Source organism: Dipodomys spectabilis, unplaced genomic scaffold, assembly GCF_019054845.1.
Source record: "Dipodomys spectabilis isolate Male_0828 unplaced genomic scaffold, ASM1905484v1 ptg000085l, whole genome shotgun sequence".
NCBI lineage: Eukaryota > Metazoa > Chordata > Mammalia > Rodentia > Heteromyidae > Dipodomys > Dipodomys spectabilis.
The window spans coordinates 4916418-5454172 of NW_024870762.1; the positions used below are offsets into that span (position 1 = coordinate 4916418).

Genomic DNA, 537755 nt, shown 5'->3' on the forward strand with positions numbered 1-537755 from the left:
CTGTATATATGAATTCGTATATGCTTATGAATTTTTTTTGGGTCCGGTCGTGGGGCCTGGGCGCTGTCCCTCAGCTCTTCAGCTCAAGGCTAGTGCTCTACCACTTGAGCCACAGCGCCAATTCTGAGTTTTATCTTTTTGCTTATGTGGTGCTGAGGAATCGAACCCAGGGCCTCAGGCATGCAAGGCAAGCATTCTACCACTGAGCCACCTTCCCAGCCCATGCTTATGAATTTTTATACTTATAGATGTTTAGATACTTTCAATAGATGTCTTCCTCATACTAGACCCAAGCACATCATTGCTTTTCTCTTCAGGGAAAAAAAAAAAGCCAAAACACAACCAGCACATTTGTAGTGCATTTAACTTTTGCCTATCTGTGTGGCTGTTTCTAAATTTAAAATGGCTGCACAATCAATCCATAATCCTGTGGGTTCAGTCCCCCAAAATCCCCCAACACATTCAAAGGGCTGAGGTCAAGGATATGGTGGTGGAAGGAGCTGGCACAGCCGGCTGCCTTGGGGGGCAACACAGGATATACTGGCTGTGTTAGGAGCCATGCTCAGGCCCATCTTCATTCCAGCCATGGAGAGCTTCACTGACCCTGCGCACCACCTCTTCAACGGACCAGGCTTTCCAGAAGGAGCCGCCATGATGGTTTATCAGGGCATTCCCACGGTTATGACATTATACAGATAGGAGCTTTCCAAGCAGAGCAGGCAGCTGGGGAAAGAGTCCAGATCAGAAGCAAACACCGCAGGATTTTAGTAAGAATAATGGAGAACAGAGGAAAGAGCTGTATTAGTCATCTTACTGCAGCTGTGGTTAAAAAAAAAAAAAAATACCTGAGAAAACTAATTTATCAAGAGGAGAGGTAAGCTGGGGGCCAGTGGCTCACGCCTGTAATCCTAGCTACTCAGGAGGCTGAGATCTGAGGATCACAGTTCAAAGCCAGCCTGGGCAAAGAAAGTCTATGAGATTCTTATCTCCAATAAACCACTCAGAAACTGGAAGTGGTGCTGTGGCTCAAGTAGTAGAGCGCTAGCCTTGAGCTGAAGAGCTGAGGGACAGCGCCCAGGCCCAGAGTTCAAGCCCTACAACCAACAACAAAAAATAAAAAAAGGAGAGGTAGCCAGCCACTGGTGGCTCATGCCTGTAATCCCAGCTACTTAGGAGGTTGAGATCTGAGGATTCAATTCAAAGCCAGCCTGGGCCGAAAAATTCCCAATGTATCTCCATGCAAACATTCCAGTCTGTGAAAAGGACATATGGGCATTTTAAAGAAAGTTGAGAAACTGAAATGTAGTTCATTGCTAGACATGTGCTTAGCAAGTATAAAGCCCTGAGCTCATATAATGAGAAAATGATGATGATGATGATGATGATGGTGATGATGATGACGATGACAATGATGATGAAGATAATGGGAAAAAAATAGGAGTTGATGCCACAGGATAGTTACTGTAACTCAATCTGGACAATGGAAAGAAAATAGACTGAAACAGATTAACACATCCAGAGATTCACAAAACTCTAACAAAAAGAGCTAATAGTCATGGTATAGGAATCTCATAAGGGCAAGAAAAAGAGAGAACAGAAAAAGTATTCAATGGTTTGTCTAAAATGTTCCAAAATTAGGCAAAAGATAAAAACCTATATATCAAGAAGCTAAATGAGCACCAAACATATTTTGTGTTTATTGTCTATTTGTGCATTTTTATTGAAATGTCTATTTAAATCTTTTCTCCATTTTTGAATTGCCATACTTGGGTTGTAAAAGTTGTTTCTAAATGGGTGCAAGTAGCTCATGCCTGTAATCTCAACTACTCAGGAGGCTGAGATCTGAGGACTGAAATTTGAAACCAGTCTAGGAAGGAAATTCTGTGAGACTCTTCTCTCCAGTTAACTAGAAGTGGAGCTGTGGCTCACATGGTAGAAGCAGAAAGATCATGTATTCAAGGCCAGCCTATGCTATATAGTAAAACCCTCTCCAAAAAAAAAAGAAAGAAAAAGAGAGAGGAAGAAAGGAAGGGAGGGAGGGAGGGAAGGAGGGAGGGAGGGAAGGAGGGAGGGAAGGAAGGAAAGAAATGTGGGTTTCACTCCTTTTTTCTATTTTCTTTTTTTTTTTTTTTTTTGGTCGGTCATGGGGCTTGGACTCTGGGCCTGGGCGCTGTCCCTCAGCTCTTCAGCTCAAAGCGAGCGCTCTACCACTTGAGCTACAGCGCCACTTCCGGTTTTCTGGTGGTTTATTGGAGATAGGAGTCTCACAGTCTCTCCTGCCCGGGCTGGCTTTGAACCGCGATCCTCAGATCTCAGCCTCCTGAGTAGCTAGGATTACAGGCATGAGCCACCAGCGCCCGGCTCTTTTTTCTACTATTTTCTTATTTCCTAGTTTATTCACTTCTTTGCTTCCTTCTATTTCTTTGAATTTACACTATTTCTTTTTTGGTTTGTAAGTGGAAGCTTACAGTATGGTGGCATTATCTGCATCCCGAAAATTCTGGTAGCCTGGCACTGGTGGCTCACATCTGCCATTCTAGCTATTCAGGAAGTTGAAATCTGAGGGATCGTGGTTCAGTGCCAGCCTGGGCTGACCAAATGAACACCAAACAGTACATTTTGTATGAGACTTTTATCTCCAATTAACTACCAAAAAACCAGAAGTAGCACAATGGCTCAAAGTAATAGACCACTAGCCTTGCAAAAAGAGCCCAGGCCCTAAGTTCAAGCCCTATGACTGACAAAAAAAAAGTTCTGGTAAGTTGCCAGGTGCTGATGGCTTATACCTGTAATCCTAGCTACTCCGGAGTCTGAGATCTGATGATCTCAATTAGAAGCCAGACCAGGCAGGAATAGCCCATGAGACTCTTCTCTCCAATTAACCACTAAAAAAGTTGGAAGTAGAGCTCAAGAGGTAGAATGCTAGCCTTGAGTGAAAAAAAACTCAGGAACAGCATCCAAGCCCTAAATGTAAGCCCCAGAACTGGCAAATATACACATGTGTGTATGTATGCATGCATGCACGCCTACCCATGCACACACACACACACACACACACACACACGCATGTGCACACACACATACACATACACACCACAGAGTTCAATCTAATGGCTAATGTCTGCAATCCTAGCTACTCAGGAGACTGAGATCTGAGGATTACAATTCAAAGCCAGGCCAGACAGGAAAGTCCATGAGACTCTTATCTCCAATTAACCACCAAAAAAGTTGGAAGTAGAGCTGTGGCTCAAGTGGCTCATGCACTAGCCTTAAGCTGAAGAGCTGAGAGACAGCGCCCAGGCGCAGAGTTCAAGCCCCACGACCGACAAAAAAATAAAAAAATAAAGTCATTGAGACCTGTTTAATAGCCTAGCATAGGTCCAGCCTAGAGAATGTTCCATTTGCATTTTGGAAAAATGTTTTATTCTATGTTTGATAAAGTATTTTATAGATGTTTTGTTCATGTGTATGCTGGTAAATAATTAATAATAAAAATAATAGTAATAATTGTAAAGCAAATGTGGTCAGATGATATCCATTGGTCAACAATCAAAGTATCCTGGAATTGTTTTCAGTGGTCTTACCTCTTTCCTGTAAGTTTTAAATCATTTCAAAATAAAAGGGGTTTTGAAAAGAGGGAATAGGCTGGTATTGGTAAAGTCCACTCCTTGGCAGGGAAGGTCCCAGGTGCTCGAGGCTGTACCTGGGGCACCAGATATGGTGATACTGTGTTGTGTTCTTGGTGATACAGGGTATAGCTGACCTCGGAGCTCTCCTGTGTTGACTCAAGAAGGAAGCATGAGGCTGGGAAGGTGGCTTAGTGGTAGAGTGCTTGCCTTGCATGCATGAGGCCCTGGGTTCGATTCCTCAGCACCACATAAGCAGAAAAAGCCGGAAGTCGCACTGTGGCTCAAGTGATAGAGTGCTATCCTTGAGCTGAAGAGTTCAGGGACAGTGCCCAGGCCCAGAGTTCAGGCTTCAGGCCCTACAACCAACAACAAAAAGAAAGAAAGAAAGGAAGGAAGAAAAGAAGGAAGGAAGAAAGAAAGGAAGGAAAAAGAAAAGAAGGAAGCATGAGCATTCAAGACAATGAATTCCCTTTTGTGATGTTCTTTCCTCCAATGTTATGTCCTTCTTGGCATCCCAGAGTCCTCTTGCAGTGAAGGGAAACAGAGATAGTTGGAATCAAAGCTACCCAAAGTCAATGCTTGCTCCAGATAATCGGCAAAATGTAAAATTTTAGAATTGGAGTAAATTTGGGAATAGAACATAGAATAGAATATAGTCATTTACCATGGATAGTAGCAGTTTTATACATTCCTCTCTAAAGAAGGGCCAAGATTCCCCCTAAAAAAAAAATAAATTAGCCCAGCATCTTATGCATTCCCCGGAGGGAGAAAAAGAAGTCCCGGCCAGGGCTGAGGTAAGGCCTGCAAGTCCCCTGGGTTCCCTCCGCCATGGTAAGTCATTGCAGATAACAAGTTGAAGATCATCTGAAGAGCATCTGAACTGGCCTGGAGTGAAGCAGCCGTTCCTGGGAAGAGGAAGAGGAAGATCCTGTTCCCATGTCCTGCCTCCTGGGGCACAGGGGCAGCCACCTTGCAATGCCCATCTCTAGAAAGGAGAAATTCTATCCTCCAACAGGATGGCTCAGAACCACCTCCAGACCCCAGGAACCAAGCCAGGTCTCCCCTGTATCACTTGCCCTCCAGCCACACTGCACAACTTCCCCCACTTCCCCAGGGGTAGTCAGGGACAGAAGGCCCCTCCCTCGTCCCCCTCAATGTTCCTCTGCCCTCCCTCCCATCACTAGGGTGTCCAGGACATTGTGTGACTCAGGAAACAGCTCAGACCGAGGCTCAAAGCAGGCCGAGGAGGAGGAAGGGGCGTTGGGAGCAGGGGAGGTAGCAGTACCTCTATGAGGCTTGTGAGGGTCGCTGTCTGAAAAGGGAGAGGGGATCTGGGCTTGGGGCAGGGGCTCTGGAATGCAGCCCCCTTCCCTGCTGCTGCCGCTGCTCCTGCTGCTGCTGTGTTCCCCAGTTGTCCCGGCCAGAGGTGAGGCATGAGGTGGGAAGGATGGGGGGAAACCATCTCCCTTAGGGGGATGTCTGGTGGGGTTGGGGGCAGCTGAGCCTCAGGCTTCGAAAGAATAGTGGATGAAGGAGATCCATTTTCCCAACTAGGCACAGCTTGCAGGGAGAGCTGACTGCCACAGGAGCGACTCAGACCCAAGTTTTAGGCCTGGTGCCAGGGGTGGTGACTGCTGGGGGGGGGGGGGGATGGGTAAGAGGGGGTGTCCACCAGGGAAAACCCAGCTGGCCCTGGAGCTGAGACAGAGAGTTCTCCAAGTCACACAGGGAAGGGAGCAACAGACCAATTAGACCAATTACCTGAGAGAAGGCATGAGAAGAACAGAGATGGAGACGTGGAAGGTCTCACTAAGTCCCTTTCCTGTCCAGCTGTTCCCACCCCCCAGTGGCTCAATACGAGGCCCTTCCTGGAGGAAATCCCTTCTACATCTCAGCCATTCACCTCCCTGGGGCCCCTCCTGATCCCTGTTGTCCTACTTCCGAGGGATGGAGCCAGGCTGCTCTTGGGAGGCCAGAAAATAAACAGGAAAGGGGGCTGGGAATAGTCACCAAGAGAGGCCTCACATCCACAGAGTTGGGGATCACGTGGGGGACTGGGATCAGGCGGTAAAGAGAGGTTAGTTTGGGGGCCATGTGGACACGGGGGGCACTGAGGCAGATCTCCTGGGAGCACCTGAAGGAGGCACAGGCCCCCAGTGCCAGCTCCTCCTCCCGCTCCATCACCAGGCCTGCTGTGTGGAAGTTTACCAGAACCTTGCGCCAATGGAGGCACCTGCCTGACCCGGTCTTGGGGACAAGGGATCTGCCAGTGAGTGAGGCTCCTGGGGAAGAGGAGACCGGCAGGAGAAGGGAAGCGGGAAGGAAGTGGTGGGGAGTGGGGAAGAGAAAAAAGGGAGGAAGTGAAGATGAAGGAAACAAATGAAGGAGAAAGAGAGAAAAGAGAAGAGAAGCCCAGTTGTGTATTTTTCCTTTTCTTTCCCTGCTTCCAGGTGTGCCCTTGGCTTCCTGGGTGAGATGTGCCAGTTTGCTGACCCCTGCCAGGATGCCCAGCTCTGCCAGAATGGGGGCAGCTGCCAAACCCTGCTTCCCACATCCCCTCGCTCCTCTAGACTCCCCTCTCCATTGGCCCCCAGCTTCTTCTGCATCTGTCCCACTGGCTTCACTGGCAAGAGGTGCCAAGTCCAGCTGGAAAACCTCTGCCCTTCCTCCTTCTGTTCTGAAAGGGGCCGCTGCTACATTCAGGCCTCAGGCCGCCCCCAGTGCTCCTGCGAGCTTGGTTGGACAGGTAAGCTCTGGTGGGAATGCCAAGAAGGGACAGGCAGGTGACTGGGCAAGGCAGTGGGGGGGGTGGGGGAATAGAACTGGAGCCTGAGAGAAGATAGAAGCCAGAAGAGTCAAGAAGAAATTTCTTGGTAAGGAAGCCATTCTCGCAAGACTGACATTCATCAGCATGTGACTGCTAACGTACTGAAGTATTTCCAAACTAGTTGGAATATTTCCAAGCTAAGGGTGCCATGAGCCTCCTGAGTGTGCCATCCTCCTGCCTCTCTGGGCCCTTCCAACTGTCCTCCAGATAGCCATTGCAATGTGATTATTGCTTGTCTTACTCTGCACCTTCTGCACCTTGTGCATGCAGACCATGACTGCCCCTCCCCAGTCCCGTTCTGAGTAGTGTGTGCTAACCACAGCACCTGGAAAGTGGGAGAGGACAGGCTAATGCTGGAGTGATCTGACCCTGAGGGAGAAGTTTGGGGTGCATCCCAGAGAAAAGGGATCTAACCTTGCCTTAGAGCAGGGACAAATGCCAGTCCCACTACTGACTAGCCAATAATCTGGCATGAGATATAGAAGCTGTCTAGGTTCTTGGTCACCAGACCACTACCCACGTTTTTGTTGTTGTTGTTTTGTCGGTCCTAGGGCTTGAACTCAGGGCCTGGGCACTGTTCCTGAGCTCTTTTGCTCAAGGCTAGCACTTTATCACTTTGAGCCACAGTGCCACGTCTGGTTTTTCTGGTGGTTAGTTGATGATAAGTCTCACAGCTTTCCCTGCCAGGGCTGGCTTTGAACCCACCCTCGGATCTCAGTCTCCTGAGTAGCTAGGATTGCAGACTTGAGCCTGAATAGTGCCGGGCTTTGTCCACATTTTTTAAGGTTGTTGAGTGCATAAAAGGGAATGATAGCCAGGAGCTGGTAGCTCACGCCTGTACAGTAATCCTAGCTACTCAGGAGACTGAGAGGATCAGGGTTTGAAGCCAGCCCGGGCAGGAAAGTTAGCGAGACTCTTACCTCTAGTAAACCACCAGAAAACCAGAAGTGGAGCAGTTGTATAAAGTGGTAGAGTACTAGCCTTGAGCAGAAAACTCAGGGACAGCATCCAGGCCCTGAGGTCAAGCCCAATGACCTACTCAAAAAAAAAGCAGTGGAGAGGGGAATGATACCCAGGAAATGCTTACTTAGCTCAGTGTCTGGTTAATGTTATGGGTGCAGCAATTGGTGGTTCCTGCCATGGCCACCGCCACCGCCACTGACACTGCTCCTACTGCCATTAACCACTGGGGCACACGGCTGCTCCGTGTCCTCCTCATCAGTATCCTGGTCATCTTACACACCTAATAAATAGGGCTGGGACATGACTCAAATAGAAGAGGAGTTGCCTAGCAAGTATGAAGCCTTGAGTTCAAATCCTAGTCCTGCTTTAAAAAAGAAAGGAAGGAAGGGAAGAAGGGAGGGAGGGTGGAAAAGAAAGAAAGGAAGGAAGGAAGGAAGGAAGGAAGGAAGGAAGGAAGGAAGGAAGGAAGGAAGGAAGGAAGGAAGGAAGGAAGGGAAGAAACCATGAAGAATCAGAAAACAAAGTGACTCACCTAGGAGCATGCAAACCATTATGGCACAGTGAGGTGTCAACCTGAGTCTCCTGCCTGCAGATGCTGGATACTTTTAATCTCGCCTAAGAAGACATGCTCTAGGCCCCTCCCCTCCCCTATGTCCCAAATTTCCCCAGGTAAGGCCAATTCGTCATACTCCCCCCATTAGGTATCTGTTTCACTTTCCATGCTGAAAATAAGGACAGCCCTCATATAACCCTCCAAAGGCATGGCAAAATTAAGGTAGGAGTGACAGAACAGAGCAAAGAGAGACAAGCACCTGGTGGCTCATACCTGTAACTCTGGCTATGCAGGAGGCTGAGATCGGAGGATCACAGTTTGAAGCCAGCCTGGTCAGGAAAGTCTATGAGCCTCTTATCTCCAGTTAACCACCAAAAAGCCCCAATACCTATGTACACACACACACACACACACACACACACACACACACACACAGGGAGACAGATATGAAACAAACACGGAAATCCCCCTACAGGAGAGCTGAGGAAGCTCAGGTGAGCTGGGTTTGTGTAGTGCCAGCACCATCCCTCTGCCCCATCACAGGTGAGCAGTGCCAGCTTCCAGATTTCTGCTCTGCCAACCCCTGCTTAAATGGAGGTGTATGTCTGGCCACATACCCCCAGATCCAGTGCCGCTGCCCACCTGGTTTTGAGGGCCATCTCTGCCAACATGACATCAACGAGTGCTTCCTGGACCCAGGACCCTGCCCTAGGGGCACCTTCTGCCAGAACACCCTGGGCTCCTTCCAGTGTGTCTGCCCTGCGGGGAGGGAGGGCTCCCACTGTGAGCTCCGGAAGGGACCCTGCTCCTCTGGGGACTGTCCACACGGGAGCACCTGCCAGCTGGTGCCAGGGCGAGATGCCACCTTTCACCTCTGCCTCTGTCCCCCAGGTGTGTTTCTCATGGGGGGGGGCTTTCCCACATTCCCCCTCTCTGGGCAGGGAGGGTCGTCTCCTTTAGCTTTCCCCCTCCCGCTGATCCCGTGACCCTGTCAGGAATCACAGGCCTGGACTGTGAAGTGAATCCCGACAACTGTATCAGGCACCAGTGTCAGAACGGGGCTGCTTGCCGGGATGGGCAAGGCACCTACACCTGCCTCTGCCCAGAGACCTGGACAGGTGAGTTGCTTCAGCCAAGTTCATGGTGCCCTGGGGGCCAGCTCGGAACTCCCGCCTCCCTTCCTCTCCAGGCTCCCAGCTCCAGCCCTTGCCCTCTTCCTTCCTCCCTTACAGGCTGGGATTGCTCCAAAGATGTGGATGAATGTGAGACACAGGGTCCCCCTCGCTGCAGAAATGGGGGTACCTGCCAGAACTCTGCTGGCAGCTTCCACTGCGTGTGCGTGAGTGGCTGGGGAGGCACAGTTTGCGAGGAGAACTTGGATGACTGCATCACGGCCACCTGCGCCCCCGGATCCACCTGCATTGACCGCGTGGGCTCCTTTTCCTGCCTGTGCCCTCCTGGACGCACAGGTGAAGGCAGAGGGGGCTGGGGAGGTGGGAGGTAAAGGTGGAAGGCCAGAGAAGCACTAAGAACGCAGCTGGAAGCCTTCAAGCAGCCTGTGCCAACCTTACCCCCTCCCCGGCCCCCACAGGCCTTCTGTGCCACCTGGAAGACATGTGTCTGAGCCAGCCGTGCCACGAGAATGCCCAGTGCAGCACCAACCCCCTGACAGGCTCCACGCTCTGCCTGTGCCAGCCTGGCTACTCAGGGCCCACCTGCCACCAGGACCTGGATGAGTGTCAGATGGGTGAGGCTCCCCACAGAAGAGCCTTTCTGAGTCCGGACACATGGCTACACTGAACAGAGTACACAGCAAATTGCTTTCAAGTTGAAAACCAACGGGCTGGGAAGGTGGCTCAGTGGTAGAGCGCTTGCCTTGCATGCATGAGACCCTGGGTTCGATTCCTCAGCACCACATAAGCAAAAAGAAAAAAGCTGGAAGTGGCGCTGTGGATCAAGTGGTAGAGCGTTAACCTTGAGCTGAAGAGCTGAGGGACAGCGCCCAGGCCCAGAGTTCAGGCCCCACGACCGGACCCCCCCCCCAAAAAAAAAATTGAAAACCAAATAGCTCCTTTATTCTTGAATTTAGTTCCAATTTGGCATCTCTTTCCTGCATGACGTTCTCCCCAGTGCTCAGCCCTCCTGACCCCATGGATTTCTCCACCATGAACACACAAGCCCCTCCCCCAATTTGCTCTCCTCTACCACAAAGAGGCCCTCATGCTTTCCCTGGCTCTCTAAGCCCTTTGCCCTCTTCACTCTGGATCCTTTTAGATACCCAGTTTTTCTCTCCTCCCAGCCCAGCAAGGCCCCAGTCCCTGTGAACATGGCGGCTCCTGCCTCAACACCCCCGGCTCCTTCAAATGCCTCTGCCCTCCTGGCTACACGGGCTCCCGTTGTGAAGCTGACCACGATGAGTGCAAGTCCCAGCCCTGCCGCCCAGGGAGCACCTGTGTGGATCTACTGGCCACTTTCTACTGCTTCTGCCCACCAGGTACAGCTAGATGAGAACTGGGTGGAGAGGACAGAGAACTAATCTTGAATCCAATGGGAATTGTCCCTCCAAAGCAAGGATAGTCTGAAGCTAATTGGGGGGTCAGTTATTACAGAATGTTTCTCCTCTCCCTACTCCTCCCCAGGACATCCATGACCCCCCGCCCTGGAGGGGGGCCTACAAGTAGTAGTTGAGTTTGTGCACTGTCCAACTCTAGAGACCTCCAGTCATTTCATGATCGTCACAGAGTACACAACCACTTACCCCTAGCTGGCCCACAAGGGATGGGAGGATGGCAGCTTTCCACATAGCAGCCTCTGCTAATGCCAATCCAGAATGTTCCTCCTTAATCACACAAACTCTCCCCCGTAGGCATAAAGGGTAAACCCTTAAAATTCCAAATGGCTTGTGTGCTTGTTCTGTGCAATAAGAAAGGAATGCTGCAAGGCTACCTCACCTCCAGGCTAGTTTCATAGAGAGGCAATGTCCTCCTAGGGAGAGAACCACAGATTAGTATCAGCTGGATGTAACCAGTTGACTTCATACCAGGAACCCTCTAAGCAGCTCACAGACACTATCTCAGCTACTCTTTACAATAACCCAGAGGTCATTTGATAAATGAAGAAACTGAGGCACAAAGGGGTTGAGGGGCTTGTCCAAAGTCACACAGCTCATTAAGTGGCAAAATCAAGAATCAAACCCAGGACTTCAACATTTTATTTAACAAGCACCCAAGTATCATGGCTCAGGCCATCCACAGACAAGCCTAGAAAAGTGGAGAAAGCTGTTCAATAATCCAAGGGACAAGGTACCAGGGCAAAATCGAGGCAGCCTCTCCAGGCAGGAAGAGGGAGGCCGTGAGGTCCACAGTTGATGTGACTCAAGTTCAAAGTGAGATGAAGGCTTGGATGAACACAAAGCCAAGGACCAACACACATTACCAAATGCCCTTGAATCCCACCCCCTCCTGGGCCCCTCCCTGGTTGGTAGGCATGGAGGCCTGTTTAGGTAGAACTAGACAAGTGAACCACCACCCTCCAGGCAGAAGCCCACTAGTCTCCTCAGGACTGAGCCCAACCATCCGCGGGGGGCCCCCACAAGTTACTTCCTCTCATACCAGCAAGAGATACACCACCAAGAGCAGCAGGGTTTATCAGTCCAACCCACAGGTAGACAGCACCCAGGGAGGAGTAGCTTGACAAGGACCTAATAGATCTTCTCCCAGGAAGAAGATGGGGCCACCAAGGCCTTGCTGAGCCCTGCCCTGACCATGCCCCCTTGTCCTCAGGCTTAGAAGGGACCCTCTGCGAGGTAGAGATCAATGAGTGTGCCTCGGATCCATGCCTGAACCACGCTAGCTGTCAGGACCTGCTCAATGGCTTCCTGTGCGTCTGCCAGCCTGGTGGGTACAAATTTCAGTTTTCTCTAGCCTGTCCCTGGAGTTCCTGATTTCTCCCCACAGTCTCCTCACATCCCCAAATCTTCCCCTGCTTACTCCCCGCCCTTATCTCTGACCTACCAAATCGCCAGCTACCTCTTTCTGTGTACTCTGTGTGTGAGAGGCCCAGGCCACCATGGACCCAAGGAGAGCTGTCCAGACCTTTCTTCTCTATCTTTGTCAGACATCCCTCAGCTCCCCCGCTATGAAAATAATTACATGGATTGAATATTTACCCTAGGCAGGCCCTTAATTATTACATTATCTAATCCTTGCAGTGTCCTTGCACTTGCTAGACAGATGCTCCACCACTGAACTGCACTCCCACCCAGTGGCCTCTATTATTCCCTACTACCAAGGAGAACACTGGAGCAAAGGGTGCTGGCTAGCCCACAGTCCCACAGCTGGCAGGAGCAGAGCTTCATGCTTTCTGAATGACCATGGTTTTGCTCCACACTCAACTGCCCAGGGTCTTCTCCAGGACAGCCTGCAGGCTTACCTTCCCTGACAAAAGAGGGAACTATGTTGTACTTCCCATATGACCTTGACCTCCCCTCCACATACCCCACACACACACTCCCTTCCCCACCAGGGTTCACGGGCACCCAGTGTGAAGAAGACATGGACGAGTGCACAAGCTCTCCCTGTGCCAATGGGGGTCACTGCCAAGACCAGCCTGGGGCCTTCCACTGCCAGTGTCTCCCAGGTAAACTGGGGTCCAAGCAGTCAGAGGGAAAAGAGAATGACACATGTCTGTGCGGTTCCTGACCCTCCCCCTGTGCTATAGGCTTTGAAGGGCCACAGTGTGAGACTGAAGTGGATGAGTGTCTAAGTGGCCCCTGCCCCACCGGAGCCAGCTGCCTTGATCTCCCAGGAGCTTTCCTTTGCCTCTGCCCCTCTGGCTTCACAGGTCAGCAGGGAAGGTGTTAGACAGAACTGGAAGAATATTTGAGTCTATTTGGGGTGGAACAGAGGTCATAGTGGATGCTTAATGGTTGGGATATGAGAGAATGAGAATGGCACCCCTTAAAATTATTCAGTGCAGGGGCTGGGAAGGTGGCTCAGTGGTAGAGCGCTTGCCTTGCATGCATGAGGCCCTGGGTTCGATTCCTCAGCACCACATAAGCAAAAAAGAAAAAACCGGAAGTGGCACTGTGGCTCAAGTGGTAGAGCGCTAGCCTTGAGCTGAAGAGCTGAGCACCCAGGCCCAGAGTTCAGGCCCCATGACCAGACCCAAAAAAAAAATTATTCAGTGCAGCCACACTACTCAGGAGGCTGAGATCTGAGGATTGCAGTTCGAAAACAGCCTGCACAGGAAAGCCTGTGAGACTCTTATCTCCAATTAATCACCAGAAACCAGAAGTGGTAGAGCACTAGCCTTGAGCAAAAGAGCTCAGGGACAGTGGCCAGGCCCTGAGTTCAAGCCCCAGGACTGGCACACACACATGTATTGGCCCCATAAAGACATGAAGGGCTCTGTTTTCTCTCTAATGTCTCCTCACACACCCTCAGGCCAGTCCTGTGACACTCCCTTGTGTGAACTCAACCTATGTCAAGCCAAGCAACAATGCCAGGATCCAGGAGATAAACCCCACTGTCTCTGCCCCGATGGAAGCCCTGGCTGTGTGCCTGCTCAGGACAATTGCACCTGCCATCATGGACATTGCCAGAGGTAATACCGTCCAAGCCCTCCTCATTTGTCCCCTTCTCTGGGTCCTTAGCTGGGCCAATAGACAGCAGGTGAGGGATCAGGTCACTGGGTAAAGCCAATGGGGAACTGGAAAGAAATGACAAAGTCCTTAGGGCAGAACAAAGCCCTTAGGAGGGCTTAGCCAATAAGTGTTTCCCAATGAGAGGAGAGTTCAAATAGAGCAAGAAGCAGAGGAGTAGAGGGTCAGAATAGAAGAAGAACAGAAATGGCAATGTCAGTTCAGTTTTGATTAGATATTATCTATTCAGCATGGGTTACAGGCACTGGGGGGAAAAAGCCTAGAGCAAAGGAAGCAAAGTGACTATTTTCTTTTTTTTTTTTTTTGTGGGTCAGTCCTGGGGCTTGAACTCTAGGCCTGGGTGCTGTCCCTGCGCTCTCCAGCTCAAGGCCTGAGCTCTACCACTTGAGCCACAGTGCCACTTCCGGTTTTCAAGTGGTTTATTGGAGATAAGAGTCTCATGGACTTTCCTGCCTGGGGCTGACTTTGAACAGTGTCCCTCAGATCTCAGCCTCCTGCATAGCTAGGGTTACAGGCATGAGCCACTGGCGCCCGGCAAAGTGACTATTTTCATTCTGAAGATGTGTGTGTATGTGTGTATGTGAGAGAGAGAGACAGAGACAGAGAAAGAAAGAAAGAAAGAAAGAAAGAAAGAAAGAAAGAAAGAAAGAAGGAAGGAAGGAAGGAAGGAAGGAAGGAAGGAAGGAAGGAAGGAAGGAAGGAAGGAAGGAAGGAAGGAAGAAGTAAGGAAAGAAAGAAAGAAAGAAGGAAAGAAAGAGAGAGAGAGAGAGACAGAGACTGGGAAAGTGAATCAATGATAGAGTGCTTGCCTCGCATGCATGAAGCCCTGGGTTCGATTCCTCAGCACCACATAAACAGAAAAAGCCAGAAGTGGTGCTGTGGCTCAAGTGGTAGAGCACTAGCCTTGAGCTGAAGAGCTGAGGGACAGTGCTCAGAGTTCAAGCCCCAGGACAGACACACACACAAAAGAAGATTTATACACAAAAACACACACATTTATATTTTTAGAGAATAGATGTTTGGGAAGAAATATGTATACATAGATATGTACTATAATTTTTTTAATGAGTGGTTGGGGAGTAGGCTGAGAAGGGACCTGATGAGAACAAAGGTCCTGAACAGAGAATTCAGAATCTCCGTGCTAGAAGAAGAGGCGGTCATAAGGGAGCCAACAGGAAGGGGCAAGGATTTCCCAGGAGAAGAGACATCGCCTCCCTTTTCTCTTTATGATCAGATCCTCATGCGTGTGTGATACGGGTTGGACGGGGCCAGAGTGTGAGGCTGAACTGGGGGACTGCAATTCCACACCCTGTGCCCACGGGGGCACCTGCTACCCCCAGCCCTCTGGCTACAACTGCACCTGCCCCACTGGCTACACAGGTGAGGCCCCAGGGCTAGTCACCCCCTAAACCAAGGGTTAAGCCTATGGGAAGTAGAGCTGTGGTTCAAGTGTCAGAGTGCTAGCCTTGAGAGAAAAAAAAAAAAAAAAAAAACTAAAGGAACAGTGCTCTGGCCCTGAGTTTGAGCCCCACTACCATCACATACAAAAATCTATCCTAAGAGTTAAGTATATGGTTAAGGGCTCTGCAACTCAGTCATCACCAAGAACAGAGCATGGGGTTCGGAAGACCCAAGTGATATACAGGAGGTGAGGGGAATAAAGGGAGGTTGGATGAGGATAAGGAAGGGAAGGGACAAAGAAGTAGAAGGAGAAAGTAGAAGGAGAAAGAGGACCTCCTTTATCTGACCCTACCTGCTCCCTCAGGGCCCACCTGCAGTGAAGAGGTGACAGCCTGTCACTCGAGACCCTGTCTCAATGGTGGCTCCTGCATCCCCAGTCCTGGCAGCTACTCCTGCACCTGCCCTGCAAGCCATACAGGGTCCCACTGCCAAACCATTACTGACCACTGTGAATCTGGTGAGTGCCCACCATGTCCTGGAGATGAACCAGAGGGGATTAAACTGGACAGGGTATCTGTGGCATACTTGTTAAAAGTTAATTAGATGGGCCAGGCACAGTAGCCCACGCCTGTAATCCTAGCTACTTAGGAGGTTGAGATCTGAGGATCATGGTTTAAAGTCAGCCCTGGCAGAAAAATCCATGAGACTCTTATCTCTAACCACAAAAAGCCAGAAGTAGAGCTGTCTGTGGCTCAAGCGGGTAGAGCGCTAACCCTGAGCACAAAAGCTCAGGGACAGTGCCCAGGCCCAGAGTTCAAGCCTCAGGACCATAATAGAAAAAAAAAAAAAAAAAAAAGGTGGATGGTAATGAGGTGATGTTTTGATGGGGATGTGAATCCTGCGTGTGGTGTAACTGAGGTCACAGGCCAGGTTACAGGCAAGGAACCCAAACCCTCACAGCCTCCTCTCTCCAGCCCCGTGCCTCAATGGGGGTACCTGTGTGAACAGGCCTGGCGCCCCCTCCTGCCTCTGTGCCACGGGCTTCCAGGGCCCACGCTGTGAGGAAAAGATCTTCCCCAGCTGCGCAGACAGGTGAGCAGGGCACCAAGACCTCTGGAGGAAAGGTGGGAGCCCTCAGCTTTCCCACATTTCCTCTCCACTTGACCTCCCACTCCACACCCTCTGTACTGCTTCCCCTCCTGACCTGTCACCCCAAGACACCGCCTACTCCCCTGCCCTTTATTTCCCAGACCTTCCTTCTACTGTGCCCTGTCTCTATCTTGTCCAGCCCATGTAGGAACAGGGCAACCTGCCAAGATGGCCCTCAGGGTCCCCGCTGCCTCTGTCCCCCTGGCTACACAGGAGAGAGCTGCCAGGTGAGGTGCAATGAGCCCAATGTGCCAAGAAGGGAGGAGGTAACAAAGTTAGCAATGAAACGTGCCGCAAGGAAGTGTGGGGAAAGTGTCCACACGAAGAGAGATAAGGAGGTCTAGGAGTTGGGGGGTCTCACTTGAGATTTGTTTGGAAAGAAGGAATGAAGAAGTGAATGGGTGAAGCTGTTCTTGGAATGTGGGAATAAAAAGAAAAGGGGGCGGGGGCACCTGTTCCAGTCTATTCATGAGGAAGAGGATTGGCAGAAGTCCATCTCTAGGCCTAGGAAGCTAATTTCCTATTTCATGCTCCCTCCCAACGCTCAGACTCTAATGGACTTATGTGCCCAGAAGCCCTGTCCAAACAACGGCCGCTGCCTGCAGAACGGGCCCTCCTTCCAGTGCCTATGCCTCCAGGGGTGGACCGGGCCCCTCTGTAACTTCCCACTGTCTTCCTGCCAGAAGGCTGCAATGACCCAAGGTACCAGCTTCGGCACTGACCAGAGAACAGAGAGAGAAAACAGAGTGCCCTCCTCTCCCCATCTCTCAGCACAGCCACACAGCCTGTGACCAAAACTGCCACCTGAGACCAGAACAGCACACTGCAATTTACTCATTCTACAATTCACTACCCACGGGAGCCTCACACAACTCCATTTCTAATACCACATTCAACACAATTCAAGCTACACCAACTACTCCAGTTAACAGGATTCCAGCTTCACACAACCACCAAGAATGTAATTCATTTCAGAAGTTAAAACTCAGCCAGTGTGGACAGTCAATAAATTTCATCAGACCCTCTTCTAAGGTTACACCAACCCCCTTGTAGAAAAATGCCTCCTTAACTGGATGCTAGTGGCTCACATCTGTAATCCTAGCTACTCAGGAGGCCGAGATCCAAGGGTCGCAGTTCAAAGCCAGGTCCTTATCTCCAATTAACCACCAAAAAGTCAGACGTAGAGCTGTGGCTTAAGTTGTAGAGTGCTAGCTGTGAGCAAAAAAAAAAAGCTCTGGGACAGCATCTGAGTTCAAACTCCAGGACTGGTGCACGCATGCGCACACACACACACACACACACACACACACACACACACACACACACACACACTTACTTTATTCAAATAGTTTGAAATAATAAGAGCTCAGGAAAGACACTACTGTGGGCTTAGGGGATGATGTCTGTGACACAGCATGAGAGGACAACAGAATAATCAGAATAGATGGGAAACTTAGGGGACAGTAGTAAAACCACACGCCCCCAACTTGACATTTCCCTTGAGGTCTTTCTTGCTAAAGACCTATTTAAAGACAAGTCAACAGTCACTTACAACACTCTAACAGGCTTTTTGTTTGTTTGTTTGTTTTGGGTCCGGTCGTGGGGCCTGAACTCTGGGCCTGGGCGCTGTCCCTCAGCTCTTCAGCTCAAGGCTAGCGCTCTACCACCTGAGCCACAGCACCACTTCCGGCTTTTTTCTTTTTGCTTATGTGGTGCTGAGGAATCGAACCCAGGGCCTCAGGCATGCAAGGCAAGCGCTCTACCACTGAGCCACCTTCCCAGCCCCACTCTAACAGGCTTAAGGAGAGTTATTGCTCTCACATTCTAGTAAGAAAGGTGGAAGGGAGAACCTGAAGTTTAAACCTCTTCAGGGCCAGGACTTACTCATGCCCCAGGCTTCAGAGCTTCCTACTTTGCAACATTGGTGGCTTCGGAGGTAAAATCCTATCTGTTCAGTGTCTGGGACCCCTGAACATTCATCTACCCCACATTTAGCTTCATCTCTTCTTGTTTGGCTCTCTCTCCAGGCATAGAAGTCTCTGCCCTGTGCCAGAACGGAGGCCTCTGCATGGACAAAGGCCCCTCCTATTTCTGCCACTGCCCTCCAGGGTTCCAAGGCAGGTTATGCCAGGACCACGTGAACCCCTGTGAGTCCCAGCCCTGCCAATATGGGGCTACGTGCGTGGCACAGCCTGATGGGTATCTTTGCCAGGTAAGAGATTGAGAGGAGACAGAAGACAAGGGTAGGCTGGAGATGACACATGGCAGTGACAGTGAATGAGAACCCAATGTACCCAATTTTTCTCACCTTCCTTTACCCCATGCATCCAACCAATCATCAGGCCAAGCTATTCTGCCTCCCAAAAATTTCTCAAATCCTGTCCTTTCTCCTCACCTAGTTCCCACTGCTTTAATCCAGGCTTTTGTTATATTCCACCTGGATACTGCCATCAACCTCCTCACCATCATCCCCTTATACTTCTATTGTTTAGTTTTGCTTTGTTTTCTGTTTTGCCAATCCTGTCTGGATGCAATTCCTGAGCTTTTGTGCTCAAGGTTAGTGCTCTATCATTTGAACCACAGCTCCACTTCCTTTTTTTGCATGCTCACATGTGTGTGTGTGAGTGTGTATGGTCATTGGAGATGAGTCTCACTGATTTTCCTGCTCAAGCTGGCTTTGCGAAGTAGGATCCTCAGGTCTCAGCTTCCTGAGTAGCTAGAACTAGATTAGTTTTCAACCTATTCCCAGAGTACTGTACTAAGAACTTGGAGCTAACTCTTTCATCACTCCCATGATTAACACCTACACTGACTTCAATCTTCTCTGAATAAAGCCCCAGGCACTGCATTTAACTCATCCTAGCCCACCTCCCAGGTCTTATCTGTCCTTATCTCCACTGTTCTACATCCTTCGTGATCTATCAACGTAAAACTACCCTAGCTTTCTTACTCAGCCATTCTGATTCTAATCTCTCAGGCTTTTTCCCTTGCTATTGCCTCTTCCTAGAATGTATTTTCCCACCCTATTCTACTTGTTGGTGTTCTGGGAGCACCCCAATGTCTCTCTAGCCTGGGAAAAGTCCTTTGCTTGGCAATCTAGGTTATGATGCCCGATTCCTGAGCCAGGACCATGGCTTTTAATCAAAGACATACTTCACTTTTTAACACTTACAATGAACTTTTTTTTCAGTTGTGGGGCCTGAACTCAGGGCCTGGGCACTGTCCCTCAGCTCTTCAGCTCAAGGCTAGCACTCTACCACTTGACCCACAGCACCATTTCTGGCTTTTTCTGCTTATGTGGTGCTGAGGAATTGAACCCAGGGCCTCATGCATGCGAGGCAAGTACTCTACCATTGAACCACCTTCCCAGCCCTACTAGGAACTTTTTGTCTGAGACAAAGTCTCATTATGCAGCTAGATTCAAACTCAAGATCCCCCTGCCTCCATCTCACAAATGCTGGGACTACAGAGTAATATATGCCTTCCCATGCATATTTTCAAATATACAAAAGCAGTGTACTGATGGGTAGTGGACTTGTGTGTAATCATTATTTAGCTTCACACCATCTTTAAACGCTTTTTTTTTTTTGTCGGTCGTGGGGCTTGAACTCTGGGCCTGAGTGCTGTCCCTCAGCTCTTCAGCTCAAGGCGAACGCTCTACCACTTGAGCCACAGCGCCAATTCCAGTTTTTTTCTGATGGTTTATTGGAGATAGGAGTCTCATGGTCTCTCCTGCCCGGGCTGGTTTTGAACCTCGATCCTCAGATCTCAGCCTCCTGAGTAGCTAGGATTACAGGCGAGCCACCAGCGCCCGGCTATTTTTTTTTTAACTCTTTATTTTTTCTTCACACCATCTTTAATGAAACACTCTTTCCTCCAGTTTTCTAAAACACTCCTTCACTCATTCCTACCAGCTTCCTGGGCCACTCTTCAGATTCTTTGTAAGTCTTTTTTTCTCTGACTCTTCAAGGCCTTCCTGTATTCTACTCTTGCAATCTCTCCTCCCTCTTGCAAGCACCAGGCACATGCTACAAATCCTTTCAGTGATCTTTTCACCAGCAGAATGGCTGTCCCAGCACTCAAAAGGAAGAGAGGAAATCCTTATGAGTTTGAGGCCAGCCTAGGCTGTATAGTGAGACCTTGTCAAAAACCAAACAAAACAAGCCTGGCACCAGTGACTCACGCCTGTAATCCTAGCTACTCAGGAGGCGGAGAGCTGAGAGAATCGCAGTTCAAAGCCAGCCTCCGTGAGACTCTTCTCTCCAATTCACCACCGGAAAACTGGAAGTAGCACTGTGGCTCAACTGGTAGAGCACTTACCTTGAGCTGAAGAGCTCAGGGATAGTGCCCAGGCTGAGTGTTAAAGCCCTATGACTGACTGACCAAAAAAAACAACACAGAGACTAGAGATCTGGCTTATGGTAGAATACATCATCTTTCTGGGATTCAATTTCCTTATCTGTCAAGTGAGGGTCAAAATAAATAATCCATATAAAGTGTTAGGAAGTAAGTTTTTTTCCCCCATTAAGGTTACATGTCTAAATCATGCAATACATGTTAGCCATCTCCCTGTTGTGGTTGACATCAATGATCAAAACATCCTCAAACAGTGCCTGACACAAAACGGGCATTCAGTAGATGCTTATGATTTATAAAGTATGAGAGAGTCTGGAGGGTGTGTTAGGAGGTTTTACCAAAAATGGGACTATGTTTAGTGTTGCAGTCATCAAATGAGACTGGGGATGATTAAGCCGTGTAGTATGTGTTGAGCCATAAAGATTGAGCTGCCTGTGACAGTAATGGATGGTGAGCTGGGCAATGTTGTTGAGCTGGAAGGTGGAGCCTGAGCAGAGCATCCTGAGCTCGGCTTATCCACTGCTCTTTACCTGACATTGTCTGCCTTCAGTGTGCCCCAGGCTACAGTGGACAGAATTGCTCAAACGAACCCGATGCTTGTCTCTCACAACCTTGTCACAACCATGGAACCTGCACTCCTAAACCTGGAGGGTTCCACTGTGCCTGCCCTCCGGGCTTCGTGGGGCTGCGCTGTGAGGGAGATGTGGATGAGTGTCTAGACCAGCCCTGCCACCCCACAGGCACTGCAGCCTGCCACTCGCTGGCCAACGCCTTCTACTGCCAGTGTCTGCCTGGATACACAGGTGAGACCTACCGTTGGGGCACAAGCCTCTCTGGGGCCATGTGAGGAGAGACCCAAACAATCCCTGCCTGTAGAATAGCCCGGTGGTCTTGTCCGTGCCATACTCCAGAGAAGACACCCCAGGATCCCTTTTACCAGCACATCTAGCTGGCCCTTACTCCCAGGACTGAGTCAGGAGAAAGGCAGTGACTGAAACCAGGTGTTTAATCTCACTCCTACCGCAGGCCAGTGGTGCGAGGTGGAGACAGACCCCTGCCAGAGCCAACCCTGCTCCCAAGGAGGGTCCTGTGAGGCTACACCAGGCCCACCCCCAGGTTTTACCTGCCACTGCCCCAAGGTAAGTGACCACAAAGCTGGCTTCTCTTTTAGGGAACCATGAACATTGCCTAAGGGGAGATCAGAAGTCCCCCCAAGGCCAAGCTAGGGGGACTTGAATAAGCTAAGTATGGAGATGGATGTAGATGTGGATGTCAACATGTATGAACTTGGATCAATCATAAGCCTTGAATTATGATATATTCACATGTATCACATGCTCATGATGCATTGGTTATGTCCAGCCCTCCTTTATTGTAATAGCATAATACTCCTGAGCCTAACCCAAGAATTGTACTAATGACTCATGTCTACTTATATCCTTCTCCTTTCTGTTCTCTCGGGAAAGGAAGAGGAAGGCATAAAACCCTCTAAGGAATAACACTACAATAGAGTTGAACTGTATTAGCTGTTGAGTCTTCCAAGACTCACATTCTGAAACTATAGTTCACCCCCAGGATGCTATGCAGGACTGTGGTTCAGCATTTCCATCCAAATGTATACCATTGTATTAAATTACCATAGCACATGGTTTCAACATCCATAATACTCAGTGCTCTCTGGAGACCCTTTGGATATGAGCATCTAGGCCTCACTGTGCTATGATAACCCGGGAGCTCACTTGAGGGAAGTAGGAAGAATGACCAGAAGTCCTCTCCCATTCTTTGTTGTCCTTCCCATCACAGGGTTTTGAAGGTCCCACCTGCAGTCACCGAGCCCCTTCCTGCGGTGCCCACCACTGCCATCATGGAGGCCTGTGTCTTCCCTCCCCTAAGCTGGGCTTACCACCCTTCTGTGCCTGTCTTAGTGGCTTTGGGGATCCTGACTGCCTGACCCCCCCAGCTCCTCAAGGTTGTGGCCCTCCCTCTCCTTGTCTACACAATGGCAGCTGCTCAGAGACCCCTGGGCTGGGGCAGCCAGGCTTTCGATGCTCCTGCCCTCCTGACTCTCCAGGGCCCCGCTGTCAGAGGTCTGGAGAGGAGTGTGAAGGGAGAGGCGGCGATGGGGCCTGCGACCCCGGCTGCAGTGGCCCAGGAGGAAATTGGGATGGAGGGGATTGCTCCCTGGGGGTCCCAGACCCCTGGAAAGGCTGTCCCCCCAACTCCCAATGCTGGCTTCTCTTCCGGGATGGGCAATGCCACCCACAGTGTGACTCTGAGGAGTGTCTGTTTGACGGCTATGACTGTGAGAACCCTCCAACCTGCATGTGAGCCTGAAACCCACTGGGGCCAGGGAGGGGAGGGGGTGTGAGGAGACAGGGATGGAAGAGGGAGGATACAAATATCTATACTACCGGGTAGCCACAGCCTCACGCTCCAGGAAGTTTGCACACTAATACCCATTGCTAAGAAGGGATAACTTAGGTTGGACTCGGAACTCCATCCTAGAGAAATGAATTGATATTTTTTGTGGGGCCACAGCTTCAATCTGGGGTCCTCCTTAAGCGTTCTTGGGGCTCAGTCCTCAAGCCTGCCTCCCTAAGCCCTGTTGCTATGGACTATCTCCCCTAGTAACCGATGTCCCTGAGGGAAAAAGGTCTTGAACTCTCCTTCAATAGGGAGTAAAGCTTGGGTAATTAGGGACAGAAGGGTCCTGGGAGACAAACATCAGGGTGTCTGAAAACCATCCCAAGACTGCACAGCTATCCCAACTTAGCAATCAAGGCCCTAGAAGCCATGCAATCTGGGAATTTTCTCTGGGGTGAGGAGGGGAGCCGGATTTAAAGAGTTCCCTCCTCTCTTAACTCCACAGTCCAGCCTATGACCAGTACTGCCAAGATCACTTCCACAACGGGCACTGTGAGAAAGGCTGCAACACTGCAGAATGTGGCTGGGATGGGGGTGACTGCAGGCCTGAAGATGGGGACTCAAAGTGGGGACCATCCTTGGCCCTACTGGTGGTGCTCAGCCCTTCAGCTCTGGACCAGCAGCTGCTTACCCTGGCCCGGGTGCTCGCTCTGACTTTAAGGGTAGGACTCTGGGTAAGAAAGGACGGTGAAGGCAGGGACATGGTCTTCCCCTATCCTGGGGCCCGGGCTGAAGAGGAGCTAGGAAGAACTCAGAACTCTTCTCATCAGGAGAAAGCAGCCCCTCCTTTGGGCAAGGAGACAGACTCTGATGGCACTGGGTAAGAAATGGAAGAGAGCCAGATGCTACGGTTTGGGTTTTGTTTTGTTTTGTTGTTGGTCATGGGGCGGGAACTCTAGGCCTGGGTGCTATCCCTCAACTCTTCAGCTTAAGACTAGCGCTCTACTACTTGAGCCACAGCACCACTTCTGGTTTTCTGGTGGTTTATTGGAGATAAGAGTCTCAAGGACTTTCCTGCCTGGGCTGGCTCCATGATCCTCAGATCTCAGCCTCTTGAGCAGCTAGTATTACAGGTGTGAGCCACCAGTGCCCAGTTGGGTTTTTTTTTTTTTTTTTTTTTTTTTTTTTGTGGAGGGAAGGAGGCTAGGGCCTTAAAAAGAAGTCTTTACTTCCTCACAGGTTTGTGGTGGTGCTGGGTGTGGATCTGTCCAACTGTGGCCCTGACCACCCCGCCTCCCCATGTCCCTGGGACTCTCAGCTGCTGCTTCGCTTCCTGGCTGCAATGGCCGCAGTGGGGGCCCTGGAGCCCCTGCTACCTGGACCCCTGCTGGCTGCTCACCCACAAGCAGGCATTGGTAGGTGATCCTGCCACTTCATCTGGCCTTCGCTCACTTCCCAGCATGACATCCTCATAGATCTCAGAGAGCAAATGAAACAGGATGGCTGGATCCCAAATGTCCTTTGTGGGGACTGTCTCTCCTTCATTGTCTCTTTCTCTTGATTGGATTCCCCTCAAGTACTGTATGCTAACCTTTTACACGGCCCTCCAACAAAGTTTGAGTTCTAGCTTTTCTTTTCTTTCTTTTTTTTTGGGGGGGGGGTCCTGTCATAGGGCCTGAACTATGGGCCTAGGCACTGTCCCTCAGCTCTTCAGCTCAAGGCTAGTGCTCTACCACTTGAACCACAGCGCCACTTCCGGCTTTTTCCTTTTTGCTTATGTGGTGCTGAGGAATCGAACCCAGGGCCTCATGCATGCAAGGCAAGCGCTCTACCACTGAGCCACCTTCCCAGCCCTAGCTTTTCTTCTTTACAGAAGAAGGATATTGTCATCCCTGAACAGCACACAGGACATAAAAGGAAAACTTGTCGTATTGTGCTTTGTGTGTACTTTGCACTAAGCATTTTGCCATTAACTCATTTAATACCGTGAGAACAGTGTTGTTATTCCCACTTCACAGATGAAGTCATTACATTCACCCCAAAAGCCACCCAGCTGGAGCCAGTCTTATCCAAACAATGGCCTCTCTTTGTGACTGTGTTTCTCCCATCAGTGCCCGCTGCTAATCAGCTTCCATGGCCTGTGCTATGCTCACCTGTGGCCGGAGTGCTTCTACTGGCCCTTGGGGCTCTCCTAGTCCTCCAGCTCATCCGGCGTCGACGTCGAGAGCATGGTGCTCTCTGGTTGCCTCCTGGTTTCACTAGGAGGCCCCAGACTCAGCAAACTCCACGCCGCCGCCGGCCTCCACTAGGGGAGGACAGCATTGGCCTTAAGTGAGTAAAGAAGGCCCTGGGCTCAGGGAGGGGAGTTTTTCCTGTAAAGATATTCAAGACCAGAAGCAAAGCTGTGACTCATGCATGCAATCCTAGCTACTCAGGAGGCTGTGATCTAAGGATTGCAGTTCAAAGTAGGAAAGTCTGTGAAGTTCTTATCTTCAGTTTACTATGGAAATGGAGTGTGGCTCAAGCAGTAGAGCACCAGACTTGAGTGAAAAAGCTGAGGGACAGTACCCAGGCCCTGAGGTCAAAGCCCAGTACTGGCACACAAGCATGCGTGCGTGCGCGCGCGCGTGAGCACACACACACACACACACACACAATGCTATTGCAGAAGTTAAAGATGAGGAATGGGGAATGGAGAGGGATAGGCCTGGTCCTAATCCTAACCTATATAACTAACCTCTACCCACTCACCTCCTTCTAGGACGCTGAAACCAGAGGCAGAAGTGGATGAAGATGGAGTAGTGATGTGTTCAGTCCCCGAGGAGGGAGAAGAGGTGGGCCAGGCAAGAATGATATGGAAGGGAAGGAGGGGATGAAAGGACAAGCAATGGCCTTCACAGCTCTTTGCTCTTGCCCCAAGGTTGAAGAAATGGTCTCCCCTCCCAAGTGCCAGCTCTGGCCACTGAATGGTGGCTGTGGAGAGATCCCTCAGATAGCCATGCTGACACCTCCTCAGGAGTCTGAGATGGAAGCCTCAGATGTGGATACCTGTGGCCCAGGTATGTAAGAAAACCATAACAAAGGAAATAAAAAAAGCCTCCCTTCCACCCTTTCAGAAGCAGAAACTTGTTTTTGTTTTAGTATCAGAACCAAAAGTGTTGGGAATGTGGCTTAGTGATAGAGTGCTTGCCTATCATGCATGAAGCCCTGGGTTTGATTCCTCAGTACATTAAAAAAAAAAAAAAAAACAAAACTAAAAGAAGTAGTACCTCAGAATAGTAATTCTTTTTTTTTTTTTTGGGGGGGGGGGAGGGTCCAGTCATGGGGTCTGAACTCTGGGCCTGGGCGCTGTCCCTTAGCTCTTCAGCTCAAGGCTAGCACTCTACCACTTGAGCCACAGCACCATTTCCAGCTTTTTTCTGCTTATGTGGTGCTGAGGAATTGAACCCAGGGCCGCATGCAAGGCAAGCACTCTACCACTGAGCCAACTTCCCAGCCCAAGAATAGTAATTCTTGAAGTATGGTGCTCAGACAGATCAGCATCATCTGGGAACTGGAAGGAATGCAAATTCTTAAGCTCCACTATAGAGCTATCCATTTAGAAACATGAGCGATCTGTTTTAATAAGTACTCCAGGTGAGTGTGATTTAGACCCAAGTTTGAGAAGCCAGGCCCTAGAATGTTAACAGAATTAAGGCTTTCTTAAAACTCCTCCCTTTACTGATGAGGAAACAATCTCATATAAAATCAGGAAAAATCACTTACGACACATAATCAAGAGCCAGAGCTTGCCATACATAGTGTAGTACATACCTGTTAATATCACCCTTAAGAGATGGAGGCTGGCCAGACACTGGTAGCTCACGCCTGTAATCCTAGCTACTGAGGAGGCTGAGCTCTGAGGATTGTAATTGGAAGCCAGCCTGGGCAGAAAGTCCCTAAGACACTTATGTCTAATTAACCAGCAGAGACATGAAAGTGTAGCTGTAGCTCAAATGGCAAAGTGCTAGTGTTGAGCAAGGACTAAGTGCCCTAGCCCTTAGTTCAAGCCCCAGTACTGGCATGACCACACTCTCACACACACACACACACACAAGGGGGGAGGTAGAAGCAAGAGGAGGGTGCTGAGTTAACAGTTTACAAAGTATATTTACATGAGTTCTAGGCCATACACTCTTGTCTCATACACCACAAAGAGACACCTCCACTGTGATTCTTCCTGAGCCTCCATGAGCCCCTCTCTTGACTTTTCACCCACAGATGGAGTGACACCTCTGATGTCAGCAGTCTGCTGTGGGGGAGTGGAGTCCAGAACCATCCAGGGGCCATGGTTGGGAAGTTCTGAGCCCTGGGAACCTTTGCTGGATAAAGGGGCCTGTCCCCAGGTTAACACCGTGGGCACTGGAGAGACCCCTCTGCATTTGGCTGCCCGATTCGACCGGCCAACTGCTGCCCGCCGCCTTCTTGAAGCTGGAGCCAACCCAAACCAGCAAGATCGGTCAGGGCGCACCCCACTTCACACTGCTGTGGCTGCTGATGCTCAGGAGGTTTGCCAGGTTAGCACACCCTGGAGTCCCTAAAAGGGACTAAAAGGTATGCTTACAGGTAAAACTGGGTAGAAGTATCCCCCAGGGTTTAACAGAGAGAGCATGTGAAATTACGACCTGAAGAGAGACGATGGAAAGGTTACAGGTCTTTTCTGTCTCCCCAGCTCCTACTGGGCAGCCGACAGACCGCGGTGGATGCACGCACAGAGGACGGGACCACACCCTTGATGCTGGCTGCCAGGCTGGCTGTGGAGGACCTAGTTGAAGAACTGATTGCAGCTGGAGCAAATGTGGGGGCCGCCGATAAATGGGGTATGGAAGGAGGAAAGAAATTAAGCAGATGGAGCATGAGAAGAGGTGCACAATACAGGGAGGGAGACGCGTAATGGGAGGCTGAGACATTTCCCCCACCCCGCTGATATGGGAAGTCTGCTGTGCAGTGGTAGTAAGAACAGCGTTAGTCTCCCCCTCCCCCCCGTCCCACCATCCTCGACGAGCACTGGGTCTCCCGGTCCCACCGACCCAGAACAATGCCCATTGTCCCGCCCGCGCGCCGGTGACGTCACCAGGAGAATGCTTCCGGCCTCCTGGCGGTCGCCAGGGCAACGCTTCCCGCCTTTGAGGAACCTGGGTAGCCTTTCCTCTCCCCTCCCCTAGGATAATTCGTGGGAAAACGAAGTTAGGGAGTTTGGCCCCTAGCCGCCAGGTAATAACTTCCCACATTTGTCCCCTTAGGAAAGACTGCACTACACTGGGCCGCAGCTGTGAACAACGACCGAGCCGCTCGCTCCCTTCTCCAGGCTGGAGCCGACAAAGACGCTCAAGATGGCAGGGTTAGACTGGGTAGCAGCCTCCCCACAAAAAAAGAAAAGAAGCCAGGCGCCGGTGGCTCACGCTTGTAATCCTAGCTATTCAGGAGGTTGAAATCTGAGGATCGCGGTTCGAAGCCAGCCCGGGCAGGAAACTCCGTGAAACTCTTTATCTCCAAAACTACTCAGGAAACGCTGGAAGTAGCGCTGTGGCTCAAAGTGGTAGCGCGCTAGTCCTGAGCACAAAGAGGCTCAGGTACAGCGCCCAGGCCCTGAGTTCAAGTCCCAGTGCCAGCAAAAAAAAAAAAAGGAAAAAGGAAAGGAAATCGGCAGCGGGACAGAGAGAAAGCCCGGGAATGGCACAAAATCTGGAGGGGCGGGTCGGCAGCCCAGGAGGTGGAGTCGGAGGGGGACGTGTCCTTGCCTGACCCCACCCCCTGGCTGTTTCCTCCCCGCAGGAGCAGACGCCGCTGTTTCTAGCGGCCCGGGAAGGAGCGGTCGAGGTGGCTCAGCTGCTGCTGGGACTCGGGGCGGCCCGAGGCTTGCGGGATCAAGCTGGACTAGCGCCCGCGGACATTGCCCGCCAGCGAAACCACTGGGATCTGCTGACCCTGCTAGGAGGGGCGGGGCCGCCCGCGGCACGTCACACTGTGTCGCCGGACCGCGAGACTGGGGCCTTCTCGCGCGCAAGGACTGCGTCAGGAAGCGTGCCTCCGCACGGAGGCGGGGCTCCGCCGCGTTGCCGGACACTGTCAGCCGGGGCACGCCCCCGATTGGGCGGGGCTGGTCTGCAAGCTCGCAGTCTGTCTGGAGACTTGGCGGCGCGCGGAAGCAGGGCCTATCCGCACAGCCGGAGCCCTTCGGGAGGAGGAGCCGGAGAAGGCCCGCCCCCACGCGGCCGGAGGATTTCCGCTGGCCTCCGTGGGCCTAGGCCCAACCCCTCAATAGTGCGAGGAAGGCCCGCGTGCGTGGCTGGACGCCGAAGCAAGGCCTCAGTGGATGACTGGCCCCGTGATTGGGTGGCCCTGGGAGCCTGCCCCGCCTCCAGCACTCCGATCCCACCTCCTTGTCTTACTCCATCCCCAGAGCGAGGGTCCCCTCAAGTTGTTTGGGGTCTTCCCGCTCATGAAGGAGCCTCCTTAAACCTGGGAGAATGTTAAAATTAGGAGTCGACTTGGAGAGGAGGCGTTGGAAAAATTATTGCCCATTAAATAACTGGCACTCGAAAGAAGGGGCTGCAAATTGAGTTTCCCTCCCCGAATTAGTGCATGCCTCTCGAAGCAAGCATTATCTTCTACCTGGAAGAAGTTACAGTGCTGAAAAGAGGGTGCTGGGATGAGACAGGCCCACTTCCTCTCTTTGAAAATTAAGAGCGAGAGGCTTCCTTAAAACTGGAACCCAGAGCTGTGGACCGAGGAGATGTAAGATGTTCTTAACTTGTGTATGGTTCCCAAAGAGAACCTCTATCATCCATTGCTTACACTGGCCCACAAAGCTGACATATTTATGGAGAACCTACCAAGTGCCAGGCACTGTGTAGATGCTGAAAGATGGACAGTGGCCACTCCAGCTAATGACTCCGTGCTCTCATCCAAAGAAACTGCTGCATGGATGAAGCACCATTCTTCTGGCCATGGCTATCTCTAAGAACCTCAAACCTGTTTCCAATAATAAACTGATTTTTTTTTTAAATTGAGGAGTTGGGGAGTGGAATGGGAAACAAAATATATGAAAGTGACCACGTACAGATCTTAGAAGTCTTGGCTGACTTGGATAAGGGCTTTTCGTTTTAAGTAGATTTGGAGGGCTCATGTTTATTTGGGGTATCATCAGAAAGCAGGGAGAATACACAAATACATATGGCCATGCAGACCATGTCCCTTGTCTAGGGGCACTTAGTTACAGTCAAGGGATTCCTAAGGCTTTAAGCAAAAGATGGAGAGAGTATCTCAAGTTATCTACTTTTCAGCTGGACACTTTTGCCTTGTTATTAAGCCTGAGATGTGGAGGCATTCTGAAAGTTACTACCATTTATTGATCATTCCTATTTGTCAAGTGCTTTATTACAATTAATCTTCACACCAACTATGAGGTAGGTGTTATTTTTTAAAGTCCCATTTTCTTCTCCCAAAAACGGAGGCATCAAGGTTTTATATGCCTAAGATATAAGGCATTAAAGTAGAAGAATCAAATATCTACATCACATTTCATGCTCCAAAGCCATTTACCTGTGAATTCCTTTACATGACAGATAACCATTTAAAGACCCCCCCCCCCCAAATATCCATTATTCTAAATATTTACTATGTCTTGACTCAGTGTAGGTATATTTGTGAGCACTCACTCCACGCTGGGTCTGAGTCCTGTTTCCCATGCTCCTCCCAGTCCAGTAAGTCAGATGGAAGCTACAAAGGGCTAAATCCTGCAAAGGGCTAAATCCTACAACCAGGGTCGGTCTTAGGTGAGGAAGGGACTTGGTTTGGGGGAGGGAGGATCCTGAAGAGTGAAACCACTTCCTGTGCAGCTAGTTCCTGTGTTGACAAAAAGAGTTGAAAGGGAGGCAGGGATGAAGGGAACAGATGCCGAAATTGGGGGGGGGGGGGCTAATAAAACTCTAGAGATGGGAAGGCTAGAGTCCTTCCCCACTAGGACCCACCACTACTCCTGCAGCGGCAAGATTATTTTTTTCCCAGTCTCTCAGTTCCCCTGAGGCAGAGAGGTCAAACAAGCTGTTTGGGTGGGAAAAGAGAATGGAGGAAGTTGACAGAGATGGGCGGGGCCGTGGGGGGGGCTGACCAGGAACCCAGCTTCCTGCTCAGTACCCAGGCATCCAGCCCCCAGCTCACCCCCACCCCTTCCAGCCCCCTACTCCTCTCAGGAACCCTAAGTTCTAACCCTCCTCTCAAATCCCAGCCACCCCTCCCCCCCTCAGCTTCTCCCCACCAGGGGATGGAGGACAAGAGACCCCAGGAAGAACCTCAGGAAGAAGAGGCTGGTGAACAGGTGAGCTGGGCACTGGGTAGGGAGGTTGGCACTGAGAAAGGAAATGTGAGGACCTGAGGCAGAGACCTTGTGATGAGGGACATAGGGGACTTGAAAAGGCTTAGACACAATAAGCAGGAACAAAAACATTGAGGAAATGGGCCACTGCCTACCCCCACTCCCGCCTGACTGAAATGGACATCTCGGCAACAGGGACACCCGCAGGATGAACAGAGGGGCTGGGCCACTCTGAATTCTACCACTCGGCCTTGGCGATCTGCTCCTCCATCCCCTCCTCTCCGAGGGACCCACCTTGCAGGTACTTCTACCCTGGGAAGCCCCAAACTTGGTGCCCACATCTTGACTCCATTACCAATGTCTGCTCCAACCCACCACGCCCCCTCTGCTGTAACCCAGGCTGATCGAACCCTGATCACCCTGTCCACATCCACACTGCTCCTGTCTGTCAACTTCTGTAGGTTTCAGAGCCCTCCTTCCTCCTCTCCCCAGCCCTGGGCCCCCGCTCGGCCTCCCTGCTGTCTCTGCAGACAGAGCTTCTTCTGGACCTGGTGGCTGAGGCCCAGTCCCGCCGCTTAGAGGAGCAGAGAGCCAACTTCCACACTCCCCAGAGCCCCCAAAGCCTAGCTCCAGCCCCACCCCGGCCTCTTGAGGACAAAGAACAGCTCTATAGTACCATCCTCAGTCACCAGGTGAGACATCCCAAAAAGGCAAAACCCATGCCTCTTGATCTCTCATATCTGTGCCCCATACAAGCCCTGATTCCTAACCCAGCACTCCAGGGCACCTTACCAATGCTTTCCTCTCCCTTCCTCCAGTGCCAGCGGATGGAAGCCCAGCGATCAGAGCCTCCCCTACCCCCAGGGGGACAGGAACTCCTGGAGTTGCTGCTGAGAGTTCAGGGTGGAGGTCGAATGGAGGAGCAAAGATCCAGACCCCCCCCACACAGCTGCTGAGATTTGAGCCTGTATCAGCCCCTTTTTGCCACTTAGGGCTCAAAAGCTGGGCTGCCCACTGCATGCCCTCAACCCTGCCTGGCAGGACTATCTAAGACTGAAGACCCAGCAGAAATTGCATTAGTCGTGACCCTCAGCACCTTCCCAGGGAGCTGGAGTGGGTGAAAGTGCTCAAACGCTAGGAATAGGTAAGGTAGAACAATCATTTAACTCCTTCCTCTAGACACTGGAGCTTAAAGGAAAGAAGAGGCCCCCAGCCAGGGGAGCTCTGGGAATGGCTGTGACTCTCTGATCCTGAGCTATCAGTTCCAGGCCAGGGTGTGAGGGATCAGGCTCCTGGGAAGCAAAGGCTACCTACCCTCCTTCCCAGCAAGAAGAAATCGAGTAGGCAAAATAGAGAGTAGACACCGGGAAGGGAGATTTAAGACAAGCCCTGCCACCAGCACACACCACCAGCCCCAAGGCTGAGGGTCCTAGAGGTTTTGAATGGACCTTTAGCCCTTCCCACCCTTCCTCCCCAAAGCTGCTCAGATTCAGATTGTTTCGTATGTATGAATAAATGTGTTTCCCCTCTGACTGAAGACTGGTATCTGGAGGGGGGGGAGGGCGGGGACAGAGGGGGGAGGGTAGAAAGGTGAGGCCAGAGGCCGCCTCGCTTCCCAGTCTGGCCGGAGGCCAGCTCCCCTCCCTAGCTGGTTAATTACTGGCTCATTAAGCAGCGGCTGGAGACCTCCCTAATTATCTCCCCCCAGCCCCCCTTTCCCGGTTTTAATTAAGAAGAACAGGGAGGGGAGTCATTAGGACAAGAAATATGAACAGAGCTGTCAGTGAACGCAGGCATTCCTGCAGCTCAGAGTCCACATCACGACGATCCAGGATCCGGAACCCCGAGGCAGGACCCCCCCACCCCCCGACGGCCCTACCCCAGCCCCGGTCCCGGGACCCCCGAGTCCAGCTCCCGGGCCTTCCCGTTTCTCCGCCTCCGGCCCCGCGCCCCACGCCCCGCTCCCCTCCTCCACCCGTCTCGGTTCCTCTGTTGCTGTGTCTCTCCCCGCCCCCGGCTCCTCCCTGTTCCTCCTCTCTCTGCCCTCCCCTTCCTCCCCGGCTCCCCTCCCCCCGCCTCCCTCCCTCGCTCCCCCTCCCCCTCCTCCCTCCTCCCTCTCGCACACACACCCCCGCTTGGGCCTCCTCTGTCTCTCCCTCTCTCTCTCTCTCCGGCTCCATTTTCTCCGCCGCCGGGGGCCGGGGTCTCCTGTGGGGGGCCCAGCCGGTACCTGAGGTCTCCCCCCAGTGCCGGGGTGAACCCCGGGGGAGCCGGGAGGGGAGGAGACGGGCGGGGGCTGGGGCGGAGGGAGCCGCGGCCCCGGCGAGTTTGGGGGGGGGGGGACGTAACCGGGCGGGGGGAGGGGCGGAGCAGGGAGGGGGCCTCAGGGCCCCCCCCCCAGCTATGGACGAGCGGCTGCTGGGGCCGCCCCCTCCAGGCGGAGGCCGGGGGGGCCTGGGATTGGTGGGTGGGGAGCCCGGGGGTCCTGGCGAACCTCCCGGTGGCGGAGACCCCGGTGGGGGTAACGGGGGGGGTCCCGGGAGGCCGAGGGAAGCAAGACATCGGGGACATACTGCAGCAGATAATGACCATCACCGACCAGAGCCTGGACGAGGCCCAGGCCAAGTGAGTGCCCCCATCCCGGACCCCCACACAGACCCCCCCCCATTCACAAGCTCTGAGTCTTCTGGGAGTAACCCCTCTCCCCTCCAGGTTTCTACAGCTCTGCTCTCGCCTCAGCTCGGGAAACCTCCACTTTAGGGCTCCCTCTCAAAAGCTCCCCCACCCTGAAACCTCCACCGAAGCCACCCCAGGTGGTCTCCCTCCCCTCCTCACCTCTTGCTGACCCCTACACTCCCCGCACCAGCCCCATCTTCAGAGCTTCCTTCTGGCTCCCAGACTTAGAAACTGTTCTTGGGCAATTCTGTCTGTCCCGGGCTCTCCACCCAGCCCAACCCATTCTCTCCAGAGCTGGGGCCTCTGTGTTCCACCCCAGAGGTCCTAGCATTCCTCACAACCCCTGGCCCAGGTCTTCAAGGTCCTCATATACCCCATCCCCTTTCCTGTACTCAACTCTCTGTTTAGCCCAGCACCCCTAGCCCTCTGCCACCTCAAACTGACTCTTGTCCACCTCAACCTCCATCTCTATTTTTCCTAAGCCTACTCAGTCACTCTCATTTCTCGAGTCACCCCTAAATCCCCCCTCAATACCTTTCCTGGACCCTATGCCTTCCAAAGACCCCAGCCCACCCCATGGTGCCTATAAGCCTGCTCCCTGTACCTTGCTTGTATCTTCCCATTATGCGAGCTGAATCACACCCCAGCTCCATCGCAAACCTGCTTTTTCACTCCACAGATGCCTCTCCTTCTGTTCCCAGGCTCCCCTCTTAGACCTTCGTAGGCCTCTGTTCCCCACCCTCCACACACACACACACACACACACACACACACACACACTGCTTCTCATGAACTTTTCTCTTTCCCCACTCCCATTTCTCCCAAGGAAACACGCCCTAAACTGCCACCGAATGAAGCCTGCTCTCTTTAGTGTCCTGTGTGAAATCAAGGAGAAAACGGGTATGTGTTTTCCCTCTTTGATTCTTCAACTTCTAGGGACACAACTCTGTTCACTGTAGGGCTTAAGAGTTTGACAACATGGAGCCTTGAGGAAAGTGGGGGCCCAAGGAGATGGCTAAAAGGGAAAGGGGAATCAAGTATTGGAAAACGAGGGTCTCTAAAAGCCACTAAGGGCTGGGAAGGTGGCTCAGTGGTAGAGCGCTTGCCTTGCATGCAAGAGGGCCTGGGTTCGATTCCTCAGCACCACATAAGCAAAAAAAGCTGGAAGTGGCGCTGTGGCTCAAGTGGTAGAGCACTAGCCTTGAGCTGAAGAGCTGAGGGACAGCGCCCACGCCCAGAGTTCAGGCCCCACAACAGACAAAAAAATAAATTAAAAAAAAAAAAACAAAAACACCAGGAAAACTGAGCTCTGGGTGAGGGGTCCTGGTTGGCTGGTGGAGGAGGGGAGGCTGGATGGAGTCTTAAGTCCACTTGCCTACATGCTAGGCTTGAGCATTCGAAGCTCCCAAGAAGAGGAACCGGTGGACCCACAACTGATGCGCTTGGACAACATGCTTCTGGCAGAGGGTGTGGCTGGGCCTGAGAAGGGTGGGGGCTCAGCAGCTGCAGCAGCAGCGGCTGCAGCCTCTGGGGGCGGCGTGTCCCCTGACAACTCCATCGAACACTCGGACTATCGCAGCAAGCTTGCGCAGATCCGCCACATCTACCACTCAGAGCTGGAGAAGTATGAGCAGGTGAGGAGAGGAGACCAGAGTAGGTGGAAGAAGAGGCCCTTTGAAGGGAATCTCAAGACCAAAGAGGTCCTCTTCTCCAGCCCACCTTCCCTCTTTTTTCCAATACAGGCATGTAACGAGTTCACAACCCATGTCATGAACCTGCTGCGGGAGCAGAGTCGCACACGGCCTGTGGCCCCCAAAGAGATGGAGCGAATGGTGAGCATCATCCATCGGAAGTTCAGCGCCATCCAGATGCAGCTCAAGCAGAGCACCTGCGAGGCAGTTATGATCCTGCGTTCCCGCTTCCTGGATGCCAGGTGGGGTCCAGGGATCCAGATTAAACCAGTCTTCTTATTCCTCTCCAAGCCTCTAGGCTGCCAGGTTGTACAACATGGTACTCAGTGACAATGGTGTCCCCTGGAGTTTCCCAATAGGACACCAACATTCTCTCCCTGCCACCTCCTTCCTCTGCAGACGAAAACGCCGTAACTTTAGCAAACAGGCCACTGAGGTCCTGAATGAGTATTTCTACTCCCATCTGAGTAACCCATATCCTAGTGAGGAGGCTAAGGAGGAGCTCGCCAAGAAATGTGGCATTACCGTCTCTCAGGTATTGTGAGGGTTTGGAGAGAAGGTGTTTGGGGACAGAAAGCTCTCAGATGCCATTCAGTGAGGGGCTTTCGTAGGAAATTTTTCCACCTGACCCTCTCTACCCAACACCCTACAGGTTTCCAATTGGTTTGGCAACAAGCGGATTCGGTATAAGAAAAATATTGGAAAGTTCCAAGAGGAAGCCAACATCTATGCTGTCAAGACAGCTGTGTCAGTCGCCCAGGGGGGCCACAGCCGCACCAGCTCCCCAACACCCCCTTCTTCTGCAGGTGGAGCTCACTGCCACCACGGCTAGCTATTATACGCAGTTCCTGCCTTTGTTCCCATTTCCTGTCTAGGCAGGATCATAGCAGAGAGACTTTTGGGGGTTAGAAGGTCCATGCTAAGATGGGTGATCGTGTCAGGGTCAGAGGTCACTCTAGTGAAATTTCTTTTGCCTTCCTCCCAGCGGGTATCTAGAAGTTCTAGAACAGCTTGCTTTTTCTGAGTGTGGGTATGTCTCCACTTGATTTGGTTTGATTTGGTTTTATAAGACGGGGTCTCACTATGTGGTCCAGGTTGACCTAAGAACTCCCTATGCAGTCGAGGCTGGTTTTGAACTCAGATCTTCCTATCTCAGCTTCTTAGTACTGGGATTTCGGGCATATACCACCATGCCCAGCTGGGAAGGTTGTTTCATCGGTGATTTGTGTATAATCCACATGCATTCCTGCAGAACTAGTTCCCAGGGTTTTCTGCAACATGAGGATTGTGTCTATCTGCCAACTCAGGCTCCCTGGTACTCTCTCCTAATTCCTTCTCTGTTTCTCCAAGGCTCTGGCGGCTCTTTCAATCTCTCAGGATCCGGAGACATGTTTCTGGGGATGCCCGGGCTCAATGGAGATTCCTATTCTGCTTCCCAGGTTAGGTGCCCCATGGCTTGAGTAGGTCTTTCCTCCTGGACTCCCTTTTCCCCCCTTGGGATAGAAGACTCTTTTTGAGTCATTTCCTCACCATCACACCTTCCTCTGTGGCCTGCAGGTGGAATCACTCCGACACTCGATGGGGCCAGGGGGCTACGGGGATAACCTAGGAGCGGGCCAGATGTACAGTCCTCGAGAAATGAGGGTGAGTGGATCCTGAAGCCTTGTGGTCTCCAGCTCTCATCAAGATAAGGCAACTTTTTCCCTAGTGCTATTTGCCCCCACAGGGTTTCCCAGGGCCCTACTCCTACTCTCTCTCTCTCTCCCTTTTTCTAGGCAAACGGCAGCTGGCAGGAAGCTGTGACCCCATCCTCGGTGACATCCCCAACAGAGGGACCAGGGAGTGTTCACTCCGACACCTCCAACTGATCTCACCCCTCAGGGTCACAGGGGTGGGGGCTCCCAGAAGGCGACTCTTGAAGAGGACCCAGGCATCCAGATGACAGACCCCAAACAGGAGAAGCACAAAACAGAGGGGCGAATGGGTCGTCCCTTCTCCAACCATAGACTCTCAGTGCTGGGGGTGCTGACTAACATGGCAGGGAGAATGGGGTCCTGAAGCCGGGGGGAGGATGGAGTCTGTCTCCCCCCCCCCATTTTTTCCTTTTTTTTTGACCTTTTTTTATTTCCTTTATTCTCTTACACAGAAAAACGCACACACCTACTTCTCAGATCTTTTTCTCCCCCACTCATTTTTTTCTCATGCGTGCACACACATGTATACACACATATGCAAATACAACTATTGTTTGTCTCTCTGGGCTCCCCCACTTTCCCTTCCCCGCCCCACTTACATGCTGTGGAATCTGGAGACGTCAGCCCTACCCAACCCAGAGATGCCAAAAATGGGGACTGGACTTCTGGACAGAGAACATGGGCCACGCCCCCCGTGTATCCCCTACCCCTTGGCCCCTCCAGACGGCTTTATTACCTCATACGCAGCTCATCTTAAACCAATAGAATCGCTCGGTGGACAAGAGTGTCTGACTCAGATATCTACCTCGGAGGGAGTTTCTGCTACTTTAGGAAATTGTTGACTGGGCTTTGGGGTTGAAGTTTTTTTTTGTTCGTTTGTTTTTTAGAAAGGAAAAAAAAAAAAGAACAAACCCTGGGATCCATCTGTTTTTTTTTTTTTTTTTAATTTAGTTTGGGGAAGTAGGGTTTGGTGGGGCTTTTTTGTTGTTTGTCTTTATAAATATATAAACATACTGAATTATTTTTTTATTTCTTGCTTTCCCATTGTAGAGGTGATAGCCAAAGGGGTTCTGGTAAGAGAAAAAGGATTAAACAGAACTAGTAGAGAGGCCCGCCTAGCTCTGGGCCTGCCCATCAGGAAGTGAATTTTGCAGGACACCAAGCCACCCACTCCTGAAGTCACTAAGATGTTCTTTGCTTGTATAGACAAGTTTCTGCTGCATTTGGTGTGGAAGAGCTTTATCTGCTGGCCTCCTATCCCCCCTCTTTCCACAACTCCTAGGCAAAGCTGGATTCAGTCATTTTGAAGAAATCAAAGATAGATCCCACCTTCCCTGTATAATGTATCTTTTTTGGTTTTTAACTATTTACAGATTGGAGGAGAATGGGGAGTGGGTTCTTGCCAAATATGCTAAGTATGGGTCAGGTGCTTATATATGTATCTCCCTCAGTTTCTCCCAGGGGAGGGGGGGAACAGAATCTTTTATCCTCACGCCAAAATCAAGGGAATGGGGAGAGGAGGGAGGTCACAAAAAGTGTTGACGGTAAAAACATTCTCCCATCCTCAGCCCTGAACCCTTCTTTCTGATCCCCTCAAAGATCCTCAGGATTTAAAAGGACTGTCATAATGGGGAACCCATCCCCATCAAGGGTCCGAGCAGGATTGGGGGACAGATTGGGAGTGTGATGGGGGGGTGGGGGGTGGGGGGGGGAGGCACGGGCCAGGGGCAGGGGGGCAGTTCTCTCCTCACTTGTAAACTTGTAGTTTCACAGAAAAGAAAATGCAGTTTTAAATAAAGAAATTTCTTTTTTCCTGGGTTTAGTTTTTTTTTCATCTCCAAGGAATATACCTTTTTTTTTTTCTAAAAAGCCTCAAACAGGTTCCTTCTGCTTTGTCCTCCCAGCTTTGCTCTTTATTGCCAACTCCCTGTGTCCACCCCCGGGGACATCAGCCCATATCCTCTTAGCATCCTTTCCCAATCATGGTGGGGTTCCAGGCAGCCCTCAGAGTGGGATTGGTGGAACATGGCTGAAGACTTGGAATGAGACCCTAGAAAGTGTACTCCCCGCCCCCAGCGAAGTGGCTGTGCCCAGAGACTGGTAGCGCCCAAGGGTGGGGTGAGATTTCTTCTAGTACCTGAAGGACTCTTGTTCAGGAGGCATGAATTCCTAGCATTCCCTGTGACTGACAAGACCAGGAGAGGGGGCAAGCCCCATGTAGGGAAGTAGCCACATTGGGGAAAGTGGCAGACAGAGCCAGGAGCCTGGGAAGGAAACAGGATGGCGGCAGGGACAGCGGCTGGAGCCTGGGTGCTAATCCTTGGTCTGTGGGGTGAGCCACTCCCCAGCCCCACTAATCTTCCCTGCAGAAAATACTGCCTCCAGGACCCTTCTGCCCCCAAATCTAGAATTTCCTAGACCTGGGCACGACCTTTCAAGCTACCTCACTCACTCTGCCCCTGATTTCTTTAGTTCTCATCTCCCCTCCAATTCCTCAACTGCCATCTTCTCTCTCAGGGTCAGTAGTAGGTGGTCAAAACATCACAGCCCACATCGGGGAGCCACTGGTGCTGAACTGTAGAGGAGCACCCAGGAAACCACCCCAGCAGCTGGAATGGAAGCTGGTAAGGGCTCCTGTAACAGCTTCCCAAATTCGAAGCTGGACCTGTGATGGTCCCCACCATCCTGCCTGAGCCGTCCTTTCCCAGAGGACTTGGAAATCTTATGCTTTTCTCCTTCATGTCTCTAGAACACAGGCCGGACAGAAGCTTGGAAGGTCCTCTCTCCCCAGGGAAGTCCCTGGGAAAGTGTGGCTCGAGTCCTTCCCAATGGCTCCCTCCTCCTTCCAGCTGTTGGAATCCAGGATGAGGGAACTTTCAGGTGCAGAGCAATGAGCAGGCGTGGGAAGGAGGCCAAGTCCAACTACCGGGTCCGAGTCTATGGTAAGGGTTCCAGAGCTTTAGCCAAGCCCCACCTCTCATCTAGGGAAAGGCTTTTACTCACCCCCACCCCAAGCCCTTGACTCCTAGGACCCCGTGTGTGAAGGAGGACCTCTGACTCTTCTCACACTTGCTGTGTGAGGATCTCCAAAGATCTGGCCTTTAACTGAATTTTTCCCTCCATCAGAGATTCCTGGGAAGCCAGAAATTGTAGATCCTGCCTCTGAACTCACAGTCGGTGTCCCCACTAAGGTAGCGGATAGTGTGGGGGAAGGGGGAGTCATAAGTGGTCCTGTGAATGCAACTGTGTACCTGTATGGCATCTTACCTTTTTTTTTTTTTTTTTTTTGCCAGTCCTGGGTTTGAACTCAGGGCCTGGGTACTATCCCTGAGCTTCCTTTACTTAAGGCTAGCACTCTTAACACTTGAGTGACAGCGCCATTGCTGGCTTTTTCTGTTTCTGTGGTACTGAGGAATCAAACCCAGGGCTTCATGCATGCTAGGCAAGCACTCTACCACTAAGCCATATTCCCAGCCCAAGGCATCTTGCATTTTTAAAGGATGTGCATACCACTCTTTCCCCAGGTGGGGACCTGCGTGTCTGAGGGAAGCTACCCTGCGGGAACTCTTAGCTGGCACTTGGATGGGAAACCCCTGATTCCTGATGGAAAAGGTACCCCCCACTTTCCCCAGACCCCTGCCATTGCTGCTTCCTGATCTTGTTCCCATAACCACCTGGGTGTCTCATCTTGTCTTTCTCCTACCACAGGAGTCTTGGTGAAAGAAGAGACCAGAAGACACCCTGAGTCAGGGCTCTTTACACTCCAATCAGAGCTAATAGTGACCCTGGCCCAGGGAGATGCTGCTGGCCCCACCTTCTTCTGTAGCTTCAGCCCAGCTCTTCCTCGGCACCGGGCTTTGAACACAGCTCCCATCCAGCCCATTGTGAGGAGTGGGAGGATTCCAAGTTCAGGTGAACACACTTAGGAAATGTGCCCTTTGGGCAAGGAAGACTGAAGTCCACGGGTATAGCCCAGGGCCATTCCTAGGTGTATTGTATTGATCACCCCCCTGCCCACCTCCAGAGTCTGTACCACTGGAAGTCCAACTGTTGATCGAGCCAGAAGGTGGAGTAGTATCTCAAGGTGGGACGGTGACCCTCACCTGTGAAGCCCCTGCACAGCCCCCTTCTCAGATCCACTGGATAAAGAATGTGAGTGCCATGGAGGGTCTGGGAAGTGGGGGAGAACTGTAACTGCTACCTGGGAATGGAGGGAAAGGTGGGCAAGGAGCTAAGATGGAAGACAGGGGGTATCTGAGGCTGTGGAGACAAAACCAAAAGCATGGGACATGTGAATAGGAGTTTGATAATAGTTTCCTCTCCCCCTTTCCTTACCAGGGAATACCCCTGCCCCTGCCCCTCAGCCCTGTGCTTCTCATCCCTGAGGTAGGGCCTCAGGATGAAGGGACCTACAGCTGTGTGGCCACCCATCCCAGTCAAGGGGCTAAGGAAAGCCCTGCTGTCAACGTCGTCATAGGTGAGGCCTCTTCTTTAAATCCAAGGACCCTGGAACTGGACTGAGCAACACAGCAGGCTCCAACTCCCTACCCCATTTTAATAGGATTCCCCAAGGGCCACCCTCTCTTTCCCAGTCAGAGCCTCCTTTGACCCATCCAAATCCTTCCAAATGACCAGCCCAGTCTCTCCTTGCTGAACTGAAGGGAGACTCCATTGGGGCTCCTCTCCCAAACTGAAGTGTACCTTTCTGATTTGCTTGGACTTTGTCTTCCAGAAACAGGAGAGGAGGGGCGAGCTGCAGGTGAGGGACTGGATTAAAGTCAGAGGAACAGATAGCCCTGCCGTGTGACTGTGGGTATGGTCAACAGGAAAGGCATGGTGAGTTGGTGGGACTGTTTCCTCAATTGTCTGCATCTCCCTACAGGCTCTGTGGGTGGGTCAGGGCTGGGAACTCTAGCCCTGGCCCTGGGGATCCTGGGAGGCCTGGGACTAGCCGCCCTGCTCATTGGGGCCATCATGTGGCGAAAACGGCAACATCGAGGAGAGGAGAGGTGAGTGGAAAAAAAGACTCCTGACAAGGGGCTTCCAGACGGCAAATACACGGGGTGGGGGATGGAATGACAGAATGCTAGGAATCATGTGCCATGTGCAGAATTTTCCTTAATCCTCCTCCTCAGAAAGGCCCCAGAAAACCAAGAAGAGGAGGAAGAACGTGCAGAGCTGAATCAGTCAGAGGAGCCAGACGCAGCAGAGAGTGGTGGAGGAGGGCCTTAAGGGACCCCTAGGAAGAAACCCACCCATTAGCTCCTTTGCACTGGACTGGTCCCTAACCATCTCTCTCCTGTAAAATGTTCCTCCCCACCTTGCCACACTTTGTTCCACAACCAGACCTCTCCACGAACTGTGCTGAGTAAACACTTGACACATGGTGCCATGTGTGTTTGTGTGTTTGTGTAAGAGGGAAAGAGACAACTTAATCCCTGTCCTGAGATCCCTGAAGGAGAGGGGCTCATCCCTACGCTTCCCACACCATACCAAACATCTACTCAAGCTGGGGAGAAGAGGAGCCTGTTCTGGAAAGAAAGAAGGAAGGGAGAACTGGGGAAAGAGTTCCCATCGATACATTTCATCTTTTTTATTGAATTTATCATAAAGGAGGTAGTGAGGGGAGGGGAGCAATTAAGAGTTGGAACTCATATTAAGCACTGGGAAGAGGAAAATTAAATTAAATCAACAAGAGGAGGAATGGAAGAGAGTCAGAGGGAGCCTTGCCCACCTTTCAACATCAATTCATGAAATCTGGAGGAAAACAAAAGATTAGGAGAGAGGAGAAATGGATGCTGTCTTCAGTCTGTCCTCCTCCCCCAGGACTGGAGTTTCATTGCAAGAATTCAGAGAATTCCAGCAAGAATTCAGAGCAGCTCAGAGCAGCTGGCTTTCCCTTCCTATGCACAGATGTGACTCCTCTCTATGACCTCCTAGAGAGTGGCCAGGGTTGACCTTAGCCAGCAGAAATGGAGGGGGTCACAAGAGGAAAGGGTGTTCAGAAATAAGGAGGGGTCAGTAGGGACCCCCAATACTGATTCTCCTCTGGCTGGAGGTGGGCAGGATGGAGACACAGCTCAAATACTGAGCAGCCAGAAAAAGAAGAAGATGGCAAGAAACAGGAAGAGGGAATCCTGCCAACTGGAGACTGGGTGACCCTGTCCCAAATCCACACCTGTAGGAGAAAGGGAAAAAGATGTTGGAACGATCACACTGGTAGACTAGGCAAGGGGCTGGGAGAGGACTCCTTGGTAGGAGCTAAGGAAAGATTCTTACCTGCGCCCCTGCGGAAAGGCTCATGGGTATTGAAGACGGTGGTAAAAAAGCCAAAGGGAAAAGCACCAACACCAAATGAGAAGTGAAAGCCCCCGGTATCACCAAACGGTTGAAATCCCTAGAGAGGCAGAGAAAGTCAGGAAAGCTGGCACATCTTTGGCATGGAAAGTACACAACTGGACAAAAAACAAACAAAACTCCTCTCACCCCTCTGCTCTCAGGAGCTGGTCGCTGGCCCTGAGGACGGGGTGGAGTTTTCAATCTGAAAGGGAAAAGATTGTCAACAGGGCATCTCCTCTCCCAAAACTTACCCCCAGCCAAAGCCTTCAAGCTTCGCTGGGCACCAATTCTGGAATCTGACCTGGGATCCTGGGGCTTCTGGCTCCCTCGCCCATAAAGAGGGACAACCTTATCTCTGCTGATGCCAGCTTTGCAGACAGGGCATTCTTGCCGGTCCGGTCGTGTCTCCAGCCACTGAGGAGGAATAAATAAAGTGGTTTCAAACACATGGAGAGTCTTTTAGTTCCTCAGACCTCCCCCATTTTCCTCTTCATCTCCTGAATACCCACCTGATGAAGACAGGGCCAACTAGATGGAGGAAGGGGGGAAAAAGGTCAAATTTCAGTTACAAGACAGAGTTACTGACCCCAAACTTAACAGAATCCCACCTCAGTCCTCTTCCCAGGTATTACCTTCTACCCTTCACATTTTTTGCAACCTCTACCATACCAGCTAACCTGGCCTTCCTACTTTTCTGATCTTCCAACATCTAGAGTTCCTTCCATCGACCCTCAACACTTTCAACCTTCTCTCCCCTTCTCTCTCTTTCTCTCTCCACTCCCTTCCCTTCTCTGCCTTTCCAATTCTCTTCAACACACTCCATTCCAGGTCTCCTTTTTCAACTCCAACCTATTCTTGTCCCCATCCTGGCCAGACCAAACCCTCTTCACAAGCACATTCTCCCACTGCTCTTTTTCCTCCTTCAACCCTCATTAAAGCTTCTATTTCCACGATCAATCATGCCCCTCCACATTGTCCCAGTTCGTCCCTCTTCCCACATATCACTTGAACGTGGGCCCACACCGTCCCTGGGTCAACTACTCAAGTGATATGTGCCTCCCCTAACCTTTTGACTCTCTTCTGTTTTTATCTATACAGCTTAGAAAAGTCCAACTTCCCTGGGGTAAGGTGGCTCCGGTCTCACTTGCACAGGGTGGAGCACAGATGAAGGCGCCGAGGTCCAGGGTCCCATCCCTTATAACACATCCCACACGCACCAGTTCCTAATTTCTAGGACCCTCCTTTCCAGACATCTCTGTTGTAGACGCGATCCTCCCACCCACACAAACCAGCCAAGACCTAAGGTCTCCCGTAGGCGATGTGCCCTCCGATTATTTGTATGGGTGTATGGTCCCTCCCTCCCGGCCTCCCCACTGTAGAGATGAACCCCACCGCCTTCTGCTCCGGTCCCAGACTCTCACCAATACAGGTGGCCACACACACTGACCACAGCTTCCCGAGCGGTCTCCAAACATATATTACATTCGAAGGTCGCGCCTGCCCCGCCCCGCTCGCGGTTTGGTCCTTCAGGGCCCCCGTCCTCCTCTTCTGCAGCTGCCATGGCCGGTTCGGTTTCGCCCCCACGTATTCCCTCAGCCCCCCTACACACACACACACACACACACACGCACTCACACACACATACACGTACACGCCCCAACAAATGAGAAACCGCCTCCTGCCCACAATCGTTGGGCAGGCTTCAAGGTTTTCTAATGGCTATTGGCCTGGGTGCCTGTCCATCACAGAGATTCAAAAGAAAGGATTGGCCCAAAGGACGGGGGCGGCAAAAGGTTTGCGCGGTCCTGACCTTGCATAATGATTATTGGCTGACTGCAGTCACAGTACTTATGCACTGTCAAGAGATTGGTAACACCCGAGGCTGTCACCGGGCCAGAAAAGCTTTCATTCGCCTGAGCAGCTGCCAGTCATAACCAAGATCCTGAAGTTAATTGGTTCAGGTCTACATAGACCTCGCCCACTCTGGGCCTCTTTCTTTCCTTCACTTCCTCCTTCAAAGAATGTCCGGATTCCTATTGGACTTTGGAGTGTATGCTCCAAACCAAGTGATTGGCTCCAAGACCAACCATGGTGGTTAGTCCCACCCCTTTACCTCTATCCCGTTGCCATGGTGACGGCTCTGCAATTGGCAGGGCTTGCAATTCAAAGGCTTTGGCTTGGCCTCATCCGGGTCTTTCGGCTGTGGCCCCTCTCGGCTGATTGGGCCGTTTCTCTCGCCCCTGATTGGCCAAAACCCAAAGAGACGGCGCAGTGCACGGAAAAGGGGGCCGGTGGGAGGGGGAAGAAAACTAGGGTCGCAGGGTTCAAAATGGCTCCGGCCTCCTTGGGTGACGTAGAGGGCAGAACTTGGGTCCGCCCCTCCCTCTTAATGAAGAAGGAAGCAGAACTGGGATTAGCCCGACGTTTGGATGCTACGAACATCGATCTTCGGCGCTGGTGTTAACCCAACTCCCTCAGCTGGACGACTCAGCCCGCCCCTCTTTAGGTGATTTACAGAGCAGAACTGAGCTACAGGCCCACCCCCTCCTAACGTGACACCGAGCAGAACCGAATCGACCTCGGCTCCGTCTTAAACATTAAGAGCAGAAAAGGCCTTTATGAGTGGATGCAGAAGGGACAAGACCCACCCCTTTTTAGGTGACCCGCGGCAGAATGGGGTTAGGCCCGCCCCTTCCTTCTTGTAATTTGCCCAGCAGAACTGGGGGCTTCTTCCTGGCTGGACCCCTAGGAGCTTGGGCCTATCCTACAGTCAGTGACCCTCACTGTGGCCCCAGGACCAGAACTAGGTAACAGTCCTCTCACTACCAGTGTTCTATACATCCTCTTCACCTGGGCGTGTAAACTCATGCAATGCAAAGGTGTGTCTGGGGGCGGGAGGCAGACACCGGCTAAGGGCTGTCTAGGAACATTGTGATTAAAAGGTCCCTGGTGATTCCAGAATCAGGAAAAATGAGAAGCTGGGAATTGCGTAGAGAAGGAAAGGAGAGGTTAGGATTTTGGAGGCTTGGAGAACGTTTTGAAAGGGAGAGATGGAAAACAAGGAAGGAGAAGGACTGGGATGATCCTGAGTTTGAGGAAGAGGAGGGCCAGAACTGGAGTGCTAGAAACACACTTAAAACACTTAAGGAGACGTGCTCATCCCAGAGAAATCAGCATCCTTCCTTTTTCTCCCCACGCCCCACCAAAGCAATGCCTTAATACCCAGTTTCCATCAAAGAAAAGATGCATTCAAACTCTACAGGAGAGGGAGGGGTTGTCTCAGCTGGGGTGCTTTAAGGAGACTGATAGGAGGAAACTAGGAAAGAAGTGCAGCGATAAACAAACAGGAAAGGGAAATGGGCCAGAAGGACAGAAAGTACCCATTCTCTTTAAAGGCCAGAGAGGGTGGGTGGAGGAAGGAGCTAGGAGCTAGACTGCTGGCCACAGAGAGGGCAAAGGGCAAAGAGACTACACCAGAAGGCTAGAGTACGAGGTGGGGAGAAGATGGAGCCCTAAAAAGGAAAAGAACTGAGCTCAGTGTTTGCAAGTAGGTGCTTGATAAGTATCCATAATGGAACGGGGAACAGGAAAGGGGATCTTGGGAACGAGTTGGGAGTTATTCCAGGGACAAAGCATTGATACTGGAGTTTAAAAGAAAGGGATTTTTTTTTTTAATCCAAGAGAAAGCCAAGTAGACGTGGCAATAAGAGGAGAGCGAGTGGAGAATGAAGAAAAGGAGTGTATGGAAGGAGGACTCGACATCCGTGAGGGATCCCCAGCTGAGTGTGCAGAAAGGCAAGAAGGAAAAAAGATGCAGCCAGAGGCTGGCCGAGCCCAGCTCAGCTCTCCTGGGGCGGAGCTAGCGAGAGGACACTGGTAGATGTGGAAAGGAGATGACCGGGCCTCTAGGAGGCGATTGGCAAAAGAGACAGTCCATCACCACCCCCCACTTCCTGGCCGGCCCCGGAAACTAGCGGGCGTACGGGAGGGTGGGGGAGATAGCGGCAGCAGCAGCAGCAGCCCCAGCCCTCAGAGAGACAGCAGGAAGGGAGGGAGGGTGCTGGGGGGACGACCCCCCCCAATCCTACCGCTATGGGTCCAACCTCCCACTCCCACTTCCACTCCATCGGCCGGGGCTAGGAAACCCCCAAATCCTGTCCGCCCCTCTTGGCACCGACAGAGACAGAGACACAACCAGCCGCCGCCACCGCTGCCGCAGCCTGGCTGGAGGGGGCCAGCCCCCCAGGCCCCCCACCTCACTGAGGTGTGGGCGGGAAAGGGGGAGGAGGGAGGGGGGTGCTGAGAGGGACTGGGGTGGGGAGAGTTTGGGGCTGGGAGGGACCGACTGGGGAGAAGGTTGCTGGGGAAAAGGTCAGGGCCGACTGGGAAGAGGATTGCTGGGGAAAGGAGAGAGGGGCCTGAGCGGAAGCATGGAAGAGACACGGGTGGGAGGGGATGTGGAAACTCTGAATTTGGGACGGGGGTGTGGACAGGGAATCTTGGGAGAGGGAATTCAATACACATTCCCCAATTTCTCTTTGTGCCCTTTGGCCCCACACGACTTTTTCTCTGGTTGGTGAGGCGGCCAACAGAATTGCTTCTTAGAAATAACCCTCAGGCACCTCGTTTCCCTACAGGCACAGAACCTCATTTTCCAGAGGCCCTCCACACAGTGCTAGATTATTGACACATAAATGCCTCTAGGGGCTGGGGATGTTAATATATTGACTGTGTGCCTTTGACTTGTGTAATGGCTGGGTGCAGCTTGGTTGTCCTTATGCTATCCAAAAGCTATAGAGAGATGATGTTTTGATTATCTGTCAGAATTGCCTATTCTCATATCGTGCACATCCAGTTTTGACATGTGTGAGTACTGCATGTGTGTGAAGGTGGTTTAATTGCATCTCTTGTGTGGTTTCATCGTACCTACATGTTTTATGTTTGTGCATGTATAGGTTATAAACTTCATTTTTGGCCTCAGATCCATGATTCTGCCTAGTAGGCGTTTTCCATGTGTGGGACCCCGTGGCTTAGCGGCAGTACACACACTTGTGTTGTGATGGGCTTAGTGGGTTTCCATAGTTGTGATTCTCACCACACATGTGCATGCCTCTTTGAAGGACGGATATGTCCGTGTGGCACATGCATAGTACGTGTGCTTCTTGTTACACCTACCATTTATTTCCTAAATTCATTGTCAGTATATACTATTTGTGGAGCTGTATGCTCATTAACTATGCATTCAAGTGTGTTTATAATGCCTTCAACATGTCTAGAGAATATTACTTGATATCAAAAATTTGAGAAGGTAACTTAGTCTCTTAATTTTTTTTTCAATGGTACTGAGTTTTAAATTCAAGACCTAGTCCTTTCTAGACAGATCCTCTACCACTTGAGCTTTTTTTTTTAGTTATTTTTTTGGCTAGGTTGTCATTTTCTGGCCAGACCACACCAGGACCATCTATGCCTCCTGTATTGCTTGAGTACAAGGGTGAATCACCACACCTAGCTTGTTGGTTGAGATGGGTGGTCTCGCTAAATCTCTCCCTCAGCTGGCTTCCAGAGTAACTAAGATTACAACAGTGAGCGGCTACACCTGGCTCCCAAAAGATCATTAAATACCTTTCCTTAATGACTCTCTTGGCCTCTCCGTACACATTATTACTTCATTCGCTGTGTTCCTTGGCTTAATTCAAGCCCAAGAGTCAGGCCCACTGTGAACTCTCATCACCCATATTTTTTGTGGGCCATAAGGCCCCACTCTTTGCATTGTTGGTACATATGTGGTGGCAAGAGTGTCTTCCCTCAATGGCTGGCATGACAGTTTTGTGAGATAACATCTCCTCTCTACCTTCACTGCAGCCATGTATTCTCTATGAACATTCAAAATACATTAGCTCTTAGGCTTGGTACAAAAACTTTTTCAGTGACTTTTCCAGCTAGCATTTCTTGAGAGAGTAATTACTAGATTCATAATCAGAACTCACATCTGGGAGCTGAAGCCATTGCATCATGGCCAGAAGGCTTATCTAATCATGTGTAAAGTCCTGGAATCCTTAATATTGATAGAACAATAATGTGTCTATAAGTATTACAATTCATTGCCAATTTATTGAGTACTTACTGTCCTCACCTGACATTGGAGATAAGACAAAATCTTGTCTTCCTGTTTGTTAGAACCTAATGGGAAAGAAAGTAACAGTGAGGGGCTGGGAAGATGGCTCAGTGGTAGAGCGCTTGCCCTGCATGCCTCTGAGGCCCTGGGTTCAATTCCTCAGCACCACATAAGCAAAAAGAAAAAAGCCGGAAGTGGCTCTGTGGCTCAAGTGGTAGAGCGCTAGCCTTGAGCTGAAGAGCTGAGGGACAGCACCCAGGCCCAGAGTTCAGACCCCACGACCAGACCCCCCCCCAAAAAAAAAAAAAAAAAAAAGAACAGTGAATGCTTACACCCTATGCTATCAGAATCTGGTTTCTCGGTGCATATCAGATTCACCTGGATAGCTTGTTAAATTACAGATTACTTGGCCCAGAATTTCTGATATACAGAATTTCTGATTCTGTATATCTGGGCAAGATTCAATAATTTGCATTTCTACATCTTGAGAACCACTGGTCAAGAAAAAAGAAACTGTGATTAAAGCATAGGTCAGAAATATTTGAAGTGTGATAGGAAGGTACAGAAGCATAAAAGGTCATGTGAAGTGAAGTAAATCAGTTTGGAGCTGAAAAAGGCTTTTGTGGGGATGTGGTTGAAGTTGTAAACAGAAGTGACATTGCCAAGAAAGTGACATTGTCAAAATAAGGAAATGTTCAGATTTATACTATAGAGAACATTTCTGCCATGTGAGGGCAAGTGTTAGTAGCCTGTAGCATGTAGTTCAGGGGAGAAATTATGCTGGTCTGAACTTATCTGGGGGCAGTGGATAAGAGCAGCTTAAAAGCCTAAGTGTTGCCAGGTACTGGTGGCTCATACTTGTAATTCTAGCAACTCAGGAGAACTGAGGATCATGGTACAAAGCTAGCGGGGACAGGAAAGTCTGTGAGACTCTCATGTCCAATTAAGCACCAAAAAGCTGGAAGTGGAGCCTGTGGCTTAAGTGGTAAGAGTGCTTTGATCATAAAAGCTCAGGGACAGTGCCCAGGCCCTGGGTTCAAGCTCCAGGACCCTGTCTCTCCCCTTCCCCCCCCCCCGAAAAAAAAAAAACACTCACCTTTTTCAGCTGTTTTTTTCATTGCCTCTTACCTTTGAGCACAGCACAGAGGAGTACCTTTAACCTAGATAGAAATGATGCGTATTTGCCTAACAGTGTTTTTACATGACCTCTGGGTCCATTTCCACACTGTACAAAATAAGGCAGTCAATCAAGAAGGCAAGTCTTACATGCCTGTCCCTCCTCTGCTTGGTGTCCACTTTACTTCTGTTCTCTGATTTTTCACATCACCGCCTGTCCACATGTGAGTGTTGGGATAGAGGAGGCTGCCTTTCACAGACAGGGATTTTTCTAGGTATACATTTACATTCCTTTGTTGCTGGTATGATGATAAGCTTATGAACGAGCGTGTGAATCTGTCATTCTTTATATGACTGCGAGTCTCTGCATTGGTGATGTGATTTTTACTCTTACCACTCATCTGTCAATGTTTGTCTGTGGGTGGCTTTGTCACTGTCTTTGCTTTGTTTTGTGTGTGTTTGTGTGTGTGTGTGTGTGTACGTGTACGTATAGGTGACAGCCTAACAGTGCTCAGGAGCACAAGCTTTGTTTTTAATCGGTTGTGGGGCTTGAACTCTGGGACTGGGTGCTATCACTTCGCTCTTCAGCTCAAGGTTATCGCTCTACCACTTGAGCCACAATGCCACTTCCGGTTTTCTGGTGGTTAATTGGAGATAAGAGTCTCTTAGACTTTCCTGCCCAGGCTGGCTTTGAACCATTAGGATTACAGGCGTGAGCCACCGGCGCCCAGCCAAGCTTCTTAAGTTCAATCTAGAAACTGCTGCTTAGGGCCTATGTGACCAGAGGTAAGTAAGTTCTTTCATCTCTCTGGACCTATTTCCTATCCAATGCTAAGCAGTAATAGTATTTTCTAGGTTATTGTATGGGTTATAGGTAAGGATTTAACATAGTATTTAGACCAGCATTTTCAAAAGAAATACAATGTGAACTACATGTGTAATTTAAAATTTTCTATGGAAGTGCCAGTTTTGAACTGAGGATCTCACTCTTGCTAGAGTGACATTCTACTATTGAACCATGCCTCCAACCCTTGAGACATATGGCAGCCTCGTCATTTGTAATTTTCTGATGGGCATGTGTAAAAAAGTGAAATTTGTTTTTTGTTTTATTTTGCTGCCCTGGGGCTTGAACTCAGGGCCTAAGCACTGTTCCTAAGCTTTTCTGCTCAAGACTAGCACTCTACCACTTGAGCCACCGCTCTACTTCCAGCTTTTAGTAGCTCTTTTAACTGGACTCTCACGGATTTTGCTGCCTGCAATTGTGGCGTGAAACTACAATGCTCATAGCTCAGCCTTCTGAGTAGTGAAGAATAGACATGAGTCGCTGGTATCGGCTCCTGGGAAGGTTTCAACAGCAGCCCAAGTCCCGTCCTGTTTTGTTTTTTGTTTGTTTTTTTTTAGTCTTTGTCCTCAGATCATCTCGTAGCCTTGCTTTCTGTGCCTTGCTCACCTGGCTCCTCTCCCCTTCAGAAACCAGATTGTTCACCCTTATCACCTACAGGTGGCCAGAATGGAGCTGTGGCCTGGGGCATGGACGGTGTTGCTACTGCTGCTTCTCCTGCTGCTTTTCTTGCTGCCCACCCTGTGGTTCTACAGCCCGAGTGCCAAGTACTTCTTCAAGATGGCCTTCTACAACGGCTGGATCCTCTTCTTGGCTGTGCTCGCCATCCCTGTGTGTGCCGTGCGAGGACGCAACGTTGAGAACATGAAGTGAGGGGCGAGGGGTGGTGGGTCCTAAGGGAACCTAAGGGTGAAGAGTGAGAGATAGCTTTGTGCCCAAGTGACATCGTGGGTCTAAAAGAGAAGGCGAGAGTCCAGGGACATGGAAGGGGGCAATGACTGCAGAAGTGGCCAGCAAGTCAGTTGGGCAGGGGGAAGTGAGGCGTGCAGGAGGACGTCAGTGGATCCCACTGGGCCCCCTTGCCGTGACCCCACAGGATCTTGCGTCTAATGCTGCTCCACATCAAATACCTGTATGGGATCCGAGTGGAGGTGCGAGGGGCTCACCACTTCCCTCCCTCGCAGCCCTACGTCGTGGTCTCCAATCACCAGAGCTCCCTCGACCTGCTTGGTGAGACCCCGCCACAGAGCACACCTCCCCCAGCCATGCCCTCCCTCCTAGCCCCTTCCCTAGAACCTGCTTCAACTCTCCCTCCTTCGGGACGTTTTGCCCCCTCGCTTCCCCCTCACACCTTCTTTCCCCGGGTTGGATCTGCCCTCATGAGCAAGATCACCCTCACTTTCACTCTGGCTGCTTCAACCCAATCTCTCCACTTTTTCTCCAGTCCCTACTAGTGTACGGTGATAACCTGGGTGGGTGTACTGCCTGATCTGACACCTTGCTTGCACCTTGACTCCTTCCCCATCCCCACCCTTGTCCAAGGGATGATGGAGGTACTGCCAGGCCGCTGTGTGCCCATTGCCAAACGTGAGCTACTGTGGGCTGGCTCTGCTGGGCTGGCCTGCTGGCTGGCCGGAGTCATCTTCATCGACCGGAAACGCACGGGGGATGCCATCAGTGTCATGTCTGAGGTCGCCCAGACCCTGCTCACCCAGGACGTGAGTCATTCTGGGAAGACATGGGCTTGGGAGCTCGGGACAAGAGTTGTAACCAGCTGATACCAGGGGCCAAGGGGCCTCAGTATGGCCTCGCTACCATTCTGAGCCCTCCATATTGTGTGTTTTTGTCTTTCAGGTGAGAGTCTGGGTGTTTCCTGAGGGAACAAGAAACCACAACGGCTCCATGCTGCCCTTCAAACGTGGCGCCTTCCATCTTGCGGTACAGGCCCAGGTGATTACTGCTCCTCCTTCTGCTGTCCAGCCCTCACCCTTCCTTCTTATCTGGGCAGAAGCTTGGAGCTGGGCACTGATGGCTCATGCCTATACAGGCTCATGCTTGTAATCCTAGCTACTCAGGAGGCTGAGATCTGAGGATGGAGGTTCAAAGCCAGCCCAGGTAGGAAAGTGCATGAGACTCTTATCTCCAATTAACCACCGGAAAGCCAGAAGTGGCACTTTGGCTCAAGTGGTAGAGTTGCTCGCCTTGAGCTGAAGAGTGCAGGGACAGCGCCCAGGCCCAGAGTTTAAGCCCCATGACAAAAAAAAAAAAAAAAAAAAATCTCCAATTAACAACTCAAAAACCAGACATGGCACTGTGGCTTGATTAGTAGAGCACAAGCATAGAATACAAACAGGCTCAGGGACAGCGCCCAGACCCTGAGTTCAAGCCCCACAACCCACAGAAAAAGGGACTTGGAGACTGATATGCGTTACCCCTTTCCCAGGTTCCCATTGTCCCCATAGTCATGTCCTCCTATCAAGACTTCTACTGCAAGAAGGAACGACGTTTCACCTCAGGTGAGAGCTCTGAGCAGGTCTAGAGGAGGGTATGACCAGAACAACCATCAGAGAGGCTGGGAGTCATCCCTGGGAGGAAGGGGAGTCATTCAATGCCAGGTCCTGAGACAGCCACATGATCATGTAGTCTGACCCTACACCAGGTACCCCTCTATACTATTAGGATTTAATGGGAAATATAAGGCCTATATGTGCGAAGCCATAACGAGTAACACAGAGTAAATGCTGAGCCTAGAAGGTAAGGGCTAGAGGAGTGGCAGGAGATGTCTAGACTAGGGTTCGGGGAAGGCTTTGTACAGGAAAGTCTTAGGTGGCAGCTGGCAAATGAGAGGGGTGGGTTGTCCAGACTCAAGAGACCGGAAAGAGGAACGGAGTAGTAAGAGCACTTCAAAGCTAGGCCCTGCCTGTTGGCAGAGGTCTGGAAGGACAGGCCATGATGGTGCTCCTCATCACCCAGGACGATGTCAGGTACGGGTGCTGCCCCCAGTGCCCACAGAAGGGCTGACACCAGATGACGTTCCAGCTCTGGCTGACAGAGTCCGGCACTCCATGCTCACCATTTTCCGGGAAATCTCCACTGATGGCCAGGGTGGTGGTGACTGTCTGAAGAAGCCTGGGGGATTGGGCGAGGCCCGGCTCTGAGCTTTCTTCCCACCTGTCCCCGTCTTCCTCCCCACACTTACCAACCCAGTGGCCCTCCTTCGGGCCCAGGCCCAGCCCTCTTCCTCCCCTTCCCCCTCTTCCCCCCACTTATTCTTCTCTTTGGAATCTCCAGCTTCTGAAGTGAATGTGGATAGTGTCACTCCTTGTCCCTTCCTGACCCCATCCATGGACAGTCCTGCCTGGGTGCAGTCTCCACTCTGATCCCCTCCTCCTGCCATCTTGTCTGTGGCACATTTGCCTCCCCTCATCTCGAGTGGCTCATCCCACACAGGGGTGGGGGACATTCCATCCCATGCCTGGTGGATTCTTTCTTTGTGGTCGTCTCTCCCTCTCCATCCCACATTGACCAGCGGATTCATCCATTCTGTGGAACAATTCACTCCTAAGTCCATGGATTCAGTGGACTCATCTGTTGGAAGACTCCTCGCCCTGTGGCTGGAAGCTGAAACCTGAACACTCCTGCCAGGGTCAACCTGGGAACTTCCCTTGACACCTTCACCCACCTCTTGGAGACCCCCCCCTTTAGTGGGGGGCACACTCTTCTAACTCAGAGGTCTCATCTCTGCCCTTGCCCAAATGCCTAGGGTTGAGGACACTCTTAGATGCCAGCTTGGTTTCCATGTTTTTGTTTGCCCCTGTCCCTGGGATACAGTTCTTCAGTGGTCTTGACCCCATTCAGCCCCCCTGTACCATCCTAACCAGACATGGGGGAGAGGCAGACATCAGGTGCTGCACTCACTGGTCCCTGGAGAGTTGGGGAAAGCCCTGGACCCTGGCTGAAGGGGAGAGGGGCATGTTAATTTATTTCTCTTTCTTTTGAGACTGCCCCCTCTCTGAGCCAGTTGTCATTTCCTCCTAGTGGTATTGACTGCTCCCTGCCTCTCACTCCAGACCTGTTCACTCCCCCCCACCCCCCTCAACCCAGGAGGTATCTGGGAGCAGGAGAGGATGGGATCCAGTTTTGTGTGGTTGGCTTTTATTATCTGGATAACAGCAAGCAACTAAGAATAAAGAGAGAGAGAGCGATCTGGGTGCTTTCTTGCTGTATTTGTTAAGGAGTTGGAGAAGCAGTCCTTCCTTGCCTAGGCAACTTGCTCCAATGAGAAAAGACAGGCCAAGACAGCCCACTTTCTCACAGCTCTCCAAAGCTCTGGCTCACTTCTTTGATGGCCGATGGCCTTATCTGCAGCTCCCAGGTGGCCAATCCCCCAGGATGAGTGGGTGCCACCTGTGTATAAATTAGGAGGCTGGGACACTGAGGAGGTTCTGTATCAGTGATTGAGGCCAGGACCAAGGCTGTTGTCCTCACAGGAGCCTGTGGTTGAGAAAGAGAAAGAAAGGTGGGCTGTGGGGGATCCCCAGCTGGGGGAGGGACCAACGCTGCCACTCCCCCCAAGAAGTGAGACTGTTGGGATAGGGACAGTGTCCCAGGGGGAAGAGGATTGAAATGGTGATTCCAGTGTTGAGAGTGAGCGCTGAGGAGGGCGTTCCAGAATGAGGGAATGCTGAGGTAAGGGGTCTTCAGAAAAGATGAGGTTCAAGTGGAGAGAAGCAAGACTTACAGGCACCCAGCCTCTCCTCCAGCAGCAGCACCTGATCACTAAGAGATTCGATCCTGTCACCCCAGCCCCACAGCTCTGCCACCTGTTCTGGATGCAGCTCCTCAGGCGGCATGGGCAGCACAGCCCGGACCCAGGCCCCGGCCTGAGCAGCCCACTGCAAAGGAAGACAGGTATTTGAGGATGCTGCACCAGACCTTCCCACCCTGAGGGCCCAGCCCCAGGCACCTCTGCTCACCTGCTCCAGCTGCTCCAGGCGCCCTCGAAGCTCAAGAATCTCCCTCCTCAGGGTGCTTTCATGTTCAGCGTCTCGAACTAGAGACAAAAATGGGTAACATGCCCACTGCCCTGGCTCCTGCTGCTGGTCCTAGGCCCTCCCTGTGTGCAGCCCATACTCACTGGCCACGCTGAGGATGCTGGCACTAGTTGGGGGCTCTGGGGATCCCTCTGTACAGGTACGCTGGTCAGGGCCCAGCACCAGGCCCCGGGGACAGCTGCAGGTAAAGCTGCCCGCCGTGTTAAGACAACGATGTGAGCAGAAGGTGACACTGATCCTACATTCATCCACATCTAGTTACGGGAAAGAGGAGGAAACTGAGGGGGTCAGGGCAGATGCCCAGATGGGTGGGAAGACCTAGCAACCCCCCCACTGGTGGGAGGAGGGCAACTCACCCACATGACAGTGCTTTCCCCCCCAGCCAGGGGCACACTCGCACTGATCAGGCCCAACACAGCTACCTCCATTCAGGCAAGGCTTAAGGCAAATGGCTGTTAGGGAAGAAAAGGCTTCAGGCCTGAACTAAAGGCCCAATTACCCAGGACCCCCAACCCTGGCATGCCTCCTGCAGGACAAGGAAGACCCAACCTCACCTTCACAGGTGAGCGCCCCTGGGTGTCGCTTCTTCCAGCCCTGGCAGCACACAGCATGGGTCTGCTGCACTTCCCGCCTCACCTCCCGCCATGCCACATGGTATGTGGTCCTAGAACAGAGTGCCAGGCTGAGGACCCTGAGTTTGGGTTCTGATTGAAGTTCTTGGGTCCTTTTGAGAGACTCCAGAGTGGCCACATCCCCATCTCTCACCTGTAGGTACTGCAGATGCGCCTTCCAGCACAGAGGGTCAGGTAGGGCTTGTACACGGGTTGGCTGTAGGACTCGTTGTAGTGGAGCGGTACCACCAGTGTCTGCTTAGAGCAGACCCCCTGTCTGCACCCATGCCAGAGAAGGAGGTTGGAGTCATTGAGATCATCAGGCCCTAGGGAGCCTGGAGTCTGGCAAGCAGACAAGAGGCCTGGCTCTCCCTGGAGGTGACAGCCTCACCCTCATTTTGAACTTTCAGCATTGTTTGGCTTCCAGTAGAGCCCTCCCCCTCCCCCTCCCACACACCCAGCATCAGAAGCCTCCCAGGCAGACCTCACCTTACCCAAGCCCCACCCCCTCTTGTCACCTCTCTTTGAGGGAGCCACCCTTGGCCCCTTGGCCTGGCATCAGTAGCAGGAAGAATGAAAGTCCGCCTAAGAGAGTACACAGCTCAGCCCTGGACCCCATGACTCTCCTTGACTCCAGACTCTGTGGGCTGCAGGTAGTGGGTGCCTCTCCCCTCTCCTGTTCAGGGCTCCAGCCCCTCCTGAAACCACCTGCTGGTGTCCATGAAAGGGGTCAGGACATTTTACTCACTAGCCACCAGGATTATCTACACCTGGGTGTACATTTAAATGACCCCATGCTATCTTTAGCAGCTGGGATCCATTCAGCATTATCTACGCTCTCTCCACCACCCCTCTAGCCAGTAGCCCCCAGTGCTGTGCTCTACCTGGAGGGACACAGACAAAGTTACCTCATTTCCTCATGAACCTCCTTAACATGCTCTCTTAGAACTGTCACATCTTCAAGACCCCAAACACCCCCACACCTTACACCCAAGACCTGAGACTTCCATGGTTTAAACACATTTCTGCTGACCTCACATATACACATACATACATAGATGACACACATATACCTGTGTCCTGGATACCCCTTCACTCAGACAATACCCCCAATTCTGCCTGACCCCACTCCCCCATGGATGTTCTCTCCCCATCTGCCTCCTCTTTCCCCCATTCCCACCTGGCTTCTCTCTCCAGGGAGACTTCAGGCAGTCTAGCCTCAGAAGTGGCAGTTCAGACTGGTGGGTGGGCCACCGGGGCTGAGGAGGAGGGGCTGGGCCAGAGGCCTCCCATTCCTGCCCCCTCCCACAAGCCTCCTCCTTAGCACCAGCCTGGTCAGCTCAGTGAGGTCAAGCCACACTGCCCTCACCCCTACTCTAGCAAAGCACTGCCTGAATCTTCCTGTGAGGCTCCCCCCCCAAATTACAGATCCTCTAAATCCATAGAAGCTCCTGGTTCTAATAGCACCAGTTACCCAACAACGTACACCCTAACTCTCAATTCAACCCAACACACTGGAGAGAGACCAAGCAGGATCAGGTCATGGGAGAAGAGGTACAATCAGTGGAGGAAAGAAGAGTTAAGTCATCATAAAAGGGCAGGGGGGAAACTCAAGGCACCAGGGGAAAGACTGGTCCACCCCTTGATGATATTTGTTAGGGCTTAAGGGGCACAGAGTTGAGTCAGCCACTACCCCCCCTATGCCAAAGCAGACAGAGTCCTATTGTCCTGGCCAAAATTCCTTCTTTCAAGGAAAAGGAGGCTCATTGTACAACCCCCTCACTCAGCTCTAGCCTGCAAAGGTCGTAAAGGGGCATAGCACATGCCCACCCTGACCCTCAGCCCCTTCGTCTAGCCTGGGGGTGGCAAGCACATTCCACTCATGAGGCTGAGGCCCACATCACTGGAGCTCTGGGCTCAGCCCCCTAATCCTAGGCTGGGACAGGAAGAGAATTGTCCTCAGCAGGAAAGAACCCGCTGAGAATCAGGAACCCATACAGAATGGGCATTGAGAGAACGGAAACACCAAGGGGGTCCCCACCCCACATCAGGCATCCGGGTACCCAGGCCCCAGGCTCTCCATCCCCACCCTCCTTGAGGACCCCAGGTTCCATTTACCTGGAAAGAAGCCAAGCCACACTGAGGAAATTGAACTTTATTTCCATAAATACAAGGAACACCCATTCAAGGGTAGTTAAAAGAGGGGCTGGGGCCTCAAAGAAACTAGGCTCCCAGGGCATACCCCAACACTGATCATAGGGACTGGGGGATCCCCAAACCTGAGATGGGCCTTGCAGGCCACAGATATTCCCCAACACTGACACTTCAAGAACGGAACTATCCCCATAGGGGAGCCACAGAACCCCACTCTCATGGGTGTCCTTGGAGGATGAGGAGGGCTGACGACAGAGGGGAAGGTCAGAGGAAAAGGGAACATGGGAGACAGAAGCTAAAAATGTCCTGAGTGGCCTGGAGGGACACCCCTGTGGTGGGCAGGGGCTGGTTCTCCTGTACAGCCAGAGGAGGAGAAGGTGGAGGAGCAGCAGCAGCAGCGGCAGCAGCAGCGGCAGCAGCAGGAAGAGGAACAACCACAAGTTGTTTAAAAACTTGGCTCTCACTTGCCTCCTTGGCCTTGGGAGAAAAGGAAACCATGTCCCCCAAACAAAAGGACATGAGGTAGGGGGACCAGGACTTGTCATTCATGAAGGAGCAGAGGATGGGGATTTTGAGAGCCCTGGTTGGTAGGGGGCAGTGTGGGAGCAATGAGGTGGTCATAGGCATGCCAGAGGCTGACATCTGCTTTCCAAGGCCACCACTTGGTCTCTGGGCTGAGGGCTTCCTGACCACCTGAGAACGTTCTCAGGACAGCCAAGGTTCAATGCAAGTATCATAAAGAGTACGGTTGGAATGCCAGACTGTGTGGGAGATCCCAGCCATCGGACATCTCACTATGGCCCCTCGAGCCAAGAGAGTCTTCAACCCAAAAGAATCTCGCAGATATACCTTCAAGGTGGGTGGAGGGGCATAGAAGCATAGAAGAAAAACACAAAGAGACACAAAGTGAGTTACTGCTGTCCTTCTGGGCCCCTCCCCACATAAACCTTTCAGCTTAGATGTCAGTAGTAGGGAAAGCTCCAAAATGAGGAGAGACAGTGGACCAAGAGGGAAAGCATTGCAAGAGGCTTACCGGTTGCTCTTCCATCTCCAAGACTGTCTCATTGGCATCATAGAAACCAAAGAAACTACAAGAGATTGGAGAGGCAGTTATCAGAAGAGGTAGGTAATAAAAATACATAATAAGATAGTAAAACAACAACAACAACAATAATAATAATAATAGAGTCAAGGAAAATCAAGATGTAACATCTGTAATTCCAGCACTCAAGAGGCTGAGGCAGGAAGATTGTGAGATTAAGGCCAGCCACACTACTGTGATCTTGGACTAGGGAAGTCTAGAACAAAGGCAAAGAGATGAGACACAGCTAGGCATGTGGGAGAGCGTGGGCCAGAAGCCTGGGATGGATTTTAGAAGGTCTAAGAAGGTGGTATTCACACAGGCGCTATTCTCCCCAAGTGTATATTTGAACATGTTGTCCTCACTGTACCATAAGAAGGCCTCCTTCAAGGGGGCACCTGTGGCTCCTGCTTGTAATCCCAGGTATTCAGAGAGCTGAGATCTGAGCATCTCAGAGCCAACCTGGGCAAACAAACCTGACAGGCTTTTTTTTTGGGGGGGGGGAGGGGGGACGGCTTGAACTCTGGGCCTGGACACTGACCCAGCACTTTTTTGGCTCAAGGCCAGCACTCCACTTGAGCTACAACACCACTTCTGGGTTTGTTTTTTTTTTTTTTTTTTTTTTTGAGTAGTTTATTGGAGATAAAGGACTGGGGCTGGGAAGGTGGCCCAGTGGTGGAGTGCTTGCCTTGCATGCCTGAGGCCCTGGTTTCAATTCCCCAGCACCACATAAGCAAAAAGGAAAAAAGCCGGAAGTGGTGCTGTGGCTCAAGGGGTAGAGCGCTAGCCTTGAGCTGAAGAGCTGAGGGACAGCACCCAGGCCCAGAGTTCAGGCCCCACGACTGGACCCAAAAAAAAAAAAGTCTCAAGGACTTTCTTACCTAGGCTGACTTTGAACCTCAATCCTCTGATCTCAACCTCCAGAGTAACTAGGATTACAGGTGTGAGCCACCAGCATTCGGCTCTGAGAGACTCTTATCTCCAATTAATCATGAAAGAAAGAGTGGGAACTTGAAACTTGATGCAAGTGGGAAAGCATCAGCCAAGAGCAAAAAAACCCACAAAGACAAAAACAAGGGATTCCCACACACGCACTCAAAAAAAAAAAAGAGCAGATGAGGCCTAAGTTTAAGCCCCAGTACCAGAATCCTTGTACCTGGAAGGTGATGGCAAGAGAACAGTGACTTTAAGTGCTAGGCTAGCCTGGCCTGCACAGTGAGTTTGAGGTCAACCAAAGCGGACTCAAACAAACAAGCAAAAAAAGCTGGATAATGTGATCTCACCACATACTAACTCTATGAATGTAGACATATTCTTCTCTCAATACCTTTGCCTCTATGTTGTCTTAAATGTCAAATAAAAATAGTTGTAAGGATTAAATTAACAATGCATGTCAAGTACTTAAAACAGTATCTTGACGCATAGGAAATGCTCATAACCTGATCTATTACTAACTTTCATAGTGTTCCTGTTCAGATAAAATGATATAATGCATATAAAAGCCTCTTGTTGCACTCAAATAAAAGGATGTCAGGCTTTCATCAAACACTCCAATAAGCCAAGTGCTAGTAGCTCATGCTTGTAATCCTAGCTACTCAGGAAGCTGAGATCTGAGGCTGGTTCAAAGCCAGCCAGGCAGTAAAGTCTGTCTGACTTTTCTCCAATTAATCACCAAAAATCTGGAAGTAGAGCTGTGGCTCAAGTGATATAATTTCAGCCTTGACTGAAAAAGCTAAGGGACAGTGCTCAGACCCTAAGTTCAAGCCCCAGAAACAGCAAAAACCAAACATCCCAATAAGTTGGACATTTGTGGCTCATGCCTAATATTTCTAACTCTTTGGGAGATCCAGACCTGTAGAATCTTGGTTCAAAGCCAGCCTGGGCAAAAAAGTCTGAGACTCTGTCTCTAGCAAAATACTAGACTGGAAGCATGGCTCAAGTACTAAGAGTGCCAACCATAAGCACATTGAGTGCAAAGCCTTGATTCAAGTCCCCAACATGTACATGTGCCTATGGGCACACGCGCACACCCCCCCTCCCCACCAATCTCATCTTGATTGGAATAAAAGATGAAAGGAACTGGCTGTCAGGAGAGGTGGGAGATGAGGCCTTATTGTTTAGGTGATCTATAATTTCAGTTTAGGGAAAGTTCTGAAGATGGTTGTCCAATGTGGATCTACTTAGTGCAGTGTACAAAGCTGTACACTCAGAGCTGTTGAAGTGTGGGCTGAGAATGTGGCTTAGTGATAGAGTGCTTTCCTAGCATGCATGAAACCCTAGGTTTGATTCCTCAGTATCATATAAAAAAAGCCAGAAATGGCACTGTGGCTCCAGAGCTAGAGGGCTAACCTTGAGCAAAAGAAGCTCAGAGACAGTGCCCAGCCCCTGAGTTCAAACCCCAAGACTGGCAAAAAAAACCAAAAAAACTGGTGAAGTGATTTTTGTTTTCAACCTGCCTATATTTATGTATCTCTGTATCTATGTCTATATAGCTATAGACATATATGCACATACACATCTTCCCCAGTGCTGAGGATTAATCCAGGGCCTCATACATGTGGGGTAAGCACTCTACTGAATGAGTTACATACCCCAGTCCATTGTTTGTATATGTGTGTGCTATAAGTACACATATGCATAAATATATCTCCTTTTTTGTTTGTTTGTTTGTTTGTTTTTTGCCGGTCATGGGGCCTGAACTCTGGGTCTGGGCACTGTCCCTCAGCTCTTCAGCTCAAGGCTAGTGCTCTACCACTGGAGCCACAGCGCCACTTCCGGCTTTTTCTGCTTATGTGGTGCTGAGGAATCGAACCCAGGGCCTCATGCTTGCAAGGCATGCACTCTACCGCTGAGCTACCTTCCCAGCCCCTATATCTCCCTTTTTTATGTTGGTACTAGGTCTTGAACTCAGGACCTGGGTGCTTTTTCATTCAAGGCTGGTGAGCTACCACTTGAGCCACAGTTCTGCTTCCAGCTTTTTGGTGATTAATTGTACATAAGTCTTACGGACTTTCCTGTCCAAGTGACTGAACTCCAATACCCAGATCTCAGCCTCTTGAGTAGCTAGGATTACATGCATGAGCCACCAGTGCCTGGTCTCTGCTTCCCTCCACCTTTTGAGATAGAGTGAGACATGTAATCTAGGCTGGCCTCAAACTTTTTTGTTGTTGTTGGTCAGGGGGCTTGAACACTGGGCCTGAGTGTTGTCCCTGAGATCTTCAGCTCAAGGCTAGCACTCTACCACTTGAGCCACAGTGCCACTTCCAGTTTTCTGGTGGTTGGTTGGAGTTAAGAGTCTCATGGATTTTCCTGCCTGGGTGGCTTTGAACAATGATTCTCAGATCTTAGTCTCCTGAGTAGCTATGGTTATAGGCATGAGCCACCAGCACCTGGCATGGCCTCAAACTTGAAATTATCCTGCCTCAGTCTCTTGGGTGCTGGAATTAGAGGCATGTGCCACCACATCCACCTGTGTGTGTGTGTGTGTGTACATACACACATATATACATACATACATATACACATACACACATATACATCCATATATATGTATGTGTACATATAGAGGTATATAATATCTCTATATATAATTGTGTGTGTGTGGTCTGGGTGCTGCTGTCCCTGAGATTTTGTGCTCAAGGTTAGTGTTCTACCATTTCAAGTCACAGCTCCATTTCCGGCTTTTTTGGCAGTTAATTGGAGATAAGAGTCTCATAGGCTTGGGGCTGGGAATGTGGCTTAGTGCTGAGTGCTTGCCTAGCATGCATGAAGCCCTGGGTTCGATTCCTCAGTACCACATATAAAGAAAAAGCCAGAACTGGTGCTGTCGCTCAAGTGGTAGAGAGTGCTAGCTAGCCTTGAGCAGAAGACACTCAGGGACAGTGCCCGGCCGAGTTCAAGCCCTAGGACCAGCAAAAAAAAAAAAGAGAGAGAGAGACAGTCTCTTAGGCTTTATTGTCTGGGCTGGCTTCAAATTGTGATCCTCAGATCTAAGCCTCCTGAGTTGGTAGGATTACAGGCGTGAGCCATCAATGCGTGGCTCAACTATACTTAATCGCAACAAAAAAATGGGAAAAAAAAATCAAGGGCCTAAGTATGGCCTGCAAAAGGTTCCATGTAATTAGTCCCTACTAACTCTTCGCCCACTCTCTCCCGGCTCCTTCTGCTCTCATCCCAGCTGCCTTCTCAACTCCTTGCCCTCTACCCCAGGTCTTTGAAGGGGCTCCTTCGATCACAACTCCTTCTTTCACTCCCTTCAGTCTTGCTTGCTTGGCCCTTCCAGGAGGATATCTTCAATCACTAAAATAAGCCTCAGCTGGGAATGTGGTCTAGCGGTGGAGTGCTTGTCTAGCATGCATGAAGCTCTGGGTTCTATTCCTCGGTACCAAATAAACAGAAAAAGCCTGAAGTGGTACTAGCCTTGAGCAAAAGAAGCTCAGGGACAGTGCCTAGGACCTGAGTTCAAGTCCCAGGACAAGCAAAAATCATCATCATCCTCATCAGCATCCTGTCTTCCGATTCCTTTTCTGCCTTCTTTTATTGCTACCTGACATGTATTTATAATTTATTATCTTGTCCCCAATGAGAACCTAAGTTACAGATCACCAGAGACTTCTCTTTTATTTGCTGTTGGATCCCTAGGGCCTAGAACAGCACCTGGGCACATGGTGTTCAATCATTATTTGTAGAAGAAGGTAGTTCAGATCACACACAATGACACACAATCAAGGTAAGTGTGTATAGTGCCACAGAGCATGTGAGGCATGGAGAAGACAGATCTAGGCCTGTAATACTAGCTACTCGGGAGGTTAAGATCTAAGGATGGGCAAAGCCAGTTAGGGCAGACAAATCCAAAAGAATTTGTGTGTGCACACACAAATGCACACACACAGAAATGTGCTGGTACTAGGGCTTGAACTCAGATCCTTGGTACTGACCCAAGCTTTTTCACTTAAGATTGGTGCTCTTGAGCCACAGCTCCACTTTTGGCTTTTTGCTCACTAATGAGAGAGAAGTCTCACAGATTTTTCTGCCCAGGCTAGCTTTGAACCACAATTCTCAGATCTGAGCCTCCAGAGTAGCTAGGATTACAGGTGTCTCTCAAGAGACTTTTGTTACCAATTAGCCAGCCAGAACTACAATAGTGGCTCAAGTGGTAGAGCCCTAGCCTTGAGTAGACAAAGCCAAGCACAAGTGCAATGCCCTGAAATCAAGCCTCAGTGCTGGCACTAAATAAATAAATACAATAGAGAGGACAGGTTGGAGGCTATCACAATAGTCTACATCAATAAAGAAATGGCAACAAATGAGATAAAATAACACAGAACCCCAAAGACATATTGTACCACCATCAATTTCCTGGGTTTGGTACCATGTTCTAGTTACGTAAAACGCAATCACTGGGGTAACTGGGTGAAGTATATACAGGACCTCTGCCCCTCTAAATCATCTTTGTAACCTGTGAATCCATAATCATTTTAGTTTATTAAAGATGGTTTTATTTTATTTCCCTCTCTATGTTGCCCATATTGATCTCAAATGTGTGGGCTCAAGTGATCCTTCTGCCTCAGATTCAATAGTTAAAAGTTTTTTTTCCAAGAGCTGAGGAAGTAGCCCTTGGTGTTATCCTCAACACTGAAAAAAAATAAATAATGATATCTACAAAGTAAGGTTGATAGGAATGGAGAGAAGGTAGAGGCAGCAGGACATAGTCACTGGAAACATATAGAGGTTTTGCTCTCCAGTATTAGGAAGAATGGCAGGTGGCGGGGCACTGACTGAGCAATGAGAGGTGCAAGCTAGTTAAAGGCAGGAGAAAAACATTGGTATGAGGCTGGAAGTCCCTTTATCCAACCTTCAGGCTCCATAATTGTTGCAACCTGCTGCTCCTTAAAGCAACCAGGAACAACACAACAATGGAGACCTGACCGTCGAAGTGAAGTTTGGGGTACCAGGGGATCTGTAGCTTTCCGCTGGCAACAGATCCCAAGGTTCCATTAACCAAGGTTTTTATTGGTCTTGTACAAGGAAATCAGGTACAAACAACAAGGAGTGACAATATTTTGTATACAAGTAGTAAGTGACCTTCGCATTCAGGGAGGGAGATCTAAACAGTAAACAGCCTACAATTTGCATAAACCTAAATCTACCCTTAGGGTCCCAGTTTAGGGAAGAATCTGAGTTCCTGTTAAGCCAGGACTGATTAACCTTTCCAGGAAAACTCAGCATCCTGAAAGTGTATTGGAAGAAGGCATTCCAAACTCCCAACCCTTTCAGGGTCTCACAGCTTGGATTTTCAGGCTCTCACACATAATCCCCTGTTACCTGGACTGCCAGGGAGTAATAACACCATCATCAGGGCCTCCTATCAGCACCAAGCGGCCCAGACGAAGAAAGTTCTTCCGCCATGCTGCAAGTAGGAAAAAGAGAGACTGAGTCAGCCACAGGGGTCAGGCCAGGTAGAGCCAAAGACATGGGGAAGGAGGGTGTCAGAAGCAGAAAAGGTAGAAGCAGGGCTGGGAAAGTGGCTCAGTGGTAGAGCACTTGCCTTGCATGCATGAGGCCCTGGGTTCGATTCCTCAGCACCACATAAGCAAAAAGAAAAAAGCTCGAAGTGGCACTGTGGCTCAAGTGGTAGAGCGCTAACTCTGAGCTGAAGAGCTGAGGGACAGCGCCCAGGCCCAGAGTTCAGGCCCTACGACTGGACCCAAAAAAAAAAAAAAGAAAAGGTAGAAGTACGGTCATCTTACCAGTGGCATTGGGATGGTCTCTTTCCCCATTGATCAGGGCCAGGAAGCTGCTGGCATTGAGGTACAAATCATCATGATGGGGGTCTGGACACAAACAGCAATTCAAAAGGTAAAGAAGTAGAATAAGAAGGTAAGACTGGAGACTGGAAGAGCAACCAACAGGCTACAATATAATTAGGGTAGACAACAATATAATACAATCAATAATAAATGTGAACATTATAGAAAGCACCTTTATCTAGCATCTACTATGAGCCAGATACTATTAAAAGCATATTACAGGGCTGGGCATGTGGCGTAGTGGTAGACTGCTTGCCTAGCATGTATGAAGCCCTGGGTTTGATTCCTACTGAGAAAACAGAAAAAGCTGGAAGTGGTGCTGCAGCTCAAGTGGTAGAGTGCTAGCCTTGAGCAACAACAGCTCAGGGACCGTGTCCAGGCCCTGAGTTCAAGCCCTAGGACTGGTTTAAAAAAAATTAAAGCATATTACCCCAAGCACTGGTGGCTCATGCCAGTAATTCTAGTTACTGAAATCTAAGGATCTTAGTCCTAAGCCAACCTTGGCAGTGAAAGTCCATGAGCCTCCTATCTCTAATTAATCACAAAAAAGAAAAAAAGGCCACCAAGTAGAGGACACAAGTGGTAGAGCACTAGCCTTGAGCAAGAAAAAGCTCAGGGCCAGCACTCAGGCCTCAAAAGAAAAACAACACTACAAGTGTACAAAGTATGACCAAATCTGTCACTTGTTTTTGTAAATAAAGTTCCAGGGCTGGAGGCATGGCTCAAAGGCTAGAGTGTATGCCTACCTATTGTAGAGAACTGGATTCAAGCCCAAGCGTCATGAAAAGTAGTTTAAAATCGGGCGCTGGGAGCTCACACCTGTAATCCTACCTACTCAGGAGGCTGAGACCTGAGGATTACAGTTCAAAGCCAGCCAGGTCAGGAAACAACTGTGAAACGCCTATCTCAAAAAAACAAAAAACAAAAAAAAGCAAATCCAGCACCAGTGACTCACACCTACAATCCTAGCCACTCAGGCTAAGATCTGGTTTAAAGCCAGCCTTGGCAGGCAAGGCCGTGAGACTCTGATCTCCAATTAACCACTAGAAAATGGGAAGTGGTGCTGTGGCTCAAGTGGTAGAGTGCTAGCCTTGAGCTGAGGGCCCAGGCCCAGAGTTCAAGCCCCACAACCGACAAAAAAAAAAAAAAAAAAATCAATTAATTAATTAATGAAAAATACAAAAAACAAGCCAGGTATTGGTGGCTCACGCTTTTAATCCTAGCTACTCAAGAGGCTGAGATCTAAGGATAGCTGTTCAAAGCAAGCCCAGGCAGGAAAGTCCACGAGACTCTTATCTCCAATTTTCCAAAAGAAAACCACAAGCGGCAGTGTGACTCTCAAGTGGTAGAGCACTCACCTTGAGCAGAAGAGGTCAGGGTCAATCAATGCCCAGTCCCAGAGTTCAAGACCCACAACCACCACCACCACCACCAACAACAAAAAAACTGGACATTAATGAAAATGAACTAAGCAACTCAAGGGCAGCAATGGGAGGGAGGGAAGGTGAGGGAAAGAGCTTACACTAAGTAAAAGAAAAGAAATGTAGGGGGGGGCTGGGAAGGTGGTTCAGTGGTAGAGCACTTGCCTTGCATGCCAGAGGCCCTGGGTTCGATTCCTCAGCACCACATAAGCAAAAAGAAAAAAGCCGGAAGTGGTGCTGTGGCTCAAGTGGTAGAGCGCTAGCCTTGAGCTGAAGAGCTGAGGGACAGTGCCCAGGCCCAGAGTTCAGGCCCCATGTACAGACCCCCCCCCAAAAAAAAACAACTGTGCGTTATCGCCCAACATGGAAGAAATAGTTGTACTGTCAAAGTTTGTAGAGTTCACAAACTTTATAGACCAGCCTTGTGAAGGTTAAAATTTGTTCGTAACTTTAAGTATTACTATCCTACAATACTGTGAAATTTATGCAATCATTTAATCTCAATAAAAAATTATTATAAAAACAAACAAAACCCACCAGAAAACTGTAAATAGATTTGGCTCAAAGTGGTAGAGCACTAGCCTTGAGCAAAAGATCTTAGGGACAGTGCCTAGTCTCTGAGTTCAAGCCCCACATTGACAAAAAATTTTTTTAATAGAAAAGTAAAGTTCCTCCCCAAGCTGGTGACTCGTGCCTGTAATCCTAGCTACTCATGAGGCTGAAATCTGAGAATCACAGTTCTAAGCCAGCCCGGGCAGGAAAGTCCATGAGACTCTTATATCAGAAAACCAGAAGTGGTACTCAAGTGGTAGAGTGCTCACCTTGAGGTAAAGAGCTCAGGGACAGCGCCCAGGCCCAGAGTTCAAGCCCCATGACCAACAAGAAACAAATAAATAAAATAAAAATAAAGTTTCAATAAGAAACACACACACAGCCGGGCGCTGGTGGCTCACTCCTGTAATCCTAGCTACTCAGGAGGCTGAGATCTGAGATCGCGGTTCAAAGCCAGCCCGGGGAGGGGGGGGGGGGGGGGGGGAGTGACTGTGAGACTCCTATCTCCAATAAACCACAGAAAACCAGAAGTGGCGCTGTAGCTCAAGTGGTAGAGCGCTCGCCTTGAGCTGAAGAGCTGAGGGACAGCGCCCAGGCCCAGAGTTCAAGCCCCACGACCGACAAAAAAAAAAAAAGAAACACACACACACACACACACACACACACACAAAGAAACACATTTTTCATAGGGACAACTGGGCTTTCACAACCAGCAGAATCAAGTAGTTATAAGAGAGACTGTAAAGCCTACCACAAACCAATAATATTTACCATCTCTTTTACAGAAATATTTGGCTGAGCCCTACATCATACTATGTTCTCTAAGGCAATATGATAATACACATAAAGCCACGTGAACAATGCCCATACAGGTAGTAAGTGCTCAATAAATGTAAGTTATCACTATTGTTTTCATTGATATGAGAACAACAGGCTGGATCCTTTATGATGCCCTCTCCATGGAGGCCCATTCAGCATCCACCACTCACCATGCCAATAGTTGCAGATGGAGAATTCCTGGCCCCAGGGGCTATAGCAGATCCGGTAGAGGTTGGACCGCATGGATGTGGGGAACAACCACTTCAAATAGTCTGTATCTGGCAAGAGAATTGCAGTGCCAAGTGGCCACAAGACTATATGACCCAAAACTCAGGGTCTGCCATGGCGCCCACAGTACTCACTCACCTCCATATTGCCCCATCTGTGGAGATGAGAGGGAGATGAAAGTGTCCACGTTGTGCTCATCCATGACAGAGAGCAGTGCGCGGCACACAAGGCCTCCTGTAGGCAGAACAACAGCATCAGGAAGGGATTTAAGAACAGCCAGGTCAATGCCCATTGCCCTCAGGGCAATGCCCATTGCCCTCCCCCCTCCCCCACATCACCACCACAACCACGCTAAACATAAAAGGAGACAGGCTCAGAGAAGACAGACACACCCTGTGTGCCAAAAAAGCCACATGTCATGTGAGTATCAGTTGCTGATTTAAAGATCTAGGTCTCCTGACTAACTCTAGAATCCTTTTAACTGCCCCATTTGTCCTTAAATCCAAGAACCATGGGTAATAGGAAAAGAAGAGACAGTATATTGGATGTCTCCCTCCCATCTGGGGCACAATGAAAAGACTTAGGTACTGAGGGAGTCAGAAAAGTGGGGCTCAGGTACCAAGGCTCTGGCCGGAACAATAGTTTAGAAACAAAGGACATCAGAGGTTTCCCTCAGATAAGAATCAAGCCTCAAATGGGGCTTAGAAGTTAGGAGGGAGCATTGCCTACCCTGGGAGTAGCAGATGAGGTTCACCCCTTGAGGGGCCTTTGCCATGATGGGGTCCACCGCCTCCCGGAACCCTTGCACCTGTTCCCACAGGGGCCGCAAGCTCTGTCTGCCATCGAAGAGATCAATCACTGTCACCACAGTCCCGGGATGTGTCTGTGGGAAGGGGGCAATGCAACCACTGGGGATGGACTATGGAGCCCCGCCACCACCCCACCACCCTGTGGCCAGCGTCCACATGCCTATTTACGCCTGCTAGAGCCAGGCATCCAAATCCTCATCTCTCCCCCGTGCCAGCAGCAGCTCCCTAAGGAACTGGCAGTCCCAGATGTAGCTTTGAGCTGCCCACTCTCCCTCCCTAGCCGGGTCCAATAACCCTCGCAGGCCCCCAGACCGACCTCGTTGATGAATTCCAGCAGGTGGCGGAAAGTGGATGAGCTGTCAAAGAGCCCGTGGACCACGATGACCGGCTTGTAGGAAGCGCGGTGGGGCGCGGGAGCTGCGGACAGCAGAAGCGGCAGGAGACACGGCACCAGGAGCAGAACCCAAGCCCAGGGGGGCCTGTGCCCCCGGAGCCCCAGCATCCTCTCACCTGAGACAGGGGAACGAGGGCCCGTGAGAGACGACGACACCCCCTCCCCGTCAGAACTGACAGCGGACAACAAAGCCTCCCCCCTTCCACACCACGATCGTCCCACAAAATAGCCGGTGAACTCAACTCTACTCCTTTCCCCCACGAACACACCCCCCAAACTACGTAGACGCCGCAACGCGCACCCCAAGTCCCGCCTCCAACTCGACGCTCGCGAGACGCGCTCCCGGGGGCCCAGGGTCTTCCTGGCGCATCGACCCCAGCCACGAGCAATGTGGGGTTCCGCGAGACCCCTTGAGCAGCAGCCCGGGCCTCCGGGAGAGGCAGGCTCTCCCGCCCGGCCTGGGTCTGGAACCCACGCGGCGGGGGTGGGGAGGGCAGGGTGCGGGGAGGACGCGCCGGGGAATGACGGCGGGGAGGGGGGGAGGGCAGCTCGGGGTCGCGCAAAGCCGTCACGTCCGGGGCTTTCCCTAGCAACCGTGCGAGCGTCCCCGGCAACGCCGGCCGCGCCGCGGACGGGGTTGGGGGTTAATGGAATATTCCATTGCGCTCTAGGAACTGGGGAGGAAGAAAAGCGGAGCGATCCATTTAGGAGGTGCGGGGAAGCGGTCTCCTAGAATCTAAAGAAAGCCTCCGCAGGCCCCGCCACACGCCCGCGATCCTAGGATCCGACTAACCCCCACCTGGATTCAGCCCACTTCCACTCCAGGCGCCCGGCCCCGCAGAACAGGACGTTCTGGGCCCTGGTGGAGCCGTGAGGGTTGGACTGAGTTAAGGTAGTCCTTGTGCCCCACGCCCGCCAGGCGAGTGACAGGATGGCGTGCGGGGCTGCTGGCAGCTGGAGCGCACCCCTCCGCCTCCGCCCGCCCGCCCAGCCGCCCCAGGTCAGCGCCTTACAACTCTTGATTCTGAAGTGCATGTAGTGCCCTCTTCTCCGGAGACGCCGAGAGCCCTACAGTCCTCTCCAGTGAAGTACTGGCCCGGCCCAGTGTTTACAACTTCCTATGTAAGACCCACCCTTAAGGGGCGGGACCCCTGGGGCTTCTCATTGCCAAGAGATTAAGGTCAATCTTTCAACCTGAATGACCCCCTTCTGGTCTTCCCCACCGAAATCTGCAGGTGGCTGGGGAACCAGACCCTTCCAATCCAGGCAGATTTGCCAGCAAGTGGTGTTTCCACCGCTCAGCCTACCAGTGACCCCCCTACCCAAGATCCCGGTTGGGGGTTGAGGCCTTTCGAAGGGGTTTTTACTTAGCAGTTAAAGACGTTTCCCTTGAGAAAAGGATTTCTGAGCAAGCCTGAGCCTCACTGTCTGATGAGCAGACTAAACGCATCTCATCCAATGAAATCATCTTGAAGCTTGTAGAGTGATGATGGGGCAGGAGTAAGGGGTCAGGAGGATTGCCCAAGTGCCTGAAAAACCTGAACAACTACTATAAGGCCGTGATCTAAAGCTCTGAGGCCAGGGACTGGTTTGAGCATCTTTACGGGTGGGACGTGGCCCAACTGGGAGGGGATAGAGACAGCTTGAAGAGCGACTGCCTGGGGCGGAGGCTGGGATGTACAAATTTAAAGAAGGGGGAGGGGATAACTGTTTTTTGTAAAATCTCCCAACTGGTATAATCTGGGTAGACTGCTATCCTCACCCCACCTCCTCACCCACGCGTTCCAAGAAGCAAAAAAGCAAATAAAAAGACTGCAGTAACCACAGTGCCTCTAGTCTCAGGTTGACTCCGGAGGTGGAGTTGCGTCTTGGCAGGAGTGGTGGGTGGAGATGTGTGGGGAGGGGATTTCGGGAATGGATCTATACTCTGACCTGCCCAGGAACTAGGAGCAGATCAAATAGCAACAGAACAAGCCTACCCCTCCTTCTCCGGAAGCTTTTCAACTGCTAAACCCTGGAGATTCAACTCCTAAACCCTGGAGACGAGGTGTCCGGGCTTCCTATGCCCCTCCCCCAACTCTCTCCTCCCCCCCCCCCCCCAATCTGAGCCAGGGTGATGAGGTCAGACTGTCATACTGGCACTCGAGTGAAAGGCTGGAGATTCTCTAGTTCAAGGCTAGACTATGCTACAAATTAAAAAATAAAAGCGGAGCAGAGACCCTGTTTTAGAAAATAACAAAAATTGTAGACCCGAGCCTTCTATTTTACAACCCAATCAGCAGGGCCAAGCTGTGAACTCTGAGAACTTCCAGACAATCTTGGTTCAATTCTGCACAATTCTCTTTCACACTGTTATTGCCCCTAAGAAGGAAAAACTAGGACCATAGTTTTGGGAGATCTTTGGTAACCTTGTGGGAGCTCTGAGGGGAACTGAGAATAGAAGACGTGCCCAGGTGAACCCGGACTGGAGGGAAGTAATCGAATCCACCGAGCACCAGCTCACTTCCTCCCACAATGTAATCACTACAGAGAGTCTTAGAGGGGGAGACTCTAGAGAGTTCTCTCCCTCCTTCCTTTGCTTAGTCCCACCCGCTTCACTTGGTCTAGCCTCTCTGTTTCCATGACAACTCCAAGGGAGCCTAAACTGGGGGCTTGGATACCAGGGTGAGAGGAGGAGAGAGGTGGTCCAAGAGCAGAAAGGGAGAGAGAGAGAGAGACCAAGACAGAGTGGGGGGAAGTCTGAAGCTCTCCCCCCTCCCTAGTGGACTCGGTCCCTTTAAGCTCCCTCCCTCCCAGCTCTCCCTCCACCCCCCGCCACTGTCTTCATCTCTCCATCTCTGCGCTGCTGCTGGCTGCGCCATCCCGGACCCAGACTTCTGCACTAGCTAGGGGCCCCTGACTCCAGCTGCAGGGACCCCGTCCCAACAAGACCGCAAGCATGTCATCGGAAAAGTCAGGTAAAAAGCAATAATAACAAAACCTCCCCCACCTTCCCCGGGATCCCCCCCCCCCCGAACTTGCCCCCACTCCCTGCCTTAGCCTTCCCTAATGGGTGGTTTAGATGGCTCAGTTCACATTTCCTCCTCTGTCTAGCTTTTAAAGCCCCTCACCCCTCATCTTTCTATCCCCATCGCTTGTCTTCTTTCCCGTAGTCCACTCTCAGCCTCTGCCACTTGCCAACAACATGGGCAAGGATGGGGGTAGGTGGCGAGGGTGAGGGAGCTACAGAGCAGCTTAGCACTGGCCAGGTAGTGCAGGAATAGCATCTCTGGGAGTGACAGATGGACAATCATTGGCTCACTTGTGTGGAGACATGATGAGATGGGGGGTGTCAGGGAAGTACCACCCAGACTCTTATTATTATTTTCATTTTTTATAGTCTGAAAAGAAGCAAGGAGAGTTCCAGAGGTCAGGGCCCTCCTTCCCCACCGAAGGGGGGGATAGAGACAGAAGTGTCATTCCACATGTGTTTATATGCAAACTGTTGAACTGAGCACGCATGAACACAGCGTTGCATCTCTACACATGTATATCTATGGGGATAGTTCAGACAGGCCAGCCCAAAGGCAGTGAGCAGGATGGAGACTGGGTTTGTGGGTGAGCGCTGCGTGCACACAGCTAAAAATCAGGAGCAATAGAGTTGTGACCTGAAAACTAGATTGAAGTGGGGGGTGGTGGCCTAGATACAACCCCTCTACTGCCCCCAAAATGAGAGATGATTTCTCACCCATCTCTCTCTCTCTCTCTCTGTCTCTCCGATTACTTCCCCATCCCTGTCTCTCCTTCCCATCTCTTCCGTCCCATCTTTCCCCCTTATCCTCCCCTCGGCTCTTCTTGCTCTCAGGCCTCCCGGACTCCGTTCCTCATACTTCTCCACCGCCGTACAATGCCCCTCAGCCCCCTGCCGAGCCCCCCGTCCCTCCCCCACAGGCGGCCCCGGCCTCTCACCACCACCATCACCACCACTACCACCAGTCTGGCACCGCCACTCTCCCACGCTTAGGGGCAGGCGGCTTGGCCTCTTCCTCGGCCAGCGCTCAGCGTGGCCCCTCGTCCTCCGCCACATTACCCAGGCCCCCCCACCACGCCCCGCCGGGCCAGGCCTCTGGGGCGCCTCCACCCGGCTGCGCTACCTTGCCTCGCATGCCACCCGACCCTTACCTACAGGAGACTCGCTTCGAGGGCCCACTTCCCCCGCCGCCACCCGCCGCCGCCGCCCCACCCCCGCCGGCGCCGGCCCCGACTGCCCAGGCCCCGGGCTTCGTGGTGCCCACGCACGCAGGGGCGGTGGGCACACTGCCTCTGGGGGGTTACGTAGCGCCCGGCTACCCCCTGCAGCTGCAGCCCTGCACTGCTTACGTGCCAGTCTACCCGGTGGGCACGGTGAGTGTGGGGCTGACAGGGGCCTAGGAGGAGGGGTGCATGCATGGTGGAACGGGATTTGCTTGAAATTGGGGACACTGGAGGCTAGGGAAATAATAAAAACAGGGCTAGGGCATAAGTGATGTGCAGGTGGCAAGCTATAGAAAGAAGAGCGGACTAGGGAAAGGCCTGGGAATGTGGGTGATACAGATAAGGTAGGGGGGGTTCCTTGGGGGTTAGTGGTTAGAGTCTGAGATGGGGAACCTAAGTGGAGAGGAAGTCCTAAAGGACGCAGAGAAGAGGATAGAAATGGTAGCTGGGAACCAAAGGACATAAGGGAGCGGAAGCTGGGATTGCGGAGGTAGAAGCTGGGTAAGTGTCCAAGAAACAAAATCTGGCAGTGCCAGAGACCCATGCTTTGTGGGAGAACGTGGAAGCCTCCGAGAATACTGGGGGTTAATGGTGCACTGTGAGGAGGCCTAAATGGAATTGATAAGTGTCCTAGAAGGGCAAAGAATTGTGCTTTTAAAACTGAACTGCCAAAGACTCATGGCTGGTAGGCTGGGATAGCCTTGGAGTGACTTCCATCCCTCCTCCCCTTCCTCCCCCCTCAACTTTCCTCCTACAGCCCTACGCAGGTGGGACTCCCGGGGGAACCGGGGTGACCTCCACTCTCCCCCCACCGCCCCAGGGCCCAGGGCTGGCCCTGCTGGAACCAAGGCGCCCTCCGCACGACTACATGCCCATCGCAGTGCTGACCACCATCTGCTGCTTCTGGCCTACGGGCATCATCGCCATCTTCAAGGCAGTGCAGGTGTGGGATGAAGGGTTTAGTTTCACGTGGTTTCCCTTAGTACCCGGCGGCGTTCTGGGGATCATCTTAGAGGGAGGCTGCGGCTCGCTGACCTCCTCTCCTCCAACCCCTGCCCGATAGGTGCGCACGGCCTTGGCACGCGGAGACATGGTGTCCGCCGAGATCGCTTCTCGCGAGGCCCGGAATTTCTCCTTCATCTCCCTGGCGGTGGGCATCGCAGCCATGGTACTCTGCACCATCCTCACCGTCGTCATCATTATCGCCGCGCAGCACCACGAGAACTACTGGGATCCCTAAAAACGCTCCGGCCTAGCTCCGCTCTGTACCCTTTGATCTCCCAGGCGCGTCCTGCCGTCCTGCAGCGGACCCGATGGGGGCCATGCAGACCCGCCTCCGGGGCCCGCGGTACTTCAATACATCCTCAACTCCGCCTCCACGGAATCTCTCGCCCCGAGAGAACACGCTCGGAATCCAGTTCCTCAGGAACCTCGCCAAAACTCACACCCCGCGTCCCCCGGGGATGCGGCTTCCCCGGATCCCCTCCAAACGCCAGCCCCAATCCCCAACCCCTTCCAAGTACAGCGCCCCAGCTGAGCTCCCGCCGTCCACGCTCCCCGGCCCTGAGGCCCCGCCCCTCGCTAGGCTCCGCCCCCAGACATGACAAGCCCCGCCTCCTGGTCGGCAGGCCCCGCCCTCTCCTCCCTGTGGGGTGATCAGTCTGGTGATTATGGGTCTGCGGTTCCCTGACGGAGCCACGCCCCCACGCTCGCTCCCGGTTTTTGCTAGCACTGTTTCGTCTTCCTCTTCTTTCTGGCTAATCCCAGCACCCCATCCTCCCCGCTCCGCCAAATACACTTTTTGTTGTTTTTGGAATGAGATTTGAGAGGTCTCGGGTTTAGGACCTTCTACCTAGAACAACAACGACGAGGTCCCCTTCTCTGTAAATACTCCTATACCTGAGCAGCTCCACGGAAGGGAATCCCGGGTAAGGACTCTGGTCCCCGGAGGGAGCTCCCGCGCTTCCCTCCCCTCCCCTGGCCCCCTCCCCTCCCCTCGGCGGTCCCCGACTTGTTCTGATCTGTGTGTGCGTGTGTGAACTTCTGAAAGATGATATTAAAGAGACTTAGTGGATTTGTCACCCCCAATTCCAAGGACTGCGGCCCCACAGGGACTCTGCCTGTTTGGGCTCCTCTTTCACCTTTGTCTCCCTTTTCAAGGTAGGGGGCGAAGTCCAACAGAGCAAAAATGAGATATATTCCCAACCACCAGAGAGATATAAATATGGAAACAAAGGGGGGGGAGGGGGGACGGTTCTTAGGTATCACTAGGGAAGACAGGTGCCACTGTCATCGGCTTGGGCTTTGGGGAGGGAAGATTTACAAAGGGACCCAGAAATGGAACCCCCAAACTCCAGGAAGCAAGAGGAAAGAAGATGACAGATCATTGTGAAAAGTTGATCAAACAGGCCACCAGTGGCTCATTCATGCCTGTAATCTTAGCTTGAGAAGCTGAGATCTGAGGATCAAGGTTCAAAGCCAGACAGGGTAGGAAAGTCCTTGAGATTCTTATATCCAAATAACAACCAAAAAGCCAGAAGTAGTGCTGTGGCTCAACTGGTAGAGAAAGCTCAGGGGTAATCCCCAAGTCCTGAGTTCAAGCCCCAGTACTGGGGACAGGGAAAGTTAATAGAGGAGGCTTCTGTAGTGATGGGCTGAGACAAGCAGGGGATTTAGTGTCTTTCATTGTGCACCTGCAGGACAGGGCCCTACTCTAAATTCAAGCACTCACACAACATACGGGCACCATACAGGATGATGGTGGAGACTGACATCTCCTGAAGCTTCCAGTGAGCTCCTAGCTCTACAGAGGCAGTGAGTTAGGAGCTGGTGAGAACACTGTGAGGGGCTTGGATATCATGAGTTCACTTGGGGACATTTTAGGTTTAATGTGCTTTCCTTACCAAAGTTCCTGAAAAAAAAAAAACTCACATTTGCAGCTTCTACTTCCTCATCCTCTAATTATCTTTCTTTTATTCTTAAATGGGGGTATACTGTTATCAAAGATGTGTCTGCACCTCTTTCTTGAAATCATACCATTTGTGCGTGTGTATGTGTGTGCACGCCCGCGCACGCATGCCAGTACTGGGGCTTGAACTCATTTTCTCATTTGGATTATTTGATTTGCTCAAGGCTGGTGCTGGGCCACACCTCAGACTTCCAGGTATTTGCTATTTGGAGATAAGAATCTCATGGGCTTTTCCGCCAGAACTAGCTTTTAACCATAATCCACAGATCTCAGCCTACTGAATAGCTAGGATTACAGGTGTGAGCTACCACTGCCAGCTTTTATACCATTTTTTTTGGGGGGGGGGGGGGGTCCGGTCATGGGGCCTGAACTCTGGGCCTGGGCACTGTCCTTCAGCTCAAGGCTAGCGCTCTACCACTTGAGCCACAGTTCCACTTCTGGCTTTTTTTTTCTTTGTGCTTATGTGGTGCTGAGGAATCGAACCCAGGGCCTCATGCCTGCAAGGCAAGCGCTCTACCACTGAGCCAACTTCCTAGCCCCTATACCATTTCTTAAAACTCCTTGCAATATGCTTCTACTTTCTATGCTCCTGAAGCCACCTTATCAAATGGCACCTAATGACTAGAGATGACTTGGAGCCAAAAATCAATGGTACTCTGCCTCAAAGTACTCTGCCTCCTAAACTCCTTTCTATCTCTCTTGACACTGGGTTCCCTACATACCCAGGATCAGAGCTATGTAATCTCCTCCCTCACCACTCCATGCACAAACCTGAAATCATCCCTCCTTTCTCCTTTCTTAGTGTCTGTCTCTGATTTTCTTTCTTTTTTTTTCTTTTGTCAGTCCTGGGGCTTGAACTCTGGGCCTGGGTGCTGTCCCTCAGCTCTTCAGCTCAAGGCCAGCACTCTACCACTTAAGCTACAGCACCACTTTTGGTTTTCTGAGTTTATTGGAGATAAGAGTTTCACTGCCTTTCCTGCCTGGGCTGGCTTTGAGCCATGATCCTCAGATCTCAGCCTCCTGAGTAGCTAGCATTATAGGCGTGAGCCACCAGTGCCCAGCTATCTGATTTTCTTTTCTTCTCTTGAGACTTTTTTTTTGAAAGTTCATTCAATACATCCATCATGTCAATTTTTTTTGTTTTATTTATCAACTGGTTGATTGAGGCAGAGCCTTGATATGTAGCTTGAGCTAGACTTAAATTCTGAGTCCTCCTACCTCAGCCCCACCATGGCTGGCATTCTGTATTTTGACAGGAGGATGATTGAATCAAGGACTTCAGATATGATACTAAGCAAACACTTTACTACTGAGATACATCCCCAGCCTCTAACCATCAACCCTAATCCATTGCCTCTCCAACCTGTACTTTACATGAAGACCTTCTGCCAAGTGTCTGCAGACAGCAGCCATGAATCATGTTACTGGTCCTCTACACTAAACATGTTCCAAACCAAATTGATGAAATGCCACCAATACTCTGGTACCTTTAATAGCATTGTCTTCCTAGTCATCTTTCCTTTTCTAAATACTTGCCATCTCTCTCTCTCCCTCCTGTCTGACAAAGGTGTACTGTCAAGCCAAGTCAGTTCCACAGCCACAATATGTTTTGAATTTAACTTTTCCCCAGCCTTGCCAAGAGCATTACCTCATCTAGGATTATTACAACAGCTTCCACAACAGGTCTCCCTGCCTCCTACCTTTCTCCCTATTCCAAGTTCCCCTCAACACTACTGTCAAATTATCTTCCCTAGACACACTCCTTACATAACTTCATTGCTTACAATCCTTCACAAAGGTGGTGGCACAGTCTGTAACAATTCAGCTGCTTGGGAGGCAGAAATAGGGGGATCACTTGAGTTCTAGATGAGGCTGGGTGCCAGTACAGTAGCCCAAACCTGTAATCCTAGCTATTCAGGAGGCTGAGATCCAAGAATTGCAATTTGAAGCCAGCCTGGGAAGAAAGTCTATACTACTCTTAATCTCCAATTAACCACCAAAAAGTTACAAGTATAGTTCTGGCTCAAGTGGTAAAGGGCTAGCCTTGAGCAAAAAGCCTTAAGGGATAGCGCCAGTAAAAGGAGGAGGAGGAGGAAAAGGAGAAGAAGGAAGAGGGAGAGAAGGAGAAAGAAGCAACATTTCAAGGTTGTCTATTGCTCATTCAATTATTTACAAAATTTTAATCTGGTCTTCAACTCTATATAATTTTAAATCATTCAGCTTTGTCTGTTTAACATAATTTCCAACCAACCTAATTTCCAACCAAACAGAAATACTTATCCCCCATCTTCAGGTCTTTACCCAGCTGTTCCGGATCTAAGACCTTCTTCTCCAGTCTCTATTATTACACAAATTGTTTGCAGCTTGTCATGAGCTTCAGCCCACTTGTAGGCATTTGCTGACAAGGTGCTTTCCACTTCACATCTGCTTCTCTATTTGGTCAATTTTTTTTTGGCCAGTCTTAGGGCTTGAACTCAGGGCCTAGGAACTGTCCCTGAGCTTCTTTTGCTCAAGGCTACCACTCTACCACTTGAGCCAAAGCGCCACTTTCTGGCTCTTTCTAGTTTGTGGTACTAAGGAATAAAATCCAGGACTTCATGCATGCTAGACAAGTACTCTACCACTAAGCCACATTCCCAGTCCTCTATTTTTCATTTATTTATTTTTTTTGTTGGTGGTGGGGTTTGAACTCTGGGCCTGGTGAACTCTGGGTCTGGATGCTATCCCTGAGCTCTTCAGCTCAAGACAAGCTCTCTGCCACTTGAGCCACAGCACCACTTCTGGTTGTCTGGTGGTTTACTGCAGGTAAGAGTCTCATGAACTTTCCAGCCTGGGCTGGCTTTGAACCATGATCCTCAAATCTCAGTCTCCAGAGCAGCTAGGATTACAAGCGTGAGCCACCTGTGCCCAGCTATTTGGTCAATTTTTTGGTCCGGTTGTGGGGCCTGAACTCTGGGTCTGGGTGCTCTTCAGCTCTTCAGCTCAAGGCTAGCGCTCTACCACTTGAGCCACAGCACCCTTCTGGCTTTTTTTCTTTTTGCTTATGTGGTACTGAGGAATCGAACCCAGGGCCTCATGCATGCAAGGTAAGCACTCTACCACTGAGCCACCTTCCCAGCCCTGGTCAATTTTTTTTTAACTGTATTTTTTTTGTCTTTTTTGTCTTTTTTTTTTTGGTACTGGGGATTGAACCCAGGATGTTGCACTTGCTAGGCAAGCGCTTTGCCACTGAGCTACATCCCAGCCCATATTTGGCCAATTTTTATCTGCTCTTTAAGGCCAAGATAAATTCATCCATCATTCAAGCAAAAAAGTCCCTCTCAGATGGGAACCGATGGCTCATGCCTGTTATCCTAACTACTCAGGAGGCTGAGATCTGAGGATGGCAGTTTGAAGTCAGCCCAGGCAGAAAAAGACTGTGAGACTCCTATCTCCAATAAATTACTCAGAAAAAAAACTGAAGTGGCACTGTGGCTAAAGTGGTAGACTGTTAGCCTTGAACACAAAGAGGCTCAGGGAAAGAGACTAGACCCTGAGTTCAAGCCCCAGAACCAGAGAAAAAAAATTCTGTCTCCCTCTGTCAGTCTCTAGCTTGGATTTAGTAATGGTCTCACTGCTAGTGATACTTCAGAATTGTAGGGGGCCCTTTTTAAATCCCAAAGGTAGCTAAGCACCTGTGGCTCTTGCCCATATCCTAGCTATTTAAGAGGCTGAGGTCTGGAACTAGGCCTCAAAAAATAGCCTGATACAAGAAAAAGACATTAAAGGGATCCGCATAGGGAAAGAAGAAGTTAAACTATCCCTTTTTGCAGACGACATGATACTATACCTCCACGATCCCAAAAACTCCATCCCCAAACTTTTAGAAATCATAAGTCACTTCGGCAAAATAGCAGGATACAAAATAAACCCACAAAAATCAATTGCCTTCCTATACACTGATAACGCACAGGAAGAGAGGGAAATAAAGGGAGCAATCCCATTCACAATAACCTCCCAAAAAATAAAATATTTAGGAATTAACCTAACCAAAGATGTAAAAGAACTATTTAATGAGAACTATAAAAAGTTAAAGAAAGAAATTGCAGAAGACACTAGGAAATGGAAAGACCTCCCATGCTCCTGGATAGGCCGACTTAATATAGTAAAGATGGTGATACTTCCAAAACTAATATACAAATTCAATGCAATTCCTATTAAAATCCCAATGACGTACATCACTGAAATACAGAAAACAGTCCAAAAATTTATATGGAACAACAAAAGACCTAGAATAGCCAAAACAATTCTAGGGGATAAAGACAATATGGGAGGGCTATCCATGCCGAACTTCAAACTCTACTACAGAGCTATAATAACAAAGACAGCATGGTACTGGCACAAAAACAGACCCGAAGACCAATGGAACAGAATAGAAGATCCAGATATAAATCCACAGGCCTACAGCCAGCTGATATTCGACAAAGGAGCCAAAGACATACAATGGAAGAAACACAGCCTCTTCAACCGCTGGTGCTGGGAAAACTGGGCAGCCACATGCAGAAAACTAAAAGTGGACCCCAGCCTATCACCATGCACCAACATCAACTCAAAATGGATTAAAGACCTTAACATTAAACCTGAATCTCTGAAACTACTGCAGGACAGAGTAGGAGAGACACTTGAACTAATAGGCACAGGAAGGAACTTCCTGAACAGAGTCCCAGGGTCACAACAAGTTGGAGAGAGACTCGACAAATGGGACTACCTTAAAATAAAAAGCTTCTGCACAGCTAAATCTATCGCAACTAAGCTAGAAAGACAACCAACTAATTGGGAAAAAATATTTACCAGCAATATATCAGACAAGGGGTTAACATCCTGTATATACAGGGAACTCAAGAAACTAATCCCTCCCAAACCTAACAAACCAATTACTAAATGGGCAAGGGAACTAAAGAGGGACTTCTCAAATGAAGAAATAAAAATGGCAAAGAAACACATGAGGAAATGTTCATCATCCCTGGTGGTGAAGGAAATGCAAATAAAGACAACCCTGAGATACCACCTTACCCCAGTCAGAATGTCCCACATCCACAAATCAGCCAATGACAAATGCTGGAGGGGATGTGGAGAAAGAGGAACCCTATTACACTGCTGGTGGGAATGTACACTTATACAACCACTTTGGAAAGCAGTCTGGAGGGTCCTTAGAAAGCTAAAGATTGACCTCCCTTACGACCCAGTCATACCACTTCTAGGCATCTACCCTGAACAACAGGAACCAATATACAAGGACACGTGCACCTCCATGTTTATTGCAGCACTGTTCGCAATAGCTAGGATATGGAAACAACCTAGATGCCCCACCACAGATGAATGGATCCAAAAATTGTGGTATCTATACACAATGGAATATTATGCAGCCATTAGAAATGACAAAATAATGGCATTTGCAGGGAAATGGATGGAGCTAGAAGGAATCATGTTGAGCGAGGTAAGCCAAGAACGAAGAGACAAATGGTACATGGTCTCCCTGATAAGTGGATGCTAAATCCAAAAGGTTAGGTGATACGACAAAACTAACAGGACTTAAGAAACAAAGAACTCCCACTCATCTGGTTGAACCACTACTAAATATCCCCATGCTGCTGATCACAAATATAGTATATAACATGTGAACACTGTTATATATTACAGACTGTGGTAGACAATTTGCTCCAGGGAAGTTAGAATGAACTTGTGACTTTGAAATTATGTAATCATTTAATCACAATCAAAAAAAAAAAAAAAAGAACCTCGGGGAAGGGAGGGAGGGAGGGGATGGTAGGGGGAAAACAATGGAGGGGGTAACAATGTTCAAGAGGAAGTGTACTCATTACCTCACTCATGTAACTGTAACCCTCTGTATAGTAGCTTTACAATAAAAAAAAAAAAAAAATAGCCTGATAGAAAAAAGTTCATGGGACTCCATCTCTAATTAACCAGCAAGAAACTGGGCTAGAAACATGCCTAAAGTAGTAAAGCACCAGCCATAAGCATGTAAGCACTGAGAGAGGTAGATAGAGGCCCTGAGTTCAAGCCTGGTACCAGCACAGAGAAAACAAAAATAAACTCCAAAGCCCAAGGGGCATTGTAAACCAACTGAATAAGAATCTTAGGCATTCATTTTTTTCCCCCAGAGCCGAGGACCGAACTCAGGGCCTTGCACTTACCAAGCAAGTGCTCTTCCACTGAGCTAACCCCCCAACTCCACATCCATATTTTTTTTGGAGGGAGGTCCGGTCATGGGGCCTGAATTCTGGGCCTGGGCACTATCCCTCAGCTCTTCAGCTCAAGGCTAGCACTCTACCACTTGAGCCACAGGGCCACTTCCAGCTTTTTTTTCCTTCTGCTTATGTGGTACTGAGGAATCAAACCCAGGGCCTCAAGCATACAATGCGAGCGCTCTACCACTGAGCCTCCTTCCCAGCCCTTCACATCCATATTTTTTTTACAACCCCAAAGGGTATGTGTTTGATTCCACAGGGCAGCCAAGGTTGGGAATTGTTGGCTTTGAGTCACCTCCAGGACTAATCAGGAAGGGAGTGGCCAAAAAGGTGGCTTCATCCGAGAAAACTTTTTTTTTCTTCTGTGACAATTTCTCATTACATAATCCAGGCTCTCAAAATTGAGTTCATTCTGCCTCAGCTCCTAAACATTGTGGAACTATAAGCACCTGAGCAGAGCAACTTTCTTTTTTCCTTTTCCTTTTCCATTCTTTTCCTTTCTTCCTTGCTTGTGCTGATCCTGGGGCTTGAACTTATGGCCTGGGCCGTCACTGAGCTTTCCTGCTCAAGGCTAGCACTCCATCACTTGAACTACAGCTCCACTTGCAGTTTTTTTGGTGCTTAATTGGAGATGAGTCTCATGCGGGGGCTGGGGTTATAGCTTGGAGGTGGAATACAAGGCTTAGGTTCTAACACCCAAAATAAAGTTGTTTTGAAAGATTAAAAAAGGGCTTGGATGTGGCTTAGTGATAGAGTGCTTGTCTAGTATGCATGAAACCCTAGGATCGATTCCTCAGTACCACATAAACAGAAAAAAATGGAAGTGGCACTGTGGCTCTCAAGTGGAAGAGTGCCAGCCTTGAGAAATAAAAATAAAAAGGCTGAGGTCTGAGGATCACATTTTGAAGCCAGTATGGATGGGAAAGTCCATAAGACTCTTCACCCTCATTTAGAAGAATTAGATGTTTATATAACTTTGTTGGGAACAAAGGAATCATGGAAAATGCCAAGATTTTTTTTTTTTTTTTTTGTCAGTCGTGGGGCTTGAACTCTGGGCCTGGGCGGTGTCCCTCAGCTCTTCAGCTCAAGGCGAGCGCTCTACCACTTGAGCTACAGCGCCACTTCCGTCCATAAGACTCTTACCTCTAGTTAACCACCAAAAAACTCAAGTTGAGCCTTGGTTCAAGTGGTAGAACGCTAGTCTTGAGCAAAAAAGCTCAGGGACTCAGGGACAGCACCCAGGCCCTGAGTTCAAGCCCCAATACTGACCACCCCCACCCCCACCCCCCCAAAAAAGTCTCATGGACTTTCCTGCCTAGGCTGGCTTCAAACCTCAATACTTAGATCTCAGCCTCCTGAGTAGCTAGGATTGCAGGTGTGAGCCACCAGTGCCCGGCTCCCTCTTTCTTTCTTTCTTTCCTTCTTTCTTTCTTTCCTTCTTCCTTCCTTCCTTCCTTCCTTCCTTCCTTCCTTCCTTCCTTCCTTCCTTCCTTCCTTCCTTCCTTCCTTCCATAGTAGAGCTTGAACTCAGTGCCTGGGCCCTGTCCCTAAGCTCTTTTTGCTCAAGGCTAGCACTCTACTACTCTGAGCCACAGCTCTACTTCTGGTTTTCTGGGAGTTAATTGGAGATAAAAGTCTCACAGACTTTCCTGCCCTAGCTGGCTTTGAACTGCAGTCCTCAAATGTCAGCCTCTGGGGCTGGGAAGAGTGTGTACCTTCATGCATGAGGCCTTGGGTTCAATTCCTCAGAACCACATAAGCAGAAAAAGCCAGAAGTGGTGCTATGGCTCAAGTGGTAGAGAGTTCACCTTGAGCTGAAGAGCTGAGGGACAGCGCCCAGGCCAGAGTTCAAGCCCCATGACCTACAAAAAAAAAAAAAATGTCAGCCTTCTGAGTAGCTAGGATTACAGGCATGAGCTACCAGAGCCAGACAAAATATCTAGAGCCAGAAATTCACCAACTGTATCCCTTCCCCCCACTCCCTATCTTGATGTTAAGAACTACACAACTTACCTTGAGGGCTAAGAAAGCAGGAACCAAATCTGCTTTACCTCCAGTTTTCAGATCACCATCTAAGGAAGCCTCTCTTCCCACTCTTAGATGTTAATCAAGTGAAAGCAGTAGACAGAAGTAAGTAATAATGACTTGGACCCAACCTCTCCACCTTACCCTGACTCCTCGCCCAGAAGGAGGAGTCCAATTTAGTTCTGTATTCCAATTTAGTTCTGTATTCCAGTTTAGTTCTCCTCCCACTTTAGCTCAACTCCCTCACTGCTATGCCCTCAGGTGCTGGTGCCCTCCCCACAGCCCTACTGACAGACTTCCTCTTCCAGGAGAGGCTCTGCACCCTGAAGATCTAATCTGGCTCTCTGAATCCCCCCACCCCCACCCTGCCATTCCACTCTTGGTCCTCATTCCACCATCACTGTTTGAAGATGTGGCAACTGGCTCATTGTCTTCCTAGTTCTTTCTGGTTCCTTTGTTTCCATTTTTTGTCTGTTTGGCCTCATGCATGCCAGGCAAACCACTCCACCATGGATTCTCAGCCCTTATTTTCCTTTTATATATATTTATTTATTTTTGTCAGTTGTGGGGCTTGAACTCTGAGCCTGTGGCTCTACCACTTGAGCCACAGCACCACTTTTAGTTTTCTGGTGGTTAATTGGAGATAAGAGTTTCACAGACTTTCCTGCGCGAGCTGGCTTTCAAATGTGATCCTCAGATCTCAGCCTCCTGAGTAGCTAGGATGAGCCACCAGCGACTCCCTTTTATTTAAAATATATATACAGGGCTGGGAAGGTGGCTCAGTGGTAGAGCGCTTGCCTTGCATGCTCGAGGCCCTGGGTTCGATTCCTCAGCACCACATAAGCAAAAAGAAAAAAGCCAGAAGTGGCACTGTGGCTCAAGTGGTAGAGCGCTAGCCTTGAGCTGAAGAGCTGAGGGACAGCGCCCAGGCCCAGAGTTCAGGCCCCACTACCGGACCCAAAAAAAAAATAATAATAATAATATATATATACATATATATATATTTCTTTTAATCAGCAGACATTAGTTTATTAGGGAGGTTTCATTGACTATATCCTGATTGAACTTATTCCCTCTCTTGTTCTCTCCCATATCTTCTGCCACGTGTGTGTGTGTGTGTGTGTGTGTGTGTGTGTGTGTGTGTGTGTGTGTGTGTGTGTGTATGTGTGTGTGTTGGTACTGGGGCTTGAAGTCAGGGCCTGGGCACTGTCCTTCTGGCTTTTTTTGATTGTTAATTGAACTTAAGAGTCTCATGGGATTTTCTGCTGAGGCTAGCTTTGAACCATAACGCTCAGTTCTCAGCCTTCAAGGTAGCTAGTGTAAGCCACTACCTAGCACCCAACATTTTATTGTTGTTTGATCCACTGCATTTCTCATCATCCTCATTACCCACTTTAGGTTCAACCCTGTGATCATCTCTCAAGCCACACCCTGTACTTTTGGCCCCTCATACACATTTTATCCCTGGTTAAATCCTTCTGTGCCTGCTCCACACTGCACCAGCTATATTCATTTGGGGAAAAACACAACAGTCATACTGGTTAGTCCCACTTCCTATGGGCCCTGTGCATGGGCCCGCTAGCCCACATTTCACTAGTCAGTTCACCTTCCCTACTCGGAGACCACAGTTTCATAACCTAACAACTTCCTCCTATTTCAGAGAGAGAGAGAATGAACAGCCTCATAAACTTTCAGAAGAGAACTTGCTCATGGTCTCATCCAAAATCTACCAGCCAACCTGCTCCTAGCTCCACCTCACCTGGGCCCTAGAATTCCACCTGCTTAGAGCTGAGACTCCTGAACTACCACTTATCTCTCTCAAAAGCTCAGCTTACTCTCCTTGGTGAAACTTTGCCATCATTGTGTAAATATACCTTAATCGCTGAAAAGAAAAACAGAAGCCTCTTTGTTCCTTATCTATATTAGTAAAAGCACAGTATTCAGAATAGAACAGTGCTTGTCCCTTGGAAAATCAGGAAATTGGCTCCTGTTTTCAAGGCAAGTTGTATAATTCCTAACAGGAGGGTAGGGAGAGGGGAAAGGGATATAGTTGGGTGATTTTCTAATACTTTTTCAGATACTTTTCTCCTAAAGAAAGTTGCCCTGGGCTGGGAAGGTGGCTCAGTGGTAGAGCACTTGCCTTGCATGCATGAGGCCCTGGGTTCGATTCCTCAGCACCACATAAGCAAAAAGAAAAAAGCCGGAAGTGGCGCTGTGGCTCAAGTGGTAGAGCGCTAGCCTTGAGCTGAAGAGCTGAGGGACAGTGCCCAGGCCCAGAGTTCAAGCCCCATGACGGGACCCAAAAAAAAAAAAGAAAGTTGCCCTAGCCAGGCACCTATATAATCCTATGTACTCAGGAGGCTAAGATCTGAGGATTGAGATTTGAAGCCAGCACAGGTAGAAAAGCCCATGAGACTTTTTTTTTTTTTTTTGGTCGGCCGTGGGGCTTGAACTCTGGGCCTGGGCGCTGTCCCTCAGCTCTTCAGCTCAAGGCGAGCGCTCTACCACTAGAGCTACTGCGCCACTTCCGGTTTTCTGGTGGTTTATTGGAGATAGGAGTCTCACGGTCTCTCCTGCCCGGGCTGGCTTTGAACCGCGATCCTCAGATCTCAGCCTCCTGAGTAGCTAGGATTACAGACGTGAGCCACCAGCGCCCGGCTCCATGAGACTTTTATTTCTAATTAAGCACCAAAAAGCCAGAAGTGGAACTGTGGCTGACATACTCACAGCCTTGAGCAAAAAAGTTCAGGGACAGTGCCCAGGCTGAGTTCAAGCCTCAGGACTGGCACAAAAACAAATAAAACAAAATCACAGAATTCTGATTAGAAAGAGACAGACATACAGGGAGCTTCATACATTAGGACTTTTGTTTTAGTTGTTGTTGCTATTTGTTTTGTGCCTACATGAGGGCTTGAACTTGAGGCCTGGAAGCTCTCCCTTAGCCTTTTTGCTCAAGGCTGGCGCTCTACCACTTGAGCCATAGCTTTACTTGTGGCACTTTGGTATTTATTTGGAAATAAGAGTCCCATGGACTTTCCTGACTGGGCTGGCTTCAAACCTCAATCTTTAGATCTCAGCCTCCTGAGATGACAGGCATGAACCACTGGCACCCAACCATTCTTTATGCAGAAACCAAGAGGATTTTTTTTTTTTTTCCAAATCCCCAGGTGAAGCCTGGGTTTGGAGCCCCATCAGTAGAGTGTTTTGCTAGCACTGCCTGGGACTCTGAATTCCAAACCTAGCACAATAAGAAAAAATAAATAAAAGAAAAAGAGTTCAAACAACAACAAAAATTACCTGATGATCACCCTCCTGCCCAAAAGTCTCTTGGCTCCTGGTTACCGTTAGAACTATTAGAGCTCAGGACAGAATCCCCAAAATCCTTTGTCATGCTACACATTGTCCCCAAGCTACCACTTTGAGCCACAGCGCCACTTCCCTTTTCTGGTGGTTAATTGGAGATAAGAGTCTCAGGGACTCTCCTACCAGGGGTTGGTTTTGAACTGTGATCCTCAAATCTCAGTCTCCTGAGTAGCTAGGATTACAGGCTTGAGCCACCAGCACTGGCTATGCTGCAAGATTTTCTGACTTCCTAACCTTCTTTACCTTTTTCTCTTTTCCTTCCAAAGCATAGAAACTAGAATCCCTCTATCACAAAGTCAGCCATAAAGCCTAGAAATTACCATGTCCTTCCTCTGCTTTTCTGTGTAAAAGCTAGCCATTAGGAAATTCTCTGACCTGATAGTAGATCATAAGACTCATTACAAGAGGTCTCACCCAATACCAAGAAGAACGGCTGCTATGCAGAGAAGCCAAGAAGTTTAACAAGTGTCTCCCCTTGAACTCTTTCCATTAAATCATACCTTTTTGGTCCAATCCTATTGTGTATGTGGGGAGGGGGGGGTTGGATAACACACATGCATGTATGCCAGTACTAGGGCTTGAACTCAAGTCCTTATGCTCTCACTTGGCTTGTTTTTTTGTTTTTTGTTTTTTTCTCAAAAATGGTACTTTACCACTTGAGCCACACCTCTAGTTTCTGTTTTATGTTGGTTAATTAGAGATAGAGTCTTATGGACTTTCCTGCCTAGGTTGGCCTCAAACTGTGACCCTCAGACCTCAGCCTCCTGACTAGTTAGGATTACAAGTGTGAGCCACCACCAGCACTGTGTTCCAATTCCACCTCTACACTAAGCAGAAAAATGGACAGCTCTCCCTGGTCGTTTGAGCTTCATTTCTGAGGATTCTCAACCCAAGTAAAACTCAGATTAAATAAGCAAGATGTCATGATTTTTTTCTTGTTAATATGTCTTTTATGAAAGGGTAAACAAATGCAGCAGTAGTATTTACTAGACACTATGTTGAAAATGAACTATACAAATTGTGGGTGGGGATTTGAGGAAAACCACTGGGAGAGTGGGCGGAAGGGGTGACATTACCCAAAAAGAAATGTACTCTTTGCCTGACTTATGTCACTGTAGCCTCTCTGTACATCACCTTTATAATAAAAATAAAAAATTAAAGGCCTAGAAAAACATCTTTATGACAAGCAGTTGGCCATGAGTCTTTTCTTAAAATTTTTAAATTGTTATTATAAAGAGGATGTAAGAGGACTTACAGGTATATAAGTCAAGTAGAGTACATTTCTTCTGGGACTATATCACCTTTTCCCTTGAATTTTCCCTTCTTTCCCTCCTGCCCCCCCACCCACAAAGGCCATGACTTTATGATGGCTAAGGAACCCTTATCTTTATTTCCCTACAGGACAAAATACAAAGTCTATAAGGCCTACAAAACCTCCCAGGCCTTTTCCTCCAGACCTCTCTGACTTCAGTTCCTTATGACCCTTTCCTTTGCTTATTCTATCCACCCCTCTGACTTCCTTTCTCTTCTACCTACTATGACTTAACATAAAAATCTAGTCTTTCCCTGCCTCGGGGCCTTTGTGCTCTCTTTTTCTCTCCAGATATCTGGCCTGGCTACTTCCCTCCATCATTTATATTGCTGTGCAAACCTCAACTCTACAGGAGGCTTAGCATCCTCACTGGAGTCAGTATCACAAAGCCAGGCACTGGTGTGGCTCACACCTGTAATCCTAGTCAATCAGGAGGCTGAGATGTGAGAATTGAGGTTTGAAGCCAGCCTGTGCAGAAAGTCCATGAAAGTCTTACCTCCAATTAACCAGCAAAAAGCTGGAAATAGATGTGTGGCTCGAACACACACACACACACACACACACACACACACACACACTAGCATCACACAGTCCAGGGTGCATTTTTACCTATTCTCTTACCTTGCTTTATCTAGATCATTACCATTTTTACTCCCTGACATTCTGACATTTCCTTTCTTTTATATTTGTGTTTTATTGCCTAACACCTGCCAGGGCTCTCTCTCTCTCTCCCCACCTCCACCTTCCCCACTCCCTGCATGCTGCATTATTCTTTGTCCCTAGAACAGTGCTTGGCACAAAAATCACTCTCACTAAACATTTGTAGACTGAGATTTGGGGGATGTGGCTCAATGGGAGACTACATGCCTAGTATATGTAAGGCCCTGGGTTTGAATCTCAGCACCACAAAGAAAAAAAAAAGTTAGATGTCTGAATAAGTAATAAGCTCATAGAGTTATGTGAGGAGAAAATGAGATATTAGGTAGAAAACCCTTAGCCCAATGCCTGGTACTGCAGTTGTAATGCATGATCACTGCTTGCTCTTATGAAACACTATACTGCAGAAAAGTCTTGTTTCACTGCCTCATTCGTTATGAAAAGCCAAAGCACAAGCAAATGCTTTGGAAGCAAAGAAGAAGGAGGAGTGATTTTGACACAAATTCCAGCAGAACCAAAACCCACAGAAACCACCAAAACTAAACAGAAGGGGAAATTTATTTAACCTTTGGAAAGCTAGAATTTTTGTCTCTCATGCTGATGCTAAATGGCAGAGCATAATTACAGCATATGGTTCCATGTGGTGAGTGTGGAATGCAGGAGAATGTGAGAGTGTGCAAACTTCCAGCTGGCTCCTGGCCTGGTGACAGGGCAGCACCACGGGTCTTGAGCTTGAGCTGAGCTTGGCAAAGGAGAGGTACAGAATGCTAGGGGTAAGGAGCTTTCCTGGCCTTATCTGGCCTGCCTGTGCTGCTTCTCCATCTTCAATACCTCCCTTTAACCTCTTTATGGCAGAATGATGATCATCTTGCAGGACTCAACTCTGAGAGCCCTCCCCTGCCATCCCTCTAGGAAGCATTTTCACATGATCCCTAGGAGGAAATACCTTCCTTGCTGCTTACCACGGCTTATTTGTATTTGGAGCATTTTGTAACAGGACTATCTTTATTAGATTACTGGTGAACATTTTCTGCATTTGTTTCCATCTGTCTTTGTTTGATTTGGGGCTGGGGATTGAACCAAAAATCTATGAAGCATAAAGTCTACTGCTGCGAGGCCTCAATAAGGATTACTGACTGGATTAAAAAAATTTCTACTTTAATCATTTTTTTTCTTATAAATAAGCTCAAACTACCTCCTAAGCATCTCCTTGATTCCTGACTCAGATTAGATTTCTCTCTCTCTCTTTTTTTTTTTTTTCCTGAAGCTTGAACTCAGGGCCTGGGCACTGTCCCTGAGATTATTTTAGTTCAAGCCTAGTGCTCTACCACTTGAGCCACACCTCCACTTCCAGCTTTTTTTGGGTCAATTGTGGGGCTTGAACTGTGAGCCTGGGTGTTGTCCCTGAGCTCTTTCACTCAAGGTTAGTGCTCTACCCCTTGAGCCACAGCATCACTTTGGTTTTCTGGTGGTTAATTGGACATAAGAGTCTAATGAACTTTCCTGCCTCGGCTGGCTTTGAACCATGATCCTCAGATCTCAGCCTCCTGAGTAGCTAGGATTATAGGTGTGAGCCACCAGTACTCAGCAATTTTTTTTTTAATGCCAGTACTGGAGTTGAATTCACAGTCTCACATATTTATTTGGCTTTTTCCAATTAAGGCTGTCACTTGAGCTACACTTCACTTCTGGCTTTTTGCTGTTGAATTGGAGCGTCTCATGGCCTAAGCCTGGTGTTAATGACTCACCCTTTAATGCTAGCTATTCAGAAGGCTGAGATCAGAGGATTAAAAGTAAAGCCCAGGCTGCTTTTAACCTCAATCCTCAAATCTCAGCCTACTGAGTAGTTAGAATTATAGGCATGAGCCACCAGTGCCTGGATCTTTGTCTTTTTCTTACAGGATCTAATTATGTAATTCAGGCTAGCCTTGAACTTGCAATCCCCCAGAGAGTTGAGATTACAGGTATATACAGGCTTTATGGATCATCCTTTATGTTTTCTTTTTCTTTTTTGGTGGGAGTTGGGGGGAGAATAGAGGATCATCTTTTTTTTTTTTTTTTTTTTGTCAGTCATGGGACTTGAACTCTGGACCTGGATGCTGTCCCTCAGCTCTTCAGCTCAAGGCTAGAGCTCTACCACTTGAGCCACAGTGCCCACTTCCGGCTTTTTCTGCTCATGTGGTGCTGAGGAATTGAACCCAGGCCTCATGCATGCAAGGCAAGCGCTCTACCACTGAGCCACCTTCCAAGCCCCAGGATCATCTTTTAAAAAATAAAAAATATTTCATTCATGATAGAGTAGAATGTTCTCTATTGTGAGGAGGGTATTACTGGGAGGAGAGTGATTGTTGCCTAAATACTTTATCTGCAAGTATAAAATAAAACAATGAAACCAGGTGAGATTATTTTCAGAAGTAGGGAAAGGAGATAAGAGTGATCAAAGGGGTAGGGTTGATGGGATACATTCTATCTAATAATAAAAACTCATAGTAGGGCTGGGAATGTGGCTTACTGGTAGAGTGCTTTCCTAGCATGCACGAAGCCCTGGGTTGGATTCCTCAGCAACATGTATGCAGAAAAAGCTGGAAATGGTGATGTGGCTCAAGTGGTAGAATGCTAGCCTTGAGCAAAAGAAGCTCTGGGACAGTGCCCAGGTCCTGAGTTCAAGCGGGGAGGACAGGAAAAAAAGTATAGTAATAACAAAAGATACGTTGTATATAATAATAAATAGTTACAGTAGTGACAAAGGGTCAGCTAAGAGACAAAGCTGACTAATTAATTTAGTGTTTCTCAGTGTGGGAGCAATAGTTGGGCTCCAACTTGTTTTTAGATGTCAGCAAAAATGTCTCAGCCTTGGAAGTGGTGCTGTGACTCAAGCGGTAGAGTGCTCTCCTTGAGCTGAAGAGGGCAGGGACTGGGCCCAAGCCCAGAGTTCAAGCCCCACGACCAACCAAAACAAAAAAAAAAAAAGTCTCAGCCTAAAGGAACATTCCCTCATCCCTAATAATTCACTCTTATAACATCACACTTCTCTTCATACCTCTGTAATGACTTACTTTCCTTAGCCACTGTCCCATGAAGGCAGTAACTGTGTCATTCATCTGTATGTATCCAGTTCCTAGCCTGTTGCCTGAGCAGGTGCTCAATACTTGTGTATGGAGGAGATAAAATACACTCACAAAAGAGACAACATCACTGTGGAATTTGTTGGAACTAAAACATATATTCCTTAACAACAACAGAACATTGCAAAAGAATAGATTTGTAGTAGGGTATAGCTTTCTGCTTAAAGGGATTCTTTTTGTGGTACTGGAGTTTGAGCTAAGAGACTCATCCTTGCTTGACAGGCACTCTACCACTTGAGCCATGCCTCCAGTACTTTTGGGCTTTTAGTTATTTTTTTATATAGGATCTTAAGTTTTGTCCATGCTAGCCTAGATAGACTTTGTCACACTACTTAACTGTCTCTCACACACATAAACTATCACACTGATCGTATTGGTTCAGATAAGATCTCCATAACTTTTTGCCTAGGCTGGCTTCCAACCACATCCTCCTGATATCTACCTCCTCCTAAATACTTGACATTTCAGGTATGAGCTAATCTACCTAGCTATAGTTTCTTTTAATGGGAAAAACCTATTTTTGAAGAGTCAATGGGGTGATCCTCTCAGTATAAATACATAATACAAAGTAACAATCTCTGTGCAGGGACTAGAGTGTGATTAAGCCTCCTGTGATACATTCTAGACATCACTTTTCTTGATATTCCTGAGGTAGAAAGGGAGGAAGGGAAACAGAAGAGAGATGGATTAATTTTCAATAGGATCTCAGTGGTTCAAAGAATCAGAGTAGGTAGCCATGGTAAGGTGTTGGGTAAGGAGGAGGCAGCAGGCTAAGATTATACTGGCTCAGACTCAGAAATTAAACAAGAGGGGAAAAAAGTGAAACGCAAAACACAGTCAGAGTTGGGGGCTGGTGGCTCATGCCTTAAATCCTAGCTACTCAGAATGCTGAGATCTGAGATTTGCAGTTCAAAGTCAGCCTGGGCAGGAAAGGCTTTGAGAAACTGTTGTCTCCAATTAGCCACCAGAAAACCAGAAATGGCACTGTGGCTCAAAGTGGTAGGGCACTAGTCGAGCAAAAATTGCTCAGGGAGAGAGAGTCCAGACCCTGAGTTTAAGCCCCACGACAGACAAAACAAAAAACAGGACTGCTTTGACCCAAGACTGTGGCTAGTAATGAAAATTGTCCCCTTTCCCATGAGAGAGGGATTCTTTTCCCCCAAACAATGGTGCTGGCCCAACCTGGTCAGGAAGCTGGCTAAGTAAGCCTAAATCACAAGAAGGCCCTAGACCTTCTACTGGACGGAAGACCAGATTTCCAATGCTACACTTAGTGGAGCAGGTTATACCGGTTGTATATGCAAAATGTAGGACAAATTGAAGGAGCACAGATCAAAGAGGGAAGAAAATGATATGAGGTTATTCTACAATCAAACAATTCAGTGTTTTCATAGACCAGCAGCATAAACCATCATCTAGAAACTTACCGAATGCAGGATCACAGGTTCCATAATCCAACTTCCTAAATCCGAGTCTGCAATTTAACAACTTCCTCAGGTGATGTACATGAATATTAATAGTTGAAAAGCATTATCCAGGATTACTGGGTTAGGCACTGTTGTGGTTCTAGTAATAGAGAGCCAGCCTGAGAGAAGGAAAACCTAAGGCCCTGAGTCCAAGAACGACGCCCTTTCCTGTCCCCCAGATATGGAGGAGCCTCAGGTGGTCCCAGAAGATAAAAGACCAGTGGAGAGAAAGAGGCCTGAGTGTTTGTCTTGGAGTACCCTGTCTTGAATGGACGGAAGGAGGGGACAGGACCTCCACTGGGATGTCCAAACTTAGAGATAATAATAGTTCAGAAGGGCCTGAGGTAGCCAAATCATAGGACTGCTGTCACTTATCATTAACCTTCTCTGACACTCTTCACACTTTTGGGAAGGAGATAGATCCTAGGGAAGGAACCCCAAATCTTGCACATATGAGGCAAGCACACCACAACTGAGCTACATCTCCAGCCTACTCTACTCCATTTCAGGTCTCCAACACTTTCAGTAAACTGGCCAGCAGGCCTGCAGCTGGTTGGGTTCGATGCGGTCTAGTTCGGTTGCTTCGGCCTAGTTCTGTTGCCAAGGCCTGGAGCTTCGTGGTTGCGGGGGAAATGACGTCACGCTCTATGGGCGGGCTAAAATTACACCTTCCTCCTTCCCGGATTGGCTGCCAAGTGTTGACTAGATTCGCAGTCTCGCGCGCTCCGGGGTTGGTTATCTCTCTCCGTCTGGGACAAGATTCCGAGGACAGGTATTCGTCGAGCACTGAATTTCGGGAGGAGAGGTGATTCGAATAATCCAGCTTCTGCCACCATGCTAAGCACTTTGGCCTCTCCAGGTACATTTTGGCCCAATCGACTGGCCGTAGTTGGAAAGGCTACCTGAACCGAAGGGAATTGTGGAATTTATAGTTCTCAACTAGGTTTCGGTGGAACCGAGACTCCAGGAAGACAGTTGTTATTGTTTTTCGGGAGGGGTGGGGGCGGGAAAATGTAGACTTTAACTAGAGGCCTGGGAAAGGAAGAGGAGTCTATATTAAGAACCCTGCAATTAGCCTTGTTTTTTTTTTTTTCTTTTCTTTTCAGGCGCTGACCCTAACCTAAATCCATCACTTTCCAATTAAAATTGTTGATTCACGACGGTGAAAGGGACTAGTCATCCAAATGGAGCTGCCACCTGTCAGTCCAATGCGAGAGGAAGACGCCTCTCAATCACAACAACAATGGGAAAAGAATTCCTGGGAGAACGAAACTCCTGAGCTGGGAGTGAGTCAAGATCCAGCCAGGCAGATTCTAGGGGATCCTCAAGGGTCTGAAAAACTAGTGGCTGGACTTGAATTAGACGCTGATAAATCTCAGGAACCAACCAAGGAGACGCTGGAGCCTTTACAAGCTTCTCATCTCTGGTACTGTCCCGATGGGAGCTTCGTCAAGAAGATCATAACCCGGGGCCATGGCTTGGACAAACCCAAGCTAGGTTCTCATTGTCGAGTATTGGCTTTTGGGTTTCCTTTTGAGTCAGGGCTGCCAGAAGGCCCATCAGAACTAACTGTGGGTGTAGGATCATGGAAGGAGGGCACGTGGAGGGAGCTCATTGAAAAGTGCTTAGAATCCATGTGTCAAGGTGAGGAGGTAGAGCTTCAGGTTCCTGGGCACTCTGGACCTCCCGTCAAGCTCACACTGGATTCCTTCACTCAGGGCCGGGACTCCTGGGAGCTGGGGACTAGTGAGAAGGAAGCTTTGGCCATGGAAGAACGTGCAAGGGGCACAGAACTATTTCGAGCTGGGAACCCTGAAGGGGCCGCCCGATGCTATGGACGGGCTCTTCGCCTGCTGCTGACTTTACCTCCACCTGGCCCTCCAGAACGAACTGCCCTACATGCCAATCTCGCTGCCTGTCAGTTACTGCTAGGGCAGCCCCACTTGGCAGTTCAGAGCTGTGACCGGGTGCTGGAACGGGAACCTGGCCATTTAAAGGCATTATACCGAAGGGGGGTGGCTCAGGCTGCGCTTGGGAACCTGGAAAAAGCAACTGCTGACCTCAAGAAGGTGTTAGCAGTAGACCCGCAAAACCGGGCAGCCCAGGAGGAGCTGGGGAAGGTAGTCATTCTGGAGAAGAAACGGGATGCTGGGCTGGCTCAGGGTCTGCGCAAGATGTTTGGCTGATTAAAAAGTTAAACCTTAAAAGAGACAGGAATCTGTGAATTGTGGTCTGTGCTGTGAAATTTTTAGGGGCCCAGAGGGAAGGTTTCGGCCCATACCCTGTTCTTCCGGCGTGGTAGTACTAAAGACCTCAGTGCACATCTTTGCGGGGAAGCATATCTATCCAAAAACGTTGGGAACTTGTTGAAATTTAGGACTGGCTGGGGAAGGCGGAGGGGAAGGTGCCGGACCTTTAAATCTTTTGAACTACATTTACCAGGTACCTTATCTTGGTCTGCGGTGCGCGTGCGCCAGCTTCGCGGCGCTCCCATTGGTCCTGCCTGTACACTCGTCATCTACATTCACATGCGGGGGTGGGGTTATCCTGGTCTCTTATTGGTGTGTAGGACTTCCGGTATTGCCCCCTGTTTTGGAAGAGCGGTCTGATTCGTGGGTGAAGGGGAGAGGCGGGTCTTGGGAGCCGTCTTTTGGTCGGGGGGTGGGGGGGGAAAGATGGCGGAACTGATGCTCATCAGCGAGATCGCGGACCCGACGCATTTCTTCACCAACAATATTCTGAGCCCGGAGGACTGGGGTGCGCGGTGGGCGGCTCCGGGGAGGGGAGCGGGCCATGGCAAACTGTGTCCCCGAGGCACGCGGGAAGAAGCGAAGGCCCAAAGAGGAAGGCTGGGAAATAGCGAAACCGCCATCTGAAGGAGGGCGGAGCAGAGGGCCTCCCGTGGTTTCGGGGGATTCGGGTGTGGAGGAAGATCGCCCCCCTCGGCGAGGGCCATGGAGTGGTTCCGCGGCCGGGGAAGGAGGCGGCGTCGTTCCCGGGCTGTGTCATTTTTTCTAGTGGGCGGGCGGTGGGTCTGGCCCAGCTGAGCCAATGAGGGCTGGGGCTGGGCTGGTGTGGGGTGTGCGGGCCGGGCGACCCTCTTGACACGCCGCCTCGCTTGCAGACAGCCCCTTGTACAATGCCTTGGATGAAGAGGCCGAGGCGCAGACAGAGCTTTTCCGCTGCGTGGAGCAGGATGTCCCGGTATTGCTCGCCTACCTTTTCTGTAAACTCGTGGTGGGTGGGAATGGTCCCAGAACTCGGACTCACCAAGCCAGATCTCACCTGGGATCACCTCTACGTTCTCTCATTCCTGCCCTCCGATATCCTCTCTTCAGTTCGACAGCGGCTCCCTGGATGTGGGGATGGATATCAGTCCCCCTGAACCTCCGTGGGACTCCCTGCCTATCTTCCCAGGTGAGAAAGCCTTTATGGTTCCCTTCATCTTTCCAGAAGCCCACATCTTCCCACTGTTTGCCAAATCGCTGTTATCCCCTGTGTCCCCTCTCACCCCCTATATAACTGAATGTACATCCCTCTCTCTGATCCCTCCTGGTGTTCTTGCCCCGTGTCCTGGGGAGGGTTCCCTACCCCAAATCATTAGGCACTTTTTTAGATTCTTCTCAGCCTATTTACTAGTTATTTTCTATGCCCTCTTCCTCCAGATCTTCAGGTGAAGTCTGAGCCATCTTCCCCCTGTTCTTCCTCCTCTCTCAGCTCAGAATCATCACATCTCTCCACAGAGCCCTCCAGCCAGGTGAGAACCATCTCTTTGTGGCAGGACCTTTGGTCCATTCCCTTCATCCATGGATGCCAAGGAAATGATTTGTGTTCTATGAGTTATAAGGCGGGGGCTTCTGCGTTTGCCTGCTTTTTCATCACCTTCATTTTTCATGCCTTCCACTCTGGTTGTCTAGAAGTGAATATGGAGTCTTTGGGGTTTTTTGGTTGGTTGTGGGGCTTGAACTCAGGGCCTGGATACTGTCCCTGAGCTTCTTTGTGCTCAACTAGCTCTCTACCACTTGGACACAGAGCCATTTCGGGTTTTTGAGTGATTAATTGGAGATGAGAGTCTCATAGGACTTTTCTGCCCAGCTTGGCTTTGAACTGTGTTCCTTAGATCTCAGCCTCCTGAGTAGCTAGGATTACAGGTGTGAGCCACCAGTGTCAGCTAAAGATGGAATCAATCTTCCTTTCTTTCTTTGTTTTTGGTCCGGTCGTGGGGCCTGAACTCTGGGCCTGGGCGCTGTCCCTCAGCTCTTCAGCTCAAGGCTAGCGCTCTACCACTTGAGCCACAGCACCACTTCTGGCTTTTTTCTTTTTGCTTATGTGGTGCTGAGGAATCGAACCCAGGGCCTCAGGCATGCAAGGCAAGCGCTCTACCACTGAGCCAACTTCCCAGCCCCCTTTCTTTCTTCTTTCATTCCTCCTTTCCTTTCCTTTCCCTCCCTGTGTCCCTTTCTTTCTTTCTTTCTCTCTCTCTTTCTCTCTTTTCTTTCTTTTTTTTTTTTTTTGTCGGTCGTGGGGCTTGAACTCTGGGCCTGGGCGCTGTCCCTCAGCTCTTCAGCTCAAGACGAGCACTCTACCACTTGAGCTACAGCGCCACTTCCGGTTTTCTGGTGGTTTATTGGAGATAGGAGTCTCACGGTCTTTCCTGCCCGGGCTGGCTTTGAACCTCGATCCTCAGATCTCAGCCTCCTGAGTAGCTAGGATTACAGGCGTGAGCCACCAGTGCCCGGCTCTTTCTTTCTTTCTTATCCTGGGGCTTGAATTCAGGGCCTAGGCTCTGTCCCTGAGGCTGTTTGTGCTCAAGACTAGCCCTCTACCACTTGAGCCACAGTACAACTTCTGAAAATGGAGTCTTTTTAATATGCAGAGATTGTGTGGCAGTAGTGGTAGGGCTAAGAAGAAGACAGTTTTTTTTTGTTTTTTTGATATTTTTTGGCCAGTCCTGGGGCTTGAACTCAAGGCCTGGACACCGTCCCTGAGGTTCTTTTACTCAAGACTCACAGCTTCACTTCCAGCTTTTTTTTTTTTTGGTAGTTAGTTGGAGATAAGAGTGGCATGGACTTGCTGGCCTGGACTGACTTCAAACCAAGATCCTCAGATCTCAGCCTCCTCAGTAGTTAGGACTATAGGCATGAGCCACCAGTGCCCAGCTAGAAGACAGTTGTTAACTGTTGAGAATTCTGGAACCGTTCTTGTCCATCTTGTCCACTGTAAGACTAAGATGATACTTGAAATCAAGAAACCTTATCACTCCTACCTGGAATAAAGTAGAAAGAAAGAACAAAAAGCCAGGGACTATTTTGGAAGATACTTAGTACCATTCAAATCACAATGTCAGATAATTGGTGGCTTGTAAGTTCTGAAGCTCAAACTTTTGTTACTCCTCCTCCTCCTCCTCCTCCTCCTCCTCCTATTATTATTATTATTATTTGTACTAGGGCTTAAACTCAGGATCTGGGTGCTGTTCCTTGTTGTTTATTTGTTGTTGTTGTTGGTCTTGGGACCTGAACTCTGGGCTTGGGCGCTCGCTGTTCGAACTCTGGGCTTGGGCGCTCGCTGTTCCTGAGCTCTTCATCTCAAGGCCAGCGCTCTACCACTTGAACTACAGTGCCACTTCCAGCTTTTTCTGCTTATGTGGTGCTGAGGAATTGAACCCAGAGCCTCATGCCTATGAAGCAAGCAACTCTATCACTGAGCCACTTTCCCAGCCATTTTGTTTGTTTGTTTTTCAAACAAAGCTTGTGGTCTACCATTTAAGCCATAGCTCCACTTCCAGTTTTTTTGGAGGTTACTTGGAGATAAGCCTCTCACAGGATCATGAATTTGAATCATGAGTCTCATATCTCAGTTTCCTGAGTGGCTAGGATTACAGACTTGAATAGCCCGTACACAGCTTTGTTCCTGTTCTTATTTTTTTTTGTTTTGGTGCTGGTCTTGAGGCTTGAACTCGAGGCCTTGGCTGTTCCTGAGCTTTTTTGCTCTACCACTTGAGCCACAGGACTCTCATGGGTTTTCTTTCCTGACCTGGCTTTGAACCATGATCCTCATATCTCAGCTTCCTGAGTAGCTACGATTACCAGCCTGAGCCAGTTCTTTTTCTTACTCTGAGTAGCTAAGATTGCCAGCATGAGCCGTGAACAGGCATCAATTTTCCATGGCTTATCCGAGCCCTACCCCATTCCTGCAAATGAGACCTGTCTATGCTTCTCATGGTCATCCCCAAACTGGGACATACCCCGTGTGTTGAGGGAGTTTAAATCTTTAAATCTTGATACATCACTTTCCCCCTGGTAGGGATTTGGGGATCACTTGAGACATTTTTGTGCAGATTTTATGTAAGCCACTGTTGGTAAAGGTGTTGGAAATGGATCTTAGCAAATTATACATTAGTAGAGTGAATAGTCTCCACCTCCATTAGGCAATTCTGGTTCTGAAACCATCTATGTCAAAACAGCCTTCTCCCCTGAGACAGTTCTGAGCCATCACTCAGAGTGACAAATTGACTTTTGTGAATTTGCATCAGAGGAGAGGCTAGAGAACTAGTTTGACTTTTTTTAAGGTGCTACTATTTTCTGTAACTCAGGCAACTTTGAGACATGTCCTTTACCAGAAATGTGCCAGTTATCACCAGCCTAAGTTGGATTGTGTCCTTCCTCCTGCCCTTAACATCTGTCCTTGGCTTTGGCTTTGTCTGGTGGAGGGGTTAGATGGCTCAGACTTTTTTTTCCGTTATTTATTTATTTTTATTTTATTTTTGGTCAGTTGTGGGGCTTGGAACTCTGGGCCTGGGTGCTGTCCAAAACTCTTCAGCTCAAGACAAGCACTCTACCACTTAAGCCACAGTGTCACTGTGGTTTGCTTAGTTGATTGGAGATAAGAGTCTCACAGACTTTCCTTCCCATGCTGGTTTTGAACTGCGATCCTCAGATCTCAGCCTCCTGAGTAGCTAGGATTATAGGCATGAGCCGCCGGTGCTTAGCTGGCTCAAACTTTCTTTTTTCTTTTTTTTCCTTTTTGTCAGTCATGGGGCTTGAACTCAGGGCCTGGGCACTGTCCCTGAGCTTCTTTTGCTCAAAGCTAGCATTCTATCATTTGAACATCAGCACCACTTCTGGCTTTTTCTGTTTATATGGTACTGAGGAATCGAGCCCAGGGTTTCATGCATGCTACGCAAGTACTCTACCACTAAACCTCATTCCCAGCCCTGCTCCAGGTTTCAACCCTGTGGAGAGGGAAGAAAAAGGTGGTTTCAACCACAAACCAATTTATGCTACTGTTCCAATGTCAAAATTAAAGGGAATATATTGAAAAAAATATATATATATTACCAGGATTAGCCAGCTCTTGATCTTATTCTTACCACCAGCACCTAGCTGTTGTTATTCTTCATGCATCTTGTGTTGCCTTTTATTCCTTCTGCCTCCTTGTTCCACCCTAACTCTTACTCAGGTGCCTAGAGTACAGGAGGTACTGCATGTGAAGACAGAGTCCTTAGCACCTCCACTCTGCCTCCTGGGAGATGACCCAGCATCACCATTTGAAACTGTCCAGATCACTGTGGGCTCTGCCTCTGATGATCCTTCAGGTAATAACAGTCTGCCAATAATCCTGGGCTGTACCTGGGTAGAATGCACATCTGTGTACATGTGTATAGCTATAGGAGGGGGCAAGGAGGACAAAGTGGGCAGGTAAAATTGCAGGAGAGAATGAGAATCTTTGGAAACTGAAGCAAAGACATCAATGAGGAGATAAAGGGTGTGTGTGTGTGTCTGTGTGTCTGTGTGTGTGTGTGTGTGCTAGTATTGGGGTTTGAACTGAGGGCCTTGCACTTTTTTTTTTTTTTTGGGTCCAGTTGTGGGGCCTGAACTCTGGGCCTGGGCGCTGTCCCTCAGCTCTTCAGCTCAAGGCTAGCACTCTACCACTTGAGCCACAGCGCCACTTCTTTTTTGCTTATCAGGTGCTGAGGAATCGAACCCAGGGCCTCATGCATGCAAGGCAAGCGCTCTACCACTGAGCCACCTTCCCAGCGGGCCTTGCACTTTTGCCTGGTCTTTTAATTTATTCACAACTGGTACTCTACCACTTGAGTCATGTCTCCTGTTGTAACTTTTTGCTGGTTAAATGGAGATAAGTGTCTCAATATTTGTCTATCCAGACTGGCTGTTATTCATCTTTTTATTAATTTACATTTTTTTAAAGTTGTAGATAGGGCTGGGAAGGTGGCTCAGTGGTAGAGCGCTTGCCTTGCATGCCTGAGGCCCTGGGTTCAATTCCTCAGCACCACATAAGCAAAAAGAAAAAAGCCAGAAGTGGCGCTGTGGCTCAAGTGGTAGAGCACTAGCCTTGAGCTGAAGAGCTGAGGGACAGCGCCCAGGCCCAGAGTTCAGGCCCCACAACCAGACCCAAAAAAAAAATAATAATAATAAAGTTGTGGATAGTTGAGGGCTTGTGTGTTTAATTGTGTTACTATTCCCTGCAACATTCCTTTTTTTTCTTTCTGAGCTGAGACCTCACTGTGTTGCCCAAGCTTACTTTGAACTCCTGAGGCCAAGAGCTTCCCAAGTGCCAGTCTATGTTACCACACCCAACTTCACCCAATATTTCATTATAAAAAAATTTTAAATGTAGAGGAAGGTTGGAATACCATATATCTGACATCTAGATTCTTTAATTAATATCATTTGTAGTGTTGGTGTTTTGTTTTTTTGTTTTGTGCTGGTACTGGGCTTTAACTCAAGGCGTGGTTGTTATCTCTGAACTATTTTTTTTTTTTCTCGGTCATGGGGCTTGAACTCTGGGTCTGGGCACTGTCCCTCAGCTCTTCAGCTCAAGGCAAGTGCTCTACCACTTGAGCCACAGCACCACTTCTGGTTTTCTGGTGGTTAATTAGAGATAAGAGTCTCACAGATTTTCTTGCCCTGGCTGGCTCTGAACCGTGATCCCTAGATCTTAGCCTCTAAAGTAGCTAGGATTACAGGCATAAGCCACTGGCACCCAGCTGAATTACTTTTTTTTTGCCAGTCCTGGCGTTTGAACTCAGAGCCTGGGCTCTTTTCCTGAGTCTCTCTGTGCTCAAAGCTAGTGCTCTACCACTTGAACCACAGTGCCACTCTGACTTTTTTTTTGTTTGTGTGTAGTACTGAGGAATAGAACCCAGGGCTTCATGCATGCTAGGCAAGCACTCTACCACTAAGCCACATTCTCAGCCCTCCTGAACTACTTTTGCTCAAGGGTAATGCCCTACCACTTGAACCACAGCTCTACTTCAGACTTTCTTTGAATAGTTTGTTGGAGATGAGAGTTTCACAGACTTTCCTGATTTAGGCTGGCTTCAAACTGTGATCCTCAGATCTCAGCCACCTTAGCAGCTAGGATTGCAGGCATGAACCATAAGTGTCCAGCCTGTGTGTGTGTGCGCGTGTGCGTGCGTGCATGCGTGCATCTGCTCTTGCCTGTCCTGAGGCTTGAATCAGGGCCTAGGTACTGTCCTTGAGCTTTTTTGCTGAAGGCCAGCACTGTTTGCCACTTGAGGGAGAGCTCTACTTCTGGCTTTCTGGTTGTTAATTGGAGATAAGAGTCTCACAGGAGCCGGGCGCTGGTGGCTCACACCTGTAATCCTAGCTACTCAGGAGACTGAGATCTGAGGATCGCGGTTCAAAGCCAGCCCGGGCAGGAGAGACCGTGAGACTCTTATCTCCAATAAACCACTAGAAAACCGGAAGTGGCGCTGTAGCTCTATTTCTCGCCTTGAGCTGAAGAGCTGAGGGACAGCGCCCAGGCCCAGAGTTCAAGCCCATGACCGACCAAAAAAAAAAAAAGAGTCTCACAGGGCCTGGGAAGGTGGCTCAGTGGTAGAGCGCTTGCCTTGCACGCATGAGGCCCTGGGTTCCATATCTCAGCACTACATAAACAGAAAAAGCCAGAAGTATCACTGTGGCTCAAGTGGTAGAACGCTAGCCTTGAGCTGAAGAGCTGAAGGACAGTGCCCAGATCCTCAAATCTTAGCCTCCTGAAAAGCTAGAATTACAGGCATGAGCATCTGGTTTCATTTGTAGTATTTTTCTGTATTCTTAGGTTTATTTATTCATGAGTGGATTCAACAGGTCTTTTTTTCTTTTTAAAGTTCTTTTTCTTTTTGCCAGTTGTAGGGCTTGAACTCAGGTTTTGGATGCTGTCCCTGAGCTTTTTTTTTTTCCTTTTTTTTTTTTGCTCAAGGTTAGCACTATTACCACTATATCACTAGAGCCATAACTCCACTTCTGGCTCTTTTGGTAGTTAATTGGAGATACAAGTCTTAAGGACTTTCTTGCCCAGCCTGGCTTTGATCTAAAATCCTAAGATCTCAGCCTCCTGAGTAGTTAGGATTACAGGTGTGAGCCACCAGCATCTGGCCAAACAAGTATTTTAAATAATTGTACAAAGGGGTTTCAGTTCAACAAGTCAGGTTTTGAGCAAAATGCGTCTTGATTAATGTCACCCCTCCCATGTTTTCTCCTATCTTTCCCAATCACATCCATATCATCAAGTTACATAGTTTAGCTTTGACTTAATGTACATTGAATATTATGACTGTCTTTGCCCACCTTTCTTCTCCATAATGTCCACCTCACCTCTCCCTTGCTCTCCCTCATTCCCAACAAGTCCATAGGTCTTTTTTTTTTTTTTTGGTCCAGTCGTGGGGCCTGAACTCTGGGCCTGGGCGCTGTCCCTCAGCTCTTCAGCTCAAGGCTAGTGCTCTACCACTTGCGCCACAGCACCACTTCCGGCTTTTTTCTTTTTGCTTATGTGGTGCTGAGGAATCGAACCCAGGGCCTCAGGCATGCAGGGCAAGTGCTCTACCAATGAGCCACCTTCCCAGCCCCAAGTCCATAGGTCTTTATTGAGCACCTATTCCATGTCAGCTACTAGTTGGGTGGCTAGGAATGCATAGATAAACAAGACAAGAGCACCATGCCAACCTGAGGCCCTGTAAGAGAGAAAGTGGGAGCAGGTGTGTCTGGAGATCATTAGAGCAGATGGAGTCAAGAAAGCTCTTAAGCGGGTGTGCCTCACCTGGCAGAGCTGGGTCTGGGACTTTGTCCTGGAGGGTTTTTTTTTTTTTTTTTCTTTTTGGTAATGATATTGGGCTGTACACTTAGAGCCTGAGCATTGTACCTTAGCTTTGTCGCTCAAGGCCAGCACTCTGTCTCTTGAGCCACAACTCAAGTGAGCCATTGGTGCCTGGCTCTCCTAGAGGTTTCTTGGACCAAATTTTTATTTATTTTTTATTTTTTTTGTCGGTCATGGGGCTTGAACTCAGGGCCTGGGTTCTGTCCCTGAGCTCTTTTTTTTTTTTTTTTGGCTTGGGCACTGTCCCTGAGCTTTTCAGCTCAAAGCAAGCACTCTACCACTTGAGCCACAGGGCCACTTGTGGTTTTCTGGTAGTTAATTGAAGATAAGAGTCTCACGGAAAAAAAAAAAAAAGTCTTATGGACTTTTCCTGCCCGGGCTGCTTTGAACTGTGATCCTCAGATCTCAGCCTCCTGAATAGCTAGGATTACAGGCATGAGCCACCAGCACCCAGCTGTTTTCATTTTTCAACTGTCAGAATATACTTATTTACAGGATTCAGTAACATGTATATACGTATATGTATATATACAGTAACATATTACATAAAATGATCAAATTGATATATGTATTATATAATGATATATATTGATTATATATTAATGATTAGTTGGTTGAAGATGGAGGGCTGGAGAGACCACCGATGTAATCCATTTAAGCTTTCTTCCTGGACTTCAGCAGGACAGGGAAGTGTAGATTTCAGAGGATAAACAAGTTGTATTTGTTAGATATTAAATGTTACAAAAAGGACACACACAAAATAAGGCTTGAAGTCAAACGCCAGTGGCTCTCGCTGGTAATTCTACCTACTTAAGAGGTCAAGATCTGAAGATCATGGTTCAGCGCCACTCTAGGTAGGGAAATCCTTGAAATTCTTAACCAGCAAAAAGCCATAAGTGGAGCTGTGGCTCAAGTGGTAGAGTTCCAGCCTTGAGTAAGGCTCAGCACTCCTGAGTTCAAGTCTCAGTATCTGCACAAAATAAGTAAACAGGCCTTGAAACACCTTTAGCAGCAAAGCATACTAGTAACTGTGCAGAATGGTGTTATTAAAGTCAGATTTTCCACTCTTTTTAGGTATTTTGTGAGACCCATAACTGTGATGAATGTTACTAAGGAAGCTTAGTCCTTGCTTTTGGAGAGCCATGGGAGGATTCTAATACATTGTGGTTATTAAATAACTTCTAGTAGTAGTCATCTCTGCAGAGCTGTGGATGATCAGGCAAAGAGAAGGAAAGGAAGTTTATTTGTTACAGAATTCCCCATTAATCCTGTGGAATTTATAGCATGTGACTGTATTTCCCTTGGAAGTTATATCACATGACTGTTACCTATTCAAAATAACAAATAACATTTGTGAAGTTTTACAATAATATTAGTACAATTAATTACCCAAATGAGCAATGTAGACCAAAGGGAGTAGCAGACTGTTGGCCCTTGGGCTGGGGCTGCCCCCCAGATGGGTTTTATTTCACCCACATGGGACCTACATTTATTTTTATGGGGTGACAAACAAGTTGTAAAGTGATTTAACAGAAGCTATGAAGGCTCAGACGGCTCTGTGATTTGCCTGGGAGGCTGACAGCCCTGGGAGGGAGGAGCAGTGAGCCTGCTGGAGGCCAGTTGAGTTTGGCTGCCTGGAGGGGGGGGGGGAGGGGGCGGGAAAGACGGCGTGGGGGAATGGAAGTGACCAGCTGGCAGTTTGGGAGTCAGGATGTGACATAAGCAACAGTTGGATGGAGGAGCAGACTTGGCAGTTGTCAGCACAGAGGTATGTTGGTATGTTGGACCAGGGGGTAAGAATCCAGCAAGATAGGAACACGGGCCAGATGAATGCTGGAGACGCCCTTGCCTGCACCCCCTTCTCTGTGAATAGACAAGATCTGTGAAGAAGGAGGAGGGAACAGCACAAGGAAAAGGGCAGCCTTGAAAACTATGAGAAGAGCCACTGAAGGAGAAAGGCAGTACAGGTAAAGAAGGAGGAGGAGAACCAGCAGCAGGTCAGCAGCTCAGTATACCTCTGGGTTGCCTGTCTAGGGCTTGAATAGTTTCTTGTCTAGGTACTAAGAGAAGTGGCCCATTTCTCCCTCAGACACCTCCTCTTCTTCAGGGTTTACTTGACATTCAGCTTTTATTTCTTTTGTCATCCACAGATATCCAGACCAAGGTAGAGCCTGTCTCTCCATCTTCCTCTGTCAACTCTGAGGCCTCCCTGCCCTCAGCAGACTCCCCTAGCCAGGTGAGAACACCCCCCTCCCCCTCCAGCCCAACCCCTCTATTACTCTTCTGCTTCAGGGACATGAGAGCCTTTTCTTCTTCAGCTCTATCCTCAACACCTTGACAATCCTGACTAACCTCTCTCACTGCCCCAAGTAGGCTTTCACAGGAGAGGAGGTGCTGGAAGTGAAGACAGAGTCCCCGTCCCCTCCAGGGTGCCTCCTGTGGGATGTCCCGGCCCCATCACTTGGAGCGGTCCAGATTAGCATGGGTCCATCCCCTGATAGTTCCTCAGGTAATGGGGCTTCCTGACCCCTCCGATCCCTGGTAAGAAGCTTATAGTCCTGGAATCTCTTCCTTCCTCTCATTTTCCTTCAGGCAAAGCTCCACCCACCCGGAAGCCACCACTGCAGCCCAAACCTGTGGTGCTAACCACTGTCCAGATGCCACCTAGAGCTGTGCCTCCCAGCACCACCGTCCTCCTGCAGCCCCTCGTCCAGCAGCCTGCAGGTACTGAAGAGCCTGGCTGGATTCTTAGGGAGCACACAGCCATGGGGGTTCCTGACCCATGAGTGCTTAGGTGACAGTACAAACACAAGAACCCCTCCTGACTCATGTTCTGTGACCTCTTGCTCTCTCACCCCAGTGTCCCCAGTTGTCCTTATCCAAGGTGCTATTCGAGTCCAGCCTGAAGGGCCAGCACCCACGATTCCACGGCCTGAGAGGAAGAGCATCGTCCCAGCTCCTATGCCTGGGAACTCCTGCCCACCGGAAGTGGATGTGAGTGCTGGGAGCAGAGTAGAGCTTGTTCTGGGAAGGGAAGAAGGAAGTCGATCATGGAAAGAACTGAGGGGCAAAGAGGGAGGTGAGATGCAGGGGCAAAAACTGAGGACCCCCTAAGCTGAGCACCAGTGGCTCACACCTCTAATCCTAGCTACTCAGGAGGTTGAGATCTGAGGATCGTAGTTCAAAAGTTCAAAGCTTTCCAGCTTGGGCAGGAAAATCTGTGGGACTCTTTTTGGTCCGTCATGGGGCTTGAACTCTGGGCTTGGGCGCTGTCCCTGTGTTCTTCAGCTCAAGGCAAGCACTCTACCACTTGAGCCACAGCACCATGCCCGGTTTTCTAGTGGTTTATTGGAGATAAGAGTCTCACGGACTTTCCTGCCGAGGCTGGCTTTGAACCTCTATCCTCAGATCTCAGCCTCCTGAGTAGCTAGGATTACAGGCATGAGCCACTGGCGCCCGGCTTGTGGGACTCTTTATCTCCAGAAAAAAAGCAAAAGTGGAGCTGTGGCTCAAGTGGTAGAATGCTGAGGGGCATTGCCCAGGCTCTGAGTTCAAACCTCACCTAATACAAAAAAAAGTGAGCATATGGACTTGTAGGATGGCCCTGGGGGCTGAGAGGGCCCATTTTAATACTCCATGTAGTTTTAGGTCCATAGGTTTTTTTTTTTTGGGGGGGGGGGGTGTCTGGTCGTGGGGCCTGAACTCTGGGCCTGGGCACTGTCCCTCAGCTCTACCACTTGAGCCACAGCACGACTCCCGGCTTTTTTTCTTTTTGCTTATGTGGTGCTGGGGAATCAAACCCAGGGCCTCATGCATGCAAAGCAAGCGTGCTCTACCACTGAGCCACCTTCCCAGCCCCAAGGTCCATAGGTTTTCTGTCAGCACCACAGAGAAGTGGAGGTGGCCTCAGGATGTCACAGGCAAGGGTTGTGGTGATAAGAGCTACTTTCTAGGGAGCAAACTGTTCCTTCATTATAGCAAGGTTAAACATTAGGCTTTGAAGAAGAGGGTCAGGAGGAAGACTCATCATGAAAAGATGAGGGGACTTTATTCTGCAGTCTAATCTCTCCCATTTCTGAGGACCAGGAACAGGGAATGGTTGCAAGAAAGGCTCTTTCCCTGGGCCATGGTGGCTCACACCTATAATCCTAGCTGTTTAGGAGGCTGAGAGCTGAGGCTTATGATTTAGAACCAGTCCAAGTAGACACATTTGAGAGACCCTTGTCTGCAAAAACCTGGAGCTGTGGCTCAAGTGTTATGAGCAATAAAATCGTGGGGTTCAAGCCCCAGTACTGGCATAAAGGGAGGCTGTGTCCTTGGAAGGTTTCAGTAGAGCAGGAAAAGTCCCATTTGTAGCTACATAGGTAGAGGTCAGAAAGGCAGAAGGGCCCAGGTGATGGAGGCCCGGCCTCTCCAGCTCACCTTTCATTCTCTATTTGACCTCTGGGGCTGGCGCTAGGCAAAACTGTTGAAGCGGCAGCAGAGAATGATCAAGAACCGAGAGTCAGCCTGTCAGTCCCGGAGAAAGAAGAAAGAATACCTGCAGGGGCTGGAGGCGCGTCTGCAGGCAGTGCTGGCCGATAACCAGCAGCTGCGCAGGGAGAATGCTGCCCTCCGGCGGCGGCTGGAAGTACTGCTGGCCGAGGTAAGCCTGGTAAGCCTGGACAGTTTCTTGGAGAAAGGAAAGGAACACACAGACTCCCTGAGGTAACTCAGTCTCTGCTGTCTCTTCCTCTGCACTTTAGAACAGCGAGCTCAAGTTAGGGTCTGGAAACAGGAAGGTGGTCTGCATCATGGTCTTCCTTCTCTTCATTGCCTTCAACTTTGGACCTGTCAGGTGAGATCTACTTCTGAGAACTCTCTGGGTGGAACTGAGCCTCCCAGCCACCTGATCACATACAAGGATTCCAGTGTTAGTGCTGCTGGTGTATCCAGCAGTTCTTCCTTGCTCTACCATTTCTCTCTGAGGCAACCCATTGAGGGGGCAGATCATGGTGATAATAAGTAGTGACTCTTAGGGGCTGAGTGCTGGGGCCTAGGTTAACCACTCTCTTTTTCTTGTTTCCCAGACCTGTGAGGTAGGGACACTTCCTGTTCTCCTCTTATAGATGAGGAGACTCAGCAGTCGACTGCAGAGCCGTTACTCTGGACAAGATACTCAGTAAAGCTGGGATTCTTCTTCACGCTCTGTCCTTCCCTTCCCACAGCATCAGCGAGCCTCCTGCAGCTCCCATCTCTCCTCGGATGAGCAGGGAGGAGCCTCGACCCCAGAGACACTTGCTGGAGTTCTCCGAACAAGAGCCAGTTCATGGAGTTGAACCCCTCCACAGGTCCTTCCAGGCCCCTGAGGAGCTGCAGCCTAGCCCTGTAGGTCAGCAGCCCAGTTTCAGGTGAGGAGAAAAACGGCCCCTTTCCCTTTGGAGTTAGGAACATCTTTTCTGTTTGTGTGGAGCCGGAGCCAAAGCGGCTGTCGTGCTGGTGGTCCCTGCCTAGACCTTCTCTAATCATTGCTTCTTTCCTGCTCACTGCAGGAACCTGACAGCCTTCCCTGGAGGGGCCAAGGAGCTCCTCCTGAGAGACCTGGACCAGCTCTTCCTCTCCTCTGACTGCCGGCACTTCAACCGAACTGAGTCCCTCAGGTATGTGGGAGTCAGGGCTGGGCACCTTCTCTTAGCTTTTAAACTCCTCCATTGCCAGCCTGGCTGTCCTATGTACTGAAGCTTCAGAACCGGCTTTTTTGGGGGGGCTTCAATTCAGGGTTTAGGCACTGTTCTTTAGCCTTTTTTTTTCCACTCAAGCTTGGATCTCTACCACTTGAGCCGCAGGTCCAGTTCCAGATTTATTTACTTCCTTATTTATTTGGTGGTTAATAGGAGATCAGAGTTCTATGCACTTTCCGGCTCAGGCTGGCTTTGAACTACAGTCCTCAAATCTCAGCCTCCTGAGTAGCTAGGATTATGGCATGCACCACCAATAGCTAGCTTCCCTGGCCTTTTCACTTCTGCATGCAGCCCAGGGAAGCAGGCATCACTTGGCCTGTCCCAGAGGTGGTGACTTGCCTCTGCTTCCCCAGGCTTGCTGATGAACTGAGTGGCTGGGTCCAGCGTCACCAGAGAGGCCGGCGGAAGATACCTCAGAAGGCACAGGAGAGACAGGTAGGAGCAGTGGGGCCGGTCCAAGCAGGGCCCTGGCAAGAACAGGGCTAAATGGCATGGGAGTTTCAAGGGAGCGACAAGTCAGGGATTGTTTAGGGAAAATGGAGGTGTGGCTATGAGGTGGCGCTAGCTTCCAGGGGCCGCCTGTCTCTTTCCCTTTCCCCTCACCCTCTCCAAATCCTTAGATACTTCTCCTTCCAGAAGTCTCAGCTTCGGAAGAAGTTGCCTCCAGTTAAGGCAGTCCCTACTCAACCCCCGGGACCCCCAGAGAGGTGAGTATTGCGAGGCTGCTCGTCATCGTTGTCGGCAGTGCGATGATGCCCTCCTCCCCCACTGAAGTCCCTGCCCCTGTCCCTCTTCCTGTCTCTGGGAAACTAGGGGTTCTGTGGGCCAGCTGCAGCTGTATCGCCATCCAGACCGTTCCCAGCCAGAGTTCTTGGATGCCATTGACCGACGTGAAGACACATTTTATGTAGTCTCCTTCCAAAGGGTGAGTTCCACCTCCTGGCCCTAGCCCTGGGGTCTGTCACCCTGAACCTCTCCCACCAACCTGTCTTCCCTGGAGAGTGAGCACCTGGGGGAGCTCCCCATGAGAATCCTCTCCTCCACCATCCGGTCTGGCCTCCTCCCCAGGATCACCTGCTGCTCCCAGCCATTAGTCACAACAAGACCTCCAGGCCCAAGATGTCCCTGGTGATGCCGGCCATGGCCCCCAATGGCAAGTCGTCCCCTCTGAGTGTGGGAAGGGGATCCTGAAATGGAGGGAGAGGAAGGTTCCCACAGGAGTGTCCAGAAAGGGGATTGGGGGGGGGGGGGGGAGAGAAGAAGGTGGGCATCCAGAGGGAGGCTGAGGTGAAGAGAAACAGGAAGTGAGTGGAGCGAACACGAAACACTGGAGACGGGGGGGGGGGGGGGGGGGGGGGGGGGGGGGGGGGGACGGGACAGGATGTAGGATGACCCCCCCCCCCCCCCAGTGTATCCAGCACTCAGGAAGCCAAGCCAGGAGAGTTTGAGGCCAGCCCTGTGTGCCATAGTGACACTTCATCACCAAAAAAACAAAATGCAGTGCCGGTGCTGGGTTTGCTTGGGTGGCTGTGCAGAGCAGGGCGGGCCGGACCCTTATGAGACTCTCACTTCTTTTTTTTTTTTGTTTTTCTCTTGATGTTCTCTCCTCTACAACCCCCCCTCACTCATCAATGCCATTTTCTTTTCCTGCCCCTTTCTTTCTCCCTGTCCCCAACTCCGTCCTTACCTTCTCATCTTAACTCCCACTTTGGGCCTCCCTCCTCGCCATGGCCTGCTCCCTTCCTCTCTCTTCACATGCCTCCCCTTTGCTCTTCTTCATGAACTCTCTCCTCACAGAGACCCTGTCAGGCCGGGGGGCCCCGGGGGGGACTATGAGGAGATGATGCAGATCGAGTGTGAGGTCATGGACACCAGGGTGATTCACATCAAGACCTCCACGGTGCCCCCCTCGCTCCGAAAACAGCCCTCCCCAAGCCCCGGCAATGCCACAGGTGGCCCCTTGCCAGCCAGTCCGGCCCACCAGGCCTCCCCACAAGCCCTCTACCTCAATCATCCCTGACCTCTGCAGCTCACACTGAATTAGACCTGGGGGTGGGGGGGTGCAAAGGGACCTACTGGGACAGTTTCAACTTTCCCTGATCCCTCGGCCGGGGTAAAGGAAAGACAGGGTGTGGGGTTAGGCACTTAACTTGGGGGTAGGGTGATTTACCCCTGTCCTCGCCCCTTTTCACAATATAGGGCTCATCTCATGCCTATGAACCCCCAAGTCCTGCCTCCTCCTCTGAGGGTTACTGAGCAAACTTTACTTTGGGGGTGGGTGGGCTCCTGTATACTCCTTATTCTTTAGTTTCTCTGGGAGTAAAGATGAGCATTTAGTCCCCAGGTGGGACAAGGGGGGGGACAAGTTTTTACATTTTGGAGCTGGTTAGCAGGAGTACAGGAGGGTGGTGGAGGGAGATCAGTTTACGTGTGTGTGTTATCTTCTTCTTTTTTTAATTATGAAATAAACAACTTGGAGGGAGTTAAAGGCATGGTGGCTGCCTTCCTGGCTCATGACTTCTGTAGGGCCAGCTTCAACGAACCAAGCCCAGAAGATGCCCCTGCTGGTGAGGTGGGGAGGCGTGGGCGTGGGGGGGAGGCCCCCCCAGACCTCATGTCATCTCCCTGCCCCACCCCTGCAGCGCTTGGCTGTGTGTCTGTGTCTAGCGAAGATGTCTACGGAGTGACACCAGAGGATGTCGTTCAGTGGAATGTGTCTGAGTAAACAGGAAGGATGGGGGGCCCCACGCCCTTCAGGGGGCACAGCAGTTCCTGTCCTCTCCCCAGCACCCCCGCCCTTTGCTTTCCAGGATGAGCAACTCACTCACTCACACAAACAACAGCAGCCTGAGCCAGAGGGCCCTGAGCCCAGGAGGAAGGGAGCAGGGAGCAGCCACGGGGGGGGGGGGGGGGGGGGGGGGGGGGGGGGGGGGGGGGATTTCTGGGGTGTTATGGGACGCCCTCTTATCCCTAAATTGAAGGAGACTGAGCCTTGAGGGTCGAGATGAAAGCAAAAGATAAAGAGTGAGTCAAACGCTGAAAAGACTGTTTAAATTGGGAGGAAGGGGAGCAGGACCAAGTGAGAGGTTGAGTCTCTGTCCAACCTGGGGGAAGCAGGGGGGCGGTGCGGGAATCCCCCCCCCAACAGCGCCTCAGGCCTGACCCTGCTGGGGTGTCCTGGGTCAGATGGAAGGTGTGAGCTGGACCTGGGCTCTATGCCCAGATGACTGGACAGGGGCTGCCGGGCCATAAGCCCAGACCTGAAGGGGGGGGAAGAACCTCACGTGTCCAGCCGGTCTCCCCCCTCCCCCACTCCCCTCTCTCCGACTGTGTTTAGGGTGAAAACAGACTGGGGAGCTATGGCAACCTGGAACTGGGGCTCCCAGGAACTAGGTTTTCCTCCCCCTCCAGAGGGCAGCCCTGGTCCTCAGCCACTTCCTGTCCCAGGATCCCTTGAGCCTTATCCAGCCCTCTCCAGCAGCGTGTGCCATGAGAACCAGGATTTTGGAAGCAGATCGCCCGAACTGGGCTCCCAGCAGAGCTTTTTATTGACTGATGTATTTAAACGTTCGGCCTCTGTCTCCATCGGTAAAATGTAGTCATGCTATGGTGTGAGGAGGAGACGTGGTGACAGCCATGTCTCAAGCGCAGTAGACACGCAGCAAACTCCGTCTGCTCCGCTCCTGTCACATTGTACTTGTCTTTTCCCCTGCCATGCCATCCGGGTCTGTCACCGCTAGCCCACTGCGCTTTCTCCCCCGATCCCATTTGAGGAAAATGCTCAAAGAGCTGGCATTGAGATCACGCTGGGAACTCAGGTTGCACCTCTGAGTGACAGGGACACTTAGGTGCCAGCCAGGCCTCAGACCCATCTTGGCTGAAGGGTGTAGTTTGGGGGAGGAGCTACAGAGCTAATGGAAGCTGTGTATGTGGAGGGTGGGGCGTGAAGGCAGCCCCTGTGGATTTCCCTTCCTTTCCATTCCTCTGCCCACACCTACATGCAGAACCACCCGTGTCATACCCGGCCACTGTCTCGCCTGCATGTGATCAACTCTGCCTGTCCTGGGCTCTCTAGGCTTTCTCTCTGCTTACATCCCCACCACCAGTTTTCACCATCTCTCTTGACCTTTACTCCTGGTTCCTGTTTTTCTCATTTCCTTTATAATTCTCTCCCCCCCCTCCCCCCATCGCTGTCTGCTTATCTGCCTTGCTTGCCTGTCTATGTCTGTCTGTCTGTCTCTCTTTCTCCCTCTCTCTCTCCATTTCCCTCTTCCTCTCTCTCCCCCTCTCCCTCCCCCCCCCCCCCCCCTCTTTCTCTCGTGTCATGGGGCTTGAACTCAGAGCCAGGTGCTGTCCCTGAGCTTCTTTGGCTCAAGGCTAGTGGTCTACTAGTGCCACGTCTAGCTTTTTCTGAGCAGTTACTGGAGATAAGAGTCTCACAGACTTTCCTGTTCTGACTGGCTTTGAACCACAATCCTCAGATCTCAGCCTCCTAGGTAGTTAGCATAGGCGTGCGCTCCCAGAGCCCAGCTTCCTCTTCTCTATCTTACTGTCCCTCATCCCACCCCCTTGGTCTTTTCTCCTGCTGCTGACACTGTGTGTGCCTTCTGCCTTTGTCATACTGTCCCTCTATACCCCTTCCCACTCCTTTGTCCATGTCCCTTCCCATTGCTTCCTCCCTTCTCCACTCATCTTCTTCCCTCTTCTCGCTGCACTTCCCCATTCTGGTCCTCCGTCCTCTTTCCAGCTATGGGGGCCAGGACTGGGGAGCCTGATGTTTGTCTCATCGTTCTGCTATGGCTTCTGGATACAGCACATCTGGATTCCGGGGCCCAGATGTGTGGTTGCCACAGCGACCTCAGTCCCTCTGGTAAATAGAGGCGCCCACCCGGCCCAGAGCAGAGAACAAAACAATTGTGTGACTTCTTTTGTCACGAGATAGAAATGTCCTCCCTCCTCCCTTCTCCCCACACCCATGTCTCCTGGCAAAGGGACTTTTAAGGGTCCAGACCCTTCTTTCTGTAGCTTTACCATAGTCAGCTCTGGTTTTTTTTTTGTCTGCCCCATCTTTCTTCTCATGACTATTTCCATGTTCTTGTCTTCAGCTCTCTGTAATGGATGTTGACCCCCCATCTTAGGCAATTTCTTCACACTGTATTAAAAAAAAAAAAAACAACTGGATGTAGTATGAAGTTCCAAAAACCCAGATTCTTCACCCATTTCTAAGTCCTTCAAGAAGCCACTCTGTTTCTGCCCTCTATTCCATCCTTTTCTAGAGTTGTAGGGGAAGGAGAGGAAATGCAGGCTTTGGAATGAGCCAGCGTGGGTGAGGCCCCCTTCCCCACCATTAGCAAAGCCCCTAGGACAAGCCATGTAATGTCCACATTGCATCTGCTTCTCCCACTACAAGAAACAGTTTAATAAAATGCCTGCAGTATGTAGGAAACTGCTTGTAAATGGAAGCCTAATCCAAATGTTTCCTATCTCCTCTCTGGGACTGCTTCCTTGGATCATAGCCTCTGGCCTCTCTTCATTCCTCTCTCGATCCTTGCCCTCAATTGTCCTTTTCTTCTTCTCGTCTTCCTTCTTCCCTCTCATCTATGTGTCCTAGCCTGTAACCTCCTGAGGTCAGTACAGGAATGTGAACGATCATTCCAGGATGGAGATTCAGAGCTGAAGACACCTGGATCCTGCCAACAGCCAGAGCATGCGCGCGCGCGCGCACGCACACACACACACACACACACACACACACACACACACAACAAAAACACTACTCCGCACTGGCCTTGCCACCTGCCAGCCAGGCCACCTGAGTGAATCAGCCCCAGCTCTGACTCCTGGGATTCCCTGTACCCACACTGTCCAACATTTGTCCCCCACCTTTCTGTCTTGGGCTGTTCCCAACTCAGTGGTGACAAGCATGGATCGGGCACCTTTGCCGTGCAAGGTTTGGTGCTTTCCTGATGACGTGCAAATATATAAGCACCCCTTACAAGAAATCCAGGAGTGGCAGCAATTTTAGACGATTGTTTGAGGGCCTGAAACTGTTAGCTTCCTGTGCCTTCCCCAAATGTCTTGTAAACTCGTAAACATCTGGAACCCCGCATTCCTCTCTGAAATCCCAGCTTCCCTTCCCCAGGGCCATCCTCCCCATCATCTCCAGGCCACTCTCTGGGCCAGATGTAATTATGGTGATCCTTTTTCCTAAATAAACCAAGACTTAAGGGCCTGGAAAATAAGTGGATGTGCTGTGACTGAGGAGGCACTGTGTTTTCAGTCTGTGCCCATGTAATGTAGGTTCAAGACTGCTTTTTCATCTGCTGTTTCTGCTTGCTGGGAGATCAGAGAGAAGCTGTTACCTACTCCTGGCTCTGTGGCGTCAGGCCAAGGCAGAGGAAGGAAGCGGAATCCAGCTCCATCCAAGATGCTGACTTCACTTTCTCCATCAAAGCCAGGAAAAAACTACACACACACATACACACACGGACATCCATGCAAGAACCCATGTGTACTGCTGTCCTCAGTCACATGCTACCGCAGCATGCCCTGACCCAGCCACACTTGTAACTGGAGATCTGATCTGGGGTGTGGACAGCCTGCATCTCAACCCGAGTGACATTAAACAAGCCCCTTTCTTACCCTGCTTAGCCAAGGTATACCTCAATGATTAGGTCTGCAATAAGAGTTTTATCCTCAGCTTGGATGCTTTTCCCCTATGGCACAAATGCCCCCTTCAGGCCTGTTTCAGGGAAGTACTTGGCTTAATGAAGCCAAAGAAATGCCCAGCCAGCTTAGGTGTAGTCTACCTGGGTCCTCTGGCTATGGCTTTCTGTCTCTTTTGTGTGTGTGCTGGTCCTAGGGCTTGAACTCAGAGCTTGGGCACTGTCCCTGAGCTTTTGTGTTCAAGGCTAGTGCTCTTCCACTTGAACCACAGCTCTGTTTCTGACTTTTTTTTTGGTCAGTCGTGGGGCTTGAACTCTGGCCTTGGGCACTGCCCCTCCACTCTTCAGCTCAAGGCACATGCTCTACCGCTTGAGCCACAGCACCACTCCCGGTTTTCTAGTGGTTTATTGGAGATAAGAGTTTCATGGACTTTCCTTCCCGGGCTGGCTTTGAACCTCGATCCTCAGTTCTCAGCCTCCTGAGTAGCTAACATTACAGGCGTGAGTCACCAGCGCCCGGCTGCTTCTGACTTTTTAGTGGTTAATTGGAGACAAGAGTCTTATAAACATTCCTGCCCCAGCTGGCTTTGAACTACAATTCTCAGACCTCAGCCTCCCTGAGTAGCTAGGATTACAGGTGTGAGCCACGGGTGCCCACTTTTTCCATCTCTGCCAACACCTGTTTCCCAACCCTGCTCTCCATGCTTAGCCCCCTCCCAACTTTCCATAATGTTACCCTCCACTGAGTGTTCTACCCCCAGGTTTGCCTCCCGCCTCTAACTCTTTAGTGCATCCCTCACTTTCCTCCCAACTTCTAGGCTTTGCTTCCTTGACTGAATCCCTGCTTCCTCCCCAAATCATATGTCCTGGTGTTCAGCCAAGCCCTTGCCCAGTCATTGCCCGCTATTTCTCTAGGAATCCGCTGAGGTGGGAGAATGAAGGGGGGGGGGGGGCAGTGATCGCAAGCTAGGATGGGAGGGAGACTGCAGAGCAGAGAGAGACAGCTCAGGACAGCAAGGGGAGGAGGAGGGCAGGAGGGAGTGCTGGACAGAATTGGGTAGGTCAATTACGTGGAACTTGGGGTGAGTTTAAGTTCTGGGGGTGCCTTCGGTCTCCTGCCCCCATCTCTGCTCCCTGCACTGCACTTCCTGGGGGAGGATTGGGATGCTAGGTGCTCATGGGATAGGGTCAAGATTCAAGCTAGAGCTGAGTTGGGAAAAGGAGCCTGGCAGGGAGGGGGAGGGGCCGGCCTGGAGGAATGGCGTTGGCAGAGAGACCGGCCACAGGTGAAGTGGTGGAAACAGCAGGGGGAATGGGAACTATCAGGTTGGGCAAAAACTAAGGTTGGGAGGAGTTAAAAAACAGGATAAGGAAAAGACATGGGTGGGAAAATGAACTGGAGGGGGTGAGAGGAGGGTATGGTGGGACTTGGGTTCTGGATGGGGAGGTGACCTGGGTGAGGGCCGGAGGAGGGGAGGGGTGGCTTGTGGGAGGGTCTAGGAGGGATGGGAGGCCCTGCCCTATCTCTGCTCCCCTCCCTGACCTCACGCTGGTCCTCCCCTTCTCCTCCCCCTGCTTGCTGAAGGCTCCCTCCTCTCTGTTGCTGCCCAGATCCACAGTCCTATTGTGGCTCTGTGAGCCAGTGCTGCAAGGGACCAGCGAAGGGGTCCTCCAGGGAGCCCAGGGCTGCCAAAGAGTTTACCCTGCTCTGCCCTGAGGGGTTGGGACAAAGCAGGTGCAGAGGCACAGCAGAAGCCCAATACCCAGGTAAGTTACAGAGCGCTGGTAGACCCAGATGGAGAAGTGAGAGCAAAGGATTTCTGTCCTGTCCCACACATGCTGGCGAAGGCGTGGCAGGAGAGCTCCCTGAAGAGCTCCGGCGGCTGCGGGGACCTGGGGCTCTGCACCAGATTCCCCGGGGAGGTGTGTCTGAGAGGACAGGGCAGTGTGTGCGCGCACAGAGGGCGGTTTGTGCCTGGGTTTGGGCAGGGCTGCATGCACCTGAGAGGTGCTGGGAACAAATCAGAGGTGTCAGATGGTGTCAGCCTGGGGTGCTCATTGGGAGGTGCAGAGAAGACAGGGAGGATTGAGTTGAGTTGGGAGGCAGCTAAACCTTGGAGGAAATCATGGGTAGATTCAGAGTGGCTGAGACTGAACTGCGGGAGCAGCCAGAGACAGACAGACAGACAGACAGACAGACAGACTCCTGGAGGTGGTACACCTGAGGTCCCAGGCTTGGGAGGGAGGGCTGGGAAATCTCAAGACTTTAGGAAATTCTGAAATGGGGCAAAGTGAGGGTTCTGGGGTCTGGAAGGGCACGGAGCCTGCAGAGACACCCCTACACTTGTTCTTGGCTGAGTGCAAGAACGCAGCACTGCAGAGGCGCGTGTGTCCCCCAGGAGCACAGGACTCGTCTTCACTTCAGTCCCCTTCCAGATTCCCCCTAATTCTGTCCATCTGAACCTTCCCACCCCTCCAATAGCACCCCCCAACACACGTGACACGCCCCGGGTGAGGCAGGCGGGCCTGTTATCTCGCCTGGAAAGAATTTGATGGCTTAGAAACAACTGGAAGTGGAAGGGGAGGGGGGGGGGGTAAACTGGGAAGCAACTGGGAAACCCCGCAGCTGTTGGCCCCACTCTTGCTTCCCAGATCTCCAGCTACCCCCGGGCCCTTACTCCAGTCTGTGGGGACCTAGCACCTCTATTTCTCAAGCATCCTTCTGCTCCCATCCTGGCCACACAGTGCAGAACCAGAAGCTGCCTTCCTGTCCCTCACACTTCCTTTGACCTTTCTCACTGGAGGTCTGGAAATCCTGCTTCGTTTTTTCCATCCCTGAGGCCCATCTGCTTTCCCCAGGTTCAAGGGCATTTGGGGCCTCCAACTCCTCCAGCTCCCACATGCTTCAATCCCAGTGTCCTGTCCCTCCCCTCTGGCTCCTAGAGTCCTCTACCTTCACCTCTCACTGCCGGATTTCAGCTGGGTGTGTGGCAGAGGGGTAGGGCTAGAGCCCCCCCCACAATTTCTGGAACATTCCTTGTGGACATTGACCCTTTCTCCCACCCCATGGGACTTATAGTCCCCTATGAGCAAAGTGTCACAATTGGCCACAACCCCAAATACCAGAGATGCTGAGTCACAGTTTGGGAAGATGCCCCCACCCCTGCCAGTTCTCTAACTGTGAGGGTGAGGCCACATCCCCCCAAAAAAACATCAGAGAGGTATAGAGGGAAACATAGACACCCAAATTCTCTGCCCATTGCTGAGAATAGGGCAAAATATTTCCGAGAGTTGGGAGTGGCGGATGGATGGATGGCAGTGACAGGCAAGAGAGGGAAATCTGCAAAGACTAGCCTGCTCCCCACTTGGGAAGGGCCCCCTGTTTGGTTCACTGCACACAGCTCAGTTCTTCCACACAGCTACCCTCTGAGCCATTGAAATGGGCTGTGTGTGTGTGTGTGTGTGTGTGTGTGTGTGTGTGGATGTATTGCCAGTACTGGGACTTGAACTCAGTGCCCCCCCCCCCATTCTCCTCTTCCTTCCTTCCTTCCTAACTAACTTCCTTCCTTCCTTCCTTCCTTTCTTTCTTTCTCTTTTTCTTTCTTTCCCTCCCTCCTTCCCTCCCTCCCTCCCTCTCTCTCTCTCTCTCTCTCTCTCTTTCTTTCTTTCTTTCCTTTCTTCTTAAGGCTGACAATGCACTACTTGAGCCACACTTGTACTTCTGGCTTTTCTTTTTTCTGGTCATTGGAAATAATTGGCTTGAACCCCAACCCTCATTTCTAAGCCTCATGAGTAGCTAAGATCACAAGCCACCAGTACAAAACTGGCTTTCTTATGCGTTACTCATAGACTAGGTGTGGGAGACAATGAATAGGACATGTACGCCTGCATGTGCCTGCAAAGATGTGGGTTTATTTGGGTGCATGTGTGTATTTAAGTACATGTGTTTTCATATTTGTATTTGTGGCTGAGCGCACGTGAAGATATTCGTGTCAAATATTTGTGTGTACATGCATGCCATAGTTGGGCACAGGGCTTTAGATACAAAGTGACAGGTAAAGTGAGATAGCACCTGTCTTACCCGTCGCCTGTGATTTGCAGGCCTTAGATACAGAGTGACAAGAAAGGTAGGCCAGAAGCCATCTCATGAGAGGCTCCACCCCCCAGCTGAAGGCAAGGCTGGGGCCCCAGGAGGGGCAGCTCAGCAGCCAGGCCTATCTGTCTGGCTTTTTGGAGTAGGGGTGGGCGGGGGGTGAGGAGAGAGTCTGTTGTCCAACTTTCCTTATGTCTTGATGACTGATGGGAGAAGGTGATGACAGTAGCCCCCAAAGCATCTTTTTTCTCTGACCCAGAGGAAGCCAAGAAATACATATGTTGGAGGAGGAGTGTCACAGCCCCCTCCCTCCTCACCAGTGATTCCCCAAACACTCAGCTCTTCCACTACCCACCTTGCCCTCCTGTTCTCCCTAACCTCTCTGCTCTGAATGAACTGGGCACCTGCCAGCATCCCTGCATGACTCTTACCTGAGCTGAAAGCCTGCTCTGCCCCCTCCGCATTCTCCCCTATTCATTCCTTTCCTTTCTAACCCTTCTCTCTCTTGCTTCCCAGTCCTTGCTTCAGTGAGTTCCATGAACAAACTGGTAACAGTCACCCAAATTAAGAAATAAGGATTAACCCACAGCTCTCCCAAAAGAAAGAGGGAGGGGGCTGGGAAGGTGGCTCAGTGGTAGAGCACTTGCCTTGCATGCATGAGGCCCTGGGTTCGATTCCTCAGTACCACATAAGCAAAAAGAAAAAAATTGGAAGTGGCGCTGTGGCTCAAATGGTAGAGCGCTAGCCTTGAGCTGAAGAGCTGAGGGACAGCGCCCAGGCCCAGAGTTCAAGCCCCATGACTGACCAAAAAAAAAAAAAAGATCAAAAGAAAGAGGGAGGAAGGCAGGGAGGGAGGGAGGAAAAGTCACTCAGTAGATGACTTTTGCCCAGCGTGTGCAAAGCCCTAGATAAAATCACAAACAAATAAATAAAACAAAGTATTCTTTTGCCTGTGTGCTACATCCTCAGCTCTTGTTTTCTGAGTTGGGACATTATGTAGCCCTGACTGGTCTGGAACTCACAATTCTCCTGCCTCTGCTTCTCAAGTGCCAGGATTATATGTATGTGACCCCAGGGTGCAAAACAAGATCATCTTAGCACCTCAGAATTTTCCCACCATGCCTCTTCTTGTCACTGCCTACTGAGAGCACACCCTTTCTGTTGTTGTTTTTTGTTTTTTATCGGTCATGGGGCTGGATGCTGTCCCTGAGCGATTCAGCTCAAGGCTAGTGCTCTACCACTTGAGCCATAGTGCCACTTCCAGCTTTTTCTGCTTATGTGGTACTAAGGAATCGAACCCAGGGCCTCATGCATGCAAGGCAAGCACTGTACCGCTGAGCCACCTTCCCAGCCCCTGAGAGCACACCCTTTCTGACTTAGGTCACTAAAAGTTTACTGCCCTCGTGCCTCAAACTTCATTTTGAATAGAATTGTCTAGAATGTTTTCTTATGTGTCTGGCTTGTTCTGCTCAATCTTATTAAGCTCCATCTGCAGTTCTACATGTAACTATAGCTCATCTTCATTTTTTGTTTTAGTACACTGTGTAAATAAGCCATTTTAGTGACATTTTGTAACTTCCAGTTTGAGTAATGCTGCTGTGAGACATTGTTTATGTTCCTAGAGGTAAAAGTGACAGGGCATTGGTCTAAATTGAGTACATTCTGCCAGTTCTCTGAGTCTTCTGCTTTGCTTACTGTCTCTAACCAACTTCCAGTCCCAGACACTGTCCGTGGTCCTAGCCCTGACCTTGGTCCTATCCCTGACTCCAGCCTTAATTGGACTTAAATTGGGCATTTCATTCCTTACGACTGTCATCAGGTATTAAGGACTTGTCATGTACTAAATACAAACATAAAGCAGCAAAAGAAAAATTGGTACTGCTAGGAACTGGTGGCTCACATCTATAATCCTAACGACTCAGGAGGCTGAGATCTGAGGATTGCAGTTCAAAGCCAGTCCGGGCAGGAAAGTCTGTGAGACTTTTATCTCCAATTAACTACCAGAAAACCAGAAGTGGCATTGTGGTTCAAGTGGTAGAGTGCTCGCCTTGAGCTGAAGAGCTGAGGGACAGCGTCCAGGCCCAGAGTTCAAGCCCCACAACCACCACTACCACCACCAACAACAAAAAAGCTAGCCAGGGCAGGAAAGTCTGTGAAACTCTTGCAAACAATTAACCACCAAAAAAGCTGGAAGTAGCTGAGCTGTGGCTCAAGTGGTAGAACACCAGCCTTGACCAAAAAACAGGAACAGCGCCTAAGCTGTGAGTTCAAGCCCCAGACCTGGCAAAAGGTACCATCTATGCACCCATAGATTTATGCTCCATCCTTGCCCCTTTTCTTTCCTTTTGCCCTCTATAGTCTCATAAAGGTAATCAGGATGCCCCTCTTCTCTCCTTCTCCCATCCAAATTCTCTTAGAACACTGACCAACCGTCCTCCTCATCTGCCCCGGCTGACCTTAGTCGGCTCATCTTCCATAACATTTCCCTCATTCTATCCAGTCCTGCCCCCCCAGCCTTAAGTCCCCCACCCTCGGTGCTCCTCCTCCATCCTAGACCATAGTATATGCTGTTCCCTCTGTGTGGAATGTGACTCCCTTCACTCTTCTTCCTTCAGAGAATTCCTGACCAGGTCAGGACCCCTCTCATGTGATCCCACATACCACAGAATTCTCACTGGTAGCATTTATGATGATTTGTGATTGTATATAAGTAGCTATATAATGGTGGAATTATATATAAAGCTAATGGAAAGGATCTAATTGAGAGCATGAGGTTAAGAAAAGAGTGGGGGGCTGGGAAGGTGGCTCAGTGGTAGAGCGCTTGCCTTGCAATGCATGAGGCCCTGGGTTCGATTCCTCAGCACCACATAAGCAAAAAGAAAAAAGCCAGAAGTGACACTGTGGCTCAAGTGGTAGAGCGCTAGCCTTGAGCTGAAGAGCTGAGGCACAGCACCCAAGCCCAGAGTTCTGGCCCCACGACCGGACCCCCCCCCAAAAAAAACAAAAACAAAAAACAAAACAAAAGAGTGGGAAGAGCTAGGGGCATGGTTCAAGTGGTAGAATGTCCCCTAGAAAATAAGGTCCTGAGCTCCAAACACTGGGGGGAGGAGCAGGAAGGAAAAGGAGGAGAGAAGAAAGGGAAGGGGAAGGAAGGGGAGGGCAGGAGAGGAGACTGGAGCAGAAGCCTTATACTTAAGGATTCTGAGAAGGCAGTAGGAGCTGGGATCCAGGTGCTTGGGGAAGACTGACCCTAGTTAACCCATTTCCGAATCTCATTTAACACATCGTTGTCTAATGGCACATTTATTCAATGTATTTGTCCCAGCAGTGTAAGGTTAAATGAGGTTCCTGTTCACCTTGGGCTTACTTACCTACCTTCCTTCCTTCCTCCCTCCCTCCCTCCCTCCCTCCCTCCCTCCCTCCCTTCCTCTCTCTCTCTCTCTCTCTCTCTCTCTCTCTCTCTCTCTCTCTCTCTCTCTCTCTTGCCAAACCTGGGGCTTGAACTTAAGGCCTGGGCACTGTCCCTGACCTTCTTTTGCTCAAGGCTAGCACTCTACCACTTGAACCACAACGTCACTTCCAGCTTTTTCTGTTTATGTGGTACTGAGGAATCAAATTCAGGGCTTTATGCATGCTAGGCAAGCACTCTGCCACTAAGCCACATGCCCAGCCCTCCCTCCTTCCCTCCCTCCCTCTCTCTCTCTCTCTTTCTTTCTTTCTTACCCTAGGACTAGAACTCAGGACCTGGTATTGTCCCTGAGCTTTTTTTTTTGGGTGGGGGAGGGGGTCCGGTCGTGGGGGCCTGAATTCTGGGCCTGGGTGCTGTCCCTCAGCTCTTCAGCTCAAGGCTAGTGCTCTTCCACTTGAGCCACAGTGCCATTTCCGCCTTTTTTCTTTTTTGCTTACGAGGTGCTGAGGAATCGAACCCAGGACCTTGTGCATGCAAGGCAAGCACTCTACCACTGAGCCACCTTCCCAGCCCTGTCCCTGATTTTTTTTTTTTTTGGGTCCGGTCGTGGGGCCTGAACTCTGGGCCTGGGCGCTGTCCCTCAGCTCTTCAGCTCAAGGCTAGCACTCTACCACTTGAGCCACAGCGCTACTTCCGGCTTTTTTCTTTTTGCTTATGTGGTGCTGAGGAATCGAACCCAGGGCCTCAGGCATGCAAGGCAAGCGCTCTACCACTGAGCCACCTTCCCAGCCCCTCCCTGAGCTTTTTCACTCAAGAATAGCAATCTTCCACTTGAGCCACAGCCTTATTTCCAAGTTGTTTATGATTATTTATTTTCATTTTCTTTTTGGTGGATAATTGAAAATAATAGTCTCATGGACTTTCCTGCCTGGGCTGACTTTGAATAGCAATCCTCAGATCTAGGCCTCCTGAATAGTCCCTAAATAGCTACAGGCATGAGCCATTGGCACCCAGCTCAAAAGGGCAAACCTTTAAGAGCTGAGTGAAGGGTTTCTGAGACAGAGGAAACATACAGTTCAAAGGCCCTTAGGCTAGTGTAAGCCTGTAATATTTGTGACTCTGTGTGTGTGTATGTGTGTGTGAGTGTGTATGTGTGTGAGATATACAGTCAACAGAGGGACATAAAGTTATCAAGTAACATCTGCAGAGATAAAGACCAGATCTGCCCATCCATGCCCAGAGATGGCTCCTCCTAGCTCCTTCCAGATTGAGTTGAATGTGAATTCTCACAAACATGTGAGTTGAGTAGGTTACTTGTGGCTGCTGTGGCTGCTGGTATGTGTTGGGGAAGAGACAGATCAGAGCAATTTTGCCTCTTTTCTGAGTCAGTGTTCACACTTGCCCTCTCTCCCTGCAGTCTCCTGAACGATGCCAGCCCAGTGTCCCCTAACCTCCAGTGTGGTCCTCCTGGTGCTGCTGGGCACGGCAGGTGCAGGCCCCTTCTCTCCACGATCCAATGTGACACTTCCAGCTCCACGGCCCCCTCCAAAGCCAGGGGGCCGGACCGTGGGGGCAGGAGGGGGGAACCCTTCTTCTCAGCTTTACGAGCATACAGTGGAAGGAGGGGAAAAGCAAGTGGTGTTCACCCACCGCATTAACCTGCCCCCATCTGCTGGATGCGGCTGTCCCCCGGGCACGGAGCCCCCAGTTCCTGCTTCAGAGGTGCAGGCCCTGAGAGTCCGGCTGGAGATCCTGGAAGAGCTGGTGAAAGGGCTCAAGGAGCACTGTACAGGAGGATGTTGTCCTGCGGCTGCCCAGGCTGGCACAGGTAAGCAGATGGCCCCAGAAGAAGAGGAAGGTGCGGGGGTGGGTGGGGGGGGGTTAAATACTGGTCTAGAAAGGACCTTGGTGTGAATCAAAGAGGTGCCACCGAAATAATCATATATAAGAATATTTATTTAAATGAAACTCCAGGAAATGGAAACAAGAGGGTTGTTCTGTCTTTGTTGCTATTTTTGTTTCTGTTTTTGTCTTGTTTGTTTATCTGTCTTTGGGAGGATAAGGGGAGGCCCAGAAATGGAGGGACAAAGGGTGAACAAATGCAGCCAGGGTACTCGCTAGACACTATGTTGAAAATGAACTTGTGGGTGGGGACAGGAGGGAAAAACTGAGAGAGAACAAGGGAAGGGATGACACTGTGCAAAAAGGAAGGTACTCTTCTAGGCCAGGTGGCTCACGCCTGTAATCCTAGCTATTCAGGAGGCTGAGATGTGAGGATCATGGTTCAAAGCCAGCCTGGGCAGGAAAGTCTGTGAGACTCTGATCTCCAACTAACCACTAGAAAACCAGAAGTGGCCCTGTGGCTCAAAGTGATAGAGCACTAGCCTTGAGTAAAAGAAGCTCAGGGACAGCACCCAGGCCCTGAGTTCAACCCCCACAATCGAGAAAGAAAGGAAGGAGTGTGTGGGGGCGGGGGCGGGGGAGAGGAAGGAAGGAAGGAAGGAAAGAAATGTACTTTTGCCTGGCTTATGTAACTGTAACCCCTCTGTACACCACCTTTTTTTTGGTGGGGGGGTCTGGTCGTGTGGCCTGAACTCTGGGCCTGGGCGCTGTCCCTCAGCTCTTCAGCTCAAGGCTAGCGCTCTACCATTTGAGCCACAGCGCCACTTCCGGCTTTTTTCTTTTTGCTTATGTGATGCTGAGGAATCGAACCCAGGGCCTCAGAGGCATGCAAGGCAAGCGCTCTACCACTGAGCCATCTTCCCAGCCCTAGATTTTTATTTTTTTATTTTTATTTTTTTTTAAAAGAAGAAAGCAAGAAGATGTATCCTTGGCTGGCTATTCAGGATGGCGGATGTAGCCCAGGACACAGGTTTGCAAAGAGGTCTGGTCAGGCCACACAGGCAGAGTTGAGAGTGCTGGTAGCAGCCCATGGGCTGCCTAAGCGACACAAACCGGGCTCTACCCATAGGAACACAATACAGCTTCAATCTCCCTGCCAAGCCTGAGTCCGGCCTCTCTTTCCCTACACCAGGACAAACCGACGTGCGGAGCCTCTGCAGCCTCCACGGAGTGTTTGACCTGAGCCGCTGTGCGTGTTCCTGCGAACCAGGCTGGAGCGGGCCCACCTGTTCCGAACCCGCGGAGACCCGGGTGCCCACCTCTCCGCCGGCCGCAGCCTCTGCGTCCTGTCCCGACGACTGCAACGACCAGGGCCGCTGCGTCCGGGGCCGCTGCGTGTGCTTCCCGGGCTATGCGGGCCCCAGCTGCGGCTGGCCCTCCTGCCCCGGCGACTGCCACGGCCGCGGGCGCTGCCTGCAGGGCGTGTGCGTGTGCCGGGCGGGCTTCGCAGGCCCCGACTGCAGCCAGCGCTCCTGCCCCGCCGGCTGCCACCAGAGAGGACGCTGCGAGGACGGGCGCTGCGTGTGCGACCCGGGCTACGCGGGGGAGGACTGCGGGGTGCGGAGCTGCCCTCGCGATTGCAGCCAGCGGGGCCGGTGCGAACACGGGCGCTGCGTGTGCGACCCGGGCTACGCCGGGGAGGACTGCGCGGTGCGGAGCTGCCCCCGGGGCTGCAGCCAGCGGGGCCGGTGCGAGGGCGGACGCTGCGTCTGCGATCCGGGCTACAGCGGCGAGGACTGCGGGGTGCGGAGCTGCCCCCGGGACTGCGGCGAGGGCGGGCGTTGCGTGGACGGCCGCTGCGTGTGCTGGCCGGGCTACGCGGGCGAGGACTGCGGCACGCGCACGTGCCCGCGCGACTGCCGGGGCCGCGGGCGCTGCGAGGACGGCGAATGCATCTGCGACGCGGGCTACAGCGGGGACGACTGCGGCGTGCGCAGCTGCCCCGGCGACTGCCACCAGCGGGGCCGCTGCGAGGACGGCCGCTGCGTGTGCTGGCCGGGCTACACGGGCCCGGACTGCAGCACCCGCGCCTGCCCGCGCGACTGCCGAGGCCGGGGCCGCTGCGAGGACGGCGTGTGCGCATGCGCCGCGGGCTACAGCGGCGAGGACTGCGGCGTGCGCAGCTGCCCGGGCGACTGTCGAGGCCGGGGTCGCTGCGAGAGCGGCCGCTGCGTGTGCTGGCCGGGCTACACGGGCCGGGACTGCGGCACGCGCGCCTGCCCCGGCGACTGTCGTGGGCGCGGGCGCTGCGTGGACGGCCGCTGCGTGTGCAACCCGGGCTTCACGGGCGAGGACTGCGGGAGCCGTCGATGCCCCGGGGACTGTCGGGGCCGCGGGCGCTGCGAGGACGGCGCGTGCGTGTGCGAGGCGGGCTACGCCGGGGAGGACTGCGGCTCGCGCACCTGCCCCGGCGACTGCCGCGGCCGCGGCCAGTGCCTGGACGGGCGCTGCGTGTGCGACGAGGGCTTCGCGGGCGAGGACTGCGGCGTGAGACGGTGCCCGCGCGACTGCCACCAGCACGGCGTGTGCCAGGACGGCGTGTGCAGCTGCTGGGAGGGCTACGCGGGCGAGGACTGCGGCCTCCGCGCCTGCCCCGCCAACTGCCACGGGCGCGGCCGCTGCGAGGACGGCCGCTGCCTGTGCCACCCCGGCTACACGGGGCCCGCCTGTGCCGTCCGCGCGTGCCCGGCCGACTGCCGCGGCCGCGGGCGCTGTGTGCAGGGCGTGTGCGTGTGCCACGCGGGCTATGGCGGCGAGGACTGCGGGCAGGAGGAGCCCCCGGCCAGCGCCTGCCCCGGCGGCTGCGGGCCCCGCGAGCTCTGCCGCGCTGGCCAGTGTGTGTGCGTCGAGGGTTTCCGAGGCCCGGACTGCGCCATCCAGACCTGCCCCGGGGACTGCCGTGGCCGCGGAGAGTGTCGCCAGGGCAGCTGCGTGTGCCAGGAAGGCTATGCCGGGGAGGACTGTGGGGAAGGTGAGCCGGCAGCCAGGACGGGAGCCCTTGGAACCCTTGAACTTGAGGCCTAGAGACCCAGGGGCCTAGAGGAGGAAGGATGGGTGGAGATAGGGTGAGGGTCTGTCAGAGGAGCCGTGATGGACCAAGGGCAGTAAAATGGAGGAGAAGGTTGCCATATACTAAGTGCCTCTCATACTACTCAGGAGGCTGAGATCTGAGGATCATGGTTCAAAGCCAGCCAGCCTGGGCAGAAACATCTGTGAGGCTTATTATCTCCAATTAACCAGTAAAAAGTTGGTGTGGCTTAAGTAGTGGAGCCCCAGAATTGATCAAGAGAGAGAGGGAGAGAGAGAGAGAGAGAACTGAGGCCCTGGATTCAAGCTCTTGTACTGGCACAGACACAAAAAATAGCATGCTGGCTTTCAGATCTCTTGGGAGCAGATTGGCACCCCCTTTTTTTTTTGGGTCAGGTCGTGGGGCCTGAACTCTGGGCCTGGGCGCTGTCCCTCAGCTCTTCAGCTCAGGGCTAGCGCTCTACCACGCGTGAGCCACAGTGCCACTTCCGGCTTTTTTCTTTTTGCTTATGTGGTGCTGAGGAATCGAACCCAGGGCCTCTGGCATGCAAGGCAAGCGCTCTACCACTGAGCCACCTTCCCAGCCCTGACACCCCTTTTGTTAAACATTTCACGAAGATGCTGTGTCCCTACAGTTGGAGGCCCTGTTCAGACCTCTACCAGCTTGTTCTACCTGTTAGAAAGCAGCACAGGAGCTGGGGCGGGCCTCTAGGTGTGGAACTGAGGCGATTGTAATAGTCAGGGGTGAGGGCAGCTGCCTTGGGCTAACCACTTTTCACTACTCTGTTCTCCTGGGCAGAGATGCCAGCCATTGAGAGCATGAGGCTGCACCTCCTGGAGGAGACAACTGTTCGGACAGAGTGGACCCGAGCTCCTGGCCCGGTGGATGCCTACGAAATTCAGTTCATCCCCACGGTGAGAGGAATGCCAAGCTGCAGGGGCTGAAGGAGCAGCACTGTGGGTGGCAGTGGGGGTTCACTTCATGCAGAAGTTCCTTTAATCACTGGTTGAGTCCAGATGGCTAGCTTGTGTGTGTGTGTGTGTGTGTGTGTGTGTGTGTGTGTGTGTGTGTGTGTGTAATACTGGAGCTTGAACTCAGGGACTGGGCACTTCCCTTAACTTTTTTCACTCAAGACTAATGCTCTACCATTTGAGCCACAGCTCCACTTTTAGCGTTTTGCTGATTCGTTGGTGATAAAACTCTCAGATTTTTCTTCCCTGGCTGGCTTTGAACCTTGGCCCTCCGATCTCAGCCTCCTGAGTAGCTAGGATTACAGGCATGATCCACTGGTGCTCAGCGAGGTGGCAGATTCTGAAAGCTGCTGTGAAGGCCTTGTTTTGCTCCACCCCTGGGCATGGAAGCCTCTATAGCATCTCTAACAAACATTGGTTCAGTGCAGCAGGAACACCTCAGAGAAGGGGAGCTCAATACTTCTAAGACTGCCCCGTTCACTGCTGGCCACCAGTGTCAGTCAATTCTTTTTGTTGTCACTGAATCCAAATCTGCCCCCATTCTCTCATCCATCCCTTGGCTCTAGCTGAAGTGCCCTAGCAGGAATACTGTTTTCTCTCCTTGTGTCCCGTATTATAAACCTTCTGGTATTTTGAGACACTAGTCATTCTTCAACATTCTTCATATTCCCAGAGGAAAACCTTAGGTTTGTTACCCATTCCCATTTATGCTTTATTCCCTGAATTGTTTCACTTCCTGTGCCTCTTGCTTTTTGCATGCCCCCCCTCCAAAATTGGGAGCAGAGAGGACCCCACTGGCTAACTCTAGATTCATTGGCACTTTTCTCAGAGTTGGCATGTATTAACCTGTAGTTACAAACTGACAGCAGTGTGTGTGTGTGTGTGTGTGTGTGTATGTGTGTGTGTATGTGTGTTGCCCCTCCTAGGCTTGAACTCAGGGCCTGGGCACAGTCCTTGGGCCTCTTTTGCTCAAGGCTACTACTCTACCACTTGAGCCACAGCACCATTTCTGGCTTTTTTGTTTATGCTGGGCAAGCACTCTATCACTAAGCCACATTCCCAGTCCCTGATAGCAGTTTTGATCCTATTTATTTCATTAAATAATTTTTCATTATACAAGTCATATGAGCCCAGAGCAGAAAGTTTATAAAATATAAATAAACAAGGATAAAGTAAAGCTAGACACTGGTGGCTCATACCTGTAATTCTAGTCACTCAGGAGGCTGACAGCTGAAGATTGTGGTTTAAAGTCAGCCTGGGCTTATGAAAGTCTTATCTCCAATGAATCAGCAAAATCTAGAGGTAGCAGTATGGCTCAAGTGGTAGAGTACCAGCTTTGATCAGAAAAAGCCAATTAAGAGTGTAAGATTCTGAGTTCACACCCCAGAACTGGCACAAAAGAATGAAGGAAAAGGGAAAGATAGAAGGAGGAAAAGATGGGAGGAAAGAAAGGACAGAAAGGAAAGAATGAAGGCAGCACTGGGAGTCTATATTTAGGCCTTTGCCTTTGGAGCTAATGGATGTTAGCGTGTTGGTTTGGGCTAGGCTGTCTAGGCTGTTGCAATAATTTTAATTCTGTGAGCTTGTTCTCTCACATCACAGAACATTCTTGCTCTCTGCCTCCTCCCCCTCCCCGCCCCCAACTTGCTCTTAAAACATTTGGGAGCACAGTAAGGACAAAGCTTGTGGCTTCTCATCAGAGATCTTCCTTCATGTGGATTGAACCCCTAGGGAACAGCTGTTTCCCAGGTCCGCACCACCTGACCTTTCTCCATCCAGCTCATGTTTTCCTGTATCATCTCACAAACACCAAGGGAGGTGGGCCATACCATACCAGGCTCAGCCATCAGCTCAGCCCCGACTCTGGACAAATAAATAACTCCCTGGGGTTAAAGCCTCAGAAGGCACTAGGACAGAAGGGACAATCAGGGGTGTTAGCTGTCATCTCTGTGCCCCACTTTGACTCGGTTATCTCAGTATACTTCAGCCTTTTCAGGTCAGACCCCCACCAAATCCTTTCCATCCTCGCCCTCTGGCTAACGCAGATGGAAAGCTCTACTTTGTAGCACAAGTAAGATAGCTTGGGTCTACAAAATTTTCTTATACAAATAATTTAATCACGAGACAAGAATTTGGCAACTAGAGAGAAGAAAAACAACTCTTGGCTGCGCCACACTAAAACAAGCACTGTGAACATCTTAAAGTGTTTCTCCCACTCTCTTCAGTGTGTATAGTTTTTGCATAGCTCTAAACTGGAGAGGGTGGGACTTTTAAGAAGAATTTTCCTAAGCAACTGCAGGGAAAGAAGAATTAAAATAAACACTTTGAGATAAGAATGCAGCTTTCAGGGCAGCGTTGTCTCCTGCTCTTAAGAAATATGGATCCATTTTGGGTGTTGTCAAGGGATGGCAGCTTTTCCAACCAAACTCTGCATGGGATGGTGCCAAGCTGTGCTGTGTCAGGCTTGGCATCTGCTCTCAACTTATCACCTCTGCTCTAGGGATGGGACTCTGCCATATTTCTGGTCTCAGAAGTCTGGCTGTGAAAGAAGCTTCTGCTAATTGATTCCCAGGCACCCCTCTTGGACAGCTTCTCTACTCCATGTAGCTGGCCCCTAGACTTGAGCCTTTTGACTCAGCCTGGGCATCCATTGCTGTTGGCATGGAGTATACTCAGTGGCTCACATCCTGTGCCCCTGGCATCTTCCTTGAAGCCAGTCTCTACCTCCTCCCCTTCTATACAGAAGAGGAAAGATCCTCCTCTCCTTGCATATGTGGCATGGTTAGTCTGCCTCTGTGGGGCTCAGAGTGCATTTAGCATGTTTCTGCATCTCAACATCAGTATCACCTGGAAGTCTGAAATGAAACTTGTCAGGCCCCACTTCCAGATCTCCTTAATCAGTTCTGCAATGGATCCTAGTTGTACCAAGCCCTCCAGTCGATTATGATGGTCTTGTGCCTCCAGACTCCTCCCTCTATGAGATATAAGAGAGTTTGTGGGGACCTGAGGGAGATGAGCCTCTGAACAAAAAGGAGGTTCAGGTATTCCTTGTCTAGGTATATCTGCAGCATGGAAACAAACTGTGCCAAGTTTTGTGGTGTGTGTGTGTGTGTGTTAGTCCTAAAGTATTTTTATGCCACCTTTTGATGCCAGTCCTGGGGCTTGAACTCTGGGCTTGAGCACGATCCCTTAATGTCTGGGCTCAAGAGTATTGCTCTACCACTAGAGCATTTCTGTCTTTTTGGTAGTTCATTGGAGATAAGACTCTCACAGAATTTTCTGCCCAGAATGGATTTGAATTTCAATCCTTAGATCTCAGTCTCCTGAGTAGCTGAGATTACAGGTATGAGCCATCCACACGTGCCAAGTGTTCTCTGGGACACTTGTAATCTCAGAAGAGCTTTTGCTTATGTCTAGTCTGAAAAGGAGGTAAGAGTGAGGAAAACTTCTGGCAGCAGCCCAGGTAGAGTCTTCCAAGGTAGATAAAAAGACTAAAGTTAAAAACTCACCAAGAGCAATCAGTGAGGGAGCCAAGCTTTACCAATGAGCAGAACTAGATGCCAACTGCTAGAGAGCCTTCCTCAGGCCAACAAGATGGTGCTGGGAGACAAGAGTTAAGCTGGCAGTCAGTGGGCTTTCAGAGAACCGTTTGCAAATGGATCTAAAGGAGAGAAGAACCTGGGGTGAGAGAACCAGGCATCACCCCAAGGTGTGTGTGTGTGTGTGTGTGTGTGTGTGTGTGTGTGTGTGTGTGTGTGGATGTGTGTTGGGAGAATAAAAGGAGGAAGAGATGGTTAAGAAGCAGAAGCATTTGGGGAAGGATGAGGCTTTCCCAGGTACTGAGTGAGGGTCGCTCCAAGGCTTCTTAGCGAGGTTCCTAAAGCAGAGTTAAGTAGGAGAGGGATAGAGTGCTGTGTGCACGGGAAAATTCTTAAATCAGGAAAACAATGACACAGCTATAATTCATCCTCCGCCCAGCAATCTCGACGTGGCCTTCTCATCTGTTTTTCTACTTTGGTATTTACTATGTCGCTTTCTCCACTGTTCTCTTGGTTTAGGAGAGTACCTTCTGAAATTTCCAATCCCACTTGGCTGAATGGAGGTGTCCCCATCACGGCCAACATAGCTAAGCAGAACACAGCGTCCTTAGCAGCTCTCCTAACCGAACAACCCAGTAAAATGCAGGGCTATTTGAATGCTCACAGATGACTATCCTTCCCATTTCCCCAATAGCTGGCATTCTAGGAGACTCTCAGCCTGGGTTCCAGCACATTGCCTGTGGGGCCACCATATATAATAATGCTCCTTATGTAGAGGAGGGCTGTTTTCTCATAGACATCAACAAGGCATAGAGATTTGGCGAGGTTCTACATTTAGCTACTGAATTATGAGCTACCTGAGGACAGAAACTGTATCTTTTATGTGTCCAGCACAATGCCAAGTACAAAATCAATCAGGATCTCTGAGCAGGTAGGCCTTGCCTTATAGGGTCTATGGAGTTTGTTCAAGAGACAAGAAAAGTGCCTTAAAGGGAAATGTTATGATCTAAATTGTACAGCTATTGACGGGCATCTGTTGGAAGGGAGAAAGGGAAGCTTATAAGGCCACCCTTGATGTACTTTATTTGTTCTGAAAGGAGCCACTTAGGAGGCTTCCTCATACGTAGGCGTGGAAAGCCAGAGGGAGAGTCCTGGGTTTTCTCAGGTGGAATTTTGGCAGATGAGTGGAGAAAACTTCTAAGAAGGAAACTGGGGTTACACTGTCTAAACATAAGTCTCTGTTACATTCTTGGTGTGGGTGACCTTAGCATCAGAGTCTCAGTTTCCTTCTCTAAAAAAATGGAACTAATAGACCCTATCTTATAGTGTTGTGAGAATTAAGTGAGTGAGGCATGTAAATTGCCTAGAACAACACTGTTCCTTCCCATGCCCCTGAGTTCCACAGAGTCTCATGTTGATACTGTTTGGAATTGTTAACAGGAGATTGACCTCCAGGGACAAAGGTTCTGATCAGCCAGGTGCCAGTGGCTCACACCTGTAATCCTAGCTACTCAGGAGGCTGAGATCTGAGGATTGCGGTTCAAAGCCAGCCTGGGCAGGAAAGTAGTCCATGAAACTCTTACCTCCAATTAACCACCAGAAAACTGGAAGTGGCACTGTGGCTCAAGTGGTAGAGCACTGGCCTTGCTGAAGAGCTGAGGGATAGTGCCTAGGCCAAGTTCAAGCCCCATGACCAAAAAAATAGAAAAAAAAAGAAAAGAAAAGAGGCTGAGATCTGGGGATCATGGTTCGAAACTATCCTGGGCAGGCAAGTCTGTGAGATTCTTTTCTTCAATTAACCAGCAAAGAGCTGTGGCTCAGGTGGTAGAGTACCAGCCTTGAGCCAAAAAGCTCAGGAACAGTGCCCAGGCCCAGAGTTCAAGCCCTAGTACTAGAACAAAAAAAAAATAAGGGGGGGGGGGGAGAGAGATCCTGGATCCTGCCAGCCCCTGACCTCCCTGGTACTCTCTCACAGACAGAGGGGGTGAGCCCCCCATTCACAGCACGAGTGCCCAGCTCTGCATCAGCCTATGACCAGAGAGGACTGGCCCCTGGTCAGGATTACCAGGTCACTGTTCGTGCCCTTCGAGGGACCAGCTGGGGGCCTCCTACTTCTAAGACCATCACCACCAGTGAGAGCTGGGACTGTGGGGGTGTGGCCTTGGGTGGAGACCTGGTTTTGATAGGGGCAGCTGGGAGTTGACTGAAAGAAGGCAAAAGGGAGAGCTTTCCTGGGGCTGGGCTCCTGGTAAAGCGGATGGCTCAGGAACCTGGTTCTCACCTGAGCCTTCCTCTCTCTAACCTGCCTAGTGATCGATGGTCCCCAGGATCTCCGAGTGGTGGCTGTGACACCAACCACACTGGAGCTCAGCTGGCTGCGACCCCAGGCTGAAGTGGACCGATTTGTGGTGTCCTATGTCAGTGCGGGCAACCAGAGGGTGCGGCTGGAAGTTCCCCCTGAGGCAGATGGGACTCTGCTGACTGACCTGATGCCAGGAGTGGAATATGTGGTGACCGTCACCGCAGAGAGGGGCCGGGCAGTCAGCTACCCAGCATCCGTCAGGGCCAACACAGGTATGGCTATCCAAGGGTTAGGGAAGGAACCTGGTTTCCAAGGGTTTCCTGATTTGCTCTGCTTGGGAGCCCAGGTCTAAGGTTCACAGGCTCCTCTGAACAAGTCTGGAGGGGTGTGACCATCCCAAAGTACCTGCTGGGGGCCTCTGAAGAAACAGGAGCCTTCAGGCACTTGGAAGGCTGCAGGTCAGACTGTGGAGGAAACTGCACCAGGGTGGGAAGCAGTAAATAAGGAGATACCTCTCTGATCCACGGGGTAAAAGACAGTTCCTATCCTGACTTAGGGACAGAACTTTGGATGGTGGATCTCCTGAGAACTGCAGTCAGGTAGATGAACAATCAATGGATCTAACATTCTGTTAATTTTAGGATTGGGGTTGCCAGGAATTGAGTCTCACAGCTGCTATTTTTCTACTAACTCTCAAGGTTTCTTAGCAGACACCCGGATCTTTCTTTTCCCGGTGACAGGGGACGCCCACATCCTCTTTCCCCAACAGCTCTTCTCTCCATCAGATACAGCCTCCCCCACCCCCCGCCCGCCCCAACCCCGGTGCTGGCTTCTCTTCTTCCTAGGGCACCAACAGTGGTGGGCTTGGAGGGGAGGGGGCGGGGAGGGGGTCCAGGACACTGACGTGTGGCTCTGGTTCTCTTTCCAGGTGGGGCTGGGGCACAGGGAGAAGCCTCTGGATTTTGGAGGGGGACACATGGGGGTTAGGAGGCGGCTTGCAGGGCGTTGGGGGGAGCTGCCACTGACCCGCTCTCTCCTCCCTCCTCTCGCCTCTCCCCTCGGCAGCGCCAGGCCACTACAGTTACCCGGAGGTGCGCCCCCCGGCCCTGCCCCCCAAGCCCCGGCCCCGGCCCGCGCGGCCCCCTCGGCCTGTGGGGTACGCAGAGGAGGGGGAGGAGGAGGAGCCGCGTCCCGGGTGGAGCCCGCCCCAGTCCCCCGGACGGCCCCGGGGCAACCTGACGGCGGAGCTGAGCCGCTTCCGCGGCTCGGTGCAGGACCTGGAGCGCCACCTGCGGGCCCGCGGCTACCCGCTGCGGGCCAACCAGACCTACGCGGCCGTGGCGCGCCACCTGCACGACTTCCTGCGGCGCCACCGCACGGCCGCGCCCCCGGACGGCGCCCCGGCGCCCCCGCCGCGCCGCCCCGGCCCCGGCCCCGGCCCAGCGGCGGGCACCCAGAAGCGGGACTCGGCCGGCGCCCTGCCCCGCCACCCCAAGCCCGAGGTGCTGGGCAGCTCCGCCGACGGCGCGCTGCTCCTGTCCCTCGACGGGCTCCGCGGCCACTTCGAGCGCGTGGTGCTGCGCTGGCGGCCCCAGCCGCCCGCCGAGGGCCCGGCCCGGGAGCTGACCGTGCCCGGCACCGCGCGCACCGTCCGCCTTCCCGACCTCAGCCCGGGCACCACCTACCACGTGGAGGTCCACGGGGTGCGGGCAGGGCAGGCCTCCAAGTCCTACGCCTTCATCACCACCACAGGTAGCGTGGGCCGGGGCGGCAGGACCACCCACTCCTGTCCCTCGACGGCTGCAACCACGACTTCCTCCCCAGCTTCTCTGCTCAGCCTGCCACCCCTCCGCCCTTCCACCTTTACGCCCTACCTGTCTCAGGCACTCCCCCCAAAGCACAGTGTCTCCTGAGGCCACCCTCACCCCAGGGCCTGGCATCATCCTGTGGATACTCACAGAAAACTTGGTCTTGGGGTCTACTGGGCTATCGCCTGGGTTCCCAGGCTCCCCCAGGCCATGTTCAGGCCTTGGTTGGGCTGGCCTTTGGTGCACTCTAGACTGGGCTGGTGTTGAAACCATCCATTACTACTCTGACTCACTATGGTGAGGGTGGCTAAAGATGTGGTCTGTGGTTACTTACCACAGATTTGGTCTTGACTTTGGACACATTAAAACTGTTTGGGGAGGCCTTAAAACCATTAGACAACATGTGGATGGGGGGGTGCAGGGGGCAGGGTTGTTAAAGTGCTGCTGCTTGAGCTGCTTTTTTCTGACCTGGCTTATTTCCCACTGGTCTCTCCCACAGGAACAGTGCCGGGGCCTGGGGAAGGGGTGCTCTGTGGCTGTGGGGCAGGGGTGGACCTCCTCTTCTTCCATAGGGCTCAGATGCTACCTGACCTGGATATACACCTCCCTTATTCCTTCTCTTTCCTCTTTCCTCCTGCCCACTCTCCGTTTGTACCTTCCCTCCTAACACCACTGCCCCCCCCCCACTTTCTTCCAGGCTTCTCACTGCAGCACTAATGGAAGGCGAACTGCCACCCAGTGGGAGATTTGGGTGGGGAGGGATGTGGAAATCTTTGGGTTCTAGAGATCATGGAAGCCTTCAAGCAGGGGAGGGGTGCAAGATGTTGTCTTATTGTCTGTCCTAAGCAGAGGCCTGTCTGCACAGAAGTTGTTTAACCAGGGTTGTTATTCAGAGGATTGGGCAGACCTTTGGGAGGAAGTAACTGGATTAAAAGAGCAGGAGAAAGGAGCAGTCAGAGGCTGGAGGTCAGACCTGGGGGGACTGGAGATTGCTTTCTGGCTCTCATACTCCGCTTTCCTTTTTTTCTTGCCCGGTCCTGCTCCTTCCCAGGATCCTCACCCTCCCTGGTGGGGGCCACAACGGATGAGCCTCCTCCCTCAGGCCCTTCCACGACGCAGGGGGCTGAGGCCCCAATTGTGTTGCAGAGCCTTCAGGAGCTGGGAGAGTTGAGGGTGCTAGGCAAAGATGAGACAGGGCAACTCCGTGTGGCCTGGACTGCCCAGCCCGACATCTTTGCCCACTTCCAACTGAACCTGCAGGTGCCCGAGGGGCCAGGGGCACATGAAGAACTGCTGCCAGGAGATGTCCGCCAGGCTTTGGTGCCCCCACCCCCTCCTGGGGCCCCTTACACGCTGTTACTTCATGGGATTCTCCCAGGGGGCAAGCCCTCTGTTCCAATCACCTACCAAGGCATCATGGGTACATCCGGGACTCTTAACTAATGTCCTGAGATTTGGGTGGGGGAAGGGCTGGGGCTCTCAGGACTTCAGAGGTGAGATGGAGTTTAAGGAGTCGGTGAAGGGCAGGCTGAGTGATAGGGGGAAAAAGGAGAGGGCAAAAGATTTGTGAGTTCAGAGGGAAGGAAGATGTAGTCTTAGAACAGTGAGGACCGTGGTAGTCAGGAGGAGGAAGTCAGAAAAATTCCAGGAGTACAACTACATGCCCTGGCCTTCCCCCTCTTTTGTTTTGTTTTGTTTGTTTTGTTTTTTGTTTTCTGTTTTTGGGTGTGTGTGTGTGTGTGTGTTTTTCTCCCCTGAGTCTACCCCACACTTCCAGGCTGCTCCTCTGCCCTTCCCTGCCCTATAGATCTCCTGAAGTGGGCTTGGGAAGGGCTTTGGCTCTGAGAAGACTGGCTCTCAGTCCCTCATGCCTCCCTCCTCCCTGGGAGTCTAGCTTACAAGAGAAGATAGCCTGTGACCCCATCAGGCTCCTTCTGGTGGTGGTTGTGGGGTGCTCCACTGCCATCAAGACTTCAGAGATGGGTGACATTTGCAGGGCCAATGGAAAGACAGGGGTGGGGCGCCTTGCTCTCACACCCCCTTGGTCCTGCATAAAGGGACGGATGTCTGGGGCTTACCCCAATTCCAGGACAAGCCCACTGCCGATGAAGGGTGGGAAGGGAAAGAGCAGCTCAGGCACACAGAGGAGTCCTCAGACTGCTCTGAAGCCACAGTGAGGAAACTAGAAACTCTCAGGCAGTACCATGGGGAGCCTGAAACTCTGCCAAAAGTCCTAATGTGCAGAGGAACTAAGACTTGAGGGAACAGACACTGACTGGGGAATGCTCCCTTGCCAGGAGGGCTGGTCACCGAGGGCTGACGGATAGGGCTCTGGAGATGTTCAGAATGGAGTCAGGCAAAGGAGAGGGAAGGAGATGGGCAAAGGAATAGTTGAGCCCACCATGCTTTGCTTTTGCCCCCCTCCCTCCAAATCTCAGACAGAGCTGAGGAGAAGCCTAGGAAGTCCCCCGGCCCACCTCGCCTAGGTGAGCTGACGGCGTCGGACATGACCTCTGACTCCCTGCGCCTGCACTGGACGGTCCCCGAGGGAGAGTTTGACTCCTTTCTGATCCAGTACAAGGATAAGCATGGACCCCAGGTGATACCTGTGGAGGGGCCCCAGCGCTCGGCCCCCATCACATCCCTGGAACCAGGCCGCAAGTACAAGTTTGTGCTGTATGGGCTTGTCGGCAAGAAGAGGCATGGCCCCTTGGTGACTGAAGCCAAGATCTGTGAGTGAGAGCAGGCACACCTCTCCCCACCCTCTGTGTATCCTAGAAAGAGGCCGGCCCAGTGCTTTGGGGTTGTGAAGGGAAAGCAAAGAAGGGCAGACGGGGTGAGGAGGCAGTGCAGGTAGAAGGGGTGCCTTGGGAGAGGTTGCCACTGTGCCTCCTGGCTGGAGAACAGGGTATATGGGGAGCTAAGGGGTTGTGGGGTCTTTTTTGAGGGAAGGGCTAGGTCTGTGGTCTGAGGGGCTTGGGCCTCAGTTGAAAGCCTTCAGCGGCCTCTGGGAGCTTATAAAGTAGGAGAGTGGCATGGTTAGATATTTGACACTGGTAAGACATCATAGTGGTGTGGCTAAGGTGGGGACTGAAGTTGTGTGTGGGGTGAAGGAGAATGAGGAGACCCAGGTATGCCCCTGGTTCTTGAATTAGTCCTGTCCCAAAGGCAGTAGCAGTAGTGGACAGAAGTGTGGTATGAGACACTTAGATATGACTAATCTGAGCATGGTCATTGATTCAGATGAGTGTAAGATGCTTGAAGAGAGTAAGATCACACCCAGTATTTGCAGTAGCCCTGTGAAGCATGCCAGTTTCATGAGGAGAATCAAGTCACTGACAGGAAGGAGTTACCCATCAGAAGGTGGCAGAAGCCAAGCACTCTGGCTCACACCTGTAATCCTAGCTATGGGGGAGAAAGAACTTGGGAGGATCATGGTCAAGGCCAGCCCAGGATAGTGTGTGTGTGTGTGTGTGTGTGTGTGTGTGTGTGTGTGTGTGAAGTCCATAAGACCCTCTCTCAATAAGAGCTGGGCATGGTGGTGTGTGCCCATTATCCTATGGGAAGCACAACTAAGAAGATTGTGGTCCAGGCTGGCCCAGGCAAAAAGCTCGACTTTATTATTTTTTTAAAGCCAAAAGGGCTAGAGACATGGTTCAAGTGGGAGAGTGCCTGTGTAGGAAGCAGAAGACTCTGAGTTCAAAGTCTTAATACTACCTAAAGGAAAGAAGAGCTGAGAATGTGGCTTAATGGTAGAGTGCTTGCCTAGCTGGAAGTGGGGCTGTGGCTCAGGTGGTAGAGTGCTAGCCTTGAGGAAAAGAAGGTCAGGGACAGTGCCCAGGCCCTGAGTTCAAGCCTCTGGATTGGCAATTTTTTTTTTTTTTTTTTTAAAAGGAGGGCTGGGAAGTTGGCTCAGTGGTAGAGTGCTTGCCTTGAATGTATGAAGCCCTGGGTTCGATTCCTCAGCACCACATAAGCAGAAAAAGCTAGAAGTGGCGCTGAGGCTCAAGTGGTAGAGTGCTAGCCTTGAGCTGAAGAGCTGAGGGACAGAGTTCAGGCCCAGAATTCAGGCCCCACTATTGACCAAAAAAAAAAGGAATATAAAGGAAAAAAGGGGGTCACAGTGCCACCTTAGTGAGTGTGGAATGCAGAGTAAAAGCTTGAAGAGGGGCATGGAGGCCATCAGTGCCAGTGGCCGGATGAGGGTATGAAGGGAGAGGAGACAGAGCTCTAGACAGCTGGCAATAGCCAACAGGAGTAGAAGAGGAAGGAGCCCACAGGGTAGCCTGAGGTGACTCTCTGGAGAGGGAGCAACCAGGTGCAGGCTGGTGTCTCGGGTGTCAGGCAGGAGGACACAGCTAGTCATGTCAGAGTCTGAAAGTGGGACTCAAAGGCCAGCAAGTGTCCACAGGACTTAGCAATGGTCAAGTCACATTCTGGAATCTTGGCTGGGCACAGAGCAAGGAGGGGAGGTAAAGGGAGATGTGCACAGAATGTGGGTGCAGCTGGGGCCAGGAGCATGGCCGGGGGAGGGATGGACACAGAGTTAGGAGCAGCAGGAGGGGTGTCCTGAGAAGGAGAACCCGGAACACACGGTAGGAGGACTCTTGGAGGAGAAACGACATAGAAGTTAGAGTTGGAATCAGTAGAGGTTGCACTAGGGAGAATTCCCTGGCTGGAGAGATGTGGAGAGATGTCTGACTGGGATCCCTGCTTTCGGAGCCCCCTCCTCCTTGGTTGTAGATAGCATAATGCCACATACAGTGCTTCTGTGTCATTTGAAGGCAGCCCTGGGCTGAAGCCAAGCTCCTGGGCTGAGCTTGGGTTTCAGTCACTTTGTCCCCGTTTAGCCATGAGCAGCCTGTGCAACCTCACACAGCATCCCTATGTGAGACGGGTTCCTCCTTCTCCTGTGACCTTCCTTCTTTCCACTTCCTCTCCACAGTGCCTCACAGTGAGCCCAGCCCAGGAACCCCACCCCGCCTGGGAAATCTGTGGGTGACAGATCCCACCCCAGACTCTCTGCGCCTCTCCTGGACTGTCCCTGAAGGCCAGTTCGACTCCTTCATGGTTCAGTACAGGGACAAGGATGAACAACCCCAGGTGATACCTGTGGAAGGGCCTGAGCGCTCAGTTGTTGTCTCCCCCTTGGACCCTGACCACAAGTACAGATTCACCTTGTTTGGGATTGCCAACAAGAAGCGATATGGCCCCCTCACAGCTGATGGCACTACTGGTAAGTAGCTGCCACCTAAGCCCCCATGTCACCCACGACCCGCCCTCTATACTCAGGCCTCAGCCAGGAACTAGTGGGGCCTCCCAGCAGGATGGCTGACTGCAGCATCCTGGCCCTGCTCCTGGGCTGAGGGGCAGCCAGTCTTTCCCCCACTGCTGGGCCTCTTTCATCGCACTCAGCCATTCCTTAAGGCCCACAAGGTGTGTCATACTCTGACTTGTCAGGAGTTCAGGGCTCACACTAATAGAGTAGTGGACACCCCTCCCCACCCAGGTCCTGATCCTAAACCCCCATCCAGGTTGCCAGTTCAGCACCTGGCTGAACCTTTTTGTTTACAGCCCCAGAGATGGTAAAGGAGCCCCCTCGCTCTGAGATCCTTGAGCAGCCCCCTCGCTCTGAGATCCTTGAGCAGCCCCTCCTGGGAGAACTGATGGTGACTGATGTGACCCCCGACTCCCTGCACCTGTCCTGGACTGTGGCCCAGGGCCCCTTTGACTCCTTCACAGTCCAGTACAAGGATGCACAGGGGCAGCCCCAGGCTGTGCCTGTCAGGGGGGATGAGAATGAAGTCACTGTCCCTGGCCTGGAATCCAACCGGAAGTATAAGATGAACCTCTACGGGCTTCGTGGCAGGCAGCGTGTGGGGCCTGTGTCTGTGGTGGCCAAGACGGGTGAGTCAGAGCCCACAGGCCTCCCTCCCTTGCTGGCCCCAATCCTCTATGCAAGATCTGGGCTGGGCTCCATCTTTTCTTTCTCAGCTCTACTTCTGCCAAAGCCTCTGTCCTCTTTCTCCCTCACTGCTCTCCTGTGCGCTACACCTCAGCCTCCAGCTCTTAATATCCTTGGTCCTCCTGCCTGTCCATTTCCAAAAGCAGGTTCCATTTCCCCCCGTTCCAAGCACTCGGACTCATCCTTTGGCCTCAGCTGTCCTCCACACCGAGTCCTCCCTTTCAGCCAGAGTTCTCACCCACAGTTCAGACTGGCTTTCTTCCTGGCCTGGTTCAGACCCTGGGCACACCTGGGCTTCGGGCACCAACTCTCTGCACCCTCACTGTGTTGCTGTCCTCTCTCCCTGATCTCCAACTCTTCTGTGACCTCTTCTTGCTCCTCACCTCCCTATCTTCCCATCCTTGTCTGAGTTCTCATTACTGCATACTCCTGCCTAATCTCCTGTCCCTGACGTAGGTCCCAGGCCAAAGAGGGGGATCACAGAAGGGCTGGCTTTCTTTGTGCCACAGGTCTCCCCACTCCTGGGAGTCCTGCAGAGACCTAACTTCAGGGGACACTTAGGGGGCCCATGAAGGTGTGATTCCAGAGTCAGCCTCAGAGTGGGCCCTCCCCAGACCCCGTTCACCTGAACCTTTCTCCACTTTTGGCTGGAGCTCTGCCTTCGTAACTCATCCCCTAAGGTTCCCAGGGGAGGAAGGAGCAGGCTGACCCTGAGAGGCCTCAGCAGGAGTTGCATACCATAGTTTTCTCCCAGGGGAAGGCTGAGGCCACCGGAGCCCCCTAGAAGGGGCTTAAGGTGAGAAGAGGCCTCTCCCCTCCTGGCTTTGCTGAGATCAGTGCTGTCGGAGACACGACGTAGAAGAATTCTCAAAGATGTTCTATCTTCCCATCTTGCCCTCATCAGCTATGAGGAGAAATCTCACAATACAACACGCACCCCTGCCAGGAGATAGGACAGGCGGGGATGGCTCAGCCCTCTCCATCTTCTAGTGACTACATAGTTGATATCGGGGGCCATGTAAACCCCTGAGGCTTCCAGTTCAGGAGGCTCTCCAGGATGTTGTACCCACTGACAACACTGGAAAAACAAATCACTCTTAATATCTGCATGACCCATTCTCTTACCTCAGCCCCAACAGATGTTCCAGATGAGATCTCCAGTCCTACAGAAGTAGACGAGAGTCCAAGCCCTACAGAACCCAGCACAGAGGCCCCAGAGCCCCCCAGAGAGCCACGCCTGGGGGAGCTGACCGTGACAGATGCCACCCCCGACTCCCTGAGCCTCTCCTGGACGGTCCCCGAGGGACAGTTTGACCACTTCCTGGTGCAGTACAGGAACGGGGACGGGCAGCCCAAGGTGGTGAGGGTGCCAGGGCATGAGGACCAGGTCACCATCTCAGGCCTGGAGCCAGACCACAAGTACAAGATGAACCTGTATGGCTTCCACAGCGGCCAGCGCGTGGGCCCCGTGTCTGCCATTGGGGTGACGGGTGAGTGGAAAGTGGGAGTCACAGGGTGGGTCTTCTTGGGATGAGAAATCTCTTGCTTTTTGTCAACAACTGACTAGGCCATGGTGGCCAGGGATCCAGCACCCACAGGCATGTGGCTAGGAGTGGGGCCTGCAAGCTATCTTCTGTGCCCCCTGGAGGCAGGAAAGGGTCATGAAGGCCTTTGTTGTGCTAGTGGCTGTTGAGGTTCCTTCCAGCTGACTTGGGAGATTGAGCATGTCTGCCAGATGTCAGCTGAGCAAGACCACTAAGTCCCAAGGGTGGGCTTCTTGGAATGGACTTCAGAACCTTCATGGCATGACTTCACCAGCTTTCTTCCCATCTACTGCTTTACCCTTTTTGTCTCCCTCTCTCAGCTACAGAGGAAGAGACGCCCAGCCCCACAGAGCCCAGCACAGAGGCACCAGAGCCCCCCGAGGAGCCACGCCTGGGGGAGCTGACCGTGACAGGATCCTCTCCAGACTCCCTGAGCCTCTCCTGGACCGTCCCCCAGGGCCACTTTGACTCCTTCATTGTCCAGTACAAGGACAGTGATGGGCGGCCCCAGGTGGTGCGTGTTGGAGGCCAGGAGAGGGAGGCCACTGTGGAGAACCTGGAGCCTGGGCGCAAGTACAAGATGCACCTGTATGGGGTTCACCAAAGGCAGCGCGTGGGCCCTGTGTCCACCATGGCAACAACTGGTGAGCGTGGTCTGGATCTCGCTGCCGAGTCTTACCTTCCCTATTACCAAGATTCCCACCTTTTGCCTGTGTAGCCATAAGTTCCTAACTGCTACCAAGAAAGAGCAGATTAATGGGGACTAGGGACTGCAACCAACCTTTTTGCCCCTGTGCAAGTTTTTTTTGTTTTGTTTTTTGTCTTGTTAGTCATGGGGCTTGAACTCTGGGCCTGGGCGCTGTCCCTCAGCTCTTCAGCTCAAGGCGAGCGCTCTACCACTTGAGCTACAGCGCCACTTCCAGTTTTCTGGTGGTAAATTGGCCATAGGAGTCTCATAGACTTTCCTGCCCAGGCTGGCTTTGAACCACAATCCTCAGATCTCAGCCTCTTGAGTAGCTAGGATTACAGGTGTGAGCCACTGGTGCCCGACCTCTGTGCCAGTTTTAAGTAATTATCTCACAGCACTACTGTGAGGATGAAATGAGTTAACAGATGTAGAAAGGATTAAGAGTGAGCCTGGCACTAAGTAAGCATGCAGTCAGTGCTTGCTGCTGTGATTGCTGTAATTATCCTTACTCTACGGTCTGCTTTGTCCAGTTTTGTTGGTTCAGCTGCTTAGTTGGCCAGAATGTTCATTAGACATTGGCCTACTTATCAGTGCTTTCTTTGATGCTCATCCATAGTGACTATCCAACAAAGAACAGCCCTTCATCCCCTCCCTGAGGCCAGTTATGGTAACACCTCTGCCACCAAGTAGTTCCATCCAGTCAGCTCTCCAGAGCCCCTGCGGGGGAAGCTGAGTGGGAGAGAGAGCCTCTGGAGTCCTTCCTGTTGACCCGTCCAGATTGGTCACGATGAGGGAATCTCTCTTTTTAGTCTGATCACTGAAACAAAGGCACACCTTTTTCAGAAACCAGTGTGTATGTGTGTGTGTGTGTGTGTGTGTGTGTGTGTGTGTGTGTGTGTGTCTGTACACAGACTTGAGCTCAAGCTCTTGCTTGGCTTTCTTGTTTATTATGGTTGATGATCTGCTACTTGAGCCATGCCTCTGGCTCAGAATTCTGCTAGTTAATTGGAGATAAGAGTCTCACAGACATTTCTACCTGGGCTAGCTTCAAGCATCAATCCTCAGATCTCAGCTTCCTAAATTGTCAGGATTACAGATGTGAGATACTAGTATCCAACAAAAGCAACTTTTTCTAAAGGGAAAAGATAGAAAACTTAGAAGTAGAAACAGTTAGATCTCTAAAACATAGTTTCTGTATAGTCCACAAAGCTCAACTTTACGGTGATTTGATTGGCTTCGTTTCTAGAACCTTCTATTCCTGATTTCTTTTTTCTTTTTTTCTTTTTTTGCTTCAGTTAGCACTGAGAAGAGGGAGAAGGGAAACCTATCCTTAATGGCCTCCTCTCAGGGTCAGAGGTAGTAATTTGGAGGCTCACACCAGGCCTGGAGTTCTCTGACAATATCTATTCTTCCATTCCAGGCAGAGAGACAATTAGTCTTTGTCTGGTTGTGTCCCTGGTCCCTGGGAAAGGATAGGCTCTGTTGGGTACTTACTGAAGTACCACAATGCAGAGAAACTGAGTCTTAAGAGTCTGACAGGCTAGAAATGTAGTTAGTGGTAGAGTGCTTGCCTAGCATTCATGAAGCTCTGGGTTCTATTCCTCAGTACCACATAAACAGAAAAGGCTGGAATGGCACTGTGGCTCAAGTAGTAGAGTGCTAGCCTTGAGCAAAAGAAGCTTAGGGACAGTGACCAGGCCCCAGGACTGGCAGAAAAAGTATCTGACAAACTGAATTCCATTCTCAGTTCTTTCATTTCTTAGCTGTGATCTTAAAGAACTTAACCTCCTCTCCTGGAACCTCAGCTTCTCATCTTTAAGATGGAGCCAGTGCCACCACCTAGTGTCATAGGGTGAAAGGTGGTGATACTAGTAGATTTTCAGCTCATTCAACTTGTGTTCATTCCCTCGTATGGCGAGATCACTGTCTCTCTATGTCTGATGCTAGATATCATGCTGCATGTATTGTACATGCCATGGGTAAAATGGTCATGGTGTTTTAGGGAAGGAATAAGCCTTGATGTTCCTTATCAGGGCAGTGAGGTGCTGGAGCCAGCTGAGTGGGTGAGGGCTTGGCCTGCTGTTCTTGCTGTTCCATTGACAGAAGGAATGTGCAGCCAGTTCGCAACAGAGAGGGGACTATTCCCAATGCAGCATGGGACTGTCATATTCATCAACAGAGCCTCAGCTTTACCAGTTAAGCCAAATCACCAGCAATCAGTCAGGCTTGGTGGTGAGGGTCAATTTCTCTTCCTGGAAAAATACAGAGGCCTAAAACAAGCAGAAAATAAGATACAAGCAAATATGGCTAGAAGTAAAGTGAATGAAAGAAAATGCCAGGCCTGGTAACCACTAGTAGATGGTCGGCACAGGTGGTCACTCTGGCCCCTGCCCCTTCCTCCCAGACTCATTTCTGTCTGTCTAAAGCCTAGTCTAGCCCATTTTAAGCAGGTTTTTGCCTGTGCAGTCTAGTCTTACCCTCCCATGGAAGTCAAAGAAACAAGATTTGGGGAGTATCTTACTCACCCAGCCACTCTGTCTTGGGACCACCTTCCATTTTGAAGGGATACCTCCCTCCCAGACTCAGCCTTCTCAGGGAAGGGGGTAGACAGTAGGGACCAGCAAGTCCTTGCTCAGCCTTCCCAGTCCAGACTTGCAGAGGACTCATGTTTTTGGTTTTGGTTTTTTTTTTTTTTGAGACAAGTTCTCACTATGTAGTTCAAGGTGGCCTTAAAATTGAGAGCCTCCTACCTCAGCTTCTTGAGTGCTGGATTACATGCATGTCCCACCATACCTGTTTTCCACTTGTATAGTTAACATGCATTTGCTGAAAATTCACTGTGTGTCAGATACAAAGTTCCTGCCTGTGGAGCTTACATTCTAGCAGAGAGGGGCAGGCAACATGGTGCTCAAATTATGTCAGTGGTATTATATATGACAGGGCTAGGAGTTACAAAGAAAAGCACAGTAGGTGAGAAGGTGTGAGCCTAGAACTCAATGTTGAGGCAAATCCTGAAGGAGATGAAGTGACAGTCACATAGATCTTTTGGGAGGAGAGCTTCCCAGGCGTGGGGAGGGCAAACGCAGAGACTAGCAACAGGGACAGCAGGAATGTGGAGTGCCAGGAAGACAGGACGTAGGGGACTCACGAGGGATTCATGTGTGGCCATTATAAGAACTTGACTTTTGCTCTATGTGAGAAGAGAGCCGCTCTGGAGAGAAGTTCTGAGTAATATATTGATGGGACCCCTCTGCCTGCAGACCCAACAAACCAAAATTGGTGAGGGCTGAAGGAAGAAAGTGACAGGGAGACTGATCACATAGTTCATGGAGCTTGGAAATGGCAGTGGTGGATGGTGAATAGGGTCTAGATTCCAAGGGAGTGACAGCAAGACTGTCCCACAGGGCCATGTGGGATACGCAGGGGTAATTCCAAGGATGTGTGTGTGTGTGTGTGTGTGTGTGTGTGTGTGTGTGTGTGTGTGTGGTGTTGGTCCTGGGGTTTGAAATCAGGGTGTGGGTGCTGTCGCTGAGCTTTTTTGCTCAAGGCTAGCACTCCACCACTTGAACCCCAAGCTCCATTTCTGGCTTTTTTGGATGGTTAATTGGAGTTATGAGTCTCAGGGACTTTCTAGCCTGGGCTGGTGTTGAACTGCAATCTTCAGATCTCAGCTCCCTGAGTAGCTAGGATTACAGGTGTGAGCTACATGGCTGTGTTCAAAGATTTTTATTTGAATAACTGGATGGATGGGGTTCTTACTTTACCAGGTGGAGACACTATGGAACACAGGGGAAGCTCAGAAGCTCAGTTTTGGACTTAAGATATAAATTCGGAAAAAATAAAATAAAAGAATAAAATAGCTTTTATATTAAAAAAAATAAATTCGGATGTTAGCAAACCTGAGTTCTGAGGGTCTCAGAGAGGTCTGATGTGTTATAAATCGAGTCGCTGACATGCAGGTGGAATTTCAGCCACTTTTCTAGCGTCCTATGACAACTGACTACCCCTCTCCCACAAGCACAGCCTAACACCTGGTAGACAGTTGGTGACAGATTATTGGCCAGATAGATGTTGATTAATGAAGTTTCACATGAAAACCATCCCATGGGTAAATGTTCAACATAAAAATATGCCATGATTCAGTTAGTCTACTTTTAGGTATTTATCCAAGAGAAATGAGATCATATGCTCTTACAAACAATTGCATATGAATTTTTTTTGCATTAAACACTGGAAACAACTCAACTGTCCATCCATATACTAATGGCTAAATAAATTATTTATAGCCATACAATGGAATATTCCTTATCAAATAAAAAGAGCTATGCAACTTTTGTACAAGGACAGGAGTGGGTAACTGGGGGGAAGCAAAGGAAGGGTGACATTGTCCAAGAAGAATTGTACTTATACCTTGACTTATGAAATGGTAACCCTTCTGTATGACACTTTACCAATATCAGTAAAATTATGTTTTAAAAATCCCATCAAAGCCGGGCACCGGTGGCTCACGCCTGTAATCCTAGCTACTCAGGAGGCTGAGATCTGAGGATCGCGGTTCAAAGCCAGCCCGGGCAGGAAAGACCGTGAGACTCCTATCTCCAATAAACCACTAGAAAACCACTGTAGCTCAAGTGGTAGAGCACTCACCTTGAGCTGAAGAGCTGAGGACAGCGCCCAGGCCTAGAGTTCAAGTCCCATGACCAACAAAAAAAAAATCCCATCAAAACACCTGTGGGTACACAAGTTAGCAGACATAATTACTACCAAGATAAAAGGGGATTCCTTTTCTAATAGTCCTCTACTATCTCTGTACCAGACCAGCAAGCAGAAGTGATCCCTCCAGCCACCGAGCCCCCACTTGAGCCACGCCTGGGAGACCTGACAGTGACAGATGTGACCCCTAGCTCTGTAAGCCTCTCATGGACAGTCCCTGAGGGCCAGTTTGACTCCTTTATGGTCCAGTACAAGGACAGAGATGGACAGCCCCAGGAGGTACCCGTGGCTGGAGATGAGCTTGAAGTCACTGTCCCCAATCTGGAGCCTGCAAGAAAATACAAGATGAATGTCTATGGACTCCATGGCAGGCAGCGTGCGGGGCCCCTCTCTGTGGTAGCGGTGACGGGTAAGAGGGGGCAAGGAACTTCCCACCCGTGTTTACCCAAATCTTCTCCCCAGGACTGTACTCCTAGCTCTGTCTGGGTGCTTCCATCCCTCCCTGAGAAGGTCCTGTCAGTGACCTTGCACGTCCTTTCCCAGGCTTACAGTTACTCTAGTCTATTTGCTAAGCTCTGGGGTTGGAACCTTGTCACCTTCCGGTGATTTTCCCATCTCCACGGTTCACCCAGCTGGAAAGTCATCTTTCCATTTGGCCTAAATTCATTCTTTCTTCTTCAACACTCTGACTACACAGCTATTTCCTTCCCCTCTCTTTACAATCCTGCTGTGACTTAACACAGCTGTCATCTCCCCCTTCTGTCAACACACGTCCCGGAATCTTTTCTCAGTGGTCCTCGCTGCCTGGCCCGTGTCTCACTCCCTTCTGGCTGACTCCACTTGCATCCCTCCAGAAGGCCGCCCTCTCCTGTGGGCCCTGGCTTCCTGCAAGCCCTCATGGTTTCCTGGGCATAGGTTCATCATGATTTTTCTGTGCCAAAGCATCTGGTGAAATCCCTTTTCCATCTCAGAGCAACATCTTAAAATCTAGAAAATGAAATGTGTAAGATTGCCAGAGACACAAATTATGTGGCTTTACACTCAGTCCTCTATATCTTCAAGTTCCGTAGCCAACTGTAGACAGAAAATATTTTTTTAAACTTGTGTCTATTTCAAATATGTACAGACATTTTATATCATCACAAACAATATGGTCACCAATTTTTTTTTTTTCAGTCATGGGACTTGAACTCTGGGCCTGGGCACTGTTCCTCAGCTCTCCAGCTCAAGGCTAGCCACAGCACCACTTCTGGTTTTCTGAGTGGTTTATTGGAGATAATAGACTTTTCCTGCCCAGGCTGGCTTTGAACCATGATCCTCAGATCTCAGCCTCCTGAGTAGCTAGGATTACAGGTGTGAGACACCGGCACCTGGCTAAAAACATTTCTTAAATATTTGAATTTATAATTTGGTAATACCTGGACTTACATTTTTTTCCCTCTGTCATCCTTCCCTCCCTCCCTCCCTCCCTCCCTCTCTTCCTTCCTTCCTTCCTTCCTTCCTTCCTTCTTTCCTTCCTTCTTTCCTTCCTTCCCTCCTTCCTTCTTTGTGTCAGTAGTAGGGCTGTAACTCAGGGTCTTACACTATCCCTTACCTTTTTTTGTTGTTGTTGTTGGTCAGGGGGCTTGAACTCAGGGCCTGGGCACTGTCTGTGAGCTTTTTCCTTCAAGGCTATCACTTTAACACTTTGAGCCACAGCACCACTTCTGGTATTCTGATGCTTACTTGGAGATAAGAATCTCATGGACTTTCCTGCCTGGGCTGAGTTTGAACTGTGATCCTTAGATCTCAGTCTCCTGAGTAGCTGGGATTACAGGCGTGAGCTATCAGCACCCAGCTCTACCCCTTAGCTTCTCTTCTCAAGGATGATTCTCTCTACCACTTAAGCCAAAGCTACCTTTCTGGTTTTTTGTTAGCTAATGTGACATAAGAGTCTCTCCACTTGTCTTCCCAGGCTGGCTTTGAACCAAGATCCTCAGGTCTCAGTTCCTGAGTAGCTAAGGTTATAGCCATGAGCCACTGGCTTCCGGCCCTGGACTTCTGTATTAGCTCATGTAAACAACATTTTGAAGTTTCTGAAATAACTCTAAGGTGATATGAAAAGATATCTGCTTTCTACTGGTGAGAAAGTCACAAGCGCTTCTAAGATGTCGCGGTTGGCTTTCTGTATGGCTTGCCGTAGCACACCCTACATTTCAGCTCCCAGTCCCTTTGAGGTCAGCAGAGCCCAGGAGTTCTCGCCTCACAGATCTCAGCCCTGCTCTTTGTCTTCTGGATCCCAGATCCCCTCCCACCAGCACCCATCTCCAAGGCCCTCGTGGAACCACGCTTGGGGGAGCTGACAGTGACAGACGTGACCACAGACTCCGTGGGCCTCTCCTGGACAGTCCCTGAGGGGGAATTTGACTCCTTCATCGTCCAGTACAAGGACAGGGATGGCCAGCCCCAGGTGGTGCCGGTGGCAGCAGACCAGCGAGAGGTCACTGTCTCCAACCTAGAGCCATCCCGCAAGTACAAGTTCCTGCTCTTTGGAATGTGGGATGGGAGACGACGCAGCCCAGTCTCTGTGGAGACAAAAACAGGTGAGAGGGGCCCAACACGCTTGAGCCTTGAGGCCCAGCCTTCCCTCCGAAGGTGGAATGCTAGCTACTTTTTTTTTTTTTTTTAGTCTGGGCCTGGGATTTGAACTGGGTACCTGGTGCTTTCACTCATTGGCTGGCACTCTACCAACTGAGCTAAGCCTCTAACACCCTAGCCTTTCTATTTGGTTTGAAAAGTCATCTGCTTACCTCAGTCCAAAGCAGACAAGAACCAGAACAAATGGGGCCAGATCTTGGACTACTCTCCCCTGCTAGTATTTCTTATTGTGTATACTTCTCTTGAATTGGGGAGCTCTTTCCTGGAAGATGACTGGGGGGACACTGGGGCTTCTGGGAAAGGGAGGGAGGTGGCCAGGGGCACCTTTTCCTCTGGCCTGTGGCCCCATCCCTGCCTCAGATTTTGTCCTCCGTCCTTCATGTCAGCTCTTACCCATCTGGTCCTACCTATAGCTGCCTCTGGTTGAGGTTCCTGTCTTCTGTCCTTCCAGAGCCTTACAAAGAGAAAGATAAAGAACCCAACCCAGCTGTGCCCTTTCTGGGGTTCAGTCCAGGCCCTCCCCTGTCCCTGGGGGCTCCCTGTTGCCAGAAAACCTCTCACAATAACAATGTTGTCAGAGGTTTTGCTGTCCAGGAAGGCAACAGGCCAGCTCCTTCCCAGGGCTGGGATGGCTCCTTTGGCCAACATCAGATCCCTTCTCCGTCTCAGCCTTCCTCCCCACTTTAGACCCCGGTTTCTGCAACGCAGCGCCACACACACACACACACACACACACACACACACACACACACACACACACACACACACACACACACACACACACACACACACACACACACACACACACACACACACACACACACACACACACACACACACACCATACCATGGAGTAGTCTCACTCCTCTACTAGGCTCTGTGGGAGTCATTGCTTCTGAATCCAGTCGGTACAGAAGGAGAATGAGAAAGGGAATGGGGGCAGAGTGAGAAGCACTCTGTCAGAGTATCATGCCTGCCCCACCTACTGTCTGCCCCCAGCAGGGAGCCCTTGCCCCTCTGATTTCCCCAGACCGATCAGATCACAAATCAGGGATTTCTGAGTAAGAGAAACTAGATGGACACCAAGTCTAAGATACACGTCCTGCTGGGGAAACATTCTCTAAGAGATGGGAAGAACCTGGCCAGTAAGTAAGAGGGATGCAATGAGGAGGGAAATTAAGGGATCTCTTCCCAGGATAAGTCATGCCAGAGACCCCCTCCCCATGTTGATCTACTGGAGAGTGGCAGACGCCAGCTGGAGATGGTAGCAAAGACGAAGGGTAATAAAAAAATATGTGGGGAAGCACTGACCATTTGGGCAGTTCTGGGTTTTTCCAGCACTAACAGAAGGCAGTTGAAGAGTCATTTCGGAAAAAAATAAACATAAGAATCTTTCCTTTCTGTCAGCTGCCCAAGATGACGCCAGCCCACCCCGCCTTGGGGAGTTATGGGTGACAGACACTACTACAGATTCCCTGCGCCTCTCCTGGACAGTCCCGGAAGGGCAGTTCGACTCTTTTGTGGTGCAGTTCAAGGGCAAGGATGGGCCCCAGGTGGTGCCTGTGGAGGGCCACGAGCGCTCGGCCACCATGGCCCCCCTGGACTCTGGCCGCAAGTACAAATTTCTCCTCTACGGCCTCCTGGGCAAGAAGCGCTTTGGCCCCCTCACTGCAGACGGCACCACAGGTGAGGAGTGTCCCCTGCAGGGCCCTGCTCTGCTCCTCCAAGGCCCAGGGAAACGGGTGATCACTGTGGTGGCTTCCCTTCACCCACCCTGCGTCCTTGTTGGATTCTGTTTTGACCAAACACAGCTTGTAGACAGAGCTCAGCTCTTTCTTGTCCTTGTCTCCATCTCAGGGACCCCAGACGCTTATGACCATACCAGAACAAAGCAGCTCCCCAAACCTCAACTGGGGGAAGAGCTTCAGGTGACCAGTGTGACCCAAGACTCTGTGAGCCTCTCATGGACAGTTCCAGAGGGTCAATTTGACTCCTTCGTGGTCCAGTACAAGGACAGTGATGGGCAGCCCCAGGTGGTGCCGGTGGAGGGCAGCCTCAGGGAGGTCAGCGTCTCGGGCCTGGACCCTGCCCGTAGGTACAAGCTGCTGCTCTATGGGTTATACAACAACAAGCGTGTGGGTCCTCTCTCTGCCATTGCCACAACTGGTGAGTGTAGAGACTGCTGGAATGCTTTGTGACTGTTTTCCACCTAGCTCTCCCTGTCTGCCTGAGGGAACAAAGGTCTCTCTCAACTTCCCATTTCCCTTCTTTTGGGGGTGGGGTCAGTTTCCTGGAGCACCATTTACATACAGTATCAATGAGTCGGCAAATCTGTAAGTCACAAACCATACCACAAGAGAGATTTAAAGCCTTTATAACCACTTGACAAGTTTCCTTTGCTGGGTACTTGGGACTCATGCTTATAATCCTAGCTACTCAGGAGGCGGAACCAGGTTTGAAGCCAGCCAGATAGAAAGTCTGTGAGAGTTATAGCTCCAATTTACCAGCAAAAAGCTGGAAGTTCAGGTGTGGCTCAAAGGGTAGAATGCCAGCTTTGAATGAAAAAAATCCAAAAAAGAACTGCAGGTCCTGGGGCTGGGAAGGTGGCTCAGTGGTAGAGCGCTTGCCTTGCATGCTCAAGGCCCTGGGTTCGATTCCTCAGCACCACATAAGCAAAAAGCCGGAAGTGGCGCTGTGGCTCAAGTGGTAGAGCGCTAGCCTTGAGCTGAAGTGCTGAGGGACAGTGCCCAGGCCCAGAGTTCAGAATGCCAGCTTTGAATGAAAAAAATCCAAATAAGAACTGCAGGTCCTGAGTTCAAGCTTCAGTGGAAGCAGAAAGGAAAAAAAAGTTTCCTTGTAAACCTTGCAGTCTGTTCCCTACAACCAGCCCCTGCACCCTCTGATCTGCTTTCTTTCAATATAGTTTTGCTTTTTTTTCAGTTTTATTTAACTAGTCATTAATATGTGGTATCTTCTGTTTGTATTCTTACACTTCATATAATTCTTTGGAAATTTATTCAAATATAACAGAAGCAGACCCTCTTATTGCTGATCTCTTCCTTCCCCTTCGCCCTCCTCTCCAAAGTATCCATTGAGCAGGAATCAATCAGTAATCATCTCTACCTGTCTCTCTGGATAGACTCCAGGGAAAAATACGAAGCTGAGACTAAGGTTCCAATCCCTCCCGTGGCTGTGCCCCGCCTGGGCGAGCTGACAGTGGAGGAGGCCATGCCTGACAGCCTGCATCTCTCCTGGATGGTACCTGAGGGACAATTTGACTCCTTTGAGGTCCAGTACACAGACAGAGATGGGCAACTCCAAGTGGTCAGTACAGAGGGCGACCAGACTGACATCACCCTCACTGACCTGGAATCCGAACACAGATACCTGGTGACCTTATATGGTTTCCATGACGGACAGCGCGTAGGTCCTGTCCAGATTGAGGCTGTCACAGGTGAGTGAGGGAAATTCTGAGCTTGCATCTTTCTAGAGAGTTGGAAGAGTCCTAAGGAGAGTAAAGTTCCTGGGGTCATAGCCCTTTCTGAAACTCTTCCCCTCTCCATGTTCAGTGTCGCAAAGTGAGGAAGAGGAAGAGCCCTCAGAAGCACCTACCACAACTGTGCAGCCTCCCCCCAAGCCGCGCCTGGAGGAGCTGACCGTGACAGAAGCCACCCCCGACTCCCTGAGCCTCTCCTGGACGGTCCCCGAGGGACAGTTTGACCACTTCCTGCTGCAGTACAGGAACGGGGACGGGCAGCCCAAGGTGGTGAGGGTGCCAGGGCATGAGGACCAGGTCACCATCTCAGGCCTGGAGCCAGACCACAAGTACAAGATGAACCTGTATGGCTTCCACAGCGGCCAGCGCGTGGGCCCCGTGTCTGCCATTGGGGTGACGGGTAAGTGGGTGTTGGAAACCCCAGGGTGGGATCAACCAGGAGGTAGGGTCCTTTTACTCTTTGGTTGGTCACTAAACAGGCAATGTGTCTGGACATGGGTCTGCACCCACAGACCTGCTGTGGGAGGGGGCTGTGGGAGGGGGCTGTGGCCCCTATGCCTTCCCCTTGGGTTGACTTCTGTCCTCCTGGGCAGGGAAGGACCATTAGTATCTGTGCTGAGCTAGTGACCATAATAGTTCCTCCAAGTTCACTTAGGAGCTTGGGCATGTTTATCAGAGGTCAGCTGATCAGGGCCATCAGGTCCCAAGGGTGGACTTCTCTGAGCTGACCTGGGGATTTCACTAGCCATGGCTTCTCTGTCCTTCTCCCTAAGACTCGAGGTCTCTGCCTCACCTTCTCTATCTCCCTCTCTCAGCTACAGAGGAAGAGACGCCCAGCCCCACAGAGCCCAGCACAGAGGCACCAGAGCCCCCCGAGGAGCCGCTCCTGGGGGAGCTGACCGTGACAGGATCCTCTCCAGACTCCTTGAGCCTCTCCTGGACCGTCCCCCAGGGCCACTTTGACTCCTTCACTGTCCAGTACAAGGACAGTGATGGGCGGCCCCAGATGGTGCGAGTTGGAGGTCAGGAGAGGGAGGCCACTGTGGAGAACCTGGAGCCTGGGCGCAAGTACAAGATGCACCTGTATGGAATCTACCAGGGGCAGCGCGTGGGCCCCGTGTCCACTGTGGCAACAACTGGTGAGTGAGGGAAAGGGGGTTCCCTTTGTTGGGTTTCAGGAAGTAGAGCCAGTTCCTCAGTAAAGATCCAGGATCCAACCCACTTCCATCAGCCAAGTGCCTCAGGGCAGGTGTGGTAGGGCAGGGACAGCCTTATCCCAGATTAGGGCTGGGCCCATCTTGGGCTGCCAATCCCCCTTCTCTGCTTCTGGGAACTCTAGAGGGAATTCTTTTTATGGAATTTGGACACATTCTAAAGAATATTAACTAATACCTTCAACACATACTTATTAAAAAAATTTCAAGGGGCTGGGAAGGTGGCTCAGTGGTAGAGCGCTTGCCTTGCATGCCTGAGGCCCTGGGTTCGATTCCTCAGCACCACATAAGCAAAAAGAAAAAAGCCGAAGTGGTGCTGTGGCTCAAGTGGTAGAGTGCTCGCCTTGAGCTGAAGAGCTGAGGGACAGCGCCCAGGCCCACAGTTCAGGCCCCACGACCAGACCCCCCCACAAAAAAAACATTCAAGCATATCCAAAAGGTTAACATAAGGGTATTCAATATATTCATCACCCTGATTCTTTTTTTTTTTTTTTTTGTCGGTCGTGGGGCTTGAACTCTGGGCCTGGGCGCTGTCCCTCAGCTCTTCAGCTCAAGGCGAGCGCTCTACCACTTGAGCTACAGCGCCACTTCCGGTTTTCTGGTAGTTTATTGGAGATAGGAGTCTCACGGTCTCTCCTGCCCGGGCTGGCTTTGAACCGCGATCCTCAGATCTCAGCCTTCTGAGTAGCTAGGATTACAGGCGTGAGCCACCAGCGCCCGGCCATCACCCTGATTCTTAAGTCAGCTCTTGGTCTTTCTGCCTGATCTGCTCTTCCCGCCCCCCCCCCCTCTCTTTTGCTAGCCCCGGGGTCTGAACTCGGCCTGGGCGCTGTCCCTCAGCTCTTCAGCTCAAGGCTAGCACTCTACCACTTGAGCCACAGCGCCACTTCCAGCTTTTTCTGCTTATGTGGTGCTGAGGAATTGAACCCACGGCCTCAGGCATGCAAGGCTAGCACTCTACCACTGAGCCACCTACACAGCCCTCCCCTCTCTTTTTAAAAAGGCTCTTTTTTATGGGCTGGGGTTATAGCTTCAGTAATACAGAACTTGCATAGCATGTGAAATATTCTGGGTTTATTTATTTATTTATTTATTTGATCGGTCGTGAGGCTTGAACTCTGGGCCTGGGCACTGTCCCTCAACTCTTCAGCTCAAGACTAGCGCTCTACTACTTGAGCCATAGTGCCACTTCCAGTTTTCTGGTGGTTTATTGGAGATCAGAGTCTCACAGACTTTCCTGCCCAGGCTGGCTTTGAACTGAGATACTCAGATCTCAGTCTTCTGAGTAGCTAGGATTACAGGCATGAGCTACGGCACCCAGCTTATTATTTTTTTTTAACTAAACAAAGATTTTTATTTTCACCAATACTGGCATGAGGCCCTGGGTTCGATTCCCCAGCACCACATAAGCAAAAAGGAAAAAACCCGGAAGTGGTGCTGTAGCTCAAGTGGTAGAGCGCTAGCCTTGAGCTGAAGAGCTGAGGGACAGCGCCCAGGCCCAGAGTTCAGGCCCCACGACCGGACCCAAAAAAAAAAAAAACAAAAAAACCCCCACTAAAGTTAGTAAATGAATGAATCCAACAAAGTTGTAGGGTATGAGATCACCACATAAATACATTGTGTTTCTTTATACCATCAATGACCAGTCTGAAAAGGAAATTAAGAAAATAATTCCACTCATAATAACATCCAAAATACTTAAATTTAAATGAGATGAAAGACTCTGACACTGAAAACTGTAATAAAACACTGATGAAAATAAAAAGACCTAAATAAATGCAAAGACATGCCATCTTCATGGATTGGAAGAGTTAATATTATTAATATATTTTCCAAAGCAATCTATAGAGTCAACGTAATCTTTGTCCAAATTCCAATGGCTTTCCTCCCCAATTAAACGTCAAAGTCCGTTGAGCAGTCTGGCTTTATCTTTACATAATTTGTGTGTCATAAAAAGTTTACCCATTGTAAGCTAGGCGCCAGTGGCTCACGCCTGTAATCCTAGCTATTCAGGAGGCTGAGGTCTGAGGGTCCTGGTTCAAAGACAGCCCTGGCAAGAAAATTCCATGTGACTCTTATCTCTAATGAATCACCATAAAACCAGAATGGCACTGCGACTCAAGTGGTAAAGCACTAGCCTTGAGCTGAAGAGCTGAGGGACAGTGCCCAGGCCCAGAATTCAAGCCCCATAACGGACCAAAAAAAAAAAATTACCCATTTTAAGCATATAGCTTATGCATTTAGCATATTTACATAATGTGCAAGTATCATTACAATCAGCTTCTGGAACTTTTCCACCACCCCTAAAAGAAGCCTTAGGTCCAGACCCATCCCTCCCCCATTCTTACACTGTTAGTCTACCCATGTCGATAGACTAGTCTTTTCTAGACATTTCCTATGAAGAGAATCATGTAATTTCTATTCCTACTCTTTTGGGTCTATCTTCTTGCACTGAGCATGCTGGTTTTGAGGTTTGGCCTTGTTTTTAGCACATAGTAATACTTAATTATTGGTTTGGGGAGTGTTTTTCTGTTTTTTGGGTTCTACCACTTGTGCCACACCTCCACTTCCAGCTCTTTTGCTGGTTAATTGGAGATAATTTGTCTGCTTGGTCTGGCTTGGAACCTTGGTCTTCAGATCTTAGCCTCCTGAATAGCTATGATTATAGATGTTAGCCACCAGCACCCAGCTGAAGAACTGAACTTTTAAATAGGGTAGTCAAAGGTGATCTTGAAAAAAGGATATATGGGCTGGGAAGGTGGCTCAGTGGTAGAGTGCTTGCCTTGCATGCCTGATGACCTGGGTTTGATTCCTCAGCACCACATAAGCAAAAAGAAAAAAAGCCGGAAGTGGCGCTGTGGCTCAAGTGGTAGAGCGCTAGCCTTGAGCTGAAGAGCTGAGGGACAGCGCCCAGGCCCAGAGTTCAGGCCCCACGACCGGACCAAAAAAAAAAGAAAAAAGGATATATGTCCATGGCTTGTGCAAACATCTAGGGAAAGAATGTTTAGGCTAGAGGAGTCGTGTGCCAAAGCTCTGAGATCAAATTACCCCCAGAACCAGCATACCTTATGACCAGAGAGATTCAGCACCTTGTCCTAGTAATAGGAGACAATCTGTTTATATCTCTTCCCAGTCCCTGAAGAGCAGCCCCTTGGCCCTCCACTTCCTAAGCCTCGCCTGGGAGAGATGACCGTGACAGATGCCACCCCCGACTCCCTGAGCCTCTCCTGGACGGTCCCCGAGGGACAGTTTGACCACTTCCTGCTGCAGTACAGGAACGGGGACGGGCAGCCCAAGGTGGTGAGGGTGGCAGGGCATGAGGACCAGGTCACCATCTCAGGCCTGGAGCCAGACCACAAGTACAAGATGAACCTGTATGGCTTCCACAGCGGCCAGCGCGTGGGCCCCGTGTCTGCCATTGGGGTGACGGGTGAGTAGATAGTGGAATCCTAGGGTGTAACCTTCTGGGAGAGGTGTCCTCTTGTTCTTTGATGACAGGTGAGCAGGCAGTGGTGTCTGGGCATTGGTCTGCACCCACAGGCCTTCTTGTGGCTGTGGCCCCATGTGTTTTCCCCTTGGGTTGATTTCCAGGTCCTCCTGGGCAGGGAAGGATCATTAGTATCTGTGCTGTGCTAGTGACTGTAATGGTCCTCCAAGTTCACTTAGGACATGTTTATCAGAGGTCAGCTGATCAGGACCATCAGGTCCCAAGGACAGACTTCTCTGAGCTGACCTGTGGGTTCCACTAGCCATGGCTTCTCCACCTAAGACTCGAGGTCTCTGCCTCACCTTCTCTGTCTCTCTCTCTCAGCTACAGAGGAAGAGACCCCTAGCCCCATAGAACCCAGCACAGAGGCACCAGAGTCCCCTGAGGAGCCGCTCCTGGGAGAGCTGACCGTGACAGGATCCTCTCCAGACTCCCTGAGCCTCTCCTGGACCATCCCCCAGGGCCACTTTGACTCCTTCACTGTCCAGTACAAGGACAGTGATGGGCGGCCCCAGGTGGTGCGTGTTGGAGGCCAGGAGAGGGAGGCTACTGTGGAGAACCTGGAGCCTGGACGCAAGTACAAGATGCACCTGTATGGAATCTACCAGGGGCAGCGCATGGGCCCCGTGTCCACCGTGGCAACAACTGGTAAGTGTGGTCTGGGGCCTTAAGTGTTCTTTCTTTCCCTCACTGGTACCTGATTGGCTCTTCTTTTCCTTCCTCAGGCTTCATGGGTCTTAGCCACAGCTCCTCTTCTGTGTCCTTCCTCTGTGGCCCCTAGCTATAGTCCACTCCTGTTGATTTCACTTTTGCCCACCTGTAGCTTCTTCTTTAATTCTGTGTGGCTTTTCTGGTGGTCAGCCACTGGCCTCCTCCAAGGGTGACATATGTCAGACAGAGGCTAAGCTGACTTACCAGTTCCTTTCCTTACACCTTCATCACAAGATTCTTTATGATAACCATATATGCACTCCCACACATAGGAACACCCAAACCTCAAACTAGATTGTGATAGCTGAGTAGTTTAGGCAAAATCTAAAATGAGCTATTATGCTGCCATTGAAAATCTTTTAGCATCAAACAATGTTTATAATATTCCATTGAAAAAAAGCAGAGCTCAAATATTTTTGCAAGTACGCTAATCACAACCATTTGAAAATAGCTGGCCTTTGAAAATAGCTGGCCTGGTGAGAAGAGCAGGAAAAAGCCCATCCCACAAGGACATGGTGTGCAAAACAGAATGGACAGTTCTAGCCCATTGTTCTTTCTGTCTTGTTCCATTCTGCATTGTCCGAATCCTTCTAAATGGCAAGCATTTTTTCCTCTAAGCATTTCTTTCATAATCACTAAAAAAGAAAAAGAAAAATACATAGTTTCCGTCTTATACCTTATTTGTCTTTTTTTTTTTTTTTTTTGCTGGGTCGTGAGGCTTGAATTCTGGGCCTGGACACTGTCTCTCAGCTCTTCAGCTCAAGGCTAGCACTCTACCACTTGAGCCACAGCACCACTTCCAGCTTTTTCTGCTTGCGTGGTGCTGAGGAATCAAGCCCAGGGCTTCATGCATGCAAGGCAAGCACTCTACCATTGAGCCATCTTCCCAGCCCCCTTATTTGTCTTCTTTATTACTCTTTTTCTTTTTGGTAGTACTGGGAATTGAATTTAGGGCCCCAAACTTCTTAGGCTGGTGCTCTACCACTTGAGCTATAGCTCCAACAAGTTTTGCTTGAGTTGTTTCTCAGAGGAGGTTTTCTGTTTTTGTCTGGGGCTAGCCTCAAACTGTAAATATCCTGCTGACATCCTCCAACATAGATGGGATTACAGGTTTGCATTCCCATGCGCTTCCCGTTCACTCATGCAACACATTTCATTTCTAATTATGAGAGTGTTAAATTTTCCAGTCCCTAAGTTAAGTAGGGAACACATCACAAGGTTCATTGAATTCATGGAATTCCCCCAAATGTAGTCAGGCTGCCATTTCTGACTCATTCTCAACCCATCTTATGCCTGTTTCTGAGTAGTTCTCAAGAGCTCTATAGAGGAGGCAGGACACTCTAACAGCAAAATGTGTTACAAACCAAATGACCTATTAAAAATGAAGCAGGAGGCCCCCTCTATGTCATGAAATGAATGGTTTATGAGGTATCTCCCATATCCTGGTAGAAGAAATGTACCCAGGTGGAAGAAACTTTGTTTCTTTTGAACTCAGGGTCTTGTACTCACTTGTTTTGCTTGCTCATGACTGGAATTCTACCATTTGAGCCAAGCCTCCAGCCCAGCTTTTTGAGACAGAGTCTCCGGTTTATCTGCCTGTGCTGACTGAACTGGGGTTCTCCAGATCTGTGTCTCTTAGTTAGCTAGATTTGTAGGCATGAGCCATAGGCACCCAGTTTAGAGGAACCATTCTCACTCAGGCTTCTGACTCCTGAGCACAGGCCTTGTGGCCATAGTGTGTTTAGTGGTCCATCTGTATGGTAGAGAAACAGGGAGAACAGGGAACCACTGGAAAATTGTTGGGTTTTTTTTTAACCTCCTAGCATGGTGAATTAATTAGAGGACCCAAATCTTTTGCCTTCCTGTTCCATCTGCACATTTCTACTCTCCTCCCTTCATTCCATTATTAATGTTGGTAGTCCAAAATGTATTTTATTTAATTTTTTTGGGTCTGTCATGGGGCCTGAACTCTGGGCCTGGGCGCTGTCCCTCAGCTCTTCAGCTCAAGGCTAGCGCTCTACCACTTGAGCCACAGCGCCCACTTCTGGCATTTTTCTTTTTGCTTATGTGGTCCTGAGGAATTGAACCCAGGACTTCTTGCATGCAAGGCAAGCGCTCTACCACTGAGCCACCTTCCCAGCCCCCAAACTTTATTTTTAAGCCCACACTTTTATAATGAAAAGAATCATAGTAACCGGGCGCTTGTGGCTCATGCCTTTAGTCCTAGCTACTCAGGAGTTTGAGATCACCGTTGAAAGCCAGCCTGGGTGGGAAAGTCCATAAGACTCTTTATCTCCAATAAAACACCAGAAAACCAGAAGTGGTGTTGTGGCTCAAGTGGTAGAGGGCTCACCTTGAGCTGAAGCGCTGAGGAACAGCGCCCAAGCCCAGAGTTCAAGCCCCATGACCTCCCCTCCATCCCCCCCTCCCCCAAAAAAAAGAATCATAGCAGCATTAGATAAAGTTTAAAAAGTAGGATTGTAATCAACCTTTTGACACAATAACCACAATTTGTAACAGCATGAGTTCTTGCTCAGCCTGTATGAGACCCTGAGTTCAATCCTAAGCACCAAGTCTGTAATTCCAACTATGTGGGAGGTGTAAGCAAGGGTGCCTCAAGTTTGAGGTCAGCCCAGGCAAAGGCGGTGAGATTCTGTCTCAAGAAGAGGAGGGATGGACTGAGGTCAGCGTGGTAGAACACTTGAATAGCAAGCAGGAGGCCCTGGGTTTAACCTTCAGGACTACACACACACACACACACACACACACACACACACACACACACAATAATGTGCATAACACATATTCCATTCCTGCATCTTGCAATATATTTTAAAGTTATAGTTAGAATGTTTATGTAACTCTTGGCTCTTATTTTTTCATGTGCAAGTTACATGGAAGTCATTCACCCTGCATTAATCATCATTTTAATGGTTATTTGATGCTTTTTCGTGAAAGCATTGGAAGAGCATTCATCATCTTTTACAGGTCATTTGAGTTTTTAACGCATTTCGCTGTCATGAATAAGCTCATTATGAACATCTTCCATGCCATAACTTTTTCCTGCTTTTAATAATTTTCTTAGGATAGATGCCCAGAAATGGGATTATTGGGTCAAAGGAAATGAGCACCGTTTTGGCTTCTGACTCACATGGCTCAGTTGCCTTCTGAAGGTGTGTAATGATGCATTCCTGGCAGAAGGAGGAGGGCAGGCTCAGCCCTCTCAATTCACAAGTGATGGCATGGCCAATACCACAGGTCACGCGGGCCCCTGCGTCTTCTGCCTCAGGAGTACATATGCAGAGTATGTTTTACGAGCCATTGACAACGCCAGGAAAGCAAGTTACCCTTAATGCCCATATGCCCTGAATTCTGATCTTAGTCCTTCCACAGCATTGGAAGGCTCCACAGAACCCACTATATGGGTCCCAAATTCCCTTGAGCAACCGCTCCTTGAGGAACTAACAGAGGCAGACTCCCCTGAGCCTCTCCTGAACTTCTCTCAAGGCTGTTTTTTTTGTTTATTTGTTTTTTTATTCAGTTGTGGGGCTTGAACTCAGGGACTGGGTGCTATCCCTGAGCTTTTGCACTGAAAGCTGGTATTCTACCACTTTGAGCCACAGTGCCACTTCCAGTTTTCTGGTGGTTAATTAGAGATAAGTCTCTAATGGTCTTTCCTGCCCGGGGCTGGGTTTGAACTACATCCTCAGATCTCAGTCTCTGAATAGCTAGGATTATGGGAGTGAGCCACCGGTACCTAGCTTCAAGTCTGTTTTGATTCATTCACTGTTTAGTATGAGGACAGCAGTGGGTAACCCAAGTGGTGCATGTCAGGAGTGAGGAGAGGGAGGCCATCATAAGCAACCTGGAGCCAGGTTCAAGTACAAGATGAACCTTTATGGGCTCCACCAGGGGCAGTGTGGTCCCCATGTCTACCCTGGGAATGATGGCTCAGTAAACTTTGGATGGGGCTGGGCAGGAAGCACAGCTGTAGAAGTCGGTTCCTTTTCTACAGCTTCAAGGAAACAACCGTGCTCACAGCAGCAGCGCGGTCTGTGCACTTCCACATGCCTGTAGGTCTTGCTAAAAAGCAGATTCAGATCCAGCCATATTGACTGGAGTCTGATATTGTGCATTCCTAACAAGACTCATGTTTGCTTACTTCCCTCCCCCCCTACAAAAAGAAACATTTGAGATAACTTAGAGGTTCCAAGACATGCTTTGTTGGCTCTACTGCTCTTAGGCTTGCTGTTGGGAGGCAGAAGATCATGAGAGGGAATCATAGTGGAACAAAACTACCTACCTCATTGCCAGGAAGCAAAAAAAGGAAAAAGATAAGGAAATAGGAAGCTGTTCCCTCCCACTGTTCCCTTCAAGGGCACCCCCCCCCCAATGACCTAAGGATCTCTCACCAGGCTCCACCTCTTAAAGATTCACCCACCTCCTAATATCGCTACCAGGGATCTTTGGAGGACACTCAAGATCCAAAGTAGCAATTGTAATGCTGACAATGCTGGTGTATGGGTCAGCCTTTGGGTAGAAAGCTCCTTATAACAAAGGAATAGAATCCTACCTTGGAGGCAACATTGTTGCTCCCTGATCCCTCACAAGAGTCTCTGACTCCATGTTGTCAACTGGAGTCCAGGAGAGAAGAGGGAAGACTTTCAGCTACTGACTGCATACTCAGAAACCTCATAGTTAGGATCTTTTCAAAATTATGACTCAACTATATCAAAACATACGAACAATGATATTGGTGTCAGGATATCATCACTGTCTAATGAGGAGAACTTGACTATGGCAGACGGCCATATTCCTGAGCAATGGAGCCCACAGTCACAGGAAAACAGACCATCGACCAGCAAACATAGCACCCAGAATGAATTGATGATAGCACAGACAGGAGGACAGGGAGGCCTAAGTCATCCTGCACGCACTAACCCAGGGGACAGTTGAATCTCAGGTCTGGCATGCATTAGGTTGGTGACAGCTTAAGGAAGCGTGTGTCAGGTCAGCATCGCAGCTGGTGCAAGGCACAGGAGGACAGCAACGACACGACCCACGAAAGAACAGAGAAGTTAGTGTGATGTCCTCTGAGCCACAGAAAGTTCTTGAAATGTAGGTAGAGAGTGGGTGCACCTGAGAACCAGGTCTGGTCCACAGTGATTGCTTGCATGAATGCTTGAATGTGCAAAGCTCAGCTGCCATGGGAACCTAGGCTGGGTGGGAGGGAGGGGATATGAGCCTGAGGAAGAGATAGTGGCCCACACCAGGTCCTCAAGGCAGAGGAGATGGGATGTGGGGAGGTGGTAGAAAATTAGAAAAAGTCTAGGATTCATGGTGAATATGGTATCAGCAGGGAAAGGGGAAGGTTCAGCTTCTTGCATGGTGACCGGTGTTCTGAGCCTGCTTGGGAGTGGAGAATTGAGCCAGATGAACAGGAGATGGCAAGGAGACCCAGGGCAAGTACAGGCAGAGGCAGGAGCAAGGTGGGACTTCTCAAAAATCAGGGTGATGGAAGGAGGGGGAGAAGTGACCTGGGGGTTGGGAGATGGAGGGCAGATAGGCAGGTAAGAGTGTCAGGAAGGTGACAGGAAGGAGCTGAAGGGCAGTGTGACAGTCCAGTGGCCAGCCTCGTCCTGCTCTTCAGGGACTGGTTTTTGCAAATGCTCCTTTATGTGCTGCACTGAGAATGGAGGAGACCTCACCTGTCCCTGTGTGTGTGTGTATGTCTGTCTGTTTGTCCATCTCCAGAGGAACAAGCTGTGAGCACCCAAGCAGTGCCCACCACAACCCCTGAGCCTCCCCCTAAGCCTCGCCTGGGGGAGCTGACCGTGACAGAAGCCACCCCCGACTCCCTGAGCCTCTCCTGGACGGTCCCCGAGGGACAGTTTGACCACTTCCTGCTGCAGTACAGGAACGGGGACGGGCAGCCCAAGGTGGTGAGGGTGGCAGGGCATGAGGACCAGGTCACCATCTCAGGCCTGGAGCCAGACCACAAGTACAAGATGAACCTGTATGGCTTCCACAGCGGCCAGCGCGTGGGCCCCGTGTCTGCCATTGGGGTGACGGGTGAGTGGACGGGTGAGTGCCAGGATGTGACAAGTGAAAGGGAAACCTTCTTCCTTGATGACAAAAGCTGAGCAGACGATGGTGACTGGGAACTGATCACCCCACAGCCTGCTTGTTGGTAGGGCTGTGACCTCTGTATGCCTTCTTATGCCTTCTCTTAGGCTTGACCTCCTGGACAAGGAGGGTCTATGGGGAACTTGCTTATCTGGTACTTGTCTGGATTCCTCAGAGCTGACCTGGAAGCTTGCATGTGTCTATCAGATGTCCACAGAAAAGGACCACTCCTTCTCTGAGTGGACCTTAGGACCTCTGTGGTCATGGCTTCTATGTCCTTCTCCCAAGAGTAAGAACATCACTGGGGCTCCTGCCTCACCCTCTCTGTCTCCCTCTCTCAGCTACAGAGGAAGAGACGCCCAGCCCCACAGAGCCCAGCACAGAGGCACCAGAGCCCCCCGAGGAGCCGCTCCTGGGAGAGCTGACCGTGACAGGATCCTCTCCAGACTCCCTGAGCCTCTCCTGGACCGTCCCCCAGGGCCACTTTGACTCCTTCACTGTCCAGTACAAGGACAGTGATGGGCGGCCCCAGGTGGTGCGTGTTGGAGGCCAGGAGAGGGAGGCCACTGTGGAGAACCTGGAGCCTGGGCGCAAGTACAAGATGCACCTGTATGGAATCTACCAGGGGCGGCGCGTGGGCCCCGTGTCTGCCATAGGCAACACCGGTGAGTGAATGTCAGCTGTGGTCAGGCAGGAGGAAGTTGTTCTCTTCCTGCCAGCTTCAGGGAAACAATGGTGGCATCAGCAGTGCCGCCTGTGCACTTCACATGCTTGAGGGTCTTGCTGACAAGCAGGTTCAGACCCAGCAGTATTGGCTGGAGCCTGATACTCTGCATTGCTAACAAGGCCCTGGGATGCCAGTGGTGCTGGCGTGTGGGTGAGCCTGTGTAGCAAAGCTCTCACCACAGAGCCATGGGATCCTCTCTTGGAATTGGTGGCCCAGTGTTTTGCTGGCCTCCCTGCCTCCTTCCAGAGGCTCAGTGTCTATGGAGTTACTTAGGCCTATGAAGGAAGAGGGAAGGTGCTGGATGGTAGCATTTTAGGGGTTGATTTGTTCATTCCAAAAGAGATCCATGTCTTCAGGTGGGCACTGTGATGCTGAGTGTCAATTGTTCCAGCAAAGCCTGTGGGGTCCTCGCCTATAACAAGCGGATTTTATGCGTTCTGCAGTACAGGACTATGTGTGGAGTGATTATAGGACTGTAGAGAAATTGTTTAAAATCTGGGCTTGTGTTAGGTGATTTGAGGGAGAAGTCAGAAGGTGGAATTGGGCTCTGTCTAAATAGGTATTCTCAGAAAGAAGACTCAGGGGCTGGGAATGTGGCTTAGTGGTAGAGTGCTTGCCTAGCATGCATGAAACCCTGAGTTTGATTCCTCAGTACCACATGCACAGAAAAAGCCAGAAGTAGCTCTATGACTCAAGTGGTAGGGTGCTAGCCTTAAGCAAAAGAAGCTCAGGGACAGTGCCCAGGCCCTGAGTTCAAGCCCCAGGACTGGAGAGAGAGACAGAGAGAAAGAGAGGGAGGGAGGGAGGGTGGGAGGGAGGGAAAGAAAGAAAGAAAGAAAGAAAGAGGAAAAAAAGAAAGAAAGAGAACAAGAGTACTCGACTCTCTCAACTCTGTCACTGGAGAGTCTATTATGGCTTATCTATAAGATGTGTTGTCTGAGGTCAAACCCACTGTTTGTGATGAAGCATTCACTATTCACATTCGCTGAGTTATTTTTGTGAAATGCTCGTGTGTCTGTGTGAAGACAAGATTCCAAGCTAGCTTTGTTTTTATCTTGATCCATCATGGTGACAGAGATGGCCTTGTCTAGTAGCAACTTTTCTATGAAATAGTCTATGCTCAACTAGACCCGAAGAAACTGTGCTTGTGCCAAGCCAACCTGAGCAATGAAGGCCCAGCCAAGAGGACCAGACAAGCCATAGGTGTCAGAGCTTAGGAAGCCTGGATGCCAAAACAGGACCAGGCAGGGATGCCCAAATCAAGATGCTCAAGTATATCAGGGGCACCTGGGGCCTGAGGTCCTACAAGCAATAATGGTGGAAGTTTTAGAGATAGTGTGTCAGGTCAGTATCCCTGAGGCTGTAAAAGCACAAGAGCTAGATGTACAACCTCTGAGGCACCAGAGCTCTGGAGAGGTCAGTGGAGAGGTGGGGGCAGTTCAGGAAGCTCAGGAATGAGCTGAATGCAGGCAGAGAATGTGTGTGCTGATGTCAGGGAAGGCGGGGTAAGCCTGCAGGCAGGGAGGCCAGTGTGTGGCTGTTGGGAGAATTTGAAGGCCTACTCACAGTCCTGAAAGTGGAGAGGATGGGAGTAGGGCGGAAAGGAGGAATTTGGGAACAGGCTGGGAGGATGGAGGGGCTAGTTTTTGTCATGGGACAGGGGTTCTGTGCTTGTTTGGGAGCAAAGACTGAGCCAAGTGAGCAAGAAGATGACAAGGAGACCCAGTGCAGGAGAGCCTGGGGCAGTAGCCAAGTGGAGGTGCTCTGAAGAGGAGTATGCAAGTGAGAGAAAGACAGCTGACCTGGTTTGGGTAGGTGAAAGGAGATGGTAAGTAGTCAAAACGATGTTTGAAGGCCACTGTGGCCAGCACTAGCCTGCGCTTATGTGGTTCAGTGTTATGAATGTTCCTTTATATACGAATCTGAGAATGGAGACTTCACCCATCATCTGTCTGTCTGTTTGTCCATCTCCAGAACACCAAGCTGTGAGCACCCAAGCAGTGCCCACCACAACCCCCGAGCCTCCCCCCAAGCCTCGCCTGGGGGAGCTGACCGTGACAGATGCCACCCCCGACTCCCTGAGCCTCTCCTGGACGGTCCCCGAGGGACAGTTTGACCACTTCCTGGTGCAGTACAGGAACGGGGACGGGCAGCCCAAGGTGGTGAGGGTGCCAGGGCATGAGGACCAGGTCACCATCTCAGGCCTGGAGCCAGACCACAAGTACAAGATGAACCTGTATGGCTTCCACAGCGGCCAGCGCGTGGGCCCCGTGTCTGCCATTGGGGTGACGGGTGAGTATGTAGTAGGAACCCCAGAATGAGACTTGCTGGGAACGGGAGGTAGACTTTTAAGCTCTCTGGTCACAGGTGACTAGGAAATAGTGGATGGGGATTGGTCTACATCCACAGGCCTGCTAGAGTGAGGAGACTATAACTTTTATGGTCAAAGATTCCCTTGGGTTTGCCTCTGTGTACCCCAAACAAGGGGGACTGTGCTGGTGTCTGTCCAGATTATTCCCAGTTGACTGGAATGCTTGAGCATGTTGGGTAGATGTCAGCTGAACTGTGCCACCTAGGTACTGTCGGGTCTGCCAGGAGGAACAGACCCACCCTGTTCCTCTTCACCTGACTGAAACCAGTAATCGCTTGATCTCCCTGGCAGACCTAAAAATAACTATGGACTTCCCAAACCAAGCTAAGGACTGCCTTGGTCATGGCTTCTACATCCTTCTCCTTTAAGAAACAAGACAACCCCTGGGGTTCCTGCCTCACCCTCTCCCTCTCCCTCTCTCAGCTACAGAGGAAGAGACGCCCAGCCCCACAGAGCCCAGCACAGAGGCACCAGAGCCCCCCGAGGAGCCGCTCCTGGGAGAGCTGACCGTGACAGGATCCTCTCCAGACTCCCTGAGCCTCTCCTGGACCGTCCCCCAGGGCCACTTTGACTCCTTCACTGTCCAGTACAAGGACAGTGATGGGCGGCCCCAGGTGGTGCGTGTTGGAGGCCAGGAGAGGGAGGCCACTGTGGAGAACCTGGAGCCTGGGCGCAAGTACAAGATGCACCTGTATGGAATCTACCAGGGGCGGCGCGTGGGCCCCGTGTCTGCCATAGGCAACACCGGTGAGTGAATGTCAGCTGTGGTCAGGCAGGAGGAAGTTGTTCCCTTCCTGCCAGCTTCAGGGAAACAATGGTGGTGTCAGCAGTGCCGCCTGTGCACTTCACATGCTTGAGGGTCTTGCTGACAGGCAGGTTCAGACCCAGCAGTATTGGCTGGAGCCTGATACTCTGCATTGCTAACAAGGCCCTGGGATGTCAGTGGTGCTGGCGTGTGGGTGAGCCTGTGTAGCAAAGCTCTCACCACAGAGCCATGGGATCCTCTCTTGGAATTGGTGGCCCAGTGTTTTGCTGGCCTCCCTGCCTCCTTCCAGAGGCTCAGTGTCTGTGGAGTTACTGAGGCCCATGAGGGAAGAGGGCAGGTGCTGGATGGCAGCATTTTAGAGGTTGATTTGTTCATTCTACTAATAGTTCCTGGTCCACATGTGCACACAGTGAGGTTAAGTGACCATTGTCCCAGCCTGTCATAAGCAGCTGGTTTTGTGTAGGGAAGGGGCATAGAGCCCCAAAAGGGTGTCAGGAAGGTGACAGGAAGGAGCTGAAGGGCAGTGTGACAGTCCAGTGGCCAGCCTCATCCTGCTCTTCAGGGATTGGTTTTTGCAAGTGCTCCTTTATGTGCTGCACTGAGAATGGAGGAGACCTCACTGGTCCCTGTGTGTGTGTGTATGTCTGTCTGTTTGTCCATCTCCAGAGGAACAAGCTGTGAGCACCCAACCAGTGCCCACCACAACGCCCGAGCCTCCCCGCAAGCCTCGCCTGGGGGAGCTGACCGTGACAGAAGCCACCCCAGACTCCCTGAGCCTCTCTTGGACGGTCCCCGAGGGACAGTTTGACCACTTCCTGCTGCAGTACAGGAACGGGGACGGGCAGCCCAAGGTGGTGAGGGTGCCAGGGCATGAGGACCAGGTCACCATCTCAGGCCTGGAGCCAGACCACAAGTACAAGATGAACCTGTATGGCTTCCACAGCGGCCAGCGCGTGGGCCCCGTGTCTGCCATTGGGGTGACGGGTGAGTAGATGGTGGGTTACTAAGTGGAACTTCTGGAAGAGGTATCCTCTTGCGTATCCTCTTGCTGTTTGGTGATAAGTGAGCCAGCAGCGGTGCCCAGGCATTGGTCAGCACCCATAGGTCTGTTTGGGGCTGTGACCCTGCATACCTTCCCCTTGGGTTGACCTCCACGTTCCTCTGGCAGAGAGGGCCCATTAGGCCCGTTGCTGTGCTAGTGGCTGTGTCATTTCCCCTGGAAACCTAGGAGCCTAGACCTGCTGGTCAGATGTCACTTGAACAGACTTCCAGGTCCCAAGGGTGGGATTCTCTGAGTTCATCGGAGGAACCCTCAGCCACAGCTTCTCTGTCCTCCCCGAATCTGAGTACATCTCCTGAGGTCCCTGGCTCAGCCTCTGTCTCTCCTTCTAAGATGCAGAGGAAGAGACGCCCAGCCCCACAGAGCCCAGCACAGAGGCACCAGAGCCCCCCGAGGAGCCGCTCCTGGGGGAGCTGACCGTGACAGGATCCTCTCCAGACTCCCTGAGCCTCTCCTGGACCGTCCCCCAGGGCCACTTTGACTCCTTCACTGTCCAGTACAAGGACAGTGATGGGCGGCCCCAGATGGTGCGAGTTGGAGGCCAGGAGAGGGAGGCCACTGTGGAGAACCTGGAGCCTGGGCGCAAGTACAAGATGCACCTGTATGGAATCTACCAGGGGCAGCGCGTGGGCCCCGTGTCCACTGTGGCCACAACTGGTGAGTGAGGGAAAGGGGGTTCCCTTTGTTGGGTTTCAGGAAGTAGAGCCAGTTCCTCAGTAAAGATCCAGGATCCAACCCACTTCCATCAGCCAAGTGCCTCAGGGCAGGTGTGGTAGGGCAGGGACAGCCTTATCCCAGATTAGGGCTGGGCCCATCTTGGGCTGCCAATCCCCCTTCTCTGCTTCTTCTGGGAACTCTAGAGGGAATTCTTTTTATGGAATTTGGACACATTCTAAAGAATATTAACTAATACCTTAAACACATACTTATTAAAAAAATTTCAAGGGGCTGGGAAGGTGGCTCAGTGGTAGAGCGCTTGCCTTGCATGCCTGAGGCCCTGGGTTCGATTCCTCAGCACCACATAAGCAAAAAGAAAAAAGCCGAAGTGGTGCTGTGGCTCAAGTGGTAGAGTGCTCGCCTTGAGCTGAAGAGCTGAGGGACAGCGCCCAGGCCCACAGTTCAGGACCCACGACCAGACCCCCCCCCCAAAAAAAACATTCAAGCATATCCAAAAGGTTAACATAAGGGTATTCAATATATTCATCACCCTGATTCTTTTTTTTTTTTTTTGTCGGTTGTGGGGCTTGAACTCTGGGCCTGGGCGCTGTCCCTCAGCTCTTCAGCTCAAGGCGAGGGCTCTACCACTTGAGCTACAGCGCCACTTCCGGTTTTCTGGTAGTTTATTGGAGATAGGAGTCTCATGGTCTCTCCTGCCCGGGCTGGCTTTGAACCGCGATCCTCAGATCTCAGCCTTCTGAGTAGCTAGGATTACAGGCGTGAGCCACCAGCGCCCGGCCATCACCCTGATTCTTAAGTCAGCTCTTGGTCTTTCTGCCTGATCTGCTCTTCCCCCCCCCCCCCTCTCTTTTGCTAGCCCCGGGGTCTGAACTCGGCCTGGGCGCTGTCCCTCAGCTCTTCAGCTCAAGGCTAGCACTCTACCACTTGAGCCACAGCGCCACTTCCAGCTTTTTCTGCTTATGTGGTGCTGAGGAATTGAACCCAGGGCCTCAGGCATGCAAGGCTAGCACTCTACCACTGAGCCACCTACACAGCCCTCCCCTCTCTTTTTAAAAAGGCTCTTTTTTATGGGCTGGGGTTATAGCTTCAGTAATACAGAACTTGCATAGCATGTGAAATATTCTGGGTTTATTTATTTATTTATTTATTTGATCGGTCGTGAGGCTTGAACTCGGCCTGGGCACTGTCCCTCAACTCTTCAGCTCAAGACTAGCGCTCTACTACTTGAGCCATAGTGCCACTTCCAGTTTTCTGGTGGTTTATTGGAGATCAGAGTCTCACAGACTTTCCTGCCCAGGCTGGCTTTGAACTGAGATACTCAGATCTCAGTCTTCTGAGTAGCTAGGATTACAGGCATGAGCTACGGCACCCAGCTTATTATTTTTTTTTAACTAAACAAAGATTTTTATTTTCACCAATACTGGCATGAGGCCCTGGGTTCGATTCCTCAGCACCACATAAGCAAAAAGGAAAAAACCCGGAAGTGGTGCTGTAGCTCAAGTGGTAGAGCGCTAGCCTTGAGCTGAAGAGCTGAGGGACAGCGCCCAGGCCCAGAGTTCAGGCCCCACGACCGGACCCAAAAAAAAAAAAAACAAAAAAACCCCCACTAAAGTTAGTAAATGAATGAATCCAACAAAGTTGTAGGGTATGAGATCACCACATAAATACATTGTGTTTCTTTATACCATCAATGACCAGTCTGAAAAGGAAATTAAGAAAATAATTCCACTCATAATAACATCCAAAATACTTAAATTTAAATGAGATGAAAGACTCTGACACTGAAAACTGTAATAAAACACTGATGAAAATAAAAAGACCTAAATAAATGCAAAGACATGCCATCTTCATGGATTGGAAGAGTTAATATTATTAATATATTTTCCAAAGCAATCTATAGAGTCAACGTAATCTTTGTCCAAATTCCAATGGCTTTCCTCCCCAATTAAACGTCAAAGTCCGTTGAGCAGTCTGGCTTTATCTTTACATAATTTGTGTGTCATAAAAAGTTTACCCATTGTAAGCTAGGCGCCAGTGGCTCACGCCTGTAATCCTAGCTATTCAGGAGGCTGAGGTCTGAGGGTCCTGGTTCAAAGACAGCCCTGGCAAGAAAATTCCATGTGACTCTTATCTCTAATGAATCACCATAAAACCAGAATGGCACTGCGACTCAAGTGGTAAAGCACTAGCCTTGAGCTGAAGAGCTGAGGGACAGTGCCCAGGCCCAGAATTCAAGCCCCATAACGGACCAAAAAAAAAAAATTACCCATTTTAAGCATATAGCTTATGCATTTAGCATATTTACATAATGTGCAAGTATCATTACAATCAGCTTCTGGAACTTTTCCACCACCCCTAAAAGAAGCCTTAGGTCCAGACCCATCCCTCCCCCATTCTTACACTGTTAGTCTACCCATGTCGATAGACTAGTCTTTTCTAGACATTTCCTATGAAGAGAATCATGTAATTTCTATTCCTACTCTTTTGGGTCTATCTTCTTGCACTGAGCATGCTGGTTTTGAGGTTTGGCCTTGTTTTTAGCACATAGTAATACTTAATTATTGGTTTGGGGAGTGTTTTTCTGTTTTTTGGGTTCTACCACTTGTGCCACACCTCCACTTCCAGCTCTTTTGCTGGTTAATTGGAGATAATTTGTCTGCTTGGTCTGGCTTGGAACCTTGGTCTTCAGATCTTAGCCTCCTGAATAGCTATGATTATAGATGTTAGCCACCAGCACCCAGCTGAAGAACTGAACTTTTAAATAGGGTAGTCAAAGGTGATCTTGAAAAAAGGATATATGGGCTGGGAAGGTGGCTCAGTGGTAGAGTGCTTGCCTTGCATGCCTGATGACCTGGGTTTGATTCCTCAGCACCACATAAGCAAAAAGAAAAAAAGCCGGAAGTGGCGCTGTGGCTCAAGTGGTAGAGCGCTAGCCTTGAGCTGAAGAGCTGAGGGACAGCGCCCAGGCCCAGAGTTCAGGCCCCACGACCGGACCAAAAAAAAAAGAAAAAAAGGATATATGTCCATGGCTTGTGCAAACATCTAGGGAAAGAATGTTTAGGCTAGAGGAGTCGTGTGCCAAAGCTCTGAGATCAAATTACCCCCAGAACCAGCATACCTTATGACCAGAGAGATTCAGCACCTTGTCCTAGTAATAGGAGACAATCTGTTTATATCTCTTCCCAGTCCCTGAAGAGCAGCCCCTTGGCCCTCCACTTCCTAAGCCTCGCCTGGGAGAGATGACAGTGACAGATGCCACCCCCGACTCCCTGAGCCTCTCCTGGACGGTCCCCGAGGGACAGTTTGACCACTTCCTGCTGCAGTACAGGAACGGGGACGGGCAGCCCAAGGTGGTGAGGGTGCCAGGGCATGAGGACCAGGTCACCATCTCAGGCCTGGAGCCAGACCACAAGTACAAGATGAACCTGTATGGCTTCCACAGCGGCCAGCGCGTGGGCCCCGTGTCTGCCATTGGGGTGACGGGTGAGTAGATGGTGGGTTACTAAGGTGGAACTTTCTGGAAGAGGTATCCTCTTGCTGTTTGGTGATAAGTGAGCCAGCAGTGGTGCCCAGGCATTAGTCGGCACCCATAAGCCTGCTTGGGGCTGTGACCCTGCATACCTTCCCCTTGGGTTGACCTCCACGTTCCTCTGGCAGAGAGGGCCCATTAGGGGCCAATGCTGTGCTGGTGGCTGTGTGATTTCCCCTGGAAACCTAGGAGCCTAGACCTGCTGGTCACATGTCACTTGAACAGACTTCCAGGTCCCAAGGGTGGGATTCTCTGAGTTCATCGGAGGAACCCTCAGCCACAGCTTCTCTGTCCTCCCCAAATCTGAGTACATCTCCTGAGGTCCCTGGCTCAGCCTCTGTCTCTCCTTCTAAGATGCAGAGGAAGAGACGCCCAGCCCCACAGAGCCCAGCACAGAGGCACCAGAGCCCCCCGAGGAGCCGCTCCTGGGGGAGCTGACCGTGACAGGATCCTCTCCAGACTCCCTGAGCCTCTCCTGGACCGTCCCCCAGGGCCACTTTGACTCCTTCACTGTCCAGTACAAGGACAGTGAAGGGCGGCCCCAGGTGGTGCGAGTTGGAGGCCAGGAGAGGGAGGCCACTGTGGAGAACCTGGAGCCTGGACGCAAGTACAAGATGCACCTGTATGGAATCTACCAGGGGCGGCGCGTGGGCCCCGTGTCCGCCATAGGCAACACCGGTGAGTGAATGTCAGCTGTGGTCAGGCAGGAGGAAGTTGTTCCCTTCCTGCCAGCTTCAGGGAAACAATGGTGGTGTCAGCAGTGCCTCCTGTGCACTTCTCCATGCTTGAGGGTCTTACTGACAAGCAGGTTCAGACCCAGCAGTATTGGCTGGAGCCTGATACTCTGCATTGCTAACAAGGCCCTGGGATGTCAGTGGTGCTGGCGTGTGGGTGAGCCTGTGTAGCAAAGCTCTCACCACAGAGCCATGGGATCCTCTCTTGGAATTGGTGGCCCAGTGTTTTGCTGGCCTCCCTGCCTCCTTCCAGAGGCTCAGTGTCTGTGGAGTTACTGAGGCCCATGAGGGAAGAGGGCAGGTGCTGGATGGCAGCATTTTAGAGGTTGATTTGTTCATTCTACTAATAGTTCCTGGTCCACATGTGCACACAGTGAGGTTAAGTGACCATTGTCCCAGCCTGTCATAAGCAGCTGGTTTTGTGTAGGGAAGGGGCATAGAGCCCCAAAAGGGTGTCAGGAAGGTGACAGGAAGGAGCTGAAGGGCAGTGTGACAGTCCAGTGGCCAGCCTCGTCCTGCTCTTCAGGGATTGTTTTTTGCAAATGCTCCTTTATGTGCTGCACTGAGAATGGAGGAGACCTCACCTGTCCCTGTGTGTGTGTCTGTCTGTTTGTCCATCTCCAGAGGAACAAGCTGTGAGCACCCAACCAGTGCCCACCACAATGCCCGAGCCTCCCCGCAAGCCTCGCCTGGGGGAGCTGACCGTGACAGATGCCACCCCCGACTCCCTGAGCCTCTCCTGGACGGTCCCCGAGGGACAGTTTGACCACTTCCTGCTGCAGTACAGGAACGGGGACGGGCAGCCCAAGGTGGTGAGGGTGCCAGGGCATGAGGACCAGGTCACCATCTCAGGCCTGGAGCCAGACCACAAGTACAAGATGAACCTGTATGGCTTCCACAGCGGCCAGCGCGTGGGCCCCGTGTCTGCCATTGGGGTGACGGGTGAGTAGATGGTGGGTTACTAAGGTGGAACTTTCTGGAAGAGGTATCCTCTTGCTGTTTGGTGATAAGTGAGCCAGCAGTGGTGCCCAGGCATTAGTCGGCACCCATAAGCCTGCTTGGGGCTGTGACCCTGCATGCCTTCCCCTTGGGTTGACCTCCACGTTCCTCTGGCAGAGAGGGCCCATTAGGGCCAATGCTGTGCTGGTGGCTGTGTGATTTCCCCTGGAAACCTAGGAGCCTAGACCTGCTGGTCACATGTCAGTTAAACAGATTTCCAGGTCCCAAGGGTGGGATTCTCTGAGTTCATCGGAGGAACCCTCAGCCACAGCTCCTATGTCCTCCCCAAATCTGAGTACATCTCCTGAGGTCCCTGGCTCAGCCTCTGTCTCTCCTTCTAAGATGCAGAGGAAGAGACGCCCAGCCCCACAGAGCCCAGCACAGAGGCACCAGAGCCCCCCGAGGAGCCGCTCCTGGGGGAGCTGACCGTGACAGGATCCTCTCCAGACTCCCTGAGCCTCTCCTGGACCGTCCCCCAGGGCCACTTTGACTCCTTCACTGTCCAGTACAAGGACAGTGATGGGCGGCCCCAGATGGTGCGAGTTGGAGGCCAGGAGAGGGAGGCCACTGTGGAGAACCTGGAGCCTGGGCGCAAGTACAAGATGCACCTGTATGGAATCTACCAGGGGCGGCGCGTGGGCCCCGTGTCCGCCATAGGCAACACCAGTGAGTGAATGTCAGCTGTGGTCAGGCAGGAGGAAGTTGTTCCCTTCCTGCCAGCTTCAGGGAAACAATGGTGGCATCAGCAGTGCCTCCTGTGCACTTCTCTATGCTTGAGGGTCTTACTGACAAGCAGGTTCAGACCCAGCAGTATTGGCTGGAGCCTGATACTCTGCATTGCTAACAAGGCCCTGGGATGTCAGTGGTGCTGGCGTGTGGGTGAGCCTGTGTAGCAAAGCTCTCACCACAGAGCCATGGGATCCTCTCTTGGAATTGGTGGCCCAGTGTTTTGCTGGCCTCCCTGCCTCCTTCCAGAGGCTCAGTGTCTGTGGAGTTACTGAGGCCCATGAGGGAAGAGGGCAGGTGCTGGATGGCAGCATTTTAGAGGTTGATTTGTTCATTCTACTAATAGTTCCTGGTCCACATGTGCACACAGTGAGGTTAAGTGACCATTGTCCCAGCCTGTCATAAGCAGCTGGGTTTGTGTAGGGAAGGGGCACAGAGGCCCAAAAGGGTGTCAGGAAGGTGACAGGAAGGAGCTGAAGGGCAGTGTGACAGTCCAGTGGCCAGCCTCGTCCTGCTCTTCAGGGATTGGTTTTTGCAAGTGCTCCTTTATTTGCTGCACTGAGAATGGAGGAGACCTCACCTGTCCCTGTGTGTGTGTGTGTGTCTGTCTGTTTGTCCATCTCCAGAGGAACAAGCTGTGAGCACCCAACCAGTGCCCACCACAACCCCTGAGCCTCCCCCTAAGCCTCGCCTGGGGGAGCTGACCGTGACAGATGCCACCCCCGACTCCCTGAGCCTCTCCTGGACGGTCCCCGAGGGACAGTTTGACCACTTCCTGGTGCAGTACAGGAACGGGGACGGGCAGCCCAAGGTGGTGAGGGTGCCAGGGCATGAGGACCAGGTCACCATCTCAGGCCTGGAGCCAGACCACAAGTACAAGATGAACCTGTATGGCTTCCACAGCGGCCAGCGCGTGGGCCCCGTGTCTGCCATTGGGGTGACAGGTGAGTAGATGGTGGATTACTAAGTGGAACTTCTGGAAGAGGTATCCTCTTGCGTATCCTCTTGCTGTTTGGTGATAAGTGAGCCAGCAGCGGTGCCCAGGCATTGGTCAGGACCCATAGGTCTGTTTGGGGCTGTGACCCTGCATACCTTCCCCTTGGGTTGACCTCCACGTTCCTCTGGCAGAGAGGGCCCATTAGGCCCGTTGCTGTGCTGGTGGCTGTGTGATTTCCCCTGGAAACCTAGGAGCCTAGACCTGCTGGTCAGATGTCACTTGAACAGACTTCCAGGACCCAAGGGTGGGATTCTCTGAGTTCATCGGAGGAACCCTCAGCCACAGCTCCTCTGTCCTCCCCAAATCTGAGTACATCTCCTGAGGTCCCTGGCTCAGCCTCTGTCTCTCCTAAGATGCAGAGGAAGAGACGCCCAGCCCCACAGAGCCCAGCACAGAGGCACCAGAGCCCCCCGAGGAGCCGCTCCTGGGGGAGCTGACCGTGACAGGATCCTCTCCAGACTCCCTGAGCCTCTCCTGGACCGTCCCCCAGGGCCACTTTGACTCCTTCACTGTCCAGTACAAGGACAGTGATGGGCGGCCCCAGGTGGTGCGTGTGGAGGCTGAGGAGAGAGAGGCCACCATTGGAGACCTGGAGCCTGGGCGCAAGTACAAGATGCACCTGTATGGGGTCCACCAAGGTCAGCGCGTAGGCCCGGTGTCCACCGTGGGAGTAACTGGTGAGTGAAGGAAGGCTCCTTCCTCCTTGGTTCCCTCTGGTGAACCTTGTCCTTGTCCAGGTGTCAGCACCTCTTACCCAATGTTTGCCCTCTGCTTCTTGCACTAGGCTTCTGTTTTTCTGCATTTGCTAATAATCTAGCACATCTTTCAATGGAAGGAGGATTCATGAAGTTAGAAGGGAAGGAAGATTCTCTCTACCCTATTTACACTGACTTTTTTCCTTCCATTGCTGTAAATTCAGTTCCTGATAGAACAGACAGACCTCAGCTCCCTTATTTGTGTTTTAGTCACTAGAATTTGCTCAGCTTCAAGCTGCCTGGATCTTATCTGCCTCCAAATAACTCCACACTAGCTATGTGCTTTTAAGAGCACTTAGGGAGACAGTCTTACTGCACTATTTCCCACACTGGTGAAGTTTGGCTCCTGGGTGTGAGTTGCCTACAGAAATTCCTAGAGCTCAGAAAGCTTTACCAAAAGAGTGGTTGCGTGGGGAAGGGGCGGGGGTGGGAGCCAGCCTTCCCTCGGCAGGACCTGGACTGCACTGCAGCATCCCCTGCTCTGTTTCAGCCTCCTTGCCCACACAGCCCCCGGTGGAGCCCCGCCTTGGGGAACTGGCTGTGGCAGAGGTGACTTCTGACACCGTGCGCCTGTCTTGGACTGTGGCCCAGGGCCTCTTCGATTCCTTCCTGGTTCAGTACAAAGATGCACATGGGCAGCCCCAGACAGTGCCTGTGAACAGAGACCTGCGTGAGGCCACCATCTCTGGTCTGGACCCATCCCGCAAGTACAAGTTCCTGCTCTTTGGACTCCAGGATGGGAAGCGCCGTGGCCCCATTTCTGTGGAAGCAAAGACCAGTGAGTGGGGATCTAGGCCCCCCACCCCCTCGGCCCTGGAGCTCCTGGCCAGCCTTTGCCCCTTGTGGCAACCTTTGGAATTTGACATTTCTGTGCCCCACACTCCAGACCTAAGGACTTTGTGACCCTTTATTTACCAGATCCCTTGAAGTTTAAATCCTGAGTTCCTCTTCCCCTACCCTCCCCCCACTCCCTTTTGTCCCTAGAGAAGTGTCCAGGGGACACTTGCTTTCCTTGCTGGATCTTCTATCCCTACTCCTGGCCCAGCCACCTCTCCCCCTCCCAGGGGAGCCCAGAATCTCCACACCCCCAGAGCAGGGGTTTCTGCTGCCATCATTGCTGACATTCTTCATGCATCTCTCTCTGCTTTCCAGTGCCAGACACAAAGCCCTCTCCCCGCCTGGGGGAGCTGACAGTGACAGATGTGACCACGGACTCCGTGGGCCTCTCCTGGACAGTCCCTGAGGGGGAATTTGACTCCTTCCTAGTCCAGTACAAGGACAGGGATGGGCAGCCCCAGGTGGTGCCCGTGGCAGCAGACCAGCGAGAGGTCACTGTCCCGAGTCTGGAGCCACATAGGAAATACAAGTTCCTGCTCTACGGCCTGGCAGGCAGGAAGCGGCTGGGCCCCATCTCTGCAGAAGGCACTACAGGTGAGCCCCAGCCCTCCCTGCTCCCACCTTTCCAGGGTTCTTTTTATTTTTATTTTTTTTAACTGATTGCTGGGGCTGGGGCTTGAACTCGTTGCCTGGGTTCTTCTTCTTCTTTTTTTTTTGTCAGTCATGGAGCTTGAACGCTGAGCGTGGGCGCTGTCCCTCAGCTCTTCAGCTCAAGGCTAGCACTCTACCACTTGAGCCACAGCACCACTTCCGGTTTTCTGAGTGGTTTATTGGAGATAAGAGTCTACAGACTTTTCCTGCCTGGGCTGGCTTTGAACCGCGATCTTCAGATCTCAGCCTCCTGAGTAGCTAGGATTATGGGTAGGATTCACCAACACCCAGCACCCAGCCATAATCCCGAACATTTTGTATGCAGAGTCCAGGCTTTGAACTAAGCTAATCTGTGTGGAAATCCCCAGTCCTAATCCTCACCGATTACAAACAAACCTCAGCTTCCTCACCTGCTTGATGGTGGTGAACAACTCCTTCTCTAACTCAGTTCGCCCGTCCTCCTCCTGCCACCTCAACTCTGAGGCAAGAGGTGGAAAGTAAGGGAGGGCTTGGCTGCAGAAAGACTATGGAAATATCTCATGTTCTGGTGCTCATGACTCAGCCCCCGCCCCCCGGAATGGGTGGAGTGGGTCACTGACCCTTCCCCACCCCCCCCAGGACCATGAGTCACCTTGGCCAGTCAGGGCTCGGGGCTCTCAGATTCCATAATTGTTTCCTCAACCCTCACTTGGGGAAAGCATCTAGGCTTTTCTGAACGCCGTCTATCAAAAGTTACCCCCTACAGGCTAGTAGCCTCTTGTATTCCCAACTCTGCCTCTTCTTTTGTATTCCCAACTCTGCCTCTTCGCTACCCAACTCTTGCTGCCTTGGTCCAGTGATGTCCGCTCCGGGTTAGGGAAATAGATGAGGGGACAGTCTAGGCTGGTGGCAAATGGGGGAGGTCCTGTAGAGCTGACCAGCTGGTCATCCACACTCTCCTGTTTGGGGGTGCCCCTCTCTCAACTCAAATATCCTCTGAGATTCTTTTGGTCCTAGCCACAATCCTGCCCAGGGGAAGTGAAGTTCCTCTGTGTGCCCAGCTCCCGCTCTCTCCCGGGAGATCTTTTGTGTATTTATTGTGCCCTTGACCGTGGCGGGGGGCACGGGGCAGGACAGTGGCTTCCAGAGAGGGATAAGACGAGGCCTGTTTATGCCCTCAGGTGGCTGTCCCTAAATCATTCTCAGGATTCTTTCCCCACAGCTTCACACCTCCCAGGAGTGGCCCAAAATAGGTCAAAGCCGTTCTTGAACTAAATGTCCCCAATCCTCTCCACAGCACCCCTGGAGAAGACGCCACAGCCCCCACCCCGCCTTGGGGAACTGGCAGTGACAGAGGAGACCTCAGACTCGCTGCGGCTCTCATGGACGGTGGCCCAGGGCCTCTTTGACTCCTTCCTGATCCAGTACAGGGACAGGGATGGTCAGCCTCAGGCAGTGCCTGTGACTGCAGACCAGCGGGAAGTCACTGTCCAAGGCCTGGAGCCTGGCAGGAAATACAAGTTTCTGCTCTATGGGCTCTCCGGAGGGAAGCGCCTGGGTCCTGTCTCTGCCCTGGGAGTAACAGGTGAGGCTGACCGGCCTGGTGCTAGCAAGCAGGGCACAGGGGGCTGCCCTGTGCCTTGGGGCTGAAGACAGCCTCCTGGCAGGGGTGGTCAGGGAAGGAGTCCCTCCCAGCGCCTGGAGAAAGGAAGAGTTTGCTGCCAAGTCAGGCTGTCCATCCCAATCACAGGAGCAGGAAAGGCGGGAAGGGAAGGTCCTTGCTGAGGCTCCCCCTGAGCCCACGCTCCTCATCCCATCACGTAGCTGCCCCCCACTGTCCCGCCGGAGCCGCTTTCACTGCCTGGCACTGTGGCCTCGCCCAGATAGGGCAACCCCACCACGAATGACTCAGGGCCATTTTCTCAAATGGAAAATCACTGGAAAACAGCGGGAGGAAACAGAAGCCAATGGAAGTGGCAGCTCCTCTTCCAGGGGCCACCTATGCCCGCCTCAGATCTGCCAGGCCAAGAACACACTGGCCCCACAAAGGCTGAGGTGACACACCAGGCTCACTGGCCAGCCAGTGCCGCCCTCAGCTGCTCGCAGAAGGAAGGCTGAATCTCCTAGGCCCAGCATGTGCCAAGCCAGGCACATAGGCATTCCAGGGTGGAGCAAGGGTGGATGCAAGGACATCTAGACATGAGGCTCAGTGGGTCCCCAGGGAAGGGGACGTGAGTACCTGACCCAGGGACTCCTATAGCCGAGAGCCCAGGAGAACGTAATGGGGCCGCAGCAGCTTCCCAAACAGGAGACAGGCCTCAGTGTTGGGAGACAATGTTGCAGGAGACAATGTCAAAGCACTGATGTAGCCAGGCACCAATGACATGCCTGTCATCCTAGCTACTCAGAAGGCTGAGATCTGACGATCACAGTTCAAAACTAGCCTGGGCAGGAAACTCCATGAGACTCTTACCTCCAATTAACCATCAGAAAATTGAAAGGAGAGCTGTGGCTCAAAGTGGTAGAGCACTAGCCTTGAGTGAAAAAGCTTAAGAACAATGCCCAGGGCCTGAGTTCAAGCCCCATGACCAACTTAAAAAAAAAAAGCAGTGATGTAGCAGGTTCTAGAACTGGAAGGTCCTAGAAAAGCCCTGGTTCCTCTCTTCTCTCCACTACGCTGCCAGGCCAGGACCTACCAGGTATAGTGACAGGATAGCCTTCCGATGTCCCTCACTGACATTCTCCCCGGACTTCTTCACAGCCCCAGAAGAGGCAATGCCGACCCCCGAGGGCTCAGAGCCCAGTGAAGCACCCCGCCTAGGGCTCCTGACTGTGACCAAAGCAACGCCAGACTCTCTGAGCCTCGAGTGGAGTGTGACCCAGGGCCCGTTTGACTCCTTCGTGGTCCAGTATCAGGACACAGATAGGCAGACCCAGGCCTTGCTCGTGGACGGTGACCAGAACCAAGTCCTCATCTCAGGCCTGGAGCCCAGCACCTCCTACAAGTTCTTCCTCTACGGTCTGCATGAAGGGAAGCGCCAGGGGCCCATCTCTGCGGAGGGCATCACAGGTACCCTCAGGCTGGTCTCATCCTAACCTGGGCTAGGAAGTGTGAAAGGAGGTCGCTGGGAGTGGCAAAGGTCATGGGAGGCTCCGGGGGGGAGGAGGCTCCTCATTTGCCTCTGTGTAGCCCCAGACTCTGCCCTCACACAAGCTAAGTCCCTTACTAACTCTGCTTTGCTGGTAGCAGCGGGCCAGGGTGGGGTGGTGGAGGGAACCCACCCCGGCACACATTGCTGGTTACACATAATTCCCAACCCTTCTCTCCCACACACTCCTTGCAGGGTCAGCTCCTGCTGGCCAGACCCCGGGGGACCCAGGGCCCCGTCTCTCCCAGCTGTCGGTGACTGATGTGACCACCATTTCTCTACGGCTCAACTGGGAGGCTCCACTTGGGGCCTTCGATTCCTTCCTGCTTCGCTTTGGGGTCCCATCACCTCGCACCCTGGAGCCACATCCACGTCCGCTGCTACAGCGGGAGTTGGTGGTCCCGGGGACCCGGCGCACGGCCATACTCCGGGACCTGCGGCCGGGGACCTTGTACAGTCTCACTCTGTACGGCCTGCGGGGGCCTCACAAAGCTGACAGCATCCAGGGCACTGCCCGGACCCTCAGCCCAGGTAAGGCCCCATCATGGGCACATGCGAGACACCAAAGGGAGGGTTTGGGGCTTGTGATGTGGGATATCTCCTGCTTCAGACAGAGGGTTGGTGAGTCAGAGGCTCTGACGGTCTAGAGAATGACTTCTGTTCCTAGGACCTAGGGTGGACCCTTCAGGAGCCAGGAGGTCCAGAGAGACAGGGCAGGAAGTTCCCTACCCCTCCCTCACTATTATCTCTTGCCTACATCCCCAGTTTTGGAGAGCCCCAGAGACCTCCAATTCACCGAAATCGGAGAGACCTCAGCCCAGGTCAACTGGGTGCCACCATTATCCAGGGTGGACAGCTTCAAAGTTTCCTACCAGCTGGCAGATGGAGGTGACACCCTTTTGCCATGTCCTCATTTCTCCTGCTCCCTGCTCCCTGCCCACCCTCTAGCTGCACTTGACTTTCCCAGGCAACCTTAACCCCCAATGCACTTTCAGGAGAGCCCCAGAGCGTGCAGGTGGATGGCCGGGCCCAGTCCCAGAAGCTCCAGGGTCTGATCCCAGGAGCTCGCTATGAGGTCACTGTGGTCTCTGTCCGTGGATTTGAGGAGAGTGAGCCGCTCACAGGCTTCCTCACCACAGGTGAGACGGGCCGGACCAGGGGCAGGGGGGACGGTGGGAGCGTGAGCGTAGAAAACTGGGGCTTAGCCAGCCGCCAGTGCCTCATGCATATAAAACTCAGGAAGCTGAGACCTGAAGATTGAGGTTCAAAGCCACCCCGGGGCAAAAAAGTCCAAGACTCCATCTCCAATTAACCAGCAAAAAAAGCTGGATTGGAGGTCTGGCTCAAGTGGCAGCGCACCAGCTGTAAGCAAAAAAGCTGATCAAAAGTGAGAGGCAATGAGTTCAAGCCCTAGTACTGGCACACAAAAAAAAAAAAAGAGGAAAGAAGAGGAAGAAAAACAAAACAACACAAGGCTTGGATGGGAGCTGAATGGAAGGGAGGCGCATGACTGGGAACAAGTGCCAGCGGCTGGCCTTGGAAACGTTAACGGTAGGGAGAGTGGCAGGGACCCTCTGAGCCCGCTCCTCTCTCCCAGTTCCCGATGGCCCAACCCAGCTTCGTGCGCTGAACTTGACGGAGGGGTCTGCCCTGCTGCACTGGAAGGCCCCCCAGAACCCTGTGGATGCATACAACGTTCAGGTGTCCGCCCCTGGAGGTGAGCAGGGCTGAGGCTTCCTTCCAGAGGGAACTTGTTCAGCTTGGGGACACAGGGAGAGGGGGCCGGAGGGGGCCGGATCTGACGCTCAGCTCCACTCCAGCTCCATCACTCCAGGCCTCAGCGCCTGGCAGTGCTGTGGACTACCCACTGCGTGACCTGGTGACCCACATCAACTACACCGCCACTGTGCGTGGCCTCCGGGGTCCCAACTTCACCTCCCCGGCCAGCATCACCTTCACCACTGGTACTGCCCGGGGTATGGGAGTGGGGAGGGGAGGTGTGAGGAAGATGAGCCTCCCCCCCCTTACCTCTTCCCGCTTTCTCCCCACTTCCAAGGGTTGAAGGCCCCCCAGGACTTGGAGGCCAAGGATGTGACTCCTCGGACAGCACTGCTCACTTGGACCGAACCCCAAGTCCCACCCACAGGCTACCTGCTCAGCTTTGACACACCTGGCGGGCAGACCCAGGTGCCCCACCCCGCCCTGCTGCCCAGGCCCTCTCCCTGCGTGCACTCCGGCTCCCAGTGGGGACTGCTGAGCTGGAAGGTTCGATGGAGAAAGCCTTTCATGCCTAGGGCCTCCCCTAACCTGTCCCTTGTGTGTTCACAGGAGATCCTGCTCCCCGCAGGGGTTACCTCACACCGGCTTCTCCGCCTCTATCCCTCCACCCTCTACAATGCTCGGCTCCAGGCCGTGTGGGGCGAGAGCCTCACGCCACCCGTGTCCACCTCCTTCACCACGGGTACCTGGCGCTGGGCCTGAGTTTGGGTAGGCAGCAGGAGCCTGAGGTTTAGACAGAGAACAGCCCTTCACCCTCCTCTCCCCAGGTGGGCTGCGGGTCCCTTTCCCCCGGGACTGCGGGGAGGAGATGCAGAATGGGCCCAGCACCTCGAGGACCACCACCGTCTTCCTCAACGGCAACCGCGAGCGGCCCCTGGATGTGTTCTGTGACATGGAGACTGATGGGGGCGGCTGGCTGGTAGGTGGGGTAGAAGCCCAGATGTCTGCAAAGGGAGAGGCGGCCACCTCAAGAACCCAAGGCTGACCGTGCCCGCTCCCCCGCCCCCCCATCTTCCCTCAGGTGTTCCAGCGCCGCATGAATGGAAAGACAGACTTCTGGAGGGACTGGGAAGAGTATGCTCACGGTTTTGGGAACATCTCTGAAGAGTTCTGGCTGGGTCAGTGCCTCACAGGGATTGGGGAGTCAGGCAGGGTTGGGAAACCATGTGGACACCAGCATCCTGATGAGATCTGCCCCCTCCTCCAGGCAACGAAGCCCTACACAGCCTCACACAGTCTGGTGACTACTCCATGCGTGTGGACCTCCGCACTAGGGATGAGGCGGTGTTCGCCCAGTATGACTCCTTCCAAGTAGACTCAGCGGCTGAGAACTACCGGCTCCACCTAGAGGGCTACCATGGCACTGCAGGTGAGAGTGGGCCCTGACCACAAAGGGTGGGAGAGGCGGAGGGGGGCGGGGGGCAGGGGTGCTCATCACTCCTTTCTGCATCCTGCCAGGGGACTCTATGAGCTACCACAGTGGCAGTGTCTTTTCGGCCCGTGATCGAGACCCCAACAACCTGCTCATCTCCTGTGCGGTCTCCTACCGTGGAGCCTGGTGGTATAGGAACTGCCACTATGCCAACCTCAACGGGCTCTACGGGAGTGTGGTGGACCACCAGGTGAGAGGCAGAAGGAGGCAGCAGAGCTGTGGAAGTTGGGGCTCTGTGGTCTGGGTTGGAGCTCTGTCATGTGACAGGATAGATGAGCTGCTCAGAGCCAAATCTGTGATACGGGACAATAATGCCACCCTTGCCAGTTAACTTTGAGAAGAGGATTCATTTTTTGGGTGGCAAAGGCCAGCTCCGGAGTAGCCCTCCACCCTTTGCAGCTGAGGGTTTTGAAATGAGTAGAGCAGGAAGGTTGATGGATTTCTTTTTTCTTTTTTTATTTTTTGTCAGCTGTGGAGCTTGAACTCAGGGCTAGAATGCTGTCCCTCAGCTCTGTTTGCTAAAGGCTAGCGCTATATGACTTTGAGCCATAAGCTCCACCTCTGGTTTTGGGGGATGAAGTGGAGATAAGAGTCTCATGGACTTTCCTGCCTGAGCTGGCTTTGAACTGCAGTCCTCAGATCTCAGCCTCCTGAGTAGCTAGGATTATAGGCATGAGCCACCAGCACCTGGCTTGATGGACTTGGCAGGTCACTTTGAGCGGGCAGGGTGGGGACAGACCAGATGCTGATTCTGGTGCTGATTCTCCCTTGCCAATCCCTTTCCCAGGGAGTGAGCTGGTACCACTGGAAGGGCTTCGACTTCTCAGTGCCCTTCACGGAAATGAAGCTAAGACCAAGAAGCTACCAGCCCCCTGCCAGAGGAGGCTGAGCTGCTACCCACCTCTCTTGCACCCCAGTATGACTGCCGAGCACTGAGGGGTCGTGCGCAGAGAAGAGCCAGGAGCCTTCACCACCCAGCCTCCTGAAGCAGCCTTCTCTGCCCATGATCTCACAGCACCATGTTTACAGGGGGGAGGGGAAGGGTTGGTACGGGTGCAATAAAGGAAAAACTGAGGCATGTGCTAGTCACTGGCCCTGGCCCCGAGGCTGCAGGCGCACTTGGAAGGGCTGCATCTGGAGGTTGACAGTGTAGAAGGGCTGGGGCTGCAGCGAGGGCAGGGCGCCCTCAAGTGGCAGCAGTGTGAAAGTCTGGAGCAGGCGGGCCAGTACCACGAAGAGCTCTAAGCGGGCCAGTGGCTCTCCCAGGCACACGCGGGCCCCACAACCGAATGTCAGTACTCTGGGGCTCTTGCCAGGCTCCAGGAAGCGGTCTGTGAGTGGGTGGGCAGGTAGAGCAGGGAGGTTTGCAGCAACCACAGAACTGACCTCCACCTCCATGTCTGCCCCATCCCTAGCTCCCCAGCATACCAGGCCAGAATTCCTGTGGCCGCTCCCAGATTGTCTCATCAAGATTTGCGCCTTGGAGGTTGGGGATAATGATTGTGTCCTTAGGGATGTCATAGCCCAAGATGCTGAGGGAAAGATGGAGTTAGAGGCTGGTTAGGGTTAGGCCTAACCCTAACCCTCATCCCTAACCCTTGGCAGTCACCTGCTGGGCCGGATGGTGCGGTGGGGCAAAGCCAAAGGCACGACAGGCCGTAGACGGAGCACCTCGGCAATGGTGGCATTGAGCAAGGGCAGCCGCGTGCGGACCTTGTGTGGGATATGGGAGCCCAAGGGGCCAGGCCCCAGTTCAAGGTCTAGCTCATTCTGCAGTCGCTGCTGAATCTGGGAGACAGGGGCAAGCCAGGAGTCCAGGGACCAAGCTCTGCCCAGGCCTATTCACAGCAACCCAGCCTCCAGCCACTTCCCTCCCACAGCCTGGCGGAGCCTTTGCGCCCTCTCTCCGTGACCACCACCCAGATCAGGCGCAGCACCAACAGCATGGCAGGAGATCCAGCCCTGACCAGGCTGCCAGCAAAGGCCCTTCTGCCCTTCCATCCCCCAGACCCACCTCAGGGTGATGAACCAGGAAAGCCACAGCCCAGGAGAGAGTGGTTGCTGTGGTTTCAGTGCCACCGATAAAAAGATCCACCATGGCCATGTGCACGTGCCCTTCCAGGAGCTCTCCAGGGCCCTCATCCCCTTTCACCTGCCCCATCCTTTGGAGCATGTAGCCTGTCATGTCCTTCCATTGGCCTGCCACCAGATTCTCCTATAGAGGGAAAGACAACAGGCTGAGTGGACAGCTTGGGAAGGGAGGTGGGGGCAACAGGCCTAGAACTGGAAGCTTCTGGAAACCCGGCCCAGTAGTGATGGGGAGTTTTGCCATCACAGGTGGACTCAGGGGAACCTGATCCACACGTAGTTCCCAACCTTGTGCCACCTCAGCTGCTGCTCTACAATGTGATCCCTGTTTGATATGATCCGCTTCAGCTTCCAGAGACCTGGGTTGGGGAAGAACTAAGGCAGAAGCATGAGTCAGCTGCCTGATGAAGGCCTATCCCTCCACCCCCGCCCCTCCCCCAGGACCCAAGGGTCTCTCCGTTCCACTCCTCACCCTGAGAATGGGGACCACGTTCAAAATTTGGACAGACCAGTGGTCCCAAGCTTTCATCAGATCCTGAACACAGCTGTAAACAGCATTTACAAAGGATTTGTCCTGTCAGATAAAAACAGTCCGTGTTCAGTTCTGGACCAGATGAAAGCCAGGAGGGGCTCAAGGGTCAAAGGAGCCGTTCTGACCCTGTCTCCAAAGGTGAGGCCGCAAATGATGCTGCAGGCGAGGAAAGAGAACTCCTCCTGGATGGCCACAGGGCGGCCCTCCTGGGCCCTCATTCGCTGTGGAGGAGAGCAGGAGCTATGCGGGCTGGGAAGGAGGGAGGGAGGGAGTGCAGCGGAGGGGAGGCTGAGCCTGGGGAGAGCCAGGCTACAGGAGCCCAGCCTCACCTCACAGAATTCTTGGGTCAGCTGCTCCACCAGCGGCTCCATGGAGTCTCGGATCCCCAGCAGCAGGGCAGAGCGGGTGAGTTTCTTGTGGGCCTTCCATAGCAGGGAGTAGTCCCCTAGTGACAGGTCTGGGTATTGCTGAGACACCAGCTTGACTTGAGCAGGAGAGGATGAGGATGGAAAGTAACTTAAGGAGAGCCAGGCATTGGTGGCTCACACCTGTAATCCTAGCTACTCAGGAGGCTGAGATTTGAGGATCACAGTTCAAAGCCAGCCTGGCCAGGAAAGTCTGTGAGACTCTTATCTTCAATTAACCACCAGAAAACTGGAAGTAGAGTTGGGGGTCAAAGTGATAGAGTGCTAGCCTTGAGTGAAAGAGCTCAGAACAGTGCCCAGGCCCTGAGTTCAAGCACTATGACTGACAAGAAGAAAGACAAAGAAAGAAAGAAAGGAGGAAAAAAAGAAAAGAAAGAACGAACAAAAGAAAGGAAGGAAAAGAAAGAAAGAATAGAAGAAAGCGAAGGAGGGAGGGAAGGGAAGGGAAGGAAGCCCAAGGGCTTCATTTTCTTCTGCCTCAGCCCCTCCCACCCATAAGAAGCCACAGGCCCTTACAGGATGGTGTCTGGGGTCGGCCGGCAAAGTCTACCCACTTTCTGACCAGAGCCTCCTCAATAGCCCTCTTGGAGTTCAGCACCACCACATCTGGAGGAGAGGGGAAATAGGCGTCAGCAAAGAGGGATCTCCACCTCTGGCCACCAGTGGTGAGCCAGGGAGAGGAAGCCGGCTCTTACCTTGCAGCCCCAAACGGAGCCTGTAAATGGACCCAAGTTTCTGAGTGAGGCCCAACAGGTAGAGGGGGAGGTTGGGCTTCAGGATGTGCAGGAAGCCTGGGGCGAGTGGCGGGAGGTGGAGGTTCCTGTGCTTCCACTGGCCCCATAGCAGGCGGGTGCCAGCCAGCAGTATCAGCAGCAACAGAAGCCCAAGAAACAGCATGGCAGAAGGCCCATGCAGAGGCGCTGGCATGACCACTTATAGGCTCTTGATCCCTGGCCAGCTATTCTGCTCTCTGGGCTCTTTGGGGACCTTCCCCCTGGCCCACCCCCATAATGACACATTTCTAGAATGGCACCAGTCTAATTAGCCTTGAGGATCCATCTTTCAAATACCAACCCATCCATCAAAAGGAAAGGAAGGAAAACAAAACCTTGACCTTTTCCCAGAATCAGCTTTCCAGCTGCACAACAACCACGCAGGCTCCTGTGACCACCCTCATTGTAGCTGTCTCCTGCATACCCCACCCTGGGCCAACTTAGTGGTATGACTTTGTCTCCAAAGAGAAAAAAATGGTCTTTGCAGCCAGGCGCCGGTGGCTCACGCCTGTAACCCTAGCTATTCAGGAGGCTGAGATCTAAGGATCACAGATCAAAGCCAGCCCGGGCAAGGAAAAGTCCATGAAACTTTTATCTCCAATAAACCACTAGAAAACTGGAAGTGGCGCTGTGGCTTAAGCAGTACAGTGCTCACCTTGAGCTGAAGAGCTGAGGGACAGCGCCCAGGCCCAGAGTTCAAGCCCCATGACCGACCAAAAAAAAAGGTCTTTGCTGCCTAGTATGCCCTCTGGGACTGTGGGAGGGACAAAACAAGATAGTGATTTATGGGGATTATTTTCCATTATTTTTACTTACAGAGAGAGCGTGACTATATAGTTAGTTTCCCTGGGGCACCCCAGTATATAAATGTAATCTTGTACAATTATTAATAGTGCTCCTTTCACTATTGAAAGTGTCCAGAGCTGGGTGTCGGTGGCTCATGCCTGTAATCCTAGCTGTTCAGCAGACTGAGATCTGAGGATCAGAGTTTAAAGCCAGCTAGAGCAGGAAAGTCCAAGAGACTATCTCCAATTAACAACCAAAAGGCTGGAGGTGGAGCTGTGGCTCCAAGTGGTAAAGCTCCAGCCTTGAGAGAAAAAGCTAAGGGACAGTACTCGGGTCCAAGTGTAGTAGTGCATACCTGTAATCTAAGGACTCAGGAGGAAGAGCAGGAGGACTAGAAGTTTGAAGCTAGCCTAGACCATGTAATGAGATCCAGCCTTGATAAAAACAAGAGCTGGGGATGTAGTGGCAGAGTGCTTGTCTACCATAGGCTGAGTTTGATTCCCCAGCCTTTAAAAAACAAACAAACCTTAACTGTCCAGAAGACAAAGAATTCTAGGCCCTTCCTCTAGTGTGGAGTACTTAGCACATCCCACAGAACTAAGTGCTTTTACTATACTAGCCCTATTCTTCACAGCAATGCTGTTATTGTCTCCATTTTATAATAAAGTTGAGGCAAGAGGCCTGAGTGGCCTGCCCAGCCTGAACTAGGATTCAGGCTGGCGATTAAGCTGCAGGTTCTACCTGAAGCCACTAGGAGCATCTCCCTGGCTGCAAGGAAAAGTGATCACCTTGAACCAGCTTGCAACAAATATAAGAATTGTCTTACAAATGCAGGGGTATTCCACAGAACCTAGGAACAGGAAGGAGACCTCATTGAGCTCCAAGGCCAGAGATAGGAGACAAACGCAGGCCATTTCCTCCTCTGTTGCTTCTCCTCTCTGAAGCTCCATGTGCTTCCAGGGGCAGGCAGAAGAGGGCCTGCTCAAGAAGTAGAAGGGTGGTTCAAGTGGTAGAGCACCAGCCATGAGGGAAAAAGCCAAGTGAGAGCAGGAAGTCTTAAGTTCGACCCCTGGTACAGAGCCGGCCTGCTCAGGGCCACCCAGGAAGGGTGGGATAGTGGATGATGGATCATGTCATCCTTCCCAAAGCCCCCATGAAGTTTCTGGATAGCCATGGTCAGCTCAGAGGCCCAGCCTTATTCTGGAATTGTACCCATAATAATGGGGTTTCTCTGGACCACTTTTGGGGTTGAGGGTTCTAGAAGCAGGACTTGGGAAGAGCCATGACAGAGGCAGAGGAGGGGTTAAGACTGCCTAAAAGGTGTGTGAAATCTTAGGCTGTTCCCCAAATTCACCAGCCCAGGCTATGTAGCTAAACCCCGCTACTTAGGAGTTCTCTCTCCCTTTGAAACTTTGTGCACTGGGGAGCCTGAGGCGAGGGCCCAGCTGTGCCTTCTCCTTGCTAGATGAGCTAACAGCGGGGTCCTCATGGCAGCAGAGGCCCAGGCTCAGTCTGGATTCATGCTCAGTTCCGGGAGAAAAGAAGAGTAGGAGTCCTTTTTTTATTTGTATATTTTGCTGGGCCTGGGCCTTGAACTCTGGGCCCGGGCGCTGTCCCTGAACTCCTTTTGCTTCAGGCTAGCACTCTACCACTTGAGCCACAGCACCACTTCTAGCTATTTTTGACTAATTGGAGATAAGAGTCTCACGGACTTCCCTGCACAGGCTGGCTTTGAACCTCAGTCCTCAGATTTCAGCCTCCTGAGTAGCTAGGATTATAGGCATGAGCCACTGGTGCCCAGCCTTTTTTTCTCTTTAAAAAAATTTTTTGAGACTCTTTGTCTTCATACAAAGTTGCAATGTATTACAAATGTATTATTTTTTTCCCTCTGGAGGGGAAGGATTTCTGGGAGCTGGGCACAATAGTGATTCATCCTCTTCCTGGTCAACCTCCCAGACCCAGGTCAGGCCTGGCCACACTGCAGCTGAATACCTGGTTTGGATAAATGTATTTATGCTACTGCCATGGTGATCAGCACTTGGGGAAAGAGACCCAACGGGCCCAGGAAGCTCTGGATGACTGAGAAAGTCACGTGGAAGAGGGGCCTCAGCTTGAAGGGATAACATGGAAAACAATGTGTTTTATAGAAATGCCTTCACAAATGTTTTCTGCTTACCCATCATCCCCATTTCTTGCTCCCCAAATACAAATTCTAACCTATTCCTGGCTTCTGTATATTCTCTTCTGGTTTTTCAACATGCCTTTAATCTACTCCTGTGTACGCTCTCTCTCTCTCTCTCTCTCTCTCCTCCCCCCCCCCCATCAGTTGTGGGGCTTGAACTCTGGCCTGGGCACTGTCCCTGTGCTCTTCAGTTCAAGGCGAATGCTCTACCACTTGAGCCACAGCACCAGTTCTGGTTTTCTGGTGGTTAATTGGAGATAAGAGTCTCAGGACAGGGCTGGGAAGGTGGCTCAGTGGTAAGAGCACTTGCCTTGCATGCCTGAGGCCCTGGGTTCGATTCCCCAGCACCACATAAGCAAAAAGAAAAAAAGCCGGAAGTGGCGCTATGGCTCAAGTGGTAGAGCGCTAGCCTTGAGCTGAAGAGCTGAGGGACAGCGCCCAGGCCTAGAGTTCAGGCCCCACAACCCCCCCCCAAAAAAAAGAGTCTCAGGACATTCCTGTTCTGGCTGGCTTTGAACCATGATCCTCAGATCTCAGCCTCCTGAGTAGCTAGGATTTTAGGCTTGAGCTACCAGCACCCAGCATACTCCTGCTTTCTTTAGAACAGATTAGATGTCACTACCTCCAGGAGCCTGAGTGCCATTCCCCTCTTGACACTCTCCTTCACTAAGTTAGACACCCCTTTTCCCAGTGGATGGACAGCCCATCCTTGTTCTGGTCCCCCTCAATGATGAGTCTCTGGAGTGAATAGCTGTATCCTTGGTAGCTAGCACAAGGTGTAGCACAGAGTGGCACTGTCATGATGTCTGTTGCATAATTGAATGGCAAGGTTTAAGGCCTGGGTGCTGGTGTCCCTTAGTTTTTTTTGCTCAAGGTTGGTACTCTATCACTTGCAGATTTTTGCTGGTTATTGGAGACAAACAGTCTCATGGACTTTTTAAATGGCAGATTGGGAAACTGTCAGTTTTCCACCAAGGCTGATCTCAGTGTATTTCCTTGGATGGATTTTTTAGTTCACCTCTGAAGGATTCAGGGGTGCAACCAAAGTGGAGGAAAGCTAGGTAGGCAGATAGGGTAGGGAGAGTTAGTACCAGTGAAACAACAGTCCTCCCCCAGATGTTAAAAGACACATCACAGGCTTTGGCTGGTTTAAAATCAGTGCCCAGAGGAAGATATCACCAGACCTGAATGTTGCACAACTCTGGAGAAGTTACATCATACCACTGATAGCAAAAACAGCTGTCAGCAGGCTTTCAACAGACCAGGCCTCCACTGACCTCAACAGACCCCAGACCTGCCAACTGCACAAAGACAGAGTGAGGGGTGTGGGGCTGGACAGTAGCTTGCACAGCCACAGAGCTGAGGTGCCCATTGCGCCCAAACCTTGCCAAAAGCCATGATGCCTAGTGATATCTGGTAATGGATCAGGAGAACACACTGAAGGGAAGCCTCCAGGTGACTCTAGTCCTGGGGTGTCAGAAGCTAGGCCCCACGATGGATTGGTTCTAGAGAGTCATCAGAGAGAGTGGCTTAGCCAGAAGGTATCCCAGGCTCTGAGAGTCCAAGATTATACAAACCTGACGTACATCTGTCCTCCTCAGAATCTGGATGGAGGCCAGGCATTAGAGGGCCTGCTGCAGTCTGAGAAGCACACTGACACTTTGCTATCAAAGGCCTTTATTTTGCCCCAACTCTAGGGCTGTATTCAGAGGCCCATGATCAGTAGCACTGCCAAGGGCCACCTCTCCCCGGCTCGGGTCCGCCTGGGGCAGGAGCTAAGTAGCACTCACACCTGGCATCCCTGGGTGCTGTACTCCTGGAGGAAGTCGTTGAGCTGGGCGCAGGCTGCCCGCTGGCGCGTGGTCCGGCACAGGCGTTCAGAGGGCATCTCCTCAATCCAGCTGTTTGAGTCTAGCAGGTACTGGGGACTGAAGAAGACAAAGGGGGCTTAGCGGGGGTCAGGAGCAGAAAGTACAAGGCCCTTAGCTTCTGAGGAGGGGCCAGGTAACTCACTCTCCCTTGAGGTCATTGGTGGCTCCATCCAGACCCATGATCAAGTATTCTTTCTGAGGCTCCAAGCGAAGGCGACAAGAGGCCCGAACTAGGAAGTTTCGAGTCTGACCAGCAGTGGCCTTGCTGTCCTTAGCTGAGAGAATAATGTGCATAAAAGTTGTCAAAAGGGTAGAGAAGGCTAGGAGAGAAACAGGGTCAGAGGCTCGGCCTAGATCCTGACAGTTAACCACCCTGCTTCTGATGGGAGGTGCTCATGAGTTCTGTTTCTGGGCACCCAGGCTCCGAAGGGTAAGGGGATTTGTGTTCAGACTTGTCGCCCTGGTCCCTTCTTACTGAAGTGCAGGACTTGAATGATCTTGGTCTCAAAGAGGCGGAAAGCAGCTCTGCCATCTTCTCGAAGCACCTGAACCTGGAAGGCTGGGAGGGGGTGCAGGAAAGGGAAGTTGGTGACTGACTACAAGACTAAGAAGGCTAGAAGTCAGGGCCAAAGAGACGAGACCACAGATAGGCTCGTGGGAGGAATAGGCAACATGAAGAGCTGAAGCCAGCTGAGCGGAGAGGAGGGTAGGACCAAGCCCGAGGAAAAGACTAACCATAGTCCACTCTGGGATAGTAGCAGGCAAACTTCATCCTGTAACCATCCTGGTCCTGCAGCCCTCGCTCCAGGGCACGGCGCTGTCGAGGGCACTTCCCTGAGGTGGAGAGCCTGGGTGAGACCGTGGGTGGCCCCCCATAGCCCAGCCTCCCAGTCCTACCCGAGGCCTTGCATCTCACCCTCAGCACACTGGCAGACGTCAGCAGAGCATAAGGTGGACAGGAGTTTGCTCTTACTTGGTGCACCATAAAACACAGAACATTTGTGCTCTAGAGAGAGAGAGAGAGAGAGAGAGAGAATTTAGGGCAATACCCTTCCTCTCTGCCTCCCTGTCCCTTGAGTGCCAAGACTCCCGGCCACCCTTCACTGTGCCAATTCCTGATGTCATGGAAGACAGCACTTACTGCAACCGTCCCTGGATGCCAGGGCATATCTGGGGCTCACCTGGGCTGTAGTAGTCATACAGAGTTGCACTGGCAGGCTGAACTAGTCCCACAGCCACCTCTTGCACAGCTCCAAAGCCCACACACTCCCGGGAGGTAGGGACCTGGCAAGAGGGGAGGGGGAGTCAGGGACCCACTCCCCAGCTCACAGGCCACTGATTGCCTTTCCTTGGCCTGTTTGATTGGTTGCCACTAATCTTATCTTCCGTGTCCTTCTCATTCTGGTACCTTCCTGACATCAAAACGCTAAGCAAGGTCTCTGATGACTTCCTTGCCAAGATGGTGTCCTTGTCCTAGGCCCTCCGCAGAGGGACATGGTTTTCTCTCCTCTGTGCCCCTTGAGTGACAACCCACCCCCCTGCTCCTGGCTTCTAACCAAACATTCCAGGCTGATGTGTCCCAAGCTGAACTTTCAGCACCTTGCATTAGGACTGTTTCAGAAATCGGAAGGTCCTTCAAAGGCCTCGGCCTGTCTCCAAACTGCCCTTCTGCAAGCCTCATCCTCTCCACTGCTAAGATGCTCCCCATAATGTAAGGAGAGCGCCTAGCTCTGTTGTGGCTCATCTGGGCTCATTCTTGTCCTAATATCAAGAACCCTGGCCACGTGGCACAGTTGTCTCCTGAGAAATCTCAGGAATCCTGAATGGGACTCTACACGCTTAGGAACCCTGCTCCATGGTTCCCTCCCCTCCTCACTCCTCTCCTCACTCACCGAGTCAAAGTAGAGTAGGACATGGGGCCCATTCGTCTCAAAGTGACTCACATAACGGTCAGACAGGGAAGTCAGCTGTGGGGAAGAAGAGAGTCCCAGGTCATGGGATCTTGCATAGGACACACTCCCACCCTGATGACACAAGGCCCATGAGGACCAAAGGGGTTGTTCTGAATGCCTGACCAGACCTTCTCCAGGTCAGCCTGCAGGGTGTGGAATCCACTCAGGAGCGTGATGTCCGCAATGGCCATGCCAGACAGCCCCTCCTTGCCATTCCGCCTGTGGAGACATGAGGCCTATTGTCCAGGTTGCCCAGCCCCCAGACTGGGTCTTGCCCTTCCTACCCCTGCCCTGGCCTGGGAGCTGCCCAGCACCCATGCAGGCCCCAGTGCCTACCAGATGCACACGGTATACTGCACTTTGGATTCCTGCTCCTCTGCCACCTTGGGGACCTCCCTCCTGCGGCGGCTCCTCCGTCCCTCAAACAGCTGCAAAGGTGTCACAGGCTGAATGTAGGCAGCTGGGTCATCCCCAGCTGGAAACTCCTCATACTCATAGTCTTCATAGTCCTCATTGGCTTCCCCTGTGCAGGAAATCATTGGGAGGGGCTAGGAGGCTGCTCAGTCCACATCAGACCCCTCAGGCCCCAATACTCACTTGTGTATTCCACATAGCCTGTGACTGTCACCTCAAGCTGAAGGTCTTGGCAGGTTGTGTTCTTCATGTCCAGGACATTGTAGATACGAAGGATCTGGATCAGCAAGGGATGACAAGACACACAACACATGAAGCACACACATGAGGACTGGTCTGACCCTTTTGTAAGCTCCAGTCCCTCTAAGTCTTCTTCAGTGCCAACACATGAACAGCACTAAATGGGCTGCAGGAGTGGGTAAGACATGAGACAGAGAGGGGAGGAGACAAAGCATCCTCTAAGGCCAGTCCACTAGGTGGCGCACATAGGAAGCTGGAATGGAAAGCTCAGGAATGACTTCTGGCCAAGTCTTGAAGAAAATGAGTTTGTCCAGCTGGAAAGGAATCAGGCAAGGAGTTCTGTATAGATAAGAGAGCTGGACAGAGTGGTGGGCAGGACCCAACTGTGTGAGCCATAAGATAGTAGGCAAGTCCTCACTGTGTGTGTGCGTGGCGTGTGCATGTGCGTGTGCGTGTGCGTGTGTGTGTGTGTGTGTGTGTGTGTGTGTGTGTGTGTGTGCCTTGAACTTAGGGCCTTGCACTCTCAGGTGGCTTTTTTGCTCAAGACTAGTATTCTCCCACTTGAGCCACACCTCCATTTCTGGACTTTCCTGCCTGGGCTAGCTTTGAAACTTGATCTTCAGATCTCAGCCCTCTGAGTAGCTAGGATGACAGGCATGAGCTACCAGCTCCGGGCTGAATCTGACTTTCTAAAGGACTAATCTGGTATTTCTGGAGGTTAGTCATGGTACCATGTGGACAGTGGATCAGAAGGGTGAGATGGAAGATACAGTCAAGATATTCTCAGCAAAGGACCTAGGACACAAGCGATAAGGGCCTTGGGCAGCAGGGCAGCAGAGCAGGGGCTACTGGAGCCAGGGTTACTAGAGGCCATTGGCAGCCCAGACCCTGTGTGAAAGGGGCTCCCAGCAGGTGAGACATAAAAGCAAGAAGGGGTTGGGGCTGCAATGCTTATAGATCAGGGGGCATACCTAGGCTGAGGAACAGAAGTAACAGGCACTCAGAGACAGGGAGACAAAGCGAAGGGGAAGGCTCAAGGTGGAAGCAGGACATACCAACCCTGAGGTGGCTTCTTCCTCCCCAGAGCAAAAGTTCAGCCCACAGAGACTCAGTCAATGCCTATGTCCTCCTTCCTGTCCCTCCACTTACCCTTCACCCACTACTGCCCAAGCCTGCAGCTCTCACCTTCACCCACTACTGCCCAGGCCTGCAGCTCTCACCTTCACCCACTACTGCCCAGGCCTGCAGCTCTCACCTTCACCCACTACTGCCCAGGCCTGCAGCTCTCACCTTCACCCAGCTACTGCCCAAGCCTGCAGCTCTCACCTTCACCCACTACTGCCCAGGCCTGCAGCTCTCACCTTCACCCAGCTACTGCCCAAGCCTGCAGCTCTCACCTTCACCCACTACTGCCCAAGCCTGCAGCTCTCACCTTCACCCAGCTACTGCCCAAGCCTGCAGCTCTCACCTTCACCCACTACTGCCCAGGCCTGCAGCTCTCACCTTCACCCAGCTACTGCCCAAGCCTGCAGCTCTCACCTTCACCCAGCTACTGCCCAAGCCTGCAGCTCTCACCTTCACCCACTACTGCCCAAGCCTGCAGCTCTCACCTTCACCCAGCTACTGCCCAAGCCTGCAGCTCTCACCTTCACCCACTACTGCCCAGGCCTGCAGCTCTCACCTTCACCCACTACTGCCCAAGCCTGCAGCTCTCACCTTCACCCAGCTACTGCCCAAGCCTGCAGCTCTCACCTTCACCCACTACTGCCCAGGCCTGCAGCTCTCACCTTCACCCACTACTGCCCAAGCCTGCAGCTCTCACCTTCACCCAGCTACTGCCCAAGCCTGCAGCTCTCACCTTCACCCACTACTGCCCAGGCCTGCAGCTCTCACCTTCACCCACTACTGCCCAAGCCTGCAGCTCTCACCTTCACCCAGCTACTGCCCAAGCCTGCAGCTCTCACCTTCAAGGTGCCTTTGCCGTTTCCTCCCACCTTCACATTTATCTTGCTGTTCAGGGAAAACTTTGAGGAAAAGAAAAAGGGAAAGAGGCATCAAAAGGGCACAGGAAAACCTGTTTGGTCACTTTAACTTACCTCCTCCCTCAATATAACTCCCCTCTCCCCACTTCATTTTCCCAAAAAGTTTACACCTTTGCATGCACCCTCTCTCTACAGCTTCATAAATCCCTAAGGGACAGACTTGGCAGATATTTTATTTTACAAGTGAGAAAAGTCAATGTCTCAGGAATCTGAGGCAAGAGGGTAGGAATGACTTCTGGCCTGATCTATGGCCAGGAGAGCATGATTACCCCTAGGGAGGGAGTGGGTCACCTGTAGCTCCTCCTCTAGCCCCTTAATTTGGTGGCTGTTCAGCTGCAGCACATAGGACTTGAACCCACTGCGGCCGGTAGAGCTGAGAGTCACGTTAAGTCCCCTCTCCTCAGTGGTATGGGAAGCGATCCAATATGCAGATAGAGCGTCCAGGGCAACCACTGTGTCCTGAGGAAGTTAAATCAGGACTCAGGCACATGGCCTCAAGATCCCTCCACCTGCTCCCTACCCCATGGCAGCCCCTACCTGGGTGCTACGGAATCCCCCTTGGAAGCTTCCCTGGTGGGTGAGCCAGTTTGCAGTGTGATCAGCCAGCTCTCCCTTGCCCTCCCGAAGCAGCAGGTGCAGTAGGCCATAGGCTGTGGTTTCAATCCATACAGCTGGGGCCTGGGGCACAGGGTCTGATGGACTGCGAGGAGCCAAGGTGGGTGATACAGCATTGTTCTGAGAACTAACGACGGAGCCCCAGTACAGGTTATCTGGAAGGGAAGGGAAGGGAAACCTACAGGTAAACGTGGGAAGAAGATCCTAGCCTCCTGACCCTTTGGCACAAGTGCTAAGATTTCTTGATTCTTCTCCTTCTCGTTCTTTGTGCTGGTACTGAGATTTGAATTCCATGCCTTGCACTTTTGCTTGGCTTTTTCCCTTAAGGCTGATGCTCTACCACTTGAGCCATACATCTACTTCCTGGTTCTACCTCTTAATCTTTCCTACTCACTTTTTCATCCTCAGGATTCTGTGTGTGTGTGTGTGTGTGTGTCTGTCTGTCTGTCTGTCTGTCTGTCTCTCTCTCTCTTTCATTCTCCCTCAGCACCCCCAAGCATACTCCCAGGACTCTTTTGACCCTCACCACCAGTCTCTTGGGCCATGGCCATGAGGTTGTTATGGGCAACATCCCGCAGGTTCTGGGAGGCTGTGGTCAGTGTCAGGGCATAGGCCGTGATGGCGGCTGCATGGGCACCCAGGAGCCCAGCACTTGCCTTTTCCCCTAAGAATGAGTTTGCCTTTGAAATGGAGGCTTCCTAGAGGGAGGACAAAAACAGGGAAGAGGGTATTCATTGGATATCCAGATTCTTAGGAGAAAGAGGGACAGCTAGGAACCAGGGAAGGGCAGATACTCGAGCATTTGTACCACTCTCTGCTTCAACTGCTTTGCATTCTCATCTTGGAAGACAGCCAGGCCGTGATGAAGGGCAATGACCACAAAGGCAGTGAGTGCCACGGTCTCGTCATTTCCTACCAAGCCCCCCTAAGTGAGAGGACAAGGGAGATGTCGGTCAGGAGGGGAAGGGGAAGACACAGTCTTGACACTGGCTCTTTGCCTGGCCTTCAGTATTCCCGTACCTGCATGCCCCTGTGGATAACTGGACATGGGTCATGGAAGGAGCCATCTTCCTGCTGCTGAGACAGCAGCCACTGAGCTGTCTCCTGAAGCTTCTCAAGTGAGCCACCTACTTGTTCCTGGGCCAAGCTCAGAACCTTCAGCACAAAGGCTGTAAGCCTAGAGGAAAGAAAGGAATGGATGGTTAGAGTTGGGCATGGGGGACTCAGCCTCACCCTTCAGACTCCTTGCTGTTCACTCTCCCACTGCCCTGGCCCTCTGAGACCTGGAGCCACACACACACACACACACACACACACACACACACACACACACACACACACACACACACACACACACACACACACACACACAGCCTCACCAGGTGCTGCTGTCCCGGTGCAACCAGGCCCCATAGGAACCATCTTTCTTCCGAAACTGCTGGATCCGCATGTAGCCTTGGAGAAGAAAAGTAGTTCCTCAGCTCAAACTCACTCTTCCGCAGTCTGTGCACAGGGCCATAGCTCTCCATTCCCCTGCTTCTTTTTCTCTAGCCTCTAGAGCTGCCCTCTTTCATGAACCGTCCTCCCCAGCCCCCACTCCTGCCTGCCCCTGTACTCAGAACCTTTCTGGATAAGATCCACAGCGTGATCCTTGGTCTCAGGTTTCAGTTTGCTCCATTGCTCTGTCTTGTCCAGGTAATGGGAAGCAGCCAAAGTTGGGGCCAATAAGGTCATGGTTTGTTCTGCACAGCCCTGGGGAAGCCTCAGGAGGGAGGCCAGGCCTCCTGGGGACAAGGCTCCCTCAGAGCCCAAAGTCTCCAATGGATCTGAGGCTATGGAAGAAAGAAAAAGAAATACAAGACTGGGTCTGAGCTCTTAAAGCCAGAGGGTAAAAAAAAAAAGGGGGTACTCAGGCTTCCTGTAGGCCGAGGGTGCCCACTGGAAAAGGGCTGGGCGACAGTCTCACCTGTAACCCTGACAAAGCTGCTGAAATCTCCATCAGGGACAACATTGGGATCAGAGCTTCCAGGAATTTCCAAGCTTCGGCCTCGGTAGTCTGGGGAAAGGGGAGAGGGAGGCAGTGTGTCGCCATCCAATTCTCTGCACCCTACAACCCCAATTCAGGAGGAAGCAGACAGATGGGAGAGAAGGGTCACTCACCCAGGGGATTGAGTTCATAGGTGATCTCCTCTAAGTATTTAGCCCCTTCCTTCTGTCTCAGGAAAAACATAGCTGTGAGGACTCAGACCCTGTCCTGACAGGGTCAAGGACCCTGAGACAGAGTTGGGGCATAATTGTAGATGATGTGAAGTGATCAAAGTGTTGGGTTTGGGTACTGGAATCCTGGCTTAGCCAACAGAGTGCCGAGGACAGGGGGACAGGCTAAGAGTCTAGGGACCTGAATCTGGGATCGTCCACTCACCTCAATCTTCAGAACCTTGGACACTGCGTCCCCTGTAGGGAATTCAAGGGACCCTCGAGCTACCACCTTCAGGGATATATCAGCAGCTGCCGTGGGCACCACAGAGAAAGCAACAGGCCGGGCCGAACCCGCAGGCACAAGTACCTGCTGGGCCAACCCTCCGCCCCCAGCCAGGCACAGCCCCTCCACTGGGGAGACTTGGACGCTCACCTGAGAACAAGGAAACAGATGCGCAGAGCTCCAGCTCAATCAGGCGTCCCATTCCACCTGTCCCTCACTCTCCACCCTCATGTGGGAGACTTCCCATGGGGCCTCACGGTCAGGTTTTTATCCAGGTAGTTGTAGAGGACAGGTCGAAGCTCCAGCTGCTCAAAGCGGCGCACAGAGACTGGCAAGCGGAGGTGCAGATGGAACTCTCGGAACACCCGGAGCTGGGCTGGCTTGGCCACACACAGGCCTGATTGGTGGAGGACATGGGAGAGCAGAGGTCAGAGGTGGGAAGTATCAAGACTTCAGGGCTATAGGAGGTGGACAGGGAGTGACCTGTTCTCTGGCCCAGGCTGGCTGCATGCTAGTACAGAGAGCTGGATCCCTAGACCCATGCTAATAACAAAGGGCTTGGCAGGTTAGGGCTATGTAAGATGGGTGGCCTGAGGCCTAGGCAGGTCAACTTCACCTTTGCTCTTGGATAGGCTCACACCATGGATCTCCCATGTGGTCAGAGAGTCAGGGAGCCATAGTGTCAATCTGTGGTGAAAAGGTAGAAAACTTCCATTATATCCCAACTAGCTCCAGACACAGCCCAAAGACAAGGCCAGCATCTTCCCTCCGGCCCCTGTCATACCCTTCCCCCAGGTCCTCACGTTTGGGACTGGTCTACTGCCTCCACTCTCCAGAGCCAGTTCTCTGGAAAGAAGCTGCGCACCAGAATGTCATCTTCATCCATCAGTTCCTCCTCTTCCAGGACCTCCAGGACTAGGGACAGTTGGAGGACAGGTTTGTAGCGGGACCATGTGAGCCGTTTAGGTACCGCTTCCTGTCCCCCAGCTCTACCAGGCTCCTCCTTACCTCGAGCCAGGCTCGCTTGGCCCCTGTTCCGCATTGTCTTTCTCAGGCTCTCAGCAAACTGGCAACAGGACAGGAAGGGCTCTCGACAGTCTGGCTGTCGCACTCGAGCCGCCCGCTGCTCACAGGTGCGTGTCATGGGCAGTCGTGTCAGTCCATCGTGGCAGCAGCGCTTAGCAACTGGGGAAGCATACTGGCCCACTGCAGGGCATGGGAGTGGGGAGCGAGTATGAGCAAACAAAGCCTCAGCCCCACCATAACCCTGAGATCCACTAGGACTTGTCTCAAGATCATGAGAGGCCGAGGAGAGAGGCACTGGCTCATCCACTTTCAACCCCAAAACTTAGCTCCCTAACTCTGAACATCTTCTGTTAACTTGTTGAGGAACAGAAGAGAGACAGAGCCCCATCCTGACCCCCAGACACTCGGCCAACTGAAGTAGCTACTTGGGCACCCATAACTCACACTTCTCACTAATTGCTTTTTGGAAGTTCACATTTCTCTTTTGCCGGGTTTTCTTCTCCTTGGGACAACTCAGACCTGGCAGAGAGCAAAACAATCAGCTGAGCGATAGGGGACCTCCTATCTTGCCTCCCTTTCCTCTGCTTGGCCTTCCCACCCCTCTAGTCTTTGTCCCCATAAGCCTTATCTCCCCCCGTCCACTCTTCCACTTCTTACTCTCTCTAATTGGGGTCAATTGGCTCCCATCAGAAAAGGCTAGCCCCACTGCCTGGAACACCTGAAGAGCATTGTCCCCGCCTCCGGGGCTGCACCCGAGGTTGTAGCTGTTCATGACTTCAAAGACCTGGTAAGAAAAGGCAGGGATGCTTGGCCACAAAAGTGGCTCAGAGGCAGGACCGCCCATTCAGCTATGGATGAGAGGGCAGAGCACAAACAAATAATGAGGAATTACAGAGAGTAGGAAAATCGAGGTCCAAGGCTGAGAGGATGAGGACAGATAAGGAAGGGTCCAAGTGAGATCTAAGAATTGAGCTCACAGCTTAAGCTCAAGGAAGGAAGCAGAGAGGCAGGAAGATAGGGGAGAAGGCTTGACAAACCTTGCCCATGTCAAGCGGTTTATGGGACCTGCCACCCACAGCATACAAAGCCGTATCCACGGCTCCCAGCGCCACCAGTGCCAAGGAATCTGTCTGTATGTGGAGCTTGGCATTGTCCCCATTGCGATACTCCTTAGAACCATCCAGGTTAAGCTCCAGCTGGTGCAAACGAGAGGTAGGGTCAGTGGGAGTGGGGGTCAATCAGCTTCTTTCAGCCCTGTGCATCCTCAAGTGTATCCCCATGGTCTGTGGGCAATTGCTCGGCTCCCTTATATTAGCACAAACACATCCCAACACTCTTCTCTTCCAACCTGTTACCTTGCCCTCACAGGCCCCGGCCTGTACATCCACTCGTAGAGAGTTGGCCACTGGGTGTCCTCTATGATAGTAGAAGGCCACAAAGTAGAAGGAAGGCGCCAGGTGATGGTCCACAAAGATGGAGACTGAGGTCAGGGTCCTTCTGGGCTCTCGACTGATAGACACAATCTCACCCCGGGAGAGGATCTGGACCAAGAAGAGGAGAAGCAAGAGTGGCTTCCTTTTCGTTATATATCTCTAGCCCTGAAACTATGCCCAGATGGTCCAAAGGGCTTTACTGCACCCCGGAATGGCTCTACTCCCCAACTATGCGTACCATGTAGTAGTAGTGAGAGAAGGTAGCACCACTGATGCCCACAGTTTGCAAGTTCAGGATGAAAGTATCTCCAACACGAGGGGGGTGAAGATCCAACCGCTGAATAGACAGAAAGCCAGGCCCTCCTGGGGGTGGGGCTTGTACCATGAGCTTGGCTATGGCTGGATAAAGGGAGCCTGCAGACACCTGGAGACACAGGCGGGTTGGGGTAGGGTCAATGGCAAGGAACAAAATACCCTATCCCTGCTCCCGAGCTGAGCTATGGCCCCTCAGGAACTAGCTCACCCTCCTTCCCTTCCCACCCACCACCCTCATAGGTAAGAGGAACTCTACCAAGAGCTGCAGATCTGTGGTGGCGTGGGGGATCGTGATGGGAATGCTGATTTGGCCAGTCCCATCTGTGTTCTGCTGAAAGTCTTTGAGTGTAGAAACAGATCCAGAAGACAGTGTGGCAGAAACTTTGACAGGAATGTCAGAGGCTGGGGAACCTGACACTTCTCGGACCATGGCCTATATAGATGGGAGAAGGACCAATAAAAGAGAGTGGTCAGCAAGATGGTGGACCCTTCTGACCCACACGCACTCCCCTCCAATCCTTCCCTTCCAAGAGAAACCTGCAGCAGGAAGGGGGCCCCAGGCACGAGATGTCGCTTGGTGTTGCTAAGATCCAAGGAGAAGGGAGATGACACAAAACGCCAGGAAGTGAGTTCTGCTTCTTCCATCTCCCCCCCTGCAAAACAAAGGGCAGAGAGCTCCTAGGAGGAAAGGAACAGGGCAAGGCAGGCAGTGGGGGGTGGGGGAGCGTGGAGGGAACCCAATCATTTCCCTTAATAGTGAGTTCCTCAGAGTATGGGAACCTATTCATCTCCACATTTGTTGAAATCCGACACAGGATCCAGATGTGTGTAACATATAATTACTGGATAAGTGAGTGGATGAATGACTGAATGAACAAAAATAAATAAACTGAGATGGGCAAAGAGGTAAAAATTCATGCAGCGTTTAAGAGAAATGATTTCTTGGGTTTTCCTAATGGGCCCGAGGAAAGCTGACACAAGTTAGGGATAATGCTGATGGTGAAGAATAGGGCCAGCATTATAATGTGGATCTTAAAAGTCCCCGCCAAAGGTCAGGCTTAGGTCACAGCACAGCACTATTAGGAGGTGATGGAACCTTTCAAAGACAGGGTTGAGTGGAAAGTCTTTAAGTCATTAGGGGGTGCCCTCAAAGGGGACAATGAGACTCTAGATCCTCCTTGTTCCATCTCCTGGCATGAAGTGAGCATTTTGGTTCTGTCACACACTCCCTGCCACCATGAGCTACTTCATCACAGAGCCGACAGATCACACACTAGAACCTCCAAATTCCTAAGTTGAAATAAACCTTTTCTTCTTTATAAGCTGATTTTCTCATGTATTTGTTACAGTAATGGAAAGCTGACTAATTCAGTCAGCTCAGAGGGAACACAGGTAAGGGGCTGGAGTTATAATAAAAGAAAGTCACCCACCTGGAGACTCAATGATGGCTGCTGCAACATAGAGGCGCAGTCCAAGAAGGTCAGGGATACTAATGCCAAGCTTCTGCAGAGCACCCTGGACCTCAGCCTTTGAGAGGGAGATGTGGTTCTGGCCATCCACCAACTGAGACACAGGAGAAAACAGAAAGTAGGGTGAGACTGAAGGTCCCCATTTCTCCTCTCCAGTACCAAACCCCTATCTCCATCCTACCTTGTTTTGGGTCTCCAGTCCCCGCAGGAAAGACTTTTGGCCATCTTCATCCAGGAGCGCAAAGCGCACATATGCCACCCCCTGCACAGGCTTCCCATACATGTACCTGTTGCCATAAGGAGAAGGTGGACCAAAGCATGGGGGAGATAATGATCCAGAAGAGAGGGAAACTGGGAGCCTGTTCACTTGCAAGGGGGACCCAGGAGCAGAACCTATTTGGGGAGTGGGTGTTACCTGGCCTGGATGTCTAACTGGATTTCCCCAAGGTTGTCAGGAGTAGTCAGGATATAGGGCTTCTCAGGAATGATCTTCACTTCAAAGTTGGGAAGAACTGGCCCAGGGTAAAGAGGCAAGTAAGTCAGACCCTAGTGAAAGGACCAGTGGCCCCATATCTATACTCTTACTCAGGAGGCTGAGATCTGAGGATCGCAGTTCAAAGCCAGCCCAGGCAGAAATGTCTGTGAGACATTTTTTTTTGGGGGGGGTGAGGGAAGAGGGGGACCCGGTCGTGGGGCCTGAACTCTGGGCCTGGGCACTGTCCCTCAGCTCTTCACCTCTAGGCTAGTGCTCTACCACTTGAGCCACAGCGCCACTTCTGGCTTTTTTTTTCCTGCTTATGTGGTGCTGAGGAATCGAACCCAGGGCCTCATGCATGCAAGGCAAGCTTTCTACCACTGAGCCACCTTGCCAGCCCGTCTGTGAGACTCTTATCTCCAATTAACCACTCCAAAGCCAGAAGTGGAGCTGTGGGCCCAAGTGGTTGAGCACTAGCCTGGAGCAAAAATAGCTCAGGGATAGTGCCCAGGCCCTGAGTTCAAGCCCCGCAACTAACAAAAAAACAACCACACAAAAAAAAACTCCCTTTCCATCGGGGCTTCCCTGCCCCTTCTACCCTCTCACCTCTCATTTCCTTCACCAAAAGAGCAGGGCTCACCATATTTTTTCACCTCAAACTGGGTGCTGCTGTTGGATTCCATGCTATCTGAGAATCGGGCTGAGATTTTCCAAGTCCCTGGTCTAAAAACAGACAAAGAAGGGATTCAGCCTACCTGAGCAGGTGGGTCATAAACATCCAGGACCCTGAAGCCCTAGGAAAGAAGCTGGGAAGGCAAACCAGATGTCGAGGAGGGCCATGCTCGGGGCATCTGAAAGGTAACTGTGTGTTGGAGGTAGAGAGCCCCTGGGCAAAGGAGAATTGGAGTGTCTAGATCAGGGAGGGGACAGAACACCCTCAGTTCAGGGAAGCTCACTCTGAGATGTCTGGAATCACAAAGTCATCCTGCAAGATGGACGTGGGAACATAAACCTCCTTCTTCCGTACAAGGAGACCATGAGAGTTCTGCAAGAGCAGCAGAAATGGTCTCAAGTGGGAGATCACATACAAGAAGTATGGTCAAGAAGGCCAGAGGTCAGGGACTCACCTCCACCATGACTGTGAGAGTGTCAGTGGCTGGGCGCATCTTTTGATCGAGTGCAAAGACCCGGTACCTAACTGGAAGTGGAAATAAGAGAGGGCTGAGCAGGAGTCTATATGTACAAAAGGAGAGTGAGCTTAATTCCAAGGTGTAAAGCTTGCTAACAAGTCCTAAGTGGGCAGGGAGGGAGGTAAAGAAGAGGCCTGAAGACTGAGGCTCACCCCGCTGGCCAGGGTTATAAATGGGCTGGTCAGTCTGCAGAAAGAGGTGCCCCCGGCGAGAAGAGAAGAGCAAGTTGACACCCTGAACATCTGTCTTCCTGGAGAGAGAGTTCTTCAGCCATGGAGTCTGGGCCACCAGCTGGACTTTAGGGTTTCTGTGCAGTTGGGAGAGTTTACAGTTCATTACATCTCTGATGGAGACCTGTCAAGAAAAGGAGAGAAGGTCAGACAGCAGAAGGAAACAAAGACCAAGATAGAAACACCAAAGAGTCTATCAGAATGGAAAAAGAGGAAGGAGGCCAGTGAGGAAGACAAAGTCATTTAGAGGGTATGAGAGCATTACCGGAAGGCTGAGGAGTACCAAGTCTTTTTCTGAACTGAGGGTGAAGTCCTTCTTTGGGGAGCAAGGAACATTATTGTTACTTGGGTTTCTCAGGAAGACATGTCCTTTTACTACTTGTCCCGGAGGTGCGTCAAGGAGCTGTATTCCCACCGACAGGGGAGTTCTTAGCTTCGCCACAGAAGGAGAGAACAGGAGCAACCTAGAGAGAGTGGTGAAGGATAGCAGTCAGACTACCAGACACATCCACCCTGGCATCCCCTCACTTTTGAATCAAACCCCCTCTCCAGTTCTGCCCCCCATCCAAGCATTCAATATCTTGAGTATCTTGCCCCAGGACCTGGGCTCCTGAAGAGACAAAACAAAAAAACTAGATGCCCAGATGAGTCCCCAGAGGAGCCTCATGACTGGAGGCTCCAAGAGGGATCTGGTTTGTCTGTCTGCTCCCCTCTGGTCAACCTAGGGCTTAAAACAGAGTTGACTCTGGACCTTGCCCCTCCCCTAGCCTGTCTAAGCCGGGAAACCACGTGATGGGCAAGAAATGCAACTGGCCCCAGGCCCAGTGTTGGGGGAGCAGCCTGCACACCAGGGTCCCTGAAGGAGTCTGAAGAAATCTTGGCCCAGAGACAGATCTTGTCCTTCCTTGTTAACTCCCTCATTCCAATACTGGGCCCCTTCCGTTAACCTAGTACATCTCTGTGCATGTTATGCAAGCAAATGGGCTTGCCTATGCGTAAGCCCACAGTGGCTGAGATATACAGGACACTTAAAGGTCCCAGCAAGCCAGGAATGGGCTTCGAAGCCACTGACCTGTTTTACCACAACTCAAACTGAACTTCTGTGACCCCCAACAGGAACTCTGTGGTTCAGGACATCAGGTGCATCCACACCACACACAAGAAGAGCCTGAATGTCAAGAAACCCTGTATTTTCTCAATAATAAGTCAAATTTCAGGCCTAAGTTTGGCGCTTTTTTTGTAACCTCTAGATGAGACACCTGAACACACATGACAGTACACAAAGACACCCAGAAAATTTCATGGACAGAAGTACTTTATTTATCAGTTGCAACCAAACATGTAGGGCAGATGACCCTGCCTCTTTTCCCAGCCTCCTTTCCCAGGCTCCCCAGCAGTCCCACCTTTTTATCCCAAGACAGAGCAACAGCAGTACCCTCTCCATGACAGACAGCATATATAGTTTTGGCACAGTTTCTAGCTTCACATACGGGGAAGAGCAAAGGAGCTCTGCCCACAGCCCACCACAAGTCAGAGCCCAGGCTCCCAGCAGCAAACCTATTTGGTCCTCTGTGCCCATGAGAGCACAGCACCTGTCCTAGTGCCCAGGCTTCCAAAAGCAACTCTGGCCTCAGTCACAACTGGGAAGTACTTTCAGGACCCTTTAGCCCCACTTCAAGGCACTGCGCAAGGATCAGAATCCTCACGTGTCTGGCAGGCGGAGGAGGGTTCCAGAGGTAGTGGAGACACTGTGAATGAAAAACACAATATTGGAGTAAGCTTCCTGGGCCCAAAGTGTGGACCTCAGGACTTGACAAAGGGTGTTCCTGGGTTCCAGAATAAGAAAAGAATTGGGCTTTCCTGGTCAATTAAGCATGAGCCAGGAGGAAATCCAACACTGAGCATTGCTCTGTCATCAGACAGAGGACAGAGGGATACTCACCAGTCTACCAGCTGCGCTCCAATGAGATCATGGGCATGGTAGGCAAGGCCTAGCCGTACTGCAGAAGGTGCCCGCCGGCTTAGGAGCTCTGATAGGAGCAGCTCTCGGTACTTAGCCTTCCGAACCATGCCAAGGACAGCCTGGCGTCCTGGAGAAGGGGTCCAGGAGAGGGGAAAGGTGAAGAGGCCTGAAGAGCCACCGATGGGTGTTCTTAAGGAGCTGAGGACTCAAGATACCTTTAACAAAGTACTTGATGAATCTCCCAGCTCCAGGCACAGCTAGCCACCAGCTGCCAGCATCACGGACTGTGAGGACTCCAGCATTCACCAATTGTCTATGGGAGGGGAAGAGAGATGCAGCCTGGACTCTGAGAACCATCTTTCCTCCCCAGCTATTCATGTTTGGACACTAGTCTCCAGAAACAGGCAACCATGCAAGAGGAAGCAGCTAAAACAATGCAAGCTGGGGCAATGTGTGTTCACTTTGTCGTTTGCCACCTCTGTTACCCCTGCTGGCTTCATTGGCCCTGCCTGGAACTCCCTCCTGTCACTAGTACATTTTCATTAAATCAGCTTCTCCTCAGATGCCCTCCTTGAGCACAAGCCCTGAAACACACTGAGGAGAGGCTTCTCTGGGCCAACCCAGGCCTATGCAATCTCACCAGAGTTCCTGCCACATTTTACTACCAGTATCTCCTTTCCTAGAGAAGATCAGTACTTGATTTTTAGGATGCTTTCATATTCATTATTACAAACTAGGAGGCCAGAGCTAGATATGGCTCCCTAATACTTACTTAATCCTTGTATATGTTTTCTCCTAGGGTGGGAGTGGAATGTTTTGAGATAGGGTCCTGCTATTTAGTTCAGGCCAGCCTTAATCTTATGATCCTTCTGTTTTCAGGCTCTTGAGTGTTGCCTGGCTTAGGGGGCTTTTTTGAATGGGAATGTTAGACATCGCAGCTCCTGGCCATCTCTATCCTCTTAGTCCCAGTATGATTAACACCAGACATTTATGGTTCCTGACAGGTCCCATATGCATTTAATAAGCCCCCTGTTCTCTTGAACTGTAATCTAGGACTCTTTCCCAGACCCCATCTAAAACAGGCCTCCTCTCTCCCAAGGAGAAGAATAAGCAGGTCATTTTATTACATAGAAGAGCCAAACCTTTTTGGAAAGTTCACTAAAAAGTCAGGATGGATTAGATTAGAGGGAGGCTGGGAAATGCCTTTTGATCCCGCAATTCTCACGTGATCTCTGGGTCCCTGAAGCCAAAAGTCTGTGTCATTTGGTCCTGCTGGAAACTAAGATCCCCACAGGCTGGAAGTACTGAGGTCAGGAACTTCTGCACTGCCCCAGCATATGGTCGACCATCGCAGGCCTTGAGGACCTGGAACCAGAGATCAGATTCATGGCCTAGCTCCCCTCCACCTACCCCCCACCCCCTCCACCAGGACAGTGTCTCTTCTTGGTTCTCCTGAGGTTATTTTCTTTTTGATTCTCTCTCTTCCTTCCCTTCCTCTTGTCTTTCATGCTCGCTCGCTCTCTCTCTCTCGTTGGTTGTGGGATTGAACTTGAGTCCTGGGCGCTATCCCTGAGCTTTTATGCTCAAGATTAGTGCTTTACCACTTTAAGCCACAGACAGCTCTACTTCCAGTTTTTTGGTGGTTAAGTGGACATGAGTCTCACAAACTCTCCTGCCCATGCTGGCTTTGAACCAAGATCCCCTGATCTCAGGCTCCTGAGTAGGTATGAGCCAAGAGTACTCGGCTCTCCCTCTCTCATTTTACTACTTACCAGGGCCCTATTCCTTCTCCAGTAGGGTGTGGGGTAAGGAAATGTTTTCTTTTTACTTCCATTTCTGAATTTCCCTGCCCCCCTCCTTCCCCTTCCCATCTGTCACACCACACACACACACACACACACACACACACACACACACACAGTCACACACACACACAGTCACACATACTCTGGTCCTGTAGTCCTCAGTGTAGATAATTCCATGGGCATCCAAGTCGAAGCCCAGCTGGATGATTCTGATTTCGCCACACTCTTGAAGCTCCTTCTGTCTCCAGAGATGGGAGTAGAAAGAAGGAGGTCAGGGTAAGATTATATTTCGAGCATTTGGGAGCAGAGAGATTTTTGCTTGCCAATACTGGGCACATTTTTATTGTGTGGGAAGATATGTCAAACAGCCTTTTCCAGGTACTTGCCCACTCTACCATCCTGCCTTATGAGCTGTCTGTCAATCAATATGTATTTTCCAAGACTAGACCCATGCCAAGCACGAAGATAAAATACTAATTAAGATGGGCACGAAGATAAGACTAGACCCATGCTAAGCACGAAGATAAAATACTAATTAAGTGGCTCACACTTAAAATGCTAAGTTACTCAGGAGACTGAGATCTGAACATAATGTTCAAAGCCAGCTCAAGCAAGAAAGTCCATGAGACACTTATCATCAATTAATCAGAAAAGAAAGAAAGAAAAAAAAAAAAAAACAGAAGTAGAGCTGTAGTTCAAATGGTAGAATACCAGCCTGGAATGAAAAAGCTAAGGGACATCACCCAGGCTCTGAGTTCAAGACCCAATAACAGTGCAAAACAAAAATGAACATACAAAAACACCATTGGCCCTATCACTAAGAACTTAGCAGTTTCATGTTTGCTTCAGCAGCACATATACTAAAATTGGAACGATACAAGAAGATTAGCATGACCCCTGCGCAAAGATCACATGCAAATTCGTGAAGCGTTCCATATTAAAAAAAAAAAGACCTTAGCAGTCTCAATTTAGGGTGGCAGAAGGTAAGAGGAAAGGATAAAAGATTTAAAACAAGAATATAAAAGGGCTGCTGTTTGTAGGAATACAACAAAACCAAACCACCTATGCTGAAACATTATCTTCAAATATTTGCTATAATACTTTTTTTTTTTTTTGGGTCCGGTCGTGGGGCCTGAACTCTGGGCCTGGGCACTGTCCCTCAGCTCTTCAGCTCAAGGCTAGCCCTCTACCACTTGAGCCACAGCACCACTTACGGCTTTTTTCTTTGTGCTTATGTGGTGCTGAGGAATCGAACCCAGGGCCTCAGGCATGCAAGGCAAGCAGTCTACCACTGAGCCACCTTCTCAGCCCCTAATATTCTTTTTAAAAAATATATCTTGGGCCGGGCGCTGGTGGCTCACGCCTGTAATCCTAGCTACTCAGGAGGCTGAGATCTGAGGATCGCGGTTCAAAGCCAGCCCGGGCAGGAGAAACCGTGAGACTCTGATCTCCAATAAACCACCAGAAAACCGGAAGTGGCGCTGTAGCTCAAGTGGTAGAGCGCTCGCCTTGAGCTAAAGAGCTGAGGGACAGCGCCCAGGCCCAGAGTTCAAGCCCCACGGCCGGAAAAAAAAAAAAAAAAAAAATCTCTTGGGGAGAGGGGGGAGGATTGGGTGGGGGGGAAGGGGGAGGTAGGGAAGGGATGTGAAGGGTAAACAAAGGAGGAGGCTGCAATGCTTGATAAGAAATGTACGCATTATCCTGCCCATGTAATTGTAACCCCTCTGTACAGTATGTTCACAAAAAAAAAATTAAATTAAATTAAAAAAAAATCTCTCTTTAGGGCTGGGAAGTTGGCTCAGTGGTAGAGTGCTTGCCTTGCATGCCTGAGGCCCTGGGTTCGATTCCTCAGCAAAAAGAAAAAAAAAAGCCAGAAGTGGTACTGCGGCTCAAGTGGTAGAGTGCTAGCCTTGAGCTGAAGAGCTGAGGGACAGTGCCCAGGCCCAGAGTTCAGGCCCCACGACTGGACCCCCCCCCCCCCCAAAAAAAAATATCTCTTTAGGGCTGGGAAGGTGGCTCAGTGGTAGAGCGCTTGCCTTGCACGCATCAGGCCCTGGGTTCGATTCCTCAGCACCACATAAGCAAAAAGAAAAAAGCCAGAAGTGGTGCTGTGGCTCAAGTGGTAGAGCGCTAGCCTTGAGCTGAAGAGCTGAGGGACAGCGCCCAGGCCCAGAGTTCAGGCCCCACGACTGGACCCAAAAAAAATCACTTTAAGCATTAAAGAGCTTACAAAATGAAATTAGACTAACAAAAATCCTAATAGGAACTCAGAATTGAAACATGAAAGGCACTTGCTGATCTAAGCAAATCTGGTCAGCACAGAGCCAAAAATAACTTCGTTACACAGGAAACAAAACTCAAAAGAAACAAATCATAGCCAGGCACCAGTGGCTCACGCCTATAATCCTAGCTACTCAGGAGGCTGAGATCTAAGGATCACGGTTCAAAGCCAGCCTGGGCAGAAAAGTCTGTGAGACTCTTATCTCCAATAAACGACTCAGAAAACTGGAAGTGGTGCTGTGGCTCAAGTGGCAGAGTGCTAGCCTTGAGCTGAAGAGCAGAGGGACAGCGCCCAGGCCCAGAGTTCAAGTCCCGAGACCGATTAAAAAAAACAAAACAGAACATAAAAGACACATGGGGCTAGTGCGCTGTGTGTGTGTATGGCTGTCTATCTTTCTCTGTCTCTCTCTTTCCCCCCAAACTAGTTACATAAGAAGAATAAATTCTACTGCTCTCCACCACAGCAATAGATGGCAATAGTTCATAACAATTTATTACATATTTTATAAAGAAATGGCTGAGGTTATAGTGCAGTGATACAGCATTGGCTGACATTTTAAAAAGAGGATGGAAGAGAAAAATGAGAGTTTACAGGTTCCCAACAGAAATGCTAACTACCCTAACTGGTCCTTATACATTATACACATATAACAAAACATCACCGTACACTATTAATATGTGCAATTATCTTATGTCAAAGACTGCCTTTAAAAACATCCATAAAGCCAGGCACCGGTGGCTTACGCCTATAATTCTAGCTACTCAGGAGGCTAAGATCTGAGGATCGCGGTTCAAGGCCAGCCCAGGCAGGAAAGTCCGAGAAACTCTTATTTCCAATAAACCACCAGAAAATTGGAAGTGGCACTGTAGCTCAAGTGGTAGAGTGCTCGCCTTGAGCTGAGGGACAGCGCTCAGGCCCAGAGGTCAAGCCCCACAACTGACAAAAAATAAAAATAAAAAAATCCATAATCCATAATGCTGACATAAAGGCTAAGATGCAAAATATCAGAGTAAATCATAAAAAGACTTGAAAAACGTCCAAGCAGAAAATCTAGGTCAGAAAAATAAATGAAATTATGACTTGATAGATGTGTTGAATGCATTAGGGATAGCTGAATAAAAAGCTATTCAGCTGTGAGGGAGATCTTAAAAACTACCCAGAATACAAAAAAAAAAGAAAAGAATTAAAATACTGAAAACACAAAAGACAGTCATAAAACTTACAAAATACAAAAAGATTCCCAGAAGAAAGAAAAGGGATAAAGTAGAGGAAATATTTGAAGACATTAACAAATCCACGATAAAGAAAATATTAGTCGGGCTGGGAAGGTGGCTCAGTGGTAGAGCGCTTGCCTTGCATGCCTGAGGCCCTGGGTTCAATTCCTCAGCACCACATAAGCAAAAAGAAAAACAAAAGCCAGAAGTGGTGCTGTGGCTCAAGGGGTAGAGTGCTGGCCTTGAGCTGAAGAGCTGAGGGACAGCGCCCAAGCCCAGAGTTCAGGTCCCATAACCGGGCCCCCCCCCAGAAAAAAACAAGAAAATATTAGTCCAATTCTCATAAACTCACAGAACAAAGGAACAAATTAAGTGAAACAATAGAACATTTCAACAATATCAGTTGTAATGGTATACATATCATTTTCAAAGTATTTATATATATTACATATATATTACTTGGCAAAACTAACATGTATATAAGGCAAACCTCAAATTTCAAATGACTAAAATTATACAATGTGCATGCTCTCTGGCCACCAATGTCATTTATGCCAAAAATCTGTAACAAGGTTAGAACCAAGTTTTGGAAATTATGACATACCTTTCTAATCAACCCAATGAGTCAAAGGAAAAGATTCACAAAGGAGGTTAGAATATACTTCTAACTTGTAAATAAAAATACATACTAAAACTTACTACTTATATATTAATATTTAGAGGGAAAGTACAGCCTTACATGTTATAGAAAAGATGAAATTTAGCAAGAAAAAATAAAGTGAAAATCCAAAAGAGAAAATAGAAAACATGCATAGAAAGCAACAATGCAAAAGGTTGATTCTTGTTGAATTTTTTTTATTCCATTTTAGGTGGGTTTTTCTTTTTGTTTTGAGACAGGCAAAGTCTTGCTATGTAGCCAAGGCTGGTTTCAGATTCCTCTTCCTCTATTTTCCCTTACATCAGTGGATCTCAAATTTAAAAGCAATAGTTCAAAGATGTAGGTTCCCATATCCCTTCTCAACAGAACATCTCATTATCCTTGGGTGTGTCCCAGGAATCTCAATTTTCTAAATAAGCAGCCCAGGCAGTTACTAACATTGCTTTGAATGCTGGTGTCTCCCAGAATTGTGGATTTGGTCCTAATATCTTGTCATACCTCTTGATCTCTTTGGCGATCTTGCAAAACACTCCTCCACAAAGTACATATACATATATATGCATATATATGTCCATACTTTGTATGTGCACATACAGACCTGTATGTGTTTTTCTGGAGAGGAAAAGCCATAACTTTCAGAGGTTAGAAATCACACCTCTACTCTTCCTGCTAGATCTGACTCACATCCACAAACTGAATCACTCTTCAGGCCTCCCTCACTTTCGTTTCTCTATCACTGGCAAAGAATTACCTGCAACAGTCATATCCACCTGTCCACCACAGTTGCCTTTGGATGCTCCACAGGCACCTTCAAATCAGCGTGTACCTCTACCCCCAACAACTCAATGTTTTCCTTCTATATTTACTCTGGGAAATCTGGGAGTTAGACCCCTAGCTTCTCCCCACTCTCCTCTTGCCTCACTCAGATTCTTCCTCCCTCCCACATTCCCGTTACTTGGGCCGTCAGCAGTTCTCAGCTGCAGTATCTTCAGAAATGATCTCGCTGACTGCACTACCTCCAGTACACCTAATACCCCATTCCTGATCCTGCTTAACATTCTCTACCAGCTTATCTTCTGCAGTGTAAGACAGAAACAGCACTGGTGGGCGAGATCCTATAGGGACCTTACGTCTGATTGCCTTCCAAAGCTGTCTGCATGAACCATGCGTCATGACCGCTCTCCCCACAGCCTGGCTCTTTCATTTCCTTCACTTCGCCTAATGCCTGCTGTGTGGCTGGCAGACCAACTGAAGGTCTGAATGACAAGGCACTTCGCAAGTGGCCGTGAAGCAGGGCAGGGGCCTCTATCGGTCGCTCGGATGCCCCTCACCAGCTGCCGGTCGGCCATCGTCCGATCGGGCACGAGGCTGTACACCTGGCTCCTCAGCACGATGGGCGGCAGGGCATCCTCGAACAGGCCTCGCGGGAACAGCTGCGCTAGCTCCGCCACTGCCCCGCGCGCCGACCCTAGGTGGAGAGACCGAGTCATTAAGACGAAACTCAGGCGGGGTGGGGAGCCAACTACAGGGAGCTGGGGACCCCAAACGCACCGGGACCGAAGGGAGGCCCCGCCCCGTTGGGGGGGTCTCCAGCCCGGCCCCGAGGCTGCCGCGCTTACCTGACTCGCCCCTCAGAGGATCCACTTCCACAGGGCCTCGCTCCCGCCGCCTCTTCAGTCCGAAGGTCTCCGGAAGCAAGCGACGTCGCTTTCGGTTCATAGCCCGGGATTTGGTGGTACCGGACCACGGGGGAGAAATTGATGAAAAGGCTGGTGAAAAGAGAATCTTCCGGCGCACGGCAGTGACGCATGGCCCCGCTGGGCGGTGCTCTCCGGAGACCACGTGACCTAATGCACAGCCCCCGCCCCCGCGCGCACCACGTGACGGTATAGGAGGCGTTGCTAGTTCTCCCTCCGGCCAATGCGTGAAGGGAAGTGTACACCCGGCTACGGCTCCCCACCTGCCACCGACCGATTGGCTCTGAGAACCGTGGCCACGTTGGGCTCAAATTCCTGGTGTAAACCTTACTGCCCCTCCCCGCCCCGAGGGATCTGCCTACAACAGTCGCTGAATGAATGCGTCATCCGAAGCAGAAAAATCACCTTTGCAACCTTCTTCGGCTTTTGACGCGACTACCCTGACGTCATAGCCTCGCGGAGTTGAAAGTCAAGGTTGGGGGGCTTTGAGGTAACCAGATCTTTCATCTGAGCCCAAATTTCCTACGTTGTCTGCGTTAGGGGGAACCTCAGGAGTGGGGTATAGGCAAGGAAAAGCACTGTTGAGCACTTGATTGGCTGAGGGGCTGGGGCCTGTTTGCTTCACGACCAAAAACCTGGGAGGATGCTTGCTTGGTCCTGACCTACCCTGTAACGTGCACACTTTTTCCCTCGCAGGGCCTCATGGATTCCACAGGGACTAGGAAGAGAAGTGCTGAGAAAATAGAAGTAGCCGAGCCTCAGAACAAACTCCCTTGCTCAGCACCTTCATTGTCCACAGAACCTGCTCTGTACTCTGGATCCTTTCCTTTCTACCGGCGCCCTTCTGAATTAGGCTGCTTCTCCCTGGATGACAAGCGTCAGTACTATGGAGATGCCCGAGCCCTCCGCTACTACAGCCCACCCCCCACCAATGGACCAAGCCCCAACTTTGACCTCAGAGATGGTTACACTGACCGATACCAACCTCGGGATGAGGAGATCCAAGAGAGGCTTGACCACTTGCTACGCTGGCTTCTGGAACACCGAGGCCAGCTGGAGGGGTGAGCTAAGTTTAGCACAAAAGTAGATCTTTAGACCTGTCCTACTATCATCAGAGCCACAGTTGGAATGGGACCTAGTCCTTGGGACTCAGATGGGGAAAGGAGCTAAGCTAAGGCTTGTATCAAACTTTCAGCCCAGCCTCTGACTCTTCCCTCTCAGGGGTCCAGGCTGGCTGGCCGGGGCCATAGTGACATGGAGGGGGCACCTGACAAAATTGCTGACAACACCATATGAGCGACAGGAGGGATGGCAGTTGGCAGCTTCTCGGTTCCAGGGAACATTGTACCTGAGTGAGGTGGAGACAGCAGCTGCTCGGGCTCAGAGGCTTGCACGGCCACCCCTTCTCCGGGAGCTTATGTACATGGGCTACAAGTTTGAGCAGTACATGTGTGCAGGTGAGAGTTATCCCCACTCTCTGGTCTCTATCCCCTTCCCCAAATGTTTGAGAGCCCCCTTCCCCGCTGCTGCTTCTCTCCTTGTACAGACAAACCTGGAGGCTCTCCAGACCCCTCTGGGGAAGTTAACACGAACGTGGCCTTCTGCTCTGTGCTACGCAGCCGCCTGGGAAACCACCCTCTGCTCTTCTCAGGGGAGGTAGACTGCACAGACCCTCAGGCTTCATCCACACAGCCCCCTACCTGCTATGTGGAGCTCAAGACCTCTAAAGAGATGCACAGCCCTGGCCAGTGGAGGAGCTTCTACAGGTACAGGATAGGGTTGGGCAAGACAAGAGCCCAGATTAACAGCTGGGAAGGGGACCCGGAGAAGAGGGTGAGGGCAGAATGGAGGGTAGAGGAGGGATCTCACTAACTCTTTGTTTTTCCTGTTAGACACAAGCTCCTAAAATGGTGGGCTCAGTCATTCCTCCTAGGCGTCCCAAATGTTGTTGCTGGCTTCCGTAACCCAGAGGGTTTTGTCTGCTCCTTCAAGACCTTTCCTACCATGGAGATGTTTGAACACGTCAGGGTAAGTCAGTGTCATAGCACTCACCTGTTTCTACCCCTAACCCCCTAACCCCTACACCAAGACTATCGGGTTGTAGTCGGCCTTGCCCTCCTCCTGCTTTCACCTGATTGCCAGTCTTCTATCTCCTCTGCCCACTCCAGAATGACCGAGATGGCTGGAACCCCTCTGTGTGCATGAACTTCTGCGCTGCCTTCCTTACTTTTGCACAGAGCACAGTTATCCAAGATGACCCCAGGTGAGACATTCAGCTGTTTCTCCTCTAGATCCCGGGAGCTTAGCTTCCACTCCTTACCCCAACTTCCATCTGCCTCTAGGCTTGTCCACCTCTTCTCCTGGGAGCCTGGCCACCCAGTCACTGTGTCTGTACATCAAGATGGCCCCTATACCTTCCTGCCCACGTGGTATGTGGAAGCCATGGCCCAGGACCTCTCATCACCCCCTAAGACACCCTCCCCCAAGGACTGATGTTTTGAAGGGATCTATCCTATCTTAATGTACAGAGTAAAGAAATATTTCTAAGTGACTCTCTGCTGTTTCTGAGCTGATTCATCCCTGCCCAATATCCCAAGAATACTCCGTGGCTTGCTATTTTATTATTACACTTTTACCCAGGGGTTCTTCACTGGGTATAAAGGCTGGCTGCAAAGACGATGTCCCGTCGTAGCAGGGTGGCTGCTGTCTCCATCTTGGCACCCAGCACAGGCTCTCCTACCAGACGGGCAGCCCCTCTCAGTGAGCGGCACATCTCAGCCAGGCGCTGGATGCAGCGCACCACCAGGCCTTCTGGGGTTCCCGAGAGTCCTGCTAACTCAGAGAAGGGCTGTGAGAAAAACAGAATGAGAAATGAATGTGTGCCGGGCCTGAGCAACCTCTCTCCACAAAACCTCAAACTTCATGTACTCACCATACCCCGGGCCCACTCGTACACAACCTCGACCAGCCCAAAATTCAGCTCTCCCACAAATTCTTCCACTGTCTGGTTCAAGCCACAGGCTACCTGGACTTCACCAATCCGCTTGGCCACAGCACAGACACGTTCCACACCCTGCAGAAGGGGAAAAAGGAGATTAAGGCCCACCTTCCTACTCCAGGACCAAGAAATCCTGGCATCCAGGAAGAAGCCCTATCTACCTACCCAACTAGAGGGGGTCAGCTAGTGGGAGGGGTTAAAAATGCTGGAGCCCTGCAGAGCACCAGTAGCTCATGCCTGTAATCCTAGCTACTCAGGAGGCTGAGATCTGAGCATCAAGGTTCAAAGCCAGCCCAGGCAGGAAAGTCTGTGAGACTCTTATCTCCAATTAGCCACCAGAAAACTAGAAGTGGCGCTGTGACTTAAATGGTAGAGTACTTGACTTGAGCTGAAGAGCTCAGGGATAGCACCTAGGCCCAGAGTTCAAGCCCCATGACCGACAAAAAAAAAAATGCTGGAGCCCAGGAAAAGAAGAGGGATAGTATCCCCTACCTGTTTGAGGGTGCTTGGAAGCTGATCCCCAGGATCCCCAGAGCTCTGGCAAACCAGGCCAGAGAGCAGGGCTGCAATCTCCTCAGGCTTCAGAGCGCTCAATGCATTGTCAAACATGAGCTCAGTGAGGAGCAGCTCATGGCTGCTCATGGCACAAGCCACCCGTCCTGCCAGCTTCACAGTGCCTGCCTCGTCCACATAACCCAGGGTTCGGAGCACCTGTAAGAAAGATGGTGGGGAAGCCTGCCATCCTTTCCCCACTCTCCAACCTCCACTCCTGCCCCTCCTACCTCTACTCGTTGGTGGTACTCAGGGAGCAGCAGCAGTGACTGATCTGACAGTAGGAAGCGCAGGCGCTCTATCTCCTTCTGAATCTGCATTCGCTCCCTCAGCTTCAGGTACTACAGAGCAAGCAGCAAGCTTATCAGCGTCCTCACCCTCAGCAGAGGTGCACTAAGGGCAAGGAGGAACAGGCCAGCCCACAAGAGACCACACAGAAAATCCCTCCTACCCTGCCTGGGAATTACCTGGGCAGGAAAACGGGGATTGTGCACACACTGAGCCCCCCGGACCAGCTCCTCCAACTTCCGGGCCCGAAGGCCACCTTCTACCACTGACACATCCTTGAGCTGCAAGTCATTCACAGGGTCAAGGGTAGGGGGTCCTGCTGGGTAGGCCTGAGCCAGACGAAGCAATTCCTGGACAGCAGTGGTGACCACTGCAAGGGGAGGATCCTTTCTGAATTAAAAAATGTGGGTTTTGAAATATGGGGTAATAGCTTCTTTGCCATGGGAATCTCCCTTAGATCTCTATGGGGAATTCCTCTGCAAAACCCTCCCCCGCCCAAACTTCACCATTCACTTCAGACTGAAGGAGACTTTCTCATACCCTCCTATCTGGTACTATGTCATGCCCCTTCCTGAGAAAAGGGAACACCCCGCAGCATCTCTGACCTGAATTTCGGTTGCTGTCTCTTGCTGAAATCCTCTAAGATCTTCTCCCCATTCACCCGGAGCACCTTGGTGGTGATTGCAGCCACGTCTCCTGGCTGGAGCTTGGCCACAGTGTGGTCACAGGCCCCTGGGAGAACAGAGGTCAGCCCTTGCCATGACTCAAGCTCACACTGTAGTCAGAAAGCCAGAAACCTGACTCTCACCTTCAGGCAAGAAGAGCTTGAAGCCCACCAGATCATCTGGGTGGGGCACATCTGGAGTGGCTGCTTCCTTGTCCTGTGGATCCTCCAACATAGGCTTTTCACATAAGACCAGGGTTGTGAAGATTCTGCTGGAGGAGTTTGAGGAGACCTGGGAGGCGGGGGATGCAGAAAGGACAGGACAAGAATGTCAGGAATAGATAACAAAGGTAGCGACAAGATGCTCACTCTTGGATAGCAGTTAGGAAAACAACAGGTAAGCCTACCAGTCTGGGAGTGGCAACCAAGCCAAGCAATCAAGGCAGCTTCTTATGGGAGCAGGAAAAGGAGGTGTGCATGCAGTGACAGTGATGGGCAGAAAAGGAGAGGACATTGTAGTGGCTCCAGCCTCACCCCCAACCAAAGAGAGAAGAGGCTTGCTCCCTCACTCCCAGCCCTCTGGGGCCCAAATCTCTATTGTCCTCACCTGCAGGATCACACCCAATGCGTTGTGATGCACCTGATTCTGCACAACCACCACTCTTCCCACTGAGAGAGCTTTTAGCCCATTCACAGACTCCATGATGCGTCGCTGAAGGACATACACACAAGGAGTTAGGGAGGAGGCATCACTAGGATTAAGTTCAGAGCACCCGCTGTGTTTACTTCCTTTTCCCATCATCTCTCCAGCACCCCCACACACTCACTTGGATCATATTCCGGGTCTCCATCAGTTCCTCTCCCCAGCTGTAATACTCAGGCAGATCAACCAGTTGGCCAGTCGTGTCAGGCTCCTCCAAGGCCCCCAACCTTTTAGTTAGTTCAGCTAGAGCCTGCTCATGGGCCTGAGCAGAAGGAGGAAGGTTGTGTAATGAAAGACTCCAAGCCCAGCCTGCCACCTTCACCACACTGCCTTTTAGATGCCCACTTCTTCCAAGTCTTTGTGTGACCAGTACTGGTCATCCCAATCGCCTCACCTTGCTGTCTTTGCGGGATGGAAACTCAGAGAAACTCCTCTTCATCATGTCCTCCACCCTGAGGGCATCCACCCGTAGCAGGTTGAGGATCATAGTATATGTGAGGCGGAACTGGGACTGCAGCTGGGAAGGCTTCCCCTGGAGCCAAGTCAGAGAAGTCTGGTATTCCCTGGCCAGCCCTCGGGGAACCAGATCTGCAACTATACAAACTACCCCTCACCTCCTCCGTAACGTAAGAAAGCAAATGAAGTATACAGGTTATCAAAGACCCCAGTTAGCCCAGTGTTTACAGTGGTAATCAACCAGATGGAGATGGAACCCAATCTTCTCCTTGGATTTGCTTTGCCTTGGCTTCTCCCAAGCAAAGTAAAAAGTCTGAAGAGAGAGGCACACTTAGGAGAACCTAGTAGATCTCCAAAGCTGGAGCCCAGCCTGGCTTGTCCTCGTGACACCCCTGCTCACCATCATCATGCGGTGCAGATCTGCCATCTCAGGCACACGACCCTTGCAGAGCAAGATGACAGTGCCTGTGGGGTCCAGGCCTCTCCGGCCTGCCCGGCCTGCCATCTGCACGTATTCCCCAGGGAGCAGGTCCCGGAAGGTGGAGCCATCATGCTTGCGCATGGAGTCAAACACCACTGTACGTGCTGGCATGTTTACACCCATGGCAAAGGTCTCAGTGGCAAACAAGACCTGGGACAGAAGGGAAAGAGAAAAATCAGCAAAGGGGCTCTGCACACACCCTAGACCAGGCTAGCCTGCCTTACCTTATGGCTAAGGTTAGGTAGAACTCAGCTCAATCCCAGATCACTATTTGCAGGATTTCACTAAACTCTCCAGGCAAATCCACAAAGTAGGTACAAGTGGTTTCTCATTTTGCTTATGAACTTGCCCATTTCTTTTCTTTAGCTTCTATACTCTACATCTAACTGCCTACTATAATGATTCCAATGTGTTTACTAAGTAACTTTTTGTGTGAATATTTTATTACAGAATTATTTCCTGTTTTGTATAGGTATATTTGTAACTCACACAATGCAGTTATATATCTGATTTTTTCTTTTTCTTCTTTTTTCTTTTTCTTTTTTTGGTTGGTTGTGGTGCTTGAACATAGGGCCTGGGAACTGTCCCTGAGCTCTTTTGCTCAAGGTTAGTACTCTAGCACTTTGAGCCACAGGGCCACTTCTGGTTTTGGGTGGGTGACTGGAGGTAAGAGTTTCACAGACCTTCCTGCCTAAACTGGTTTTAAAACACAATCCTCAGATCTCAGCCTTCTGAGTAGCTAGGATTACAGGTGTAAGCTACCAGCGCCCAGCCCTTCTTTTCTTCTACACAGTATTTCTATAACTGCCTATATTCCTGTGTTTGCATGTATATGTATATATTCTGTGGGACTGCATCCCCCACATTTACCTATTTTCCTAGTAAAAGGCACCCTGATAGCACTACCACCTTGCCACCAAAAACCAGATCACATTGAACAGAGCATATACATTCTCTCACAGACAAAGATAAAAATTTCTTTGTGAACAATGGGGGAGATCTGGATGGTGTGGTTAAGAGGCTCTGTTGTGGCTCTGCCCACTAGGAATATTCTTTTTAGATACTCTTTTTGGTTCCCAGAGAGCATTAAAAATGGGACACTGATCAATACTAAGCTCTGAAGAAAATTTCAATATATTGCAAAGGCTGAAAATACACAGGTTACTTTTCTAAGTCTAATGCCATGTATGTAAGTAGAATTAAAAATAAACTTGTAATAAGAAATGTTTAGAACCGGGCTGGGAAGGTGGCTCAGTGGTAGAGCGCTTGCCTTGCATGGTCAAGGCCCTGGGTTCGATTCCTCAGCACCACATAAGCAAAAAGAAAAAAGCCGGAAGTGGCGCTGTGGCTCAAGTGGTGGTGCGCTAGCCTTGAGCTGAAGAGCTGAGGGACAGCGCCCAGGCCCCGAGTTCAGGCCCCACGACTGGACCCAAAAAAAAAAAAAGAAATGTTTAGAACCATCCAGAAAATTTTTTTTTATTTGTGATACCCAGGAATGGACTTGAGGGTCAAAAACATGCTATACTTGCCAGGCATTGGTGGCTCATGCCTGTAATCCTAGCTACTCAGGAGGCTGAGATCTGAGGATCATGGTTCAAAGCCAACCTTGAGCAGGAAAGTCCGTAAGACTCTTAACTCCAATTAACCACCAGAAAACTGGAAATGGCACTATGGCTCAAATGGTAGAATGTTCGCCTTGAGCTGAAGAGCTGAGGGATAGCACCCAGGTTAAGACCAATGACCAACAACAACAACAACAAAAAAAACAAACCTATATTTAATTTGCATAATAGTGCCAAGGTGAGAGATGGGGAAGGTTGTCGAGATGCCAAACAGTGCCAAATTGGTTATACCTGTACAAGGAATCCTAGAAAGTTCTAAAGTCTCCTATGTCTCTGGCCATACTTGGCATTAGTCAATTTCTAAATTTTACCAAATGGCTGTAAATTCATCTATTGAAGGCATTTCAATTTGCATTTCTAATTACTAGTGACTTTTCATATGCTTGTTAGCTTTTGGGGTTTGTGTCAGTGACTCCAACTCAGAGCCTAGGTTCTTAACCAATATACTGTCCTGCCCTCATCTCTGCCATGCCAAGTGGGTATCCAGGGCCTAGGAACCCTTTCTCCCCACCATGCTCACCTTGACCAAGCCACGGCTGAACAGCATTTCCACAATCTCCTTGAGGATGGGCAGGATGCCACTGTGGTGTACACCCAAGCCCCGATGCAGGAGCTCAGACATGTGCAGGACCTGTGGAATTAAGAAGATAGCCCTCAGTCAGGAATGGATCTCAGAACCTCCAATCCCTCCCAATTTCCACCCAGACACACCTGGGGCAGCTGTCGGTCAGAGCCACGGAGACGCGCCAGACATCGCTGCAGAAAGAGGTGGATCTCACTCTTCTCTGAACTTGTAGTGAGGTCAAGCGAGGTGAGGCCCGAAGCCTGCTCATCACAACGGCCCCGAGAGAAGGTGAACACTACCACAGGCAGCTGGGCTCGGGTGCGGAGTGAGGCCAGGAGGGACAGGTACACTCCTCGGTCCTGGGCAACCAAGGGGAAAGGGGCAGAGGTTGAATCTTTGAAGCAGTGGGAGCTAAAGTGGAGGAGGGGTAGTCATAGTAAATCAGGGAGGGTTCAGACCTCAAGTCCAAGTCCCTGAGGACCAGGGGAGAAAGGGTGGTAGAGAAACAGATGTTGGTAAACACAGAACTCTCCCAGCTCTCACCTGCGCAGGCCCTGCCTGGTGTGTGGGCTGCTTGGCCCCAAAGGTCTGAGCATGTTTGCTCATTCTCTCCTTCTTGGCCTCCACAGCTGCATAGTACCTGGGACATAGAGGGGTGGCATCAGGCTGAATCAGGACCCAGCCCTGACTCTTCCAGCTCTGAGCTTACCCTTTGGTGTGGAAGGCACCTCGGGAATCCAGCAGCAAGAAGAGTTCCCCCTGGGTCTTGGGGCTATTTCCTGTGAAGAGATAGTGCTCCAGGGGGACAGGCCGGGCAACTGTGCTAATCACATAGATCTGGCGACGCTTCAGCCGTCTGAAGGGAGAAGACAGCAACAGATCAGACTGGGAGTATAAGAAAGAACCCCCAGCTTTACTACCTTCCCTAAGCCTTCTGACTTCACTCAGACTTTTCTGAGACCCAGCATGGAAGGCTGAACCCTACCATCCAATCTTAACGTGCAAAGTTCTGGGCCCCGTGGGGATTCCACAGTCACCTAAGCCCCATCCTCAAGGATCCTGATCCTGACTCTGATCCTTACTATAGTAGCCTTCCCTCCTATTCTACACCCCAGTGAAGGAATATTACAACTCCCTCAACAAAGCACCCTAGGATACACATCTCACCCAATCCAGTCAGCAAACTCTAGGGCGTTGGGGACAGTAGCACTCAGAAGGATGATGGAGACATGGTCTGGCAACATGATGAGCACCTCCTCCCACACGACCCCACGCTAGACACGAACAGGGGAGAGAGGTCACAGGGAGCCAAGGGGCTGTCCTAGTGCCCTTGGAGTTCCGTTTGTGGGCAAAGAAGGCAGTAAAGTCCTCAAGATGTGTGGAACAGAGGGGCTGTTCAAGTAGTCCCAAGGGAGACCCTCTGCCTCCCCCTTACCTCAGCATCATTGATATAATGAACCTCGTCGAAGATGACCCATTCCAGGTCCCGGATGACATCTGATCCACTGTACAGCATGGAGCTGGGGAGAAGAGGCAAAGGGTTGACTCGCCAGCAGCCAGCAGCTTCACCCTGCCTCAGCTGGCCCTCTCTGAAGCAGCCTCACCTGCCCACCCAAAACCCACCTGTGAGGGTCCCCTCTCTCACCGAAGGATCTCTGTTGTCATGATAAGGCAGGAGGCCTCTGGGTGCAGCTGCACATCTCCAGTGAGTAGCCCCACATCCCCAAATGTGTTTCGAAAGTCTCGGAATTTCTGGTTGCTCAAGGCCTTGATGGGTGAAGTATAAATGGTTCTAGGAAGAGGGTATGAAATCAGCCAGTCCCTCCACACAGACTCAGTGACTCTTTTCTACCTCTGAACTCTCCCAGGCTCATACCCCAGAGGCTATAGTGCTCCCCTTTTTACTCAATGGCCTTCGTATACTTTTTCCCCCGAAATGACCACAGACAAAATATCATCTCCCACTCCTTATTAAACAAGTCCTTAAATTATAAATGCCTTTTCATTTCTCTGTAGCTACCATTCAGTCTCTCTCCTGAACCTTACGTCTAAAGGACAAAGTAGACTGGAGAAGAGACGAAGTCCATAAAGAATGCAGGAGAAACAGGACTGGCTGGCAAAAGCAGGAGGCTAAAGAGGATACTTGTACCGTGTCATATGTTTCTGGGCCAGTGCAATGGCATATTCAGCTACAACTGTCTTCCCTGCAGATGTGTGCGCTGCAACGAAGACAGAGTCATGCTGTTCCAAGTGCAGGATGGCCTGTTTCTGAAACACATCTGGCTCAAATGCCCACTGTAAGAGAGAAAGATCAATATTGGCTGAAGAAAGGAGGGACTTCCTGACTTCTGTTTAGCTTGCAGGGCAGAAGAAAGAACAGAGGAATGAGGCAGACTGGAACTGATAACTGGCCTGGTGAAGAGAGGAGACAAGAAATGGGAGGGGAACCAGGGCCAGGGTCTGGGCCCCCAAGAAGTAGAGGAATGTATGAGAACTGGGCCTCAGTACCTGAAAGGCTGGCTGTGGAATGAGGCGGTAGAAATCACCAACAGGGGAGGTGACATCCACAGGAATGGCCCATTCCTCCTGAGGTGGAGGTTTGGGAGGCTCCACAGGGCATACAACTGTAGATGCTTCCTGGAAAAGTTGGCAGCAAGGGTAGTAAAAGTACAGCCGGAGAGAACTGTTACCAATCCCTCCCAAAGATGTTCCAATCTGCCCCTCAGGCCCAATCAAGCCTCTACCCTCCCTGTGACAGGACCCCTTCTTCCAGGCTTCCACCTCCTAGAACCACCAACCTTCAACACTAGGTCCTCCAAGCTGCTTGCTCGGGCCAGAGGAGCATCACACAGAGAGGCTGAAAGAGTGTCCCCTCTAGGACCTCCTGGCTGTCCCACTGTCTCACTTTCATCCTCATCACCCCCCAGATCTAGAGGTTCTAGCAGACGACTGAGGCTAAGTAGCCCAGGTGCTGGAGCTGGGTGATCTGAGGAACAAGGCAAAAAAAAAGGACCACCTTGTCAACTCCATATCTGTCTAGAGGAGGACTCCACCACAAAACCTTATCAAACTCACCCTTTGGAGCAAAATCCATGCCTTTCTTGAAGCCAGGTGGGACAGTGAGAAGATCTGGAGGGCAGAGAGACTGAATCACAGCCACAGATACTGTCATACAGGTTATACATGTATTAATGCAGACATCTACAGCCTAGACACTGTTGATGGCATGTCTGCTGTGAATACTTTCTGAGAGATGGGAAAAGGATATTATAGAAAGGACAACCTTTCCCCATTTTGGTCCTGGGGAACATCTTTTCCTAGTTTGCAAAAGCATGAAAGGCTAGCAGCAGCCCAGTGACTGCGCTATATTTCCAGGGTCCTACTCCTCAGACCCCGGATGCAAAGCCTTCCTCACCTTTCTCAAAATCTATGTCTTCCTCAGCCTCCTCCCGAGTGCTCAGATCTGTTATGGTAGGCTCATCCATCCCACCTAGGGAAGAGGGTGGACAGTTAGGTATTCATGGGATGAGAGCAGAACAGAATGAGTAGGAAATCTTTCTCATACCATCCTATCCCTACAAGAGTCACCTGGCCAGAAAGGGTACTGTGTTGGATTCCCCCATAGTGACTGAGAGATGGGCCCTGGAGGCCGGCGAAGAGACAAGGAAGTAGTCGCTGACAGGTTTGTGTTCTCCAGCAGGACCTGAGATAAGAGATCAGAGTACCAGTGATGCTGACCTTGCTTCTGATCTCCAGAAGCTACTTCCAAGAGCCCCTGACCTCTTACCTCCTTATAGCCTAATATCTGGCCTGTGGTTGGGTGTCTTTGGGCCTGAAGATCAGATGGGACTGGGGCTCCCAGAGCAGCCAGGAGAGACCAGGGATCTGTCTTTCTCTGCCATTTTCTATAAAGAAGGAAAGTGACTTGTTGAGTACTTATTTCCTATCCCAGCTTCTGTCAGCTGGCCTCTCTCCCTAGTTTGGGCCCCTCTGGACTCCTCACCGAGCTGAATGTTCCACATCATGCAGAGGAAGCCAAGCTGGAGATGAGAGAAACAACTGCTCTGCTTCTTGCTGCAGATCTGGGGCACAAGGAGGAAGGCCATGGGGAAGCTGGGACAAGAGCCAGAAAAGAAGCATTAGTTAACAAAGAATAAAGTACACACAAAAGAAGTGATGGGACTTGGGTTAAGATCAGAAATGAACACTGAGGGAATGAGTGACATGGTCAAAAAAGAAATGTACTCATTACCTGACTTATATAACTGTAACCCCTCTGTGTATTACCTTTAGAATAACAAAAAATTTTTTAAAAAAAGGAATGAACACTAGGCACCAGTGGTTCATGTCTGTAATCCTAGCTACTCAAGAAGTGAGATTTGGATGATCCTAGTCTGAGGGCAGCACAGGCAGAAAAGTTCACTGATTTCATCTCCAAAATAACCATCATAAAACAAGGCTGGAGGGGTAGAGCTCCAGCCAATCAAGTTCCAGGCCCTGAGTTCAAATCCCAATATGAAAAGAAAGAAAGAGTGGCTCTTTCAAACAGACAGTCAGGAGAATCAGGCTGAAGCACTATTTTCCAAAGGCTGTCCAAAACTACCTGAAACTCAATTACTAGGGGCAGTAGTTAATGCAAATTTGATGTTTCAGACTCATATAGGCCAGACCTGGGAATTTGTGTTTTCTGAAAGCACTACTGCTAACCATGAAGCACACTCAAAGATGAAAATCACTAATTTTTAAAAGGCATCTCAGGCCTAAGAATGAGCCAAGGGCTCAAAAGCTTGATCTCAGCTACCAAGTGTCCTGGTCCTTGCAGACAAAAGAAGAGGGCTCCAAAGAGAAAAGAGACCTTTCAGAGAGCAGATCTTGAAGCTAAAATGTTTCCAGCAATCCTAGCTATCCATCCTCACGTGGGTCTGAGGATGGATACAAATCCAATGGGCTGGAGTCTGTTGAGCAACAGTAGGAGCCCAGATGACAGTGTCCCTCCCCAAGGGAGCCAGGCCATGCTATATCCAACTACAAGAAGGGCAGAGTTTAGTTTTAGGCGTGTCAAAGGTACTCACGGTACTCTCTGGAGCTCCAGACACATTCAGCACCTCCCAGCGCCCAGTGCATCCCAGTTCCACGGCTCGAAGAGGAAGATTCAGGGGATCTGGGGGAGGCAGCACTAAAAGGGAAAGGTCACAGGTCAGGGGTCATGAGTCATTACACCTGTCCACTCCGTCCCACACCCATCTCCCTCACCGAGTCGCTCGGTCTCCATCATCCTGGAGCCACCACAGCAGCCCGGAAATTCAGAGTGACTGTGGAATAAGCCCCGCCCCAAAGAGGGCGAAAACAGAGCCGACTTCCGGCACGCCTCCTTACCCCCCCCTGCCCCCCCCCCCGCCCCCGCCCCCGCCCCCGCCGGCGGCGTGAGCGAGCGTCGCGTAGGGCTGGTTCTGGGACTGAGGAAGGCCGGGCGGAAGTTCCTGCGCCCCGGCAGCCTTGGTAACCGCGTTCTCCTCCCGCCCCCTTCGACGTCATCGCTCTGAGCCCGCTTGCGGAGGCTGGCGCGGGCGCCTCCTGAGACCGTGGGGCCCCGGGTGCCGCCCCCTCAGGTAAGTCTTCTCCCTCCTCACTCTTCGTCCCTTTAATCTGAGCTCTCTCTTTCTTCTTTCTCCTCTTTTGCTGCTCAGAGAGTGCTATGCGCGGTCAGGCGTCCCCTCTGCCGTCGGGACCCCAGGGTTGGCCATACCCTAATGAGAGTAATGGGGGGGGGGAGGTCGGGTGCCATCGTGTTGGCGATGGTGAAGGTATTTTACAACACCCTCTTCCGGGCCATGAACCCGGTCTGTGAACCTGGAAGACGAGGATATGCAGGTTGATTAGGACGAGCGGGAGCTTGGAAGGAAGCCTGGTTTAAACAAGGGTTAGAAAAAGGCCGGAGACGGGAGTAGGCAGTCCTGGAGGAGTGGTTTGGGCTACAGGGTGGACGGCGTGTAAACTCTGGGTGGTGACAGTGGAGAAAGATGTCTTGGGTCCTGCCCCTAAACCAGGAACCACCATGTTGGTGATACCTCCGGGACTGAGCGAGGAGGAAGAGGCTCTACAGAAGAAATTCAACAAACTCAAGAAAAAGGTGAGGAAGTGAGATGAGGGGCATGGACTAATCTCTCACAGATTCTACATTCTGAGAACAACACGTGGGGTGAGTGTGATGGGATGGAGGTTCTTGTGACTTACTCTTGGAGACATCTCAACACTGTGCAGCTTCAAGAAGTGGATGTTCTCAAGCCCTCCTGTGGACCCTATCCCTTTCTATGCAGTCTTGCATGAAATTTTCACCCTTTCCAGTAGCATTTAGTAACACCTGATGATTAGATTCGACTTCCCACCTCGATTTCCCAAGATTAGATTTCCCATTTCCATCCAGTGCCTTGCTAAAAACCTTCAGATACCCAATTTGAAGCTATCATCATCTTCCTGTCTAAGCTAGTCCTTTTTCTTGATCTTTAAAATAGGGCTGCCTACTCTCAATTCTCCTATATTTTTAACTAAAAATCTCATCTTTCACTTTGCTACAATTTGCATAACCAAATAGTCTTTTCCTTTTTTTTTTGCTGGAGATAGGATCTCCATGTGGCCCAGCTAGTGTGTGTGTGTGCGTGTGTGTGTGCGTGTGTGTGTGTGCGTGTGTGTGCGCGTGTGCGTGTGTGCGCGCGCGCGTGCTGCTCCTGAGGGTTAAAATCATGTCCTGAGATTTTTGTTCAAAGCTAATGCTCTTCCATTTGAGCCAGAGCTCCACTTCTAGCTTTTGGTGGTCAATGGAGGTAAGCGTTTCACCAACTTCCCTGCTTGGGCTGGCTTTAAACTGCAATCCTCAGATCTCAGCCTCCTGAGTGGCGAGTGGCTAGGATTAGAGCCGTGAGCCATAATCCCCAGCTAGTCTTTTTTCCTTTTTTTTTTTTCGGTCAGTCATGGGACTTGAACTCTGGGCCTAGGCACTGTTCCTGAGCTCTTCAGCTCTAGGCTAGCACTCTACCACTTGAGCCACAGCACCACTTCCAATTTTCTATTGGTTTATTGAAGATAAGAGTCTCACATACTTTTCTTGCCCTGGCTGGCCTTGAACCATGATCCTCAGACCTCAGCCTCCTGAGTAGCTAGGATTACAGATGTGAGCCCGTGCCCAGCTCCAGCTAGTCTTAAATGCTGCCTCAGCATCCTGAATAGGTGAGGATACAGACATAGACCACTACACCCAACATGTCAAGTCTTATTTATGCTCCTTTCTACATCGTTTTTCCTGTTTATTCATTCCTGGGGATCCCTCATAGCAGGGCTTTTCTGACACTTAAGGTATTATAATAGTCTCTTAAGTTTCTCAGTCATTTTTTGAACATACTTTTTTATTCCTGTTAAAATGATGCAGTCTGTTCTCTTTCCCAATACTTTAAGAAATTTCACATTGTGTGTAGAACGAAGTCTCAGCTTGCTGTCCTTCAGCTTATCAATCAGAACCATTACCGCTCCCAAAACGTGCGTTCCTAAAACCATTTCTCTGCAAATTGAACCTTTCTCTGTGTCTTTGTCACCCTGTTTTGTCTAAAATCTCCTATTTCTTTTAGGCAGATCCTGGCAGATCCTACCTAGAGGCCAGTTTAATAGCTAATTAAGTATCAGAAAGTCTACTTTGCATTCAGCTGTTGTTATAATAATTCTTGGCAGTTCACTCTAGTCATTTTATTTTCTGGACTGTACACTTCTTGAGGGTAGGAACTCTTGAGAGTAGCAACTATGTATTTCTGTATATTTCTGTTGCAATATCTAGGATTCATTAAATATACAGAGAATGGATGAGGTGAAGGAGGACTGGTTCATGCTTTATTTTGTTCTACTTGTAAAGTGTAGTTCTCTTGAAAGCCTCTAGATACCATAGTTTGCTGGCATTATAGATGATATGGGGGACCAGATGGCAAAAGCAGGGCTGCCTCCTTGCACTTCCCCAGGAGTACCATTTGCTTTGTTACCTCCAAGAAAACCGTCTCTGAAGTGATGTACCCAGAGATATTGGGAGAGGGCACAGCCAGGGACTGACCCACGCTGACTTCTCTTCTCATCCTCATTCTCAGAAAAAGGCATTGCTGGCGCTGAAGAAGCAAAGTAGCAGCAGCACAGCCAGCCAAGGTGGCGTCAAACGCTGTGAGTGATGGGAAATGGAGAGGGTGGAAAAATGGGTGCAATGGAGCTGACCTCTACCACAGCCAGTAAAATGTCTCTTTCCCTCACCACTCCACTATTCCAGCACTTTCAGAGCAGCCTGTGGTGGACACAGCCACAGCAACAGAGCAGGCAAAACAGCTGGTGAAGTCAGGAGCCATCAGTGCCATCAAAGCCGAGACCAAGAACTCAGGCTTCAAACGCTCTCGAACCCTAGAGGGGAAGTTAAAGGTAGGCACAAGTAGGATTGTTCAGGGACCCATACTATCAGAGAGCAACTCTCCGAGTTAGAAGAGAAGTGATTTAAAGGGGGTAAAAAATCATCTTCAGACATGAGAAAAATGCTGTACTCTTCTGAGCTTTAGGGTTTTCTGTGTGATCTTTGGATTTTTTGTTTTTGTTTTTGCTTTTGTTTGGTTGTGTTAGAAGAGTTGTTTTGTATTAAAATGGGTTCTCACTATGATGCTCAGGCTAGTATCTAGCTCATGGGATCAGGGGTCCACTTACCTCAGCCTTAGAAATATCTAGAACTACACCACACCTGCCTAGAACTTTAGGTTTCTTATCTAAAAAAATGGAAAGTCTAGGTGATTTCCTACACTCTTTTCCATTGTACATATTCTCCATATTTACATATTCTAATCTACCTTGGGTTAGAACTCAGAATATGTTACTTCAAGAGCAGCTTACAGATGTCATTGGGGACGGCCCGGTGGCTCACACCTGTAATCCTAGCTACTCAGGAGGCTGAGATCTGAGAATCCAGGTTCAGAGCCAGCCTGGGCATAAAAGTCCATGAGACTCTTATCTCCAATAAACCACTAGAAAACTGGAAGTGGTGCTGTGGCTCAAGTGGTAGAGCGCGCGCCTTGAGCTGAAGAGCGCAGGGACAGTGCCCAGGCCCAGAGTTCAAGCCCACAACTGACCAAAAAAAAAAAAATGTCATTGGGTTCAGAGAGGTTTAGACAAACTAAGCACTTTACATTAATATCAGGGCACTTATTTAAAAGCAACACATAATCACATAAGGACTATATTAGGATTAAAAAAGAGAACAAGTTAGAAAGAGACCCTGAAAAAGAAGGGGAGCCGTCCACCTTATGAAGGACAGCCTTCAAATCCAACACCACCCACTCAATGTGTTTCTTCCCCAGGACCCTGAGAAGGGACCTGTCCCCACTTTCCAGCCATTCCAGAGGAGCATATCTGCTGATGACGACCTACAGGAGGTACTGGTTCCCAGTTCTCAACCTGCGGGCCTGGGCATTGAGGAAGACAAGAAACGCACATATTTGGATATCACCTTAACTGTTCTTGGTCTCTTTTTCAGTCATCTAGACGTCCACAGAGGAAATCTTTGTATGAGAGGTTAGAGAGTTAAAACTGGGTCCCTCTTGGTGTGGGCATCAATTGTCTGATTTTAAGGGAGGTTTGGGGTAGAGTGGAAGGAGCTAATTATAGAAGTAGTGTTTGTTGAGTCTCCAAAAGGGTCTGAGAGAAAAAGATAAAGGACCCTTTTAACCTTGCTTTCTGCTTCTCCTCAGCTTTGTGTCTTCCAGTGATCGGCTTCGAGAATTGGGGCCAGATGGAGAAGAAGCAGAGGGCCCAGGAACCGGTGATGGCCCTCCTCGAAGCTTTGACTGGAGCTATGAAGAACGGGGTGGTTCCCGCTCCTCAGCCTCCCCTCCCCGAAGCCGCAGCCGGGACCGCAGTCATGAGAGAAACAGGGACAAAGACAGAGATCGGGATCGAGACAAAGACTGGGACCGGGACCGGGATCGGGACAGAGACCAGGAACGGGATAGGGATCGAGACAAAGATCGAGATCGAGACAGGGATCGAGATCGGGACCGGGACAGAGAACGGGACCGGGACAGAGACCGGGACCGGGACAGAGACCGGGACCGGGATCGGGACCGGGACCGGGATCGAGACCGGGATCGAGACCGAGAGGGCCCTTTCCACAGTAAGTGACCGTGGCTGGTGGGGAAGGAAACTTCAGCTGGGTTTAAGAAAGATGTGCTAAGGTGGAGGCTGAGACAGACTGTTTTGTGACTGTGACTCCTGACCCATAGGGTCAGACTCGTTCCCTGAACGCCGGGCCCCTCGGAAGGGGAACACTCTTTACGTGTATGGAGAAGACATGACACCCACTCTCCTTCGTGGGGCCTTCTCTCCCTTTGGAAACATCATTGACCTCTCCATGGACCCACCCAGAAAGTAAGGATGACAACAGGGCATGATCAAAGTTCTAGATGAAGCCTAGGATGTGTAGACCTGTGGGAGGAAGCCACTGTATCTCTGGCAGCCTGTGTGCTCTGAGTCTAGTTTGACCCAGGGGAGTCCCATAGGCCCTTTCCTAACCCTGTTTTCTCTTTTCAGCTGTGCCTTCGTCACCTATGAAAAGATGGAGTCTGCAGATCAGGCCGTTGCTGAGGTTGGGACTCCCCAGACCTGTTCTTTCCATTCCTTCTGCCAGCCTCATGTTTTCTCAAAATACTTGTCAGGAGGGAATTCCTCATGACAAGGTCTCTTTCTAGTCACACAGAAAAACACACATTCTCAAATCCCTATTCAGTCTATTTGTAGGGTAGCAACCCATGGAATAACTCTTATGGTTGTCTAATGCCCATCCCCTCTCCTTTGTCCCCTCTCCTTTTCTGCTCCAGCTCAATGGAACCCAGGTGGAATCTGTGCAGCTCAAAGTGAACATTGCCCGCAAACAGCCCATGCTGGATGCCGCAACTGGCAAGTCTGTCTGGGGCTCCCTCGGTAAGAACGGGAGTCTCCTTTGCTCATCCCCTCCCTCACAATCTACCCTTTTTGGTTCCTCTGCATAGCCCCAGGGTTTTCTTAGAGGGAATAGAGGTCAGGATTTATTAAAAATGACTCCTTAAGTAGTGGCTGGAACAGGGAGGGAAAATGGAGGGTAGAGTCTTCTCTCCCTCAAGAGAGAAGAGCATCTGTGCAGCATGTTTGCTCTGAGGTGGTGTACAGCATGTTTTGCAAGAATTTGAAATTGCTGCTGGGTGCCGATGGTTCATGCCTGTAATGCTAGCTATTCTGGAGCTGATCTCTGAGGATCACAGTTCAAAGCCAGCCTGGGCAGGAAAGTTCATGAGACTCTTATCTCCAGTAAACCACCAGAAAACTGGAAGTGGTGCTGTGGCTCAAGTGGTAGAGCACTAGTCTTGAGCTGAAGAGCTCAGAGACAGTGCCCAAGCCCAGAGTTCAAGCCCCACGACCAACCAAAAAAAAAAATATATATATATATGTATATAGTATTTGAAATATAGCCTGTGGAACTGAAGTGTAATATGAGAAATGTGAATTAGACTCATCTGTATCATTGAATGGCTAAAAAAATAATAGAATCATCAGGTAGATTGCTTTTAGGAAAAATAAATAACCTAGGACTGGTTTGGGGAATATTCAGGAATATAATAGGAACTCCTTTCTTGTGCTCTACATGTCTCCAGAAATCCTGACATTGTTGGGCAGAAGTTGAAGTTGCAGCAAAGGAGATGGGAGCATAGTCTGAGGGCTGGGAGCAGGCACCAGAGGCCCTGGGCCAGTGAAGTCAGAGGACACAGGCTTTGAGAAAAAGGGATGGTCAGTAGTGACAAGGTACAGACGAAAGGGAGTGGAAGGTGGGACAGATTCATTCTGGTCCCAGAGTAGTGAAGATAGAATCCTTGGATCGTGTGAAGTGAGGGCCATGTCTTATGGAGGAAAGAAAGAAGCCAGGGGAAGCGGTGTGTTAGAGCAAGGACACTGCGCACCAAAGCTATCCCATAAGAAGTTCTAGTGGGGCTAGTAGCATCTCTCAGTGTGAATAACCCACCTCACCTGAAAATAGATTCTCCTGGAAAAGGAGTAAACAGAAGGATTCAGAGCAAAACACTGTAGACACCAGAATTGACCAGTATATCAAGTATATCAACAAAAGGCTACAGAGTTTCTAATCTTTAATTTTTGATGTACTGACCAAAAGCAGTAGTTTAACATCATTCACGTTTCAGCTATGAAAACATGTTGGGATTTTCTAAGAACAAAACATCCATCACAATATCTACATGTGCCATAATAATATCCACACTCCATGATGATTGGGTTGACTATCACTGGTCACCACAGGCCATCCTGGCCAGCAGAGGGCAGCATGAAAACTGGCTGCCAGGAGTGAAGTAGTGAGGCTGTGGGCCTCAGGTTTGACCCATGATCTCTTTCAGACCTAACTGTTGCTCTCCTCCTTCCCTAGCTGTCCAGAACAGCCCTAATGGTTGCCACCGAGACAAGAGGACCCAGATTGTCTACAGTGATGATGTCTATAAGGAAAACCTTGTAGATGGCTTCTAGAACACGAAGCTGGATTCCTTGTGCCTCCTATGCCCCCAATGCTGGCCTCAGTAAAACACTGAGCTGGAAGCTTGCACATCTTCCTTCAGCCTCTGGTTTTTCAGCACTTGGGATTGGGGTTAGGCCTTTCAAAAACAGCTGTGAGGTTTCATCTCAGTTGTTTAACAAGATGGCCAATGCACATCCCCCATTTCTTTACACCAAAAGGAGCTGGAACACAGTTATTATCACAGCTGTTTTAATTTTCCCATGCCCTCTTTCATCAGGAAACCCATTATAAGAAACCCAAATCTTCATCTTTGAGTTTCTCCTTGAGCCAGGGAAGCACTTGGAAGAGGTTGACGTGAAAGTCTCGGGCATGAGCAGGTACCTGCTTTTTCTGGTGTTTGCAGACATCCACCACTCCCCAGCTGATCACACCAACCTGCCAAAGTGAGGAGATGCCATGGATCATTTGATGGAGTTCTTCCTAATGCCAGAAAGCATGGCTATTCTCATTTGCATCTAAGCTGACCTAAAGGAGCCCAGCTAAACTTTATCCTTGGCACACACACCAGACACATGGCCCAACACTCCCATTTCAAGCAATAGCCCTAAGATGAGGCAGCCTCTACCCTCCTTTTACCAGCCATATGCATTGAGTTTGCTTTCCTGCTTTGGGGGCCATCCTGGCCACTTGGCATCTCCCTACAGATAAGAAAGGGGCACTTACTTGAATGAAACGACTCCTCTTATGAATAATCAGAGGGCCACCAGAGTCACCTGTGGAAAAGAGATGCTGTAGGAGAAAAAAAAAAACTTGGGCTTCAGGAATTTAGAGCATAGCCAAAAAACTGCCTCTTACCTCTGCAAGTATTGGGGTCCGCATAGGGATCCACCCCTCCAGTACAGAGGAACCTGGGAGTGACCACCTCAGAAATGTCCTTGACTTTGTCATAGCCTGGAGCATTTTGGGCATCTCTCTCACAGCTGGCTTTCTGTAGGGTAGGTGGGAAGCATGGGAGAGAAAGATGATAGAGCTGGCTTAGGAAAGACAGGCCTAGAGCAGCTTAGAATCCTCTCCTCCCCCAATTCCTCACCTTATCTCCATTCTTGATAAAAACATGCTTCCGAATCAGTTTCTTCTCTTCTTCAGACACAAACAGAGCTTTGATATCCTTTGCAGGGAGCAGCTCTTCCTCTGAACAAATAGACTGGATCACTCCAGCTGCCCCCAGCACCATCTCCCCCATTGCCTCTGTCACCTGGTAGATGTCCTTCCAGCCCTTCCTATACTAGGCAATAAGCTGGGCGGTATCTGCTCCTACTGCAGCTCCCTCATGCCCCACTTGTCTCCTGGAGTCTCATCCTTGTCCCATCCAGAATACGCCTTACTGTGTTGCTGGCAGGTGGCTGTCTGAGGAAGCCGCAAAGCTCGAGTTGTTCCTTCCGTGCAGGGGAGGCAGATGGGCCTGTTGGAGATGGGAACAGTCAGAGCAGTGAATGGCCTGTCTACACCAAGTCCTCCAGTCTTTTCTCAGGAACCTAAGTGCTCTCACCTGACAGTCTGGTCATATGTCAGCCTTTTCTTGAGCTTAATCAGGGCTACATCATAGTCATAAAACTCAGGAATTCCTTGTGCCTTCTTCCCATTGATGTTGTAGTTGGGATGAAATAGGACTTCTTCTACCTCTAGATCTCGCTTCCTTCCTCCTGAGGAGAGAAAACAATAGGTACCACTTTGTGGGCTGCCTCTGGCCCTATGACTTTTCTTCTTCCCTATCCAGGAGGCAAGAGGGACTGCAAGTGAGGTCAGGTAGAGTGATGGATGCTGAGGAAGGGAAGGTGTTGCCCGGAGTTCAGAATCCATCTGGTGCATTCTTACCTACGCTGACCTTGATTGAATGTTTCTCATCATCCACGGTGAAACAGTGTGCTGCAGTCAACACAAAGTACTCAGACACCACAGCCCCCATACAGTTTTCATGTCCCTTGAGAGGACGCTGGGAATAGACAATAGGAGAGGAAGTTCAACCTTCACAAGCCAGTCTGATGTGAACATTATTTTGCCTTTCAACTCTCACAAGCCTTCACTGCTAGAATGGTGCACTTACGGTGACTGAGATCTTGGCCTGCCATGGCTGTTTGTGGTAATCGGTACCCTTCCTATGCTCCCAAACCATGCCACAGAGGCCCAGTGACTTGGTTTCATCTGCAGAAAAGGAGAATGTGTTGAAGGCTGAGGATCCTTCATTCTCAGCTGGCGGCAGTCACTTCTGGAGGAATCTGCATGTCCCTGGGGAGCAAAGGCCTACACAGAGGGAAAAGGTCTGGGAACATTTGATCCCTTATGTAGGGGACAAAGGGCCATTCTGGTGCGATGGAAAGAACTTAGGACTACGATCAGAAACCTAGATATTTTCAGAACCAACTCTCAATAGTTTACTGGGCCTCTTTTTGGCCTCAGTTTCCACACCTATAAAATGTACTAAAAAATCCTCTGAGGTTACCCAGAGTTCTGTGATTCTAAGGTCAGGAAATGGACAGTGTCAGGAAACAAGAATAGTGATGTTAAGATCGACAAGGAGGGCTAGGAAGGTGGCTCAGTGGTAGAGCGCTTGCCTTGCGTGCATGAGGCCCTAGGTTTGATTCCTCAGTACCACATAAACAGAAAAAGCCAGAAGTGGTGTTGTAGCTCAAGTGGTAGAGTGTTAGCCTTGAGCTGAAGAACTGAGGGACAGCACCCAGGCCCTGAGTTCAGGCCCCATGACCAGCAAAATCAAAAACAAAAAAACAAGAACTAAGGCCTTCCAAATTGCAAAGACCTGAGAGGTAGAGGGAAATTAGTAACTTCAGGAGATCCTGGGAAGAGCCTAATTTCCTGATGGTCTTGTACTCTTGTATTTTCCTACCAATCATTTGGTAGAAAACATCTTCCAGGTTTTCCATATCCTTGACTCTGAACACATGTTGTTCATTCTCTTTCTTGGAAGCCAAAGCATTGATGTTGTCTTGGTCCACCAGAGGCCCGACTCCAAACACATATACATCTGAAGAAGAAAAAAGGTTGAAGGTCAAGACCTTGAAAAAATCAGGGTACTAGGGCTGGGAATATAGCTTAGCAGTAGAATGTTTCCTAGCTTGCATAAAGCCCTCCCTGGGTTTCATTCCTTAGTATCATGTAAACAGAAAAGCCAGAAGTGGTGCTGTAGCTCAAATGGTAGAGTGCTCGCCTTGAACACAGAGAGGCTCAGAGACAGAGCCCAGGCCCTAAGCTCAAGCCTCAGGACCAGCAAAAAAAAAAAAAAAAAAAAAAAATCAGGGTGTTAGGTCCTAGGCAAGTCACTTACCCAAATAATCCTCCCTGGGATTTTTGCGATCCCTGCCAATGTCCAACCAACTCCGGATCTCATCAATGACAGTGACTGGGTCCCCACCCATGTTATGCAAGCCTGCAGAAAAGACAGGGACCATAAAAATATAAAAGTAGGAGGTGAGGATGAGGATCTAAGTTGATAAATTGGCTGGAGGCAGTGGCACATGGGTAGGGGAACAGGTTAACAGTGGGATAGAGATGACAAGCCACAGCCTTGGGGAGAATGGTCCCCTATAATGGTCCTCTGTATCACAGGAAAGCTCAGTAGCCATCCGTGAGCTATATTCAGGGCCCTATCGTAGTCTAGTGTTACATGCAGGCTTTGAGGCTGGGGTAGGGAAAAGGTCCTTTCTGACCATCAGTCATGAGGATGATGACATGGCGGGTGCGATTCCAGCCTTCCGGGGGGACGTCCCCTGCCCAGCTCATCATGCTGTATATTGTCTGAAGAGCCCTCTTGGTGTTAGTTCCTGTCTTCAACTTGTGGTCTGTGGGAGAGGAAAGAGGGCATCACCTCACCTTGTCTTGAGCCCTGGAGTTCTGTCACAGCTGAGACCCCACATCTTTTTCAACTTTGTGGAGTTGTCACCTACTAACTTCCCTTTGACCACAAAGAGGCCCTCAGAGCCCCCAAAAAATTCCCACTAAACTTCATTGCCTGATAACCCCTTTTCCAACCTTTAGCTACAAACTAGTCCTGATGGGTCAGGGTTGGCCATAGTAAAATGCTCAAAGGATGAAATTAAAGCAGGAGGCTGTTAAATATTAGGACACTGCTTCACTCAACATACCTCTCTACCCCTCTCACACATGTACGTGCGCATGTGTGTGTGCATGCATGCACATATGCACACACACACACACCTCAGAGCCTTCTGATCTCTTATCCCAAAGTGAACCTCCCAGCTTCCCTTCCCTAACCTCTAACCTTCATAACTGATTTTGTTGAGCTGTTCTGTTACCCAATCGGCATCACTGCTCTTTTCATCAGACACTTTGACCACGATTTTAGGAGCTGTGGCATATGTCACTAGAGCATATCTTGGCCTCACTCCATAACTTGCCACCTGTGGGTTAGAGGAGCAAGGAGTTACGCATTTGAAAGTACAATACCATGGTTGGGCAAATTTAACATGTTTGCTGAGACAGAGAAGGCCATAATAAGAGGCTCAAAGGCTGAAGTTTGAAGAGGCACCTTTGTTAAGCATCAGGCTACTACATCACATAAAAGGGGAAAGAGGACAGAGTAAGACCTGAGGCTTTCTGGAACCCTATGGGTCAGAGGGTGTAAGAAACACAGAGGAGCCAGTCTTGGAAGTGCAAAGAAGCCCAGTCAGGGGCCCCCATTGAAGGGGACGGGAACTCTACCTTCTCTATCAAATTGGTGAGACACTTCTTGGCCCCTGTGAAGTTGCTGGCACCAATGCTATCTGATCCATCTAGCACCAGGTAGATGTTCATGGAGCCTGAGGGGTCCAGGACAATCTTCCGCTTCTGTTGTTCCCCTGTGTGCCAGCAGAGAGTCTCAGAATCCAGCATACATGGTGGCCCTTCCCCTTCTCTCTCCTCCCCCAACCCCCCCACCCTGACTTCCCTTTCTGCCCTCAAACCTGGTCTATGTCCATCCTCGGCATCAACTCCTTCTATGGTCTCTGTCAGGGAGGACAAGAAGGCTTCAGCTACCTCTTCGGGGGTGTCATACATGAAGGAGTCTGGGAAAGATCAGAAACTAGGTCAAGTGTTTGGAGTGTTTTAAAAAAACAGTGACTAGGGCTAGGAATGTGGCTTAGAGTGCTTGGCTAGCATGCATGAAGTCCTGGGTTCCATTCCTCAGTACCACATACACAGAAAAAGCCAGAAGCAGCACCGTGGCTCAAGTGGTAGAGTGCTAGCCTTGAGCAAAGAAGCTCAGGGACAGTGCCCAAGTCCTGATTTCAAGCCCCAGGACTGGCAAAAAAAAAAATAATAATAGTGACTAGAGAGATGACTGATTCCCAAGGTGGGAAGAAGAAAAGACTTGGAGAAGTTGGGGGTAGGTAAAGCAGTGCTCTACTGAGGGATATATTCAGACCAGGAAGCAGGCCAAAAGTCACCTCGGCAGGAAGGCTCTGTACCACTCCAAGAGCCACCCTCCTGGCATATCCGTTGCTGGGAGCCACGCAGGGTAAGTCCCCGACTGCAGTAGTAGGTGACACTGTCTTCAAGGCGATACTGACTTCCCACCTTCCTTGTGCCAATAGGGATGCCTGGGTTGGGGCAGTATGCCGCTGCAGAGGGATAAAACACAGAGGTGAATGCAAGTGTGAGGCTCAGAGGGCAAGTCAGAGAAAAGTTATTGTGTCGATTCCTCAGACTGCCATCAAAGAAAGATAAGGCCACCATCAGTGGCAGACATGCTTCTTACCTCCATCATCACAAATGGCTGTTTGCCCATCCCACCGGCCATTGGCTTGACAGGTGCGGTTGGCAGAGCCCCGGAGTGTGTAACCAGGGTAGCAGTGGAAAGAGATCTCATCACTCAAGTTGTAGTAGGATGACCGAGGCCAGTACTCCCCATTCTCAAAGTCCTGTGGTCTTGGACAGCGAATTGCTTTGAGGCAAAAGTAGAAGTCACTGAGAGGGAAAGGTAATCTTCAATGTGTTCCTCCTTGTCACTTAGAAACAGAACCTTCCTAGTCTAACCCATGGCTGCTCCTCCCTCATCTCTGATCAGTCTCTTTACTTCCAGGGCTGCTTTACAGGCAATTGCTTAGAGAAGGTGAGCTCCCCTAACTCTCCCTTTCCCACTTGAACCCCAAGAAGTGATTCTACTGTGTTTTTTTTTTTTATTTGTTTTGTTGTTGTTGGTTGTGAGGCTTGAACTCAGGGCCTAGGCCCGGTCCCTGAGCTCTTTTGCTCAAGGCTAACACTTTACCACTTGTAGCTACATCGCCACTTCCAGTTTCCTGGTAGTTAATTGGAGATAAGAGCCTCATGGACTTTGCTGCCAGGGCTGCCTTTGAACCATGACCCTCAGATCCCAGCCTCTTGAGTAGCTAGGATGACAGGTGTGAGCCACTGGTATTCCGAGTACTTCTACTCTTGTTCAGCCCAAGCTGCTGTTCTCAACACAGCTGAAAATTAAACTTACCCTAAGCAGCTCTGTACCCGCTCTATTGCCACCCTACCTCTTCCCCTTCCCATCACAAACCTCTGCACTCTGCCTTCTTGACAATCTTTTGGTCTCGGGTCTTCAGGGTACTCCAGGAGCCGGTGGCTTTGCATGTGCGAGTCTGCACGGGGTACGGGTAGAAGCCAGTGGGGCACAGGTATTCAAGGGTCTGCCCCTCCTGAAGAAGTTGGAATGAGCCACCTTTGATCTCTACCCCCTCCAGAGAACAGGAACTTCGGGGCTGATCCACAGGCGATGGAGTTGTACTCACACCTGGAGAGAAAAACAGATGAAGCCTGGCCCTACAAAACCAAGAGAGATGCAAGGGGTAGCAAGAAGGATGAGGAACACGTGACCCTTGCTTACCTCCACACGAGAAGGCTAAGAATAAGGACACAAGCCAGAGTTGGGAGCTGGGATTGTGCCCCATGCTGCTAGAAGGCAGAAGAGAGGCTCAGGCTGCGGTCAGAAGCACTTCTCCAGTTTCAGAACCCAAATGGAAATCCCAGATCTTGGCCTGACGGCACACTCTCTTCTCCACCAGCCCCCAGCCTTTTATGCAATCCATTCTGGCACCTGTAGCCTGGCCGGCCTGCCATACACACTTTCCCGGAACAATCAAGCAGGGGAGGCCCACTGAGCTGCCAACCCTAGAAACAGAAACTGTACAAGCCCCACCCTTTGCTGCCCAGAGTCTGGAACTCTCCCATTCAATCCCCTTCCTTCTTTGACTCCCTCCCTGACAATCCCCCTTAAAGATCCCAATTAGGCCCCCAGCTCACTCACCTACAGGCTGTGTTCTGGGGCAGAGTCCAGCAGCTGTTTGTCCAGCAGGGTCCGTGACCTTCCTGGAATCATTCTGGCCTCCCTATCCCATCCCCCACCCCCAGGCAGAGGCACAGACAAATGTGGAAATCGTTGGGTTTTATTAATTTCATAACTGGGAAATTCCATGTACAAATCGAGTACAAAGGGTAGGAGGGAGGGATGGGAGCAAAGCAGAGGTAAGGAAGGCTTAGCGGGGAGGGCAGCGGGGCAGCCAGCCATGCTGACACCAGCTCTGGGGTTTCCCCAGCTTGTGTACACTGAACCTGGGCTCCTAGAACCCAGGATTTATGCAGCTAGGAGTGGGGATGGGTCACAGTGTCTGAGGTCAATGTTCAGAGGTAGGAAAGATGGCAGATCCTGACAGGACAGCAAAGGGGTCATAATCAGAGGGGCAAAAAGTTCAGGACACCTTCCAGGTGCTCTCTCAGCCAGGGCTGCAGGCGGAAGAGATTGATGTGGAAGTCTCTGGGTGGTGGGACGCCAGGGGGAGCCTTTTTGCGGGTGTTTTTATTGGTAGTGCCAGAACAGGGGTTGTAAAGACCCCAGCTCACTACACCCACCTGGAAGAAACAGAATGGGTTGGCAGGTTGCAGAAGTCCCTGATCCCAACCTCCCTGGTTCCTTTAAAGCCCAGGCACAGGTAGCTCACGCTTGTAATTCTAACTACTCAGGAGACTTGAGATCTGAGAATGGTGGTTTGAAGCTAGCTAGGGCAGGAAAGTTCATGAGACTCTTATCTCCAATGAACCAGCAAAAAGCCAGAAGAGGAGCTGGTTCAAGTGGTAGATTGCTAGCCTAGAATGAAAACGTTGATGGACAACACCCAAGCCCTGAGTTCAAGCCCAGTATACATACACGCACATGTACACATACATGTACACACACACACACACACACACACACACACACACACACACACACACAGCATCCTTATGTCCTCAACCAGATGGAGATTCACTCTTGTAGCTCCCTCCTTCTCACCTGAAAAAACCTGAATCTCCGCTCAAGGAAAACTGCTCCCCCGGATTCTCCTATAGGTAAAGAGTAACAAGAGGTAGTGTTACCCAGGGCAGAACACTGGTGTCCTGACATGCTGGGCCTTAGGAACACAGTGGCCTTTACCCCTGGAAATCCAGGCATGAACACACACCTTTGCAGATATTGGCATCTCCCGGCATCCCACTGCACAGGAACTGATCTGTCACCACCTGTGTGACATCTGTCAAGTTCGGGAAGGTTTTTTTGTCTTGAGAGACTACCTGGATACAGTTTGTCCTCTGCAGGGGGTGGGAAGGGAGAGAAGAGTAGAATGAACAACCCAGATAACAGTTGGTTGACTGGCTAGGCCTGGGAGGGGGTAGGACTTCAGTCAGAAGGAGAAAGTAGGCCAGGAGCTGGTGGCTCACGCCTGTAATCCTAGCTAGTCAGGAGGCTGAGATCTAAGGATGGTGGTTCAAAGTCAGCCTAGGCAGGAAAGTCCATGAAACTCTTATCTCCAATAAACCACCAGAAAAAATGGAAGTGGTGCTGTGGCTCAAGTGGTAGAGTGCTCATCTTGAGCTGAAGAGCTCAGGGACAGTGCCCAGGCCCAGAGTTCAAGCCCCACCACCAACCAAAAAAAAAAAAAAAAAGGAGAAAGTAGCCAGAGCCAGAGGATGAAGAACAATATTTTGGAGGTTGCCTCCAGGTTATTTCAGTGTTCCTCACCTGTTTCCCTGTCTTGAGGTTAATGTTCAACTTGTTCCCATTCAGGGCCACAAAATGGGCAGGAATGCTCTGCTGGTTCAGAAGTTCTTTCTCTGCCATCAAGGAGAAAGAGATGTCAGCGCAGATCCCTTTACTTAGAATCCAGTCATCTGGCTTGGAGACTGCTTCCCAGCTCCTGTTAACATGCTTAGAACCAGTTGCTCACACCTGTAAACTAAGCTGATCTGAGGATGCTGAGATCTGAACATAGAGATCCGAAGCCAACCCAGACAGGAAAATCCAAGAGATACTAATCTCCAATTCAAAAGCCAGAAGTGAAGCTGTGTGGCTCAAATAGCAGAGTGTCAAACTTGAGTGAAAAAAGCTAAGGGAACCAGGCGCTGGTGGCTCACGCCTATAATTCTAGCTACTCAGGAGGCTGAGATCTGAGGATCGTGGTTCAAAGCCAGCCCAAATTGGAAAGTCCATGAGACTCTTATCTCCAATTAACCACCAGAAAACTAGAAGTGATGCTGTAGCTCAAGCGGTAGAATGCTAGCCTTGAGCTGAAGAGCTCAGGGACAGCACCCAGGCCCAGAGTTCAAGCCCCATGATCAAGAAAAAGCTAAGGGACAGTGCCTAGCCCTTGAGTTCAAGTACTGGCACCACACACACACACACACACACACCCGCACGCACACGCACGCACACACACACACACCCTGCTCCCAGCTCTTCAGCAGCCCATCACTCACCATGGTCTTGACAAGTGCTGCCTTGGGGCTTCCGCAAGGCCATATTGGCCTCCATAGTGCAGGGAAGGCAGATGGGCCTGGGGAGAAGAGTGGGTGTCACACAGGCTCAGCCTCAGTATCCCCTCTGGACCTGACCAGAGTACTTTAGTGCGCAGGACATTTTCCCATCCCACACTCGGACACCTGGCATGGCTAGACATCTTTACTCTCTGGGCCAGCTTCAACAGGGCGATGTCATCACCATAGAACTCCAGGATCCCTTGCTCCTTCTTTGCATGAGCATCAAACCCCGGGGGGATTATTGCCTTCTCCACAAGGAATTCTTTGCCCCATTGGGAGTTTGGATCCCCTGCAACAATATGGTGAATTAGGCTGGATCAGGACTCGTGAACGGGCCAGAGCCAGGTAGTAAGAGTTCTAGCCTCAGGGTCTGGAGTCTAGTACAGCCCCTTGTCTTACCCACATTGACCCTCCAAAAGGAACTGTTGGCAGCTTGGTGGAAGCAGTGAGCTGCTGTCAGGACCCACTGGTCAGAGATGAGCGTCCCCCGGCAGGTTTCCTGGTGCTTAGGCTGCAGGCAACAGGCCACAATCAAGGGCTGGCCCATGTCTGCTTTCACCTCTGGGATCCAAGCCCCACCTCCCTTCCTTTTACCTTAAAAGTGACATGCCAGGGTGTCCTCTCCTGGTCAGAGGCATTGGCTGACATATTCCCCACCCCACAGATGGTGTCTGTGAGCTTGGAGACATCTGTGGGTGTGAAGATCAGATGGAGAAGAAGGCATAGGAGGAGTACTGTGTCTCCTGAGACCCTGGCTGCTCCCTCACCACCACCCCGCTGCGGGGAGGGCAAAGCTCACTCACCTAGCATGTGCTCAAAGACCTGCTGCAAAGCCTGTGTGTCCTGCAGGATGAAGGCATGTCTCTCGCCATCCTTCTTAGACCCCAGTTCATTCAGTTCTTTCCAGTCCACATCCAGCTTTCCCACTCCAATGGCATAAATGTCTGATGGAGACAAGGGTACTCACCAGAATCCTGTGTCTGAGTGGCTGTTCCAACTTGGAAGCAGTGCCAATAAAAACCCACATGAGGTGGCTGGGAATGTGGCTTAGTGGTAGAGTATTTGCCTAGCATGCATGAAGCCCTGGGTTCAAATCCTCAGTACCATATAAAAGAAAAAGCTGGACCTGGGGCTTTGGCTCAAGTGGTAGAGTTCTATCCTTGAACACAGAGAGGCTCAGGGCTCAGGGAGTGTCCAGGCCGTAAGTTCCAGGACCAGCAAAAACCAAACAAACCATGAGCTGTGCCCTTTCCTCCTTCATCCCTGCTCCCTGTCTGACTTCACTCCACACGCTATGCCCTTCCTGAACAGCCTTTTTGAGGTTTCTCAATCCACAGGCATGCTGCCACCACAGGCCACCTCATGCCTTAGGGGCCAGCTGTGCCTCTCTCTGCCTGATTGACTCTCCCCAAGATCCACGTAGCTCACTTTCGCAGCTTTGGCTCAAATGTCACCTCAGTAAGTTCTTCTTTGACTAAAACATCAATGCCACAGACCTGGCCCTGCTCTACTTCATCTCATGTTCCATGACACCTGTCTCCTGTATGCTTTATGGTTTCCTTATTTATCTTGTGTATTGCCTATAATGGGTAGAATTATGTTGTCCAGATCCTAATCCCCAGGACTTGTGAGTATGACTTTGATTAGATCGTTGCTGATGTAATCAAGTTAAGGTGAGGACTGGGTACCAGTGGCTCATACCTGTCATCCTAGCTACTTAAAAAAGGCTGAGATCTGAAGCCAGCAGTAAAATTTGTAAAGCTCCATTTCCAATTAGCCTGGGAGGGGGGGGGGGTAGCTTAAGGAGTAGAGTGTCAATAGTAAGTGAAAAGCTGAGCAAGAGATGAGGTCATATTGGATTGGATTAGGGTGAGCCTAATCCACTACCTTCTATTATTAGATAATGCGAAGGAGAGATAGCAGTGTGACTCATTGGTAGAGTACCTGCTTAGCAAGTGTGAGATCTTGGGGTCAACTCTCAACTCTGTAAAAATAGAGTTGGCTTGGTTTTAATTATGTGTGTATATGCCTGTCCTAGGCTTGAACTCAGGGCCTGAGTGCTGTCCCTGAGCTTTTTCAGCTCAATGCTAAGTACTCTACCACATGAGCCACAGCTCCTCTTCCAGCTTTTATTTGGGGGGGTGATTAATTGAAGATAAGAGTCTCATGGACTTTCCTGCCTAAGCTGGCTTTGAACCATCCTCAGATCTCCACTGGTGCCTGGCTTGCAAAAAGTTTTCATTGTTAGCTGGGCACTGGTGGCTCAAGCTTGTAATCCTGAACTACTCAGGAGGCTGAGATCTAAGGATCATGGTTTAAAGCCAAGGCCAGGCAGGAACGTTTGTGAGATTTTTATCTCCAATAAACTATTCAGAAAAAGCTGGAAGTGGTGCTGTTGCTCAAGTGGTAGAGCACTAGCCTTGAGTTGAAGAGCTCAGGAACAGTGCCCAGGCCCAGAGTTCAGGCCCTACAACCTACAAACAAAACAAAACAACCAAAATGCCTCTTCTGACTGGACTACTTGCACATGCTGGCCTCAGAGTATGGGTGCCAGGGGAGAACTCCCCTAAAGTAGTCCACAGATCTGTGGACTACAACAGTAGGAACACCCAACAGTAGGAGCACCAAAAGGGTCATTTCTAGTGGGGTTTCTTGGAGCATTTGTTTGGTTTCTTGTATATTCGTTCATGTAGTGTGTGTGTGTGTGTGTGTGTGTGTGTGTGTGTGTGTGTGTGTGTGTGTGTTATATCCTGTACTGGGGCTTGAACTCAGAGGCTCAGTCTCCTGCTTAGCTTTTTCACGTAAGGCTGACACTCTACCACTTGAGCTATTCTCCATTTAGAGCATTTTGTGGTTTATTGATATGAGCTTTGAGGATTTGTCTGCCTCAAACTCAATCCTGAAATCTCAGCTTCCTATGTAACTAGGATTACAGGCATGAGTCATTTATGTATTCTGCAATGCTGAGGGTCACAGCAAGCATGCTAGGCAAATGCTCTACCACTGAGCTAGCCCCTAGACCCTTTATTCTATTTTATACTATTTTCTTTTTGGTGATGTTGGGGATTGAACTCAGGCTTTGTGCCTGCTACTTCTAGGTGGGCATTCGAGCCACACCTCCAGCCTCTGCTTCTGCAATTGACCCTGGTTTAGATGCTAATGAGGAAGGGGGTAAGAACTGAATTATATCTTCCTTGGTCCAGTGAGTTTTTGGTTTGTTTGTTTGTTTGTTTGTTTGTCTGTCTGTTTGTTGGTTGTGGGGGTTGAACTTGGCCTGGGCACTGTCTCCCAGCTCTTCAGCTCAAAGTTAGCGCTCTACCACTTGAGCCACAGCACCACTTCAGTTTTCTGAATGGTTTATTGGAGATAAGAGTGTGACAAACTTTTCTACCTGGGCTGGCTTTGAACTGTGATCTTCAGATCTCAGCCTCCTGAGTAGCTAGGATTACAGGCATGAGCCACCGGTGCCCAGTGGCCCAGTGTGTTTTAAAGAATTATTATCTGACCCCTAAGAAATGGGGAAGCCAGGCATGGTAGCTCATGCCTGTAATCCTAGCTACTCAGGAGGCTGAGGTCTGAGGATCTCTGTTCAAAGCCAGCCCAAGCAGGAAAGTCTGTGAGACTCTTATCTCCAATAAACCGCCAGAAAACTGAAATGGTGCTGTGGCTCAAGTGGTACAGCACTCGCCTTGAGCTGAAGAGCTGAGGGACAGCGCCCAGGCCCAGAGTTCAGGCCCCACAACTGACAAGAAAAAAAGAAAAGAAAAGAAATGGGGCAGTGAGGATGCAAAGACCTTTGGGGACTGAAAATTAGCTTCCCTCCTTATCTGAAAGTCTCTCTCTGAAGTATAGCTTATGCCTAGCATTAATGAGATATAGATAGACAAACAGACAAATATATAGATGATTAGATAGATAGATAGATAGATAGATAGATAGATAGATAGATAGATAGATAGATAGAGATATCTTTTCCTGGTCAAAGGTCAGTGCAGTCTGAACCTGGGAGTTGTTCTTTTTCAAAGGCCACACCTGTGGAGGCCTCATCAGCTATGTACACTACAAAAGGGGAATAGTGGGGACAGGCCCTTACAAGGAAGCTGAGCCCTTCTTCCTGGAAGGTTTGTTGAAACATGAGAAGGTGCTGAGGACGCTGAGGTGATGATGGCCACAGAGGCTGCTGGGTACTAGTGGTTTTTCCATGCCAGATAACCTTTCTCTAAGCATCTTGAGTTATCTGCCTAGGAGGCCGGTCCTATCACTGCTTCCAGCTCACACGGGAAGAAACTGTCCACCACCCAATCCACCAAGAATAAAAACAAGGTGCAGCCCATGGGAAGTTTAACTCCAGACTCTTCCTTATCACACTCAGCCAATTCCACATAGAACAACAGACTTAAAACTGTTGAAGAAAATGAGGCACCTGTGGCTTATGCCTGCAATCCTAGCTACTAAGGAGACTGAGATCTGAGGATCATGGTGGTTCAAAGCCAATCGGGGCAGGAAAGTCCATGAGACTCTTATCTCCAGCTAATCACAGAAAAAGCCAGAAGAAGTGCTGTGGCTCAAATAGTAGAGCACTAGCTTTGAGTAAACAGAGCTTCAGGATAGCACCTAAGGCCAGAATTCAAGCCCCGGGCCAGAAGGGAACAACAAAAACCTGTTGAAGATGTGCTAGGACCCCTGACTGAGAACGCGGTGCCTGCTCCCCTGGGACAGCACAGATGGAGTAGGGAACAGAGCCTCACCCAGGTAGTCGTTCCTGTCCGGCTTGATTTTCAGTAATTCTATGATGTTGTCAATTGCTGGTTTGGGTGAACCACCTATGTTGGACTTTCCTAGAGCAGAGAAGGAAAAGAATTAACCATCTGAGCTGGGTACCAGGGGTTCATACCTGTAATTCTCGCTACTCAGGGGGCTGAGATCTAAGGATCATGGTTCAAAGCTAACATGGGCAGGAAAGTCCATGAAACTCTTATCTCCAATTAAAAGCTGGGAGTAGAGCTGTAGCTCAAGCAGTAGAACACTAATCTGGAGCAAAAAAAAAGCTTGGGCAGTGCCTAAGAACTGGCACCAAACAAAATATTGACACTGAGCACATATCAGGATTCCACAAAGTCCCAGAAGAACCTCAACCAAACCATTTCAAAACATACCATTTACTTTTTTTAAAAAACATTCCAGCAATGAGCAAGGGGGCCCACATCCTTTTTCTCATTTAATTCTCATGAAACCCCAGGAAGTGTGGATATTCAGATCTGATCTGATTTTATAGATGAGAAAACAAAGTCCTGGAGGAACAATATCATTTGGGTGAGTGGCAGTGGCCATATCCACCACAGGCAGCTGCTTCCGTTCATGCCCCTCACCTCCTGCTAAGGACCTGCATCTCCCAGATCTAGTGGGATGTGACCTCCCAGGGAGCAAAGGAACCAACATGCCCTAACCACAGGTGGCTTGAACAAACTAACTGTAAGCTCCCTTAAAGTAGTTCTCTGTAAATATCCTGCCGGGAAGGGGAGCAGCTTACATAACCTCACCATCATTATGGTCATCATTCTCAACGCCATTTCTGCTTTATGAATAAGATACTGGAGCTGGGTACCTGTGGCTCATACCTGACATCCTAGCTACTCAGGAGACTGAGATCTGAGGATCAAGATTCAAAGCTAGCCTGAGCAGAAAAGTCCATGAGACTCTTACCTCCATTTAACCACCAAAAAGCTAGAAGTAGAGGTGTGCCTCGTGGTAAAGTGCTAGCCTTGAGTGAAGAAACTAAAGAAAGGACAATGCCTAGGCCCTGAGTTCAAGCCTCAGTACCAGCAAACACACACACACACACACACACACACACACACACACACACACACACACACACACACACACACACACACACACACTCTGGAGGTGTGTGGCTTGGGTTATACAGTACTAGCCAAGCAAGCAAACTAAACCAGTGTGGGTTCAACCCTCACTCTGGTAATAACAAAAGTACATAAACACACACACACACACACACACACACACACACACACACACACACACAGAAATCTCATACATTGATAAATACAAAAAAATTAAGAAGCCAGGTGCTGGTGGCTCATGCCTGTAATCCTAGCTACTCAGGAGGCTGAGGTCTGAGAATCATGGTTCAAAGCCAGCCTAAACAGGAAAAGTCCAAGAGACTCTTATCTCCAAAAACCACCAGAAAACCAGAAGTGACACTGTAGCTCAAGCGGTAGAGTGCTTGCCTTGAGCTGAAGAGCTGAGGGACAGCGCCCAGGCCCAGAGTTCAAGCCCCACAACTGACCCCCCCCCCAAAAAAATTAAGGACTAGGAAGGTGGCTCAGTGGTTAAGTGCTTGCCTTGCATGCCTGAGGCCCTGGGTTCAATCCTCAGCACCACATAAGCAAAAAGAAAAAAAGCCGGAAGTGGCGCTGTGGCTCAAGTGGTAGAGCGCTAGCCTTGAGCTGAAGAGCTGAAGGACAGCACCCAGGCCCAGAGTTCAGGCCCCATGACAGGACCCCAAAAAAAAAAAATTTAAGAAAACCCTATTAAAGTGTAACAAGAGTCAGATATGAGTTTATTTTATATTCGTTCAACTGTACTATTGTTCAACTCATTCCTTTGAAATACATTTTCTATGAAGGCTGAACAAGAGAGAGGAGAAAAGTGGCAGAGGGAGAAGCAGAATGCAGAACTTCTGACTCTGTATTAATACACCTTCCATTATTCCACCCTACCACTACCCACCGTCAGTCAGAAGGATGATGGCATGTCGGATTTCCTGCCAGGCCACTGTTCCTATGCCCAGGCGTTGCATTTGGTTGTTCATCATGATGTAGACACTGTTTAGGGCCTCATAGATGTTGGTCCCAGTTCCATTTTCATGATCTGGAATACACCAAAAGAAAAAACTCTCAGAGATCTCCCACCTGCCCCCTGGGGACCAGGAATTACTCTTCCCAACCCATGAAAAATGCAAGTTAAAAACATAGAAGACAGTACCCAGGCTCTAGTACTGGCACAAAAAAAAAAAGAAAGGAAGGAAGCCTAGCACCAGTGGCTCATGCTTGTAGTTCTAACTACTCAGGAGGCTGAGATCTGAACATCACAGTTCAAAGCTAGCCCAGGAGGAAAGTCTGTGAGACTCTTATCTCCAACTATCAACAAAAAGCCAGAAGTGGGACTATTGCTCAATTGGTACAGCACTAGCCCTGAACCAGACAGTTATGAGACAGTGCCCAGGCCCTGAGTTCAAACCCCAGGATGGGTACAAAAATAAATAAAAGAGTGCCATGCCAGTAGTTCATGTCTATAATCATAGCTATTCAGGAGGCTGAGATCTGAAGAACACAGTTCAAAGCCGGCTCAGGCAACAAAATCCCCATGAGATTCTTATCTCCAATTAACTACTCAAAAATGGGAAGTAGAGCTGTAACTCAAAGTGGCAGAGCAGTATCCTTGAGTAAAAACAGCTCAGGGACAGTGCCCAGGCCCTGAGTTCAAGCCTCACAACTGCCAAAAACTAACTAGATGTCTTTTGCCTTAGATATGCTCATTACATAACGCCTATCTAATACCACTGGAAGAGCCCAAGATTCAAAGATGGTGTTCCCACAAAACTTGGGTTGTTTTAGCCATTTGCTGCATACTACCCAGGCAGTTTGTCACTGTGTGCAGGTGGTAATGATACTTATTCTTTTTTTTTTTTTTTTTTGTCAGTTATGGGGTCTGAACTCTGGGACTGGGCATTGTCCCTCAGCTCTTCAGCTCAAGGCTAATGCTCTACCACTTGAACCACAGCACCACTTCTGGCTTTTTCTGTTTATGTGGTGCTGAGGAATTGAACCTAGGGCCTCAGGCATGCGAGGCAAGCACTCTACCACTGTTCCCAGCCCTAATGATGTTTATTCTACAGTGCTGAGCCGTGACAAGCAGACCATGTGGTTTGTGCATATGCATGAATCTGAAGACCTGCACTATGTATTTGGACTCCCAGTGCTACAGTCAGTCATGAAGTAGGGAGCTGAACATGGAAGCTACTGTCTATGGTCACCAAGCTCAGCTTCCTATTATCCTCCCTGACGACAGCCATACCTTGATAGTTCAAGTTTTCCAGACTACTGGCCACTTCAGTCATATCCTGAGATTTGTCATTCAAGACAGACATGATGATTTTGGGTCGTGAGGCAAACGTGATGATGGCAACGTTGATATTGATGTCAAAGCTGAAGATCTGGGGAAGGAGAGCAGGTGAGAGGCAGCATGAGGCTCCCAACCAAAGTGGGAGGTGGTAAAAGAACCAGAAAGGAGACAGAGAACCAATAGGGCAAGGTACTTTCTAAGAAACTGCAGCCTGGAAAAAATAGAAAAGTAACATTTGTTCAGCACCTATTCTGCGCGTGTGAGCGTGCGCGCGCACGCACGCGTACCTCTACTAGGGGCTTGAACATGGGGCCTGAACACTGTCCCCTTAGCTTTTTTTTTTTTTTTTTGGTCAGTCGTGGGGCCTGAACTCTGGGCCTGGGCACTATCCCTCAGCTCTTCAGCTCAAGGCTAACACTCTACCACTTGAGCCACAGCACCACTTCTGGCTTTTTCTGCTTATGTGGTGCTGAGGAATCAAACCCAGGGCCTCATGCCTGCAAGATGAGCATTCTACCACTGAGCCACCTTCCCAGCCTTCCCTTAGCTTTTTTGCTCAAGACAAGCACTCTACCATTTGATCCATAGCTTTACTTCTGACTTTTGCTGGTTAATTGTAGATAAGAGTATCTCATGGACTTTTCTGCCTGGGTTGGCTTCGAAATGCAATCCTCAGATTGCAACTTCCTCAGTAGCTAAGATGACAAGTGTGAGCCACCCGTGCTTGGTATACATTTTAAATTATTTATTCAATTCTAATGAAATCATTGAATAGGAGTATCAGTATCTTTCTGCCATTACACTCCCCCACCCTCACCCTTTGAATTCTTTTGTTGCCCTTTGTGGAGACTACTTGCTTTCTCTAGATGATGAATTTCTGGTATTCCCCAGCCCCCTAGCACAGTGCCTGACACACAGCAGGTATCTGTGGGAAACGAAAACCATAATTCGATGAATTGAATTCATGATCCCAGCAAGGCATGAATAAAATCTGGGAAGGCTTCTGGGAGGAAGTGAGCCGTGGGAGGGAAGCTGAGGGAGCCAGCCAGGCTCCTGGGCATGCAGTCCCATCATCCTCACCCTGTCCACCATGAGGGAGGCACTGTCCCTGAAGATCTTAAAGTTCTCTTCCGACACACTCTGAGAGGCATCCAGAAGCAGGTAGAGGTTCAGGTGACCAGAACGCTGGATTTGGATTCTACGAGCCAATTTTTCTGGGGAGAATTCAGATGAACCCCTTCTTCCTGTGTTCTGGCTAAGGGTATCCAGACTCTGGTTCTACCCTTCAGTCACTGAGCCCACTGGAGCCTCCCAGGGAGGCTTCTACTCTCCCCTGCTCCTCCCAGGCCTGGCCTTTCCTGCTCCAACCCTGGGCACTCACCCTTCCTCTTCTGGTTAGGATTAGTGGCTCCAAGCAGATGAGACAAGGAGGTGCCCAGGGCGGGGGCCACATCCTCTGGGAAGTCATAGGAGTAGGGCTCTGTGGGAAAAGCCACAAAACAAGACAATCAGCCAGGGCCAGGCTGCGTGGAGTGCCCGGAGTCTCGTGCAGCAGGCAGCATGGCTACTCACGGCGGCAGATGGGCTCTGACCCACTCCAGACCCCATTGCTCTGGCACTCCCGCTCCGCAGACCCCGTCAGCACCAGATTTGAGGAGCAGCGATAGCTGACCTTGTACCCAAGGTCAAAGCGGGAACCCGTCCTCACTGCACCTACTGAAGTGCCTGGGTTGGGACAGTGGTCAGCTACAAGTGGACAACAACAAAAAGACAGAGGTGAGCAGGGTACCATTCCCCGTTCCGCCCTCCCCCCCCCCCCCCAGGCTCTTCCTCCTCTCTGGACCCTCAGAGTCACCAGAGTTCTTCAGAAGATGCCAGGGCATGGATGGAGAACCTTCCATAGGATGAAAGAACTCAGAAATCAGCCATTTCTTTTTTTTGTTTTTTCTTTTGTCAGTTGTGGGGCTTGAACTTGGGTCCTGGGTGCTATTCCTGAGGCTCTTTGTGCTCAAAGCTAATGCTCTACCACTTGAGCCACAGTGCCACTTCCAGTTTTTGAGTAGTTAATTGAGATATGAGTCTCATGGGAGCCGGGTGCCAGTGGCTCATGCCTGTAATCCTAGCTACTCGGGAGGCTGAGATCTAAGGATCACGTTCAAATCCAGTCAGGGCAGGAAAGTCTGTGAGACTCTTACCTCCAATAAACCACTAGAAAACTGGAAGTGGCGCTGTGGCTTAAGCGGTAGAGCTCTTGGCTTGAGCTAAAGAGCGCAAGGACAGCGCCCAAGCCCAGAGTTCAAGCCCCATGACTGACCAAAAAAAAAAAGAGAGAGTCTCATGGGGACTTTTCTGCTCAGATTGGCTTCAAACTGCAATCCTCAGATTTCAGCCTCCTGAGTAGCTAGGATGACAGGTGTGAGCCACCTGCACCCAGCTGAAGTCAATCATTTCCACCAGCCCTGAAACCTCCTAGTCCTGACTTGGCTTCATCCTGTCTGCCCCAGAACCCTGGGTAGATGGTAGCCAAGGAGTCTTACTCCGCCAGAAAAATAATACTAGCAAGACTCTACCAGTTGAGCCACAGAGCCACTTCTGGTTTTCTGTTGGTTAATTGGAGAGAAGAGTCTCATGGACTTTCCTGCCTGGGCTGGCTTTGAACCATGATCCTCAGATCTCAGCCTCCTAAACAACTAGGATTACAGGTGTGAGCCACTAGCGCCTGACTATGAGACTCTTACCACTGAAGTGGTAGAGCACTAGCCTTGAACAAAAAATCTAAGGAACAAGGTCTAAGTCCTGAGTTCAAGCTCCAGTACAGTGAGAGGGTGGGGAGCTAGATAAGTATATGGAAACTTCATGTCCAATTGAAGCTCAGTACCTTAGCACCAACAACTGGTGATCCATAGACCTCAATTTACTCACATCTGGTCCCATCTCTAACTTGGCTCCAAGGCTCCCTGGGAGCCCCAGACCCCAAGCAAGCCAGCATTTAGAGCACACACCTCCGTTGTCACACACAGCCGTCTCTCCATCCCACATGCCGTTGGGACGACAGTGGCGCACAGGTGAGCCCCGCAGTGTGAAGCCATCCTCACATTCAAAGGTCAGGTTGCCACCCACAGGATAGGACCCCAACCGAGGGGTGTACACACCGTTCTCAAAGGTGACAGGTGCTGGGCAGCGAACAGCTAGATGGAGAGAAGTGGGAGAGTCAGGGATGGATGGCCAGCACCTAGGCTGGGTGTGCACTAGTGATAATACTGTGAGAACCCAGGAGAGTGACCAACTGGTGGTTAAAACCTTGAAAGATCTGGCCGTTGGTAGCTCACACTTCTTATCCTAGCTACTTAGGAGGCTGAGATCCGAGGATCACTATTTAAAGCCAGCCAAGGCAGGAAAGTCCATGAGACTCTTATCTCTAACAAGAAAGAGCTGGACGTAGAGCTGTGGCTAAGTGGAAGATCTTCATCCTTGAGTGAAAAAGCTAAGGGACAGCACCACTAGGCCTGAGTTCAAACCCCATTACAAGCACACACACACACACACACACACACACACACACACACACACACACACACACACACACACAGAGAGAGAGAGAGAGAAAATTGAAGCATGTGAGATTTCTGTTTTAGGCAACCAGATGAACAATGGCAGTTTTTTTCCTTTTCTGTGGAATTAGTGGTATTGGGATTTGAACTCAGGGCCTCACTTTTTTTTCTTATTTTTGGTCAGTTGTTGGGCTTGAACTCTGGGCCTGGGTGCTGTCCCTGAGCTCTTCAGCTTAGGGCTAAGTAACTCTACCACTTGAGCCACAGTGCCACTTCCGGTTTTCTGGTGGTTTATTGGAGATAAGAGTCTCACGGACTTTTCTGCCCAGGCTGGCTTTGAACCACAATCCTTAGATCTCAGCCTGCTGAGTAGCTAATATTACAGGCATGAGCCATGGGCACCCCACAAGCCTCATACTCTTGCTTATCTTTTTATTTTTTTGTTGGTTGTGGGACTTGAACTCAGCCTGGGCACTGTCCCTGAGCTCTTTTGTTCAAGGCTAGCACTCTATCACAGCGCTACTTCTTGTTTTCTGGTGGATAGTTGGAGAAAGAGTCTCTTAGACTTTCTTGCCTTGGCTGGCTTTGAACTGCGATGCTCAGATCTCAGCCTCCTGAGTAGCTAGGATTACTGGTGTGAGCTACCTGTGCCGGCTTCTTGCTTAGCTTTTTCATTCAAGGCTGGTGCTGTACCACTTGAGTTATACCTCCACTTCCAGTTTGTGGGGTTTTTTTTGGGGGGGCGGGGGTTGCTGGTTAGTTGGAGATCAGAGTCTTACTGACTTTTTTGCTCTGGTTGGCTTTGAACTCAGCCTCCTGGGTAGTTAGGAGTACAAAGGTGATCAATGCTGCAATTGACAACTGACACTTTCAGAAGGACCTCTGCCAGAGCAGCTTGACCCTCCCTCCCCACACCACCTGGCCAGAGTAAGCTCCATCTTGAGCAACTTCTCAATTAAAGCTCTGGGCTGGCCACTGAGGAAGACATGAAAGGAAGCCTAGGAGCCTCACGTTTGCACACTGCTTTCACAAGCCGGGTGGATCTCCTGATGGATCCTGGGGTCTGCCATTGTCCATTGCTCTTGCAAAGCCTGGTCGCTGGGGATGGATAACTGCCCTGGGGGCAGGAGTAGATGAGGAGGCTTCCAGGGGCCCAGCCATGGCTGAGAGTGAACGTGCCACCAGAGATATTCACATTCTGAGAGCAGGAGGGTGCAGCAGTGGCTACCAGACCTGTGGGTGGGGATAGCAACAGAGCTAAGATCGCACAACAAGGAAGCTGGAGAGACTGTCCCTTTCACACATAGGACTCAACCTTGGAACAATGGCTGTGCTACAGGGCCCTCATCAGCTCCCTCCCCTGACTCCTACCTGGGCACAGGAGCAGCAGGCATAGGAAAGTCAGCAGTGGGTCCATGGTGTCCACCTCAGGGCAGGAAGAATAGAGAGCCAGTGGAGAGAAAAGGTCATCTGACTTCCCGAAAACCAGCCAAAGCTGGCTCAGCAATTGTCTCATTTGCTGCCAAAAACAGAAAACTAGGGAATGGCAAGGGGGGGATGGTCTTTCCTTAGGAAAGTTAAATAATAATGATGATAATGATAATAATAATAAGCAGGGATTAGGGGCTGCGCTGAGCGGCAAACCCTTTGCTCTGCCTCCCTAAGTTCAACACAATCACCAAGTCAGTATTTCAACACCATAGGCTTTGCTTTCATCTCCCAAGCACCTGCCTCATGTCATCACACACACACACACACACACACACAGCACTTGCCTAAATAGTCTAAAGTACACAATCTCACAAGCCATTCAAAATATTGCAAAACATTTTATTTCAGTAAAGTGGGAATTTTCATTTGGGTTTTGCCAAGGAGATTTTTTAGGAGCCTGGGACAATGTGATCTTCTTAAACAGAAACATCTAAGAACTGGCGATTCATTTTCTTAGAAGTTCTTTATAAATATGAAGACTCAGCATCATTTTCTTGCCAGAAACACTTCTCCAGGGAGATTCTAGGGCTAAAACTAAAATCAGCACTTGCAGAGACAGGAAAAATGTTTACAACATTTTTAGTGGAAAGTCCAGTGGATACAATTCCCAAGTTGCAAAACAAATAAATTTGAGGTTATATACTTGAAATATTTTGGTTGTTTAAATATTCCTTTAAACCATAACCCGCTCTTATATAAAATGCAAAAAGTACCAGATACTTGTGGCTCATGCCTGTCATCCTAGCTACTCAGGAGGCTGAGATCTGAGGATTGTGGTTCAAAGCCAGCCTGGGCAGGAAAGTCCATGAGCCTCTTCTCTCCAATAAACCACCAGAAAACTGGAAGTGGTGCTGTGGCTCAAGTGGTACAGCGCTTGCCTCGAGCTAAAGAGCTGAGGGACAGAATCCAGGCCCAGAGTTCAAGCCCCTCAACTGACAAAAAAAAAAGAAAAGAAAGGTTAAGTGAGCAGCCCCAGGTTCACCCAGGAACTCAGCATCAGAGCTCAGAGCTCCTGAGTCCACGCATAGCCACAGCGCTATGGTGGCTTCAGAGCATCTGCACATCCCTCAAGTCCCCTCCATGCCCCTACACTGTACCTTCCTGAGCCCAGCCTCCCTAACTCTTGCCTCTTGCCCTCCAGTAACCATCCTCCATCCTTCTTAAATCCTTTATCTTCCAGACTCTCAAATAACCCGTCCTTCACCCTCACCCATTTATAACCACTAGTTGTATAATAACCACTAGTTATTTGGGTAGCTTCAGCTCTCCAGAAGCAGCAGCCTAGGCAGTTTTTGTTGAAATCCAGGAGCTCTATAAGTAAGATCAGAGCCAATGACCTCCAGGAGGCTTCCCCTCAGCCCAAGTAACAAATCTTTCTGAGCAGTAAGAGAAGTGGTTTTGGTTTCTATTCCTCTCATTCTTTTTATAAATAAATAAATAAAACAACTAATATTGGTAGACTCCACCTACTTCCTTAAACACTGGCCCCTGCTAGATGGTTGGATTCATATACCCTCCCCCATTCTGCCAGGCACTGATCTACTTAGTTTGAATGGATTGCCCAACTATGACCTTGAGGAACCTTTGCATACATTGCCCTTAGGGCCTCAGAAAAGGAGTTGGCCAGATTCTGGCTTTTTCAAGCCACTGGGCCCCAGAGGCCTGCTTGCAGGCCAAAAACTTTGTTCTGTTACAGAAACTCTGTTCCTTGACGTCCATTATTCAAATTTCCCGAGAATTAAACTGGGAGCACTAGTCCTTACCTAGAATTAAACTAGGAAATTAGGAGTTGTGGGGCCTCACCCAACTTTCTGGCAGAGGCCAACTTCAAACTTAGATCCTCAGATCCCAGCCTCCTCCGTAGCTAGGATTATAAGGCGTGAGTCAAGGGAGCCTAGAGCTCGAGTGACTAAAGGCATTTTGCATTATGGGATAGTCATAAGCCTTTGGGCACCAGGAACAACATGTTACCATTTGAACATTTTAGGCGATTCGGGAAACTTTAGGAGGTGTGGGCCTAAGTAGAGAAAGTAGGACACTGGGGGCGTGCCTCTGAAGACTGTACCACCCACCCTAGTTCTTTTCTCACTCCCTCTGCTTTGTATCTTTCAGGTGAACAGCAGAGGACAAGGGGAGGGTGTGATGGGAAAGGGCAGGTGGAAGACAGAAAGCCTCCTAATAGGGTGAGCACGCATATTTATATTTAGGCATGGCTGTGGGCTTCTCAGGGAATGTTGTGCTGGGACCTTAAATTTCAGACACAAGATAAAGTGCCAAAAGCTGATGATGTCCAGAATGTGATTCTGGGAAGTAGGAGGCTGCAATATAGTCAAGATAAAAGTTGTTGGAAGGAGATCAAAAAGCTCGGAAGAAACAAAAAAATATTCTTGCTGAACATTGGCTGCTGAAGGGAGGGAGTGAGGCCTTCATAATGTACCTTTTATAATTTTTTTTTTCAGTCATGGGGCTTGAACTCATGGCCTGGGTACTGTCCTTGAGCTTTTGCACTCAAGACTAGTGTTCTAACACATTGAGCCACAGAGCTACTTCCTAGTTTTGTTAGGGTTTTGTGTGTGTGTGTGTGTGTGTGTGTGTGTGTGTGTGTGTGTCGGTTGTGAGGCCTTAACTCTAGGCCTAGGCATTGTCCCTTAGCTCTTCGGCTCAAGGCTAGTGTTCTACTACTTGAGCCACAGCACCACTTCCAGCTTTTTCTGCTCATGTGGTGCTGAGGAATCAAACCCAGGGCCTCGTGCATGCAACAAGGCAAGCACTCTGCCACTGAGCCACCTTCCCACCCCCTGTTTGTTTGTTTGTTTGTTTGTTTTGGGTCCGGTTGTGGGGCCTGAACTCTGGGCCTGGGTGCTGTCCCTCAGCTCTTCAGCTCAAGGCTAGTGCTCTACCACTTGAGCCACAGCGCCACTTCCGGCTTTTTTCTTTTTGCTTATGTGGTGCTGAGGAATTGAACCCAGGGCCTGAGGCATGCAAGGCAAGCGCTCTACCACTGAGCAACCTTCCCAGCCCATTTGTTTGTTTTTAATGTTAGTACTTGGACTTAAAATCAGGTCTTCTCATTCACAGATAGCACTCTACCATTTGAGCCATAACTTTGCTGGTTAATTCAAGACAAATCTCTGGACTTTGCCTGCCTGTACTGGTTTCAAACAATTATCCTCAGATCTCAGCCTCTTTTTTTTTTTTTTTTAAATTTGTGAACATACTGTACAGAGGGGTTACAATTCAATTACATGGGCAGGATAATGCATACATTTCTTACCAAGCATTGCAGCCTCCTCCTTTGTTTACCCTTCACCTCCCTTCCCAGCCTCCCCCCCCTCCCCCCCTACCCAACCCTTCCCCCCAACCGACATTGTAAAGCTCAGATCTCAGCCTCTTGAGTAGCTAGGATTATAGCATGAGCCACCAGCACCTAGAATATATTTTTTGAATTTTGAATCATATGAGTGATTGTATGAAAAAAATATAGATGTTTTATATATTGTTTATATTATGCATTTTATATGTGTATATTATATGTAAAAATATACATATTTATAAGCTAGGTGTCAGTGATTTGTATCTGTAATCCTAGCTATTCAGGAAGCTGAGATTTGAAAGACTGTGGTTCAAAACCAGCTCAGGCAAGAAAGTCCTGAGTTTCAACTCTGGTACTAGCAAAATATAAATATTATATAATATATGTAAACTGTTTTTGGTTTGGAGATTTTTTTAACCAACATGAGGGCTTGAACTCAAATCAAGGCTGCACTATCACAATGAGTATGAGTTGTTGTTTTTTTTTTAACAGAGTTATCCCTTCCTTTGCTTTCCCTCAGTTTTCCCTTCCCATCCCTGCTCACAAGTTATACAGTTCATTTTCATTTAAATAGTTCAGCATTTTCTTTTTTTTTTTTTTGCCAGTTGTGGGGGCTGAACTCTGGGCCTGGGCGCTGTCCCTCAGCTCTTCAGCTCAAGGCTAATGCCCTACCACTTGAGCCACAGCACCACTTCTGGCTTTTTTCTGCTTATGTGGTGCTGAGGAATTGAACCCAGGGCCTCATGCATGCAAGGCAAGCACTCCACCACTGAGCCAACTTCCCAGCCCCTAGTTCAGCATTTTCATATGCTGAGTATCATGACTGCATTAGGTAACCCTTTCTCCCTCCCTTTCTGTACCTTCCTTTGCCTCCTCTGAAAGAAGCACACACAACACACACAAAGCAAAAATAAATGCCACCACCACCAACAATAATTACAAAAACTCATTTCCATTTCCTGGAATTCATTTCAGAAAAGTTGCACCTTTGGATTCCTCCCCTAAAGATATGCTCCTTTAGGAAATCATTTTATTTTTTTTTTTTGGGGGGGGGTCCAGTCATGGGGCCTGAACTCTGGGCCTGGGCACAGTCCCTCAGCTCTTCAGCTCAAGGCTAGCACTCTACCACTTGAGTCACAGTGCCACTTCTGGCTTTTTTCTTTTTGCTTATGTGGTGCTGAGGAATCGAACCCAGAGCCTTGAGCATGCAAGGCAAGCGCTCTACCACTGAGCCACCTTCCCAGCCCCGGAAATCATTTTATTTATAAAGAGTTATATGGCTAGGCGTGGGAGACTCAGGCCTGTAATCCCAGCTACTCAGGAGGCTGACATCTAAGAATCATAGTTTGAAGCCAGTTTGGGCAGGAAAGTCCTTGAGATTCTTATCTCCAATTAACCACCAAAAAGCTAGAAGTGGAACTGGTAGAGTACTAGCCTTGAGCACAAAAGCTCAGGACAACAAACCTTTGGGTCAAGCCCTAGGATGACAGAAAGAAGAGATGGGAAAAAAGGGGGGGGGGGGGGCGGGAGAAGCACTGACTATGACTGCAGCCTTTAACTGGAGATCAGAGTCTCACACATTTGTCTATAGTAGCTTCAAAATGAGATCTGAGTAGCTAGGCCGCCAGCATTGGGCCCTTCTGGAGCTTTGATGACTACGCATCTGGACTAGAAGCTTCTGTCTCTTTGGTGTTTCTCACATCCATATCTCTGGCTGGAATCTTTCTTTTTTTTTTTGGGGGGGGGGTCCAGTTGTGGGGCCTGAACTCTGGGCTGGGCGCTGTCCCTCAGCTCTTCAGCTCAAGGCTAGTGCTCTACCACTTGAGCCACAGTGCCACTTCTGGCTTTTTTTCTTTTTGCTTATGTGGTGCTGAGGAATTGAACCCAGGGCCTCAGGCATGCAAGGCAAGCCCTCTACCACTGAGCCACCTTCTCTGGCTGGAATCTTTCTTTCCTTTCTTCCTTTCATTTTCTTTTTGTGCCAGTACTGTGTCTTGAGTTCAGGGCCTGAGTGTTGTCCCTTAAGTTTTTTTCACTCAAGGCTGGTGCTCTACCACTTTAGCCATAGCTCTACTTCTTGGATTTTATTTCTAAAGCCCACTAAGAATCTTGAATTTGCCTGATCTTGACACTATGCTAAGGCATTTGGTTCTGAAGACTCAGGACAAGAAGGCCCCCCTTGTCTTACATTGACAGAAGTTGAGGAACAAGGTGCACAGGGCTATATGATTCTAGACCTCCTAGGGGGGGATATGTGGGAAAGCAGCCTCACCTCATCTCCCTAACAGACTGGACAGGAAACAGCAGCTCTGTGTACTTCATCTTGCCCCTGTGAGTCAGTAACTGAGTAGGCCAGACACTGGAAGAGTTCATCAACTCCCAGTTTCACTTGCCACTAAGAACGATCTATCTTAAGCAACAGGCTAACACTGGGCCTCTGATCCATCCTAAACAGAAGTAGCAAGAAGACAGAAGATAAAATTACAAAATTTCAACTGGGAGAGAGCGAAGGAAGAAACATACCCACTACCTGACTTATGAAACAGTAACCCCTCTGTATATCATCTTTCTAATAACAATTTAAACTATTTAATTTAAAAAACTTTACAAAATATTATTCTTTATCTGACAGCTTTTTCCTATTTCTGCTCTCATTAGAATGGTAAACTTTAAAATAAAAAAGAAAGTTGGAGATGAAAAACAGGAAAACAGAATTTTTAATTTCTGTTGAAAATGTCATAGTGTCTCCCAGGCAGAAAAAAGGGAAAGGAGTTATTGTTGTGTGCCAGGCTCACTTAACTCTTATGCAAGCAGTAGGAGGAATCAGGATCTTCAATTAAAAAATAAAGATGTGATTTAGAGGATTAAGTAAATTGCCCAAAGGCCCTCCTGTAGTGAGCAGTTGGAATATGGCTTTGAATCAGGTATATCAGACACAGGAGCCTCCGTTCTTCCTTGAATCCACATGGTCTAACAACAAAGGCGATTTCTACAAAGGAAGTATTTTAGAATAGAGAGAACTGGATGGCAACATAAAAGATCATTTATGAGTCTGAGCCAAGTCACTACCTAAACGCTAGCCACACCCTCTCACCAAACAGCATCCCTTGAGTTTGGGTATTCAGTTGAAGTCAGAAATAAACTTTTTATGGGTGGATGCTGGCTGAGCTGAAGAATGACTTCAACAGCCAGTCATTTATTACATGACTTTTATTTGCAAAACATAACCCACAGCCTAATTCCTGTAATCAAAAACTTACAGTCTCATGGGGGAACACAGATATCGAACACACTACGTAACAAAAGCAGCTCAGAATTAAGATGTAAGAAAAATGTGCTGGTCTTCCTGGAGGATGCAAAAAAAAAAAAAAAAAAAAGCAACTTGGCAGAAAACATTGACATCTCCACTGACTTGGATCTTGGAAGGGTGGGAGTGTGTGGGTATTATGGGTACAAGGTGGGGGGGGGGTGCTTGAGGCTCATCCTTCAAGGCTCTAAGTGCTGCTGGCGAAGCTGTGGAGATCGCATCTTAATTTGAGACTGACAAAGAAGGTGAGGGGAAGAGTTGAGGGGAAGTTTTGTTTACTTGCTGGCTGCTCAGAGCCGGTGGTGCTGCAGGGAGGGAGGCTGGGGAAAATAGAATTACACCACTAATTTACATTATTATAAGAATTAGCCCTACAGTTAATTACACAGTGAGGGGAGAAGTAGGCAAGGTCATCAACTGCACAAGTGGAGACATTTGACTTGGCAATTATGGAAATGAAAGGGAGGGCGAGGTGTGATTTTTAAGTGACAGAGGGGAAAGGTGGGGTCGTTGGATTCCTCGGGGAAAGGCAACCATCTTTCAGGCCAGGAGGGCTGGGCAGGAGACTTGGAAAAAAAAGTCTTGGAAGTGCGGCCGGAGGAACTGGACACAGGGAGCTCTCGTGGGCGACGTCGTCGGATAGCCGGGAGTTACCGTGAGGCCTGGGGGGAGGCCCGCCCCGCACCCGGGGCCGCCCGCTGCGCAGCTGGTCCGGGGCAGCACCACCTTTTGCAGCAGGTGGCAGCGCCTGCGGCTCGCAGCTCCCGCGGGCGCGCGCCGGGGGCCACGGGGAGGGCGGGGCGCGCGCGGGGGCGCGGAGCAAGCCCAGTGGACCGCCGGGAGCAGAAGGGGGGCGCGAGGGGGGCGCGGGGCGGGCCCGAGCCAGCGAGCCTCAGCGCGGCACTTGGCACGCACGCGCAGACGGGCCGCGGGCCCCAGAGGCACCGAGGAGGGGGGTGGGTGGGGGGGGGGGAGAGCGAGAAGGGAGGGGGACGGTGGGGAACGTATTTCCGCTCTGGCGGACAAATAATCCTGGCCAAAGGGGAGGCACGGCTGTCCAGCCCTTTAACCGTGTGTGTGTGGGGGAGGGGGGGTGTGCGAGGGAAGAAAGGGGGGAGTCTGGAAGGGGGGGGGATCCTGCTCCTTTAATTCCCTCCCCTCTTCCTCCTCTCCGAGTCCTCGCCGAGGCCGCCGAGCGCGGGGCCTGGAACACGCCGCGCGAGCCGCCCCCGCCCCTCCCCCCTGACGCCCACGCGGAGCCGGCCCCGCGCGCGCCCCGCGCACCCCCGCGCCTGCGCGCTGCCCAGGCCCTGCCCGAGTGTGGGGGGCGCCGCCGGCCCCGGGGGGGTGGGGGAGCTATAGGGGGGGAAAACCCAGCGCGCGGAGCCGGGCCAGGTGAGAGGCGCGTGCGCTCAGGGTTGGGGAGCTGGGGGGGGGCGTGCCGCGGAGCCCCGCGTGGGAGGGGGCGTGCACGCGGTGTGCGGACGACGAGGGGGAAGACGTGAAAAGGGAGGTCAGTGGGATGAGGCCCGGGGTGCAGGAGGCGGGGTGAGCAGCGCCGGCTCTCCAGGGCCACCCCGGAGTCCAGAGACCAGGGTGTCTCCGTTTCTCCATCTTTTCGCGGGCGCGCGGGTTCGCCCCAGCGTTGCAGGCCGCCGGACTCGGGGGGGTGTGGACGCCGCTGCCCCGCCCCCGGGAACCACGCCTCCCTCCGAACAGGGACCGCGCCTCCCCAGGCTTGGGGAAACTGAGGAAGAGGCGCGGAGACTGGGAAAGCTGATGCCGCGGGGCGGGGGAGGGGGGACGCACCAGAGCCTTGGCATTGGCGAGCCGGAGACCTTTGTCTCTGACCATTTTCCTTCCCACCCCAGGGTTGCCCATTCCCGCCACAATGGCCTCTGGGGTGGAAGTCCTGCGCTTCCAGCTGCCTGGCCACGAGGCCGCTACGCTGCGGAACATGAACCAGCTCCGGGCTGAGGAGCGGTTCTGCGACGTGACCATTGTGGCCGACAGCCTCAAGTTCCGTGGCCACAAGGTCATCTTGGCCGCCTGCTCGCCGTTTCTTCGGGACCAGTTCTTGCTGAACCCCAGCTCCGAGTTGCAGGTCTCCCTGATGCACAGCGCACGCATCGTGGCCGACCTGCTCCTCTCCTGCTACACGGGCGCCCTGGAATTTGCTGTCAGGGACATCGTCAACTATCTAACAGCTGCCTCCTACCTGCAAATGGAGCACGTGGTGGAGAAATGCCGGAATGCCCTCAGCCAGTTCATTGAACCCAAAATAGGCCTCAAGGAGGATGGGGTCAGCGAGGCTAGCCTCGTGAGCAGTGTCAGTGCCACCAAATCTCTCCTCCCTCCAGCCAGGACCCCAAAGCCAGCTCCCAAGCCCCCGCCCCCACCTCCTCTACCCCCTCCTCTCCTCCGGCCTGTGAAGCTGGAGTTTCCACTGGATGAGGATCTAGAACTGAAGGCCGAGGAGGAGGAGGAGGATGAGGATGAGGATGTGTCGGACATCTGCATCGTGAAGGTGGAGTCTGCCCTTGAGGTGGCTCACCGGCTCAAACCCTCCGGAAGCCTAGGAGCAGGTCTGGGTATTGGGGGCTCTGTGAGCGGCCACCTTGGGGAGCTGGCCCAGAGCAGTGTGGCCCCCAGCGCTGTAGCTCCACCTCAGGGAGTGGTAAAGGCCTGCTACAGCCTGTCCGAGGATGCCGAAGGGGAGGGCCTGCTGTTGATTCCTGGAGGCCGGGCCAGTGTGGGGGCCACTTCGGGCCTGGTGGAAGCAGCAGCGGTGGCCATGGCTGCTCGGGGGGCGGGGGGCAGCCTGGGGGCAGGGGGTAGCCGGGGACCCTTGCCAGGGGGCTTTTCAAGTGGAAACCCTTTAAAGAACATCAAGTGCACCAAGTGCCCGGAAGTGTTCCAGGGTGTGGAGAAGTTGGTCTTCCACATGCGTGCACAACATTTCATCTTCATGTGCCCACGCTGCGGCAAGCAGTTCAACCACAGCAGCAACCTCAACCGCCACATGAACGTGCACCGTGGCGTCAAGTCGCACTCGTGTGGCATCTGTGGCAAGTGCTTCACACAGAAGTCCACGCTGCACGACCACCTCAATCTACACTCAGGAGCGCGGCCCTACCGCTGCTCCTACTGCGACGTGCGCTTCGCCCACAAGCCTGCCATTAGGCGGCACCTCAAGGAGCAGCACGGCAAGACCACAGCCGAGAATGTGCTGGACGCCAGTGTGGCGGAGATCAATGTCCTCATCCGCTAGCAGGGCCAGGAGGCTGGGGTCCTTGGGCTGGGTAGGAAGAGGGCTCCTGAGCTTGGCAGAATTGGGGGGAATCTGGGTATCCTGGGAAGACATATACATCCTAAGGGAGAAGGGAGGAAGATTCTTTGGTGAGAAGACCCTGCCTCTTGGAGAAGAAAAGGATGGGACCAGAGGTGGGGTTCTTCGACAAGTCCAAGAGAATATTGGGTCTCCGAGAAAGATTTCTTGTAGAGGTGCATGGATATGTGGAGGGTGGGGAAAGGGTCTTACAGAATGAGAAAAAGCAAAGGCTGGAAAATGTTTTGGGTTTTTTTCTTTCTGGCTAAGGCTGCCTAGGGGGAGATTGTGACATTTCTTGAGGTGGGGCCGGGTGGGTGGGAGTTGGGCGGGGACTTGACAGGAGGCAGCTTACTTGCTCCCCTGTTTAGAATAGATCCTTGGGAGAGGGCATGATAAGGGGGAAATGATTATTGAATCCCAGAAAAGGAAGGGGAGACAAGTTCTTGCATGCTGGGGAAGTTGGGACTGTAGGTAAAAGGCTCACCAAAATCAAGGGAGAACAAAATAAGGTGCCAGGTAAGAGAACAGTTGGGTGAGCATTCTGGGTAGATAACTGGGAAGTGGGGGTACAATAGCAAGAACAATGAATAGTGATGGGGTGGGGGCAGGGCACTTAAGAGAAAAGAGACACAAGGAGGGGCTGTTGGGGGGAGGGAGAGTAGTAGAGACAATACAGTATTTTTTAAGAAAACACGTATTTTTTAGGATTTTTTCTGAAGTTTGGGGTTTTAGTTTTTTCTGCTTTGTTTTTCACAAAATAAAAAAAAAAGGTTTTTTTCTTTATATTCTGGCAACTGCTTGTATATGACTATCCCACCCGAGAGCCTCTCTCTCTAATGCTCAACACCCAGAGGTCACAAATTCATGAAGTCCAGTGTCCAAAGGAGCCCAACCTCAAAGAAAATAGGGAATTTAAGTAAACTTCTCAGGCTAGGAATATTAAGTTCTCCACCCTCAACACCTAGCCCTAAACCTCATGGCACACAGGTTTAACTGTTCCTCTACTTGTAGGTCAAGGCTTACGATGGGCTACAGGTCTGCTGAAATTGCAGGCAGGCATGTATCTGATCTGTGTGTTCCCCCCGCCCCCATAATTTTATATTTTTAGGAATGCTAACCCTTGCTAAAGTTGCCTTAGGGTACAAGGAAGACTACAATTCCCAGAAAGCTCTCAAAAGTTCAGAACCAGAGAACTACAGTTCCCAGAAGGTCTTGAATTGGCCTCAGGTATCCTAAAATCTAACCACCTGCCAGTGTCAGGCACATAGTATGTGTGATACCATACAGGGACTTCCAAACTTCACAAAGATGTGACAACTAAAGGAGACCTTACTCTTCACTAGGATGAGGAGTGTATATCTTGGTGTGTATCATTCCGAACATACACTGTCCGCTGGCCTATGAAACACTGAGTAGCCTGATGGTGCTTGTGAAATGTTTGGCAAAATGGTTACTTACTATTGTGTCACTAGACAATAGGCATTCGGACGGCTGGACTTCCTTGGGTTCTGTAGAGCAGGTGACAGCATAAACCCGCCTGGCATGAGCAGAAGAGACATTTAGCCCCAGATTTTTTTTAAGGAGGCTGCTCTAAGGGACGCTAGAACCAGCTAGGAGAAAAGGTGTCTTTACGAGCGTCCCCATCGATCCTTCTTGCTCGCTAGAGACGAGGCCAAAACTGAGGCCTTCTGGCTGACCTCCCAGACACAAGTCAGAAAATTAACCGGGCGGGAGAAGCCCGAGTGGGCCAAACAGAAATACAGCGGCTGCGGGGCGCCGGGCGGCCAGGACGCTCCCCGAGTCACCTAACGCCAGGTAGGGGCCGAGAGGCCGGGGGTCCCAGCGAGCCTCACCCTGTTCCCCGCGGAGCAGAGGCTGGAGATGAAGGATCTCCCCCGCAGCCCCCAGCCTAGGGCAGCCACAGCCCAGCCCGAGGCCGTCCTTGGAGGAGAAAATGGCCAGGTTGCGCGTACCGGCTCCTTTAAGGCTCCTCCTCGCCCGCCCTTTCCCGACCACGTGACCCGGGGCGGCCGCGCGCCGGCTCGGCCCCCCGCGCAAGCGGCGATGGCGGCGGCGGCGGGAGCTGCAGCGGCGGCGGCCGCCGAGGTGCGGAAGGGGAGGGGGAGAGGCGGGTGCATGCCCGCGCGCGCGCCCGGGGGAAGCGCGCGCCCGTGCAATGCTCCGGGGGTGCAACGGGGCCGGGGGGCCCGAGCGGGACTTGCAGCAATCCAGGGGGCCAGCACCGGGGGCGGATGAGGGGACGAGGGGGTGGGAGGTGGGGGGAGTGGGCACGGAGGCGCGCATGCAGCCGCCGGCGGCCCCTGGATGGGCGGCGAACGCCGGGGCCCCCGGAGCTCGCGCGAGGGGCACGAGGGGCCGTCCACCGGGCTGGGGGGCAGCGGGCGCTGGAGGGGTTGGTGCCCGGGGTCCCCGCGGCCTGGGGGACAAAGGGGGAGCGGCGCGTGCAGCCGGGAGGAGGGGGCGGGGCCGGGGCGCGGAGGCCCCGCCCCCTCCCCCTCCTCTCCTCTCGGCCCCAGAGATGCGGGGTCTGCCGAGAGGGCGGGGGTTGATGCGGGCCCGGGGGAGGGGTCGTGCAGCCCCTCCGGGCAGTCGAGGCCGAGGAAGGGGGGGGCCTCATAGAGGAAGAGGTAGGCCTCGGAGCCTACTGTCTCTTCCCAGGGCCCAGGCGTCCTGGGCCCCCCAACTCCCCGCCGGGCTGACCGGCCCACCGGTTCCTTGTCTCCCCTCTCAGGGGGAGGCCCCCGCTGAGATGGGGGCGCTGCTGCTGGAGAAGGAGCCCCGAGGAGCCACCGAGAGAGGTGAGTGCGGCCGAAACGGGCCCAGCTGGACCTTCTTCCTCCCTTTCGTATAGGATTCCCGGATCGCTTAGCCTGAACTTTTTCTCTTCCTCTACAGTTCATGGCTCTTTGGGGGACACCCCTCACGGCGAGGAGACCCTACCCAAGGCCAACCCAGACTCCTTGGAGCCTGTTGGCCCCTCATCTCCGGCCTCGGTCACTGTTACCGTCGGCGACGAAGGGGCTGACACCCCTGTAGGAGCGACGCCGCTCATTGGGGACGAGCCCGAGAATCTGGAGGGAGATGGGGGCCGAATCCTGTTGGGTGAGAGGCCGGGGAGGGGTGGGGTGGGATGGGGGGCCGGTGGAGGGTCTTCTCCCTCTGCCTTCTTATCTGTCTGTCTTATAATCTCGTCTGTCTGCTTGTCCTCTTTTCTAGGCCATGCCACAAAGTCGTTCCCCTCTTCTCCCAGCAAGGGGGGTGCTTGTCCCAGCCGGGCCAAAATGTCAATGACAGGAGCAGGAAAATCGCCTCCTTCGGTCCAGAGTTTAGCTATGAGGCTGCTGAGTATGCCGGGGTCCCAGGGAACTTCAGCTACAGGGCCTGAACCTCCACCTCCTCCACCACCCCCTCCACCAGCTACCACCACCCCGGAGGGTCAGCCCAAGGTTCACCGAGCCAGGAAAACCATGTCCAAACCAGGAAATGGGCAGGTGAGGGAATGAGCACTGTGGAGGGGGAGGTAATGAAGTAATTAATTCATGTGGAGTGGGAAACCTGTTAGGAGCTTTTGTTTTGTTTTGTTTTTCTTCAATTTAGCCTCGGGCTCCTAGAAGGCAATCACATTTTCCCTGGGACTACTATGTGTTAAATATTGTGGTGGGCTTAATATGTAAACCACGGATCTCTATTTTCCTGGAGTTTTGTTCTTGGGAGAGGGGTGGTTAAAAAAAAAATGGAGGAAACTGACAGCTGTTGGAGAGTTAATCCCATAGTTAATGTAATTACTCCTTTGGTCTGGACTGTGGAACTCCCAATCCTTCTTCTTTTGTACCTCAAGGCAAATCCTAAAGGAGCTTTTTCCACTCTTCTTAAAAATTACTCCCACACCATTTGTAACTTTTTACTGGGAATTTTTTAGGGGCGGGGGAGGGAATTCTTCCTGGGAAGGAGATAGGCTACTGTAATGGCTTGGGGGAGTCACAAAGGCTTCCAAATATGAGTCCTAGGGTCACTTTGTTCTGGGTATGGCTTGAATAACCTTCCAGGGTCAAGGTCTTTTTTTCTTTCTTTCTGGTTTATGTAAAAAACATAAAACTGGGCTGGGAATGTGGCTTAGTGGCAGAATGCTTGCCTTACATGCATGAGGCCCTGGGTTCCATTCCTCAGCACCACATAAACAAAAAGCCAGAAGCTGTGTTGTGGCTCAAGTGGTAGAGCGCTAACCTTGAGCACAGAAAAGCTCAGGGACAGTACCCAGGCCCTGAGTTCAAGCCTCAGGACCAACAAAAAAATAAATAAAACTTACCACCTAAATTATTTTTTGGTGTATAACTCAGTATTATTAAATACATTGATGGTTGGAAATGTGGCTTAGTGGTAGAGTGCTTGCCTAGCACTCAAGAAGCCCTGGGTTTGATTCCTCAGTATCACATATACAGAAAAAGCCGGAAGGGGCGCTGTGGCTCAAATAATAGAGCGCTAGCCTTGAGCAAAAGAAGCTGAGGCACAGTGCCCTGGCCCTGATTTTAAGCCCCAGGACTGGCAAAAACAAAAAACAATGTTGTGCAACCATCAGTCCTTTTTTTTTTTTTTTGTCTGTCATGTGCTTGAACTCTGGGCCTGGGCACCAGTCCTAAGCGCTTCAGCTCAAGGCTAGCACTCTACCACTTGAGCCACAGCGCCACTTCCAGTTTTCTGGAGGTTAATTAGAGATAAGAGTCTCATAGACTTTCCTGCCTGGTCTGGCTTTCAACCACAATCCTCAGATCTCAGCCTCCTGAGTAGCTAGGATTATAGGTGTGAACCACCGGCATCCGGCACTTAAAAAAAAAACAAACTTGTAATACTTAAATTCTATAACCAATAAGTAATTACTCCTCATTTTCTCCTCTCCCTCAGCCTTGGAAACCACTATTCTTTCTGTCTCTTGGAGTGTGGTTACTTTACCTCATCTAACTATAATTATACAGTATTTTCTTTTTTGTAACTGCTCTATTTCACATCGTGATCTCAAGTTTCCTTCATGTCGTAGCATTGTATCAGAATTTCCTTCCTTTTTAAGATTGAGTTCCAAGGGTGAATTTCTGTATTCTTTTTTTTTTGGGGGGGGGGTCCGGTCATGGGGCCTGAACTCTGAGTCTGGGCACTGTCCCTCAGCTCTTCAGCTCAACTAGTGCTCCACCACTTGAGCCACAGCACCACTTCCGGCTTTTTTCTTTTTGCTTATGTGGTGCTGAGGAATCGAACCCAGGGCCTCAAGCATGCAAGGCAAGCACTCTACCACTGAGCCACTTTCCCAGCCCAAATTTCTTTCTTTTTTTTTTTTTTTTTTTGTCGGTCGTGGGGCTTGAACTCTGGGCCTTGGCGCTGTCCCTCAGCTCTTCAGCTCAAGGCGAGCGCTCTACCACTTGAGCTACAGCGCCACTTCCGGTTTTCTGGTGGTTTATTGGAGATAGGAGTCTCACGGTCTCTCCTGCCCAGGCTGGCTTTGAACTGCGATCCTCAGATCTCAGCCTCCTGAGTAGCTAGGATTACAGGCGTGAGCCACCAGCGCCATGTTTGCTTTGCTCTGTCTATTTGTATATGACTGTCACACATCTTCTGTGTACTTTAAAGCTTTCCTAAATAACAGTAGTACATTGTAGGTGCTATGTAAATATTTTTATGCTGTATTATTTAGGGAAACATCAGTATGTGATCAATACAGACACAATTTTCTTTTTTTGTGCCAATATGGGGCTTAAACTCAAATACTGGGCCTTGGAATTTTTGTTCCACTTGGAACACTTGGAATTTTTGTTCAAGGTTGACACTCTACTACTTGAGCCACACTTCTACTTCTGGCTTTTTGCTAGCTAATTGGAGATGAGTCTCTCAGATTTATCTCCCTGGGCTGGCTACTTACCAAGATTCTCAGATCTCAGCTTCCTGAGAAGCTAGGATTACAAGTGTAAACCACTGGAGCCTAACATGATTTCCTTTAATTTTTTTTTTTGTACATGGAACGTGTGGATACAGAGGGATGATTGTATTGCCCCATAAAATGTATACCATTTTGCTTGTCTATCCATCCATTATGGACACTTGGTTTGCCCTCATGGGTCAGCCATTGTGAATGATGCTGCTACAGTTGTGGGTGTACAATGGACCTTGAGCCTTGTCTTGAATCTTGTTAAGTTTGTTTTCTCATCTGTAAAATGACAAGAGCCATCTCAGTGGTTGGAGAGAGAAGTGAGCTATGGCATGCTGGATGCTCCTGTGCTTGGGAAAAGGGTTTTTGGTCCTTGGTTGACACTTTGTGGAGCTTGGCTTCCTTTGCCACCCTGCCTGAGCATCATGTAGCTGCTCCTTGATCCTGAGCTTGGTCCCTCTTGCTCCAGCCCCCAGTCCCTGAGAAGCGGCCCCCAGAAGTGCAGCATTTCCGCATGAGTGATGATGTGCATTCGCTGGGGAAGGTAACTTCAGGTCAGTCCCACTCTCCGCTCCCCGTAGCCTCCTGTGGCCTGTCCTGGGGTTAGAATACAGTCCTCCTTTCTCTCCTTCCAGAGGTGGCCAAAAGGAGGAAGCTGAACTCTGCAGGTGGCCTGGTAAGCCAAAGGGGCAAGGCCTGCCCATGGGGTGGGGGGATGCTGCTCCAGGGGATCCTAGCAGCTAGGACTACATGCTGTTCTTGAAAAACTGGGAAACTGCCAGAAGCCGCCAGTTTTCTGTCTTTTTCTAGTCAGAGGAGTTGAATTCTACAAGGGGTTCCGGAGAAGTGTCCCTGGACAAGGGGCACCCCAGGTCCCTAGAGGAGTGGGAAACAGTGGTAGGCGATGACTTCAGTCTCTACTATGACTCCTACTCTGTGGATGAACGCGTGGATTCTGACAGTAAGGTGAGCTGGGGCCCCAGATCCAATTCTCTCTAGTCTTTACAGTTTCCCCCTCCTCCCCTCCCCTCTCCTCTCCTTTTCTTTTCTTTTGTGGGTCCTCGGGCTTGGACTCCAGGCCTGCGCACTGCCCCAGAGCTTCTTTTGCTCAAGGCTGGCACTCTACCACTTGAGCCACATTGCCACTTCTAGCTTTTTCTATGTGGTACTGAGGAATCAAACCCAGGGCTTCATGCATGCTAGACAAGCGCTCTACTAAGCCACATTCCCAGCCCCTCCCCCTCTGTTTCTTTCCTTGTCTTGTGAACACTCGCTGATTCATTCACTGCCCCATGTAATCTACAAGTGTTTCTAGTGTGTGCTCCAACCATTCCAGCCCTCCCCCTTCTCCACCAGGGCAGCCACCATTCTTGACTTCTGTTTGCAGCCATCTTATGGTTGTTTTTTGTTTAGGGGGTTGGTTGTTTTTTTTGTTATATTTGGGGGGTCCAGTCATGGGGTCTGAACTCTGGGCCTGGGCGCTGTCCCTCAGCTCTTCAGCTCAAGGCTAGCACTCTACCACTTGAGCCACAGCACCACTTCGGCTTTTTTCTTTTTGCTTATGTGGTGCTGAGGAATCAAACCCAGGGCCTCATGCATGCAAAACAAGCGCTCTGCCACTGAGCCACCTTCCCAGCTCCTTTTGTTTTTGTTTTTTGCCCTTTGGTTTGGTGTTTTTTTGTTCGTGTATGTGTGTGTGTGTGTGTGTGTGTACTAGAGCTTGAACTTGGCTTCCAGCACTTGCTCAGCTTTTTGACTCATTGCTAGCACTGTAACACTTGAACCATACCTCCAGTCCAGCTTTTTCACTGGTTAATTGGAGATAGAGTCTTTTGGACTTTTTTCTTAACTGGCTTCAAACTACAGTCCTCAGATCTCAGCCTCCTTAGTAGCTAGGATTATAGCTATGAGCCAGAAGCACCCCATTTTTTTTTGTTTTGTTGTATATGTTTGCCCATACAGCGTAATTTTGCTGTTTTGCTTCTTTTTCCTTAGGTGGTACTGGAACTCAGGGCCTTGTACTATCTAGGCAAACACTCCACCACATGAACCACACCCCCAGCCCTGTTTGGTTTGTTTTAAGGATAAGGTTTTGTGTATACGCTAGCTGCCCTGGACCTTGATCATCCCAAATAGATAAGGGTGTGAGGTCAACCTCTTCTGTTGATTGAGATGGGAGTTTCACTAAAATTTTCCTTAGTCTGACCTCAAACAACCATCTTCCCAATCTCTGCCTCTCCTTTAGTTGAGATTATAGACATGCACTGCCATACCTGCTTTATTTCCCTTTTGTGTTTTGTTTGTAGGATGCTGAGTCTATGTTGCCGAGGCTGATCATGCACCCTAGGCTCAAGTGATCCTTCCTCTCAGCCTCTGGGGTTGCTGGGACTATAGGCACATGCCACCATGTCTTTAATGATTTAGTAATTCCATAATATCATCAGATGTTCTGTCAGTTTTCACATTTCCTCAGTATTTCAAATGGAACACACACACACACACACTCTCTCTCTCTCTCTATCTCTCTCTCTCTCTCTCTCTCTCTGATTTGACTGATAGTTGCCTTACCTAAAAATCTTTATGTAGATTTCCTTACCTAAAAAACATCCTCATGGGCTGGGGCACCCAGTGCCCCATGTGTGTGTTCGGGCCTATATTCCTAGCTACTCTGGAGGTTGAGATCTGGAGATCTTAGTTAGAAGCCAGCCTGGGAAGACAATCTGAGAGACTGGGTACAAAAGTCTGTGAAACTGTTATCTCTAATTAACCACCAAAAAGCTAGAAGTGGAGCCGTGGCTTAAGTAGTAAGTAGAGTGCCAGCCTGAACAGAAAAGCCTCCAGGCCCTGAGTTCAAGTCCTAAGACTAGTACCAAAACAAAACAAAAAACACCTCACAATTTGCTTGTTAAAGAAACCAGGTCAGCTGCGTGGCTGTAATCCTAGCTACTCCGGAGGATGAGATCTGAGGATCAAAGCCAGCCCTGGCAAGAAAGTCCGTGAGACCCTTATCCCAATTAACTACCAGAAAACTGGAAGTGGCACTGTGGCTCAAGTGGTAGAGCACTAGCCTTGAGCTGAAGAACTGAGAGACAGCGCCCAGGCCCCAAGTTCAAGACTCATGACTGACAAAAACAAAAAAAAGGGGACTGGAAAGGTGGCTCAGTGGTAGAGCACTTGCCTTGCATGCCTGAGGCCCTGGATTCAATTCCTCAGCACCACATAAGCAAAAAGAAAAAACCCGGAAGTGGCGCTGTGGCTCAAGTGGTAGAGCGCTAGCCTTGAGCTGAAGAGCTGAGGGACAGCGCCCAGACCCAGAGTTCAGGCCCCACGACCGGACCCAAAAAAAAAAAAATAGAAACAAAGTCATTTATGCTGTAGAATCTCTTAGAAGTTCAGTTGATTGGGTAGGGTTTGACAAGTTCCTTTGATTAAACTATAGATCTACAAGCCTGATCAGTTTTCCATGTCCCTCTTGTTTTGTTGTTTTGAAAATGGGTTCAAGTGCTGCTTCACATTTATTTATTTGTTTATTTATTTATTTATCTTTTGGGTCTGGTCCTGGGGCCTGAACTCTGGGCCTAGGCGCTGTCCCTCAGCTCTTCAGCTCAAGGCTAGCACTCTACCACTTGAGCCACAGCACCACTTCTGGCTTTTTTTTTTTCTGCTTATGTGGTGCTGAGGAATCGAATCCAGAGCCTCATGCATGCAAGGCAAGCGCTCTACCACTGAGCCACCTTCCCAGCCCCACATTTATTTTTTTATCTCATTAACATTGACCCAGAGGTGGGTTCAGGTGATGTCAGCCTGACCCCTTTATTATACAGCTGGCTGTCTTTTCTAAATGTCATAAGAACAGTATCATACTATATGTCTTCTAGAATTTGCTTTTCTTTGTATTAGGTTGCCAGGAGCCACACACATTGTTGAATGTAACTATAATGGCTTTTCAGATGCTGTAGTCTATGCCCTATCTTTACCCAACCATCTCTTTCCTCTTCTTCCCATATTTACCTTCTCCAGGGAGCCTTCCCTGCATGCCATTGGTGGTGCTGGTTTTCTTCCCTCCCCTGTCTGTCTTGGGGGCTAAATATACCCTGCTTGACCTCTGTCAAGTTCTCCCTGGAGTCCACTGTGGCCTGGGGGGCGGGGAAGGTGGTCATTGTTCCCCTAGACCTATTTTCCTCTCTCCCAGTCTGAAGTTGAAGCTCTGGCTGAGCAACTGAGTGAAGAGGAGGAGGAGGAGGAAGAGGAAGAGGAGGAAGAAGAGGAGGAGGAGGAGGAAGAAGAGGAAGAGGAGGAAGATGAAGAGTCAGGCAATCAGTCAGATAGAGTAAGAATGAAGGCTGATCCTCTAGCATAGTGGGAGTCTTTTGATGTGGGGATGGAGGCCAGGACCCCCTACCTCTTCTTTCCTCTACAGAGTGGCTCTAGTGGCAGGCGCAAGGCCAAGAAGAAATGGCGGAAGGACAGCCCATGGGTGAAACCCTCTCGGAAACGTCGGAAGCGGGAGCCTCCTCGGGCCAAGGAGTTGCGAGGTGAGGGTGCTCCACTGTTCTTTGGTCTCCTCCTCTAGCCCCCCTCCCGGCCCCACAGAGCACGCACGTACACACGTTCATGCATGTACACCGCATGTGCCGCCGCGTCCAGGCCCGTGAGCTCGCACTCTCACTCTCTCTGTCTCTGTGTCAGGAGTGAATGGTGTGGGCTCCTCAGGCCCCAGTGAGTACATGGAAGTCCCTCTGGGGTCCCTGGAGCTGCCCAGCGAGGGGACCCTCTCCCCCAACCACGCTGGTAATTGCCAATTGCTGGGACATGGAGCCACTAGGGGGCGCCCTCTGGGCTGGAGGGAAAGGGAAGGAGGGGAACCCGGCCAGAGCCGGGGGAGTGTTTATGGCAGACTGGGATTCTGGGGCATGGAGGGAGAGGGAGTGTAGAAGCAAAAGAAGCCTTCCAGTGGGTGAGCGGAAGGGCCTCTTCAGCGCCATTTTTTCCCTCTTATCCAAGGGGTGTCCAATGACACATCTTCGCTGGAAACAGAGCGTGGCTTTGAGGAGCTGCCCCTCTGCAGCTGTCGAATGGAAGCACCCAAGATTGACCGAATCAGCGAACGGGCAGGCCACAAGTGCATGGCTACCGAGAGTGTGGATGGAGAGGTGGGCCTGTGGACTTAAGGGACAGAGGCTGGGAGAAGGAGCTCTAGGCCCCAGCCTCATACCCTGTTCCCTCCCAACAGCTGTCGGGCTGCAATGCCGCCATCCTCAAACGGGAAACCATGAGGCCCTCCAGCCGCGTGGCGCTGATGGTGCTCTGTGAGACCCACCGTGCCCGCATGGTCAAACACCACTGCTGCCCAGGCTGTGGCTACTTCTGCACAGCAGTAAGTGACTGGTAGGGCAGACAGGTAGCCTGCCTACAGTAAACAGTCTGCCCCTGGTGGACAGTCTGACCAGGTTCTCTCCCTGTTGTAGGGTACCTTCCTGGAATGTCACCCAGACTTCCGGGTGGCCCACCGCTTCCACAAGGCCTGTGTGTCCCAGCTCAATGGGATGGTCTTCTGTCCACACTGTGGAGAAGATGCTTCGGAAGCCCAGGAGGTGACCATCCCACGGGGCGATGGGGGAACCCCTCCAGCTGGAACAGTAGCCCCTGCGCCCCCACCCCTGGCCCAGGACGCCCCAGGCAGAGCAGATACTTCGCAGCCCAGGTATTAGCCTTACCCTGCCCGACTTTTCTGTTCCCTACCCGACCCTCCACCCCCAGACTTCAAAACTTTGTCCCACAGTGCCCGGATGAGAGGGCATGGAGAGCCCCGGCGCCCACCCTGTGATCCCCTGGCTGACACCATCGACAGCTCGGGCCCTTCTCTCACCCTGCCCAATGGGGGCTGTCTCTCAGCGGTGGGACTGCCACCCGGGCCGGGTCGGGAGGCCCTGGAGAAGGCCCTGGTTATCCAGGAGTCAGAAAGGTAAGTGTTAGTTGCTGTCAGCACAGTGGCCAGGGCTGGGGCCAGAGCAGCAGGTATTGCCGTCGATGCTCAAATCTGAACAGCCCATCTTCTACCCCTCCCTCTCCCGGCAGGCGGAAGAAGCTCCGTTTCCACCCCCGGCAGTTGTACCTCTCCGTGAAGCAGGGGGAGCTGCAGAAAGTGATCCTGATGCTGTGTGAGTGCCCCCCCACCCGCCTTCACTAGCACCCGCTCCACGCCAGGACCAGGCACCAGGCTCCGCCCAGGAGCACAGTCCTTTCCCTTGCGGACCTAGTGCAATGGGAAGGACAACCTAACCTGTGCTGATAGGACAGTGGGGATGCATGGGTGGAGGCCACGCTCCCATCCAGTGCACAGTGAGCAGTTCTAAGGAGCCGCTCTGCACTTGCCCTCTGCTGAGTGCCCTGGTGAAGGCTAGCGCAGAGAATGCCCAGCAGGGGCCCTATGAAGTCTTCCTGGAAGAGGTGCCACCCCACCCCTACCTTGCTTACCATTTGTCCCTCCCTCCCCTGGTGTGATGGGCTCTCCCTACAGTAGACAACCTGGACCCCAACTTCCAGAGTGACCAGCAGAGCAAGCGCACAGCCCTGCATGCAGCTGCCCAAAAGGGCTCATTGGAAATCTGCCATGTGCTGCTGCAGGTCAGCCCGGGCCTTACCCTCCGCCTCATTGACCAGGCCCTTGGAGGTCTCCCCTTCCACTCCTTTCCCCCCCGTGCCAGCCCTCATGCCCCTCCCTCACAGGCTGGAGCCAACATCAATGCAGTGGATAAACAACAGCGGACGCCCCTGATGGATGCCGTGGTGAACAACCACCTGGATGTGGCACGCTACATGGTACAGCGTGGCGGCTGTGTCTACAGCAAGGTATGACAGCCACCAGAGGGCAGGAATTAGGGACAAGGCTTCGGTGCCAGCCGGGGGACTCATCTTCCTGTTTCTCTCTCAGGAGGAGGATGGTTCCACCTGCCTCCACCACGCAGCCAAAATTGGGAACTTGGAGATGGTCAGCCTGCTGCTGAGCACGGGACAGGTGGACGTCAATGCCCAGGTGTGCATGGGTTTCCTTGGCCCAGCCTCAGGCTTTGACCCCCTGCCTCCCTCTGATCTCTTGCCCTTCAGCCTGTATCACCCTGCTCATTGTGTTCCCCTCTCTTTCCTCTTCATTTGTATCTCTCCTGCTGCTTTCTCTTTATCAGTTTTCCGAACAGTGAGTTCCTGCCTTAATCTCAGCAAGTGTCTATGCACTCCCAAGTTTACACATGTCGGCTGTGTTTTAGTTTACCATTGTCACTGTTCTCCATCTCTGGTCTAGAGGAACCCCTTGTAGTAGGCTCGTGTGACTTTGACCCATGGCATTTGAGAGCATTCTAACCTTTCAGAACATGGCTTACCCAGGGCTCAGAATCTTAGCATTTCTGTAAGAGAGACTGATTCCTCTGTGTGGGAAATACTTTATAGTAATAAGTCTGTGTACCAGCGGACAGTTACTGCTGTTGGGCTGTTATTCCTTCTAGGACTTCCATTGGTCAGACCCAGGAAATAATGTGTTTTAGAAGGGAAAAAAAAAAAAAAGGACCGTGTGTGTAGTCCCAGCTACTCGGGAGACAGAGCTTGAAGAGAGTGGAACAATTTGAAGCCAGCCTAAGCAGTTACCAAAAATGTCTCTTAACCAACAAATCAGGCATGGTTCACAGCTGATTCCAGCCACCTGAAAGGCTTAGTTAAGATCGCTGTCAGAGGCAAAAATACCAGACCCTATTTTTATTTATTTATTTATTTTTTGGTTGGTTGTGGGGTTTGAACTCTGGGCCTGGGCGCTGTCCCTCAGCTCTTCAGCTCAAGGCGAGCGCTCTACCACTTGAGCTACAGCGCCACTTCCAGTTTTCTAGTGGTTTATTGGAGATAGGAGTCTCACTGTCTCTCCTGCCCGGGCTGGCTTTGAACCGTGATCCTCAGATCTCAGCCTCCTGAGTAGCTAGGATTACAGGCGTGAGCCACCAGCGCCCGGCTTCAGACCTTATTTTTAAAGTAAAGCAAAAAAGTGGTCAAAGTGTTTCTCCAGTGATAGAGTCCCTATCAAGCAGCAGACCCTGAATTCAAACCCCAGTATCCTGCAAAAAAAAGCTGCTCACTTAATTGTCTTTGCAGTCTTTGGCCATGGCCGTTATTAATCCTGTTTTATAGATGAGGAAACTGAGGCCCAGAAACACTAAGGGGCTTGCCCTTGGTCCGCTATAGCTTGTAGGCAGAGCTGGGAATCACACTCAGACTAGCTCCAGAGCATGTACACTTCGGTGAGCGTGGTCGGGTTCTGCTCCCTCACTCTCTGCCACCCACAGGACAGCGGTGGGTGGACCCCCATCATCTGGGCAGCAGAACACAAGCACATTGACGTGATTCGCATGCTGCTCACACGGGGTGCTGATGTCACCCTTACCGACAATGTGAGTGACACCGGTCAGGGTTGGGAGAAGGTGGGAAAACCCGTCCCCTGAGCAAAGTAGAGGCTACGTATACCCCGTGTCTACCCTACACCTCCACAGGAGGAAAACATCTGCCTGCACTGGGCTTCCTTCACTGGCAGCGCTGCCATTGCTGAGGTCCTGTTGAATGCCCGCTGTGACCTGCATGCTGTCAACTACCACGGGGACACACCCCTGCACATTGCCGCTCGGGAGAGCTACCACGACTGCGTGCTGTGAGCCCCCACTGCCCCACCCATGTCCCCACCCTGCCTCCCAGAGTCCAGGCCCCATCTACAACTCCATGTCCCCTCCCCAGGTTGTTCTTGTCACGTGGGGCCAACCCCGAGCTGCGGAACAAAGAAGGGGACACAGCCTGGGACCTGACACCTGAGCGCTCCGATGTATGGTTTGCGCTTCAGCTCAACCGCAAGCTGCGGCTTGGGGTGGGAAATCGGGCCATCCGCACCGAGAAGATCATCTGCCGGTGAGCTCCTGCACCCAGAACTATCACTGCCACCTCTCCCAAGACCTCCCCCACCCCTGGCCAGGCCCCAGAAATGTCCGAGACCCCTCTCTTTCTAGGGTTGACAAATAGAGCAGATAAATTGAGGATATGATCTAGGCACCCAGGAGGCTGAGCCAGGAGGATCCTAGATGACAAACCTGGACTACACAGCGAATAGTGTTACAAAAGAAGGTAGCCCAGGCGCTGCTGGCTCACGCCTGTAATCCTAGCCAGCTTAGGAAAGTCCATATGACTTTTAACTCCAATTAATCACAGAAAAAAGCAAAAATGGAGCTGTGATGCAAGTGGTAGAGCAGTAGTGTTAAACAAAAGGAGCTCAGCGACCACGCCCAGACCCGGAGTTCAAGCTCCAAGACTGACCAAAAAAAAAAAAATGTTTTTAAAGGCTGGGAGCCAGTGGCTCACGCCTGTAATCCTAACTACTCAGGAGGCTGAGTTCTGAGGTTCAAAGCCCCGGCCAGAAAGTTCATGAGACTCTTATCTCCAGTAAACCACCAGAAAACCAGAAGTGGTGCTGTGGCTCAAGAGGCAGAGCACTAGCCTTGACAGAAGAGCTGAGGGACAGTTCCCAGGCCCAGAGTTCAAGCCCCACAACCGACCCCCAAAAATTTTTTTAAAAAAGAACTATTAGATTAGAATTTCAAGTGGAGGGGCTGGGAAGGTGGCTCAATGGTAGAGCGCTTGCCTTGCATGCATGAGGCGGTGGGTTCGATTCCCCAGCACCACGTAAGCAAAAAGAAAAAAAGCTGGAAGTGGTGCTATGGCTCAAGTGGTAGAGCACTAGCCTTGGGCTGAAGAGCTGAGAGACAGCGCCCAGGCCCAGAGTTCAGGTCTCACAACCGGACCCAAAAAAAAAAAAAAGAATTTCAAGTGGAGCCAAGTGGACCTATAGTCCTAGATACTTTATAACTAGCTAGTGAGGCTGAATGAAGCAGCAGGATGAATGACTTGACCTCAGGAGTTTGAAGCCAGTCTGAGCAACATAGACATCACAAAAGAAGAATTCAGAGCTGGTCACCATGGCTCATAATCCTAGATACTTAGGAGGCTGAGATCTGAGGATCAAGGATCAAAGCTAGCTGGGGCAGGAACATCTGTAAGACTTATCTCCAATTAACAATAAAAAAAACTACAAGTATGGGGCTGGGAAGGTGGCTCAGTAGTAGAGCGTTTGCCTTGCAATGCATGAGGTCCTGGGTTCGATTCCTCAGCACCACATAAGAAAAAAAAAGCCGGAAGTGGCGCTGGCGCGGTGGCTCAAGTGGTAGAGCACTAGCCTTGAGCTGAAGAGCTGAGGGACAGCGCCCAGGCCCAGAGTTCAGGCCCCACAACCAGACCCAAAAAAAAAAAACTAGAAGTAGAAGTGTGTGTGGCTCAAGTGGTACAGTACCAGCCTTGAGTGAAGAAGCTAAAGGACAGCAGCCTAGGCCCTGAGTTCAAGCCCTAGTATAAACCTCACATCCAGACACAAAAGAGAATTTCAGATGAACAGCTACACAGTAGAAGAATGTCCCATGCAATATTTGGGAGGTAATTATACTCAAATATTTTTCCCTATTAATTTGAAATTTAAGTTTCACTGAGTATCCCACGGTTTATCTGGCATCCTTACTCTAATGAACCCCAGAACCTCCGTTTCCCAACATACATAAGGAAGGTCCTCTCATCCAGGGGATGTTATAGCCCTCTCTCCATGCTCCCCGTCCTGCAGAGACGTGGCTCGAGGCTATGAGAATGTGCCGATCCCCTGTGTGAATGGTGTGGATGGAGAACCTTGCCCTGAGGATTATAAGTACATCTCAGAGAACTGTGAGACATCCACCATGAACATCGACCGAAATATCACCCACCTGCAGGTGTGCGGTGGCTCTCCATCTCCCCCTCCTCCCCCCCACCCCCCCAAAAAATACCCAAAAGCACTGAGTACAGTGGAGCCAGTTGGACCTAACAAGGCAGCTGGCCTCTTTAAAGAGTGGGGGCAGGCAAGAGGCCTACTAAGGGGTGTGTCTGCAGGAAAATGGGCCCCTTTTCTAGATTACACAATGGTATTGTGCATGTAAGCTCATGGGGACCACCGTCACCTGCCGCATCTGGATTCCCCCTCATCCTGGGACCATCACCAACCACTGTCTTAGAACATGGATCCAGAGAAAGACAGTGCTTGAGGGTGGAGGTGGGTGCAGAGGCTGAACTACCCTCTGCTTCTACCTAGCACTGCACCTGTGTGGATGACTGTTCCAGCTCCAACTGCCTATGTGGCCAACTCAGCATCCGCTGCTGGTACGACAAGGTGTGTGTGTGCCCCCCGCCCGCCCCCCTTCCTGGCTGAGATCACCTGGCCACTCCATTCCAGCAGAGGAACTGGCCTCAAACTTGAATTCCCTGGGCTCTGCCCAACGGCAGGAAGTGACAAAGAGGGCAGAGCAAGACAACATTCCTGGGAGGCTGCCAGGTCAGAGCTGGGGCTCTGCCCAGGTGTATACAAATGCCATTGGATGCCTTTGCATTTCCTGGTTCTGACCTCAGAGCCTCCGCCTCCCCCATACCTCTCCTCCTGGCTCTGGATTGGGTCAGCAATGGCTCTTCCTGTGGAGCCTTGGGGATCCCCAGTCGCTGAGGTGAGATCCACACAGAGACCACCCCTATTCTCCCTGTCACCCTGTCAGGATGGGCGGCTGCTCCAGGAATTTAACAAGATCGAGCCCCCCCTGATCTTTGAGTGTAACCAGGCCTGCTCCTGCTGGAGAAACTGCAAGAACCGCGTGGTACAGAGTGGCATCAAGTGAGACACCCACCCCTGCAGCCCCCTACACCCCATCTCATTCTTGCCTTCCCTCCCCTGGGGCTTGTCAGGGTCCCTGCACCCAATACCACCCTCTCTCCTTCCCTAGGGTTCGACTGCAGCTCTACCGAACAGCCAAGATGGGCTGGGGGGTCCGCGCCCTGCAGACAATCCCCCAGGGGACTTTCATTTGCGAGTGAGTTCGCTTGGGGTACCTTCTCCCAGGCCTCCCTTTGCCCTCCTCCCTGATGGTCGTATCCCTTCTGCCCACTCCAGCCAGCCCCCTCTGACCCCTGTCCCATAGCATGGGCTATCTGCACGGTGCCCATGCCCCAGAACTGCCCATCACCACTGCCTGGTCTTCCTCCCCCTCTGTCCCAACCTTTTCCCCCTCTCCCTTCTCAACTGCCTTCCCAGGTGGGGCAAGTGGCAGTTTTAGATAGACCTGCCTTTGAGGCCTGCTGTGCTACTGTGTGTTCATGGGCAAGCTACTGAACCTCTGAGCTCATCTTTCTTGTGGAGATGATAATAACTACTCTTCTATCACCTTACGTGGGGAAGCCCGTGTTTGCCTTTCAGAGGATTGTCTCGTTCCTCTCTTGTCACATGTCTTCTCAACCTCTCACACATGCAGCCCCGTCCTCCTGGGTCTTAACCTCTCCGGCGTCTGTTCACTGCTTGTCTGTGTTAAACCTGCCCTTGCCTTCCCCTCTGCTGACAATTGTTCACCCTCTCACTGCTGAGTCTCAGTCTTGGTTCTCCTGGCATCTGTCCGCCTGCAGCATGATGCTGCCCTTGCTGCTGCCCCTCCTATTCCTTCTTGCTCTTCACCAGCTCCTCCCTCTACTGTCCTACCCCAGAGTTCCTCATCCTCCCTCTCTTCCTGCAGTCTGGCCCTTCCCTTGCCACTGTGTGGACACGCTTTACAACCACTGCTGGGCAGTTCCTCCTACACAAACCTCCCAGTGTCTACATGCAAGCACACTTCCCTGGCAACAGCCCCTGGGTACTAATCCTCTCACCACAGAGGCTTGCCTGTCTCCAAATCCTCCCCTTCATCCCCTTCACTTCCCTCAGGTCTTCCTGACCCCATCAGCCTCCAGGCTTTCCCCTCACACGCACCAGTCCTGCCTGTGTTCAGACCGTCCAAGGAACACCTAAGCACCTCAGCTGGCAGGATTGTGTCCCGCAGATGCCTCATTCCTGCTCCTTCCCAAATGATGTTCACTTCCTTCTGGATCCACTCTGCCCTAGATCACCTACTGTAGCCCCTGTGGTGTTAACCTGGCACTTGGCAGATAGGGGTGAATAGCTGAGAAGTGAAAGACGATTCTTTGGGCTTGTGAGGAGAGACAGGGTCTGGAGCCACCTCCCAACAACCTGCTCCCCTTCAGAACCATGATTCCTATCCAACAGATACGTCGGGGAGCTGATCTCCGATGCTGAGGCTGATGTCAGAGAGGATGATTCCTACCTCTTCGACTTAGACAACAAGGTGGGCAGGTGACACCTCCTCTGTCCCTTCTGCTTCCACTGGATGAGTTTCTGGAGACTCTGGGAAGTCATCAGGTGGAAACCTGGGTGGTGGGACTAAGTGGCCAGTGAGGGGAAGATTGGCCAAGGAGGCAGAGTGAGGGTAACTATGAAGAGAGCACTCTCCCTCTGCCTTCAGGATGGAGAGGTGTACTGCATCGATGCTCGTTACTACGGCAACATCAGCCGCTTCATCAACCACCTGTGTGATCCCAACATCATCCCTGTCCGGGTCTTCATGCTGCACCAAGACCTGCGATTTCCACGCATTGCTTTCTTCAGTTCCCGAGACATTCGGACTGGGGAGGAACTAGGGTGAGGCCTGGGTTGGGAAAGATTAGTATGCCCTTTGGAGGGCTTCTTAAAATAGAATCTAAGACCTTAGCTACTCAGGAGGCTGAGATGTGGGTATCACATTCAGAGCCAGCCAGAGCAAATGTGTCTATGAGATGCTATCCCTAAAGTAACCAGCAAAAAGCAGAGCTGAAAGTGTGGCTCGAGTGATAGACCAGTAGCCATGAGTGAAAAAGCTTAGCAAGAACTTGAGGCCCTGAGTTACAGGGACAGCATTCCAATAGAAAAAAAAAAAGTGCCAGTGTGGGTGTGGCATTGCTCACCTGTGATCTCCCCACTTGGGAGGGAGAGGCAGGAGGATCACAAGTTGGAGGCCAGCTTGGCAATTTAGGAAGACCTTTCTAGCAAAAATTTTAGGCTGGGCACCATTGGCTCATGCCTATAATCCTAGCTACTCAGGAGGCTGAGATCCCAGAGTTAGGGTTCAAAGGGAACCCTGGCAGAAAAATTCAAGAGACTCTTCAATTAACCTAACAAAAACTTTGGAAGTAGAGGTATGGTTCAAGTGGTAGAGCATTTTGAGCAAAAGAGTAAGAGCACAAGCCTCTTGAGTTCATGCTCCAGTACCAGCACTTTAAAAAAAAAAAGGAACTGTAGGCTCATTAGTAGAATGCTTGCCTACCATGTTCAAGGTCCTGGGTCCAATTCTAGTCACCACCAAAAAACAAAAACAATAAAAGCCCTGAGCCTCAGAAATTCTGGCTCGCTTAGTTGAGGGGCCCAAGTCTTACATTTTTAATGAGTTTGCACGGCAATGCTGAAGCTTCACCTCTAGAATCGACAAGGACTTGAGGACCATCTAGAAGGGCCTGCGTCTCTCCTGGGGATGGAGATCTGCAGGATCTTTGGGGTGGGTTTTTGGTGTCTGGTCAAGATCCGACAAGATCCTGTGCTCCTCTAACAGGTTTGACTATGGTGACCGCTTTTGGGACATTAAAAGCAAATACTTCACCTGTCAGTGTGGCTCTGAGAAGTGCAAGCACTCAGCTGAGGCCATTGCCTTGGAGCAGAGCCGGCTGGCCCGCCTGGACCCCCACCCTGAGCTACTACCAGAGCTCGGCTCCCTTCCCCCTGTCAACACCTGAAAATGGACCACACCCTCCCTTCTCTGACACCGGTGGCCACCAGCTCAACAGCCCTCTGCTATCTGATGCTCACAGCCCCAATTTGGGGCATTGCCATTTTTCCCACTGCCCTTTAGACATTCCTCTACCAGAGACACCCCCCCCCCCCAACCAGACCCTGGAGGTCTGCAAGCCCCTCATCCAAAGCTGGTTCCGCTCTGAGTGACTCCAGGGCCGGCCACCCTCATCCCCACGTTAGTTAGATTGGTGAATTAGAATTGGGCCTCTGTGCCAACTCATTTTCTTTGTTCTCAATAAATGTTGGGTTTGGTAATAAAGTTGTCTGAGTGATTGTGGGGAGGGGAGGAGGAAGCACACAGCCTGAGGGATTGTGGGTTCCAGGGGCACTGTGGAGGGGGAAGCTGCCTGGTGGGGGACACAGGCAGCAAGTTCTAGTCAAGGGCTTAAAGACAATCTGAACTTTTTTTTTTTTGGCTGGAGGGCATTGCCATTGAGAGATACTTTGCAGAATTCCCGAAGACTCTTAAGTCCTTACAGCTGTGACACTTTCCCAGCCAGCAGCTCCAGTCCCTTCTCAGCGAGCTGCCTGGTCTTAGAGTTGTGGAGATCAGAAGGAGGAACTGGAGTGTGTCCCATAGGCAGGGGTGGGGCTATGACGTGTTGGGAAGGCGGGGCAGGTAGCAGGTGAGACGCCAGGTCTCCCAGGCTCCAATCACTCCGGCGACTGAGCCATGGGTGGAAAGCAGGATGAGAACGAGGCTTATGGTGAGGCTGGAGGCTGGGGCCAAGGGCTGGTGTTCTAAAGGGCGGGAGGCTGGCTGGTGACTGCAGACAATGGTGGCTGAGGTTAGATCCAGGCCGAGGAACTAAGGAGAGTTCTGGGTCCTGGAGGTGAGGGACCAGGAAACAAGAGCCAATAAAAGGAGATGAAATTGGTGTCCTGGGGCGATGGGGCTGGGGACCTGGGAGCCACAACTGGGAACCATTTGCAGAGTGAGGCTGGGGTCTGGGTATGCAGTGGGAGATGGCTTTGTAGGCGGTAGAGGGATTTCGGACCTGGGCTTTGGGCCCCTGAGGACAGGGCCTTGGCAAACAAGGATGGAAGGTGGCAGGGTTGGGGTCCTGAGCAGAAAAGGGGATGGGACTTAGGGTTTAAAGGCTAGGAGTGTCTGCCAGGGGTCCTGTGCAAGGGAGGAATTCCAGCCTGGACTCTGGGTCTTTGAGGAGGAAGGTGCCAGGGGCCTGCCACTCAGGTCTTGGTGAGGGACTGGGACCCTGAGCTGCCTGTTGGGAGGAGACTGAACCCTGCTCCTGGGTCTGTTTGGGGTCTTTGAGGAACAGGGGCAGGGCCTTGTAGGATTCCTGTGAAGAGGGGGAGCGAGACATCCAGAATGCATGAAGAAAAAGGTCTGGGAGTCTGTCCTAGGGGTCCTAAGAAATTAGAGCTACAGCTCGGCCTCCAGGATCCCCAAGTTGTGAGAGCCGCAGCTTGCCGGCCAGATCCCTTGGGTGGAGAGGGACCATAATCCTAAGGGAGGAGCGGCCTCCTCCAGGTGGGGCTGACGTTCCCTGGCAAACAGGGGAAGGGGCCAGGGCTCTCCAGAAAACTTCCTGGAGCAGCTTTGGGTCAATCATTGACCTCAGTTCGGTGAGCCAGGATGGAACAGAGTCCAGGGCTCTTTGGGAAAGTGGATCCCACCCCTTCTCAGTCTCTGCCCCAGCTTTCTATCTTTCTTCCTGGGTGCCCACAAGGGACCCTGGCTGCCTGGCTCCACCTCCTCTCTGTATGTACTCAAGGAAGACCAGGAACAGAAACGTGGCCCCAACTTCAACGGCCAGCCAGCTCAGGTGTCACCCTGACTGGCTGCCCAGAATTTCGTGGTGGCCAGAGGACTAAGATCCCTTCAGAATGAGAGTCAACGAAGGCCCTTTCCTCCCTCCCTCCTCAGGCCCTGCAGGTGTGGACCTCTTTGGCTTTAGTTTCTTGGCCTGGAGCCTGGGGCAAGAAGTGGGTACAGCTGTGAGGAGGGCCTGGGAGCTGAGGGACTCGGATCTGGATGGTTCTGAGCAGGTTCCAGAATGAGGATATACATACAGAGATTAGGGATAAGAATGGATGCTGGAAAGCCATGGATTCCAGCTGGCCAGAGCCCTCTGGAAAAACAGACTAGTACGGGGATAAGGACCAAGGCCATTTTCCAGTCAGATGGCCTTGAAGTGTGAACTGAAGACCCATAAAGGCCTTATTGCCCTGCTGTCTGATGGGGTAGAGTTCCTGGCAGACAGCTGTTGAGCAGCTGACCAGGTCTGGATCCTACTACTGGCTCTGTTTCCTCCTTGTGCTGGCCCCTGTGCTGGGTCCTCCTAGGGTTCAAGTGAGGAAGGGACCAGACATAGAGAAGTACTCAGAGGGTTGAGATCTGAGGATCATAACTCAAAAGCCAGCCTGTGCAGAAAAGAAAAGGAAAGAAAGAAAGAAAGAGAGAGAAAGAAAAAGAAAGAGAAAGAAAACAAAGGTGTGACTTATCTTTAATTAACTTGTAAAAACGACATTGGTGGAGATGTGGCTCAAGTGGTACAGAGATAGCCTTGAGGGGAAAAGCCAAGAAAGAATGAGGCCCTGACTTCAAGCCCAAGACCATTAATATATATATATATATATGAGAGAGAAACCCTCTGCCTCATTCTCATATTGTCCAGGTAAACCAGCCAAATATGATCCTTCCTTTCGAGGCCCCATCAAAAACCGGTGAGTACTGGGCACTGCCCTGGTGGGGAGGGGGGAATGATGGTTTTGCTTGATGTTTGCTGACCTGTTAGTAAGAAACCTGGTGTAAAGCAAGAAGAAACAGAAAAATTCTGTCCTGGCTGAGTGGTTCTCTGGGACATTTGTTGTTTGGAGAGTTGGCAGGGGCTTACAGATGCTGGGGGGCAGTGGGGGAGTTATTTCCTGATTTTGGGCACTGGCTATACAGGGTGTGTGTGTGTGTGTGTGTGTGTGTGTGTGTGTGTGTGTGTGTGTGTGTGTGTGTGTGTGTGTGTGTGTGTGTGTGTGTGTGTGTGTGTGTGTGTGTGTGTGTGTGTGTGTGTGTGTGTGTGTGTGTGTGTGTGTGTGTGTGTGTGTGTGTGTGTGTGTGTGTGTGTGTGTGTGTGTGTGTTTTGGTGGTTTTAAGGATTGAACCCAGAGCCTTGTTGCAATCAGCACATGTTTTACCACTGAGCTCTACTTCTAGCTCAAGCTGGTCTTTTCCGTTCTACTTCAGGAGAAAGATACCCACTCAGAAAAAGGACTTTTCCTTTTATTTATTTATTTTTTCCTATGCCAGTCCTGGAGCTTGAAATCAGGTCTGCATGTTCTCCCTTGGCTTTTTTTTTTTTTTTTTGGGTCCAGTCGTGGGGCCTGAACTCTGGGCCTGGGCGCTGTCCCTCAGCTCTTCAGCTCAAGGCTAGTGCTCTACCACTTCAGCCACAGCGCCACTTCCGCTTTTTTCTTTTTGCTTATGTGGTACTGAGGAATCAAACCCAGGGCCTTGATCATGCAAGGCAAGCGCTCTACCACTGAGCCACCTTCCCAGCCCTCCTTTGGCTTTTTTACTCAAGTCTGGCTCTCAACCACTTGAGTCACACCTCCACATGTGGCCTTTTGGTGGTTAATTGGAGAGAAGAGTCTCAACAACTTTCTTGTTCAGGCTGACTTTGAACTTGGATCCTTAGATCTTAGCCTTCTAAGAGCTAAGGTTACAGGTGTAAACCACCAGCACCTGGCAGGAAAAAAACATTTCTCAAATAAATAAAACCTGCTGACACCCACCCTCTCCGGGATTTCCCAGTTCTCCAGACCAACCCATGCACTTCCTCCTCAGAGGTTCCCAACCCACCTCTGCCCTGCTCAGACCTCCATTTCTCCCTCAGGAGCTGCACGGATGTCATCTGCTGCATCCTCTTCTTTCTCTTCATTTTGGGTTACATCGTGGTAGGGATTGTGGGTAAGTTCCCAGTTGCCCAGAGTTGGGGCTGTGGGTAGGGGCAGTAAACCAGGTAGGGACTACCTTAGAGCTTCTCCCCAAGTCTCTGCCTTCCCATGATGCATCTGTGTGGTCTGTCTCCAGCCTGGGTGTATGGAGACCCTCGGCAAGTCCTCTACCCCAGGAACTCCACCGGAGCCTACTGCGGGATGGGAGAGAACAAGTGAGTACGAAAGTGGGAAGAAGCTGAGCCCCGGTGGCTCACGCCTGTAATCCTAGTTACTCAGAAGGCTGAGATCTAAGGATCGCGGTTCAAAGCCAGCTTGGGCAGGAAAGTCTGTGACACTATCTCCAATAAACCTCTAGAAAACCAGAGATATCACTGTGGCTCAAGTGGTAGAGCGCTAGCGTTGAGCTGAAGAGCACAGGGACAGTGCCCAGGCCCAGAGTTCAAGCCCCACGACCAACAACAACAAAAGAGTGGGAAGAAAGGGGCAGGAGAGAGGCAAGATGTGGAATAGGTGGAGGAAGACCCCTCAGCGAGGCACTGAACTGTGCTTGTTCCTTCTGCATTCTTTCCCCCCTCAGCACCCCCCCCCCCATTCCAATCACTGGAGGCCATATTGAGAGCCATCTCTGGTTGGACAGGTAGCTTGAATCCCCCACCCCCAGGACTGGGAGTTAAGTGTAGAGTCATGATTAAGTGTATGAGCTTAGAGTTCACAGGTTACTGTTTGGATCCTTGACTGATCTTAAGTTTTGGGTGTATGGCCTCCGGTCACTTACTTGACCTCTCTGAGCTTTGATTCCCTTACCTGAAGCACAAGGTGATTCTAGAAACTCTTATTACCCTACATGCAGGAAATGGCTAACAAATAAACCCTTGCCAGGTGCTGGTGATTCATACTTGTAATCTTAGCTACTCAAGAGGCTGAGATCTAAGGAAAGCTGTTTGACTTTCCAGCCTGAACAGGAAAGTCTGTGAGACTTTTATCGCCATGTAACCAGCAAAGTGTCCAAAACAGAGCTGTGACTCAAGTGGTAGAGTGCTAGCCTTGAGTGAAAACGTTAAGTTCAAGTCCTAAGACCATCACCAAAAAAGAAAAAAAAAACTAATAATCATATAACATTCACTATGTTCTAGACAGGCAGTATAATACACACACACACACACAAAATACCTTTTAAGGGGCTGGGAAGGTGGCTCAGTGGTAGAGCGCATGCCTTGCATGCCAGAGGCCCTGGGTTCGATTCCTCAGCACCACATAAGCAAAAAGAAAAAAGCCAGAAGTGGTGCTGTGGCTCAAGTGGTAGAGTGCTAGCCTTGAGCTGAAGAGCTGAGGGATAGCGCCCAGGCCCAGAGTTCAGGCCCCATGACCGGACCCAAAAAAACAAAAAAACAAACAAAATACCTTTTAAGCCTCTTGAGGTAAAGGTTATTGTTTCATCTATGGTACAACTGAGGCAGAACCCTTAAGACTTGTTCAAAGCTGTTAAGCTGGAACATTTTACACCACATTCGCTGCCACTCAGCTGTTGTAATATAAATGACTGGGATGTCATCAGGTGTCTTCCTTGCTTCCCTAATTGAGCTGGGACCAGGAGCTGGATGAGACTGGGACACACAGGACCCACTGTAATCTAGGGGAGAGACCCTAGTAGTCCCTCTTCTCCCCTAACACCTAACCACACCCTGAAGTGCACACTTCCTCCCTTCCTGCAGAGATAAACCCTATGTCCTGTACTTCAACATCTTCAGCTGCATCCTGAGTGCCAACATCATTACGGTCGCCCAGAACAGCCTACAGTGCCCCACGCCCCAGGTCAGAGCCTGGGACTTGCCCCCCATTCCATGCATCTCCAAGTACCAGCTACTTAGCATGTTCTCTGCCCCCCAGGTATGTGTGTCCTCCTGTCCAGAGACACCGTGGGCTGTGGAGAGTAACCAGTTGTCACTGACAGTCGGGGAGGTCTTCTCCAAAGGAAATAAAAACTTTTGCCTGCCAGGAGTACCCCAGAATATGGTAAGCACTGACTCCAACATCATCACTGCCGCCCAGAAGGGCTCACAATGGGCAGGAGTGGGCAGGGAAGTTGATTGGTGATCACTGATGGGCTCTCCTGAGAAGGGTAAGCAGACATCCTCACCTGTGGTGGTGGTGGTGGTGGTGATGAAGAAGAGCTTGATTCTTCATTCTGTTTTACATCAGTGTGTCTGTCTATCGTCCCTTTTCTATCCCTAGATAGTGCTGGAAAGCCTACAACAGGAGCTCTGTCCCAGTTTCCTCCTCCCTTCCACTCCAGGTGAGGATACATTCATCATAAGAGCCAATATTTTTATTCCTCAAATGAGGAAAGCAGGACCAGCGAGAGGAAAGCCACATAGCTTGTCAGTGGCAAAACTGGGATGGGCACCAGGTCTTCATTTCTCTCTCTGCTATGTGACCATGCAATCAAGCCATCAATGCTTACTGAGCATCTACTGTGCACCAGACAGTGGGACAGAGCAAGGACAGAGCAAGTTTGAGCTACATTCTGGGTGGAAGGAGCAAAGGTGGTTGTAAGATTACAGGAGAGCTTGGAGTGATGGGAAAGGATGATCCTGTATGATGCTCTAACAGCAGCTGTAATTTTTTTTTTTGGTTGGTCGTGGGGCCTGAACTCTGGGCCTGGGCACTGTCCCTCAGCTCTTCAGCTCAAGGCTAGTGCCCTACCACTTGAGCCGTAGCCTCACTTCCAGCTTTTTCTGTTTATGTGGTGCTGAGGAATCGAACCCAGGGCCTCATGCATGCAAGGCAAGCACTACCACGGAGCCACCTTCCCAGCCCAGTAATTTTTTTTGAAAGAGTCAAAGCTAGGCTCACACCAGTATGTCGGCTCACATCTCTAATCCTAGCTACTCAGGAGGCTGAGATCTGAGGATCTTGGTTCAAAGCCAGCCTGGGTAGGAATGTCCATGAGACTCTTACCTTCAATAAACTAAAAAAATAAGACAAAACAGAAATGGATCTATGGCTCAAGTGTTAGAGTGCTAGCCTTGAGCAAAAGAAGCTCAGAAACAGTTCACGGGCCCTGAATTCAAACTCCAGTAATGGCACACACAAGCGCACGCATGTATGCATGCACATACGCACATACATAAGAGTAGCCCAGGATGCCTACATAATAATCCTCCTGTCTTAGCCTCTTAAATATTGGGATCACAGGCCTGTGCCACCACTGTTTATGAGGACTTTATTTTTGCCAGTACTGCAGTTTGAACTCAGAGCCTTAATAATCTTGCATAGCTTTTTTGTTTAAGGCTTAGTACTCTACCATTTGAACCATACCTCCACTTCCAGCTTTTTGCTGGTTAGAGTCTCAGGGAGTGTTCTATTCAGGCTGGCTTCAAACCCCAATCTTCAGATTTCAGACTCCTAAGTATCTTTGATGACAGGCAGGCATGAGCCACCAGTGCCCTTCTGTGAGTTGTTGTTTGTTTGTTTTAATTTCCTTATAATTTCTAATAGAAAACATTATTTAAATTGCAGCATGAGGGGCTGGGAATGTGGCTTAGTGGTAGAGTGCTTGCCTAGCATACATGAAACCCTGGGTTCAATTCCTCAGTACCACATACACAGAAAAAGCCAGAAATAGTGCTGTGGTTCAAATGGTAGAATGCTAGCCATGAGCAAAAGAAGCTCAGGGACAGCGCACAGGCCCTGAGTTCAAGCCACAGGACTGGGGAGAAAAAAAAAAGGTTGCAGCATGAGGAAAGATACTTAGCTTTCAATATAAGTACGATATAAAGTATGAGAAATAGTTGTTCCAAAATCAGAGAGATCTGGATTCAAACTCTGACACTGTCTAGCTGACTGGTCTGGAGTCAGTTATTCAACCTATCTGCACTGTGTGTGTTTCCTCATCTTTAGAATGTAAATAGCAAAATGGCCACTTAGCAACCTTGTCACCAGGATAATACTGCTAGAAATAGCTCTGCATAGGTGTCTAACGAGTGTGAGGAGATGCAGGAGACAGGGCTGAAGGCTTCCTGGAGGAGGTGAGATGGAACAGAAGCTCAGAGAGAGGCTCAGCAAAAGCTGAGCTGTAGAAGTGAGGGGATGGGGAGCTGTACTCAGTGGAAGCACCAAGTAGCCTGGCCAGGGAGCATGGATGGTGGCTCCCCAGGACAGAGCCTCTAGAGATGTCTGACCAGCAGAGTAACCTGGAGTGCACGGATAAGGCAGTTGGGCAGTGCCCTGGTCTTGAAAAGTTGGGGTTGGAGATACTGTAGCAGTGTAGGCCAGAGAGGAGGCAGAGCAGGGCCGGGGGCGGGGGGGGGGGGTAGGGAGGGAGGAGGAAGTGGCCTAGACTGCACAGGGCAAGAACTACTGCTTTGGCAGTAGAACCAAGAGCAGCACCTCCAGCCCCTGAGAAGCAAAGTCTATCACTCCCTTGCCCTGTGGGCTAAGGACGGGGAGTCCTACCATGCAGCAGCCCCTGTTCTCCCTTGCAGCTCTGGGACGTTGTTTTCCGTTGCCCAATGTTAATTACACGCTGCCTGATTTCCCTGGGATCCATAACACCAGCGTTTCTCAAGGGATCAGGTAGGCACCTCCCTGCCCCACATCCATCCTACACTCCTTTCTAGCCACAGCACCACCTGATTCTATCCCTCCCCTCCAGTGGGCTTCTGGACAGCATCAATGCCCGAGACATCACGGTTAAGATCTTTGAGGATTTTGCCCGGTCCTGGTATTGGATCCTTGTGTGAGTCACCAAATTCCCCCATCCTCTCTTTCTTCCATCTTTTCCTTCTTCCCTCCTTGATCCACTTTTCCCCTAGTCCCATGTCTGAAGCTGAGATTAATAAAGGAGAAAGAGAAGAAGGAGAAAATGAGGAGAAAGAGCTAGGAGTGGATCCTAGGCTTAGGAAGCTTTATAAGAGAAATGGGGCCAGGAAATACTTTAGGAACCCAGAATGAACCTCATCGATATCACATTGTCTGCAGTGCCCTGGGCGTGGCTCTGGTCCTGAGCTTATTGTTTATCCTGCTTCTGCGTCTGATGGCCGGGCCCCTGGTGCTGGTGCTGATCCTCGGGGTGCTAGCTGTGTTGGCCTACGGTATCTACCACTGCTGGGAGCAGTACCGGGTGCTGCGAGACAAGGGTGCCTCCATCTACCAGCTGGGCTTCACCACCAACCTCAGTGCCTACAAGAGTGTGCAGGAGACCTGGCTAGCCGCCTGTGAGTGCTCGCTCCATCCATCCTCCAGCCACCAAGGACTTGTGCCCACCCTGCTTCTGACCCTGGCACTCTGTCCACTGTCCCCCTCTGCAGTGATCTTGCTGGCCGTGATTGAAGGCATCTTGCTTCTCCTGCTTATCTTCCTGAGGCAGCGGATTCGAATCGCCATCGCCCTTCTGCAGGAGGCCAGCAAGTAAGGGCCTGCTTGAGGGAAAAAATGGGGCTGAGGGTTGGAGTGCAGGCTGGTAGGGGAGAGTACCTAGGAGGTGGTAGGAAGCCCCAGAAGAGGACACAATAGTGAAGTGATTATCCTTACCAGTAGCTATTAAATCTTGTCAGAAGACCACACTTTGGAAATTCTCTTCCCTGATGCTCCTGAGGCTACCCAGGTAGCTTCTATGCCCCTAGTCTGCTCTATACATTCTCGTGTTTGTGTGTCTCTCTCTCTCTCTCTCTCTCTCTCTCTCTCTCTCTCTCTCTATATATATATATATATATATATATATATATATATAGGCATTGGATCTTGATCTTTGGACCTGGGCACTGTCCTTTAGCTTTTTCACTCAAGGCTAGTACTCTACCTTCACCAATAGCTATATTTCTGGCTCTTGGGTAGTTAGCTGGAGTTAAGAGTCTCACAGACGTTCCTGCCCAGGCTGGCTTCAAACCATGATCCTTAGCTCTCAGCCTCCCAAATAGCTAGGATTACAGAGGTGAGCCATATGCTCCCAGCATACTGCTCCACCCCACACACCCCTCTGTTAGTTCCAGGGCTTGAACTCAGGGCCTTGGGCACTGTCCCTGAGCTTCTTTTGCTCAGCTAGCAATCTACCACTTGAGCCACAACGCCACTTCCAGCTTTTTCTGTTTATGTGGTACTGAGGAATCAAACCCAGGGTTTCATGCATACTAGGCAAGCATTCTACCACTGAGCCACATTCCCAGCCCCAGCATACATCTCTTGAGCCAGATTATTCAGCTCATTCAGTGAGCACCTCAGGTATATGTGGCCCCACAATTGGTGCTGGAGATACAGATATGGAAGATGAAGTTGCTGCCTGGTTGCTCCCAGCCTAGGGAAACAGACAGGTCGTGGCCAAGGTGGACAAGGGGCTCTTGCCAAGTTTGACCCTGGGGCCTGGGGGCTAGAACTGTGTTAATGATGGATTATTTTTCTCTCCTCACAGAGCTGTGGGACAGATGATGTCAACCCTGTTCTACCCACTCGTCACCTTTGTCCTCCTGGTCATTTGCATTGCCTACTGGGCCATGACTGCTCTGTATCCTTTGTCCTCCTAGCTGGACCCTCTGTCTTCGTGCTCTCGGGGCAGGACAGGGGATGAAGTACATGCCTGTACCTTTCTTTGGGCAGAAAGCCCACACAGCCTTGTGCTGGGTCACAGTCAAGAAAGAGTAAGCTAAGGCTGTGCGGCTGGTGCCTCATACCTGTAATCCCAGCTATTCAGGAAGCTGAGATCTGAGGATCCCAGTTCGAAGCCAGCCCAGGAAGGAAAGTCTGTGAGATTCTCCTCTCCAATTATCCACTAGACAACCAGAAATGATGCTATGGCTCAACGTGGTAGAGTACTAACCTCGAGCACAAAAGCTACGGGACAGCACTCAGGCCTTGAGTTCAAGCCCTGTGACCAAAAAAAAAAAAAGCACAGGCTGTATTCCAGCTCGCTTTGCACTAGCTTCCAGGAATGGGTCCTAAGGGAAGACCTGTGGAGTCACTGTGGGGCTATGCTTTCCTTGACTCCCCTCTGGGTACCTGGCCACATCCGGGCAACCCCAGTATGTCTATTGGGTGTCCAATGAGAGTGCCCCTGGATGTGAGAATGCACCAGTGAATGCATCCTGCGATCCTATGGTAAGAGAAAGTGGGAGGATACTTAGAGGACTTCAACAAGGCTGAGGGGACATTAGAGGCCAACTGGCCCAGGTCCCCCATACCACAGAGGTAATAGAGGCCTGGAGAGGGCAAGGGGTGGCTTAAGGTCATATAACTGGCCACCTCCCTCCTCCTGGCTGAGTCACCCATTTTGTGGGAAGGAAAATGAGGCAGCAGAAGGCATGGCCTGAAGGAGGAAGACAGGAAGGTTGAACAGCAGGACTTTCCTCTACTGCATAGGCCATTAACTACTTCACCCTCAGCCCTTGGCCTTGTGTTCTGGGAAATGGAGCTTAATTATACTCATCATGTTCCTCGATGTGGCTGAAAAGGTTAAATGACACTGGGTACATAAAGTCCTTTGTATAATGCCTGGACTCTGATAAGAGCCTGTAACTGCCTGGATTGTTTTGCTTTTTGTTGTTGTTTCTTTGTTTTTAAATCTACCTTCCTTGGAACCAGGAGGTGGGACTCCCAGGAGGACCTGAGGGTGGAGCTGTTTCCCCAAAGTGCCCCCAAGGTGTGGCACTAAACTGGTCAGAACAAATTGAGCTCAAAGCTTGCAGGGCCTGTCATTTCTCTTCTTTTCTTTTTTGTTGGTCATGGGGCCTGAACTCTGGGCCTGGGTGCTGTTCCTCAGCTCTATAACTCAAAGCTAACGCTCTACCACTTGAGCCACAGCGCCACTTCCAGCTTTTTCTGCTTATATGGTGCTGAGGAGTCGAATCCAGGGCCTCATGCATGCAAGCAAGCACTCTACTACTGAGCCACCTTCCCAGCCCAGGGCCTGCCATTTCTGAGCTGGAACTATGAGCTATGCCTGCAGCAAGCGTTAGCCACATTCTATTTATTTATTTGTTTGTTTATTTATTTTTGGTTGTGGAGGGACTCAGGGCCTGGACGCTGTCCCTGAGCCTCTTTGTGCTCAAGATTAGCCCTCTACCAATTGAGCCACTTCTGGGGTTTTTCTTTGTTTTGTTTTTGTTTTAGTTTTTTTGTTTTTGAGTGGTTAATTGGAGAAAAGAGTCTCAAGGAGACTTTTCTGCCTGGGCCAGCTTCAAACCATGATCCTCACATCTCAACCTCCTGAGTACCTAGGATTACAGGCATGAGCCACCCATACCTGGCAACCACATTCTAGTTAATTAAAAAATTATAAATGAAGCTCTTTTAGATTAGCACAAGACCTACTGTGTGCCAGCACTGTGAATGCCAAGCTCAGGATGACCTGGTTCTCCTTTGCTACTAACTCACCTTCCATCAGTGAGGACTGACACCTACCTGCAGTGATCTCCAGAGTATAATGTGGTTTATTTTTCTTACACAATTTCAAACATATAGAGCACTTACCAAGAAATCCCAATGTCCTTGGTTCAACCCCGGTACTGGGGGGGGGGGGGGGGGGGAAGCTGGGCACTTGTGGCTCTTATCTATAATCCTAGCTACCTAGGAGGCCGGGATTTGAGGATCATGGTTTGGAACCAGCCCAGGCAAAAGAAGTCTGTGTGATTCTATCCCCAGAATAACCAGCAAAAAAGCCAGGCTGGAGACATGGTTCAAGTGGTAGAGTATCAGCTGTGAACAAAAGAGCCAAATGAGAGTATAAGAACCTAAGTTCAAGCTCCAGAATGGGTAGAAAGATGGAAAAGACAGGAAAAAAAGAGAAAGAAAGGAAGGAAGGAAAAGAAAAAAAGAACAGAAAACAAGAAAGAACAGAAACAAAAGAAGAAAGAAAGAAAAGCCAGGTACCAGTGCCTCATACTTTTTTTTTTTTTTGGTTGGTCGTGGGGCTTGAACTCTGGGCTTGGGCCCTGTCCCTGCGTTCTTCAGTTCAAGGCAAGCCCTCTATCGCTTGAACCACAGCTCCACTTCCTCACACTTGTAATCCTAGCTACTCAGGAGGCTGAGATCTGAGGATCATAGTTGGAAGACAGGCTGAGCAGGAAAGCTCATGAAACTTTTTTTTTTTTTTGGGGGGGGGTCCGGTCGTGGGGCCTGAACTCTGGGCCTGGGTGTTGTCCCTCAGCTCTTCAGCTCAAGGCTAGCACTCTACCACTTGAGCCACAGCACCACTTCTGACTTTTTTCTTTTTTCTTATATGGTGCTAAGGAATCGAACCCAAGGCCTCATGCATGCAAGGCAAGCACTCTACCACTGAGCCACCTTCCCAGCCCCAGTTCATGAAACTTTTATCTCCAATAAACTACACAGGAAAAAGCCAGAAGTAGCACTATGGCTCAAGTGGTAGAGCACTAGCCTTGAGCAAAAAGAAATTAAGGGACAGTGCCCAGACCAAGTTCAAGCTCTAGACCCTGGGGAAAAAAAAAGAAAAGAAAAGAGGAAGAAGGAAGGGAAAGGAGGAAGGACTGCACTGATTTGGTGATTACATTTTAAAGGGCCCCATGCTTGCTAGACTGGTATTCTAACACTTAATACAAGCCTCTGGTCCTTTTTGTTATCTTGGAAATAAAGTCTTTTTCTGCCCACACTGGCTTCAAATTTTGATCCTCCAGATCTCAGTGTCCTGGGTATCTAGGATTGCAGGTGTGAGTCATATTTGAGCTCAGTCTCATTCAGCTTTTTTTGGCTCATGGCTGGCACACTACCATGTAAGCCATAACTCTAGTCCAGCATCACCGGCTTTGTGTTAGTCACGGGCTATCGGGTATAGTGGCAAACATCTATCACCCCTGAACTCAGAGGCAGGAGGAGCAAGTTCTCAGATAACCTGGGTAAAACTGAAGTTGGGCCCTGGAGAAGGTGGCTGAGAAAGTGAAAGGGACAGTGTCACGCTACCCACACACAGGTGGCCGGGGAGTTTTGGGGGCCAGTCCTGGGCCAGGAAGCGAAGTCCCTTCATACAATAGCCAGTACATAGTCTATACCTGGAAACAAGTCTCTAGAAAGAACAGACTCCTCCACCTTGGGGACCACTGGGAATGGAGGGAGATCAGGGAGCCATACTGTGCCCTCTGAAGCCATATTCATCTTACTCTGTCTTCCCTGCCACCTCCAGGCCCAGTCTACAAACTACACCTGTCCAGGGCTGATGTGCGTCTTTCAGGGCTACACATCCACAGGCCTAGTACAACGTTCTCTCTTCAACCTACAAATCTATGGGATCCTAGGGCTCTTCTGGACCCTTAATTGGGTTCTGGCCTTAGGCCAATGTGTCCTGGCTGGGGCCTTTGCCTCTTTCTACTGGGCCTTCCACAAGCCTCAGGATATCCCTACCTTCCCCCTGAGCGCAGCTTTCATCCGCACACTCCGGTAAGTCAGGGGCAGAGTCCTGGGAGTTAGGAACAATAGGGACTCTAGGGTGCTAGGCTACCCCAAATGACCTAATTTCCCCTGCAGTTACCACACAGGATCGCTGGCATTTGGAGCCCTCATCCTGAGCCTTGTGCAAATAGCCCGGATCATCCTAGAGTACATTGACCACAAGCTGAGAGGTGAGCCCATCAAGAGTTGGAGAAGGCCATACTGAGCAACTAGATTCTTGGGAGTGGAGGAGAGTCAGGGGCCAGTAATCAAGCATGGACTTTCCTTGCTCCTAGGAGCCCAGAACCCAATGGCCCGCTGCATCATGTGCTGCTTCAAGTGCTGTCTGTGGTGTCTGGAAAAGTTCATCAAGTTCCTGAACCGCAATGCATACATCATGGTGAGCACAGTGGTCAAACCCCATAACCTGCTCCAGGTAAGCTCATCATAGCTAACTCTGACTTTCCCACTTCCCATAGATCGCCATCTATGGGAAGAATTTTTGTGTCTCAGCCAAAAACGCCTTCATGCTGCTCATGCGGAATGTTGTCAGGTGAGGCTTGTCCCCCACCCTTCTCACCCAAATCTGACTTCACGGCATTCTGTGCCATGAATGCCTTGTGTTTGATTTAATGCTCTGCATATTGCCATTTTAAAATGTGCATCATTTGCCCGGCGCTGGTGGCTCACGCCTGTAATCCTAGCTACTCAGGAGGCTGAGATCTGAGGATCGCGGTTCAAAGCCAGCCCGGGCAGGAGAGACTGTGAGACTCCTATCTCCAATAAACCACCAGAAAACCGGAAGTGGCACTGTAGCTCAAGTGGTAGAGCGCTCGCCTTGAGCTGAAGAGCTGAGGCCCAGAGTTCAAGCCCTACGACCGACCAAAAAAAAAAAAAAAAAGTGCATCATTTTCATTTCCTAGCTGTCCCTGAAAATAATCTCACCCACAATCTACCCTAAATTCTTACACAGGGTGGTTGTCCTGGATAAAGTCACAGACCTGCTGCTGCTCTTTGGGAAGCTGCTGGTGGTTGGAGGTGTCGGTAAGGACCAGGACTTTTATTGAAGGTGTTGGTAAGGGTCAGGGTTTAAGGGTGCTAGGCAGCTGAACAGGTGACCTCAAAGGAGCATCCCTAATGTCCAAAACTCTCCCACAGGGGTCTTGTCTTTCTTTTTCTTCTCTGGCCGAATCAAGGGATTGGGTAAAGACTTTGAGAACCCCCACCTCAATTATTATTGGCTACCCATTATGGTGAGTAACTGGTCTCTTTGATGTATCCCCTAACTCCCCTAAGGAACAGACCAATCCCAACCAGCCTTGTGTCTTATAGACCTCCATTGTGGGAGCCTATGTCATCGCCAGTGGCTTCTTCAGTGTTTTCGGCATGTGTGTGGACACACTCTTCCTGTGTTTCTGTGAGTGACACACCCTCACCCCCAAGCCATTTCCTCTAAGCCTTTTAGGAGACTTGATGCTTGTAGAGAGCCAAAGGAGCTAGAAGCAGCCTCTTCTGACATTCTAAAGCCAGGGGTTGCTGGGCACTGATGGCTCCCACCTGTAATTCTAACTATTCAGGAGGCTGAGACAGAGGATCATGGTTCAAAGCAAGCCTGAGCAGGAAAGTCTATGATGAGACTCATCTCCAGTTAACTACCAGAAAATGAACTGGTGCTATGGTTCAAAGTGGTAGAGTGCTAGCCTTAAGCAAAAAGAGCTCAATGACAGCACCCAGGTCCTGAGTTCAAGCTCCACAACCAACACAAAAAATAAATAAAAAGCTGTGTATGTGGCTTAGTGGTAGAGTACTTGCCTAGCATGCATGAAGCCTTGGGTTCAATCTCTCAGTACCACATAAACAGAAAAAGCTGGGAGTAGTGCTATGGCTCAAAGTGATAGAGTGCTAGCCTTGAACAAAAGAAGCTCAGGGAGAGTGCCCAGGTCCTGAGTTCAAGCCCCACGACTGGCAAAAATAATAAATAAATATAAATAAAGCCAGAGGTTTGGGAAAAAAAAGAAGTGAATTCTCAGGCTGATGGTCTATGCTCTCTTTCTCTAGGAAATCTAGGGTATAAATTAACCAGAATAGACACTTTCCAGAAAGTGGCTGTAGTAAGAGGATTTTATTCATTCAGATTTTTTTTTTTGGTTGCTTTTGTGGTTGTATTAGATTACTCCTCATGGTCTACCACTTAGCTACGCTGCCAGCTGTGTGCTAAGCAGTTGACGTGTGTGTGCGCAATTGGGGTTTGAACTCAGGACCTGAGACTTTCCCTTAGCTTTTTCAATCAAGACTGATGCTCTATCACTTGAGATACAGCTCTACTGCAGACTTATTTTGTGATTAATTTGAGATAAGAATCTCACTGATTTCCTGCCTGAGCTGGCTTCAAATCTTGATCCTCAGCTACTGGAGCCTGGCTGATAAGCATTTTTATATTTGTTAATCATCATTACCACGCTGAAATATACCATTGACTCCACTTTACATGAAGAAACAGATTCCATAACTTGGCCAATAGCTTTACAAACCTCTGTGGGGGCCGGGCGCTGGTGGCTCACGCCTGTATTCCTAGCTACTCAGGAGGCTGAGATCTGAGGATCCCGGTTCAAAGCCAGCCCAGGCAAGAGAGACCTTGAGACTCCTATCTCCAATAAACCACCAGAAAACCGGAAGTGGCGCTGTAGCTCAAGTGGTAGAGTGCTCGCCTTGAGCTGAAGAGCTGAGGGACAGCGCCCAGGCCCAGAGTTCAAGCCCCATGACCGACAAAAAAAAAAAAAAAAAAACCTCTGTGGGGGTGGGAGGAGAAAAAAATGAAAAAGAAAGTAGCTGGTGGTGGTGCAGCCGGGATCGGAAACTTGACAGATAATCTCCCAGTCCCCCATTTCCCTAGTGTTGGGGAGAGTGGACCCTAGGATCTGCTGTAACCGATTTATGTTGCCTTTCAGTGGAAGACCTAGAACGTCACGATGGCTCCCTGGACCGGCCCTACTACATGCCCAAGTCTCTCCTGAAAATTCTAGGCAAAAAGAACGAAGTGCCCCCAGGAAACAAAAAGAGGAAGAAATGAAAGAATCTCCCTTGTCCTCCTGTACAGACACCCCCCACCATCCCCAGTCACACTTTGCCTTAAAGATTAATATTTTGTTTTCTCAATAAATCGAATTTTTTTATTATTCCCCCCACCCCCACGATGCTGCTTTTTAAGCCAGCCAGTTGCTTTTGTTTGTTTGTCGGTGGGGGGCTTGAACTCTGGGCCTGGGCGCTGTCCCTCAGCTCTTCAGCTCAAGGCTAGCGCTCTACCACTTGAGCCACAGCTCCACTTCCGTCTTTATTCTGCTTATGTGGTGCTGAGGAATCGAACCCAGAGCCTCAGCATGCAGGATAAGCCTTCTACCACTGAGCCACCTTCCCAGCTCTCAGCCTGTTGCTTTAAAACAGGCCCCGCCCCCTGTGAGTAGGACTCTGAAACCATAGCCAATCAAAAGCTCCTATAGAATGAAACCGCCTTCTTTGCCCTTAGCCAATAAACTTCCCGTCTGGGTCACGCGCTCCGGCAAAAAGAGCCAGTCAGCAGGGCCATCTCACAGGCGCTGCCAGAAGGGAGGCGGGAGGTCGGGATGTTTGAGGACCAATTAGAGTGGCACACTGGCGGCGGGAGGGCGGTACCGGTGGGGCAGGTTCGGGGTGGCCTCTGAGCATTTAAAGAGCCCGGGTCAGGTGACTGATTTCAGCCCCAGTCCGGGTCTCGGCCGGGGTCTTGGGGAGAGAGGATGTGGGAGCCCTCGGTCAGCGCGCTCCAGGGCGGATCCTGGAGATCTCGGACCCTGTGCCTCTGGGGAGGCTGTAGAGTTGGGGTGTTCGTCGCGATCATCCCTCTGCTGTTGACTCTGGATGGATTGGAGGCGAGGACTAGGAACGACTTCAGTATGGTGAGTCACCGCCCGGTGGTCTCTGTCCGCTGTCCCCCCACACCCCCTAACTCCGGCAGGACTCCCGGGTCCTCATCCCTGCCTTCCTTATTCCAAATCCTTCCCTCTTTGTGGTCCCCTTCCCGAGTGTCCCTGCTCCCTGCCATCTTCAGTCCAAACCCTCCTTCGGACTCTTTTTTTTTTTTTCCCTTTTCCTGGGATCCCTACCCCCACCCCTGGTCGGAGTCTCAATTGGAGTCGCTTGCCCTCCGTCCGAAAGCCTGAAGTCCCGCTTGTCCGCGTTGACAGCCCCCTCCTCTCGCATAGGTGCAGCCGCTGGTGACCCTGGAACAGTTGCTGTGGGTGAGCGGGAAGCAGATCGGCTCGGTGGACACCTTCCGAATCCCGCTCATTACAGCCACCCCTCGGGGCACTCTCCTTGCTTTCTCCGAGGCCAGAAAAATGTCTGCATCTGATGAGGGGGCCAAGTTCATCGCCCTGCGGAGGTCCACGGACCAAGGTATAAAGGTTCCCGGGGTGAATAAGGATAGAGAAACTTGGAGGGCTAAAGCCTGAGACCCTTAAGGCCAACCTCTTAGGAGGGAAAAATGTCTATTGAAGCACCTGCTGTATGTCAGATTCTGTAGATACAGCCATGGACAAAATAGACCAAAATTCTCTGTCTACCTTCAAGGGACTTATATTCTCCTGGCAAGAGCTAGTCCATAAGTTTACTAATTAAATAAATTTGATTATTTGGGTTGAGGAGGTGATCGAATCGATGGAGAAAAAAATTAAATAGAACAAGTAGCAGAACAAGTGCTGCCATTTGGTTGAAGTTTTAAATAGGTGACATCTGGGCAAAGAGCGGAATTAGGTAATTCTGAACAGTGAAGAAGATTATCCCAGGCAGAGGAAAGGTTTGCCCAAGTGCTAGTGGCCCATGCCTATAATCTTAGCTACTCAGGAGGCTGAGATCTGAGGATAGAGGTTAAGAGTCAGCCCAGACAGACAAATCCAGGAGACTCTAATCTCCAGTTAACCAACAAAAAGCCAGAACTAGAGGGATGTCTCAAATGATAGAGCCCCAGCCATGAGCAGGAAAATCCAAGTGAGAGTGCAAGGCCCTGAGTTTGAGCCCCAGTACTGATATTCAAAAGAAAGAAAGAAAGAAAGAAAGGGAGGGACTGGGAAGGTGGCTCAGTGGTAGAGTGCTTGCCTTGCATGCATGAGGCCCTGGGTTCGATTCCTCAGCACCACATAAGCAAAAAGAAAAAAGCCAGAAGTGGTGCTGTGGCTCAAGTGGTAGAGCGCTAGCCTTGAGCTGAAGAGCTGAGGGACAGTGCCCAGGCCCAGAGTTCAGGCCCCATGACCGGACCCAAAAATAAAAATTAAAAAAAAAGCTCTGAGGGGAGAAATACCAGGAATAGGAGCTTTTAGCACTAGATGGTTTGAACCGGAATAATAAGGTGAGGCAGAATTTGTAATTCCCTCTGCTGAATCATACATAGCCTTGGATTTCTAAGCAAAGGAAAGACGTTAGGAAGAAGTTATGATAGAAGGCGTACCTCCAAGGTGCTCACTCTGCATTTCTTCCCCCCCCCCCCCCTTTTTATTTGAACAGGTAGCACCTGGTCTACTACAGAATTCATTATAGACGACGGGGAGGCCCCGGATGGACTGAACCTGGGGGCAGTAGTAAGTGACATGGACACAGGAGTGGTGTTTCTTCTCTACACCCTCTGTGCTCACAAGGTCCGCTGCCAGGTGGCCTCCACCATGTTGGTATGGAGCAAGGATGATGGCATTTCCTGGAGCCCACCCCGCAATCTCTCCTTGGATATTGGCACTGAGATGTTTGCCCCAGGACCAGGCTCTGGCATTCAGGTCTCTGTCCTGGGAGATGAATGGAAGGGGCTGCCTGGGGAAGTCTAGGAGATACCCTGAAATGGATTCCTCCTAAAGAGAAGATCCCATAAACTCAGGTTTTCTGTCTTGGGTGGGGATATTTGGAAGAAGAAATATCTGGGAGGAACAAGGTACCAGGTAAAGGTGAAACTATGTCACTGGCTTGCCAGTTGGGAGTTGTTAGCAGGACTGTCCCCGCAATCTATGGATAACTTCTGCAGCATAAAACTCGATGACATTAAGTTCTCAGTTTGGGCCCTCTTGTGCACATCATGTTTAGCAGCACACATTGAATGACCTAAGGAATTTGTGCTTTTAAAAAAAAAAAAGAGGGGGGCTGGGAAGGTGGCTCAGTGGTAGAGCGCTTGCCTTGCATGCCTGAGGCCCTGGGTTTGATTCCCCAGCACCACATAAGCAAAAAGAAAAAAGCCAGAAGTGGCGCTGTGGCTCAAGTGGTAGAGTGCTAGCCTTGAGCTGAAGAGCTGAGGGACAGTGCCCAGGCCCAGAGTTCAGGCCCCATGACTGGACCCCCCAAAAAAAAGAGCTTCTTGTGGAAGGTAGACATAGATGGATTTGTTTGAAGTCATCACAGACAAAGTAGGTATAGTGGCCACATCTGAAATCATAGCTACTCAGGAGGTGGCAATAGAAGAATGGAGGTCTGAGGCTGGTCCAGACAAAATTGCCATACTCTATCTGAAAAATACTACAATAAAAAGAGCTGGGGTCAGGCTGGAAGTTGGCTCAGTGGTAAAGGGCTTGCCTTGCATGCATGAGACCCTGGGTTTGATTCCTCAGCACCACATAAGCAGAAAAAAAAAAGCTGGAAGTGGTGCTATGGTTCAAGTGTTAGTACAGTAGCCTTGAGCTAAAGAGCTGAGGAACAGCGCCCAGACCTGGAGTTCAGGCCCCACAACTGGACCCCCCACCCCCCAAAAAAAGAGCTGGGGTCATGATTCTAGTACCTGCCTAGCAAGCATGTGACCCTGAGTTCAAACTCCACTACCAACACACACAAAGACAATTTGGCTGGATACCGGTGACCCATGCCTGTAATTTTAGCTACTTAAGAGGCTGAAATCTGAAGATCCCAGTTGTAAGCCAGCCTGAGCAGACAAATTCAAGAGATTCCTTTTAAAAATTTTATTTTTGGAAGTGGCGCTGTAGCTCAAGTGGTAGAGCGCTCGCCTTGAGCTGAAGAGCTGAGGGACAGCGCCCAGACCCAGAGTTCAAGCCCCATGACCGACAAAAAAAAAAATTATTTTTATTGTAAAGGTGATGTACAGCAAGGTTGCAGTTGCATAAGTCAGGTAATAAGAACATTTTTTTTTTTTAACAGTGTCACCTCTTCCCTCATTTTCTCCCAGTTTTCCCCCTCCTGGTCCCCTTCACAAGATGCATAGTTCATTTTCACCATAGTGTCTAGTGAGTATCACCCAAGAGGTTCTTATCTCCACTAGCAAAAATGTCGAAGTAGAAATGTGGCTCAAGTGGTAGAGTACCAGCCTTGAGCAGGAAAAGCAAAGTATGTGAGGCCTTGAGTTCAAGCCCCAGTACTAGCACCAAAAAAACAACTTAATTTGGGCAGCAGTCTATGAGGTTTATGCAATCTACATTTGTGGGATTTTTCTGGGACCCTTAAGAAAGAAACCACATGTATCCTCACTCTTAGGAGGTGGTTGGTTCCCTGTTCTCTCCCTGGGCCCTAACCTGTCTCCCTCTGTGACACCTGCCTCTCCTCACAGAAACAGCGAGAGCCATGGAAGGGCCGGCTCATCGTGTGTGGCCATGGCACCTTGGAGCGAGATGGGGTTTTCTGTCTCCTCAGCGATGACCATGGTGCCACCTGGCGCTATGGGACTGGGATCAGTGGCATCCCGTATGGCCAGCCCAAGCGAGAAAATGATTTCAACCCTGATGAATGCCAGGTGAGGAGTCCATAGAAGTTGCCCACCATTCCACCTGCCCTACCCTCTAGCACCCCATTCCTCCCACAAGCCCAGGTCTGGGTCCCTTCAGGGACAAGGCATTTTCCCTGCTCTCTTCCACTCTCCACTCACCAGATCCTCTCATAGGCCTGTTCTTTTCCCTTAGCCCTATGAGCTTCCAGATGGTTCCGTCATCATCAATGCCCGGAATCAGAATAACTACCACTGCCACTGCCGGATTGTCCTCCGCAGCTATGATGCCTGTGATACACTGAGACTTCGGGATGTGACCTTTGACCGTGAGCTTGTGGATCCTGTGGTGGCAGCAGGAGCTGTAGCCACCAACTCTGGCATTGTCTTCTTCTCCAATCCAGCCCATCCAGAGTCCAGTGAGTACCTGAGGGTGGGGTGAACCAGGCTGCCTCTGTCTCAACAAGCCCTTGGGAAGACCAAATGTCCTGCCTCTCCTGACTCCTGCTCTCCCTAGGAGTGAACTTGACCCTGCGCTGGAGCCTCAGCAATGGTACCTCATGGCAGAAAGAGACAGTACAGCTGTGGCCAGGACCCAGTGGCTACTCATCCCTGGCAGCCCTAGAGAATAGCAGGAATGGAGAAGAGGAGTCACCCCAGCTGTACGTCCTGTATGAGAAAGGCCTGAACCACTACACAGAGAGCATCTCCATGGTCAAAATCAGTGTCTATGGGACTCTCTGAGCTGCGTCCTGCCCCTGGGACAGAAGGTTCCAGAGTCTGCCTTCAGGACCACAGCTGTGTAGAAGGTCTGCTGGGAATGCCTGAAGGACAGCTTCACCTTTTTTTGCACTCTACCCATTGCCAATTCAACTTCACTTTGACAGGGAAATCACCCCCATTAGAATGAAAAGCTCAGCTTTCCCCCCCCCACAGGAAGTCCTGCCCTCTCCTGGGAGTGCTTCCTTTCCACTACACTGGGTAAGGCTGCTTCCCTTTCTGCCCTCCCAAGAAAATGGCTGTTCCTTTCTCAGGCAGGGCTAGCTGGGCCTAGAGAAGTGAATAAATGTAAACTCAGGAAAAGGGGGAAGGCCAAGCTGCTGAGAAGGGTTGGAGGAAGATACCAGCTTTGTAAAGAGTTAGTAAAGAGCTCCATATTTAGTTTCAGGGTAAGAAACTAAGTACATACCTCCTGCTCCCTTCCCCTCACTATTTATGAATCAAAGTATTAAGAACTTAAAATTGTTAATGAAGGAGGATGAGCATTTGTAGAGTCTCTGGTTCTGTCAATGCATATCATGTTTTCTGTTTTCATCATGTTTACTTGTGTTTTGGAAAGGTAGGTGGTCTGCTTATGAGAAAAATTTAAATCTAGCATATCACCCTGCTTTCTCTCTGACTTTTTCTCTTTTCTTTCTTCCTTTCCTTCCTCTTCTTTTTTTGTCGGTCATGGGGCTTGAACTCTGGGTCTGGGCACTGTCCCTCAGCTCTTCAGCTCAAGGCGAGTGCTTTACCATTTGAGCCACAGTGCCACTTTTGGTTTTCTGGTGGTTTATTGGAGATAAGAGTCTCACGGATATTTAAAAAAAAAAAAAAAAGTCTCACGGACTTTTCCTGCCTGGGCTGGCTTTGAACTGCAGTCCTCAGATCTTAGCCTCCAGAATAGCTAGGATTACAGACATGAGCCACCAGCATCCAGCTCTTTCTATCTTTTCTTTTCTTTTTTGGTCATGGGGCCTGAACTCTGGGCCTGGGCACTGTCCCTTAGCCCTTTAGCTCAAGGCTAGTGCTCTACCACTTGAGCCATAGCACCACTTCTGGCTTTTTCTGCTTATATGGTGCTGAGGAATCAAACCCAGGGCCTCATACATGCAAAGCAAGCACTCTACCACTGAGCCACCTTCCCAGCCCTTTTCTTTTCTTTTCTTTTTCTTCTTTTTAAGCTCTGGGGCTTGAACTTTGAGCTTAAGCACTGTCCCTCAGCTTTTGTGCTCAAGACTAGTTAAGTTCCAGCTTGAGGCACAGCTCCACTTTCAGCTTTTGGTAGTTAATTGGAGATAAGAGTCTCGTGAACTTTCTTGTTTCGACTGGCTTTGAATTGGGATCCTCAGAATTCAGCCTCCCCAGTAGCTAGGATTATAGCTGTGAGCCACTGGTGCCTGGCTTTCTGACTTCCTTCTTATAAGCAGGAAACCAGATTAATTTTCATAGCTGCAAGAAGGGAGCTCTGTAAGACACTTTGAAACCTAATTTTTTTTCTCTTGTTCTATTTGTTTGTTTTCCTGTAATACTGTCTTGCTGTGTAGCTCAGATTAGTGTAGATTCACTATGTAGCTCAGACTGGCCTTAAATTTCATGTCTTTTTGCCTCAGGCTTCTGAGTGCTAGGATTACAGATGGTACCACCATGCTTGGTTAAACTAAATTTGATTGTTGTTTTATGGTGCTAGAGATCCAACCTAAAGCCTTGCTCATTTTAGGCAAGCTGTAGTACTGAGCTACATCTACAGTCCTGTTCTTTTGTTATATTCCTATCCTCCATAAAATAAGCAGTTATAAATAAAATCAGATGGGAAAATTATCCCAAGCTAGCCTGACCCAAAGTAAGTACTTCCTATGATAAGTGATATGAGAAATCACAACTCATCCAGAAGTAGATGCTTGCAGCCTGTGGTTGAGTGGGAGAGCCTTGATACTCCTCCATGTGAAAACGAAGCACAGGCTGGGAATGTGGCTCAGTGGTAGAGTGCTTGCCTAGTAGGCATGAAACCCTGGGTTTGATTCCTCCATACCACATAAAAAGAAAAAGCCAAAAGTGGTCCTCTGGCTTAATTGTAGATGCTAGCCTTGAGCACAGAAGCTCAGGGACCATACCCAGACCTTGAATTCAAGCCCTAGGACTGGCAAAAAACAAAAACACAGTGCCTACACAGTATATGCAAAGTAATGTACAGTCATAGAAGACAGAGGCAGGGTGGAAACAAGAGTTTGAGGCCAACCTGAGGAGATGGAGATGTAGTAGCAAGACCTGTCCCCAAAACAAAAGAAAAAGAGTTGTTGGGGGTAGCCCACATGGTAGAGCACTTGCTTAGCATGTGCAGTTTGTACCACACACAAAAGGACATGGAAGTAGCTCCATGGTAGAGCATATACATAGTATATAAAGACTCTGGGTTCAATTCCCTGTTCAAAAAAAAAAAAATCATACAAGCCGGGCGCTGGTGGCTCATGCCTGTAATCCTAGCTACTCAGGAGGCTGAGATCTGAGGATCGCGGTTCAAAGCCAGCCCGGGCAGGAGAGACCGTGAGACTCTTATCTCCAATAAACCACCAGAAAACCGGAAGTGGCACTGTAGCTCAAGTGGAAGAGCGCTCGCCTTGAGCTGAAGAGCCGAGGGACAGCGCCCAGGCCCAGTGTTCAAGCCCCACGACCGACAAAAAAAAAAAAAAATCATACATAGGACCAGGCATGATAGCTGTCATTCCAACTCCTTGGGATTACAGATTCAAATTATCAAGATTCCAGCTCAAGAAACAAGCCAGGGTGATTCATGCCTGTAATCCCATCTACTAGGGATGCACTCTTAAAGAGGATCAGAGTCAAAACTGGCTGCAAAAGGACAGGCGTTACATAAAAATAAGCTAAAGCTGGGTGCCAGTGGCTCATGCTTCAGTCCTAACTACCCAGCATTACTGGGGATCCTGCTTCAAAGACAGTCCTGGCAGACAAATCTGTGAGACTTAACTCCAGTTAATCAGTAGAAAGGCAAAAGTAGAGGTATGATACCAGCACACATGCACAAAGAAAATAGTTAAGTAAATAAGCTAAAATAAAAAAGACTCATGGTGTGGCTCACATGGTAGAACTGTGTACCTAACCATGCTAAGGTAAATTAAGAATTTTTTTGTTGTTTTTAATTTGAAGGCCAGATGGACTGAGAGTATGACTTGAGTTGTAGAGTGCTTGCTTTAGCAAATAAAAAGCTCTAGTTCAAACCTCCCCAAATTAAGAAACTAATAATAAGTTTAAATGTTTTCAAGTATTAAGGATAGAAGGATGGTGGTCAGATCATTTGTAATTAGAGGTTTGCTTTTGTGTTACTAAGTAGCTGGGACAATAGATCTGATGTTACCAAACCTGTGGTTCATGCCTTTAGTTCCAGCCCTTGGCAGATGGAGGAAGATAATTTAAGACCAGCCGGAGATACATAAGGTGACCCTGTCTCAAAAAAAAAAAAAAGCTGTGCACCGCTGGCTCAGGCTATTTATTCAGGAGGCTGAGAACTGAGACTCAAGATTTCAAAGTCAACCTGGGGCTAAAAGTCCATGAGACTCTTATCTCCAATTAACTAGCAAAGAGCCAGAAGTGGATCTGTGGCTTAAGAGGTAGAGTGCCAGTCCTGAACAGAAAAATTCAATCAAGCGCAGGAGGTTTGAATTCAAGCCCTGAACAGGCACACAAAATAAATAAAAGAAAATTTCAGTGTTGCACATTTGCTTTTTTGTCCCCTGCTCTCTCGCCCCCTATTAGGGATCAAACCCAGGGCCTGACATTCATTAGGCAAGAACTATGCCACTGAACTGTCCCCAACACTCATTTTCTTCTTGTTCCTCTTTTCCTTTCCTTTTTTTTTTTTTTTTTTTTTAATTCTAGTGAAGGGTTATTTTAGTATATTTTAAGTTTTTTTGTGTTTTGTTTTGGTCCGTCCTGGGGCCTGAACTCTGGGCCTGGGCGCTGTCCCTCAGCTCTTCAGCTCAAGGCTAGCACTCTACCACTTGAGCCACAGCGCCACTTTCGGCTTTTTCTGCTTATATGGTACTGAGGAATTGAACCCAGGGCCTCATGGCCTAAAAGGCAAGCACTCTACCACTGAGCCACCTTCCCAGCCACTGAGCCACCTTCCCAGCCCCTAAAGTATATATATTTGTATTTAGTGTATATTATCTAATTTAGTGTATTTTAGTTTAAGTAAGAAGAACAAGAGAAACATTTTCTGCTCCCCACTCACCCTTTCAGGAAATTACTCCTTTTCCTTTTTGTCCAATCATGGGGCTTGAACTTAGGGCCTGGGCATTGTCCCTGAGCATTGGTGCTCAGGGCGGGTACTCCACCAGTTGAGCCACAGTTCTGCTTCCAGCTTTTTCTTAGTTGGAGATGAAGTCTCATGGACTTTCCTACCTAGGCTGGTTTGAACTGCAGTCCTCAGATCTCAGCCTCCTGAGCAGCTAGGATTACAGGCTTGAGCTACCTGGGCCTCTGTTTATGTGGTACTGAGGAACCAAACCCAAGGCTTCATGCATGCTAGACAACCATTCTACCACTAAGCCCATTCCCAGCCTTAAGTCTCATTTAGTTTACAGGAACCTGCCACCTCTCCCTCTTTTGACTGATTTGTTTTTAATGCCCTCTAGCAAATGGTCATTTGTTCTACGGAATATTCCACTCCCTGGATTTGTCATGTCACCTCCTTGATGCCATTAAACTTCTGCCTCCATCTCTCATTTTTCCAGTTATCAAGCTGCAGGGAGTCCATTTTGGAGGAAATTCCTTCATGGATGCAGCATGTTTCCCTCTGCCCAGCTAGAACATTCGTGATGGCTGGTTGAGCCTCTGGGCTGACAGAGATAGCAGTGGCTTCAGATAGTTACAACCTGAGCCCTGCCTCCACTGGAACTTTCCACTGCCAGCCTGATTCAGTTGCCTGATTCAGTTATTGCATGAGAAGTTGCAAAATGGTGACTGAAATTCTCTAGTTTCTTCCTCATTTACTAGCCAGCCAACCCTTTCCTCTGTGTGTGTGTGTGTGTGTGTGTGTGTGTGTGTGTGTGTGTGTGTGTATGCATGCATGTGCACTAGTACTAAGACTTGACCTCACCTGGGTGCTATTCCTTCACTTTTTATCTCAAGGAGATAAAAGATAAGAGTTTCTTGGACTTTCTTGTCTATACTGGTTTCACAATCCTCACTCAGATCTTAGCCTCCTGAGTTACTGGCACCTGGCTATTTGCCAGAATTTTTCAGTAAGAAAAATGGTCTTTCCCTCTTTCCTAGCTAATTGGTTACCCAAAAGCATGATTTATACAAGAAAGGCAAGACCCATGCTTAATTTTCCCCGTCAATGACCAACTCTCACAGTATAGTGATGTCCCAGGGTCACCCAAGGGACATATCCAGAGGCCTGCAGGACGCGGAGGAGCAGCCACAGATGAGGGACTGGCTCAGCAGTAGTCACCTGCTTAGCCTGCATCACCAACACACACAACAAAAAGGAGGGATAGGGTAATGACTGCTGATAGCTAAGCAGAAGTAAGGCAGGGCTGTGTTGCAGCCATTAGGTTGTCAGCTGCAGGTCTAATAACGCTGAACATTGCATACCTGACAAGGATTTTTTGTTTGTTTTTTGTACAGGTCCTTGGGCTTGAACTCGGGGTCTGGGTGCTATCTCTGAGATTTTTTTTGGCTCAAGCCTAGTGTTCTACCACCTCCAATACCACCTACAGTGTTTTCTGAGTAGTTTATTAAAGATGAGAATCTCATGGACTTTCTTGCCTGGGCTGACTTTGAATCATGATCCTCAGATCTTAGCCTCTTGAGTAGCTAGGATTACAGGTGTGAGGCATCGGTGCCCAGCCTGATAGAGTATTGCCGACCATTTTATTTATCATGCATAGTGGGAAAGAAGGTGAGTATGGGGTGGGGGGAGAGGGTGCTTAGCTCAAATGGCAAAGCACATCTCTAACAAGCTCAAGTCCCTGGGTTCAATCCCTGGTAATGAAAGAAAGAAAGAAAGGAAGAAAGAAAGAAAAGAAGAAGAAAGTAATAATAAAAGAGACAATGAAGCTGTGCACTGGTGGCTCACATCTGTAATCCTAGCTACTCAGGAGGCTGAGCTCTGAGAATCGCAGTTCAAGCCAGCCCGGGAAGGAAAGTTGGTGAGACTCTTATGTCCAATAAACCACAGGGAAATCGGAAGCGGCACTGTGGCTCAAGTGGTAGAGCACTTGCCTTGATCTGAAGAGCTCAAGGAAAGAGCCCAGGCCCAGAGTTCAAGCCCCACAACCGACCCCCCCCCCCAAAAAAAATAGAGACAATGATACTAAGAATATCTGCCCAATCTATGGCTCAAATGGTAGAGTGCTAGCCTTGAGCTGAAGAGCTGAGGGACAGAGCCCAGGCCCAGAGTTCAGGCCCCACGACCGGACCCAAAAAAAAAAAAAAGAAAGAATACCTGCCCAAGAGCTACTGTGAGGTGAAGCAAAAGCAGCAGGTGGTTGTGAGCCAAGAACCCTTCGCTTAGCAAAGTGGCTGTCAAGGACATCATCTCCACAGACTGGGTGACCCATGATATCCAGAGCAACTTGGAGGCCCAGCACACGCCTGCAAGTTCAGAACTCGAGAGTTTGCTTTTTTTTTTTTTTTTTTTTTTTAATTTCCAGTGCTTGTAAATGGTAGCTGGTTCCTGAGCATGTGAGATGTCAGCCCTGTACTGTTGAGCCCCACACAATCCTGGTTAAAAAAAATTCTAGTACAAGGTTTAGCTGGCAGAAAATAAGGGAAATCCCCTCAAGCCAAAATAAAACCAGAGTGGTGTAAATGTAGTCCTGGTTATTCCACAGGCTGAGGTCAGAAGTTCAAGGATAGCCCAGGCAAAAGTTAGCAAGTTCCCCGTCTCAACAAACAAGTCAGGTGTGGTTCACCATGGGCAATCCCAGGAACTGGGAGGAGACTCTCATGTTGAGGACAGCCTGGAACAGAAATGTAAGACCCTATCCAACAAAGAATCCAAGCCAAAAGGGCTGAGTACAGCTCAGGTGGTAGAACACCAGCCTAGCACTTGTGGGTCCCTGAGTTCAAACTCCAGTACCACCAAAAGAAAGGAGGAAAGGAAGGAAGGAAGGAAGGAAGGAAGGGAGGGAGGGAGGGAGGGAGGGAGGGAGGGAGGGAGGGAGGGAAAGAAAAAGAAAAAGAAAACCCAAGCTTGGGATGAAGCTCAGTGGTAGAGTGCTTACCTAGCATGTGTGAGGTTCAATCTCTGGCACTGCAAAAGAAGGAAGGAAAGGACATAGTCTCTGGAAAATTCCAAACCCAAGTTCACACTTCTTGCAGGATTGGAGCCAAAAAAATCATACTTCCTATAGCTCCAAATGTGCAAGTCAGGAGATTGTGGTACCACATTTTTTTTTTTCTTTTTCTTTAGTATTACCAGATCTTAAGGTCTATGGGGATGATATACTTTTTTGTTTTGTTTTGTTTTTGTCAGTCATGGGGCCTGAACTTGGCCTGGGCGCTGTCCCTCAGCTCTTCAACTCAAGGCTAGCACTCTACCACCTGAGCCACAGTGCCACTTCCGGCTTTTTCTACTTATGTGGTGCTGAGGAATCAAACTCGGGGCTTCATGCATGCTAAGCACTCTACCACTAAGCCATATTTCTCAACCCATGACTCTTCTTTAAACTGTCTCTTATTAAGTATGGTATGGGTATGGTGCACATCTGTAATCCCAGTACTGTGAGATTCTGATCTCCAATTAAGTACCAAAAAAGCTGGCAGTGGTGGTGTAGAGCACTAGACTTCAGCCAAAAAAGCTCAGGGACAGTGCCAATGCCCTGAGGTCAAGCCCCAGGACTAGCACACACACAAAAATATCATACATGCCAGGTGCCAGTAGATCACTCTTGTAATCCTAGCTACTCAAGAATCTGAGATTTGAGACTCAAAGTTCAAAGCCAGCCTGGGTAGGCAAATGGAACTCAATTCTAACCGGCAAAAAGTCAGGAAGTACAGCTGTGGCTTAAGTGGTAGAGTTCCAGCTTTGAGTGAAAAAACTAAAAGACAACACCCAGGTCCTGAGTTCAACAACCCCCCCCCCCCGACTTGCATGTGCTTGTGCGCACACACACACACACACACACACACACACACACACACACTTGTACATTATTATATTCATTGTGCATGTATATAAACTTCACAAAAGGAGACTTATCAACAGCTTGGCAAACGCAGGACAACAAAGAAGGAAGTATTGGGGGGAAAGTACAGCTCAAGTAAGGGAGGTTGGAGGAGAAGTGAGCATACTACAATCAGTTTCGCTTTAGGAACTTTTCGTGTGTGTGTGTGTGTGTGTGTGTGTGTGTGTGTGTGTGTGTGTGTGTGTGTGTGTGTGTGTGTTTGCAGTGGAGCTTGAACTCAGGAACTTGAGCTTTCTCAGCTTGTATGTTTGGCTGCTGCTCTACCACATGAGCCACACCTCTATTCCAGCTTTTTGTGCTGTTCTGGGGCTTGAACTCTGCACATGAGCATTGTCCCTGAGCTTTTATGAGCAAGGCTAGGGCTCTACCACTTGAATCACAGCTCTATTTTTGGCTTGTTGATGATTAATTGGAGATAAGATTTGATGTGATTTCTTCCCTAGGCTGGCCTTGAACTGTGATCCTCAAATCTCAGCCTCCTGAGTAGCTAAGATTGCAGACATGAGCTAGTCCAGCTTTTTGCTGGTTAATTGGAGATGGAGTTTTTTGTACTTTTCTACTCAGGCCACTTTTGAACCTTGATCCTCCATGTCTCAGCATCTTGAGTAGTAGGATTTTAAAGATGTGACCCACTAGAACCTGGCTAACTTTGCTATATTCTTCCGTTAACCAATTTATAAGGGATGTGTGTTGCATTAAAGGCAAAAGCATTTATCATAAACATCTAGCCATGGGCTGGGAAGGTGGCTCAATGGTAGAGCGCTTGCCTTGCATGCATGAGGCCCTGGGTTCGATTCCTCAGCATCACATAAACAAAAATAAAAAAGCTGGAAGTGGTGCGGTGGCTCAAGTGGTAGAGCACTAGCCTTGAGCTGAAGAGCTGAGGGACAGTGCCCAGGCCCAGAGTTCAGGCCCCACGACCAGACCCCCCCCAAAAAAATCTAGTCAGGCTTTATTTGCAATTCTATATTCAGGCAACACCTATTCTATTTTAATAGAATGACTGTTCTGTTTTATAGAATGACTATTCTGATGAGCTGAAGAGAAAGGTGAGTATAAAGGAGCTGAGGAAATCAGAAAAGTAGACTGGTGGTTTCAAAGCTACTTTTCTTTCCCAAGCTAAAGCTAAGGGACTTCCTTATTATGCCAGTTAAAACTGGCCTGTTTGAGTATGGTGTAATCACACTGTAATCTTAGCTATGCTGAAGGCTGAGATCAGAAGGATCAAGATTAAGGCCAGGCCAGGCCTAAAATTCACCACACCCTATCTTAACTAATACCTGACCATGGTGGTGTGCACATGTCATCCCAAATTACATAGGAATTTTAGAGAGATGAATCATGGTGCAAGCCAACATGGGCAAAATCAAGATCCTTTCTCAAAAATAATAGGAATGCCAAAAAAGATAGAGTGCCTGCTTAGTGCACTCAAGGAACTGAGCTCACAAGCACCACAAAAATTTTGTATCACAAAACAAAACAACAACAAAAACGTAACCTGTTGGGAGTGGCTATTTTAACCTGTTCCCTCTCACCTGATTTCTTGGAAGATCAGCAACACAACTTAGTTTTACCTTGGAGATGTGGAACTGCAACCTGAATGACCCTGCCTTGGTTTCATCTCACAAGCCTTGTACAGGAGCTCAGTCCAAACCAATGGCCTCTTATCTATTGTATGCAACAGTAGCTTGACCTGTACCACACTTGATTCTGAGCCTTTGGATCTCTGGAGATGTTGAGATGCCCCAGCAATTAGAGATAGGGGTAAGCAGAAGCCAGACTCAAAAGCCAAATATCACGCATTCTCACTCATTGTGAGGAACAGGCCTAAAAGATGAGAATGAGGATGAAAATGAGTGATAACAATGACCAACCATAATGGTACTAGGACATGAATATCCAGGCAGGATTGTCTAGGAAGGGATCAGTGGGAAGGGGTTTGAAAGGAGGGGATAACTGAGGAGTGAAGAGGATTGAGAGATGTTACACTCACACACACATAGGCATACATATATACACTTGTATATGGATGGATGCAGAATGATGAAACCTATCAAAATGATGTTTGATAAGTTGGGGGCTAGGGGAGAGCAATGGGAATATGGTAGAGGGAAAGAAGTTCAAAGTGTACTCTGTGCATGTATGGAATTATCATAATGAAACTTCCTTATGTTACAGACAAATGTTAACAAAGGCTAAGTGAGCACTGGTGGTTCATGCTTGTAATCCTAGCTATTCGGGAGACTGAGATCTGAAAATTGAAGTTCAGCACCACCCCCAGCAGGAAAGTCTTCAAAACTCTTTTTTTTTTTTTGGGGTCCGGTCATGGGGCCTGAACTCTGGGCCTGAGCACTGTCCCTCAGCTCTTCAGCTGAAGGCTAGCGCTCTACCACTTGAGCCACAGCGCCACTTCCGGCTTTTTTCTTTTTGCTTATGTGGTGCTGAGGAATCGAATCCAGGGCCTCAGGCATGCAAGGCAAGTGCTCTACCACTGAGCCACCTTCCTAGCCCCGCTTCAAAACTCTTATCTCCAATAACTAGCCAAAAGCCTGAAGTGGAGTTGTGGTTCAAGTGATAGAGTGCTATCCTTGAGCAAAAAAGCTTAGGGATAGTGCCCAGGCACTGAGTTCAAGTTCCAGACCCCCCCAAAAAAGAAAGAAAAAATGTTAATAATTATTGGATTTAGGTAGGCATGTAAATATATTGTTAATACTCTTTTCTCCCATTATTATTATTATTATTGTTATTGCTATTATTATTTGGTCAATCATAGGGCTTAAACTTGGGCCTTTGGTTTTTGGTGGTTAATTGGAAATAAGAATCTCACAGAGCCGAGTGTTGGTGCTCATGCCTGTAACCCTAGCTACTCGGGAGGCTGAGATCTGAGAATCAGGGTTTAAAGCCGGTCAGGGCATTGACATCAGTGAGACTCTTATCTCCAGTAAACTACCAAAACAGCTGAGCTGTGGCTCAAGTGGTAGAGCACTAGCCTTGAGCACAAAGGGGCTTGGGACAGTGCCCAGGCTTTGAGTTCAAGCCCCTGGACTGGCAAAAAAAAAAAAAGTGGATCTCAACAACTTTCCTGCCTGGGGTTGGCTTTGAACTGTGATCCTCAGATCTCGCTAGCTTCCTGAGTAGCTAGGATTACAGGTGTGAGCCATCAGTGCCCAGCACCCTTTTATTTATTAATTAATTTTTTTTGTCGTTGTAGAGCCTGAACTCTGGGCTTGGGTGCTGTCCCTGAGCTCTTCAGCTCAAGGCTAGCACTCTCCCACTTGAGCTACAATGCCCTTCGGACTTTCCAGCCTGGGCTGGCTTTGAACCGTGATCCTCAGATCTCAGCCTCCTGAGTAGCTAGGATTACAGGCATGAGCCACCGGTACACAGATTTTTTGTTTTGTTTTGTTTTTTGTTTTATGGTGGGTTTGTTTGTTGCTAGGGCTTGATTCTTAGCTTTTCCCTTGGGTTTTTCTGCTCATGGCTGGTGCTTCATCAAATTGACCCACACTTCTATTTCTGGCTTTTTTTTGTTTAATTCAAGATAAGAGACTCTCCAATTTGTCTGCCTCAGTGTGAGCCATTGTAGCTTAAATTTATATGTGCCTGTGTATATACCAGTACTGGGACTTGAACCTAGGGCCTCTTTCTTTTGCTTTTTTGTTCATGGCTGGCTATCATCTGAGCCATACTTCCACTTCTGACTGAAAAGGTGTTGTTTTCTTGTTTTGGGGGTGTTCTTTTTTTTTTTTTTTTGGTCAGTCGTGGGGCCTGAACTCTGGGCCTGGGTGCTGTCCCTTGGCTCTTTAGCTCAAGGCTAACGCTTTACCACTTGAGCTATAGCACTACTTCCGGCTTTTTCTACTTATGTGGTGGTGAGGAATCGAACCCAGGGCCTCATGCATGCAAGACAAGCATTCTACCACTGAGCCACCTTCCCAGCCCCTAGCCTTTTCTGTTTATGTGGTACTGAGGAATCAAACCCAGAGCTTCATGCATGCTAGGCAAGCACTCTACCACTAAGCCACATTCCCAGCCTGTTGTTTTTTTTTTTATAGCAGTTGTTCAGCCTGTTTCAGAAGGAATCAAGGTATTGCAGAGCGATGCCTTTTCCCGTGTGATGCTGGGAAATGGGAGGGCTTCCAAACTGGGGTGGTACCTACCTTATTTTAATACCCTTTGGAGATAATTTCCCTCATTTACTTCCCCTCCTTCCTTCCCTTCCTCTCTTTCTTTTTTGGTGGTTACTTGGACTGAACTGGGGCCTCCTCCTACCACTTGAGTGACCCCCCAGACCCATTACCTATCATGCAACTGAAAAATAGTGGCTGACATCCTTATCTTCACTATTTTTTTTTAAAAGTGGTTTGATGGCAGGCAATAACCAGCCTGAAATGTGACCCATTTCCACCTGATATTCACCTGACTGAGGCAATAAAATCTAACATTTTAGAGTCAGCAGGTACTTTAACCTTTGGAATAATTTGTTTCCTTATTCTTTGGGAAAATACCAGGACCATCAAAAGACAATCATGGGAGGCTAGGATTCTGACTCAGCAGGATAGTGCTTACTTTAATTCAGCCCTAGTCCCACCCCCACCCCCCAAAAAAAAGAAATGACAGAAGGAAGGGAGGAAGGAAGGAAGGGAGGGAGGAAGGAAACCATTGAATTAAAGCTGTTAAAGACAGCACTACAATAAACAAACTAACCAGGTCCTGATCTGCTGGAAGCAGATGCCCCAGATGCCTTTATCTGTCATTGGGCAGAGGTAAAGTTGGCACTTATAGCTGTTACAAGCCAGTCTGGGGGCACAGTTCCAAACCAGCCATGCCAAGGTGGAACTTTTTTTTTTTTCCCAGTCTTGGGGCTTGAACTCAGGGGGACCAAGCACTGTCCCTGAGCTTCTTTTGCTCAAGGCTAGCCCTCTAGCTCTGGAGCCACAGCTCCACTTCTGGCTTTTTCTGTTTATGTGGTGCTGAGGAATGGAACCCAGGGCTTCAAGCATGCTAGGCAAGCACTACACATTTCCAGCCCAAGGTGAAGTATTTTATTCTATCCTTCATGTTTCTAAACTTCCTTTTCTCTCTCTCTCTCTCTCTTTTTAAACTGATTTCCCTGCTCCACATTGTGGAGGAGTCTTGCAGATTGTTAATTTGAATTCAATTGGTCTATTTTTACCTGTTTGTTGTGCTTCTTGTATCTCTGGGTTTTGTTTTTGTTTGTTTTGTTTTGTTTTTGTCAGTTGTGGGGCTTGAACTCTGGGTGTGGGCATTGTCCCTCAGCTCTTCAGCTCAAGTCTAGCACTCTACCACTTGAGCCACAGCATCACTTTCGGTTTTCTGGTGATTATTTGGAGATAAGAGTCTCACGGACTTCCTGCCCAGGCTGGCTTTGAACCACGATCCTCAGAGCTCAGCCTCCTGAATAGCTAGGATTACAGGCATGAGCCACCGGTGTCTGGCTCTCTGTTTATTTCTACCCTAGAATTCCTACTTCCTTTGTGCTTAGCACAACTTCTGAGCTATACCCCAGTGCCTGATTTTTTGTTATCTGTGTATGTGCACATGTGCATGAAAGTGTGGTAATACCGGAGCTTGAACTTCTGGCCTTGAGCTCAAATTTCACTCATGGCTGGCATTCTACCACTTGAACCATACCTCTACTTCTAGCTCTTTGCCAGTTATTTGGAGATAAGTCTTTCTGATTTACCTGACAGGCAGGCTTCAAACTGTGATTTGCAGATCTCTGCCTCTGGAATAGCTAGGATTACTGGCTGAGTTCATTTCTTTTTACCTTTTTTCTTTGATATCTAGTTCACGCAAATAAGGGTTTATTCCTTTATCTCTTGGAACGTTCTCAGCCTCCTTTCTCTATCCAGTGTGCTGTTATGTTTTAGCTGTAGTCATTTGTTATTGTGCTGTTGGCTCATTCCTGTGGAAATATATTTCCCTGTATTTTTTTTTTTTTTCTGGCTCATTTTCCCAATGGTGATCATCCAGGGAAGCACCATATGTGAGTTCTAGACTCTGGGGTGTCCCTGCAGAGTAATTTAGCTTTTACTCAGACCATTGGGACTCCTGGATCCCAACTATGTTATTAAGTAATTTTAAAAAATCTCATCAGAGCAGGTGCCAGTGGCTCATGCCTGTAATCCTAGCTACTCAGAAGGCTGAGATCTAAGGATCTCAGTTTGAAACCAGCTCAGGCAGGAAAGTCCATGAGATTCTTATCTTCAATTTACCACCAAAAAGCTACCACTGAGCCACCTTCCCAGCCCCATTTGCTAGTTTTTGTAGACACTTTTTCAGGATGGGTTGAAGCCTATCCAACAAAGCATGAGACTACAAAAGTTGTGGCTAAGAAGATCCTGGAAGAAATCCTACCCAGGTATGGCTTCCCATCCACCATTGGGTTGGACAATGGGCCGGCCTTTGTCTCAAAAGTAAGTCAGGAAATAGCTGTGGCACTGGGAACAGATTGGAAATTGCACTGTGCTTATAGACCCCAGAGTTCAGGGCAGGTAGAAAGAATGAATCAGACTCTAAAAGATACCTTAACTAAATTAGCCTTGGAGACTGGCACAGACTGGGTATCACACCTTCCTTTTGCCCTGTTTAGAGTAAGAAATTCACCCTATCAGCTTGGCTTTATTCCTTTTGAAATAATGTATGGACATCCTCCACCCATTATCCCTAGCCTTCAGACTGAATTGCTTGCTGATTTAGATGATACTGAATTTCTGTGTAAGCTTGACTGTTTACAGCTGGTACATAAGAGTATGTGGCCCCAATTTAGAGCATTATATGATTTTGCTTCTATTCCTACCCCCCATTTGTTTAAGTCTCCAAGCATCCTACCCAACCACTCCCCATACGCCTCAAGAAGAGAAAAATGGACTGATTGTTATTGGTATACCTGTTCAAGATTGAAAGCTGTTGGAGTTTAGTTTTGGGCCGGAGCCACAAGATTGTGTCTCAGGACCATAAGTCAAGGGGGGGTGGGGAATGAAGGGTTAAAGTACTTGAGACAGTGACCATTTGTCCATTTGTTGCTTGTTTCAGAGCAGAGCAACATGTGGTGCTAAACCACCTGGTTGTGTGCCTTTATAAAACCTGCAAATCCTTAGCTTGGGGCTCTCCTCCTGGGCTCAGCTGTGTTGGAGTGTAGGACGAGGCCGGAGCTACAGTCCGTTTAAATAAAACAGCTGTAGAGTCTAACTCTCGGTGGTCTTCGTGGTGGGGGTCCTGCGACCTTGGCATAACAGTGGCTCTGTGGCTCAAGTGGTGGAGTGCTAGCCTTGAGCTGAAGAGCTGAGGGACAGTGCCCAGGCCCAGAGTTCAGGCCCCACAACCGGACCCACAAAACAAAAATTTAATATAGGATGATGGAAATGTGTGTGGAAGAATAAAATCTAAGTATAGGAAAAAATACATTAAAAAAAGTTTAGCCTGTGTTAAGATGCTAGGGTCAGGCCAGGTGCTGTGTGGCTCACTCCTGTAATCATAGCTACTTAGGAGGCTAAGATCTGAGGACCACAGTTTGAAGCCAGCCTGGGAAGGAAAGTCCATGAGACTCTTTCTCCATTAAATTACTACAAAAAAAAAGAAAAGAAAAGAAAGAGAAAAAGAAAAAAAAAAGCTGGGAGTGGCACTGTGACTTAAGTGGTAGAGTGCTAGCCTTGAGCAAAAGCAGCTCTGGGACTAAAAAAAAAGCTCAGGGACAGCACCCAGGCCCAGGCCCAGAGTTCAAGCCCCAGGACCATTAAAAAAAAAAAAAAGAGAGAAGAAAAAGAAAAAAGATTCGAGAGTCAGTCTTTAGAAGCATCAAAAAATAGGCAGCAAATTTAAAGAGAAAAGAGAATTAAGTTCATTTTTTTAAAAAAGCCAATTATGGGGCTGGGAAGGTGGCTCAGTGGTAGAGTGCTTGCCTTGCATGCCTGAGGCCCTGGGTTCGATTCCTCAGCACCACATAAGCAAAAAGAAAAAAGCCGGAAGTGGCGCTGTTGCTCAAATGGCTGAAGAGCTGAGGGACAGCGCCCAGGCCCAGAGTTCAGGCCCCATGACTGGACCCAAAAATAAATAAATAAAATAAAAAATAAAAATAAAAAAGCCAATTATGTATGGGACCTTCTATTATGAAGTACATTTTCAGTGGTGACAATTTAAGTCACAGTCCCCTCTGCAAAAGTAACCTTACATTACCACTTTATGCAAGAACAATTGACAAGTGGGGTGCGGATGGCTTGTGCCTGTAATCCTAGTCAGGAGTCTGAGACTTGAGGATTGCGGTTCAAAGCCAGACCTGGCATAAAAGTTCTTGTGAGACTCATTTCCAAGTAACCACTCAAAAACTGGAAGTACTACTGTGGCTCACAGTGGTAGAGCATTAGCCTTAAACTATAAAATAGCTCAGGGATAGTGTCCAGATCCTGAATTCAAGCCCCACAACCAACAATAAATAAATAAATAAAAAAATACATTGCCAGTTAGTGAGGGCTTTTAAAATGGTAGGTCTTACCTGTAATTCTAACTACTTAGGAGGCTGAAATCTAGGGCATCATGGTCAGGAAAGTCTGATTTTTTTTTTTTGGTCGGTCGTGGGGCCTTAACTCTGGGTCTGGGCGCTGTCCCTCAGCTCTTCAGCTTAAGGCTAGTGCTCTACCACTTGAGCCACAGTGCCATTTCTGGCTTTTTCTGCTTTTATGATGCTGAGGAATCGAACCCAAGGCCTCATGCATGCAAGGCAAGCACTCTACCACTGAGCCACCTTCCCAGCCCCCAAATTATTTGTCAGCCATGGGGCTTAAACCAGGGCGCTGTCCCTCAGCTCTTCAGCTCAAGGGGAGCGCTCTACCACTTGAGCTACAGCGCCACTTCCGGTTTTCTGGTGGTTTATTGGAGATAGGGGTCTCAAGGTCTCTCCTGCCCGGCCTGGCTTTGAACCTCGATCCTCAGATCTTAGCCTCCTGAGTAGCCAGGATTACAGGCGTGAGCCACCAGCGCTCGGCTCCAACGTTTTGTTTTTTGGTTTGGTCTGAACTCAGGGCCTTGGTCAAGGCTAGCTCTCTACCCCTTGAGCCACAGCCCTACTTCAATTAACCAACAGGAAACTAGAAGTGTTGCTGTAGCTCAAGTGGTAGAGCACTCATGAGCTGAAGAGCTCAGGGACAATGCCCAGGACAAGTTCAAGTCCCATGCTGGATGGAAAAAAAACCTAAAAGCAGAGCTGGTAGCACCCAAGCCCAAGTTCAAGCCAAGAGCAACATCAAAAAAACAAAACAAAAAAAAATACCCCCCCACCATATACACAAAAACTGGGCTGGGAGTACAAGTTTAAGTCCTAGTACTGGCCAAACGAGGTAGAATGGAAATATGTAGTAGGCTTGGTCACAGTAGCTTCACCATTATCTGTGTGAATGATTAGGAAATACTAAATGTGAAATTCTGGCAATCACTTGAGTTGCTCAGTATTTTATCAACTGTTATTAAATGCCTATGTTGATGTCAAACCACTAAATATTTCATCATAGAGCAACTTTTCCTTGTACCACCAGTACTGGGGCTTGAAGTCAGGGCTTGGGCACAGTCCCTTAACCTTTGCTCAAGGTTAGTGCTCTACCACTTAAAGGCATAGGCCCACTTCTGGCTTCTGGGTGGTCAGTTGGAGGAATATCATGGACTTCTTGCCCAGGCTGGTTTTGATGCACAATTCTAACATCTCAACCTCTAAGAAACATGAACAATTGGCACCTGGCTTGTAAAAGGAAGGTTTTAGAAATGTCAAGTCTTGCAGCCTTGGTGGCTCCAGCCTGATTCTTATCCCAAAATCATTCAGACCCCAAGAGTCAGAAATAAACATTCTTTGACTGCCTCACCAAAAAGCTTAGACTGTGTTAATGTTACTTTGCCTTCATTGAAAACCTTAACATTCAGTACAACACTGCACCTAACCTAGAAATCCTTAACTTTTTTGTTGGTCATGGGACTTGAAATCTGGGCCTGAGCACTGTCCCTTAGCTCAAGGCGAGTGCTCTACCAGTGAGCCACAGCACTACTTCCGGTTTTTGGTTGGTTAACTGGAGGTAAGTCTCAGGACTTTTGTGCCCATGCTGGCTTTGAACCGTGATCCTCAGAGCTCAGCCACCTGAGTAGCTAGGATTACAGGCATGAGCCACCAGTACCTGGCTGAAATCCTTAACATTAATGTTAGCTCTGATCTGACTTTATAGTGTACTCAAGGGTCAAGAAACCTAATTGTTATTCATGAGATGATCATGAATTTCCATTCATCTCTAAATAATCCTATTTCTAGAGACCAAACAATGAATTATTTGGTTAAGATTTTATTGTCATCTTTTGGATAAGGCCCCACCATTCCCTTTAACCACAGCATTGGTTGCAGGCAGTTTTCTGTCTGGTTGATAGGTGTTCACAGGTTTATCAGGAAAAGCAAACTGAAACAGATGGTCACCATCCTTTGTACCAGGAAAATCCTGAAATTTCATAAAAGGAACATCAGAACCATGAAGACAACCAACAGTAGAAACAAAGATTCAGAGTAATCAGCTGGTTTAGAAAATAGTAAGATTAGTTTGAAGCCAGCCTGGGGAGATAAATGTATTAGACCCAGCATATACACATATCCCAAAGAATTACCACTGAGGCTGAAATACACATAATTAAGACTCACCACAGCCAGGGCACATATTCCACAACAGTCTGGTGCTGACAGCAGGAACATCACCTAGGCATTCTGGCCATTCCAGGTCTCTCAAGTGGTAGATTTAACATTCAGCAGATTTTAGACTTCCAGTCCTCAGGTGACAGTAAAATCTCTACAAAGGGGCACTTCCCCCTTGTGGGCCTCCAGACACCTCATTCTAGAAAGAATGAAAAGACATTAAGAACTAGCTGGCTAAGTAGTTCTTTGTTAGAGCCTTTGCCTCACATTCAAGAGGCTCCATGTTTTATCTTCAACCTTGCAATTAAAAAAAGGCAACACTTCGGCCTTCCCAGAGAGTTGAACCAAGTTCCCTAATTGAGTCAGTATTTCCATTTGACATCAGGACCAGTGTCAGAGACTCTAGTCTGTGAAATCATCATTCCCAATTTAGGGAAACATTCTGGGAAGTCTTACTGTTCAAAGACAACAGCCCTAGAAAAAAGAACCCAAGGGATAGGTCTTGTGTTGGGTGGCTCATACCCATAATCCGACTTGTGATTCTCCATTCAAACCTAGCCCAACGAAACAAATTATACTCAAGAAACCAGCAAAACAGGGATAACTGAGTTCAAGCTCCTCACACACCCACACAAAAGTTAACTCAGAAAAGGCTTGGGAAAGTTCGAAAAAGGGCGGAATTAACTCCACACTGCACACATTACTCCATTAGTACAACCAAGGTGGGTCACTAACAAAATAGGTTCATAATAAAATTAAAGTTGGCAATTAGAAAAACAGGCAGAGGCTAGTTTGGGGAAATAATCGGCAGAAGGCACGTGGAGAGTTCTCCCTCATAGCACTCACCTTTTTTCCAAGGATAACACACCAGCGGGCATCTTAAAACCCCTAAGTGGAGATGAGACACAATCCCTTAATTAGTAAGGTGTTTCTAGTCACCAGCTTCCCCAAGTCCAGGTCCCAAGAACCGTGTGGCCATCAGAGGGGCAATCAGCGCGCTGCGGTGATGGCGTCAGCGAGACACTCAGAGACACCAGGAGTCATCATCATCCCCGTCCTCCCCAACGGTGGCGACCGCTAGCCGTTCCCCAGTTCTCGAAATCACTCGCACCATCCGCTTACCTCCGTGCAGCGGGCCCACCCACGGCGATCAAGGCCCTAAGGAAGAAACCAATGAGTCGGCAAGGCGGGAACGAGCGCCGGCCGGCTTCCCCCCGCCCCGGGCCGGGTCAGTTCCAAGGGTGGCGTCACGCGGACATCAGAAACTCTAGTCTGCAATGGTGGTTCATCCCGCTCAGCCCCAGAGCCGTTCCCTGCCTCCCACACCAAGCGGGACCTTGAGGTACCTGTACGTGGGACACTGCGCGAGAGGTGCGGCTCCTGCCCAGTGCTTCGCAGACAAACAAAAGCATATGAACAAGCCCGCCGTACCAAGAGACTCGGCCCTGCCGCGCCAGCGGTATTTATACCCTGGACCACGCCGGGGTCCTGACGGGACGTAGCTATCTTTTCATATGCCTGTCCCGATCCACAACATTTTCCGCATCACACGTCCAAATAGAAATAAAATCAAGCGATAAACTAGGAAAATAGGTTCCACATACTCTGAGCAAACACTCCAGGGGCATTTTAAATGAGTTTTTATTCATAAACATGAATCTCCAGTTTTTTCTGGCGGGTCAGGCGAGAGAAAGTCTACCCCATCCCACCCCCCGCCTGAAGGACCCGCGGGCGTGAGACCGGAGCTCTCGGTTCTTTCCCGCACTGGAGCTTAGTCCTGGAAGAGACTACCCTGGCCCTCGCCTGCCAGTACCCCTCACCCCAGAGACCTTAGTCTCACTATCCAGCAAAATCTTAAATTTGCACTTCGGTTCCTGCCGACCTCATTAACCTTCTTGAGCCTGAAGCTTTATTGGCCAATGTCATGCAATAAGCTGTGTGTATATAAGTTGTACCAATTGTTAAAGGGATTGGTGTATGTGTGCAGGGAGGATCTAGACAGTCATGTCCAACTGAACTGCTTGTGGCTGCGTTGACTTTTTTCTTTCTTGTATTTGCATTCTGCAATGCACATGTTAAAGAGTTTTTTGTTGTTGTTGTGTTGTTTAAACTAGAAAAGAGATCGTTTCATAAGTTTGCCTCATAAAAATTGCCTGTAGGGCTGGGAATGTAATGCATGCCTAGCATGCATGAAGCCCTGGGTTTGATTCTTCAATATCACATAAACAGAAAAAGCCACAAGTGGCTCAAGTGGTAGAGTGCTAGCCTTGAGCAAAAGAAGCTCAGGGACATCACCTAGGCCCGTAGTTCAAGCCCCAGGACTGGTTAAAAAAAAATTACCTGAATAGTTCCGTGCTGTTAAATGTTACTATTATTATACAAAGGCTCTCCAAGCTTTTTAAAAAAATATCTAACACAGAAATGCTATGTAACTTGAAGCAACTATACCCCCATTTCCTCCAGATTCACCTTTCTCTTTTCTTTTCTTTTCTTTTTTTAAATAAAATGTAGTATTGCCCAAAAGTTGAACTGGGAAGATGAGCACCAGTGGCTCACACCTGTAATCTCATTCAGAAGGTTGAGATCTGAGAATCGAGGTTTGAAACCAGCCCTGGCAAGAAAAACCATGAGATTCTTACCTCCAATTCACTTCAAAAAGCCAGAGGTAGAACTGTGGCTTAAGTGGTAGATCACTAGACTTAAGCAAAAAGAAGCTAAGGGGCATAACCCAGGCCCTGAGTTCAAGCCCCAGGACCAGGGGGAAAAAAATCATTAGCTGGATGCCAACAGCTCATCTATAGCCCTACTTCCTCAGGGGGCTGAGATCTGAAGTTAGCAATTTGAAGTCAGCCTGGTCAGGAAAATCTTACCTCCAATTAACCACCAAAGCTGAAAGTGGAGTTGACTGAAGTGGTAGAGCACTAGGCCTGCAGCAAAAACCCTCAGGGCCAGGGCCCATGCTGTGAGTTCAAAATCCAGAACTGGCACATTAAAAAAAAAAAAAATCCAGGATAGAACCATTACTTAGGGCTGGCTAGAGGTTTGACTCTACAGTAGAGCCATGTGAGTTAAAACCCCAGGATCATCAGGCACTGGTGGCTCGTGCCAGTAATACTCTCAGGAGGCTGAGATATGATAATTGTGGTTCCAAGCCAGCCCAGGCAGGAAATCTGTGAGACTCTTACCTCCAATTAACCAACAGAAAACTGGCAGTGGAACACTAGCTCAAAGTGGTAGAGTACTAGCTTTTTTTTCAGGGCTTGGGGGGAACCTAAGGGACAGTGCCCAAGTCCCAGCACCAATAAATAAACAAAGAAACCCTAGTGGTGGGCACTGGTGAGTCACTTCTGTAAGCCAAGCTACTCAGGAAGCTGAGATCTGAGCTTAGTGATTCATAGCCAGTCTGGGCAGGAAAGTCCCTAAGACTCTTGTGTTCAATTAACCACCAAAAAAAAGCTGAAAGTAGGGACATGGCTCAATGGGTAGAGCACTAGCCTTGAGCAGAAAAGGTCAGGGACAGTGTCCAGGAGTTGAGTTAAAGCCCCATGATTGAATACATAAAAAAAACATTTCCCCCCCTTAGAACCAAACAAGAACAAGCAAATGCCAGGAGGTCTAGGGCAGAGTGGAATATATGACTTTCACTCTGAACCTTCACTTGTGGCTCCTATTTTTGCTTGCATTCAGCTCACATCACTGGCTCTACAAGCTCAACTATGAAAAGTTTCAGAATATATAAATAGGATGAAGACAGTGCGAACAGCCAATTGCTCTCATTCGGTCACACTCCCTTCTCAGTATCTCCACACACCCATCTGGATAATACAGCTAAGACAGCCGTGGTTAAAAATACGGCATGTCTACTTCACATTTCTACCTATAACATTATTTAAAAATTTTAAGTGAAGCCATTCAGACAATATGCTTTGAAAGGAAGTGATCAGAGTCAAGGTAAAACAATTTGTACTTAAGTTACCCAGTCTGGTATTTACTGAGGCAGAAGTAGTATGAACACAGTCCTTATGTCCACCCTGTGGCTATCACCAAAAGTCTAGACAACTCTAAAACCAGAGTGAAAACAGAAGCAGAGGGCTGTGAGAATAAAGACTCATGCTCCCATTTAGAGGCCAGCCCAGCCTTTCCTGGAGGCAATTAAGCCACAACCACTAACTACATTTCCCTCCCAAGACCTTTGAAACAATCATAACTTTCTAATAAATAACTTCACTTCTATCATAATGGAGATCTACAATTTGTGTTATCTGTCAAACACATTTATTGCCTACCTTTTAAAATCTAACAGAAACACCCAGAGCTGTAACTGAAAGCATGTGCACCTCCCCACACCAGTCCTGCGCCTATTCTGTCATCCTTACACTAGGACATACATATGTTCTAGGAATGCATTGTCTCCCCATAAAATAAGCAGACAGATCGAGTTCTAAATTTTTTATTTTGCATAAAGTATAAAAACAATTATTTTCTAACTTGGTAGTGTTGCAAAGCAAAAAGTGGGACACCAGGTGGCGATGTTGATACGCTTAGTTATAACAAGAAAAAATACTAAAATTAAATGAGGTTATATGAGTAAATAACACGAAAAAAAAAAGTCACCTGTTACGACTGGGTTATAACAGCATTAGAATAAACTCAAGAAGTAGGGGACAAATTGGGTAACCTAAGGCATGACAACGAGGTTCCCGAGTCCCAAGAGTCTGCCCCATAGACGACAAGATGGGAGGAAAGCAGCAGCTCTAATCCACCTCCTCGATGGTGGGCCCAGAACCAGAGCCACAGCCAGAGCCAGACCCCCCGGGGCCGCCCGCACCCTGCTGGTGAAGCCCGCTGAGGATGGGGCTACACACCTGCTCCAGCTCCTTCCTCTTGTGCTCCAACTCGTCCTTGTCGGCCAGGGTGTTGGCGTCCAGCCAGGAGAGCACCTCGTGGCACTTGTCCAGCACCTTGCTCTTGTCGGCCTGGGCGATCTTGCCCTGCAGGCCCGGCTCATCCACGGCGCTCTTCACCTGGAAGGCATAGGACTCCAGCGCGTTCCTGGCGGCCACGCGCTCGCGCTGCACCTGGTCCTCGGCCTTGTACCTCTCGGCCTCCTGCACCATGCGCTCGATGTCGTCCTTGCTGAGGCGGCCCTTGTCGTTGGTGATGGTGATGGTGTTGGCCTTGCCGGTGCTCTTGTCGGTGGCGGTGACGTGCAGGATGCCGTTGGCGTCGATGTCGAAGGTCACCTCGATCTGGGGCACGCCGCGTGGCGCCGGCGGGATGCCGCTGAGCTCGAAGCGCCCCAGCAGGTTGTTGTCCCGCGTCATGGCCCTCTCGCCCTCGAACACCTGGATCAGCACCCCGGGCTGGTTGTCCGAGTAGGTGGTGAAGATCTGCGTCTGCTTGGTGGGGATGGTGGAGTTGCGCTTGATGAGCGGCGTCATCACGCCGCCCGCCGTCTCCAGCCCCAGCGACAGCGGCGCCACGTCCAGCAGCAGCAGGTCCTGCACCTTCTCCGACTTGTCGCCCATCAGGATGGCCGCCTGCACGGCCGCCCCGTAGGCCACCGCCTCGTCGGGGTTGATGCTCTTGTTGAGGTCGCGCCCGTGGAAGAAGTCCTGCAGCAGCTTCTGCACCTTGGGGATGCGCGTGGAGCCGCCCACCAGCACCACGTCGTGGATCTGCGCCTTGTCCAGCTTGGCGTCGCGCAGCGCCTTCTCCACGGGCTCCAGCGTGCCGCGGAACAGGTCGGCGCACAGCTCCTCGAAGCGCGCCCGGGTCACCGACGTGTAGAAGTCGATGCCCTCGAACAGCGAGTCGATCTCCAGGCTGGCCTGCGTGCTGGACGACAGGGTCCTCTTGGCCCTCTCGCAGGCCGTGCGCAGCCGCCGCAGGGCGCGCTTGTTCTGGCTCAAGTCCTTCTTGTGCTTCCTCTTGAACTCCTCCACCAGGTGGCTCACCAGCCGGTTGTCGAAGTCCTCGCCGCCCAGGTGCGTGTCGCCCGCCGTGGCCTTCACCTCGAAGATGCCATCGTCGATGGTCAGGACCGACACGTCGAACGTGCCGCCGCCCAGGTCGAAGATGAGCACGTTGCGCTCGCCGCCGCGCCCGCCGCCGCCGCCGCTGCCGCCGGTGCGGTCCAGCCCATAGGCGATGGCGGCCGCCGTGGGCTCGTTGATGATCCGCAGCACGTTGAGCCCCGCGATCACGCCCGCGTCCTTGGTGGCCTGCCGCTGTGAGTCGTTAAAATAGGCGGGCACCGTGATCACCGCGTTGCTCACCGGGTGCCCCAGGTAGGCTTCGGCCGTCTCCTTCATCTTGGTCAGCACCATGGACGAGATCTCCTCCGGGAAGAACGTCTTGGTCTCGCCCTTGTAGCTCACGCGCACCTTGGGCTTGTCGCCCTCGCCGATCACCTGGAAGGGCCAGTGCTTCATGTCGGCCTGCACCACCGCGTCGGCGAACTTGCGGCCGATCAGCCGCTTGGCGTCGAACACCGTGTTCTGCGGGTTCAGCGCCACCTGGTTCTTGGCGGCGTCTCCGATCAGCTGCTCGGTGTCGGTGAAGGCCACGTAGCTGGGGGTGGTGCGGTTGCCCTGGTCGTTGGCGATGATCTCCACCTTGCCGTGCTGGAACACCCCCACGCACGAGTAGGTGGTGCCCAGGTCGATGCCGATCGCCGTGCTCTGCGCCATCTCGGGGGGCTGCGCGCTCAGGCTCTGCTTCGAGTCGGTTCGCTGGATGCTCTTGGGTTGGGACCAGATCTGCGCGGGATGCTCCGCTTCGGGTTGGGACTGGATCGAGTGAGGACGCGGCTCGCGGCTCTGCTTCGGAATAGCGTCGGAAAAGCTGCTCCCAGTGGCTGGCTGGAGCTGGCAATGGGCAGCCCTACGCCAGCTCTGCTTTTATGTCCCGGAGGAGCCCCGCCTGCTCCCTCCTAGCCCAATCGGGGATTCTGGTGAGTCAGTCGGGCCTGGAATCTTCCAGGGGGTTCGCCGGGGCCGAACTCTCCCGAGGCCTCTAGAGTTCTCTGGAAGCCCGAGACCCCGTAATAGGGGGGTGTGGCGGGTGGGAGGAGCGGAGGGGTGTGGCGAGAAGGGTTTGTTTCCCTTCAGGCAAATGATTGGTTCTGCCCCATAGTTTTGAGAGGAAAGGTCTGGCTAGGGTTTAGGGGTACGGGGATTAGCTGGGATCTGTACGGGGGTGGGCTGGTCGGATCGGGGGGGGGAAGAGCCCTCGGGAGGGGTCGCGGGGAGACCCACCGGTTCAGGGCGTGTCTGGTGACACCGCCCCCTTTCTTCGCGTTACAATGGCCCGCGGTTCCTGACCTCACGGGCTAATTTAGGATTCAGTGAACCAAGACTGGAGCCCACTCAAAGTTGGCAGGGCAGGGCGGGGTGGGGGGTGGGGGAACACCGGCTGAGCAGTTTGGTCGTTTCGGTGGTTCTGTAACCCCAAGGTTTCCAAACTGGAGCGCAGGCGGCGTGAAAACAGGTGAGTGGCCGGTACGCTGATTGAAATGGAATCGGTATCTAGAAATATGACCCAGCATGTCCTTGTTTGGGAAAATGCCGGAAACTTCCCTTTGTTTTAATTTTGATGTAGGGAGCCAGGAAAAAAAAGTGTGGACATAGTTTAGGAACTGAGGTAGGGGCGCAGGAGAGAGCTTAAGACCTTTCTTCGCTATGCTGTTGGAAGGACAAAGCCCAGTGCCCAATCTCGGTGGCTAATGCCTGAAATCCTAGTTATTCAGGGGGCTAAGATCTGAGGATGTCATTTCAAAGCCATCTCAGGGACTGAAACTCCCCTGCGACTCTTATCTCTAATTAAACACCAGAAAAGCTTGAGATTCGAGCTGTGGCTCAAGTGGTATAGACTAGCCATGAGCACGAAAGCTCATGGACAACACCCAGGCCCGGAGTCCAAGCTCCAGGACTGGCACACACACACACACACAGATGGGTCTGGTGGCCTAACTGATGGGAAATTTCCGTTTTGTTTGTTTTTTGCCAGTCCTGGGGCTTGAACTCAGGGCACTGTTTCTGAGCTTCTCTTGCTCAAGGCTATCACTCTACCACGTGAGCCACAGTGCCACTTCGGCTTTTTCTGTGTATGTGGTACTGAGGTCTACCACTAGAGCCACATGCCTATACATACATACATATATATGTATAAATATATATATATATATATATTCCCACAGAGCTCCCTCCCCCTCCCCTTATCTGAAACTCTTCCTGGAACAGTTCTTGGGAAAATCCTTATTATCCCCTCTCCCCCACCCACACATTCTCTAAATTTAAGCCTTTCTTTTCAGCCTCAGTAGATGGCAATATGGCCTTTTGATCTGAGTCCTAAATGTTCCTTATAATGTCCGTGACTGCTACTATTGACCCTAACTCAACATGTTTTCTTGACAAATTGTACTGAAGCTTCAGACCCCCTTCCTTCCCAGCTCTTTGTTTCTCCTGTGCTGCTCAGTGTTACATTGAAGTCCTTCTGCAGCAATTATTAAAGCTTGTTCTGGTCTGCTGAGGTCTCTACCTTCTTTCTCTCCTTTGGTCTGCTAAATCTTTCCTAACAGACATGACTCTGTTTCCTAACAGCTACATAATGAATCCAAGATCAAATTAACCTTCTTAAAGAGACCTTGTCGTCCCTTTCTGGGAGCTCTCTCTGATCTTCTTTTGCTCAAGGCAAACCCTCTACTGCAACAGCATTACTTCTGGTGGGTTTTTTGTTTGTTTGTTTTTGTTTGTAGTTTATTGGAGATAAGAGTTTCACAGACTTGCCTTCCCAGGCTGGCTTTGAACTGTGATCCTCAGATCTCAGCCTCCTGAGTAGCTATGATTACAGGAGCAAGCCACCTGCCTGGCTTTGTCTTTTTCTTTTCCTTTCCCTCCCTCCCTCTCTCCCTCCCTCCCTCCCTCACTCCCTCCCTCCCTCCCCTCCCTTCTTCCTTCCTTCCTTCCTTCCTTCTTCCCTCCCCCTCCTCTCTTTTTCTGTGCCAAACCTAGGCTTGAACTCACTCAGATCCTTGTTTGTCTACTACTTGACCTACCTCCTGTTCTAGCTTTTTAATAGTTAATTGGAGATAACCATTCCCCTGACTTGTTTCCCAGGCTGGGTCCAATCCTCAGAACTCAGCCTCATGTGTAGTTAGGATTATAATGAGCCATGGGCAACTGTGTTCAAACGCTTGCACAGCATAAATGAATAAATAAATAAATAAATTTAAAAGGAAAAGAAATCTTGTGTTTAATTGGGTTGCTAGCAATCATCTTCAGAGTGGATTGAATTATATCCTATGGATTCATACAAGGAGAGCAAGGAAGGAAGGCAGCAAAACACAAGTGGAGGTTAATGTGGTCCATAACACAAACTAATCTTAGCAGGAGACAAGTATGATACCACAATAGATAAAATACAGACACAGAAACATGACAGTTAAGCCAGCGCTGGTGGCTCACACCTGTAATTCTAGCTACTCAGGAGGCTGAGATCTGAGGATCACAGTTCAAAGACAGCCCTGGCAGGAAAGTCTGTGAGACTCTTATCTCCAAATAAATCACAGAAAAGCTGGAAGTGGGGCTGTGGCTCGAGAGGTAGAGTGCTAGCCTTGAGCAAAAGGTGCTCAGGGACAGCGCCCAAGCCCACAGTTCAAGCCCCAAGACCAACCAAAAAAAAAAAGAAAGAAAGAAAGAAGAAATTGAGAATATATACCGAGTTTCCTCCTATCTCCTTTGAGTAGCTGAGAGTACTGGTAATGCAGTGTAACAATCACTTTGCCATAAAAGCAAAGTCGCACTGTATTTGTACCCCCACATTATTGGTTTCATTTCCAATACCCGAAAGATGGACGCAGTCTGAATGTCCATGCAGAGATGAATTTGTAATCAAAAAAATATTATGTGGTAGTGGTTTGAAGCCTGGTTTCAAGCCATTCCTGGCAGGAAGTCCATACAACCTTCATCTCTAATTAACCACCAAAGAGCCTGATGTAGAGCTTGGTTCAAGTGGTAAAGCACCAGCTTTGAGTAAAAAAAGTTCAAGGACAGTGCGCAGGCCTTGAGTTCAAGCCCTATGACCACCCTCCCCTCACACACACACACACACACACACACACACACACACACACACACACACAAACCCAGTGTTGGTGGCTCACGCCTGTAATCTACCCAGGAGGCTGAGAACTGGGGATCACTGTTGGAACCAGCTGGGGCAGGAAAATCCGTGCGACTCTTATCTCTAACCACAAGAAAATCAAGTGGATCTGTGAATCAAAATGATAGAGTGCTAGCCATGAGCAAAAAAGCTCAGGGACAGTTTCCAGGCCCCAAGTTCAAGTCCCAGGACCATCACCACTACCACCACCACCAACAACAAAAAAACCCAAACCCCAAAAAGATGGTCTGAACATTATGCAGCCTTAGCACTGAAGTTCCAGCCTGGTTAGTGGCTCATGCCTGGAATCCTAACTACTCATAAACAGATCTTGCACAATTCAAAGCCAGCCTGGGCAGAAAAAATCCTCAGAGCTTCATCTTCAACTGATCAGCAAAATATTGGACTGGAGGCATGGCTCAAGTGGTAGAGTGCCAAGTATGAACAATGAGAGTGTGAGGCCCCTTACTTCAAGTCAATATAAGCGCATGTGTATGCACGTGCACACGTGTGCACGCATGTGTGCGCGTGCACACACACACACACACACACACACACACACACACACAAAGGGAATGGATGTTCCAATATATGTTATAGTATGGCTACATGAATGAAAATTGAGGACATTTATTCAAAGTGAAATAAGCCAGACCACAAAAGCACACATAAAAATCCACTTTTATGAGTAATCAAATCCATAGATTTGTCTCAAAAGCAAAATTCTTTTTAATTAATGGTGAAGAAAGGGATTCTGTTGGAGAAAGGGGGTAAGACATGCTGTAATGCTAGCCACTTGACAGGCTGAAGCAAGAGGACTCCCAGTTAGAACCCAACAACCCAGCCTGTATAACATATCAAGATCCTGTCTAAAAAATTCCTTTGACATAGTTCTGTAACTTCTAATCAATTAGGCTGAGATAACCATTTATTTAGCACATTCATCCTTGTCTGTGGGGCCACGTTTGATTGAACAGAAAGCAAGTCTAGCCATGGAAAATCCCACAGTTGCTTTGTGCTGCCACTTAGCCTGTCCAACTGCATGGTATCAGTGGACATTACAGTAATATAAAGGAAACACAATAGCAACCATGGTTTGTCTTTTTTTTCGGGGGGGGGGGGGTTGTCGGTCGTGGGGCTTGAATTCTGGACTTGGGCGCTGTCCCTCAGCTCTTCAGCTCCAGGCAAGCACTCTACCGCTTGAGCCACAGCGCCACCTCCGGTTTTCTAGTGGTTTATTGCAGATGAGAGTCTCACAGACTTTCCTTTCCCTGGCTGGCTTTGAACTGTGATCCTCAGATCTCAGCCTCCTGGGTAGCTAGGATTACAGGCGTGAGCCACCGGCACCCGCCTAACTGCGGTTTATCTTGAAGTAAACTTCTATACTTACATCTGGAGAACTACATATGTGTCTTAGGTTTTACACTGTAGGAAGACACAAACTACAATAAAAGCAAATCAATTATAAAGGTAATTTCAAGGAATAAGGACTATTACGTTGGCTGGGAGGAGGTATTTGATAGTATTTATTTGGTGCTTTTTCTAGTTTGGCAAACTAGAATGTCTAAGCTATTTATCAGATAGAGGTTAAAGTTGTTATGACCTTCTTATGCAGCAATCCTTAACCTTTCTCTGTAAGAGGTGCCAAAATATGGATCTCTAGATGAAGCTCAAAAATTAGGTATAAAGAAAACATTTGGGGGTTGGGAAGGTGGCTCAGCGGTAGAGTGCTTGCCTTGCATGCATGAGGCCTTGGGTTTGATTCCTCAGCACCACATAAGCAGAAAAAGCCGAAAATGGTGCTTCAGCCTTGAGCTGAAGAGCTGAGGGACAGTGCCCAGGCTTCAAGCCCCACAACTGGAAATAAATAAATAAATAAAAACACTTGCAAAGCCAGGTGCTAGTGGCTCATGCCTGTAATCTTAGCTACTCAGGAGGCTGAGATCTGAAGATCATGGTTCAAAGCCAGTGCGGGCAGGAAAGTCTGTGAGACTCTTATTTCCAATTAACCACCAGAAAACTGAAGTGGTGCTGTGGCTCAAGTAGTAGAGTGTTCATCTTGAATTGTAGAGCTTAGGCCAAGAGTTCAAACCCCACCATGAAAAAAGAAAAGAAAAGAAAACATTTGCAATGGCTCACACCTGTAATCTTACCTACTCAGGAGGCTGAGATCTGAGGCTCATGGTTTGAAGTCAGCACAGACAGAAAAGTCTGTGATTTGTAAGACATTAAAAAAAACAACTTGAATTCAGGGTTTTGGCACTGAGCTTTTTTTGTTCAAGGCTAGTGCTCTACCACTTGAGTCACAGCTCCACTTCCCTTTTTTTTTTTTTTTTGTCAGTATTTGGGCTTAAATTCAGGGCCTGGGTGCTGCTCATGAACTTTTCTATTCAAGGTTAATGCTCTACTACTTTGAGTCACAGCTCACTTTTGGTTTTCTGGTGGGTAATTGGAGATAAGAGTCTCATGGACTTTCCTGCCCAGGCTGGCTTCAAACTGTGATCCTTAGATCTCAGCCTCCTGAGTACCTAGGATTATAGGCATATTCAAATCACTTCCTACTTTTTTGCTGGTTAATTGAAGATAGGAGTCTCATGGTCTTTCCTCACCAGGCTGGCTTCAAACCTTGGTTCACAGATCTCAACTTTCTGAATAGCTTGGATTGTGTGAGTCACCTGGACGCAGCAGTGAGACTCTTACCTCTGTTTAACCAGCAAAAAGCAAAAAGTGGAGATGGGAGATGTGGCTTAAGTGGTAGCCATGAGTTAAAGAGCCAAACAAAAGTCAAACAAGACAAACAAGCCCTGAGTTCAATTCCCAGTACCAGCAAAAAAAAAAAAGAAAAAAAAGGAAAGAGAGAGAAAGAAAAAGAGAAAAAGAAAGACAGAAAAAAGAACACATCTACAGGTTCTCTGCTTCAGGCATTTTCCCCTCTTATAAGTGCTAGAGAGTCTTAGATATGTTTATTATTCTTATACTTGTGTGTTTTATTTTTTTTACAAAAACAGAATAATCAATAGGTGGCTTATAATAAAAACAATTTGCTACCTAGTAAATAAAATTTAAAAAGTCCTCTGCAAAATTATGTCACTTTTTGTCTACAGGCCTAGGAAAACCATGGCTGCTGCTAAGGGTACAGCCATCGGCATCGACCTGGGTACCACCTATTCCTGTGTGGGGGTGTTCCAGCATGGCAAGGTGGAGATCATTGCCAACGACCAGGGCAACCGCACCACCCCCAGTTATGTAGCCTTTACAGACACTGAACGGCTCATTGGAGATGCGGCTAAGAACCAGGTAGCCATGAACCCGCAGAATACTGTCTTTGATGCCAAACGTCTGATCGGCAGAAAATTTAACGATCCCGTTGTACAGTCAGATATGAAACTTTGGCCATTTCAAGTGATCAATGAAGGAGGGAAGCCCAAAGTGATGGTGTCTTATAAAGGGGAGAAGAAAGCTTTCTACCCTGAGGAGATCTCTTCAATGGTACTGACCAAGATGAAAGAGACTGCAGAGGCTTTTTTGGGCCACACTGTCACCAATGCCGTGATCACCGTGCCAGCCTATTTCAATGACTCTCAACGCCAGGCCACCAAGGATGCAGGTGTGATCGCAGGCCTCAATGTGCTGAGAATCATCAATGAACCCACTGCGGCTGCCATTGCCTATGGTTTAGATAAAGGTGGACAGGGGGAGCGACATGTCCTCATCTTTGATCTGGGTGGAGGCACCTTTGATGTATCCATCCTGACTATAGACGATGGGATTTTTGAGGTAAAGGCTACAGCTGGGGACACCCACTTGGGTGGGGAGGACTTTGATAACAGACTTGTGAGCCACTTTGTGGAGGAATTTAAGAGGAAGCATAAGAAGGACATCAGCCAGAACAAGCGGGCTGTGAGGCGGCTGCGCACTGCCTGTGAGAGGGCCAAGAGGACTCTGTCATCCAGCACCCAGGCCAACCTGGAAATTGACTCACTTTATGAAGGCATTGACTTCTACACATCCATCACTAGGGCTCGTTTTGAAGAGTTGTGTGCAGATTTGTTTAGGGGTACCCTGGAGCCTGTGGAAAAATCTCTTCGGGATGCCAAGATGGATAAGTCTAAAATCCACGATATTGTTTTAGTAGGGGGGTCCACCCGCATCCCGAAGGTACAGAGACTACTTCAGGAGTATTTTAATGGCCGTGATCTCAACAAGAGTATCAACCCAGATGAAGCAGTAGCTTATGGAGCTGCAGTCCAGGCAGCTATTTTGATGGGTGACAAGTCTGAGAAGGTGCAGGATCTGCTTTTGTTGGACGTAGCTCCCCTCTCCCTGGGATTGGAGACAGCTGGGGGTGTGATGACTATCTTGATCAAGCGCAACTCCACCATCCCCACTAAACAGACTCAGATCTTCACCACATACTCAGACAACCAGCCTGGGGTATTGATCCAGGTATATGAGGGCGAGAGAGCTATGACAAGGGACAACAACCTGTTGGGACGCTTTGACCTGACTGGAATACCTCCTGCACCCAGAGGAGTTCCTCAGATCGAGGTGACCTTTGACATCGATGCCAATGGTATTCTCAATGTCACAGCCATGGACAAGAGCACCGGGAAGGCTAACAAGATCACCATTACCAATGACAAGGGCCGCCTGAGCAAGGAGGAGATTGAACGTATGGTTCTGGATGCAGAAAAATATAAAGCTGAAGATGAGATCCAAAGGGACAAAATCGCTGCAAAAAATGCCTTAGAATCCTATGCTTTCAACATGAAGAGTGCTGTGAGTGACGAAGGTTTGAAGGGAAAGATTAGTGATTCTGATAAAAAGAAAATACTGGAAAAATGCAATGAGGTCCTTTCCTGGCTGGAAGCCAATCAACTAGCTGAGAAAGATGAATTTGATCATAAGAGAAAGGAATTGGAGCAGTTGTGTAACCCCATCATCACAAAACTCTACCAGGGAGGATGCACTGGACCTACCTGTGGAACAGGGTATACACCTGGAAGGGCTGCTTCTGGCCCTACCATTGAAGAAGTAGATTAACCTTGTCTGGAACTGGAGAATGCTAGGGTGTCTCGAAGTGAAATTTATACCCTCATCTTCAGACATTGTTATGGTTCTTCAATTGACTGAACTTCAATTACCATCCCTTTTGAGTTTTGATGGAGGAGTTTCATATACCATCTTTTCATATGCCAATATCTGTGACTGTGACTCTGAAATGAACTTTTAGGAAAACTAGGCATCTCTTTGAACCACTTGAAGAATTTGAATGTCTGTTATTTATTTCCAGCCACCCCGACTTTCTCCTTGCTGTGAGGATGGTTATTTGTCACTCAGTAAATGTGTTCCCAAAGGAAATTACTTCTGGTATCTTTAGGCTATGAGTATACCTTGGAAAGTAAGGAGACAGAGAATTCATAGACAGCATGTGTTCTCTGTGAGCTCACTGGGAATTATTAAACTGGTAAGGGCAAAGTACTTGGAGTTTCATGAGCTTGTTGTTTCAAACAAAATAATATTCGCTCCTCAGGCACCTTTAGTCCAAATGGAATGGTTGCTAACTATGGTTACTGCTAATATACATTATAGGCTGATCCAAGTACTTTGGGTTTAGCTGGGGGACGGGAGCAAGTGCTGCTTGTCCTGTTTTTTATAGATGGGATCTGAGAGTAGATACTGGGGATCCACTGTCTATGCACTCAAGAATCCATTATTATAGGGGCTGGGAAGGTGGCTCAGTGGTAGAGTGGTTGCCCTGCATGCATGAGGCCCTGGGTTCGATTCCTCAGCACCACATAAGCAGAAAAAGCTGGAAGTGGTGCTGTGGCTCAAGTAGTAGAGCACCAGCCTTGAGCTGAAGAGCTGAGGGACATTGCCCAGGCCCAGAGTTCAGGCACCATGACTGGCAAAAAAAAAAAAAAAAAAAGAATCCATTATTATATAGTTCACATGCAGAAAATATTTTTTTCTACAAATTCAAACAAACTCCTGAGAAATGAGTACTTTTGGCAAGATGAGAAATGAGTGACATAGGTCTGTTTCTATATATTTGCAAATGCTCTACCACTAAGCTACATCTCCAGCTCCCAGCAAAAGCAGTTTTTAAATATCTGTTACAATTTCATCTATTTTTCAAAGCCTGAGGAACATGAGTTTGGAACTGAATGCAACTGCATATTTTTCAGCTTGAAAAGGGGTAAGATTTGGAAGTGAAATATTAGGATGGGTTATTGCTATCCCTGATGCACAGACTGTTTAGTTTTAATCCTTTTTACAAGATAGTCTAGGCAAAAGTAGACTGGGATGTGGGCTGTGTAGCTTATTAGCAAATTTGCTTAGCATGGACAAGAACAAAAACAGAACAGAACCAGAACAAAAACAGAATCTGGGAGAATACTGAGAACCTCTGACAAAAAAAATTGGCCTTGTATGCAGGACCCTACCTCAATTTCGTGTGTGTGTGTGTGTGTGTGTGTGTGTGTGTCTGCCCATACTGGGTCTTGAACTCAGGTCTGGGGCACTGAGCTTTTACAGCTCATGACTGGAGCTCTCCACTTTAGCCCCAGCTCCACTTCCAGCTTTTCAGTAATTAATTGAAGATAGTTTCACAGGCTTTCCTGCCTAGGCTGGCTTCAAATCGTAATCCTCAGCTCTCAGCCTCCTGAGTAGCTACGATTACAGGTGTGAGCCATTGGTATGTGACTTCCCAACACATTTTAATTTTATTTTTTGCTAGTCCTGGGGCTTGAACTCACTGCCTGGGCACTGTCCCTGAGCTTCTTTTGCTCAAAGCTAGGGCTCTACCACTCCACGGCTCCACTTCTGGCTTTTTCTGTGTATGTGGTGCGGAGGAATCCAACCCAGGGTTTTGTGCATGCTAGGCGAGCACTCTACGACTGAGCCACGTTCCCAGACCTTTCCCAACACATTTTTTTTTTTTTTTGGTCCGGTTGTGGGGCCTGAACTCTGGGCCTGAGCGCTGTCCCTCAGCTCTTCAGCTCAAGGCTAGAGCTCTACCACTTGAGCCACAGCACCACTTTCGGTTTTTTTCTTTTTGCTTATGTGGTGCTGAGGAATTGAACCCAGGGCCTCATGCATGCAAGGCAAGCGCTCTACCACTTTCCCAGCCCTTGAAAGAACTTTTTTTTTTTTTTTTTTGGTCCGGTCGTGGGGCCTGAACTCTGGGCCTGGGCGCTGTCCCTCAGCTCTTCAGCTCAAGGCTAGCGCTCTACCACTTGAGCCACAGCACCACTTCCAGCTTTTTTTTCTTTTTGCTTATGTGGTGCTGAGGAATCGAACCCAGGGCCTCAAGCATGCAAGGCAAGCGCTCTACCACTGAGCCAACTTCCCAGACCTCCCAACACATTTTAGAGTACAGTCCTTACGAGTTTTTCACAAACGTGAAAGGGAGCGGGTGAGGTGTTGCTCGCAAATCCCACTGCACAAGGCACAATGAAAATACAAACCTCCGAGCAGAGGCGCTCTGGCTCGCGCGTGCGCAGCGAGTCCTTACCGCCACCCCCGGAAGTCCGAAGACAGGAAGCCCCGCCCCTTCCCCGGGCTCCACGGGCCATTCGGCTCTACTCTCCCGGCCTACAAATCTTCGCGCGCTCTCCGTCATTACTCGGAGTTTTCCGTGGTTCTCCCTTTGCGCCTGCGTAATCCCGCCCCGCCCCACGCGCGGGCTCCTGCGCGGGTTGCCACCCGGTGTCCGGCCCGTGGCGCTCAGATCTCTTCTTCCCGGTCCGGCCCACAGCGCGCGGCGCCAGCACCATGGTGGGTACGGTGACGTCACGCGGGAGCGCCGGTCCGGGCTCGGGCGGTTCGGACTGTTAGCGGCGGGCCCGGAGAGTGATTTTGTCCCTTTGGGCTGGAGTTCTTTGAACACGCTTCTGGAAGCAGCTGGCTTTGTTTTTTTAATCCCCTAACAGGGAAAAACAAAAAAAAAATCCGAAAGTCTGTGGGGACCGCAGGAGATGGGAAAGCCAGCCCCGGAGGAGCGTTTCCCTGGGGGAGGCCTGGCTTCGGGCGGTGCTCCTGGGACCCCTGCAGTTTACTGCCAGCATGGGGAGGGACCCGGGAGGACGATGGTCGAGAGATCCGGCCCGGGGTCTCAGGGGTGCAGGGTAGTGTCTCAGGGGCTTTAAATGAGCAGCTCCGTAAGGTGTGCAGAATCCTATGCGCCTCAGCCTCATCTTTATTAACCGAGCCTTTGCTGGGAAATTTTGGGGTGTGTGTGTGTGTATGTATACACGCTGGGTCTGAGGTTTGAACTCAGCCTGGGCACTGTCCCTGAGTTTTTTTGCTCAAGGCTAGCTTCGAACTGAAACCCTCAGATCTCAGCCTCCTTTCCTCCAGCTGCTGGAAAGTTTTGAGAACTACCTGAGATGTAGTGGGGGATGCACGTAGCAGTATTTGAAAATATTGGCAGGGGAACACTCCTCCCTACCATGTCCTCTTCCAAGTAATCATTTCCCCACTTTGCCCACTAGCTCTTCTACTCCTTTTTCAAGTCCTTGGTGGGCAAGGATGTGGTCGTGGAGCTCAAGAATGACCTGAGGTAGGTACTAAGGAGTCTGTGGAGTATGGGTGTGTCCAGTGTCCTGGAATGGACATTTAATTTGACAAATATTGGAAGGCTTTGTAAGGTGGGAGAAATTTTTTTCTGAGTAGGTTTATTTTTGTCTGTTTTGTTTTTGTCAGTCGTGGGGCTTGAACTCTGGGCCTGAGTGCTGCCCCTCAGCTCTTCAGCTCAAGGCAGGCAAGTGCCCTACCACTTGAGCCACAGTGCCACTTCTGGTTGGTCTGGTGGTTTATTGGAGATAAGAGTCTCACAGACTTTCTGGTCTGGGCTGGCTTTGAACTCTGATCCTCAGATCTCAGCCTCCTGAATAGGATTACAGGCTTGAGCCACTGGCGCCTGGCCTTTAATAGGTTTATTTGCAATAATCAGAAACAAATATCCATTCATTATTAACTTATAATGGGGGGGCTGAGAATGTAGCTTAATGGTAGAGTGCTTGCCTAGCATGCATGAAGCCCTTGGTTCGATTCCTCAGGTCCACATAAAAAAAGCCAGAAAGTAGCACTGTGGCTCAAGTGGTAAGGTGCTAGCCTTGAACAAAAGAAACTCAGGTAGAATGCCCAGGTCCTGAGTTCAAATCCCAGGACTGGCCAAAGTAGTAGTAATAATACTAATAAAGATAATGGGTTATTCAGTCACTGAAGGGCTTATGCCTATAATCCTAGCTACTCAGAAGGCTGAGAACTGAGTAGTATGGTTTGAAATTGGCCTGAAACTCTTGTCTCCAAATACCCAACAAAAAACCAGAAGTATACATATGGTTTTAAGTGGTAGAGCACCAGACTTGAGTGAAAAGTAAGCTAAGCAAGAACTCAATTGGATCATGGCTCCTAATCATTCTGGACTTGGATTAAGTACTGTATCTTTGGGAGACTTCCTAGTTCTTCTAATCATATTGATCTTTCTATCACAGTCTGTTTTTTTTCTTTTTTTGTCGGTTGTGGGGCTTGAACTCTGGGCGTGAACACTGTCCTTGCACTCTTCAGCTCAAGGCGAGCACTCTACTGCTTGAGTCACAGCACCACTTCCAGTTTTCTAGTGGTTTGTTAGAGATGAGTTTCACGGACTTTCCTTGCCCAGGCTGGCTTTGAACTGTGATTCTCAGATCTCAGCCTCCTGAGTAGCTAGGATTACAGGCGTGAACCACCAGTGCCCAGCCACACTCTTTTCTTTTGGGATGCTTTACAAATTGTCATTTCAGAGAAATGTATTTTCTTCTTATAATAGAACCAGGACAGTGTATAAGTGCATAGCTATACCTATTGTCTAATATAGGATGGGTATATAGTAAGGGTATAAAGAAAAATAAATTATGAAGATAGCCTACCCACTAGACATTGCTCTGAATACATTTTTTACCAAATTCACCCTATGTGACATTAGACATTATATTACTGCTATTTAACACATGAGAGTTTTTTTTTTTTTTTTCCCTGGTCCTGGGGCTTGAACTCAGGGCCTGGGCATTCTCCCTGAGCTGCTTTTGCTCAAGGCTAGCACTCTACCATTTGAGCCACAGCTCCACTTCTAGCTTTTTTGTGGTTAACTGGAGATGAGTATCATGCGGTGGGGGGAGTATGGGAAGGGATGGGAAGGGGAAACAAAGGCAACAATGCTTGATAAGAAATGTACTCGTTATGTTGCCCATGTAATTGTAATGGTACGGTATTTTCACAATAAAAAAATAAAAATAGAGAAAAAAAGAGTATCATGGATTTTCCTGAACATCAGTCCTAAGTTCTCAATCTCAGCTACCTGGTTGTCAGGCTTAAAAAAAAAAATCCACGAGGCACTTGTGGCCCATACCCATAATCCTGAAGTTGAGATCTGAGGATCATGGTTTGAAGGCAGCCTGGGCTGGAAAGTCCATGAGACCCTTATCTGTAATCACAGAAAAAGCCAGAAGTGGCACCGTGGCTTAAGTGGTAGAGTGCTAGTCTTGAGCAAAAGGAGCTGGCCCAGAGTTAAATAGCCAGGACTGGCCAAAAATAAAAAATTAGCAAGGAATGCATAAATTTTCTCTTCCTGAGCATTCCCTAATCTCAAGTTTCAAGCACAAAGGGCCCTCTCAGTTTCTCTTTCTTTTTTTGTTTTTTTTGGGGGGAGGGGTCAGTCGAGGGGCCTGGGTGCTGTCCCCAGCTCTTCAGCTCAAGGCTAGCGCTCTACCACTTGAGCCATAGTGCCACTTCTTGTTTTCTGGTGGTTAATTGAAGATGAGAGTCTCATGGACTTTCCTGCCTGGGCTGGCTCTGAACTTGGATCTTCATATCTCAGCCTCCTGAGTAGTTAGGATTACAGGCTTGAGCCACCAGCACCTGGCTCAGTTTCTTGGGAACAAACACAATTAGGCAAGTGCTCTACCACTAAACTACACTCTTAGCCCTAATTCAAAGTTTTTTTCAGGAGTGTTAGGGTGGCTGGGCTTCAGCTTAAGACTTCTGGCTTGTTAATCAGGTGTTGTACTACTGGGAGTTACTCCTCCAGCCCCTGAAATTTTTTTATTTTTTAATTTTTTTAAATTTATTTTTGGGTCCAGTTGTGGGGCCTGAACTCTGGGCCTGGGCACTGTCCCTCAGCTCTTCAGCTCAAGGCTAGAGCTCTACCACTTGAGCCACAGCACCACTTCCGGCTTTTTTCTTTTTTGCTTTTGTGGTGCTGAGGAATCGAACTCAGGGCCTCAGGCATGCAAGGCAAGCGCTCTACCACTGAGCCACCTTCCCAGCCCTGAAATTTTATTTTTAGGTGGTACTGTCCCTTTTTTTTGCTCAAGGCTGGTGGTCTATACTTGAAACAAAGCTTCACTTCTGGCTTGTTGATAAAAGTCTCATGAACTTTCCTGTCCAGGGTGGCTTTGACCTATGATCCTAAGATCTCAGCTACCTGAATAGCTGAGATTATAGGTGTGAGCCACTGGTGCCTGCTTTGCTTTTTGTTTTTGTTTAATGCCAGAAAGGAAAAGAATGACAAGAGCAGTTATTTTATGGAAAAACGATTAGCAACCTTTAGCATATTCCAAGTACATATACTGTGTTACACTGTTTGCTTTGGAGGGGGAAATCATGAAATCTTCTGTTTTTGTTTTTGTTTTTGGGTCCGGTTGTGGGGCCTGAACTCTGGGCCTGGACGCTGTCCCTCAGCTCTTCAGCTCAAGGCTAGTGCTCTGCAACTTGAGCCACAGTGCCACTTCTGGCTTTTTTTCTTTTTACGTATGTGGTGCTGAGGAATCGAACCCAGGGCCTCATGCATGCAAGGCAAGCTCTCTACCACTGAGCCACCTTCCCAGCCCGAAATCATGAAATATTGAGTATAAGTGTTTGACAGCCATTGTTCTAAAGAATTAGAACCCAGTGAGGACATGGTTATAGTAGGAGGCTGGCTTGGATTGAGATGTGAAGTATCAAACCTTGCTTCATAGAAGTCTAACTAGAAAAGAAATTGTAGTAATGCTCAAGTTAGCAGAACTGTGGGGGTTCATGGAGCACAAGGAGTAAAATAAAACTCATAGGGTTTCAGATAGTAAGACTTGAAAATGTTAAAGCCAGAGGCTGGGAAGGAGGCTCAGTGGTAGAGTGCTTGCCATATGTGCATGAGGCCCTGGGTTTGATTCCTCAGCACCACAAAAACAGAAAAAGCCAGAAGTGGTGCTGTGGCTCAAGTGGTAGAGCACTAGCCTTGAGCTGAAGAGCTGAGGGACAGCACCCAGGCTCAGAGTTCAGCCATTGACAAGATATAAAATAAATTGGGAAACAGTATGGCTTTGAGCACTGTTACTGATACAGTGTTCCTCATTAACATTTTGGAGAGAGGAAATGGCTTGTGTCTATATCATTAAAAATAATGCTAGAAGGGATGGGATGTATCTCAGTGCCAAAGCGCTTACCTAGCAAGTGCAACGTCCTGGGTTCGATCCCCAGTACCAAAAAAAGAAAAGACAAAAAAAAATTCAGTTAAAAAAAAAAGAAGAAGAAGAATGCTAGCTACCTTTATAATAGCGCTCTGGTTCCAAAGCAGTATTTTTTAAACACCTTTAATTGAGATTAAGTGATTGCATACATTTCATAAAATTCACAGTATTGTGGGATAGAGATACTTAAAGTCACAAATACTTTTTAACCTTCATGAGGCGCATTGTCATTATCATGGTCTATAAGGCTTATGGTCTCTACAAACGACTTAAATTTTATTGAGTAGCTTTGCATATGTGTTCATCAAAGAGATTTGTTTGTAGTTCTCTTTTTTTGTTGGATCTTTGTCTGGTTTGGAGATGAGTGTGATCCTGGCTGTTTTTTGAGTGGTAAGGACTTTCCTGTCCAGGCTGTCTTTGAACTATGATCCTCAGATCTCAGTCTCCTGAGAAGCCTAGCTCAAATTATAGAGTTTTGTTTGTTTGTTTGCTTGCCTGTCAGTCATAGGGCTTGAACTGTGGACCTGGGCTCTGTCCCTGAACTCTTTTTCCTCAAGGCTAGGACTCTACCACTTGAGCCACAGTACACTTCTGGTTCTCTGGTAGTTTATTAAAGATAAGAGTCTCGTGGACATTCCTGCCTGTGCTGGCTTTGAACCATGATCCTCAGATCTCAGCTTTCTGAGTAGCTAGGATTACAGGCATGAGCCACCGATGCCTGGCTCATGATATAGTTTTTTTTTTCTCTTTTTATTTATTTATTTAAATTGTGAAAATTCTGTACAGAGGGGTTACAATTACATGGGCAAGGCAATGAGTACATTTCTTATCAAGCTTTGTTGCCTCCTCCTTTGTTTTCCCTTCCTATCCCTTCTCATCTCCCATCCCCCCCACCCTGCAAAAGACTTATCTCCATCAAAAGCTGGAAGCAGAGGTGTGACTCAAGTGGTAGAGTGCCAGCCTTGAGTGAAAAATCTAAGGCCCTGTGTTCTGGCACAAGTTCATGCCCAAATACTGGCACAAACACCAAAGCAGTATTTTTAAATAGCTGATGGTTCTGGGAGTTAGACAGACCTGAACTCATGTTCTTGTTTGTTTGTTCTAAATTTGGATACATTATACAACCCATCTGGACTCTCTGGTAGCTACCTTTGAAAGGTAAAGATAGATGGGCACCAGTGGCTCATGCCTGTAATCCTAGCTCCTCAGGAGGCTGAGATTTGAGGATCTTAGTTCAAAGCCAACCCTGGCAGGGAAGTCTGTGAGACTCTTCTCTCCAGTTAACCACCAGAAAACCGAAAGTGGCACTGTGGCTCAAGTGGTAGAGCGCTAGCCTCAAGCTGAAGAGCTCAGGGACAGTGCCCAGGCTGAGTTCAAGACCCATGACCGACAAAGGTAAAAATTAATACTATACAAAATACAGGTCTAGTGGTAACAGTTGTTGGTAACTATTAAGGTTAGTTTAGGGAAAGAAGATGTGAAGTCTAAAGTAACAAAACTAGTTAACTTTCTTAACTTTCCTTTTTTTTTTTAAATTTTGAAAATACTGTACAGAGGGGTTACAATTATATGGGCAAGGTAATGAGTACATTTCTTATCAAGCATTGTTGCCTCCTTCTTTGTTTCCCCTTCCCATCCCTTCCCAACTCCCCTCCTCATGTCCACTCTCCCCCCTTACTTTCCTAGTTGAGTGCTTAGGAATGCTTTATTTTGGTTCCACTTTTTACTGGCTTTTTCTTTTTTTTTTGGGTCCAGTCGTGGAGCCTGAACTCTGGGCCTGGGCACTGTCCCTCAGCTCTTCAGCTCAAGGCTAGCACTCTACCGCTTGAACCACAGCACCACTTCTGGCTTTTTTCTTTTTGCTTATGTGGTGCTGAGGAATTGAACCCAGGGCCTCATGCATGCAAGGCAAGCGCTGTACCACTGAGCCACCTTCCCAGCCCTTTTACTGGCTTTTTCAAGGCCTGACTGTCCCAACCACATTCTTTATTTTAGCTAGAAGTCACTTCTATGTTGATTTTAGTATAAATTAATTTGGTTCTTCCCTCTCTTTGCCTTTGACAGCATCTGTGGAACCCTCCATTCTGTGGATCAGGTGAGAGATATCAAGGACTCAAGAGTTTAGGGAAGGAGTGGAGAGAGCTTAAGGATTGGATACTGATATCTTGTCTCTAGGGCTAATAATAGTGTTTATCTTCCTTTCTTAGTATCTCAACATCAAACTAACTGACATCAGTGTGACAGATCCTGAGAAATATCCTCACATGGTGAGTTGGGGTGGTGCAGAAAAGCAGGAAGCCTGCAACTGGAGTGGTCAGAGGACATTTGTGTGTGTGTGTGTGTGTGTGTGTGTGTGTGTGTGTGTGTGTTTGTGTGTGGGATGTGTGTGGGATGTGTGTGTGTGTGTGTGTGTGTGTGTTTGCGTGTTTGCATGGGTGTTTGCTAGTCCTGGAGCTTGACCTAAGGGCTTGGGCACTGTCTCTAAGCTTTTTTGGCTCAAGGTGCTCTACCATTTGAGCCACAGTGCCAATTCTGGCCTTTTCTGAGTAGTTTATTGGAGATAAGAATCTCACCGACTTTCCTGCCTGGGCTGGCTTTGAAAACCTCGATCCTCACATCTCAGCCTCTTGAGTAGCTAGGATTATAGGCATGAGCCACCAGTGCCTAGTATGGAGGACACTTTTTTCTTTCTTTTTTTGCCAGTCCTGGGTCTTGAACTCAGGGCCTGGGCACTGTCCTTGCTCAAGGCTAGTACTCTACCATTTGAGCTACAGCTCTACTTGTAGCTTTTTCTGTTTCTGTGGTACTGAGGAATGGAACCCAGGGCTTCATGCATGTTGGGCAAGCACGCTACCACTAAGCCACATTCCCAGTCTATGGAGGACATTTTTAAAAGGATGTTTTCATATTTCTCTGTACAGTTATCAGTGAAGAACTGCTTCATCCGGGGTTCAGTGGTCCGCTATGTACAGTTGCCAGCAGATGAAGTGGACACACAGTTGCTACAGGATGCAGCAAGGAAGGAAGCCCTGCAGCAAAAACAGTGATGGCTCCTACTCCCTTTCCCCTCCCTTGTCCATTGGTGACCTTCTAACTTCATGTCCCAGCTAGTGACACATCCCCCCACACTTGATTTTTTTAATAGTTGCTTTTTGTTTTGTTTTTTTTTAACTAAAGGATTGGGTGGGTGAGAAGAAGAATAGTATAATAATGGGGGCAACTACCCTCCCCCCTGTTAAGGGGGATAAAGAGCCTGGGGAACAACAAAGCCTTCCCAGTACTCAGCATCTGCCTTTCACACTCCTTCCGTGGATTTGGGAACCTTAGGTCTTTCTAGGGCAGCATTTGGGGGATGGAAGGCATCTGTCCCGCATCGGGAATAAAATTTATGATGCAAAATTTGAGTCTTGGTTCTGTGGTCTGTGCTCTGACAGCAGGAGGCTGAGGGAGGGTGGGATGCGATGAGTGTGGTGGAAAAGGTGTTCAATTCTCCAAGATCTGGTATTCTTCATTTCCAGTCAAAGTTTAAAAGTCCCTAGCATTATCTGCCTTTGTCAAAATGTATATAAGGAACACTTCAATTGGACTTAGCTTCTTGAACTGTGGCCCTACTCACAAGTTCTCAGGCCTTTTGCTTACACTGTATCCACAACTCAAGTGCTTACTATCTTTCCATCTCTATGTCTTTCCATTAACATGACAACATAATGAAACACAAAAATACCCTTGGCATTTATTATTTATTTACTTGTGTTGGATATAAAACCCAGAGCTGATCAAGAGTTCTACCATGAAGATGCCTTTGATACTTTAATTTCTCAATCCAACCAAATCGGTGGTTTTGTGTGCTGGTCTTGGAGCTTGAACTCTGGGACTGGGCAATGCCCCTGAGTGTCTTTTGCTCAAGGCTAGCGCTCTACTACTTGGAGCCACAGCCCCTCTTTTGAGTTTTTTGGTAGTTTATTGGAGTCTTATGGATATCCCAGTTCTAGCTTTGAACTGATCTTCAAGATCTCTGCCTCCTGAGTAGCTAGGGGTTACAGGCATGAGCCACCAGGCTAAAACCAGCTAAGTTTTTCTGGATGATAAATACAAGTGACGAAACTTGTACCGTGGGGAGGTTACTAAGTCTTGTGGGGGTTTTGTTTTTTTGGGGGGGGGGGGTGTGTACCGTTCTGGGGTTGAATTCAAGCCCCCTCGCGCCACACCTCTACTAGCACTTCGCTGGTTAAATGGAGAGTGGAGCCTCAGGACTTTCCTGCCTGGGCGGGCTTCCGAACGCTATCCTCAGCGCTCAGCCTCCAGAGCAGCTGGCATTACCGGCGTGAGCCACCTGGGCTTGGCAGTTCACTAAGTGAGTCATTCATTCCTTTGTTCTGCAGCTAAGTTCCCCACTCGGCCATTCTAGGCTGTGAGGACCTGGCAGACGTGCCAGCTTCCCGGCCGGGCGGCTCCTCCCGCGCTAGCTGCCCCGCCGCCGGCCGGCCCCGCCCGCAGCGGCCCGGCCCGAGGACCCCTCGGGGTGTCCTCGCCGACGCCTGACCGGAGCGTGGCGCCGCCGGTGGGGTACGGGAGCGGGAACCTCACGCCCCGCGCCTGCGCCCCGCGCATTCTCTCGTGAGCTCGGCGGGCGGGCGGGCGGCGGCGGCCGGTGCCCGAGGCAGGCCGGGCGGGCAAGTGCGCGTATCGCAGGCGGGCGCACGGCTGCCCCCGCCAGGCCCCGCGCTCCCGGAAACGCTCGCTGTCACAAAGGGGGGGCGGCGGACACGTGGGTGCAGGCTGCCCCTGGGGCGGTCGGTCGCAGTGAGCTGGGGTCGCCGGAGAACCGCCCACCATCTCCGCCGGCCCGCTCCTCTGCCCCGGCCTCCCCACCCGTCCAGCCGTGGCAGAAACCAGCTGCCAGGTGGACTCCCCGCTCCGTGAGACCGCCTCCCTCCAGTACGTACGCGCGGCCTGCTCCCCGGGCCCCCAAATCCAGAGGACGCTCCCCCCTGTCACCGCCACCCTCCGCATCCGAGGCCCATTCACACAGCTGCGTCCGAGCAGCGCCTTGAGGGACCCTTCTGAAGTGTCGGACTTCCAGGGTCCCTCAGCGACTCTCTGCCTCTCCTCCGTAGGTCTCTCCACCTCGTTCGGACCTCTACAAGACCATGTCCATCCTCTACGTCTCCCCTCATCCAGATGCGTTCCCCAGCCTCCGAGCCCTCATAGCGGCTCGCTATGGGGAGGCTGGAGAGGGCCCGGGCTGGGGAGGACCCCACCCTCGCATCTGTCTCCAGCCACCCCCTACCAGCCGGACTCCCTATCCCCCACCTCGCCTGCCTGCCCTGGAGCAGGGACCCGGTGGCCTCTGGGTGTGGGGAGCCACAGCTGTGGCTCAGCTCCTGTGGCCAGCAGGCCTAGGAGGCCCTGGAGGTAGCCGGGCAGCTGTCCTTGTCCAACAGTGGGTCAGTTATGCAGATACGGAGCTCATACCAGCTGCTTGTGGGGCAACACTACCAGCTCTGGGACTCCGAGGCCCTGCTCAGGACCCCCAGGTGAGAAGAGAAGACAATTATGAGACAGGAAAATAGAGGAAAAGACTAGAGTAGGGCTTTGCCTTAATGTACTTAAAACTACCTCCTGCAAGATATCATGGTCTGTAATCCTAGCCACTCTGGAGGCTGAGATCTGAGGATCACAGTTAAAAGCCAATCTGGGTAGGAAAGTTCATGAGACTCTTATCTTCAGTTAACCACCGAAAAGCTGGAATTAGAGCTGTGGCTCAAGTGCTAGAGTGCTAGCCTTAAAACAGCTCAGAGACAGTGTCCAGGTCCTGAGTTCAAGGTCCATGACCAGCCAAAATGAACAAAACTGTGCCTCTGGGCTGGGAAGTTGGCTCTGGTAGAGTGCTAGCCTCACATGCATGAGGCCCGGAGTTCAATTCCTCAGCACCACATAAGCAGAAAAAAGCTGGAAGTGGCGCTGTGGCTTAAGTGATTGGGTGCTAGCCTTGAGCTGAAGAGCTGAGGGATAGCACCCAGGCCCAGAGTTCAGCCCCCATGACCAACCAAAAACACAAAAAACTGCCTCCTGAAGAGTAGCAGCATATGGTGAATGCTTAGTATTTCTGCAGTGAGGGACTGAAAAATGAATTTGACATGTATATGTGGGCTTGCTTCCTCATACTGTGATCATCCAGCTAAAATAGAGTGAGTGCCTTTCCTCAAGTAATACTCTCAGCCAACATGTCTTCATAAAAGTTCAGAAAAAAAATAAAATAATGCTTCACATATTTGCTCATTTGTTGTTCCCTAAGTGGGAAATACTTGTTGATGTTCTAAATCCTGCAGTTACTAGGTTTCCTCATATAATCCTTACTCCAACTTCCATGTAAAAAGTGTTCAGTAGGGAGTTGTTGGATAAATAAAAAATACATAGATTTACATATAACAGCTATACTTTTCAGGGCACCTTGCTTGCTATGCACGCATTCTACCACTGAGCAACATCTCCATTTAGAAAGTGAGATTTTTTGTTGTTGTTGTTCTTTTGGATTTTTTTTTTGATTGGTTGTGGGGCTTGAACTTGAGGCTTGGGTGCTGTCCCTGAGCTCTTTACTCAAGGCTAGCACTCAACCACTTTAAGCCACAATACCACTTCCTGTTTTCTGGTGGTTAATTGAAGATAAGAGTCTTACGGACTTTCCTGCCCAGGCTGACTTTGAACCGTGATCCTCAGATCTCAGGCTCCTGAGTAGCTAGGATTACAGACATGACCCAACAGTGCCCAGATTAGAAGATTTTTGTTTGTTTGTTTGGGTTTGTTGTTGTGAAACTTGAACTCTGGGTATGGTACTGCCTCTCAGGTCTTCAGCTCAAGGCGAGCACTTAACCACTTGAGCCATAGTGCCACTTCTGATTTTCTGTTGGTTAATTAAGGGAATAAGAATCTCATGGACTTTCCTGCCTGGGCTGACTTTGAACCGCGATCCTCAGATCTCAGCCTCCTGAGTAGCTAGGATTACAGGCGTGAGCAACCAGCGCCCGGCCCAGCTAGAAGTATTTTTGTTATGATCATTTGTATGAAGAAGGAACTGGCCTCAGATGGTGATTTTGGGGAGAGAAGGGAAGCCACATAGGATGGGGTGAGACTGAAGCGGGCAAGCTTTGTTTCACACCCCTTTCTCTTCTTGCCAGGCTGCATTGGGGGCCCTGGGTAAGGCCCTGAGCCCCTTGGAGGAGTGGCTTCGACTGCACACCTACCTGGCTGGAGATGCCCCCACTCTGGCTGACCTAGCTGCTGTGACAGCCTTGCTGCTACCTTTCCGATACGTAAGTCACTTGAGTCTGCGGGGAGGAACCAGAGCACTTCTGTTAGACTTCACTGTAGGGTGAATGATAGTTATTTCTGTTCCCTGACAGGTCCTGGACCCCTCTGCCCGCCGGATCTGGGGTAATGTGACTCGCTGGTTTATCACTTGTGTCCGGCAGCCAGAGTTCCGAGCCGTGCTGGGAGAAGTGGTTCTATACTCAGGGTCCAAGTCTCTCTCTCAACAGCCAGGTGAAGGGGGTTGGGGTTAAGGGCTTTTCTGAGGTCTGCCATGTAACCCACATTGTGTGTGTTTGTGTGTGTGTGTGTGTGTGTGTGTGTGTGTGTGTGTGTGTATCCTAGGGCGCTGTCCCTAAGCTTTTGTGTTCAAGGCTACCACTTGAGCACAGCTCCACTACTGGCTGTGTGTGTGTGTGTGTGTGTGTGTGTGTGTGTGTGTGTGTGTATGTATCCTAGGGCGCTGTCCCTAAGCTTTTGTGTTCAAGGCTACCACTTGAGCACAGCTCCACTACTGGCTGTGTGTGTGTGTGTGTGTGTGTGTGTGTGTGTGTGTGTGTGTTTAATTGGTGATAAGAATTTCATAGACGAGGGCTAGGAAGGTGGCTCGGTGGTAGAGTGCTTGCCTCGCATGCATGAGGCTCTGGGTTCAATTCCTTAGCACCATATACAGAAAAAGCCAGAAGTGGCACTGTGGCTCAAGTGGTAGAGTGCTAGCCTTGAACTGAAGAGTTTAGGAACAGTGCCCAGGCCCAGAGTTAAAGCCCCAGGACCGACAAGAGAAAGAAAAAGAAGAATTTCACAGATGAGCTGGGCGCCAGTGGCTTATGCCTGTAATCCTACCTACTAAGGAAGCTGAGATCTGAGGATCACAGTTCAAAGCCAGCCTAGGCAGGAAAGTCCGTGAGACTCTTATCTCCAGTTAACTACCAGAAAACTAGAAGTGGCGCTGTGGCTCAAGTGGTAGAGCACTCACCTTGAACTGAAGAGCTCAGGGATAGCGCCCGGTCCTCAAGTTCAAGCCCCACGTTTGACAAAAAAAAAAAAAGAATTTCACAGATGAGGCTGGGAATGTGGCCTAGTGGAGAGTACTTGCCTAGCATAAAGCCCTGGGTTCAATTCCTTAGTATCACATAAACAGAAAAAACTGGAAGTAATGCTGTGACTTAAGTGATAGAGTGCTAGTCTTGAGGGAATGAAGCTCAGGGACAGTGCCCAGGCCCTGACTTCAAGCCCCAGGTCTGACCAAAAAAGAAGAAGAAGAATTGCATAGAGTTTCCTGCCTGGCCTGGCTTTGAACCCCAGTCCTCAGATCTCAACTTCCTGAGTAGCTGTAATTACAGGTGTGAGCCACCAGTTCCTAACCCATACTCTTGTTTATCTTAGGAATGACTGAATCACTGGGTCCTATGGGAGTGGGAGGTAGGAGGTCAGCTCACCACAAGCCTTGGGCAGCTGAAATAGCACTGTTGATAGAGGGTTGCCAGCAGGCTAAGTCTGAACTTCTGTGCCTCTCTCCAGGTCCTGAGGTCCCTGCACCCCCAAAGACAGCTGCTCAACTCAAAAAAGAGGCAAAGAAACGGGAGAAGCTAGAGAAATTCCAACAAAAGCAGAAGAACCAACAGCAGCAGCCACCCCCTGGAGAGGTGAGAGACCACAGGAGGAGTTGGGAGAAGGCTGGGTTCTGTGTGGGGTGGTTGATGTCTAGCTTGTACTTTCTCCCTCCCAAGCAGAAGAAACCAAAACAAGAGAAGAAGGAGAAACGGGAGCTTGGAGTCATTACCTATGACCTCCCAACCCCACCTGGGGAAAAGAAAGGTACTAGGAGGGAACCACCCCTCCCCCCCCTTAGCTATTCCTTCCCAAGTTTTCTCCCCTTGTTGCCCTGTCCTGGCATCTTCCAGGTTTTGTAAGGGTTTGCAGATCATTCAGCTGCCTGTGCCAGAGGCTCTTTTGTGCTGGCTGCACCCAGCCTCAGCACTGAGTTCTCCCTTCCTTTCCCCAGATGTCAGTGGCACCATGCCGGACTCCTACAGCCCTCAGTATGTGGAGGCTGCCTGGTACCCTTGGTGGGAGCAGCAGGGCTTCTTCAAGCCGGAATACGGGGTGAGCAGTCACTGCCGCCAAGGCCCTAAGGAGCATGGAGTGGGGAAGGGCAGGGCTAAAGGAGCCATGGCCTGGGAGGGGGCTAGGTGAGGTGACATGAGACCTTAGCATGTGCCCATCCTTCTCCGTCATCAGCGTCCTAATGTGTCAGCACCAAATCCCCGAGGGGTCTTCATGATGTGCATCCCACCCCCCAACGTGACAGGCTCCCTGCACCTGGGTCATGCGCTCACCAACGCCATCCAGGACTCCCTGACTCGATGGTGAGCTCCTGTCTGCCTCCAGCTGGTGCCCTCTGCCCTCCCTGGCTCCTCTTTCCTGACCAGGCCTGTGCTGGCCTTGTTCTGCCCCCCAGTGGCACTCCACCTCTCTCTCCAGACTCCCCCTGCTTTTTAGCTGCCTCTTCTAGTCAAGTAATCTCATCCTGAATAGCACTTAGACCAGCTCCCTCTCTTCTCCCTTCTTTGTTTACTAAGAAAAAACATTATTTTACATTTTATTTAATAGTGGTAGAAAGTGAGCTCAATACCTCTTGCATATGAAATATACATGCCATCACTGAGTACACCTCCTAGTCCAGGAGAACTTTTTTTTTTAAATCGGTCATGGGCTTGAACTCTGGGTCTGAGTGTTGTCCTGAGCTCTTCAGCTGAAGGTGAGCGCTCCATCGCTTGAGCCACAGTGCCACTTCCGGTTTTCTAGTGGTTTATTGGAGATAAGAGTCTCACAGAGTTTCTTGCCCGGGCTGGCTTTAAGCTGCGATTCTCAGATCTCAGCCTCCTGAGTAGCTAGGATTATAGACGTGAGCCACTGGCTCCCTGCAACTTTTTTTTTTTTAATAGAGCTTAAATTTCAGGCCTCGCTCAGCTTTTTCGATCAAGGCTGGCTCTGTACCACTTGAGCCAGTTCCATAATTTTACTTGTCAATGGGCAATAGGAGTCTATAAGATTTGTCTGTCCAATCTAGCTTTGGAATGAGACCCTCAGATCTCAACTATCAGAGTAGCTAGGATTATAGGTGTGAGTCACCAGCACCTGGTTCAGAGTTTAAGACCCACACCAACAAAAGAGAAAAAGAAATAACTATTGTCACTTGGATATATGTATCTTTCCAGATCTTTCTTATTTTATTTACATATCCATACACCCATGGAAATTAATAATTTTATACAGGGCATGATAATATATATCTATAATCCCAGCATACAGAGATGAAGATAGGAGGATCTTGTGTTTCTTACCAGTCTGAGTTACATAGATTTTTCCTTCCATATAGACTCCCTTCATATTCTCTCTCCCTCTCCCTCTCCCTCTCTCTCCCCCTTCTCCATCTCTCTTTCTCTCTCTCTCCCTCTCTCTCTCTCTCTCTCTCTCTCGATGTTGTTGTTGGAGCTGGGGGTCTCACTGTATGCCTAGGCTACTCTCCAGCTCTTAGATGATTCTCCTGTCTCAGCTTCCTAAAGTAGTTGGGGCTACAAGTACACACCACCATGCCCAGCTCCTTTCAATGGAATAGATTTACATCAACATTTTAGAATAAAAATTACATCTGAGGACCAAACATGGTGGTACATGCCTGCAATCCCAGCTATTCAGGAGGCATAGTAAGGAGGTTCACAGCTCAAAGCTGGCCTCAGAAAAAGTTTGATACCCTATTTGAAAAACAACCAAAGCAAAAAGGGCAAAAAGTAGCTGAAGTGTTAATAGTACCTGCCTAGCAAGTCCTGGGCTCTGAGTTCAAAACCCTAGTATGAGGGAAAAGATAACCAAGAAATGAGCTGAAATAAAACCTTAAATGACTATCAAATAGAAGATTATAAAAAGCAAGTAATTGAGTTGTTAATTATATATATATATTTTTTCCTTCTCCTTACTCCGGGAATAGGGGTATTTTTCTACAAATAGTCCTGACTTTTTTGTTGTATTGGTTATGGGGCTTGAACGTGGGGTCTGGTTGCTGTCCCTGAGCTCTTTTGATCAAGGCTGGCATTCTACTACTTCTGGTTTCCTGGAGATAACAGTCTCACGAACTTTCCTTTCCTGGCTGGCTTTGAACCACAATCCTCAGATCTCAATCTCCTGAGTTGAATTACAGGCATGAGCTACCAGTACCCAGCTCCTAACTTTTTTTGTGTGTACCAGTACTGGGGCTTAAACTCAGGGCCTGGGGACTATCTTTTAGCTTTTCTGTTCAAGGCTGGTTCTCTACCACTTGAGACCTACCTCTAATTCTGGTTACTTATTAAGTGGCCAATTAGAGATAAAAGTCTCATGGAGTTTTCTGCCCAGGCTGACTGACCAGGATTCTCAGATTTCAGCCTCTTTTATAGCTAGGCTTACAGGCATGAGCAACTAGCTCCTGGCTGCCATATGTGCATGCGTGTGTGCGTGTGTGCGTGCGTGTGTGTGTGTGTGTGTGTGTGTGTTTGTGTGAATAAAGTTTATATGAACTCTCAAGAGGTGCTTCTAGTGAAACTATTTTTATTGTGGTTGTAGTTTTCCTCTTTGTACTGCTGGGTCTCATGCTTGATAAGCAAGCTCTCTACCACTGAACCATAGGCCCAGCCACGTGTTTCATTTCTTTAATAGTTATACCTAATAACGATCTTGGAGTGCATTAAATATGTTTGGGTATTTTCTGGCATTTAAGGACCAATTCTTTTTTTTTTGGGGGGGGGGGGGTCCGGTCGTGGGGCCTGAACTCTGGGTCTGGGCGCTGTCCTTCAGCTCTTCAGCTCAAGGCTAGCGCTCTACCACTTGAGCCACAGCGCCACTTCCGGCTTTTTTCTTTTTGCTTATGTGGTGCTGAGGAATCAAACCCAGGACCTCAAGCATGCAAGGCAAGCGCTCTACCACTGAGCCATCTTCCCAGCCCTTAAGTATCAATTCTTGAGCATACTTCTATCTGCAAGGTCTGAACATAGCAGGGTAAAATCATGACTAGCCATTTGAATGAGTCATTAAAAATAAGGTATGGATGTTATAGTTTTTTGTAATTTTCTCTCCATCATTTTTTAATTATTGTTCTTTGGGTTTTTGGTTTTTTGGGTTTTTTTAGTCTTTTCCTTTTTGATACTGAGGATTGAACCCAGTAAATCATGAGTCATTAAAAGTAATGTATGAATGTTACAGTTTTTTTGGTAGTAATTTTTTTTTGTTTTGTTTTGTCGGTCATGGGGCTTGAACTCGGCCTGGGAGCTGTCCCTGAGCTCTTCAGGCTGAGGCTCACACTCTACCACTTGAGCCTCAGCTCCACTTCCGGTAGTTAATTGGAGATGAGTCTCATGGAGTTTCCTGGCTTTGAACCATGATCTTCAGATCTCAGCCTCATGAGTAGCTAGGATTACAGGCATGAGCCACCGGCACCTGGCTGTAGTAATTTTCTTTCCACCACTTTTGTTTTTGTTGTTTGGGTTTTTGTGGAGTTTTTTTTAGTCTTTTCTTTTTTGTTACTAGGGATCCAGCCCAGGATGTTGTACTTACTAGACAAATGCTTTGTCTCTGAGCTATATTCCAGTCCTCTATATTCCAGTACCACTTTTATGTATACCTAGTAATTCTTTTTTTTTTTTTTTTATCAGTCATGGAGCCTGAACTCTGGACCGGGGTGCTGTCCCTGAGTTCTTCAGCTCAAGGCGAGTGCTGTACCACTTGAGCCACAGCGCCACTTCGAGTTTTCTAGTGGTTTATTGGAGATAAGAGTTTTAGGGACTTTCCTGCCTGGGCTGGCTTTGAACTGCAATCCTCAGATCTCAGCCTCTTGAGTAGTTAGGATTACAGGTGTGAGCCACCAGCAGCCTGGCTGTACCTAGTAATACTAAAAGGATGTCACACCCAAAAAATATTACTGTTTCCAGTTGATTAATTCCCTAAAACATTACTTTCATTTTATCCAAAATGGACTAGTGCTCATGTCTTTTAATTCTACTGGGAGGTAGTTTCTGGCATTAGCCTGAATCTAGCCAATTTCTCAATAATGTTATTTTGAATACAGCTTTTGTATCTTACTACAGAAGTCCCCTCCTACTTCACATTTATAGATATGTTATCCATGTTATTTTTTCCTTTTATTTTTCCCTCCCAATTTTTGGAAACTTACTTTCTATGTTTTTCTCATAGTTTTGGTTGCTTATTGTTAAGTACTTCAGTGTGTATACAATTTATTTGTGTCTGTAGTTTTTTTTCAAATAATTAGCTTATCTCAAAAAAAACTTACACAATCCTTTATCCTTACCTATTAATATGGACTGCTGCCCTTCACAGATGCTCACTTTGCTTTGATCCATTTCCCCTACTGTTTTGCTTTCCTAATTTGTTACTTTTTTCCTGATGATACCCTATTTCACTAAGCATAACTTCCTCACAATTTGCTATCTACTTGGGCCAGAGCCTCCTCTTTGCTCTTTTCTGGATTGCTTGGCTATTCTTGTGAATCTTCCCCCTGATTAGATTTAGAACTCTAGGGTTCCAAGTCTACCCTGCACATCTATTGACTCCCTGCCTAGAAGCTCTTTGCTGCCAGGCTCTAGCAGCCTGGCTCACACTCTGGTCTTCACACCCTCCCATAGGCACCGCATGCGTGGGGAGACCACCCTGTGGAACCCAGGCTGTGACCATGCAGGCATTGCCACCCAAGTAGTGGTGGAGAAGAAACTATGGCGAGAGCGGGGGCTGAACCGGCACCAACTGGGCAGAGAGGCCTTTCTTCAGGAGGTCTGGAAGTGGAAGGAGGAGTGAGTACACCACATTCATTACTGCAGGCCCCAAAGCCCTGCCTCTCCATCCCTACCGTGACCCCTGCCTGCAGGGTCCTACCCATACCATCCCACAGATCCCAGGGGTCAGTTGGTTCCAGGCCCTGGTCAATTTCAGGGTTGTGAGTGATGCTCACACCATCCTGTCATGCTTCCCTCAAGCCCAGGCCTGAGTGCTGATCCTGGTCTTTCTGTCTGCTTAGGAAGGGCGACCGGATTTACCACCAGCTAAAGAAGCTTGGCAGCTCCTTGGACTGGGATCGAGCCTGTTTCACCATGGACCCAGTGAGCAGGCAGGGTCTCCGCTGGGATGGGAGTGAGAGGCTTCTTGAGTGGGACAAGGGATGGCACACGTATACACACCCCTAGGAGATGCTGGTTGCTAGGACACCACAGAGATCTTAGCACCTCCCGTCTCACCAGATGGGCTGCTTAAGAGCTCTCGAGTTCCCCACGTGGATGGAATTAGACCACCTTCCTCCTGGCACCTGAGCTCCCAGGATGCTTTGCCTAGCTCATGACTCCCGCTGTGTGGCTGCCCTGATGCCCCAGAATCCTCAGGCTTGACACCTGTCTTTATGCTCCTATAAGCCCTTCTCCCATTCAGGGAAAGTGTGCCACCTGTTGGGACTCTGGACCAGCCACATATCACTGGGTCCTGTTCCCTGGGATGGGGGTCTGCCAAGTACTAAGACCCAGTTCTCTTACCTCTCCCTATTCTGCCCAGAAATTGTCAACAGCTGTGACTGAAGCCTTTGTCCGGCTTCATGAAGAAGGTGTCATCTACCGCAGTACCCGCCTGGTTAATTGGTCCTGCACACTCAACTCCGCCATCTCTGACATTGAGGTACACCCCTACTCCCCAGCCTTTCATCTCCATCCCTCACCCCAGCCACTGGGCCACTGCTCTAAATGTCCATCTTACGTATAGGTCGATAAAAAAGAGCTGACGGGCCGAACCCTACTCTCAGTACCTGGTTACAAGGAGAAAGTGGAGTTTGGGGTCCTTGTGTCCTTTGCCTATAAGGTGGAAGGTTCAGGTGAGAGCCAAGGGCACCAAGATCTGGGCTGAGTGGGTTGGAATTGAGGGAAACAAACCAGGGCTGAAACCACAAAGCCTTTGTCCCTCCAGACCACAACGAGGAGGTGGTGGTGGCAACAACTCGGATTGAGACCATGCTGGGAGACGTGGCTGTGGCTGTGCACCCCAATGATCCCAGGTATAAGGTAAGGTAGGGTGCTGCTCACAGCTGGGAAAAGATGTCATTCTCAAAAGGTTCCCCCATTTACTCGGCAAGGGAGGTGGGTATTGAGGCCCATGGCTATGCCCCAGGAAGATTGGGTACGAAACTCATCTAGATCCTTTCCCAGCCCTGAAGGTGAAGTTGTCACACCATTCAGGGGTGTTTGAGTGTTACAGGTTAATCAGACTCAGGCCCAGTCCTGTGTGCAGTTTTTTCTTTTTAAAATAAAGTATTTTGCCATATGATAGTTAACTGACATTATAACTTATCAGGGTCCAATGCCTCTGCGTGAGCGCGTGTGCGCACACACACCAGTCCTGAGCTTGAACTCAGGCCCTGGGTGCTTACCACTTTGAGCCATAGCACCACTTCTGGCTTGTTGAATAGTTAATTGGAGATTAATGTCTCCTGGACTTCCCTGTCTGGGCTGGCTTTGAACCTCAATCTTTAGATCTCAGCTTTCTGAGTAGGATTACATGTATGAGCCACCAGTACCTGGCTTCTCAGTGCGTTTTTATCATCTCTGTCCCCAGCATCTGAAGGGGAAGAGCTTGATCCACCCGTTCCTGTCTCGGAGCCTCCCCATTGTTTTCGATGAGTTTGTGGACATGGAGTTTGGCACAGGTGAGCAGGGGGGCTGCTTGGTGCTATTAAAGGAGGGAAGCCCACAAGGTGTACCTCAGCCCTCCCTCTCCTCTCTCAAAGAGAAAATAATCTTCCCCTGATCAGACAGGACTGGGGCTGGGTCTTAGGAAACTTAAGGAAACTTATTAGTGAAGTAGTGGCTATGGAGGTCTTGGCGCCATATCCTTCAGTATGGAGGGTGAGTGTGGGAAGGAGCTTTTCAGTCACCTGGGACCTGGCATCCCTCGTGTTCTCCAGGTGCTGTGAAGATCACCCCTGCACATGACCAGAATGACTATGAGGTCGGGCAGCGGCATGGGCTGGAAGCCATCAGCATCATGGACTCCCGTGGGGCCCTCGTAAACGTGCCCCCACCTTTCCTGGTAAGGTTGCCAGGGTATGGGTCCAAGTTGGAGGAGGCTCAGGGGTATCTAGGCATCACTGTGACAGTCCTCTCTTCCAGAACATGCCCAGGTTTGAGGCCAGGAAGGCAGTGCTGGCAGCCCTGAAAGAGCAGGGACTGTTTCGTGGCGTTGAGGACAACCCCATGGTGGTGCCGCTTTGCAAGTGAGGGCAGGGGCCGGGGCGGGGCAGGGGCCGGGGAAAGGGTGGGTGGGAGCTTCTCGGGCTGACTGCCTGGCCTGTCTACCCGACCTGTACCTCTAGCCGTTCCAAGGATGTGGTGGAGCCTCTGCTAAGGCCGCAGTGGTACGTGCGTTGTGGGGAGATGGCCCAGGCTGCCAGCGCTGCTGTGACCCGGGGCGACCTCCGTATCCTGCCTGAGGCCCATCAACGGACATGGCATTCCTGGATGGACAACATCCGGTGTGTAGACCCTCTCAGGGGGAAGAGTGTAGCTGAGCGAGGGTAAGGGGCCCAGGCAGGGGCTCCTCATGGCCTCCCTGGTTCCCCATGTCGCCGTTTGCAGGGACTGGTGCATCTCCCGGCAGCTGTGGTGGGGCCATCGCATTCCAGCCTACTTTGTTACTGTTGATGATCCCACAGTGCCCCCTGGGGAGGTGAGGATGGCACAGGGCTAAACATGTGTGGGTGCCATGGTTTGTGGAGTCGTTGGTTGGGGAAGGGGACAGGGCAAGGCGAAGGCACCCCTTTGGGTACTCACTGCATTTGTGACAGGACCCTGATGGGCGATACTGGGTGAGTGGACGCAGTGAGGCAGAGGCGCGGGAGAAGGCAGCCAAAGAGTTTGGAGTATCCCCCGACAAGATCAGCCTCCAGCAAGGCAAGGCAGGGCCTTGTGGGTGGGGACAGCTGAGTCTCTGACCCTCTCTACAACCGCCTCTGATCAAGTGACCTTTGTTCTGGTCTTCTCAGATGAGGATGTATTGGACACCTGGTTCTCTTCTGGCCTCTTCCCCTTCTCCATCTTGGGCTGGCCCAATCAGGTGTGTTCCTGGGTCTCGGCTGGGTTGGGGTGAGGTCTTGGAAGGGGATACTTGGCTGCCCTTCACACCCTGCTCTGCTCTTAGTCCGAAGACCTCAGTGTGTTCTACCCAGGGACACTGCTGGAAACAGGTCATGATATCCTCTTCTTCTGGGTGGCCCGGATGGTCATGCTCGGCCTAAAGCTCACTGGCAGGCTGCCTTTCAGAGAGGTATGAAAATGACCAAGCCTCCCACAGCCTCCACTCTCCTTACCTGTTCTCAGGCTCCCCATGGGTGGGAACACAGACTGGCTTCAGGATGGCTCTGGGTGGGCCTGATTTGTGGGGCTGAAATCCAGCCTCAGCTACACTTAGCAATTCCTGTGTCCTGGCCCGGGGTGAGGTGGGAGTGCCAGCAATTGACATAAAGCTTGTAGGCACAGAGGGGCTTGAGGTCGGAGAAGATAGAGCCTGGTGGAGGGCACTGAGACTGGAAGAGAGGACTCAGCCTTGGTGGCCTCCCCACTGCCTGCTCTGCAGGTCTACCTGCATGCTATCGTGCGTGATGCTCACGGCAGGAAGATGAGCAAGTCTCTAGGCAACGTCATCGACCCCCTGGACGTCATCCATGGAGTCTCCTTGCAGGTAAGGCAGGTGCTGGGCCAGCTGAGAACAGCTATGGGGCTGTGGGCACAGCTGTCTGACCACCTGACCGCTCCTCCCTTCCAGGGCCTTCACGACCAATTACTGAATAGCAACCTGGATCCCAGTGAGGTGGAGAAAGCTAGAGAAGGGCAGGTATGGAGAGCAGGGCCTTGGGTTGGAGCCCAGCAGAAGGTGGGCAGAGCTGACCAGGGACACTGCTCCGTTTGCCTCTTACTGCAGAAAGCCGACTTCCCGGTAGGGATTCCTGAGTGTGGCACTGATGCCCTCCGCTTTGGACTCTGTGCCTATACATCTCAGGGTATGGACTGCACACCTCCCTTTCAACTGCTGTAGCCTCCTTCCTTGGGGCCCACCCACCCTCTGCCCTGGGTCCCTGTGGGTCTGGCTAGGAGGGAGGACTGGAAGGACTCATGCTCACCCGTCTCCCAGGGCGGGACATCAACCTGGATGTGAACCGGATTCTGGGTTACCGCCACTTCTGCAACAAGCTCTGGAACGCCACCAAGTTTGCCCTCCGTGGCCTTGGGAAGGGTTTTGTGCCCTCACCCACCTCCAAGGTGAGGGCCTGGTGGGTGGTAAAGTTGGTAATTCTCATGTCACATGGGCTGCATCTCTACCTTTTAGGCACCAAGCAGACGCCAAGGTTATGACAGGATTCTAGCCAAAAGGGCCTCCCCCAGTGCCTGTGGGATAGATTAAAGCCGACAGTTGGAGGCATTGGTCCTCCCAAGGTGGCCAGGGCCTGGGCACATGCTTGGGTGCCTTGGGCCCCAGTAGGAATATAGAGTCGCCCACGGTTCCTACCCTGTGGAGTCTGATTCTTTCTCCCCAGGCCTGTGGTGGCCTGCTGCTGATAGACTTCTTCCCTGCAGCCTGGAGGCCACGAGAGCCTGGTGGACCGCTGGATCCGCAGCCGGCTGACCGAGGCTGTGCGGCTTAGCAATGAAGGTTTCCAGGCCTATGATTTCCCAGCCATCACCACTGCTCAGTACAGTTTTTGGCTCTATGAGCTATGCGACGTGTACTTGGTGAGAAGCAGATCAGTGGGGTGGAGTGTGGGAGCAGCTGTGCCTGTGCCCGGCTCTGAGGCTGAGTCAACCTGATCTCTCCTCAGTCCTCACAGGCACATGAGAGCTTGAGACTAGACCCCCCCACCCTGAGCCCTGTGCCTCCCCATCCCCCTCTAGGAGTGCATAAAGCCAGTACTGAATGGAGCAGACCAGGCTGCAGCTGAGAGCGCCCGCCAGACCCTCTACACCTGTCTGGACGTTGGCCTGCGGCTGCTCTCACCCTTCATGCCCTTTGTGACGGAGGAGCTGTTCCAGAGGCTTCCCCGACGGACACCACAAGCTCCCGCTAGCCTTTGCATTACCCCTTATCCAGAGCCTGCAGAGGTATGGCATGTGATCTGGAGAGGGCTCTGGTCCACTCCACAGCCTCCTTCACCGCCTCCTCTCCTCTCTGCCCACAGTGCTCCTGGAAGGACACTGAAGCAGAAGCCTCCCTTGAACTCGCGCTAAGCATCACTCGAGCTGTGCGCTCCCTACGTGCCGACTACAACCTGACCCGGATCCGGCCCGACTGTGAGCTTCAGGCCCCTAAGACCCCCTGCCCATTGAGAGTCCTGCTGCAGCTACCAAGTGTCCTGAATCCTTGGGGCCAGGCCTCACCTTCCTCCCTCCTCTGCAGGTTTCCTGGAAGTGGCTGATGAGGCCACAGGTGCTGTGGCCTCCGCGGTGTCTGGATATGTGCAGGCGCTGGCCAGCGCGGGTGTGGTGGCTGTCCTGGCCTTGGGGGCCCCTGCACCCCAGGGCTGCGCCGTGGCTCTGGCCTCTGACCGCTGCTCCATCCACCTGCAGCTGCAGGGACTAGTGGATCCAGCCCGGGAACTGAGCAAACTGCAGGCCAAACGAAGTGAGGCGCAGAGGCAGGCCCAGCGTCTGCGGGAGCGCCGCACCGCCTCCGGCTACTCTGTCAAGGTTCCCCTCGAAGTCCAGGAGGCAGATGACGCCAAGGTGTGTGCTGGTGCTGCACGGGGGTGGGAGGGCTCCCGCCTCTGTCTTCAAATCCTGCTTCTGACGCTGGACTCTGCCAACCCTAGACAATCCATGGGGAAGTTCAGATCCCTGGTGCCTTGAGCATGGAGTTCCCTCCCTGTACACAGGAGGACAGCCAGGGACCAAGACCCCATTCCTGGTCATGCAGCAGATTGGACAGAAATAGACTTAGAACCTCACTCCTAGTAGACCAGACCCTGCTGCCCAGAACATCAAAACTCACTTCAGGGGCTGAGTTAGGACCCACATGTGGTCCAGCTCCAAGTCTACAACCTATTTCTACTTCCATAGCCTACTGGGGTGACCCCAGAAATCCAGGCTTGCCTCCTCGTATGGCCCCCCTGCACACCCTCTGCCTCCGGGATTTTCCAAGAGAATCAGTGGGTAAAGTGCATGGACCAGAGATAACAGTAAGACTACTGAAGTGTAGAGTGTTGATGAAGTTCAGTTCAGCTGACTCCATTCTCCAGTGTCCCTTGCTAGTAGACAGTGTTAGGGATGTGTATGTGCACGTGTGCTTGTGTGTGTGCGTGCATACATGCCAGTCCTAGGGTTTGAACTCAGGGCTTGGCCATTGTCCCCTAGCTTTTTTTTTTGGTCAGTTGTGGGGCCTGAACTCTGGGCCTGGGCGCTGTCCCTGAGTTCTTCAGCTCAAGGTAAGCGCTCTACCACTTGAGCCATAGCACTACTTCCAGCTTTTTCTGCTTGTGTGGTGCTGAGGAATCGAACCCAGGACCTCATGCATGCAAAGCAGGCACTCTTACCACTGAGCCACCTTCCCAGCCTGTCCCCTAGCTTTTTTGCTCAAGGATATCATTCTACCACTTGAGCTACAGCTTCATTTCTGGCTTTTTACTTGGTGGTTAGTTGGAGTTAAGAGTCTCATGGACTTTTCCTGCCCAGCTGCCTAGACTGGCTTTGAACCGGGATCCTGAGATCTCAGCCTCCTGAGTAGCTAGGATTATGAGCATTAGCTACCAGAACCTAGCCAGCCTTTTTTTTTTTTTTTTTTTTTGGTTGTGGGGCTGAGGCTTGAGTCACAGCGCCACTTCTGGTTTTCTGGTGGTTAATTGGAGATAAGAGTCTCACAGTTTCCTGCCTAGGCTGGCTTTTTGAACTGTGCTCCTCATATCTCAGCCTTCTGAGTAACTAGGATTACAGGCGTGAGCCACTGGTGCCCGGCTGGCCTTTTGTTTTATAAGTGAAGATTATATGACCTTTGGGCAGCCAGTCCTCTCCTACTTGAGTGGGGCATTTACTCAAGGTCCCTTGTCCTTGAGCACTGCCCGCTCTGAAAAAGAGAGACCCAGAGTCACGGTCAGGGTCGTGGTGGAAGGGAGAGGAATGCTGTGTAGGGGACTTGTGGGTGGAACCTCAGGTGCACAGCTCCTGAGCTCCCCATCTCGGCTTGGACCCCTCTCTGTCCTGGTGATCGGGTCCCCTCTTAGGACTGGATTCTCACCACGCTGCCCACTCTCATTGTTCCCCCCAGCTACAACAGACAGAGGCAGAGCTCAGGAAGGTGGATGAGGCCATTGCCCTATTCCAGAAGATGCTGTGACACACCCTGCTCCAACCCTCAGGCCCCAGTGGTCCACCATTGGGAGGGCAGCAATAAAATATTTTGCCACAAATTCATCTCTTGTGTGTGCATGTGGTAGGGGTCAGAGCAGACACAGAAGGCTGCCTTCTGGATCCTCAGAGCTGCCGGTGTGCCCCTCTGGAGCGCTGCAGGCCCTGAGCCAGGCACCGGGTGCTGGTAGAGGGATGCGTCTGTCTGGGTCTGTCCCTGGCACTGTGCCAGGCCTGAGTCATGCTGCTGTGCCGCTCCCTCCCTTTTTCCTCCCCAGCCCTCCTCACCTCGGCACTGCACCACTGCCCGGAGGCCCGCCCTGGTGTCATCCTGTGCAGCCTGCTGCTTGTGGTCCTGGGTGGGCATGAATGGAGGGCCAGGGGCCACCTGTCTTGCCTGCCCCCTTGCTGGGGCTTCCCTCCCCCCCACATTGAGGTTCAGTTAATTATAACTCTGACCTAAGTGCCCTGTGATGCCAAGCCTCAGCCAGCCCTGACCAGGAGACCCAGCAACCAGGTAGGAGAGAAGCTGAGGGGAACCCATATCCTATGTATAAGGGGGTCCCTGGGAACATTGGGGACTCCTGGAATGAGGGAGGCCTGGGAGGAGGAGTCTTAGACAGGTAATATCCTTATTGGCCTGGTAAGGCCCTCAGGTAGTTAGGGCGTGTGTGTCCTTATTGGCCTGGTAAGGCCCTCAGGTGGGCAGGGTGACTCAGTGGGACAGTGCGGGGAACCAGGCTGGAATAAATGTATCTGAGACAAAGCCAGAGTCTGCCAAAACAGGTGCCTTGGGGACAAACAAAACAGGGCCTGCCCTGGAATCGGCCACTGATTCCTTCTCCCTTGAGAGCCTTCTGTCCCCCAGGTCCATGTCTCAGCCTTGCTCTCGGTGGAAGCGCCCCTGTCTTACCGGGGCCCTTCAGCCCTCAACCCTGCTTCTGCTGCAGCTGCTGCTGCCCCCTACATCTGCCTTCTTAACCAATGTCTGGAACCTCATGGCTGCCCCTGACTCCATCAGCCACCAGCACATGACTGAGGAGGCAGCACTTAATGTCACCCTACAGCTCTTCCTGGAGCATCCACTCCCTGACCGGCCACCCCTTCGTCTAGAAGACTTTCTGGTGAGCATTCCTAGCCACCCATCTTTGGACCCCCTCTTTCCCACTCCAGCCCAACTCCTAATAGCAACAATGCCCAGTAGTCCTGGTCCTGAAATCAGGAGTGCCTCCTCCTCAGAAAGATCCAGATGCGGGGCTGGGAAGGTGGCTCAGTGGTAGAGTGCTTGCCTTGCATGCATGAGGCCCTAGGTTCGATTCCTCAGCACCACATAAGCAGAAAAAAGCCGGAAGTGGTGCTGTGGCTCAAGTGGTAGAGCGCTAGCCTTGAGCTGAAGAGCTGAGGGACAGCGTCCAGGCCGAGTTCAGGCCCCATGACTGACAAAAAAAGAAAGGTCCAGATGCACCCCTCCCTTGTGGGGTACCCTTGAGTCCATCCATACTTGAGTATTAGTTGCTAAGGTGATGATGTGAGCAATGATGGAATCCCCTATCCCTCCACTTGTGTCAGGGCAAAACCATCATCACTGACCACCTCTTTGCTGCCTACTTTGGACCTGAGTATACTTCCCGGCAGTTCCGAGCGGCCTTACGTGAGGTGTCACGGGCCAATGCAGCCCAGGACTTCTTGCCAAATACCAAGAATGACCCTGACCTGCACTTTGATGCTGAACGGCTGGACCAGGGACGCACACGCATGACCGAGGCTCTGCAGGAAACGGTGGTGGCAGCCAGAGCCCATGACTACACTCTGGCCCGCCAGCGCCTGGGCGCTGCACTTCATGCATTACAGGTGAGAAGAATGGGAGTAATAGCAAGAGGGGTCTGTCCTAAACGTTATGATGCCTCCTTAATTCCCCCCAGAATGGACCTTTTTTTTAAAAATAATGTTTTATTGAGATTAAATGATTACATACATTTTACCAATTTCACAGTATTGTGAGATAGTGATACTTAAAGTCACAAACACATTTTAACCTTCACAAGGCAAATTGTCACTATCATGGTCTATAATGTTTGTGAATTCTATGACAGTACAACTCTTTCTTCCCCATCGGGTGATATGTGCATTTGCTTTCCTTTGCTTAGTGTCAGCTGTCCCCTCTTTCCCTCTCACTCCCTCCCTCCCATTGCTGCCCTTGAGTCGCTTAGTTTGTTTTCATCCATGTCCAGTGCAGCTGATGGGCCCCTCTGTTGTATATTTTCCCTGTTTCCCTCTGATTCTGTGTCCCCCTCCTCGCTTTCTTCAGATGTGTACATATATATGTATGTATACACCATGTATGTGGTCAAGAACATGGAGTCATTTAGAAATGATAGGACAAATTGAGTGGAGGTAAAATGGACCATTTCTGGTGTAAAGGAGCTGTAGTGAGCCCAGTGCCAGTGGCTCATGCCTGTAATCCTAGCTACTCAGGAGGCTGAGATCTGAGGATCACAGTTCAAAGCCAACCCGGGCAGGAAACGTTGTGAGACTCTTATTTCCAATAAACCACTAGAAAACTGGAAGTGGTGATGTGGCTCGCGTTTGCCTTGAGCTGAACAGCTGAGGGACAGCGCCCAAGCCCAGAGTTCAAGCCCCACAACCCACAAAAAAAAAAAAAAAAAAAAAAAGGAACTATAGTGTTTCTTATGGCTTTTTTTTTTTTTTTTGGGTCCGGTTGTGGGGCCTGAACTCTGGGCCTGGGCGCTGTCCCTCAGCTCTTCAGCTCAAGGCTAGCGCTCTACCACTTGAGCCACAGCGCCACTTCCAGCTTTTTTTCTTTTTGCTTATATGGTGCTGAGGAATCGAACCCAGGGCCTCAGGCTTGCAAGGCAAGCACTCTACCACTGAGCCACCTTCCCAGCCCTCTTATGGCTTTTTAAAGTAGTTTTGTAGACGTTGAGTCTTACAATGAAGCTGTACCTTAAACTTTCTTTTAGGTCATGGGGAATCTATGTGTGTTGGTTTTTTCTTTTTTTTTTTTTTTTTTGGTGGTTGTTATTTTACTGGTCCTGGGGCTTGAACTCAAAGCCTGGGCCCTGTCCTTTAGCTTTTTTGCTTAAGGCTAGCACCCTACCACTTGAGCTACAGCTCTACTTTTTGGTGTTTAATTGGAGTTGAGACTCTTATGGATATTCCTGCCCAGGCTGGCTATGAACCAAGATCCTCAGGTCTCAGCATCCTGAGTAGCTAGGATTATAGCTCTAAGCCACCAGCACCTGGCAAGCTATTTTTTCAGGTCTCATGGATCATCGCATGTGATAATTGTTGAGGTCAATCAGGAACTCTGCTGACATGACAGTCATTCTTTGGAAAAACATGTCCCATGTTTTTTGTTATTTGTTTTCCTAGTCCTTGGGCCTGAACTCTGGGCCTGGGCACTGTCTCCGACCTTCTTTTTGCTTAAGGCTAGAGCTCTACCACTTGAGCCACAGCTCCACTTCTGGCTTTTTCTATGGTTAATTGGAGATAAGAGTCTCACAGACTTTCCTGCCTGGCTGGCTTCGAACCACAATCCTCAGGTCTCAGACTCCTGAGTAGCTAGGATTGTGTGATCCACCAGTACGTGGCAATCTTGTGTTTTTCACATCTCATGGGTCATTGCGTGTGATAATTGTTGAGACCAGGAACACTGCTGACATGTCAGATGGTTCTTTGGAAAAACATGTCCCATGTTTTTTTTTTGTTTTTGTTCTTCATTTCCTGGGTCCTGGGAAATGTCTCTGAGTTTTTTTTTTTTAATTTTTTATATTGTTATTATAAAGGTGATGTACAGAGGGGCTATAGTTACATAAGTCAGGTAAAGAGTACATTTCTTTTTGGACAATGTCACTCTTTCCCTTGTTCTCTCCCAGTTTTTCCCTGACATCCCTACCTATAAGTTGTATAGTTTATTTTCAACATAGTGTCTAGTACCAGTGCTGCATTTGTTTATCTTTTGTCCTTCTATTTCTGTGCTTTCCTCTTACTCTCCCAAAGACAGAAAAATGAACAAACAAGACAAGAAGAAAAGAAAAGAAAAACAAAAAAGAAAAAAACCTCTTATTTCCATTTCCTGGAGCTCATTTTGATGAATGTTATTTTATATGATCAAGTGGCATATAAGAATTGCACTTGTGTGTTCCTTTCCTAAGAGTATCCTTTGGTCTTTCAGTTTGTGAATGCCTAGAGTCCTGCATACTTTATCATGTCCAAGTGTATTTTAGGTCTAGCTTCTGCATATGTGCATCATTTGTGTCTTTGAGCCTGGCTTACCCTGAGCTTTTTTTTTTTTCCGTCATGGGCTTGAACTCAGGGCCTGAGCACTATCACTGAGCTTTTTTACTCAAGGATAGCACTCTACCACTTTGAGCCACAGTGCCACTTCTGGTTTTCTGGTGGTTAATTGGAGATAAACGTCTCATGGACTTTCTTGCCCAGGCTGGCTTCTAACCACAATCCTCAGATCTCAGCCTCCTGAATAGCTAGGATTACAGGCGTGAGCCACCAGCACCTGGCTGTCCTATGCTTTTAAAGTCCCTCATCCAAGAATATCCCAACAGGAGACCACTGGAGCTGCAGAAGAGGGAGTGGGGAGAGAAAGGTGATAAGATGGGCGAGGTGGGGATTTGGCTCAATCACCTGCAGGACCCTGGAGAAGTGGGTACTGAGAGGCTTTTGATTTAGTCTCCAAGATAAAACATTTCCCAATTTCCCACATGGGTATATCTCTGTTCTGGCAATAGAGAGAGCTGTGGTAGCGACGTGGATTCAAGGTGTCTGACAGAAGCAGGGAGTGGAGAAGACTTTCTGGGTAGGAATTTAAAGGAGTGGCACGTTAGGACTGGTGATTAACTACATCAGACAAGTAAGTGCCTTATTTTTTTTTTCTTTCTTTCTTCTGGGACCAGGATTTCTACAGTCACACCAACTGGGTAGAGCTGGGGATACAGGAGCCACATCCTTACCTCCTTGGGCCAACGAAGACACTCTGGACTGTGGCACCAGGTATGACCATGAGCCCAGAGTAAGGAGAAATCCCAAGGAACCGTTTACCTCCTCCAGCCTACCTGAGGTGTCATTCCCTGAGGTTCCATGAGCTGTCCATTCATCTCTGTGAGGACTATGTGGTCCCTCAATCCAATTAGGCAGCCCCCTGGCCTCCCCAGCACAATGCAGGGAGTAACAGCCAAGATCAGGTCTCCAGCCCTCAGAGCCGGCTCACAACTGCTTCCCACAGTCCTCCTATCCTCCCGGTTAACTCAGGTCCCTGGAAGCTGCTTCTGTTTTCTTTTTCTTTTTTGGGGGGTCAGTCATGGGGCTTGAATTCGGGATGCTGTCCCTGAGCTCTTTAGCTCAAGGCTAGTGCTCTTCCACTTAAGCCACAGCACGATTTCCAGTTTTCTGGTGGTTAATTGGAGATAAGAGTCTCACAGAGCTGGACACCCAGGGGCTCATACCTGTAATCCTAGCTACTCAGGAGGCTGAGATCTGAGGATCACAGTTCAAAGCCAGCCTGAAGCAGGAACGTTTGTGAGACCTTTTTTTTTTTTTGGTCAGTTGTGGTACCTGGGCACTGTCGCTGAGTGGTTCAGCTCAAGGTAAGTGCTCTACCACTTGAGCCACAGTGCCACTTCTGGTTTTCTCGTGGTTTCCTGATTTCCTGCTTGGACTGATTTTGAACTCTAATCCTCAAATCTCAGCCTCCTGAGTAGGTAGGATTATAGGTGTGAGCCACTGTCTCCTGAGTGCTGGGATTACAGAAATGTGCCACTACACTTCTACACTTGTCTCTTCCTCGGTTTAATACCACCATCTTTTTTTTTTTGCGGGGGGGGGGGGGGGGGGTAGGGGAGAGGGGGGGAATTTCCGGCTGTGGGGCTTGAACTCTGGGCCTAGGCACTGTCCCTCAGCTCAAGGCTAGTGCTCTACCTCTTGAGCCACAACGCCACTTCCGGCTTTTTTCTTTTCTTTTTTTTAAAATTTTTATTTATTTATTTTTATTTTTTATTTTTTTTGCTGGTCGTGGACCTGAACTCTGGGCCTAGGCGCTGTCTCTCAGCTCTTCAGCTCAAGGCTAGCACTCTACCACTTGAGCCACAGCGCCACTTCTGGCTTTTTCTGTTTATGTGGTGCTGAGGAATCGAACCCAGGGCCTCATGCATGCAAGGCAAGCACTCTACCACTGAGCCACCTTCCCAGCCCCAGCTTTTTTCTTTTTGCTTATGTGGTGCTGAGGAATCAAACCCAGGGCCTCAGGCATGCAAGGCAAGCGCTCTACCACTGAGCCACCTTCTCAGGCCCCCCCCCCCCCTTTTTTTTTGTCGGTAGTGGGGCTTGAACTCTGGGCCTAGGCTCTGTCCCTGAGCTCTTCAGCTCAAGGCCAGCGCTCTACCACTTGAGCCACAGGGCCACTTCCGGTTTTCTGAGTGTTTTATTGGAGGTAAGAGTCTCACGAACTTTCCTGCCCGTGCTGGCTTTAAACTGCGGATCCTCAGATCTCAGCCTCCTTAGTAGCTAGGATTACAGGCGTGAGCCACTGGAGCCCGGCTTATTACCACAATCTTAAACACCCATTCCTGCTGCCAGCCCAATAACCAGTGAGGCAGATCAGGGTTCCTGTGGACTTCCTCCTTGTTCCAGCTCATAGTAAAATCTGAAGAAATCGGTAATTGGTGGACAAAAATAAAAGTCTAGAGATGGCCAAGTATTTTTTTTTTCTTTGTTCATTTATTTTTTGTCAGTTGTGGGGCTTGACCTCGGCCTGGGCGCTGTCCCTGAGCCTCTTTGTGCTCAAGGCTAGCACTCCATCACTTGAGCCACAGTGCCACTTCTGGTTTTCTAGTGGTTAATTGGAGATAAGAGTCTCACAGACTTTCCTGCCTAGGCTAGCTTCAAACAGCAATCTTCAGATCTCAGCCTCTTGACTCACTAGGATTACAGGAGTGAGCCACCAGTGCCCGGTTCAACCAAGGTTTTGATTCCAGCTCTGCCCTTTCTTTCCAGCCCGTGCTATTACCTGTTCTGATTGTTCAGAGCTGAGCTGCCCTAACAATTTGCTGACCGTCACACTTCTTACGTCTGGCTACTTTGGAACGCATCCCCCTAAACCTCCAGGTACCTGTCAGGAAGTCTCCCTGGAACAAGAGGAGACTCACTTTCTTTCATTACTTATACAGTATCTCAGTCCTTGAGCCTTTGTCCCATTTACCATATTATCACCAGAACGAGAGGCTATTGGCAGTGGGGTGGGTGGACGAGAAGGCCCAGAGAGGAGGCCGTGTTCGGTGATCTCCATTGGTCTACATCTCTTTCCTCAACCCAGGGAAATGTAGCCACGGGGGCAGATTGGATGAGAGCCGCACCCAGCCACCCCGCGGAGGCATCAACAAGGACAGCACCTCGCCCAGCTTCTCCCCACACCACATGTTCCACCCACAGGCTGCAAACCTGGCCCTGTTGTCCACCATCCAAGCTTTCAATCTCCTCCGAAGCCGCCTGGGAGACAACGGTTTCTCCAGGTGACTGGCCTCTTTGAGATGAGTTGATGTTCCTGGTGGAAATGAGAAACTGGGCAGGGATCCAATGTGTCTTCTTCGCTGTGTGTCTGGCCTGCTTCCTAGGCTTCTGGACATCACCCCAGCCTCCAGTCTGAGCTTTGTCCTGGACACCACAGGCAGCATGGGGGAGGAGATCAACGCTGCCAAAATCCAGACTCGCCACATTGTGGAGCAGCGACGCGGCAGCCCCATGGAGCCCAACCACTACGTCCTGGTGCCTTTCCATGATCCAGGTACCTGGGATCTGGCCAGGACAAAGAGGGAAGGAAAGTCCAGGGCAAGGGGTAAAGGCCTCAGGGGAAGAAGTGGTCTCATAGCTCTACTTCCTCAAGAAAATGGTGAGTGAGCCTCACTGGGCACTGGTGGCTCACATCTGTAACCCTAGCTACTCTGGAGGCTGAGATTTGAGGATGATGGTTCAAAGCCAGCCTGGACAGGAAAGTCTGGAAACTCTTATCTCCAATAAACCACCAGAAAACCAGAAGTGTTACTGAAGCTCAAGTGGTAGAGCACTAGCCTTGAGCACAAAAGCTCTGGGACAGAGCCCAGGCCCAGAGTTCAAGCCCAGGACAGAAATAAAAAACAAACAAAAAACAAGAAGCCTCTAGTACTGTTTGTAAAATGGCAGCACTTTCTAAAAGTCTAATGCATGACTGACTCTTGCTCAGGTGCATGGCCTCTGCTTTCTTAGATTTCTATACTAATCAACCATCTTTTCCTCTCTTTTCTTTCTTCTCTCCTCTCTCCTATCTTTTCTTCATGTTGGAATTGGTGCTTGAACTCTGGGCTTCACACTCCCACTTGTTTTTTTCTGCTTAAGGATGGTGGGTCCTCCACTTGATCTATACCTCCACTTCCCACTTTTTGCTGATTAATTGGAAAAAAAGAGTCTCATTGACTTTTTTTCCCCTCAGGCTGGCTTCATTCAAATCTTGATCCTCAAATCTCAACCTTCTTAGTAGGTGGGATTACAGGAGTAAGCCACCAGTGTCTAGCTTTAATAGACTACTTTCACTCTTCATTTCATGTAGGCAGAGATCAGAATGAAGGTTAAGGTTAGTGGCTCTGTTTCTCAGGGAAATGTGTGAGGTAGCGACTTGTATTCTTTCCTAGTGATGTAATGTATGGGCCTACCAGTCTTATTATGTGTCCTTGGGTTTGCCATTTCACTTTTCTTTGACTTAATCTCATCATCCAATAAATGAGTCAGTCCTTGCTTTTATCTGCCTCATTCCCATGATTGAAATGGTAATCAAATAAAATGCCTCCTGGAATAAGAATCCCTAAAGGAAAGGAAAGTTTGAGTTAATCTTGTCTTCTAGATCCTATAGACCTGGATATATAGGCTCTTGCCTATAATACTAGTACTTGGGAGAATGAGATGGGAGGATCTCCAGTTTCAGGCCAGTTTATGCTATATAGTGAGGCCCAGTTTTGTTTTGTTTTTGAAGTCTGATAATGACATAGATAACATTTTAGCGTGGTGTTCTGCCACGCCGACTCCAGTGGAGTCTGCTTAGCATGGGAAACCATCTATCAGACCTAAGAAAGGGGCTTCAGAGACCTATCTCTGAGTTTTGGGACTTCACCGAAGTCTACCTCAGAGTATGGGGCTTTACAGAAACCTATCTGCAAGTTTTGGGACTTCACCGAAGTCTACCTCGGAGAATAGGGCTTCTAAGAGGCCTACTCCTGGAAAGGCTGGCAAAACCCATGGGAAAGATGTGTTTCTGCCTTTCTTTTCTTCATTGTATAAGAGTGCCTATTAATCTTTTACTGTTTCTACTGCTCTTTGTACTTACTCATTGTCAACGTTCCCTTATTCAAAGCTCTTTTTTTTCTTAAGAGTGTTGACGACTCCAATATCTGATGAGTGTCTTAAAAATATGACTAACTCACCAGAGTTAAGTGCTACCCTGGAAACCCCTCTTATGGAGGTTAGTAGACAAGTTATAAGTAAATATAAAAGTATTGGGGGTTTCACGAAGTCATTTCAGCAGAAGGAATTGTTTGTAAGAGATTTGCAAGAAGCTGTAGGCTCAGCTAGAACAGAAAGAATGTATGGCAATTGCTGAGATAACTACTTAGGAGAAAGAACTTCCTGTTACTCTTTTTCATTTACTAAGAGACTTGCTAGATCTAGGCCTCCGTGACCTTACTATTAAAGAAGGAACAGGAAAGATCTTATGGGACAATTAAGGCCTCTATAGAAATAAGGTAATGGTTAGATGGTGACAAACATCGAACGAAACCCATTATATTTCTTAGAGATAAGCCGGAAACAAGTGCCTATCAGGCGACCAGCTGGTGACCACCCTAGAATGAAGCCCTGCAGCAAGATTATGTAACCTTTTGCCCTTTCTTATGGAGACTTTTGCTATAAAAGTTTGTTATCCTCTGCATTAAATCGCACTCAGCACTCAGCATCCACTCCTAATGTGTGTGAGTTGTCTGTTTGCCATCTCCCCATCCTATTCCAGGTTCCTCCCTTAGGTATCCTCCGTTGTCCCGACAGAACCCGGTCCGCGGCAGTGTTCATTATTCTACTTGTTTTGTCCAAGCACTGTTACTTTCTCTGGCTCTTTTTTAATTAGGAAACTGAGGGCCTAGTTGTTTTCTGTTGTTGTTGTTTTCTTTTGTTTTTCTGCTAGTCCTGGAGCTTGAACTCAAGACCTGGGCACTGTCCCTGAGCTTTTCTTCTCAAGGCTAATGCTCTACCACATTGAGTCATAGCACACACTTCCAGTTTTCTGGTGGTTATTTGGAGATAAGAGTCTCGGGGACTTTCTTGCCCAGCCTGGAATTGTGATCCTCAGATCTCAAACCTCCTGAGTAGCTAGGATTACAGGCGTGAGCCACCAGTGTCTGGCCCTAGTAGTTTTTTATACAAGCACATATACTGAATAAAAATAATTCCTCAGGATCACAGGAAGTGCCACCATTTTTTAGGGGAATGGAGGTTCACTTTCTCACCAGGGGCATCAGCCATGCCTGAGGTATAAAAGGAGAAACATAATTATAAAAATAAAGAGACTTTTTTTTCCAGAAGTTGAGTTGTGCTAAACATAGACTCTTATTTCAATATTTGTCCACCTTGGGACTGGGGTAGGAACATGGGATACATTGTCCTCATTCATTTCAACCCTCTTTCCCTTTGCCCAGGGTTTGGACCTGTCTTTACAACCAGTGATCCTGATAGCTTTTGGCAGCAACTCAATGAGATCCACGCCTTGGGGGGTGGAGATGAGCCTGAGATGTGCCTGTCTGCCTTGGAGGTTTGACCCCCTTCTATTCCTCTTCTCTCTATCATGCCTTTTCCAGGTTTTGCCACCAGGGGGAGTTAGACCTAGACACCCTTCCCCTCTTCCACTTCACATCCACTCCTTCACATCTTAGTTCTGCTAGCATCACACCAGGATTTCAGGGCCATATTCTTTTCTAATCTGCCCTCTCTGGTTCTATCCACTCCTCTGCCTCCACCATTTTTAAACATCACTCATTTTCTTTTCTTCCAGCTAGCCCTGCTGCACACACCTCCACTCTCAGACATCTTTGTCTTTACTGATGCCTCCCCAAAGGATGCTTTTCTCACCAACCGGGTGGAATCCCTGGCTCAGGAGCGGCGCTGCAGGGTAAGCAACAGCCGGTGGGAGACCCAGTATTAGCTTCCTCAAGATAGGAAACACTGCAGTCTTATTAATGTCACACCACACCATGATGGTCAAACCAGATAGAACTTTAACAATAGTCAAGAATGGAAGTCTCTGGGCTGGGAAGTTGGCTCAGTGGTAGAGTGCTTGCCTTGCATGCATGAGGACCTGGGTTCGATTCCTCAGCATCACATAAAAAAAGCTGGAAGTGGTGCTGCGGCTCAAGTGGTAGAGCACTAACCTTAAGCTGAAGAGCTGAGGGACGGTGCCCAGGCCCAGAGTTCAAGCCCACGACCAACCAAAACAAAACAAAAAAAAAAGAATGGAAGTTTTAACCTGAATGATGCTGAATGTATTTGTTTGTTTCTTTTTTGTTGTTGTTGGTCATTGGGCTTGAACTCAGGGCCTGTGCTCTTTTGTTCAAGGCTAGCACTCTCCTGCTTTTCTGGTTTTGTAGTAGTTAATTGCAAGTGAGAGTCACAGACTTTCCTACCCAGGCTCACTTTGAACTGTAATCCTTAGTGGCTAGGTCACAGGTGTAAGCCATCAGCGCTTGGCTTGTTTTTTTGTTTATTGTTGCTTTCGTTTTGTTGTTGTTGTTGTGCCAGTACTGGGGCTTGAACTCAGGTCTTCTTACTCTTTTTTTTTTTTTTTGGCGGGGGGGGGGGGGGTCCGGTCATGGGGCCTGAACTCTGGGCCTGGACGCTGTCCCCTCAGCTCTTCAGCTCAAGGCTAGCACTCTACCACTTGAGCCACAGCGTCACTTCCGGCTTTTTTCTTTTTGCTTATGTGGTGCTGAGGAATCGAACCCAGGGCCTCAGGCATGCAAGGCAAGCGCTCTACCACTGAGCCACCTTCCCAGCCCCTTCACTTCCAGCTTTTTGCCCATTATTTGGAGATAAGATTTTCACAGAGTTGGGCTGAGTTCAAACTGAGATCCTTAGGTCTTGGCTTTCTAGAAGCTAGCATTACAGGTCTGGTCTGAATCCATATTTGAATCTACCCAATAAACTCTTCAAAGAACAAGGAAAGAGCCAGGTGCTGGTGGCTCACACCTGTAATCGTTGCTACTCAGGAGGTTCAGATCTGAGGATCATGGTTAAAAGCCAACCCCAGGCAGGAAAGTCCGTGAGACTCTTATCTCCAATAAACTACTCAGATGCAGCTGGAAGTAGCACTGTGGCTTTATGGTAGAGTGTTATTAACCTTGAGGACAGAAAGGCTAAAGGACAGAGCCCAGGCTCTTAGTTCAAGCCCCAGGTCTAGCAGAAAAAAAAAAGGAAAGTCGTCGTCAGCACTCTTCTGTTAAGTAATAACAGTTACAAGGAGGAAATCAGCTCCTAACTGAGGGCCAGGGGTTTGTCCCTGAGAGACCTGCCATAGCAGCCAGAGATAGACAGACCCTATCACTAATCACAGAAAGCTTGAGCAGAAGGGGTCCTCACTTATGCTTGTATATTGGATGCCACTGTTGGCCTCAGGTGACATTCTTGGTGACTGAAGACCCATCAAGAGTTCAGGGGCGAGCTCGTCGGGAGGTCTTATCTCCCCTGCGCTTTGAGCCATACGAAGCAGTGGCACGGGCATCAGGAGGAGAGGTGATTTTCACCAAAGACCAGCACATCCAGGACGTGGCAACCATTATTGGCGAGAGCACAGCTACTCTGGTAAGTGAAGGCCAGAGGCTGGGGCCCTCATCTCTGAGGGATGCTGGATGTGTCTTAAAGGAGAAAGGGTGGCTCTGTGGCCCGTTGGACAGAAGAATGGGAAAGGAAGTTTCTCGTTCTTTCTCTGAGACTCATGGCTATCCACCTGCCAAAATGCTCTTTCAACTCAATCAACTTTTCTTCCACTTTGGGTCCCCTATCCCCTCAGGAATAAGACAGGAAGTCTCACCCCTCTTCTTCTAAACTTGCTTTCTCCTCCGCTCTGTGGTCCTGCCTGTCCCTCAAGGTGACTGTTCCCCTGGAGCCTCCTGTCGTGGTACCTGGGAGGACGCTTGTGTTCCACGTGGACGGGCTGCTTCACAAGCTCACAGTGCGGATGCACGGGGAAATTAGCAGCTTCTGGATTAAGAGCCCTTCAGGTACGTCTGTGTGTGTGTGAGGCAGGGCATAGAAGAAAAAATGGCGATTGGAGAATGGAAAACAAGAGGTGGGATGTGCTAAGGGAAATGAATTGCTTCACATGACAATGCCTGGTCCCCATCTCCAGGGGTCTCTCAAAGCCAGGAGGAAGGCATAGGCCCTCTGGGTCACACTCACCGCTTTGGGCAGTTCTGGATGGTGACCATGACCGACCCCCCACAGACAGGGACTTGGGAGATCAAGATGGCAGCTAAGGGCACTCCCCGGGTGAGGGTGCAAGGTAAGGAGGAAGATGTTCCTGGGAAGGGAAAGGGGACAGTTAGGCCTCACAGAGCATTTTTGGCCCACATCTTCCAAGGAAGGTCTCTGACTGCCTCGGCCCTCCTTAGCCCAGACTTCCCTGGACTTCCTCTTCTATTTTGGGATCCCCGTGGATGACGGACCTCATCCTGGCTTCTACCCCCTGACTCAGCCAGTTGCAGGTACCTCTTCCCTGACCACCCTCCCCTAGCTCTTTCTATGTATGCCTGTTACATGTGCGCACATATCTATAAGTGTATGTACATCCATATATGTATTTGCATGCATCTTTTTTAGTAAAGAGCACTGGAGTGTCCAGCTTGATGGATTTCATATAATACTTCCACATAACCATCACCCACTTCAAGATGTAGCCATTCATTCTCTTCTCCCTGTGTCTCAGGATCTCCCCCTCTTCCTGTCCACTTTCTCAGGTCTCCGGACCCAGCTGCTGGTGGAAGTGACAGGGCTGGACCCCAGAAGTAACCTTAGTGATGCACACTTCTCCCACGCTGTTCTCCGAAGGGTCCCAGAGGGCACTGAGCTGGGCCGGGTGTCCTTGGAGCCTGTTGGACCCCCGGAGCAAGGCCTCCTCACAGCCTCGTTGCCACCCACTCTACTGCCCACCTCGCACCCCTTTTCCCTTGAACTTATTGGCCAGAATGGAGAGGGACAGAGCCTGCACAGGGCTGCACCCCAGCCTTGTACTGTGGCCCCAGTGCTTCTGGAGGTGAGGCACAAGGGGAAGGAAGGGGCAGGCTGGAGAGCTCCGGGATAACCCCTCTCCCGACCGCCACTTTCCCACAGCTGAACGGCCCTCCAGACTTCTTGGTCCCAGGCAGCAAGGCCCCGCTGAGTCTCCACGTCTCCAGCTTCTCCAGCCCTCAGGATCTTGATCTTCAGATATCTGTCAACCCCAGTTTTGCCATCACCTCCAACCTGACCAGGTGAGTGCTCTGATTCTTCTTGCTGGTTCTGACCCCTACCATGTGTTGGAGGGCGCAGGGCTTGGGCCCAGGCCCTTATCCTAAGTCCTGCCTTTGTCCCCTTCCCATTGACCCTCAAAGGGAAGAGTCCATTGACCCTCTCAGGCCCCTTCGCTTGGCTTTGCCCCTTGGCTCTGGGTTCTAAGAGTTGGAATTCACTCTCCAGGACTCACCTGGGACTGAATGAGTCAGCCTCAGGGCGCCTGTGGCTGGAGGTCCCAGACTCAGCAGCCCCGAATTCCGTGGTGATGGTGACGGTGACTGCGATGAGTGCGGCAGGCCCAGGAGCCAGCCCAGTGCCCCCGACCCATGCCTTCCTCCGGCTCCTGGTACTAGATCCAGCAGAGCAGGTGAGGTACCCCACTTTTGGCCTCATGAGAGTCTAGGCAAATAGAGGGCTACTTCAGGACAGCTCTAGCACACCTTGACCTGCTCCCTCTGTCCCCCAGGATCAGCTTGCTGCCGCTGCCTCGGAATCCAGTCCTGTCCTTCCTTCGGCTAAGCCTCTGCCTCATCCCTCCACCTTGGTGACTCAGGGAAGGGCTGGGAGAGGAATGGGCAGTTCTCAGTGGGATATAGTTGCAGAGGTGCTGTTTCTGCTATGCTTGGCCTCCTGGTAACACAACCCTTAGAGGGAGTGCGTGTCCAGTACTGTGTTCAAGTTGTCCCATGGGTGAGAGGGTCACATAAGCTTCAGGGTTCTCTCTTCTAGCGGGGATCAGGGTTTTCCTTCTGGCAGACTTGTCTCTGTTCTTTCTTAAGACCTGGGACATAGATCTGGGATAGAGTGCAATGGATTTCCCATAGTGCACCTTCCCTAACTAACCTTTATGAAGACCAAATCAAAAACTTTTCTTTTTTTTTTTTTTTTTTTTTGAGAAAATGCCTTTTCTCCTGAATACCTTTTTCCACTAAGGCGTCATGCTCTTCCAGACTCAGGTAAAGGAAGACACATGGGGAGCAGTCTAGGGCTAGAAGGGGGAGCAAGGCACTAGGAAGTGTTCTTTACAGGCTGGGTGGGGGGGGATTACAAAAGGATGGCCTCAGTGAACATGTCTTCTCCATGGAAGGATTCTGGATAAATTCTTCTTCCTGCACATGTTTTTGCATGTAGAATAGGTAAAAATCAAGGCATCAAGAAGAAAAAATGAGGGGCTGGAAGGTGGCTCACTGGTAGAGTGCTTGCCTTGCATGCATGAGGACCTGGGTTTGATTCCTCAGCACCACATAAGCAGAAAAAGCCAGAAGTGGCACTGTGGCTCAAGTGGTAGAGCACTAGCCTTGAGCTGAAGAGCTGAGGGACAGCGCCCAGGCCCAGAGTTCAGGCCCCACGACTGACAAAAAAAAAAGAAAAGGAAAGAAAGAAAGAGAAAAAGTGGGAGTTTTTAGGAGCAGAGGATAGATATACTTTATACCAAGATGTCTAGATTTAAAATTGAATTTAATTGTAACACATCCCGGAGCCATCAAGCTGTGGAGTAAGACAAGAACAAGAAGAGAAGGTCCTGATGCCGCCTTCTTCCGAGGGGCAGGAGTGGAGGAGGTTCACACGAGGGTAGGGCCCCTCCACCCCTGGGAGCCGCCTGGCCCAGCTATCTCCCCCTTGGGCTGGATGACTCCTTTCTGCTTCCTTGACAACGCCTGGAGAAGAGGAGAGAAACAGACTGCACATCGTGTATCCCATGCCCCGTGGGCCAGGGCTCCCACCACCCCAGTTTACCTGTTGCTGCCACAAATTCTGCTGCTTTGACTTTTCCTTCTGGTACTGGGTAGCCTGGGAGCTAGCCTTGTTTAATGGATTTGGAGAGATCTGAGGGAGATTTGCGGTTTTCTGTTAAACCAGTGCTGATCCCCACTCCTTTCTCTTGTCCCATCAACTCCCCAAAGCCTAAACTCAAAACAATAAACTCACCTTCCGAATCAGATTCTGCAAACACATGTTCATTTTTTGAATCTGGGTTAACTGAGGGCCACCAGAATCTGAGTGCAAATCTGTTAGAAAATTCTAAAGGAGGTGTTGGATGCTGACAACATGGTGAAAACTTGAAGTCCATCTGCCATTCATCTGTCACCACCCCACATCAAAGCTAGATGCCCGTGGCTCATACCTGTAATTCTACCTACTTAAGAGGCTAAGATCTGAGGATTGCAGTTCAAAGCCAGCCTGAGTAGAAAAGTCTTTCAAACTCTTATCTCCAATTAACCAGCAAAAAGCTAGAAGTGGGGGTGTTCCTCAAGTGGTAGAGGGCTGGCCTGGAATGGAAAAATCTTAAGGGACAGAGCCCAGGACCAGCTCTAGTACAAGCACAACACTGTAACCCCCCAAATAATACAATGCCCCCCTACTCTTGTTCCTCATGGATCTTCCTGGACTATCCCTGCCCTATTGGAATACCCCAGGCCACTCCCCCACCCTCCCTCTGAATGGAATGCAAACTGGCCTCTTCCAACAATGAACTCCAACCTAACACTTGGGGCCATCCTGTCATTCCAATGATGCTTCCATCTCCTGATCCCTACCCGTTAACTCTCTGCTTTCCAGAATGGTCTCAGACTATGTCCATTTACTGCCTCTCCCTTTCTACCCCATCCACACAGAGGAGGAGCTCCGTACCTCCCCCAGGGCCCCCAGATGCAGCTGCTGACGCTGTGCTTCCCTTAGGTGGTCTTCGAACCAGGCATGGCTTTGCTCCAGTAGCTCCAGCCCCTGCCACAGGGCGTCCTGTTTTCTCTCCAGGGCCTGCATCCTCTCCAACTAAGTGAGACAAGAAGTAGAGGCTGACACACCCTGCAGAACGCAGGGCCAGGGCCTTCTCTCAGGAGTTAACTGTGTGGTCTCTAACTTAGAGCCCAGACTGGCCACTGAGGACCTGAAGGGCAAGAGGAAGAACAAGGAAGACTCAATGTTGAATGGAAATGTAGAGGACAGGAGAGGGGCTTCCCAAGTCCTCTTGTTGGCCTAAAACTTACCCAAAGGAAGAAGCTCTGGGCTCCTGAGTCTTGGCGGCTTGTTTCCAGTGGCAGCAGCAGAACCGAGTAGGGAACCTGCACCAGGGGCGGCCCACCAGGACCCTGGCTCCCCATGGCTCTGGGGTGGGAAAGGCAGAGCCTCGTACTGGCTCAGCCAGGGCCACTCCCGCCCCTTCCACCCCAGCCTTGCACCCACTCTGCCTTGTCTTTCAATCTTTCTGCTCTGTTACACAGAAAGTCTGAGCTGGGATGTTTCTGTTTGTGCCCTCTGTTTCCCCCCCCCCCCTTTGATCTTTTTTGTTGTTGTTTTGTTCTTTGTTGCTGTTTTTGGGGGATAATTATGAGGCTTTACTCAGGGCCTAAGCTAGTTTATGCAGACCCTCTGCACTTGAGCTTTTCCTGCCACCTCTTTTAGTTTTTGGTTTTGTTTTATTTTTGTTTTTAGGTAGGCTCCTGTGGGTTTTTTCTCCTGGCTGACCTGGACATAATCCTCCTACTTATGCTTCTATCTATATAACTGAGATGACAGAAATGTGCCACCATACCCAGGTTATTTATTGAGAAGTGGTCTTACTAACTTTTCCCCTAGGCTGCCCTCAAACTGATCCTCTCAATCTCTGTCGCCACGTAGCTTATTTTACAGGCATAAGACACTCCACATAGCCTCTAATCTACTTTTAACAGTTTTGGGAGGGGAATGGACAGTAGTTTGTATGTTTTAAGACAGGATTTCATTATGAACTCCTGATCCTCCTGCCTCATCCTCCTGAGTACTGGGGTTACAGGCATGCACCACCAAGCTTGACTCTCTAATCTGTATTTGCAGGGCTTCTCCAAAGTAATTTATTCTCATAAAACCCCTGGGGTAGAATCTGAAGGTCTCCCTACAGAATTACCCTTGTATTGAAACTGAGACAAGGCACATTCTTCTGTAGACTGCTTGATGTTTATTAGTTTTTCGTGTTCTGTTTTGGAAACAATAACTTCATCCAAAAAAAAAAAGCCACTTTATTCCTACTATGAAACAAATTTTCTAGGCAAACTGAGGACTCTGGGTCTGAAGGGGATAAGGAAACAAAGGGCCTGGCAGTCCCTGGGGCCTCCGGGAATCAGGAGGGCAGAAGGACTCTCAGAGGATGGTGGTGGCAGCAGGCAGCACTTCCTGTCCCATGAAGATGTCCAAGTCCAGGTTGGGATCATCTAAATCCAGTTTCAGGAACTTATCCACTAATTCCTGGCACCTGAAGAAAGAGAATGATGGGGTTTATAGAAGAATGGATAACTGAGTCCCTGAGCCAGGGAGAGAATCTGCATAAGAAACCCATCACCAGCTGGGCGCTGGTGGCTCACGCCTGTAAGCCTAGCTACTCAGGAGGCTGAGATCTGAGGATCGCGGTTCAAAGCCAGCCCGGGCAGGAGAGACCGTGAGACTCCTATCTCCAATAAACCACCAGAAAACTGGAAGTGGCGCTGTAGCTCAAGTGGTAGAGCGCTCGCCTTGAGCTGAAGAGCTGAGGGACAGCGCCCAGGCCCAGAATTCAAGCCCCACGACCGACAAAAAAAAAAAGAAACCCATCACCTTGGGGCTGGGAAGGTGGCTCAGTGGTAGAGCACTTGCCTTGCATGCATGAGGCCCTGGGTTCGATTCCTCAGCACCACATAAGCAAAAAGAAAAAATCCAGGAGTGGCGCTGTGGCTCAAGTGGTAGAGCGCTAGCCTTGAGCTGAAGGGACAGCACCCAAGCCCAGAGTTCAGGCCCTATGACCGGACCCCCCCCCCCCCCCAAAAAAAAGAAACCCATCACCTTGATGATGTAGGGATTTAAGAAAGAAGCAATGTGTCATTGATGAGTACCATGCACATCCGGGGCCATGCACTTACTTTTCCATTTGGTTTTCCTTTAGTAACTCCTTGACAGGCTGGATAGGTTTTCCACTGCGGACCAAGTCTGAGACCTAGGAGCAAGATGGAAGGCAGGAGGGGTGTGGGGAGTTGAAGAAGAACAGAGGACTATTTGGGGCCCAGAAGTGCAGATCTCCAAAAGAAGGGACAAGGGGAACCCTGGGATGAAGGTGGTTGGACACAGAATCTCATCACCTCGTTGGCACGAGCAATGAGTTTGTCAGGTAGGCCGGCCTGGGCGGCAGTGTGAGAGGCATGGCTGGCATTGGCAATCCCTTCACAAAGCTGGTAGAAGAAGACAAGGTCATCCCCATCTTCACAAGTCTCCATGGTCTTAAAAGAGAACAAAATGGGGGCAGGGAGGAAGCTGAGAATGTGGCTTAATGGTAGAACACTTACCTGGCATACATGAGGCCCTGGGTTCAATTCCTCTGTACCACATAAAGTTTAAAAAAAAATATGTAAAAGCGGGGTGGGGGGGGGGGGGGCGGACAGTGTGTCATCAGCCACCCTGCTTCCTGCCCAGGAGGGAAAAAGCTTGGGCAATTCCTGTGCAGACTGAGAAGAGGACAGGAACGTGGCTCCTGCTTAGGGAACCACTGCTCTGATAGAGGAGCCAGTCCTTACACTGGGGAAATGCTCAATTTAAGGGTCCCTGAGGTAGATTGGCTTCCTCACCAAATAGTGTACCAGGGGTCCCTGAGGTAGTAGCTGTAGCTGAACAAGGCTCAGGAAGTTGGTGGCCACAAAAATGTGGGGGCACATGGGTCCAAGCGCAAGCCAATGTCGAAGCACAGCAGCCAGAAGTGCCAGTCCATCCACCTGCACGGAGGGCAGGAGGGAGGGGGAGAGCCACAAGCAGCGCCCTTCTACATCTGCCCTGGCCTTGCCCATCTCATATTCTCTATTTCTTTTCTACCCATACATCCATGTTGTTTCCCAAGCCTGGCTACACTCAATTGCGTCTCCATCCTCCTCCCTCTCCCTCCCCCTCTCCCCAGTTCCCCTCTCACCGTGTTGGTTCCCTTCCCAAATTCATCAATAAGGACCAGAGACTGCTCAGTGGCATTATTCACTGCTTTCGCCACCTAGTGGGCATAAGGTGGACAAGGAGGCTCCATTAGCACTCAAGGCCTCTAATGATCCACATTTTGTTCATTCTTTCCTTGACTCACATAAAGCAAAGGTTCAAGAGGTATTGTTTTTACTTTTGTCTGTGTGTGTGTGTGTGTGTGTGTGTGTGTGTGTGTGTGTGTGTGTGTGTGTGTACCATGGGGCTGGACACTGTCTCTGAGCCCTTTCCCTTAAGGCTAGCTTTCTACCACTTTGAGCCACAGTGTCACTTCCAGGTTTTTTTTTCTGGTGGTTAATTTGAGATAAGAATCTCATGGACTTCAAAATGTCATGTCAAAAACGAGCTTTACAATGTCGGTGTGGGGGGGGAGGGGGGAAGGATTGGGTGGGGGGGGAGGGGGGAGGCTGGGAAGGGAGGTGAAGGGTAAACAAAGGAGGAGGCTGCAATGCTTGGTAAGAAATGTATGCATTATCCTGCTCATGTAATTGTAACCCCTCTGTACAGTATGTTCTCAAATAAAATAAAATAATATTTAAAAAAAAAAAGAATCTCATGGACTTAACTGCCTAGGTTAGCTTTAAACTGTGATCCTCAGATCTCAGCCTCCTGAATAGCTAGGATTACAGGTGTGACCACCAGGACCCAGTTCTCAAGAGGTGTTTTTTGGTATTACATTCTGAGCACTGCTGAGACAGTTCCTTCCTCATTGTCCCCATCCTGATCCCTCCTCCCTTCGCGCCTTTTGACCTGATTGAGATCAATCATGAAAGTTGAGAGGCCGAGGGAAATGGATTCACAGCTGTGAATTCGGGTGAAGATGGCATCCACTGTCCCAATATCTGCCTCCTCCGCTGGCACAAAGCTCCCCACCAAGGCCATGAAAGTGATCAAGCCAACCTGAACAGGAGAGGAGACAGGACACAGAGACTGGTGGTGTGGGTGAAAGTAAACGTGAGGCTTAGCTGAGGCCAAGGATGATAGACAGAGAGATGGATACTGGGTAACAGAAGAACAAAGGTATACAACACACTGCCACCCACCCCAGCTTTAGACAGAGCAGAGGCCTGTTTGGAAACAGCATGGACCTATTTAGAGGTGGATCATGGGAATTCAAGTCATGGCATGATCTCCTAGAACATGGTTCTCAGGTAGAAAATGAGAATACAAGATGGAAGAGCAGAGGACTTGGGTTGGCTGGCTGGTCAGAGGTAGCAGGGGGGCGGGGGAAGACAGTAGAGGGCCAGGATGTAGGGCTTCTCACCTGTTTGAGATATATGCTTTTCCCTGAGGAATTGGGTCCAGTGATGACTTTGACTCTCCCTTTGTCCCCACCACATTCTGTGGAGTTGGGCACAAAGGTTCTTGCACACAGTTCCATCAGAGGGTGTCTGTGGTGGGCAGAGGGGCACTTTATATGACCCATGGATCCAGATGGGTAACCCCAGCTCCACCTCAGACAAGGGGCCTCTGGGCATCTTGTATATCCATCAACACCCCCTTTGTTCTTACCTGCCATTCTGGATTCTTACTCCATGGAGCTGGGAAGAGTAGCGGGGTCTTGAGTAGCCATACTCCCGGGCAGCACTGGCAAGAGACAGCAGGACATCCAGGCGGGCAGCAAGGTCCAATACCGGTGTCAAGACAGCTGCCCGCGCCAGCACCTGACACTGCAGCTGGTGCATCAGCAGGGTCTCCTGGTCTGGGGGCAGGTGAGGGAGGGAGCGGAGAGTCAGCTTCAGAGCACAGCGCAGGAAAGACAGAGACCACAAAGAAACCTGGAGCCAGGCATGCAGAAACTAAGACAGAGCCTGAGACTGCCAGAAATGGGGAAGATGTAGAGCAGAGTAAGAGAGAGACAGCAAGAAGAGGAGGCCATTGGAGACTCAGCCAGCTGCCCACCTCCCACCAACCTCACTCCTCTCACCCCGGATTTCACAGTGCAGGTCCCCCAGTAGTGCATCCAGCTCCTTGGTTCGAGCGCTCCGATAGTGCAGCTTCTCCTCTGAGAGAAACTGAGTACGAGAGTTCAAAGCTATGGGCGTTACATCTCTTGATCCTTCTCAACCCTCCCACTCTCTCCCTCAGCCTTTAATACCCCCAACTTGACTTTTTTCCTTTGTCTCAGAGGTGGTGATCTCAAAGTAAAACCACAGAGGAGATCACAAAATGGGCAATGGTGGGCTGGGAAGGTGGCTCAGTGGTAGAGCGCTTGCCTTGCATGCATGAGGCCCTGGGTTCGATTCCTCAGCACCACATAAGCCGAAAAAAAAAAAAGCCAGAAGTGGCACTGTGGCTCAAGTGGTAGAGCATTATCCTTGGGCTGAAGAGCTGAGGGGACAGTGCCCAGGCCCAGAGTTCAGGCCCTCTACCGGACCCAAAAAAAAAAAATACACAAAATGGGCAGTGGTGAGGGAGTAAGATCCTTCCTTCACTTGCAGATTTGTTTTTCTTAATCAGTCCCGGGCAGGTGGAGACTCTCACCATAAAGTCCAGTCCCTCGATCTCAAAGTCACTGGCTTCTGCCATAGATGGCAGGCGGGGAATAGAAAGGAGGAAGCCGATCTGGGAAGAGTAAAGACATAGGATTGGGGGGGTGGGTAACCTTCTTTCCTTAGGAGAAACCTATAGACTCTTGTATATATCCCCCAGGCCTTCCTTCTGGGGGTGACACAAAGATGACATTCCCCCACAAGTTCTCTTAGCTACTAATATGGCCTCCATAAGCCTAATAGGACCTCAAAAAGACCCTTGGGCTTCCACTTCCTCTCCTTCCCGCACCAGAGGGATGTAAATGACGCTGCACGAAGGGATACGCGAGTCCAGATTCTCCAGCTCTTTCCGAGCCACTTCAGTGAGGAAACTGGGAAGACCCATCAGCCTTCGTTTTTCTAGGAACATGGAAGACACATGGGTATGAAGAGTGAGGACCTTGCTCTCGTTTTATGATGACCCCCAGCTGTGGGGAGGGCGGCTTGCTGAGGGGGGGGTGCACCCCACTGCAGGGCTCACAGGCACATCCCATACTCAACCCTCACTCTCATCAATTTCAGGATCTATGTTGGGCAGGACAGTGAAGCGATTTTCAGCAAGACTGCCCTCAAAGTCCACCTGCAGAGATAAAGGAGAAGTCCGTTTCTTATCAGCCAGCGTCACACCTCTGTCCTGCCCCTCAGCTTTTCCCTTGCCGTCCAAGAACCTGCACCTTGCAAACGCACCCAATGTTCTGTTACCACCTCATGGGCTCACACGTTTCCTCATCTCCCACACCACCTTCCCCACACCCCCGTTCTTCGCCATTCTTTTCCCTATCTCCCCGGGTGCCCTGTCTCTTTCCTTCTACTTACCACTTTCCCAATGAGGCTGGCGATGTGGTGTAGATCATCAGAGAACTCTTGGGCAATGTCTCGAAAAAGCTGGATGGACTGAGGCAGGGAGCGGCAGGCATCTCTCAGACCCAGGGCGCTGTACACCGTCTGCAGGAGAAACTCAATGAGGGAGATGACCCCCACTCAGGTGAGCTAAGGGGAGGGAATATGGACAGACTGAGAAGAACAAAAACCAATGTGAGAAGACACATAAAGTAAAAAATTAACAAAAAATGAGGGCTGGGAAGGTGGCTCAGTGGTAGAGTGCATGCATGAGACCCTGGGTTCGATTCCTCAGCACCACATAAGCAGAAAAAGCTGGAAGTGGCGCTGTGGCTTAAGTGGTAGAGCGCTAGCCTTGAGCTGAAGAGCTGAGGGACAGCGCCCATGGCCAGAATTCAGGCCCCACAACTGGAAAAAAAAAAAGAAAAAAAGAAAAAGAAAAGAAAAAAGAAAAAGAGTTGCTTGCAATCCTAGTGACTTGGAGGTCTGAAATTTGGAGGATCACAGTCTGAGGACAAGTTGGGCAGAGAAGCCTTTTTTTTTTTTTTGGTTAGTCCTGGGGCTTGAACTCAGGGTCTGAGCACTGTCCCTATGCTCTTTTGTTCAAGGCCAGCACTCTGCCACTTTGAACCACAGCTCCACCTCCAATTTTCTGGTGGCTAATTGGAGATAAGGGTCTCGCAGACTTTCCTGCTTGGTCTGGCTTTGAACGTTCAATCCTCAGACCTCAGCTTCCTGAGTAGCTAGGATTACAAGCATAAGCTACCAGCACTGGGCCAGAGAAGTCTTTAAGATTCCATCTCAAAGGGAGAAGATGGATATGGTGGTGCAGGATGCACAAAAAGCCAAAAATGGGTGGCTTGAGATACAGGTGCCCCTGAACAGGAAGCGAGACTATCTAAAAAATAACTAGCACAAACAAAGACAGAGAAGAGCTGAAAGACAGAAAAAGAACAGCTAAAAAGGAAATAACATCTTTTCTAAAACACTAATGGTACAAACAAAGATAACTCGAGAGCAATTATTTAATCATGCTTGGCCTCCCAAGTGTTAGGAGAGGAGAAAGGTAAGGGAATATGATAGAGGAGATGAAGTTGTTCAAAGTATACTGTGTGCACATAGGGAAATATCACCATAAAATCTCATGCTACAAATGTATGTTGACTCAAAAAAAATAAGAAGTGAAAGTGGAAGAAATATAGATAAAACACGATTGGCGGCTGGGAAGGGATGTGAAGGATAAACAAAGGAGGAGGCAGCAATGCTTGATAAGAAATGTACTCATTATCTTGCCCATGTAATTGTAACCCCTCTGTACAGTATGTTCACAAAAAATAAAAACAAAAAAAAACACGATTGGCATTCATTGTAGTGTTGTAACTACATAGTGGTATTATAAGGGATTAATTATACTATTTTCTCTAAATTCTTTTTTTTTTTCCCCTGTCAGACATGGAGCTTGATCTCAGGGCCTGGGCACTGTCCCTGAGCAATTTTGCCCAAAACTAGCACTCTACCACTTTGAGCCACACTTCCACTACCTGTTTTTGAATGGTTAATTGAAGGTTAGTCTCACAGGGACTTTTCTGCCCAGTCTGGCTTTGAATCACAATCCTCAGATCTTGGCCTTCTGAGTAGCTAGGATTACAGGCGTGAGCCACGGGCTCTAAATTCTTTTTTATGTATGTGCCAGTACTGGGGCACAAACTCAGGGCCTCTCACCAGGCTTATGCTCCACCACTTAAGCCATACTTCTATTTGGGGCTTTTTTGCTGGATAATTGGAGATAAGAGTATCAATTTTGTCAATCTAGGCTGGCTTCCAATCTCAGTCCTCAAATCTCATACTACTGAGAAGCTAGGGTTAGAGCTAATAAGTCACCAGCCCTGGCCTGTAAATATTTTTTGATACTTTCCACAATACAAAGGTGGGTTTTTATTTTGTTTTAAGCCAGGCACTGGTAGCTTATACCTGCAATTCTAGCGACCCAGAAGGCTGATATCTGAGGATCCCAGTTCAAAGCCATGTCAGGCAGACAAATCTGGGAGGTTTAGACTCTCATGTCAAACTAACCAATAAAAATCTGAAAGTGAAGGCAGAGGTATGGTTCAAATTGTAAAGTGTTAGCTTTCAGTGAAAAACCCAAGCAAGAGAGAGGTCCTTTAGCTGGGTGACAGTGGCTCAGGCCTGTAATATTAGCTACTCAGGAGGCTGAGATCTGAGGATTATGATTCGAAGCCAGCCTGGGCAGAAAAGTCTGTGAGACTCTTATCTCCAGTTAACCACCAGAAAACCGGAAATGGCACTGTGGTTTGGAGTGTTAGAGCACTAGCCTAGAGTGAAAAAAGTCAGGACAGTGCCCAGGCCCTGAGTTTCAAGCTCTACAACTGACCAAAAGAAAAAACAAAAACAAAAAAAACAAAACAAAACACTTGTTTTTCTTTCTTTTTTTTTTTGACAGTCGTGGGGCTTGAACTCTGGGCCTGGGCACTGTCCCTGAGCTCTTCAGCTCAAGGCAAGTGCTCTACCGCTTGAGCCACAGTGCCATTTCTGGTTTTCTGGTGGTTAAATGGAAATAAGAATCTCACAGACTTTCCTGCCTGGGCTGGCTTTGAACCACAATCCTCAGATCTCAGCCTCTTGAGTAGCTAGGATTACAGGTGTGAGCTGCAGCGCCCAGCCAGTGTTTCTGTTTTTAAGAGTAATAGGATAAAGTTGGACAGAGTGACCAGTGTAGAGGAACACAGTCCAAATTTAACTTGGACTTCAGGAGTTTAGAAGGAGGCCTTACATGGAGTGTAGTGGCACTCAGGAGAGCAGAGGTAGAACGATCGTGTGTTGGAAGCTTAGCATAGGCTACCAGAGCAAGATTTTTAAAAAAATAAATGAAAGGGGAGGTCTTACCTTATACAGAACCTGCCAGTCATTGACCTTGGTGTGAGACAGCTTCATGCGTTTCAGAATAAGCTAAAGGCAGATAAGGAAACAGTCACTTCACCCTCTCCTGCCAGAATGTCTCTCAAGAAACACATCATCCACTGTTAGCCCTCAACCTCCTTTCCCCCATCCCTGATCCCTATCTTGGGCTCACAGGCACATTCTTGATGTGACTCATGAGCCTGTGCAGCATCTGAGCCATGTCCAGATTCTGGGGCAGCAGAAAAAACTGTATGACGTCTAGACGTGAATTGAGCTCCCCGAGGTCCTGTGTTGGACGTGTGAACCATAGCCTGGAAGTGAGAGTTGGGATGGAAAGCTTAGAAATTACACTTGTACTCGTTCTTGTCTTTGTCTCAAGTTTCTAAAATGTATTTGGAAGTCCTTCCTTGGGGATTGTGGCAATATGTATTTCTGACTTGTTATAGGAATTATTCTGGCAAAGGCAGAATCCTATCTATGTGGGTGCTTATGTGTGTTTACTGAAAAATGGCTGCGGGCTGGGAAGGTGGCTCAGTGGTAGAGTGCTTGCCTTGCATGGATGAGGACCTGGGTTTGATTCCTCAGCACCACATAAACAAAAAGAAAAAAAAGCCGGAAGTGGCGCTGTGGCTCAAGTGGTAGAGCGCTAGCCTTGAGCTGAAGAGCTGAGGGACAGTGCCCAGGCCCAGAGTTCAGGCCCCACGACCGGACCCCCCCCCTCAAAAAAAAAAAGAAAAATGGTTACAACAAAACTGTGTATAGGATGATTTTGATAGATAAGACCATTTGTTATTCCATGTGGATGTGTGATGAAGCTTGTCAATATTTTAGGAGAGCAGTGTGTTAAAGTATTTGTGTGCCAACACTGTTGCTCTCTCTGTGGTGGAGTGGGAGAGGGTGAGTCAGTACAAGTTTGCATATCTGTATTTAGCTGTGAAGTATCTCTGGGTAATAGCATAGATATTTGTCTTTTCAAGTTCTTCCTGTGAAATTACATTAACTATTCCATGTGCAGTAATCCTGTAAGTCATAGTAAAGGCTATCTCTGCAAGGAAAAATATTTGAGGAGGGGAGGGTCATTTGAGAAGCATCAATGAAGATTGTCTTTTCTCTCCCCCCTCCCACCCCCCCTCTGGTCATGGGGCTTGAATTCTAGTTCTGGGCACTGTCCCTGACCTTCTTTTGTTCAAGGATAGTGTTCTACCACATGAGCCACAGCACCACTTCCATTTTTTTCTAAATAGTTTATTGGGGATGAGAGTCTCACAAACTTTCCTCCCTTGCTGGCTCAAACCCCACCCTTGGATCTTAGCCTCCTGAGTAGCTAGGATTACGAGTGTGAGCCACTAGCACCTGGCTTTTTTCTTTCTTCTTTTCTTCCTCTCTCCCTCCCTCTCTCTGATCTTTTTTTTTTCTTTCTGTCTTACCAGTACTAAGGCTTGAGCATTGTGTCTGGGTACTATTGCTTAGGTGGGTTTGTTTGTTTTTTCCTTGGTCATGGGGCTTGAACTCTGGACCTGGGCGCTGTCCCTCAGCTCAAGGCTAGTGCTCTCCCAGTCACAGCGCCATCTCAGTTTTCTGGTGGTTTATTGGAGATAAGAGTCGCTTAGGAGGGCACTGGTGACTCACACCTGTAATCCTAGCTACTTGGGAGGCTGAGATCTGGAGATCGTGGTTCAAAGCCAGCCAGGGGAGCTGGGAAGGTGGCTCAATGGTAGAGTGCTTGCCTCACATGTATGAGGCCCTGGGTTTGATTCCTCAGCACCACATAAACAGAAAAACCTGGAAGTGGTGCTGTGGCTCAAGTGGTAGAGTGCTAGCCTTGAGCTGAAGACCTGAGGGACAGCGCCCATGGCCAGAATTCAGGCCCCAGGACCTATTTAAAAAAAAAAAAAGAATGTGAAACTAAGAAGTTGAGCCCAGGGATTCTTTTCTACATTAGAACAAACCATTAAGCATTTTATCAAAGAGCCAGTGTGTGGAAACACTGGGGCCTGAGGATACACATCTCACATTTAGTCTATAATCAGTTACCCTGGGGCAGAGACTCCAACTAGCATGAAACAGAAGAACCAGTTAATTCAAGGGTGGATTTAAAAAATGTCTACTTTCTCCTTGGTCACAGAGGGAGGGCTTCTGTCACAGCAATGTATATCTGTCCCACTTTTGGAGAGCATATGAGCCTCATTAAGCAGACATTTTGTGAAACATCTAGATGTCCCTGTCTGATGTTCTGCTAATGCCTTAGCAGATCTTAGTCAAGCCAAATTGCCTAATTTTATAGCTAAGGAAATGAGGCTCTTCACAGATCCACAGCACTGCTAATAAGAAGTACATCTGGGTCTCAAACTCAGCTCTTCAGACTGCCAGGACAGTGCTCCTTAAAGCATACTGTGACATTTAGTTGTCTTCTAAGCACCCTGTCAGCTTTAAGCCAGTGGGGTCCTTAGTTCATCCTTCTACTTATGATATCAGAGCCTGCATATCACATATGAAACATCTGAACCCAGATCAAAGTGCTCTGTCCACGTGCCTAAAACACCCTGTCCACCTGCTGATCATGTGATCAAAATGCCCTGTCCACGTGGTGATCACGTGATCAATGTACCCTGTCCATGTGCCTACAAAGCCCTGTCCACATGCTGACCACGTGATCAAATGCCCTGTCCACATGGTGATCACGTGATCAAAGTGCCCTGTCCACAGCCTAAAAAGCCCTGACCACATGGTAATCATGTGATCAAAATGTCCTGTCCATGTGCTGATCACATGATCAAATGCCCTGTCCATGTGCCTAAAACGCCCTATCCACATGATGATCACGTGATCAAAATGCCCTGTCCACGTGGTGATCACATGATCAAAGTGCCCTGTCCACGTGCCTAAAAAGCCTTGTCCACGTGATGATCACATGATCAAAATGCCCTGTCCACATGCTTAAAATGCCCTGTCCACTTGCTGACCACGTGATCAAAGTTCCTTGTCCATGTGCCTAAAAAGCCCTGTCCATGTGGTGATCTTGTGATCAAAATGCCCTGTCCACGTGGTGATCATGTGATCAAAGTGCCCTGTCCACGTGCCTAAAGCGCCCTGTCCACGTGGTGACCACGTGATCAAAGTGCCCTGACCACGTGCTTAAAAAGCCCTGTCCAGGTGATGATCACGAGATCAAAATGCCCTGTCCACGGGCCTAAAATGCCCTATCCACATGATGATCACGTGATCAAAACGCCCTCTCCATGTGGTGATCACGTGATCAGAGTGCCCTGTCCACGTGCCTAAAACGCCCAGTCCACGTGATGATCATGTGATCAAAATGCCCTGTCCACGTGCCTAAAAAGCCCTTTCCACGTGATGATCACATGATCAAAATGCCCTGTCAACGTGGTGATCACGTGATCAAAATGCCCTGTCCACATGCCTAAAACGCCCTGTCCACGTGATGATCACGTGATCAAAACGCCCTGTCCACGAGGTGATCACGTGATCAGAATGCCCTGTCCACATGCCTAAAATGCCCTGTCCACGTGATGATCACGTGATCAAAATGCCCTCTCCATGTGGTGATCACGTGATCGAAGTGCCCTGTCCACGTGCCTAAAAGCCTGTCCACGTGATGATCACGTGATCAAAGTGCCCTGTCCACGTGATGATCATGAGATCAAAGTGCCCTGTCCACGTGCCTAAAAAGCCCTGTCCAGGTGATGATCACGTAATCAAAATGCCCTGTCCACGGACCTAAAACGCCTGTCCACGTGATCATCACGTAATCAAAACATCCTGTCCAGGTGCCTAAAACGCCTTGTCCACGTAGTGATCACATGATCAAAACGCCCTCTCTACTTGGTGATCACGTGATCAAAGTGCCCTGTCCACGGGCCTAAAATGCCCAGTCCACGTGATGATCACGTGCCTAAAAAGCCCTGTCCACGTGATGATCACATGATCAAAATGTCCTGTCCAAGTGCCTAAAACGCCCTGTCCAGGTGGTGATCACGTGATCAAAATGCCCTGTCCACGTGCCTAAAACACCCTGTCCACATGATGATCACGTTATAAAAGTGCCCTGTCCACGTGATCAAAGTGCCCTGTCCACGTGATGGTCACGTGATCAAAGTTCCCTGTCCACGTGCCTAAAAAGCCCTGACCACGTGGTGACCACGTGATCAAAATGCCCTGTCCACGTGGTGATCATGTGATCAAAGTGCCGAGTCCACGTGCCTAAAAAGCCCTGTCCACGTGATGATCACATCATCAAAGTGCCCTGTCCACATGCCTAAAACGCCCTGTCCACGTGATGATCACGTAATCAAAATGCCCTGTCCACGTGCCTAAAACGCCCTGTCCACGTGATGATCACGTGATCAAATCCCCTGTTCAAGTGGTGATCACGTGATCAAAGTGCCCTGTCCACATGCCTAAAATGCCCTGTCCACTTGGTGATCATGTGATCAAAATGTCCTGTTCACGTGCTGATCACGTGAGCAAAGTGCCCTGTCCACGTACCTAAAAAGCCCTGTCCATGTGGTGATCACATGATCAAAATGCCCTGTTCACGTGGTGATCACGTGATCAAAGTGCCGTGTCCACGTGCCTAAAATGCCCTGTCCACGTGATGATCACATGATCAAAGTGCCCTGTCCAGGTGCCTAAAAAGCCCTGTCCACGTGATGATCACGTGATCAAAATGCCCTGTCCACGTGCCTGAAATGCCCTGTCCTCGTGATGATCACATGATCAAAGTGCCCTGTCCACGTGTCTAAAACGCCCTGTCCATGTGATGATCACGTGATCAAAATGCCCTGTCCACGTGGCGATCACATGATCAAGGTGCCCTGTCCAAGTGCCTAAAAAGCCCTGTCCACATGATGATCACATGATCAAAATGTCCTGTCCATGTGCTGATCACCCAATCAAGTGCCCTGTCCAAGTGCCTAAAATGCCCTGTCCATGTGGTGATCACATGATCAAAATGCCCTGTTCAAGTGTTGGTCACGTGATCAAAGTGCCCTGTCCACATGATGATCACCTGATCAAAACACCCTGTCCACGTGGACAGGGCGTTTTAGGCACATGGACAGAGAATTCCTTCCTTTCCTCCCTGATTGAGATTAGAGATTTAAACTTGAAGCACTGGAGTATTTCAATTACCCTACCAATTGCCTGGAGATGACCTCAGAGATTATTCTAAATTAATCCCCCTCCAGAGGGTTGTGGGAAAAGGATTGTGCTCCTGTAGGCTAGCAAAGGCTTCCACTCTGGGTTGTTGTTTTTGTTGTTGTTATCATTATTATCATTGCCAGTCCTGGGGCTTGAACTCAGGGCCTGGACACTGTCCCTGAGCTTCTTTTGCTCAAGGCTAGCATTCTACCACTTGAGCCATAGCACCACTTCTGGCTTTTTCTATTTATGTGGTGCTGAGGAATTGAACCCAGGGCTTCATGCATGCTAGGTAAGCACTCTACCACTAAGCCACATTCCCAGCCTTATTTTTTTTTTTTTGGTTGGTTATGAGGCCTCAACTCAGGGTCTAGGCACTGTCCTTGAGCTTTTCTACTCAAGGTTAGCACCCTACCACTTGAGCCACAGCTCAGTTCGTTTTCTGGTGGTTAACGGGAGATAAGAGTCTCACAAACTTTACTACCTCATATGGCTTCAAACTGCAATCCTCAGATCTCAGCCTTCTGAGTAGCTAGGATTACAGGTGTGAGCCACCAGCGCTTCACTCTGAGTTTTTAGAGATGATATGAATGGTATGCTTGGATTTGTATGTTATGTTTACTCAGAGTACTCCACCTACAAGTCCATGGGTCAGGCACTGAAGTAACAGAAATGACCACTGGACAGAGTTCACAGTTACAGAAACAAGAAGATTCTCTAATGACTAATTCTAACTTGCTATGACAGTGGAACTGAAAAACGTAAATAAAGCCAGGCATCAGTGGCTCAAACCTGTAATTCTAGCTACTCAGGAGACTAAGATCTGAGGACTGCAATTCAAAGCAATCCCAGGCAGAAAACTCCATAAAACTCTTATTTCTGATAAACTATCCCCAAAAAGCCAGAAGTGAAGTTCTGGCTGGATAGTAGAGCATTAGCCTTAGGCAAAAGAAGCTCAGGGACAATACTCAGGACCTGAGTTCAAGTCCCAGGACCAGAACAAACACACACACACATACACACACACACACACACACACACACACAAGCACTATATAGCACAAGAAAAGTGCACATCAAAAGGTTGTATATCTGGAAGTGGCGCTGTGGCTCAAGCGGTAGAGCGCTCGCCTGGAGCTGAAGAGCTCAGGGACAGTGCCCAGGCCCAGAGTTCAAGCCCCACGACCGACAAAAAAAAAAAAAAAAGGTTGCATATCTGGGTGCTGATGATTCACACCTGTAATCCTAGCTTCTCAGGAGACTGAGATCTGAAGATTGAGGTTCAAAGCCAACCCTGGGGCAGGAAAGCCCGTGAGACTTATTTCCAATTAATCACCAGAAAATAAGAAGTGGAGCCGTGGCTCAAAGGGTAGAGCACTAGCCTTGAGCAAAAAAGCTCAGAGACAGAGCCTAGACCCTGAGTGCAAGCCCCACGATGGACAAAACAACAACCTCTAGCCAGGCACTGGTGGCTCACACCTGTAATCCTAGCTACTCAGGAGGCTGAGATCTGAACATCAAGGTTTAAAGCCAGCCAAGACATTGACTTCAGTGAGATTCTAATCTCCAATAAACTACCAAAAAAGCTGGAAGTGGAGCTGTGGCTCAAGTGGCAAAGTGTCAGCCTTGAGCAAAAGAAGGTCAGGTATAGTACCCCGGCCCTGAATTCAAAGCCCAGGACTGGCAAAAAAAAAGGTTTTTGTTTTCGTTGCACTAGAATTTGAACTCCGGGCTTTATACTTGCTAGCAGGAACCCTACCAGTTGAGTCATACCTCCATCCCCCTTAGAGGTACTTGTAAAATTTTCATCAGAAAGTTGACAGTTGACCAGATACAGGTAACTCACAACTGTAATTAATTCTAGTTACTCAGCAGGCTAAGATCTGAGGTTCAAAACTAGCCTAAGCAGACAAATCTGAGAGACAGAAGCTGGAAGTGGAGGTTGGCTCAAGTGGTAGAATGCCAGTTTTAAGCAGAAAAAAAAGCCAAATGAGAGAGTGAGGCCCTGAGTTCTAGTCCCATTGCTAGCATGAAAGAAAGAAGGAAGGAAGGGAGGAAGGGTAAAGGAAGAAGGGAGGGAAGGAGGGAAGAAAGGAGGAGAAAGAGAGGCAAGAAGGAGGAAAGAAGAACTGGGAATGTGGCTTAGTGGCAGACTGCTTGCCTAGCATGCATGAAGCCCTGGGCTCAATTCCTCAGTACCATATAAACAGAAAAGCCAGAAATGACACTGTGGCTCAAGTGGTAGAGTACTAGCCTTGAGCAGAGAGGGGCTCAGGGACAGGGCCCAAGGCCTGAGTTCAAGCTCTAGGACTGGTTAAAAATAAAAATAAAAATAAAAAAGGAGGAAAGAAGGAAGGAAAGAAAGAAAATAAATCAGCTGATTTGAATCTTGAAGGCTTTTGTTTTTTTGTTTTTTTTTTTGTTGGTTGTGGGGCTTGAACTCTGGGCCTGGGTGCTGTCCCTCAGTTCTTCAGCTCAAGGCTAGTGCTCTACCACTTGAACCACAGTTTGCTGGTAGTTTATTGAAGATAAGAGTTTCATGGACTTTCCTGCCCGGGCTGGCTTTGAACTGTGATCCTCAGATCTCAGCCTCCTGAGTAGCTAGGATTACAGGCGTGAGCCACTGGCACCTGACTAATCTTGAAGTTTTTTTTACAAGGAAGAAACAGGCAAAAGACTTTCCAGAGTGAAAAATGATAAACATGGGTACGATCTATTTCTACAATGGCAAGAAGTCCGAAATGAATAGGATACAAGCTGGATTAAATAGGAAAGGACTTCTGAGGAGTGTAAGAATGTGAGCCTGAACCTCCTACTGCAACCTCATACCACTACACATGCTAATCTTCATCCTGTTATTTTGTTTCTACTTAAAGTTTTTTAATAAAAGCGTATAATGCTGGGAAGGTAAGGTGGCTCAGTGGTAGAGTGCTTGCCTTGCGTGCATGAGGCCCTGGGTTCGATTCCTCAGCACCACAAAATAAATAAATAAATAAATAAATAAAAGTGTATAATATGCTCATATCTCTGTGTTGGAATAGTTAGTAGTTTAGAAGGATTGAATGGAAAAAGAAGAAATTAGAAGTAAAGAAACCAATCTGGAGACAAATGCTCCAGGTTAGAAATCATGATTGCCAGAACTGAAGCAGTGGGAAGAGGGTGAAAGCGATGACTGAGATTTTGGGATAGAATCAAGAGACATTAGTGAATAATTGAATATGGAGTGAAGGATAAGCATCAATCCAGAGTTCATAGCTTGAAAAGTATACCGCCAGCAATGCCATTAACCAAAAAATAAAAATTTTTTAAAGATGCAGGAAGAAGAGCAGGTCTGTAGGGCATCAGTATGGATGATCTGATTTTGAGGTGCCTGTAGAAACTATGTGTGGCAATTATATGCAATTAGAATTCTACATACAGAGTTCAAAAACTAATTTGAGTCATCAGAAAATAGCTCATTGGAAAAGCGTTTTTGAGATGTGGTGTGGGTCTTTTTGATGTTATTTGGTTTTGTTATTTTGCTTTGCCAGGGTCAGAACCTAGGGCAAATGTTCTACCATTCTGGATCCCTAGACCCCTTAAGTATTTTTTTTTTTTTTTTTTTGCTTTTTGCTTTGCTATGTATCCCAGGTTGGCCTTAAATTCACAATCCCCCTCCTTCCTTCCTTCCTTCCTTCCCTCCCTCCCCCCCCCCTTTCTTTTTTTGCAGGGGGGAGTCCTAGGGCAAACTCAGGGCCTGGAAGCTGTCCCTGAGCTTCTTCCTTTTTTTTTTGTTTTTTGTTGGTCATGGGGCTTGAACTCTGGGCCTGGGCACTGTCCCTCAGCTCTTCAGCTCAAGGTGAGCACTCTACCACTTGAGTCACAGTGCCACTTCCAGTTTTCTGGTGGTTTATTGGAAATAGGAGTCTCACAGACTTTCCTGCCCAGGCTGGCTTTGAACCATGATCTTCAGATCTCAGCCTCCTGAGTGCTAGGATTACAGGTGTGAGCCACCAGCACCCGGCTCCCTGAGCTTCTTTTGCTCAAAGCTAGTGCTCTACCATTTGAGCCACAGCTCCACTTCCTGATGTTTTGGTAATATTTTGGAGATAAGAGTCTCATGAACTTTCTTGACCTGACTTGAACTGTAATCCTCAGATCTCAGCTGCCTAAGGAGCTCGGATTACAGGAATGAGCTACTAGTGCCCAGCTTCAATCCTTCTTTAGCCTGGGAAGAGCTGGGGTTAGAGGTATGCACTTTCACACCCAGTTGACATATGAAATGATTTTTTTATTTATTAAAGATATTACCCTATGTTATACTAGTGTTTGTGGTCTTGTTCCTGCTACTTGTGTGTACGCAAGTCTGTATCATCAATAGTTACTGTATATCTGTGCTGAAAACATAAATTGAAGGCAACAGCAGCTACTACATGGTGCTACTAGAATAATTAATGCATTTAGCCAGTATTCAATAAAGGGTAGTAGATAGGGTGGTGTGTGTGGGTCTATAGACAATAAGTAGACATCAGTATATGGTATACACACAGAACTCAGGCATGTGTGTATGTAGTGTGTCTGAGCCCACTCACCTGAGCAACTTCTCTCCCCACTTACAGCGGCATCTGTTGAGGATTCCTGGGGGTAAGAGGGGAGGGAATATACTTTTTATAAGGCAAGATGGCTTATGGATTCAGATATACAGTAAAAATGCTGCCAAAGTTGGCATCTAGCCACAAAGTTGGTCTGGCATTACCATACATGGACATGTGGGATGGAATGGACACTCACAGGAACACTCAGCCAGAAAAACACTTGGAACAGGCCTAGCTATGACTCACCGAGAGTCCAATACACATACATAAAAATTACATACAACCCACTGAGATACTTGCAGTCATGTCCTTAATATACTCTAAAGCCATAGGTATGTGATAAAGACTGCAAATCAACTAGAGGGAGTTACCATAGTAACATAACTCCTTTCAACAGGACCTCCTAAAGTCACAGGTTCCCAACTAGAAGAAACATTCATATAGACCCAGGAATGAATACAGAATTGGTTGTTGCAGCTGATGCAGAGAACACTGAGTGAGAGATAAAGGAACAGGTAAAACTCACAGCAGATACAAACTCTGAGGAGTTACAATCCAGAAAGCTGGATTGACGTGAAAGAGAAAATTGGCAATGGGACTGCAAGGGGAAGAGATGGGCTGAGATTTATCTTGGCAGCCAACTGCTTTTGTATAGCATGGTTGTATAGCATGTAGAGAAGAATGGGCACACCTACCAAAGAGGCTGAGCCCCTCCTTCAGTCCACTGGCCACTTTGTACACCGAGGGGTGAGACTCACTCTTAAAAATCTGTAGAACACTGTCAGGGAGAAATGGAAGAATTTGGAGATAACCTGGATTTTTTTAAGGGAAAGGGAATTAATGATTGAAAAAAACAGAATGAGGATCAGGACAATGTTCCTGAGATTATATTCCCCCAACACACTTTGGGGGCACTAAACCTAGAGCTTTGTGTACAATGGACAACTGCCCTAGCACTTGAGCCAAGTCCCCACCCTAGAGACTATCTTGATGCAAGATTTATCCCTTAATCTGTCTGTGCCTCAGTTTCTCCCTTCAGAAAAGGAGGATGATAGACTGGGGCCATAGCTCAAAGGAAAGAATGTGCCCAACATGCAGCAGGCGTGGGCTTCCGTTCCCATTCCCAGCTCTGAAAAGGGAAGGAAAGAGAAAAGAAAGGAAGGGAGGGATGGAAGCTGGAAGAAAAGGTAGAAAGACCTTCATGCTTTTCTCCCTTCCTTCCCTTTATCTTCTTTCACCTATCATCCTTTCTTTTCCTTCAGGGACAGAGACCTTAAGAGCCTTAGGATTGGGGAAACTAAAGCCTCTTTAAAATGATTAGCATTAGACTCAATCCTTTTCTCTCCCCAGAATGGCAGACTGCCTCTACCTCCTCACCTGTAAGTGTCTTGATCTATGCTCACCAGATGGGTCCTGAGGACAGAAAACAGAGATAAGATAGCTGGTTTATGAGAGATCTGCGTTTATTCCGAAACTCCACTCCTTGTCTCCCCTCTCTGAATATTATTTCCATCTTCTCCCTACAGCTTCACTGCCCCTTTTATCCTGTGTGTCCCAGCACATTTCACCCACTGGCTTGCTGCCCCCATCCCCAAACCTGAGGCTCACTTTGTTTTTTATTTTTATTTATTTTTGGGGGGGGGTTCGGTCATGGGGCCTGAACTCTGGGCCTGGGCGCTGTCCCTCAGCTCTTCAGCTCAAGGCTAGCGCTCTACCACTTGAGCCACAGCACCACTTCCAGCTTTTTTCTTTTTTCTTATGTGGTGCTGAGGAATTGAACCCAGGGCCTCAGGCATGCAAGGCAAGCGCACCGCCACTGAGCCACTTCCCAGCCCTGAGGCTCACTTTTTAAGCCTCCCAGTCCCACTTTACTTTGGTTGAGAGTAGAGTGAATCACCTACAACACAAATTTCTTAAAGCCCAGGATGGGGATGCTGACATTACAGTCTTCCAGCTCAACCCCAATTCTTCTTCGGCCCAAGAACTTGAGCAATCCTCCAAGAGCCCGAACCTGGGAGGGGATTAGCATTGTATAAATCTCCTGTTTATTCAGCAGCAATAAATCCTAATATAGTCATCCCTCTCTATATTGAGGTACACTTATTACTACTTCACAGATTTTAACCTATCACGGGGGTCTCTGGAACCTAACTCCCATATAGGTAAGGAAACACTGTATCTTAGAAGCTACTCAACACTAGGGAAAACTATTATTTTCCAGGAGTGGTCCAAAACCTTCCAGAATATAGCCCTAGGGCTGACACATTTGTGCCTTTCTCCAATTGACCACACAGCCCCTCCTTTACCCTCAGGACCCAGCTCACCAGGAGAAGGCAGTCAAAAGGAATAATTGAGGAGAGGAAGAGGATTTTCTCAGTGGCAGTCATAGACTCTGGGATGAACGAGTAGTTTCCAGAAAGAAGACGTTGTTTGCTTATCTCTAGACCTATTTGGGAAGTTGGGGAGGGAAAGGTCTAGTAGCATATTTTTTCATTCCATTTTAAGAACAAGAGAGTAAAAGCGGGGCTGGGAAGGTGGCTCAGTGGTAGAGCGCTTGCCTTGCATGCCTGAGGCCCTGGGTTCAATTCCTCAGCACCACATAAGAAAAAAGAAAAAAGCTGGAAGTGGTGCTGTGGCTCAAGTGGTAGAGTGCTAGCCTTGAGCTGAAGAGCTGAGGGACAGTGCCCAGGCCCAGAGTTCAGGCCCCATGACCGGACTCCCAAAAAAAATAAAAAAAAATAAAAAGCTAAGCCTGGTAGTTCATGCCTATAATACTAGCTACTCACGAGGCTGAGATCTGAGAATTGTGCTTCAAAGCCAAACTGGACAGGAAAATCCATGAGACTCTTATCACCAATTAAACACACACACACACACACACACACACACACACACACAGACGCACGCACGCACGTACTCCGCACGCACTCGCAGTCTGGCAGTAGAATCTCAGGTGATGGGTGGGGCTGGGAAAGCAGGGAAGGACTATCAGGATGGTATGCAAAGCACAAAGGAGATACCAAAATCCACACTTGGCAAATATACGACTTCAGGTCTCCTTGGCTCTCTCTGCTCCTCAAAGGCTGTGGAAGGCAAAGAGAGGACCATTATTCCATGTGTAACTTAGTCTGTGCCTCCTTCCCACTCTCCCAGTTCTATCTAGCCTCTTGGAACATTCCATAACTTAGCCCTTTCTCCTTTTCCCTCTTCCTTACCAAGCTTTCCTAGAAACCGAGTCATATTCTCATCCTGTTTTGCACTTGTAACAATAGACTGAGGATTGATTTCATCCAGAACTTAAGAGAAGAAAGATAAAACTAGTTAAAGAAGCTTTATCTTTTTTTCTTTTTTTGGCAGTCCTAGGGCTGAAACTCAGGGCCTGAGCTTTATCTTTTAAGGAGGAGGAAACTCTCTTGGCTAAGCTCTCTCCCTCTCAGATTTTTCTCTAAAAGTAGGATGTACACATTGGGAGCATATGTCTCATTCCTATGGGATTTATAGAAGTTTCAGTGCTAGGGCTGGGAAGGTGGCTCAGTGGTAGAGCACTTGCCTTGCATGCCTGAGGCCCTGGGTTCGATTCCTCAGCACCACATAAGCAAAAAGAAAAAAGCCGGATGTGGCGCTGTGGCTCAAGTGGTAGAGCGCTAGCCTTGAGCTGAAGAGCTGGGGGACAGCGCCCAGGCCCAGAGTTCAGGCCCCACGACCGGACCCAAAAAAAAAAAAAAAAAAGAAGTCTCAGTGCTAGGAGGAAAGAAAGATGTCTTGAAGATTGTCACTAGACTAAATCCCTTGAGGAGTCATGACTTACATGGGCAGGACTAGATCTGCAGCACTTAACATATTGTAAATACTTAAGAATAATGAAATGGGTGCTGGTGCCTTACACCTGTAATCTTAACTACTCAGGAGGATTTCAGTTTGAAGCCTGCTTGGGTAGGAAAGTCTGTAAGACTCTTAGCTCCAGGGGCTGGGAATGTGGTCTAATGGTACAGTGGTTGCCTAGCATGCATGAAGCCCAGGGTTTGACTCCTCAGTACCATATACACAGAAAAAGTCGGAAGTGGTGCTGTGGCTCAGTTGGCAAGGAGCTAGCCTTGAGCTGAAGAGCCCAGGGACAGCTCCCAGGTCCAGAGTTCAAGCCCTATGGGCAAAACAAAACAACAACAAAAACGGATTCCTAAAAACAAGAGGAAGTGTTTAGTAATCAACCATAAGTTGTCAAATAAGGACATATGAATGCAGTTCTAGAAAGCAGGGGAATTCGTGGCTGTCCCCACCTCTTTGGAGAAGCTTGAGGCTCTCATGATCGGGGGCATCTGGCATAAAGTGGATGACAGAATCACTAGTGTCATAGTAGGCAATGCCCAGATATCCCGAATTCCACAGCACACACAGATGGATCTGCCCCACGAGGAAAAAAAGGAAACCAATGATTTGTACCACTGGGAAGGGCAGGATTTTGCCAGGCTATATTAACTGTTCGTTGATCATTTTATCTAATCCCTGGGGGTAGAAGGCGAGTGCCTGGCCCCGTTCCCCAAACCCTAGTATATTCGAGCACGCAGACATCCCCTGGAGACCTCGGCCGGCTCCTCGTCTTCGTCCTCCTCCTGGACTTCTCTGATTTCTCCAGACCCCAGCACCGGGATAGGGGGGCTGGCTGTGGCCGGCCTGGATCCCGGGCCCAGCGGAGCCCTGCCTGGGGTTGCTCGGAAGGAAGCCATGGACTGGAAGGCTCTGCGGACGCAGAAGGGGACATTTCGTTAGCAGGGGCGCGGAGGGCTGTGGTGACGGCAGAGGAGGCAGGCTGCCGGGGCTTCGCAGGGGCTCCACGGGAGTAAGACTGGGAGGCCCCGGTGCGCCCCACCCTCATTTCTGTCACACGGATTTTGTAGTTTGGAAGCGGGGAGCTTTGAAGGTCCGGAGAGAAGACCTGTGGAAGTGTAACCTCTCCGCTGCTACCAACCACGCCCCACGACCACAGCGTCACGCTCTATCCCCACCCACCACAGCAGCCTCCTCGCGGCGTTCTCCCGCCTTTTCCGTCACGCGACGGGGAGGAGCTCGAGACCGCCCCCCAGGCCAACTGCCCTAAGCCGCCGGGAAGGACGCTGCCAGGGCGTGGGCGGAATGCGCGCGCAGACTTCTCACTCTCTTTATAGCTATTGGTTAGAGAGTCTCGGATCCTATCTAGAGATTCGACGAAGGCGGGAAGGAGGCGGTTCCCGCTGAAGGGTCTGGGCGCTGATTGGTTTTTTCCCCACTAGGGGCGCTGCCTAAACTTTCAAACTTCCCGCCATTTGCCGTTGCTTAGCAGCGGGGTCTGAGATTCGCGGTGTCTCTGGGTTTTGATTGACGCGGGGCGGAACCGGGGGGGGGGGGGGGGGGAGGAGACCGCTGGCGGAGCTCGACTTCCGCTTGGGGTAGGGTCTGCCGCGGTCAGGAGGAGGGGTTAGCTATAGCCGATCTTAAAGCGACGGAGGCCTTTTTCTTTCTTCGCCTACGTTCCCCTCCCCCCCCCCCTCTACTCCCCCCCACCCCGAGAGTGGAGAGAAGCAAAATTAATTCAATCCTGGCCGACAACTCTGAGTTAATGTTTGCTCCGAGTTAATATTTATAAAGAACTCTGAACAGTGCCTGGCAAACAAAGTGAGAGCTACATAAGTGTTTTAAATAAACAAGTGGAAATAAGAAACAAGACTCCTATTTTAACCTTATTTTGCCTGTTTCCTGCGTGCTCGCTATGACCACCCCCACAAAGACGCGATGGGATCTATTTATTTCATACCCCTCCCAGGAGGTGGAAATACTCAAATTACATCAAATTTTTAAATACTAGATCTAATGAAATCACCTAAACCCATATAGAGTTACGTGAATAGTTAGGTTTTTAAAAAGAGGTAGCCGAGTAAGAACCACCCCATGCATGTGGTATTCAGGTAAGGGGTAGGTTTTTTCATCGTTCTGGCTGGCACCAGGTCATGTAGGCCCTCCCCGAGGCTGGGAAAGACCTGGGAAAGAGGGCTTCTGGGCCTGGGCTAGGCCTTATCAAAGGTATGGGCGGAGAAAGGTGTGGTCACATCTAATTCAGATGTGACCTCAGCAGATGCAGACGTGACCTCTTCCAGGTGTGCCGGTTGCCTAGGTAACATAGGAACTGGGCAGAAACTTTGCTGTGAGGAGGGTGGAGTCGGCTCACCATCCAGGAGCGGACCTTACACATGCCTCCCCACCCCAGGGCATTCCCCTAATGACAGAAGTATCATTCATTCATTCAGCAGCTATTTAGTGCCTTCTCTGGAACAGGTGATAAGCTCCAAGTGATGAACTTAATAAAGTTTGTTTCTGTTTCATGAAGCTTAATTATGAGTGTTGGGGGGAGAGGGAGGAGTGCAGACAAGGGAGGCATTTATGAGGACACACACGTGTTGGGTCTGGGCTTGAACTCAAGGCCTGAGTGCTGTACCTGAGCTTTTTTTTTTTTTTTTTTTTTTGGGGGGGGGGGCCCGGTCGTGGGGCCTGAACTCTGGGCCTGGGCACTGTGCCTCAGCTCTTCAGCTCAAGGCTAGCACTCTACCACTTGAGCCACAGGGCCACTTCCAGCTTTTTTTCTTTCTTCTTATGTGGTGCTGAGGAATCGAACCCAGGGCCTCGAGTATGCAAGGCAAGTGCACTACCACTGAGCCACCTTCCCAGCCCCTAAAGATCATGTTTCCAAGCCAGCCAGGGACAGGAAAGTCCATGAGACTCTTATCTCCAATAAACTATTCAGAAAAAGCTGGAAGTGGCACTATGGCTCAAGTGGTAAAATGCTAGCCTTGTGCCAAAGAATCTCTGGGACAGTGTCTGGGCCTTGAGTTCAAGCTGCAGGATGACAAAAGGAGGAAGAGGAGGAGGAGGAGGAGAAGAAGATCTCACAAGCTTTCCTGCTGGGACTGGTTATGAACCACAATTCTCAGATCTCAGCCTTCTAAGTAACGAAGGGTTATGGGTACGAGCCACTGGCTCCTAGTTAGAAATAAATACTTATTAACAATATCTTAAATAGGGGTGGGAATGTGGCTTAGTGGTAGAGTGCTTGCTTAAAATGCATGAAGCCCTGGGCTCGATTCCCCAGTACCACATAAACAAACAACAACAACAACAAAGCTGGAAGTGGCTCTGTGGCTCAAATGGTAGAGTGCCGGCCTTGAGCAAAAAGAAGCTCAGGGACAGTGTCCAGGCCCAGAGCTCAAGCCCCAGGACTGGCAAAATAAATAAATAAATCACTTAAATAATCTTTCTCCTCAGCTTTAAGGAGAAGTTAGTAAAGGTATCAGAAGACCTGGCTATACTGACCAGTAGTTGGAAAATCCCCTCCAATAGGAAAGGTGGAGGGGCTGAGAGTTAAAGGCTGGGTTAATGGTTATCCATGGCAAATTGTTGAGCAACAGGAGCAATGAAAACCTGCAGGTGGCTGGTGACAGCTCTGGGGAGTGGCAGGGAGGGACACACCTTTCAATCTAGGGTGTGAAAAGATTAAGGGACTGGTTTATTGGGAAGCGGAAGCGGCCTGGCAAAAGAAGCTTGCCCAAAAGAAAGGGGAGACCCTATTGAGAGAAGAAAATCAAGGGCAAAGAGATGAGATGGGAGTGAAATTTCTCTGATTCACAGCCCGTTGTCCAATCCAGGAGGCATTGCTGGGTGGTTCCAGAAGAGGGCAGCGTAGCCTGCCACCTAAATAGTTCAGGCAAGATACAAGGGTTGCCACACCAGCCAGTCAAAGTCAATATTGATGATCCAGGCAGCTGGCTGTAGGAGAAAAACAGTCAGGGGAAAGGCTACCAAACCTGTTTGAGCCTAAAGCTGGCCCCATATACCTGAGCTTCTCCCAGAGATCTTTTTTTTGGGGGGAAAGAGGGTAAAAGGGGGGAGTGGACAGGTGGAAGTGGCAGATCCTTGAATGGACACTGAAGGGTGAATAGGAAAGTAAGATTGCTTCAGCCCCCACTCCCATCATGGGAAGGGTCTCTACCAAGATGACTCACACATACACACTAGGAATTCATTCTACAACCTTATACAAATTGTTGCAGTTCAAGGAAGGAACCACTATAAATAGATTACCTCTTCCTGGGAGGAGAGAGAGATAAACCTCCTCCCAGAGAGAAGAAAACCCCTCAGAAGAGGAAGCACAAGAGGAAACCACTAACTGCTGATTTCCAGTAGTACTGTTGCATTACTCCACCCCACTCTTCCCCGAGCCTTTCCTTTCCTTATATTTCAAACTTGGTTTGGCTTCTATGGCCTTGCAATCCACCATGCTGGACTACAGATCTTTAGTTACTCTGGTGAGTAGAAAAGAGAATGATTGGAGCTGGGCACCAGTGGTTCACCTTTGTAATCCTGACTAGCTAGATGCTGGTGGCTCATGCCTATAATCCTAACTACTTAGGAGGCCGAGAGATGAGAAACCCAGTTCAAAGCCAGCCCCAGTCCAAAATATCCCTGAAATTCTTATTTCCAATTAACCTGAAAAAAAGCAGGAAATAGAGCTGTGGTTCAAGTGGTGGAACACCAGCGTTCAGCAAAAAAGCTAAGGAACAATGCCCAGGCCATAAGTTCAAGCCCTAGGACTGGCACTGGGGAGGGGGGGGAGGAGGATTGGACAGGAGGGGAGTGTGTAGCTCTGACTATGGCTGTGGAATATATTTTGGAGCTTTTTCAGGAGGGCATCAAATTTGACAATACCTCCAAAATCAAGGTTACTGGAAAGGGAGAGCCCTATTCTTCTGTCCTCTTATTTCCACTCTTCTACCTGACCTTTGCTTTATCCCCAAGATTGAACCTGCTACAATCCCACCTACCTTAGGGTCAGTGAAGCTCTAACTCAGGGCTAAGATAACTCCACCATCTCCAAGGCAACCTTACCAATCACAGGTCAAGGGGCACAGGAAGGGGCCCCAATGAGGGACAGAAGTGGAAGCACTAAAGCTGGGGACCTGTTGGTGCCAATGAAGCCCCACAGCTCAGCTTCCTCTTTCCCCATCACCAGACCTTCTGACCTCACTTTCATCCCCTGCACTACTTTTTACCCTTCCCCATTTCCAGTCCCAGCTTCTACTTCTAAATTCTCCTCCTGGGGCTGGGAAGGTGGCTCAGTGGTAGAGCGCTTGCCTTGCATGCATGAGGGCCTGGGTTCGATTCCCCAGCACCACATAAGCAAAAAGAAAAAAGCCGGAAGTGGCACTGTGGCTCAAGTGGTAGAGTGCTAGCCTTGAGCTGAAGAGCTGAGGGACAGCGCCCAGGCCCAGAGTTCAGGCCCCATGACCGGACCCAAAAAAAAAAAAACTCCAAAAACTAAATTCTCCTCCTGAGTCCTAGCATCCCAGAATTTGGAGCAGAGTTTGAAGGGAATGCAGAATCATATATATTTATATGTAAATATATATAATTTTTGCATCTTCAATTGATATTTTCCAGCTGTTAGTGTGTCCCCCTTTCCTGTGTGAGGCTGGATAAACCTGGTGAGTGAAGTGAAGCAGGGAAACTGAGGCAGGGGAAAAATACTGTGTTCAGGAAAAAAAAATCAAAGAAACAAGGAGTTATTCCCAAGACTCCTACTGAACACCCTCCCCCCCCCCATCCCTGGGCCTCTGGGAGACCTGAGAACCTCCCTCCCTTCCAGTCCCACTCCCTAGATTGTGCAGTCCCGCCCCCTCCTGTCCCCTCCCCAGGTCCAGGGCGGGGCCGGCCGGTGAGTCAGCGGCTCCCACAGCCAGCCCGAGAGGGGACAGAGCTGGAGGATCTGGGTGTGAGGTGCCCTGGGCCAGTGGGGAGGCCTTGTCTGGAGGGAACGGGTCTGATCACAATCGTAAGGCGCTAAGGGGACAGCCCTGGGTCTGGAGAGAATCCCTGGACCCTGAGACCCGCCTTCCCCGGCCCAGCCCCTCCCAGTTCCCCCAGCGACGACGGCCGCTTCCTGGTCCCCGACGCAACCATGGCCGAAGAACAGCCTCAGGTCGAATTGTTCGTGAAGGTAAGAACGCCTTCTCTTCCCATGGCCACCCTCGGGGTTCCTAGAAGCCAGCCTTTCCCTTTTCCCAGCTTCCGTCGGAACTCCCCAATCTCTTTCCTCTTGACCCCCTCCCCAACCCCACGTGCCATCTGGGGGAGGGGGTGTTAAGGGAGGCGAAGACACCTTGTGGACCCATCGGGAGAGCTCCAGATCCGACCCTGAAAAGTTTGTAGAGAGCCTGCAAGTTTCCAGCGGCCTACAGCAGAGTAAAGGTGGAGAAAAAAGGGAGTTTTCAGAAGTAGGTGAAGTCTTCCCAGGGATGAAAGAGGAGAAAAATGGGAAGGAGTTGCACCGTAGAGTCTGGGAAAGAGAGAGGAAAATAATAGCTAGAACATTCTCATAAAAGTAAGAAGGAGGGGGTGTGTGTGATTCAAAGAAGAGGGTGTGTTACAGGAAGACTGGGGGAATGGAAGAAGGAAAAAACTGGCAAGAATTGATGGGGTGGAAAGCAAAGCCAATGGTGGGAATCCAGTTCAAGAAGCAGGATGGGGTAGGCACAGATGCAGAAAAAATAAAGATTGAACCCAGCTCTCGGCCAGTCTGTGTCTCGGTCTCTGTGGATGCGTGGAGGTGGGCCCCTGGCTGTGGAGTATGGAAACCGCAGGCTACAAGCCTTCCTGAGTCTGCCCGTCCCCTCCCCTCCAGGGCAACATTCTTTCTCTGGTCTCTGGACCTGGTCTCTGCCCCTCCCTCTCTCCTTCCCTTCTTTCCCCGCAGCTTCCCTTACTCTGCTCACCTTTCTTTTTCCCCACCCTACAATTTGCTGCATCCTCTTTTCTCCACTTTCTCGCTTTTGTCCGACTGGCCTTTGTGTGTCTCTGTTTCTCTCTCCTTTATGCTTGAGGGTTCTTGGGCAGCCATTCCCTCTCCCTAGCTACATCCAGGGAAGTCAACTGGAGCCTGGGCCCGCCCCCTTAGGTGTGGTCCCCACCACTTTCCCATTAGCCTTTGGGGCTATTTTTACTCCTGGGTGCATTGAGATTCTTGCCTGTGTCCTGTGTGGAAGTTATCTGGACCTTGTAACTTAGAGAGCCAGCAGTGGGAAACAGGGGCTTAAGGAGGAGGCTAATGGGGTATCCTAGCTAGCCAGGCCTCAGCTGCCTAGGTCCCTGCCCCCACTTGATTGCCAGGAAGGAAGCAGCTGAGGCTAGAGACACGGAGACATGAATCACACCCAGTCTAGGGGGAGGTGTCCCTTGGGGGATGAGGTCACTGCTTGCCAATTAGAAGGCAGCCCCTTCCAGAAAGCCTTCCACATCTCTAGGGCTAGGCTAGACCCTTGAGTCCCCACCCCCAGCTGCCAGAAACCTCTTGGATGGAAATGTAATGAGCCTGAATGAACACTGGCTTACCCAGGCCCCACTTCACCTGTCTTAGGAACTCAGGAGTCTAAGACTCTAGCCTATAATTCTATATCTTTGTCTCTATGATTAATACCCTCAAGATTCCCCAAGACCTCTGCTTTCTCCCATCTCTCCTTAATCTCTCCCTTTGCTGAGATGAAAAGGAGTTGTTTGACTCAGGCCTAAAGGGAAGAGCATAGTTCTGAGAGTAGCTATTAGTGGGAGGGAGGGAAAGAGAGGGGTGGGGGAGGACTAGGTGAACATAACTAATCTGAAATGACCTGGGAGAAGTCGGATGCACCAAGTCTAACTTCGGGGCTGGGGACTGCCTTTCAGGCTGGCAGTGATGGGGCCAAGATCGGGAACTGCCCCTTCTCCCAGAGGCTCTTCATGGTACTGTGGCTCAAAGGAGTCACCTTCAACGTCACTACGGTTGACACCAAAAGGTGGGCACAGTTTTGTTCCTCTAAACAATCTTTTTCCCCCTCCATCTGGAGCCCATTTTTCTCCCTCCATCTCTCCATCCTTTCGAGTTCTTCCTGACCCTCTTTTCCTGTCTTGATGCCTGGTCCCCAGGCGGACAGAGACGGTGCAGAAGCTGTGTCCAGGAGGGCAGCTCCCATTCCTGCTGTATGGCACTGAAGTACACACAGACACCAACAAGATTGAGGAATTTCTAGAGGCAGTGCTGTGCCCTCCCAGGTATTGGGACACATGGGAAGGGGGAGAGGGCAGAACAGAGAAGTTGAAGGAGTGGAAAACAGAGATGGGGGGGGAGGGTCAGGGATGGGACAGGAGAACTAGCCGATGTTCCATTCCTGTTGGGAAAGAATCTTAACCATATTCCTTCCACTGGCTTTCAGGTACCCAAAGCTGGCAGCTCTGAACCCTGAGTCCAACACAGCTGGGTTGGACATATTTGCCAAATTTTCTGCCTACATCAAGAATTCAAATCCAGCACTCAATGACAGTGAGTTTTATGAGTTAGAGGTTGAGTCCTCAAGGGAGAAGACCTAAGGTTGAGAAGCATCAGGGGCATCTGGAGGGGCTGAGATGGAGCAGATGTTGGCAAATGTCTTCCAATCCTCCATTTTTGCTTTACCCCTATATTTTCCTGCCTTCTCATTGGCAGAGACTTTAAAGCTCTTTCATTTGTTCGTACCCTCTTCTTCCCTTCCTTCTCTTGGGACATTGATTTTTTTTTTGTTTTGTTTAGTTTTTGTGTGTGTGTTTTTGGTCATGGGGTTTGAACTCAGGGCCTGCGCACTGTCCCTGAGCTTTTTGCTCAAGGCTAGCACTCAATAGTTTTGAGCCACAGCTCCACTTCTGGTTTTCTGATGATAAATTGGAGATAAGAGTCTCACAGACTTTCTTGCCCAGGCTAGCTTCAAATTGCAATCCTTAGATCTCAGCTTCCTGAGTATCTAGGATTACAGGTGGGAGGCACTGGCACCCAACTCTGAGCTATTTATTTAGCCTCTCTATAAATGCACTTCTAGATCTATAATAGGAGTATAATAATACCTATTTCCTGTATTGATATGAGAATTAAATAAGTTTTATTCCTAAAATGCTTAGAGAACTGGGAAGGGAACTGAGTAGTCCAGAGCTTGCCTAGCCTGTGTGAAGCCCTACGTTCAATCTAGCATTCCACCTTGAAAAAATAATAATAGCCACTAGTAATGTCAGTTTTCTGGATTTTTTTTTAAGGCTAGTTGTACCAGGACTGACTTGGTTTTATTTTTGTTGTTGTTGTTGTTGTTTGTGCCAATCCTGAGACTTGAATTCAGAGCCTGGGCACTGTCCTAGGATTATTTTCTTCAAGGCTGGCACTCTACCATTTAAGCCACAGATCCACTTCCAGCTTTTTTGGTAGTTTTTTGGAGGTAAGACTCTCAGGGACTTTTCTGTCTGTGTTGACTTTGAAGTGCGATCCTCAGATTGCTGCCTCTTGAGTAGCTAGGATTATAATCACGAGCTGCCATCACCTGGCATCTGTTTTCGGTTTCTGTTTTTATTTTTTTGACAGTACTAGGAAGTGAACTCAGGACTAGTTCCTTCTTAGGCAAAGCATTCTTATACTGAGGTCTGGCCTGCAGCACTTGTATCTGTTATGCTAAGCACTTTTTTGGGTAATCCTTGGTATTAAATCCAGGTCTTCCACATGCTACTTTACCACTGGACTACCTCCTCAGCCTTGTTTGCTATTATTTGAACTTACCTTACTAATGGGTCTTATAGGACAGATTATGCCTTTTCCCAATGTTCAGTGTTCCTAATGTTTTAATGTTGCACAGATCTGGAGAAGGGACTCCTGAAAGCCCTGAAGATCTTAGACAATTACCTGACATCCCCCCTCCCAGAAGAAGTGGATGAGACCAGTGCAGAAGATGAAGGTATCTCTCAAAGAAAATTTCTGGATGGCAATGAGCTCACCCTGGCTGACTGCAACCTGTTGCCAAAGCTCCACATAGTACAGGTAGGTGGTCACCATGGGAGAAGATGGAAGCTGGAGTGGCATCTTAAGGAGTTACTCCATGGAGTCCCCTTGACAAGTCTAAAGGATGCTTTTTTTCTTCAAGTAGTCTCCATACATTGCTACCACTGAGACCCAATCTAGTCCATATCAGTTGCTGCTCAACATTCAGTCACAGGGCTTGGTCAGGAGTAACATACTCCAGGATTATTTTCAAGAAGGTTCTTCCTGCCTTTGTGTCAGCTAGATGAGATAGAGCAATCTTTCTAAGTCAAAGCTGCAGCTAGCTTTATGCTTCAGTTTCCACTTCTTCTTGAGGAAGATGAAAATTGCTGCTTCCCATAAAAATACTAGTATAGTTCTTGAATCATAGGCCTGATGTCAGTTTGCTGTACAATTGAAGAACATGTAAACAATAGGCATCAAAAGACAAGGGCCAGGCACTGGTGACCACACCTGTAATGTTAGAAAACTTAGTAGGCTGAGCTATCAGGATCATGGTTCAAAGCCAGCCAGGAAAGTTTATGAGACTCTTATCTCCAATTAACCAGCAAAAGCTGGAAGTGGAACTGTGGCTCAAGTAGTAGAGTATCAGCTTTGAATTAAAAAGCTAAGGTATAGCACCCAGGCCCTGAGTTCAAGCTCAGGACTGGCACACACACACAAAAAAATAAAAAGAAAAAGAAAGGAAAAAAGAAAAAGAAAAAAACAATGATAAAAGAAGTTAGTTGAATGACCCTTGCCCATCAAGGATTGAAATCAGAAGACAGAACATTCACATGAAAGTTAAGTAATAATACATGACTAAAAGTCAAATGAAAAATAGAGATAAAAATCACTGTGATGGGCTGGGAATGTGGCTTAGTGATAGAGTGCTTACCTAGCATGCATGAAGCCCTGGATTCAATTCTTCAGTCCCAAGTAAACAGAAAAAGCCAGAAGTGGCGTTGTGGCTCAAGTGATAGAGTGCTAGCCTTGAACAAAAGAAGCTCTGGGACAGTGCTCAGGCCCTGATTTCAAGCCCCAGGACTCGCAAAAGACAAAAAACAAACAAACAAAAATCACTATGGAGGGCTGGGAAAGTGGCTCATTGGTAGAATGCTTGCCTCAAATGCATGATCAGGCCCCGGGTTCAATTCCTCAGCACCACATAAGCAGAAAAGGCCAGAAGTGGCACTGTGGCTCTAGTGGTAAGGTACAAGCCTTGAGATGAAGAGCTGAGGGACAGCGCCCAGGCCCAGAGTTCAGGCCCCACAACCAACAAAAAAGAAAAAGAAAAAGAAAAAAAAAATCACTATGGAAATTCAGGAGGAGAAATATTGGGTTGTAACCTAGGCATGTGCTATGCCACTGAACCACACTCCCAGTCTATTTTTCTTTTCTTTTTTTAAGGCAGGAAATAAGTTAACCCATGGAATTAGTGGTTTGGAAAGGGGCTGGTTATTGATGGCAGGGATTTCAATAAGGGAAGAGGAGGGATAAAGAAATATTAAGGGCTGGAAATGTGGCTTAGTGGTAGAGTGCTTGCCTAGCACGCATGAAGCCTTGGGTTCAATTCCTCAGTACCACATAAACAGAAAAGGCCAGAAGTAGCGCTATGGCTCAAGTGGTAGAGTGCTAACCTTGAACAAAAGAAACTCAGGTATAGTACCCAGGCCCTGAGTTCAAGCCCAGTACTGCCAATAAAGAAAAAAGAAAGAAAGAAATATTAAGAGAATAGAGTTGAAAAAGCCAATATGATTTCATGTGGGAGATAAAAATCTGTAGGAAGACACTGGGCATGGTGGCACATATCTATAATCTTATCACACAGGAGGCTGTAGTGGGAGGATCTCAAATTTGAGGCCATTCAGAGCTACAAAGTGTCATAGGACAGCCTGGGCTATGTAGTAAGATTCTTGTCTCAAAAAAAAAAAAAAATGAATCTGGGGCTAGGAATGTGGCTCAGTATAGTAAGAGTGCTTGCCTAGCATGCATGAGGCCCTGGGTTCAATTCATCAGTACCACATAAACAGAAAAAGCCAGAAGTGGCACTGTGGCTCAAGTGGTAGAGTGCTAGCCTTGAACAAAAAGAGCTCAGGGACAGTGCCCAGCCGTTGAGTTCAAGCCCCAGGACTGGAAAAAAACAAATCTGAAGGCTAGAGGTATGGTTCAATGCTATAGCACCTGTGTAACAAATGTAGGGTCCTGAGTTCAAACCCCACCCAGTACCACCACCAAAAAAATTTAAATGTAGAGGTTCTTGCATGCCTGAACAAAAAGGTTGATTTTATGTGAATTTGGGGAAAGGGAAGGTTAATAATAGCATGGCCTCCAAAGTGACCTTTGTGGGGCTAACATGTCTGTGTCCTCTCCTCTCTCCAGGTGGTATGTAAGAAGTACAGGGGATTCACCATCCCTGAGGCTTTTCGAGGAGTACATCGGTACTTGAGCAATGCCTATGCTCGGGAAGAATTTGCCTCCACTTGTCCAGATGACGAAGAGATAGAATTGGCCTATGAGCAAGTGGCCAAGGCCCTCAAATAAGTTCCTCCTAGGGCAATATCATCCCTTATGCTCTGCAGAGAGCCCCGGGGTAATTTCCACATTGCTATCCAAATGGACACACTCCAAAACTTGTAGTAGGCAAAGAAACCTGGGGCACTTGTGCAGAGGTAGGGGAATAGGGGTTAGGAGAAAAAGGGGATAAGGGTAAGATTTTTATTGTGGGGTGGGGTGGGTAAGACAATGTATTTCAGTAATAAAATGCAGAATGAAATATAGTGTTGTTTTCACACAAAGGAATATAAAGTGGGGTTGGCATTGACAGTAATTTTGAGCTCAGGGTAAAAGCCACGAATTAAATAGGGGGCTGCCATTTTCTTAGTGCAAGTTCACCATAGTTCTGTCCTATGGTCCAGGCCACATTTGCAGCCCCGCCACTAGGGCCAAACAGATCTGGGTGGGCCAGAACAGCGGTGGCTCGAGGGGCGGTGCCAACTTCGGGGGAGGAGAAGGAGGTGGTGGGGAGACGAAGTCCTGGTGGGGTGGGCGCGGCCTGATCGGGCGGAATGGGCGTGGTCTAGGCAGGCCCCGCCCCGTCCCGCTTAGACAATGCCCGGGAGTCGCCAGACCTTCGCGCCCCCGCCCCATCTTACTACGTGAGCTCGCCTACCCAAGGACCCTCTCCAAATCCAAGCTCCCGGTGCCCCTCGCTTGAAAACTAGGACTCTCCACCAACTCCTCTAGGGGTGGGGCTCAAGGCGATATCACAGTGCGGAGGTGGTGGTGGTGGTGGTGCTGGAGGTGAGTCTGACCCTGGGACCAAATCGGGGCTGGAGTTTGGATATGCTGGGCCCACGCTTGTACTGAAGTGTGCGGGGAACCCGTTGTTTGGGTGCGGAGCTGGGTGCGGTGGACTTTGGTGGAAGATGGACATCTGGAGTACCAGGTCCAGGAGCCCAGAGTGGTGCCCGCACCCCAGAACCACGCCCCCCCGTTTCTCCGCCCCTCGGGTTCCGTTTAGACCTCTCCCAGTCCTCCGGGACTCAAGTCTGGTTTATACTGGGTCGCGCCAGGGTCAGCGTAACTAGCCCGGGAGGTGAAGAGGATGCTTAACTCCTTAGGCTCTAATTCCGCCCTCCCTGTCCCGTCTCCTCTTCTCCTTCGGGGATTCAGGACTTCCGTCTCCCAAGCTCCGATTCTGTCCCCCAGTTTTCTCCTCTTGTGCCCGAGCCCCCGGTGGGTCCCTGGCCGGACTTCGGGTCCCTCCAGCGGCGAGCAGCTGAGGGTTAAGGGGGCGGGGCCGCCGCATTTTTGGGGAATGAGCGCATCCTAGCGGTTGCCAAGAGGGGCGCCCGGCAGGGAACCTCACCGAGCCCTCCCTCCCTCTCCCACCATCCCCTCTCCCGGCCCCGCCGCAGGGGCAACAGGTGTTTTGGAGATTAGGGATCCCAGTCCTGTTTTCTTGGGCTCTTCTTAAAGAAGCTGATCCACGAGAGTGCCGGGTGGAGCGGGGTCGACCCCAAAGCCAGGTCTGGAGGGGGTGGGGCCGAGTGGGAGGGGCGCCTGGAGAGAGCAGGAAGACGACCCCCACGCCCTTCTCTAAACGTCTCCTCCTCTGCTACCCTTCCTTCTCGTCTCCTCTCCAAGACAGGGTGAAGTGAAAAAGAAGAGAGTAATCAGCCTTGCCGGAAGGGGCGTCTGTGTGGATGGGATGGGGACGCCAGGGGAGGGGCTGGGTCGCTGCTCCCATGCCCTGATCCGGGGTGTCCCCGAGAGCCTGGCGTCGGGGGAAGGTGCAGGGGCAGGTCTTCCGGCTCTGGATCTAGCCAAAGCTCAAAGGGAACATGGGGTGTTAGGGGGTAAACTGAGGCAGCGACTAGGGCTGCAGCTGGTAGAACTGCCCCCTGAAGAATCGCTGCCGCTGGGACCGCTGCTTGGTGACACGGCGGTGATCCAAGGGGACACGGCCCTAATCACGCGGCCCTGGAGCCCGGCCCGGAGGCCTGAGGTGAGTGCCAGGGCACCGGGCGTGGTGAGCAAAGACCGGAGGAGACGGATGTCTCGAGTTTGGGGGGAGATTTGGAAGTTGGGTTTTCAGTCGTGTCCTCTATTCTCCTGCCCTAAGGTTGATGGAGTCCGCAAAGCCCTTCAGGATTTGGGGCTCCGAATCGTAGAGATGGGAGATGAGAACGCGACGCTGGATGGCACCGACGTTCTCTTCACCGGTGAGGCTGCGGGTGCTCAGCACCCCTGGGGGCTGGGCACCAGAAAGCATGTTTTGGAAAACAGGCGGTCCAAGCCATTGTTTCCAAACTCAAGCCAGCCCTCAAACCTCTGGTCTCTCCTGGCTCAGGCCGGGAGTTTTTCGTAGGCCTTTCCAAGTGGACCAATCATCGAGGCGCTGAGATCGTGGCCGACACGTTTCGGGTGAGGAGCGTGAAAAACCTTGGAAGGGAGCCGGCTGGGGGCGGGGGGGGGGGGGGCGGCGCAGGTGCAAGTAGGGGCGGCCTGGGGGCCTTCTGGGGAGGAAGAGCTGCGAGCCAGCAGCCTGTGATTGAGGGTACCCCCTCGCCCCTCCCCTAACCCTGAATGCCTCCTCTTGCTCTTTCTAGGACTTTGCTGTCTCCACTGTGCCGGTCTCCGGCCCCTCCCACTTGCGCGGCCTCTGCGGCATGGGGGGACCCCGCACGGTGGTGGCTGGTAGCAGCGAGGCTTCGCAAAAGGCTGTCAGGGTGAGGAGGGGTGGGGCTGGGATGGAGAAGGGTGGGGCCAATGAAAGTGGGCGTGGTTCCCTGGGGAACTGGGGCTCAGGAAATAAGCTCTAGCCCTAGATCTCACGGAGCTGTCTAGAGTGAAAGACCTCCTTGGTAAACAAGAGCATTCCTGGCAAACAATAGGATATGTAAGGGGACGAGAACTCGGAGAGTTGAGAACAAAGGTGAAGAAATTGTTCGGAAGTTTCCAGAAACTTCTCAAAGGGAGTAGTATCTAAGTTATGACTTGTAGAATGAATGGGATAGACATGTGGAAACTGGAAAGGGTTGCAGGTGAGAAGAACTATATATGAAAACAAGGAAGAAATTAGCAGAAGCAAAGTCCTTTTTTTTTTTTTTCTGTCGTGGGGCTTGAACTCTGGGCCTGGGCTCTGTCCCTGAGCTCTTAAGCTCAAGGCTAGTTAGTGCTCTACCTCTTGAGCCACAGTGCCACTTCCAGTTATGCCTGGGCTGGCTTTGAACTATGATCCTCAGATCTCAGCCTCCTGAGTAGCTTGGATTACAGGCTTGAGCCTCCAGCACCCAGCTAAGTAATGCCCTTTTTACCTAAAGACACCATCTGACAGTAGCATGTGTTTGTTGTCATTCCACAAGTGTAACTGCCCCAGGTTCTTAGTAGGCCCCTTAGTTTGTGGTAAGACTGGCAAACTCAATTGTATAGACTTAAGCTTATCCTCTTTCCTCTCTCCCAGGCAATGGCAGCGCTGACAGATCACCCCTACGCCTCTCTGACCCTCCCAGATGATGCAGCTGCTGACTGTCTATTTCTACGCCCTGGATTGCCTGGTGCATCCCCTTTTCTCTTGCATCGTGGAGGTGGGGACCTGCCCAATAGCCAGGAGGTGAGAGAGGGCAAAACTCTCTATCACTATCACCACCAATTTGAGAAAGAAGTTTCCATCTTTTCCAGTGGGAGGAAGGAATGATACCTTCTCTAGATGCCTTGGTGGAGCTACTATGAGCTGGCATGGGAGGGTGTGGTTCTGACCTCAGAGTCTTACTCCCCTTTTCTGGTCATCTCTGCAGGCATTGCAGAAGCTCTCTGATGTCACCCTGGTACCTGTGTCCTGTTCAGAACTGGAGAAGGCTGGTGCTGGGCTCAGCTCCCTCTGCCTAGTTCTCAGCACACGCCCCCACAGTTGAAGGACCAGCATTGAAGTTCTCTCTGGCCAGAAGTATGGCAGCATAGCAAATAGAAGACGAAGAAGGGTTAGAAGATAGTGAGTAGATAGTAGTGGGAGAGGTCCCCAGGAAGGGGGAGGGCAGAGTGGGGGACAAAGGATAGGATGAGTCCTCTGGACTATCAGAATCAATAAAACAGAATTGGCCTTTTAGACTGGGCTGTGATTGATGTCTTAAGGAGCAAAGGGATGGGGTGGGGCTGAAAACTGAAGTGGTAGTGGAGCCGGAGCTAGGAAGGAGCTCAAAAAACTCTTAGTAGGCACCTAGTGACTCATTGCCCAGCCCTGTCACAGGTTACAAGATGTACCCTCTATTATGGAAAGCATGTCCAGGGAAGAAAAACATGGGTTGGGTCACTTTCTGAATGTATCTAAATGTCAGATAATTCAGGGACTGTTAAGTTACCAGTTTGTTTTTTTTTTTTTGAAAGAGAAGAAATGATGTTTCCAGGGACATTCATTTTCATTCGCTTATTTACTGAGGCTTGGTAATATATTAAAAAGAAAAGTCACGGGGGCTGGGAAGGTGGCTCCGTGGTAGAGCGCTTGCCTTGCATGCCTGAGGCCCTGGGTTCGATTCCTCAGCACCACATAAGCAAAAAGAAAAAAGCCGGAAGTGGTGCTGTGGCTCAAGTGGTAGAGTGCTAGCCTTGAGCTGAAGAGCTGAGGGACAGCGCCCAGGCCCAGAGTTCAGGCCCCATGACCAGACCCAAAAAAAAAAAAAAAAAAAAAAAGTCAGCCCCCCTGGTGTCAGGGAACTCACATGAAAATGTCTTACAGACTGAAATACAGGCTGTGATGGAATAATTCACAGGAAGCTTGTTTTGATGAGAAAAGAAGTAGGTTCACTGGAGCATCAAATTTTACGCAAGAGCAGGCAAAGGAGGTCAGGTACAACTTCCAAGAAAAGATTACATTTGAACTGAGTCCTAAGCATAAATAAGAATTAGCCAAGCAGGTAGGTAGGAGGGAAGGAGAAAGCAATTCTAGAAAAAGGAATTACACTGAGCAAAGGCATATTTTGGAAAGGGAGAAACTATTCAAAGCTGATAGGTGTGCATATGGAACAACAGAGGTAAACTTGGAGAGTGGACAGAGTTCTTTTTTTTTTTTTTTTCAATTGGTTGTGGGGTTTGAACTCTGGGCTTGGGCGCTGTCCTTGCACTCTTCAGCTCAGGCAAGCGCTCTACCGCTTGAACCACAGTGCCACTTCTGGTTTTCTAGTGATTTATTTGAGATAAGAGTCACGGACTTCCCTGCCCGGGCTGGCTTTGAACCTCGATCCTCAGATCTCAGCCTCCTGAGTAGCTACGATTACAGGCGTGAGCCACTGGAGCCCTGCTTTGAATAGAGTTCTTTAGCAGGAAGTGGCGCTGTAGCTCAAGTGGTAGAGCATTCACCTTGAGCTGAAGGGCTGAGGGATAGCACCCAGGCCCAGAGTTCAAGCCCCATGACTGACCAAAAAAAGAGAGAGAGAGGAAAGAAAAAGAAAAGTTCTTTAGCATCTTCACTCAGAGCTGAAGATTAAGGAAAGAAATGCATGTGTGGAACAGCTTAGTACATGGGGAGGGTATTTCTGGCTTTAGAGAGGAGGGCAAAGACAAGAGGATGAAGTGGAGCTATGGATCACCCACAAAGGAAATGAGGGAAGTACATTCTGGTGGCAGTACTGTACATGGGCAAAGGTGTATATGTAATAGTGACATTAAGATACAGTGACAAAACTTGATGGCTCATTGTGTGGGGTAAGAGATAGAGGTCTGCATGAGTCCTTGTTTCTGACTTGAGCAATTGGTTTGATCAAGAGAGAATGCAGAGGGAGTGTCTTGGTTGATGACTTTGAGTTAGGTTTGACCTGCCATGTGCAAAATGCCTAGAGCCAATTGGACAAGATGTCCTAGATCTGACAGATGTCACGGTCCAGATGGACTGGAGAGAGTTCTGGCTAAGGATTGGTTGTGAATAGGCACTTCAGAAGAGGAGTTAACTCCAGAAAAGGAGTAAGAGAGAGAAAGGAAAAAAATCTAGATTGGGGGGCTGGGAAGGTGGCTCAGTGGTAGAATGCTTGCCTTGCATGCCTGAGGTTTTGGGTTCGATTCCTCAGCACCACATAAGCAAAAAGAAAAAAAGCCAGAAGTGGCGCTGTGGCTCAAGTGGTAGAGCGCTAGCCTTGAGCTAAAGAGCTGAGGCACAGCGCTCAGGCCCAGAGTTCAGGCCCCAGGACTGGACCCCCCCCCAAAAAAAAATCTAGATTGGCTAGAATAGAGTTGGGACAGGGAGCAAGGACAAGGATTGCAATAGGAAGATACTGATAACAAAAGTTTAATGTAGTGGCCAGCAGGAAATGGTGTCACATGCCTGTATTCCCAGCCCTCATGATGCAGAGACAAGAGGATCAAGAATTAGAGGCTACCCTGGCCAACAGAGTAAGTTTGGGGCTAGCATGGACTATGGACTACATAGCAAAGACCTGTCTCAAAAAAAAAAAAAAAAGAATAATCAAAAGCTAAGCCAAATGAGTGCAAAAACAAGAACCATAATAGGGCTGGGAAGGTAGCTCAGTGGTAGAGCGCTTGCCTTGCATGCCTGAGGTCCTGGGTTCGATTCCTCAGCACCACATAAACAAAAAAAAGCCAGAAGTGGTGCTGTGGCTCAAATGGTAGAATGCTAGCCTTGAGCTGAAGGGCTGAGGGACAGCGCCTAGGCCAGAGTTCAGGCCACACGACTAGACCTCCCCCCCAAAAAAAGAACCATAATAATGTCAATTAGGACACCACTGGCAATCTTATGAAGAGTAAATGAGCAATTTCAGCCAATGAGGCATTCAAAAAGCTTGACCCAGAAGGGAAGGGAAAAGAAAGAGCAACAATCTGGAGTTATTGATGCCTTAAAAATGGGGATATGGACAGAGCTCCATCAGGCTTAGAGAGGACATCCATGGTGAGAGAGGGGATTAACTGAAGAACAAGAGCCATGGTAAAGATAGCAGGGAACCCAGGACGCCTAGGTTCCAGACCCAGATTGTTTCTGTTCCACAGTGCCTTCTTCTAGGTGACAATCCAAGAAGGGGCTGGGAGTTGTGGAGAGCTGGGAGACTCCAGCTTAGAAAACTTAGAACCAGGCCTTCCCTTCAAACGACAACTGCATAGACAGTGGAAGCATCAGCAGAAACCACTTCGGACAGCCGTCGGGGTCTTCTGAGGGCCATTTGGTCCAGATTGGCATAGTGCAGGCTCTGAAGGGGGCAGAGCAGGGGAGGAAGCCAGAACCATCTCAGCAGCCCAGCCCATTGGAGCCCAGTGTTTCCAAAACCATGTCACACCGGCTGGCTTAGAACTTTGAGTCCTGCCTCAAAAGTCCCCTTGGTGCTTTTTTTTCTTGATCCACTTTCCTCAAGGATTCTAGCCAACCCCCTTAAAATCTCCAGTCCCTTACCGGTTCCTGCTCCAGGTTTCCTGGAATCTTGGGTTCTCCCTCCAGTCTGGGCCTCTGGGGCTCAACATTCACGTACAGAGCTATGTGGGAGGGATAGAGCTGAGGGACGGAGAGAAGGTGACCAACACATCTGCTTCCAGCCAAGACTCTGACTGGAGAATGAAAGGGCGGGCAATGTTTGGGTAGGAGAGGGGAGATGGGGGAGAAGTTAGTCTCACCAGATGTGGAGAGTGGTCCAGGCGGCTGCGGGGGGCAACGCCTGTAAGGGAGTATGAGTCTTTTGAGAGTCACCCATCTTGTCGCGCTGGTTCTCCTCGGCCGCAGGCGGCGCCAACGACAATTCTGCCACTTGCCGGCTCTGACCAGCAAAACAACTTAGGCTCCTCCCAGACAGAAAGTCCTGCCCACGCCCTCGCTCTGATCCTCTCTGCGCCTCTAGTTTTTAGTTCTCCAGCCAGCATTCCACATGTTCCAAGTCCACATGCTCCGGCCTCCAGATCTAGGTAGTTCTTTCCTTTGCGAAGGTTTGGGGCCTGCCCCTCCCGCCTCCGGTTTCGCCCCGACTCAACCCGGCCCCGCCCCACGTGCTCACCTGCGCCGCCACCAGACCACGCCCAGCGCTCCCAGTCCCAGCATCAGCCCTGCGCCCATCAGCGGGATCAGAACCTGGGGATACACAGACCCTGGGGCGGGAATCGGGGTAGCAGGGAAGGATGGCCAGGTCAGGGGCACGATCAGGTTAAGTACAAGCAAATTAAATCCCCTGGTGGTATGTACACCTACCGTGGGTAGGCCCCAAGGCCTTGCAATAGGCCCTGTCCCCCAGGACTTGAAGCACGGTCCGGCTCTCATTCTCTTGGCGACCCTTGCAGTAAAAAGTGCCCGAGTCCCCAGCGCTCAAGAGCAGTTCCAGCCTCCGAATACTAGTGCCTAGGGGGCGGAGGCGGCCAGCAAAATGCTGCAGAGGGTGCACTGTTGGGGTCCCACTGGAGGAGTTCCACAAGATAGGGCGGCGACCTTTAGACAGGCCTTTGCAGGCCGGGAAGCTAGGCGCCCAAGCCCAGCGGGTGGGGTGCAAGACCCCCACGCAGGAGAGATTCACCCGGTCCCCTGGGTGGCCTTGCAGAGAAGCTGGTGGGGAGGGTGGGGGAGACAGACATGGTTAGTTAGACGACATTTCCTTACTCTGCCCGGATCATTTCACACACACACACACACACACACACACACACACACACACACGGGGGGGGGGGGGGGGGGGGGGGAGGGTGCTACCCTGTCTTGGTCTTTCTCCTCCCATTCCAACTTTCTCAAGGATAGCTTACCCAATGGGTCCCCGTTGGCCTTCCATAACAGCAGAGGCAGCAGCTGCAGAGCCAAGGCCATGACAAGAGGTAGTGGGGAGAGGGAGCATGAATCAGCTGGGGAAACCGGAGGGAAACTGGGGGTGTCGGGGGTGGGAGTTCTCGGGACTGGGGGCTCAGATAAGAGCAGGGGCATGGCCACCAGTCCCATCCCTCTGGAAATCCTCACAAGCAAAACCCACAGCCTTCAAACAGCGTCCCTGGGCCACTTGCACGAGCACTTTGGCCTTAACTCCTGCACTGTGGCCGTGACTGTGGGCACCACGAATTCTGGAGATCAGCTGCTTGAATTCAATTCCTGAATTTGCTGTGGGAGAGGGACAAATTGTTTAACCTCAGTAACATAGAGATAAAAACATCTATTTCATAGGGCATTGTGAGAATAAAATAATGTAAAATGCCTGGAACAATAGCTGGCTTATAGGAATGTTATTTAAGTGCTACAATGATTACTACTCCCATTCTTATTTTAGCTTCTACCTCATCTTCATGCCCACACTTGTCCCTCCCCACCCAGGGAGCCACACCCAAGTTGAGTAGGATGAGGTCCCAAGAAAGAATCTTCTGTGGGCCTGAGGCAGTAGGTGTGATCCTCCTAGAGGTACAGCATAGTTGTTGCCCCCTTCTCCTATGATATCACAGAAACCCTCCATGAAGTCACAAAACCTTCATCCAGTGGCTGATCAAGGATTGGGAAGGCCGAGTTTAGACTGAATCGAGATTAATTTGGCTTCTTCCATCCTCAATTTCTGCCTGAATGATCTTATCAGGGCCCCCCCAGAGACCCAAAGTTGGCAGTTAACCCGAGCCTCATCCCATTGCCCATTTCCTAGGAATCAACAGACGCTACTCCTATAGTCATTTAAATCACAGAGGCCTTTGTTGATGCTCCTTTGGAGGACTGGGTAGTTGGGGCTCTCAGCTGGGTGGTCCTGAAACCAAGAACCAAAATGGAAGTGGCCCTCCTCCATCCCTCCCAACCCTACTTCCCACCCCGGCCTGACCAGCCCCTCCCTACCTCTTGTCTTTTTTCTCTCTGGTCAGCTGTGTGTAAATGTGGAGGGAGGTGTCAGCAGAGGCAGGGAAGGGAGGGGCCTTTGGGATTATAAATTCCAAAAAGTCCACTCAACTCCCAGAGCTGGATCCCTGAAAATCTACTCTGCTAGCTGCCAGGGGTGCTACCATTCTCAGGACCTTCATCATGAAAGGCTTTCTGCTGCTCACCTTGTCTGCTCTGTTCTGTTGGGTCTCAGGTGAGTACCTGGGAGCTCCAAGGACCTGGTTGTCTGTCAGACCTTGATCCTCTGCCTTACGCATTCTGCCATGCTACCTACCCACTGCTTAAGATCCCGAACCATCTTTCAGCCCCACCTTTCTCAGTTCTCTGGCGCCTCCAGGACCAGCACACTCTGTAACAGGCTCCTTGCTCCATTTCTTAAAAACCTAGGGTCTCCATGTCACATTGCTTCTCACTCCCAAGAATGACCTGCTTCCTTACTCAGTAGAGCTCTTATTTTCTACTTGAAGGGCCTCCTTTTCTGGAAATTGGCAGCTAATTCCCCAGCAAGCCCCATTTCAATAGGTAGCTCTTTCTCCGGTTCCACTTACCTGACCTCTCCTCCAGTCTCTTACACTCTTCAGGGTGTCCTCTGAGACATAAACATTCAAGTCCAAGCTCCCCTTGGACTCCACGTACTTCATCGTGGACTTACACATTCAACAGTGGTCCTTCTAGTGCATCCCTGCTCCTCTGTGGGTGCCATACCCTCACTCTTACCATGGATACAAAGCCTTCTGGATGGTTCCAGTAACCTTAAGAGCTTCCCAGGGAACCAGTGAGTTTTTCTGAGGCTTCTAGAGAGGAGATTCTAGAGGGAGGTGGGTTTTCTGGGGTGGCACCCACCAGGCCTCTTCACCCTTGGACTGACCTTTTTACCAAACTTTGTCTGCTTAAATCTTGAATTCATGGAAGCAGGAACCTTGAGGGTATCACCTTCGCTATTTCTCCTTTCTACTTGGGTGCAAGCACTAAGAATCTGATGATATGTCTCCCAGGTATGCCTTCATCCTGGGGAGCGGTAACAGAGCGCATTCAGGACTGGTCTCTTCCCACACTCCTGGCAGCCCTACGGGGTGAGGAGTCAATTGCCGAGCCTGGCCACCAGGGGCTTTCTTGAAGCCTCCATTCTAAACCGTTTCTGAAAGCCTTGTTTGTAACTCCGGTAAACCTCCTCTCATGCTTTTGATTTTTCTTCTGTTGCAAAACTCCACCCCCCACCATACATACCTCTCCCCCATTCTTTCACCACGATTTCCTCACACTCCAGCTTATCTCCAGCCTCCTGTTTTTGTTGGTATCTGTGCTCCTGTTGACTCATCCCAAATGAGATGGCGCAGAGAAGATATTTGCAGTGTGAGCTTTTCACAACTCCACCCTCCCCGGCTGCCCACTTTGCACTTTCACCACCTCACTCACCTGCCTTGTCCCTAGGTCCTACCAAACAAGTCAGAGTACCTCCTTGATGAGCTCTGCTCCACTCCCACTCCCAGCTCAGCATCTCCCCAGGTGGCTCAGATTCCCCATCAACCTTAGCCTGACTTGTGTCTCCCCAGCTGATATTCGCTGTCACCACTGCAACAAGGTCCCTGTGCTAGGCTGTGTTGACCGGAAATCCTGTCTCCTGGAACAAGGACAACAATGTGTAACAACAAATGTGTACCTAGGTAACATACCCTTATTTGAAGGGAGCAGGTGGGAGACTAGATGTCTGGAACTGAGGTTAAGATTGAGACAATGGGCTGGGAAGGTGGCTCAGTGGTAGAGTGCTTGCCTTGCATGCATAGGCCCTGGATTCAATTCCTTAGCACCACATAAGCAGAAAAAGCCAAAGTGGCGCTGTTGCTCAAGTGGTAGAGCTCTAGCCTTGAGCTGAAGAGCTGAGGGACAGTGCCCAGGCCCAGAGTTCAAGCCCCACAACAAACAACAAAAAAAAGATGGAGACACAACAGAGAATTACAGTAGTGATATGGCCAAAGATGATTGTGTGCCAGGCACTGACCTATATCTTTACGTGTACTGTTTCAGTAAATGGTCACGATTGCCCTATAATATAAATGCCAGTATTATACTGAGAAGATAGACTAAAGAAAAACAAAATCAGTAACAGACCCATAGCCTTGTTGCTGGTAATTGCTAGAAGCAAGATTGGGGTTCGGGATAAGGAAGTACAAGAGGAAGATAAGTTGCCAGGAACCAATGGTTCACACCTGTAATCTCAGCTACTCAGGAGGCTGAGATCAGAGAATTACGAAGCCAGCTCAGATAGGAAAGTCCTGAGACTCATTTATCCTCAATGAATAACAAAAATCCAAAAGTGGAGTGCGGCTCAAGTAGTAGAGTGCTAGTCTTGAGTGGAAAAAGCTAAGGAACAGTGCCCAGGCCCTGGATTAGACTCATCTTTTTTAAAAGGCAAGAATAAAGTGGGTGGGTGTCCAGAATGTGGAAGGGACATAGGTTTGCCAAGTACCTATCCTTGCTTACCTACCTATCTACTCCTACCCCCAGGGAAGATGTGGCTTTACAGCAAATTGCGCTGTGGCACACGAGAAGAGCCTTGTATGGAAGCCTTCAATGGAACCATCCACAAGCTGGGCCTGAACTATAACACCACATGCTGCACCAAGGACAGTTGCAACAGCCTGGCCCCTCGTGCCACTCCTGGCCTGGCCCTGGTCTTCCTCACTTCCTTCGCAGGCCTGGGCTTCTGGTTGCTGCACTGAGGCTTATTCTATGACTGGGCCTCCTCCTACTTGCCTTCGTCTGAGCCTTTTTCCCAGTGTCCCCAGAGCCTGGCTTCCCCACCCCTGAAGCATTTCCCAAGTCCCTTCCCATTTCTTCAATGACACAGAGCCCAAAGCGGTCTCCCTGGCCATCCCTCCCACCTCCGTGGAAACCTCCATTCCTATTTTTCCCGAGTCCTTACCCATTTCCCTCTAAACCACTTCACATTCTCCCCTGGCCGTAATGGGCTCCCACTTTGTCTCCAGCACTCTACTGTGCCCTCTTCAAGGAAGGACTGGGAATCTGGGCCTGTGGTATGGGGCTTCCATCCTGTCCCCAGAAAGAACCCGATGATCTCTCTGCATGGGGCTGATTCTCCAAACCCTCTATCACCTCTTTCCATTTTGAGTAATAAATGTCTGTGTATGACAAGTTGTGTATTTACTGTCAGACCTAAGTGTTAGGGTCCCTTCCAGCCCTCTATCCCCAAGAATCCTTCAAGGAGTTTCCATAGAAGGCTGGGGTAAGAGGAGAAACAGGTTTTTCAGGCCTCTGTTCTCCCTGTATCCGAGGGTGGCACACAGGCCCCAGTGTTTGGAGAAACAACCCTTATCCTAAATTTAGGGCCACACCCTGGTGTACTGCCAGGAAGAAGGTGCAGTCAGTCTAGCTTGAGGGGGGGGGGGGGGGGCAAAGAAGGGGAGGAGTGTATGAGGAGGGAGGTTCTGGGCCTTTTGTTCTCAGTCTGTCAGGTCTCACCCAGCCTGGATGCTAACTGGTGTATTCAATCCTCTCTCCTATTATACAATTTACAATTCCTTTTGCATGACTCAAAATAATCCTTTCAGGAGCCAAGTAGCAAATGGAGGAAAGGGGGAAAAACCTAGTCAGCCAGTCTCATAAAGTCCTGTTTACCTCTCTCAGAGATTCTCATTGCAAAGGAAGAGTCTCCTACCTAACCCTACTAACAGCTTCAAAGAATTGTTGAGGGCAGATATTTTTTTATTCTCCTTGGAGGTGTTATTTTTTTTTTTGAAAATACTGTACAGAGGGGTTACAATTACATGGGCAAGGTAATGAGTACATTTTTTTTTTTTTTTGTCGGTCGTGGGGCTTGAACTCTGGGCCTGGGCGCTGTCCCTCAGCTCTTCAGCTCAAGGTGAGCGCTCTACCACTTGAACTACAGCGCCACTTCCGGTTTTCTGGTGGTTTATTGGAGATAGGAGTCGCACGGTCTCTCCTGCCCGGGCTGGCTTTGAACCGCGATCCTCAGATCTCAGCCTCCGGAGTAGCTAGGATTACAGGCGTGAGCCATCGCCCGGCGATGAGTACATTTCTTATCAAGCATTGTTGCCTCTTTGTTTCCCCTTCCCATCCCTTCCCATCTCCCCTCCACCCCCCTGCTCCTGGTGTCATTCTTTTAGGTAGTATTTCTCTCCTGGGCGTGTCCCTTAGCTCTTCAGCCCAAGGATAGCACTCTACCACTTGAGCCACAGCACCACTTCTATCTTTTTCTGCTTATGTGGTGCTGAGGAATCGAACCCAGGGCCTCATGCATGCAAGGCAAGCACTCCCACTTTGTCTCCAGCACTCTACTGTGCCCTCTTCAAGGAAGGACTGGGAATCTGGGCCTGTGGAATGGGGCTTTGATCCTGTCCCCAGAAAGAACCCGATGATCTCTCTGCATGGGGCTGATTCTCCAAACCCTTTATCACCTCTTTCCATTGAGTAATAAATGCCGCCTTCCCAGCCCCAATCGTTCTTTCTTTTTTGCTTGAAATCAGAGCTCAGTCCCTGAGCTTTTTCAACCAATTCTAGCACTCTTCCACTTTGAGCCACAACACATTCTGGTTTTCTGGTGGTTAGTTGGAGATGAGTCTCACATCGGGGTTGGGAAGGTAACTCAGTGATAGAGTGCTTGCCTTGCACACACGAGGCCCAGTTCGATTCCTCACCACCACATAAGCAGAAAAAAGCCAGAAGTGGTGCTGTGGTTCAAGTGGTAGAGCACTAGCCTTGAGCTGAAGAGCTGAGGGACAGCGCCCAGGCCCAGAGTTCAGGCCCATGACCAACCAAAAAAAAAAAAAGAGTCTCACAGAGTTTCCTACATGGGCTGGTTATGAACCATGATTCTCAGATCTCAGCCTCCTGAGTACCTTGGATTACAGGTGTGAGCCACTGGCGCCTGACATAAGGAGTATAGCTTTGCGATTAAGTCCACCAGTGTACTGCAAACCTATAAACTGTTATGCCAAGGTTGCAGGACCCCCACCAAGAAGACCACCGAGAGTCAGACTCTACAGCTGTTTTATTTAAACGGGCTGCAGCCGGGGCCTCGCCCTACACTACAACACAGTGGAGCCCAGGAGGAGAGGCCCGAGCTAAGGATTTGCAGGTCTTATAAAGGCTCACAATCAGGTGGTTAGCACCATGTGTGTGTTGCTGTGCTCTGAAACAAGCAACAAATGGTCACTGCCTCAAGTACTTTAACCCTTCAAAACTATGAGCTGGATGCTCCCATATTACTCCTTCCAACTTTCCATCAATAAAAGAATTTTTCAGTCAGCTCTAGAATGGTCAATAGATTTTAATGGCTTACAGAGGAGTGTTTGACTTCTCACCTTGGATGTTCAGAGCTCCCTCATTCCCTTCCCTATCCTGCTCCCATTACCCACTCCACAGTCGTGGCAAGAGCCAGGTCAGGGTGGTGGCTGCTACAGCCAAGATGCAGGCGGGACTTCCGGTGCTTGCCACAGCGCTGTTGCACAGGTCTCCAAAGCAGCAGTTCTTCTGTGTTGTGTAAGTCACGTCTCCCACTGACTCTGTTTCCACTTGATTACAATGATGGATGGCCACACAGGCTGGATGGTGACTCAGGGGCACTGAGGCTGGGAGAGAGAATAAGACTGGGATGTTGGACTCCTAGCTTTAGGATTTGCCTTTGTGGGGCAGAGATATATTTTCAAGGAGCTCAAAGAGGTTCTCTGCCCCCTCAAAAATCACTTCCTTGAAGTATTATTAATTCTTGAAGTTATCACTTCTGTGCAATTTCTTATGACCTCAATCATATGACCTCAATCTTACCATGAGGAAACAGCAGCTAAATTCAAACTGAGGGACAGTCTTTAGAATAACCTACCAAAAAAGCAAATTTAAAAATTTTAGTCAGAGCCATGTGCTAGTAGCTCACACCTGTAATCCTAGCTTCTCAGGAGACAGATCTGAGGAGCAGTTTGAAGCCAGTCTGGACAGGAAAGTCTGTGAGACTCTGATCTCCACTTAATCACCAGAAAACTAGGGGCTGGGAAGGTGGCTCAGTGGTAGAGCGCATGCCTTGCATGCCAGAGGCCCTGGGTTCGATTCCTTAGCACCACATAAGCAAAAAGAAAAAAGCCGGAAGTGGTGCTCTGGCTCAAGTGGTAGAGCACTAGCCTTGAGCTGAAGAGCTGAGGGACAGCACCCAGGCATAGAGTTCAGGCCCATGACCGGACCCCAAAAAAAAAAAAAAAAAATCACCAGAAAACTAGAAGTGGAACTGTGACTCAAAATGGTAGAGTGCTATCCTTGAGCACAAACGCTCAGGGACAGTGCCCAGGCCCTGAGTTCAAGCCCCATGACTGACCAAAAAAAAACATTTTCAGTCAGGTGTTGGTGGTTCATGCCTATAATCTTAGCCATTCAGGAGGTTGAGATCTGAGGATCATGGTTTGAAACCAATCAAGGCAGACAACCTCTGAGACTACTCCAATTAGACAGCAAAAAGCCAGAATTGGAGATATGGCTCAAGTGGTAGTGAACCAGCCTTGAGCAAAAAAAACAAACCACCATGCATGAGGCCCAGAGTTCAAGCCCCAGTACCAGCACACAACACACACACACACACACACACACACACACACACACACACACACACACTCCACATGTACATGCACATGCACACACAAATTTCAAAGCATTAAAAAACCTATTAGAGCTCTTCCAAAAAGTGAAGATCATGAAAGACAAAATGGAGAAGACTAAAAGGACTTGAGATATAAGTGCAATGTAGAATCATGGTGGTGTGTGTGTGTGTGTGTGTGTGTGTGTGTGTGTGTGTGGTTGTACTGGTGTTTGTATTCTGGTATTCTACCACTAAGTCCTCAGCCCATTTTTTGCTTTAGTTGTTTTTTAGATATGATCTGGTGCTTTTTGCCTACAGCTGACCTCTGATTACAATCTTCCTACCTACAGGTCCCATGTAGCTGGGATTATAAGTGTCTGTCACCATATCTGTCTCTTAGTTTCTGATTCTGCTAATTGCTCTATATGGGATGTTCAAATTAGTGGATGTTGAGTGGAAGATATATAGCAACTCTAACCACTTTTGCAACTTCTCTATTAATTCAAAAGAATAAAAAATTAACACACACACACGCACACACTTCCCTGATCCTTAGCCAATGCCTAAAAGTTGAAGTTTGGTTTAACAGTATGACCCTGCCATGGGCTGGGAAGGTGGCTCAGTGGTAGAGCGCTTGCCTTGCATGCCTGAGGCCCTGGGTTCGATTCCTCAGCACCACATAAACAAAAAGAAAAAAAGCCAGAAGTGGCGCTGTGGCTCAAGTGGTAGAGCACTAGCCTTGAGCTGAAGAGCTGAAGGACAGTGCCCAGGCCCAGAGTTCAGGCCCCACGACTGGACCAAAAAACAAAACAAAACAGTATGACCCTGCCTTAATTGACAAAGAGCTTTTTCCTTTGTGAGTGAAGACTATGATATGGTTTGAAGAGAGTAAAGAGGAGGGAGATGGGAGCCCAGGACCACAGGCTGCTCAGGGCTGAAGTGCCAGGAGCCAGAAGGGGTACAGACTGCCCTACTCCAACAGTGGCACCATCTGCTCAGAGCAAGACTGAGCCTGAAAGGTTCTGGAAGCCAGAAGGATTGCCGTGAGGTCTGGAAGCAGGGAAGGGATGAGGGGAGAGGGAAGAAGTGAAGACTCACGGTTCCCAGACAGCTTGCTCTGCGCCAGGCTTGCTTGGGGTTTGCGATCCAGAAAGCCACAGCGCTCTCCCTCGCCACAGGTGATCACTGTCTCTTTGCAGGAGTTACTGGGGCCACTACCACAGTCATAGCACCGCATGCGGTTTCCTGGCAGAAAAGAAAAGGCATTGGATCCAGGCCCTGGTTGGGGGGTGGGGGTGGAGGGGAGTGGCAGAGCAGCTGGCAGAGGACAAAGACAAGGCCCAGTCAGTGAATGAGGTGAATTGACCTCTTCCTTACCCAAAGCAGCCCCCAGAAGGGTGCTGAACAGGACCCCGACACATGGAAGCTTCATCTTGTCAGCTTGTATGGGTGGCACCTCTCCCTCCCACCCACCCCCCTCCAAGGTCTGGCTGTGCCAGCTTTATATCCCCCTTGCCTTGAGCTTTATAGGACTATAAAATGGTAGCAAAGAGTCTTTCCCCAGCAGGCATTGGGGCTCCAGGGTACAGGGAGGAGCTCTTTGCATCTTCTGAAGTCTCAAATTCCCCCATGCTTAGTGGCAGTTCTAAAATTGTGGCTTAAGGATTCCTAGGGATCCCTAATTGTCTTTCAAATGGTACTCAGGGGCTTCCTTATTGCAGTTCTAGATCTGTGTGAGGCTAGCTGTTTTGCATACACTGCAATGGAAATCAGTGCATCCTTACGGATGGAATGGAGAAGGGAAATGTAGCCAGCCCAGACTGATGCTGATACATTGTACACATGTGGAAATGTCACAGTGAAACACCCCTGTACACAACTGAGGCTAGCCAGGCTCTGGTGGTCACACCTGTAATCCTAGCTACTCAGAAGGCTGAGATCTGAGGATCCCAGTTCAAAGCCAGCCCAGACAAAAAGTCTGTGAGAGGGGGGAGGGGAGGGGGGGTGGGGGGGGAAGAATTGTGGGGGGGGGGGGAGAATGGGAAGGGATGTGAAGGGTAAACAAAGGAGGAAGCTGCAATGCTTGATAAGAAATGTACTCATTATCTTGCCCATGTAATTGTAACCCCTCTGTACAGTATGTTCGCAAAAAATAAAAATAAAAAAAACAAAAAAAAAACAAAACAAAAAAAAAAAAAAAAAAAAAGTCTGTGAGACTTTTAAGTCCAATAAACTACTAAAAAACCGGAAGTGGCACTGTGGCTCAAGTAGTAGAGTGCTTGCCTTGAGCTGAAGAGCACAGAGACAGGGCCTAAGCCCAGAGTTCAAGCCCCATAACCGACCAAAAAATAAAAAAACAACCCCACCACCACCAACAAAAACAATACTAATAAAAAAGTTAATTTAAAACATATAAACTAGGCACTAGTGGCTTAATCCTGTATTCCTAGCTACTTAGGAGGCTTAGATCTGAGGGTCGCCATTAGAAACTAGCCCAGAATATGAGACTCATATCCAACTAACTGCCAGAAAAATGGAAGCAGGGCTGCGGCTCAATGTGGTAGAGTGCTAGCCTTGAGCAAAGAAGCTCAGGGACAGTGCCCAAGCTCTGAGTTAAAATCCCATGACAAGCCAAAAAAAAAAAAAACACATGTAATAATGGTGTTTTGGTTAAATATTTTGGAAGACACTTTGCTTAGATAAAATGAGGTTAGTTTGGTTATATATCTTTGAAAAACATGTACTGAAATAATTATTGTTGAAATTATCCAATGCTGTAAGTTAATACAAAATGAAGAGTGTGGAATTTGATATGTATGAACTATGACTTACTGTGAGTATATGATTGTTGATTTTGGGGGATATGTATTGTATAATTCTCTGCATTTTAGTAAATGTTTGAATTTTTTTTTTTTTTTTGTCAGTCATGGGGCTTGAGCTCTAGGCCTGGGCGCTGTCCCTCAGCTCTTCAGCTCAAGGTAGGAATCAAACCCAGGGCCTCATGCATTCGAGGCAAGCACTTTATCACTGAGTCACCTTCCCAGCCCTGTTTCAAATTTTTGAAATAAAAACTTCAATTTTAAAAAGGAGCTGGGCAGGGGCTGGGAATAGGGCTTAGTGGTAGAGTGCTTCCTTAGCATGCATGAAGCCCTGAGTTCATCCCTCAGTACCACATAAACAGAAAAATCTGGAAGTGGTGCTGTGGCTCAAGTGGTAGAGTTGCTAGCCTTGAGCAAAAAGAAGTCAGGGACAGTTCCCAGGTCCTGAATTCAGGCCCCAGGACTGCCAAAAAAAAAAAAGAAAAAGAGAAAAGAAAGGAGCTGGGCACTAGTGGCTCACGCCTGTAATCCTAGTGACTCAGGAGGCTAAGATCTGAGGAGCATGGTTCAAAGCCAGCCTGGGCTGGAAACTCCATGAGATTCTTATCTCTAGCTAACCACCAGAAAACTGGAAGTACAGCCGTGACTCAAAGTGGTAGAGCACTAGCCTTGAGTGAAAAAGCTTAGCGGTAGCAGGTAGGCCCTGAGTTAGCCCCACAACTGACCAAAAAGAAGGAAATAAAGGCTGAGATGTAGCTTAGTGGTAGAGTGCTTGCCTAGCATGCATAAAGCCCTGGGTTTGATTCCTCAGTACCACAAACACAGAAAAAGTTGGAAGTGGTGCTATGGCTCAAGTGGTAGAGTGCTAGCCTTGAACAAAAGAAGCTCAGGGATAGTGCCTAGGCCCTGAGTTCAAGCCCTAGGACTGGCAAAAAAAGAGGGGAAGGCATGAAGTGGGCATGGTTTTACACACCTGTAATTCCAGCATTTAAAAGACGTTGAGGGAGTTGGGTCAAAGTTTTAGGCCAGCCTGGGCTATACAATGAGACCTTGTTCCAAAAACTTATAAAAAGGATAGTATACATAATTATGTACAATATTTAAGACCCGATAATGATCATAAATGACTTATCTTACTGGTTTATCTTTAAAAAGGGGCAGGGAGTGAAAAGAAAACTAGTCATTATCTATTAAACCTGCCATTAAATAGATTCACAAAAACACAGCAATGCCACTATGAGGTTGGAAACTCAAAATTATTTTCCACAAAACTATGTTTTGTTCATGTGTAATCATTTAATTGTTTGTTAAATGAATCAACCAACAGCTATTTTAAATGTCCTGTTTTCAGTTCTGATACAGTAAATATTGATATAACCCACATAAGGAAAAGCTCTTTGGAGTCTTCAGTAATTTTTAAGAATACTAAGGGAAGTCAGGTGCTGGTGGCTCATACTTGTTGTCCTAAGTACTCAGCAGGCTCAGATCTGAGAATTGTAGTTCAAAGCCAGCCTGGACAGGAATGTCTGAGAGAATCTTATTTCCAATTAGCCACTCAAAACCAGAAGTGGAGCTGTGGCTCAAAGAAGCAGAGCATTATCCTTGAACAAAAGAAAAACAAAAACAAAAAACCTCAAGGAAAGCACTCAGGTCCTGAGTTCAAGCCCCATGACTGACAGAGAGAGAGAGAGAGAGAGAGAGAGAGAGAGAGGATATCAAGAGACCCGAGTCCTCCCCCTTCTTCTCCTCTAGCCTCCCCACTTTGCACCTACCCTTTTAAGGTACTTCCCTTGGAGCTGGGAATAGAAGCCAGGGCCTCAAACCTGCTAGGCAAGCTCTCCACAACTGAGCTACATCCCTGTCCTCAATCTTTTCAACCCCAGTCTGCCAGCCTGCCATACTCCCCTCCTCCTGAATCCTACCTGTGCTTCCTTCCTGGTCCTTCTGCTTCCTCCCCAGTGGAAAAGCATCTGTCCCTCTAGTTCCACTCATGATTAATTCTTTCCTCCAAGGCAGTAAAGCTGGGAGGGATAATTAGAGAGGGGTAGGAATGTTGAGGCTTAGGGGGGATCAAAGGGATGCCAGCAGGGTGTGGCCACCCCTTCACTGCTGGGCTTTGTGAGTGGGGTGTGGGGGTGGGCGAGTGGGCATTATTGATGCGGTACTCAAGCACCACACACACTAACCATCTAGGCCAAGGTTATTTAGGAGTGTGACCTTGAGGAGCAGACATCTTCTGAAGGGACAGACAGGGAAAACAGGGAGCAGAGAGAACCGGGAACAGTTTGCGGGAGGGAGGGTGGGGTAGAGGAGAGAAGGCGACAGACGCAACTCAGGAGCGGCAGACAGAGTTGAGTTACAAACGCTGAGAAAACAGAAAAGACCCTCAAGGCACGGACAGGGAGGGGCGAGAGATTTTGGGTGCCAAGAACAGAGGGCTGGGGCCCTGCTGTATCAGGCTGATGAATTGTCACCGTGCCACCCCCAGATTCTCTAGGAGTGTTTGTTTATCGGTTCCTCCCTATCTTGCTTAAACGCTGCACACATTGAATGCTGATCACATTCTCGCAGATTTCCTGCACCCGAGTTCCATCATGGGCACCTCCAGCATCTTCCTCTGTCTCCTGTTCCTCTGTGGAGCACTGGGTAAGGGTGGTCTGGGGAAATCTTAGGGGATGAGGGAGAGCAGCACTGGGGCTGGGGCTTGAGGAGGAGTCTGAGGGCTGGAAGGGAGAGCAAGCTGGCAAGAAGGCCAAGAGAAAAGCCAGGGACTTGGGGACAGATCAACTGTTGGGTTGGCCTCAGGCCTGCCTGGTAAGGTGGAAGAGAAATTTGCTTTCCAAATCATCCCTTGCTGCTTCTTTGATCTGTCTTTGTGCTATCGTTTATCTCTTGCTTGGTGCTGGGTCCCTTGGTCCTTGTCCATTCCTATTTTCTTTTTTTTTTTTTGGGTCCGGTCGTGGGGCCTGAACTCTGGGCCTGGGCACTGTCCCTCAGCTCTTCAGCTCAAGGATAGCGCTCTACCACTTGAGCCACAGCGCCACTTCCGGCTTTTTTCTTTTTGCTTATGTGGTGCTGAGGAATTGAACCCAGGGCCTCATGCATGCAAGGCAAGCGCTCTACCACTGAGCCACCTTCCCAGCCCTCCTATTTTCTTATCTCTGTTGACATCTACTTTGTTCATGTCCTCTCTCTACTTCATTAAGGGTCTGGCTTTTGTGTCATTCTTACATATTCTCTTTGCTTCTGTTCATATCTGGGTGTTTTTCAATTCTGTGTCTCTCTCTTGTCTTGCCTTTATTTCCCTGCTTGTTCTCTCCCCACCTTTCTGTCTCTCTCTTTTTTTCTACTTCTGCCTGCTTCCATTTCTTTCTTTCTTTTTCTTTCTTTATTTTTTTTGTCGGTCATGGGGCCTGAACTCTGGGCCTGGGCGCTGTCCCTCAGCTCTTCAGCTCAAGGCGAGCACTCTACCACTTGAGCCACAGCGCCACTTCTAGCTTTTTTTTTTTTTTTTTTGTCGGTCGTGGGGCTTGAACTCTGGGCCTGGGCGCTGTCCCTCAGCTCTTCAGCTCAAGGCGAGCGTTCTACCACTTGAGCCACAGCGCCACTTCCGGTTTTCTGGTGGTTTTATTGGAGATAGGAGTCTCACGGTCTCTCCTGCCCGGGCTGGCTTTGAACCGCGATCCTCAGATCTCAGCCTCCTGAGTAGCTAGGATTACAGGCGTGAGCCACCAGCGCCCGGCCACTTCTAGCTTTTTCTGCTTATGTGGTGCTGAGGAATTGAACTCAGGTTCTTACGCACGTGAGGCAAGCGCTCTACCATGGAGCCACTTTCCCATCCCTGTCTCCATTTATTTCATGTCTCCTCTCTTCCTCCTTTGTGTGTCAGCTTTCTCTGGGTGTTCCTCTGTAGGATCTGGGACCTACCCTTCGCCTTCTCCTCCCTGCCCTCCTCTCTGCTGACTTAACAGGTCTCACCACCTCCCCTGCCCGAGGTCGGCTCCACTGTTACACTTGCACCTTTGCCAAACCCTGCTACCCTGTTCCCACTGAGTGTCAGGACGACGAGGTCTGTGGGACCAGCATTGGCACCTCAGGTAGGACTCTGATCCCATGACCCTTCTCTGGGTGCCTCCCTACTTCCTCCTTCCTGCCCTTCCTGCTGCCTCTGTCTCTATATTCCTCCTTTGTCCCACAGACCAGAATGATGAGGTCATCGAGAGGAAAGCTTGCCTTCCAAGGGCCCAGTGCCCTCTGCCGGGCCATACCACCTACTGGCTTCGCTCCTACACGTTGACGCATCACTGCTGTGAGCAGGATCTGTGCAATGCGGCCACCTCGCTGCAGTGGCCTCCCAGCCTCCTCCTCACCACCCTGCTCCTCCTTGCAGTCAGCGTCACCTGGGGAGGACACCTTTTCCACTAGCTTTGTATGGATCCCCAGCCTTTCCATCACCACAACCCTGGAAACACCTGCACAGACATGATTTTGGCCAGAGCCCTCCTGAGAGCTGGGTCCTATAGTTATTATTCTAGCCCCTGCAGGTATCCATTCAGGAACACCTGCTCTGTGTCTTTTTGCCTCTTCTAGAAGCTAAGTGCTGCTGCTCCCTCTCAGCCTCAGCCCCAGAACTCTGTCAGGATAGCCATTTTGAAGGAGCTGTTGGTCTCAAACATGGGGATTGATAGGGCACTATGAACAGAATCTTGCTAGAAAAGATGTAATTTGGGCCAGGTATTGGTGGCTACTCAGGAGGCTGAGATCTGAGGATTGTGGTTAGAAGCCAGCCCAGGCAGAAAAGTCCCTCGAGACTCTTACCTCTAATTAACCATTCAAAAACCAGAAGTGAAGCTGTGGGTCAAAGTGGTAGAGCACTAGCCTTGAGCAAAAGAGTTCAGGAACAGTGCCCAGGCCTTGAGTGTAAGCCCCACAGAGGAAGAAGGAAAGAAAGAAAGAAAGGAAGGAAGGAAGGAAGGAAGGAAGGAAAGAAGGAAGGAAGGAAGGAAGGAAGGAAGGAAGGAAGGAAGGAAGGAAGGAAGGAAGGAAGGAAAAGAAAGAAAGAAAGTTAAGAAAGTAAGTTAAGAAAGTGGGGCTGGGAAGGTGGCTCAGCGGTACAGTGCTTGCCTTGCATGCATGAGGCCCTGGGTTCAATTCCTCAGCACCACATAAGCAAAAAGAAAAAAGCCGGAAGTGGCGCAGTGGCTCAAGTGGTAGAGCGCCAGCCTTGAGCTGAAGAGCTGAGGGACAGTGCCCAGGCCCAGAGTTCAGGCCCCACGACCGGACCCCCCCCCCCCAAAAAAAAAAGAAAGTTAAGAAAGTAAGTTGAGCAAGAATGAGAGGCCTTGAGTTCAATCCCCATTACAGGAGAAAACAAAAAAAAATTAATAAAAGGGCTAGGAGCCTGATAATGTTGTAGTATGTACAAGGTGTTTTGTGTGTGTGTGTGTCATTCAAGTGTGCATGGGTGTGCACTCTAAGAATGAACTGTAGCTACTTAATGGGTTGGAATGGAGTGCTGGAATAAGAACCAGTTTCCCCTCTTTTTTCCATCTGCATCATTCTCATCTTCTTTCCTGCCAATAACTGAGCTTAAGCCGCTTGGTGTGAAGGTTATAGGCAACATTTTTCAAAAATGATTCTGCCGAGAGGCCCAAGCTCGAGCCAAGACTCCAAGGCATACCTGGTGCAGTTGCTGGCTAGGGTGGGGCCAGGCACCCTGCTCATGTCTCCAGAGATGTCCTCCCCGCATCACCAGCTTAGATTTGTCCAGCATTATTGACCCTAGTGGGAGCCTCATAGCCAGCCCTGTGAATGTTCCCTCTGCCCAGGGAGATAGGCTGTGACCCCAGGACGCAAGGAGACACTGCTCCCAGGGAATCCCAGGCCATAAGCTATCACACCAATGGAGAACCACAGGAAGCCTGTGCGCTTAGGATAAGGAGGGTGTCACAGTGGGAGTGGGGGGCAAACACAAGCACCCCCATTCTCGCTGAGTTCTCCCCCCTCCCATCTAAGGAAGTCTGAGGCTGGTTAAAGGAGCTTGTTAGCTGGGTGCCGTTGGCTCATGCCTATAATCCTAGCTACTCAGGAGGCTGAGATCTGAGGATCATGGTTCAAAGTCAATTCAGGCAAGAAAGTCCATAGGACTCTTATCTCCAATTAACCACCAGAAAACCAGAAGTGGTGCTGTGGCTCAAAGTGGTAGAATGCTATCCTTGAGGGCAAGAGCTCAGGAAGAGTACCCCGGCCCTGAGTTCAAGCCCCATGGCTGACAAAAAAATAATAATAAAAAGGAGCTTGTTCCCTCTCAACTTTTTTTCTTTATGAGGATCACACTTAAGGCGGAAAGAGGGGAGATCTGGCTTAATTTAGAGACAGGTTGAATCTTCTTCCTATGTTCGGTATTCCTCAGTCCTCCTGCTTATGCTTCTATCTTTTTCTCTCCTTCCACATTGTTTTTCTTCCTGTGACTCAAGTCTCCTTCCTCCTCTCTCGATCTCCCCACCATTACTGATACCCTTACCATTGCTCAAATCTCTGGCTTGTTCTATTTTCTCCCTGTGGGTGCGCATGCATGTGCACGCACACATACATGCATACGCGCACACACACACATGCATACGCACACACCCACCCCTTCTCACCCTCAACAGCTCCCCCAGACGCCTCTCAATTCCATAGTAGTTAGTGGTGCTCAAGGCCACCCCTCCACTGGCTGCTTCAAGACAGGAGACCACACCTTTTTGGGGTGACATCATGGACTAATCCTCTCCCACCCCATTCCCCACAAAGATGGGTGACTGCTGGCGGCCAGATGGGCTGTAAAGTCATGCTGGCAGCACTGCCCCTCCCTCGCTTGACAAGGTTTTTTTTCAGGGAATCTCTCAGGTATAGGAAGAAGGCCACAGGAGACAGCAGGTCACACATTCCAGCAGTTGATGTCACCAAGATCACCTGGTCTTGTGGGTCGGTGGGCTGTGGGATTTGCAAAGCCCAGAGTCAGATTTTTAAAAGGATAACTCCATTCATTTCCCAGGCACCAGGACCTCCAGCCCCAATCTCACCCCAGGGCTTCCTTTCTCATTCCCAGAGTTAAGCCTCTGCTCCACAGCTGTTCCTCACCTGAGATGGGCCAAGTGGATGTTCTCATATACCTGGACCTCAGGTTTGAAGTGAGGAATGGAGGCCTCTAGGGAAAAGCAGCCAGATGGTATGGAATTAATTCAGATAGGTGGGCACTGGTGGCCTGTAATCCTAACTACTCAGGAGGCTGAGATCTGAGGATGGAGGTTCAAAGCCAGCCTGCGCAGAGAAAGGCCAGGAGACTTATCTCCAACAAAACTACTCAGAAAAAGCCGAAGTGGAGCTGTGGCTCAAGTGGAAGAGCACTAATCTTGAGCAAAAAGAGCTCAGGGACCATGCCCATTCCCTGAGTTCAAGCCCACCCCTCCATTAGAGATCAGAGGGAAGTCCGACCTTTTCCCTGATATCCAAGTGAAGGACTCACCTCTGTCTCGAGTCCCTTGGACTTTCTGTCTACAGAGCATGATGCCCAGGGCCAAGTTGGCAAATCCCTGGCCCACTGTGAACAGGAGCATGAGGACCCAGGGCACATCCCAACTCGAGGAAGGGACACAGAGGCTGGGAGAAACATCCATGGAGGCTATAGGAAAGGAAGACAAGAAAGACAGGGAGGCCGAGCACCAGTGGCTCACACCTGTAATCCTAGCTACTTAGGAGGCTGAGATCTGAGGATCATAGGATGACAGGCATTTGCCACCATGCCTGCCTTTACAGTGGCCTTCGGTTGCAGAACAATTACATGTTATTTTCTTCTGCCTTCACCATCAATGGGGCCATTCTTTTTTTTTTTTTTTGGGTCCGGTCGTAGGGCCTGAACTCTGGGCCTGGGTGCTGTCCCTCAGCTCTTCAGCTCAAGGCTAGCGCTCTACCACTTGAGCCACAGCGCCACTTCCGACTTTTTTTTCTTTTTTTGCTTATGTGGTGCTGAGGAATTGAACCCAGGGCCTCATGCATGCAAGGCAAGCACTCTACTACTGAGCCACCTTCCCAGCCCCAATGGGGCCATTCTTATACCTAGGTCATAAATCCTTTCTTTAAAAGACAATTCCCCCAGCAATAATTTCTATTTTCTTACTCTTTGATATGGGAATTCCACACATAACCCCAAAAGTCTCTGATTACCTATTTCTAAACAATAAAATAAGTGTTAGAGGTGTGGCTCAGTTGGTAGAGTGCTAGCCAATAATCGAAAGCATCAGGTACCAAGTTTGAGTCCTGGACAAAAGAGAAAGAGAGAAAGGAAGGAAGGAAGGAAGGAAGGAAGAAAGGAAGGAAATAACTATAAAATATTTCTATACTGAAGCATAGATCTCAGCTGCTGGTCAATTGCTTCAGAAAACTGGCTTAACAAACTCCTTTCTCAGCCAGGTGCCAATGACTCATGGCTGTAATCCTAGATACTCAGGAGGCTGAGATCTGAGTATCAAGATTCACAGCCAACTCAGGCAAGAAAGTCTGTGAGACTCTTATATCCAATTAACGACCAGAAAACCAGAAGTAGAACTGTGGCTCAAGTGGAAGTGTGCTCACCTTGAGCTGAAGAGCTCAGGGACAGTGTCCAGGTCTAGAGTTCAAGCCTCATGATCCACAAAAACAAAACAAAAACTTCCTTTCTCTGTAATAAATTTGGTCAATGAAAAAAAAATGGCCTTCTGCTCTAAACATTGATGTACTCCACCAGAAGCGCCCCCTCCCCCCAAACCTGGCCTGATTTACCTCCTATTTCACCTCCTCTCCTAAACATATGGGTGTGCCACAGGGACCATCCTTTCCCATCTCCTCCCTCAGTTTACCTGCCAGGCTAAAATTGATTGCTTTGTTTTGAGGCAAGAGACAGCGAATGATTCTTGGTCTCCGGCCTCTGTGCCCAGGAAGCCCCTCCGAAGGACACACCAAGAGCAGGGCTGATCCATCACCCCAAAAGTACTGAACATGTCCTCTCACAGGACCCTTCCCCTCCTGCCAGGTCACAGAGTCCAGACGCCTGTCAGGGACCACAGAGCAGAGGAGAACAGAGCAGGAGGATCCGTTGGAGGCCTTTGCAGAGAACTGGGATCCTGGGGAGAGAGAGAGAGACCTCTCAGGGCTTGGCGTGGGCTTCCCTAGCCCTCAGTGACCCTTCATCTTCATCTCCACACCTACCTTTGAGCACAGAGACATCATACACCCTCCAATTCTGGTACCTCTGATGCTGCTGATCGACCACCATGCACCAGTACCGCCCAGCATCTCCATCCTTGGATCCTTCCAGCCATAAAGAATAGTTTCCCAAGAGTTTGAGCCTGGATTCTCTTCCAGATTTCCCAAGATCTAGGCCCGACTTGGCCACTTGAACTTGGGCCACCTGAATTGTGGAAGAACCTGCCGCAGGGCTGTAGAACCAAGACAGGAGTTCGTCCCCATGTTGGATGGGTGGAGAAGGACATGGCAGCTCCATCGCCTCCCCCAAGGTCACGTAGATGGCCTGGATGCTGTCTGTGAGGAGATGGCTGTATGAGGATGGAGACCTCCTCACATCAACAAGCCTCCACTTGTCCTCAAACCTCTATTTTTCTCTCCTTCTAGATCTCTCAGTACTAGTTTGACTGGTGAGCCCATTACTGAGGGGACAGTTACAAAGAAAGGGAGATAGAGAGAATATAAAGACCTTCCTTCCCCCTCCAAGCCAGTGAAATAATCTGAGGGCAAAAGAGAAAAGACTGATGTTGGGCTCACACCTGTAATCCCACCTACTCAGGAGGCAGAGATCAGGAGGATCACAGTTTGAGACCAGTCCTGGCAAAAAAGTTCTAGAGACCTATCTTAAAAAGTCAGGTGTAGCCGGGCGCTGGTGGCTCACGCCTGTAATCCTAGCTACTCAGGAGGCTGAGATCTGAGGATCGCAGTTCAAAGCCAGCCCAGGCAGGAGAGACTGTGAGACTCCTATCTCCAATAAAGCACCAGAAAACCGGAAGTGGCGCTTTAGCTCAAGTGGTAGAGCGCTCGCCTTGAGCTGAAGAGTTGAGGGACAGCGCCCAGGCCCAGAGTTCAGGCCCCACGACCAGACCCAAAAAAAAAAAAAAAAGAGTTAAAAAAAAAAAGTCAGATGTGGCTGGGCACTGATAGCTCATGCCCTAAATCCTACTCAGGAGGCTGAGATCTGAGGATCACAGTTCAAAGCCAGCCCAGGCTTAGAAACTCCAGGAGACGCTTATCTCCAATAAACCACTCAGAAAACTGGAAGTGGTGCCGTTGCTTAAGTGGTAGAGCGCTCACCTTGAGCTGAAGAGCTCAGGGACTGAGCCCAGGCTCAGAGTTCAAACCCCACAATTGACAAAAAAAAAAAAAAAAAAAATGTGGCTGGGTGCTGGTGACTCACACTTGTAATCCTAGCTGCTCAGGAGGCTAAGATCTGAGGATCACAGTTCAAAGCCAGCCTAGGCAGGGAAGTCCATGAGACTCTTATCTCTAATTAACTACCAGAAAAACAGAAATGGCACTGTGGCTCAAAGTCATACAGCACTAGCCTTGAACAAAAAAGCTTAGGGACAGTATCCAGGCCCTGAGTTCAAACCTCACTACCGACAAAAGAAAAAAAAAGGTCAGGTATGGTTTTATACAATTAAGATCATGCATGGTCCAGCCAGCCTGGGCAAAACAATGAGAGAGTCTATGTGAAAAATAATGGAAGCAGCTGGGAGCTGCTGGCTCATGCCTGTAATCCTAGCTACTCAAGAGGCTAAGATCACTGGATCATGGTTCAAAGCCAACCTGAGCAGCAAAGTCTGTGACTCTTATCTCCAATTAAGTACTTCTTCAAAAAAGCCAGAAGCAGAGCTGTAGCTCAAGTGGTAAAGAGCAAAAAAACTAACGACAGCACCCAAGCCCTGAGTTCAAACCCCAGAAACAGCATGAATGAATGCATGAATAAATAAATGAATGAGAATGGGCTGGTGGTGAGCTCAAATGGCACTGGAATCCAGGAGTTCAAGGCCAGCCTGGACTATATAGTGAGTCCCTGGCATGAATTTATGAATCAATGATCCAATAAAGGAAGAGAGAGGGCTGGGAAGGTGGCTCAGTGGTAGAGCGCTTGCCTTGCATGCTCAAGGCCCTGGGTTCGATTCCTCAGCACCACATAAGCAAAAAGAAAAAAGCCAGAAGTGGCGCTGTGGCTCAAGTGGTAGAGCGCTAGCCTTGAGCTGAAGAGCTGAGGGACAGCGCCCAGGTCTAGAGTTCAGGCCCCACGACCGGACCCCCCTAAAAAATAAAATAAAATAAAGGAAGAGAGAAATGATATAACTTGGACCCTCAGTGCCTCTATGTCTTTTCTAGTACTAGAGGCAGAAAAGGTCAAATGAGGAAAGTCTGTCTTCTTGAGTCAAGATGCCTCTCCAGGCTCCTAGTGAGAAGACAAGGTGTCCATTCTCCTCAACCTTTCTAATAGCTGGAGAATCCCCATCCCGACCCTTACCTGCATCAGCCTGTGGTAGCCCACATAGGTACAGAACGAGGAGGAATAAGACTGCCATGGGAAGAGCCTGCTAAGCTCCCTTTGCTTAAAGACCTGGTGTTCTCAGGAAGGGAGGAAGCACAGCACAGATAAAGGCCCACACTCCCCAGCCTAGAGTCACATGGGCCTCCGGAGGGGATGGGAGTGCTGGGGTGATAAAACTCAGTGGCTTGTCTACTGGGGAAAAAAAGTGACCAATATTGTTCTGTCCTGAGGGCAGGGAAGGACCTGGTCCAGGTTGTTCTTGTGTAGAAAGGTGTGGCTTTATACAACTAAGATCATGCAAAGTCAGCACCCAGGCCCTGAGTTCAAGCCCCGCAACTGACCAAAAAAAAAAAAAAGTAAAACAAAGCCAGGCACCAGTGGCTCATATCTCTCTCTAATACTGGCTACTCAGAAGGTTGAGATCTGAGGATCAAGGTTCAAACCATCCCAGGGAGGAAAATCCCTGAGACTCTTTTTTTTTTTTGTCGGTCGTGGGGCTTGAACTCTGGGCCTGGGCGCTGTCCCTCAGCTCTTCAGCTCAAGGCAAGCGCTCTACCACTTGAGCTACAGCGCCACTTCCGGTTTTCTGGTGCTTTATTGGAGATAGGAGTCTCATAGTCTCTCCTGCCTGGGCTGGCTTTGAACCGCAATCCTCAGATCTCAGCCTCCTGAGTAGCTAGGATTACAGGCGTGAGCCACCAGCGCCCGGCTTCCCTGAGACTCTTATCTCCAATTACAAAACTGGAAGTCTCAAAGTGGTAGAGTGCTAGCCTTGAGCTAAAAGAGCTTCAGGGACAGCTCGCAGGCCCTGAGTTCAAGCCCCACAACTGACCAAAAAAAAGGGGGCTGGGAAGGTGGCTCAGTGGTAGAGCGCTAGCCTTGAGGTAGCCTTGAGGTGAAGAGCTGAGGGACAGCATCCAAGCCCAGAGTTCAGGCCCCACAACTGGACCCCACCCCCAAAAAAACAAAAGTAAGCTGGGCGCTGGTGGCTCATGCCTGTAATCCTAGCTACTCAGGAGGCTGAGATCTGAGGATCACGAGCGTTCGCTCGCCTTGAGCTGAAGAGCTGAGGGACAGCACTCAGGCCCAGAGTTCAAGCCCCATGACCGACAAAAAAAAAAGTAAAACAAAACCTCTATATGTTAAGACATAAGATTACTATCTTGTACGACAAAACTAACAGGACTTAAGAAACAAAGAACTCCCGCTCATCTGGTTGAACCACTACTAAATATCCTCATGCTGCTGATCACAAATATGGTATATAACATGTGAACACTGTTATATATTACAGACTGTGGTAGACAATTTGCTCCAGGGAAGTTAGAATGAACTTGTGACTTTGAAATTATGTAATCATTTAATCACAATCAAAAAAAAAAAAGAACCTCGGGGAAGGGAGGGAGGGAGGGGATGGTAGGGGGAAAACAATGGAGGGGGTAACAATGTTCAAGAGGAAGTGTACTCATAACCTCACTCATGTAACTGTAACCCTCTGTATAGTAGCTTTACAATAAAAAAAAAAAAAAAAAAAGATTACTATCTTGGTCAAGGTCCTTTGTGCTGTGTAATCAATGTTCTAAATTTGCTATTTCTTTAACTGTATTGTCAAAATTCATAGAACTCATCAACTTTATAGACTACGATAAAGAAAATTTGCTTCATGAAGGTTAGAATGTGTTTGTGACTTTAAGTATCACTATCCCACAATACTGTCCTGCTAGTCCTGGGGCTTGAATTCGAGGCCTAGGTACTGTCCCTGAGCTCCTTTACATCAAGACTAACACACTACCACTTGAGCCATAGCTCTACTTCCAGCTTTTTCTGTGATTAATTGGAGATAAGAGTCTCTGGTGCTTGGCTTTTCAGTCTTCTTTTATAAAACTCTTGCACTTCTTAGTCGGGTGCTGATGGCGCACGCCTGCTCAGGAGGCTGTAATCTGAGGAATAGGGTTCAAAGCCAGCCGGAGCTGGAAAGTCCATGGGACTGAGGTATCCAATTATACACACACACACACACACACACACACACACACACATTCACACACAATGCACTAGCCTCGAGCTGATTCAAACTCAGGACCAGCAAAAGAAGAATTTAAAAATCTTGCACTTAAAAAAAAAAATCAGAGATCTCTAAATGCCTTCTCTTTTGTAGCTGCTTCTAATCTTACTTAGCATTTTCACCATCATTCCAGAATGTGCTGCTATTAAGGGCTTAAAAAAAAAAGTCACTGTGTCCTGCTAATTTTTCTAACTCTCCACGTTCCAAACACCTAGTTTCTGACCATTGCTGTACCCGTAGCTCCAACTGCACGAAAATCCTCCTTTAAGAAGCGTAGACAGTGTCTCCGGGGGCGCGAGGCGGAGCCGGTACGTGTTGACGTCACTGGCACGCAACACCTCCGAGCCAGGGGAGGGCGGGGCCAGGAAAGTGGGGGGGGACCTGCTGCTGGAGGAGCAGCGGCCCTACCCGGGGCCATGGCGAAGCTGCTGAGCTGTGTCCTAGGCCCCCGGCTCTACAAAATCTATCGGGAGAGGGACTCCGAACGGTCACCGTCCAGCGTCCCTGAAACTCCAACTTCAGTCACTAACTCCCATTCCAGCTCCTGGGTGAGTCGGGTTCCCCCCCTGGTTAAGAACATGGTACGGTCCAAACCTTTTACGGCCTTTGCTCTCCAGAAGCGCCCATTATTGGAAATCAGGGGAGACCGATTGTCAAGCCAGTTGTCTGAAAAGTCTGCGTTGTTTGTTTCCTGGGTTCAAGTCACGCCTGTGGTCTGACCGCCTCCTCTCTTCACTTCCGTTGGAGCACCTCCTTCTCATTCCACCAGTGCTTGCTCGTTCCTTGTGTACCCCCCACCCTGTTGGTCATGGTTCATACCGGTCCCCATTGAGTCTGAAGTCCTGTAAGAGACCCCACAGGGTGTAGGGAACCGGTGGATTTTGCTGTCATACTTCCTAGTACCTTGCTTCTTCTGCTAGTTCAGTGTATCTTCCTTTTAATTATCTTGAATACCAAAATGACTTCTGCATAGCATGTATCCCCTGACCCTCACTCCCCAATCTAGTCTGGACACCCCAGGATTATTGCATTCCCCGAAACAGTGGGTGGTGATAGCCTGTTCACCTAAACATTCTCTTCCTTTTTACTGGTAGTTTCAAATTAGATTTAATAACCTCTACAAACTGCCCACCCCTAGCCATATTCTTTCTGATTAACCTACTCATTTCGATTGCTCTGCTTCAGCATTGTCATGGAAGCTTTCTTCCCTAACCCTTCTCTCCATGTGCACACGCCCACAACTGGGCCAGAGTCACCCAGTGCTGCTTTCACTTTTCCTTCCAAGTCCAGCACCCTGTTTGTTCTCATGGTTAGGGATGGGAAATCAGGTTCAGAGTCAAGGTAGGAAAGAGAGGTTTCTGTGGAGGCCAGAGGTATCCCATGCGAGAGAGCCAAGGGGGATAGAACCAGAGGACCAGCACTAGGGCTTTGGAAAGTGATGGGGAAAGGCTAGTCAATCAATGGGCAGGGTCCTAACGGACCATCTGTGTTGGCAGGATACATACTATCAGCCGCGTGCCCTGGAGAAACATGCTGACAGCATCCTGGCACTGGTAAGTCTTCCCCAGCATCTGCAAGTCATTGCATCTTTTCAGACCCAGCTGCCCTCTTGAGCTTAACCCTCCCAGCCTGGGAGAATACAGCACTCCTGGGAGGGTGAGGGATGCTAGGGGTTCTGAAGTAGACCTTCCCAACACACACCACACGCACACACACACACAGAGGCATGCACATACAACATGCTTGGTACTCCCCTTTGGTATGTATGCAGCCTAACTTTCTCTGGGGCAGCCTGAGTCCCGTGGAAAACATGTTTACTCTTGGGACCATCTGCAGGTGCTAAGTCCTGTAGTCCCCAGTGACCTGTCCTCCCTGGCAACTAACCTCTTTGGCTGCAGAGACAGCTGTTCTCTCTGGCAGAGTTCCTATGGTGACGTTCATGCATCTCTTGGGGACCAGGCCAGGGGCTATCCTGAGCAGGGCCAATTGAAAAGGCTTGTTTAACTTGCATAGACAGAGAGGCTGCGCCTGGAAATGTAATGGAATTATGTCCAGAGATGATTTGAAGAATAAAATAGAACCTGCACCCATTTTTTTCCAGCCTCTGTTATATTCCGATACATTACTTTTGAAAAATACTTGAGTACCTGCTGTGTGTGTCATGTCATGCACACGGTAGAACTCAATGTGATATTCTTCAGGTCATTCACCTTGCTCAGAGCCTAGGCCTGGAAATGGCGGACTGGTGTGTATGCGTGTATTGATTGCCTGTCTCTGTCTCTGCTGCAGGCTTCAGTCTTCTGGTCCATCTCTTATTACTCCTCTCCCTTCGCCTTCTTCTACTTGTACAGGAAAGGTCAGTGTGTTTCAAAGGTGGTGGGGCAGAAGTGGGCATGTTGTCACAGATGAGCCAAACCTCCCCGTAAAGAGAATGGGAGATCTATGAGTATGGCTTGGCTTTCTCCTTTCCCCAGGCATTTCCTCTGAGGGTGGGAAAACTCCAATGAGAGGGTTTAGGATGGAGGTTGGGGCCAAGCTGGGGAAGAAGAGCTGAGAAGTGCTGTGGAGAGAATCTCATATCATCTGTCTCTCCTCCCAGGTTACTTGAGTTTGTCCAAAGTGGTGCCGTTTTCTCACTACGCTGGGACATTGCTGCTGCTACTGGCAGGTGTAGCCTGTCTCCGAGGTAGGTGGAGAGGAATCCTGGTTGGATCTGTCCATTGCTGTGCAAATATTATTTGTCTGTTTGTTTGTTTGTTTGTTTTTGCTGGTCATGGGGCCTGAACTCTGGGCCTGGGCACTGTCCCTTAGGTCTTCAGCTCAAGGCTAGTGCTCTACCACTTTGAGCCACAGCGCCACATCCAGCTTTTTCTGCTTATGTGGTGCTGAGGAATTGAACCCAGGGCTTCATATATGCAAGGCAAGCACTCTACCACTGAGCCACTTTCCCAGCCCCTGTGCAGATATTATTTTCTGCAAATATAGATTGAAGCTCAATCAGTGGTGACTGATGTAGGGCATGATTTTTTCCTTGAAGGGCTTAGTTAAAAAATAATTAATAAAAACAGTGACGTAGCCAGGTGCTGGTGGCTTATCCTAGCTACACAGGAGGTAGCTAGCTATCCAAGGCAGAAAAGTTGGTGAGACTCCTTATCTTCAGTTAACCAGAAGTGGCACTATGGCTTAAAGTAGTAGAGTGCTAGCCTTGAGCACACCCCACACCCCACTCAGAGCTCAGGGAAAGCACCCAGCCCCTGAGCTCAAGCTCCATGACTGACAAAATAAAATAACCTAAAAGTAATAATGAGTAAAAAATAATTAAGAAAATGCTATGAATATGCCCCTCAACAATTCCATGAACATATGTATGTATTTACACTAGAGAAATTCCTACACATGCATAAATAATACATAGATACAAAAATATAGCATACAGCCAGGTGCCCGTGGCTCATGCCTGTAATCCTAGCTACTCAGGAGGCTGAGATCTGAGGATCATGGGTCAAAGCCAGCCCAGGCAGGAAAGTCCGTGAGACTCTTATCTCCAATAAAAACCACTAGAAAACCGGAAGTGGTGCTGTGGCTCAAGTGGTAGAGCACTCTCCTTGAGCTGAAGAGTGCAGGGATAGCACCCAAGCCCCACAACCAACCAAAAAAAAAAAAAAAATACAGCATATAGCTGGGTGCTTAAAAAAGAAAGAAAAGGCTGGGAAGGTGGCTCAGTGGTGGAGTGCTCAGCACCACATAAGCAGAAATAGCCAGAAGTGGCACTGTGGCTCAAGTGCTAGAGCGCTAGACTTGAGCTGAAGAGCTGAGGGACGGCGCCCAGGCCCAGAGTTCAGGCCCCACGACCGGCACAAAAAAAAAAGAACGAAAAAGAAAAAAGTGCAGCAAAGTCCAGAGAACAAATATCAAAAGACCTGCTGTACTGGACCAAAAAAACAAAAAAAGAGTTGCCACTGGATTCCCCCCAGTGTCACATTCTATTCCTCTTCTCCTGTTATCCTCTGATTTTTTCCCATGCATATTTTTTTTACTTTCATGAAATATATACCTAAGTTAGTGGGTTTTGTTTGTTATTTTATTTTGGTGTGAGTCTTGGAGCTTGAACTCAGGGCCTGAGCACTGTCCCTGAGTATAGTAGTCCAGTTGAACCACAGGTCCACTTCTGTCTTTTTTGGCAGTTAATTAGAGATGAGTGTCTCACAGACTTTCTTGCCCAGGCTGGCTTCAAATTGCAGTCCTTAGATCTCAGCCTCCTGAATAGCTAGGATTATAGGTGTGAGCCACCCCCCTAACTTGTTTATTTATTTATTTATTGGTGGTGCCGAGAACCAAAAAAAAGGAGGACCTTGTAACTTGCTAGATACCTAATTTTTGAGAGCTAAACTACCATTGTAACATGCATACTAAGATGCATAGTAATTTAAATATTGAAAACTATTTCTAGCCGGGCTCTGGTGGCTCATGCCTATAATCCTAGCTACTCAGGAGGCTGAGCTCTAAAGATAGTGATTCAAAGCCAGCCTGGTCAGGAAAGTCTGTGAGACTCTTAACTCCAGTAAACCACTAGAAAACTGGAAGTGGCTCTGTGGCTCAAGTGGTAGAGCTCTAGCCTTGAGCTGAAGAGCTCAGGGACAGCACCCAGGCCCAGAGTTCCAGCCCCATGACTGACAAAAGAAAAAAAAAATTCTTAGGATCTATGAAATATGGTACAAATCCATTAACAATATAGTGCTATTTTGTGCATTTCACATTTTTGGCATAAACAGCATCACTGCAAATCATTATGCAGTTTGCTTCATTTTCTCATGATCATATATTTGGGAAGTACCCTTGACAGGACAATATTCTAATTCATCCTGGTTTTATTTTGCTTGTAGCTCTTATGCTTCTCATTTTCTCATTTATTTGTGGATTGTTTTTTCTCAGTCCTACCTCAGCCTCAGGCACAATTCAAGCTTTCTATGGACCTGGAGTTGTATATCTTATTTCCTGATGTCTCTGTGATAGCACAGTGCTGGGCACAGGACACCTGTGAGGCCAGTGAGGAATAAAGTTAGCCTTTGAGCCTTCTCAGCGGTGAAGGGAGAATGGATGCCATCTTGGGGAAGAAGAGAAGACTCAGCACTGAGAATTGCTGCCTTTAGGAAAGGGAAAGGGGGTAGGAGAGAAACAGCCCACAGATTGGAAGGAGGCAAAGATGAGTCCAGAAAGCCAAGGAAGATAGAGTCATCTTGAGATATAGGACGCATAAAGTGGAGCTATTGAAGAGACTCAGGGAAGACAGATTCAGTGAGGAAGTAATTATGGCCAAGGGCAAGAGATTGAAGCTAGATGGCAGGAGTTAGAAAAAGCATGGAGGGGGCTGGCTGGGAAAAGAGAAATCCAGTGTCAGCCAGGGGGAGGTAGGAAGGTTGTAAAACATTTTAAGCCTGAGGAAAGTGAACATTTTGCAAGGTAGGCTGTTAGTCTATTTAAAACAAACAAATGGGTTGGGAATGTGGCTTAGTGGCAAAGTGCTTGCCCATCATGCATGAAGCCCTAGGTTCAATTCCTTAGCATCACATAAACAGAAAAGGCCAGACATGGCGCTGTGGCTCAAGTGGTAGAGTGCTAGCCTTAAGCAAAAGAGACTCAGGGACAGGGCTCAAGCCCCAGGACTTGCAAAAACAAAAAAGAGGGCTGGGAATGTGGCTCAGTGTAGAGCGCTTGCCTTGCATGCATGAGGCCCTGGGTTTGATTCCTCAGCACCACATAAGCAAAAAGAAAAAAAGCTGGAAGTAGAGCTGTGGCTCAAATGACAGTGTTAGCCTTGAGCTGAAGAGCTGAGGGGCAGCACCAGGCCCAGAGTTCAGGCCCCACGATCAACCCCTTCCCGCACCCCCCCCCAAAAAAAAAGGAAAAAACATAACAACCTGAAAAAGCTAAGGAGAAGAATCATCTAGTTAGTTGGTAGGAGGATCTAGCCCCACCCCAACTGCAGGCCTTCAGTTCCTTTGTGTCTTACTTCTTCCAGGCCCTTCTTCCACATCTCCAATTATTTTCCTAAGACTTAGCAGCCAGCTTCCCAGTTTTCCTAATGCCATTTACTATCTTCTCTACCAGGCATCGGTCGCTGGACCAACCCTCAGTACCGGCAATTCATCACCATCTTAGAAGCGACACATCGGAACCAGTCTGCAGAAAACAAGGTAAGAAGTTGGGTGAAAGGTGGAAGGTTCTAGACATGCTCCCCACTCCCCACGAACAGCTTCTCTGCTACCCTAGGATACTAGACACCAGCTTCTGTTAGGGCAAAATATGCTTTGTTGGCCTTTGCCTGCACACTGAGTGAACTGTCCTCCCTACCACTTCTTCTAGAACAGTCTTCTTCCTCCTCTACCTTTCAGCCTCAAGAAGTGTCTAAACATAGAAACATCCACAGCGTTTCTTAGGAGAGCGTTTTCTCCTCCCTTTCACAGCAGCTCAGTTCTATAAAAGTTTGTTTAGCGCTGCAAATGGAACACCATGCCAGCTTTGTTTGGGGACAAAACAAGATGGACAGGTATGTCCACTCCTGGCCTGGAACACAGCGTGGCGCCAGCAGGGAGAAAAGCCAGGGCACAGTTTCCTTTAAGTTGTGCCAGGCCTGCGGTGCTGGAGTGTGATTACCTTTGAAAAGAGGGTACGGGGGCCCATAAAGCTCCTTCCCAGTATAAAGGGGTTTCTGGGATCAAACAGCTAAGGCCACCATCATTGCGTTAATGGCTATTCTACACCATTTATGGAGCTGTGTAATGATGCTCCATCCTGCGCCATCGGAAGCATTTTGTATGTCGCGTACGCCACATGAGGTAGCATGATTACCCTCATCTACATGCCTGAGGGAATAGACAAGAGTAGCCCTGGCAGAGTTACAGAGCAAGGCCATAAGTCTGAATAAAGCCTGGCTTAAGTTTGCTTTTCTTCCTTTTGTTATTTACACTTTTGTATAGGTTTTTTTGCTTGTTTATTTTGGTGGCTACACTGGAACTTGAACTTCATGTGCAAATTCGTGAACTTGGGCTTTCTGTTCTCATTAGACTTTTTCAAGTCTGCCTCTTTACCACCAGTAGAGTCATACCTCCTCTTTCAGCTTTTTGCTGGTTAATTGGAGATAAGAACCTCTCAGAGTTGTCTACCTAGGCTGGCTTTTGAACCACAATCTTTAGATCTTGGCAGATTCTTAGGCAGTTAGGATTATGGGCATGAGAGACCAATGCCCAGCTCATTTTTGTATAGTTTTTGTATTGCTCTCTTTCAGTCAAGTTATTTTTGAAAATGTAAAACAAATTTTTTTTTCTTTTGCATTTAAAAAAAAAAAACAACCAAAAAAACTCAACCTCAAAATAGAGAGCTGGGAGCTGTGGGGATGGGGGAGGAATCTAGCAGAATGAAGATACAGCTCCACATGCAGAAAGCATGTGGACCAACTCTGGAGGGTGACCCGAGGCACAGATGGTCTGTGTGGCAACGCTGGTCCCTGGCCACAGGACTCAGGGGGAAAGAAGTGGCTCTGAGGCTGGAAGGAAGAGTCAAGGTTTTATTCTGGAGGAAAGCCTGGGTATATAGACGCCAACTGTGAGCCAGACATCTCTCAGCCAGCTGGGGGACTGTTGGTTGGAGCAGCTGGGGGAACTTGTGAGCTTCTAAGATGGTACCCTGTAGAGAACCCCAGTAAAGAAGGAATAGTGAGCCGCCAGTGGGTCTAATCCCCTGGCTCAGAAGCACCAGTTCTCATCATGGGTTGGCTCAGCCTTCTTTTTTTTTTTTTTTGTCAGTCATGGGGCTTGAACTCTGGGCCTGGGTGCTGTCTGTCCCTCAGCTCTTCAGCTCAAGGCTAGCGCTTTACCACTTGAGCCACAGCTCCACTTCTGGTTTTGTGAGTGGTTTATTGGAGATGTCTTTCACAGACTTCCCTGCCTGGGCTGATTTTGAACCGTGATCCTTAGATCTCAGCCTCCTGAGTAGTTAGGATTACAGGCTAAGCCACGGGCACCTGGCTCACCCTTCAGTTTTTGGAAGAGCCAAGTTAGGATTGTTGTCTGGAAGAGGGAAGACAGTGAAGTTCTACCTTGACAGATTGCTCCTGATGTGCTAGAGCTTTCCACGTGAGACCTGGGAGGCTGACTTCTGCTTGGTTTTCCATGATGTGGGAGGAGGGTCAGGCCTCTGGATGATCAAAGTGTTGAGGAGTGAGGTGGGCATCCCTCTTCAGTTCTCAATTCCTTTTCCTCTCTCTTCTTTCTCTGCCTACCACAGAAGCAGCTGGCCAACTACAACTTTGACTTCAGGAGCTGGCCAGTGGACTTCCACTGGGAAGAAGCCAGCAGCCGGTGAGTATATTTGCTCTCCGCCTCCCTTGTTTTTTTTGTTGTTGTTGTTGTCAGTTCTGATGCTTGACCACTGGGCCTGGGCACTGTCCCTGAGCTTCTTTTGCTCAAGGCTACCACTTGAGCCAGAGCACCACTTCTGGCTTTTTTCTGTGTATATGATTTTGAGGAATCGAACCCAGGGCTTCATGCATGCTAGGCAAGCACTCTACCACTAAGCCACATCCTTAGCTCTCCTCCACCCTTGGAACTGTGTCTGATCATCTCTGCACCATCCTGTCCTTCTGCTTCCATCCTCTCAGAGGCCCCAGGCCTACCTTTCAGTGTCACCTTCTCCGTAGACCCAACCAGCCCACTGCTCCTAACCCTATCTCTCACTTCTTGCCCTTCCTCAGGAAGGAGTCCCGAGGAGGTCCTTCCCGCCGGGGTGTAGCCCTGCTTCGCCCAGAGCCCCTCCATCGGGGAACAGCAGACACCCTCCTCAACCGAGCTAAGAAGCTGCCTTGTCAGATCACCAGGTGGGACACGGCTGGGGAGGAGGGGATATGGGACCAGGCCCCTGGAGACTAGGTGCTTCATTGTCAAATAGCTGTCACTTATTGGGCTTACTGTTGTGTGCTTTGTGTGTATGGTTTGTGGTGAAGAAACATTTGTGTGTGGAGAGAAGAGACTCACAGATAGTAAGTGAAGCACTGGGATACTTAACATTTCCAATACAGAAGCTTCCCCAGCAAGGCTGAAAGGGAGCAGTGCATTGGGGTGGGGAGGAATTATCTCTACAGCTGGTGCAGGGTCTAGTGCACCTCTGTGTAACTATCCTGGCTCTGGCCCTCCAGCTCTGTGGTTCCTCCACCTTGGCTTTTGGCCATGCTGTACCTCTATTTCTACATCTGTGAATAGACTGCCTTATAGGACTGTTGAGGAGATGAAGTAGGGTGACATTTCTGAAGGACTCCCATTTTGCCTGGGGGCCTGAGACCAGCAAAGACAGTATTGACTTTCCTAACAGTGGATCAGACTCTCTTGGATTTAAAAAAAAAAAAAATTTTTTTCAGTTGTGGGGCTTGAACTCTGGGCCTGGGCGCTGTCCCTCAGCTCTTCAGCTCAAGGCGAGCGCTCTACCGCTGGAGCCACAGCACCAATTCCAGTTTTCTAGTGGCTTATTGGAGATAAGAGTCTCACAGACTTTCCTGCCCAGGCTGGCTTTGAACTGCCAACTTCAGATCTCAACTTAGATCCTAGCTAGGATTACAGGCATGAGCCACCAGTGTCTGGTTCTTGGATTTTTTAATTGCTGGCAAATAGACAGTAGGTTCAAAAGTACCAGGGAAGAGCCGGGTACTGGTGGCTCACGCCTGTAATCCTTGCTACTCATGAGGCTGAGTTCTGAGGATTGTGGTTCAAAGCTAGCCTGGGCAGGAAAAGTCTGTGAGACTCTTTTTTTTTTTGGGGGGGGGGGGTCCGGTCGTGGGGCCTGAACTCTGGGCCTGGGCACTGTCCCTCAGCTCTTCAGCTCAAGGCTAGCGCTCTACCACTTGAGACACAGCACCACTTCTGGCTTTTTTCTTTTTGCTTATGTGGTGCTGAGGAATCGAACCCAGGGCCTTGAGCATGCAAGGCAAGCGCTCTACCACTGAGCCACCTTCCCAGACCCCCAGCCCAAGACTCTTATCTCCAATAAATCACTCAGAAAACCGGGATGTAGCGCTGTGGCTCAAGTGGTAGAGCACTTACCTTGAGCTGAAGAGCTGAGGGACAGTGCCCAGGCCCAGAGTTTAAGCTCCATGACCAACCAAAAAGAAAAAAAAAGTACCAAGGAAGGGGGTTGGAGGCATCGCTCAGTTGGTAGAGTACTAGCCAATGTGTAAAAGTGGCACGTACTGAATCTCAGACTCTTATCTAAAAAAAAAAAATAGAAGAATACCAAGGAAGGACCTGGGCACTCACTGGTGGCTCAGGCCTGTAATCCTAGCAACTCAGGAAACTGAGATCTGAGGATCGTGGTTCCAAGTTAGCCCGGGCAGGAAAGTCCATGAGATTCATCTCCAATTAACCATCAAAACACCAGAAGTAGATCTGTGCTGTGACCCAAGTTGGCCTTGAGCAAAAGAAGTGCTTTGACAGCACTTGGGCCCTGAGTTCAAACCCCAGAACTCACACACACACACACACACACACACACACACACACACACACACACACACACACACACACACACACACACACACACACACACACACACACACACACACACACACACACACACACACACACGAGATACCAAGGAAGGGGGAAGATTCAGTGGTTGGTTGTATATGATTTGTCCTAGGGGCAAGCCAGATTTGAGGATTTGGAGAGAGGATGCTGTTCTAGAGATGAAGTCTACTTAGGTTATCTGACATGGTTGATCATCTTTTTCAGGGCAATATCTACTATGTCTTATCTGACTAGATTAGTAATGCAAATCACTCTGTATTTATTAGCTCCTACTTTACATAATGTTCTTAGTACCTCCTATGTGGCAGCTAATCGACATACCAGAGTGAATAAAACAGCCAGGGGCTAGAGGTGTGGCTCAAGTGGTAGAGTGCTTGCCTAATAAGCATGAGACTCTGAGTTCAATCCCCAGTACCACTAAAGAAAAACTCAAGCTAAACAAAATCAAAACAGGGGCTGGGGAGGTGGCTCAGTGGTAGAGTGCTTGCCTTGCATGCATGAGGCCCTGGGTTCGATTCCCTAGCACCACATAAGCAAAAAGAAAAAAGCCAGAAGTGGCACTGTGGCTCAAGTGGTAGAGTGCTAGCCTTGAGCTGAAGAGCTGAGGGATAGCGCCCAGGCCCAGAGTTCAGGCCCCACGACCGGACCCCCCCCCCCCCCAAAAAAAAAAAAAAAAAAATATATATATATATAAAAAAAAAATCAAAACATTCAAAACAAAACAAGAATGAAACACACACACACACACACACACACACACACACACACACACACACACACAGGTGCGTGCGCATGTGTGCTGGGTACCAGTGGCTCATGCCTGTAATCCTAGCTTCTCAGGAGCCTAAGATATGAGTATCACAGCTCAAAGATAGCCCAGGCAGGAAATTCTGTAAGACTCTCATCTCCAATAAATTACCCAAAACTCCAGAAGTAGTAGAGCTGTGGCTCAAGTTGTAAAGTGACAGCCAAGAAGCTCAAGGACAGTGCCTATGTTCCAAGTTCAAGTCCCAGGGCCGGCAAAAAAAAACAAATAAAAAAAAAAAAATGCGAACCAAACAAACCTGTTACATCCAGGTCTCTGCTCTGACAAGAATTTGTCTACTCTGGTGTCTTTCAAACTATGGATCTTAGGACTTGGCATGGTGGCTCAGGGGGCAGAGTGCTGTCTAGCAAGTGCCAAGATCCCTGTGTTTAACTCTAGTACTTGGCAGGGGGGACCCCACAAACAAAAACCAAGGCATTATCTCATAAAACTTTGAAAATTATATAAGACAGTCTTATTTCGTTTCTATAGCAATAGGCCTACAATGGAAACTGTACTTGAAACTTGGATTTTTTTTTTTTTCTTTTTTGGGCGGTTGTGGGACTTGAACTCTGGGCTTAGGTGCTGTCCCCGCGCTCTTCAGCTCAAGGCGAGTGCTCTACCACTTGAGCCACAGCACCACTTCTGGTTTTCTAGTAGTTTATTGGAGATAAGTGTCTCCCGGACTTTTCTGCCCAGGCTGGCTTTGAATCATGATCCTCAGATCTCAGCCTCTTGAGTAGCTAGGATTACAGGCATGAGCCACTGGCACCCGGCTTGAAATCTGGATTTTGAGGCTAGGATCATGGCTAGGACCACTACTTGGGGAAAAAAATGGATTTTGACTTTTTTTTTCTGGGGTAGTGATATGTACATCATGGTACTCTCCGTGCTCTTTGCAGCTCCTAGTTAGCCCCTGGGGTCACCAGGGCAAACCACTGGTGCTGCACATGGTGTTATATGCTTAAGCTACGATGTGCAGTAGATTAGTTGTGTTAAGTGTATGGTTTATCAATACATAAACCTAGCCGGGTGCTGGTGGCTCATGCCTGTAACCCTAGCTGCTGGGGAGGCTAATATCTGAAGATCAAGGCTCAAAGCCAGCCTGAGCAGCAAAGTCTGGGAGACTTATCTCCAATTAACCACCGGAAACCTGGAAGTGGAGTGTGGCTCAGAGTGGTAAAACACTAATCTTGAGCACAAAGAGACTCAGGAACAGTGCCCAGGCTGTGAGTTCAAGTCCCATGACCAAAACAAACAAATAAAAATATAAACCCTTGGGCTGGGAAGGTGGCTCAGTGGTAGAGCGCTTGCCTTGTATGCCAGAGGCCCTGGGTTCTATTCCTCAGCACCACATAAGCAAAAAAGAAAAAAAAAGCCGGAAGTGGCGCTGTGGCTCAAGTGGTAGAGCACTAGCCTTGAGCTGAAGAGCTGAGGGACAGCGCCCAGGCCCAGATTTCAGGCCCTACAACTGGACCCCCCAGAAAAAAAAAAAAAAAAATATATATATATATATATATATATATAAACCCTTTATCAGCCAAGGAGCATCTGTGTACATACATATACATATACATATCTGCATACCAGGCTACAATATAATTTTTTTGACATGCTTAAGGTTGAACTCAGGGCCTCACATATACTAGGCAAGCACTATACCACTCAGCTACATCCTCAGCCACAAGATGGCATCTCACAAATTCTTTCTGTGTGTATGTATGTATTGGTGCTTGAATGGGCCTTGAACTCTTAGGCCATGAATTCTTGCCCCCATCCCCCCAATCCCCCACACCTCTAGCACATCTCCACTTCTGCCTTTTTGCTGGTTAAGTGGAGAGGAGAGTCTCTGGAATTCTCAGATCTCAGCTTCCTGAGTAAGTAGCTAGGATTTATAGGTGTGAGCTACAAAGTTTGCAATTAAAAAAAAAAGTTTAGCCGGGCGCTGGTGGCTCACGCCTGTAATCCTAGCTACTCAGGAGGCTGAGATCTGAGGATCGCGGTTCAAAGCCAGCCCGGGCAGGAAAGACCGTGAGACTCCTATCTCCAATAAACCACCAGAAAACTGGAAGTGGCGCTGTAGCTCAAGTGGTAGAGTGCTCGCCTTGAGCTGAAGAGCTGAGGGACAGCGCCCAGGCCCAGAGTTCAAGCCCCATGACCGACAAAAAAAAAAAAAAAAAAGTTTGAAAAGCACTAGCATATGTATTATTTCAGCAAATCCCTAAAGGGGAAAGCAGAGGATTGGGGATTCACTAACCGTGTTCCCCACAGCTACCTGGTAGCTCATACCCTGGGGCGCCGCATGCTGTACCCAGGCTCCGTGTACCTGCTCCAGAAGGCGCTCATGCCCGTGCTGCTGCAGGGCCAGGCTCGTCTGGTGGAAGAGGTAAGATTTTCCCCCTGCCACCCCTTTGCCGGCTCAATCTCCCCAAGAGATATGGCCCTTGCCCCTCACCACCTGGCCTTTGCCTCTCCCTTGCTCAGTGTAATGGTCGCCGAGCGAAGCTGCTGGCTTGTGATGGCAATGAAATCGACACCATGTTTGTGGACCGGCGGGGGACAGCTGAGCCTCAGGGACAAAAGCTGGTGAGAGGGACTAGGGGGGCCCAAAGATGGATCATGGGGAGAAAGGACAATAGAGGGGCTGGAGATCCCAATCTTCCCTTTTGTATGGAGCCACAGAAGGGGATGACCCCATCTCCCAGCACGACCCTAAAGACATTTTATGTAGATAAACCCTGAGAAGTCAGGTGCTGGTGGTTCACATCTATGATCCTAGTGACTCAGGAGGTTGAGATCTGAAGATTGAAGTTCAAGGTCAGCCCAGACAGGAAAATTCATGAGACTCCTATCTCCAATTAAACCATCAGAAAACCAGAAGTGGAGCTGTGGCTCAAGTGGGTAGAGTGCTAGCCTTGAGCAAACAGAACTCAGGGACATAGCCTAGGCCCCAATTTCAAGCCCTACAACCACCACCACCACCACTACCAAACAAACCCCGAGATAGGGAAATAGCTGAAGTAGAAGTTGGCATTTCATGGATCAAAAAAGAATAATGTCACCACTTAGAGCAGTATTTGCTATTTGTAAGATATATTTAATCCTCACAACCATCTTTCAAGAAAGGTGCCATTATGTCATCCCACTTTACAGATGATAAAACTGAGGTACAAGGCTGGGAATGTGGTTGAGTGGTAGGGTGCTTACCTAGCAATGCATGAAGCCCTGGGTTCGATTCCTCAGTACCACCTAAACAGAAAAAACCAGAAGTGGTGCTGTGGCTCAAGTGGTAGAGTGCTAGCCTTGAGGAAAAAAAAAAAAAAAAAAGTTCAGGGACAGTGTCTAGACCCTGAGTTCAAGCGCCAGAACTGGCAAATACAAACAAACAAAAAAACTAAGGCATATCACAGCTTTCCCAGAGCTGGTCCTTGGATCCAGGCAGTCTCCTGAGATGGTCCTGGAAAGAACTCTAAGCCAGGCATCCAGGGGGTTAGGTTCTAGTACCAGCTCTGCCCTCTCCTATGGGAGTTCAGCTTGGGAGACCATGAAATTATCTGACTATAAGACTGGAGCCCCGAAAGCGAGAAGGAAAACAATGAGCATTCCATACAACAGAAACAGTCACAGGTCTGAAAGTGTAGAGAAAACAAATCTAAGACCCAGGGCTCCGCCTCTCCCCATTCCCCCCCCCCAAAAAAAAAAAAATCTGTAGTCACATCCTGAGAGATATCTCCTTGGAGGTCTCCCAAGGAAGAAGAGACATATGCTGGGTGAGGGAACAGTTTGACTTGGAGTCTTCCTCTGAGGGTGGGGTTTCCTGAGCATTTGTGACTACTTTGCCTCTCACCTTAATGACCCATGGAACCAGAAGCCCCTATTCGCCTTGGGGAGAAGGGAAACTTCCCCTTCCTCTCTCCTGCAAACTCTTCTCATAGTGCTCTCCACTGCTGCTCACATGAGGGTTTCAGCCCAGACCTGGCACCTCCTCAGCCTCTCTGTTTGCTTCCTTCCTAGGTGATCTGCTGTGAAGGAAATGCAGGTTTCTATGAGGTGGGCTGTGTCTCCACACCCCTGGAAGGTAGGCCCTGGCCCCCAGCCTTCCGATCTCTGCCCCTTGGACTGGAATGTTCTCTGAAGGTGTCCTGCACGAGTGCTGTGACCTCCCGTAGCCATTTCTTCTCTGCGCAAGGTCTAGGGAAAAGTTCACTCCCCATTTGTTTTGTGAGCCATACATTCCTGCTCTGGGCTGTGTCCCTAACTTTATTATGCCCACTCCTATTCCGTCCCCTGCCCCCCACACTCACACGTCTCTCCTTTGGCATTGTCTCTGTTATCTTGAGACTGCCGGAAGTTAATTGCCTCTTGAGCTAGAGGGACCTTCTGCTGTCCTTTCCCTATGGACAGAAAGGAGCATGGGCCATGAAGTTTCATTCCCTTCTCCCCGTGTTACAGCTGGATATTCCGTCCTGGGCTGGAATCATCCAGGCTTTGCTGGAAGCACGGTGAGACCCTCTCTGGAATCCCTTCCTTTTCCAGAATCCTGGTTCTCTTCCTCTGCTCGGCCACTGGAGGGAGCAAATGAGTTGTCTGTCTCTGTGGGGCTCCCCCACTCACATGCCGTCGGTATTGAGGGTGGGAAGGCAGCCTGGGAGCTGTAGCCCCTCCTTCACAGTAGGGCTGGCAGAGGGCGCAGTGGGCCTCACTGTACACACTTGTCTTCTGGAGTGGACCGCCTGCCCTGCCATGCTTTTCCCATACCTCCTTTGTGTGTGTGTTGCATGATGGCTACAGGAAGAGGCCATTCCAGGACACAGGTGACAGGTGAGCTGGCCTTATGGTGACCCCCCTGTCCTGCCTTTGCCCTTCCTCCTGCAGGGGGTGCCATTCCCACAAAATGAGGCCAATGCCATGGATGTGGTGGTCCAGTTTGCCATTCACCGCCTGGGCTTCCAGCCCCAGGACATTGTCGTCTACGCCTGGTCCATTGGCGGATTCACTGGTACCAGCCTCCCTCCCATTCCCCACCGTAGACACATTCGTGACCCTGCCCAGGAGAGATGGGGACCTACACTGAGGGCTCCGGGAGGGGGTGGGGGAGATGGAGGAAAGGCTTATGGAAGAGAGAAGTGGAATCTAAGTGGGCCTAGAAGATGGTATCCATTTATATACTTCACCTTTTCTTCCACCCTGTGCCTGGTCATTAAAAGAAGTAGACCAGCCGTGCAACAGTTGCTCACGCCTGTAATCCTAGCTACTCATGAGGCTGAGATCTGAGGATTGTAGTTTGAAGCTTGCCTGGGCAGGAAAGTCCATGAGACTTTTATCTCAACCACTAGAAAACCGGAAGTGGTGCTGCTGTAGCTCAAGTGATAGAGCGCTCGCCTTGAGCTGAACTGTGCAGGGATAGTGCCCAAGCCCAGAGTTCAAGCCCCACAAGACCAGAGGGGTTGGAGGAGTGGCTCAGTTGGTAGAGCTCTAGCCAGTAAACAAAAGCAGCAGGATGCTGAGTTTGAGTCCTAGTCTCCGACCTAAAAAGAGAAAGAAAAGAAGTAGACTGGTGTCCTGGGGTGGGGAGGTGAGGGGAATGGAAATGTTTTCTGCTTGCTGTCCTCTATACACTTCTACATTCTTTCTCCAATCTTTGGATGGTTGGGGGCAGGGTGGGGGTGGGGGGCAGTGATTAAGGAGAGACCCTCCAGGATCACACAGTAAGAAGGATCAGGTCGGAGGTAACAGCAGGATGCCATCTCAGTCTTCCTCTTTTTCCTTGTCCTGGTGCCAGCCACGTGGGCAGCCATGTCCTACCCAGACATCAGTGCTGTGATCCTGGATGCCTCCTTTGATGACCTGGTGCCCTTGGCATTGAAGGTCATGCCAGACAGCTGGAGTGAGTGCAGTTCCCAGGCCCACCAGGGAAGGGGTGGTGTGGAGTTAAGGGCTGTTCTAACAGGAAGTGCTTCCTCTTGTCTTTGGGTGGGTTGTAGGTCATTGTTGAGAATCGGGTTCCTCTAGCCTGTGCTTCAGTTTCTCTCTCTAGGAACAGTGGGGACCTTTATGTTGGGTTAAGGGTTTGTGTCTGCCATCCCTCCACCTTTATCCCGCTGTAGGGGGCCTGGTGACCAGGACGGTGAGGGAGCATCTCAATCTAAACAACTCAGAGCAGCTGTGCAGGTGAGGGCAGCCCAGTGTCTCACCCCTGCCAGCCCCTCCAGCTCCACCGGGCATTACATACTGCAGTTAGTATTGCTGTGCTTAAGTTGGTAAATGGCTACTACTTTACATCCCCTGAGTGACCCTATCACCCTCTAGTGACCAGCTGGCCTTCCTAGGTCCTCTGAGACTCTGAGCCTTGTGATCTGGCAACCAAAGGGTTAGGAACAGCAAGGATCTCCACCCCTTCCACCTCCCCAGCTCACCCCTGGGCCAGACTGAGCCATGTCCATTCCTAGGCTGACTCACTCCTATATATGAAGGGCTAGATGAGGGGCCCCTGTAGCAGGGCTGGGGGCAGGCCACTTGTCACCTGTCTTCCCCTGGAGTCTTCCCTCCTCACTGCTCTATCCTGAAGGTTCCAGGGCCCTGTGCTCCTGATCCGGAGAACCAAGGATGAGATCATCACCACCACGTGAGTGCCCAGGGCCTCTGCCTCTCCTGCATTCTAGAGTCTGCCTAGGAAATTACCCAGGTTTCTAGACCCTTCCCAACTTCCCCTCTCCCTGCATACTGCTTCTCACCGCCAGGGTTCCTGAGGACATCATGTCCAACAGAGGCAACGACCTCCTGCTGAAGCTCCTGCAGTTTCGGTGAGAGCTGGGGAGTTGGGGGTGGAGGTGGTGGGCTCAGCGACGGAGGGAGGCTCGTGGGTGAAGAGTGAAATCAATCCTGCCCTATCCCTGGGTCCCTCTGTAGGTATCCTCGCGTGATGGCAGAGGAGGGTCTTCGAGTGGTAAGACAGTGGCTAGAGGCCTCCTCCCAGCTAGAGGAAGGTGAGAGGTTAATGGGTGAGGCTTATGGACAGGGGCCTGTCAAAGCCAGAGCACTGATAGGCCCTCATCCCTCTCCCTGACCAGCCTCGATTTATAGCCGATGGGAGGTAGAGGAGGACTGGTGTCTGTCTGTCCTCCGGTCCTACCAAGCGGAACACGGGCCCGACTTTCCCTGGAGTGTGGGTAAGGACAGCCTGGGCAGGAGGGAGGATGGGAAGAGCCAGGAATGGGGGGGATACGCAGACAGACGGGGCCGTGTGTGAGTGCCATCTCTCTGCAGGGGAGGACATGAGCGCAGATGGACGGCGACAGCTGGCGTTGTTTCTGGTGAGCGCAGGAGTGGGAAGCAGGGTGGGAGCGGAGGCCTGACTGGCAGGGGGCTGATGCAGGGCTTGGTGAAGTGACAGCTTTCCTACAGGGAGTGGGCAGATGGAAAGAGTGATGGGTGGAGAGCACTGTCCAGCAGCCATGGTCACCACAGCCCTGAACTTGTCTGCCTCCCTCCCTTCCTCTAGGCCCGGAAGTATCTGCACAACTTTGAGGCCACACACTGCACCCCACTCCCAGCCCAGAATTTCCAGATGCCCTGGCACCTCTAGGGACCACCTAGGACTCCTACTGGAAGAACAGGACGGAAAGAGACCCAAGGGAGGACCCTTTCATTAGTCATTCTCTATGTTCGTGTTGCTGTTTGTAGTTTGTGGAAAGTGGGGGACCAGCCCCTCCCCACCACTGCTCCTCGTGCACGTTTTCCCTCATCCACCCGACAGCACTCAACCTTCCCCACCACACACTCTGCATTAAATGAATGGATTATTCCTAATAATTAATAAAAAGGTATTTTTTCTAGTACCTGGCTAATTGTGTGATATTCCGAGTGGCCAGGGAGCTTTGGGCTAGGAGTGGGGAGAGCAGAGACCCAAAGGAGGAGGCTCTGGAAACACCACCTCCAGCCAGTTAAATCCTCATCTGGATGCCTCCGGGCCTCCAGCCCCCAGGCTGAGCTGTCCTCTAGCAGTGGGTCCCAAGCCTCTCCCTTCCCTGGTATGCTGGGTATAGAATTATCATATTTTGCAAGCTCTCCTGCTCTCCCTCCTCCTTCCTCCCTTCTCTTTCCTCCTTCCCTGTCAGCCATGCCCCCCAAGAGCCTATAAGCCCCCTTTGCTTATAACTTATTTACAAACTGCTTTCTAGTATCCAATTCCACCTACTCAGTTCCTCAGTTCTAGGTTCCATCTGGAAATGTTTTTTTGTTTTTTTTTGGGTCCCGTCATGGGGTCTGAACTCTGGGCCTGGGCACTGTCCCTCAGCTCTTCAGCTCAAGGCTAGCGCTCTACCACTTGAGCCACAGCACCACTTCCGGCTTTTTTCTTTTTGCTTATGTGGTGCTGAGGAATCGAACCCAGGGTCGCAGGCATGCAAGGCAAGCGCTCTACCACTGAGCCACCTTCCCAGCCCCTCCATCTGGAAATGTATAGCTCTCTGTACCCCCAATTTTCTTTGCTCATCTTTTGTTATGCCCTAAGGAAGTAGAGAGAGAGAGAGGGCAGCTACCTGGGTTTAGAAGCAATCCCTAGCCAGGCACTGGTGGCTCACGCCTATAATCCTAGCTACTCAGGAGGCTGAGATCTGAGGATCACAGTTCAAAGCCAGCCTGGCAGGTAAGATTGTGAGACTCCTACCTCCAATCAACCAGAAAACCGGAAGGGGCGCTGTAGCTCAAGTGGTAGAGTGCTCACCTTGAGCTGAAGAGCTGAGGGACAGCGCCCGGGCCTGGAGTTCAAGCCCCATAACCGACCAAAAAAAAAAAAAAAAAAAAAGAAGCAATCTCTGCAGGCCTCCTTACCACATCAGCAGGTCTCCTCAGGCCTTATTTGTAGTTTAGTAAACGCAGGACTGCCTGGGACTGAGGTCCAGGTGCCAAAGGACTGCCAGACTCACACTTTGCTTTTTGAACAGCTCTGTTAGAACATTCTTAGGTGGAACCTCAGGAAACTGATTCCCCATGACTTTTACTTGTAATTCTTGGACTTTGTGGAACATCTTTTTCCCTTGGAAATTGGTCTTTTTCAGAGGAAATACTCATAAAGCTACCACACAGGACCCATTATTTTGAGCCATATTCTGTCCTAGGTATAGGACAAAAGAAATAAGGGTGAGGTACAGAGGGGTTATAGTTATAAAAGGTGGGTAATGAGTACATTTCTTTTTTTTTTTTTGGTTGGTCGTGGGGCTTGAACTCTGGGCCTGGGCGCTGTCCCTCAGCTCTTCAGCTCAAGGCAAGCGCTCTACCACTTGAGCTACAGCGCCACTTCCGGTTTTCTGGTGGTTTATTGGAGATAGGAGTCGCACGGTCTCTCCTGCCCGGGCTAGCTTTGAACCGCGATCCTCAGATCTCAGCCTCCTGAGTAGCTAGGATTACAGGCGTGAGCCACCAGCGCCCGGCTATGAGTACATTTCTTTTTGGACAGTCTCACACTTTCCCTCCCAGTTTCCCCTTCTGTCCCCACCCACAAGTTGTATAGTGTCTTTGGCCATTTTTTTTTTTTTTTGTTTTTGTTTTTGCCAATCCTGGGGCTTGAACTCAGGCCTGGGCGCTGTGCCTGAGCCTCTCTGTGCTCAAGGCTAGCACTCTACCACTTGAGACACAGTGCCTGGCTGGCTTTTTCTGTTTATGTGTACTGAGGTCCAACCCAGGGCTTCATGAATGCTAGGCAGGTGCTCTACCACTAAGCCACATTCCTAGCCCTCTTTGGCTAATTTCTGTGTCTCTCTCCACCCTAGCCCATGACCATCCTCTGTGACCCTGGAGCAGAGGCGGTCTGCCTTCCATCAGTTTAGCAGCTCCTTAGGGAAGGGAGATCTGATTTACCAGGTGATTATGTGGGGCTAGAAGAGAGGCAACCACACCTTTAGCAAATGGCTGGTAGAAAGCTGATACTGGTACTCCTCTCCTTTTGCATCCCAGGGAGTAGACAGTATGGAACAGAAAGCTGCGGGGTTCTGAGCCTCACTCTCCCACTGCAGCAAGACAGTTCATCTGGGAACTAAGTCTGCTCAGCTAAGGGAACCTCCTTCCATTCAAATAGGGGGCACCCAGTCCTGTCCCCCATACTTTGGAGGCAAGGTATAGCCAGAGCCACTGGAGACTCTGCTGACTTCTCCCCATCTTTCTGCACATGCCATAGGGAACGGCAGATGGCAGGCAGGAGGGGCCCTCCTGGATACCTGAACTATGTTTGGAAAGGGAAGACCCAACATGTGGCCTCAACCCACCCCCTCCTCCCCAGTCTATGTCAGCTACGTTTACCCAACCCTGGTGAGGGACCAACTCCTCAACGCCTCACCCTAGATTGCAGGATTCCAGCAGTCCCAGGGGAAGTTAGTTGAGATACCTACCCCACAGCTACTGGGACTCTGGACCCTACTGGGTCTGGTTACCAGGTAAGGCCCAGAACATTCAGATGCTAGAGGGACTGATGGTCAATGGCCCTGTCCTGCTCAGCTCCCAGTAGGATGTCTGGGGTGCTTGTATGGATTGAAGATTTGCTCCCTGCCCCTAAAAGGGGCATGTGGATTCCCCCATCCAGTTCTCTATCTCCAGGACTGGGACTCAACCTCGGTATCTAACACATCCTAGAGCTTTTGTTTCTTTAACCTTCTGGAGTGAGGGCGGCTGAGGTGGAGAACCCCTGAGGGTGGGGGCCCAGGGTTGGAGATTGCCAGGTCCCTATTCACCCACTCATCCTCCCTCCATTCTAGAAGCCATCCTGGAGCCCAGTCATTCATTTACTCTGGAGCTAAAGACTGACTGGATTCTAAGCACACACACTCAGAACTTGGCTCTCACCAGACTCCACCATTACAGCTCCACATGCGCTCTTTTGCTTGGTCATATTTCTCTAACCCTGGCATTCTGTCCTCAGGCCTGGCCTCCTTGGTTTCATCACGTTTATCCCTAGATACCTCTTGCTCTGAAGGAAGGGCACTGAGCAGGGCAACAGGCTGCCGCTGTCACCATGGCCGCCCTTGCACCTTCTTAACTCTGTACCTTAGGAAAGCCTGCAGAGCCGTCACCATGGAAATAAACTCCACCCCCTACCCCTGCACACGGGCCGCGCCCTGCCGCGTGGACAAGGGAGAAACGGAATTCAGGACGGGTTTAATAAGTGAAGCCGCGTTTCCCCTGTACCAGGCCCCACCCGGCCTCCCTTCTCAGCCACCCCGTCTTCCCTCCCCACTTGTCCGCTGCGTACGGGCCTCGGAACCCCGGCCCCACAGCAGACACCCCCGGGGATCCAGGGCGAGACCCTTTAGGAGCCCGACCTCAGCCTGGCTTAGCTCTCAGCTGAGGCTATGTGTCTACCAGAGACGGGATCAGAGGGTGCCGCAAGACCCCGGCCCCTCCCCTTTGTCTCCTTCCTTGACCCTGGACATCCGTCCATCCAGCAGACACTTCATAGGTGCCTGGCTTTTCTCCAACGCATTAGTAGTAGTAGTAGTAGTAGTTGGTTGTAGGGCTTGAACTCTGGGTTTGGGCACTGTTCCTGCGCTCTTCAGCTCAAGGCGAGCACTCTCCTGCTTAAGCCACAAGGCCACTTCCGGTTTTCTGGTGGTTTATTGGAGATAAGAGTCTCACGGAGTTTCCTGCCCGGGCTGGCTTTGAACCGCGATCCTCCGATCTCAGCCTCTGAGCAGCTAGGATGACAGGCGTGAGCCGCCCGGCTCTCCAGTGCAGTCTGGAGTTTTCACCCATTCCGAAGCTGGGGAAGGAGCGCGCAGCAGCGCGGTGCGTTTTCCGCTCGAACCTCTTCCTTGCCGTCCATCGTTCGCGAAGCGGCTCCCCCTTGGTGTCTTTCCGTCTTCCGCACCCCGACATCAGGTGATCCTCGGATGCGAAACTGGAGTAGAAACCCTCCTATAACCCAAGTTCCTGAAGTAGAAACGCATAACAGTGCGGCTGGACCGGGAGGGGAGGGGGCCGGACAAGCGAGGTGCGGGGCGCCCGGCGTCGGCCGGGAGGGGTGGTGGCACCGCAGCGCCGCCTGCCGAGGCCGCTGCGTCCCGGACGGTGTGTCCGCTGGCCACGGGCGCGGCCACCCCCGTGTGCTCCCGGAGCTGCGGCGCAGTCAGGCGCAGGGGACGTGCCGTGCCCGACCCGTGGGCCCCGGAAGGCCAGAATTACTGGCCAGTAGCTGAGCTTGACGGAGAACCCCAGGGGGCACTAGCCGAGGGATCCACAAGTCCTTCCTTTACGGTCTGACTGTGCCACGTCCGTCTTTCACCTCCCAGTGCAACCCTGACCTGACCTAACGTTTTGTCTGACACCAAACCTGTCCAGTCTGCATTCTAACCAAACAGGTTCCTTCACGCTCCTCGGCTCCCTACCTTCTCCACGAGCCTAGCACGCCCCCTTGCGACTGAACTTAGAATAGCGTCCAGTGTCCGACTTCATTCTTTTTACTCTCCAATGTGTCCAGTGATAACTTCTAACTCTGAACTCCCTCCGGTCTAGTTGTCCCTGTCCTGGAGTTCGTGGAGGTGCTCCTCCATCCCACACCATTGCTTGCAATCTCTGGTGAGAGAATGTGAAAGTTCTCAGGCTGGGAGCTGGTGGCTCACCCCTGTAATTCTAGCTACTCAGGAGATCTGAGAATCCTGGTTCAAAGCCAGCCGGAGCAGAAAAGTCCCTGTACAACTTTTTTTTTTTTTTGCCGGTCATGGGGCCTGAACTCAGGGTCTGGGCTCTGTCTCTGAGCTTCTTTTTCTCAAAGCTAGTGTTTTACCACTTGAGCCACACACAGCTCCACTTCAGGCTTTTTTTTGTGTATGTGGTACTGAGGAATTGAACCCAGGGCTTCATGCATGCTAGGCAGGCACTCTACCACTAAGCCACATTCCCAGCCTGTACAACTCTTATCTCTAATAAACTACTCAAAAATCCAGAAGTGGCAGAGCACTAGCCATGAGCAAGAGCTGAGACAGTGCCCAGATCCTAAGTTAAAAAATTCTCATCCTATTGCTGAAGCCCTGACCCAAGCCAGGATGATGAGGCCTAGAGAAGCCCCAATAGTGGTGAGGACACTGAACGTCTAGCACTGATTTCCATCAAAAAGTGTTGCTTCTCTCCTTCCTCTTGGCCAAACTTTCTTCTACAAATATAAAGCTCAGTGGGCTGGAAAGCTGGCTTAGTGGTAGAGTGCTTGCCTCGCATGCATGAGGCCCTGGGTTCAATTCCTCAGCACCACGTAAGCAGAAAAAAGCCAGAAGTGGTGCTGTGGCTCAAGTGGTAGAGCACTAGCCTTGAGCTGAAGAGCTGAGGGACAGCGCCCAGGCCCAGAGTTCAGGCCCACAACTGACAAAAAATTAAAAAAAAAAAAAAATATATATATATATATAAAGCCCAGGCTGAAGGCCAGAAGACAATGTGCATTTCATGGCAGGCCCTGCTAGGAGCTTAAGTCTGGAACGCCTATGTCTCCACAGCACCCCCCAAACCCTTATACACAGTCCTCTTATTAAAGTGCTGGTCGTGATGAGCTGTGTTGGATAAAAGGCTTCATGAGAAGTCTCTTAGCTTTCTGGATAAATCAAAACTGGATACTGAATGTCTGGATACTGAATGTACTTCTGCCCATGGTAGAAAAATGTCACATATCCACCAACCTAGACACCCCCCATCACCCCCACTGAGAGGTACTTAAGGGTTAAAGTTTTGAGGCAGTGACCACTTGTTGCTTGTTTCTAGCAGAGCAACACGTGGTGGTAATCCAAACACCTGGTTGGTTGTGTGCCTTTATAACCCCTGCAAATCTTTAGCTCAGGCATTCCTCCTAGGCTCAGCTGTGTCGGAGTGTTGGAAGAGGCCCCAGCTGCAGCCTGTTTAAATAAAACTTTAAAACAGCTGTAAAGTCTGACTCTCCGTGGTCGTCTTGGTGGGGGTCCTGCGACCTAGGCACAACAGTACCTGGTGCCAGTATCCTTGAACTAAGTACCCACAAAGAGCTCAACAGGCAACTCAAATGTGAATATGTGCTCTACAGTCTTCCTGGCTTAAAGAACTTTTCATTTCAGGTGAAAAAACTGGCACCACCATGGTGCAGTGTTCTTCTGTGTTGTAGGATAGTTTAAGGCTAGGGAGAGTCACTCTTCATGCTTTGCTCTTTACCTGAGCAGAGGTGGGGAGGAATGTGGTCCATTAGGGCAGACTGAGAAGCCTCAAGCTTAGGATGAAGTGGGTAGGGTTCTGCAAGCCTGTTTAAATCACATACATAGCAACTCTCTACACCTGCCCACATCTGAGCCTGATCCCACAAGGAACGTGACACAAATTTAGCCCAGCCCATTTATTTTGGAGGCAAATGGGGGAACATGGAACAGAGCAAGAGAAACTCTCCCCCCACCTCTCACCAAGCACTTATGGAACAGTAAAGCCAAGAAGGCCAGAGATTTTTTTCTTTTGGTCAGTCGTGGGGCTTGAACTCTAGGCTTGGGCGCTGTCCCTGCGCTCTTCAGCTCAAGGTGAGAGCTCTACCACTTGAGCCATAGCACCACTTCCAGGTTTCTAGTGGTTTATTGGAGATAAGAGTCTCACGGACTTTCCTGCCAGGGCTGGCTTTGAACCACAATCCTCAGATCTCAGCCTCCTGAGTAGCTAGGATTACAGGTGTGAGCCACCGGTGCCCGGTGGGGCCAGAGATTCTGAAAGGCCAGAGGCAGCAGACCAGGATAGAAGAGGGCTGGTGGACAGAGTCAGGGTCACCAGGTTGCCATATCAGGAAATCTGCTCAGAAGTCTATCCCACATCTTTCCTGATACATGTTTTTGTCTGGCACTGAATCTTAGACTCCGGGATATCACACCAGATCTGAGAAGATGTGGCATGTAACCAAGAGAGAGGAGGGAGAAATGGTAAACACTCAGATTATGACAGCTTTGGCACCTTCCTTAGGTCAGCCTGGGAAGAAATCACACTTGAGAAGACAGCAGCACCAGACATTAGGGGAGGAAATGAAACCATAGTCTGGCAGTACTAAAGAGAGAGGCCTGAGAGATCACGGGGACAGTGGGTTTTCTCAGAGGACAGTGCAAAGTGCTGAGGATGTTTATGGGGGGAAGTACTGAAACAGAGGGAGAATAAAGTGGAAAGTTCTCAGCATCCAACCTGGAGAAGAACCTGAGTCCTGAACCCTTCAGGAACAAGTACATATGGCGCAGGTCAACAATGGACCAAGCAGGGTAGCCAGTGAGCCCAGCACTTGAGGCTCCTTTCCAGAATAGGAGCTAGGCAATGAGAGGTTCAGGGGATGGTGGAACTGGTGGATCTGAGACTTGTACGGGGGCAGGGTATCTCAGGGGGCTTAGGCAGGGAGTTGTGAAGCTGGGTACTGGTCTAGAAGTTGCAACACAGGGCCTGATACTAGTACTCCAAAAAACAGGTATTGAGGGCTGGGAATGTGGCTTCGCGGTAGAGTGCTTGCCTAGCATGCATGAAAAACTGGGTTTGATTCCTTAGGACCACATAAAAAGAAAAAGAAAAAGCTGGAAATGGCGCTGTGGCTCAAGTGGTAGGGAGCTAGCCTTGAGCTGAGGGACAGCGCCGCCTAGGCCCAGAGTTCAGCCCCGACGACCGACAAAAAAAAAAGAGCCATACCTGTGTACCACCTAGATTTTACCCAGCTGTCTGTCCTTTATCTCTTTGAAAGACCTCCTTCCCCTCAAGATGCCCAGGGATTACTGTCTGCCTCTGGTACCAACTGCTGTCCTCTCACACAACAGGATCCATCCCCACAGAGCTGGGAAATGCTGATCAGGGACCAGTGGCCCCACCCTTCCTAGATAAGCATGTCTCAGGATCCCCAGCAGGGGGCACAATCCTGGACCTATCTCTTCCCTCCAGTTCTATTTGAAACTTCCTAGGAAAATGAGTTTTACTGATTAGGTCCTTTACACTATCAACAGCCACAAAGCCCAAAGAAACCACCTATCTCTCCAGTCTTTGAAACCTGATTGTTTTTTTCCTTCCTTTTTTTAAAAAAAATTTTTTTGGGGGGTCCGGTTGTGGGGCCTGAACTCTGGGCCTGGGTGCTGTCCCTCAGCTCTTCGGCTCAAGGCTAGCGCTCTACCACTTGAGCCACAGCACCACTTCCGGCTTTTTTCTTTTTGCTTATGTGGTGCTGAGGAATCGAACCCAGGGCCTCAGTCATGCAAGGCAAGCGCTCTACCACTGAGCCACATTCCCAGCCCTTTCTTTCCTTCTTAACACTGCAGTTCCTCATACCTAATGTAGGAATCCTGTCCTACTCTAGACATAAAAACACCCATTTGTGCTAGTTTTCAACCTGAGGAAAATGACCTGGACCATGGCAACCCCTGGAGTCCAGCATACCCACCCCTTTCCTTCCCCAACCATAAGCACCAACACACTAACTTGTGGCCTTTTCTTCCATTTTATTTCATATTCCCACCACAATAATGGCTCCTTTAATTTAAACTAAAAACCATAGAGGGTTCCTGAAGGGGTGGCAGCAAAGGAATGGAGGTGTCAAAGACCGAAAGACAAGTGGGGTATAGAGTCAGCGAATGGTCTTGACTGGGCTCTTGAAGTTGCTGGCAGCTTGGAGTTGCAGCTGGTAAGCCATTGGATGGATCTTGAAACCGTAGAGCCTGGACCGGACAGAGGTCAGAGAAGCAGCACGGTGAGCCCCATTCTGGCCCTGCCAGTGGCCTGAATTCCCGCCTCCCTATGCCAGCTCCTCCGTGGGCTTGCTCAATGCTTAAGGGCAGTGGCTCTCAAATTTTTTGCTTATGAATATTTGAATATTTATCTTAAACATCCACTAAGACTCAAATTCCAGACTAGGCGTTAAGTTTCAAAGGCAGGATCCTTGAGCTCAGTTTAAAAATTAATAAGGAAAAAGAAAAAAAAGTGGCGCTGTGGCTCTAATGGTAGAGTGCTAGCCTTGAGCTGAAAAGCTGAGGGACAGCGCCCAGGCCCAGAGTTCAGGCCCCACGACCGGACCCAAAAAAATAAAAAAATAAAAATTAATAAGGGCAGCCAGGCGCTGGTGGCTCATGCCTGTAATCCTATGCAGGAGGCTGAGATCTGAGGATCTGAGGTTCAAAGCCAATACAGGCAGGAAATCCGTGAGGCTCTTATCTCCAATTAACCACCAGAAAACCAGAAGTGGCACTGTGGCTCAGGTGGTAGAGTGCTCACTTTTAACTGAAGAGCTCAGGGACAACACCCAGGCCCAGAGTTTAAGCACCACCACCACCACCACCAAAAAACAAACAAAAAAACAATGGCAACATATATATCAACCCTGACTCATCAGGAAGAAAAAAAGACTGGAGTTGTAGCTTAGTGGCAGAGTATGAGCTTAGCAAATATATGGCTCTGGGTTCAATCCTCAGCATGTGAGCATACATGTGTGCATATGAACATACACGCACTCACATCCCAGGACATATACAACACTGTTTCAATATAAAATGGAACCTCTGGGGCTGGGAAGGTGGCTCAGTTGAAGAGCGCTTGCCTTGCATGCATGGGGCCCTGGGTTGATTCCTCAGCACCACATAAATGGAAAAAGCCGGAAGTGGCGCTGTGGCTCAAGTAGTAGAGTGCTAACCTTGGGCTGAAGAGCTAAGGGACAGTGCCCAGGCCAAGTTCAAGTTCAAAAATAAATAAATAAATAAAAATTAAATGGAACCTCTTGCTGGGCGATGGTGGCTCCTACCTGTAATCCTAGGCTGAGATCTGAGGATCATGGCTTAAAGCTAGCTCGGGCAAGAAAGTCCGTGAGACTCATTTCTAATCACAGAAAAAAAAATCCAGAAGTGGTGCTGTGGCTCAAATGGTAGAGCGCTAGCCTTGAGCAAAAGGAACCCAGGTCCAGAGTCCAGAGTTCAAGCCCATGACTGGCCAAAAAAAAAAAAAAAAAAAAGGACCCTCTCTTCCTTTTGTTCTTAATGAAAAAAAAAAAAAAAAAAGACAACAGTAGGGCCAGTGGCAGGGCTCAGGTGGTAGGTTGCCTTGCCTTTCCAGAGCAAGTCCTTTAGTTTAATTGCTAGCATGAAACAAATTATTTTTTAAAATATCTGTATAAATTTTTCAAAATGATATAGTAGAAAAACATATGTAACCACCTCCTGGCAAAGGTTGAACACTCAGAATGGTGGCAATAATAGGTTTAAATGGTACTTCAAGTGCTACACATTCTAAGCAATGCATATAGTTAAAAGACACTGTTCTAGTCTGGGCTGTGACTTCAGTGGTAGAACACCTGCCTTGCAAATGTAAGGCTGAGTTCAAACCCCCAAATACACAAACAAACATATAAAAAGATACTGTCAGGCAGTATCAGCATTTCTACTTTATGAATAAGGAAAATAAGGCAGAGGCAAGCATGACTTTCCCAGTCATTCACAGAAAGCCCTGCCTTTGGACAAGCAGGTCTGCCCTTTCTTTTCTTTAGGGGGTCTTTGGCTTTTCCTTTGATCCGTGGTGACTCTTTCCCTGCTCCCCACCTGGGCACAAACTGGTTGGCAGGTCGCTTGGGCCGGTACTCGGGATGCACCATGAAGAGCATGTGAGGGAAACCGGTGCCGAAGTAGGCGCCGTCCGTGTGATGGTGCCTTGATGACTTGGGTGTGTACACGTCCATGCACTTGGGGCAGTAGAGCTTCACCATGGCCTCGCCTGGGATGTCTGAAAGGCCTGAGAGACAGCCAGACTCTGCAGGCCAGGTACCCCCCAACTCTGCCCAACCTCCCCACAGAACTCACGTCCAAATTTCTCAAAGGACTGCCATGTGGTGCCCTCCTCTCCTTTCTTCAACACTCACCGATGGGAAGCATTGGCTGGTTCTCACAGTACACACGGGGACAGTAGCCAAAGTCTCCCTGCTGGTACTTTTCCAACTGAGATGTGTAAAATAGAAGGTGTTTACAATGCACAGGTTAACTGCGAAGAGACATCCTCCACAGCCCAAACCATGTATCACTGTGCTCGATGCCTGCCACCTCTAACCAGAGGCCCCTTCTCTCACTCAGATGGGCCCTTAAAATCCTCTACTGCCATTCTTCCCCTTAGGCAAGCTGCAAAACATCAGTGCTATTTGCTACTTGTTCCTAGAGGACAGGCAATGTATTGCAACTCCCTGTCCAATTTCTTCTCTCCTCCTTGGGAAAAAAAACCCCAAAAGGACTCAATTCCCGGACCCAAGCTGAGATTCTTCCTTTCTCTCTTCTCAGCTAGATTCCTTCGTAGAGATAAAACTTGACTTCTTGCTGTGGGAACCTGTTTCCCTACTGCCTCACAAGGAGTCAAACGGAAGCAGAGAGGCCTCACCATTTGGGCGATGCCACGGTTGGTGAGGATATAGCGGGCGTGGATCAATCCATAAAGCATCTCAGCTGCTTGCTCAATCAGGTCACTCTGGTTGGGGTTGTCTTCCAGCTCTTCATCTGAAATAAGAGCCAGGCAAATTCAACCACTTGTCTTTTAGCTTACCAAGGTACCACACCCACCCCTAGGGACAACAGCCTACTTGTTTGCACCCACCCTGTAAAACCAATCACTTGGGCCACCAATCACTTGGTCCTCTGACCCTCCCATTAACCCAAGGCAGCTGTGCCTTCTCTCTACACCTCTTCAGCCTCTGCTCTCTTCTCTCCCTTCCAATTCCTTCCTCAATAAACAAATATCAAGAATTCAGTGCAGATTCTAGTCGGGGAGTTTCAAGAGGCAGTAAACAAAACCCACAAAGAAACTGGTATTATGGAACAGAGTCGTAGATTTACAGCATGATAACACACTTTACTAGTTAAACTCATTAGGGTGGTAGATCAAAATAATGCAGGGTATCTAGGGTTAGGGAATGTGGCGAACCAAAGGAAAGTTGGACATTTAAAAACAAACATGAGTAGGGATTGGAAGAAAAGTGTACACTGTTCATATGTGCACACACAGAGACCCACACCAACAGGGGAGGAGGGATGCCTCACCAGGCTCCAGGTCCAAGATCATGTCTAGAGCTTGTCGATAGTGAGGCACCTGCTCATTGAGTCCAGTAAGATTAAATTTGTCCTGGATGTAGTCTTCATCCACCTATCAGAACAAGGGAAGTGAAGAGGAAACCTGTATCTGAACCACTAGCTTTGACCCTGGCAGGATGCCCTAACTGATACCTGGATTTCAACAAACTGCACTTGTTTCCGTTGGTTCCCACTTACAGCTCAGTAGTACTTGAGTCTCTTCCCAATGTACATACTGTCACCCATAAGAATTCTTGTCTTTTCTAAGGATTAGCAATCTCCTGTGGAGACATCCCTTTTAAGATCACAGAATCTCTAGTAACCAATTTTTCTTCCTCTCGTAAGGATACCTGGCTCTCTCAGAAAAATAGAAGTTGTCACGCCTGTAATCCTAGCTACTCAGGAGGCTGAGCTCTGAGGATCGCGGTTCAAAGCCAGCCCGGGCAGGAGAGACCGTGAGACTCTTATCTCCAATAAACCACCAGAAAACCGGAAGTGGCGCTGTAGCTCAAGTGGTAGAGCGCTCGCCTTGAGCTGAAGAGCTGAGGGACAGCGCTCAGGCCCAGAGTTCAAGCCGTTCAAGCCCCACGACTGACCAGAAAAAAGAAAAATAGAAGTTGAACAGCTTGGTTTCTATGTATCACATTGATACATAGCTCTTGCATATTACAAAACACTTTAACATGAAGCTTTTCAGGTATTCTAAAAACCATCAAAGACAGGTACTACAAATACCATTTTAGTAATAAAGGAAAAGGCAGGCTGATGAGTCCAATGTTATATATTGTTGGTTGTGGGGCTTGACATCAGGGCCTATGCACTATCCCTGAGCCTCTTTTCTGTTCAAGGCTAGCACTCTACCTTTGAGCCACAGGTCACTTCTGGTTTTTTTTTGTTTTTTTTTTGGGTCCGGTTGTGAGACCTGAACTCTGGCCTGGGTGCTGTCCCTCAGCTCTTCAGCTCAAGGCTAGCACTCTACCACTTGAGCCACAGCGCCATTTCTGGCTTTTTTCTTTTTGCTTATGTGGTGCTGAGGAATCGAACCCAGGACCTCAGGCATGCAAGGCAAGTGCTCTACCACTTAGTCACTTCCCAGCCCCTGCCACTTCTGGTTTTTGATATAAAGAGTCTGTCAGACTTTTCTGCCAGGGCTGGCATCGAACTTCAATCCTCAGCCTCCTGAGTAGCTAGAATTACTAGCGTGAGCCACCAGCACCCAGCTCAGAGTCCAGTATTTTTTCTTTTGTCCAAGTGCTGTCTCTGAGTTCTTCAGCTCAAGACTAGTGCTCTACTACTTGAGCCACAGCGTACAATGTTATATTTTTGCAGGGTGGCAGAGCTGGGACTTGGGACCCCATCTTGCTACTTCACCACAGGTTAATGTGGGGCTATTATAGCATTCTTCCGTGACAGGAAGCATATTAACACAAGAGTGGTGAATCTGAGGGAATGTCTGACAAGAAGACAAGTGGAGCTGGCCAGTAGGGAGGTTTAAGAGCACTCACTTCACAGAAGAACTCATTGCCACGGAGCCCACAGAACCAGGAAATCCAGGATACCTCCTCTGAGCTACTCATCTTCACGTCAGCTGAAAAAGAAAAATACAAGTAAAGCCCTAACACTCCCTTCTGTCTCTGGCATCCTCCCTCCTCCCACACTTTACTTCCAAATCACAGAAGAATTTGGGGCCACCCTTTCTCAAAGGATCCCAAGACTCCGGAGCAGTTCTCTCCCCAGCTTCTTATTTACGTGTCGGCCACTTTTCTGTCAGGGGAGGAATCCTTCGAGAGCCCCCACCACTTGAAGGGAGCCGACAGTAACTGACCCACCGCCCCTCTTTCCTTGGTGCCAGCTCTCGCTGGGTCTTTGGCTTCCGCTCCCCTACCATCCCCTCCCCCCGCAGGGGTCTGCATGCGCCTTTCCTCAAGGGTCCCAAAGTTTATCCTCCCCGAGTAAGAGCTGGGTTCCCCCCGCCCCGCCTTTCCCCACAGTGGGGGCATGTTAGCTTCCTTTCACCGAAGTCTCCCAGACACCCTCCACCCCTAAGGCCACCCACACTTTTTCGGGGCAGGACCCAGTAACTTCCTTCCTCGCCCCCACATCAAGGCTCACAGACTCCATGTGCCCCACCCAGGGACAAGGGACAAGAAACTTGTCACGGCGAACGACCTCGTACTCACCGGATGGACGGGGACCAGGGCGGGGTGGGGGAGGGGAGTTGCTGCTCCCAAGGAACGACGGCGACCGCTACAACGCAGGCCGCGGACCCAACCGCGGCAGGCGAAGTAGGAGGGGGGCTGGAAATTGGGAGGGGGAGGGTAACGCGCAGGCGCCAAGGGTCAGATGCCTCGGTGGACGCCGGGAGATGAAGTTCCAAAAAGGGAGAGGCATTTGTGAATGAGGGGAAAGAGAACTACAAATCCCAGAAGGCCCCGCGCACGACCCTGGAGTCGCGAGACCTTTGAGGTAGCCGCTTGGGGGTGGGCTCTAGGCGCCACCGGAAGCGGAAGCAAAATAGGGTGTTCCGGGCCAGGGAGCCTGGGAAATATAGTCGTGGACTGACAGGACTGTGGGGCCGGGTAGGGCTGGAGATGGGGACGGGGGCTGGGGCTTTAGCTGGCGGCGGGATCCTTCCTTTTCGATCCCCTCACACTGGTGCCCCCTGCCGCCCTGGGGACTGACTGCGCCCCGGGCCAACCCACTGGACCCTTAATTGCCTGGCCTGGCGCTTCTTCCGACTCAGGCCGGCCACTGGGGCCCGGCGATAGTTTCCTGGCATACATGAGACCGGAGGTGCGGCTGGGTTGGGGCTGAGGAGCGGGGGCCGGGCATGCTTGGGTTGGGCCGGGTGGAATTGGCTTAGACTGAGCTGAGTGCTGTGAGAACCCAGATGAGACAGAATGCTAACCTGCGGCGGCGCCAGCCACTCTGTTATTCGGTCCTTTACACTTCTCCATTTCCTCTTAGGGCTTGAGCGGGGTGTTGTGCTGCGGGCTGTTTAGTGTGTTTTTTCGAACCCTGGTCTGTGATGAGGGGCAGAATGACGTTAGTTCATTTCATAGCTTCTCTGCATTCCACAGGTTTCCGTTTGCCTCTTCAGGACCTCTTTTTACTTGGAGAGTGGCTGCCCAGCTCCAGAAAATGAGCTGGGAGCGAGAGGCCACGTCGAGGGCGACGAAGGGCATTGTGGGGGCGTTATGTAAAAGCTGGACCCCAACCGACAGATGCCCCTAGGTCCTCGAGCTAGCTGAGCACGTGATGCTTTGCGCGTCTGCTTGGGAGGTTCCAGGGCTGGGAAACAACCCTTGTGTTTTTGTTTTGTGGTTGCCACGCTTGCATCTTCGTGTCCTGTGACAATTTGTGTCTACTCTAGGATTGTCCTGTTTTGTCCTATGGCAGCTGCAAAGCATTGGAGACAGAAGATTTTTCCCTGAAATCTTCAGGCGTAATAATAACTTACTTGTTATTTTGGGGGAAGAAGAGACCCTGAAATAGAATCGAGAGTTTTTTTTGTTTTGTTTTGTCGGTCATGGGGCTTGAACTCTGGGCCTGGGTGCTGTCCCTCAGCTCTTCAGCTCAAGGCTAGCACTCTACCACTTGAGCCACAGTGCCATTTCTGGTTTTCTGAGTGGTTTATTGGAGATAAGAGTCTCATGGACTTTCCTGCTCAAGCTGGCTTTGAATCATTATCCTCAGTTCTCAGCCTCCTTAGTAGATAGGATTACAGGTGTGACCCACTGGCACCTGGCAGTATTTTTTATTCTAAGGCTGCTCTTCTTCAACCTGGAAAAACCCCTGGAGAAGTTGGCTTTCCTTGCCATATCTTTGTTTTCTTAATTTTCCCCAAAGCTATCATGTCCAGGCCATCCCTTATCACATTTACACCAGCCACAGACCCCAGTGATCTATGGAAGGATGGGCAGCAGCACCAGCAGCCTCAGCCTGAAGAGCCAGAACCCATTCTAGATGGGGCTGCAGCCCGGGCTTTCTATGAGGCCCTGATTGCAGATGACAGCAGTGTCCGTGAGCCCCAGAGATCTCTGCCTAAACCTGCCCAAGAAAGAAAGAGGAAGAAAAGACGAACAATGAGGGAGGCTGCAGCAGAAGCCAGGGCCACAGGAGTATCAGGAAGACAAGAACAAGAGAGATCCATTGAAGCTGAGGACAAGATGACCCAGAGGATACTGAAAGCGGCCCAGGAGGGGAACGTGGCAGAACTTCGAAAGCTATTGGAGCCTCAGGAGGCAGGAGGAGCTGGAGAGAATATCAATGCTCGGGACTCCTTTTGGTGGACTCCCCTGATGTGTGCTGCCCGAGCAGGCCAGGGGGCTGCTGTGCGCTATCTCCTTGGCCGAGGGGCTGCCTGGGTAGGGGTCTGTGAGTTGGGTGGCAGGGATGCTGCTCAGCTGGCTGAAGAAGCAGGCTTCCCTGAAGTGGCCCGTATGATCAGAGAGAGCCATGGAGAGACAAGGAACCCAGAGAACCGGTGAGAGGGTACCTTAGCCTATATCCATTTTCAGTTCTGCCCTTCCTGTACCCCATATCAGAGGTCCCAGAATAGCTGATGAGGTCTCCTTATCCTCTAGTCATAGAGTTACATGGAGTCATTTTTCTCATGGGTTGGGCTTAGGATGCCATGGATTAGCATGCAAAATATTAGAACAGTGTTTGCCACAAAATAACATACTATATAAATGCTTGCTATGGCCATTGTTATTCATCTCTTGCCCACCAAAGCTTATGAATCCTTTTTAGCAAATCCCAACTGTTCCACTCAGAGTCCCTTGTGGCTAAGTGGGGAGGGGCTGTGGGTATGGATCAGTGAGGGAACACTTGCACAGTATTTACAAGGACTTTAGTTAGATCTCCAGCACTACACACACAAAGCAAAAACAAAAAAACACAAAGGTGAGGGTGAGTGGGGGAGAAGGCAATTTGTTCCTTTACAGAAAAGGTAATAGAATACTGCTACTCTGCCAGCCTCTGAGGCCTCTACTCTTTCCCTTTTCCATCCCCTGACCGTAACCCATTTTATTCATTCTCTATTGTAGGTCTCCCTTACCCTTCTCACAGTTCTGCGAGACTTGTGGTGCCCACTTTGAAGACTTGAATCACCGCTCATCCACTGCTCATCTGCTGTCGCTGTCCAGGGGTTCCTGTGCTCCCAAACTTCCCCTTGGTGTTCCCAGCTCCAGCCCTGGTTTCAAGTTGTTGCTGAAGGGGGGCTGGGAGCCAGGAATGGGATTGGGACCTCGGGGTGAAGGCCGTGCCAACCCTATCCCCACTATCCTCAAGAGGGACCAAGAAGGATTAGGCTACAGTTCAGCACTTCAGCCTCGAATCACACACTTCCCTGCTAAAGATACCCGGGCTGTATCTGGAAAAGAGAGAGCCCCTCGAGTGGCCACACTGAGTAGGAGGGAGAACAGAAAGCAGGAGGAGAAAGACAGGGCCTGGGAGCGGAATCTAAGGACATATATGAACCTTGATTTCTGACTTGGCTGAAGTCTGACCATAGTCTGGGTTTGGAAGTCTGAACTTGGACCTCTGATTAGGCACTTTGACTTAGACTGCCTGGGATCTGCACAGGTGCCAGCTCTCTTTCAGGTTTTGACCTTTTGGTGGAGGGGCTGAGAGTAGAGAAATAATAAAACCTTCTCCTTTTGTGGCTTATTTACTTTCTGAAAAAATGCTTTGAGTAGTCAAACATATCTGAGGACTGTTGGGCACTGTGGCTCACATCTGTGATCCTACCTACCTAGGAAGTGGAGAGCTAAGGGCCCTGGAGGCAGACAAATCCCAGAGCCTTCCAATTAGCAAAAAATCAGAAGCAGAGGTGTGGTTAAAAGTGGTAGAGGCGGGCTGGGAGGGTGGCTCAGTGGTAGAGCGCTTGCCTTGCATGCCTGAGGCCCTGAGTTCGATTCCTCAGCACCACATAAGCAAAAAGAAATGTCCTCTTTACCTGACTTATGAGACTGTAACCCCTCTGTAGATCACCTTTATAATAACAATAAAAAAATTTAAAAAAAGTGGTAGAGGCCAGCATTCAGCAGAAAAAGTTAAGCCAGAGTTTGTGACCTGGCTGGGTGCCAGTGGCTTGCACTTATAATCCTGGCTACTCAGGAGGCTGAGATCTGATCATCACAGTTCGAAGCCACTCCAAGCAGAGAAGTCCCCTGTGACTTTTATCTCCAATTAACTACTCAAAAAACAGGATATGTCTCAACGTGGTAGGGCACTAGCCTTGAGCAAGAGTTCAGGGATGGCTCCCAGGCCATGAGTTCAAGCCCCACTACCAGCACAGAAAAAAAAAACTGAGGGCCACATACAAGCCCCATCAGAATCAAAAGAGGGAACCTGTCTAAGTGATGTAAGGTCACCTCCCTGCCAGGTCTCATCTATTAGGAAAACCTCACATATTTGAAACCTCTGAACTTGCCCAGCTCTATGCAAGTTTCACCTTCCCCCAAAAGGGTCCCCTGACCAGACCAGCCAGTTGAGTCACTGATGTCCCAAACATAAGTTCATATACTAAATGCTTACAAATAAGACATTCCCAACCCTTAGTAGTTCACAGCTGGAGGAGGAAACAGCTATGTACAACTTTATTAGGGATAGAGGAAGCCAAGGAAGGGCCTTCCCCCAGGAAGTGGAGGTTTTTTGTTTTTTGTTTTTTGTGCTGGTACTGGGGCTTGAACTCCTGGCCTGGGCACTTGTCCCTGAACTTTTATGCTCAAAGCTAGAGCTCTAGCTATTGAGCCTCATCTCTACTTCCAGCTTTTTTTTTTTGTGTGTGTATTTTAGTGGAGATAGTATCTGGAAGGCTGGGAAGGTGGCTTAGTGGTACAGTGCTTCGCATGCACGAGGCTCTGGGTTTGATTCCTCAGCACCACATAAGCAGAAAAAGCTGGAAGTGGCACTGTGGCTGAAGTGGTAGAGCCTTGAGCTGAAGAGTTGAGAGACAGTGTGCAGGCTTAGAGTGCAGGCCCCACAGCCAAAAAAAAAAAAAAAAAGTCTTTTGCCTGGGCTGGTTTTGAACCACCATATTCAGATCTCAGCCTCCTGAGTAGCTAGGATTGCAGGTGTAAGCCAAGGGAACCTGGCTGGAAGTAGTCTTGCTGGATAGAATCAAGATAGGAGGTTTAAGATTATCCACCTTATAGACAGGCACCTGTGGTTCATGCTGTAATTCTAGCTACTCAGGATCTAGGGATCAAAGCTTGAAACCAGACTGAGCAGGAAAATCTGAGACATTTATCTCTACCAGAAAGCCGGAAGTGGAGTTGTGGCTCAAGTAGTAAAGCACTAGACTAGAGCAAAAAATCTCAGGCATAGCACCCGGGTCCCAAGTCTAAGCCCCAATACCAGCACACACACAAGATTCTAGGCACCAGTGGCTCACATGTGCAATCCTAGCTATGCAGGAGACTGAGATCTGAGGATAGCAGTTCAAAGCCAGAAATTAACCCCCAGAAAAGAAAGGGGTGCTGTGGTTCAAAGTGGTAGAGCTCTAGCCATGAGTGAAAAAGCTGAGGGATAGCACATAGGCCCTGAATGCAAGCCCCAAGACCAACAGAAGGAAAAAAAAAAAATTACCCACCTTGTATTCTGTCAGCTGTGACCAGAACTCTGGCCTCCAAATAAAAGTTTATGTCAAAGGGATGGGACATAAGGCGTTGTGAATTCTAGGCAAGCACTCTACCACTGACCCAAATCATTGCTAAGTCAGTTTATTGCACTAGCTATAAGCTCCTGAGGGCAGGAAGCACATCCTATTAGTCTTTTTCTTTCCCACACTTTGCTGCCTGGCGCTCCCACTCCCTTGGCAGTTCCCCACGAGGCGGTAGGCTTATGAAGAGCTCACAGATCCCTGCATGGAGGGGTGGAGAAGAGTTGTTCAGAGTGGCAAGGGTTTCCTGATCATTTTCCTTTCAGTAACATCCTTTCAAGAAGTCGTGGGCAAAAACAGGAGTGGTGGAGGAGGTGCAGAAGAGCCCTGGGGCAGGGGGCGGGAGAATTCAGAGCAGAACGGAAGGCTGGAGGGAACAGAAGGTGGGAGGTGAAAGGGAAGGACTGGGTTGGCCTTCAGATGCTGGTGCTGGTAGACGCCGCTCCGCCGCCCGCAGTACCGCGTTAGAAGAACGCGGGGACACGGGGGGAGGTCGATCCGCAGGGTCCGCCCTGCAAGCTGCGGGCTCCGCCCCCGTCGGTTCCTCCCGTCCCGGTGCAGCTGCTTCCGGGCTTCGCGAGGCTGCGGCCCCGACGCTGGGCCCAGGAGCGGCCCCCGCGCTCCGCGCTCGGATGCCCGGCTCCCCAGGTAGGCCCGCACCCGGGGAGCCTAGGACCTCTGAGGACATCTCGGTCCTGACCTTGCAAAGGCCAGTATCAGCTGCGCCCTCGGGGGACCGGTCATTTTGTAGGACTCAAAGCCTCCTAAGTCAAGGGACCCACGCTTCTGGCTGGAGTTTGCTGGACACTTCCATCCCACCTCCCGACGGAGACTTCCTATTTCGTGAATTCTCCTGGGGCAGCAGTTTAAGACTTCTCAGAGACCAGAGGACCGAAGGACCCTTGGCCACCTTCCTTCTTTCCTTTTCTGATGGAGAATCGCCTTCCCTGTTTCTGGGGCACCTTGGGGCGTGGTCTTGGTGAGTGAAACTTGGGGTGCTGCCTGCTGGGAAGGAAATCTGGACACAGAATAATAGGGGTGACCTAGTCTTGTCAGATTCTGAGTCTCTTGAAAATCTTGTGAGAGGGGGTGGTGAGGTGAATGAATTTGTGCATGCCTTTTCTTCTTTGCTCCCAAACTGAAAAGGAGACAGACCACTTGCTACACTGGAGGCTGCCTAAGGGAAGTGGGGAGCTCCTTCTGAATTCAAATAGGAAGACATCACTAAGCAGATACCTGTTCTGAATCCGAACAGATTCTGGCTTCTGAGAAGACCCTCAGTCTAACCAGTGCTAGGAAGCACTCCCAGATTTGGGGGAGGCTCGTTACAGCCATGTTCCTCCAGCGACTTGGTGGCTGGCTACCTCGCCCTTGGGGCCGGCGGAAACCAAGGAAGCCGGACCTGCCTGCCCCAGAACCCAGATGGGTGGACAGCTCCCCAGAGAATTCGGGGAGTGATTGGGACAGTGCCCCAGAAACTATGGGAGATGTGGGACCTCCCAAGACAAAGGAGTTGGGGCCACTAAGGAGCTCCAGGGCTGCTCGAGAACCAAGCACTGAGCCCCAACTTGAGCAACTAGGAAACAAAAGAATGGAGTCCCTCAAGTCAGACAAGACTATCTGGAGCAATCAAGAGTCTGGGAGACTAGAGACTGGAGGAGCCATTCCAAAACTGGGATGGGATGCTGTGGATTCAGGCGGCTCCAGGAGACCTGAGTTGTCCGATGAAGGGGGATCAGGTTCCCCTGGGCCAGAAGTGCGAGTGGAGAAACCTAGTCGGCGCCAGAAACTGATGGGCTGGCTGCGAGGAGAACCAGGGGCTTCCCCACGGTACCTGGGGGACCTGGAGGAATGTCTGCAGATCTCCACCAACCTGACCCTACACCTGCTGGAGCTGCTGGCCTCAGCCCTGTTGGCCCTGTGTTCTCGGCCACTGCGGGTAGCCTTGGATGCACTAGGCCTTCGAGGACCAGTAGGCCTTTGGTTACATGGGCTACTAACCTTCCTGGCTGCCCTGCATGGGCTCCATGCTGTGCTGAGCCTACTTACAGCCCACCCCCTACACTTCGCCTGCCTCTTTGGCCTCCTGCAGGCTCTGGTGCTGGCTGTCAGCCTCCGAGAGCTCAATGGGGATGAGGAGGTCACTGATTGGGAGGACAAGGAGTTGGGAAGGGAAACGGAGGAGCAGAGGGGAGGCTCAGGAAATGGGCTGTAAGTGTGGGGTGAGGTGGGGGCAAAGGGTGAAGATGGCGTGGCCTTTGGAAGAGTAGAGAGACTCGGATTGTAAGCACAGGGACCTCAGGGATGGGGCAGAAGCCCTACAATATGAGGGCACGGCCCCCCCTTCATACCGTGAGACATAGCTGTTTAGGGTATCCTTTTATGGACATTGGGGCATTGCCCTCAGATTCACCAGCTCACTACTTTTTGCTTTTACATATCTCCCACCTATGGTTTTTATTTCCACCTCCAGTTTTTTTGTTTTTTCCACATCCACTTTTTAACAGTCAAAAGTAAATAAATAAATAATGTGATGGTGGAGAATAAAAGCCAAAGGGTTATTTTTACCTTTCCAAACTCTCCAGAGGTAACAGAGACCAGAGATGGGGAAGAGATCTCTGCACTGAGAGGGTGAATGGGAGTCATAAAATGTCTCTGGATCCTGGGCCCAGGACCATCTAGGAAGTGGGGCTGCTAGGTGGGTGGATTAAGGATTTTGGAAGGGGCTGGGCACTGGTGGTTCATGCTCATCCTAGCTACTCACGAGGCTGAGGTCGAAAGTTTGGGTTTGAAGCCAGCCCAGGCAGGAAAGTCCCTGAGACTGTTATTTCTAGTTAACCACCAGAGTGCCAGAAAGGAGCTCTAACTCAATTAGTAAGAGCACAATTTCTTGAGTGAAAAAGCCAAGAACACACCTACAGGCACACACCCACACACAAAACTTCTGAAAGGGGTCAAAGGTGACAGGGAGCTAGCATGGAGGATCTGGTACTAATAGGGCCACAGGGAGTGGGGATGGGTAAGTAACAGGCCAGAGGGCCAGCTCAGCTGGCATTTCAGACAAGCAGCATGGGGTGAGGATAATGCTAGTTGTCCCCATTCAGAGGCTAGTGGTTTGCTCATTCAGCAATAACTGTGTCACACTAACTCCTAAATATACCACTACAATGTGAGAATACTGTATTCTGTGTCCTTCTTAATGCTGTCCAGTTGTGGGGATAGGTTGGGACAATGCTGAATGGGGAGTGACATTGATAGCTAAGAGACAAAACCATAATAAGCTGAGCACAGGTGGCTCAAACCTGTAATCCTGGTGATTCAGGAAGCTGAAGATAGATGTTTTCAATGCCACTCCAGGCAGAAAAGTCTGTGAGATTCTACTTCCATTTAGCTAGCAAAATGCTGGACTGGAGGCATGACTTAAGTAGTAGAGCTTCAGCTATGAGCACGAAAAACAAGTGAGAGCACAAGGCCCTGAGTTCAAGCCAGGTTAAAAAAGCACAGGAAAAAACAAACAAGATGAGGACTAAAAGTCATCTTTATTTTTCCTGAAAAGGAGTTGATAAGACTCCAGCTTCTCCTGCTAGCAACTCAGCTCCCATCATGTCTGTCTGGGAGCATAGATGAAGTTATAGATCAGCTACTGGACAGTTTGCAGGTCTCTGAGAAAAGAAGGGGGTAGAAAGGATGGAAGCAAGGCTGGTGGTAATGGAGTGAGAAGAATGTACTCTTTCATTTCTCAATGTCATAGAAAGGATCTTGGATGTCTTTTCCCACCCATATCTGACCCCCTGCTTCCTTTTATCCATTACAGACTCAAAGTTTATCTTAGGCTGGTGGCTCATGCCTGAAATCCTAGCCACTCAGGAGACTGAGATCTGAGGATCATGATTCAAAAAAATCAGCCCAGGCAAGAAAGTTGTGAGACTCTTTTTTTTTTTTTTTGGTCATGGGGCTTGAACTCAGGGCCTGGGCGCTACTTCCATTTTTCCCCCGGCTGGCTTTACACTGTGATCCTCAGATCTCACCTCCTGAGTAGCTAGAATTACAGGTGTGAGCCACTGGCACCCAGTCTGTGAGACTCTTATCTCCAAGTACCACCAAAAAAAACCAGAAGTGGTGCTGTGGTACAAGTGGTACAGCCCTCACCTTGAGCTGAAGAGCTCAGGGACAGCACCCAGCCCCAGAGTTCAAGCCCCATGACTGACGAAAAAAAAAAAAAAAAGAAAGAAATGACACTGTGGTTCAAGTGGTAGAGTGCTAGGATTGAGAACGAAGACACTCAGAGACAAAGAGACTCAGGGACAGGGCCTGAGTTCAAGCCTCCCAGCCAACAAAAATAAATAAATAAACAAAATTTATTAAAAACAACACTCAAAAAACCCCTCACTATCTTTTGAGTAGCCCAGAGTCCCTCAGGAAACTGCACAGATTTTAGCCACATCCTTTGGTGCCATACTACCTGTGAAAAGTGGATGTGTCAACATGGTCACTGCCTTTGGCCATGCCCTCTGGTCACATGAGTCTCCTTCATCTAGCACCCTTAGAAAACCTGGTGATTCCCAGGTTGTACCTGGGAGATTCTAACCTCTCACCTTGATTCCTAGGAGTCACTAAGAAGGTTTTGAAATCCAAGCAGGAGGTCAGGGACTGAAATTCCTCCACACACTTCTCTGGAGGGTGTGGCAAGCGATCTGGAAGAGCAAGGTGCAGCCAGGCCAGTCAAGCTCCTGTTTCTCAGCACCCTTTATCCCATAAAGGGAACTTTATGGAAGCACCCATCCCATTCTGGATGCCTGTAGCATCCTCCCTTAGGCTCCAAGTCAGGAGACCTCTTGTTTTCTTCCTCTGATACTTCATTACTCACTGTACAGGAGAAAGCGCTGATAACCCTGATCCGTTTCTTTCAGTATGATTCCACCTGGGCATGTGCTGGAGAAGAGTTCAGTCTTCATGTCAGGGCGGCCTGACAGGAGAAATGGGAGTAAGCATGAGTACAGATATGCAAAACCAAATTTAGGGATTAGGACTGGAGAGAGTGAGGAGAATGGCAACCTACCTTCAGTTCTGAGATCTGTGCTCCTCTCAGTCAAGTGGTAGATCCATTGCCTGGGTACACAGTGCCCATTTTTCCTGCAGATTGTGGTGGCAAGGATGAAAGACTGACTGTCACTTCATCCACTTAGTACCAGCCTCTATGCCATCCTGTTCCTCCAGAACAGCTACCAGAGGGCAACTCTAGAGCTATTGAATTCAGTAAACCAAAAGTAGTAGATATAATGGTCAAGAGCCCAGATCCTGGTGAGGGCTTACACTTTGGGTTGAGAGTGTACCCATCAGTGCTTCTATCTCACCACTTACGTGCGGATGCCAGCACGAAGCTGAAGCTGCATTGGGACAGTGCTGGCAGACATGTTGAAGACGATATTGTCCACTGAGTCAAAAGTTGACAACTCTTCCTTGGTGGGAGCTGCTCCTGCGATAAAGTACCACTGGCCCAGGTGAGGATCTGGGAACTGAAGAGACAGAAGAGCAAAAGATAGTGGGTTACCACTGATTCAATATGGGATCTATCCAAGCTCTTCACCAAGTAGCACTTGGGGTGGAGGTGTTCGCTGCCTTCTTTCTTTCCAACTTCCTTCTGCTGAATCTATGACAATAAGTAATTAAATGACTTCTCTTTGTCCTCCCCAGTCAATATGGGTAACCCTTTACTCCCTAATCCTGCCATGTCTCCACATTGATGGCTACAGCCCTGACACTTTTCTTGCTTTCAAAACACTCACCCTCTTTCTTCTTTCACTTCCCAGTTGTTGTTGTGTGTGCGTGCACACACATGCACACACACACACACACACACGCGCGCGCACGTGCGTGTGCCCTGGGACTTGAACTCAGGGCCTGACACTGCCCCTGAACTTTTTTGTGCCTAAGGCTAGCACTCTATCATTTCATTTAAGTTACAGCTTCCCTTCCAGCTTTTTGGTCATTAATTGCAGATAAAGAGTCTCATGGACTTTCTAACTAGGCTGTCTTTGAATCACAATCTTCAGATCTCAGCTTCCTGGGTAGCTAGGATTACAGGCATGAGATACCTGTCTTTCTTTTAGTTTGCTCATCATAGCTACCCACCCAAGACCCTCAACTTTCATGGTAGACTTCCCCCACTCAGTTCATACCTTGTTTTCATCCACTCTCAGCGTTGTCAATTGACTGTGCTCGGGGCACTGATAGATGGAGTTAAAGAGAAGGCCATAAAGGTACAACACAGCTGCCCAAATTTGGTGGAACATCTTTAGGCAGGAGGGACCTGGTGCTGTGTGGGGTGCCTTTTAAAGGACTCCTCTCTTTTCAGAGGCCTACTGCTCAGTCCAGTGTGCTTTTGGGCCCCTTGCCTCGACCTTTGACCCTTTCACCTGCTAATAAGTAACTTCAACCTTGTTTTCCCACCCACGCTTGGATTACCTACGTTATTGAGACATTGGCATGACAAGAGTCTTAGAAATTATGGGAGTTGAGTAGATGCTTGTGGTTTTTCAACCCATATCTGAGCTGGAGTTCTTTGGGTTACATAGCATTGAAGAGAGATGACTGGATTGGGCCTTTCATTCATTCACTTAAGAAACTGTTTTGATTCCCTAATGTTTGTCAGGAACTAGCTAATCTCTGGGGAAATAAAACTGAGTAATCACAGTCCCTGTCCTTGAAGAAGTCGGTATAGGTAAAGCCAGCTGTACAAACAAATCACGCAATACAACCTGATCAGTGGCTTTTTTTTTTGGGTCCGTCGTGGGGCCTGAACTCTGGGCCTGGGCGCTGTCCTTCAGCTCTTCAGCTCAAGGCTAGCGCTCTACCACTTGAGCCACAGCGCCACTTCCAGCTTTTTTTCTTTTTGCTTATGTAGTGCTAGGGAATCGAACCCAGGGCCTCATGCATGCAAGGCAAGCACTCTACCACTGAGCCACCTTCCCAGCCCCTGATCAGTGTTTTAAAACATGTACAAACCAGTTACCGGGACATTGTGGGTTTCTCTCTGAAGTTTATGATTGAGGGACCGGTAGGTATACACCCTAGAAAAGCTCAATGACACATAAGTGAATTCATCCATTCAATGTTTATTATGAGAAAGAGGCTACACAATCTAGTGGTTAAAAGGATACACATGGGTATCAGGAAGAAGGGTTCAGACCCTAATTCTACTTTAAACTTGGAACTCTTGAGGTGCTAGGCTAACATGCCATGCTAGGCTTAACTGCCACTGATCCACACTCTGAGCCCCTTTGGGACAATTGTATTCATCTGTGTCTTATTTTGTCATCTGCAAAATGGGTACACCAGCAGAGTATTAAATGAAACAATGCTTGTAAAGTTCTTAGCAAAGACCTGCTTATGGTTGTCTAAAAGTAAATAATCATTGTAATTAATAGTACTGGTTGCAAAGCACTTATTATAGTTTCTGCTAATAAACTTTTAAATGATGGTAGTAAGAATTAAGAGAAGCTGGGAGGGGCTGGGAAGGTGGCTCAGTGGTAGAGTGCTTGCCTTGAGCTGAAGAGCTGAGGGACAGCGCCCAGGCCTCACGACAGGACCAAAAAAAAAAAAAAAGAGAGAGAGAAAGTGGGAGCCAGTGGCTCATATCTGTAATTCTAACTACTCAGGAGGCTGAGATCTGAGGACTGTGGTATGAAGCCAATCTAGATAGGAAAGTTGGTGAGACTTTTTTTTTGGTCAAGGAGCTTGAACTCTAGGCTTGGGTGCTGTCCCTGCACTCTTCAGCTCAAGGTAGGCTTGAGGATTGTGGTTTGAAGCCAGTCTAGCAGGAAGGTTGGTGAGACTTTTTTTTTTTTTTTGGTCAGTCATGGGGCTTGAACTCTAGGCTTGGGCGCTGTCCCTGCGCTCTCCAGCTCAAGGTGAGTGCTCTACCGCTTGAGCCACAGCGCCACTTCTGGTTTTCTAGTGGTTTATTGGAGATAAGAGTCTCATGGACTTTCCTGCCCGGGCTGGCTTTGAACTGTGATCCTCAGATCTCAGCCTCCTGAGCAGCTGGGATTATAGGCATGAGCCACCGACGCCTGGCTTGTTGGTGAGACTCTTATCCCCAGTTAACTAACACCAGAAAGCAGTACAGCTGTGGCTCAAGTGGAAGAGCTACAAACGCTCAAGGAACACTGGTCCTGAGTTCAAGCTGCAGTACTGGCACACACACATATACACAAATCACTAAGAGGCAGACACTGGATAGGGCCAAGTGGCTGGAGCAATAAATGCAATGAAAGATGGGACTTAAACTTATGGACTCTTCCATAAAAGCATTGCTCATGCCAGGTGCCAGTGGCTCACACCTGTAATCCTAGCTACTCAGGAAGCTGAGATCTGAGGATCGAGATTCAAATCCAGCCCAGGCAGTAAAGTCTGTGAGACTCTCATCTCCAGTAAACCACCAGAAAACTGGAAGTGGCACTGTGGCTCAAGTGGTAGAGCGCTTACCTTGAGCTGAAGAGCTGAGTGACAGTGCCCAGGCCAAGTTCAAGCCCCACAACTGACCAAAAAAAAAAAGGCTAGATGATAGTTGGTTTTTTTTTTTTGGGGGGGGGTCCAGTCATGGGCCTGAACTCTGGGCCTGGGCGCTGTCTCTCAGCTCTGCAGCTCAAGGCTAGTGCTCTACCACTTGAACCACAGCGCCACTTCCGGCTTTTTTTCTTTTTGCTTATGTGGTGCTGAGAAATCGAACCCAGGGCCTCATGCATGCAAGGCAAGCACTCTATCACTGAGCCACTTTCCCAGCCCTAGATGATAGGTTTAAGAGTTGATTATTCTGTACTATTTGGGGGTAATCTTTGTTTTTTTTTTTGGGGTGTAGAGTGTGGACCCAGTGCCTTGTGCACCCTAAGCATGTACCCTGCCACGGAGCTACAACCATTATGGGGCTGGGGTGCTGGTGGCTCATGCCAGTAATCCTATCATGCCTGTAGTTCTAACTACTCAGGAGGCTAAGATCTGAGGATCGCAGTTCGAAGCTAGCTCACGCAGTAAAGTCCATGAGACTTATCTCCAATAGCCTACACAGAAAAAGCCGAAAGTGGGGCTGGGAAGGTGGCTCAGTGGTAAGAGTGATTGCCTTGCATGCATGAGGCCCTGGGTTTGATTCCCCAGCACCACATAAGCAAAAAGAAAAAAAAGCAGGAAGCGGCGCTGTGTCTCAAGAGGTAGAGCACTAGCCTTGAGCTGAAGAGCTGAGGGACAGCGTCCAGGCCCAGATTTCAGGCCCCACGACCAGACTCAAAGGAAAAAAAAAAGAAAAAGCCGAAAGTGATGCTGTGGCTCAAGAGCGCTAGTCCTGAACACAGACTGAGTCAGGACAGCGCACAAGCCCTGAGTCCAAGCCCCAGGACCGGCAAAACAAATAAAAAACCTAAAACGCAACAAAAACTTAGAGACCTAAAACCTTAAGTCTGATAGGTCAGGACTTGAGTTCTTAGGTTCATCGAATTATACTTACCTTATAGAGGGGATGTTAATGCATCTCAGATTGTGAAGGCTTTAAAAAATACGCTAATTGGCACACACTATGTGTTCAGTAAATAATAACTTTATACTGGATATAAACTAAGATAGGGAAGAAGAGCAGAATGTCGGTAGTCGCGATCCCCCCCCGCCCCCCCCACCCCCGCGCTCCCCAATCTGCAGAAGACTTTTGGCGGCTCCTCCTTTTACTTCCAAGTCCTGAAAGGCAGTGGCATGCTTAAGTTTTCCTAAAACATGATGTGTGCCCTCGACCGAGCTCCGCCAAAGAGCAAGATGACGCCCACCGCCTGCAAAACGCCCTTCCCCGCCAAACTGAGCTCGGGTCCAACGACTCCACCGCACACAATACAGCAGCCCGCGAGCCACCCCCCAACTGCCCGCGGGAAAAGGCCACTTCCGGAGGCTCAGACTCTAGGGCGCAGTGTAAGGACCAGTTTTAGGTGGCTAGGACTGTGCCGCCTTCAATTCACCGCCTGCCAAAAGTTTAACCTTGAGGGACATCATAATTTTCCAGACTCTAGGGCCCAATACAATTGTTCGTAGTCTTTCCCGAGGCAAAAACAGTCCCAATTCTTTGTCAGGCATTTACATAGACACCTCAACCTCCTGTCGCTTCCTTATACGCGTGCGTACTAAGGAAGCACAAACACAAAGTGGGGGGGGGGGGAGGGAGGTGCTTAATGTTACGCGTGCGTAGTGAGACTCACGCAGGCGCAGAACGGTCCCCCGGGAGACGGCGGCGGTGACGGCTCTTCGGGGTGCTCGGCTCTCTCCCATCCAGGCCGACCCCGGCCCGTCTGGCCCCTAGGAACTCCGTATTTGGGGCCGCAGACTTTCTCATCGTGCCCCACATAAGTAAATACAGAAGACCTGGGGAAGCCGGAAGTACCGCCTTGAGAGCCCCAATACTAACGGGGAAACGGAAGTGGCCTTCGGTGGCAAGTTAGGGGAGACCGGAAGTGACGGTACGGCGGGGAAGTCGGGGGCGGAGCCGCAGGGTGGTGGTGGTGTTCGGTGTGTGTGTTTGTGTGTGTGTGTGTGAGTTTGGCGGGCCGCGTGTGAGGTGAGCCGTTCTGCTGGAACATCTACGGAAGGCGGAAGTGGGGCCCGCCAACTAGCGGTTCCTGGCCCCCAGTGAGTGCGGTCCTGGGTCCCTAGTGATTTAGGCGGGTTCGATGGGCGTGGCGCGCGTGCGCGAAGCTTCTCTCTGCGCCAATTCTGGCGCGACCCTCGCTCTCGCGTTGTCCGGGGAGAGCTCTCCGGCCCTTGCCCTCGTAACTGGTGATGACACTCCTCTCGCTTCCTTTCCTGATTCCCGGCCCAGCTAGCCCTCCCTTGTTGTGATTGGCATTGTGGAGCCCCTCCCATTTCCCGTCCTTTAGCTCCCTATGTCGTCGGTCTCCTGCCCTTTGTGTTTCTCTCCCGGTGCCCCGGAATCAGACGAGGGATGAGGGCGGGTGTGAGTGTGTTTGCTTTTGCAGCAGGAACTTTTTAGGTATTGGGGCGGAGATTCAGGCTGGGGAGGCTTCCGGGTATAAAAAATGTACGAGCGACAGCGGATCTGACTCCCTTCGGTCTTCCTTAGAGAGCTGTGGGTCATGGAGCCCAGTGATAGTACCAGTACCGCTATGGAGGAGCCTGACAGCCTGGAGGTGCTGGTGAAGACCTTGGACTCTCAGACCCGGACCTTTATTGTAGGGGCCCAGGTGAGACCCCAGCATTTTTGGGAGACATCCATTAGCTCTTCCTTTTTCTTCCTTAGAGAAGACCTTAGTTTTCTTGTCCCTAAATGTTCTTTTTATTGATTCATTTGTTCATATTCTAGATAGAACATCATCTGATGCTTTGTGTTGATTGAAAAGGTATGGTTAATGTTGAATGAGGCAGATTTTGTTCTGCCTTTACCTTGCTAAAGCTCAGTGTAGAGGGAAATACAAAGAAAGGAAGAATCCATGCTCTTATTATGGGTTGACCAGTCTAGAGGCAAAGGCACAGCTCCAGCCTTTTGAAGGAGAGGAAATATCGCATAAATACCTCAAAGAATCATTTCTTATAAGCCAATTGATCACAGGTATATGATGTGTTTATAAGGGACAAGAAATCATAATGTAAGTAGAAGCCTAACAGACTGTTGAATAGAGTGAATAATGTCTGGAATAATTTGAATCTCTTGAACTTAGTGCAGCATGGACATAGTTATTTATGGCTTTATACCTATATTTTTTGTAGACAAATTTTGAATAGTTTGTAGTGTTCTAAAATATGCAAGATCATACAGGCTCTTGTGATTAGATTCATGTAAATATTCTGGTATGTCTCAAGTCATTTGTTTAGTAAGAAAGTATCCCCTTCTCTTTCTCTAGTTCTAAGTTATATTCTTCCCCTCCCCCCAGCACTTTATTCTCTTTTTTCCTTTTTCATTTGTTTTCCTTAGCTTAAATTCCCATTCCAGGGGCTGGGAAGATGGCTCAGTGGTAGAGCGCTTGCCTTGCATGCCTGAGGCCCTGGGTTCGATTCCTCAGCACCACATAAGCAAAAAGAAAAAAGCCGGAAGTGGTGCTGTGGCTCAAGTGGTAGAGCGCTAGCCTTGAGCTGAAGAGCTGAGGGACAGCGTCCAGACCCAGAGTTCAGGCCCCACGACTGGACCCAAAAAAAAAACAAATTCCCATTCCATCTTTTCTTTGCTATTACTTTAATTTTTGAGATTAGAGGGAATGACCTGATATTATTTTGTGTTTAGGAAGGCGTTATTGGTATCTCTAGACATAGTCCTTGGGAGACCAGAAGAGAGAAGGAATGTTAGTTGGCTCCCCCCACCCTTTTTTTGGTTGGTTAATTGGAAATAAAGAGTCTCATGGACTTTACTGCTTGAGTTGGTTTCAAACCACAATCCTCAGATCTCAGCCTCCTGAGTAGGTAGGATTACAAGTGTGAGCTACCAGCATTTGGCTGGTTTCATTAAGTTTGTTGTTTGAATTCAGACAGGACTGTCACAGTTAATGGCTTTTTACAGTAATTAAATCCCCTAGTAAATAGTTGGATAGTGATTCTGTAATGGTTTTTACCCCAGTTTCCACAAGACAGGTGTCCCTTTTTCCTCCATTCTCTGATTACTATGTGTCACTTGTCCTTCTTGTAGATGAATGTAAAAGAGTTTAAGGAGCATATTGCTGCCTCTGTCAGCATCCCATCTGAGAAACAACGTCTCATCTACCAGGGACGAGTTTTGCAAGATGATAAGAAGCTCCAGGAATACAGTAAGAGGGTGGGGAGGCAGTTCAGAGGCTGAGGCTATTGTCCCAGAGACATGAGTGAAGGCTCTGAGTTTACCTATTTTGGTGTATTACCTTTTTTTTTTTTCCCTGCAGATGTTGGGGGAAAGGTTATTCACCTGGTGGAACGAGCTCCTCCTCAGACTCAGCTCCCTTCTGGAGCATCTTCTGGAACAGGATCTACTTCAGCCACCCATGGTGGTGGACCCCTGCCTGGTACTCGGGGCCCTGGGGCCTCTGTTCATGACCGGAATGCCAACAGCTATGTCATGGTTGGAACCTTCAATCTTCCTGTAAGCCTGGGTCCCATATGTGTGAAATTTGTGGGAAAGGGCAGGATAGGTTTGCTTGTGGTAGCATTAGGGGGCTCGTAAGATAGATATCTGTATTTAGACTGGATTTGCAGAGTTCTTTAGTCTGATATTGGCCTACCTTTTAAGAAAAAGAGTTGGGATTTCAGAGACTGAGTTGGAATTATGGAGGCCTTAGTATCTGGCTTCTCCCAGAACAACTTCCCTTACCCTTTCCCCAGAGTGACGGCTCTGCTGTGGATGTTCACATCAACATGGAACAGGCCCCGATTCAGGTATCGAGGGGCCTGGGAGGGTCAGGGAAGGGGATCTGGGAGAAGGAGGCCATCAGATGGGGGAGGACCTGGCTGAGGAGATGCCTGGGATCTGGTTTAGTAGGTGGTAAAACTCATGGCTTTTATCTCAAACCCACGCTGATCATCCATCTCATATTGTAGAGTGAGCCCCGGGTTCGGCTGGTGATGGCTCAACACATGATAAGGGATATACAGACCTTACTATCCCGGATGGAGGTAAGTGAGCAAATCTAGATGGGATTTTTCCTTTGCTCCTCTTTACTCATGGCCTGGGTTTTGGGGGCACATTTTTGTTTTTCTAATCTGGTCTCTGTTTTACAGTTCTCTTAAGCAGAAAATGTTTCTTTGTGAGGCTATCTTGTCCTTGCCAGCACTTGTGATGCCTGGTATCTGGGATTTTGTTTCAAACTTGTCAGATAACTTCATAGAATCTCTTCAATGAAAGAAGCACTCACAATTTTTTGTTTCTTTTGAGACAGAGTCTCACTATGTAGCTCAGGTTCGCCTTAAACTTACAATCTTCCTGTGTCAGCCTCCTGAGTGTAGAGATTACAGATGTGTACCATCATGTTAAGCACATTCAACAAATTTTTATTTCTTTACTGTCATGCTCAGTATCAGTGTGTCCTCATTTTACTGGTTTGTGTTGGGGCTGCAACGTATGGCCTTTCCTTGTGGTTGAGGTTAGGAATACACAGTCCTTACTCGTTACTGATTCATTTACAGATATTACAGACATTTATTGTGTATCTAATATTGACAGTCATAATATTGTTGCTGGGGAATCAAATACACGAATATTGAGTCCTGCCTTTGAGGAATCCAGTTAGAGTACCATCTTCACTCTTGACTCCTGTAGTCTGAGTAATTCATGGCAGCAATCTTATTCTGTCTTTGTTCTCCTGACTCTTTTCACATTTAGTGTCGAGGGGGATCCCAAGCACAACCCAGTCAGCTACCTCCTCAGACGCCAACCATGGCCCCAGAGCTAGTATCCCTGAGCTCGCAGACATCAGAATCAGTTGAAAGTGAAGCACCTCCACGGGAGCCCATGGAGGCAGAAGAAACAGAGGAGCGTGCCCCAGCCCAGAGCCCGGAACTCACCCCTTCTGGCCCTGCCCCAGTGGGCCCAACACCTGCCCCAGAGACTAATGCACCCAAGTAAGATAAAAAGGGAATCTTTGGGGATTTGGGGGTTCCTGAGTGCAACATGAAGACCAGGGGAGGGATTGTGGGAGGAGGGGAAGCATTGCTCAGGGTTCATTGTAGAGTTAGTACTATGAGGCCAGGTGGGCCTGTTGGTGTAGGTAAATGAAGTTAGGACTGGCAGCTGAACAGAGCATTGCTCTTTCTAGGACAAAGAAATCCAAATTGTGTCTCCTGAGCCTGATCAAAATTTTTTCCCATTTCTTTTTTTTTTTTTTTTTTTGGGTCCAGTTGTGGGGCCTGAACTCTGGGCCTGGGCGCTGTCCCTCAGCTCTTCAGCTCAAGGCTAGTGCTCTATCACTTGAGCCACAGCGCCACTTCCGGCTTTTTTCTTTTTGCTTATGTGGTGCTGAGGAATCGAACCCAGGGCCTCAGGCATGCAAGGCAAGCGCTCTACCACTGAGCCACCTTCCCAACCCTCTTTCCCATTTCTTTGTGTTGTCAGCATGGGATTGTAGGGGGAAGATGGGAGCAGTTTTTTATTTTCCCATGTGTGAGAGGAAAAAATAAGCTCTACTAATCCAAAAGGTTGAGTTATAATCCAGGAGGGTAGATAGGGCACCTGTGGACTATGAGGTGGGCGCTCTGAGGGCAGCCTTGGCTCATTGCCCTTGGGGTTGTCCACAGTCATCCTTCGCCTGCGGAATATGTTGAGGTGCTCCAGGAGCTGCAGCGACTGGAGAGCCGCCTTCAGCCCTTCCTGCAGCGCTACTATGAGGTTCTGGGTGCTGCTGCCACCACAGATTACAACAACAATGTGAGCCTCTCAAGACTCTCATCACTTCTCCTTTCTTTCCTTTATATCCCCTTCCCTCCACTACTCAGAACAGGGTGAGATGCAGATAATCATTTACTCCCTTAGTGTCACAACAAAATCCCTCTAGATAGGCATGTGATCTTTCCTCCCATACAGAGCAGATGATAAGTCTTGGCCATACCCAGTGTCTTCGTCCTTGAATTGTGTAGGAAATTTGAAACATAAAGAAGATTCGTAGATGATGACTCAACTATCCCTTGTTCAGTTCATTTTAGTACAAAATTCTTTATGTGTATTAAGTAGAATTTACCTGCTAAGCTTTGGTTTGTGCAGAAATTCCAAGGATATGTTGAAACCTTATAGAACATGGCATTATTACTGCTGTTAGTGAGGTAGAATTCAGTTTAACATTTTCAGTAAGGTGAATTCCAGCTTAATATTTCCTGCTTTTCTGTGTTTGATCTGGGACACAGCATGAAGGCCGTGAAGAAGACCAGAGGTTGATCAACCTGGTTGGGGAGAGTCTGCGGCTGCTGGGGAACACATTTGTGGCACTGTCTGACCTGCGCTGCAATTTGGCCTGTGCACCCCCACGGCACCTGCATGTGGTTCGGCCCATGTCTCACTACACCACCCCAATGGTGCTCCAGCAGGCAGCCATTCCCATTCAGGTGGGCTGGGGGAAGCTGAGCCAGGGGAGAATGGAGTGGGGTATGGTGGATTGATCAGAGTGGCTGCTGGACTTGGAAAAGATCAAAGAGGAAGACTTTTTTTTTTGGTCCGGTTGTGGGGCCTGAACTCTGGGCCTGAGCACTGTTCCTCAGCTCTTCAGCTCAAGGCTACTTCCCTACCACTTGAGCCACAGCGCCACTTCCGGCTTTTTTTTTGCTTATGTGGTGCTGAGGAATCGAACCCAGGGCCTCAGGCATGCAAGGCAAGCGCTCTACCACTGAGCCAACTTCCCAGCCCGGAGAAGACTTTTGAAACATGGCGATAAGGATGTAGGGTACTCTGAATTAGGACATTTTGTTTTTCTCATTTCTACCTGCCTGCCTTTTTCCAGATCAATGTGGGGACCACTGTGACCATGACAGGGAATGGAACTCGACCCCCTCCAGCTCCCAGTGTGGAGGTGCCTACCCCTGGTTCTGGCCAGGCATCATCTCTGGCTCCGTCTTCTACCACTGTTGAGTCCTCCACTGAGGGGGCATCCCCCCCAGGGCCAGCTCCTCCACCAGCCACCAGCCACCCCAGGGTCATCCGGATTTCCCACCAGAGCGTGGAACCTGTGGTCATGATGCATATGAATATTCAAGGTGAGTTTGGTCAGTGACTGGAAGAAAAGAGCATCATACTAGTGTTGGAGTTGGGGCTGGAGTTGATGCTGAGATATGAAGGAGTAAGGGAGGGGCAAAGAGAAGGCCAGTGCTAGTGGTTGGCCTGAGGGAGGAGAGAGGAGAGGAGCAAAAGGGGATTACTTTGCTCTTAGTTTTGTTTTCTTTCTTTTCTTTTTTTTTTTTTTTTTTGTTGGTCATGGGGCTTGAACTCTGGGCTTGGGTGTTGTCCCTCAGATCTTTAGCTCAAGGCTAGTGGTCTACCATGTGAGCCACAGTGCCACTGCCCTTTTCTGTTTATGTGGTGCTGAGGAATTGAACCCAGGGCCTCATGCACCTGAGGCCACTGAGCCACCTTTCCAGCCTTGGAGTTTTGTGTGTGTGTGTGTGTGTGTTTTGTTGTTGTTGTTGTTGTTTTGATTGGTTGTGGGGCTTCAACTCTGGGCTTGGGCGCTATCCCTGCGCTCTTCAGCTCATGACAAGCTCTCTACCGCTTGAGCCACAGCCACAATTCCGGTTTTCTAGTGGTTTATTGGAGATAAGAGAGTCTCACGGAGTTTCTTGCAGGCTGACTTTGAGCGGAGATCCTCAGATCTGAGCCTCCTGAGCAGCTAGGATTATAGGTGTGAGCCACCGGCGCCTGGCTAAACCCTGGAGTTTTGTTTTCATGAAGCAAACACCTTGTAGATGGAGGGAAAGGCAGGCTTTCTGATCAAGGGAGTGAGAGAGAGCTTGAAGGATGGCTGATCTCAGGAGGATATGGTCTCAGGGCTGTTCTCTCTGTCTTCCTGCCCAGATGCTGGCACACAGCCTGGTGGTGTCCCGAGTGCTCCCACTGGCCCTCTAGGACCCTCCGGTCATGGCCAAACCCTTGGTAAGAATGAGGGCACTAAAGCAGGTCAAGCTCCGGGTTAGAGAAAGGGGTAGGGCTGAGTGGGTGGATTGAAGGGGTCCAGGTTCAAGGTTACATCAGACCCGCCCCCCAGGCTCCACCCTCATCCAGCTGCCCTCCCTGTCCCCTGAGTTCATGCACGCCGTCGCCCACCAGATCACTCACCAGGCCATGGTGGCAGCTGTTGCCTCCGCTGCCACAGGTAATGACCTGAAAGGAGGGGAGACCTGGGGGTGGGACATAGTCCATGGTGGTGGGTATTGTTGACTAGCAAGTAAGGGCCTATTCCTCAGCCCTTTTGGGCTCTCTCATCTTCTACCATTCACAGGCCAGCAGGTCCCAGGCTTCCCAACGGCTCCCACCCGGGTAGTGATTGCCCGGCCCACCCCTCCACAGGCTCGACCTTCCCATCCCGGAGGGCCCCCAGGCTCTGGAGCTATGGTGAGCAAGAATGTCGGGGAGTTCAGTGAGGAGCAGTTCTGGATAGGTCATGGAAAAGAGCAGGACTGAAATCCTCTGTCTCCCCTAGCAGGGCTCTGGGGTTGGTACGAATACTTCCTTGGCCCAGATGGTGAGCGGCCTTGTGGGGCAGCTTCTTATGCAGCCTGTCCTTGTGGGTGAGTTGTCATCTTTCCCCATCTCAAGTCTGAAGGTTCCTTCCTAGCCTGTTCACTGGTACTTCTCCATTCCTTTCATAATTTCTTCATTTTTGCTCTTCTGCTAGAAATACCAGCATGAGGCTACTACAGTGTCTGGGTTTTCTTCAGGTTTGACCTTTCTTTTGATTCTTGACAGCTCAGGGGACTCCAGGAATGGCTCCATCTCCTGCCCCTGCCACAGCTTCAGCTAGTGCTGGTACCACCAACACAGCTACCACAGCTGGCCCTGCTCCTGGGGGGCCTGCTCAGCCTCCACCACCTCAGCCCTCCACGGCTGATCTTCAGTTCTCTCAGCTCTTGGGGAACCTGCTGGGGCCTACAGGGCCTGGGGCTGGTGGGCCTGGCGTGGCTTCTCCCACCATCACTGTGGCAATGCCTGGAGTCCCTGCCTTTCTCCAGGGCATGACCGATTTCTTGCAGGTGAGTGGCTGGCTTACCCTTTACTTCACCTTTGTTTCTTCATCCAGCCTAGACTGGTACTGTATTGGCATTCTCTAACCACTGGATTACAGCTCCTAATGAAATACCAAGGCAAGGGACGTAGTAGTTCAGTGATTCTGAATCCTCTGGGATATGAAGAAGTTTAGTAGCTAGTAGCTTTCTGATCTAACCCATTTAGAGAATCACTCTTGTTTAATAGCTATCCACAAGTGTTTCAGGTTTTGGTTTTTTTTTTTTTGTCGGTTGTGGACCTGAACCCTTGGCCTGGGCACCGTCCCTCAGCTCTTTAGCTCAAGGCTAGCGCTCTACCACTTGAGCCACAGAGCCACTTCCGGCTTTTTCTGTTTATGTGGTGCTGAGGAATCAAACCCAGGGCCTCATGCATGCAAGGCAAGCGCTCTACCACTGAACCACCTTCCCAGCCCCAAGTGTTTCAGTTTTGTGGCTTTTTTTTTTTTTTTTTGACAGGATTTTACTGTATAGCTTTGGATGGCCTCAAACTCAAAATCCTGCCTCAGTTTGACAAGTAATGGGATTACAGCCGTATGCCATTACTAATGGATAATAAGAGTCTTGTTTTTATAAAAACCAAAATATAACTCTGTGGCCCTTTTCTTGGGCCCTTGTTGTTTGTCCCCTCTTGATGCCATTTTATGTCTTTGTCCTGATTCTCACCTTGTTTTCTTTATTCTTTCTCTGTTTGCCAGGCAACACAGACTGCCCCTCCGCCCCCTCCTCCTCCTCCTCCACCCCCACCCCCAGCCCCAGAGCAGCAGACCACACCCCCACCAGGGTCCCCTTCTGGTGGTACAGGGAGTCCTGGAAGTCTAGGCCCCGAGAGCCTGCCACCAGAGTTTTTCACCTCGGTGGTGCAAGGTGTGCTGAGTTCCCTTCTGGGCTCCTTGGGGGCTCGGGCTGGCAGCAGTGAAAGTATTGCTGCCTTCATCCAGCGCCTCAGTGGATCCAGCAACATCTTTGAGCCAGGGGCTGATGGTGCCCTCGGTAAGCAAAAATTGGGTGTTTTGTCTTCTCCAGGAAGGGGCAGCTAGGGAATATAGATAGCTTCTCTCTCCATCCCTCCTTCCTTCTTCCCTTCCTTCCTTCCTTCCTCCCTCCCTTCTTTTTTTTCTCTCTTCTTATCTCTCCCTCCCTCCCTCTCTCTCTCTCTCTTTCTTTCTCTCTGTCTCTCTTTTTTTCTTTCTGTTTGTAAAGGTGAAATACAAGGGTTACAGTTACATAAACACATTTCTTTTTGAACAGTGTTACCCCTAGGTAGCCTTTCTTTATTAGCAACATGGAATGAGGCTGATGGGCTGGTGGCCGGTGAGCAACTAGCTGGTAAAGACCAATTTCTGCCCCTGTCTGCAGGATTCTTTGGGGCCTTGCTCTCTCTTCTGTGCCAGAATTTCTCCATGGTGGATGTGGTGATGCTTCTCCATGGGCATTTCCAGCCACTACAGCGGCTCCAGCCCCAATTGCGATCCTTCTTCCACCAGCACTACCTAGGTGGCCAGGAGCCCACACCTAGTAACATTCGGGTAAATGAAGCCTGGGATCCCAAGAGCTCTTACCCTCCACACCTTTTGTTCCTTATTCCCAATTCTACTTTTCTGTCAGCTAAAGCTACAGCTGTACCAACTCAGCCCTGGACTTGTTAGTGGGGAGGCGGTGGGGGAGTCTCTTGAGAACAGAGGCCTAAGCCTAAACTGTGATGTTCCTCCATAGATGGCAACCCACACACTGATCACCGGGCTGGAAGAATATGTGCGGGAGAGTTTTGTGAGTAAGCTTTCTCTATTCTTCTCCTGTCCTGGGTTTGGGTAGAGAAGTTAATGTTCTCTGCTGCCTCCTCTTCCACTTCCGTGTGTGTGTGTGTGTGTGTGTGTGTGTGTGTGTGTGTGTGTGTGTGTGTGTGTGTGTGTGTGTGTGTGTGTGTGTGTGTGTGTGTGTGTGTGTGTGTGTGTGTGTGTACGTACACATGTGCACACATATTAGTACTTGTCCCTGCCTTTTAGACTTTTTCCTCTCAAGGCTAGAGTTCTACCACTTGACATACCTATACCTCCAGTTCTGACCTTTTAGTGGTTAATTGGAGATGAGTCTTTTTTTTTTTTTTGGCCAGTCCTGGGGCTTGAACTCAGGGCCTAGGCACCGTCCCTTAGCTTCTTTTGCTCAAGGATGACACTTTACTACTTGAGTCACAGCACTACTTCTGGCTTTTTGTTTATGTGGTGCTGAGGAATCAAAGCCAGGGCCTTATGCATGCTAGGAAAGCACTCTACCACTAAAGCCACATTCTCAGCCCAGAGATTAGAGTCTTATGGAAGCCGGGCAATGGTAGCTCACACCTATAATCCTAGCTACTCAGGAGGCTGAGATCTGTGGATCTCAGTTTAAAGCCAGCTCGGGCAGGAAAGTCTTTGGGACTCTTATCTCCAGTTAACCACCAGAAAACTGGAAGTGGCACTCTGGCTCAAAGTGGGAGATGGCTAACCTTGAGTAAAAATGGCTCAGGGACAGCACTTAGGCCCTGAGTTCAAGCCCCATCTGGGACCACAAAAAAAAAATAAAGGGAGGGGTGGGGCTGGGAATGTGGCTTAGTGGTAGAGTGCTTGCCTTGCATGCGTGAGCCCTGGCTTCGATTCCTCAGCACCACATAAACAAAAAGCCGGAAGTAGTGCTTGTGGCTCAAGTGGTAGAGCGCTAGCCTTGAGCTGAAATGCTGAAGGACAGCACCCAGGCCCAGAGTTCAGGCCCCACAAAAAAAAGTCTGATGGGGCTTTCTTGCCTGGGCTGGCTTTAAACCATGATCCTCAGATCTCAGCTAGGAATTCAGGTTGTGAGAAACCAGTGCCCTGCTGCCTCCCCCCCCCCCCCCCCCCCCCGCCCCTTTGTGCCAGTCCTGGGCACTGTCCCTGAGCTGCCTTAGCTCCACTTCTGGCTTTGTTGGAAGTTTAGTGGAGGTAAGAGTCCCACAGACTTTTCTGCCCAGGCTGGCTTTGAACCACAATCCTCAGATCTCAGCCTTCTGAGTAGCTAGGATTATAGACATGAGCCACCAGTGCCCAGTTCTTACTGTATGCTTTATCTTTCAGTCTTTGGTGCAGGTTCAGCCAGGTGTGGACATCATCCGGACAAATCTAGAATTTCTCCAGGAGCAATTTAATAGCATTGCTGCTCATGTGCTACATTGCACAGGTCAGGGGCTGACCAGGCCAGGGTGAGTGGGGATATGTTGGTATGCAAGGCATCAATGTTCCCTTCTTATATCTGGATTACAGACAATGGATTTGGAGCCCGGTTGTTGGAGTTGTGTAACCAGGGTCTGTTTGAATGCTTGGCCCTGAACCTGCACTGCTTGGGGGGACAGCAGATGGAGCTTGCTGCTGTCATTAATGGCCGAATTGTAAGCACCACTCAACTCTAGGTCCCTATCCTTTCCTTCTGTGTCCTACACAGTTTCCAGTTTTCTTCTCCCAACTGCCACCCATTACCCTGGATCTGATCAATTGTGGAAGGTGGTTGAGGTTGTGTGTTTCACATCTCCTTCCTGACCCTTAGCGTCGTATGTCTCGTGGCGTGAATCCGTCTTTGGTGAGCTGGCTGACCACTATGATGGGACTGAGACTGCAGGTAGTCTTGGAGCACATGCCTGTGGGCCCTGATGCTATTCTCAGATATGTTCGCAGGATTGGTGACCCACCTCAGGTAAGAGACCTGGTGAGCTCTGGGGTCAGGAGACTTGAGAGACCTTGGACAGAGATCTGAGTGGGCTTTGTTTTGTTCTCTTTTTCTGATCCATTCTCACAGCCACTTTCGGAGGAGCCAATGGAAGTTCAGGGAGCAGAAAGAACTTCCCCTGAACCTCAGGTACCAGGAAGAGGTTGAGGGACCGGATATGGAATTTGGAGGGCTGGGGGAAGAAGGGCTGGAGGCTAAGAATTCTGAAGTCTGGATCTTCCTGCCATCTGACTCCCAGCGGGAGAATGCTTCCCCAGCCCCTGGAACAACAGCAGAAGAGGCCATGTCCCGAGGCCCACCCCCTGCTCCTGAGGGTGGCTCCCGCGATGAACAAGATGGGGCTTCAACTGAGACAGAACCTTGGGCAGCTGCAGTCCCACCAGTAAGTGGCATAAGATGAACCATTGGGTTGAGGCAGCTGTAAGTTGTGGGAATTACTTTCTGGTCTTTTCCTTAACAGGAATGGGTCCCTATTATCCAGCAGGACATTCAGAGTCAGCGGAAGGTGAAACCCCAGCCACCCCTGAGTGACGCCTACCTCAGCGGTATGCCTGCCAAGAGACGCAAGGTTGGTTTCTCACTTCCTTGAGAAGCCCTTTCTAGTTCCCTTGTTACGCTTAGAATCAAACTAGAGTGGAAGGAGCACTTTCTAGTTCACTCTTTTCATTTAATGAGGAAACCTTTTGGGGCTTGTAGTTGGTGCCTAACCACACAGAACTTTGTCCAGATATTGCTAGCAGTCAGTCCCTTAGATGCCTTATCCCCTAAGTGACTTAAGCCTATTTCCTTTCATGGTAGGCTTCTTCCTATGGATAAATTAGCTCCATATCCTGTATGAGTGATCCATGTCCTCTTGCTTCAGATTCAGCATATCCAAACATCTCTGGGTTTTGTGAGACAGGAAGACATTTTTGCTGTCAAAGTCACATGTGGGAGGTGGCAATGGGGAGGATTATGATTTAAGACCCTCATAGGCAAGAGGTTTGAGTGTCCCCATCTCAACCAGTAAGAGTTGTGGATGATGGTGTACACTTGTCATCCTAGATATACTGAAAGTGTAAATAGGATTGTTGTCCAGGCTGGCCTGGGCAAAGAGTGAAAAAAAACCTATTCAAAAATAACTAAAGCAAAAAGGGCCAAGGGTGTGGTTTGAGTAGTAGAGGGTCTGATCAGCAAGCACAAGACCCCAAGTTCAAACCCTAGCATTGCCAAAAAGTGAAAACCCATGTGTGGGCTGTTTCCCTTATCTCCATTAGTGTAGACACTCAGCGGTTGACTCATGGAGAGGATGAACTGGGTGGTGGCACTGGATCTGACATCGATCCTCTTTTCCCTCCCAATCCCCTATCCCCCAGACGATGCAGGGTGAGGGCCCCCAGCTGCTTCTCTCAGAGGCTGTGAGCCGGGCAGCTAAGGCAGCCGGAGCTAGGCCCCTGACGAGCCCTGAGAGCCTGAGCCGGGACCTGGAGGCACCAGAGGTTCAGGAGAGCTACAGGCAGCAGGTGCCCCCCACCTTTTAGCAGAATAGGGATGGTCTAGTGGGAGGGGTTGGGCCAGGGTCCCTTTTCTCTGCATCCTTTCAGAGAACACTTTTCCCTTATGGCATCTGGGAAGGCTCAGTTGGTGCTATTTTGGGCTGTTGACGGTATGGCTGGTGGGGGAAGTATTAGTTCCTGAGGGATGGTTTTGTGTGCTTGCTGGGATTATGGGGTTTGGCTAGACCTTCAACCTGCTTATTCTCTTTTTCTAGCTCCGGTCTGATATACAAAAACGACTGCAGGAAGACCCCAACTACACCCCCCAGCGCTTCCCTAATACCCATCGGGCCTTTGCTGATGATCCCTAGCTCTTTGCTCAATGGCCCTTATTCACCAGGGGACCATTTCCCCTCACAGTATTTAAGAAATAAAGTCGGATTTTCCTGGCTCTTGCCTCCACATGGTCTTGTCTGGATTCCTCTCTTCTGTGAACTTGGCTTGCTCAAGTACCAGTCAGCTTGTACTACCTCCAAGCAATCATGTTCAGATGGTCATGTTCAGCATATAAGCTTGTAAACGGTTCAGTTTCAATTATTTTATAAAAACCTTTGAGGACTGAGCACTGAGGCATATGACTGTAACCTGTTACTAGGGAAGTACAGACCAAGATAATTACTGTTTTGTTTTTTTTTTGTTTTGTTTTTGGGTCCGGTCGTGGGGCCTGAACTCTGGGCCTGGGCACTGTCCCTCAGCTCTTCAGCTCAAGGCTAGCACTCTACCACTTGAGCCACAGCACCACTCCCAGCTTTTTTCTTTTTGCTTATGTGGTACTGAGGAATCGAACCCAGGGCCTCAGGCATGCAAGGCAAGCGCTCTACCACTGAGCCAACTTCCCAGCCTCGATAATTACTGTTTTAAAACCAATCTCAGGAGAAAAGCATCTCAATTAGCAAAGCTGGACATGATGGAGAACCTCTAATTCCAGTTACACTGGCCTTAGAATCAAGGTTCAGGCCCTATCTGAAAAATAAAGCAAAAGGGTTGAGTGTAGCTCAAGTGCTGGTGCCTAGTAAATACAAGGGATTAAGTTCAAACACCAGTACTGCCCCTTCCTCCCAAACAAAACATAAAACCTTCCATATATATACCAGGATAGGAAACATTTCTGAGCAGTGCAGACCCATGTACTTTTAGTGTAGCCATGGCACCTATGGAAAAAGGCAAGCTTTACCACTTAGGACCTAGTCTATGTAGCCCCCCCCTTTAGTGCTAGAGGAATAAGACATAGAACATTTTTTTTTTTCCTTTTGGGCAAATTATTTTTTTGTGCCAGTAGTCAGAGCCTTGATTTGTTTTGCTCTGATCTGGAACTTTTTGTGCTAGTCCTGGGGCTTGAACTCAGGGCCTAGGTGGTGTTCCTTGGCTGTTTTTACTCAAGGCCAGAGTGCCACTTTGGTTTTTGAGTGGTTAAGTGGAGATAGGAGTCTCACAGACTTTTCTGCTGATTGAAACATGTCGCTCAGATCTCAGCGTCCTGAGAAGCTACGTTTATACACGTGAGCCATCAGTGCAGCTGTAGCAGAACATGTTTTAAGAACAGCTCATTCATGAGCTTTGCAGTTTCCACCAAATATCTTGAATACTGGCTCAGGACATGTAAGGCCTAATAACTGAACAGTTAAGAGAAACTATGTGACAGATTGGCAGGTAGAATTCTACCCTTTTCTGTGTCCCACAGATTCCAGGCATTGCTTTAAGGAAGCCATGAGGACTGCCTGTAGCTTAGTAACCAGCTGTTTTGACACTTGCCTAGCCCAAAACAATCTACGAAGCTTATGGTCCAATAAAAGTTTTTTTTTTTTTTTTTCAATCATGTTCCTTAGCTCTTAGCTCAAGGTTGGCGCTACAGAGCCACAGAGCCACTTCTGGCTTTTTTTTTGAATCGAACCAGGGCCTCATGCATGCAAGTCAAGCACTCTATCACTGAGCCATCTTCCCAGCCCCCCAGCCATGAAATTGGTTTTTTTTTTTGGTCCGGTCATGGGGCCTGAACTCTGGGCCTGGGCGCTGTCCCTCAGCTCTTCAGCTCAAGGTTAGCGCTCTAAGTGCCACTTCCGGCTTTTTTTTTTTTTTTTGGGGGTCGGGTCGTGGGGCCTGAACTCTGTCCCTCAGCTCTTCAGCTCAAGGCTAGCGCTCTACCACTTGAGCCACAGTGCCACTTCCAGCTTTTTTTCTTTTTGCTTATGTGGTGCTGAGGAATCGAACCCAGGGCCTCATGCATGCAAGGCAAGCGCTCTACTACTGAGCCACCTTCCCAGCCCCCCGGCTTTTTTCTTATGTGATGCTGAGGAATCAAACCCAGGGCCTCTGGCATGCAAGGCAAGCACTCTACCACTGAGCCACCTTCCCAGCCCCGGTCCAATAAAAGTTTTGAGGCAGTGTGTTATAATCACTGCAATTATAACAATCCTAGCTACTCAGGAGGCTGAAATCTGAGGATGTTTGAAGCCAGTTCAAGCAGTTAAGTCCATGAGACTCATCTCCAATTAACTACCCCAAAAGCCTAGAGTGGAGCTGTGGCTCAAGTGATAGAGCACTAGACTTGAGCACAAAAGCTCAGGGACAATACCCAAGGACCAGCGCACACATATAAACCAACTATAGCTATTACCATAGCACCATGCTATAAAGATACTACAACTGTTGGGTGCTGGTGGCTCATGCTGCAATCCTAGGTACTATGGAGGCTGTGCTCTTTGGAGCCAGCCCAGGTAGACAAATCAATGAGACTCATCTCCAATACCCAGCAAAAAAGCCATAACTACTGGTGCCG

At 49.9% G+C, this 537755-nt stretch overlaps 44 protein-coding genes, 1 long non-coding RNA gene and 3 other non-coding genes across 92 annotated transcripts; 28 read left to right on the top strand and 20 right to left on the bottom strand.

Annotated features, from left to right (window-relative positions):
- The first annotated feature begins 4875 nt into the window (after window positions 1-4875).
- Notch4 (notch receptor 4) lies at window positions 4876-29952 on the top strand. Its single transcript, XM_042684290.1, has 30 exons — window positions 4876-5055; window positions 5817-5898; window positions 6080-6375; window positions 8516-8863; window positions 8968-9090; window positions 9205-9441; window positions 9564-9719; window positions 10272-10466; window positions 11755-11868; window positions 12497-12610; window positions 12692-12814; window positions 13417-13576; window positions 14869-15014; window positions 15400-15552; window positions 16010-16127; window positions 16324-16411; window positions 16733-16886; window positions 18212-18396; window positions 21091-21343; window positions 21567-21679; window positions 22344-22864; window positions 23410-23784; window positions 24144-24319; window positions 25016-25235; window positions 25666-25738; window positions 25825-25963; window positions 27165-27460; window positions 27616-27763; window positions 28187-28284; window positions 28719-29952. Exons 1-30 carry the CDS (start codon window positions 4986-4988, stop codon window positions 29418-29420), a joined length of 5976 nt encoding a protein of 1991 aa, XP_042540224.1. The 5' UTR covers window positions 4876-4985; the 3' UTR covers window positions 29421-29952.
- An 898-nt stretch (window positions 29953-30850) lies between these two features.
- Window positions 30851-32792, top strand: Gpsm3 (G protein signaling modulator 3). The gene is made up of 4 exons (XM_042684427.1): window positions 30851-31263; window positions 31456-31561; window positions 31753-31952; window positions 32079-32792. The coding sequence occupies exons 1-4, from the start codon at window positions 31030-31032 to the stop codon at window positions 32214-32216; spliced, it is 678 nt and encodes a 225-aa protein (XP_042540361.1). The 5' UTR covers window positions 30851-31029; the 3' UTR covers window positions 32217-32792.
- An 851-nt stretch (window positions 32793-33643) lies between these two features.
- Window positions 33644-39133, top strand: Pbx2 (PBX homeobox 2). The gene is given in 10 exon segments (XM_042684425.1): window positions 33644-33783; window positions 33785-33885; window positions 34763-34836; window positions 35323-35570; window positions 35679-35869; window positions 36027-36162; window positions 36280-36433; window positions 36978-37066; window positions 37185-37271; window positions 37403-39133. Coding segments are annotated over 10 exon segments (1293 nt in total). The 5' UTR covers window positions 33644-33663; the 3' UTR covers window positions 37496-39133.
- Window positions 39134-39323: 190 nt separating this feature from the next.
- On the top strand, window positions 39324-42709 carry Ager (advanced glycosylation end-product specific receptor). 2 transcript variants are annotated; one of them, XM_042684426.1, is made up of 11 exons: window positions 39324-39653; window positions 39839-39945; window positions 40071-40263; window positions 40448-40512; window positions 40846-40933; window positions 41030-41233; window positions 41346-41473; window positions 41660-41798; window positions 42054-42080; window positions 42204-42330; window positions 42457-42709. In XM_042684426.1, exons 1-11 carry the CDS (start codon window positions 39602-39604, stop codon window positions 42551-42553), a joined length of 1227 nt encoding a protein of 408 aa, XP_042540360.1. In that variant the 5' UTR covers window positions 39324-39601; the 3' UTR covers window positions 42554-42709. The 2 variants fall into 2 exon arrangements, 1 of the variants encoding a protein (XP_042540360.1); XR_006148013.1 differs by lacking the exon at window positions 42204-42330 and having other exon boundaries at window positions 41660-42157; window positions 42457-42519.
- A 190-nt stretch (window positions 42710-42899) lies between these two features.
- On the bottom strand, window positions 42900-45327 carry Rnf5 (ring finger protein 5). Its single transcript, XM_042684428.1, has 6 exons — window positions 45082-45327; window positions 44170-44188; window positions 43962-44074; window positions 43808-43862; window positions 43601-43718; window positions 42900-43499 (listed from the first exon to the last, which is right to left on the bottom strand). The coding sequence occupies exons 1-6, from the start codon at window positions 45219-45221 to the stop codon at window positions 43402-43404; spliced, it is 543 nt and encodes a 180-aa protein (XP_042540362.1). The 5' UTR covers window positions 45222-45327; the 3' UTR covers window positions 42900-43401.
- Window positions 45328-46375: 1048 nt separating this feature from the next.
- On the top strand, window positions 46376-55937 carry Agpat1 (1-acylglycerol-3-phosphate O-acyltransferase 1). Of its 3 annotated transcripts, none has more exons than XM_042683738.1 (7): window positions 46376-46467; window positions 52393-52601; window positions 52829-52962; window positions 53275-53450; window positions 53587-53682; window positions 54176-54248; window positions 54706-55937. In XM_042683738.1, the coding sequence occupies exons 2-7, from the start codon at window positions 52402-52404 to the stop codon at window positions 54888-54890; spliced, it is 864 nt and encodes a 287-aa protein (XP_042539672.1). In that variant the 5' UTR covers window positions 46376-46467; window positions 52393-52401; the 3' UTR covers window positions 54891-55937. The 3 variants fall into 3 exon arrangements, with proteins under 3 accessions (XP_042539672.1, XP_042539670.1, XP_042539671.1); XM_042683736.1 differs by lacking the exon at window positions 46376-46467 and adding an exon at window positions 47103-47207; XM_042683737.1 differs by lacking the exon at window positions 46376-46467 and adding an exon at window positions 47611-47924.
- Window positions 55540-59470, bottom strand: Egfl8 (EGF like domain multiple 8). Of its 2 annotated transcripts, XM_042683731.1 has the most exons (9): window positions 58578-59470; window positions 57916-58105; window positions 57552-57674; window positions 57341-57450; window positions 57143-57238; window positions 56870-57040; window positions 56709-56785; window positions 56474-56627; window positions 55540-56226 (listed from the first exon to the last, which is right to left on the bottom strand). In XM_042683731.1, exons 2-9 carry the CDS (start codon window positions 58014-58016, stop codon window positions 56183-56185), a joined length of 876 nt encoding a protein of 291 aa, XP_042539665.1. In that variant the 5' UTR covers window positions 58017-58105; window positions 58578-59470; the 3' UTR covers window positions 55540-56182. The 2 variants fall into 2 exon arrangements, with proteins under 2 accessions (XP_042539665.1, XP_042539663.1); XM_042683729.1 differs by having other exon boundaries at window positions 56474-56785.
- Window positions 59471-59536: 66 nt separating this feature from the next.
- Ppt2 (palmitoyl-protein thioesterase 2) lies at window positions 59537-87145 on the bottom strand. Of its 3 annotated transcripts, none has more exons than XM_042683733.1 (9): window positions 87127-87145; window positions 71587-71780; window positions 71191-71344; window positions 70600-70695; window positions 70404-70511; window positions 67382-67465; window positions 66957-67041; window positions 60585-60639; window positions 59537-60400 (listed from the first exon to the last, which is right to left on the bottom strand). In XM_042683733.1, exons 2-9 carry the CDS (start codon window positions 71770-71772, stop codon window positions 60257-60259), a joined length of 912 nt encoding a protein of 303 aa, XP_042539667.1. In that variant the 5' UTR covers window positions 71773-71780; window positions 87127-87145; the 3' UTR covers window positions 59537-60256. The 3 variants fall into 3 exon arrangements, with proteins under 3 accessions (XP_042539667.1, XP_042539666.1, XP_042539668.1); XM_042683732.1 differs by lacking the exon at window positions 87127-87145 and adding an exon at window positions 72678-72779; XM_042683734.1 differs by lacking the exon at window positions 87127-87145 and adding an exon at window positions 71966-71983.
- On the top strand, window positions 74095-77544 carry Prrt1 (proline rich transmembrane protein 1). Its single transcript, XM_042683735.1, has 4 exons — window positions 74095-74621; window positions 75509-76047; window positions 76655-76840; window positions 76961-77544. The coding sequence occupies exons 1-4, from the start codon at window positions 74603-74605 to the stop codon at window positions 77135-77137; spliced, it is 921 nt and encodes a 306-aa protein (XP_042539669.1). The 5' UTR covers window positions 74095-74602; the 3' UTR covers window positions 77138-77544.
- Window positions 87146-97747: 10602 nt separating the features above from the next.
- Window positions 97748-99286, top strand: Fkbpl (FKBP prolyl isomerase like). Of its 2 annotated transcripts, none has more exons than XM_042684157.1 (2): window positions 97748-97833; window positions 98168-99286. In XM_042684157.1, the coding sequence occupies exon 2, from the start codon at window positions 98246-98248 to the stop codon at window positions 99245-99247; it is 1002 nt and encodes a 333-aa protein (XP_042540091.1). In that variant the 5' UTR covers window positions 97748-97833; window positions 98168-98245; the 3' UTR covers window positions 99248-99286. The 2 variants fall into 2 exon arrangements, with proteins under 2 accessions (XP_042540091.1, XP_042540090.1); XM_042684156.1 differs by having other exon boundaries at window positions 97755-97920.
- A 429-nt stretch (window positions 99287-99715) lies between these two features.
- On the top strand, window positions 99716-116391 carry Atf6b (activating transcription factor 6 beta). The gene is given in 19 exon segments (XM_042684209.1): window positions 99716-99818; window positions 100186-100265; window positions 100400-100478; window positions 100727-100818; window positions 104520-104655; window positions 110330-110415; window positions 110553-110688; window positions 110772-110903; window positions 111040-111173; window positions 112639-112824; window positions 112925-113016; window positions 113387-113569; window positions 113711-113818; window positions 114253-114334; window positions 114536-114606; window positions 114713-114824; window positions 114968-115052; window positions 115697-115722; window positions 115725-116391. Coding segments are annotated over 19 exon segments (2097 nt in total). The 5' UTR covers window positions 99716-99736; the 3' UTR covers window positions 115920-116391.
- A 5859-nt stretch (window positions 116392-122250) lies between these two features.
- Tnxb (tenascin XB) lies at window positions 122251-194444 on the top strand. Of its 3 annotated transcripts, XM_042683839.1 has the most exons (49): window positions 122251-122331; window positions 129484-129894; window positions 131101-132939; window positions 133795-133910; window positions 139482-139638; window positions 139817-140080; window positions 142668-143036; window positions 144055-144348; window positions 146562-146852; window positions 147191-147523; window positions 148712-149071; window positions 149446-149769; window positions 154630-154935; window positions 156809-157108; window positions 158571-158849; window positions 159021-159329; window positions 160303-160617; window positions 160733-161059; window positions 161475-161798; window positions 165007-165303; window positions 165685-166008; window positions 171826-172143; window positions 172539-172862; window positions 174899-175216; window positions 175719-176042; window positions 176728-177045; window positions 177455-177778; window positions 180986-181282; window positions 181683-182006; window positions 182687-183004; window positions 183404-183727; window positions 184414-184731; window positions 185138-185461; window positions 186030-186317; window positions 186692-186970; window positions 188304-188591; window positions 189768-190076; window positions 190351-190686; window positions 190921-191043; window positions 191151-191294; window positions 191753-191872; window positions 191976-192119; window positions 192212-192342; window positions 192484-192616; window positions 192702-192853; window positions 192956-193052; window positions 193142-193303; window positions 193393-193556; window positions 194154-194444. In XM_042683839.1, the coding sequence occupies exons 2-49, from the start codon at window positions 129495-129497 to the stop codon at window positions 194253-194255; spliced, it is 14331 nt and encodes a 4776-aa protein (XP_042539773.1). In that variant the 5' UTR covers window positions 122251-122331; window positions 129484-129494; the 3' UTR covers window positions 194256-194444. The 3 variants fall into 3 exon arrangements, with proteins under 3 accessions (XP_042539773.1, XP_042539771.1, XP_042539772.1); XM_042683837.1 differs by lacking the exons at window positions 122251-122331; window positions 129484-129894; window positions 131101-132939; ... (3 more) ...; window positions 142668-143036; window positions 144055-144348 and having other exon boundaries at window positions 146772-146852; window positions 149452-149769; XM_042683838.1 differs by lacking the exons at window positions 122251-122331; window positions 129484-129894; window positions 131101-132939; ... (4 more) ...; window positions 144055-144348; window positions 171826-172143 and having other exon boundaries at window positions 146772-146852.
- On the bottom strand, window positions 194436-197622 carry LOC122111110 (steroid 21-hydroxylase). Its single transcript, XM_042683841.1, has 10 exons — window positions 197107-197622; window positions 196928-197017; window positions 196316-196470; window positions 196112-196207; window positions 195927-196028; window positions 195743-195829; window positions 195381-195581; window positions 194976-195154; window positions 194795-194898; window positions 194436-194697 (listed from the first exon to the last, which is right to left on the bottom strand). Exons 1-10 carry the CDS (start codon window positions 197336-197338, stop codon window positions 194453-194455), a joined length of 1491 nt encoding a protein of 496 aa, XP_042539775.1. The 5' UTR covers window positions 197339-197622; the 3' UTR covers window positions 194436-194452.
- Window positions 197623-201812: 4190 nt separating this feature from the next.
- C4a (complement C4A (Rodgers blood group)) lies at window positions 201813-216619 on the bottom strand. The gene is made up of 41 exons (XM_042683840.1): window positions 216509-216619; window positions 216172-216370; window positions 215829-216030; window positions 215614-215684; window positions 215443-215531; window positions 215127-215209; window positions 214427-214523; window positions 214193-214298; window positions 213973-214105; window positions 213080-213195; window positions 212799-212975; window positions 212466-212651; window positions 212150-212335; window positions 211832-211990; window positions 211452-211578; window positions 211239-211313; window positions 210777-210974; window positions 210572-210683; window positions 210385-210455; window positions 210026-210165; window positions 209709-209918; window positions 209447-209498; window positions 209253-209342; window positions 208909-209118; window positions 208666-208741; window positions 208307-208463; window positions 208095-208211; window positions 207813-207984; window positions 207209-207441; window positions 206963-207130; window positions 206594-206653; window positions 204573-204666; window positions 204312-204498; window positions 204104-204194; window positions 203916-203990; window positions 203205-203307; window positions 202940-203029; window positions 202759-202857; window positions 202499-202582; window positions 202166-202298; window positions 201813-202080 (listed from the first exon to the last, which is right to left on the bottom strand). Exons 1-41 carry the CDS (start codon window positions 216571-216573, stop codon window positions 201939-201941), a joined length of 5235 nt encoding a protein of 1744 aa, XP_042539774.1. The 5' UTR covers window positions 216574-216619; the 3' UTR covers window positions 201813-201938.
- Window positions 216620-217223: 604 nt separating this feature from the next.
- Window positions 217224-225628, bottom strand: Stk19 (serine/threonine kinase 19). The gene is made up of 7 exons (XM_042684301.1): window positions 225447-225628; window positions 225159-225295; window positions 219817-219912; window positions 219095-219234; window positions 218085-218182; window positions 217849-217996; window positions 217224-217654 (listed from the first exon to the last, which is right to left on the bottom strand). The coding sequence occupies exons 1-7, from the start codon at window positions 225544-225546 to the stop codon at window positions 217609-217611; spliced, it is 765 nt and encodes a 254-aa protein (XP_042540235.1). The 5' UTR covers window positions 225547-225628; the 3' UTR covers window positions 217224-217608.
- On the top strand, window positions 220515-220616 carry LOC122111572. The gene has a single exon (XR_006148023.1). It is a non-coding gene; the product is annotated as a U6 spliceosomal RNA (small nuclear RNA).
- Window positions 225629-225783: 155 nt separating the features above from the next.
- Window positions 225784-228075, top strand: Dxo (decapping exoribonuclease). Of its 2 annotated transcripts, none has more exons than XM_042683829.1 (7): window positions 225784-226014; window positions 226221-226585; window positions 226746-226981; window positions 227071-227290; window positions 227417-227552; window positions 227693-227787; window positions 227867-228075. In XM_042683829.1, exons 2-7 carry the CDS (start codon window positions 226227-226229, stop codon window positions 228015-228017), a joined length of 1197 nt encoding a protein of 398 aa, XP_042539763.1. In that variant the 5' UTR covers window positions 225784-226014; window positions 226221-226226; the 3' UTR covers window positions 228018-228075. The 2 variants fall into 2 exon arrangements, with proteins under 2 accessions (XP_042539763.1, XP_042539764.1); XM_042683830.1 differs by having other exon boundaries at window positions 225784-225985.
- A 51-nt stretch (window positions 228076-228126) lies between these two features.
- Window positions 228127-239178, bottom strand: Skiv2l (Ski2 like RNA helicase). Its single transcript, XM_042683828.1, has 28 exons — window positions 239107-239178; window positions 238926-239029; window positions 237857-237966; window positions 237641-237758; window positions 237442-237556; window positions 237269-237343; window positions 236929-236982; window positions 236652-236839; window positions 236362-236490; window positions 236003-236148; window positions 235499-235645; window positions 235289-235373; window positions 235021-235127; window positions 234563-234709; window positions 234397-234493; window positions 234000-234212; window positions 233809-233919; window positions 231586-231816; window positions 231124-231261; window positions 230854-230991; window positions 230634-230738; window positions 230171-230318; window positions 229968-230094; window positions 229542-229752; window positions 229305-229415; window positions 229015-229233; window positions 228457-228597; window positions 228127-228372 (listed from the first exon to the last, which is right to left on the bottom strand). The coding sequence occupies exons 1-28, from the start codon at window positions 239126-239128 to the stop codon at window positions 228172-228174; spliced, it is 3738 nt and encodes a 1245-aa protein (XP_042539762.1). The 5' UTR covers window positions 239129-239178; the 3' UTR covers window positions 228127-228171.
- A 183-nt stretch (window positions 239179-239361) lies between these two features.
- Nelfe (negative elongation factor complex member E) lies at window positions 239362-246499 on the top strand. 3 transcript variants are annotated; one of them, XM_042684350.1, is made up of 12 exons: window positions 239362-239462; window positions 239901-239983; window positions 241977-242046; window positions 242150-242295; window positions 243219-243293; window positions 243395-243432; window positions 243609-243911; window positions 243942-244030; window positions 244140-244284; window positions 244447-244501; window positions 244734-244836; window positions 246326-246499. In XM_042684350.1, the coding sequence occupies exons 2-12, from the start codon at window positions 239909-239911 to the stop codon at window positions 246421-246423; spliced, it is 1197 nt and encodes a 398-aa protein (XP_042540284.1). In that variant the 5' UTR covers window positions 239362-239462; window positions 239901-239908; the 3' UTR covers window positions 246424-246499. The 3 variants fall into 3 exon arrangements, with proteins under 3 accessions (XP_042540284.1, XP_042540285.1, XP_042540283.1); XM_042684351.1 differs by having other exon boundaries at window positions 243960-244030; XM_042684349.1 differs by having other exon boundaries at window positions 243609-244030.
- Window positions 246500-246644: 145 nt separating this feature from the next.
- On the bottom strand, window positions 246645-253617 carry Cfb (complement factor B). Its single transcript, XM_042684345.1, has 18 exons — window positions 253296-253617; window positions 252969-253202; window positions 252183-252368; window positions 251872-252045; window positions 251389-251490; window positions 251147-251283; window positions 250707-250845; window positions 250135-250266; window positions 249753-249854; window positions 249315-249452; window positions 248517-248614; window positions 248288-248405; window positions 247962-248115; window positions 247798-247874; window positions 247503-247603; window positions 247268-247400; window positions 247136-247185; window positions 246645-246847 (listed from the first exon to the last, which is right to left on the bottom strand). The coding sequence occupies exons 1-18, from the start codon at window positions 253357-253359 to the stop codon at window positions 246698-246700; spliced, it is 2289 nt and encodes a 762-aa protein (XP_042540279.1). The 5' UTR covers window positions 253360-253617; the 3' UTR covers window positions 246645-246697.
- A 221-nt stretch (window positions 253618-253838) lies between these two features.
- Window positions 253839-269394, bottom strand: C2 (complement C2). 2 transcript variants are annotated; one of them, XM_042684346.1, is made up of 18 exons: window positions 269329-269394; window positions 268969-269190; window positions 267409-267594; window positions 265979-266152; window positions 265788-265886; window positions 265487-265620; window positions 264359-264497; window positions 263012-263152; window positions 261007-261096; window positions 257062-257202; window positions 256853-256947; window positions 256658-256769; window positions 256382-256547; window positions 256199-256275; window positions 255465-255556; window positions 254908-255034; window positions 254739-254788; window positions 253839-254317 (listed from the first exon to the last, which is right to left on the bottom strand). In XM_042684346.1, exons 1-18 carry the CDS (start codon window positions 269372-269374, stop codon window positions 254141-254143), a joined length of 2268 nt encoding a protein of 755 aa, XP_042540280.1. In that variant the 5' UTR covers window positions 269375-269394; the 3' UTR covers window positions 253839-254140. The 2 variants fall into 2 exon arrangements, with proteins under 2 accessions (XP_042540280.1, XP_042540281.1); XM_042684347.1 differs by having other exon boundaries at window positions 268969-269181; window positions 269329-269374.
- Window positions 269395-277263: 7869 nt separating this feature from the next.
- Zbtb12 (zinc finger and BTB domain containing 12) lies at window positions 277264-279590 on the top strand. The gene is made up of 2 exons (XM_042684348.1): window positions 277264-277463; window positions 277940-279590. The coding sequence occupies exon 2, from the start codon at window positions 277960-277962 to the stop codon at window positions 279337-279339; it is 1380 nt and encodes a 459-aa protein (XP_042540282.1). The 5' UTR covers window positions 277264-277463; window positions 277940-277959; the 3' UTR covers window positions 279340-279590.
- Window positions 279591-281438: 1848 nt separating this feature from the next.
- Window positions 281439-300381, top strand: Ehmt2 (euchromatic histone lysine methyltransferase 2). 4 transcript variants are annotated; one of them, XM_042684174.1, is made up of 28 exons: window positions 281439-281505; window positions 282152-282218; window positions 282316-282522; window positions 282637-282911; window positions 285801-285885; window positions 285967-286007; window positions 286142-286297; window positions 289524-289661; window positions 289752-289866; window positions 290021-290122; window positions 290336-290484; window positions 290565-290708; window positions 290800-291035; window positions 291114-291296; window positions 291410-291492; window positions 291852-291958; window positions 292061-292183; window positions 292266-292367; window positions 293659-293763; window positions 293863-294017; window positions 294101-294268; window positions 296022-296166; window positions 296523-296600; window positions 296977-297092; window positions 297202-297288; window positions 298509-298587; window positions 298765-298940; window positions 299884-300381. In XM_042684174.1, exons 1-28 carry the CDS (start codon window positions 281464-281466, stop codon window positions 300062-300064), a joined length of 3645 nt encoding a protein of 1214 aa, XP_042540108.1. In that variant the 5' UTR covers window positions 281439-281463; the 3' UTR covers window positions 300065-300381. The 4 variants fall into 4 exon arrangements, with proteins under 4 accessions (XP_042540108.1, XP_042540109.1, XP_042540106.1 ...); XM_042684175.1 differs by lacking the exon at window positions 290021-290122; XM_042684172.1 differs by lacking the exon at window positions 281439-281505 and having other exon boundaries at window positions 281919-282218.
- Window positions 300382-300755: 374 nt separating this feature from the next.
- Window positions 300756-317571, top strand: Slc44a4 (solute carrier family 44 member 4). Its single transcript, XM_042684177.1, has 21 exons — window positions 300756-300829; window positions 302765-302813; window positions 303977-304050; window positions 304174-304252; window positions 305753-305852; window positions 305928-306053; window positions 306273-306333; window positions 308525-308615; window positions 308695-308778; window positions 309021-309256; window positions 309350-309449; window positions 310447-310539; window positions 311027-311129; window positions 314167-314420; window positions 314508-314602; window positions 314708-314811; window positions 314891-314964; window positions 315385-315455; window positions 315570-315664; window positions 315744-315828; window positions 317360-317571. The coding sequence occupies exons 1-21, from the start codon at window positions 300796-300798 to the stop codon at window positions 317479-317481; spliced, it is 2130 nt and encodes a 709-aa protein (XP_042540111.1). The 5' UTR covers window positions 300756-300795; the 3' UTR covers window positions 317482-317571.
- Window positions 317572-318112: 541 nt separating this feature from the next.
- Window positions 318113-323396, top strand: Neu1 (neuraminidase 1). The gene is made up of 6 exons (XM_042684178.1): window positions 318113-318343; window positions 318650-318842; window positions 319947-320209; window positions 321976-322158; window positions 322325-322547; window positions 322646-323396. The coding sequence occupies exons 1-6, from the start codon at window positions 318185-318187 to the stop codon at window positions 322870-322872; spliced, it is 1248 nt and encodes a 415-aa protein (XP_042540112.1). The 5' UTR covers window positions 318113-318184; the 3' UTR covers window positions 322873-323396.
- Window positions 323397-341420: 18024 nt separating this feature from the next.
- On the bottom strand, window positions 341421-343206 carry LOC122111373. The gene is made up of 5 exons (XR_006148007.1): window positions 343125-343206; window positions 342901-342936; window positions 342625-342666; window positions 341788-341977; window positions 341421-341590 (listed from the first exon to the last, which is right to left on the bottom strand). It is a non-coding gene; the product is annotated as an uncharacterized LOC122111373 (long non-coding RNA).
- LOC122111581 lies at window positions 342138-342204 on the bottom strand. Its single transcript, XR_006148030.1, has one exon. It is a non-coding gene; the product is annotated as a small nucleolar RNA SNORD52 (small nucleolar RNA).
- LOC122111582 lies at window positions 342767-342829 on the bottom strand. The gene has a single exon (XR_006148032.1). It is a non-coding gene; the product is annotated as a small nucleolar RNA SNORD48 (small nucleolar RNA).
- Window positions 343207-346232: 3026 nt separating the features above from the next.
- Hspa1a (heat shock protein family A (Hsp70) member 1A) lies at window positions 346233-348638 on the bottom strand. The gene has a single exon (XM_042684323.1). The coding sequence runs from the start codon at window positions 348468-348470 to the stop codon at window positions 346533-346535; it is 1938 nt and encodes a 645-aa protein (XP_042540257.1). The 5' UTR covers window positions 348471-348638; the 3' UTR covers window positions 346233-346532.
- A 544-nt stretch (window positions 348639-349182) lies between these two features.
- Window positions 349183-357401, top strand: LOC122111513 (heat shock 70 kDa protein 1-like). The gene is made up of 2 exons (XM_042684374.1): window positions 349183-349269; window positions 355047-357401. The coding sequence occupies exon 2, from the start codon at window positions 355060-355062 to the stop codon at window positions 356983-356985; it is 1926 nt and encodes a 641-aa protein (XP_042540308.1). The 5' UTR covers window positions 349183-349269; window positions 355047-355059; the 3' UTR covers window positions 356986-357401.
- Window positions 357402-359499: 2098 nt separating this feature from the next.
- On the top strand, window positions 359500-367834 carry Lsm2 (LSM2 homolog, U6 small nuclear RNA and mRNA degradation associated). The gene is made up of 5 exons (XM_042684014.1): window positions 359500-359721; window positions 360438-360505; window positions 366498-366528; window positions 366641-366700; window positions 367355-367834. Exons 1-5 carry the CDS (start codon window positions 359719-359721, stop codon window positions 367478-367480), a joined length of 288 nt encoding a protein of 95 aa, XP_042539948.1. The 5' UTR covers window positions 359500-359718; the 3' UTR covers window positions 367481-367834.
- A 1341-nt stretch (window positions 367835-369175) lies between these two features.
- Vars1 (valyl-tRNA synthetase 1) lies at window positions 369176-386215 on the top strand. 2 transcript variants are annotated; one of them, XM_042684170.1, is made up of 30 exons: window positions 369176-369371; window positions 369551-369970; window positions 371612-371746; window positions 371837-371975; window positions 373263-373387; window positions 373472-373559; window positions 373747-373847; window positions 373983-374110; window positions 378416-378580; window positions 378805-378886; window positions 379329-379448; window positions 379533-379641; window positions 379734-379828; window positions 380379-380469; window positions 380728-380852; window positions 380933-381036; window positions 381136-381294; window positions 381398-381488; window positions 381607-381712; window positions 381805-381875; window positions 381960-382085; window positions 382395-382499; window positions 382584-382652; window positions 382740-382818; window positions 382950-383077; window positions 383393-383548; window positions 383708-383914; window positions 383992-384103; window positions 384210-384535; window positions 386070-386215. In XM_042684170.1, the coding sequence occupies exons 2-30, from the start codon at window positions 369584-369586 to the stop codon at window positions 386136-386138; spliced, it is 3798 nt and encodes a 1265-aa protein (XP_042540104.1). In that variant the 5' UTR covers window positions 369176-369371; window positions 369551-369583; the 3' UTR covers window positions 386139-386215. The 2 variants fall into 2 exon arrangements, with proteins under 2 accessions (XP_042540104.1, XP_042540105.1); XM_042684171.1 differs by having other exon boundaries at window positions 373475-373559.
- A 175-nt stretch (window positions 386216-386390) lies between these two features.
- On the top strand, window positions 386391-401943 carry Vwa7 (von Willebrand factor A domain containing 7). Its single transcript, XM_042683902.1, has 18 exons — window positions 386391-386508; window positions 386614-386666; window positions 387076-387273; window positions 387719-388000; window positions 391081-391177; window positions 393176-393286; window positions 393495-393690; window positions 393793-393962; window positions 396892-397004; window positions 397245-397361; window positions 398861-399046; window positions 399333-399465; window positions 399594-399746; window positions 399856-399948; window positions 400201-400496; window positions 400574-400713; window positions 400919-401102; window positions 401202-401943. The coding sequence occupies exons 1-18, from the start codon at window positions 386391-386393 to the stop codon at window positions 401370-401372; spliced, it is 2811 nt and encodes a 936-aa protein (XP_042539836.1). The 3' UTR covers window positions 401373-401943.
- A 233-nt stretch (window positions 401944-402176) lies between these two features.
- Sapcd1 (suppressor APC domain containing 1) lies at window positions 402177-403906 on the bottom strand. Of its 2 annotated transcripts, XM_042684268.1 has the most exons (5): window positions 403723-403906; window positions 403367-403507; window positions 402665-402757; window positions 402473-402562; window positions 402177-402393 (listed from the first exon to the last, which is right to left on the bottom strand). In XM_042684268.1, the coding sequence occupies exons 1-5, from the start codon at window positions 403834-403836 to the stop codon at window positions 402298-402300; spliced, it is 534 nt and encodes a 177-aa protein (XP_042540202.1). In that variant the 5' UTR covers window positions 403837-403906; the 3' UTR covers window positions 402177-402297. The 2 variants fall into 2 exon arrangements, with proteins under 2 accessions (XP_042540202.1, XP_042540201.1); XM_042684267.1 differs by having other exon boundaries at window positions 402177-402562.
- An 825-nt stretch (window positions 403907-404731) lies between these two features.
- Window positions 404732-427759, bottom strand: Msh5 (mutS homolog 5). The gene is made up of 25 exons (XM_042683999.1): window positions 427739-427759; window positions 427300-427456; window positions 426997-427120; window positions 425935-426015; window positions 425740-425802; window positions 425044-425165; window positions 424621-424730; window positions 424097-424132; window positions 423415-423497; window positions 422717-422762; window positions 413159-413297; window positions 412972-413034; window positions 410044-410172; window positions 409735-409807; window positions 409478-409587; window positions 409181-409261; window positions 408624-408711; window positions 408209-408398; window positions 407961-408087; window positions 407447-407596; window positions 406638-406712; window positions 406303-406446; window positions 405820-405957; window positions 405604-405677; window positions 404732-404963 (listed from the first exon to the last, which is right to left on the bottom strand). Exons 2-25 carry the CDS (start codon window positions 427441-427443, stop codon window positions 404852-404854), a joined length of 2502 nt encoding a protein of 833 aa, XP_042539933.1. The 5' UTR covers window positions 427444-427456; window positions 427739-427759; the 3' UTR covers window positions 404732-404851.
- A 4717-nt stretch (window positions 427760-432476) lies between these two features.
- On the top strand, window positions 432477-439353 carry Clic1 (chloride intracellular channel 1). Its single transcript, XM_042684245.1, has 6 exons — window positions 432477-432737; window positions 434456-434565; window positions 434696-434821; window positions 434983-435089; window positions 436417-436598; window positions 438960-439353. Exons 1-6 carry the CDS (start codon window positions 432699-432701, stop codon window positions 439119-439121), a joined length of 726 nt encoding a protein of 241 aa, XP_042540179.1. The 5' UTR covers window positions 432477-432698; the 3' UTR covers window positions 439122-439353.
- A 309-nt stretch (window positions 439354-439662) lies between these two features.
- Window positions 439663-443187, top strand: Ddah2 (dimethylarginine dimethylaminohydrolase 2). 4 transcript variants are annotated; one of them, XM_042684335.1, is made up of 7 exons: window positions 439663-439880; window positions 440727-441087; window positions 441205-441304; window positions 441433-441506; window positions 441692-441811; window positions 442546-442695; window positions 442880-443187. In XM_042684335.1, the coding sequence occupies exons 2-7, from the start codon at window positions 440791-440793 to the stop codon at window positions 442994-442996; spliced, it is 858 nt and encodes a 285-aa protein (XP_042540269.1). In that variant the 5' UTR covers window positions 439663-439880; window positions 440727-440790; the 3' UTR covers window positions 442997-443187. The 4 variants fall into 4 exon arrangements, with proteins under 4 accessions (XP_042540269.1, XP_042540270.1, XP_042540272.1 ...); XM_042684336.1 differs by having other exon boundaries at window positions 440731-441087; XM_042684338.1 differs by lacking the exon at window positions 439663-439880 and adding an exon at window positions 440299-440315 and having other exon boundaries at window positions 440731-441087.
- Window positions 443188-445716: 2529 nt separating this feature from the next.
- Window positions 445717-447855, bottom strand: Mpig6b (megakaryocyte and platelet inhibitory receptor G6b). Of its 2 annotated transcripts, XM_042684198.1 has the most exons (6): window positions 447795-447855; window positions 447253-447600; window positions 447062-447152; window positions 446688-446728; window positions 446470-446549; window positions 445717-446269 (listed from the first exon to the last, which is right to left on the bottom strand). In XM_042684198.1, the coding sequence occupies exons 1-6, from the start codon at window positions 447853-447855 to the stop codon at window positions 446165-446167; spliced, it is 726 nt and encodes a 241-aa protein (XP_042540132.1). In that variant the 3' UTR covers window positions 445717-446164. The 2 variants fall into 2 exon arrangements, with proteins under 2 accessions (XP_042540132.1, XP_042540133.1); XM_042684199.1 differs by lacking the exon at window positions 447062-447152 and having other exon boundaries at window positions 446470-446568.
- Window positions 447856-448986: 1131 nt separating this feature from the next.
- Ly6g6c (lymphocyte antigen 6 family member G6C) lies at window positions 448987-451997 on the top strand. Its single transcript, XM_042684298.1, has 3 exons — window positions 448987-449086; window positions 450447-450557; window positions 451399-451997. The coding sequence occupies exons 1-3, from the start codon at window positions 449035-449037 to the stop codon at window positions 451611-451613; spliced, it is 378 nt and encodes a 125-aa protein (XP_042540232.1). The 5' UTR covers window positions 448987-449034; the 3' UTR covers window positions 451614-451997.
- Window positions 451998-454273: 2276 nt separating this feature from the next.
- Window positions 454274-465068, bottom strand: Ly6g6d (lymphocyte antigen 6 family member G6D). 2 transcript variants are annotated; one of them, XM_042684188.1, is made up of 3 exons: window positions 465053-465068; window positions 456593-456739; window positions 454274-454502 (listed from the first exon to the last, which is right to left on the bottom strand). In XM_042684188.1, the coding sequence occupies exons 1-3, from the start codon at window positions 465066-465068 to the stop codon at window positions 454282-454284; spliced, it is 384 nt and encodes a 127-aa protein (XP_042540122.1). In that variant the 3' UTR covers window positions 454274-454281. The 2 variants fall into 2 exon arrangements, with proteins under 2 accessions (XP_042540122.1, XP_042540121.1); XM_042684187.1 differs by lacking the exon at window positions 465053-465068 and adding an exon at window positions 456872-456926.
- On the top strand, window positions 460908-462738 carry LOC122111130 (lymphocyte antigen 6G6e-like). Its single transcript, XM_042683869.1, has 3 exons — window positions 460908-460959; window positions 462285-462410; window positions 462512-462738. The coding sequence occupies exons 1-3, from the start codon at window positions 460908-460910 to the stop codon at window positions 462736-462738; spliced, it is 405 nt and encodes a 134-aa protein (XP_042539803.1).
- Window positions 465000-472679, bottom strand: LOC122111378 (lymphocyte antigen 6 complex locus protein G6f-like). 2 transcript variants are annotated; one of them, XM_042684186.1, is made up of 6 exons: window positions 472533-472679; window positions 467539-467871; window positions 467190-467453; window positions 465821-465976; window positions 465436-465502; window positions 465000-465288 (listed from the first exon to the last, which is right to left on the bottom strand). In XM_042684186.1, the coding sequence occupies exons 2-6, from the start codon at window positions 467831-467833 to the stop codon at window positions 465264-465266; spliced, it is 807 nt and encodes a 268-aa protein (XP_042540120.1). In that variant the 5' UTR covers window positions 467834-467871; window positions 472533-472679; the 3' UTR covers window positions 465000-465263. The 2 variants fall into 2 exon arrangements, with proteins under 2 accessions (XP_042540120.1, XP_042540119.1); XM_042684185.1 differs by lacking the exon at window positions 472533-472679 and adding an exon at window positions 469850-469934.
- Abhd16a (abhydrolase domain containing 16A, phospholipase) lies at window positions 472300-491152 on the top strand. The gene is made up of 20 exons (XM_042684184.1): window positions 472300-472486; window positions 473435-473491; window positions 474228-474294; window positions 474538-474624; window positions 478047-478132; window positions 480222-480295; window positions 480688-480810; window positions 485586-485700; window positions 485799-485900; window positions 487329-487392; window positions 487767-487816; window positions 488190-488313; window positions 489097-489201; window positions 489422-489485; window positions 489883-489939; window positions 490055-490117; window positions 490224-490300; window positions 490385-490483; window positions 490581-490627; window positions 490816-491152. Exons 1-20 carry the CDS (start codon window positions 472355-472357, stop codon window positions 490897-490899), a joined length of 1677 nt encoding a protein of 558 aa, XP_042540118.1. The 5' UTR covers window positions 472300-472354; the 3' UTR covers window positions 490900-491152.
- A 144-nt stretch (window positions 491153-491296) lies between these two features.
- On the top strand, window positions 491297-509014 carry Gpank1 (G-patch domain and ankyrin repeats 1). Of its 2 annotated transcripts, XM_042683857.1 has the most exons (4): window positions 491297-491306; window positions 493816-493821; window positions 507173-507827; window positions 508393-509014. In XM_042683857.1, the coding sequence occupies exons 3-4, from the start codon at window positions 507196-507198 to the stop codon at window positions 508835-508837; spliced, it is 1077 nt and encodes a 358-aa protein (XP_042539791.1). In that variant the 5' UTR covers window positions 491297-491306; window positions 493816-493821; window positions 507173-507195; the 3' UTR covers window positions 508838-509014. The 2 variants fall into 2 exon arrangements, with proteins under 2 accessions (XP_042539791.1, XP_042539792.1); XM_042683858.1 differs by lacking the exons at window positions 491297-491306; window positions 493816-493821 and adding an exon at window positions 505927-506134 and having other exon boundaries at window positions 507191-507827.
- Window positions 499731-505645, bottom strand: Csnk2b (casein kinase 2 beta). Of its 2 annotated transcripts, none has more exons than XM_042683861.1 (7): window positions 505522-505645; window positions 504847-504929; window positions 503312-503414; window positions 502656-502771; window positions 502150-502225; window positions 501833-502022; window positions 499731-499966 (listed from the first exon to the last, which is right to left on the bottom strand). In XM_042683861.1, exons 2-7 carry the CDS (start codon window positions 504916-504918, stop codon window positions 499876-499878), a joined length of 648 nt encoding a protein of 215 aa, XP_042539795.1. In that variant the 5' UTR covers window positions 504919-504929; window positions 505522-505645; the 3' UTR covers window positions 499731-499875. The 2 variants fall into 2 exon arrangements, with proteins under 2 accessions (XP_042539795.1, XP_042539794.1); XM_042683860.1 differs by lacking the exon at window positions 505522-505645 and adding an exon at window positions 505398-505416.
- Window positions 509015-511561: 2547 nt separating the features above from the next.
- CUNH6orf47 (chromosome unknown C6orf47 homolog) lies at window positions 511562-514191 on the top strand. The gene is made up of 2 exons (XM_042684280.1): window positions 511562-511989; window positions 512266-514191. Exon 2 carries the CDS (start codon window positions 512344-512346, stop codon window positions 513223-513225), a length of 882 nt encoding a protein of 293 aa, XP_042540214.1. The 5' UTR covers window positions 511562-511989; window positions 512266-512343; the 3' UTR covers window positions 513226-514191.
- Window positions 514192-514530: 339 nt separating this feature from the next.
- Apom (apolipoprotein M) lies at window positions 514531-517380 on the bottom strand. The gene is made up of 6 exons (XM_042684161.1): window positions 517190-517380; window positions 516372-516526; window positions 516070-516143; window positions 515878-515976; window positions 515606-515704; window positions 514531-514672 (listed from the first exon to the last, which is right to left on the bottom strand). The coding sequence occupies exons 1-6, from the start codon at window positions 517301-517303 to the stop codon at window positions 514647-514649; spliced, it is 567 nt and encodes a 188-aa protein (XP_042540095.1). The 5' UTR covers window positions 517304-517380; the 3' UTR covers window positions 514531-514646.
- A 3856-nt stretch (window positions 517381-521236) lies between these two features.
- Window positions 521237-535370, top strand: Bag6 (BAG cochaperone 6). Of its 19 annotated transcripts, none has more exons than XM_042683750.1 (26): window positions 521237-521500; window positions 522121-522241; window positions 523675-523792; window positions 523904-524100; window positions 524340-524393; window positions 524556-524630; window positions 525337-525575; window positions 526248-526377; window positions 526851-527048; window positions 527441-527693; window positions 528508-528585; window positions 528698-528805; window positions 528932-529044; window positions 529133-529220; window positions 529399-529682; window positions 530411-530705; window positions 531072-531241; window positions 531429-531482; window positions 532799-532901; window positions 532985-533109; window positions 533265-533411; window positions 533511-533573; window positions 533683-533826; window positions 533926-534012; window positions 534800-534946; window positions 535195-535370. In XM_042683750.1, exons 2-26 carry the CDS (start codon window positions 522134-522136, stop codon window positions 535288-535290), a joined length of 3474 nt encoding a protein of 1157 aa, XP_042539684.1. In that variant the 5' UTR covers window positions 521237-521500; window positions 522121-522133; the 3' UTR covers window positions 535291-535370. The 19 variants fall into 19 exon arrangements, with proteins under 19 accessions (XP_042539684.1, XP_042539691.1, XP_042539696.1 ...); XM_042683743.1 differs by having other exon boundaries at window positions 521239-521500; window positions 533905-534012; XM_042683746.1 differs by having other exon boundaries at window positions 521239-521500; window positions 533514-533573; window positions 533905-534012.
- The last annotated feature ends 2385 nt before the right edge of the window (window positions 535371-537755 follow it).

Coding starts and splice junctions, on each gene's coding strand:
- Notch4 (XM_042684290.1), top strand. CDS start 4,986: ATGCAGCCCCCTTCCCTGCTGCTGCCGCTGCTCCTGCTGCTGCTGTGT. Junction 16,128..16,323: donor TTCCCCAGCTGCGCAGACAG/GTGAGCAGGGCA, acceptor TATCTTGTCCAG/CCCATGTAGGAACAGGGCAA. Junction 28,285..28,718: donor AAGACGCTCAAGATGGCAGG/GTTAGACTGGGT, acceptor TCCTCCCCGCAG/GAGCAGACGCCGCTGTTTCT.
- Gpsm3 (XM_042684427.1), top strand. CDS start 31,030: ATGGGCGGGGCCGTGGGGGGGGCTGACCAGGAACCCAGCTTCCTGCTC. Junction 31,264..31,455: donor AAGAAGAGGCTGGTGAACAG/GTGAGCTGGGCA, acceptor TCTCGGCAACAG/GGACACCCGCAGGATGAACA. Junction 31,562..31,752: donor CCGAGGGACCCACCTTGCAG/GTACTTCTACCC, acceptor TCCTCTCCCCAG/CCCTGGGCCCCCGCTCGGCC.
- Ager (XM_042684426.1), top strand. CDS start 39,602: ATGGCGGCAGGGACAGCGGCTGGAGCCTGGGTGCTAATCCTTGGTCTG. Junction 40,264..40,447: donor CTACCGGGTCCGAGTCTATG/GTAAGGGTTCCA, acceptor TCCCTCCATCAG/AGATTCCTGGGAAGCCAGAA. Junction 41,799..42,053: donor TGCTGTCAACGTCGTCATAG/GTGAGGCCTCTT, acceptor TTTGTCTTCCAG/AAACAGGAGAGGAGGGGCGA.
- Rnf5 (XM_042684428.1), bottom strand. CDS start 45,221: ATGGCAGCTGCAGAAGAGGAGGACGGGGGCCCTGAAGGACCAAACCGC. Junction 43,863..43,961: donor CAGAAGCCCCAGGATCCCAG/GTCAGATTCCAG, acceptor TTTCCCTTTCAG/ATTGAAAACTCCACCCCGTC. Junction 43,500..43,600: donor GCCTTTCCGCAGGGGCGCAG/GTAAGAATCTTT, acceptor TTTCTCCTACAG/GTGTGGATTTGGGACAGGGT.
- Agpat1 (XM_042683738.1), top strand. CDS start 52,402: ATGGAGCTGTGGCCTGGGGCATGGACGGTGTTGCTACTGCTGCTTCTC. Junction 52,602..52,828: donor CGCAACGTTGAGAACATGAA/GTGAGGGGCGAG, acceptor GTGACCCCACAG/GATCTTGCGTCTAATGCTGC. Junction 53,451..53,586: donor AGACCCTGCTCACCCAGGAC/GTGAGTCATTCT, acceptor TTTGTCTTTCAG/GTGAGAGTCTGGGTGTTTCC.
- Egfl8 (XM_042683729.1), bottom strand. CDS start 58,016: ATGGGGTCCAGGGCTGAGCTGTGTACTCTCTTAGGCGGACTTTCATTC. Junction 57,239..57,340: donor AGGGGCGCTCACCTGTGAAG/GTGAGGTTGGGT, acceptor CTTCCCTAACAG/CCATTTGCCTTAAGCCTTGC. Junction 56,786..56,869: donor CAGCATCCTCAGCGTGGCCA/GTGAGTATGGGC, acceptor TTTTGTCTCTAG/TTCGAGACGCTGAACATGAA.
- Ppt2 (XM_042683732.1), bottom strand. CDS start 72,699: ATGCACTTCAGAATCAAGAGTT. Junction 70,696..71,190: donor CCTCATCTGCTACTCCCAGG/GTAGGCAATGCT, acceptor TTCTGCCTACAG/GAGGCCTTGTGTGCCGCGCA. Junction 60,640..66,956: donor ATTACTCCCTGGCAGTCCAG/GTAACAGGGGAT, acceptor AATCTCTTGTAG/TTTCTTTGGTTTCTATGATG.
- Prrt1 (XM_042683735.1), top strand. Junction 76,048..76,654: donor CAGTCTACCCGGTGGGCACG/GTGAGTGTGGGG, acceptor TTCCTCCTACAG/CCCTACGCAGGTGGGACTCC. Junction 76,841..76,960: donor CCATCTTCAAGGCAGTGCAG/GTGTGGGATGAA, acceptor CCTGCCCGATAG/GTGCGCACGGCCTTGGCACG.
- Fkbpl (XM_042684157.1), top strand. CDS start 98,246: ATGGAGCTGCCACCTGTCAGTCCAATGCGAGAGGAAGACGCCTCTCAA.
- Tnxb (XM_042683839.1), top strand. CDS start 129,495: ATGCCAGCCCAGTGTCCCCTAACCTCCAGTGTGGTCCTCCTGGTGCTG. Junction 133,911..139,481: donor AAATTCAGTTCATCCCCACG/GTGAGAGGAATG, acceptor ACTCTCTCACAG/ACAGAGGGGGTGAGCCCCCC. Junction 158,850..159,020: donor CACTGCAGACGGCACCACAG/GTGAGGAGTGTC, acceptor TCTCCATCTCAG/GGACCCCAGACGCTTATGAC.
- LOC122111110 (XM_042683841.1), bottom strand. CDS start 197,338: ATGCCAGCGCCTCTGCATGGGCCTTCTGCCATGCTGTTTCTTGGGCTT. Junction 197,018..197,106: donor GCTCCGTTTGGGGCTGCAAG/GTAAGAGCCGGC, acceptor CCTCTCCTCCAG/ATGTGGTGGTGCTGAACTCC. Junction 194,899..194,975: donor CGCACCATCCGGCCCAGCAG/GTGACTGCCAAG, acceptor TCTTTCCCTCAG/CATCTTGGGCTATGACATCC.
- C4a (XM_042683840.1), bottom strand. CDS start 216,573: ATGAGGCTCCTCTGGGGACTCATCTGGGCATCTAGTTTTTTTGTTTTG. Junction 213,196..213,972: donor AGCCATCATTGAGTCTCCAG/GTGGGTGACTTT, acceptor TTTGTTTTGCAG/GGGGGGAGATGGAAGAAGCA. Junction 204,195..204,311: donor CAGTATACCGTGTGCATCTG/GTAGGCACTGGG, acceptor ATGTCTCCACAG/GCGGAATGGCAAGGAGGGGC.
- Stk19 (XM_042684301.1), bottom strand. CDS start 225,546: ATGAACCGAAAGCGACGTCGCTTGCTTCCGGAGACCTTCGGACTGAAG. Junction 219,235..219,816: donor CTGAGGACTACAGGACCAGA/GTATGTGTGACT, acceptor CTCTGGTTCCAG/GTCCTCAAGGCCTGCGATGG. Junction 218,183..219,094: donor TTCAGGGACCCAGAGATCAC/GTGAGAATTGCG, acceptor CCCCTCCCATAG/ACAATTGGTGAATGCTGGAG.
- Dxo (XM_042683829.1), top strand. CDS start 226,227: ATGGATTCCACAGGGACTAGGAAGAGAAGTGCTGAGAAAATAGAAGTA. Junction 226,586..226,745: donor CACCGAGGCCAGCTGGAGGG/GTGAGCTAAGTT, acceptor CTTCCCTCTCAG/GGGTCCAGGCTGGCTGGCCG. Junction 227,788..227,866: donor GTTATCCAAGATGACCCCAG/GTGAGACATTCA, acceptor ATCTGCCTCTAG/GCTTGTCCACCTCTTCTCCT.
- Skiv2l (XM_042683828.1), bottom strand. CDS start 239,128: ATGATGGAGACCGAGCGACTCG. Junction 234,213..234,396: donor ACCAGGCAGGGCCTGCGCAG/GTGAGAGCTGGG, acceptor TTGGTTGCCCAG/GACCGAGGAGTGTACCTGTC. Junction 231,262..231,585: donor ATCTGCACCGCATGATGATG/GTGAGCAGGGGT, acceptor ACTTGGCTCCAG/GGGAAGCCTTCCCAGCTGCA.
- Nelfe (XM_042684349.1), top strand. CDS start 239,909: ATGTTGGTGATACCTCCGGGACTGAGCGAGGAGGAAGAGGCTCTACAG. Junction 243,294..243,394: donor CTGATGACGACCTACAGGAG/GTACTGGTTCCC, acceptor TCTCTTTTTCAG/TCATCTAGACGTCCACAGAG. Junction 244,031..244,139: donor CCGAGAGGGCCCTTTCCACA/GTAAGTGACCGT, acceptor CCTGACCCATAG/GGTCAGACTCGTTCCCTGAA.
- Cfb (XM_042684345.1), bottom strand. CDS start 253,359: ATGGGGCACAATCCCAGCTCCCAACTCTGGCTTGTGTCCTTATTCTTA. Junction 252,369..252,968: donor CAAGAAGGCAGAGTGCAGAG/GTTTGTGATGGG, acceptor TTTGCCTCAAAG/CAATTCGCTGTCCAAGACCA. Junction 247,875..247,961: donor ACATATGACCAGACTGTCAG/GTGAGAGCACTT, acceptor CATCTCCAACAG/GCCCATCTGCCTCCCCTGCA.
- C2 (XM_042684346.1), bottom strand. CDS start 269,374: ATGGACCCACTGCTGACTTTCCTATGCCTGCTGCTCCTGTGCCCAG. Junction 256,770..256,852: donor CCTGGCATGTCACTTTTAAG/GTAAAAGGAAGG, acceptor TGTTGCCTGCAG/CCTAAGCACCAGGAAACCTG. Junction 254,318..254,738: donor GGAGATTCAGGTTTTTTCAG/GTGAGAAGGAGG, acceptor TGTTTCTTCCAG/GTGGGTGTAGTGAGCTGGGG.
- Zbtb12 (XM_042684348.1), top strand. CDS start 277,960: ATGGCCTCTGGGGTGGAAGTCCTGCGCTTCCAGCTGCCTGGCCACGAG.
- Ehmt2 (XM_042684172.1), top strand. CDS start 281,939: ATGCGGGGTCTGCCGAGAGGGCGGGGGTTGATGCGGGCCCGGGGGAGG. Junction 282,523..282,636: donor TGGGGGCCGAATCCTGTTGG/GTGAGAGGCCGG, acceptor CCTCTTTTCTAG/GCCATGCCACAAAGTCGTTC. Junction 282,912..285,800: donor CCAAACCAGGAAATGGGCAG/GTGAGGGAATGA, acceptor CTCTTGCTCCAG/CCCCCAGTCCCTGAGAAGCG.
- Slc44a4 (XM_042684177.1), top strand. CDS start 300,796: ATGGGTGGAAAGCAGGATGAGAACGAGGCTTATG. Junction 305,853..305,927: donor TACAGTGCCCCACGCCCCAG/GTCAGAGCCTGG, acceptor TCTGCCCCCCAG/GTATGTGTGTCCTCCTGTCC. Junction 306,334..308,524: donor CCTCCTCCCTTCCACTCCAG/GTGAGGATACAT, acceptor TCTCCCTTGCAG/CTCTGGGACGTTGTTTTCCG.
- Neu1 (XM_042684178.1), top strand. CDS start 318,185: ATGTGGGAGCCCTCGGTCAGCGCGCTCCAGGGCGGATCCTGGAGATCT. Junction 320,210..321,975: donor GACCAGGCTCTGGCATTCAG/GTCTCTGTCCTG, acceptor CTCTCCTCACAG/AAACAGCGAGAGCCATGGAA. Junction 322,548..322,645: donor TCCAGCCCATCCAGAGTCCA/GTGAGTACCTGA, acceptor TGCTCTCCCTAG/GAGTGAACTTGACCCTGCGC.
- Hspa1a (XM_042684323.1), bottom strand. CDS start 348,470: ATGGCGCAGAGCACGGCGATCGGCATCGACCTGGGCACCACCTACTCG.
- LOC122111513 (XM_042684374.1), top strand. CDS start 355,060: ATGGCTGCTGCTAAGGGTACAGCCATCGGCATCGACCTGGGTACCACC.
- Lsm2 (XM_042684014.1), top strand. Junction 360,506..366,497: donor GAGCTCAAGAATGACCTGAG/GTAGGTACTAAG, acceptor TGCCTTTGACAG/CATCTGTGGAACCCTCCATT. Junction 366,701..367,354: donor CTGAGAAATATCCTCACATG/GTGAGTTGGGGT, acceptor TTCTCTGTACAG/TTATCAGTGAAGAACTGCTT.
- Vars1 (XM_042684170.1), top strand. CDS start 369,584: ATGTCCATCCTCTACGTCTCCCCTCATCCAGATGCGTTCCCCAGCCTC. Junction 373,848..373,982: donor TCTTCAAGCCGGAATACGGG/GTGAGCAGTCAC, acceptor CTCCGTCATCAG/CGTCCTAATGTGTCAGCACC. Junction 378,887..379,328: donor CCTGTTTCACCATGGACCCA/GTGAGCAGGCAG, acceptor TATTCTGCCCAG/AAATTGTCAACAGCTGTGAC.
- Vwa7 (XM_042683902.1), top strand. CDS start 386,391: ATGCTGCTGTGCCGCTCCCTCCCTTTTTCCTCCCCAGCCCTCCTCACC. Junction 399,466..399,593: donor CTGGATTAAGAGCCCTTCAG/GTACGTCTGTGT, acceptor CCCCATCTCCAG/GGGTCTCTCAAAGCCAGGAG. Junction 399,949..400,200: donor CCTGACTCAGCCAGTTGCAG/GTACCTCTTCCC, acceptor CCACTTTCTCAG/GTCTCCGGACCCAGCTGCTG.
- Sapcd1 (XM_042684267.1), bottom strand. CDS start 403,836: ATGGGGAGCCAGGGTCCTGGTGGGCCGCCCCTGGTGCAGGTTCCCTAC. Junction 403,508..403,722: donor CCCAGAGCTTCTTCCTTTGG/GTAAGTTTTAGG, acceptor TGTCTCACTTAG/TTGGAGAGGATGCAGGCCCT. Junction 402,563..402,664: donor TGCAGAATCTGATTCGGAAG/GTGAGTTTATTG, acceptor AATCTCCCTCAG/ATCTCTCCAAATCCATTAAA.
- Msh5 (XM_042683999.1), bottom strand. CDS start 427,443: ATGGCTTCCTTCCGAGCAACCCCAGGCAGGGCTCCGCTGGGCCCGGGA. Junction 409,808..410,043: donor CCAGCCTCATTGGGAAAGTG/GTAAGTAGAAGG, acceptor TTATCTCTGCAG/GTGGACTTTGAGGGCAGTCT. Junction 405,958..406,302: donor GACCCCTGGTACACTATTTG/GTGAGGAAGCCA, acceptor TTCTCTTTTAAG/ACCATGGAGACTTGTGAAGA.
- Clic1 (XM_042684245.1), top strand. CDS start 432,699: ATGGCCGAAGAACAGCCTCAGGTCGAATTGTTCGTGAAG. Junction 432,738..434,455: donor AGGTCGAATTGTTCGTGAAG/GTAAGAACGCCT, acceptor ACTGCCTTTCAG/GCTGGCAGTGATGGGGCCAA. Junction 434,822..434,982: donor GCAGTGCTGTGCCCTCCCAG/GTATTGGGACAC, acceptor ACTGGCTTTCAG/GTACCCAAAGCTGGCAGCTC.
- Ddah2 (XM_042684335.1), top strand. CDS start 440,791: ATGGGGACGCCAGGGGAGGGGCTGGGTCGCTGCTCCCATGCCCTGATC. Junction 441,507..441,691: donor TCGTGGCCGACACGTTTCGG/GTGAGGAGCGTG, acceptor TGCTCTTTCTAG/GACTTTGCTGTCTCCACTGT. Junction 441,812..442,545: donor CTTCGCAAAAGGCTGTCAGG/GTGAGGAGGGGT, acceptor CCTCTCTCCCAG/GCAATGGCAGCGCTGACAGA.
- Mpig6b (XM_042684198.1), bottom strand. CDS start 447,855: ATGGCCTTGGCTCTGCAGCTGCTGCCTCTGCTGTTATGGAAGGCCAAC. Junction 446,729..447,061: donor GTGGTCTGGTGGCGGCGCAG/GTGAGCACGTGG, acceptor ACTCCCTTACAG/GCGTTGCCCCCCGCAGCCGC. Junction 446,550..446,687: donor TGGACCACTCTCCACATCTG/GTGAGACTAACT, acceptor CCTCCCACATAG/CTCTGTACGTGAATGTTGAG.
- Ly6g6c (XM_042684298.1), top strand. CDS start 449,035: ATGAAAGGCTTTCTGCTGCTCACCTTGTCTGCTCTGTTCTGTTGGGTC. Junction 449,087..450,446: donor TCTGTTCTGTTGGGTCTCAG/GTGAGTACCTGG, acceptor GTGTCTCCCCAG/CTGATATTCGCTGTCACCAC. Junction 450,558..451,398: donor AACAACAAATGTGTACCTAG/GTAACATACCCT, acceptor TCCTACCCCCAG/GGAAGATGTGGCTTTACAGC.
- Ly6g6d (XM_042684187.1), bottom strand. CDS start 456,926: ATGAAGCTTCCATGTGTCGGGGTCCTGTTCAGCACCCTTCTGGGGGCT. Junction 456,740..456,871: donor CCTTCTGGGGGCTGCTTTGG/GTAAGGAAGAGG, acceptor CTTTTCTGCCAG/GAAACCGCATGCGGTGCTAT. Junction 454,503..456,592: donor GAGCAAGCTGTCTGGGAACC/GTGAGTCTTCAC, acceptor TCTCTCTCCCAG/CCTCAGTGCCCCTGAGTCAC.
- LOC122111130 (XM_042683869.1), top strand. CDS start 460,908: ATGGGCACCTCCAGCATCTTCCTCTGTCTCCTGTTCCTCTGTGGAGCA. Junction 460,960..462,284: donor GTTCCTCTGTGGAGCACTGG/GTAAGGGTGGTC, acceptor CTGACTTAACAG/GTCTCACCACCTCCCCTGCC. Junction 462,411..462,511: donor GACCAGCATTGGCACCTCAG/GTAGGACTCTGA, acceptor TTTGTCCCACAG/ACCAGAATGATGAGGTCATC.
- LOC122111378 (XM_042684185.1), bottom strand. CDS start 469,907: ATGGCAGTCTTATTCCTCCTCGTTCTGTACCTATGTGGGCTACCACAG. Junction 467,454..467,538: donor TGATGTCTCTGTGCTCAAAG/GTAGGTGTGGAG, acceptor CTCTCTCCCCAG/GATCCCAGTTCTCTGCAAAG. Junction 465,977..467,189: donor AATCAATTTTAGCCTGGCAG/GTAAACTGAGGG, acceptor CCTTTCCTATAG/CCTCCATGGATGTTTCTCCC.
- Abhd16a (XM_042684184.1), top strand. CDS start 472,355: ATGGCGAAGCTGCTGAGCTGTGTCCTAGGCCCCCGGCTCTACAAAATC. Junction 485,901..487,328: donor AGCCTCAGGGACAAAAGCTG/GTGAGAGGGACT, acceptor CTTCCTTCCTAG/GTGATCTGCTGTGAAGGAAA. Junction 490,301..490,384: donor CTCCTCCCAGCTAGAGGAAG/GTGAGAGGTTAA, acceptor CTCCCTGACCAG/CCTCGATTTATAGCCGATGG.
- Csnk2b (XM_042683861.1), bottom strand. CDS start 504,918: ATGAGTAGCTCAGAGGAGGTATCCTGGATTTCCTGGTTCTGTGGGCTC. Junction 503,415..504,846: donor GCAATGAGTTCTTCTGTGAA/GTGAGTGCTCTT, acceptor TTGTTCTGATAG/GTGGATGAAGACTACATCCA. Junction 502,772..503,311: donor GATCTTGGACCTGGAGCCTG/GTGAGGCATCCC, acceptor CTCTTATTTCAG/ATGAAGAGCTGGAAGACAAC.
- Gpank1 (XM_042683857.1), top strand. CDS start 507,196: ATGTCCAGGCCATCCCTTATCACATTTACACCAGCCACAGACCCCAGT. Junction 507,828..508,392: donor ACAAGGAACCCAGAGAACCG/GTGAGAGGGTAC, acceptor TCTCTATTGTAG/GTCTCCCTTACCCTTCTCAC.
- CUNH6orf47 (XM_042684280.1), top strand. CDS start 512,344: ATGTTCCTCCAGCGACTTGGTGGCTGGCTACCTCGCCCTTGGGGCCGG.
- Apom (XM_042684161.1), bottom strand. CDS start 517,303: ATGTTCCACCAAATTTGGGCAGCTGTGTTGTACCTTTATGGCCTTCTC. Junction 515,977..516,069: donor CACAGATCTCAGAACTGAAG/GTAGGTTGCCAT, acceptor TTCTCCTGTCAG/GCCGCCCTGACATGAAGACT. Junction 515,705..515,877: donor TCAGCGCTTTCTCCTGTACA/GTGAGTAATGAA, acceptor TTGCTCTTCCAG/ATCGCTTGCCACACCCTCCA.
- Bag6 (XM_042683743.1), top strand. CDS start 522,134: ATGGAGCCCAGTGATAGTACCAGTACCGCTATGGAGGAGCCTGACAGC. Junction 533,110..533,264: donor CTGTCATTAATGGCCGAATT/GTAAGCACCACT, acceptor CCTGACCCTTAG/CGTCGTATGTCTCGTGGCGT. Junction 533,574..533,682: donor GAACTTCCCCTGAACCTCAG/GTACCAGGAAGA, acceptor TCTGACTCCCAG/CGGGAGAATGCTTCCCCAGC.